Raw genomic sequence first — 502,609 nt, 5'->3', positions numbered from 1 at the left:
CCTCCCCCTCCCCCTTGTAAATAAAAACATACATTTTTCAGTTGAAAACAAAACTATGTTGGTTAATTGTATTACTCGAGGTAACTGTAATAAATGATTTGAGATGCCAATTAGCCAACTAAATTTAAGAGGATTACAAAATGCGGACACCAAATTCTGTATCTATCACCTGTCATTCCTTTAAGTGGTCATTGGTTTGTGGCGCATAAATAAATACTGACACTTTTAAGTAAAATTTAAACCACAACTATATTAACATATATAACAAACAAGCACGAAAGGTTAAAAGATGCACACAAAATAATATGTAACATAGTCTAGACGCAGGGGATGATTGTAGTGTTGCTGGTAACCTCAATCCTTTGGTTCTTCCGGCCTCGGGAGAGGAACAGCCAGGAGATCCCTCAAAGATGACAGGAATCGGGTACGCTGACTCGAGCCTTCCACACGAACCACGAATCCTCTTCCTGTTCTTCGGGACAGCACGGACAGGCTAAACTAAAAAGAAAAACCCTAGCTACGTCCGACGCACCCGACGAACATTCACGATGACGGCCGATGTGCTTGGAACCGATGCTTTACAATTGGGGGGAGGTAAGGGGAGGGGAGGGAGTTGTATGGGGAGACCGAGGCGACCCTACTATGGGGCTTGTGCGAACATGTCCGTCAGGGCCTCTCGGATGCGCACCCCATCCTGGTGTGCCTGGCGGATGGCAGCTGTGTGGGGTGGGGCTGTTCAAACATCTGTGCCTTGGCTGCCATCCATGCAGGGAGGAAGGCCTCCCCACTCTGCTCCACAATGTTGTGGAGCACGCAGAACGCAGCCAGTACCTCCGTTGCATTCCGCTCACCCATCTTGAGACAGGTGAGCAAACAACGGAAGTGGGCTTTTAAGCGGCTGAAGGCGAGCTCCACCGGATTTCGGGCCCGGTAGAGGTGGTCATTGAACCGGGCCCGGTTCTGGTCCAGCTGCCCCGTGTCGGGCTGCATTAGCCAGGGCAGCAGGGGGTAGGCCGCATCCCCCATGACGCAGATAGGCACAGGCACATCCCCGACAGTCAACTCCCGCCAGGGGAAGTAGGTGCCCACCTCCAGCCTGCGAAACAGTCCGCAGTTGCAGAGGATGTGGGCGTTATGTGCCGTGCCGGACCAGCCCGCAGAGACATCCAGGAAGCGGCCCCGGTGATCCACGAGGGCCTGGAGAACAAAAGAGCAGTACCCCTTCCTGTTCGTGAAATGGGCCGCTCGATGCTCCGGGGCCTGGACGAGGATGTGGGTTGCGTCCAGGGCTCCCCCGCAGTTGGGGAACCTGAGGGCAGCGAAGCTAGCCAGCGTAGCGTCCACATTGCGCAGGCGGATCACTCTCGGGAGCAGGACATCATTGGTGGCATGGACGAACTGCAGAAGTGTGCAGAGAAACACAAGGGAACACATCAGATAAGGCAGGGGTGAATGTGCGCTCCCTTGGGGGCCCCCCCCGTGATTCCCTCTGTCCTTGCACACGCACACGCACACCAGGGCCCCCTCGCCTCACCAGCAGGCCTGTGCAAGGGAGGGACGGCCCAAACCCCTGGGTGACCCAGCCTGGAGTCTTGGCTGCCCCTGGGCATGGAGTGCAGCACTCTCCCTCCCACCCCACTCCCCCTGGGACTTACCTCCATGACGATCACACCGACGGTGGATCTTCCCACCCCGAATTGCTGTGCCACCGAGCGGTAGCTGTCCGGGGTGACCAGCTTCCATAGTGCGATGGCGACCCTCTTGTTCATGGGAATGGGTGCCCGCAGCCGGGTGGTGACTCTCTGCAGCGTGGAGGTGAGCCAGGCGCACAGCTCCAGGAACGTCCGCTTTCGCATGCGGAAATTCCGGAGCCATTGCTGGTCGGCCCATTGCCCAAGGTGTCCAGTCTCCAGACTGGCCTCTCCTTTTGCTCTCTTCAAAATGGTTCCGGACTTCTGCTTTTGCGCAAAAGCACGCTCCCAATCTAGACGCGCTTTTGCGCAAAAGCGCATCGTTCTAACGATAACTCCAGGACCAATCTAGACGCTCTTTTGCGGAAATACTTTTAACGGAAAATCATGCCAGTCTAGATGTAGCCACTGTGTAGATGTGTTATTTCAAGAGAAAACCCTTCTCTCGAAATAACCCTTATTCCTCATAAAATGAGGTTTAACAGTTATTTCAAGAGAAGGATTTTCTCTCAAAATAATTTGTCTACACAGTGCATGTTATTTAGAAATAGCGCCATAACGCAATTATGCAAATGAAGCACAGGATATTTAAATCCCGGCTTCATTTGCAATTTCGAATGTCTTCATTTCGAAATAGGGTGCAAGTGTAGACATACCCTAAGATTTCTAGGACTACTTATTATCTCATTACATTTTTAGTTTATACTCTCACTTCCCATAATTTCCCCCTCTTTTATGATTATATATTTCTCATACATGTTGTTCAGTTTGTTCTGCTTTAAATCATTCTTCATAAGGCAAGCAGCCTGCATCAGTTGACAGTAGGATAAAAGATACCCGATGCAGGATATGTTAACATTCTGTAAGAATGGTTGGTTGGGTTAGCAATCGGAAGGACTACTGTTTTATTTCTTTTTTTTTTTAAAAAAAAAAGTTGGTTTTTTTGCTTTGTTGTCTTGGATATTATCTGAAAGAAACTAAAATAATCACTTTTTCTTCCAAACTTTTTGATCACATATACATTCATGCCACATACACAGATTTAAAAAGCTATATTATACCAAAGTTTAATGCAGAATGATTATTCAGGGCTAATATTTGTCTAAGTCTTGAAGTCCTTAGATTCTATTCAGTCCTTACTGATCCTACTGACTTCAAGAAACATTTTGTCTGAGTTGTGGCTGTAAGTCTGTGTCTAGACTACATGCCTCTGTCGTCAGAGGCATGTAGATTAGACACATAGGCAAAGTCAAATGAAGCCGCGATTTAAATGATCACGGCTTCATTTAAATTTACATGGCTGCCGCGCTGAGCCGACAAACAGCTGATCGTCTGTTTGTCTGCTCAGCGCACTAGTCTGGACGCTCCTCTGCCGACATCAAAGCCCTTTGTCGGCAGCCCCGTTATTCCTCATGGGATGAGGTTTACCGGGGCTGCCGACAAAGGGCTTTGATGTTGGCAGGGGAGCGTCCAGACTAGCGCGCTGAGCGGACAAACAGCCGATCAGCTGTCGTCAGCTCAGCGCGGCAGCCATGTAAATTTAAATGAAGCCGTGATCATTTAAATCGCGGCTTCATTTGACTTTGCCAAAACAACAAATCTACATGGCTCCGTCGACGGAGCCATGTAGTTTAGACGTACCCTAAGAGTAGAGTATACATACATTATACGAATGTAATATCTATGCTGTATGGTCAAAAGGAGGGAAACACCTTTGGAATTAATATACTGTTCTACAATGTATTTTTCTTATTAAATCTCTTCAGCTGAACTGTATCAGTGATTATTTTAATAACTAGCTAAAATGTGTACAGAACATTATATGGAACAAGGTTCTGTTGCTAAATTAGGGTACGTCTAGACAATAGCTGCCCTCGCGTCTTTTAAACGCCCCTGTTATTTTGAAATATTTTTTTAAAATAGCAGGCTCCCTATTTCGGCATTTTTGTAACCCTTGTTCCATGTGGGCTCAGGGATGTGTCGTAATAGTGCATTTATTTCAAAATTTGGTGTTGTGTAGATGCACCAAATTTTGAAATAAGCTATTTTGAAATACAATCAAAATAAGATACGCAATTTGTGTAGCGCAAATTGCGTATCTTCTTTCAAGTTTAGGGTGCTGTGTAGATGCACCCTTAGACTCTTAAGGGTATTATTTAATGCTCATTGTTGGCCTAACTCTGCTCCTGTTGAAATCAAATTCTCAGTATTGTCAATGGGAGTAGAGTTATGACAGCACTGAGTAGAGTACTTGGAAAATCCTACTATTTAGCTATTTCAGTGGTTTTTAACTTTTTTTTGTTTGCGAACCCCTAAAAGTGTCAAATGGTGATGCAGACTCTTTTGGAAATCTTACACATAGTCTGCAGACCTCAGGGGTCCATGGACCACAGGCTGAGAACCACTGAGCTATATCAGTGACATTACTGCAGTTAGCAAATTAAAGATATGAAATGTATTTCTTCACCATATTTTCATTAAATAGTTTCCTGTAGATACTGTATTGGGCAAGATGTCTTGGCATCAATAATGGTCTCTCTCTTTTTCCTTCCCAAAGAGTTGAATATTTCTTTATAGTTTTTGTTCCTGTGTTTTTGTTCTGACCAGAAGAGACCTTTTGAAGTCTAGTGTACCTGATCTAATAACTATTCCATCATGGTTTCATGCAATTTCTTAAATTTTTATTAGAGCACAAACAGTACTAGAACAGCCTTAGGTTCTCAAATTACATTGTTGCACATCAGTCATACCAGGTAGCATAACCACAGCTGTTAGAGTAGATTTGGTAATAAGAAAATATTCTTTATTTTTCTTCCCTCTCAGAGTGGAAGCATTATTTTCTCATTTACCACTACTTTTTTTTCTTCCATGCTATATAATTAGTAGAAATAACAAGCAGCAGAAATTTAAGAGTGGCAAACTAAAAAACAAATGTGTTCTTGCAGAGTATCTAGTGTGAAGGAAATTAATGGAAAATGACTGCACCATCTGAAGTTCATTGATGCTTTCTACTAACAGCAATGAGAACTGGACCCAGCCTTTAGCGATGGGAAACAGAAAAGTACACTGTGCAAGAACTTAATTTTACATGAACTGGATTCACCAGGGGAGGACAACAGTAAGATAAAATCAAAATGAGAGAAAAGGTGAGGAAATACGAGAGAGGTAGAATAGCTAAAATAAGCAGGAAAAGAAGAGGGAATGGAGAAAGAAGAAAGGAATTGTGAGTAGTTTAGAAGAGAGAAATTTCTAACTAACCTGATGAAGAAAAAAAGGGTTAAATAGTAAAATGGGACATTAATAAATCTAGGCTGCTTTCAGTGCCGCACTGTATTTCTCCTAACCATGAGATTAATCTTAGTTTCCATATTGAAAAGTGAATGCGCTTTGCAACCTTTGGAGAACATATGAAGTAGTTCGGTGAGACAGGATAAGGTGGGAATAAACATTGCTGCAGATCAGAATGAACAGGGACACAAGGATCTGATATCCATGACGATCTTCATTTGCAAAACAGTGCATCGCTGGCTTTTTGCTGGCTCCTAAAATGAATGGGAAGCCAATGGAGTTGTTTAAGGATGATGGTATAATGCTATTTCAATATGTGTGGGCAGCATCGTGCAGAGGATCGTGGAGTTGAGTTCAGGGACCTGGGTTTTGTAGGGTTGATACTGAGTGTCATTTTGCAGTGCTATTGGCTTAGTAATGTACATTTCAGTGTGCTGTAGAGTTTTATGACTAGACAAACATCCAATGAAATGCTATCACATGATTTTCAATGTTTGCTATTTTTATTTCTTATGAATGAAATAATTCTAAGGCTGCAGCATCACTCGCTGAGTTGACCCCAAGATATTTTAATAATTGTCTAAATGTTTTTGAAGTCCATCTAGAAACCCAGTCAACTAGCATATTCAGTTCCTGTTAGAATCAAAACCCAAGGCCCTGATCTAAAGGCTATTGGAATCAATAGTTGTTTTTTCTCCTTGATCTCAGTTTGGAGGCTGAAGGTGCAGAATAATCTGATTGACTTCCAGCAGGCTAATGTACATAACAATAAACCACAGTGGTGTTGAGAGTCCCCTGCTTTATTTTGTGTTTTGAATCTATTTAAACATTTTCCCTTCAAAGCCATTTCAAAGGAAACCCTAGCGAGCAAATGTATCTCCATACTCTTCTGTCTTGCAGTGATAGCATGTATGTTGCGTTCTAGCTTATGCAGCCTTTTAATTGTGTACTCAAGTTGATTCAATATTATTTTTGTTGCTATGCAGAGCATTTTTGGTGACCACCTATTTAAAGAAGAAGTTGTAACTTTAAGGGACCATCTGTTAACCCTCCTTAGAGAGCAAATGCTTTCGTCAATTACTCTAATGAAATCACAAAAATCATTTCCTGGTATCCAGTACTACCACAGTTCTCCTATCTTCTGTCAATAGAGGATATTGAAACACACAGGAAAGTGCACATACACTTTTATCCAGCTCTACAATATAGCCACAATGTTATATTTTAGTATTAAAGATCTTAAATAAACTGTGACGTCAAACTTTTGGCAATTATAAAAGGTGGTTGATTAAAAATCTTCTGTATTGCACAAACTCTGCTTTATTTAACATCATGGAATTGGTTAGTAAATTAATCATTTGGCTAAATGTTTCCTAATGAGTAGTCTTGTTTGAATGGGCACAGGATGAGGAAGGAGGGTTAGGAAAAAGAACCCTGGAAATGGCTGTATCTGAAGTCCCTCTTCTGCCTTGAGCAGGTCTTTCCTGATTGGTTAGGATCCTGATTTCATAGCCTGAGGATGTAGAAAGGAAACAGTAAATTAGACTGGGACAGATCAATCCTATATGAAAAAGATAATCTGCCAAATGATTAGATAAAATGTTTGAGGAAGGTAATAAAATTAGGTGACTGTTGTGTATGTTGTGTGTGAGTGTGTAAGTATGCACGCACATACACGGTCTCGATAGTGAGAGAGATTAAAAAATGTGACTAGTGGGAATAAAGGAAAAACTAGCAAAAAGGAGACATGGAGACAAAATTGCATATAAGCTATTAATAATGAGGATACAATTGAAGCCTGCCTGGAGCTGTGATGCCTTGGATGTTGAATGTGTCAGGTACTTTCCATGGGATAGTTCAAAGCATGGGTGAAGGGAAGATTTATCCTTTTGTTGTTACCCCTCAAAAGGAAGAAAGATGGATTTGGAAGATAATGGCACCATGTCACTCAACATGTAGACTAAAGATGCATGAGTCAGCTACTTAGAGGATTAATATACAATATATTAAAGGCCACCTGATCATGAGAATGAAAGATTACTAGCAGGGATAGTTGGGTACAGTCTGGATAGGCAAGCTTTTCCACACAGCTCAGACAGCATATTTTAGCCCTGACCTGCATCATCCCTGCCATTCCTGCCTAGATCCTCTCTTGATCACACTGACAAACATGCCAGTTGGTGAAATGGTTTTACAATGTAGACAAATGACTAGGATAACCCAATATAATTCACTTCAATAGACATCTGCATGGTATTTGAACTTCTTGTAGTTTTCCAAAGATGGAAGTATAGCAAAAAAGGGATTAGAATGGTGACTTTTAATAGGTTTTCCTTCATGATTTGGGTGCATATTTTGGGTAAAATTCTGCTAGTGTACATCCCCGTAATGAATGCAGTGCATACATCAGGAGAGAATTTGGCCCTTTTAGTGTCTCATAATGCAAACCTTTGCAAAACTGTATTCCAGGACTGTCAATGGCAGTCTGTTCCAGAGGTGCTCTTCATTTTACACCATAGTGGTGATGTCATGGTGTCCTGACTACTACTTTAGCTCTGGAAGCAATTTTGCAGTATTTGCACATGATCACTTGTGGGTAATTGGCCGGCAGAGGGAAGAGGGATTCTTTGCTTTCTTTTGGCCAAATTCATCTCTGCCTAGACATACACCCATGAACATCAGTGGGTTCTCAGTCTGGGAAAGTGTGGCGTGGTTTTGTGGCTGCCCCAGTTGTGTGTTATAGTAGCTGTGACAGACTGGGCCAGGTCTGGGCACTGCTGAGGGCATCAGCTCAGGGCAAATTGCTCAAAACCAGGACTCAACTGAAGACCTTTCCTAAAATCGGCCACAAACCAGTCACACAGAGTGCTTCAGCTGCCAAGTTGGCCAGCAGGATGCCTCACAAGCAAAACCCCTCAAACATCCCAGCTCTCCCTGTGCCACAATCAGCCCCGGGCCTTACACACAGGTGAGAGGTTATAAAACCTGATCTCACCAACTCCAAACAGATCTTCCTGGTCCCAAAGAACTACCCACAGTCCCCAGTCAATTTACCCTTTAGATTTTACCCACAAGAACATGCTGGGCCAATCTTTTAGAATCTAAAATCTAAAGGTTTATTAATAAAAGAAAAAGAAAGATTGAGAGTAAGCTTGTGATTGTTAGGGAGAATACATTACATACATCAATCACCACGTTCTTGAGGTAGGCTCTTAGCAGAGATGTTACAAACTGCTAGCTTAGAAGTCTCTGGTGTACCTCTTGGGATGGGTCAGTAATCCTTCCCAGATCTCTGTCCCTAGCAAGACTGCATCTGGAATCAGTAGCAAGATTGAAGACCAGATGGAGACGGCCTCATGGGTTTTTTATATTCCTTGTGTCTCCCAAACTGGAGCTGGTCACATGATCAAGTGCTTTATCTTTGTTTCCCAGGCCAGTAGCCATGAGGCACTGGCCAGTCTGCAGGCTTCCAGACGTGTTCCTCAGGTGTATATTGGCCAGTCCTGAGACCCATTGTCCATGGAGCATTGCTAGTTAGCACAACTATTCACTGAACCATTCTTCCTCACAACAGGCAGTCCAGGCCCATTGCTCCCTCCCAGACAGAGAACATTTACAGTACAAGAACAGAGCCCATGTCCATACTTTCACATACAAAAATCATACAAGTACATAAGTAGCATACAGAGAATCAGTAGAGCATAAGCTTTCATTTGACACCGCACATGGCCTACTTTGTACAGAATTTGGGGCAAATGCCAGCAGTGGGCACAACAGTGATCTGTCTGCTCACTTTACAATCCAATAACGTGACAGTAGCCCCTTTGGATCAGTGTATGCATTGTGTACTATGCAGCAGATGGTCCCAGCTCCATGGGAAGCACCTGATAGGGTTGCCAGGTGTCCAGTTTCAAACTGGACAGTCCAGTATTTGAGCTTTCTGTCTGTGAAAGAAATTGAGAAAATATAAGTGTCCGGTATTTTCTAAATAAGATGTAATGTAGATTGTGATGTAATGTCAAGTGTATCTGGTATTTTTGTTGAAACCATCTGGCAACCCTAGCACCTGATCCCAGATAAGGCATGACCCCTTGAAGTGCAAGGAATGGAATTGTCTTGTGGGAAACCATTACAGGGCTACCCTGTGGATATCGATTTCTGAATCAGAAAATATCTTTGTAATATTGATAGATCATTCTTTAAACGATAGAATATTGGCTAAACCCACAGCACAAAGTGCCACAGAACTACTTTGAAGGAACGTCTCAGACACTTCATAGCACAATGCTGACTGCCCTTGAGGGAAATTAATAGTGTTCATAATCTAATTAGCCAGGTTGCTCTGGATCCAGCGTTTACTCAGACTTGAAAGAAGTGAAGTTAATTAAAATTAAACAAAGCTCTTCCCTCCCCTCGTGGTCCAATCTCTTTGCTGCTTCTCCAAGATGACAAAAAGGCTATTAATAAGGGAGCAGTGCTTTTTGTTGCCCTGTCACAGAAGAATAATGAGAAGTACATTGTGTCCAGGTGCAGTGTAGTCATAGAACCAGAGAAAAAGGTCATGGGGGTATTTAAAACGAACTTATTACATTTCAATCTCCATGCGCAAACATTGTAAAATGACCAAACTGTCATAAGCTCAGTATGACACATTTATTGGGTAACCAAGATCACTGTAAGGGAAGGGTGGGAGCTAGAGAGGAAGAGGCTCTGTTACAGAAGGGGAAGGCAATAGACCTATGGTCTGTTCCTGGCACTCCCAATGACTGTGTGCAACTGTCAGCAAATCAGTGAATGTATCTGGACCTCAGTTTCCCCATTTGTAAAATGAGGTAAACAATATTTAAAGGAGAGTTTCCAGACTTATTTCATGAATACAGAGCCCTTTGAGATACTCCAGTGACAGGCACTAGAAAAGTATTTATTTGTTTATCAATTGTATTTACTGATCTCTCCTTCCAGAAGTCTTCTAGAAGATTTGGCATCAGGCCCTTATCCCTGGGATTAGTACCTGGTAGGAACTGGTTGAAACCTGAGCCTGACCACATTCAGAAACTGTGGTAAAAAGTATTCCTTTGGCCTGCTATTTTGATAACTGTTGGCTGTGTTTCTCCTGTTACGTCAAGGGGAAGGGCGATTGGAAGTGGGTCCCAATGGCAAGGTTTTCCAGCTCTCTCTCTCCCAGTAACTGAAAGGATTTCTTTAAAATATATGTGTGTGTGTGTGTGTGTGTGTGTGTGTGTGTGTGTGTGTGTGTGTGTGTTTTAAAAAATGAAGGAATCTTAAGGCTGGAGGTGGGGGAGGGAGGAGGGAGGCTTACCAGGGCTGCTCATGGTGGCGAGGGTGGTGCTGCTCCAGTGGCAACTCCTCTCAAGGAGCCAGGGCAGCGTTCCCCGGCCAGCAGGCCCCCTCCAGCTACCCACCCCCATGGCCTGTAGGCTGTCTGGGGATGAGCAATGCTCCAGGGATTGCCCCCTCCTGCAGTGATCTCCGTCCCCCCCGTGGTCTGTGGGCTGTCTGGAGGTCAAGGCTCTGGGGATACCCCCCTTCCATCTCCCCCTCCCACACCACACACAGCTAGTAGGCTGTCTGGGAGGTGTGAGGCTCCAAGGGCTACTCCCGGCCTCCAGAGGCTCCCCCAGCCTGCAGGCTGCTAGGGGGAGGAGTGAGGTTCCAGGGGCTTCCTCTCCCTCTAGCTGCCCTTCCTCTCCAGCAGCCCTCCTTCAACCTGCAGCGTATCTGGGGGAGGGGCCAGGCTCTGGCGACTCTTTCTCCTTCCAGCACCTCCCCCCGCCCACAGCCTGCAGGCTCTCCACTGGTGGGGCAGGCTTCAAGTTTGGGGTAGGCAGGGGGGCTCCTTCTTACCAGTGTGCTGGAAGCCCCAGCCCTTCTGGATACTCCCTTTGTGCTGCAGCTGCCCCCAGGGGCCACTCTCAGTATCACGTCCCTCTGCTCTGCGCCTCTCCCTTTCACATTCCTCCTCTCTTTGCCCCCTCCCTTTCCATGTTATGGGAAATAGTCCCATTCCCAGCACTTCCCGTTTTCCAGGCACAACCAAATCCTGACTTTGGTTTGAGCTGGGGTAAGAGGGAAGCTGCATTACCAGTTTGGTGGTCCTAGCTCTTACGGTTTAGGAGGAGTTCTTGAACAAATGGACAGACACACGCACAGACAGACACACACTAAAACATATTTTATATATATCAAATATGCATCTTATGCCTGGGAAAATGTTTTCTTTAAACTGCGCCCAGGTCAGCACAGTGGCTGTCAGAAAATCATCTGCCCACTCAGTGTGAGAGTGTCTACATTGATGACCTGCAATAGTTTCTTAACACTGTTTGTTTTCCACGTGCAAAATGAACATGGGTGCCAATGACTCTAAATATATGCACACAAATGCCATTTATGCTACAAAATGATAGGTACAAATTCTGTGGCAGCACTGGGGGTGTTGTTACTAGTCTTTTCCATAATGCTATTTCCCATCGTAACTCCTGCCACTGAATCGGATGGATGGAATTCACTATTTGCTCAACCCCCCTACCTTGTTTGAAAGCATCTTCATAAAACTATATGTGGGTTTGAACCCTAGAATTCAGTCCCTGGCTTTCCCAGATACTGAGTCTATTTCTATAAAACGTGGCAGTAAAACTCAAGTAAAACAGGATGAAAACTGGATCTCAAACTCCTCAGAAATTCAGTTGTATGTACAGGAAACCCCATAAAATTTGGTACCTGTGCATCACAAGACTCCTTAGTGCATCATTCACCAGTTGATACTAGTTGGGGGTTTGACTCATTTTGTTTTGAAGTCATGGCTGGCTTTGTGCTAATTGGCTTTTTTGATAATGTTATAAAGTATTTCTCTGAAATGAAATTTTGCAGAAGCTTTAAGTGAAAGCAGAGGCCCTTAATCGGACAGCTGGAGCTCATCAGCAGTTCCTTTAAGTAAGACTTTCTTTGATGCAGCCTAATGACGTTTACCTAATTACAAAGTTGGTCTAATGCTAATGGTAAGGTAAAATGTAATGAGCGAAAAAGAAAGGAGGTTCAAATACAGCATGGTCTGTCATGAGAATGGTGCCAGATGGCAGGTTTTGCTAATCTTGGTCATGAAGGTTTGTGTTAAAACTCCCAGGTTGGCCATTTTAGGGTCTGTTTTCCCGCCAGCATGCTGTGACTATGTGGAAAGTCCCTTGCTGCATATCAGTGGGTGGATGATTTTCTTACAGCAGAAAATGGTATTGATTCAGTTTACCTAATTCATACTGAGCCAATGCTCCAACCCAGTGTGAGGGAGCAGTGTGCTGTGGGAGGGACTGAGGCCAGTAGCACAAAACAGACTTAAACTAGTCTATGTAGACAGCTGAGGATTCCCCTTGCATGGTGGTGCCACAGAGATGAGGGGATTTTTGAGGGGAAATTCTGAGTTTTTGAGTATAGTTGTCCAAGCTCATTTTACTTTGGATCTCCCATGGCACCTACACAGTGGACAATTTCACAACATTCTCTGCTATAGAACAGTGTATGATTTACAAAGATGAATGGTGAACAGAAAAGACTTTTTTAATAGGCAACCTATTGTAAAGTAGCTGTATTTTAAGCAACCTATTGTAAAGTAGCTCCAACTCTGATCTTTAAAGACCCAGCACTCGATTTTCTTACTAGTTCCGTAGTCTGACAGGTTTCACTCTATTTACATCACACAGACATATCATACTCAGGCTTTCTGTTTTCTAAATGTGGCCATCTGGAAAACTGACATGGCACCTGACTGATTATGAATCAGGACGATTCATGTGTGTGTGTGGGGGGGAGGTGTGTTTGTGTGTAAAAGACAAGAAGGATAATGCTTTGTCAGAAACAACAGAAGAGTTCTCAGCTGCGTTTGAGTGGATCAAAGCCTGTGGAATCGCTTTCAGAGCTGTGCTTACTCATATCATTTAAAACTACAAAGCCTGCTCCATTGTTAGGTTGTGTTTTTTTCCTCCCCTCCCATGTAAAATGTGTTGCTTGTCACCTTTGTGCCTGCTGGCCTAATAAGTATAACAAAACATTCAATAGCTTCTATCATTAACAAGATTATTTATACATTTGATTATTTTGCCGTGTTTGTCTACACCAGGAAAAAAACTGAATAACTCATGAATGTATTTGTTTAGTGGAATTGCTAGCAGAGTAGCATCACAGAACCGTGATCCTGAGGTGAATGGTTTGCTAGTTTGTACATTTGTTTCCAGGGGTATAAAAATAATAAGTGAGTTTTATGAAATAAATAAGTGAAGTTTGTTAAGCTGATAGCACCTCCAGCAGATATTCACAGAAGTACGTTATAGCAGGGGTATGCTATATTTATTACTATTTATTAGGGTTGGACACTGGAGGCTTGATTCCACGGCCTTGCATGTCAAATACATACTTGTGAGGACAAAATGGGTGTAAAATACCAGATCAGAATGTAGTTTCTAAGATTCACTTTGCACTAGTATCAATGACTGCAACCAGGTAAGAAGTAGTGGAGAATCAGGCCCTGGCTATTATATACAGGCACCTCAAATGCATAGTAGAAGATGTGCTAAAACTGTTTAGAGCTGCTTTTCTGCTGTCTCTTAAAGAGTCCTGCATGTGCAACTATGTTTCTGAGGGTATGTCTACACTACCCTCCTAATTCGAAGTAGGAGGGTAATGTAGGCATACCGCACTTGCAAATGAAGCCCAGGATTTGAATTTCCCGGGCTTCATTTGCATGAAGCCGGCCGGCGCCATTTTTAAATGCCGGCAGTTCGAACCCCGTGCCGCGCGGCTACACGCGGCACGGAGTAGCTAGTTCGGATTAGGCTTCCTAATCTGCGGTATGCCTACATTACCCTCCTACTTCGAATTAGGAGGGTAGTGTAGACATACCCTGAGGAGTTTGGAGATCCAGTTTTCATACTGTTCTACTTGCATTTTACCTTCCTCTGTTTCATGTTTTGCTGTGGGACCAAACTGTGTTCCCACTAATATTGACAAACCCTTCACTGACTTCAGTATGACTTGGATGCATTCCAATAATGCGGATACTCTTTCGCCTTCCCATTTGGCACATTCAGTTTGAAGCTGAAGTGTTGGCTAATGATAGTCCACTCAGGATCCTGTCCTCTCTCTTGTGAAATTTTCCAAATTATCTTACTACCTAAAGAGGTGACTTTATCATCTAAGTTATGGAATTTGCCATTCCTGGAGGCACCAGCAGAAGAAGACTACACTAACTTGAGCCTAGGGGACCAACACAGGCATGAGCAGAACCAAGAAGTGGGGATTGTCCGTGACACCTTTATTCCTCCACCCCTTCTTCATTTGCAGATGAGGAATCTGGTCTAAAGAGTTTAAGGATTTTACATAGTTGTGATCTTTTGAAAGCAGTTTTAACTGGAATGTAGTTGATGGTACGGGCATGGTTGCATCTTCAGTATGCAACCTCTGGTATCCCGGAAAACCCCCACAGTGTAGACATACCCTCCCAATCAATTCTGGCAATTTTGCTTTACTGGAAAAAGATATTTGTGAATATTTAAAAAATGACTAGTTCAAAAGCTTGTAGAATAATTTCCAATGAATATTCTTTTCCTGTCAGTTATTATATATAATTTGCAAATAAATGTTTTGATTATTCAATCATTATGTAGAATTACTTTTTTGCTAAAACCTTATGTCGAAGCAAACGCCTCACTCAGTTTACGCGGCTAAACAGACAGTTTTATTGGCCAATAAAAGCAAAGTGAGCCAAACGTGGTCCCAGCAAAGCTGGGTCCAGTAAGGCTGCTTAATACAATCAATCCTAGTATTTTATACCCTTAACCAAACAAGTCTGACGTCAGGGCAAGAAATCAAAGAGAACTTCAAAGAGGAATTATTATCAGCATAGAAAGAAACAGGTTAAAAGGGAGTTCGAGCTTCAGCTCAAAATAGTTCATTAACACATTCCAACAGCGCATCCCTCTGGTCTCTCCCCACCTCGGTGAAGGCCAGTTCACTCCCTTGTGCAGACACAAGAAACTGAAATGGCTTTTTGTTATACAGAATGGCTTCTAGCTAAATATGAAATAGCTTCTACACTTACATAATATCATCCTGTCCATTTACTGAGCTTCTGCATTAGTTGAAACTTCCAGAAGTTTCTAAAAGTCAGTACCACACAGCACATTTCAGTATTCTAGCTCTGACTTCACAAAGAGATGGCTGAATCTCTGTGGCAAGGTATGCACTAGAGAATAATGGTCCAGTTGCTATTAGTGGAGGCACTAGGCAAATATCAGTTTTCCCTAGTTAAATTTCTGGGACAAAATGAATACTTTCAATGAAGTATTGAAAGTACTCTTTCAGAAGTTTTGACCAGTTCTTCAGTGCCTGGGGTATTTAACTTCCAAGCACATTAACTCTCTAGTGACATATTAGCTTCCTTTTTCTTTAAATTAGAGCTGGTAAGGGAAAATAGAAGTGAGAAGATGGATGGAAGATAAAATTGTCAGCTAGACCTGCTAGTGAGTGGTGCTCTACAAATATTTAAGATAAACTAGTGAGGGCAGGGGATGGAAATCAAAAGACCTGTTAAACCTGTATGTTCAAAGCAACAATTTCTGAGGATGAAACAAACATAAGAGCCACATGGACACATTGTAATTCAAGCACCCATCCGCTGCAATTTCTATCACTGAAGATATATGGTAGTCAGGTGAGCAAAATAAATGGAATAGTGAAGAGTGAGACAGGTTTTGAATATCCCTTCAAAAGAGCTTGTGACAGGTGCTGTAATAGCACAAGGTATAGTAAGTGGAAGTTCCCAATGTGCTAAATGGGGTTGCTGAGTTTGGTTGCTGTCAGGTCAAAAGAAAAGATGGCAGTTAGCACTTCATGTCTCTTGTCAGCCATTAATACATGTTCATAGATTCACAGGGATGAGATTCTCACCCCCACACCAGCCCCTTTACACTGGGAAACCATCTGCAGCAGTCCCAAGAGAAAAACGAGAAAAGCTCTTTCCCTACAGTTTCCAAGAGCTGCACGATACTGATCCTCACGTTTCCCATTGACTTCATTGTTGTTTGGCTAAATCCCATGTAGCCCTGGACCAATCAACCCCCTGCAGCACAGTTAATGGAGAATTATAGCTTGCCTCCGTCTGGTTTTGAGGAAGGTAATTAAGACAAAGCAGACTTGGTATTCCATTGTCTTAAACCTGTTTTGCAGAGGGACTTAGCACTTGCTACCTCTGACTGCAAAAGCTTCAGGTAGCTGAATTCCACCCTCAGTTTACACGCATGAAACCGCATCAGCTTGAAAGAGGGCACAGGATGGCCCTAGAAGCCTACTTCCCAGCAGGGATAATGTGAAGTTGCCCCCAAAGATTAGTGCACTTTCTCCTTTCACCACAGAAGCAGATTTAGTGGACAGCGATGACCTTGAGAGGATTGAAAAGACTTTATGGCTCACTGATTATCTCATCTGCATTCCTGCAGCCCTCGAGTCATTAATCTCAAGCTTTCTGGAGATGATTAATGTCTGTACAGATCCTTCTTGCCTCCCCTTCCGACTGTCTCCATCTCCTGTGTTAGGCATATTTGGGTAACACCAGTCCCACCTCATCCCTTCATGAGCAAAGAGACCTGTAATGCATCAGAAATGGTTTGGTTTCACTATAGTCTAAGGTAGGCATGTCAAACTCGAAGCCTACTGAGGGCCGCACAAACAAAAACGGATACCTTTCAGGGCCACCTAGGCTGTGTCCAGACTCAGGGGTTTTTTCGGGAAAAGTAGCCTTTTCCCGAAAAAACTTCCCCTGCGTCCAGACTCAAGCCGCGTTCTTTCGAAATTATTTCGAAAGAACGCGGCTTTTCTTTCGATGGCGGTAAACCTCGTTTCACGAGGAAGAACACCTTCTTTCGAAAGTTCCTCTTTCGAAAGAAGGCGTTCTTCAATGTAAATAGGGCTTCCTCGAAAGAGAGCATCCAGACTCGCTGGGTGCTCTCTTTCGAAAAAGCGGATTGCTCTTTCGAAAGATCCGCCTGCAGTCTAGACGCGATCTTTCGAAAGAGGCTCTTTCGAAAGATGCTTTCGAAAGAGCCTCTTTCGAAAGAAGCCTGCAGTCTAGACATAGCCCTAAGGTTTCCAGGTGGTTTGTCGAAAGGAAAAAACAAAAAAGCATTTTAGGTGCCAGGCAGAAGGCACCAATAGCAGACACCTGGCAACTCTAGGGCCACCAAAGAAAATGTACTTTGTCAGAAAGCTGTAGTTATTTATTATTATAGATTATGTTTTAGGTATATTTTATAATTTTACAATAATTGTATGCGTAAAATTATTTGCTCATATTTAATTATTTTAACATTAATTTTACATAATTTTGAATGTAAATATAAATTTAAGGTACTTTTAAATTTTGTATATGATACAAAACTTGTTTTGTTGAAATAAAAACAAGTATAGCCTGTGGTTAATCAAATAGAAGAGGTTTCTGTGAAAATTTCAGATACTTTGTAAGTTTGAGATTTTGCATAAAAATATAATTATTCATGCAATTACAAAAAATTGACATATTTATTGATATAAAATTAATATACATTTTGTGAATTTATTTGGGAATGAATAAATACAAAACAAAGTATTAACAAAATATCCTCCTTCTCTCCCCCAGAGCCAGGCACTCCCATACCCTCATTCTAACCCACTCTCCATCCAGAGCCAGTCCCCCCCAACCTAATGCCTCCTCCACTCCCCAAGAGCCAGGCACTCCCAGCCCCCCCTAACCTAATGCCTCTCCCATGCCCCAAGCCAGGCACTACCAGCCCCCCCCCCCCCCCCGCAACCTAATGCTTTCCTCCTCCCGCAAAACCAGTCCTTCCCAGAACCAGCCCCTCCCAACCTAATGCCTCCTCCCTCCCCCAGAGCCAGGCTCTCCCAGCCCCCCACAGCCTAATACCTAGGTCCCAGAGTTGACATTACCACCTGAGGAGCTGGGGCAGCATGAGCACAGCAGCCAGCTGTGAGCGCCTGATGGAGCACCCAGCGCAGAGCGCCCAGTTGGCCGTGAGTGCATGCGCAGAGCAGCCTGGATGGCTGTGAGCAGTTGCTGAGGTGCAGAGTGGCCTGTCCGTCCGTGAGCAGGCACTTGACCATTTGCTCTGAGCGGCCGGCGGGCCGCACTTCATTCTTTTATAAAAATGTTCTGACGGGCTGCAAAAAAATTTCCATTGGGCCGCATGTGGCCCTCCAAATGTCACTTTAACATGCCTGGTCTCTTGTGGTGTGATTAAGAATGGTTGGGAATGGGTACAATACTGATTCCCAGTCATTCTTACTTTCTGTGCTTGGGGGTGGATCATGTGCAAATATAGGGAGCTGTTGCAATCACTGTCCTGGATCCACTCTGCTACTCTTCTAAGGCTTGTGAGAAGGTTTCTTCCCCCAAACTAATGGAGAACATTAGTGTCAAGGCCATATAGCTAGGCTTGCTGCAGGGTACAGTATGTGCTCCCACACTGTACACAGAGTAGTGCAGGCAGGCACAGGAGTCCTATGAGGCTATTTAGACTCCTGGAGTGAAATCCTGACTCTACTGAAATGAATGGTCCTTAAATGGAGCCAAGAGTTCACTGGTTGCTTAAATCCATTGGCGCCTTTTCTCAGCTTTGCCACTGACTGAATGTATAATCTTGGGCAGATCACTTAACCCTGGCTTTTACTTATCTATACAATGGGGCTATGTCTACACTGTTGGCTTCTTGTGCAAGAATATCTTGCACCAGGGTTCTTGTACAAGAATTCTTGCGCAAGAACACGTCCACACTGCCATGTGCGAGATGTGCTTTTGCACAAGGGCATCCATGGCAGTGTGGATGCTTTCTTGTGCAAGAAAGTGCTGATGGCTGTTTTAGCCATAGGGCTTTCTTGCACAAGAAACCCCTGCGGATCGTCCACACTGCCCTCGTGCGCAAGAGCTCCTGCGCAAGAGAGTTTACACCTGTTAGCAAAGAGTGTAGCTCCTGTGCAAGAATCCTTCTCTTACCACGCCATACTGTAAATCTTCTTGCGCAAGAGCAGTCGGGCAGTGTGGATGCTCTGCAGATTCTTGTGCAAGAACCTGCCAGTGTAGACATAGCCCAGATGTGCTAATCTTACCTTCCTCGTACATTGAGTACCAAGTCCAGGTCTAAATAGATAGTTGCAAGTATCTAGTAAGGAAGAGCCTTAGCTTTTAAGCCACTACACTGCAATGTGGAATAAATGAATGGCAGCTAACACATCTTTGTCCACTAGAGGCAACACCCATTGACTCAGTTGCATCAGGTGATTAGACCCAGATGGCTTATTGGACATCACAGTACATAAAGCTTCTATTTCGTATGCCACCCCTTTTCTGAGCAGCTAGTTAGTGTGCTGGAGAGTAAGTACTTACCTCCTTGCTCTTGGTTTCTGCTTTCTCATCCTAAAGCTCCCTGGACACGCGGTTTCAGACTTGCAAGTTGCCATTTCCAGGCCAAAAAAACCTAGTCAAAAATAGACTGCAATGAGAAACTGCTGAGCTGGAATTCATATGCAAATTTGGCATCCTGAAACAAGGATTAAAAAGACACATGGAGTGGTTCTTGCATTACAATAGGTAATTTCCCATTCAGGTACTTTCACCTTCTCATCACTGTTGGAGATGGGCCACAACCACTCTGATTTAATTACTGCTGCTGTTGCACTCCCACTTCTGTGTCTATCTTAAAATGTCTTTTCTCCTCAGCATCTGAGGAAGTGAGTTATAGCTCACAAAAGCTATGCCCTAATACCCCAATAAATATGTTGGTCTTTAAACTGTCACCAATCTCCTTGTTGTTTTTGCTGAAACAGACTAATATGGGTACTGCTCAAAACTCATAAATCCAGTGACTGATCCTAGCTTTCACATTTGGTACAACTGCTAATGGGGATCCTGGTGTCACCCCCCCCCCCCCCCGCTCTAACCACTAGATCAGACTGCCCGAGGATGGGCTATCACAAGTTAATTGTGGGTTAATTGATTTAATATTTGTAAATCATGAGTCTATAGTCAGGAGGAATGTGCTAGTTAAGTGCAAATTAGATTCATAGTATTTTTGCTATTAACCAAGATTGGTGGCTTTTAGGTCCTTTTGTAACCTGCCTTCCCGCATAACTAGTTTTTTTAAACTAATTTGATCAATCTTACAGCAATGTTAATGCTAGGGGCATAATGTATGGGAGGTCTAAATTCAGTTACTTTTCCCCCTCCCCCCTTTTTTGAGACTGAATTAAGTTAAAAAGTTATACAGTTACCATCAGAGAGTGCAGTAGAAGCATCAGTCGTGTGGTTATTGATGGTCACTGTGAATGGGACAATTAAAGTAAATATTCAAGAGTTTGGCTACTCAGAGCTTCATAAGAAACCAGTGTAGGACAAGAACTAAATAAGACCCTTTCATAGGGCCTGCTCATTCCACTGTGCGCTAAAAGCTGCCCATAAGGATCCTGCCATCAGGATTGGGGGGGGGGAAGGGTTTTCCCCCTGAAAAAGAAAGGAAGTGAGCCCCTAGAATTCACATTTCTCTCAGGATTCCCTGCAGATCTTGAGAGCTCCTCCAGAGGTGAGAGCTATCTATGCAGTCCCTAGTGTGAAAGTCCGGCCCTTTAGAAACCAATGGTCACATTCCCAACTTCAGAGGAGCCAGGATGTAATCCTCTGTGTCTCTGCAGCAGCTTCTCTGACTCCTGCTTCAGCTCCCAAGCTGTGGATTTCCAATGAAACCATACTGGCTGGTCTACCACTGTCTCTGGAGCCTTGGTATGTCCTTGGGCTGCATTAATCTTAAAGACCGTTCCCTACAAGGGTGGGGTATAGTCACTGTCACTCCTATTGGTCAGCCATGCCTCCCTCCCCTCCCTCCTTTCAGGAGAGCCCTTTCAGGGTCTGTGGATGGAATAGGTTGTGGGGATAATGCTGAAAAGATGCCAGGCCTCCCTCCCTGCACTTTTCACATGGAACTTCCACATATGCATTGTAGCATGGAGTGTGATGATAGAGGGCAGTGATCCCAACTTTTATACTTTCAGTGCTGTTTAGTCTAACAATTGCCAGATGTGTTTCTTAGCACATGTATACCCAGAGAATGAACTGTGCTGCTCTTAGACTCTGACTGCAGTGCCATAGAAGGCTAAGAGGATTTTTATCCTGAAAGAGCTGGCAGACCCACATTGACTAGTACAATAGCATGAGCAGAGCCATGGTAATAACTGTGTCAGTTATTTCTTTTGGAGACTCTCCACTTTACTGGAGCGAGACAGATTTATACCACCTGAGGCTTCGCTGGTCCTAGGAATCTTGTGGCTTCTCTCCTTCTTTTAACACTGCCCTTTTGCTCCAAGCATTAGGGTGCTACAAAGACGGATTTAGGCAATGAGAGTAATTAGTTACAAGGGGATAATGTAATTGAAAGAGCAGCTCTCCCAGCTTTTCAGATGGGGGTTATGTTATTACAGTTCCTGATATGTCAGTGGAATATGTCACGCAGGCACGCGAGACAGACCTCTCCTTTTCAAAATGCAGAATCATTTCCTTGACCCACTTTCTAGCAGGGTCAAACTTATAACAGATTCTCAGGTGCTGATAATCTGATAGTTTAGGGTATAGTAACTAGAAACCAACTGTCAAAAATCTCTCTCATAACTACTAAATGATGAAACATATATCCCCCCTCAAAACAAAACCAAACCCTCCCTCACCTCTTGCACTGCATTAATGCCATATGGATTTTTTGGATCAATAACGGTTTCAGTGTGATTATAAAAGGCCGTTAGAATAAGTCAAAGATTTATACACGTGCTTAACTTTACAGTGAGTAAGAACATAAGAATGGAAATACTGGGTCAGACCAAAAGTTCAGCTGGCCCAGGATTCTGTTTTCTAACAGTGGCCAGTGCTAGGCACTTTAGAAAGAATGAACAGTACAGGTCATCATCAAATTTTAAATTTTTATATATATTTGTATTGTGTTTTTTTGTAAGCCGCCTTAAATATTTTAAATAGAAAGGTGGGGTAAAATATTTAAATAAATAAAAATAATAAATAAATGATCCATCTGACCACTATGTGGTTATGGTTTTTTTCTCTGTGCTTTCAATGTCTTTATTCCCTGCTTCCTCTCCTTCCATCTGTGACTTCCATTTTTCCTTTTCCAGTTTCCCTTATCTCTCTCTCCCTCTTTCCCTGGCCTGCCTCTGGTCTTTTTCCTCTCTCTCTCCTGGTACCTTTCTTTTCCTATGCATATTCCCTTTCTCACCTCGTACTCTGTCATTCCTCATTCTTTTACCTTATTGTTTGTGTTACTGTTGCCTCAACCACAATCAGCCTCCACCCATCCAGCTACTTACTAATCACATAGCTATTGACAGTCCTTGCTCTGGAATCATACGCTACAACTACATGAGACAGTGGAAGTGGTGTTATCATCTCCTATCCCTCTGTCCCCATATCAATCTTCTCTTGCCCTCATGCTCTTGCAATATTTTTGTCCTTCTACATGGTATAGTCTATGCCTTTCATCTTCTCACAAATCAGTTATTCCTCAGTATCTCCTGAGTTATTCCTAACTCTCTTCCCCCCATTCTCACCCTTTTCTTCTCTCCCCATGTACACCTTCGCAATATTCCTGATGGATGCCTGTGTTTTCTGGATCAGTCACTGGCCACCTTCTCTCATTCCAGACCATGGGGGTACGTCTAGACTACATGCCTCTGTTGCCAGAGGCATGTAGATTAGGCTACCAGACATAGTAAAATGAAGCGGCAATTTAAATAATCACCGCTTCATTTAAATTTACATGGCTGCCACGCTGAGCCGACAAACAGCTGATAAGCTGTTTGTCGGCTCAGCACGATAGTCTGGACGTGCGGGTGTCGACATCAAAGGTATTTGTCGACCACCCAGGTATACCTCCTGGGATGAGGTATACCTGGGTGGTCGACAAATACCTTTGATGTCGACACCCGCGCGTCCAGACTATCGCGCTGAGCCGACAAACAGCTGATCAGCTGTTTGTCGGCTCAGCGCGGCAGCCATGTAAATTTAAATGAAGTTGCGATTATTTAAATCGCCGCTTCATTTTACTATGTCTGGTAGCCTAATCTACATGCCTCTGTCGCCAGAGGCATGTAGTCTAGACGTACCCCATATCTGTGGTGACCCTCATAGCTCAGTTGTTTAGACTGGCAATGTGGTTGCTGCACTGTGTGGCCCACCTCATCCCTGCCTCCATGCCAGAGTTAACATCAACACCTCAGTTACGTGGTCAGCACCCAACTTTCTGCAGGAGGATTAAATGCTCCGTGGCTTCACGGGCCACAAAAGGCAGCGCTGACTAGAACTGAGGTGTACAAGGAGTACGGTTATTACTGAATCACGCACAGATCCAAAATTACAACTTGGGATTGAGAACATCTAATGGGGCTTTCTGCCTTGTAAAAAGTGATACCCTGTCGCTACATTTCTTGGTCAGAGGGTTCTCTTTTTCCTCAGAACAAAGCTGGAAATACTCCTTAGCATTAGATATCTGCCCCTTTTACCCGTGGAGTCAGCAGGAATATGATTTTCTAAACATTTCAGTTGTTTAATTTTCATATTTTCTCAGACATTACAAAGACTCTGCTTTCATATTAAGCTTTTAAATTGTTCCCCTTCACCCACGTTCACATGCACAGCAACTACAGACCTGCACTGTGGTGAGTAGAGAAAAAAGAGGCAGAATGTTAGGAGCCATCCAGTGAAAAATGAAGTGGACCACAATGTAGTCAATTCATGCTCCATGGTTCCTCTCATCCAGACTAATAGGTCACTGACTGTGGTAAACTGTATTTGTTATGATCCAGTAAACTGAGTTTAACCAGTGACCATGGGATCAGGGTCTTGTGCTAGGCATTGTACACATAATGGCTGTGTCTACACTAGGCCACTTATTCCGGAAAATCAGCCGCTTTTCCGGAATAAGCTGCGAGCTGTCTACACTGGCCCTTGAATTACCGGAAAAGCAACGACGCTCTACTGTACAAAATCAGCCGCTATTCCGGAAATCTATTCTGCTCCCGCTCGGGCATAAGTCCTTATTCCGGAACACTGTTCCGGAAAAGGGCCAGTGTAGACAGCCCAGTAGTCTTTTCCGGAAAAAAGCCCTGATCGCGAAAATGGCAATCGGGGCTCTTTTCCGGAAAAGTGCGTCTACATTGGCCACAGACGCTTTTCCGGACAAAGGGCTTTTCCAGAAAAGCAGCCTGCCAATGTAGACGCTCCTTTTCCGGAAAAACTGAAAACGGAATAGTATTCCGTTTTAAGCAGTTCCGGAAATTCATGCCTGTGTAGACACAGCCATAGGGTAACAGCCATTATTCCAAAATAACTAATGTGAGCGTCTACACAGCCATTCCGTTATTTTGGAATCATTTTGAAATAACGGGCGGCTTATTCTGAAATCTGTAAACCTCATTCTATGAGGAATAATGCCTATTCCAAAATAGCTATTTCGAAATAAGGCATGTGTAGACACTCCACTACTGCTATTTTGAAATAGCCCCTCACCAGGGCCATTCTAAGTTATTCCTCCTCAGTGCCTTCTGGGGCTCTAAATCGAGATCACATGTCTACATTAGGGAAGCCTGCCTTGGACTAATTTTGAGGCTTCCCTGCAGTGTAGATGTGCTATTTCAAAATAAGCTATTTCAGAATAACTATTCCGGAATAGCTTATTTTGAAATTGATGTGCAGTGTAGACGTAGCCATACAGAGTAAGACAAAGTCTGTGTCCCAAAGAGCTTCCCTTCAAAATAGACAAGATGGATAAATGGGAGAGGCTGTCTTTTCAGTGTTTGTGCAGTTTTCCTAGCACAATGGAACTTCTAGGGGATATGGCAATGTAAACAACCACAAAGGAACATGTAAGCTAACACTACAGGGAAAAGGTAAAGGTAATCATGATACCCAGAATAGACTGTTAAACTCAGCTCACTGGTTCATAACAAATACAGTTCATCACAGTCAGTGAACTGTAGCCTGTATGAAAAGACCCATGAAGCATGAATTGACTGAATGATTCATTTCTTCTTAACAAAATAAGAAAATGGTTAATCCAGTGTACATTCCTTATTAACAAACTGATTTTCTGTTGTAGATGAAAGATAACGGCCCTGGGTACCTTTGGCTTTTCATTCCTTCTATGGCTGCATCCAGGAACTACGCTGGTAATTTCCAAGCTTGACTAAACCCTCATTCCTAGACTTCAAACCCGGTGCTGATGTGCATGCGTCGCTTGAGAAGAGCTGGCCCTCCACAGAGAAGGGCCCTCCCACACTAGCCATTGATTGCAGGACACTTGCCACCAGGCCATCTACTGAAATGATTTTCCACAGAGCGCAGCATTGAATATGTGAGCATGTTACCGTCACCACATTAGTTATGTATGCAGTTTATTTCTCTAGAAAATTATTCTGTTGTAACCTAACACATACTGTTACTCAAGGGACATGGTGACAAGAAAAGTATATTAGTTTAGAAGCAGTAGAGTTAGATTACTGTATTTGTGCCCTAGTTGCGAATGGCATACCATCTTTATTTGTGCTGTTACTTTACAATGTTTAAAGGCCAATTTTCAGCCATCGCCATGAATATTGCACCCACGAGATTGTGCGTCTGCAGGTACAAAATTGCACACATGCGTTTGCAGGTACAAAATTGCATACATGCCCATTGCCATTTAGGGCAGGCAAATGGACTTAGCGTGAGAAAAATCAGTTTGTTGGGTAGCTGTTCCCCTGCTTTTATATGTACTTTGGCTACGTCTAGACTGCAGGCTTCTTTCGGAAGAAGCTTTCCCGAAGAGATGATCTGAAAAAACTTCTTCCGAAAGGAAGCGTCCACACTGACAAAGAGCATTGAAAAAGCGATCTGCTTTTTCAAAAGATAGCATCCACGCTGACTGGACGCTATCTCGCATGTAAGCTGTGATTACTATGGACGGAATGGCCATCAAAGCACCTGTGCTTTTTTCTCTTTCTTCCTCTTTCGAAATAACTCTCTCTTCCCTGTCCACATATGCCTTTTTCCGAGAGAACTCTTTCACGAAAAGGCTTCTTCCTCATATAAAGAGGTTTACCAATGTCGGAAAACCCCTCTGTTCTTTCGATTTCTTTTTGAAAGAACACGATTGTAATGTGAATGTAATTGAAGGGTTTTTTTTAAAAACAGCCATTTTTCTGAAAAAAAATCTGTAGCGTAGACATAGCCATACAGATGTCCATGTAACTGCATGCACTTTCCAACCTTCAGCATTTGTGTGAGTGTCAAATATCTGTGGCCAGAAACAATAGACAAAATGATTACCCATTAAACAATAAGATATGGTATTCCTTTTAGAAAATAATGATTTAATTCCTTGTAGCTGGAGTTCTTGTAGAGCAGAATGTCCTATAGATTTACACTGACAGGTGCCAGTGCTTTGAAAACTGGGACATACTCTGCCCTGGTGCCCTCTGTCACCTGATAGACACATCCATTGTATCTTTTAGGGTATGTCTACACTACAGCACTAATTCGAACTAACTTAATTCAAATTAGTTAATTCGAACTAAGATAATTCGAACTAGTACATCTAGACCTAAAAACTAGTTCGAATTAGCATTTTGCTAATTCAAACTAGCATGTCCACATTGAGTGGACCCTGAACCGAGGTTAAGGCTGGCCGGAAGCAGTGCCGGCAGGGCATCAGATTAGGACTGAGAGCGTGGAGCTGCTGTCTCAGGCTAGCCGAGAGCTGTGCTTAAAGGGACCCGAGCCCCACCCCGGACAGACAGTTCTCAGGGGTTCCCCGCTTGCAAAGCAGTCCTGGCTTGGAGTGCCCTGAGTGCCCACACTCGGCACATCACAGCACTCGGCTATCAGCCCAGTTGCACTTGCTGCAGGCTGCCATCCGAGGGGTCAATAGGGGGGCTGCAGGAGAGTTTCCACCCCAAGGAGCCCGCAGAGCTACCCCAGTTCTCCTCATCAGGGGCTTGTACCCCATTCCTCCCTCACCTCCTTCCACTTATCCCTCCCTAGCCCCCCTTCCTGATGTACAAAATAAAGGACACGTGTGGTCAAAAATAGAAACTCTCTTTATTTAACAAAACTGGGGGAGACTGGGAAAAGGAGGTGGGAGAGGGGAAGAGAGAAGGTGGGAGAGGGGAGGGCAACTAAAATGATCAGGGGTTTGGAACAGGTCCCATATGAAGAGAGGCTAAAGAGACTGAGGGGGGATATGATAAGAGATCTATAAAAAGATGAGTGGTGTGGAGAGGATGCGTAAAGAAAAGTTCTTCATTGGTTCCCATAATAGAAGGACTAGAGGACACCAGATGAAATGAATGGCTAGCAGGTTTCAAACTAATAACAGAAAGTTCTTCATCACAAAGCAAATAGACAACCTGTGGAACTCCTTGCCACAGGAGGCTGTGAAGGCTAGAATTATAACAGAGTTTAAAGAGAAGTTAGATAAAGTCATGGAGATTGGGTCCATGGAGAGCTATTAGCCAGGGGGTAGGAATGGTGTCCCTGGCCTCTGTTTGTAGAAGGCTGGAGATGGATGGCATGAGACAAATGGCTTGGTCATTGTCTTCTGTCCATCCCCTCCAGGGTCCCTAGGGTTGGCTGCTGTCGGTAGACAGGCTACTGGGCTAGATGGACCTTTGGTCTGACCCAGTACAGCCATTCTTATGTTTTTATGTTCTAAGCTCAGGGCTCAGGGTTGGGAGTCTCACTGGAAAACCTTGATTTTCATGCAAACCTGCTCCTGGGTGGCCAGGCTGGCAGCTATCCTGCCCTGGACGGCCACTTTCCTGTGCCTAGTGCTAAAGTTGTGGATGTTGGAGGCTTCCCCCCAAACCTCGATGAGGTCCATGATGTCTGCACTAGACCAGGCAGGCACCCGCCTCTTGCAGCCCCGGGCAGGCTCCTGGGAGCCGCCAGCCTGGTCCCGGGAAGAGGTGGAGGGCTGGGTGTCAGCGGGTGTCTGGCTCGTGCCGTGCCAGGTGCAGGGTCTGCTGCTGGGTGCTGGCAGGCTTGCATCTGGCACGGGCACCATAGCCAGACCGTGCCCCTTTAAGGGCTCCGGGGCCGGGAGGGGGGCAGACGAGTTTCCCTGGTGGTGCCCAGAGTGGCCACCATGGCAAGCCTCCCACTAGTTCGAATTAAGTGGCTACACAGCCCTTAATTCGAACTACTTAATTTGAACTAGGCGTTAGTCCTTGTAGAATGAGGTTTACCTAGTTCGAATTAAGTGCTCCGCTAGTTCGAATTAAGTTCGAACTAGCGGTTTGTAAGTGTAGCGCCTATGAAAGTTAATTCGAACTAACGGCTGTTAGTTCGAATTAACTTTGTAGTGTAGACATACCCTTATTTAGCTAAGTTAGGCCTTCTCCTTCATAGGATCCACATCCAGAGTTTTATCAAAGAAGCTGACAGCCTTAAGGATGGAGCTCAGTTTTGGCTAATGGAACCATCATATTTTTTCAGCCACTAGTAAAGCAAACTGAACTCAAGTTTTCTGCTGTCTGAAAAATTCTGGTTGATACTTTAAGTATTTTCTTTAAAAAATTTTGGTCTGCATTTTCTTGTTTTTTTCCAGGATGGATGAGAGCAAAGTTACTGTAATGCCACAAGAAAGGCATGCAGTGGTGCTGTAGCTATGTTGGCCCCAGGATCTTAGAAAGACAAAATGGGTGAAGTAATATCTTTCACTTGACTAACTTCTGTTAGTGAGAAACAAGCTTTCAAGCTACAGAGAGTTCTTCTTCGGGCCTGGCCTGGCCTTTTCATACAGGCTGAAACCATGATCCTGGGAGTTTCCAAATAAGAGACAGGTGAGGTAGGTTTGAAGAAGCTTGGCTTTAGCAACTGAACCTTTTAGATACTTCTCTAAACTGTTAGAGGCCTACCCATGATTACTCAACTTTCAAACCATACCTAAGAGAACATACTAGCTTTGATTGTTGTTGTGTGGTAGGCACTGTCCCTGGTAAAACTCTTTAGCTCTGGTCTACAGTAGGGTCTACCCTTATTTTAAAATAACAAGCGGCGCATCCACACTACCAAACCCATTATTTTGAAATAAGGGGCTGGTTATTTCAAAATAATAACTCCTGCTTTCCACAAAGAATAATGCTTATTTCAAAATAGCGTTAGTGTGGACACTCTATTGCTGCTATTTCGAAATAACTACTCTCCAGAGACATTCAAAGTAATTACATCCCCTCCCCCCGTGTTTCCTGGGGCTCTAAGGGTGCATCTACACTCCAAAGCTTAACTCAAAATAAGTGACAAAAATTGAGCTATGTCAATTACATAGCTTATTTCGAAATAGGGAGCGTCTACACAGCACTTATTTCGAAATACAGCTCTCTTCCTCTGACTTCCCTTACTCCTCGTATAAGGAGGGTTACAGGAGTCGGAGTAAGAAGTCCTCCAGCCTGACAGTATTGTTTTGACATTATTTTGACATTATTTTGAAATAACTGCCTGCTGTGTAGATACGGACTAAGTTATTTCGAAATAACACTAGTTATTTTGAAATAATGCTGCTGTGTAGATGTACCCTAAGTTGAGGTAATGCATCCACATTAAGGGAGCCTACACTGGACTAATTTCGAGGCTTCCCAGTCGTGTAGACATGCTATTTCAAAGTAGTTATTCTGGAAATTAATATTTTGAAATAAGTGATTATGAAATAATTTCTTAATATAGACATGCCCATACAGATTAGCCCCATTAAATCATATTACACCGATTTTACCATTAACATATTTGCAGCTTCTTTATTAATAACAGGATCTAGTATGCTTAAATTTTGTTGTAAAGATAATATTGTAATGAGCAGGAATATGAATTGTTTGTCTTTTGAGTCAGCTTGTTTGCTAGAGAAATGTTTTCAGGAACCAGGAAGTGAAATATCCATTGTGGGATTAAGAATATGCAACAGCAGGATAAAGCGCCGTTACTTTATGAATGGAAGACTGAGTCATTCAGTCGCATGGGATTCCTAACAAAAGATCTGGGCAGACAAGGATTTTCCATTCATATATCATGTTCTTTTACACTGTTATGTTGTTAAAGGGGTAAGTCTCCATTTTTGCCATTCTGCCCATTTTGGTGGCAGAATTGTTTGAAGTTTCCATGTCTCAAGCAGGAAGGGTTAGATTTGGGGGGCATACGCCCTGCATAGGCAGAGACTAGCTTCACACAGGGTGGGTTGTGCTGGAGTCTCTCATCCTGCTCTGGCCTTTATCCATCCCTCTGCAATGCCAACAGAAGAGTGGAGTTGTGTTTCTGTGACATTCAGCTGGAGGCTGAATCAGAGCTGGCATTGTTTGCTGAGTGGTCCCCCAGTGCTCTGCAGATTTTCTGGTTCCCTGTTTGCTTACCATCAGCCAGGAAAGTTGCATTTTGTATTTCTATTTGCCCCACAAATTCTGTCACTGCAGACTCCAATTCCCTAACTCAATTTGTTAGCCTAATGAGGCAAGACCTTGACCCTGTAAGAAACTAATGACCCTTACTCCCATGGGACTTCACTGGGGGTATGTCTACACTACAGAGTTTTGTTGGAAAAACGGCTGTTTTTCGGACAAAACTTGAGGAACGTCCACATTGCAATCACGTTCTTCTGCAAGAAAATCGAAAGAACAGAGGGTTTTTTCTGGCATTGGTAATCCTCATTCTATGAGGAAGAAGCCTTTTTGTGAAAGAGCTCCTTTGGAAAAAGGCATGTGTGGATGGGGAAGAAGGAGTTCTTTCACAAGAAGAGGAAAGAGGAAAAAGCACAGATGAAAAAGACTGTTTTCAGAACATTGTGGCTAACTTTGCCCCTTATTCAGTAAAGCACGTGCTTATTTTCATTCAGAATCAGGGCCATGGAATTTATTTTAGGTACATGCACAGTCTGTACAGTTTGTGATTTCTTCTCCTCCCTCCCCCACACCAAGCTATTTAAGAAATAAAAATAAATTAAAAAGGCTGAAGAGAGATTTACAAAATAACCTTTCTTAAACAAGGGAATTTCCCCATTGAAGACATTGACTAACAATGATGATTTGTTTGCCAAACCGTTTATATTGTTGGTACTTTATTATCATATCAATGAGTAAATATTAAATCCTACTGGGAACAATGCAGCATAATTACATGCTTTTAACAGGAGTATATTTTAAGGGGATAACACAAGTAAAGTTAATAATATACTAGGAAGCAGGTTTATGTAGGGGAAAGTAGATCTAGATTTCAGAGTATTCTTCCTCCTCCAGATAATCAGAGAAGCCTAGTGATGACAAGATTATTATTTTCATCAGATTTATTGGCTCATATTAATCTTCTGACATCAGAACAGGATGTTTTCACTGCAATTTTTATTAAGACTCGCTGCCACTGTTTCAAATGAACATTTTAGGACTTTTAGGGTATGTCTAGACTACAAGCTTTTGTCGACAGAGGCTTTGTCAACAGATACCGTCAACAAAGCTTCTGTCGACAAAGAGCGTCTAGACTACATCCAGTTCTGTTGACAAAGCAAACTGCTTTGTCGACATGAGAGTGTAGACGCAAAGGTCGGTGTAGATGCAATCTTCTATCGACAGAACTCTGTCGACAAAAGGTGTTATTCCTTGTAGAATGAGGTTTACTGCCAAGTTCTGTCGACATTATGTCGACAGAACTCAGTGGTAGTGTAGACGCAGGTATTGTTTTGTCGACAAAAGTCCACTTTTGTCAACAAAACCCTGGTGTCTTGACACACCCTTATAGAGGAGGAATACTAGGATACAGCTCATATTCAGAAAAAAGTCCTCGTTGAAATCAATTGGATTTTTGACAATGTAAGGCCGGCAGAATTCTATTGTTATAATTTACAATTTATGTTACACAAATGCTGTATAGACCCAGCCAAGATCAAGATCCCATATATACAGAGTACATGGGATTTGCATAGGCACCTAAGTGAATTAGGTGTAGTGACTTTGTCACAAGATTGTTCTTCAAATTGCAGTTTTTTTTGGGCAGGTTTGCACTCTGTGTCTGACAAGAGCTGGAGTAAGGTGTCATTCAGGACATCACAAACATTTATTCATGAGAGCTTGGTTTTTTGATGATGTATATATATTTAAGAACATCCTGTCTGGGTCTGATCCTGCAAAATACTGAGGGTACGTCTAGACTACAGGCTTTTGTTGACAGAAGTTTTGTCAACAGATACTGTCGACAAAGCTTCTGTCGACAAAGAGCATCTAGACTACATTCAGTTCTGTCGACAAAGCAAGCTGCTTTGTCGACATGGCAGTGTAGACGCAAAGGACAGTTTAGATGCAATAACGCCTTCTGTCGACAGAACTCTGTTGACAAAAGGCGTTATTCCTCATAAAATGAGGTTTACCTGCGTCGACAAAACTGCTGAGTTCTGTCGACGTTATGTCGACAGAACTTAGCGGTAGTGTAGACGCAGGTTTAGTTTTGTCGACAAAAGTCCACTTTTGTTGACAAAACCCTGTAGTCTAGACACACCCTGAGTGCTCTCCGCTTGCACAGGTTGCAGTGAGAGTTGTTATAAATATGTACCTTAGGAATCCTGAACCCAAATTAAATAAATTCAGCTGAAGTTCAAATCAGAAGGAGGTGAAAGCACTAAGGGCCTTGCAAGATCAAGCCCCATATTATTTAAAATATTTTTAAATAAAATCCAGTTGTGATGATTGTATGCACTGTAGATCTGACATCAATGGGAATCTTTTGGTTGTCTTCAGTGGGTTTTGGCTTAGACCGCAAGGAATTTCCTAATGGCCTCATTCCAGAGGGGATAACCAGAGTGAGTATAAAAAATAAAAACAACTTTCATGAAAAGCGTGCATAAAAAATCTTCCTCTTTTTTTGCCAAAATATTGAAAATGTATTTTTTGTTACCAACTCTAATGTTGAACAATCCCAGCTCCGGTTAGTAAGTGGAAACTAGAGCAGCTTAGTGCTTCAGGATATCAGGGTTAAGTAATTAACATTATACTCACAAGCATACAATCTATGTAAGAACTATTGTTGCTTATTATAGCATTGGAATATTAAGCCAGATCATCTACATTACTGAATGACAACTTGGGGGAGGGTACATGTGAAGTTTTTGATCCAAACATTTTTGAAGTATATTTAGCTGTGACAATGTATTTGTTTGTTTGTGTTGTAATAGTGCCTATAAACCCCAGTCAAGGATCAGAACCCCACTGTTAGGTCCTGAACAAACACAGAACAAAAAGACAGACTCTGCCCCAAAGAACTTACACAATTTCAGAATCTCAGAAGTTACCTGAGGGTTTTTCCTTAGTATGGACTATTAGGATCAGGCTCATTGTACTTCTCATTTGATCAGCACATTACAAACAGGTATATAATTGACAAAATTGCTTATTTTGTGTTAATTGGAAAGGACAATGATTCTGAATCCTTGTCATATGTGCAAGTACTTAACAGTTCCAAAAGGATGATAGTTGTGTCCATTTTATTTTAGTTAGTTGAACAATATGAACATAAGAATGGCCATACGGGGTCAGACCAATGGTCCATCCAGCCCAGCATCCTGACTGCCGACAGTGGCCAATACCTGATGCCCCAGAAGGAGGGAACACAATAGGTAATCCTCACTTGATCCCTCCCCTCACACCCACCTCTGGCGAAACAGAGGCTAGGGACACCATTCCTACCTATCCTGGCTAATAGCTATTGATGGACCTAACCTCCTAATTTATCTAGCTCTTTTTTGAACCCTGTTAAAAGTCCTAGCCTTCACCACATCCTCTGGCAAGGAGTTCCACAGATTGACTATGCGCTGAGTGATGTGTTTCACAAATTCTTGAATGAAGTAGTTAGATTTCATCCAGTGCAGAAACTGATGATGGAATAGATCCAGTTTATATCCACCAAAATTGTAAATTGCAGGAAGTAATTTACAATCTGTACTTTGCAGGATATTTGCAAAATACTGAGGGGTCAGATCCTCAGCTAGTATAATGGCTTTAATACAGCAAAACCATTGACTTTTGTGCAGTTTTGATAATTTATAGCAGCTGATGATTTGGCCATGGAAGTTCTTAGAAAAATCTTTGAGGGAGTCAACAAGCAGGTAGACAATGGTGAGCCCATCAGTATATTGTGCTTGGACTTTCAGACAGCCTTTGAGAAGGTCCCTCATCAAAAGTTCTTAAGTAATTGAAATAGTCATAAGCGGGGAGATCCACTCATGGATCAGTAACTGGTTAAAAGATAGGAAACAATGGGTAGGAATAAATGGCCAGTGTTCACAATGTGGAGAAGTAAGTAATGGGATCCTCTAAGGACCTGCTTTGTTCTTTTCAACATATTCCTAAATGTTCTAGAAAAGGGAGTGAACAATGGAGGTGGTAACATTTCACAAAATGACTCAAGATAGTTCAGTCCCAAGCTTACTGCAGTGAGTTAAAAATGGATCTCACTGAACTTAGGGGACAAAAAAGCAGATAAAATTGAATATTAATAAATGCAAAGAAATACACATTAGAAAATGTAATCCCAAATATATATGCAAAATGATGGGGTTAAAATGAGCTATTGCCACTCAGGAAAGAGATTTTTGGGGTTACAGTGGATAGTTCCTTGAAAATATTGGCTCAATTGCTAGCAGCAGGCAAAAGTGTTAACAAGATGTCAGGAACCATTAGGAAGGGATAGAAAATAGAACAAAAAATATCATAACACCACTGTATTAATACATTGTATATGCACAGCTTGAATGCGCTATGTACTTCTCACTTAATCTCAAAAAAGATATATTTGAATTGGAAAAAGGGCAAAAAATGGCCACAAATACAATGAGGGATATGGAACAGCTTCCAAAGGAGGAAAGAGTAAAAAGACTGGGACTGTTCCACTTAGAAAAAGAGATGCCTGGGATGAGTATGTGAGAGGGCTATAAAATTGTTAAAGTGAATAAGGAAGTGCTCTCTATCCCTTCACATAACACATGAAGCAAGGGTCACCCAATGAAATGAATAGGCAGGTTTAAATCTAACAAAAGGATGGACCATCTCCCACAATGCACAGTCAGCATGCAGAACTCATTGCCATGGGGTTTTGTGACAACCAAAACTATAAATGGGTTCATAAACGAATGAGTAAGGTTCCTGGAGGGCAGGTCCATCAATGGCTATTAGCCAAGGGTATGTCGACACTGTCACCCTAGTTTGAACTAGGGTGGCTAATGTAGGGATTCGAACTTGCAAATGAAGCCTGGGATTTAAACCTCTTTGCAGGAAGAATAACGGTAGTTCGAATTAGGAGCTTTAATTCGAACTACCTAGTCTATGCCGTGTGTAGCCACGGGCAGGTAGTTCAAACTACGGGCATTTAAAAATGGCACCCTCCCGGTAACATGCAAGTGAAGCCCGGGATATTTAAATCACGGGCTTCATTTGCAAGTTCGAATGCCTACCTTAGCCACCCTAGTTTGAACTAGGGTGGCAGTGTAGACATACCCCAAGATGGCCAGGAATACAACCCCACACTCTGGGTGTCCCTAAACTCCAACTGCCAGAAGCAACAGGATTTGGATCACTCAATTAATTGCTCTGTTCTGTTCATTCTGTCTGGCGCGTCTGCCATTGGCCACTGTCAGAAACTGGACTCAGAGTTAAAGGCCTAGTTGGTCTAACCCAGTGTGGCCATTCTTATGTTCATACATACAGGCTGTGTCTACACAGGTGTTTTTCTGAAAGGTGAATGCATTGGTTTCTGGTAATCCCTTCTGTTGGTAAAATGGCTGTATGAAGAACTTAGAAATACAGATAGGTGCGATCTGTCATGGAGGATCCATTTCAGCACCTAACAAAAAGCAGCTCCTCCCCGTTTGTGTTCAACAGCTGTAGTTTTTCAGCACCCCACACAATGTGCTTGCCACCAGCCCTGAACAGAAAGAAAATTTAACAAAAACACTTCATCACTCTAAACCGTAAGCTTCTTTATTTGAACAAGAACAAGATTTGGAGAACACAAGGAAAACCCTTTGTATCTAGATTTTTCAACACATATGGGATAGACATGGTTATTCACTGTTTGGAGAGCTCCGTGCCCTAAGCACACATTTACTGGATGGGTGGATAGATGGATAGATAGACTAGATATTTTGCAAAGTGAAATCAATCAGTTGTGATTTTTTTTTACTGTCTATGTTTTATTTTTCTGGGATCAAACAGCTTTCAGATCTGAACAGCAGTTCTTCTTTTGGTGCTCACTGTTATTAATCCCAGCTGCTTATTCTTCCCCCCTCCCCCCCCAGTTACAAAGCTTGGGAAGCTGTGCATGCAAAGACAGTTAGTGGGGTAGGAATAGGGTTCCTTCTCTAGCACACAGATTGTGCCACTGGTGATGGGAATGATCCCATGGAAATAGCCAGATGACTAGGTATAATACCAGGATCCTTTTGAACAACGGTGGTGAACCAGGATCCGGCCCCAGAGGCTTAGGGCCCCCCTTGCATTGGGGAGCCCATGCATTCCAGTCCTCCTGCTACCGCACCACAGAGCTGGAGCACACAAAAACTAGGAGACTGGGCCCCCCCCAGGTTCTGATGTGTAAGGGGAATGTGGGGAGTGTCTTTCTCCTTCTTAGTTGGGGCCCCATGCCAGTGAGGGTTTTTTTCTTTGCTTCTCACTTGTGTGAGCCCCTGACTGATTTTTGTTAGCGCCCTCAACCCAAGAAAGATGCTCCACCTCTGCTTTTGAAGTCAACTACTGGCAAGAGTAAGGGATATCGATTTGAAGGAAAGATAAGCTTAGGCTCTTACACGTAGTAGTGACGGGTTCCAGCAACTCCCCATTATTCTCCATTCTCCTTCACTACAATGACAGTACAGCTGCCATCATGCCACTTTTGTGGAGGTTTGGAACCCAACAGGTTCCTGTACCGACAATAGCCCAACAGGCCTTGGGTAAACTCCAGATTCCAGTAGACTTCAAGCCTTTGTCATGGAAATCAAGCTTCAAACATATTTAGACAGGCTGATATTGGTCTTCTGTGCCCTGATCAGGAGAACTGTTGAAAACCCATAGCCTTACTCCCTTCTCCACACATACAATTTAAAACTTTTCACAAATTTTAGGGATTTTTTTGGGGAAAAACCCAACCATTCTAGGAGTGCTTAGGCGAGGTGCATTCTGCATTCAGTTAGCAAGGTGGTAAGAGAAGGATTTATAGGAACCCCTGGGGGAGAGGGAGAGAACCCAAAATAATAATGTATTCTCTCTAGATCTAATTATTATGCTGTGTTCAAAGTTAGTGTGAGGAAAATCAAAGCTTATGTTTAAAAGAGGGCAGCTTAAAAGAGACGTGAAGGGTAGCAAAACAGTGAGCAAATCTTCAGTGGCAAGATGAGAGCATGAGGAATGGATTGTGCAGCATTTCCTGGCAGGGGAACGCCTGAAGGAGTCAATTTGGTTCCATGGCTAGATCTCAGATGCTGCAGGGAGAATTAAAAACCCCTGGAAGCATGAAAACCTACAGTGTCCTGTTCTAACCCCCCCCCCCATTCATTTCTATTCCTTTCTGGCTCCTCATTCATGTTGACTCCTAGGATGCTGCAGCCTTCCAAGTTTCTAATCCAGTGTCCACACAGGAACCACCACCACATTTGGTCCCAGAAAAGTGGCTTGAGTTACTGAGGTGAGACAAATGAATTCTCAAGTGTGTTTTTTTAAACCAGAACTTCCCATCCCCAACCTGCCTAGAGAATCTCATTACAAAATCTTCCCCCATTTCCCTTCCTCCCTCCCCAAACTCACTCTTATTCTCACCAGAATGCAACTGGCACATCTGGAGCCCAGAAAAGAAAGGGCTCCCCTGGTACTGTGTGCTTGGCAGATGGTGCCCTCTGATTTGGGGCTTGGTTGGTTTTGCTGTTTCTTTGCATTCATTTCCTCTGCTCATGCAATTCTCTTTACAGTTCATAGCACTTCTTTTCATTATTTTTCATTTCCTCTGTTGCTTTTGTTTTAGACGTGGGATGACATTTTTCAACAGCCCCCAAAAGGGCCAGATTGTCCCTGTCTAGCTAGGATGACTAGTAAATCAGATATATTGTCACCTTCAGAATCTGAGTTAACAGTAAACTCTCTTTCTCACGTTTCATATAAGTGGACAGGAATGGAAGGGGGTCACAAGCAGTGTATAATTGCATCTTGCAATTCGTCTAGGAAATATTTAGGCTGGGCAGCAATCACAATGAAGAAGAAGAAAAGCTTCTTCGAAAACAAAGGGTTCGGTAGATTTCTGTGAAGTGTCACAGCGCAGTGGGACTTCATGGAGCTAGCGCTGGGAGGGCTGGCTTAGGCGATAATGAGAGATACCTCTGCTGAGAAGCTGGCCCTATGTTATCCGAAGGCAAGGAGACGCTCTGGTACTACTGTTAATTTCAGGTTGCTGGGATTGTGATTGGCTTTGCCTGCTCGGGATGCGCTTGGCGCAGCGGGGACCCGCTTCTGTGTTTGTATCGAAACCCCAGTGAGAGTCTCTGTGTTAATGGCTTTTATTTCTTCTTGGCTGAGCGTCTCAGGCGCTGTCGAGTCGGGGCGGGCGGGGGGGGGGGGGGGAGAGGAGAGGAGCAGATCTTGATGCTAACCCACCTTGATGTGTTTCTGGCCCTGGTGCAGAGAAACGAACAGGCCTTGCTTCCCGGACAGCTCTGGGGTTTGCCTGGAGCTGGGACCGCGCGTTTGGCTGACAGCCGTGCGTATGTGTTTCTGGTGTCTCTCTCTCTGTGTGTGTGTGTGTGTTTCTGGGGGGGGGGGGGGGAGTGTGTGTTTCTGTGTGTGTCTGTGTGTCTGAGTGTCTGAGTATGTGTGTGTCTGGGTGTGTGTCTTGGTGTTTGTGTCTCTGGTGTATCTATTTAAACATGAGAAATCGCTCAATGGATTTAAAGCGAAGTCCTCCTCACCCCCACCCGGCTGCCCCCTCCTCAGCTGGCTGGGCGCTCAGAGCGAAACGCGAGGGGCTCACCAGCTCTGGCCTGTCGATGGGGTGCCTGGCGGGTACAATGCGGACCCCACAGCAGCAGCCCCAGCCCCCGCTTTGCCAGTGACTGTCCCCCCGCTCACAGCTGGCCTTGGAAAGGGCAGGATCAAACAGGGGGTCTCTCTCCCCAACGCGGGAGCCCGACCCCTGCTGGCACCAAGCCGCTCCTTTGCCCGGACGGGCGCTGGTAGCCGCCCGGTGGGGACTGGCACCTCCCAGGGGCGGATCCGCTCCCGGGGGAGGGGGGAAGCGCCTCTCTCGGGGGGCCCGTGACGCGCCCGTTTTCCCATTTGCTTTGGCAGGAGATCAGGAAAAGGCTCTTCCTGCCCCCCCGCCCCTCTGCCCCCCATAAATAGCCCGGGAGCCGCCGAGCGCCGCACACCGAGCCGGGATCCTGTGCTGCACGCCCCGGGGCGCTCCGCCAGCACCATGTTCTCCAGCCGCGTGGAGGGAGCCCGCAGGGGACGGTCCTTCGACTCCATGAACGCCAGCTTCGAGGAGAACCAGCTGAACGAGGTAGGGGCGCCCTGAGAGGCGAGGGCTCCTCCCAGCTCTGCCGCGGGTCCGGTGAGCAGCTGGATTCTCTCGCAGCGCCGGGATGGCAGATTCAGACTGATCCCAGCTTCTGGGGGAGGGGGTGTCTAGCTGACTCTTGTGGCGTATTAAGTATCCCCCGATCATCCTAAATGCAGGTCAGGTTTGTGTTATTCAGTAACCTCAAGTGCCATCTGCACAATTCAATTTCCCAGCTGTCACAGTGAGAGAGGAGTCCCCTGCATGTCAGCTAGCCCAGTGGGTCTCAACCAGGGTACAGGCTGGGTACTCAGGGGTGGCTCCGGAGTATCCAACTCATTTTGGATACTTGCCAAGTTTGACCTTAGGCTACCCAAAAGGAGCAAGCGAAGTGAGTAGGAACGAAAAGGTGATACGATTATTTGCTTATATTGCTCTATAGACCGTGCGCTGAAATGTAAGTCCAAGACGTAGATTCCACTCATTGATAATTATATGGTAGAAATGAGACTAAATAAGTAATTTCCAGCAACTTCGCCCTGCTACACCTTTGTAGTAGGATGGCTGGTTTTGGAAGCAAGTAGGTTTTTTTAAAGTGAGGTGCAACTTGCGGGGTAAGCCAGAGAAATCAGACTCCTGAAAGGGCAGTGTCTCTGGAAAGGCACTAGGCTAGAGGATCAAGCTATCTTTTTGCAGCATATCTCCATTCATCTGAAGAAGTGGGTTGTACCCACCAAAGCTCTTGGTGCCATCTGCATGTTTTGTTAGTCTCTGAAGTGCTGCAAGACTATTTGTTGTTTTTTAAAGTTTGTCCAGTTATAGACTAACTCTGAAATTTTTGCAGCATAGTTGGGAGTGCGGGAGTCGGGGAGATTCTGTCCTATTAGGAGAACTCTTAAGACTTCTCTCCAGGGGGACAGGAATGGTGGAGGCTGAGCTCTGCAGAGAGACCCCTAAGGAACAGCTCCATCACAGGAATGTAATAGCCCCCGCCCGCACCCCAGGCTCAGATGACTCTGTCTTAGCCCTGTGCTCCCGGAGACAGGGCCGGATAGGAAGGAGCTGGAAATACTCGCATGCTATTAAAATACAACACAAATCTTCTAAGGTTTGATGCTACCATGAGCAAAAGGTGAGCTGAGTTGTCAGATTTAAGCGCGTACAGGGGACTGATTGGAGCCAGCGCTGGGATGGCTGGCTTAGGAGGTAATAAGAGATTTACCTTTGCTGAACCTGCCCTGGCTGTAAGTAGTTCGAATATTCCCTTCCTTGAGATCTGGAGCAGCTTAGGCAAGGCTCCATGTGTAACAACCCCTGCCCCTTTCCCTAGCCCACAGGTTCAGCCGGCATCCCAGCCCCAGGCATGGAGGTGGGCCAGGCTTTCTGTTCTAAAGCCAGGCCAGACGCACTAGTTTACAGCAGCGGGTTGCAACCTTTCACCTTGCTCCAGAGGGGAATTTTAGGGCCCCACTTCTGTCTAGCCAGGAAGTGTGAAGTGGGAGCGTTTCCCTGCCGCCTGCAAGACTCAGACTCCGAGCTCATGAAGGCGGGAAGGAAAGCAAGGGGAACCCAGAGGGGAAACCAGCTCGGAGGCTGGGGGAGAGGAAGTGGCTTCCCTGCAACTGGCGCAGTAACTGGGACGCGGGGAGAGGAAAGGCTTGTGTGCACCCTAGTCAGTTTCATTGCGGAGGAGGGCTGCTCTCCCCACGGGCTAGCAGGGAGCCAATGCCTTACTGAGCTTGATTGTCAGTTGTTTGGAACAAGCGACCCGCTGACGTTTTACTTCCTATCGGGATTAGGACAAATATCCTGGGGCCATTTAATAGCGCCCCGTTTAATCTTAGCAGCGCCGGTGCCCCGCGCGATCTGCACAGTCACCTACAAGATTAAGGCGGATTTCGCTGAGCTCTTTGCAGCGCCACCGAGGAACTCGGCGAGGCTGTGACCCGCACGTAGTGACTCGGGCCCCCTGCATTGTATCGCGAGCTCCGAATTACTTTTCGGATGTCAAGATTGCTGAAGATATCGGACCCCCCCCCCCCCATCTTCTTATTTGCCAGCAGCTCTGCCATTGTTCATCATTCGCATTGTTAGAATGGGGCGCCCGTGTGGAATTTTTGATCCAGATTCTGCTCTCAGATAAACCAGTGTAAATCCTCCGTCACTGATGTCAGCGGAGTTACTCCAGATTTACGCTAGTGGCTCTGAGCTCGGAACAGGACCGAACTGAATTGTGCTTGTGTCTGAATGAGAAGGAAATCATTAGCTAAGTAAGTAAGATTCAGAAACATGAACATACAGATGGTACATAAGTTATTACTGCTTCGTTGTTGTGGTGGTGTGTGTGCGTGTGTGAGAGAAATAATTCTCTATTCAGAAGGGAAGAAGAAGAAAGGGGAAAACACTAAACAAGAGTAACCTGTTTTAAAATGTGCATCCATTCTAATATGTCGGAGCATAGGGGATGAAACAGATAGTTGTCTGGGCAGGGTTTGATTGCCATTAGGAGTATTATTGTCCAGTAATCAGAATGCTGTTCAGTATTCAGATGGAGCTGACACTTTATTACTACCCGAATCAATAGCTTTTCCATGTCCTTCAGATATTTAGGAAGCTCAAGGGAACAGAATATGAATAGTATTGTAAGAGCTGTCCAGTCGAGATAGTTTGCTCTCCAGAATTCGATCACAGGAAGACTTTAAGCAAGGGTCCAGTACCTGGGCTATCAGGTTGCATCCAATAATGGTCAGCCAAAAAGAACATTCCTTCATGCCTATTTAGTAACAAACACGTTTAAAGAAAATTGAGAAAATAACCTGAAAATCAATACTAATTGAGGGGAGGATTAAAATATTAATTGCCCATCAAATTTTAATCTAAAGTCAATGTGCCAACATCACTGTATTCCTCTCCATGGGACATTATAATGGAGGACCCTTACTTTTACTTGTGAGAGTGATACTATCGTGATAGGGAAAGTACAAGTGGGTTGCGTCATGTACTTCCATTGTACTCAATACCAAAAGGCTCATCTACTTAAATGGGAGTAGAATGCCCCCCCTAACGTTCTCAGAATGTAGCCAAGTATTAATCTTATTTTTCCATAAGGTGCTTGTTTAAAGAGTGCTTAAACCTGATCAAAGCTGCACAGATTCTAAGGCAGAACAGGTAACTCTAAATCAGGGGTAATTTATATTCACTGTTCTATTTGAACAGTCCCACCATCATTTCAGCTGTAAAACTAAAGGCATTAAAAAGTGGATATATTTGAGAAAAATATTTAGACATTTACACCCAATTTCACACCCCAAAAGGAAATTAATAAGACAAAAACTGCACTGTGAGAAGGGGGGTTACTATGAAAAAGAAGAAATGCCTCAGATCCAATGAAGTCCAGTGGGGACTTTGTTATTGCTTTTTATTTTACACAGAAGGCACTCAGATATTACAGTCACCGACAGGACTATAAAATTCTTAACTAGATGGATGGATGTTGAGCATACATTTTCCATGAGATTTAAGTCCTATCAAAGGCTAATCTTTATTAGACCACTACTACTATATTATTAGATAAAGAAACTAACAAATTGGGGTGGGAGGGAAAGAGCAATTTACGTTTTCCAAATGTCTTTTTCTTACCTTTCAGTTCGTACTGTAGAGAAGTAGTTTTCTGTTTAAAGATTGGCAGGTAAAGAAAACAATAACATTTTAAAAATATGGATTTATTTAAATGACAAATTATTAAAATCAGTTGTTGCCACTTTGTGATCATATTTTGTCAATAATTCTTGAGGAGATTGGTTATGGTTTATACAGAAATATTTTTACCTCGGGTGGCCTAATCCTGCTTTGCTGACCCCAAAGGCAACAGAACAGGATCAGCCCCATATTTTCTGCTAGTTTTCTCTAGAATTTTGATTTAATTTTGCAAGGTGCTAAGTGTCCTCACCAAATCTCCCATGGAGTTGACTTTAGTGGGAGCTGAGGCCACTCATCGTATTACAGGAAGTGCTCAGCACCTTGCATGGTTGGGCCCATAATTCACAAAAACAACCACCTGGGTAGGAATAGTTATTTTACACCACACACATTCTAGTTCTTCCTTGCACCTCCTGTTCACCAGACAGGTGTGTGATGTAAAACAGCTTTTCTCTTCTAAGGTACCATTTTGTTTCTGTGGTGGGGTTGCACCAAAATGGTGGCTGCGTTTCTCAGACCTACTTCTCCATCCTGCTTTTTGTTAATTCTGTACAATTTTATTGTTGAATGCTAATGGACACTACTGTTAGTAGAGAAACCTCGACAGTATTCATCACCATACAATTTTGACAGATTTCCATGCCCTTTGTAGAGCTTATGTCCCACGTCTTGTCTCTGTTTCAAAGTTTGGCACCATTGGCCATTTTGAAAGAAAATAAAATGATTAATTTTTATATTTGGCTGGAGGAATGCAGTGTATTTGTGCTTAGAGAGACGTTTAGACTAAAAGTAGGAAAGAGCAGAGGTGGGTTATGGAAGATATTTGGTTAGGTTTAGCCACTAGCCATTTTTAATAGAAAACATTTATTATTTTTATATTGGAGAGGGGGAATGTGGTGAGTTTGTGCTTTGATACAAGTTTAGAGAAAAAAGTATAAAAGAGAATCCTTAAAGAAAAGAAGGTTTTTTTAAAAACGAAAGTTTTGGTTAGGTTTAGAGGAAAAAATGGTTATTTTAAATAGAAGACAGCAGTGTTTGTTTTATATATTAATAATCCCATGGGGATTAAAAAGAATAAAAATATAGAATAGTTTTACAAATAGTAGAAAATTCTGTGTTTAGTTTAGTTTGTTGTAAAAATTAGCAAATCTGTGGTAATGTGGGGATTAAAAAGAATAAAAATATAGAAACAATTTGTATATAACCACAGTGGAATTTGTGAACAGAGACATATTTAGAAACACTTTAAAATATGAAATATAAGGGTAAATGAAGAAAAATAGCAATTTAAAAAAAGTAGAGTTATTTTGAAATTAAAAGAGAAAACATGGCAGAAAAAAGGGAATTTAAAAATATTTTATAAGTGGAGATTGTTTAGTAAGCACATGGTGAAACTTAGGAGAAAAGGATTATTATTTATAATTATATAAAGGTAGGCTAAGAGAAATCTTTAGAAAAGCTTTAAATATTAAACACAAGGATATGTAAAGAAAATAGTTATTTTAAAATATTAAAAGAAAGTATATGAAAGAAAAAAAAGACATTGAATGAGGGGAAAAGACAGTCCTTTGTAAATGACAAAGATAGCACATGACTGAGGGGAAAAAGAGCTAAGTAGGTAAAGGGGAGGGAGGACAGGAGAGAACTAGCTTACCCTCAGGACTGTCCCTGGGGAATGACAGAACTCACAAGGCTCATAGCCCTCTGCCTCTGCTTCTGGGCTGGACCAATCTACAGCTGCATCATAGCATACTTTTTTTCTGAGCCAATCAGAAAGATTTTTGAACAAGAGCTATCTCCCTCTACTCCCCTCACTTTCCTCCCTTTAACTGTCTTATCTAAAAAAACACACACCCCTAATCATTTTCCCCACCATTTAGCACTTTTTTACATATGTGTTTCAATTAAAAATATAGCCTACGCAAACATTCCAAAGTTAAAATCTTTGTAACTAACAGTTTATAAAAGCTTTCCCTCTGTTTCTTAGTAAGGACAATTTGAAGCAACATGCTTTTACAAAGATGTGGTGTTAGCAGTAACAGAGTTTGAGAGCCATTGGATCACAGAGAAGAAGGCTGCTTCTTTTCCCACCTTTTAACAAATTTAAGTGAAAGCTATATTAAATTTTGCAAAGAAATAAACAATTTAAAAGCAACCTATCTGAAGATGCATGCCTCTCTCTAACACTGTTACATCCGGGAAAGGGAAATGGGGCAAAATGGGAGTTAAAAATGTAGTGGAATAAGAAGGCAGAGATGGAATAAAGACACTTGAAGACCAACATTTTATATTAATTGAGATCCAAAAGCTTCATGCATAAAACTTGTCAGAGACTAAACTGATCAGAGGTTGTTCTGAGACTTTTCTAGCATGATTAAGACAGTTATTTTAGAGCATATAGCAAGGTAGTCTGGTAAGAAATGATCTGACTTAACTGATTAGGTAATACCTACATTCATAGTTAAAGGATTATATTCAACATGGTATTCTGGTTCCATTAGGTTTTTGTCTGATTGCTTTGTAAAAATAGTGTCTTATGTCCAAACAGCAATTCTGACTCATAGATACAGAATAGACAGGAACTCCCTGTGCTAGGATATTAGGACTTAAGGTAAATCCTGTTAGTCATAGAATCATAGAATATTAGGACTGGAAGGGACCCCGAGAGGTCATCGAGTCCAGTCCCCTGCCCTCATGGCAGGACCCAGTACTGTCTAGACCATCCCTGATAGACATTTATCTAACCTACTCTTAAATATCTCCAGAGATGGAGATTCCACAACCACCGTAGGCAATTTATTTCAGTGTTTAACCACCTTGACAGTTAGGAACTTTTTCCTAATGTCTAACCTAAACCTCCCTTGCTGCAGTTTAAGCCCATTGCTTCTTGTTCTATCCTCAGAGGCCAGGAAGAACAAGTTTTCTCCCTTCTCCTTGTGACACCCTTTTAGATACCTGAAAATCGCTATCGTGTCCCCCCTCAATCTTCTCTTTTCCAAACTAAACAAGCCCAATTCTTTCAGTCTTCCTTCATAGGTCATGTTCTCTAGACCTTTAATCATTCTTGTAGCTCTTTTCTGAACCTTCTCCAATGTCTCCACATCTTTCTTGAAATGTGGTTCCCAGAACTGGACACAATACTCCAACTGAGGCCTATCCAGCGCAAAGTAGAGAGGAAGAATGACTTCTCATGTCTTGCTCACAACACACCTGTTAATACATCTTACAATCATGTTTGCTTTTTTTTGCAACAGCGTCACACAGTTGACTCATATTTAGCTTATGGTCCACTATAACCCCTAGATCCCTTTCTGCCGTACTCCTTTCTAGACAGTCGCTTCCCATTCTGTATGTGTGAAACTGATTGTTCCTTCCTAAGTGAACAGAATCATAGTGCTGGAAGAGACCTCAGGAGGTCATCAAGTCCAGCCTCCTGCCCAAGGTGGGACCAATCCCAACTAGTCAATGGGAGTCCTTCCATTTGTTGACTACAATGGGTTTTGGACAAGGCATCTTAATTTTTCAAATTCATACTTAATCTCTAGAAAGTATTCTATTGAAAACTAATGCTAACTCTTATTACATCTGTGAACCATTTGTTTTTAATTATAAGCTATACTTGGATGTATTATATGCATTATATCCTACTGAAGAACTACCAATAACCTCCCAAAGGAACCACAATGATAGTTTATTAAAAAACCCTATACTAAGCTCCAATTTTGTAATGAATTGTTTCTATCAGTATACATGTGACTGTATATAATCATTTGACTGGCGCTTTATTTTTCCAGTTGATGAAATCTATATTTTCCCATATATTCCCAGTTAAATAAGTCGAACTACACAATGATTGAAGATAATAAAGAGAACAAAGACAATTCAACTGGAAGAGGTAGAGCAGCTGTCATTTTTTCCTTAAAGAATGAAGTTGGAGGACTTGTAAAAGCACTAAAACTCTTTCAGGTACGTAGTCCTGGCATTTCTATAGATGGTTTTCTGACTGTAAGAGTCATGTTGGCACTCATCACAATTTATTTTCCTTAGTAACAAAGGACCCATAATTCACGGTGAAAACAAAATTGTGCCTACAAAATTAGAGGCTGCTTTGACAGCCCCTCAAAATCATGACCCCTTCTCCTACTCCCACTGAAGTCCAGGGGTATTTTGCCTTTAATAGGAGAAGGATTGGTACACTTGGCCTTTGTATGGAATGGACCTGAAATAATTGCCCTGATCAGAATACTCCAGATCTGAACTCTAATGAATGAATCAAAACTCCACAACTGCTTTGTTTTAAAGGTTGGGAAATTCAGCTCTGAACTTTGTGGCTTCAGCCTATTTGTAGTGTTTGCTGTGTTTTCCCTGAGTATGCTCCTCTTTGTGACAACTATCCTACATAGGAAGAAAGACTGAATTAATCTTTTCTGAATCACCGGTGTCATTCCTTTATTGATGGAAGAAGTTTATTGCCATTGAGCAAGATGAAATACACACCATCCCAGGCTCTCAGCATACTATTTATACCTGTGGTGCCCAACATGCTAGCCACTATCCACATGTAGCAATTTGGCCAATTGAGTGTGGCCATTTGGCTTGAACAATGTGGCTATTTGGCTGGTTGGGTGTGGCTAGTTCACCATAGCAGTAACTACTATAATAGCTACTGCTTCAGAACTGGTTGGACACCACAGGTCTATACAGTGCGCTAAGCCTTTGAGGAGTAAGTGGGTTAATACTGCTTTAGCAGGTGTCCTTGCATAATATTACTACAACGAGAGCTCTATTTATTCATTTTACAAAACATTTTGTTAAGTAACATTCTTTCAGATAAAACAAAAGTTAAAGATACTATTAGGAAATTATAATTTTAACATCTCTTTTTATTTGTAAGAGTAATAAAGATTTGTTGACTTGATTGGCAAACAGTGATTTATACGACTCATCTGTCAATCAAACTCTACTAACTAATTAACTTGAAGATTTTACTCTTTTATTACCTAATAGAGAGTTTGCTAGATAAGGACTATGAGCTTTAGTTCACTTTATTACCAAAAGTCAATTTCTAGTAGTGAAACAAACAAATTATGAGTTAAGGTGGGACTGTATCGGGGATCAACATTGAGCCCTTTTTTATTAATCCTGAAGACAAATAAGACATTAAGATCAGAATTTAGCAAGCTGACCAATAAACATAAATGAACTATTCTAGTTTCTGGTTCTAAACAGAGCAGTTTCTGTTTCGTTAACTGCAGTGGTTAGAAGTGCACAGTGAAATGAAACTCAGAGTGGAATCTCCTTGAGTCAGATAAAAAATAACCTTACCTCAGCTCTATAATTTGGCTCTGAACATACTTTTCATGTTGTTGTGGCCTACATGAGTTTAGATGCCAACATACTCCACTGGGAATGACAGAAACGGTATAAACCTTTAATTCCCGTGGCATACACCAATGGAACCAGCAAGCCCAACATCAAACCAATAGTTTGCAGCATTATTAAGTTGACACAGTTATCTTTGGGAGGTTAATTTCTTATGTTTTGTATGCAGGTCCTGAAATTACTACTGTTAGAACCATGACATAGCATTCCTATTGCCTTCAATGGGTTTGATGTTAGTCCTCTCAATAGTCCAGTTTAATCAAAATCCAAAAGGGTAATGTGAGGTGATAGGCTAAGGTTAATACATTTTGACAGATATTCATGTTTTTTTCTAGAGAATTATGATTTTCACATGGTAAATGCACATTTACATGCCTGGATTTAACATGATGTTAATTGAATTAATTCTTTTTCCACTCCTTTAAAGAAATTGGAAAGGTAATGAAGTGCTGGCACTTGATACCCTATTGGCCAAGTCAGGATCACCAGTCAGAGGCTCCAAGATTTATCAGTAGATCCTGATCTACTGGTTGCTGTCCATTGTACTAGAGAGACATGGGCTCAAAATAACCAAAGGAAAAATAAGAGTATGCAGTATGAAATTTCAGTAATATGAACACCAAAGAGAAGACAGTACTGAAAATTCAAAGTTTCAAGTTGCTGTGTTCCAGAATCCAGGGAAACGGGGAAATTGTTAACAAAATTGAAGCTAGGATAATAAATGCTTATCTCAAATGGAGAGAGAGATAAGTGGTGTAGTACGTGACAGGAAGAAACTAGTATGACCGAAAGGTAAAGTATATATAAATATAGTGGTCCAGCCAGATTTAATGTATGGCACTGATCACCAAAGGAGAAACATGAGCAAATGGTGTGTTCTACAGAAATGTGAATGTGGAGATGGTTGAGAGAGACCACATGAGGAATGTGTATGTTAGAGACATGCTCAGAGTAACACTCCATAAATGAAAAAGTGAGAGAGTGCAGGCTCAGACAGTTTGATCATATAAAGAAAAAATCCTGACAACTACATGGGGAAGAGAGTTCAACATATGAAAGATAAAGGAAAAAAAGACAGAGAAGCTGACTGAAGAAATGGTTGGAAGGAAGCAAAAGAAAGGAGGGCATTTTAACATGGAAGGTGATTGAGAGAGCATACTGATAGAGAGGACCCTGTGGGTGTGTCTAGACTACATGCCTCCTTCGACGGAGGCATGTAGATTAGCCAGATCGGAAGAGGGAAATGAAGCCGCGATTAAAATAATCGCGGCTTCATTTAAATTTAAATGGCTGCCCCGATCTGCCGATCAGCTGTTTGTCGGCAGATCGGGGCAGTCTGGACGCGACGCGCCGACAAAGAAGCCTTTCTTCATCGGCACAGGTAAGCCTCGTGAAACCAGGTTTACCTGTGCCGATGAAGAAAGGCTTCTTTGTCGGCGCATCGCGTCCAGACTGCCCCGATCTGCCGACAAACAGCTGATCGGCAGATCGGGGCAGCCATTTAAATTTAAATGAAGCCGCGATTATTTTAATCGCGGCTTCATTTCCCTCTTCCGATCTGGCTAATCTACATGCCTCCGTCGAAGGAGGCATGTAGTCTAGACACACCCCATGTGATGGGATTAATGCAAGAAGAGGAAGACATTTCTACAGTATTTACTAGATTAAAGTTGAGGATATAAAAGCACCCCTCTTTCATTTTCTGTGACACTGGAAAGAGATTTTTAACCATTCCTTATCTTTTTTTAATACAAGCTGCTATTCATAGATATGTTTTCATAAAGAGACTTCTCAGAGCTACTGTTATACAGTAGACTACTGGCTTGGCAAGAGGTAAAGATTATCTAACCAACCTATCTTAAAACACTTTTTCTCATAAACAGGAGAAACATGTGAATCTGATGCACATTGAGTCCCGAAAGTCAAGGCGAAGAAATTCAGAGTTTGAGATCTTTGTGGACTGCGATAGCAATGTGGAACAACTGAATGAGATCTTCCATCTGCTGAAATCCCACGTCAATATTGTATCTGAGAACCCCACAGATAATATCACTATGCAGGAGGATGGTACGTATGGAGGGATATTCTAGCAAAACCGCATCAAGGGAAGAGGATATTGTTCTACTTTCTAATGAGTTCGTTTTCAGTCCCTTTATGGCAGATATTTGGAAACAGAGATAAATGAAATGGGTAAAATGGGGTAAAATGAAAGGAATGTTTCATGGAAGCCTGTCAGACGAGATGCTTAGATGATATGAGTTGGCATACCTTCACTGAAATCAATGACCAGCTCAGGATATGGTCAATGATTTCTGTCAGTGCATGTTATCCCTTCCTATATTTCACACCCTTTGTCCTCCCCTATTTTTTCTCATGTTGCATTGGTTAAAATGATGGTGTGAAGTTCAGGGCAAATGGAGTATAAGACCCAGAGTTTTATACCCACGTTGCTCAGCTGTAAAGGTGCAGGGGAATGAAGAATAATGCTTGTAGCTTCCTTGGATAATGCCCATTTACTCTGGCTTTTTACAGAGGCGTGGTGGGGGGGAAGGAGAGAGATGCTAGCAAAGCTGTTTGTAATAAAAAAAATTCTCTTTAAGGCTGCAGAGCTACTGTAGCTGAGAACCCCAGTCTCAGTCAGTAAACCCTGAGCACCCACAGAGTGTTTATTCACGTTGATATGAGCACTTCTTTCTCCCTATTCGTCAGGTTGTGTGGTCCATTGGTTGGGACTATTCTGGTACTTGGCAGGCCAGAGTTTAATTCCCATCCTGCTATGGGATCTTGGACAAATCACTTCACTGCCTTTATTTCTGTCACCATCTCTTGTAAAGCTCAGTAGGGCAGAGACTGTCCCTTACTATGAGCCTATAACACAAGGAAACTGATCTCAGCTGGGGCCTGGAGATGCTATTGTAGAACAAATAATAATAACAGTTACAGAAAAACCATTTCAGCTCCAGGCCCTTAGTTAACCATTGCCTCCCCATTTTTTATGCCATTATGGTCTTCAAGCAGAGTGTTTTGGTGACACAGGAGGAAGTGTTAGATTTTGTGCTGGTGCCAGATAGTCAGAAGACTTCCTCATCCCCTTAGTTGCCTTCTTGATTTTGCTGCCATAGCTGCCACACCTAAACTTGAAACAGACGTTTCCTCTTTTAACCCACTGAATTTTATTAATAACTTTCTGGATTTCATTAATTCCTTAGACATGGAGAATATTCCCTGGTTTCCTAAGAAGATCTCAGATTTGGATAAATGTGCGAACCGTGTTTTGATGTATGGATCTGAATTGGATGCCGACCATCCAGTAAGTAGTTTCCCTGCTATTTGCAACAATGATTGAAGACAGATCAGTTTTTGCCCTATAAGAGTGGCTCTGTGGTTTTAGTGTATCTCTGGGACTTATTCCTGGTGTCCTGGCTCAGGCATTGCTCTCATTGACCTCAGTTCTGTAAGCTTTGAAAGGGGTTTTGCCTTGGTAGCAACTGCAAGGTTGAGCCATGGATACTCACAGACAAAAGGAATGCAATTTGAACTAGAGTTATTTCCCTCCTAAAGTAACGGTGTAAATGAGGCAAACAAATTAAACTGGGTACAATTTCTCAGATTCAGCCCAATCCATTAAATAATCAATTGACTGTAAGCAAAACTTTGAAAAAGGAATCCCTATCTATAGAATAGAGACATCAAGAATTATGTGCATGAAGTTTCTGATTTCTGTTTTAAATTGGGGGATTTATTTATTTCAAAGACGACATCAGCCAACAGGTTCCTATTTTGACTATTTATTTTCACAGAACATGCTTTTACAATACTTAATTAACAGGCTTATTAATTACAGAGATGGAAATATGTATTTTTGTCCACACACAGGGTTTCAAAGACAATGTCTACCGTAAGAGGCGCAAGTATTTTGCCGACCTAGCTATGAACTACAAACAGTAAGTATGACTCCTTGCAAAACAAGTTTCCTGCTTTGGAATAATGAGGTGGACAAAATTAGTGTAGTGCACATTTACTAGGCCAGCTGTCCAGGTCTAGCTGAGCTGTGTTTGGTATAGGAACCCAAGTAAGAGGAATACAAAGGTTGATCCAAGCCACCTTACAACTCCTAGGATCTCTAATTGATCTGAGGATCAAATTCTAATTCAAAGGTTTCCAGCTAGAATGGTCCCATAGAGATGGCTCCACCAGCTGAGAATAACTAGACTACAGTGCATTCTGATTGAACTTTCTCTCACTCATCATCACTTCCCACCTTGTTTAGGAATATACCTGTAACGGAGAGTGAGGAACACAGAGTACACAGATGGCTATACCAGCTTCATGATTTCCCTGTTAGGACATATCTAGATCACCTTGAATGGTGCAAAAGACATTGAGGTCAGAATGTAGCCTGCTGGGCAATAAATATAAATGAAACAAGAAAACAGTCATTATTCCAGTTTCTGGTCCTAAACAGTGCAGTTTCTATTTCATTGGCTACAGTTTAGAAGTGCACAGAGAAACAAAACTGTAATGGCAGCGGCATACACCCATGGAACCAGCAAGACCAACATCAAACCAATAGTTTGCAGCATTGTTATGTTGACACAGTTATCTTTGGGAGGTTAATTTCTTATGTTTTGTACGCAGGCCCTGAAATTACAACTGGTAGAATGATTCCTATTGCCTTCAATGGGTTTGATGTTAGTCCTCACAATAGTCCAGTTTAATCAAAATCCAAAAGGGTAATGTGAGGTGATAGGCTAGGGTTAGTACATTTTGACAGATGGTCATGGTTTTTTTCTAGAGAATCATGATTTTCACATGGTAAATGCACATTTAATTACTCAGATTTATCATAATGTTGATTGAGCTCATTCTTTTTTCTTTTCCCTTGAAGAAACTGAAAAGGTAATGAAGATTCGTTATACACAGGTTTAGGGAAAAATTACATTCTTAGTCCCTGATCCTGCAAAGATTTATTTAAGGGTTTAACAATTATTCCCAATGTCAAACACACATAGAGCTCTTTGCAAGGTGGGGCATGAGCATCTGAACCAATTCCATTTATCTCAGTGAAAAGATTCTCATTGATTGACTTCAGTGGGAATTGAATCAAACCCTCTTAGACTGTGCCTAACTGGATGGCACAGCAATATAAATGTTATATAATAACAATACTAGATAAATGAGTCATTCAGAGCTGTCTGAGCCATGAATTAATCTTTTTCTTTCTTTCTTTCTTTCTTTCTTTCTTTCTTTCTTTCTTTCTTTCTTTCTTTCTTTCTTTCTTTCTTTCTTTCTTTCTTTCTTTCTTTCTTTCTTTCTTTCTTGTCTGTCTGTCTGTCTGTCTGTCTGTCTGTCTAGTGGTGACCCAATCCCCAAGATTGAATTCACCGAGGAGGAGATCAAGACTTGGCGCACTGTATTCCGAGAGCTCAACAAGCTCTATCCAACTCATGCCTGCAGAGAGTACCTTAAAAACTTACCCTTACTCACCAAATACTGTGGATACAGAGAAGACAACATCCCCCAGCTGGAAGATATATCACGCTTCCTGAAAGGTAATCTTCTAAATTTTCTGCTGTAGCAATGGGAGCTAAATACCTAGGTGCCTTCGAAAATCCCCTTTGATGCCTATCTGGATCTTCAGGCATCTATAAAACTTCAAAAATCTGCCCTATGCCCTCTGTAAAGCAGAGTCACTAGACAGTAGCATGCTCGCTGCCTCTCTCACTCCATATTGGTGCTATGGATTATAAACAGTATTTAGTTACGACATGGTGATTTGAGCAATTCCCATAATCCAGTCAATATGGGGCAGAGGTACACATGCACATCGGGGGAAGGCAGACAAACATTATGTAACTTTATAGATAATATTAAATTTTTCTATTGCATTCATTTTAAGGGCACTCTTATGCCCTTTTGTGCCTAAAACAATACCATGGGTATTTATTATCTTATTCTGTGCCACACAACACTATAAAAGGACTTCTACAGCCACTGATGTCAGTGGGAGCTTTGGGGGGGTGGGGGGGGAATCACATGGTGTATAAATGACCTGCATGTTGCACTTATAACAAGCACAGAGTTCAGTTTTAAAATAAATATCTGCTCCAAGAAAAGATTCTCTCTCCAAAAGGGAGAGAGATGGTGGGTTTTCTATTGTATAAGAACATAAGAACGGCCGTACTGGGTCAGACCAAAGGTCCATCTAGCCCAGTATCCTGTCTACCCACAGTGGCCAGCACCAGGTGCCCCAGAGAGGGTGGACCGAAGACAATGATCAAGCGATTTGTCTCCTGCCATCCCTCTCCAGCCCCTGACAAACAGAGGCCAAGGACACCATTTTATCCCCTGGCTAATAGCCTTTTATGGACCTAACCTCCATGAATTTATCCAGCTTCTCTTTAAACTCTATTATAGTCCTAGCCTTCACAGCCTCCTCTGGCAAGGAGTTCCACAGGTTGACAACACGCTGTGTGAAGAAGAACTTCCTTTTATTAGTTTTAAACCTGCTACCCATTAATTTCATTTGGTGTCCTCTAGTTCTTCTATTATGGGAACTAATAAATAACTTTTCTTTATCAGCCCTCTCCACACCACTCATGATTTTATAGACCTCTATCATATCCCCCCTCAGTCTCCTCTTTTCTAAACTGAAAAGTCCCAGTCTCTTTAGCCTCTCCTCATATGGGACCCGTTCCAAACCCCTAATCATTTTAGTTGCCCTTTTCTGAACCCTTTCCAAGGCCAAAATATCTTTTTTGATGTGAGGAGACCACATCTGTACACAGTATTCAGGATGTGGGCGTACCATAGTTTTATACAGAAGCAGTAAGATATTCTGGGTCTTATTTTCTATCCCTTTCCTAATAATTCCTAGCATCCTATTTGCCTTTTTGACCGCCGCTGCACACTGTGTGAAAGTTTTCAGAGAACTGTCTACGATAACTCCAAGATCTCTTTCCTGATTTGTCGTAGCCAAATTAGCCCCCATCATACTGTACGTATAGTTGGGGTTATTTTTCCCGATGTGCATTACTTTACACTTATCCACATTAAATTTCATTTGCCATTTTGTTGCCCAATCACTCAGTTTGGTGAGATCTTCTTGGAGTCCCTCACAGTCTGCTTCTGTCTTGTATGAAATCCTTAAATTGAAACTAGTTGTTTCTAGCTTGGTCAGATGTTACAGACTCCATGCAGGAATCATCTGGAGAAATTCTGTGATCTGCATTGTACAGGAGCTCAGATTAGAGGATCATAATGGTCCTTCCTGGCTTTAAAAGGTTTGAGTCTATGAAAGTGAGTGCTCTGTAGTTCTGAACACAATACAATGAATTAAAAGAGAAAGAGAAAGGAATCATTACACAGTGAGACCACATGCTATATGGACACGGACTGGCTAGGGTAAAAGAGTAGGAAACACACAAAGTCAGAGTATGTTGTCAATGGCTACATCTAGACCACAGGCTTCTTTCAAAAGAAGCTTTTTTTTGGAAGACATCTTTCGGAAAAACCTCTTCCGAAAGAGAGCGTCCACACTGCTAAAGTGCATTGAAAAAGCGTTCTGCTTTTTCGAAAGAGCATGTCCAGACTGAATGGATACTCTCTCATATGTAAGATGCGATTGCTGTTGATGGAGTGGCCACCAGAGTACCTGTGCTTTTTCCTCTTTCCTCTTCTTCAAAAATAACTCCTTCTTCCCTGTCCATACAAAAAAGATTGCAAAAAAGATTCTTCCTCATAGAATGAAGATTACCAATGTCGGAAAAACCCCTCTGTTCTTTCTGCTTTCTTGTGGAAGAATGCAACTGTGGGCGTTTTTCTGACAAAACTCTGTAGTGTAAACATATCCAATATCTGGGTAATTTTCAAAATGTGGGAATTTTAATCCTGGTTCACCTCTACTTTTCATCCTTGGCCTTGAGCAAAGCCATGCTGTGGTACTTACCCAAGCAATTAGAGCAGAATCACAGTTTTGAACATTATAAAATTGTACAACACATTGATCTATGATTTATCTATTGCTTTTCAGAGCGCACGGGTTTCACCGTCCGCCCAGTTGCTGGATATTTGTCACCCAGAGATTTCTTGGCAGGCTTAGCATTCAGAGTTTTTCACTGCACTCAGTATATTAGGCACAGCTCGGAACCTCTCTACACCCCAGAGCCGTAAGTTATTTTATTTCTGGGGAGAAGTCAAATATATGCACAAAACTATAGTTTACAGACAAGGTTTTTAAACCTGAGTTCCTAAAGTGAAGCTCCTAAATAAGAATGGCTCAGAAATATTGAGTGTGTGCAGCTCTCACTGATGTTAATGAGGTTTTTGGATGCACAGAGCACCTGAAAACCAGGCAACGCTTTCTTAGAGAAGAGGTTTTCAAAAGTGCCCAGTATTGGCCTAATACTGTCCTGCCAGGAGCCGCACGCTTCTGGCAGGGTGGGAAGAGACTTTGCGTGCCTCCTCGCCCCCTGATATGCCAGGGGGTGTAGGAGTGTGCAAGGTTTCCTCTGCCCTGCCCCCACCCTGCAAGAAGTGTGCAGCACTTCCAAGTGTTCCTGGCAGGATGGAAGGAGACTTCACATGCTCCTCACCCCCAAGTCCTAATTGGCCTGGGGGCAGAAGGGGGAGTGAGCAAAGTCTCGTCCCACTGACGGGCCTGGGTGCCTAAGGGGAACTTCTGGCGGGGGGAGGGAGTAAAGGCACTGAGAGTGGTCTGTGAGTGGGGAGGCAGGGAAGTATCCTGGCCCTGCCCCTTCTGGTGTGGCCTGGGGCCACTTCAAAAATTTCTGAAGTGGCCCCTGCAAAAAATTATTGCCCACCCCTGCTCTATATCCTCCTCCTATATGGGTATGGGAGCTTAACTTTAGGCATCCAGGTTGGAAAATTTGGGGCTTTTATTTGTATAGTGTTAATATGATGCAATCTAATAAGAGAAATGTTTTTCTGCCATTTTGATATTACATAATTTTTCAGTGTTCCAAAGAATGTTCTTCTGAGACAGTTGTATTCATTGGATGGTGCTGGTTTTTCACTCCCTCAGCAAGAAAGAATATCACCTTACAGCTTCTTCTTTGTTTCTTTTTCAGTGACACCTGTCACGAGCTCCTGGGTCATGTTCCGCTGTTGGCTGAACCCAGTTTTGCTCAGTTCTCCCAGGAGATTGGTCTGGCATCACTTGGGGCATCAGATGAGGCTGTTCAAAAACTGGCAACAGTAAGTGTCCCAGTCTCTGCTGGTGATAATCCTACTTGAATGTCACAGAATTTTACAGGGTTGATCTCACTCCCCTTGAAGTAACTGGAAGATTTATCATTCATTATCAGCAGAAGCAAATCATTCACTCTTGTCCATGTCAGTAGCTCTAAACCTTTTATTTGCTGTAACTCCATGATAGAACAGATGTGATATGCAGTGAATGCTATTCTCCATCTAGCCATAAAGTAAGGGTCTCTGAGGATCATAACCTCCAGATTGAGAACCCAAGGTCTGTGTCTTCTAACTCCAAGTCTTTCTAATTCTGGGGTGATAAGTCAGTAATTTCTACAATAATTTCCACAGCTCTGACTGATCTCATTTATCAGTTTAAAAAAAAATACAGTCACTTCCTGTGCTTCTGTTAAGCTGCCTCGTGACCAATTCAATGGATGGCTCAGTGCATTTGTATGGCAGGATTAGAGCTCAGTGCTTCTGTTGAGATCAACCATCTCTGTGATAAAGTGAGCCTAGGGTGTGGAATAGTAGCACCATCACTTCTCAGAGCTATCCAGCTCAATGATCCTTTATCTTTCTCATTCTGGTCCAACTTTCATTTAGCAAAATGGGAAAAACTGGTAGTTGGGACCCTCTGACATTTGTTCAAGACACCTTTGGGGGTTGTTACCTTGCTTGATAACCTTTCATTTAGTTTGCTTGACTCTCAAAATCTGCAGCACCATTTGTTGCATCTGTGTTGAAGACCGATTCGTCCCCACCTTCCACCATTTTAATTCTTTTTTTGTTTCCCTTCTGTATCAGTGCTACTTCTTCACTGTGGAGTTTGGTTTGTGTAAGCAAGAGGGACAGCTAAGAGTCTATGGGGCTGGTTTACTTTCTTCCATCAGTGAGCTCAAGGTAAGAAGAGGAAAACATTCCCCTGTTTTCTGCCGCCTTTCTTCATTCTCGCCTGATTTTTTTGGTAGTTTTGCCAAAATATTGGGTGGACTGAGTAGCTATCACCATTAGAAAATGTGAATTATAAATTTTAATTTAGAAAGTGTGAATTGAAGCAGCATATATTTAGGTAGCATTTATTCTGAAAACTCCTACAGCCAGATTTTTAAAGGCATTTAACGGTATTAATTCAGTGGGAATTTGGCACCTAAATACCTTTAAAAATCTTGCTCCTCTAGGGTTGATTCTGAATAAGTGAAAAAGCATGGAACTAATAATTGGAAATTGTGTTTTTTTGGTGTGTGCTGAGCCCTATTGCTCCCAGTGGTTTTTGATGGAGTTGAAGGCTCCCTGCATTTCTTAGAATCTAAATCCTAAATAGATGTGTGTTAAGCATAAGGCTGTGCTTGCCAGACTAGATTCTGTTGCTATTGTTTTCAGTAATGCTGGCTTCAGAGTTCAAGTATGTTGACATACTCACATAACAAGATACTACTTGTAAGGGGGACAGTACTTTTTGAGGGTGTCCAGTTTCCTATGGGTTAGCTGATACTAATCTGCAGATAGAATTCTTAAATAAAAGATTATGTTGTACAGAGATTTAATTTATGGTATCATTTCATCCTCTTTAACACACTGTTTATATCCTCTGTTTTTTCCTTTGGACTCTTTTGGTGCTGATACTATTATGACGTGATAATATTAATATCTTTATTTCATTTTTTGTCTACTACCAGCATGCTCTTTCTGGCAATGCCAAAGTCAAGCCCTTCGATCCAAAGGTGACCTGCAAGCAAGAATGCATCATCACAACTTTCCAGGATGTCTACTTTGTTTCTGAAAGTTTTGAAGAAGCAAAGGAAAAGATGAGGTATAACTTGTTTAATCTTGGTTCTTACTAAGCCAGGTTTATTCTAATGTATGTGCCAGAAAAAAAAAAATCCTTTACTTTTTAATCATCATGCTGGGTTTTTAGCTTCCATTTGGCTGGAAAGCAGCTATTCAAGATTTCCTTTCTCCCCTGTATTATTATTATTAATTAACTGATGTGGTATCTGAACACATCACACATAACAGAAAACATGTCTATAAATGCCCCCACAGGGCAACAATGTTATTTCTGTCCCTGTTATCTATCCCTCTAATGGGAAAAATCTGAGGAAGAGAAAAAATAAAAGACAAAGCTTTAGTTTAGAGCCATCTAGTAAAAGTAGGGCCATAAAGATTAGTTTGGAACCAAGCTCTGAAAGCGAACAGGCCTGAGGTCTGATAGACTAAGTATCACTGTCAGGGAGCCTCCATTGAGAATGAGTGTACCATTTGGGTCCTGCCAGCAAAAGCATCTTGCTGATCTCAGCTGTCATAATGGGGTGGAATTCTCCCCTGTGTAGAGGAACAGCACAAGGCCCAAACACCCTCTGAGTTCCATTTTGTGGGCTTAAGGAGGACATAATTTTGCATAAGGCTTTTCTTGGCTCTCCATACAGAGGAAAATGTCACAAGATGGGACATGATAAAATAAATAGTTTCTAAAGTAGCTAAGTTCCAAACAATATTGGTGTTGACAGTTCAAACTGTTGTTTTTAACCTAACACAGAAAATCATGTGGTAGTTAATATAGTGAGGAGCACAGGTGTAACGTGCTCAGACTGTGCACCTCTGCTATGAGCTGGGAAGTGTGAGTCCCAGTTTGAGTATATTTACCCACACTATTCTGCCTGGGATAGCACCTAAAAATAGCAGTGCATCTGTCATAGCATGGACGGAGTTGTGACTCGGACCAGCCACCTGAGTACACATGGGCACCAGATGGGATTGTACCCAGATTGGCTAACCTGAAAAAAAAGCTGCAGAATGGCTCTTGTGCAAGAGTGGGGTTTTTTTGTGTTAAAAGGAGCTGTGTAGATGGCTCCTTTTTGCACAAAAGCCCCTTGTGCAAAAATGGAAACTCATTAAGTATGCAAACGAGGCACAGCGATATTCACCACTTTACCTCATTTGCATATTTTCTTGCACAAGAAAGGGCAGTGTAGCCATAGTTGATGAAAGTGATATCTGCTCTAAACAGCAGGTGAAATACTGCTTTCAGTTACACCAATGTAAATCTAAAGTAAGTCAGCTGATTTCAAAAGGCCTGATTCTCATCTCCCTTACACTGGTTTTATATGTGTTATACCATTAACTTCAGTGGAATTATTCTGAACCCACACAGAAAACAGTAATATAAGTGCAGAATGTAGCCAATAATTTCTCCAGTGATATAATGTAGTGACAAAGTAGATGAGTTATTGAAGATCTATTTTTAGCAAGTGCTTATGCAATTTGGTCCAGTTTAACCAAAGCATGTGAAAAGTTGTTGCCCACTAGACAGGGTGCTCGACTAGGACTCTGGAGACTGGAGTTCAATTCTGGCTCTGTCACTGACATTCTGGGTGACCACGGACAAGTCACTTTTCTGCAATGTGCCCCAGTTTTTCCTTCTGTAAAATGGGAATAAGAATGCTGACCTCTTTTATAAAGTGCTTTGAAATCTACTGACAAAAACATTCTATATGAGGTAGGAATTTTGGAGCAGAAACATAGTTTAACTAATGGGGTACTGATGCTGTCTGCTCCCAGGGCATGTCTACACTAGGAAATTATTTTAAAATAACTAAATTTGAAATAATAACTCCCAAAATAACTATTTTGAAATAGCTTGTTCACACTATAGGGAAGCTTCAAAATTAGTCTGAGGCAGGCTCTCTTAATGTGGATGTGCTACCTTGACTTAGAGCCCCAGGAAGCACTGGGAAGTAATTACTTTGAATGATGCCAGAGAGTAGTTATTTTGAAATAGTTGCAGTGGAGCGTCCACACAACCGCTATTTTGAAACAACTATTTTGAAATAAGCATTATTCCTCATGGAAAACAAGAGTTGTTATTTTGAAATAACCAGCCCTTTATTTCAAAATAACAGGCTTGGAAGTGTGGATGTTCCACTTGTTATTTTGAAATAAGGGGAGTTGTTACTTCGAAATAACTCCCTAGTGTAGACCAGGGCTTGGACAAAGCATGGTGATTAGCTCAGGGACACATTTGGCTTTGAACTGATTTAATCTGAAACGCTCTCTTTTTTGTTTCAACAGAGAGTTTGCAAAAACAATCAAGCGCCCATTTGGAGTAAAGTACAACCCTTACACACAAAGCATGCAGATCCTAAAAGACACCAAGAGCATCGCCAGCATGGTGAATGAGCTGCGTCATGACCTGGATATCATCAATGATGCCCTCAACAAAATGGGCAAGGAACTGGGCATCTAACATGGCCAATAATCATCAGCACTTTGCACTCATCATCTCTGTTGATTTTTCCTGTTCTAGGCCTGAAGATACCTGTTAGGTGCTATACATAGAAACCTCCTTTCTAATAAGAGAAGAATGAATGACTAGTGGAGATAGTTACTTTAAAGTTAATGTTTCTCTACTTAACACACTTTGACCTTGCAAAATGTTTGTGACCCCTCTAAATTCTCCCCTGCCCCAAACCAATCAGGAAATAAATGGGGTGCATTCATCCTTGAGAAATCATCACACTGGATCAGAACAGTGGTCTAGTCTAGTATCCTGACAGTAGCCAGGGCCAGCTGCATCAGAGGAAGGTGCAGGAAACCCTGTGGTAGACAGCAATTAGATAATTTACCCCAGGGAAAATTTTCCTCATAATTCCCGACACTATGAAGTTGGTTTATGACAAATCCTGGCTTAGGGCCTCCAGTACCTCAAAGTTCACTAGGAGAAAGTTGCCTTCCCCCCAGTTGGAGGAGCATACTGATCTGGGAAATGATGTGACTGGGAGATGTACTGATTCTGAATATTCCTATCCAGTGGTTGCCTCTCTTTGCAACATAAAGCTGCTGAATGCAATCCTGACTCCACTGAAGTCAAGGGGAACTTTGTTATTGACTTTAATGGGGACAAGATTTCACCTACTTGTCCCTGGAGTAGCATTTGAGGGTGGGCAATATGGGTAACATCACGTGCCCTCTGCCGTATGGAACGAATCCTTCCAAGATCACAGCAAGCCTTGCTAGTACAGGGAGCTGCAGTTTATACCTCTCTACGCCAGCTGTGGAGAACATAGACCAATGTCTAAAAACATTTTGAAATGGCATTTCAGTATCCACCATAGTATCATTACAAAGGTGAGGAAGCCCAGTTCTTTCAAATAGCCATTGTCTAATATGAGTTTACATGGAAAATAAAAGTCCCCCTGATTATTCATTCTCATCATTGATCTTTCAAAACGTGAAGTGATACATCCCAGTTCTCTTCTGTAGGGCCTGCTCCTGAGGGACACTGAACAGCTTCCCATTGAGGCCAATGGGACTTAAGGGATCTGTTTGTGGCAAGATGAATCCCTAAGTCTTTGTAGCTCATAGTTATGTTCAAATATACTGTAATGAAAAAGAAATCTGTTATCTTCTGAATAGCATTCTGCTGATGTGGAAAGCAAAGTCATGTTGAATTGGTAACATTAAACAGTAGTGAGCTCTCCAGTTTTGTGAGCATTCAAGCACTGATGTCAAAGGCAAAACTCCCATTGATTTAAATGCAACTAGAATTTCATCCTTGGATTCCTAAGAACAGAGAGTAAGTAAGGTTTAAATATCATAAATGGTCCTACTGGCCCTCTGCACAGTGGTGAATTTTATCCCAATAGACTATAAGGGCCATATACATAATGAACAGCCTAAAATATTCTGTATTAAGAGAGACCCAATTTTTGGATTTTTTCCTTTTTAAAATGAAATTTGGAGGGTTAATACTCTTTTTACTAGCATGAGATTACTCCTATAATTTTTTTCTTTTACATTTAGGACAGTCAGACTATATATTTTTATAAAAATTAGCTTTGCATCTTAAAATAGTCTTTGGGAACTTCATGTTTTTAACGAAGAATCTATTCAGTTTAAATAAGTGATTAATGTGGATTGATTTTGTTTGCTTGTGTAGTAATGGTTAGAGCTAAGGTTTTTTTTAAGTATAGGATTTTTAAATTTTCAGATTATAAGCAGAAGATGTGATAAGCGGTACTTCAAATCTTAAATCTGTATTGTGTAAAATTTCAATAGAAAACATTGGACCTATTAATGTCTGCTTAGTACCTAGATTTAATAATTCTGGTGTTATTCTGTGAAGAGGAAATTCTGTCTATATTATATGGTACAAATATAGGAAACAAAATGTTAAGAGTAAAATATTAAAGTGATGTTTTTTCAGAGAATAACATAATTTATATTTGGTTTTTATCATGCCAAACCTGCTGACTATGTAAAACATTAATATAGACAGTTTAATGATGATAAAATGAAAACTACTGAATTGTTAAGATGAAAATCAATGTATAACCAAAAACTACTAACTCTACAGCCTAGCAATAAACATGTTTACTTGTGATTTATGGAGTTTCATCTTTAATGGAACAATTCAGTTACTCTGGATGCTGTATGGCCTGCAGATATACATGTATGACTCCCACTGACACCACAGGAAGCTATACATATTTATTTGAGCAGGGAATTGTCTCTCCTTTTGTTTTGTAGGCTCAGTCTTGATCCCATAGACAGACCTAGGTTATAGAATTGGTTTCTTAGGACCTGATTCTGCATGAAGGTCCCTGCAGATATACCCACTGCCTTTAGTGTGTTTCTGCATTGACTTAGGGGTCCATCCATGGGGTATTGATTCCAGGATTGGGTCCCGCGGCTGTAAACTTTCTGACAAATGGACTGTGATGATCTGTGCAGGTGGACAGCACCTAATGTGTACTATTGAAGTACAAATAATAATACTATACAAGGTTTGCCACTGCCTTTTAATAGAGACAAAAAAACAGACCTCTTATACATCAGGGGCCTCTCCAAAGCATTATTCTTTGTTTAGCTATTTACACTTGGGCAAAATGAATGTAAAAAAATCCCTACCACAAAGTTTGGTGGCATTTTACACAGGTATAAATTATACACTAAATGCTCTGCATTTTTAACACGATAGACTGGTACAAACATGTTGTTCTGAGATACTTCCTATTGTCTTTTAGTCTTGGTGTCCATGAATCCAAGAAATGTCAGTGCCTGATGCTGTCACAAATTGGTAAATAAGGCTATGTCTAGATAAGGGCACTATTTCGGGACACCGGAAGTATCCTGAAATAGCTATCCCACATCTTTAAACACGCCCTTATTTTGAAATATATTTAGAAATAACAGGTGTGATATTCTGGCATCCCTGTGACCTTCATTCCATGAGGGTTAAGGGACTTGTTGGAACAGCACTTTATTTCGAAATTACCTCGAAATAATCTACACAATTTGCATAGTGCGAATTGCGTAGTTTATATTAAGGTAAGAGTGCAGTGTAGACGCACCCTAAAATAGCACATAAACAAGAAACATATTTTAGATATGGGCCATATATGTGGGACCCTACTGAAATTAGAAGTTTTGCCAAAGGCTTCAGTGGGAGCAGTACTGCAAACTAATCTGCATCAATTGGTAACTCTTGAATGAATATGCTGTAAATACTTGTTTTAATAGCATCTGATTTCTATCCATATTTTCAAAGTGGAAATGCATATAATAAACACTCAAACTGGATAATATTCACCTATAGACAGTGGGATTGTACAAAGCATATGCATTGCATAAATTTCATTTAAACTCTGTACGGATGCCATATTGGTATTTAAATGGTGATTAGGCCTAGTTCTGCTCCACTGGAGTGAATTTCTCCCCGCTGTGAATGTACATGCTTCATAGTGAATGGGAATCGTCCTGTTTAGTCCCCATTTCAAATTCTGCAGCCAGTGATTTTATTCTTATTTTGTTATTGTTATCATGAACACATTATCATCATCATTATTATTATGGTCCCATAAACACAAGTGATAGCCAAGAAGGGCACATTAGGATGGATCCTTTTCCTGGATTCCCTAAATCATCAGGTTGACCCTCTCCATGCTATGCCATGGAGGGATGTAATAGGGAACATATTTTGTGTTTTTGTGCCCAAGAGATGCAAAGACCCTTGGTTTGCCTCTAGGAGGTGAATGGATTTCAGTGCAGGGCAGCTAAAATATGGAGCAAAACAGTTACAGTAGCATAATAAACTTGTAAAACAACCAGTAGCCCTATGATATCTTTAGAGACTAACACAAATATATAGCATCATGAGCTTTTGTGGGTAAAACCCCCTTCATTAGATGTCTCCAGCTCATCATCTGATGAAGTAGGTTTTACCTATGAAAGCCCATGATTATATATATATATATATATATACATATACATATATATATGTATATATATAAAGGTGCTACAGGACTACTTGTTTTTAAAGTTACAGACTAAGATGACTACCCTTCTGAGGCAAAATACATTTGTGTTTATGTGGAGGCATAAATCCAGAAGTGAGCAGGAATTTGGTCCTCTGTAGGTAAACTATAGTCTGAGAAAAACAACCAACAGATTGGCACTATGCTGGAATGTCATGCTCAAAGCATTTAAATAATAGGAAAGGTTTAGCAGAATCTGAATTGTTTTTTATTTGGGCTATACCACAAAAACAGTTCACCTAAGAAATTGCAGAAAACAAAGCATATAATACTATCTCAACATGCAATTAATTCGTAGGTGACGATTTACTTATTTGGTAGGATGGGGCCCTGGTTGTGCCAGGCACTGTACACACATAAAACAAAGGGACAGGCCCTGCCCTAAAGAGCTTACAGTCTATTACTCATTTGACAGACATTTTGATAGTATCCTTGCAAATACAAAACTGTGGGCAAGTGTTAAGTTTCAGTTACTTGCAAAAGCCACATGACACCCAATGCAGTGGCTATTTCTGTATCTAGATAAATAAACCACCATAACGATCTTAATTTTTTTTTTTACAATCCCATGTATATGATTGCAACCGCCTCTTGTTTAAAGAGCATTATCAGGGCCGCAGCCAGGCACGTGAAAGGCAGGGAGCGCCCCAGACCGAAGGTGGCTGTGGTTTAATTAGGAAGGCGCAGGGGGTGGGTGGGGGGGGGGGAGAGAGAGACACGCATCTGGAGTCCCAGGCATGAATGGCACCACCCTACACCACCATTCGGCCCGCGCGAGACCTCCCGCCGCCAGGCCCCGCCCCTCCTGCTCGCTCTGGCCCAGCGCGGGGCGGGGCTCCAGGGGGTAAGGGGGCGGGGCTGCGCGGAGCTGCCGGGCTGGGCCTATGGAGTCGGCGGGGGAGGCGGCGCGGGCGCTCTTCGCTTGGGTAGGTCGGTGCCTGCCGGGCAGGAGCCCTGAGCGCGGGAGGGGAGGCTGCGCTCGGCTGCGAGGGGAGGAAAGGGCCCAAGCAGGAAACCGAGGAGGTGTCCCCCTCTCTCGCCGGCTCTTGTACCTGCCCAGCAATTCCCTCTTCCCTGTAGCCAAATGATGCCCCCTCTGCAAGAGCAACCCCCCGCCGCCTGTAGCCAAATGATGCCCCCTCTGCAAGAGCAACCCCCCCGCCGCCTGTAGCCAAATGATGCCCCCTCTGCAAGAGCAACCCCCCCGCCGCCTGTAGCCAAATGATGCCCCCTCTGCAAGAGCAACCCCCCCGCCGCCTGTAGCCAAATGATGCCCCCTCTGCAAGAGCAACCCCCCCGCCGCCTGTAGCCAAATGATGCCCCCTCTGCAAGAGCAACCCCCCCGCCGCCTGTAGCCAAATGATGCCCCCTCTGCAAGAGCAACCCCCCCGCCGCCTGTAGCCAAATGATGCCCCCTCTGCAAGAGCAACCCCCCCGCCGCCAGTAGCCAAATGATGCCCCCTCTGCAAGAGCAACCCCCCCGCCGCCAGTAGCCAAATGATGCCCCCTCTGCAAGAGCAACCCCCCCCCCGCCGCCAGTAGCCAAATGATGCCCCCTCTGCAAGAGCAACCCCCCCGCGCCGCCTGTAGCCATCAGTGCCTGTTGGGGCTTGTGTGCCGGTGCCTGCTGCTTGGGGTGGCCACTGGGCTCATGGGTGCCCCTCACAAAGCCCCAGGCGTGGTGGCCCTGTCCAGGGTGGGAGCTTGTAAGCCCCCTCGTGCTGGGGGGAAGGCAGTGTGTCCCCATGTGCAGCGCTGGGCCATAGCGCCTGACTGGGCGTTACAGGAGGCTGTCAATATGTCTCACCCCCTTCTGGTCTCCCCCCCCCCTTTTGTTTGCCGTGCTGCTCACGGAAGACACCAGGCGAACCCCAGCCATGGGGGCGTGAGGGCTGAGCGGTGGCAGGGCTGAGCGGTGGCAGGTCAGAGGAATGAGGGGTTGCTGTTGTGCGGTAAATTAACAGCCAAAAGCGAGGGGTGAGGCAAACAGCTGACTTTCCAGGGGCCCTTTCAGCTGCCACTTTCTTGCATAAAGTAGACTGAGCAGACTGCAGCCACTGCTGTGTTTACTGTAGCGGGACTGGCTAAGACTACAGGGCATAGTGTGGCGGGAGCCTGCCGCTCCTTGTGCAAGGGCAGGTTGCTGCCTCAGTGAAATTAGTGGGGCTCATTGGGGCTGGAACTAGGGTTGCCAGATAGTTTCAAAACAAAAATATCGGACACACTTGACATTACATCTCAATCTACATTACATCTTATTTAGAAAATACCAGACATTTCTATTTTCTCATTTATATTTTCTCAATTTGTTTCCCGAACAGAAAGCTAAAATACTGGACTGTCCAGTTCAAACCTGGACACCTGGCAACCCTAGCTGGAACAGTTTTTATAATTGGGGGTGCTGAAGGCAGAAACCATGTATTTGGGTGGTTGTCACCAGTTCAGGCCAGCGGGTGCGGCAATACCCCTCGGTCCAGCCCTTATGGTGCGACTCCTTGCAGGGATAGCAACTCATCCAATGTGCACAATTGTAGGGTGGACCCTATGGTTATAACAAGTAGGAACATAGCACACTGGGTCGGGTGATCATCTCAGGCTGCCTTTATTAAAGAGGTGTGACTATATGCTGCATCATTGAACTCCATGGGTTTGCCTCTGGTACTCTTGATACAGTTCTAGTGCACTCATTTTGGTTCTTACTATTTGTACATTTAAGTGCTAGAAAAGCCTCCCTTCATACAAGCAGGCTGCACTGAATAAAAATGCTAAAAATAATAATAAAAGGTCACTCAGGGGCTGTTTATAATGTAGTGATTAACACTAATTTCCATTTTCCTACTGAGCTGAAGTCATCAAATGTAATGCAAACATAGCCATAGGCTGCGCAGTATATGGAAAAAAAATCCTTAGAATGAACTTTGACCTTTCCACTTAAGTGCCTTTCATGATATTGTCTTAAAATTTGCTACATTCATTTCCTATTAACTGATGCTATCTTCCTTTAAACACGTCATGTGTGTATGTGTCCGGGGAGGAGGGGGGAAAGAGAACATAGGCAGGGCACGGGAAAATGAGGTGGAAAACGGGGAAGCTAGTGAAAATCCTAATGATTAATTTCTGCTGGGGGGAGGGAGCAGTAATTTTGGGTCTGAAGTCACCAAAACCAGTGACAGGTTTTTGCTAACAATGTTGTTGAAGGCAAATAAATATGCTGCTGGCATTGAAATTGATAATCACATCTGTTGGTCTCATGGACTGCTATCAACTAATGCTGTTAAAAAGCCTCAAAGATATTTTAAGACTTCCCAGTGCCTACTTTGTGCTATTCATTTATCTGGTTTGGTTTTAGCTTATAAATATATCAGTAGCTTCTCTTTTATGCCCTTTCTGAGTTAAGAGCTGACTAAAGAGAAAAGTGTTTCCATTTCACTAGTTGTAACTTCCAAATGAGACAGCATGTGCTACTTATTTCATTTTGGGGATAGTGTGCTGACAGAACATCTACATTACTGAAAACTTAGTGGAGAGAGGTTTATTAGCATAATTACTGCATGCATAATTTTAATTCTAACAAGCCTGACCCATTTTTTAGTTGTAGGCATGCTGGACTAAACTAACCATGGATATATTCAGGCACAATTCCATCAATAGCACCACAGTAGTGCTAATATACCTCAATAATGAATTTAGCTCAAAGTACATAAAATTATCTTGCTAAATTTTCTTTGTTAGCCAGGGACATGTTTTGTATAATAAAAGGGAATTTGGAAATATTCAGCTTTTCTGTGGAGTATTTGACAAGCCCAGGACTGCATAAAAAGAATATAGCTCATGTCATTTATATCACTCTGTGGTTTGAGGGTTTGTGTGATAAGGAAACAGATGCATACAAAAAATAAGCCAGTATTGGCATAGAGAAATAAGATAGCTGATTTTTAAAATAACTAACCAGATGTTCACAATAGGTCTCTGATTAGGGACTTATTTGGTAAATTAGTGACAGCGGTGGCCATTTATGCTATCTATGGTATTACAGTGCAGACCATTCATAGTTTTCCTTATGACCATCCCAGTTGTTTGAATGGGAAGCTATTCTGGAGATAACTTGCTACTTCATGGTTTAGTAATGCATAGAGCTCTGGCCTGGGACTCAAGAGACCTACATTCAATTCCTGGTTTAACCAGGAATTTTTAGCTTCAGCTTCCACCTGTTGCATCCTGTTATGTCTGTGTCTGCTAGATTTAAAGAACTTCTACCTCAGAAATCGTGTACCAATGCAGATACTTACAGGCTACGTCTGCACTGCAGGCTTCTTGCGCAAGAGTTCTTGTGCAAAAGGTCTTGCGCAAGAGCGCGTCCACACTGCCATGTGCTTTTGCACAGGAGATGTGCTTTTGTGCAAGAGCATCCATGGCAGTGTGGATGCTCTCTTGCTCAAGAAATCTCTGATGGCCATTTTAGCCATAGGGGTTTCTTGCACAAGAAACCCCTGTTGCCCATCCATACTGCCTTCTTGCGCAAGAGCTCTTGCACAAGAGGACTTATTCCTCGTGGGGAGAGAAATAACTCTTCTGGAAGAAGCCCTGTTTTCCAACGTTTTACTGTAAATTTTCTTGCAAAAGAATGTGCATGCAGTGTAGACGTTCTGCAAGTTTTTGCGCAAGAACAGTTGTTCTTGCGTAAGAAACCTGCAGTGTAGATATAGCCACAGACTGATTGAGTCACCTCTTAACACTCTCTTGAATAAATAAAATATATTGATCTTTAAAGCCCTGTATGGGTACAAAATTTGTCTCTCCATCTGCATGATGTGAAGCAGATAGCTGCAGATTTGAAGGGCTCTAGATTAGGGGTGTAAACCACTAGTTGCTCCCCCCCTTGCTGCCTCTATCAGAAAAGAGGCAGCAAGGGTGGGGGAAGTGGAGTGAGTGCTGGGGGGAGCTGGCCTAAAAACCAGTTCCTCCCAGCTCCAGCTCTGTGGGAGGGGGCAGGGGTGCAGTGGCGGAGTTCCACCTTTGAAATATACAAGAGTCTCCACTAGGGCTCTTATATATTTCAAAGTGGAAATGCTGCATGGAGCCTGTGGCCAGCAGGGGAGTCCCACTGGCCCCAGGCTCTATGTAGCGTTTCAGCTGCACTACAATCTTGTGAATTCTTAAGTAATAGTTGCTAAAATTGGCCAATATTTTAATGGCAGAAGCATGTTGAACTTGCACTATAATTTTTAAAGGTTTGCATATAATGCATAAAATCCAAGTTGTTTGTGTTCTATGTTCTGCATAGCAAAATACAGACAAGTCAAGTATTTCTACCTAAAGGCTAATAAATTGCTCTGCGCATAAAGCTCTTCCATATTTTAATTTTTCTTTATCTGTTTAAAGGGTGCAAACAGCTATGGACAACTCGGCCTTGGTCATAAAGAGGACGTGCTTTTGCCCCAGACTCTGAAAGATTTTTCCTGCAAACATCAAAACATTAAGAGCATTACTGGAGGAGGAGGACACTCTGCAATTATTACTGGTAACAGACATTCACATGACATGTGCAGGGCAAGAGCTAACAGGTTTCTGAATGAGAATCATCTTGCAGGGTACCTTCCTTGTTGCTGTGCTTGTACTGCCACCTATGGGTGGATTATAATTTCTAGCAAGTACAAATCTTGACTGCAGAGCAGAAAAGCTATTTGCTGCCAATGAACTGAATTGTTTTAAATGGGAGTTTTGTTATTTCGTTTGTCTCTAGAGGTCATTTTAGGATTATATGATGATTATTTCCTAGCCTGTTCTAGATCCTTATTATGCAACAGAGTTCACAGCTTTGGCAGGAAGAGAGAATATTTTACTTTGAAAAGCTAGTTTACTCCTTACCTTAAGTGGCATCCAAATCCCTGGTGGGAAACTTTTACCATACATTATGGCTACTTGAGACTAGGAAGGATATGAAGCAGAAAGTGAATTGGATGAAAGGTTTCACTCTGAAACACCGAGAGGGAGCAACATTAACTATAGAATAATCTCCTTTGGCAGTCATATTCTTCATGGCTGTGTCTACACGAGAAAGAAAAGCGTATTTTTACTTTGTTAAAGAGATTATAATTATGTCTTCAGAAGACAAAGCCTATGCACGCAATGCTATAGGGTTCCAATATGTGTGTGATTCCATTTTGCCTCTATTATAAATCTACCTGTGACAGTGGTTTAATTTTGCAGGTGCAGGAGAACTCTTTGTATGTGGCCAAAACAAAGAAGGACAGTTGGGCCTCAATCACACTGAGGATGTTCTGTGTTTGACTTTGTGTCCTGTTCTGTCTAGTCTTTGTGTGATACAAGTTGCCTGTGGCTGGGATTTTACAATCATACTTACAAGTAAGCCCATTTCACTAATAATACCTAGCTTTTATATAATGCTTTTATCAATATATCTGAAAGTGCTTTACAAATGAGGTCAGTATCATTATCTCCATTTTACAAAAGGGGAAACTGAGGCTCGCAACAGTTAAATGAATTGCTCACGGTCACCCAGCAGACTAGTGGCAGAGCCAGGAATAGAATTTAAATCTCTGGAATTCCAGTTCAGAGCTCTGTCCACTAGGACTCACCGTCTTCCACTAGGGCCTGAAGAAATATTTGAACATACAATAAAAGCACAGAGTTCTCTCATACAAAGGTCTGCACAAGGCCAGAGTGCTCTGAGGTTTTATGCTATTTGCTATGCAAGTGGAGTAGCCAAATATTCCCTACACTCCTTCAGTTATCGTTAACCTTTTACTGAACATGGTGTATATTAGAACACAAGCTCTTGAACTTTTCAAAAAGGAATATTTCAATTCTTTATATGCTGTGCTGTAGTATCTTTCATATAATTGTTTTAATGATGTGTTATGGTATGTTGCTTTTAACCATATGTGTACCCTAAGGTATAATGTTAAGAGTTACACTACTCTAACAAGTCTGTATTATGTTACAGGAAATGGCCAAGTTTTATCCTGTGGGTCTAACTCTTTTGGACAACTAGGAGTCCCTCAAACTTCAGGAGGAAGCTTGATCCCACTAAAGATTGAGGTAAAGACTCAACAGAGTTGTCTGCTACAGATCTGGACCTGTGTACTGTTTTCAGCACCCCATATAAATCTCACTAAAATCAGTGGAAAGACTACTGATTTCAGGGAATCTTGGATTAAGCCCTTGGTTAAGCCAGGGTGGTCTTATGCCATACATCCTATCCTTCCTATGCAGTGGAATAGTTTGCTCTTGTGCCCTTAAGTAATATCTCTTTGAAAAACTGCCAAATGTTTTCAGTTTTTTTGCTTCTTAGTCTTGCTTCCCCTGGGACCTTACCCACAAATTCCTTGAGTTTCTAAAGTCTGCCTTCTTGAAATCCATTGTTTTTGTTTTACTGTTCTCTCTCCTACCATTCCTTAGAATCACAAACTCTTTCATTTCATGAGCATTAGGGGGTAGCTGAGTTAGTCTGTTAGAAAAAACAACAACAAATGGTCTGGTAGCACTTTATAGACTAACAAAACATATGCTGCCTTCCATTTTCAAATTCTCAATCAGTTCCTCCTTATTTGTCAAAATCAAATCTAGAACCTAGTAGCTATTTCCATTTTCTGAAATAAGAAATGGTCTCCAAGAACTTATTGGATAATCTGTGCCCTGCTGTGTTACTTTCTCAACAGGTGTCTGGATAGATGCGGACCTCCTTCCCACTAAGTCTTGTACTTTGAATGATTTTGTTAATTGTTCAAAAAAAGCTTCACCTACCTTTCCTTCCTTGTTAGGTGGTCTGCAGTAGACCTCTACCATGACATCAACCTGGCTTTTGACAGTCTGTCTCCTATTTCAATCTCAACATCAGCCCAAGCGTATACATTTTTAATACATACAACTGTTTTTTACCCATGAAAGTTTATGCCCAAATAAATCTATTAGTCTGTATCTGCAAAAACAATGAGGAGTCCTGTGACACCTTCTAGATTAATACAACTACCCCTCTGAGACTACACCCACAAAACTATGTTAAAAGAATGTTAAATTTGCAAAATCAAGCTCCCAGATTACGAAATGAGAGAATTAAGGTGCCCCATGCAACTTTAATTTGGTCCCTTTGTACATAAGTGTTATAATACAGTTTAATTCAGTGATCATACGTAAAGATGGGGTCTTATAATGGAAATGTGCTGCCAGCTTTGCCCAAATTATTAAATTGCCTATCCTCATAGTATGTTAGAAACAGTGAATTATTTACATTGTGGCTGCTTTTTATTGGTTTTTGTTACTGAACATCCCGTCTGATAAAAGGGGGAACAGAAACTTGTGTATGTTTGCATCTTAATTACACATTTCTGAGATTTCTTCCTTCATGTGAGTGCTTTGATTTCAGGTGTTGATCTGCTGTGCTGCTGTACTATTGCACTTCTGGAAGCTTTGCTTGGTTTTCTTAAGAAATTCCCAAGATATTATTGAAATGAGGCTGAAATATATTTTTAAATGAATATCTTTTTTGATGAACTTTGTGACATGCAGTCTGTAAATATGATACCATTTTCTTTCATTTGTTCAAATATGTTTCCTTCTGAGAGGTATAAAATGCAAATTGCAAATATGTTTTTTCTCTTATGTTTGAATAGTCCCTCACAGAGAAGGTGGTAAATGTTGCTGCAGGACTCAGACATGCTCTTGCTGCTACAGGTGAATATGCCAATCTAAATTTAACATTTCAAGCTAAAAACAAATAGTGCTTTTAGTATATGGGATGTCTATTAGCTTACATAAAAAGGGGGAGGAGGATTTATGGTTTATTCCTATTCATTACAGAAGCCATAAGAAAATGACATCTGAAAAGTCTTATCCTGGGTAAGGACAGGCATGTTAGGTCAGAACATGATGAAAATGCTAGAAACACCTCTCCAAAAATGGAGGTGAAAGAAGACTGTCCAAGAGCACAGGGCCAGACTTTGTCCCTGAGGGTATGTCTGCACTACCCCGCTAGTTCGAACTAGCGGGGTAATGTAGGCATACCGCAATTGCAAATGAAGCCCGGGATTTGAATTTCCTGGGCTTCATTTGCATAAGCGGGGCGCCGCCATTTTTAAATACCCGCTCATTCGAACCCCGTGCCGCGCGGCTACACGCGGCACGAACTAGATAGTTCGAACTAGGCTTCCTAGTTCGAACTACCGTTACTCCTCATTCCACGAGGAGTAACGGTAGTTCGAACTAGGAAGCCTAGTTCGAACTACCTAGTTCGTGCCGCGTGTAGCCGCGCGGCACGGGGTTCGAACGAGCGGGGATTTAAAAATGGCGGCGCCCCGCTTATGCAAATGAAGCCCGGGAAATTCAAATCCCGGGCTTCATTTGCAATTGCGGTATGCCTACATTACCCCGCTAGTTCGAACTAGTGGGGTAGTGTAGACATACCCTTAGTGATTTTTTGGGTCTCCTACTATCACTGTGCTGTATCTTGGAAGGTCATAGTTCATATGAATTTTAAGGCCTTTTCTTGAAGTCTATTTTGAAAATTCTTCAAGGCTTGATGGGGAGTCTTCCGCACTCATTCAATGGATTTGGCAGGGTTTTGCTGCAGTCAACAGTCTGCACATTGCTTTCTTGTTACCTACATATGAGTTTGAAACATTTGGGTATTGGGTGGAGGGGTAAAAGGATTAGGATAGAGATTGGAAGTAGTGTGCAGCCTAGTGGTTCGAACAAAAACTAGGAATCAAGCACCCACAAACTTGGCTCTGACCATGATTTTCAATTATAGTCCTAATACTTGCACCCTCTGAGGTACATTATAACCAGCTGTAGGAGTCTGAGCAGAGGATTACTGAGCATAAGAGGCTGGGTCACAGGGTAGCAGGGCTTGTTACTTCCCTTTCTGTGAAAGAGGGTGTATAGAGGTGGGGAGTCTGTGGAGCCTGGACTGTTTTCTAAAATGCTGGCCAGTATAGCAGAGTTGGTATGGAGAAGGTAGTAAGCTGTGCCAGGTAAAGGGCCGGCAGAATTTTTTTCTTCACTGGGGGTTGAATTGTGAGACTTAATTGTGATTCTTTGAATCACAATGTGGTCCCATAGCCTCTCTTGAGTCAGTGCAAATACACATTCTCTTTACCGAGAGTCTTGAACAACACCACAGCGTAACTCTCAGGGATCTGGAGCAAAACACACACCTTTGGTTCAGGTTTCCCATTTATAAAAGGAGATTAATAACCTCTTTCCTCTTGAAAGCCTTGTCATGACTGATTCAATGTGAGTAAAGTGTGTTTGGGGTGAAAAGTGTTATATAAGAAGTGGAAAGTAGTATTCTTCATAGGTATTCTTTTAATTAACACCAATATAAATTAAGCTAAGCAAACACTCTTTTCAAATTTAGTTAACAAGCAAAAATACAATAATTTGTCAGTGATTGCTGTGTTTTCATTTCCCTTTGTATGCTCACCCTGAGAAGAAGGTGGCATGGTGTTTCAGTGGGGAACTGGCATGGCTTCTCGGGCAAACCGGGCAAGCCATGGGAAAATGATCCCAGCCTTCTTGACAGCAAAAGAACCCTGTAAAGTAACAGGTAACTAAAGAATCACACTTTTTCTTTGTAAAGACAATAGCACTGGACATAGTAATATATAGATCATGTACATACAAACAACACACCTTTTCTTTGTGTGTTATCTCAACACTTTCCATGATTTTGCAATGATTCAGTTGCATTATAGAAGTAATGATGCTGGGTAAAGAGCAAATCCAGACCACCTCCTCTGTGTTCACAGTGGGGAGTAGTGCAGCAGGAATATTTATGTAAGGGAATTGTGTACTGTGGCAGGCTGGAAAGGCTGGAATAGGGGAGGTGATATGCTGGGAATGGGGCTTTGATACTTCCTGGACCCACCTGTCTCACATTACAGGGGTGTGAATGGCTATGATAACTTCCATAGAGTGACTCTGCAGATATGCTGTGGCTTGGAGACAGATTGTCCAACGTATCTCTGTAACACCTGGTCTTGGTGTTCTAGAGTGAATTGGCATAGCCAGGGCTCGGGGTCTAGGTTTCCCCTTAATCACAGAAACGCAACATCAGTGCCATGTTTTAAGTATGTCCTCAGGAACTGGCACACACATTTACAACACATATGTGGTATGGAATGGGAATACCAGTTCGCAATCCCCTGGACAAATAGTGCTGACTTCCTTGGGGTCTGTGATCCATAAGCTGCGACCTTCTGATGTAAAATACAGAACACTTGCGGTGCAATTTCTGAAGTCATGTAGTTCTAAGCTGTACTACAAGGGATCTGGGCATGGAGATGTGTCTTGCCTGTACTTATTCCATGGAACTAATGTTTCCTAGGTCTAGAAGATGTAAAGGTGAAAAGTGTCACTGCCAGCTCCTACCATTCAGTGTCCCTTACAGGTAGGCTCCAGCTTTATACGTACATATTAGTAGACTTGGGCAATATATTTAGAAGGTAGATTTTTATGACTTTGTGAATCTTAATTTTTGTTCTAGATTGGCTCTGCTAGTTTGTAATATCTGATGGGATCGCAGGATGGTATAACTTCAGTGGTATTCATTTGTTTGAAAGAATAAATGATCTAAAAATGAAGCCAAGTGGATTTATTTGCTTTGAAAACACTCTCCTCCCCAAAGAGACCCTACTCAACACATTCAGTTAATTGGGGGCAGGATATGATATACTTATCCCACTGATATTTTCCCTGATTTCAACCAGGCTATTTTGCGAAGTAAGCTATTACCATCTGTAAGGGCATGTTAAACTAAATCCCTCTTTTGAAAGCGGGATGTATATTAGACAGATTGAAATTGCAAATGAAGCCGGGATTTGAATTTCCCACGCTTCTTTTGCATAATGGCAGCCATGTGTTCGTTCAAAAACGGGTATTTTGAAAATGAAACCGCTGTCTAAGAGAAGTTCTTTTGAAACCCCCCCTTTTTCGAAAGAACCGTACTGCCTGAAAAAATGAGGTTTACCTGTTCTTTCGAAAAAGTTTTTTTTTTCCAAAAGAACTGCATCTAGATGGTTTTTTGAAAGAATGTGCGACTGCCATTATGCAAATGAAGCACAGGAAATTCAAATCCCGGCTTCATTTGCAATTTTGATCTGTTTAATTTATATCCCTCTTTCAAAGAGTGACAGAATCTGGCCTTTTATAATTGGTAGTTCAGAGGCTTTGGTTGGGATTTACAGGCAGTCCCCGGGTTACGTACAAGATAGGGACTGTAGGTTTGTTCTTAAGTTGAATCTGTATGTAAGTCGGAACTGGCATCCAGATTCAGCCGCTGCTGAAACTGATCAGTTTCAACAGCGGCTGAATCTGGACACCAATTCTGACTTACATACAGATTCAGCTTAAGAACCCCAGGAGTCCCCAAGTCAGCTGCTGCTGAAACTGATCAGCAGCTGATTCCAGGAAGCCCGGGGCAGAGCAACTCTGCCTCGGGCTTCCTGTAGTCAGCCGCTGGTCAGTTTCAGCAGTGGCTAACTTGGGGATGCCTGGGGCAGAGCAGCTCGGGTGCTGCTGGGTTGGTCCAGTAGCGCGGCCGCTCCTCGGCGCTACTGGACCAACCCAGCAGCACCCCAGCTGCTCTGCCCCAGGTGTCCTGATTCAGCCACTGCTGAAACTGATCAGCAGCGGCTGAATCAGGACTCCTGGGGCAGAGCAGCTGGGGTGCTGCTGGGTTGGTCCAGTAGCGCTAAGGAGCAGTGCTGCGGGACCAACCGGCAGTGCCCCACCTGCTCTACCACAGGCCCCGGGCTTTGCTCCACGTCTTCCTGGTCTGCTGGGGGGAGGGGGAGGACACTAGCTGCGTCCCTCCCCAGCAGACCAGGGAGATGCTGAGCAAAGCCACAGAGGACCCGGGCCGGACCCGCGGCGCTTCCAGATCAGTTGGTCCCGCCGCCCGCCTCCTCCGGGGCGAGAAAAGCTGCTCCCCGTCTCCCTGGTCTGCTAGGCGAGCCAGCAGACCATGGAGACGGGGAGCAAAGCAGCGGAGGACCCGGGGCCGGACCCGCGGCGCTTCCAGCTGATCTGGAAGCGCCGCGGGTCCGGCCCCGGGTCCTCAGGCGCTTTGCTCAGCGTCTCCCTCGTCTGCAGACCAGGGAGACGCTGAGCAAAGCCGCGGAGGACCCGGCCGGACCCGCGGCGCTTCCAGCTGGTCTGAGCAAAGCCGCGGAGGACCCGCGGAGCTTGCTTACGCTGAGCAAAGCCGCGGAGGATCCGGGGCCGGACCCGCGGCCGCTTCCAGACCAGCTGAAAGCGCGGCGGGTCCGGCCGGGTCCTCCGTGGCTTTGCTCAGCGTCTCCCTGGTCTGCTGGTCTGGAAGCGGCCGCGGGTCCGGCCCCGGGTCCTCCACCGCTTTGCTCCCCGTCTCCCTGGTCTGCTGGCTCCTGTCCTCCGGGGAGAGAAAGTCCTGCCGCTCCTGTCCTCCGGGGCGAGAAAATCCCCGTTCGTAAGTGCGGATCCGACATAAGTCGGATCCGCGTAACTCGGATACCTAGGTGGGATGTGTTCTAAATCTCACAGACTCTGTTGTAAACATCACCTTTTGCACTCAGTGGTCAGTTCTTCTGTTCTGGCTCAACAGGGACCAACATCACATGGAAAGGCAGCCAGAATATTGTTGTGTGTGAAAGCAAAGAGGATTATAGAGTCATCAATTTTAAGGGTGTAACTAATCATCAGATCATATTATCTGACCTTCTGTATATCAAAGGCCTCTGAACCCAATAACTGAAATTAGGCCAAAGTATATACAACCTACAGGAGACTGAACTGTTGTGTGCCACAGGCAGAGAACAAGAGGAACTAATGTGCACCAATGATTGAGGTCTGCACAATGACAAGACATTCATTGAGTGAGATGTAACCAGTGATCTTAGCATGCACCCTGCAGTGTACAGGAGAACAGGCCACCCACCCTCCCCCTAGGGTCCTGGCAAATCCGACTGGGGAATATTCTTTCCTAACCCCAGATATTATGGTGGCTTCTTACGCTATAGACTTATTATATTGAGGCTTGGAAAATGTATTAATCTTTCTGAAGACATGACATCTTGAGTAAAACTCCACTTTTGGTATATCTAAGATCCTGTAGACTGTGCACCAGTGTATTCACATGGGCCAATTTACAGAGCAGTAATTATGTGGGGAAACTGCAAAATGTGAGTTTTGTTGAACTCTGAGTCATGCCGACTGAGGTACCCTTAAGTTTAAGCAACTTTGGGTAATATCAGTATATACTGCACTAATTTGTAACTGACATGTGAATTTATTTAAGTAGCAAATGGTTATTCTTCCATGCTTTTATTCCCTTAGTTTTGATTAAACAAGTAACCGTTTTTGGCTACATAAAGATTAAAGCTCCTGATATGTAAAGCTATTTAATAATAACACTTCTGTCTTTCTCACTCCTGCATTAACTTTTAAAGATGAGTGTCTGATTCAGGGTGCCACAGTATTTAAGTTATGAGTGACCAACACTCTGCTCTGGTTTTGTACATGGATGTGAGGCACTATTGTATATTTAATTTCTGCTTAGTCTTGCCTGCCACCTGCTGGTGACACTTAGAACATCTCAATTTTCAAAGAGTTTTACAGAACCATAGAAAGGGGTTGCTGTAAAAACGCAAGGAACATTTTAAAAAAAGATGATGAAGATGTGAATTGACTCCCTCAGTGCCCAGCTTACTACTTATGTCCAACATAGTAGAAATTTTATGGCCTACAGGCATGTGCAGTGCATTCTTGGATTGTATGCAAATTACAGGTATCACATTAAAATGTACGAAAGGGGCTAATGGTAGGGAGGTTGTTGTAGCACCTTTAGTAAATTGTAAGAAACACAAATGTTATCTTGAAACTTTAATTAGAAAAATTTGAATTTTAAGCAAAGAAAAAGAGTATTTTCTGTCATACACTTTCTCAGGGAGAAAGACAATCTCCTTTTTTTTAAAGAAGAATTCCAGACAAATATACAAGCCAGTTACTTGATTTATTTCCCTCCTTTTTAATTGAAAAATTACAGAATCCTTTCGAAAACCTAAAAATGTCTGTTTTAGCATTTATTGTTTTTCTTAAAAGATCATTAATGTGCTATGATTAGTGCTGTTTTAAAGAAGAAGACGACTTGATCAAAGCACATTAACTAATTGTTAATGCATGTCAGGACAGTTATTCCATGGCAGGGTAATGTGGGGTAGACTCACGTCCCAGCTTACATTGTGATTTTTGGGATGTGTGTGTGTGCATTTCTTAATTAAACAAATATAAATTCTCCACCAATATGTTTCTATGATTGTATATTTGAAATGAAGAGAGAGAATTAATGAAGTTATTAATTCTGCCTTAGGAAAGGAAAATATGTTGAGGGCCTTTCTGGTCATTTATTCTTTACTTTTGGGTGTGTGTGTGTTTGTAGGGGAGTATAAATAGTGGGAAAATATACAAGGAAAATTAAAACTGAATTAATATATTACCCTCCCTTTATATTTTTCTCCATCTGTTGGTATTTCATAGAAGTAGCTTTCCTCTAAATTTTTACTTTTGTACTTATTTCAGATGACGGAGAATTGTATGTTTGGGGTAGCAACAAACATGGGCAGCTTGTGAGTAAAGAGGCTTTTCTGCTTGAGCCCCAGAAAATAGATGCCCATTTTTTCTCAGATGAAAAGATTGGAGCAGTCTGGAGTGGATGGACTCATATAGTGGCACAAACAGGTAAGAAAACTAAAAAGCAGCCAGAAATTTCAAGCAGGTTCTTAAATATCCAATGTATTCTTGGTTAAAAAATAATCTAATTTGGTCTTCTTCTCAGTTGATAGTGATGCACAGAGATGTTTTCAGATCAAGCTCTGTACAGTGATAATCTTCAGAAAGTGTGGGAATGGCCTTCTTTCCATCCAGAGTACTTCTGCTTCTCTGAACAATTAGTATATGTTAAGAGTGTCTGGCTTATTTTAGATGCTTGTTGCTGCAAAAACACTGACATACACAAACAGTTCAGATCACCAGATGATATAAAGGGGGTACACAGAGCCTTTGGCGAGGGACTTTGTCAAAGGCTTTCTGGAAATCCTAAGTATACTATATCTACTGGATCGCCCTTGTCCACATGTTTGTTAACCCCTTCAAAGAGGTCTAATAGATTAGTAAGACATGATTGCCCTTTACATAAACCATGTTGACTTTGCCCAACAAATTATGTTCTTCTACATGTCTGACAATTTTATACTTTACTATTGTTTCAACTATTTTGCCTGGTACTGGCGTTAGACTTACTGGCCTGTAATTGCCAGGGTCACCTCTAGAACCCTTTTTAAATATTGGCGTTATGTTAGCTGTACAGAAGCTGATTTAAAGGACAGGTTACAAACCACAGTTAATAGTTCTGCAATTTCACTTTGGGTTCTTTCAGAACCCTTGAGTGAATGCCATCTGGTCCCAGTGATTTGTTACTGTTAAGTTTTTCTATTGTTCCAAAACCTCCTCTAATGACACTTCAATCCGGGACAGTTCCTCAGATTCATCATCCACAAAGGATGGCGCAGGTTTGGGAATCTCCTTAACATCCTCAGCCATGAAGACTGAAGCAAAGAAACCATTTAGTCTCTCCACAATGGCTTTATCATCCTTGATTGCTCCTTTTGTATCTCAATCGTCCAGGGGCCCCACTGGATTTTTAGCAGGCTTCCTGCTTCTAATGTACTTAAAAAAACATTTTGCTATTACTTTTTGAGTTTTTGACTAGCTGTTCCTCAAAATCATTTTTGGCTTTTCTTATTATGTTTTTACACTTAATTTGGCAGTGTTTATGTTCCTTTCTATTTATTTCACTAGTATTGGACTTCCACTTTTTAAAAGACTCCTTTTTATCTCTGACTCCTTCTTTTACACGGTGGTTAAGCCATGGTGGCTCTTTTTTAGATCTCTGACTATGTTTTTTAATTTGGGGTATACATTTAAGTTGGGCCTCTATTATGGTGTCTTTAAAAAGTTTCCATGCAGCTTGCAGGGATTTTACTCTAGTCACTTTACCTTTTAATTTCTGTTTAACTAATCTCCTCATTTTTGCGTAATTCCCCTTTTGAAATTAAATGCCAGAGTGCTAGACTACTACGGTGTTCTTCCCACCACAGGAATGTTAAATGTTATTATATTATGGTCACTATTCCCAAGCGATCCTGTAATAGTTATCTCCTGGACCAGATCCAGCGCTCCGCTCAGGACTAAATTGAGAATTGCCTCTTCCCCTTGTGGGTGCCTGTACCAGCTGCTCCAAGAAGCAGTCATTTAAGGCATCAAGAAATTTTATCGCTGCATCTCGTCCTGAGGTGACATGTACCTAGTCAATATGGGGATAATTGAAATCCCTCATTATTATTGAGTTTTTTATTTTGATAGCCCTTCTAATCTCCCTTAGCATTTCAATGTCATTATCACATCCTGGTCAGTTGGTCGATAGTACATCCCTACTGCTATATTCTTATTAGAGCATGGAATTACTATCCATAATCAACTCTGGATTAAACAAAAACTGTGAATGGCTTGCTAACTATAAAAACAGCTTCTCCTCTCTTGGAATTCACACCTCCAGATCAGCTACTAGAAGTGGGCCTCATCCTCCTTGATTGGATCCACCTCGTCATCTCCAGCCTGATTCTGGCCTGCATATTTATACCTGCCTCTGGAAATTTCCACTACATGCATCTGACGAAGTGGGTCTTTGCCCACAAAAGCTTATGCTCCTACACTTCAGTTAGTCTATAAGGTGCCACAGGACTCCTCGCCGCTTCTGTGGAATATGTTGATTCATTTAAGATTTTTATTTCTTTTGATTCTACATTATCTTTCACATATAGTGCCACTCTGCCATCCACACGACCTATTCTGTCCTTCCGATATATTTGATATCCCGGAATGATTGTGTCCCACTGATTGTCCTCATTCCACCAGGTTTCTGTGATGCCTATTATGGCAATCTCCTCCTTTAATACGAGGTACTCTAGTTCACCCATCTTATTATTTAGACTTATAGCATTTGTGTAGAAGCACTTTAAAAAATTGCCACTGTTTATTTGTCTGCCCTTCCCTGATGTGATTATTTCTTGTCTGATCTGGCCCATACTTTATCATCTCCCCTCCTCTCTTTCTGACTAAAACCTAGAGAATCTTTATCAATGGACTCTCCTCTAAGAGAAGTCTCCGTCTGATCCATGTGCTTCCCTGCACCAATCAGCTTTCTCCCATCTCTTAGTTTAAAAACTGCTCTACGACCTTTTTAATGTTTAGTGCTAACACCCTGGATCCACCTTGGTTTAGGAGGAGTCCATCCTTCCTATATAGGCTCCCTGTAGTGGGCCGGAGTGGCCGCCCACTGACCTGGAGGAGGAGGAACCCTTCCAGCTGTCATGTTGGGCTGAGACTAACCCCACCTGTCACCTGACTGGAAGCCAAGGAGTGGGCCCAGAACTATAAAAGCCCAGGCAGCAGCTTCAGTCAGGGCTGAGCCTGCCAAGAGACTAGAGGCATCCCCTGGACTCCCAGCCTGGGGAGTGGGGACTGAGGCCTGGCCAGGGCCTCCTACCTGCCAGGGCCAAGAGGCAGACTACCAGCTCCCTGCCTGAGAGGTAGAGGCCCGGTTCAGCCGGCCTACCTTCCCAGAAGTGGCTGAGGACCCAAAAGGCCAGCCTGATCCTGTGCTCCAGCTCCTGCCCCGGAACCAGGAGAAGTGGCCCCAGCTACCTCAACTGGAGGCATCGCTTGGGACTCCCCCGGACCCTGACCCTGAGGCCTGGCCCAGCCGCCCGACACCACCGGCACCAGGAGCCCAGCTGAGCCCCACTGACCTGCAAGTGGCGAAGGACTGGACCGGACCACCCCGGTGGGACGAGACCCTCCTGGACTCCCTGCCTCCGCCACCCGACACCCAGGTACTGGCCGAGGGGGAGAACGGAAGTGGCCCAGGAGTTAGTGGGGGCTGTTAAAGGCCCCAAGGCTGGCGCGTTTTGGGCTGGAGCTCCCGCTGAGCTGTAGCAGCCTGCATTGCTGCTCCTAGGGCACTGGGCCGGGGTGCAGTGGAGTGGGCAGGCCTGCGCCCCTCTCCCCCCCGCCACCCACCTGCTGGGTCGCAGTCTCCCCCCTCACCACTGCCACAGGCAATGCAATCCTCCTGAACAAGGAGCCTGTAATCCTCCTGAACAAGGAGCTCCCAACCTGCTTTTGTTTGGTGGCCTGCCCTGACTGAGGGCCAGGTCCTTTCACAGCTGACTGCGATTGTTTGTTTGTTGCCCGCCCGGACTGAGGGCCAGGGCCTTCCCAAACTGACTCTGTGTTTGTTTTCTGCCATGCCCTGAACCAGGGCCCGGCTCACCCTTAACTGAAAAGGTTTGTTTGCTGCCACGCCCCGAACCAGAGACCTGGCCTAACTAACTGCGACTGTGGGCTGCCCCACCCTGAACTAGGGCTGGACCTATCTGTAACGGTGTTTGGTTGTGGGCCCGCCCTGAACTCGGGCCTGGCCCGCCTGTAAACTTCACTCTGGTGTGCCTGTTGCCACACCCTGAACCAGGGCTTGGCCAAACCCCAAATGGGCTTTCTGAACTGGAGCTTGCTTTAAAGGGGCAGTGTAGTGGGCCGGAGTGGCCGCCCACTGACCCGGAGGAGGAGAAACCCCTCCGGGCAGGCAAACTGACTACACTCCCCCTCTCCCAAAAGTGTCCCCAGTTCCTAATAAATCTAACCCCTTATCCCTACACCATCGTCTCATCCACGCATTGAGACTCTGAAGTTCTGCCTGCCTACCTGACCCTGCGCATGGAACTGGAATCATTTCTGAGAAATTTAGAGGTCCTGGATTTCAGTCTCCTTCCTAGCAGCCTAAATTTGGCCTCCAGGACATCTCTCCGACCCTTCCCTACTTCATTGGTACTCCCTACATGTACCACGACCACCAGTTCCCAAGAATCTAAAACATTAAGTGTTAAGCATGATAAAAAGTAACTATTTCTTTTATGTTGTTTCATAGATAGGAGTTGGGTAGATATCTCTGGTGTCTCATTGAAAATGTCCTTTATTAGTTGCTATTTACACTCTTCAAGTCTTAAAACACAAGTGCACTTTCACAATTGCACAGTACAGCAAGGTTCATATCGTAGTTGGGCTCTCACTTCACTTCATTCTTATCTCATTGGCTGGCGATGTCCTGGCCCTTGTATATCACAAGGGCATGGTTAACCGCGTTCTAGTAGGTTGGAGGAAAATGTAGTTCTCAAAGTCTGGAATGTTCCAAGAGATTGTATAAAAGTCTAGAACATTCTAGGAAGTTAGTGAAAAATAAATCCACATACCTGAATATCTGAAACATTTTTCTTCAAGCATTCTGTTTTCCATTTTGTCACTAACAACAAAAACACCACCTCAAGCCTGGTACCCTCCCGAGCCCGGCACCCCACACAGTTAACCTGGGTTGCTTGCCACTAACATTGGTCCTACAGTACTTCCAATGTGACCTGGGGCAAGTCTCTGTGCCTTGGCTCCCCATCTGTAAAATGTAGAAAATTATTATATCAATTATAGTATAAAATTATGGTATTTATTTGTTCTCCTTAGGATAAGAGGTTCAGATACTGTGGTAATGCAGGCCATATAAGTACTTAAGATTGAAATCAACCTAGACAGAGTTTCTGAATGGTACTCTTAGTTATCCTTGCACATATACAATTGCATACTAGCAGGACCGTACTGTCTAATATTTGTTGGTCTCATATGAACCTCAAAATGGTTTTCTTGAACTACTATAAAAAGACAGCTAAAATTTGTAACCTGGTGGAATGGGATTTAGTTCTTCTTAAGGTTGGGAACCTACAAAGGTCAAATATTTCCTCTTTAATCTACTAAATATTGATGGATTTTGAATTCTGTTCCTCAGTAAATCTAGTTATTTATATGACCCTTCATTATTATAACTTCCAAGTGCTTCTCAAGCATATTCCTTTGTTTTTAGAACACTGCAGAGGGAGTTAGGGGGAAGTAGTATCCTCATTTTATGCTTTATGAAGACTTCAGTGCAGTGAGATACAATAGGTGAAGTAACGAAAATACAGCTTTGGGTCCCTATCTACAAATAGGCTGTTTTTTTTGCATTTTCTCTTAATACTCGCTCTGCATATGCTGCGCTTTTTTTGGACTCCTTTTTTACACCGTTTAAAAACTAATAAAAATTTGTAATACAAAAAATTCCAGAGAATGACATGCTAAGCTGCATTGTTCAGTGTTGGTGATACATCTCACATACAGTAAAACAGAAAATATCCAGACAAGATTGGCAAAAATTATTACAATGGGAGGGACTATCTCTGAGACAAGGTGAAAGAAAATGAGTCCTGCAGACCCTATGTCAACATATGAAATTAAAGAAAATGAGATTATTCACATTTTCAGGGATTTGCAAGATTGGGCCCCTGTGATAGTGGTATTTGTTTGTAAAATAGTGATTGATCTGCTGATGGCCAGCCAGCGGCACTTTCATTGTTGCTCTGTCCAATAATGCAAAGACAGCAGGAAACTAGTCAAATTAAAAAGCAACTCGTTAAAAATGGATAGCAGGAAATAGTCTTTTTAGTAGTAGATAAGCCATCTGTGAAATTTGCTGCTGTAGTATATGTCACCAGACTGAGCTCTGCCTTGCCATTTACATGGAGGTTCATTAGCAAACAAACAGAAGACAGACTTAACTTCTTCCTTAGCTCCAGGGCCAGCCCTCCCAGCAGTCTCTGGCATTCCAGCTCCTGTCAGCTTCCAAGTTTGTCTGTGCTCCCTTGCTGGAGCAATTGCCCAACAGCTGTTTCTCTGTAGGGTTGCCAGATAGTTTAACCTAAAATAATGAACCCTCCCCCCCCAAAAAAAAACACTGGGGAAAAAATTCTGTCAAGGGGGGAAAAAAAGAGGGGGGAGACCAATGTTGTTAAGCAAAAGTTGTACCACTCCCTCCAGTTTGGGGCCACAAACTAACGCCCAATGCACCCACCCCTCCCCCTGAGCCAGGTCCCCCTAGGCCCCTATCCTAATGCACTCACCCCTCCCCCTGAGCCAGGAGCACCCCGCCCCAATCAAATCCCCCCCCCCCACCGCAGAGCCAGGCACCGGAGGAATAGGATGGCTGGGTAAGTTAATCTTACTTTTAAAGTTGCTGCTCCTGCCACACATTGAGTAGAGCAGTGGTCCCCAAAGCGGTGCCCGCGGGCGATTTATGTGTGCCCGCCGAACAATCTGGGCCAGCCCCGCTCCTTCCCTGGGCGCATGGCACATGCGTGGTGCCGGCCCTGGGCGCGTGGGGCATGGGTGGCCCCTGCCCCGGGGTCGCAGCACATGCCCGTGCCAGGCCCAGGCACCTGGTGCATGGGCGGCCCCTGCCCCGGGGTCAAGGCACATGCCAATGCTGGCCCCGGCGCATAGGTGGCCCCTGCCCCGGGGTTGCGGCACGTGCTGGTGCCAGCCCCAGGTGCGAGACATATGGGCGTGTGGTGCATATGTGACCCCGCCCGCAGGCGCGCAGCCTGTGAGCTGCCCCATCCCCAGACATGCGGTGCGTGAGTGGCCCCGCCTCCGGGCGCCCTGCAGCCCCGCAAGGTTGGGGACCACTGGAGTAGAGGGAGGCATCACGTGGCCAACTCCTGGGTCTCTGCTGGTCACATGGGCCAGAGCAGCGTGCACGCCACTTCCAGCCCAGCCTGATGTCCCCCTAGTGTGATGCCCAGCAAGTGTCTTCTCCTGCCCCCCTTTGCTATAACTCTGCCGGACTCCTCACTCCCCCGCCCCTGGCAGGGGAAAATTGTCCCTGCTGGGCTTCCGTCCGAGGGAAACAGGAAATACCGGACATTTCACATGTTTGGTATTTCCTGTTTTTTTTTTACCGGGTGGAGCCCGCAAATACCAGACTGTCCTCGTGAAAAACGGACACCTGTCAACCCTATTTCTCCGAGTCCCTGGTCCCTTACTGTAGGGACCCTCCAAAAGAGCTTGCTCCTCTCCAGTGTGGAACGAGGAGTAACGGTAGTTTGGAATAGGAAGCCTTCTCCGAACTACCTAGTCCGCGCCGCGTGTAGCTGCGCGGCACGGAGTCTGCACTAGCGGACATTTAAAAATGGCGGCGCCCAGCAATATGCAAATGAAGCCTGGGAAATTCAAATCCCGGGCTTCATTTGCAACTCCGGTTGCCTACATTACCACCCTAGTTCGAACTAGGGTGGTAGTGTAGACATACCCTTAGTGAGCCTAACAAAAGGATTACATGCTTATATAGAATAAAAAAGCAGCTGCAGTTACATTAGCTAGGGTAAAATTACACTTTGGTGTGTCTATTGATTATCAGTTTGGGGAAGGGGGTGGGATAGGCATGGTCAGGAATAAACATTTCCTGGGTAGTTTGGCAGAACTGTCTAGATAGGTTTTCACAATCCTCAGTCAGGTTGGTGGGGTAGGTGGCCTCTTTTGTTCTGATATGACCATGCATATATTCATATTAATTATCTAAAGACAGTATTTAGGAAGAGGTTACAAATCTGTCAGCATTATTATCCACAGAGAGTTAAAATTATTTGACAGGTCCTAGGTTCAGGATTTGCTGTGGTAGGCTTTGATACAGCAAAGGACTAAAGTAGGTGCTTGATTTTAAGCATGTGAGTAGTCTCACTGATTTCAGTGGAACTATTTGTTGCTTAAATTAAATGTGTGCTTAAGTGCTTTCTGGATTGGTGCCATAAAGCTCAAACCAAATAACACTATTGTTGTGACAGAAGAGTGTCTATGTTAATGTCTGATACGTTGCAAACTGTTGGTGCTAGCAGTGAGTGGATTTCAGTGGCCCACTGGAAACGAAAGTATTTTTGCATTCTTGTGGCAGGTGGTGTTCAGCACTAGCACTCATGGTTCAGAAGGTGTGCATCACATTAAAATTGCACAGATCTGACGACTACCTTAATTTTTTTAACCTCACTGATTTTGGAGGCATCTGTCTTGAGAATTCTTAGTGCATCGCTTTGGTTGCAGCTCTACGTGAAAGCTTATCTTTGTTTTCAGGTGGCAAGAAAGCACTGATCTCTAAACGTAGGGTTCACAAGAAAAGTGGTTCCTCTATTAATGCTGCCACTGAAGTGAGGAAAACAGGATGTTAGGTAGGATTAACCTAATTTTAAAGAATGATTGTCAAAGCAATCAGTTTGATTTGTTGTTTGTGAAACCCAGAGAAGGATTATACCATGTCCTGCAGACAGTGGGTGAGGACACAGGAACACCAGGAACCTCATGACAGATAAGCAGATCTTCCTCTGTCTGATTTTTCAAGTATCTAAAAGGGTGTTACTTGGAGGAGGAAGAAAAATTGTTCTCCTTGGCGTTTGAGGATAGGAGAAGGAGCAATGGTCTTAAATTGCAGCAAGGGAGGTTTAGGTTAGCAGCCCTTTAGGAAAAACTTCCTAACCTAGGGGTGTTGTGGAATCTCCATCACTGGAGATATTTAAGAGCAGGTTAGACAGACACCTGTCAGAGATGATCTAGACAGTGCTTGGTTCTGCCATGAGAGCAGGGGCCTCGACTCCTTGACCTCTTGAGGTCCCTTCCAGTTTTGTAGTTCTATGTTTTCTGCCTTCTAATCCTGATCTCGCTGTCCTGCATGCTGAGTGCAGACATGACCCTATCCAGTGGTGTAATGGGTGAGTGAGCATTAGGTAAATGGACCTTAATAGATGTTATTGGTTCCTTTTAGATCTTATTCACTTGGGCTCTAACTATAAGCTGGGCAGTACACTCTGGGAAGGTCTCTGTGTCTCACTGGGATGACCTGCTTGTGCAGCGTCCAGAGACATAGAGCACAGGCAGAGGGAAAGACATTTCATTATGTATATTCTAGTTGCTAGGCATATTTACTGTCACAAGACACCACAGTTCCTGCCTTTTCCTTCATTTTGGTGCCAAACTTGAAAAAGGGCAGCAAAAGCCTGAAGGAGAAGAGGTGCTAAGATGGAGGATAGGTTGTCCTTTTGCCAATCCAAGATAACGATCATAATCAAAATGGCACCTATATACATTTAACCTGTTCCCCTCCAACATTTGGCCTGTATGTGTATCTTTAGGCATCTAAATACCTTTAGAAATCTGGTCCTGAGACTCTTTTGAAAAATTTACCCCTTCTCTATTATGTATTCCTCCATTTTGTGACCTTCTCTCTGCAATGAAAGAGAGGTTGCTTGAATCTCATGCTGCTAAGTTCATGAACAGTTCCTGATTTCCCTATTCAGAAAGAGCAGCATAATAAATGTTTCTAAGCATCATCCTGATCAGAAGTTTAAATTCCTGCCAACGTGGCTGTAAAATAATATCTATTAGTGAAGACACGAAATGAAAAGGGCTGGGTAAAATTTGAACATTTTGCTCATACATAGAATTGCAAATGCTACTAGTTCAACATGTTCCCTTTCAAAACATAGTTTGATTTTTATCAGCTCAGACGAACAGCAGTTGACTGCAGAGCAAACAGAATATTTTAGAAGTCAATGGGATAGCGATGTTGCTAAAAGCAATCATCTGGAGGAAGAGTTGGCTGATTTTTTTTCAGATGCCCTGATTGACATTGTATAAAAGTGTCCCAGGAAGTTGTTATAAGATGTAAAGAAGCAACATGGTGTATTTTCCCTCTTAGTTACAGTCAGTTTTGTCTTTCATACCTAGTGGCTACGTCTACACTGGCCCCTCTTCCGTAAGGGGCATGTAAATTTCAAGAGTCGTCGTAGGGAAATCCGCGGGGGGATTTAAATATCCCCCGCGGCATTTAAATAAAAATGGCCGCCGCTTTTTTCCGGCTTTTAAAAAAGCCGGAAAAGAGCGTCTAGACTGGCCCCGATCCTCCGGAAAAAGCGCCCTTTTCCGGAGGGTCTTATTCTTACTTCAAAGCAAGAATAAGACCCTCCGGAAAAGGGCGCTTTTTCCGGAGGATCGGGGCCAGTCTAGACGCTCTTTTCCGGCTTTTTTAAAAGCCGGAAAAAAGCGGCGGCCATTTTTATTTAAATGCCGCGGGGGATATTTAAATCCCCCGCGGATTTCCCTACGACGACTCTTGAAATTTACATGCCCCTTACGGAAGAGGGGCCAGTGTAGACGTAGCCACTGTGTTTCTTGTATGCTGTTGGTAGAGTTTTTCAGGGTGATGTTTAACAATATTTGTGCTGTTCATTTTTTCCTACTTTTTCCTTCGTCAAAGTTTGGAACTCACGTCTGAGGTCAGGGGGATGCCTGCCTTTTTTTTTCCATGCAAGATATTCCATCACATCCAACGATAAATAAATTTCTTCCCTTTGTCATTCTCTGAAAAACATGGTTACTTTTGATTTTTTTATGTGTGCAGTATGTCCTTTCACAAAATTAATTCGTTCAGGACTAAACTACCTTTTTCCGAGAAACATGAATTGCTTGGTTTTTGTTTTGTTTTGTTAGGGTGTTAATTCTCTTTAACAGAATGTTCTATATTCCCATTCACCACAACTGAGTCTCATTTTATCCTTTTAAAATTGGGTTGTTTCTGTCAGAGTTATTCCACTCTCTTTAATTTTGAAAACAATGAGCAGTCCTGTGGCAACTTAGAGACTAACAAATATATTATATAATGAACTTTGTGGGTAAGACCCTCTTCATCAGATGAGTTTGAGTGGAAATTACAGAATCCAGAGTATATATAACAGCAAAAGCAGTTCACTGTCAATTGTAGGAGCAGTGTAAATGACGCTAACTGAATTAGGCTGAATGTGTGCCATTCATAGATTTTGATCTCTAAATGCGAATTTTCAAAGACAGGAGAAATTCATTCCCCTTATGCTATCTTATTTTCAGTAGCAAATGAAGGCCTTCAGTGCAGGCGCTCTGCTTCTGCCTTGATTCCCAGTTCCCCTCAAAAAAGGAGACATTTTAGTTAGGCTTGTACAGCCCTCCTTGTCCTCTTTCAAGAATAATTATTGTTCTGCTGTCAGCAGTGCCCCCTATACAGTTATGTTGGGTCCAAAACACATTAAAATCAGTAGAGTCTCCCATTGCATCGACGGGCTTTGCCTCAGATCCCCGAGTGATTGGGTAAAAACTGATTTTTGCTTCTAATATTGATGTTTATGCTGAATGACTTTTCAGGCACAAATTTCAATTGTAGAAATGCCTCAGTTGCTGACGGCAACATCAGTATTGCTTTCCACATCAAGGACTCATCTGATCTAAGCCTAATGCCTCCATTCTTAGTGCCAGCTGTGCTCTGTGCAGCTAATGAGCCTACCAAGGCTCTACACAATTATTTTTGTCACCACAGCCTTCATACTAGCAAAATGTGCAATGTTGCAATAATCATTGTCATAACAGGCATCTTCAAAATAGACAATGCCTTATAAACACAAGCAACTGCACCCTCTTGCCTTGTGTTACAGTGCTAGCTGTCATTTCTGGTCTCTCTCAAAGTGTAAACATCAGTCAGAGGGGAATTGCACATAGATCAATCTGAATTTAGAAGTTACTGCTCATCTGTTTCCAAAGAGAACTGAGTCCTGTTGTAGAAAGCTAAAGATGTAAATTAGGGTACTCTGAAAGAATAGAACTAACCTGACTTGAAGGCAATTGTAAATATAGCAAAAGAGAGAGAAAAGCCTTTATCAGACTTGCAGAAGGTGAATCATCATCTTCCGTTCAAAACAAGTGATTTCCTGATTAATTGAGATGGTAGATAAATAAGATGCTTTAATCCGAGCTGTTTTTTTAGCTGAGTATTTTCCTGATCTAATCTATTTTTCATGTACTAGCAAATGAAATTACACTTCAGTTGAGTCTGGATGCAGAAATTCTTGGTACAGCTAAAGAATTCCCAGCTCCTTCACCTGGAGGCAGTGCCTCAGCAGGGCAGTTACAATGCTATTTCTGCTTCCTATGCAAATCTCACTGCAGCTCTGAGAAGTCTCAGAGGAACAATATACAATCAACCCTTATGAAAACAGCTTGAGTAGCATTAAGTCTTGAAACCAAATGCATTACTAAATCTGAACTTCCTTGAATGTCCCTTAGCATCATCCCAGCTAGCGCATATACAAGAATTTTATGAGGCCTTTTCTGGCATGTTATTGATTCACATATCAAAACTGAATAATAATCTCTTAGTCCAATAAATGCCTTTAAAGCAAGGTGGGATGCATCCCTGCTAGGATTTGGATCAAGGCAACAACTTGTGTCACTGGAAGAAAATGGAAATTCCTAGAGAGTTGTCTGCAGTGCTCGCACACGTATCTTTCAAATCCCCCTCCCTGGGCACTTCTGGCTATCACGATTCGCTGCTAAGTAATGTTAAGAGCTCTAATGTGCACGCAGCTAAGTAAGACCTAACCTACTTTAGGGAGTTAATTCACTATAATTCCATTGCTCAGCACATGTCTACGTTACAGACTGAAGTCAACCTATGTTAGATTGACTTATAGTCACCCCAGTAATAACTGCACAGGGAGTAGGGAGTCGGGTGGGTGAGAGCAGGCAGCCGGGCTCTAGCTGCCCAGCTTTCTTGACAAGACAGCCAGCAGCAGATGTAAATAACCCAGTGCTCTCCTGAACTGCCCTAACGTACCCTTGTGTCTCTTGTGGAGTTGGACTTACTCTGTTGGCGTAGTAGGGTACTTACATTGGCAGTACAAGGCTGTAGTCAGTGTGCACACTGACATAACTAGGCCAATTTAAGTTGCCTTATGTTGACCTGGCTATGTAGTATAGATCAGGCTTCAGGGGTGTGAAAAATCCCCACACTGGAGCAACGCAGTTACACCGACCTATCATCTGATGTAGCTAGTGCTAGGTGGAGGAGAGGATTCTTCCGTCGATCTAGCTGTGCCTCTCAGGGAGGGGAACTATGTATGGTGATAGGAAAACTCCTCCCATCAGCATAATATAGTCTTCACTGAAGCGCTACAGCAGTGCATCTGTAGTGGTGCAGCAGCAGTGTTTTAAGTGTGGACAAGCCCTAAATGGGGTTACGCTAGGGATGGAATTGGTCCCAGAGCAGTACAGTTTCAGCCCACTAGAGGTCCTTTTGATATTGCTTTGAATTAAGTGTTAGCCTCAGCAGTCCCAACCGTGAAGCAGTCCAAAAGGGGTGCCTTGCCAACTTTGTAATGCTGAGAAGCTCCAAGCTCTGCTTTTGCGGCTCTTACTTAGTGCCAGTAAAGTCTCCACTGTTAATAGAAACCTATGTCCCAACATACACTCCTTTATTCCCACATTCTAGAAAGGATGGCGGGCTTCAACTGATATCAAACTACATGCTAACATTAATCATAGGCAGACATCTCTGTGCATGATGTCATTGGCTATAACTCATTGAGATATTATGAGATTGGTCTGTTGACAAGTGTAAAAGTGATTGGTAATAAAAATAAAAAACAATTGCACATTACTTTGCATTGATCTGCTTGATAAGGTCTGTCATATTCTAGAGACTTATGAATGTAGCTAATGCTGGTTCTTATCTGCTCCTGGGTTCCATAAAATACCTTTTGATGTTATTGAATCTCTATGACAAGTGAACAATGTATCTATGCAATATTTTGGAAGTGAAAATGCTAGTTAAAGCCTTAACAATTGACAGAAAATTGCCAGATCGTGGAATAGACATTCAGCATTGACGTGGCCTGTATTTTCAGTTGAATCATCATGTTATAAATTAATATTTGTCTGTGATGTTTACCCTGGTGAGATGTTTGGCTTGCTGTGACATAATGGCCTAATTTTCCGAAGTGACTAGTGATTTTTGGATATCTCACTTTTGGGGTGACCAATTTGAGATACATTAAGGGGATCCACCCTGATGGTCTTGCATTTGAACTAGATAAGGCAGTCAAAGGGAGAGAAAAAAGGGATACAACATGAAAGCAGATGATTGGGAAATTAAAATTAAACGATTCACCCAAGGTCACACAACAAGTTTGTAGGGAGAGCTGATTGGACTGAGATCTCACAAGTCCCAGTCCAGTGCCTCATCTAGAAGACTGTCCTTCCATAAAATAACATAATGTCACTTGTTTTGCTTTGAGTAAATGGTTTTTGTATTGACTTGGTGGGGTCAGTCTGGGAAACAGAACTATCCAGCTAAATCAGTGTTTGTACTGGTGCCTCTTTGACTATGGGGTGACCTAATGAAGCTGTTTGTGGGCAACAGTTGTACATTAGTTTGTTCTAAAAGTTGAAAATGTATTTTGTATATAAACTGGCGGGCCTTCATTCACTTTTTGACTGCTTATAGTTGTTTTGCTTTGTCAAACTTGTAGCCTCCTTAGTCAGTCATTTTGTGGTTCATTCAGATTGTGTTTTAATTCTGGAAACTTTAGCATTGGTAATATTTTTAAAATGTATGGACTTAAATTTTGTAGAAATCTGCTTTAAGGCATCTACAGATAATTCAGAACATATAGGAACCGTAATAAAGATTTTTGGTGCACATGGGAATTGGCTCATATTCGTCCCTTGATTAAAACTCTAAACTAGGCATGTAATAATGTAATTGATTAATTGATTACCTGATAAGCAAAAGCTTATAGGTTAATGCTATAAACTACACACATTTCCCTCCCCACCACCTTGCCAGTACATTTTTTAGCAGGCTGGCCAGCATTCCAACTTAGTCCTGGCTTGCGACAGGTCTGGGACCTACCCCTGCTGTGGCTCCGCATTTAAAGTGTATTAGGAGCCAAGTGGGCAGGCAGCCCGGCTCAGTTCCGGCTCGTTCTGGGTCCAGGAGTTCAAATTCTCCCTGTCCTGGAAAGACAGCAGCACATGGCAACAGGCAGATGGACCACGAGGCGAGCTGGTTTTTAAACTGGCTCCCCTTGCGGACCATCTCCCGCCTGGCACTCCACGCTGCTGCCTCTGATACAGAGGCAGCAGTGCGGAGTGGCAGGGGTCTCCTCGGGAGTGAGGCCAGAGCACACTGGCTGCTGGCTCCACCCCTGGGGACTATAGAATAGTCCACTAACAAATAAGAATTCATGAAGTTATCCGACTAGTCAATTAACCAATATTTAACACTCCTATCTTAAACTGTGTTTTCAGTTTCATCACATGTTATGAAAGCTGGAGCAGCAGGGACTGATGGGACTTGTGTGACACACTTGTTGGCAATTCAGTTCTTGGCAGATGGCTGGTTGAAAACTGATGTGGAATGCTAGACTTCCTCTCCGGGGAACTTGAGCCAAATCAGAGTCAAGCGCGTGTAGGGGATGTCAAAATGCCATCTTGAGGGATGACTATAATGGCTTTAGAATATTTTTCATCTGTAGATCACAAATTGCTTCATGAAGGAAGCTGTTCCATTACAGTCATTATGCAGAGCGTGATTACGGGAAGCATAGAGATTAAGGGTTTGTCTACAAAGCAGAAAAAAAACCTGTGGCTGCCTCTGCCAGCTGACTCAGACTTGCGGGGCTCAGACAGATTCTGGCAGATGTCCAGGCTCAGTCTGGAGTCGGAGCTCTGGGACCCTCCCACCCTGCAGGAGCCCATGCTCAGGCCTGAGCCCAGAAATCTACAAAGCAGTGAAACAGCTCCATGAACCTGAGTTGACAGATATGGGTCAGGTTTTCCTTTGCTCTGTAGGCATGTCCTAAGTGGCAAGTCAGTGGCAAAGCTAGGAATAGAACCCAGGCCTCCCAACTTCCTGTCCTTTCCCTGGATTATAGATGTGGCATGTCAGAAGAATGTCTTTTAAATTAATTTTAACAGAGAAACAGAAATGAACAACATATGGCTTTGTTTGGTAAACATAGCACAGCGTTCAGGAGTACTGTACAAAGTTATATAACTTCGGTCTGCATGGGCTACTGAGTTAAACTGATTTTCAAACAAGCCTCTAAAAAGGCATCTTTAATGTTTGCATCTGAGAACTGAAAATTTCACAATGAAGTCCAGTAGTTGAGCATTCGGTTATCTGTTTTGCACACCAACCTACTTACTACAGTGAAAGCTTTGTTATCCTGTGCTCCTGGGGGATGGGAGTTACTGGTTATTTGAATGTGCTGGATAACAAAGCTTACTGCTCTGCCCCCGCCGCCTACTGGCAGCTGAGAGTAAAGGAGGTGCCTGCTGATGATGTCAGCTGGCAGTGCTGCTTGTTAGAAGCTGGACAAGCTTGAGCCAGGAGCACGTGAGCTTGAAGATGCGGCAGTATTGTGACTGGGGGCAATGCCGGTTAACAAAATTCTCTGGTTAACAGAATGCCTGATAACAAAGCTTTTACTGTACATCTTGCCTTTGGTCTTTAAAGCTCTGCATGGTTGTGTCCAAACTCCTTGAAAGATCATCTCCCACCTTGTCCTGTTGCAACCATTGAGATTATGGCTCTGTTGTGGTTGTGCAGGTCTGGGTTTTGAATGTCTGGGGGCCCAGGGCATTTTCAGTGCAATGCCCACCACTCTGGAATTGTTTTTTTTCCTGGTGAGATACAGTCTATGAATCTAGACTCTGGTTCTAAGGCTAAACCACTCTTTAACCCCACTGCTTTAGAATGACCCAGCCTGCATCTCCTCGTCACCAGCTCAGCCAGTTTTTCTAAAGGCAGTCGGGTGGCCAGACCAGCAGGCCCTGACCAGTAGAAAGTCGTTCCAGGGGAGTGTTTGGTCCTGCAGTTAGGCCACAAGCAGCACCCATAGTGAGTTATTTCTTTGCCCACGTGCCAGCTCTTTCCCTTCAGCCAGAGAGCTAAATGGTTGTTGATGGTCCACCACTGTAAGCTGGCTCCCTCAAAAAGCTCTTAACCACAGCCTTCCAGAATCTTCCACAAACTGAGGCCTTATTCCCCTTCAGAGTCTGAGCCTCAAGACTAAGGGTAGTGCTTATACTCTAAGACAGGTATGGTTGCCAGGTGTCCGGTTTTGAACTGGACAGTCCAGTATTTGAGCTTTCTGTTCGGGAAACAAATTGAGAAAATATAAATGTCTGGTATTTTCTAAATAAGATGTAATGTAGATTGTGATATAATGTCAAGTGTGTCCGGTATTTTTGTTCAAGCCATCTGGCAACCCTAAAGACAAGTGTCAAAGCTTTCCCTGGACCAAGGAGGATTCAGTTTTTATATGGTACCTTTTTTCCATATTACGTTGGTGGCTTCCTTCTAGTTCAGGGCCTGCCCTTTCTTGATCTGTATATTGAACGGAAAAAAGAGATACTGCATGGAAAGGCAAGCATCACCAATTCAAAAAAAGGCATGTGCTTAGGCCTGGGGAAAACCTATATGTACTTTTCTGTCCCCAAAACATCCTGTGATTCACAGCAGCCAATCAGCAATCTCAGTTCATAGCAGTACCTCTCAGGTTGTCATCTACTGACTGAGCTTTGATGGTGAGTCTCTCTCTTCTCTAATCTTGAACAGCAAGGATTTCGAATTCATCATAGCATTGACAGAATCTTAATACAAGCCCATCTGCAGAAGAAACTGCCTGATGCAGCACTCAAATCCTGCAAGAATTTGGCTTGATTGTTCATATGGAAAAAGATTTTTCCAGTTCCACTGTAGAATAGCCTGTCTCTGGGGGCTCACTTCCCAGTGAATTTAGCAGTCGTAATGTTATCGGAACATTTCAGAAAATCTGGGATCAGCTGTGCTCACTCTCCAGGTCTTGCCAGGTTTCATCTCTGCAGTGGCTTCTACTCAGCACAACAGTAACCTCCCATGATGTCTTGCTTCATCTTGGTGCCAATCCTTCTTCCTCACTTTAAGCCTACACTATGGACAAGCTGCTTTCACTTTATCAAGAGCTACAGCACCAAAAGCTGCTGGAGTAGACCCACGGTGTCCAACCAGTTCTGAAGCAGTCGCCACCATAGCGAACTAGCCACAGTCAACCTGCCAAATAGCCACATGTGGCTAGTGTGCTGGACACCACAGGAGTAGACTCTGACTTTGAGTGGGTGTATCCTTCTTGCTGATTGCCCTCCCTTGTACGTATGCTTGTATATAATTTCTCTTTACTGACTAGCAGCAGAGCTGGCTGTTGGCATGTTAAAAGGTCTTGAGTTATATTTTTGAAATTGTGTGTATGTGGTTTGCAGGTAACCATAGTGTCTGTAACTATATGGTCAACACTTTCTATTTTGAAGTTCAGGGGTCAGCAGCCCGTCTTAATGTTATTTTTAATTTTATGGGCTTAGGATGGTTATGCATCAGGAAGGACACTGGTAAATGCCCCAGCTCCCTGATAGTGCCCAGGATCCTTATGGAATCAGCATTTCTATTGCTGGTTTTCTAAATATAATCATCCCACAGCTGTAGTTGGTTCTTTCGTTTACTATTTTGTGATGGTATGTTTCTGGTATTTTTGTTTCTTCCTACTGGGAATTGTCTCTACCTGGTTGCAATTTTGAAGAAAATGTTTCTACTGATTATATTATAATGGACAGATTTAAGTTTAATGTGTACAGTTACCTTTGAGGTTTACCCTAAAAGTTTTCCATTAAGTGCTTTAGAGTTGATCATGTATACTGTTTCTCAACAAAAGTATTTGTAGAGTAGTTTAGGTCAAGTTTATGGAATAGCTCTGGTTTTTTTCCCCTTGTTTTTTTCCTCTGGACATGAGTGAACCAAAGTGAATAATTTCTAATAAACACACGATGCCATATTTCTCTTGCATATAAAAAGAGGAGGCCAGGAAGGTGTTAAAGCAAAAATAATTTTTGTGAATGTTCTCCTAAAATAGAAATGTGACTGGCCATAAGCAAGATAAGACTTCCCTCATTTATTTGAACTTGAATAGACTTTTCCAAACAAAATGTATCGTGAGAAGATTGGCAAGATGAGATTTGGATGCCCTTTCTCAGTTAAATTTAGATCATGCTAGATGCTTGAGTGCTTTTGTGTCAAGGAATATAAAATGGAAAAAATAACCATGTTGAATTTCCCACTTATCTTTGGATGTGACAGTCTAGAAAGTGTCCGTACATAGCAGAGAGTAAAGAGCACTCTACAGGTTGAACCTCTCTAGTCCGGCACCCTAGAGACCTGACCGGTGCTGAACCAGAGAATTTGCTGGACCATGGGAGGTCAGTATTGTCTAGGAGCATTACCAACATTTCCACTGCTTAATGGGCTCTTAGAAGGCATTTGGCATTTTAATTAGGCATTTAAATTAGAGCTAAATAACAGCACAAAACACTGAGAGCCAGGACTGGTGCAAGTAGGCAAACTTTATGCACTGTGGGAAATTTGGCCATACCCATGATAAGTGGACATCTGGCTAACTAAAATCATGTTGGACCACAGAAGTTGCCAGACTAGAGTGTGCTGGATTGGAGAGGTTCAACCTATACTTGTGATAGAGGATGGTATTAGGAGGGTACCTGTGGTAATATGTTATATTTATTTATTTGTTATAACAATATTTTCAGTATACTATACGTGTGTATTTCTGAGGAGTCAGCTGCCTCTGCAGAAAGGCAGACCTTTTGAGAGACAAAGGGATGCAGTGTGTTGCATGGGAAATGCCCTGTACTCTCACCTGGAGGCTTTGCTTTTGTTCTAAATTAATGTAAACAAAGTCCCTGCATCTGAAAGTATATGGTTCCCCTTGGCATATGAGAAAGCATACCACCTGTCATTCAATAGCATTAACAGGTGGCAAAACCAATCTAAATGTAATTTCCTTTCAACAGGAAGAATTCAGTGCTGTGTGTGACTGTCTGTTGCTTCTTCCTCATAATCACTAGAGTACTAAGTTATTGCTAACATCGTCTAATTGTTTTAATCCTTACCCTTGTTTTGATTTGCTTCTTAGTTATATCATGTTGTGGGCTGATATTTTCGCAGCCTGGCGAGGTTAAGCCTTATTTTAATATGAAGAGAATACGTTCTCCCACCCCCTGCTCTCCATGCTTTACTCATTCTTAAGAAAAATAGGGCCAAAAGAGATTGAGGTACAAAGCTAAAATTTTTGCAGGGAAATATTCCTGGCTAAGGAGCAATTTTCAGTGAGAACTGCTTTTGTTTTAGCAGAGTTAAAGACTGAAAATCAGTCATGACAGTCATGGTGAAATTCAGAAAATGGGTTAACTTATTTCTGCACTGAAAGAAGTCAGTGTGAGTACTTTAAGGGTAAATAAGGTACCATTAAAGCTAAAAGGCTATTGTTTTCAGTGGCAGCTCTCTGATTTTTAGGATTTTCCCCAAACACGCAAGAGATTTGTAACAATATTTACAAGTCTCATTTGCAAATACTGTGATTTTACTTTTATTTATTTATAGAAGTGCTAGAAAGGAAGCCTATTCATATACTCTAGGTGCCCTTAACCGAAATTAAAAGTATGTCCTAAGAAGTGCAACAGGGTAAGCTAACCCACTGCAAATTTGTCTCTACCTAAAAATGCCTTGGCAAGTATTTGTCTCTCCCCACTTTCAAATGCCTGGGCAAAAATTATAGACGTTGCAATGTGCCTTGAAGAAAAATGATGTTGGCCCTTTAAGATTCATTGAAATTCCATGGGATTTATGTTTCTAAATGCCTCGGTTACTTCAGTTCAAGTTCTTCTGCTGATCTCGATTATGATATAACACTGAGGAAGAGACAATCTCTTGAGTATATAGGTCCTAAGACATTTAGGACTTTAAAGGTCAAAAACACCTTATACTTCACCTGAGAATTTTCAGGCGTCCAGGGCAGATTGTGGCATTGGCTGACTGTGCTTATTACAAAATAGATCACTTACCAAGCAGTCTACCACTTTCTCTAAAGTTTTTAGTTTTAATGTTTCTTTTAAAAACTGAATTGAAATAAGACAAAATTTAGCTCATCTTAAAATTAGTCTTGTATTATGTAACCTAATGATGAAGCTGAAAAAGAGAAGCAAATGAATACTGAGAACTGTCTATCTTCTTGGTCTCTCTCTCTCTCTCAGCCAGCATTTTAAGCTTATGTAAGGTTTTGGTGTCACTTAAAAGACCTAGTGCACTAACCCAGGCTACGTCTAGACTGCAGGCTTCTTTCGGAAGAAATCTTCCAAAAAAACTTCTTCTGAAAGAGAGCGTCTACACATCAAAAGCGATCTGTTTTTTCGAAAGATAGTGTCCACACTGAATGGACGCTGTCTCTCATTTAAGCTGTGATTACTATGGATGGAGTGGCCACCAGGGCACCTGTGCTTTTTCCTCTTTCCTCTTCTTTTGAAAAAACTCCTCTTCCCCATCCACACACGCCTTTTTCTGAAAAAAACTCTTTCAGAAAAAGGCTTCTTCCTTGTAGAAAGAGGTTTACCAATGTCAGAAAAACCCCTCTGTTCTTTCTGTTTTTTTCTGAAAGAACACAATTGCAGTGTGGAAGTAAGTGGTTTTTTTTGAAAAACGTGTTTTTCTGAAAAAACTCTGCAGTGTATGCATATCCTCACTGGTCAGGGTATGTTATATATTGCTCTGTGTATCCTACCCATAGATGGCATGAATGTGTAGCCTCCACGAGATGGCATTCACCCAAGAGTTTTGAAGGGACTCAGATATGAAATTGCAGAAATACCATCTTTTAGCGAATATACCCCGCATCTGAGTATACCCCGCACCCGAATATACTCCACGGTTTTTGCAGATTGAGTAAAAATATTCTTGTATACCCTGTGCACGAGTATAACCTGCAGGGTATACAAGACTTTTTTTCAAACTGTGCGGGGTGTGGGGAATTAGCCACCCTGAGTCCCGTGTGGCCACACAACCTCCAGGCGGGGGAATAAGAGTGCTCTCCCTCCTCTTCCTGCGGCTGCACAGCCTCTAGCCTCCGGGCGGGGGAGCACTCATCTCCCAGTTCCTGCGCAGCTGCAGGAAGGGACAGGGGGAGCGATGCGCAGGAACCGGGAAATGAGCGTTCCCCCGCCTGGAGGCTGGTGGTTGTGCAGCGGGGGAGCGCTCACCACCAGGTGAGTAAAAAAATTTTTGTATACCCCGCACCCGAGTATACCCCGCTGGGGGGGTGTGGGGTTTGTAAAAACGAATATAACCCACGGGTTATATTAGCTCAAATACAGTACTAACTGGTTCGTAACCTATCCTTTAAATCAGTTTCTGTTCCAAATGCCTGGAAGATAGCTAATGTGATGCCAATGTTCAAAAAAGGGCTCCACCAGTAATCCTGGCAGTTATAGGCTGGTAAGTCGAACTTCAATACTGAACAAACCGGTTGAAACTATAGTAAAGAACAGAATTGTTAGAGAGATTAATATAAGTTGTTGGTGAAGAATGAGCAAATGAACATCATTAGCAGGGCTCGACAAATAATGTAATCTACTCGCCTGTGGCGAGTAGATTACAACCCGGAAGAGCCAGTGCAGCGCGATCTGCACATGCGCAGAACAATCTGTGCATATGCAAAACGCAGAAAGGCACGAAACTGTGCGGCTGGCGAGCAGAGCTCGCCGCTGCTTGATGAGCCCTGATCATTAGTATCTGCAGCATTTTAATATACAAGTAGTTCAGAGCAAACATTTGACTCTTGTTAGTTCTTGTTAAGTTTAACAAGAGCTATGCAGTGATTGATTTGTCTTGACTGGCACTATGGTCCTTTTAGGCAAAAAATGAAGATTTAATTATAAGTGTTATGTATTATATCAGCTATCCCCAGCCAGTTGATTGTGATCGGCAGTGCTGGCAGTCGATCTCTGTTGCAGTCCCACATTTTCCCCCTTTCCCCTTTGTTTTGCACTGACAGATGGCCCTTTAACAAAGCTTCCAGCAACCTATGGCTTGCAAGCCATATATGGCTCACTTAGGAGCCAAATATCGCTCGCAACTCAAGCTCAGTCTACCCCCCCCATCTTCCCCCAACCGCATTGAGGAGCCCGCATTGGTGCTACTGCTTCCAATTTTTGTGAGGGGCAGGAGACTGCGCCGACTTCCTTTGGGAGGGGGGCAGCCACAAGGCTTCGTGCCAGATGCAGTTTATAGGGAAGTGCGCACACATGCACTGCTTCTCCCCTCCCCAGAGCAACGTGCACGTTTTCTTATCCTCCCTATCATCCCCCGTGCTCTGGGGAGGCAGGACATGGGAGCTGCACATCCTCCCCCTGCCTGGTGATTACCAGAGAGAGCGCAAGCAGCTGTGCCCAGTGTGGTGGTGATAGATTGAGCGTGCAGGACCTGGGGGGTGGAGAGGGAGGCTGGGCTAAGATGGCAGTGGAAGAGCCAGACTTTGGGGATGAAGAGCAGCTGGATTTCTTAAAGGAGCAGCATATGCGCTTTTTCCAGCACTGGCTGCAGATCTTGCCTGAGAGATACTTGTCCCTGGAGACCCCCAGGTACTGGCTGAGCTGCTTTTGCCCCTCCCCCCAGCTAGAGACCCACCAGCACCTTGCTCCTGTCTGTTGACCAGACTCCCACTAGCATCCTGCTCCTGTCCTCTGGCCAGACACCCGCCAGCACCCTGCTCCTGCCCCCCCTTCCCGCCAGACACCTACCCCAGCTGGCTCCTACACCTTACCTCCTACCCAGATTCTGCATCTCCATCCCACTCACTGGCAGCCTTGTCCCATACACTGGACCCCTCATTTTTGGACCCACCCCAGAACCTAAGGAAGCACACAAGATGCACTAACCCCGGAACCCTAGAAGAGTTAATCTGGACTGAGGCCTTGAACCTCAGTCCTTCCTGCCCTTACTACCCCCCATGGGGATGGAGTGCCAGGTAAGTGAGGTATCACAGTTGGGGGCTAAATAAGTGAGGGTTGCGGAGTTTTGGGATTTTTTTTTGCTTCTCACGGGTCATTGGCCCCGACCCAAAAAGGGTTCTCCACCCCGCCGTAAGTAAAGACAGTGTTGAAACCTTTTGTGTTGGACATAATATTTTGCTTTATTTAAAAATGAAACTTGGCCATTAAGCCCATTTGGGGCCCAGCTGGCTGCAGCATCATAACACTCCTGCACCTACACACAAACCAACCCTGAGCCCATCGTACATCTGAATCCCCTGTCCTGAGCCTCTGTAGGGGTCTCCCCCTGTGCGGAGGGGCTTACGTCCGCCCCCCTCGGTTTTCTGAATGTTGGCGCCTTAACGCGCCCGACTCTGCTGGGTTTGGTTAGGCGGTTGGGGGAAGGGGGTCCGGGCCCGCCCTCTCTCCGGACCCCAGCCCAGGGCCCTAAGGTCGGGGAAAAGACTCCCCCACCTAGCAGGGGGGGTCGAGACCCCTAAACTCCCCTGCCCTCAGGGTCCGCGTCCCCGCCCTGGGCTGCTTCTTCCCCCGGGTCTCATAGGCTCACCTCGGCCCTTACTCTGACCCTGCCCAGGGCCTCCAATACTGCCGCCCGCTCGCGGGCTTACGGGGGGGGTACGTCTCCTCGGCGTCCCCCCTTATGGCTGCTATATTGCCGCTTTTTAAACTGCCCGCCGGGCGCAGGCAGATGACGTCACCCCCCTCATCAGACTCCGGCCCCTCCCAGGGCCGTCCTCCTACTGACAGCTCCCCCGCGCCTGCTCGGCTCCGCCCCCTTTCGGCGCTGCCGGCCGGCCCCGGCTCGTCACCCGGCCGGTATGCCGGCACCCCCGCCCCTGCCTTGCCTGCCGGCCCCGGCTCGTTACCCGGCCGGTGTGCCGGCGCCCCTGCTTGAGGACGGCGGGCGGTGCTCTGCTCCCCTCCGGGGGGTGAGTCCTTCCCCCGCGATTGCGGCGTCCCGGCGGTTTCCGGGAGGGGCGGGGCCACCCCGCCACACACCTTCCCCCTTAAGTCTAGTGCCATACTCGCAGTTCTGGTTTCTGTGTTTCCCGCCGACCGAGACAGCCAGTCTGCGTTCCCGTTGGCGGACCCCGGGCGGTGCACGACTCGGAATTTGTATGGCTGTAAGCTGAGGTACCATCTCAAAATCCGTGGGTTCGTGTCCTTCATCTGCTGCATCCATTGCAGCGGGGCGTGGTCCGTCACCACGGTAAATTCATCGCCTAGAAGAAAGTATCTTAGTGAATCGACAGCCCACTTGAGGGCCAATGCCTCCTTTTCAATCGTCGCATACCCCTTCTCCCGAGGGAACAGTTTACGACTCAGATAGAGGATGGGGTGCTCCTGTCCCTCCTCCTCTTGCGTCAGTACCGCCCCTAACCCCACTTCTGACGCGTCAGTCTGCAAGGTAAAAGGTTTGTTAAAGTCGGGCTGGGCCAGCACCGGGGCCCGGATCAACCGGTCTTTCAGCTCCTGAAACGCGTCGTCGCACGCCGTGGTCCACTTCACCCTCTCGGGTTGTCCTTTCCTTGTAAGGTCTGTCAGTGGGGCGGCCACGGAGGAAAAATTCGGGATAAACCGTCTATAATACCCCGCCAATCCCAGGAACTGTCGTACCTTCCTTTTTGTCGTTGGGGTGGGGTGTTCCCGTACCGCCTGGACCTTATCTACTAGAGGCTTCAGCTTCCCTCTCCCTACCGTATACCCCAGATACGAAACTTCGGCCCTCCCAAATTGACATTTCTTTGGGTTGGCCGTGAGTCCCGCTTCCCTCAGTGCCCTTAATACGCTCGTAATGTGCTCTAAGTGTTTCTCCCAGGAGTCACTGAATATCACGATATCGTCAATGTAAGCCGCGGCGTAGTCCTGATGGTCCCTTAAGACCTGGTTCATGAGTCTCTGAAAAGTCGCCGCGGCCCCATGCAGTCCGAACGGCATGTTTTTGAATTGGTACAACCCAAAGGGGGTGGCGAACGCCGTTTTCGCCTGGGCTTCGGGGGAGAGGGGGATCTGCCAATATCCCTTCGTTAAGTCGAGGGTCGACAAATAGGCGGCCCTCCCCAGGCGTCCCAGTAACTCATCTATCCGCGGCATGGGGTATGCATCAAATCGCGAGATCGCGTTGACTTTGCGGAAGTCAATGCAGAACCTCGTCGATCCATCTGTTTTGGGTACCAAAACAATGGGGCTTCGCCATTCACTACGCGATTCCTGTATGACCCCCCACTCCAACATGGCTTGGAGTTCTTCTTTCACCGTGCCCCATAACTTCCGGGGAAGGGGGCGCATATTATCTCTTACCACTCTGCCGGGTTCAGTCTCGATCTTGTGTTGTACCAACGAGGTCTGTCCGGGTCGGCTGGTTAGTACCGTTCTGAACTGGTCGAGCAGGTGGTGCAACTGTTCTCGCCTTGGGCCCGGGAGCTCTTCTCCGACCTGTATGCCCTCGATCCTCACCTCCGGCTCCCCCCACGGCCCCAATTCAATGTCAGTGTCCCGAGGGTCGATCAGGAGGGCCTCCCGTGGATGCCACTTCTTTAAGAGGTTGACATGATAAATTTGGGTTGCCCGGCGGTTCCCGTCTACCCGAACCTCATAGTCGACCGGGCCAAGTTTCCTGATTACCCGGAAAGGTCCCTGCCAGTGGGCCAGGAGCTTAGACTCCCCGCTGGGCAGCAATAGTAGAACCTGTTCGCCTGGTTCGAACTCCCTCACCTGCGCCTTTCTATCATAGTAGGCCTTCTGCCCCTCTTGAGCCTTCTCTAGGTTCGCTCGGGCCCGGCCCGCTAGGTCGTGGAGGGTTCCCCTCAGTTTCTGTACGTACTGGGCGGCCCCCAAGGCAGGTGACACTGACGTCTCCCATCCCTCCTTTACGAGGTCCAGGATCCCCCGTGGTCGCCGCCCGTATAACAGCTCGAAGGGGGAGTACCCGAGCGATGCCTGCGGTACCTCTCTGGCGGCGAACATCAGTGCCGGCAGCAGCTTATCCCATTCCCGGGGCTCATCCTGTGCGAACTTCCGCAGCATCCCCTTCAATGTGCGGTTAAATCGTTCCACCAGCCCATCGGTTTGGGGGTGATATACCGACGTCCGGAGCTTCCTGATCTGCAAGACCTTACACAGTTCCGTCATAACCTTTGACGTTAAATTCGTCCCCTGGTCTGTCAGTAACTCCCTGGGTAGCCCGACCCATGAGAATAGCTTAACTAATGCCTCCGCTATGGCGGGGGCGGTGGCTCTTTTCAGGGGCACTGCCTCGGGGCACCGGGTGGCGTAATCTACGATGACCAAGATGTAATTATGTCCACGCCCAGATTTCTCGAGCGGACCTACCAGGTCTAATGCTACCCTCTCAAAGGGGGTCCCTACCACCGGCAGGGGCACCAGGGGAGCTGGCGGGACCCGGCCCCCGGCTGTCCGCTGACACTGGGGGCAGGAGTTACAGAAATTCTTAACCTCCTGGTACACCCCCGGCCAATAGAATCTCTGGAGTATTTTCTGTTGTGTTTTTTCCCTACCCAGGTGCCCGGCCCACGGGTGTTCGTGGGCCAATTCCAGGACCTTCCACCGGTACGGTCTTGGGACCAACAGCTGCCACCTTTCTTCCCCAGGGAGTTCCCCCGACGCCACCCGGTACAGGCGGTCGTCTTTTACCTCGAATCGCGGCCCGTCCGGCTGGATGGGTGGGTCCCCCTCCTGTGGCTCGCTTGTAGTGCACACCTGCTCCCAGGCCGCCCGTAGTGTGGGGTCCTCGCGTTGTTGAGTGAGGAAGTCCCCTTCTTCTACGTCAAGCCGGCTGGCGGGCGGTGTCCCGGCGTCCGGAGTCCTTGCTGGCTCGGCCCCCCCCTCATCTTGCTCTCCTTGGGCTACCAAGGTCCCCTGCCCTGTTTCTGGCTCCCTTTTAGGCTGGGTTCCGCTGTCCCACTGTCCTAGGAGTCGCTTCAGGCCGGGCCAGTCCCGCCCCAGCAGGAGGGGGTACGCTAACTTAGGGCCGACGGCGACTACACAATCTCCTTCCAACTCCCCGTCCCCTATCCGTACCCGGGTCGTAGGGTAGTAATGAATATCTCCGTGGACGCACCGGAGGGCTATGGGGGCACCCCGGGCCCGCCCTGGGAGTATTACGTCCCTTCGAACGATGGTTTGCCCGCATCCCGAGTCGAGGATGGCCTCCACCGGGTTCCCATTAACCCACAGGCGTTTAATTACCTGAGCTGCGCCGGCCGCCTTCCTGTCCGTGCTCCCAGCACGCCTCTGCCCGAAGGTGCAGTCCATCAGGGTGCAGTCCCGCTTATAATGGCCCTCTTGGCCGCACTGGTAGCAGACCACCTTCGGAGCTCCCTCGGGTGGCGGGGTGCCCGGTCCCGTTTCGGTCGCCCGGTCCCCCCTGGCCTCACCGGTCGGCCGGTTCCACCGGGGTGCCAACCTCCTCGTCGGGAGGGGGCCTAGGGAACTCCCGGCGCTTTCCGCCGCCCGTGGGGCTCCCGTGGGCTTACCCATCCCCGCCTCGTTCCTTCGGGGTTCTCTCGGTGCCCCAGCGGTTCCTTTCCCCTCTGGCCCCTCTGCGGCTAAGTAGTGTTCCATGAGGGTCACCGCTTCATCCAAAGTCTCCGGAAGGTGCCGCCGTACCCACCGCTGCCCCTCCGCGGGGAGGATGCTGACGTATTGTTCGAGTATCACGAGGTCCGCCACCTGAGCCCCCGTCTTCGTCTCTGGTTCCAGCCATCTCATCCCTGCTTCCTTAACCCGTTGTGCCACCGCCCGTGGTCGCTCGCGGGAGTCGTACCTGGCCTCCCTAAACCGCCGGCGGTGGGTCTCGGGAGTCACCCCCAATTGGTCCAGAATAGCCTCTTTAACCTTATAGTAACATAAGGCATCGCTGGCGGACATCCCTCGGTATGCTAGCTGGGCCGGCCCTGACAGGTACGGTGCGAGGAGGGTGGCCCAATGCTCGGGTGGCCACTTTGCGGCAGCGGCCACCCTCTCGAACGTAACCAGGAATGCCTCGGGGTCATCTTCCGGCCCTAGTTTCGTTAGCCGTATGGGCAATTGGGTGCCGACCCCCTCTCCTCCTCCAGACCCTGCTACTGTCCCCGGTACCGTCACTGGTGCGCCTCGCGCCATCTGCTCCTGACGCTCCTGGAGCTGGTTGAGGAGCTGTTGCAGCGCCTGCATCTGCTGCTGCTGTTGTACCTTCTGGGTCTCGGTCCACCATTCCAGAATTTTGTTGGCTTCCATTGTCTCCTGGCAATCAAGACTTCATTAATCCTTCCTCTTATCCGAACCCCCGTTTCGGGGTCCACTATGCCCACATTCTCCACCACGTGTAGGGGTCTCCCCCTGTGCGGAGGGGCTTACGTCCGCCCCCCTCGGTTTTCTGAATGTTGGCGCCTTAACGCGCCCGACTCTGCTGGGTTTGGTTAGGCGGTTGGGGGAAGGGGGTCCGGGCCCGCCCTCTCTCCGGACCCCAGCCCAGGGCCCTAAGGTCGGGGAAAAGACTCCCCCACCTAGCAGGGGGGGTCGAGACCCCTAAACTCCCCTGCCCTCAGGGTCCGCGTCCCCGCCCTGGGCTGCTTCTTCCCCCGGGTCTCATAGGCTCACCTCGGCCCTTACTCTGACCCTGCCCAGGGCCTCCAATACTGCCGCCCGCTCGCGGGCTTACGGGGGGGGTACGTCTCCTCGGCGTCCCCCCTTATGGCTGCTATATTGCCGCTTTTTAAACTGCCCGCCGGGCGCAGGCAGATGACGTCACCCCCCTCATCAGACTCCGGCCCCTCCCAGGGCCGTCCTCCTACTGACAGCTCCCCCGCGCCTGCTCGGCTCCGCCCCCTTTCGGCGCTGCCGGCCGGCCCCGGCTCGTCACCCGGCCGGTATGCCGGCACCCCCGCCCCTGCCTTGCCTGCCGGCCCCGGCTCGTTACCCGGCCGGTGTGCCGGCGCCCCTGCTTGAGGACGGCGGGCGGTGCTCTGCTCCCCTCCGGGGGGTGAGTCCTTCCCCCGCGATTGCGGCGTCCCGGCGGTTTCCGGGAGGGGCGGGGCCACCCCGCCACAGCCTCTCACACCCCCAAACTCCTATACCCCCACTTTCCCAGCCCCTGCCATAAGATTGACAGAAGCATGCATGAAGCTGGATTTGATCAGTTATGATGTAAGCATAAAAAAATTTGCAAAAAGATACAGCAGTAGAAGTCCCATTAAATAAAGTCTGTGAGTACAATGTTGCATTTATGTTGTTATTAATCATCATGTCAATTATTAATAATATTAAGTTGTTTATTTTCAGTCATACAAATGGGCATTCTTATACAGCTCTTTGTTGACCACTTGTTCTGAATTTTGCTGTAGTTTGGCTCTTTGATTTGAAAAGGTTGCCAATCCCTGTGCCCTGCTGGCTTCCCACAAGCATTCAAGGGTTTTCTCTGTGGCCTGAGGCTTGTTCAGCACCCTAACCCTCCACTTGACCCCAACACTCTCCATCCTGGAGCTCCCTCCCTGAGCCAGCATCCCCTTCTTCCCCCTGCCACTCCTGCACCCAGATTGTCTCCCACAGCTTGCACCTCTCAGCCTTTTCCACTCCCAAATCCCTCGTTCTTGCCCCAGAGCCCGCACCTCCTGTCTCAACCTAGTGAAAGTGAGTAAGGATTGGGGACAACAAGTGATGGAGGGACTGGGGAATGGAGTGGGCGGAGCTTCGGGGAAGGAATGGGGTTAAGCTCTGACCTTTAAAAAGTGATCTTGGGTGTGAAAAAGTTGGAGACCACTGTATTATAGCATATCATAACCAGCGCTTTTTTTGTGATGGTACTGCCTGGTATTCAGTACTGGTACCTCCAGACACAATACGAGCACCTCCAGTCAGAGCTCAACAACTTTTCCCTTGGAGTACCAGCACCTTTTATTTTTTTTAAACAAAAACAAAAAAAAAGCACTGATCAAAACTATACATTTACTTGAAGAAACATGAGAGTGACCGAAATGATGGGAACTAAAAGCATTAATGTGATTTCCTCCCCCTAGTTAACAATGTTCTTTGAACTTAAAACATGAATACCTTTTACAACAAATCAGTTAAGTAGCATTAAAGAAATTTGGACTTTTTATGTGTGTGGTAGCTGTGGTTTTGTTTTTTATGGAGATCCTCAACTTTAATATTTCCTGGCTTTTCACTAATTGACTGCTAAGTCTTAGCTGTTAGTGTTTCTGTATGTATTATTTAAACACTGGCACTGTTCTTTTGAAGAACAGAGATAGTCTAAGCAGCCTTGTTAATGTCATGTGAATGCAACTTGAATGGGCATTAGGTGCCTAAGTACTTTTGAAATTTCCACGAGGTACCTGTCAGCACCTGGAGGTGCCCAGTAGCTATAAAAATCTGTGTCTCTATTCTTTTCATTGTTGCAGTAAAACTTCTTCGGGTAGTATGTATGCGCATTGTGTGAATAGTTACTTTATGTAAGATAATGTGAGATGTAGAAGAAATACCAGCAGTTATAAATATTAAGTACTAGATACATCGGCGTGAGATCTCATTCATGCTCAGGCCCCTTAATAATGCTTTGGCAGCACATATAAGTAGGGCCCTAGCAAAGTCATGGTCCATTTTAGTCAACTTCATGGTGATAGGATTTTAAAAATAATAAATATCATGATTTCAGCTATTTATATCTGAAATTTCATGGTTCTGTAGTTGTAGGAGTTCTGACCCAAAAAGAGGGTCCAGGTTGTTGTAAGGAGAGTTGCGGTATGGCTACCATTACATCTGTGCAGCTGCTGGTGGCAGTACTGTCTTCAGAACTGGGCAGCTGGAGAGCGGCAGCTGCTGGCCAGGATCCCAGCTTTGAAGGCAAAACTCCACCAACAGCAGTGCGGGATAAGGTTGCCCTCAGAGCTGCGCACTTGGCCAACAGCCGCCATTCTCCAGCTACCTGGCTCTGAAGGCAGCACAGAAGTAAGGGTGGCAAGTTGGTTCAGTCACACTAAAATTATGCAAGACTGGGCAGCTTCTCTTTGGCTGCTTCCTAGAAGCTCATTCTAAAAACTGTACAACTGAAGTGGTTTAGTAAATATTGATTTAGATACCTCACCCTTTTAATCATAGGTCTTTAGCCTATCCTGTCAAATTAAAATAAAATTGTTAATCTATGTAGGATTCTTTAGCATTTTTCTCTTATCCTGGATCAGATTTTGAACCTGGGTTTAGTTTGTTGTGCATGTTTTGATAAATACCATATTACATTGCATTGTTTCTAGTACCTTTACAAGTGAAATTCCAGAGTTGTATTAAATATCTGGGGTTTTTATGGGTTCCATAACTGAATTGAAGCAGATTGTGTAAGGTGGAACTAGTTGTGTGTAGAAAAGAAAAACTGCTGTTTCAGGAAAATGTGATGACTAGCAGTCCTCTAGAGGATAGCATTGCTTTCTGTTTTTGACTTGTATTTGGGATTAGTGTCCTGAGATACTAAAGCCTAGAAGAAGTATGCTGGACTCTAAGCCCATTTATGATGAAGGTGAAAAAATGAAAAGCAAGCTTCCCTATCCTTTTTATATTGCCAAAATTTTTAAATATTCAAATAATTATTGTCTCTTTGAAAAGTCTACATAGACCATTCAGAGAACCCACAGAATAAACCATGACTACTGCTGCTAAGGTCCAGATTGATGATATATTCTTATAATTTCTTAGCTCAGAGTGTTGTTGCTTCATGCTGCTGTTCTCTGGCAGGCCAAATTGCCTCAGCGCTTGACCTGCCATGTACACTGGCCCTCCTGCCATTTGCTGTTGCTGGTGTTGGTATTCAGCTTGCTACTATGCTGTTAATTAGGGAGTGTCATAATACAGACTGTGATAGTGTAATCATAGAATAGAACTGGAAGAGACCTCCAGAGGTCATCAAGTCCTGTTCCCTGCAATTGCATCAGTACCAAGCACCGTCTAGAATCTAGATCATCCCTGATAGAGGTCTGTCTAACCTGCTCTTAAATATCTCCTGTGATGGAGATGCCACAACTTCTCTAGGCAATTTATTCCAGTGTTTAACCACCCTGACAGTTAGAAAGTTTTTCCTAATGTCCAACCTAAACCTCCCTTGCTGCAATTTAAGTCCATTTAAATGATAAATTCAAACTAGAGATGTAAAAGAGTAGTCGATTAGTTGACTATCTGATAAGCTTAAGCAGTGGGGAGCTGGGACCCCAAGTAGACAGGGGCTGCTACCAGATGGACAGGCAGCTCCGCTCAGTCCCAGCTCGCACAGGGTCGGGGACCAAACCCTACTCGATTACTAAAATAACCTCAATTTAAACATGAGGTAACAGGGCAGGTGAGGCCAGTCTCTCCCATCCTGAATCCAACTTTCAAGCCTCCTGGCCCCAATAGTGGGGTGTCTTTAACATCACCTGCAGATCTAAGTTCCATTAGGCACTAGGATCCCTGATAGCCAAGAATCAGATCCACAGATCAGAGATCTGCTTAATTTGCCATTGATTGGTGGGGACTCCAAATCCTGGGGCATCTCTGTTGAACAATATTTCCCCGTAGCGCTGTTAGACAGGCCTGCTTCTTTTCCTTCCCAGCCGCAGAGGTCTTCTCATTTTCCACCCCCAGAGATTGTGCCACCTCTGCAGATCTTGGCTCATTTCTTTCCACTCTTCCCCGCCACATGCCATTGTACTAATCACTTTGTTCCCTAGTTCTTATTTTCTTAAAACATTATGGCCAAGACATGAAACAGGCTCAGAGGTGCCCTCGCAAAGGAAGCTGGTAAGAGAAGACCAGGGTGTGTGCTGGCCCTGTGTAAACATTGCTGTAATTCTTGCAGTCTGAAGATAGATGCTTATCAGGAAGGAATAAAAAACAAAACCACAAAAAACCCTAGGGGTCATTGTGGACAGTACAGTGGTCAACACATAATGTTAGGATGTATAAAAAAGGGACAGAAAGCAACACTGAGAATATTGTTATGGCCTTACACAAATTAGTGGTGCATGCAACATGAACAATAAAAAAAAGTCATTTTTTTCAGGAATAGTGTGTTCTCATGGCATGTTATACTGATGCTACTCAAACATTGTGGGTGTACGGCTATTGTTCTGCTGATCAGACAATTCTTCAGTTACATCACTGATCTATTGTGGATTCTGGTTCCATTGATCTATTTCCTTTTGTAAGAGAAATGCAATTATATTTTTCTAATATAATTGCACAGAAGCCAAGAACAGTGTCTTCATCCCAGTCAACCCTCCCCAGATCAGTCTTATGTCTTATGTCACCTATTTAATCTTGTCACTAATTATTATAGGCAAAATCCTATTCCAAAGAGACAGTTTGAAGTACTGACAAGGTGTAGGAGGTCTTTGTATAAGGTTATTAAAACTGGATGCATAAATCAAGTATGTAAGCCATGATTTAAGAACCCATGTTTGAAAATTGTAGGGAAAAAAGGTCGATAACAATAATTTCTCCATTTTATAAAGGAAAAGGTAGTCCCAGGAGGAAAGAAATAGTTTGCCAGTTTCCCTCTGCAGGTCTCACCTTTCTATCCAATACCACAACTAAGGCTATGTCTAGACTGCAAGCCTCTTTCGAAAGAGAGCGTCTAGACTGCGTGCGGAACTTTCGAAAAAGCAAGCCGCTTTTTCGAAAGAAAGCACCCAGTGAGTCTGGATGCTCTCTTTCGAAGAAGCCCTATTTACATTCAAGAATGCCTTCTTTCGAAAGAAGAACTTTCGAAAGAAGGCGTTCTTCCTCGTGCAATGAGGTTTACCACCGTCGAAAGAAAAGCCGCATTCTTTCGATTTAATTTCGAAAGAACGCAGCTGCAGTCTAGACGCAGGTGAAGTTTTTTCGGAAAAAGGCTACTTTTCCCGAAAAAAACCCTGAGTCTGGACACAGCCTAAGAGAGTAAGAACGAAACATTATTGGACAAATTCCTTTTTGCATGGGAGGAGCTTAGCATATGATTTATATAGCTCAGATGATGATGTAAGGTTTTTCTCTTGACGCTGTCATTCCTACTGCAGTGTGGTGGTATTTTATAAAGCAAGTAAATAAAAAGAAATGGCATGGAAAGTTTGGAGAAGGCACATCTCTTATTCAGGTGCAGTTCTGTCTGCCAGCTTAAGGTTTTTCTGTCATGAGCATAAGATACAACACACACACTATATGTGAAATATAGTTCTTTAGGGATATGAATTGTTATTTGTTTCTCTGCCAGTCTCTACCCCCCTAAAGTGATAGTCAATTGGGCAGTTCTCATTTAAATGTTCTGCCTTGATTCTTGGTTCTGATAATAACCCTTCTGTACTCCAAAAGAATTCCCTTGGATGCAAATATTTTATCTCAGGCTCTTGTCTTTGTGGGCAAAGATGATTGCAAGATAAGCAACTTGTTTAAAAGAAAACGGACAGCTCTGTCAGGAGAGAGAGGCAAATTATGGGGACAACGAGGATTTGTAGAACCTATCTATTTTGAAGAATTAGGCTGACAAGCCATATAGGACTAAATCAGTTTTGCTTGTCTCCTCTTGCTTGCCCTTTTAACAGAAGATTAAAAATCAGCCTGGCTTAGCACATACCCGTGAGATAATAACTGAAATGTGTGCAGAGGTCTGCTGACATGCTGCATCTCAAAATCCAGAATAGCTGTTAAAAATTCCTCTGTCTGTGCAATACATTGTAACAACATTTATCAAAATCTTTGGATGTCCAGATTTGAATGTCTGCAGTGAACTGAACCTGGTGTGTAAAATAGTTTCATGAGTCTATTAATTTTTTTCAGTTCTGCACTTTATCACAAGTCAATGACTCTTCCTCATCTGGCCACCTCCCACCAGAGAGGAGAATATTCATGATTTCTTTCCAAGCTGTCCCAAATCGTTGCAGTCTATGAACAATGAACGTGACAGCCCAGCTTCTTTAGTTAGTGTCCTTTTGATGTGTTAGAGGAGAGAAAGTAGTGAAGAACGGAGGTGCTTTTTATTTTCATTTTTCTCTTCCAACTTTATTCTTCTGAAGGATAAATACCCCTAGCTACCCCTCTGATACTCTTCCCTTAGACTCCCTCAAGTCCAGCTGGAGTGCCAGGCACCCACACCCAGTTCCCCCATATCCAGCTGTGGGATGCCCCTTAGCTCAGACTAGGGATATAAGAGTTTAACTGGTTACCCAGTTAACTGATAAGCATTAGCTTATTGGTTAAACTCCTGGTCTCTCACGGCCCACCCAGCATTTAACCATGTAGCCAATTGAATTTCAGTTGGTTACATGGTTAATGTTTCTTTTCAGTGTTTACATCCTTAGGTTAGACACCTTCACCCTCTACTCCTCAGAGCCCAGCTGTAGCTAACCACTTCCCCCACAACCCAGACACCAAAAGAGGCTGGAGATGAGGTGGACTGAGTCAGAGAGGTAGTTCCAGGTAAAACAGGGTTGTATGATGGAAGAGAGCACAGAAGTGAGAAGAAGAAGAAAGGCACGAAGGTATAAATATAGAACGTCAGTAAAAGTGTATGACTCATCCTGCCATAGTAACATAGTACTGAATTTATTTGCAGAAGTACACAGAACAGTAAACCTCTGGTAATACTATAATGCATTTGCAAATAGTTTTTCCATGGCTGGTTAATGTTTTATGCATCCTTGCATTTTAGAGACATCACTAAATAGCACTTGGATTTTTTTTCTCCCTACTTTTCATTAGGACACAGTTGTTTTTAGATGGAAAAAGTCAAGCCCTCCATTGAACCTTGAGTGCTGCAATTTTGTTTGCTGGGGTAGAGATGTTAGATTTGTTTTTAATTATGTAACTAAATTTAGGCAGCAATCTGCATTTTAAGGCATTGCTAATAAAAGTCTACAAGTGAGAGATGCATCATAGTTAGAATTTAAAATGAGCTGGAGCGCAGCTGGTGAGGCAGAGTCGTGTCTCTCTAATCAGGATGGAAGAGATATGAAAGGGCACTTTTTCAGTTTGCAAAATGAATGCAGAGAATGATAGGTGGCTTAACTTAACCCCCGGATAGTGATTTTTATAATGGGATGGCAGAATGCAGAAACAGCTATATACCAGGGAGAAGTCCACACTTCAGTCTGTCACTGACAATGGTTTGCCTCTAACTGGATTTTATGACAAATATTTATCTGGTTTTATTTTATTTTTAATAATGGGACAATCTGTGGAGGCTGTTCAAAGCTGCTTACAGGTTTGGAATGTTAGTTGCAGTCCTGAACAAGATGGCTCAGTGCATAGATTGCAGGTTAGATTATCAGAGCTGCACAATAACTAGCATGATACATTGAATGTATCATATGATGCTGCCAGTTACCACCATACTGTTATCTGGCATGGTAACTTGACATGTTAATTCAGGGCCTCTTCAACACTACTTAGCCATCACAAAACTCCCATTGAAGAATAATGCTTTAATAGAATAAAAGAGAGTTTGCCATAGCAAGACATTTCATGCTTTTAGCCTTTCTGTTGTAATCTGTGCTAAAGGCTTTTTAACTTGGGGAACATTTGTTTTCCTTTTTATAGTGATATGCAGCCCCGGACTCTAACAATGCATCTGTGTTAGAATATTTTTTGCTTCATATAATGAATTCCACTGAGTAATATTTATTTCTTCTAAATGAGGCAACAATCTTTCATCAGGAAAAGTTGGAATTTCAAGGTTCTAGAGCTATGAAGACAAGGGTACTGGAATAATTTGTGCAATCAGTGTACTTAGAGCTATTGAATCAAACTGTAAATCCAGTATATGATGGAAACTACTTCAAGCCAGGGGGTTCAGCAGACTCATTAGTTTCAGCATCTATGTATGAAGAGAGGGATATAATGAAAAGCAGTCTATTGCGCTGAATTGATTTTACTGAGCAGGCTTTAGTAGATTCATGTGTCTGGGACTGTGTTTTGTGTGCAATTTTTAAGTGGATAAATTTAATAGATAAGTAAAATATGAGAAAGGTACTAGAAACATACCCAACTATAGAAAATATGCAGAAGAGCACCATGTGGAATATGGATAACTGAAAGAATGAAAATGAAACTTAGACATTAACAACAGATTAAAAATTGACCTCTTTAGCATGTGAATTTTTTTTGATAAAGACATGTAAATAAAATTTTATGTTAAGATCCCTATCATAACATTGACCAAATAAAATTCTACCATTCACTATAAATATTCAGTAATTATGGGTGTGTCTAGACTACAGAGTTTGTTAGACAAAAGTTGGCTTTTGTCGACAAAACTATACCTGCATCTACACTGCTGCCACGTTCTGTCGACAGTAAGTCGACAGAATGCGGCAGTTTTGTCGATGGCGGTAAACCTCGTTTTACGAGGAATAACGCCTTTTTCGACAGAGATCTGTTGACAAAAGGGTGTGTGTGGACGCAGGGGGCCAGTTCTGTCGGGAAAAAAAAAAAAGGCCTCCAGGAAGAAGCCCTGGTGGACACTCCTGCCAGAGCTTTCAACTCTATTGTTCCTGCCTGTAGCCATCTTTAAAAGGCACAGGCACCCAGGAGTAGCCTTGTGGCAGCAAGCCAGCTCCAACCAGGATCCTGACTGCTCAGCTCTTCCTGGTAGGGCCACTAAGAGCCATGTCCTACGGACAAGCCCCCCGACACCTACCTGGCCCTTCCAGGGACACATCCCTGCAGCAAGCCAGGGGCACCAAATGCCTGGCACCCTCCTGATCTTGGCCCAAGCTCAAAGCCCTCTTGGAGCTCTGGTCTGAGGAGGAGTCTCTTCAGGCCCCACAGTCCAGGAGGAGGAATGCGAACATTTATGCCAGAATGGCTGATGGCCTTGCTAAGCAAGGTCACAACCCCCGCACAGTAGACCAGTTCATAGCCAAGGTGAAGGAGCTGCGGCAGGGGTATGTTAGGGCCTTGAGTGCAGCTCCAGGGAGTGGGCCCCAGGGAGGCCCTGGCCGCTGGCCAGGCCACACCATGCCTTAGTGAGACCCACATGAGCATCCCCTAACCCTAGGATGGTCACTGACTGCTGAGAAGGAGGGCATGTCTTCTTAAAGAAAATGTGAGCATGCATGACTGATGACTTTTCCCTCTTGTCCTCCACAGCCAGACCAGCAGGGGAGTGCCACACATATCCCACCACCCAGATGGCTGTAGGGAACCCATCGGAACTGGCGCACATATTTGGACCTGGTGCCCCAGCTTATCTCGGTCCTGAAAGGGATGCAGGACGCATTTAACCAAAGGATGCAGGCAGAGGCAGAGTGGCGCAGGTGCTTGCTGGATGAGTTAGTCCAGCAGCGCACTGATATTCGCCCTGCTATCCGGGAGGCCATGGCCTTCCCTGGTCCTGTGCCTGGTCCTGCTCCTTCTGCTCTGCCTGCCCCCGGCTACCCCCTCGCCCCCTGCCTCCCAGACCCAGGTACAGCGCCACCTCCTGCCCAGCCCCCTACTGTCCCAGCCTGCATGTGCAGCAGTCTCCGAGAAGTCCTCCGCAGCCAAAGTGCCAGGGGTTTTTCATCCAGGCGGCACCCTCAGCCCTGAGCCTCCCTCCCCCCTTCCAGGTTGACATCCCCCTTCCTACCTGTGAGAGTCAGTAAGGGAAGCACTTTACTTTGTTAACAAACAATCCTACATTCGGAAGGCCCTGGGGAAACTCATTGGGTCTCTGTGCTTGTCGGGTGACAGTTGGAGCTCAGCAGGCTGGCCCTGGCCTGCCGGGATGGGGGCAGCCCCCGGTCTGCAGCTGCTCCCTCCGGCCTGCAGCTGCTCCAGAGGGGGCCTTGCTTGGGGCAGTAGCCTCCCTGTTCTGCAGCCTTTTGGTGGGGCGGGGGAGGCAGAAGTGCTCTGTGGGCTGGCCCTGGTCTCCATCTGCCCCTGTGCCCTGCAGCTGGCCTGGGGAGGGGGAGGGCTCTGGCTGCCCTCCCTCCAAATGCCTCCCTTCGGTGTCCTTCTGCAGGCTGTTGGGGTGGGGATGAGGCTCTGGGTGCTTCCCCCCTTCTCCAGTGGGCCCCCCCTTAATATCCTGCAGGCTGCTTAGGGAGTGCCAAATTCTGGGGGCTCCAGGCTCTCCCTGTCCCCGTGGCCTGCAAGCTGTCTGAGAAGGGGCCCAGGCTCTAGGGGCTTCCCGCCTCCAGCTGCCCTCTCTTCCCATGGCCTGGAGGCTGTTGGGAGGGGAGTGAGGCTCTGGGGACTGCCCCCACTTTATAGCCCCCCCCATGGGCTGCAGCTGGTAAGTCTCCTGTTTGGGGAGAGGACAGGTTCTGCGGGCTCTCCTCCCCCCCCCCCCCCCCCCGTGGCCTGCAAGCTCTCCATGGTGTGAGCAGGCTTCGGTTGGGGCAGGGGACCTCCTTATTTGGTCTGAAGGCAGGCAAAATGGTGGAGCCCCAGCCCTGCTGTCCACTCCGCTTGTGCTGCAGCTGCCTCCAGTGGCCACTCTCAGTATCGCGTCCCTCTGCTCTCTGCCTCCTCCCTTTCCATGTTATTGAAAACAATCCCAAGCTAAATAGATTGAAAGAGATCAATCCCTTCAATGCTTGTTTTCTAAATCTCTTGTCGTTCTTGTGGTTCCTCTTTGAATACCCTCCAAATTGTCAACTTCCTTTTTGAGTGCTGGATGCCAGAACTGGACAGCATATTCCAGCTGTGATTGTACCAATGAAAAATAGAGAGAGAAGTAAAATAACTCAAGATTCCTGTCTCAGGATCTCATTACAGGCGACCCCTGCACTTACCTAATTGGGTCCTGGAGAACCGTCCTAAGTCAAACCCTTATTTCCCATAGGTGCAATGTTATAAATGCGGATTCTGTTCTTGGCCCACTTTGCCTCTTGGGAGTTGTAGTCCCCAGTGTGCCGGGGCTGTGCCACGTGGTTGGCGGCTCCGTGTCTCCCGGAGCCAGTGACAAGGTGGGATCTGCACCCAGAGCCGGCTGGGGGCTGTGCTGGGTGGCAGGAGGCTGTGTGTGTCCCGGAGCCAGTGATGTGGTGCAAGCTATGCCCAGAGCCGGCTGGGGTTGTGGGCGACTGGCTGACCCTGTGGCTCACTGTGCAGGTGGGCTTCAGAGGCCATGCTGGGCCGGAGCAGGGTGGTTGTAAATGTGGGGGATCGTAAGTCGGGGGTTGCCTGTATTTATTTTGGCCACAGCATCACACTGGGAGCTCATGTGCAGCTGATTATCCACCAGCACCTGCAGATCTTTTGCAGTCACTGCATCTTGGTATTGAGTCCCCATCACATTAGTATTGCCTATATTCTTTGTTTCCAGATGTCCATCTTTACATTTAGTTATATTAAAGCACGTACTGTTTGCTTGTGCCCAGTTCACCAAGCGATCCAGATTGCCTTGATTCCTTTTAATTATTTACCACTCCCCAAGTGTTGTGTCATCTGTAAACTTCTTTTCTTTTCCCCATTGATACAAACATTAAATAGTGTAGGGCCAAGAACTGATGCCTGCCAGATCCAGGTGGAAACACACCCAATCAATGTTCTTGATTCTCCATTTACAAAACATATTGAGACCATTCAGTTAGCTAGTTTTAAATCCATTAATGTGTGTCTTTTTGGTTTTTTTTTCTGTCATTCTAACTTTTAATCAAAATGTTGTTTGGTACTAAGTCAAATGCCTTATAGAAATCTAAGTATATCATATTAACTCTTGATTTTATCAACCCAACTTGTAATCTCATAAAAATATCAAATTAATTTGACAGGATCTATTTTCCATGAAGCCATATTGATTTGCATTAATTCCATTATTTTCCTTTAATTCTTTATTATAAGTCCCATATCAGCTGCTCCATTATCTTACCCAAGATCGATATCAGGCTGACAGGCCTATAATTTCCTGGGTCAGCTAGTTTATCTTTTTTAAATAATATAAGCTTTCTTCCAGTCTTCTGGATCTTTCCCAGTGCTTCTAGACCATGGTGGTGGTTTTGTCATGGCAGGCTGTGGCTGCTACGTTTACCTGTGCCTCAACAGGTACAAGTGATTGAAGCTCCTGTTGGCCATGGAGCTCCATTCATGGCCAGTGGGAGCTGCGGGAAGAAGCACGGACCGGGACACCATTTCCTGAAGATCCCATTGGCCAGGAATGGTAGTCTGTGGCCATTGTAGAGATGTACCTGTGGAGGCACAGCGGATGCTCGTCAGTGCCTAACTCTGGAAAACTGGATCCAGACTGGGGGCTGCTATTTGCCAACCCCTGTTCTAGATTTATTGACAATCAACATTAATGGTCCAGTGAGCTTGTCAACTTGCATCCAAAAGTTTTAAAAGAGCTAATATCTGAACTTGCTGATTTAAAATACGTCTAACTTTGGTAGCTTCTTTTTAACACCCCCTCAGAGAAACAAGTGGAATGGAAAGAGTTTTCTCATTACCATATAATAGGACTAACATTTGTTTTTCTTCAGATACAGAACAGAAATACTTATTTCTGCATTATTATTGATAATTCTGCCATTTCTACCTAGTAATGGACCATTACCATTGTCAGGATTATGTTTTTATTTCTAATTTATTTAAAAAACGTTCTTATTATCCTTATCTCTGCTGGCCAGAAGTTTTTCTTTGGGTCCGATTTGTTTCCCTTACTGATTTTATACAGTTCCAAACTTCTGAGTTTTATGCATTCCTTCCTCTTTTCCATTTGTAATATATTACTTTTATTTTTTATAGCTGCCTTCATTTCCCCTCTAAACCAGCATAGCCTTCTACCTGTATTGTAGCTTTTTGAATGTTTAGTATTAAGATGTTCTTAAATATGGTTAAGAGGAGGGATGTTAAGATAGGTAATCATAAAGTATTCACAGTGTAATTTGAAAATAGTGAAAACTAGAATTTCAGACAAAAATGAATCTGAAGTGATGTGGAAGATAAAAATCAACTTATTTACTGAAATTTTATCTGTTTTTTTAAAATGGATCAGTTTCAATGTCAAATGTACAGGACCAAAATGACTATATGACTATAGTACACGCTGTGTTATCTGGCACTTTGATATCTGTGCGTGGCATTCGGCGGGGGGGGGGAGCGCCGGCCCCGGGCGCGCGGCACGCGGCGGGGGAGCGCCGGCCCCGGGCGCGCGGCCCTTGGAGGGGGCCCTGCCCCCAGGCGCGCGGCTAGGGGGGGGCCCGCCCCCGGGCATGCGGCAAGGGGGGGGCCCGCCCCGGGTGCGCAAGTGTCCTTGGCGCCTGGCGGGCCAACGGCCACGCCCCCTGGTGCCCGACAACCTCAAAAGGTTGGGGACCACTGATCTAGCCCATCCTGCAGCTATGATGATCGTGAAAAATTCATGACCCATTGATGTAAATCTCGATTAACCGGTACATTTGATTAACCCCCACACCCAAACAATGCCAGATAACAAAACTTGTAATGTATTTATAGTTGTACCAGAAAACTTCATATGGCTGAATGGATTGATAATGAAAGGGCAAAGAAAGAAAAAATAATATGTTTACTATGCTGTCAGAAATGTAAAGTAAGTATGGTGAAGTGTACAATGTTAGATAGAAATGTAGAAGTGTTATAAACAATATCATTAGTTATGCTCAACTCCACAAACTTTGGGAGTTGGATTTGAAGGTGGCAGTATATTTAAAGGATGATATTAAGTAAGTTTAGAGGAGCTTTCATGAGGTTGAACTGCAGGTGAAAGTGCAGTCCTAATTAAACATTTGTTTAAGTCCATCTCTTTTCAGCAACACACTTGAATATGTGCCTAAGGAGTTTTCTGATTACAAACTGCTATGTGTGGGGCTTTAAGAATAGGAAAAACCGAGTAATTCCATGTGATGGAGAAAAAGGAAGGCAGACTTCTATTGATACATGAATAACACAGTATTAATTTCAGTTTGGATTAGCTAAAAACATGCATGAAAATGGTAAACAAGTTATTTAGACTTGTGGTTTGGCTATTAGTTTCTCTTAAAATATGATACCCTAGAGCAAGGGTGGGCAATCTTTTTTGATGGGGAGCCACTCCAAGATTTTGGAAAGTGATTGAGGGCCACACTCTTCCATGATATTAATGGAGGAGATGCGGGGTCTGGGATGGAGGTTGGGTGCAGAGGGGATCTTGGGGTAAGGGATTGGGTTGCAGGAGAGAGATTGGAGTCTGGGAGGGAGTTTGTGTGAAGGAGGCGGTTGTGATGTAGGGCAGAAGACTGGAGTGCAGGGGTTTGGGATGTTACCTAGGGTAGAAGAGGATTGTGATCTGGGGCAGGAGATTGGGATGCCAGATCTGGGAGTGGGTATGGGTGCAAGAGGGGGAGGAGAGTAGGAGAGGAGAGGGTTAAGTAGGAGAGGCAGAGGGTTGGGGCAGGGAGGGTCTGGGATGCTAGAAACAGGCTGTGACTAGGAGACTTACCAGCCAGCAGCCAAGCCAGCCTGCCTGCCTGCTTGCCTGGTCATGTGCTTATGTTAATAACTGAGCCAAGGAGAGGGGGCATTGTTTTTCTTGGCTGCCTGTTATTCAAGTGGGCAGCACCCATTGGCTGGTTTCTGGCTAGAAACCAGCCAATGGGATTGTGCTGGGGGAGGGGGAGCTCCTGAATCTTTCCCCCCTTCCCCTTCAGTTTTGAAACAGAAACGGGGCTCAGCAGCCATGTTTGTGAGCAGCGTGTGGGGCTGTGGGGCAAGCAGGGGAGCCTGCCTGGGGCTCCGCACTGCTTCCATGGGCCGGATTTGGTGGCGTGGTGGGCCGGATGTGGCCTGCGGGCCGTATTTTGCCCAGGCCTTCCCTAGAGTTACACAAGGCATGAATGAAGCTCATTGTTTCTGACTTGAAAGTAAGTCCTGCAAGATGATACATGATCTGTTCTGATCTAACCCATCATGTGATTAACTTTGAGCCCATTTATATAATTCTGCTGATGACAGTGGAACTACACACATGTTTCTGGTTAAGTATGAGCTGAAGTGCATTTATGGATTGGGGTCAGAGTGCTGAGCACCTTGCAGGATCGCACTCTTACTAAACATTGTCAGTGTTTTGCTAGAAGTGGAAAGTACTTCCAACGTGGTGTTCTGTGTCCTGCTCCACAAATTTCAGGATCATCATCTATATGCTAAGTCATTTAATCTCATCTGTTCTTGAACACGTCAAGTTCTGATGCCTTAGCAGTCCCCCTTATTAAATATACTCCATTGTCTAATTGACTCACTGCTAGAAGTGTTTTCTTAACTTACAATTAAAAATTGTCCTTTTCTAATTTTAGATCACTATTTCTTGTTATGTCACCTTGAATTTGTAAGTAATTCAGCCCTCAGCCTTTTATTCTATGTGACTAATATAATATCTATTTTAGGCCATTATTAAATACCCTCTATATTATATGTAGTATAACAGTAATGTCTCTTGTTAAAAGTTCTTGACACTTTGTCATAGCCCAATGCTTATAACTTTGACAAACTTTAACCTTTTCAGGCTGGCATTTTCCATGCTTTGTGTCTCCCTCAGGTTGAATGTTTTTTTGGTGTTGCTATGAAATTGTGATCAATAGCTGCACCCCCCCCACCCCCAGCAGACCAGGGAGACGCGGGTGGCGGGACCGCCCGCGTCCTCCATGGCTTTGCTCCGTCTCCCTGGTCTGCTGACCAGGGAGACCAGGAGCAAAGCCTTGGAGCACGCCCACAGCGGGGACTGCCTGTAACTCATTACTTTTGGTACGTCACCTTTTTTCCAGCACAGGCAGAGCAAATCATGAAGATATTGCTGAAGAATAGGTTTTCTGCATTTTATGATATCGGAAGGCAGAGAGAGTACGATTATTAAGTTTGCAGATGATACCAAACTGAGAGAGGTTGCAAGTGCTTTGGAGGATAGGGTCAAAATTCAAAATGATCTGGACAAACTGGAGAAATGGTCTGAGGTAAATAGGATGAAGTTTAGGGAGCACTCCACTTAGGAAGAAACAATCAGTTTCACACATACAGAATGGAAAGTGACTGTCTAGGAAGGAGTATTGCAGAAAGAGATTTAGGGGTCATAGTGGATGACAAGTTAAATGTGAGTCAACAGTGTGACGCTGTTGCAAAAAAATCAAACATGATTCTGGGATGCATTAACAGGAATGTTGTGAGCAAGACACAAGAAGTCATTCTTCCGCTCTATTCTGCACCGATTAGGCCTCAATCGGAGTATGGTGTCCTGTTTTGGGCACCACATTTCAAGAAAGATGTAGAGAAATTAGAAAAGGTCCAGAGAAGAGCAATAAGAATGATTAAAAGTCTAGAGAACATGACCTATGAAGGAAGACTGAAATAATTGGACTTGTTTAGTTTGGAAAGGAGAAGAGTGGGAGGGGGCATGACAGCAGTTTTCAAGTATCTAAAAGGATGTTACAAGGAGGAGGGAGAAAAATTTCTCCTTAGCCTCTGAGGATAGGACAAGAAGCAATGTGCTTAAAGTACGGCAAGGGATGTTTAGGCTGAACATTAGGAACAACTTCTTAACTGTCAGGGTGGTTAAACGCTGGAATAAATTGCTTAGGGAGGTTGTGAAATCTCTATCTATGGAGATATTTAAGATCAGGTTAGATAGACATCTGTCGGGGATGATCTATATAGTACTTGGTCCTGCCATGAGGGCCGGGGACTGGAGCCAGTAACCTCTCAAGGTCCCTTCCAGTTCTAGTATTCTATGATTCTAAGGTATGCAGTCTTTTCTGGGAAGCTTTCCATGGGAGAGGTAATCTCCTTTCCATGGCAAGGATAAGCTCCTTGACAGTTGGTTTGTTACAGGCAGGTTTCAGTGATGTTGATGGTTATATCTGTAGCAATATTTTCATGAGTAAAGCTCAAAATGGTGTTCCAGCCTGTAATCCATGTGCTTGGAATGATAATTGATGGTTTCCTCTGTTATCGATTTCAGTAGAGCTATCTTCTTTGAAGTTGGATCCTGAGCTTTTGTGATCTCATCATACACGCCAGGGATGTAATAGTGTATTCAATTAACCGCTTAACCGATAAGCAAAAAGCTTATCGGTTAATGCTATTGACTACATGCATTTCTCTCCCTCCCCCCCAGTAATGTTTTTAGCAGGCTGAACAGTAGCCCAGCTCAGTATAACCACTGATAGAGAGGGAGCAGTGCAGGATGGTAGGGGGCTCCCCAGGAGTGGGGCTGGGAGAACATTGGTTGCTGGCCCCAGGGACTATAGACTAGTCGAGTAACCAATAAGAATTAATGTGGTTACTCAACTATCCCAGGGAGTGGTGTATTTTGCATTCAGCACTTTGATTACTGTGGGCAATGTGGATGGTATTAAGGTTGGTATGCCTTGTGATACGGTCCAGTTGGTGCTAGTGGCCAGATCTGGGATGTTTCTAAACTACTCCAAAGTGGGGCCATTGAATTTATTCCCATGAAAGATAAGATGACTGAACATAGAATTAACCACATTCAGAACTTAGATAGAGAGAATTGGATGCCCAACTGATTGTTGTGCCTTTGAAAATCTTTCTGTAAATACAGAATTAATTCCTTTGACTTTGTTTTCCTACAAGGTCTGCCCACATGCGCGCACGCACGCACTCATGCATGCACACACACACGCGCGCATACACACACGTAAACTAATCAAGCTGTGTAAATGAAAGAGAAGGAATTGTTGTTTTTCCAGTTTGCATTTTTAAATACTCTTTCATGCTTAGATATTATGGTGATGTGGGTCATAAAAATAAACCTATGATTTTGTCATGGTTATTTTAGTAACAGTCAGGAGCAGGTTGGTCACTGGCAGTAAATAAAAATTCTCGGAAGCCTTTGACTTGTCCCTGACACGTAATAAAAATAACTATGACAAAATCTATATAGCTTCCCTTTGTAATATGCTCGGTTCCCAGTCCTGTTTGTGGAAAAATACAAGTACCAAAATGGAGCTCAGTGTCATATGGTCTGGTTACATGCCCTTGCATGCTCGACTAAGTCATAACAGCCATTGTTTACAGTTGGGTTGAAACATTCACAGGAAAGCTAAGCTCTTTCATGGTCTATTGTCTTTTTTAATGAGCTATTAACACTGTCTACCTTCATCATTGTTACACCTGATTGGATAGGTAAGGGTGTTACCCAAGTAAGCACATTTGTAATACAGATGCATAGTCAATACTGATCATTTCAGATACAAAAATGATACGTTTCATAAATAGGATAATCATATTCAGCATTTCATAACTTTTCCATAGATACCTGACAAGACACATCTTGTACAAAGTGCATCATAATTGTCATAATCATATAATCACACAGCTGTAAAAAATATGGGTGCAAATGTCAGACCCATCATCTATTTGAAAAAAAATAGGAAAAAATAAAGATTAATATAGGGATTTTAGCTGACTGGCAGCTAGAGTATGTCTAGACTAAGTAAATGGGTCATATTTGAAAAAATATTAGCTAATCTGTTTAGGAATATGACTGTGTAGCTATTGTAGAATCAATTTAATGCCTTAAAAACCTCTTCCTTAGGGTATGTCTACAGTGGAGAGTTTGCTTCCCAGTACAGGTAGAGATACAGTGCTCTAATACAAACCTGCCTGATGCCTTGCTAGTTGGGTGGCTAGTCCAAAGGGCCTTCCACACTGCTACAGTTACACTTCTCTTTTTAGGTTGGTTGCTTGAGCACAGCCAGTGTACCCATGTCTAACCAAGGTAGGGCAAAGGCTCCCAGTTTCAGTGTACACATACTCGTGGGGTCTGAGTTATGGATATTAAATTTAGATTAATTAACCAATCAAATAATCAATAGAATTTCCATCCACTATTTGATTAGTCCATAAGGGCACCTCTGTCTTTAAACTGTAGTTAGAGCCCTGCCAGGCTCTTGCTACAGTTCAAAAGGGGAAGCCCCACAGGGAGTGCGGGGCCAGTGGAGGACTCCTTCACTGGCCCTGTGCTCCCTGCAGCGCCTCAGCCTAGTGGGGCTCTTGTACATTTCAAAAGGAAGCCCCACAGTGAGTGCAGGGCTCTTGTACCTTTCAAAAGCAGAATCACATCAGAATTGGCGTGAGTGGAGACTGCTTTAGTCTCTGCATGCGCTGTTTCCCGCTGTGCCTCTACATCCCCTGCCCCCCATGGAGACGATGCTGGGGGGAACTAGCTTTTAAGTGGCTCCCCCACCAGCTCCTGCTCCCCCTCCTTGCTGCCTCTTTTTGATAGAGGCAGCAAGGGGCGGGGATGCAACTTGTTGCATGACTAGTCGATTATCCGATAAGCTTATGCTTATCATTGTGTCATTGAGTGATCCATCCCCTGTTGTCTACTCTCAGCTTCTTAGGTTGCATCTTTGTCCAACTTGTGGCACCACTCCTTCCTCCTCAGTTACCATGCAGAGGAAACCATGATTCTGTAGCTAGCAGAAATTTGTGGCAGAAGGTATCGTCTCTGAGGAAGACACAAACCTTATGTTAAATATAGGGAGACAAGATGTATCTGTGCCAAATACTGTGAAGTAAGGAAAATCTCTTGAAATTTAATGTAAGCTAATTTACATATGTATCACTTAAAGCAAAACAAAAAAGGGTTATTTTTGTAAAATAAATGCATGTAAAAATTCTATTCAGCATTTCTAGAGGATGCGGATTTATTGAAACAATTCCATGTACAATCCATGCTGTGGATGGCATTTCTGTTTGAAAGCTAAATGCCGAAATATGGGTAATTACAATGAGTTTCTCAGATATATTTTAATGCCTTCTCTCTCCCCAGGCTCCAAAGAGTAAGTCGATTGCTCACTTTTTTCACTGTTGTGTTCTCTGAACTTTTAGGTAGGGTGCAATAAATAGTACATAGAATGGGTGTTCTAGTTTTGAAATGAACTTTCTAAACACTGTCTAGCTGTGAGAGAGAAATAACCCATAACTGTGTGTTTGTATTTAGAAACTGGCAAGGTCTTCACGTGGGGTAGAGCAGACTATGGGCAACTGGGAAGAAGTGCAGTGGTTCACGATGGACAAAGGCAGGAGGTTCAGAGATCATCTGAACAACTTTTGAAGCATTTGTCAAATATGCCAGTTTCAGTGCCTTGCCTAGCTGGAGCATCTCAGGTAAGGGAAAAATGTGGCCTTTTCTCAGCTTTCGAATTTCTCCTCTTTGTACAAGTCAAGGTGTTCAGAAAGATCTCCTGAAAAAGTTTCTTCAAAATGAAGCAACAAATAGTCCTTCCCTCCCACTCAAGCACAGTGAAACCTTTGTTATCCAGCACTCTGTTAATCAGAAAACTTTGTTAACTGGCATTGCCCCCAGCTACAATACTGTCACATTATCAGGTGCACAGGCCTGGCTTGGTTTACCATGATTGGCTTAACAATTTTTTATTTAAGAAGTACTAATCATCTTTAACTCAAAATAGAAATGTGAGACCAACTGCCTCATACTACAAAACTACCAGTATTAAAAACTTGGCTGTGTCTAGACTGGCCAGTTTTTCCAGAAAATCAGCCGCTTTTCTGGAAAAACTTGCCAGCTGTCTACACTGGCCGCTTGAATTTCCACAAAAGCACTGACTTCCTACTGTAAGAAATCAGTGTTTTTTGCGGAAATACTATGCTGCTCCCGTTCGGGCAAAAGTCCCTTTTGCGCAAAACTTTTGTGCAAAAGGGCCAGTGTAGAGAGCTGAGATTTGTTTTGTGCAAAAAAGCCCTGATCACGAAAATGGTGATCAGGGCTTTATTGCGCAAAAGCGCGTCTAGATTGGCCATGGATGCTTTTCCGCAAAAAGTGCTTTTACGGAAAAGTGTCCGTGCCAATCTAGATGCTCTTTTCCGAAAATGCTTTTAACGGAAAACTTTTCCGTTAAAAGCATTTGCGGAAAATCATGCCAGTCTAGACGTAGCCTTTGAGTTTTATTATTATTGTCCATTTGATTTTACCTAGGTTGATATGACCCTCAGCTAACCGGAATTTTTAGATAACCAGAACGCCCTAATCCCCGAGCGTGCTGCATAACACAGGTTTTACTGTAGTCTGAATTTAATTTGATTTAGTTATTTGTAATTCTTAAATAATCATTGTGTTCTGAAGCCTGTTTGTTCTTGTTAGAAGCAACGAGTGAGGGACTGGAGTTTTCATTAGCAAAAAGATGGCTTCAGATTTGGTTTCTTCTTTAGATGTTAAATTTGAAGGAGTAGTTGCTACTGTGTAACAGATTAGGTTTGATCCTAATCATTTTCAATTTTGCTTTCTTCCAAAGAAGTTTGAATATGTTACAGTTTAACCAGGGGTGTTTCTGCACTTCACCTTGCTCATGTTGAATATCACTCTTATGGCTGCAGTGTAGGCTGTTGTGTTTTTAGTTTTGAAATGAGAAAAAGCCTTTCTTCATCTGGAAGCTGAATCCAGAAGGGACAAACAAATTAGTGTAACTGGAAAAAATGAAGTTTCACAGCATGACAAGTAGACTGTCATTTGAAAAGAATGGATGATCTCTAAGCTCATGAAATCATTGGAACAATTCCCATTGGCTTCAGTGGGCTTTTGATCACACTGTAAATGATAGATAACTTCTCAGAGGTTGGAAGTCAGTGCAATCGATGAGGATTTTTGAAAAGAGTAGTAGACTTATTTTTGTTTAAACTGAACAGTCACACTTACAGGAGTCAGAGTTAAACTCAACAAAGAAAGAGGCTGGAAAATTTGACACTGCTTAAGCAGTATGTTGGTGCAGCAGCCACTGAAATAGATTAAGCGGAAAATTAGCCTTTGGTACTAAATCAACAGTGAAAATCTAGAAATTCCTGGAAATGAATAGGCCCTGTAAAACAAAAGCTGGAGCTATTGTTAAACATGTAAATCTTAGCACTAGCCAAAATTTTCTGTAGCATTACTATTTAAGAATATTGAGAGTTTTTTCCTGTAATGACTATCACAGTGCCTAAAGCAACTGCACACTCCTGCATGATATTTTTGGGTTACACACGAAGCGCTTTATCCTCCAGCTGTCACTTTTCTTCCTGGTATCCTGCATGGGTGGTTGGTGAAGCTTCCACTTGGGGAGGCAGTAGCTTCCCTGCCCAGGTTCTGCCCCCTTTCCACTTTCTCCCTCCATTCTTCCCTGTGCACCCTGTGTCCCTGCTCATTGCATGCTTGTCCCCTTCCAGTCAAATCCCTGAACCCAAGGAAACTATTTTTGGAAAAAAAATCCACTTTTCTGCAATTTTTCTCAATAAAATGGAGCATGTTTTGCACCATGTGCCAGATATGTACAAGGTACCTAATTAACAGCACTACATTTGGGAAATAAGAAACATCAGTCACCAGTTTATTATATACCCTCATAGCTGATGTGTAGGCAGCTTGTAAATGCCCCAAACACCTCTCATTGATCCTGAGGAACACAGAATGGCAAGCACCAGTTAAAGATAATTGAGAAATCTTTGTCCTTCTTCACACAATCAAACAAGGTTTCAGGCCTTGCCTTCAGCTACCATTTGCCACCTGACAGGAAGAAAATGACTAGAATCAGATTGCAAAAGTTGCTACCTCATTTTCACTTCTTCACACAGGCAAGTTGAGGGCTTCCTATGTTGATTGTCCCAACAGTAGTAAGCACCTCAGACAATGAATAAGAATTGCGAAGGGATATGCCAGTAAAATACAGGCTGGCTGCTGTTTTAACAATAAGTGTACCTATTCAGCTCACAGAACCAAGAAGGTAAAATGTCCCACTGGGCAGCATGATGGTGCCAGTTTTATGTATCAGACTGGCAGACCCAATATCCCTGGGACAAAGGAGCCAAATCCCCAGCCCTGGACTCACCAGGCACATGTAATTTCCCATCCACTGAAAAGAGTTGAGATCAGTCCCACCAATAGCTTCTCTCTTCCTTGCCACTGCATCCATCCTCCCTCTGTCTCCCTGTCCTTTCTTCCCTTCAAAGTCTTTCTACTCAGGCTCAAGGTCACTGGCCTTCCTCACCAAGCTCTCCCCCTGCCCTGACCATCACAGAATTTGAACGAGTAAGAAAACCAACCAAACAAAAAAAAAATGCCCTGGCCCAGGCCATTGCTTACCTGTGGGAAAGCTCTGAAGGGCTCCTCTGGCCCAGGTGGAGGGAGATCCATTCCTTCTGGCCATTTATTGTTCTGCCCAGTTCCCTCTTAGCAGGCCAGAACAGGGTACTTGCTGCCACAAATGATGCAGCCCTCCCTGAAGCACACACTGCATAAGGCTGGCCGGCCTACCTGCATCTTTGACAAACCCTTCGAAAAGTGATGATGAGGGAGGCTGGGTGGAGTCCTGCTCTCACTCCCCCTGCCTCTTCTGGCAAACTGCTTCAGCATCACACTGTGGGAGGAGGAGTCATCCCATAAAGTCTCAAAATGAAATTCTCCTGTAATCCAGGAGCAGTGGCTACTGCATGAATAACTCAGAAATATTTTGAAATTGTAAAAACACTTTGCAAAATTGCACTTCTCAGCACTTTCCATCTGATGGCATCAAAACACCTCACGAAAGCCAATGAATTTACACAAACTCCTGTGAGGCAGGCAAGTATTATTATTATCCCCCTTTTTTGGGTTGGAGAAACTGAGGCACGGGATGATTAAGTTCCTTATCTGCAGTTTTTTTTAAATCAGTGGAAAAACTTCTCTTTAGAGCAAGCCTTAAGTGATGGGTCCAGTGTAACACTGGAAGTCTGTGACAGGAAGGCCGTTAAGAGAACCCCTGATCTTCACATTTCTAGCAGAGGGGAGTATAGGCCACTGGCTGCATTGAGGTGGGGAGATCACCCTGAAACCCCAGCTACCCTCAGTACAGGAACTCTGCAGTGAGGCTGCACCTGACCCTGACAGAGTTTAAAGGCTGGCCCTGCCCCTTTGTGCCAGGCGTACTAGATGTGGCTGGGCAGGGTCAGACCAGCATGATCCAAGAGTACAGGGGGTTATTGTGGGGGAGTCTGTGTGTGGGCAGCTCAGTGGGAGATCGGGATGCACAGGGGCTCATTGGGGTTCTGGTGTTGGGGCAATAGGGCTCTGGTTGAGCTCAGTGGAGGTATTGAGAAGAGGTGGGCCCTGCTCCCCCCCATTCCTCATCCCCTTTCCTTCTCTATCCCCCTCATTCCCCATTTCTTCCCCATGGTCTCTTCTCCCCACCTCCTTCCCCCCACTTTTCTCATTCCCACCCCACTCTACTGCAGGGCACAGAAAACAGGAAGCCTGTGAGGAGAGGGCAAGAAGGGGAGGGGACCGGAAAGCTATCTTTGCAAGGCTCCTTGGGCTAGGTAACCCCCCACACTCCACACACTAGCAAGGGGGAGGGGGACTGTGGGGAGCACGTGTGGGGAAAGGGCAAGGGGAAAAGAGCCCCCAGCAACAGGCTCAGTAGCAACTGACTTGGGAAAGTGAAGCCAACCCCCCCACCTCTGCATACACTAGTAAGGGGGGCAGCAAGGAGGAAGCCCACTTTTCCCACCCTGGGCCAAAGTGCAGGGAGGGGGGGCTGGATAGGGTGAGGGGCTCAGCAGGAGAAGAAACTGGCAAGCAAGCAGCAGCAGGAACACAAGGAGCTGGGTGCAGGGTCTCTGCACAGCAGGGCTAGCAATGCCCCTGGAGCGGTGAGATGAATGGAATTGAGGCTGCTGCTGCAGCAGGGAGAGCCCACGTGACTGTAATTGGAGTCTTGTGTCTGTTCCATGCTGGTTCAGGGGTGGGCTGCTGAGGAGGCTCCCTGCTACTCTGCCTTCTCAGCCACCCTGGAACCTGCCGGAACCCCAGTAAACATCCCAAAGCAACCCCACGTGGCAGTTGGAGGCCGGGAGGAGTGAGGCAGGGCCAGCACGGCTCCAGCTTTGGGTAGGCAGAGCCTCTCTTTGCCTTACAGACCAGATGCCCATGGTCTCCTGCTCTCCGCTCCCTCCAAACCGGGGAGCTTGACTGCAGATTCCTGCGATTCATTGCGATTACCTCAGCAGGTCTTACTTTAGTTCAATACCTGCAGCTCTGTTCCATCAGGGGCAATGACAAGGTTAAGCAGTGACCACCTGCTTTTACAAAACAAAGTACTGAACAAAAGCATTACAAATGAGTCGGGTCTTAAAAACAATAAACAGCTCCTATGTAGGTCTTAACTTACCAGACAGTAATCCATCTTCTGCATGGAGAACCTGATAGGTCAGAGTACCTCGTGCCCATTTCACGGGGGTCTGTCTGTCTGTCTGACTTGGGCACAGTTCTGTGTCAGTTCTTGAATTGTGTATGAGTGACCCAGCTCTCCAGATTGAACTAGATCAGATCATTATTGCCTCCAGAGTGTGTGTGTGAAGCTTTGCAGACTTGTTACTGGCACTAGGAATTTGCATTCTCTCCCCGCACCCAGCAAAGTGACTTTGAGCCCTGTAAAGAATGCATTCCTGGCTAGGGATGTAAGCAACTAATCAACTATCCGATAAGCATAACCTGGGTCCCACTGCAGGCAGGGGCTGCCACGAACAGGGGCTGGTGCTGGAGCAGCCTCTTTTCGCAGTGGTCAGCCCTGTCTACTGCAAACAGAGACTGCTCTGGTACCAGCCCCTGTTTGCTGCAGACAGGACTGCTGGATTTAGTGTGAGCTGGGACCAAGCAGCCCCGGCTCGCACTCATTGCTGCGCCTCTGCATTTGAAATGTAATAAGTCCCAGCTTTAAATGCTTCGTCCAGCTCGAGCCAGCTCCTGGAACTACCCACACTGTGGCTCTGCAGAGCGGTCCTATTGACGTTTCGGTACAAATTGTATTGACTATACGATTAGCCTGATAACCGCATTTCAACATCCTTATTCCTGGCTAAATGAGGGAGATAAAGACAATCACTAGCCGGTGCACAAAAATACATACATTTATAAAGTTGATACAATAGTCTTTGAATATCCCATGCATCCATAGCACCTGTGGCATCTCACTACAGTCGTTTTTGAATATTCCATGCTCCCAAAGCATTGCATTTGTCACAATGTCCGTGGGAAAATATTGCACAGGTTATTTAAGCACCAAATTATACCTTTGTGTAATTGCAGGTAGTGTAAAAGGCTTTGGAAAATATGAAACTAGCAATCTGCCAGTGGTCCAATAGCTCCTTGGTGCTACATTAACAACACGACATACTACAGAACGCTTTTCATCTCAGGATTTCAAAGCATGTAAGATATCTGCATTAAACCTTGTAACACCCCAATGAAGTGATATCTACCATTACTCTCATTTCATGGGTAGGCTGAAGTAAGAAAGTAAAGTGGCTTGTTTAAGACCATATAGCAAGTCAGTGGCAGAACCAGGAAAAGAGACTAAGTACTAACTCAAGGTACCTTGCTCTAGCCATAGACCATGAACAACATTATTACTATTAACTTTCATATATATTTTGAGAAATACATAGAGACCTCAATCAGGATTGGGGTCCCATTGTGCTAGGTGCTGTGTAAACTCATGCCCTGCCTTACCTCTTAGGAATGATATGTTGTTGATACATTAAATGCCTCAGTGAGCATGTTGCTTGCTTGTTGTTCTTGGGGGGAAGGGGGGTAGATTCTAAATTCCCAAATCAATGAAAGCAAAAATATCCAGATGCACGGTAATACACAAACAGCGAAAAACTTCATCTCTGACCTGGGAAATTGAATGGTTGTAAACATCTCCTTTTCTTTTTGACATCTACTATCCTCCTGCATGTACTTCTGTTCAGTTTGTCCTTTAGTAATGTTAGGCTCTCAGGCTGGGAGTCTTTCAAGTTAATCAGTGCCCATTTTCATCCCTTCAGAACTGTCAGATTAATCAGCAATGGCAACTTGTCCGCCTTTCCTGCTGTTGGCACCAGAAGGAGAGGCCTGAATTAAACACCTGCACTTTGAGGTAGCTCTTCTTCAGGGCACTGGGGAGGTTTAGTAGAAAACTTTAAAACGAGAACAGAGTTTTAAAAGGAATACAGTTGGACTGATTCAAATTCAGTATTGGCAAAGAAAGATCAGGTTGCAGGTAAGGTCAGCTCCAATGTTCAGTTTGGGAGACTGTTCTTGAAAATAATATCTTTATCCTGAGTAGAACCAGGAAAGACCTGTTTAATTAGGCCTGAAAAAAGATTTGGGGTTTTCATTTGTTGCAATTAACCAAAAAATTCCATTTTTGTTCAAAACAGTCCTTTTTGGATTTTTTAGTTCAACCATTGAATGGAAAAATCAGTTACTCAGCTGTGATCCTGAGCCTATTTGTAAGTTTATATGAAATTGACTGAAATGAGTTCTTGGCAAGGCTAAAATGTGCTGGTTGCTTATTGATTTGAGTTAACCTTGTTTCAAAATACGAGGGGAAATGTGTGTTCAAATAATACTCGGAGTCAAATGTAAATAAGTTTGCTTTTATTGTTAGTTGAAGGCTACTGTCCTGACCTTAATGCAGACTGTGAGACCTACTATGTAAAGGTTAAGCTCTCTAGTCCGGCACCCTCAGTACCTGACCGGTGCTGAACCAATGAATTTGCCAAACCATGGGAGGTCAGTGTTGTCTAACAGCATTACCAACACTTCCACTGCTTACTGGGCTAATAAAAGACATTTAGGTGTAAATTAGAGCTAAGTAACAGCACAGAACACTGAGAGCCAGGACTGGTGGCTGTAAACAAACTTTATGGGACTGCAGGAAACTGGGCTACACCTATTACAAGTGGACTTCCAGCTAACTAAAAACATGCTGGATCACAGATGTTGCCGGACCAGAGAGTACTGGATTAGAGAGGTTCATCCTGTAGCTTGTTGCCTCAACTCGTATGGTTGACCTACTGCTTTCACTAGCAAAGGATGGTGATTATTTCGTACACGTTGCAAATAGTCAGGATGGCGTATCAGTCTGGACTGAACATTTCTTTATTTCTGAATGAACCATATGTTGCTTCAATTCCATTGCCATGCATTCACTTGTATATTGTTGTGGTTTTTTTCTGTAAATGTAAACAATGGGAAGGAAAAAAAATCAATAGAAAGGAGAATCTTACAGCAATGCAATGAAATGCCTCATAGTTTTAAAGGGTCATCTTTTTTTGGTGGCAACTTAAACTCAGAAAGAGTTAGTAGCTATCTTAGAACTGTAAAACATCCTGGCTACATCTTTCCGGAAAAGGGATGCTAATGTAGACTGGAATAGGCAAATCCGCGGGGGATTTAAATATCCCCCGCGGCATTTGCATTAACATGGCTGCCGCTTTTTTCCGGCTTGGGGAAAAGCCGGAGAAAAGTGCCAGTCTAGACGTTATTCTCCGGAAAATAAAGCCTTTTCATGAGGATTTCTTATTCCTACTTTCAAGGACTAAGGAATCCTCCAGAAAAGGCTTTATTTTCCGGAGAATAACGTCTAGACTGGCGCTTTTCTCCGGCTTTTCCCCAAGCCGGAAAAAAGCGGCAGCCATGTTAATGCAAATGCCGCGGTGGATATTTAAATCCCCCGTGGATTTGCCTATTCCAAAGTCTACATTAGCATCCCTTTTCCGAAAGGGGTGCCAATGTAGACACAGCCAGTACCGTGTTTAAATCTACTGAATAATTACATTGAAGGTAAATATATTTATTTTCCTTTATGTGCAGAATAAGCCACTGAGAAGAAATGTCAAGATTTGCAGAAATAAGTTATGTATTGGCATTATGCATGAGGTGCTTTCTATGGGTCCTTGATTGGGCCTCTTAGGAACATCTGATTTGTCTATTGCCTGATGCACATTCATATCTGCTGCTCTTGAGATGAAGGACAAATGGAGATTAAACAGAAATGGATTGAAATTTGATTAGCCTCTCTGTTTAGTGAATGTTACAAAGATCTAGTTTATCATTTCCTTCTTCTCAAAATGCTTCCCTAGCATGTCTGGTATTTTTGGTCTTAATAGCTACCCTTTTATTGTTTGTGACATGTTCAGCATGTCATTCATTGCCATGAACATTCCCAATAAACAATAAACTGACTGAGAAGAAGTCATTATATATGACTAAATGGCTTTCACTAAATTGAAGGGAAGAAGGGATATTTTCTCTTTGGGAATAAAGAATTGCCTTCACATTTACCATGTTCCCATTGTAGCCCTAATCTCACTAAAGAAAATTCTGCTAGTTTGCAGCTGTTGTGGGCAGTGAGTGCTGGAGTTTCTTAATGAAAAGAGAAATTAGAGCAGTGAAGTGAAAAATGACTTGCTACTTAACACTGTCACTATCAAATGAACAGCTGTGTGTGTTTAGTCCACTCCATCCGTATCAAGCCAGTGTAGTATGCAGGGGGATCTACAATGCATTTTAGGGCTGAAGACTGAGAATACCCTAGAGCTGGAGTAACTGCTCCTATGTCTGTTGTGTGGCTACTGTGACCCTTCCCTGTTTCCCACACATCCCTATGGAACTAGTTTAGAGTCCTTTCCCATGGTATGCATGAGTTATGCAAGCATTTCCATGTGGCTTCTTCCCCTGTTCATTAGTGGTGGTGTGTGTGACTAAAGCACAGGACTGGAAATTATGTTGTTGGCTCTGCTACAGATTATGTGAGTGACAGCTGTTTCCCTATCTTTAAAAGAATGGGGAAAGAAATGTTCACCAAGTGCTTTCAGGATCTTTCTGGGCACTTGATGCACAGCCCATTTAAATCACTGGAAAACTTTCCATTGCTTTCAGTGGGTACTGCATCAGGCCCTACACAGGTGCAAAATATTATTGCTTGCAGTAATTAAAAAGTTCAGTGTTCTTCATACGGGCTAGGTCTACACTACACCACTCTTTCGGCAGAGGGATGTAAATAAAGCACATTAAAAGTGCAAATGAAGCGGGGATTTAAATATCTCATGCTTCATTTGCATAATCACGTTCTGGTTCTCTTTTGAACAAGCACCATTTCAAAACTGAAACTGCGGTTTAGACATGGTTCTGCTGACAGCGGGGTGATTTTTCGACAGATCCTGTACTCCTCATTTTTTGAGGAGTACAGGATCTGTTTGAAATGGTGCTTGTTCAAAACAGCATCAGAATGTGATTATACAAATGAGGCTCGGGATATTTAAATCCCCGCTTCATTTGCACTTTTAATATGCTTTCTTTACATCCCTCTGTCGACAGGGGGGTGTAGTGTAGACCTAGCCATGGTGTCTGTATAAAATCCTTAAGAGCTGTCTTTTATGGAAAGCCACTGTACTTCATGAGCTTTCCTTTATGAATTAATAATAAATAAATGATAAATAACAGTTGATCTCAGATTGCTTTACAAAGGTTAATATATGCTTTTAACCCCATATGCAGGAAAGGGAGAGTTTGACCTTCCCAAAGTCATATGTTGAGTTGGGGCAAAGTTGAGTAGAGAAAACAGGGGTCCTGACTCAGAGTGATGGTCAAATCTCTCAGACCTCTTTATACTCTCTACTGGTCAGGTCACTGCCATTCACTCATCTTCACTGCACTCTTCTCATCTGTATAGTTGGTGTAGTTAGCTGGTGGAAATTGGTATAGCTTTACTGAAATCACCAGCCGAGAAGCTGGCCCCACATTTCTTTTGTAGCTGAAGGACTCACTTTCCTTCGCTCAGCTAACTCGGATGTCTTCTGAAATACAGCATCATTTAAATGGAGTTCTGCAATAGTGGGACTGATATAGATGTACTCCACTGTGAATACATTGGGACAATGATTGCTGCCAAAGCTTCACTTTGGTTGACATAGTAAATTAAAGATGAGACTCTCCTGAAATTACCTTATTGGGCAATTTGGGGTGCTTTCACTCCTTACTATTTATACATGATTATCTGTTAATTACTGACAGTGTGTTCTGTACAAAATTCACAGGATGAGACCATGTTTGCTCCAAGGAGCTCAACATAGACACATCGACGCAGACATATAAATGCTTTGGATGACCACAGGATGAACTCAGTGGATCTACACAAATTTAAGTATTAGGTGTCAGGCTGCATTTCTTCTTTAGCAGTTACTGGGCTGGAAGAAGTGACCATTTGGAAAGGGAACTGAATGAAGTATGCTCTCTAAACCAGCTTGCTTGGAAAGCAGTAGTTCTTGAAGTAATATCGTCCTATCCAGAAAAGGAGCTTGACTGATTGCTGTATCTTGGACTGTTGTGCCTCATTCTGGTTGATGACTCTGTGGGAGCAAGTCTGTGCTCTGTGGGAGCAAGTCTTTATTGCTAGGGATTTATAGAGTTTCAGGGTGAGGAGGAATGGCACATCACAGCCAATCCATCTCTCTTTACATTTGGAACACTTGGGTTGCCAGTTAAATTCACAGGCGATTATGAGAGAGATCTGTGGATCCAGAGCTCTGTTTTAATGCACTCAGTTTTGTATGGGAAGGATTGCTGGTCAGAGAACTGGGAACAACTCTGAACTCTGCCACCAATTCACTCTGTCGCTAACTTTTACCATGTCGGTCAAACTCCCTGTGCTTCTGTACATCCATAAAGCAGGGGTATGTAAAATGTATCGATCTTAAAATGGTGATATGTCTGTAACATGCATTGAAATTATGTCTGTAACATGCATTGAAATCCTGACATGAATTGTCATCTTTTTGTCTTGATATTGTATATTACTTGTTTTGGCATTTAAAAACAATAGAAGAAAACAGATTCTTTTTGGTTCTTTTTGAGTTTAGGTTTTATTTTTGCAATTAACCCCCTTCTTTACTGAAGACATTTTAAAGATATTTTAAATTAAAAACACAGTTAAATTTAACTTCCTGAGCTCTTTTAGCCTACTTATCCCCACATATATTTTTGAAGAATTTCTCATTTCTGTATTTTGTAGGATAATCTGATGGTGTCTGTCTCAGAGAGAGGTTCAGATTAACAGTGTGGTATTGCAAACTCACTTACCAAAGATAAGACCCCTAACTTTGTAGTTTCTTGTCTGAAATAGAACTGAGAGCAGCAGCCTGAGGAGTGCATCACAGGAAAGAGCTAGAGTACTACCGAGCTGCTAATTTGGTCTAAAGTTGTGGCACAGATGAAAAGGTTTTATTTATATTATCTCACAGTCTACCAGATAATGTATTAGGTAGCTGCATTCTGATACTTCATTATACATGAGAAAAATGTGCACCATGTCATCTGTGTGTTTTTTATAAATAGATCAGGAAGAAGCAATTGTTATGCTCTTTTTAAGGGTATAGTTGTCTTATATCTGGCTATTGTAATTTGGTATTAGTTTATTATTTTACCCTATTCTTAGCTGAAAAGAAAACATACAATCTGTCAGTATGATTGATAGCTAATGTAATGTTTCTTCTATCTGTAGAGTTGACTTCTGAGACTGATTGCCTCTGAGAGACAGAGTTGTCTGATTTCTCCTTGATTGGTGTTTAAGATACATTGATAAAATGGCTGCATAAGGAAGTTTACTTGTAAATAGAGAACATCAGTTTCCTGGAAGGGACTTTGAGAGGTCATCGAGTCCAGTCCCCTGCCCTCACGGCAGGACCAACCACTGTCTAGATCATCCCTGATAGATGTCTATCCAACCAGCTCTTAAATATCTCCAGTGATGGAGATTCCACAACCTCCCTAGAGAATTTATTACAGTGTTTAACAACCCTGACAGTTAGGAAGTTGTTCCTGATGTTCAGCCTAAACATCCCTTACCGTACTTTAAGCACATTGCTTCTTGTCCTATCCTTCAGAGGCCAAGGAGAACAATTTTTCTCCCTCCTCCTTGTAACACCCTTTTAGATACTTGAAAACTGCTATCATGTCCCTTCTCAGTCTTCTATTTTCTAAACCAAACAAGCCCAGTTCCTTCAGTCTTCCCTCACAGGTCATGTTCTCTAGACGTTTAATCATTTTTGTTGCTTTTCTCTGGACCTTCTTCAATTTCTCCTCATCTTCCTTGAAATGTGGTGCCCAGAACTGGACACAATACTCCAATTGAGGTCTAATCAGCACAGAGTAGAGCGGAAGAATGACTTCTTGTGTCTTACTCACAACACTCCTGTTAATGCATCCCAGAATCACGTTTGCTGTTTTTGCAATAGTGTCACACTGTTGGCTCATGTTTAACTTGTGGTCCGCTATGACCCCTAAATCTCTTTCAGCATTACTCCTTCCTAAACAATCACTACCCGTTCTGTATGTGTAAAACTGATTGTTTTTTCCTCAGTGGAGTACTTTGCATTTGTCCTTATTAAACTTCATCCTATATACCTCAGACCATTTCTCTAGTTTGTCCAGATAATTTTGACCCCTATCGTCCAAAGGACTTGCAACCCCACCCAGCTTGGTGTCATCTGCAGACTTAATAATCGTACTCTGTATGCCATCATCTAAATTGTGTATTTGTTAGTCTAAATTGTGTATTTGTTAGTCCGTCTGCTATGTACATTGGACAAACGTCTCAGACACTTCACCAAATGATCAATGCCCACAAAACAGATATTAGACAGGATCACAAAGAAAAAACAGTTTCTTGCCATTTCAGCCAGAAAGGACATTGTCTCAACGACTTAATTACCTGCATCCTGCTTCAAAAGCCTTTTAAGACTGCATTTGAAAGAGAATCCTCTGAACTGTTGTTCATGCTAAAATTCGACACTTTACACCTGAGTCTGAATAAAGGATCTAGTTATCTTACAAATTACAAAGATAGCTTCCCCAATTATCACCTCTAATATCATTAGCTCACAGACATTTACCTCCCCCCCATCCCCCTTCTGTTCTGAAATTTGATTTGTCCTTTTCATATGTGTTCATTTTTTAAATTGTATCCTTTGGTATATATGGTTGTGCCAATTTTCTTCCACTATTTGACCTGAGGAAGTGGGTCTGGCCCACGAAAGCTTATCATCTAATAAACCATCTTGTTAGTCTTTAAAGTGCTACATAGTCCTGTATTTTGTTAGGAGCCATTCAGACACTATATAAAGAGAAAGAGCACATGTGACACTCTCTTTTTCCTTCCCCTGCTCCTGAAAAACTCTTCTTCAGTGTCTCCCCTCCTGACCAGCTTCCCCAGCCATGATGAGCAGACAGACCCTCCAGGATCCACATGCCTTGGCTCCTTCTGCAACCCATATGTCTGTGTAAGTGTGTGAGTGCCTGAGGGCAGGAATGAATAGGTGTGAATGAATGGAGGGGTGTGTGCTTGCTTGCTTGCTTGTCTGTGTGTATGTGTGAGAGAGAGTTCTATCTTCTTTAGTTTAAACCGTTGGTGGCTGCTTACTCCTCTTTAGTTTTACCTAGTGGAAATAAGCCCATACTAGTGTAACCCTGGATGGTCTCCAGTGAGAATATTTTTGGGGTAACTACTTACTACAGGACTACTTGGTTTTTTTTAAGTTACAGACTAACACAGGTACCCTTCTGAGACGTGTAATCCCCTAATGTTTGTGTCAATTAAAAATAGAGATAAAAGTTTGAGTTGAAACTATTAAAACTACCTCAGGAAAAATGGGATTGAATTTGTCAAAAGAACATAAAAACAGATACTCTTTTTTCCCTTAAGGAGTTAAGTTAGTTGTAGTAATTAGTTTTGTTAGGGAAAAAGCACAAGTTACTAATCATGAGACTTCCAGTGAAAATTCCATCAGCAAATGTGGCTGCTGCTCGAGATTTGCTAATATAGGTTGTGATACCGGAAAGCAACTCTGGGTAGGATAAAATCTGAGCATATCCTGAAATAGATGCACTTGTTTATGTCCTCTGAAATAAAGCTTTAAAACTAAGCATGTGCTTCAGTGTTGTCTCGAACTGGGGTCATCTGCTGTGCATAGGCGTGCACAGTACATTTCATTAGGGTGTGCACCCAAAGAATTTTTAAAAAATGTACTTTGACCCGCATTAGTATTTTTTTTAAAAATGTACTTTGACCCACACCACTGACCCCTGTAAACCATGCCCCTGACCCCCATTGGCCATACCTCCTGACTCCCATTGGCCACACCTCTGGAGGTAACACTCGGGGCAAGATGGTCACATAACCAGAAGTAAAAGGTGTCATGTGACCTCCCTCTGAGGACTTTTCCCACCATTCTCCTACCAAACAGGGATTAATTTGGCCCCCACCAAACCTCCTTCATGCAACTATCCTGCAATTGCATTAACCCAATGTGTGTGACAGAGAAGCTGGGGGAAGTGTTCTCTCAGTTTCCTCCCATGAACAGAATGAATTTTGTGTTGTGCACCAGTACTGAGTTTGAGGCTTGTTTAGATGTGCCACTGTGGCACCCAAGTTATTAATAAATATCTCATAAACCTTTACCTTTTCCCTCTGCTGCCATGTCTCTTCCCCTTGCCCCATCAGCTCCCCTGATGCCTGCTGCCCCCCAACTCCTCATCCTCCTCTGCTGTCCTGACTCCTGCCCTCAGCCCTCCTGAGACCTACCCCCCTCCACCAGCCCTTCTCTCCTCCCTGTGCCCACTCCTCCAGTAGCCCCATTCTGATCATGTGAACTACCCCTCCTCATCCCCTCTCTTAACACCTCCCTCTACACACCTGCCCTGCCTCTCTCCTCTGGTGCTGGTTCCTCCCCTGCAGGTGTTTGCCCTTCTGCTTCACCTTAGGAATCCCTTGGCACCTGCACCTTCCCTTAGCCCTGCACCCTCCTGGTGCTTCCCCCTTCCCTCACTGCCCCGCCCCCTTTTTCCCTGGTGCCCACCCCCTCAGCACTCTCTGCCCCCATTGCCCTCATGCCCGTGCCCTCACACATGCCTTGCTCCATCCCTGCCTTCCTCATTCCCACCCCTTCTTTCAAGCCTTCTCCCAGCACCTCTCCCTTCCTCCTCTAACCCTCAATGCCTTTATCCTCTCCTCTTCCAGCATCACCCTGTCCCCCCTCCCACTGACACCTCCTCTCCTGCCCTTTTCCTCATTGTCTGCACTTGCCCTCCCTGGCATTTGTCTCTCCCGCACCCTGTCCCTTGGTGTCTTCCTCTTTCTTCTCCTGACCTGCCCCCTCCCCTCAGCACAAGCCCCTTCCTCTCCCACCCCTTCCATCCCCTCCCTTACCTTACCTTCGGCTTCTGCCTTCCTATTTGCGGGACTGGAGTCAAAGCCTGCCCAAGCTACAGGCGGGCTGGGTCCTACCCCGGGGTGCCTCAGGGGCACCGTGCCGTGCTGCCGGGCGGGGGCGCCCCCAGATGCCTCAGGGATGCTGTTCAGTGCTGCCGTGCTGGGCGGGGGCATTCCCGGACGCCTCAGGGGTGCCACACCGTGCTGCTGGGCCACGCGGTGCTGCCGGGTTGGGTGGGGCCCAGGGTGCAAAAATGGCTCGGGCTAGCTGGCCCGAGACATTAGGGTGTGCCTGGGCACACCTGGCACACCCCGTGCGCACGCCTATGCTGCTGTGGGCTACAGAAAGAGTAAGCCAGAGGCTCTCTTAGGTATATTGGTACCTTAGTAGAAGAATGTATTAAGGGCTTTCTGTGCCATTCACAACCCACAGGACAAAAGGTATTAATGATACTGACAATACTGTTAAGAAGGAGAATAAAGACAAGACAAAATAGTCTCTATTCACATCCTTGAGGGATTCTCCTAGCACACAGCCTGAGAGGCATTTAATAAAATAAAATTAGCTTGTTTTTTGGTCAGATGCCCTACTTTCTCTTTGTCTTCTTTCATATAAGAAACTTAGGTTGGTGAATTAGGGAGATAGGATGGGAAAGGACTTCCTGGGTCATCAAGACAATTTCTCCGATACCACAAGGAACTCTGTCATATTTATCAAGCTCCATTTTAAAGCTGCTTGTTTGTCTCCAGTACTCTTCTTGGGAGGTTGTTCCAAAACCTCACTCTTTTGATAGACATCTTTTAACATGAGCTCAGACTTCTAACAACTCTCTGAAACCCCTTTGTATCCCTCAGGTTGAGAGCCCATAAATGAAATGCTTGTCCTATCTCGTAGAAGGATGACCCCAGTTCATAAGGATCTTATTGTGATCTTGTTAGAGTGGTGGTACACTATGAATGTTCTTACTCTGCTACCCACTGTGCAGGTAGCCAATGAGGACGGGGAAGAAGGCTCCATAGAACCATTTGCATAGATGGGTAAAGGTGAGTGGAATTCCTCCAAAGTGCTGGCCATGCCAGAGAGAAAGTCAACGTGATTTACTCCCACCTCAAAATGTCTGGGAAAACAGAGGGATACTGTGACGTGGTGAGTCATAGCTTTGCTTACAGACTGTCTCTGGGGCAGCGTACATCATGCTGTTCTTGGCACTGCGCTCATGGCTAAGTCACAAATGAGCCCCTAGGTTTTAAATATTCTTACTACATTAGCAAAAGCTAGTAATGCTTTCAGTGCCAGGCATGCACATGGTGCAATATAATTAGTATCTATAAATAATGTATCATGCACAGACCTGTAAAAAAATAAACTAATAATAAATCGATTTAGATAGAATAAAGTCTGCATGAAAAATGATTATCATAATACATAGCTCTTAAATAGCACTTTTCACCAGTAGATCCCAAAGCAGTTTATAAGGTAAGTCAACATCACTATCCCCATTTTACAGAAGTACATTTTACCTAGGTAAAGAGAAACAAGTAATTTGCCTGTGATCTGCCTACTGGCCAGTGGCAAAACTAGGCATAGAATTCAAGTCTCCTGAATTTGAGTCCTATGCACTGTTTACTGAGCCACACTACTCTGAAGAGAAACTGAACAATTAGGTTGTCTGGAGTGGGTCATGAGCATGAGTGCTACTCTCAGGACGGACTGTCCAGGAACAGGGCACAACCCCCAAACTAGTTGTTGTTCTATAAGTAGATTTCACTAACCAAGTATTAAGTATGAAGTCCTAAAACACTATAACAGCCCTAACATGGAGTTATAGACAGTACCATTAGCCACTCTCCTCTGTCTTCCTATCTCAGGCAAACACTCCTTTGTGGTAGATGGTCACTTTACACCAAGATCACAAAATATTCAGATAACTACCAATCTCAAATGACCAGCCACTTACCCCAGGTTAATTTGCACCCTAGATGTCTCACCAAGGCTGAGGCTTGTAGCCAGTCCTGTAACAAAGTAATGGTTTATTAATTAGGAAAAATAAATGAGCGGTATTTATAGGATTAAAGCAGGTAACAAATACATGAAAGTGTTAGTTTTCAAAAGCCAATAGCAATGTCTCTAGCAAGCAGACTCTTTATATCTGTAAGGTCCCATGGGAAGCAAGACTGAAGGGAAAAACAACTGAGGAGAGTTGGAAGTATTTCAAAGGGACGTTGTTAAGGGCCCAAAAGCAAACAATTCCGCTGTGTAGGAAAGATAGAAAATATGGCAAAAGACCAGCTTGGCTTAACAAGGAGATCTTGCACGATCTCAAAATAAAAAAGGAGTCATATAAAAAATGGAAACTAGGACAACTAACAAAGGATGAATATAGGCAAGCAACACGGGAATGCAGGGGCAAGATTAGAAAGGCAAAGGCACAAAATGAGATCAAACTAGCTACAGGCATAAAGGGAAACAAGAAGACCTTTTATAAATACATTAAAAGCAAGAGGAAGACCAAGGACAGGGTAGGCCCACTGCTTAGTGAGGAGGGAAAAGCAGTAACAGGAAACTTGGAAATGGCGGAGATGCTCAATGACTTCTTTGTTTCGGTCTTCACCGAGAAGTCTGGAGGTGTGCCTAACGTAGTGAATACAAGCAGAGAGAGGTTAAGTTTAGAAGATAGGATACACAAAGAACAAGTTAAAAATCACTTAGGAAAGTTAGATGTCAGCAAGTCACCAGGTCCTGATGAAATGCATCCCAGGATACTCAAGGAGCTGATAGAGGAGGTATCTGAGCCTTTAGCTATGATTTTTGAAAAATCATGGCAGACAGGGGAGATTCCAGAAGACTGGAAAAGGGCAAATATTGTGCCCATCTATAAAAAGGGGAATAAGAACAACCCAGGAAACTATAGACCGGTCAGTTTAACGTCTGTCCCAGGGAAGATAATGGAGCAGGTAATTAAGGAAATCATATGCAAACACTTGGAAGGTAATAAAGTGATAGGGAATAGCCAGCATGGGTTTGTGAAGAACAAGTCATGCCAAACTAATCTGATAGCTTTCTTTGATAAGATAACGAGCCTTGTGGATAAGGGAGAAGCGGTGGATGTCATATACCTAGACTTTAGTAAGGCATTTGATATGGTCTCGCATGATATTCTTATTGATAAACTAGGCAAATATAACTTAGATAGGGCCACGATAAGGTGGGTGCATAATTGGCTGGATAACCGTAGTCAGAGAGTTGTTGTTAACGGTTCTAAATCCTGCTGGAAAGGGATAACAAGTGGAGTTCCTCAAGGGTCTGTTTTGGGACCCGTACTGTTCAATATCTTCATCAATGATGTAGATATTGGGATAGAGAGTACGCTTATTAAGTTTGCAGATGATACCAAACTGGGTGGGGTTGCGACTTCTTTGGAGGATAGGGACATAATTCAAAATGACCTTATCAAGTTAGAGAAATTGTCAGAGGTAAACAGGATGAGGTTTAATAAAGAGAAATGCAAAGTGCTCCACTTAGGAAGGAACAATCAGTTCCATACATACAAGATGGGAAGCGACTGTCTAGGAAGGAGCATGGCAGAAAGGGATCTAGGGGTCATAGTGGACCACAAGTTGAATATGAGTCAACAGTGTGACGCTGTTGCAAAAAAAGCAAATATGATTCTAGGTTGTATCAACAGGTGTGTTGTAAGCAAAACTCATGAAGTCATTCTGCCGCTCTACTCTGCACTAGTTAGGCCTCAGCTGGAGTACTGTGTCCAGTTCTGGGCGCCACATTTCAAGAAAGATGTGGAGAAATTGGAAAGGGTACAGAGAAGAGCGACAAGAATGATTAAAGGTCTAGAGAACATGACCTATGGAGCCAGGCTTCATGAACTGGGCTTGTTTAGTTTGGAAAAAAGAAGATTAAGGGGGGACATGATAGCGGTTTTCAAATATCTAAAAGGGTGTCACAAGGAGGAAGGAGAAAATTTGTTCCTCTTGGTTTCTGAGGACAGGACAAGGAGTAATGGGCTTAAAGTGCAGCAGGGGAGGTTTAGATTGGACATTAGGAAAAAATTCCTAACTGTCAGGGTGGTCAAATATTGGAATAAATTGCCAAGGGAGGTGGTGGAATCTCCCTCTCTGGAGATATTTAAGAACAGGTTAGATAGACATCTGTCAGGGATGGTGTAGATGGAGCTTGGTTCTGCCTTGAGGGCGGGGGGCTGGACTCGATGACCTCTCGAGGTCCCTTCCAGTCCTATTATTCTATGATTCTATGATTCTAACTTATGTGCATATGTTACTTATGTGAATAAAGCACCTCCTTAAGGGACATAAGATATACCAACTTAAGTGCTGATGTGGAGAGCTTCTCTGTCTAACACAGATGCTGATGCTTGTTGGGAGTTGATTAATTACATTGACAGGAGAGTTCTCTCCCATCGACTTAGAGCGGCAATATGAAAGCGCGTTCGGTGGTGTAGCTGCAACGCTATAAGCTCTCCAGTGTGTCTGTAGCCTTGGAAAGCTTCACCCCTCAGAGTCCAAGCAGCATAGGAATGAGAAGTTCTCCTAAGATACATTTTTATTTCCTTCCCTGAGTGTTCAAGTTGTGATTAGGCCTCAGTTGGAGTATTGTGTCTAGTTTTGGGCACCACATTTCAAGAAAGATGTGGAGAAATTGAAGAAGGTCCAGAGAAGAGCAACAAGAATGATTAAAGGTCTAGACAACATGACCTATGAAGGAAGACTGAAAGAATTGGGCTTGTTTAGTTTGGAAAAGAGAAGATTGAGAGGGGACATGATAGCAGTTTTCAGGTATCTCAAAGGGTGTTACAAGGAGGATGGAGAAAAATTGTTCTTCCTGGCCTCTGAGGATAGAACAAGAAGTAATGGGCTTAAACTGCAGCAAGGGAGGTTTAGGCTGGACATTAGGAACAACTTCCTAACTGTCATGGTGGTTAAACACTGGAATAAATTGCCTAGGGAGGTTGTGGAATCTCCATCTCTGGAGATATTTAAGAGTAAGTTAGATAAATGTCTATCAGGGATGGTCGAGACAGTACTGGGTCCTGCCAAGAGGGCAGGGGACTGAACTTGATGACCTCTCGAGGTCCCTTCCCGTCCTAGTATTCTATGATTCTGTGATGTTACAAGGGCTTGGGCCTGTACCCTTCAGGGCTATGAGAGAAGCAATCAGCAAAGTCTTTGTGCCATTATAGCATTTGGGCTCAGTAGTTCTTCTTGGTGGGCAGGAGTACACATTCTGTAGGACTCCACCATTTTGAGTTAGCTGATTTTTTTCCTGTTTGGTGAGTTATATAGTTCAGAACAAACTTATTACAGTTATAGAATGAACATGTAAGTAGTTCCTTTTAGCCTGGTGTATAGAGGTTATGAGTGAGATTAGGAAATGCTTGTAAGTTGCTGTATGCTTTAAAGTCTACACACTGTATATGTTGATATCAGTGCAATACTTATTTCCAAGATATAGCTCACAGGTGAAACTGTTTTTCAACTATGCATTTGTCAGTGTTTATTGAGGCCTTGGCATGAGCTGGCTTTTGGTCTGCAATCCTCACATAGGCAATCTCCTACGGTGACCCTGAGTGTAGAATTTCTGCTTCACCTTATTAGAAGACTGCCTTCAAGGAGCAAATTTATCAGTAGGTCTGAGGGCTTGCTTAAAGAGGTGCCACTATATGAAATGGCAAATGATGTCATAATACTACCCTGGCTTCAGGGATATGCACATGGATCCATGCCAAATCCAAATGAAATCACAGTTTAAGGCAAGAGATTGGTAGAAAATGCCCTAGAGCATGCAGTTTTTCCTTCTCAATTTATCATCGGAACTGTTACAGAGAAGAGATTAACCCATCAATATAGTCTAAAATGAGAGAAAATCGATAGAAAACTATAGTGGACTGGAACAAAGCTATCAATTGACAGTATTCTGTGCAGAGAACTCTCATCCAAGCCTTCTTTTATTGATGAAAAATAATACAAAAATGGCTATTTTGGGACAGATTAATTGTGTGTTTTGCTTGGTTGACCTGCATGATCTCAAACCTTGACACATTAAATTTGCTCATCCGGCACTGATAACTTTTCCTCTTATAAGTATTGCATTATAGTTAAAGTTTTGACAAAGAGGTTTATAACTGAGCCTTAAAATCTTATGCAAGCTAAAATCTTGTAGTGTCACTCCGGGGAAAATTCTTCAACCAACCAAAAATCAAGAAAAAACATTATTTGCATAGGAATTAATTATAACATGGTCACATGAATTATTTATTACTTTGCTTATCAAACTTCATAAAATATCATTTCTGTTTTCAAATGAAAACAACAAAGTTTGAAAATAAACTCTTTTATTAATGATATTACACAGGATATTAGAAAAATCAGAGTAACTTTGGGACATTGCATAGTGTACTAAAAATGGATGACATGAGGTAGAACTTAATGGTTCCAAACTAGCTTCTGTTGTCTATTGAACTGATACATTACATTTTCAGAAATGGTTATAAGTTATGTGGCTTTAGACATGAAATAAAGCCTCTCTGAAAATAGAGTTCATGGCTTATACTTTGACTATTTCTCTCTGCTGTAAAATTTTCATCTCCTCCTTTTGTTACAAATCTGAGTGTGTTCGTATTGATATGGTGTTGAGACTAACACCTCTGTTTCTCTAATGTTTCCAGTCTTTGCCTCTCTTTAATGTACTTCCTTCATGAACACCTCTATGCTCTCTTGCATGTGACTCGTTCTATGTGTCACAAACTTTGCAAAACCACTCTTTAATTATCCTTTATATGTTCCCTTAAGACTAACTTATGCTGTGATGTTTACACAAGGCTGCAAGGTGACACGGGGCCTAGGGTGTGTTTTATTGAGTGTGTCTAGTCTTGATGAAAACGTGTTTGTATTACTATCTCTTTCCATTGGTTTCTCATCCACCTGTTGTGGTCTTGTCATTAACCTGGCCTGTAAGCTGTTTTGAATACAAGCTGCCTTTGAACTATGTGTCTGGATTGTACAGCACTGTACAATCCAGACACATAGTTCAAAGGCAGCTTGTATTCAAAACAGCTTACAGGCCAGGTTAATGACAAGACCACAACAGGTGGATGAGAAACCAATGAGTTGTCATCACAATACAAATAATAATCCAAAAAGGGAGACCAGAAAGTAGAGTACATAATAATTAATTGTCTATTTACATAAATCTATGAAAATAGAGATGTTCAATAGTATCTGGTCTAAACTTATCCCTATTTTAGAATGTTCCCTAAAAACGCAAACCTGCTTCCACCAAAGTCAATTGCAAAACTCCCATTAAGTTCTGTAGATAATTGGCTAAAGTCACTTATTCCTATGTTCCAGTCACTGACATGTTTCAGGGTGACTTGCATTTCATAAGAATTAATTTCTTTGCCAAAGCAAAGGAAGCATGCAAGGATCGTTTTTTAATCTTTAGTTCCAGGATTAGGAAGAAGAGATAACGAATCCACTAAAACATTGGTTCACAAAGTGCAGACTTTTGAGGAGTTTTGCAGTACAGTACTCCCTGCCGTCCAAATAAACAGCAATGTATGTTGTTCTTCCTGGTAATGCATGATTAGCAAGGCAGTGAGGAAATTCTCACTGCTCTCATGCATGTATTTTTTAAAGCACCCATTACCATGACATGTGGGTTCCTCACATTCAGTTCAAAACCAACAAATTTAACAAGACACAAGAAGCACAGAGAGAATAATTCACTACACTTATGCACCTTCATATAATTGGAAATTGTATCTAGTTAAATTGCATCGATGGAGGTTTTTTTTTAAAGGGCAGATGGACTGCGGGCAACAGCTGTTAGATGAGTTTCAACCTTTATGAATTAGCCATTAAATTAACACCTTGAATAAACATATAACATTTTATGTATTGCTTGAAAATTATTAGACTGTTTATCATTAGAAATATGTTTTCCATCGTAAAGACCCTAAGAAGAAAAAAGTTCACTTCAGAAATGTTCAGCTGCCCAAAAAATATTTAATCACCATGACAGAGAAGAAGAGAGTAAAGTACAATGCAACTTCATTCTTCAAGTTGCTTTTGTGTATTGCGTAATGCAGTATTTTGGCTTCCTGTTTACAAATTCTGTCATTTAAACCTGTATACACTAGTGCAGAAGAATTTGTGTGAAAGTTAGATGGTATATTTTTAACATGATTGTAACTGTGCCTACACTTTTTCTCTTTCCCTATTTTGATATTTTTGATTGGGTTTTATTTGTCTAGGGGAATACCTACCTCTTTGCTTTTGTAATTTTGAGAGCAGCTTTTATAATATTGTAGAAAAGCACGCAGAAGGAGAGAGTTCTTTTTTTGTCTGTGGCTACCTTGAGCGTAGAGTCCAGATATAGGAAAATCAGTTTTCTATTGCTTGCTTCCCCCCCCCCCCCATGAGGACTATGGAAAAGCAAAGATGCAATTTTCACTAGTGTAAAAATATTTAACCATGAAAGGGAGTAACCAGCTGCAGGTTTCCCTTTGCGGTGTAGATATACTCTGTGTTTCTCAAAGAGCGTCATATTTGGTTTTTCATCTTGAAGAATAAGGGAAGGAGAAGCAAGTGAAGATCAAGACATTTTCCAGCAAGACATATTTGCTTTCTGAAGTATTCTGCTGTTATTGCCACAAAATCAGTGTTTTTTTTCAAGGTGGAGAGCCTCTGTCAGAAACTCTCCAGGTTGGAGTCTTTTGGGGTTTTGACAATCTTACTCGTCCAGGCTTTTTCTGTAGACATTGAAGATGATTTTAGGAATGCAACATCTACTAAAATAAATAGAAAGATTTCTTCTGGCACTGGGCCTTAATTCCTTAAGTTTCTTGGTTTGCTCAGGGGAAGAAGTGCTTTTCATACTCATCTGTCCATATACCCAAGTAGTATTAAAGCTGTATTTCCCATTGACTGCCAGCAATATGATCTATGCTACATTAAAATCATTTATCACATCAGCAGTAGCTAATGGGAAAGGTTGTTCCATTATTGCTTTGCTTAGTACATTGAATATGGGGATTTGTCCTACAGATTCTGTCTTTCTACAGAACTGAGATAAAAAAGGTATCTGCCAGCCATATTTTCAAACTAAATGGTCTGGCTTAAGTGTTAGCTCCTACAATTGATCTAGGTCAAGAAATTTTTCATTTAACCTGCTCTTGCTTTCATGATGATCTTTAAATCATTAGATGCAGGGTGTAATTGTTTAAAAGTGCCCAAATGACTTAGGAACCTAACTCTCATTTTCAAAAGTGACCGAAGCCCTAGAAGCCTAAGTCTCATTGAAAATCATGTTCATTATGTGTATTATTGTGACTGAAAAGCTGTTCAGAAATACACAGTAAGGGCACATCTCCACAGCCAGGCTAAAGCCAAAATATGCTACGCAGCTTGAGCTATGTCAGTTGCGTTGCTTAAGTCGAAATAGCTTATTTTGGCTTTTGGCGTGGTCTATACAGCAGGAAATCCGAGTTAGAGCACTCTTCCTCCGACTTCTCTTACGCCTCGTAAAATAATGGTTACAGGAGTCAGAAGTCCTCCAGCTCGACATTATTTCAACATTGTCAAAATAACTGCTTGCTGTTCAGATGCGGAGTATTCTATTTCAGAGTTATTCTGAAATAATGCTGCTGTGTAGACATAGCTCATGGTATATCAAAGCTACAGTTCAAATATATTGTTGCAAGAGAGTACTTTTTTCTGATGAATGAAAACAGTTTAATTTGTTTTTATGCATAAAGAGATTTTTTTAAACATAAAAGCCCTGCATGTATGCAATAGGAATATGCTAGGATTGAGTGAATGCAGTAGATTCAGAGGTGACCTTTTGTTTGTTCTAGGACTCTCATTTTGCAACCAGGCTGGCAGTGAGCCAGTGGGAGAATAGCTTTTTATTCATTTATGTTGAGTTCATTCTCAGAGTGCCATGCCATAGGTAATTATAATAAAGTCATTTTATTTAAGGACTTCAAATTTAGAAACCCTAAGTACTTGAGGGACCTTTTGCGAATTGCAGCTGAATTTAAACAGACACTGCAAGTTTTTTTTGCAGCCTTTTCCCTTTTTACTTACTGATAGCGTCTTCTAGATAGTTTTATTACTACGGGATCATATGTTACATTGCCACCCATTCTCTCCCCAGCAACAGTTGTCATACTTCAGTTGGGTCTCTTCCCTTTCATTGAGACTGCATGCATATGTTTCCTCTTGAGGTTCTGTAACCAAAAAGTGGATCTGGGGAGCTTCATAGAGCTGACCTCTTAATCTGGCACTACTGGGCAAAGCCAACACTAATTAACATTACTTGGAAAGTCTGTACTTATTTCAATCATAAAAATCTAGTATGCTTTGCTACCTACATAGACTGAAGACCTGTACGCAAGGTGTGTGCGAAAGGTGTGAAAACACCCACCATGGTCCCCCAAGTAAGCGTGCTCCGGCTGGCAGGGGAAGGCAAGATCAGCGCACTGTCTGAGCCTCCCTCCCCCATGGTCTGGCCAGCCAGGGGAAGCCTGGGGCTGATTTCCCAGCTTACTTGGGAGATCATGGGGGGTGAATTCACACTCTTGCAGTCCACATTTACAAAAAAAAGAACCCCCCCCAACACAGGAGTTCCTACATATGGGCCTGTGCTGCAACTTACAAGCTCTTTTGAATGAAATGCTTCTACTTGCTTTAAATCAATCCTTCTTTCTTGGCTTCGTTTCTTTTTTATGTTCAGTATGGTATATTGGCTGATGTTCAGGGACAAAAACAAATGGGAAACATAAAGGAAGACAATTTGGACCTGTACTAGCAAATTAGTTGTGTGTTAAAACTAGCAAAATAATTCCAGATTTGATCTCCAGCTAAGCTATTTTATTGTCATTCATTCAGATCACTGTTCGGGTACGTAGTAACGGAAATATACATTTCATTTTAAATTGGGCAATTACATTATTGCATGGGAAAGGAGTGAAGTCAAAGTTATGATATACTAAGCAACAATGCAGATACGATTAGAAAGTTTGCATTATTACCGACCAATTTTTTTCTAATAGTTATAACTCAGAGGGGCATTTTGGCCTTAACATTACTGTTTTTCTTTGATGGAGTGTCTATGCTAGAAAACCTTACATTTTTAAAATTGGTAGGAGTCTCAGTCCATTCTATACACAGCACAAGCTTCCTAGTTGAACTTCTGTTTGTTTGCCCTTGTTCTTAATCTATGTAACGGACACCTGATGCCAGACTGTAATCACAATATAAACCTAACATGAGCCTCCCTCCTGGGATTTCTGTTTCTAGGATTTAGCCCTAGCTCTGTCTCTCCCTTAAGTTCTTCTTTGTTTGAAAGAATCTAATGCCTGAATTGGATTGAATGCAAATCTTCAAGTTTGGTTGCTAGGATGAGGGATGAGTCTGCACACCTAAACAAGATCTTAATGCCTGTAATGCTGTTTAGCATTATGAATGTATTGGATTAAGTATGAGAGGAGAGAGGAAGTAGAGACAATGTTTGGTCATCTTTGTTTACATGCATGTTCATCTGACCATTAGTATAGAACAGTATTTCATTGTAATACTCCTAAAAAATAGAGATTTGGACAAACTTTGGGGAGAAAAAAAGAGAACTTACAAAAAAAGGTATATACCATAAAGAGTTATTGTTCTGTATTGTAAATGCCATAGATTCTACAATAAAAACAATGAGTCTGGTGGCACTTTAAAGACCAACAAATTTATTAGGATATTAAGGCATAAGCTATTGTGAGCTACAGTTTACTTCCTGAGCTTGTTTTTAGCTTTTGGTGGCAGAATTTAGACCTGTCAATCGCTACCTCAGGGGCCTGTCACAGATTCTGTATAGCCTGCTAGTTTTGTTCTGATGCTACAGTTACATACAGTGTGATGAATAGAGCTGGGAGGGAAATCAGTTTCCTATCCCAAAAAGCTTTTTGAAATTTTACTCTCCCCCCCCCCCAATCCCAATTCTGCATTTAGGACAAGCCTGAGACCTTTCAAAAAATTTTGTGAAAAATCAAAAGTCACATTCTGAGTAGCCAATAGCCTGGTTGTTAGCGTGCTTACTTAGGAAGTGGCCCAGCTTCAAGTCAGGCAGAGCAGCACATAAAACTGGATCTTCCACATGTCAGGGGAATGCGCTGACCACCTGGATAATGGCTGTGCTGGATTTGGCCTCACTGTTTCACCTGTTGGAACCTTCCCACTTTTGTAAAGAAGTAATTGGATTGGAGAGAGAGTGACTGTATAGACAAATGGCTAGGGCATTCACCTGGGAATTGGGAGATCAGGTTCAAGTCCATGCTGTGTCTGACTTGACCCCGGTTCTCCTGCATCCCGAGGACTGCCCTAGCTACCAGGTTATTGAGTATGTTGTGTTGGGTTTCTCTCTTTCTTTCTACTGTAGTTGCAACCTGACACCTCCCCCAACAAACATTTCATCAATTTTTTGAGAGAGAGAAGTTTTGGTTTCAGTATATTGGTGTTTTCTGACCAAAAAAGTATTGTCAAAGAAATCCCCACCTGTTCTAGTGAGGAGAGACTTCCTTGCTGCAAAGTTTTAGGGTCTTTGGATCTAGACATTTTCTAAACTAAAACAAACTGGAAAGATAAATGTGTGGTGCAGTAGAGTTTTATTTTGGCTGGATCTTTGCCAAACTTTTCAGCTGACTTTTGTGGTGGTGTTGCTTGATACTTAGCTTCCATTTCTTCTGGTGGCATTGCCACAGTGTTTGCCCTTTGCTGTGTCCTAGCATTACAGACCGTTAAGTTGGAAAGAAGTCTGAAATGAACACTATTTCCTTATGTACCTCTTTGTGGATAAAGTTATTATTTTCTTCAGTACAGGTTGAACCTTTCCAGTCCAGCTCCCTCAGGACCTGACTGGTGCTGAACCAGAGAATTTGCTGAACCATGGGAGGTCAATATTGTCTAGTGGCATTACCAACACTTCCACTGCTTACCGGGTGCTTAAGAGACATTTAGAGGAAATTAGAGCTAAATAACAGCACAGAACACTGAGAGCTAAGGCTGGTAACTGTAAACAAACTGTATGGGACCATGGGAAACTTGGCTACATCTATGATAAGTGGACATCCAACTAACTGAAATCATGCCGGACCATGGATGTTGCCGGACCAGAGTGCCGTACTAGAGAAGTTCAACCTCTAGTATTTAGCGGCCCCAATTGAAATTGGGGCACCATTGTGCTATGTGCCATGCTTACCCTTTCTGGGAGGGAGGAGATTCAGGGTGTTTCTCCCCTGGGGAATATTTTGGAAAATACATGCTGTGCGCATTCCAAAAGTAAAAATTTACTGTTGTTGAAGTATCTGAGTGGAGACTCAGAGTCTTTAGAGTTCATAACATTATCCAGAATATGGAGATGAAAACCACTGGGGCCAAGAGACTCTCCAACAGTCTCTCTTCCCTTTCTCCCCAATCTTCTCTTTAAAAATGAAACATTGTTTTGCTGAATGGAGAAATGCAATCTGAGACCAGCACACCAAATATGTGAATTTCAATTTCCTGGTGAAACTAGTTCTCCTCCCAGCAGAACAAACTGCATGAACCTAGAGCAGCTGAAGTGATACACCAGTGCTCCTGATCAATAATACAAAGATGGTTCATTAGCCCTGTCGGCAGATAAGTGCGGCTACAGTTCTGTGTCCAAAAGCTGCCAAGAGCCCCCCTTTGTGCTCAGATCTTTTAATTGTTACTCTAAAATTTGAGCATGCACCTACATTCTGCCCAGGTCTCATCCCAAGGGGGGGTAAGATGAAGTGATCTTTGTGGATGAGTTGTTCTAGAAGAGCTGTTAGATCCAACGTGTACCATAAGACAACCACTTAGAAAAGGGCAGGTGGGTGGGGGGGAGCTCCAAAGATAAAAGCACATCATGTACGATAAAAGCAGGCTAGTATTACATAACAGTCCCTGGAGGGCAAGTGAGTATAAAAGAGGAAACACATTAGACAGCCTCCTCATCCGTGGTATGACCATTATGGGTAAGGTTCATGTGTCTGTAATGCTCTGATATCTGTCTTAAGGCAACACACTGTGATACAAAAATCCTGACTGAAATCCCAGAGCGTGATTTGATTTGGTGCTACTGCACCAAGTTCTCTGCTGGAAGAAACTGGAACACTGAAGTTTGTGTAGCTGTGCCTGTTTACACCAGCAGCAAATTTGTTCCTTATGGCATAGGATCATTCAACTCCTGGCCTGTGTCATTAGATTAATGATATACAAGAGAACTATTAGATAGTTATCGGCATGCATATTTTATTTGAACTAACACTGAGGGTGCGTAGTATTTGGGAGGATTAGACCCATGATGCATTGTAGTCAGGGTTTAACGCTGCCAGGTACAGCGGATTTCTGAATGCTGTTCTCGTTAATATCTTTTGTTTTTAATGTATATAAAATAATTAAAATTGTTCCCTTACTGGTAGGATTGCAGGTTTGTGTAAACTTCCTGTTACCTTCTTCCTACCCTTGCTTTTCTGTTCTTCTTCCATTTGTTATATTCTGTTGCGCCATCTTATCTAAACTTGTACCATAAGATTTTGGAGCAGGGAATGTGTCTTCAGATGTATTTATACAGTAGGACTCGGATTTGACTAGTGACTCTGGGCTCTTCAGTGCTGGCAGCTTCCACGATTTTATTGAGTTTTTCAATATATGGTCTTTTTCTTAAAGACACATATCCTGGGCCAGAGGAATATTGACGCTCCACTTACTTTTTTTGAAATGAAAGTTTCTAGTCCTCATAGTTGCCAAGTTCAATTTGAAAACATGAAACCTTATAGGCTCAAAACTAGGAGGCAAAGTGAAAGTGCCGAGTGTTTTCCTTAAAAATCATGGGACTTTCATTAAACAAATTTGTGGTTTTTTTGTGACCTGGCTCAGGAGTTTTGAATGCTTGTAATTTACGGTATTTGTATTTTTGTGGTTTAAATGAGCTAGACCCTGCCATTCTTATACGGATGGAATAGTACCTTGCTTCTTGAATATATTTAATATATAACAGAAGGATAACAGAATCTAGCCCATAATTGAGTTTCTTTTAAATCAAATTAAACTATTATTTATAGTCAAGAATAACATATTGTTACTCTCTGACTGAAAAAGCAAAGCTTTAGGCACCAAAACAAAAGCAAATTTAAAATTAATACTCATTCGCAATGCCTTCTGATTGGAATTGTACTTTTAGTTTTGCATTTTTTGTTCACTTGTCACACTACATACTTTAGAGACATGCTACATAATAATATTAATCACTGTGCAGACTGATGTGAAATTTTCTGACACACTATATTAAAAAACATAGCTGAGAATTAGGCCTGAGAAATCCTCTAGAATAGAGCCTGAGGGTCATTGGTTGCAGTAAATGACTAAAAGTGAAATTGTGTCCAAATGACTTTTTTCAGTGTGGGTTGAGCTGCTGGAACATATATTATAGTGATTGAAAAAGTATTTAATCTCTTCTGAGTGCTTTTAATTAGTTTAACATGATTTCACATTTCTAATGCTGATTAGGTCTCTGATCTATTGATTTCAGAAAATATTTGAAGTAGGAATTTTCCATGGCCTTTGTCATGTCCTGATTAATGTTTCCTAATGTCTGTGAAATATAATGGGAGATTAAGAGTGTAATGAGACAGTTTTGGGGTGGAATTGAAGAGTGGCAAGAAAGGGAATCAATTCCCACTGGATCATCATGAACCCTAACTCAAAGAAATCTTATTATTGCTGTTTCTGTGGGTGAATGTGACATGACAGTTTCCATTCTAACCTCCTATTTTCAGTGGCTCATAATTAATAGAGAGTTATCATTTGGGCTGAAATTTTCTGTGCATTGTGTCTCCCCCAACTAGGGATATTAAATTTAGATAATTGGCTAATCGAATAGTCGATGCAATTTCTTCATGGATGATCCCCTCCTGCAGCATGGCCAAACCCGGGGCCAAACCCTGCTCCCGCGGCGCAGGGAAACCCCTGTGCTCGACTCACCCCTCCAGCACCAGCAAGCCACCGCAGGAGCTGACCTAGTGTAACCAAGACCATTAGCTGACAAGCATTAGCTTATTGGTTAAAACCGTTATACTCTAATAGCCCTACCATTTGTGGCTGAAACAAAAACCAGGACTATGTAGCACTTTAAAGACTAACAAGATCGTTTGTTAGGTGATGAGCTTTCGTGGGCCAGACCCACTTCCTCAGATCAAATGGTGGAAGAAAATTGGCACAACCATATATACCAAAGGATACAATCAAAATCCATAAACCTGGACACCCCGGACGTCCCATCATCTCAGGTATCAGCATGCTTACTACTGGTTTATCCAGCTATGTAGACTTTCTTCTCAAACCCTACACAACCAATACTCCCAGCTATCTCCGAGATACTACTGACTTCCTAAGGAAACTACAAAACATCGATAACCTCCCCGATAACACCGTCCTTGCCACCATGGACGTAGAAGCTCCATACACCAACATCCCACATGAAGATGGATTACAAGCAATTAGGAACACTATCCCAGAGGACACCACTGCCAGTCTGACAGCAGACCTATGTAACTTTGTTCTCACCCACAATTATTTCCAGTTTGAGAACAACTTATACCTCCAGATCAGTGGCACAGCCATGGGTACACGCATGGCCCCACAGTACGCTAACATCTTTATGGCTGACTTAGAACAACGTTTCCTCAGCTCCCGTCCCCTTTTACCCCTTCTCTACTTACACTACATCGATGACATCTTTATGATCTGGATGCATGGCCAAGAAACACTGGAGACATTCCACAGAGATTTTAACAACCTACACCCCACCATCAATCTCAGCCTGGACCATTCTACGCGTGAGATCCATTTCCTGGGTACCACAGTACAAATCACCAATGGAAAATTAGACACCACTCTCTACAGAAAACCCGCCAACTCATACAGTTACCTACATGCCTCCAGCTCCCATCCAGAACACACCATACGATCCATCGTCTATAGCCAAGCCCTTCGATACAACTGCATCTGCTGTAATCCCACTGACAGAGACCAGAAACTTCAGGATCTCTACCGAGCATTTATAAACCTCAACTACCCACCCAGAGAAATAAAAAAACAAATTGAAAGAGCCAGATGAATACCTAGAAACCATCAACTTCAAGACAGACCCAAGAAAACCAACAATAGAAAACCACTTGTCATCACCTACAGCCCCCAACTTAAATCTGTCCAACACACTATCAATAAACTACAGCCTATACTTGAACAGGATTCTAAACTCCGAGAAGCTCTGGGACACAGACCCATAGTCTCCTATAGACAACCGCCTAATCTCAAGATGATTCTTACCAACAACCACAGGACATACCACACTAATACCAACCCTGGAACCTTCCCTTGCAACAAACCCCATTGCCAGCTTTGTCCATATATTCACTCTGCTGATACCATTATTGGACCTAACCAATTGAGTTATAAGATCAAGAACACATATTCCTGCTCATCCAGAAATATAATTTATGCTATCATGTGCCGAAAGTGTCCGTCTGCTATGTACATTGGAAAGACGTCTCAGATACTTTGCCAAAGAATCAATACCCACAAAACAGATATTAGACAGGATCACAAAGAAAAAACAGTTTCTTGCCATTTCAACCAGAAAGGGCATTGTCTCAACAACTTGATTACCTGCATCCTGCTTCAAAGACCTTTTCACACCAGACTTGAAAGAGAATCCTCTGAACTGTCACTCATGCTTAAATTTGACACTTTACGCCTTGGTCTAAACAAAGACATTAATTATCTTACTGTGATGGGGCAAACACTAAAGGGCTGAGAGTAGCCCAGGCCCAGCTGGCTGAAAGGGCCCCGCCCTTAAAGCCCTGCTGGGCATGCTCCCAGCCGGGCCAGTATATAAAGCAGGCAGTGGCCCAGCAGAGGGAAGGGCAGCTAGAGGTCAGGAGGAGCCAGGCTGCAAAACCAGTGTTCCTGCGGCATCTCTGACTCAACTGAAAGCTGGCGTGGGACCCCGGGAGTGAAGCCGACCCCAACCCTGTGGAGTAACGGGCACACCTACCCTGCCAACTCCAGCCCTGGTAAGGACTGCAGCACAGACAGACAGGCTAGGAAAGGGGGGTGCTAGGGTGGTAGGAAGCGGCCCAGGGCAGAGGTTTCCTAATCCAGCTTGGTGCGTAATGGCTGGATTCCCCACCAAGCCGGCAGGACCTAGAGTCCCTGCCCACAGGGCCCTGGGCCGGGACCTGTGGAGAGGGAGGGCCCGGGTCCCCCTACTACCTCTTGCTGCACCTGGGGAGTCACTCGGGCCTGGAGAGGCTTTTCCCCAGAACTAGGCCTGGCTACCGTATATGCCCTGAGAGCAGGGCCGAGACTTTTGGGATTTTGGGCTACCGTATATGCCCTGAGAGCAGGGCCGAGACTTTTGGGATTTTGGGCTACCGTATATGCCCTGAGAGCAAGGCCGAGACTTTTGGGGATTTTGGGTACCGTATATGCCCTGAGGGAAGGGCCTGGACCAAGACATGGGCCAGTAGAAGGGGGCCACAACCCCCGTCAGGGACGTCCTCCCTGACATTTACCCATTACAAAGATAGCTTCCCCAATTATCACCTATAATATCATTAGCTCACAGACATTTACCTCCCTCTCATCCCCCTTCTGTTCTGAAATTTGATTTGTCCTTTTCATATGTGTTCATTTTTTTTGATTGTATCCTTTGGTATATATGGTGGTGCCAATTTTCTTCCACAATTTGATTTGAGGAAGTGGGTCTGGCCCACGAAAGCTCATCACCTAACAAACCATCTTGTTAGTCTTTAAAGTGCTACATAGTCCTGTATTTTGTTTCAGCTACACCAGACTAACACGGCTACATTTCTATCATTTGTGGCTTGTGAACCTCAGTATTAGTATCGCTGGTGTAGAATGATGTTTGTGGAGCGTGTGCAGAAGTTAAGATTTGTCATTGTGATTGCTTGATTGTCAGATTGTTGAACATGGCTTTTGTGTGAATACCTAAAGTGGAGAGTTGTTAGCATATGTACCTGGTATGTCATGTGAGGAAGGGATCATGCTGTGATCAAGGCAGGTTCAAAGAGCATGCAGAAGCACCTCTGAATGTGAAACCAATAAAAAACTATGGATAGCTGTAACTGTCTATACGGATGGCGTGAGGATATAAGCTTGTTTTATTACTTTATCTGGAGGATATGCAAAGGGAGAAGGACAGAATAAGGTTGTTTTGGGTACTTGAAAAGTCCTTACAAATGAAACCACAACTTAGAATATCATGATCACAGATTGCATAGTCCTTGCTGTGGGAACAGTGATTTGTGTGAATCTCTGGTGTGTTGTAACTAGGGTTTTAGTGTAAGCAGTATATAAAGCTGCACAGAGAAAGATGTGTAACTTCACAAGTTTCTCACTCTTAAAAAAGAGTAGGACCTCAGACAAGGATATTTTTCACAATTGGAGTAACCCTGAAAACTTTCAAAGTCTGCTGACATTGGTGACCTTTCTAATTTCAACAGACTGTGGGCACGATTTGTAATATAATTCAGAACTATCCATGTAGTTTTTAGGCATGTGCCTAAATGTGTGGTTTGGCAAAATAAAGTTTGTCAGTCAAAAGGAGGCTTAAGCTTCACAAGTATGCACATACATTTTGTCATCTTGGCAGCTATGTCTCTGTCACTTAATATCACCTTAGGAGTCCTTATGAGTGCTACAAATGGTGCTCGCTCTCCATGCAGTATGTATTCTGCCACTTTGATTACCTGAGGAATGTCTGTGAGACTTCTGGCCAAATATATAAACTTCCTAGTGCTGACAGAATGTTCATACATTTATTTTTGGAATTTACCTTGGAAAAAATAAAAAACATCTCCATGTGATAAATAGCCCTGTGCACTAGATCTTGTCAAAGACACTTGAAATTTCTAGGCCGAGCTATTTTTGAGATAAGACTTGACAAAATAGTGTTGGAAAATTTAAAAAATGAATTGCACTTATTTTTTTCCGTTAAAGTCACTACTGAACAGGTTTTAAGTGGCCCATTGGGTCCCCCTCTTTCCACCCCACTTATTTGTAATTCCCACACATGTTAAAGGAAAAATAAAGTCAGTTTCTGCTTTTCTTTTCCCAAATACCATTCCTTCTGAGTTACCTTTCCCTACATTATAACCCTAATATTACACTCTACAGGAGTTCTGTAAGATTGGCATCTTCCTAATCCACTTGCTAAACACCTTTACACAACATGCACCCTCTTTCTAGAGGGAGAAGAAACAGCTTAACAACTGAAGTATGTGAGCACTCTCCATGGAAAGGAATTAAAAAGGAAAAGTTAGACCATTGGACCTGTTCTATAAATTCTGTGAATCCAAATTCATAAATTATGAAATGTCATGGAACCACTGTGATCATCTAGTCTGACCTCTGGAAAAACATTTAATCTTGGTTTTTAACATGCTGGCTTGTTTATTTAACCTCAGACTTGCCCCCCAGATTCTCTCCTGGTCACAGAGCCCCTCAATAAAATTTGACATGGCTTATAGGAATTTTAAGAATGTGGATTAGGCTTGACAAGTGGCAAATTAAGTCGTCATAATGGAAGTTTTGTTACAACATATAGTTTAGAACACGGTTTCCCAAAGTATGCAGTGCGGAGCCTGGGGGCTTGGTGAGTTGGGTCCAGAGGCTTGGCAAGAAAATATTAATGACAGGTATATGGAGCAACATTTTTGATAGAAATTGAGAAGAATGTTTTTGTAAATAACATATTATATTGAGAATTATTGTGGCAATATTCAGTAAATAAGCTTGACACTGCAACAAGAAATGGTGGCAGAGGATATATAAAATCATGAGAGTTTGGCAAAACACTAAGACTACAGCTGATGTTGGATAAAGGCGCGCTGCAGTAGCGTATTGCAAGTTGCATGCGAGCTGCAGGCCTGATGAAGCATCTAAAATACATCAAACACCCAATTCAACAATCTGCCTTAACTTTTCACAAGTCAAAGATTTAAGGAGATATTTCTTTTCCCCCTTTCTTCAGTCCGAAGCTTTCTGCAATACATTGGGAAGTGACTGTCTAGGCAGAAATACTGTGGAAAGGGATCTGGGGTCGTCAGTGGACCACGAACTAAATATGAGTCTACAGTGTAATACCGTGGCAAAAATGGCATCCCAGAATCATGTTTGCTTTAACAGGAGTGTTGTGAGCAAGACACGAGAAGTCATTGTTCCGCTTTACTTTGCACTGATTAGGCCCCTGTTGAGGTATAGTATCCAGTTCTGGGCACCACATTTTGAGAAATCGGAGAAGGTCTAGAGAAGAGCAACAAGAATGATTAAAGGTCTAGAGAACATGACCTGTGAAGGGAAGACTTAAAGAATAGGGCTTGTTTAGTTTGGAAAGGACAAGACTGAGAGGGGACATGACAGCAGTTTTTCAAGTATCTAAAAGGATGTCACAAGGAGGAGGGAGAAAAATTGTTCTCCTTGGCCTCTGAGGATAGGACAAGAAACAATGGGCTTAAACTGCAGCAAGGGAGGTTTAGGTTGGACATGAGGAACAACTTCCTAACTGTCAGGGTGGTTAAACACTGTAATAAATTGACTAGGGAGGTTGTGGAATCTCCATCTCTGGAGATATTTAAAAGCAGGTTGGTTAGACATCTATCAGGGATGGTCTAGACGGTGCTTGGTCCTGCCATGAGGGTTGGGGACTGGACTCGACCTCTCAAGGTCCCTTCCAGTTCTAGTATTCTATGATTCTATGTCACATTCAAGATATTGCTGCTGACATTGGGAAAGAGCTAGTAAGGGCTCCACCAAATTTTCAGGACCGGATAGGGGCTTTTCAGCCAAAAATGTTTGGGAAACCCTGGTTTAGAGAGTTTATCATAAAATGCTATGAACTCTGCAGAAGGAAGTGTATTGTTTGTACCTCACCATGACAGCTATTCTAGCTGGTCTCCAACATCTGTCTTTTTAACCTTCTTTTCTTTGTTGACTCATTTGCATTCTAAGCAACTTAATATGTGTAATATGGCAAACTTCCCCTCTCTACTGACAGTTTTTCTACTGCAGGAGAGCTTCAATGAATTCTGTACATGATTGCTTTACTTTCATTTCCACATCATCCCTTCCAATGATAGCCACTTTAAGTTAATACCCATTTATCTCCATGAATCCTGACACCACACATCAAAGCTGAACCCTTGCTTTATTGTCCTGGCAAAAGTCCCTCTCCCTAGGTGACAATGATATCAGTCCCCTAAAGGGAAGGTTAACTTGTATAGATCTTTCCTGGAAATAAAAAGGCTGAGTCAAATGTTAGTAGCTGCATCTAGGTGAACTTACACCTTTCCAGTAGGATATTTAGAAATGTAGGAAGATCACTAGTTATAATAAAAAAACATGTTTGGAAGTTGTTTTTGTTTTTGAGCACTAATTCAGATCTTGAGTAATTTTTGTGGTTTCCCCTGCATTATATTTAGAGTTAATTCAGAGTTGGTTAATAATTAACAGGTAATAATTTAGCACTTCCACTGTTTTGCCTTTTCCACATAAATGAGACCCTGCCTTTTTAAATGTAAGATATAGCTTTTTCTCTCTCCATAAGAAGCTGGAAGGATTGATTTAAATCAAGGTGATTTAAATAATTGATTTTAAAGCATGATTGAAATCACCAAGAGAAAATCATTGATTTAAATCAAGTTTGCCACAGATACGCCTTCACGCATTTCTTAAACAATTATGCAAATCTTATCACTAAAACATGTTAATTTATAACTCAGTATAGTATTTTACATCTAGGAAGGCTTACTTTGTGTAATTTTTTTAGATAACTTTATCTATTATTTATTTAGGGATTAGTACGTAATACTCATTACCCGTGTCAAGTTGCAGATATAGAAGCAGTACATTAGGAACGGTAGGAATTTAATCACACACACAAACACAATGACATTTATATTTTATTAAACTAAATCTTAAATGTTACATAAATGTTTCACATTTACAATTGCAGCATTCTCCTGAGTTGCCAACTGATGGCTTTCTTTAAACTCCTTTCTTTTAAATTTCAAATTTTATCAACGCTAACAGACAAGTCATCACAACACTAATGTACAGTATCCTCAAAACTTCTATAATTAGCGCTCATCTTCTCCACTACCACTGTCATTTTTTTCATAGACTGAAACAGAAATACAAATTTTCCTTCTTTTTCTTAGCTTTGAGCGAATACCAAACAATGAAAATATTCTGTCTGCCTGCAGAGAAAGCTGCTGCTGTGAAAAGTGGGCTTAGCAACTGAATGAAATCTGTTTCAAGGTGCCTGGATAATGATTTGTTTAATTCTATGGATATTGACTTCAATATACAGAGCAGGGATGTCAATGTTAATCAATTACACAATTAACCAATAAGCATGGGCTTATCTGTTAATCCTAATGGTTTCATACACCCTCCCCTTGCTGCCTCTGTATCTGAGGCAGCAAGGGGTAGAGCAGGAGCTGATAGGTGCGGGGAGCCAGCTTTTAAGCCAGCTCCTCACACATGTCATCTCCCATGGAGCTGCCTGATCCCTCATCCCACTGCCTTCCAAAGAGGCAGCAGCACAAGGGGGCAGGTGCATGCTGGCTCTGTGCAGTCACCTCTGCCCCTGTGCTGTCTTCCACAGAGGCAGCGTAGGGGGAGGGGACAGGGGCAAGCAGGAGCCAATATGTAGGGGGAGCCGGCTTTTAAGCCAGCTCTCCACATGTGCTGCCTCTGTGGAACTGCTTGCCCCCTCCTTGCTGCCTCCCACAGAGGCAGTGGCGGAGCGGGGGCAGGCGTGAACCCGTGTTTGCAGCTCCCACCTGCCCCCCTTGAGTGCTAAAATTTCTACTGGTTACATATTTACACAAATACCTGATAGTTAACATCCCTAATACAGAGAATATCCTCTACATTCTGCTTTCTTTCAATGTTAGATACTTTGAATGAGATATTTTTATCTATTTAATCATGGATTTCTTCAGTTTTATGAGAACAAACCAGTTCTTAACAATCAACCACAGAATTTCATTGCACATTTTGAGGGAGATTTAGTTTGGAAACTCCCTCTTCAATGAACTGAAAGCAAAATGCTTGCTATAGACATATTTTCCATCTTGCACAACATTTTGCATTATTTCTGGGGAAGATGTACTTAAGTCTTTGGTTAAAAGATGCATTAAATGGGCACTATAGCCATATGTTATTAAGGAGGAGCCTTCTGTTTCTTCTTCTAAGTATCTTCTTATCTTTGCCATGTTTGCAGCATTGTCTGTGTCAAAACGACACATGACAGTTGAATTTTTATTCAGTTTATTACAGCTTTCACTGCTACTTCTTTTAAATATTCTGTTGCGTGGGTATTTTCTGGACATTTCCTGTTTCTGAGAGGTATGCAACCTCATCTTCTGTTGTCACATGGGCACATATTGCAGTGTCATTGGGTACACCATGGATTCCCAAACTAGGAGGCATGCCTCCTGGGGGACGTGAAGGAATTCCAGGGGGGGCACAAGGTGACCCAGGCCTCCCCCCTCATTTTGTCTGGGGGAGGGGCATGAGGGTTTCTCAAAAATCAAAAAGGGGGCGTGGTGCTGAAAAGCTTGGGAACCACTGGTGTACACTGTTCCACCCATAGAACAGGAGTGGGCAAGAGGTGGCTAGTAGGCTGGATATGGCCTGCCAAGCTGCCGGATCCGGGCCATGGCCACCTTGCCAGCACCCTTACTACACAGCAGCTGCAGCTGTGCTAATTGCTGTGCTGTCTTGGCAGGGAGGAGATAGCTTTGTGCGCAGTCCCCTAGCAAAATCCTCCAGCTCCCGTTGGCCAGTTTCCAGCCAATAGGAGCTGTGAAATTTTGCTGAAGGCAGGGGCAGCAAATGAAGCCTCCTCCTGCCTCCCCCTGCCCCTGTGCTGGAGCAGAGCCACATGGAGCAGCTGCCTAGCACTCAGGCAGGGAGTCTGCCAAGCTGCTAGCTGGGAGCTGCCTAGGTAAGTGCCTCCCAGACAGAGCCTGCCTCTGGCACCCCACCCCGTCACTCCCTCCAACTGCCTGCCCCAGGCCACCACCCAAACATCTGTATCACCTCTCCCTACCTCCTCCAGGTCACAAGTCCCTCCCAGACCCTGCACCCCTCCCATAAGCCAGAATCCTCTCCTGTACACATACCCTTCCCTGACCCTGCACCCCAAGCTCCTGCCCCTCATCACATCCAAACCCTCTGCACCCTACTCCCAGGTCACAAGTCCCTCCCAGACTCTGCGCCCCCTCCTACACGCCTTCCCCAGGCCAGAATCCTCTCCTGCATCCATAACCCCTCCTGGATCCGTCACCCCAAGCCTCTGCCCTAGATAATAACCCCTTCCTTCACTCAGACTCCCTCTCAGACCTCACACTCCCTCTTGCACCCCAGTCCTCTATCCCAAGCTCCCTTCTACATGCTACCCACCGTTCCAGACCCGCACTCCCTCCACAGAAGTGTGACCCTTGACCAACTACCAAAATCTTGGAGTGGCCCTCCCCCCCATTAAAAATTATTGCCCACCCCTTTCATAGAGGCTTAAACTCACAAATTTCCCCTCAGTATTTCTTGCACACTTTTCAAGCTCCTTCTCAAACACTGTATCTAGCCATTTTCCATCATGGTATGCTCTACCTGGGCCAGGTGGAGTGTAGCCTGGTGCTAAGGACTCATCTATGTCAATGAAAATGTTTATTGTTAACAATGTGGAAAGGAAAATTTGTAATATAAATGAACTGAGCAGTTTTTTTCATCTGTGGTGTCTTGTTGGTATTTGTTGGCCATTCATGGTGGTGTATTTACTGGATGATTGCTACTGATACTTTGTTGTCTGAAATATGTTTAGTTGCAGCACTGCTGCTAAAAGTACCAACCTATGTTTGCTGACATGAATCCACCTGAAAATGTGAAACTAGCTAGACCTACGCAGCAGCTATTCCTGCTCAGCTGCATTGTCCATTATGGATTCTTCTCTCCTGGAACTGGTCACTGTTGTAAGAGGGTAGTGGATTAGATGGATCACTGGACTCATCCAGTATGGAAGTTCCTATATTCCTCTCCTTGCTGCAATATTAGAACGGCAATCCATGACTGCTAAAAATAACTAGAGCAGCTTTGTAGACTTCTACTCTTTGTTTTGCGAGCCAAAGCGCGCGCGTGTGTGTATAATCTAATACATGCACAATTACATACTATATATCAGCATAAGGCAGATTTTCTTTGCCAGCATGATGGACAGTAGCAGATTCATGAAAGAAAACAACCATCCTGCCAAGAGCTGGAAACCTGCCATGTTGCTAAATGAGCTGAGATCCCACTCCCATGGGCAGATTGGGATTTTAGAATGAGCCATTAAAGAGTCTTCTTACTGAATTCAGCAAGATTGAACGTAACAGAGGAAAACTGCTGCTTTTTTCTTACTCTAATTTAGATCTCTGCAACTAAGAAACAATTTAAAGTACATTAGCACCTAAGAAATTCCTTTTGCTAGCAATTTTTTGATTATGATGGTTCTCTGTATAGACAGAATATGTAACTTTTATTACCAAATTCTTTATATGAGGGAAGTGGGAACAATTCAGAGTAGATCCATGGATTTCAGGAGAGGAATTCAATAAAGTGTAAGGTCACTGATGATAGGCACTTAGAAGGATTCAATAAAGGGTTCATTTTATGAATGACAAGAAGGTCCAGAGTTACAGGAGGAAGCCTGGGGGAGGGAACTCCAGTCATGAATCATAAGACAGGTATTAGTAATGGGGGATTCGATCACTGGAAACATAGATAGCTGGGTTTGCAATGACTGGGAGAACAATATGGTGACTTGCCTCCCTGGTGCAAAGACTGCAGATCTCTTGAGACATCTAGATAGACTTATGTGTAAGCTGGGGAGGAGTCAGTGCATTGGACTGCATTGGAGACAACTTTTTATTTCAGAAGGTTGAAAAAGCTACAAGGGAGAAAGCTGTTCTAGATTTGATCCTAACAAATAGGGAGGAACTGGTTGAGAATTTGAAAGTGGAAGGCAGGTGGGGTGAAAGTGATCATGAAATCATAGAGTTCACAATTCTAAGGAAGGGTAGAAGGGGGAACAGCAAAATAGAGACAATGGATTTTGGGAAGGCGGATTTTGGTAAGCTCAGAGAGCTGATAGGTAAGGTCCCATGGGAATCGAGACTCAGAGGAAAAACAACTGAGGAGAGTTGGCAGTTTTTGAAAGGGACATTGTTAAGGGCACAAAAGCAAGCTATTCCGATGTGTCGGAAAGATAGAAAATATGGCAAAGACCGCGTTGGCTTAACCACGAGATCTTGAATGATCTAAAAATAAAAAGGCGTCATATAAAAAATGGAAAGTAGGACAAATTACAAAGGCTGAATATAGGCAAACAGCATAGGAATGCAGGGGCAAGATTAGAAAGGCAAAGGCACAGAATGAGCTCAAACTAGCTATAGGAATAAAGGGAAACAAGAAGACATTTTATGAATACATTAGAAGCAAGAGGATGATCAAGGAGAGGGTAGGCCCACAGGTCAGTGAAGAGGGAGAAACAGTAACAGGAAACTTGGAAATGGCAGAGATGCTCAATGACTTCTTTGTTTCGGTCTTTACTGAGAAATCCGTAGGTATGCCTAACATAGTGAATGCTAGTGGAAAGGGGGTAATTTTAGAAGGTAAAATAAAAAAGAACAAGTTAAAAATCACTTAGAAAAGTTAGATGCCTGCAAGTCACCAGGGCCTGATGAAATGCATCCTAGAATACTCAAGGAGCTGATAGAGGAGGTATCTGAGCCTCTAGCTACCATCTTTGGAAAATCATGGGAGACAGGAGAGATTCCAGAGGACTGGAAAAGGGCAAATATAGTGCCCATCTATAAAAAGGGAAATAAGAACAACCCAGGAAACTACAGACCAGTTAGTTTAACTTCTGTGCCAGGGAAGATAATGGAGCAAGTAATTAAGGAAATCATCTGTAAACACTTGGAAAGTGGCAAAGTGATAGGGAACAGCCAGCATGGATTTGTAAAGAACAAATCATGTCAAACCAATCTGATAGCTTTCTTTAATAGGATAACGAGTCTTGTGGATAAGGGAGAAGTGGTGGATGTGGTATACCTAGACTTTAGTAAGGTGTTTGATACGGTCTCGCATGATATTCTTATCAATAAACTAGGTAAATACAACTTAGATGGGGCTACTATAAGGTGGGTGCATAACTGGCTGGATAACCGTACTCAGAGAGTACAGGCAGTCCCCGGGTTACGTACAAGATAGGGACTGTAGGTTTGTTCTTAAGTTGAATCTGTATGTAGGTCGGAACTGGCGTCCAGATTCAGCCGCTGCTGAAACTGACCGCCAGTTCTGACTTACATACAGATTCAACTTAAGAACCCCAAGCGTCCCCAAGTCAGCTGCTGCTGAAACTGATCAGCGCTGATTCCGGGAAGCCTGGGGCAGAGCAACTCTGCCTCGGGCTTCCTGTAGTCAGCGCTGGTCAGTTTCAGCAGCGGCTGACTTGGGGACGCCTGGGGCAGAGCAGCTGGAGTGCTGCTGGGTTGCTCGAGTAGCACCGCTCCTCGTCGCTACTGGACCAACCCAGCAGCACCCCAGCTGCTCTGCCCCGGCGTCCTGATTCAACCGCTGCTGAAACTGACCAGCAGCGGCTGAATCAGGACGCCTGGGGCAGAGCAGCTGGGGTGCTGCCGGGTTGGTCCAGTAGTGCCCAGAGCGGCGCTGCGGGACCAACCGGCAGCGCCCCAGCTGCTCTGCCCCAGGGTCCAGCAACAAAAGCCTGGTCTGCTGGGGGGGGGGCACACTAGCTGCGCCCCCCCCCCCCTCCGCAGCAGACCAGGGACACGGGGAGCAAAGCCGCAGTGGCAGCGGGGTGCCGCGCCTCTGAGTCTTTACTCTGGCAAAGCCTCAGAGGTGCGGGACCGCGCTGCGGCTGGGGCTTCGCTCCCGGTACCCCTGGTCTGCTGGAGACCGTCTCCAGCAGACCAGGGGCACCGTGAGCGAAGCCGCAGCAGCGGCGGGTTCCCGCGCTTCTGAGGCTTTTGCGGCTGGTTAGGCCTCAATTGGAGTATTGTGTCCAGTTCTGGACACCGAATTTCAAGAAAGATGTGGAAAAATTGGAGAGGATCCGGAGAAGAACAACGAGAATGAGTAAAGGTCTAGAGAACATGACCTATGAGGGAAGGCTGAAGGAATTGGGTTTGTTTAGTTTAGAAAAGAGAAGATTGAGGGGGGACATGATAGCAGTTTTCATATATCTAAATGGGTGTCATGAGGAGGGAGAAAACTTGTTCATCTTGGCCTCTGAGGATAGAACAAGAAGCAATGGGCTTAAACTGCAGCAAGGGAGGTTTAGGTTGGACATTAGGAAAAAGTTCCTAACTGTCAGGGTGGTCAAACACTGGAATAAATGCCCAGGGAGGTTGTGGAATCCCCATCTCTGGAGATCTTTAAGAATAGGTTATATAAATGTCTATCAGGGATGGTCTAGACAGTATCTGGTCCTGCCTTGAGGGCAGGGGACTGGACTCGATGACTTCTTGAGGTCCCATCCAGAGCTAGTATTCTATGGTTCTATGATATATGTAGGTACCAATGACATGCGGAAGGCTGAGAGAGAGGTCCTGGAGGCCAAATTTAGGCTTTTAGGAAAGAGATTGAAATCCAGGACCTCAATGATAGCGTTCTCTGAAATGCTTCCAGTTCCATGCGCAGGGCCAGGTAGGCAGGCAGAACTTGAGGAAGTCAATGCATGGATGAGACGGTATAGAGAGAAGGGGTTTATATTTATTAGGAACTGGGGAAACTTTTTGACTTGGGGGAGCTTATATAAGAAGGATGGGTTCTACCTAAACCAAAATTGAATCATATTGCTGGCACTTAGCATTAAACAGATTGTAGAATAGGTTTTAAACTAAGGGCTGGGGGAAGGCCAATAGGTGCGGAGGAGCTCATGGATCGGATAGAGACATCTCTTAGGGGAGAGTCATTAATAGAGATTCTTATGTTCTAGTGAGGAAGAGAAGATAGAAGATGATAAAATACGGGTAAGATCAGGGTCGCCAGGTATCCAGTTTTTACCCAGACAGTCTGTTTTTCCTGACCCCTGTCCAGTAAAAAACAAAACAGAGAATACCGGACATGTCTTCCCCTGCTGCGTCTGGCGTGGGTGGAGAGAAGCAAGGTGTGTGGGGATTCTTAAAGGCGCAGGACTTTTTTTTTTTTTTTTTTCCATGTTAGGGATTTTTGGTGAAAGCATCTGGCAAGCCTAAGATCAGATGAGAAACAGTCAAATGAAAAAGAGTAACATTTAAAAATATCAGGAAATGGCAGACAGCTAAATAGTGACAAACTTTAGGAGTCTAAATAATAAGATGGGTGAACTAGAGTGCCTGGTATTTGAGGATATTGATATAACGGGCATCGCAGAAACTTGGTGGAATAGTACAATCAATGGGACACAGTCATACCAGAGTACAAATATATCAGAAGGACAGAACAGGTCATGTTGGTGAGGGAGTGGCACTACATATGTAAGAAAATGTAGAATCAAATGAAGTAAAGATCTTAAATCAACCAAAATGTTCCATAGAATCTCTATGGATAGTAATTCCATGCTCTAATAATAAAAATATAGCAGTAGGGATATATTACCAATCCCCTGACCAGGATAGTGACAGTGACTATGAAATGCTAAGGAAGATTAGAGAGGCTGTAAAAATTAAAAAAATCCTCAATAATATTTGGGGATTTTAACTATCCCCATATTGACAGGGTACAATTACACTGTACATTATAATAATGACTTGTATTGTAGGTGTCTGTGGTATGCAGTTTGGATGTACTACGTAGTCTGGTGGATGTTTAATTTTTTCTGTTGCCATTGGCTGGTCTTTTAAAGGATAATCAGACTAGTTGATACAGGAATTTTGCATAAGAACTTCAGTGTCCACTGGGATTCTTATACATTTCAAAGGCAGAAGCCTGGCAGGGAATACAGGGCCAGTGGGGAAGCAGGAGGAGGGCGCTGGTCCTGTGCTCCCTGCCATGCTTCAGCCCTTGAAATGTATAAGAGATCTGCCTGGGCTGGAGCTCTTGTACATTTCAAAAGCAGAATCACAGCAGAAGTGGTGTGAGCAGAGACTGCTTCAGTCTCCGCTCGCGCTGTTTCCCGCTGTCTCTCTACCTTCCCTGCCCCCTGCAGAGATGTGGCTGGAGGGAACAAGCCTTTAAGCTGGCTCCCCTCAGCACTGGCTCCTGCTTTACCACCCCCTCCCCCCGCTGCCTCTCTCTGATAGAGGCAGTAAGGGGTGGTGAGGAAGCGATTAGTCGTATCACTAGTTGCCTATGCAATAAGCTTATGCTTATTGGATAGTTGACTAGTTGTTACATCCCTAGGTCAGTTGTCGTGTTGTGGCTCATACAGTGGGGAGCAGTTATTTCCATGTGTACTGCTACTGAAGTCATGGGACTGCTTATGTGAATAACTGCTCATAAAAGTCAGAGGCTCATAGTTTCTCCCCCAAATGATTTTAAACATAATGGACCGGGTGGTTAGCTGGTGCTAAAGGGGGGAAATCCATTGGCTCAAAGAGTGTCCCATTATGCAACAGTTCCATTCCACTTGCTGTTTCTTTTTATTATTGTCAGTGCTACACATTATGGAATATATTCTTCTTTTGGACTTTCTGCATTTCCATTTATATGAATGGGAATTAAAACACAATAGTAAATAACTGTCATTTTGTTTGTAACGGTATGGAAGTAGCAAAGGAAAAATATGTCCATAGAGTATCTTACTTCATATTATCCCTCATAATAGATAGCCAACATTTTTGAATCTTCAAAAACTTCAAATCCTAGAGACATGATTTTGTAGTTAACTCACAGGACTGTAAAACAGGCAATCTGATTTTTATACCTATCTCTGTGAAGAGTAATTTAAGACATTTATCATCTCCATACCTCAGTTTCCCTAATGGTCAAAGATGAAAGATAATGTTCTTTACTAGAGTGTTGTGAAACTGAATTTATTGACATCTGAAAAAGGTCTTTGGGGTCCCCAGATGGAAGTACAAGGTGTTATCATTGCTATAACTTGATTCTATGACGGTAATTTGGCTAAGATTTAGTATAGTGTCAATTTTCTATCTGACAACTCCTATGTCTAGGGACTGTGCCCTGTCTTTACGGAGAAGTGGACTGTTTGATTCCATCTCTGAGTACTATGACCCCACTGTGTTGTAGTACAGCACAATATAACCTTAGAACAAGAATAGTTTTCATTGTTAGCTGTGTGCTGACACAGTGAGATAAATGTACCAAATAGATTCTGTCCTCAGATGTGTAAGAGTGCCTGTATCACTGAATTTAACAATAAGTAAGGTTGGTGTGTTCAAGGTCAGAATTTGGCTGCTGAATACTTAAGTACCTAATCTTAAATACTGCAGTAAAATTAGGGTTGCAATTTTTCTTGGTGTAGAACTTGGTGGAGCCCTTCTGTAGTGGCAAGTGAATGAAAGGAGGTGAAATTGTGCTTGGACTTTAGTGTTTTAAGTTCCAGAACTAATTAGCTGTTCCAGAAAAGAGAAGCCAATGCTTATGGCTTTATCAGCCTTCCTTTCACACACCTTAAACAGAAAGGATCATTTGGATTTACTGTGTATATATACACAGGAGATTTTCAAGATTAAAAACAGGAATGTTGTTCTTAATCTTGCTGGGAACATTTTATTTTTTATATTTGATATAAAATTTAGTTGAAGGAAATGACTTCAGTTTAAATAGACCCCGTTGATACAGTACTTTTCCACTGAATTTACTAGGAGCTGTGAATGTGTTATAACAAACTGCACTGCAGGCTGCAGTATCTGATTGTCATGCCAGGAGCATCACTAGCGTAGAGCTAAATAGAGATTGGTGATGAAACTGGGTCAGGAAACAGGCCTACTGTACCTGCAGAGACTGCAGAATGCAATAGCAAAGAAACAGAGTGTCCACAGCATGGCACTGTCTTACAAAACATAGATGAGTAGGCTGGTGAGAACGTGTTTTGAGATTTTACATGGCTCATGTTAGAGATACTTCTGCTTTCTCCCTCCCCTTCCCGTTTCAGGGCTGCTGAAACAATTTTTATAGTGTGGGTGCTGACAGGCATTGAACCAAACTGTAAATCCTGTATGGGAACCACTTCAAAGCCATGGGGTGCTGCAGCACCCCCACACACCTAGTTCCAGCACCTGTGCCCTGTTTTTGTCCCCCTACCCTTCATGGCCATTTTGCCTCTCTGCTATAGTCCATAACATGTTGTCCTTTCTCCCAGAGTTGAGAAATATCTGGGCTGATTTCCTATAAAATAAGAACACCGTAGGTTGATTTTTGTATTGGGTATGGTGCTAAATGTTTTAAGATCAATTAACATCCTTCTCCCTCATCACAGCACATGAAAACTGTATGAAAGGTATGAGGCAACCTGGCCAGGAGTCTTGAGCAACCTGTTTAGAAAAATAAAAAGGTCCTTTTCATTCAGTTTGATTCACTTAACATTAGCTTTTTTAGATCTGTCATGAAGAATAAGACCATTAAACAAAAAAACAAAGGCGCTGCAAGGTCAGTAAAAAGCAAAGCCATTCAGGAGTGAAACACCACATCATCACAGAATGTGGTTGTTGCATGAATGGAGTGTTAAACATCAAACCTGAAGGGAGAGTGAAGACTGAGTCCAAAAAGAGCACTTTGAAGCTCTTTCCCTTGGGCATTTTGAAATGAGCCGTAAAAGAACTTTTAAAATACTCGTTTAGGAGTTGGAGTGAATTGAAGATGGGAAGCAGAAGAAACATTTATTATAGCCCCAAATAGCCCTCTTTTCTTGACGATTCGTTATTATTTTTGTATCTGCAACAAGATAAGAAAGCGAAGACCTAAAAAAAAGAACGTAAGTAAAACAACAATTAAGTGCAGGATTTTTTAATCCTTAAACTTTTTTTAAATTAAAGCTGACACTGGGTAGAGTGAAGGAACTTTTTATCATTAATTTTGTTTTGTTCTTGAGATTTGCTTTACGTGTGAAGCAACTAGGATAGCAGTGGGCAACCTAGGTTAGTGAGTAGGCTGCATGAGTGGACCTCCATCTCAGTGGGACATAAGATTGTTGTAGCCAACACAATCTCCCAAATTGGGTAGATTTGCAAACTGTGCTTGTATAACTAGAATTTGCAGGGTGTGCCCATTGACTCTTACAGCTAATGGTGTGTGCACTCACCATGCATCTAACTTCATGTGCTCTTGCTTTATATGTGTGCCAGTTTAGTAATACCACTAGGAAAAAAAACTATGAAGACAGAAACCGATTCAGTGGAATCTGGCAACTCTACCAGGGGCAACAGTAAACAAAATGTCTCACAGGCCTCATATAGAACCTGAAGGGCTGCATGTAGTCCATAGGCCGCACGTTGCCCACCACTGAACTAGGGAGATGGGAAACAACAAAAATAAGCATGTGCCTATTGCAATTTGTAGAGGACTGTACCACAATAACTAAAAGGGAAATTATTTTTAGTAATATTACTAAAATGTCAGAGACTGCCACGGATAAATGGAAAATGGGCTAGTTTCAGAGACAACCAAATTTTAGGCGGGTAGTCTTGCAAGGTGTTAAGTGCTTTTATCCCTGCAGTTGCTGACTTCGGTGGAAGTTAAGGACTTAATGCAAAGTCCACTGAAGAAAATGAAAGGCCTCCTTTTGGCTTCAGGAGGATTTGGATCAGGTATAAGATGAGGGAAGTGAGAGTTTTGGTGATAGAATCCAGGGTTTTTCTATATCGCAATCTTTGAATCTGAAATTGGAAGTGGGAGTTGAGAAGCATGAAGTTGTTGTGTGTAAAAGACAAACAGAGCAAGAAGGGAATTTAGCAATACAGTCCAAGAGCAAAACAAGGTGGAATCTCTCCTCTTCCTTCCCTCTGCCCATTCTCATGCTGCACAGAAGACAGTGATGGTAAATTAGTTGTTTTATTGAAATAACTGACGGGATGATGATGTCATTGGTCCATTGATTAAGTCCAGTTCACTGTATCTGGTGGCAAAAGCAGAATGTCATGAACATGAATGAAAAGTTATAATTTAAGTCGCCAAATAGAGCCACATTCGCAGCAATCTGCATTTATTTGCAAAAATAACGAGTATCGTGGCACATCTTGAATCCATGTGGCCAAATCTTAACATGAGTTGTTATGCATCCACTTCAGTATAGCCTGGCTAAGCAAATAGAAAGGAGGTTAGAGATGGTGCAGTGGCCGAAGTGCCATTTTCAGAGTGATGAAAGGGTGTGGAAGCCACTGAAAGTCACTTTAGAAAATAGGCTGTAGGAGCTTTGAAACATTTTCCATGTGTTTCTCAGTTCCTAGTCTACAAAATGGAAATATCACTTCCCTGCCTCTCAGGGATAATGTAAGGATCTATACATTAAAGATTGTGAAGTGCTAAATGCTCTGGGGGGCCACACAAATCCCATAGACAGATTTGGGAAACTGATGTATCAGAATGGGAGTGCACCTGCCAGCATGCACTTAATGTTTAAACTATATGAACAATTAAAATATGAGGGATACAGTGGAACAAATAAGATTAAAAAGCTCCTCTCTACCCTGACCCAATCACAAGCAATGCAGACAAGATCAACCTGGCAGGCTCCCAAAGGAAGATTATTGAAGCAGGTACAGTATAGCCTGTTATTACCCATCAAATTTGGCTGCACAGTAAGGGGCCACAAACATCACATGGAAAATGTGCGTTTCCATGGTTTTACGTATCATGTTGAACATATTTTCCTAACTGGTATAATACTGCATTTGTACAAGGATGTAACCCTCTTAAGATAACACACTTGAAACAGAATGAGTTATATACATACTCACAGGGCCGTGTATAAAATGGACAACATTTAATTGTACAAGAGTGTCACAGCTCACTGGGTGTTATTCCAAAATGCATCTGTCTCAGCCCCCGACAGCTTTTCCTTCAGAAAACAACTTTTGGTGTGTGCATTTCTGGGCTTCCACAAACCACTCCCAAGAAAACTTGCTCTACAAGAAAACAGGTCTCATATGTGGTTTCTCAACAGATGTGGATTTAAGTCTGAGGGAGCCAGTATGTTCTCTGGAATTAGCCTTGCCTCAGGATTTTAACTACTGTATTGGATGAAATTCTTCCAGTTGTGCTTACCACAGCTGTATTTAGTACCTCTTGTATTGATGTATGTTAAATGTCCTCAGCAAACTGATTCTGACCCTCCTGTCTGGAATGAACACTGGATTCTTCCTTCACTTCCTTTTATGGCACTAACATAATGGTGAAAGGAGGTGGGAGATTAGAGATCAATTACAACCTTTAATAGGTGTAGGGAGATATTTTGTGAAGCTGCAAAATCTATTGATATGAACAGAAAATTGTGAATCAGTCTATTTGACTTCTTTGCTTTTCCGTTTGATTTCTGTATTCTGGAATAACTCAATTAACTTCTCTGTACCGCTGTTTCCTTCTCTACAAAATGGGCATAGTATTAATTGTCCTACTTTCTGATGCACTTTCAGATCCACAGATCAAAAGGAACCGAATGTACCATTATCTTTTCATTCTATCATTTTGGTCATGGACCTTTGCAGTAGGCCCCCTGACATTTACTCTCATGAAGTATGCAATTGGCTTTCATTTTCTGAAAAGAGGGGAGAACAAAGCATTAAAATACGTATCTAACTTGTAGCATCAAGTATTGGGTTTTACAACTTTTGTGACACAATTTCACAGATATGCTATAAGTGGTTTCGATCACTGATGTGAAAATCGGCAGATTTTGTAGTCAATGGAGGAGAGCATCCCAAAGTTAAAGGCGAACAGCTCCATATAAGTAAAATCCTCCTAGTCAAATACAGTGGTAGTCTTTGACAAGAGCTTGGAAGGAACAGTTATTCTTTTACTATGAAAGTGGCATAGCCCAGTAATTGAACCAGATCTCCTAGATACCTGTTTAGTGCTGTAATCACAAGACAGTCATCTTTAATGCGCTCTCTTTGATAGGAATGATATTTGTATTGTAGGAACAGGAAGAAATAAATACACAAATTACAATTGCTCTTGAGGTTGGTGGGAAAGAATTGTTTTGGCATTCTTGCCAGTAATAGAGAGTGGGATGTACCTAAACATAGACTCTCTTCTACTCTGAGTGGATTGTATTTCCTGGAATTTGTGGTATTTCCTATCTCTTGAATTAGTAAGGTAAACAGTAGGTTCTTGCCTTTAGTTTTAGGAAGTCTGGTTTCAGGATTCATTTTATATAAAGAATAGACTGCCATTTCCCTATTTTTTCTCCTTATTTAATTTTTTTTCTGCCAACCTCATGAGCTTGTTAGAATTTTTGTTTATGTATTTATTAAAAGTGAGCTTGCTTGCTTGCTTATGCAAATTCTTCCTTATCTTTAATTAGTGAACTTTGACTTTGAGTATGTACAGATGTAGCTCTCCTTTACCTCTGAGCTGAAGTATCTCTGTGCATTCCCAAACCTTGGTCAGGGAGCAAAAGGATAGGACCAAGAACTGAATTTTCAGTTCCTTTATACTAGCCCTTCTTCTACAATTCTAAACTTCCAAAAATGCCATAATAGATTTGAAACAAAATAAAAACTATCCCCATATTTCTCTTAGGAAGCCATCATATTTTTTTCTCTAAATGGAGTCTCTCCTACAGTTCGTCAGTTTATATTGTATGCTCTCCCATTTCCACACTTGTTTTTAAGGTTTGTGAGTTTGTCTATATTATAGACTACCAGAGAGAGGCACATGGATGGTGGGACCAGTACAAGTACTCTGAGAAAGATTAGTCATGTCTCTAATGTTGAGATCATTGTAAATTTATTGAATGAACAGTATGATGAAAACAAAACATGAGACTTTTTTTCTAGAGAGTTAGGTTCTTGCTATATTTAGTTTTATCTGTGCCTCCCAGAGGTTACATCTATTAAAGATGGCTTCCGTTAGAAGCAGTAATTCTATTCATAAAATCTACTCAAAGCCTTAATGCAAAATCTATGTCCATGCCAATGATACAAAAACAAGCATGGTACTTGTGGCTGCGTTTTGCTTCTTTATCGTCCATTTCCCCTGGGGATGTTTGCTATCCTTAGAATTCTTAGTATTTCTGTACCACCTTTCATTCCCAGCCCATTTTTAAGGATGTACAAAAAGTTACAGTTCAGCAGATATTTGGAAGTCTAACAAAATTATCTGTCATTGTGCAGCATTCTGTTTTTACTGAATCCAAGGATTAAGATCATTTTTTGGCAAGTAAGCTTTCTAAAAGAAAAATATATATACCTGAATTCTGAAAAAGTATTTTATTTTAATCATGGCCCATTGTGACAGGAGCTGTACATACATAATATATATAAAGAAAGAGTGTCTCTGCCTTGGAGAACTTGTCAGGAAAGCTCTGGCAGTCATTGTGGATCATTCTCTGACAACATCCAGTCAGCGTGCAGTGGCAGTGGTCAAAAAAATGAAAAATGTTAGGAACCATTAGGAAAGGGCTAGGCAATAAGAAAACATCATAATGCCACTATATATCCATTGTACACCCATATTGTGAATACTGCATGCAGATGTGGTTGCCCCATTTCAAAAAAGATGTCTCTGAATTGGACATAAGAGGGCAACAAAAGTGATTGGGGGTATGGAATGGTTTCTGTACGAAGGGATATTTAGAAGATTGGGCTTTTCAGCTTGGAAAAGAGAGGACTAAGGGGACATATTATAGAGGTCTATAAAACCTTGACTACTGTGGAGAAAGTGAAAAAGGATATGTGGTTATTTACTCAGTCCCAAAACACAAGAACTAGGGATAACCCGATAAAGTTAATAGGGAGCAGATTTGAAACGAAGTAAAGGGAGGATTTCTTCACACGACACACAGTCTATATATAAAAGTCTTTGCCGTAGGAGGTCATGAAGACAAACATTATAATAGGGTTAAAGAAAGGAACTAGAAAAGTTCATGGAGGATAGGTCCATCGATGGCCGCTAGCCAGAATAGTTCAGACTAGAACACCATGCTCTGACTGTCCTGAGCCTCTGTTGGCTAGAAGCAAGGAGTGAATGTCAGGAGAGTGCCTCTTCTTTTCATTCTCTCTGACACACCTGGTATTGGCCACTATCAGAAGACAGGATACTGTTCTTATGTTCACAGAGGAAGTCTGTGGTGGAGCAAGTATTGGAACTCAGACTGAGGGTTTATCTATGCAGAGAATTAGCAGGTGGCAAGCTAGGACGTGAATTTACAGTGCACTAGCTTGCCACTCACTAACTGGCCATATAGACCCTGCTACTGTGCACTATAATGCATTCTGACGTATTCTCACCCAGTGGGAGCTGAAAAACACAGGATAGTCACAACTGGACAGATTGATGGCAGCTACCTTAGGGGAATTCTTGCTTGGTTTATTTTCTACTTTGTGTCAGTCTAATGAAAGAGTCTTAAAAAGCCCCAATCACTTTTAGCATTGTGTCAATGAAGGGTACAGGGATTTAAACATGTTTTAAACATTAAACTTATTGTACATTATTGATTAGATTATTCATTAGCACATTTTGAGTGGATACTTCCAGGAGTGAATCGTATACTTACATATCTCAGTACTTCTATGGTGGCCCTCATCAGTGTAGATCTTAATGCCTCACAGTCATTATCCTTACTCCTCCCCAGTGATTTGTCCAAGAACAGAGTGTCTGTGGCTGAACTGGGACTAGCACTTGATGTGTTGAGTTTCTACTGCCCTGTCTACTGTAGCATCTTTCCTTCCTGCATGGATCTTAGGTCTGTTGACATTTGAAAAAAAAATAGACGAGTGTAATCAGAGTAAGGGCATCTTGAGGGTGCTTGCCACAAGTTACCCTTGTGTCAGGCTGGCATATCATATAAAACCTTTGGATTCTGTATAGATAACTTTAGGTGTTGGAAATCCCTCACTTACTTGCTTTGAAAAGTTGGAGGAGGGATATAAAATGGCATCTCTTTAAAGAAAACAGACCAACCCCCCATACAAAAACCAAATAGAAACCTCCCAAACAAACTCAACAAGAGATGTTTCCAGCTGCTCAGGGGCATTGTTGATATTTTTGTGTCAAACTTATGCAGCATGATTGGCTTCATCAGGGAAGGTGCGCTCCTCCTGTACTGTGTACATAGTATTAGAGCTGTTAAAGCCACAAAGGGACATTATGATCATCTGCTCAGATCCCCTGCCTATCCCTGGCCATGGAACCTCACCCAGCAAGTCGTGCATTAATAGCAAGTTTTGCATCATGCCCATAAATTCTGTTTGAGCTATAGCTTATCTTTTAGAAAAGCAGCTAGTCTTGATTTAAAGACTTCCAGTGATGGAGAATCCACTACATCACAAAATAAGTTTTTCAAAAGGTTAATTATACTTTGACCATTGTTAGATATTGGAAATAATGTAGGATTTCCTGTGAATTTATGAATGAAGGCCTAGAAATCTGAGTGTTCCTGCAGCTCTTATTTTTTCTTTTCTGGGAGGAGTTAACAGAACTGACAAGGTGATTTGGATGCCTAATTTCTATTTTAATGGGAATTCAGAATTGAAATTGTTTAGTGGCTGAAATTTTCCAAGCTGACTGTCTTTCTGATGAAGCTTGAAACTTCATCATCTTCTAATAAATCCATACAGTGTATTTATAACCATGCAGTTGGGAGTTGGGTGTTTCTATAAGTTCAGTTGCTGATTGAAATATCGTTTTAAAAAATGGACTCAAATTGATACATTCATGATTTTTTCCCCTCATTTCATGTTTAACGTATATTTTAAATTTAGGTGCTACAGCACCATTGTTATTATTTAATTTTTTTAAAAATTTAGGAAAAGCCCTATTTGGTGTAATGATGAATGTTGAATTACTACTTCTCTTGTCTTTTTCAAATACTATGTTATGTAGTGACACTTGCCTTTCAACAATGGAGAGAGAAATCATAGCTGTTGAAAGTTTTGTGTTGTATTTTTCTGTCTGGTTAGTAATCTGCCTACGTACTCTCTATATTGTCATTTGGGTGATCATGGAGTTACATTTGCAGCTTCTTACATGAAGAGAAGAGATCACTCATCTTGTGGTGGTCACAAAACTTTTGCCTTATTTCAGTAGCAATAACTGATGACAATCAGTGATTTCTTAGTGTTGATATTTATTTTACCTTTTTATATATATTTTTTGCTTTTTCCTGTGTAGGGAGCAACAGCATTTTCATCATGGCATTTTGTCATAACTTTATGAATAGACATTTCTGTAACAGGGTGAATTTTGTTAGCACTTTAAACAAACAGAAAGATGCATGTTCCTTTGTTGGCAGAACCTAATCTAAATAAAACAAGACAAAGCAACACGGTTTACCAATCAGTCACCCAAATTGATCTTCATTACCAGTCTTTTTTTAATTATAGATGATGCTCAGAAAATGTTCATAATCTTTTAGGCAAATATGCTAGGTTCCATGTGTCCATGGAAGAATAAAAGAAGATACAAACGTGATGGGTGCATCTAGACTGGCAAGATTTTGCGCTAAAGCAGTCGCTTTGGCGCAAAAACTTGCCAGGTGTCTACACTGGCCGCTTGAATTTGCGCAAGAGCACTGACGTTCTAATGTAAGAATTCAGTGCTTCTTGCGCAAATACTTTGACGTTCCCGCTCAGGCATAAGCCCTCTTGCGCAAGAATACTTGCACAAGAGGGCGAGTTTAGTCAGGCACCTTAATTTTTTGCTCAAGAAAGCCCGATGGCTAAAATGGCCATCGGAGCTTTCTTGCTAAAAAGCGCATCTATACTGGGCACAGATGCTTTTGCACAAAAGCACTTTTTGTGCAAAAGCATTCGTGCCAATCTAGATGCTCTTTTGCAGAAATACTTTTAATGGAAAAACCTTTCAGTTAAAAGTATTTCTGCGAAATCATGCCAGTCTAGACGCAGCTGCTGTGTCTCAGAGATGCAAATCCCATTCTGGAGAGTGGTTTTGAGCTGGTAACTGTTAGAAACATAGACACTCCTGCTGTCCTTATTTAAAGCTGGCAATTGCATAAAAGTGAGAGAACAAATTGAAAATTGCAAAATATTATATTAAGTGCCATGTCATCATGTATATTGGCCATGTCTGCCATGAATGTTTTAAAAGTAATTTCAGCAGTAAATGGGGGTCCTTTTACTCTCCCCTTACCAGACATTCAGACCTGAAACTAAGTGTCAGCTAGTCCAGGTAGTGCTGTGTGCTAACCAATAGTCGGAAAGAAACCTTAGAGGGTGAGAAGCAGTTCAGTAAATTTTTTACGGTGATGCTGTTGCTAGGGAAACTGCTTCTATTGTGTGTGTGCTCAGAACAATTTTCATGAAGAGTCTGCCACTTAGATACTGCAGCATGGAAACACATCACCTTAAAAAAGCCCTCTGATTTGCCCCACCCCCGTTTTTGGTAGGATTGAGAACAGTGACATTTGGAAAAGCCTATGTTATCAGTAGGACCTCCCTTTTTTGTTTTAATTTGCTTCATAGTTCATGTGTGTCTTTCGCTTAACATGCCAAAAATGCAAGGAAAGCCAGTTTTATTCATTTTGTGTTTCTCTGTTTATCATTCCTACTGACAAGCCAGGGTGACTGGCAGGAGCAGGTAGAAAATTGTGTAATATATCCTGCCCCTTGCTCTGCAGATAGGGAGGAGCTTCTTGCAGTGGCAGTGCTGTAGTACTGCTGTGCAGAGAGCGGGGGTGGAGGAGGATGGGTGGATGGATGGGGGGAGGGTTTGAAAACTAACCACGCATCATATACTTTCACAGACCTGAGCTCCACAGGGACTCTTGCTGGATATGAGTGCACTGTTGGGGGGTTGAGGGGTGGGCCAAAGATCAGTCCGAGAGGGGAGGGGCTGGCACTGCTTATTGCTTGCTTCATTCTCTCCAATTTGCCTCCACTCATATCTCCAGGCACTGCAGAGATTGCTCCCGTGTTGCAGCTAAGGTACTATGACTAGTAATCCTAAAATTTATTTTGGGACTTTTTGTCCAATTTAAGGGTGTTATCTCTGATGTCCTGGACAAATGACGAATTGGGGTATTTTAAATTCTGCTTACCCAGTTCCCCCTTCTGTTCAGTTTCAATTGGAAGAGGCCTTCATTTCTTTCCCTAAGCTGCTGCTGTACTGGGTTGCTGTGTGTGCACTGAGAGAGAGGTGTCATGTACCAGGACACAAGGCCACTCACTGAATTTTGAGGCTGGGGCTCCTTGTTCATAACAAAAAAATATTGGGGCCAATTTAGTGGGCAGTAGAACGGACACCATGGAGCTGCCTCCCCTCTGCCATGGGGCCAGCTCCTGCATTAGGAAACCAGAACCTGCCTGCCCAGCTTCCGGCAGCTCAGATTTACTCTGAGGGATAGGGCATAACACTGTACCTTGGCAAGTTGGGCTGGATGGTGTGGCCTGCATGTGGCGTAAATTCAGCAGGTTAGGTACTAGGGCCAGCAGCTGTAGCGGGAATAGCTTCACAGAGTCTGACGGAGTATACCTGGGGAAAAAAATCTGGGGTGCCACTTTGTGTACATACAAGCAAGTTTGTGTGTGACCATGACACTGGTTAACGGCTACATGACCATGAAACATGGCAGATGCCCAAGCCCCTCTCACCACACACAAGGTGATTGTGTTCAACAGCTGTGATTGTGGGGGCAGTATCTATCAGTTCGATAAAGTGAGTGTTCAGCTTTTGTGCTGCTTGCCATTCACAATCATTTCTAATTGTTTTTTTATGAATCAGAAAGTTCCCAATTTTTACTGTCAGATGGTAGGCTTGTATGGCTAGAGCCTAGCCTGTGGTGCAGTGCATTCACATCCATAGTTTATTGGAGCAAGAGAAATGAAAAAGGGCTCGGGGAGACAGGAGCTGACCGCCTAACAATGAAGTTGTGCTTGGACAGCCGTTGGGTAGAAGCCAGATTTAACTTTAATGCACTACATAGCCCTCAGTCTTTCCCTTCCAAAAGAGTCTTTGTTGCCATGCTATGTTTTTAGACAGCATTTTCATTTTTTTGGTCAACAAAATTTCATTCATTTTTTTTTCTGTGTTGAATGCATTGTGCTGTTGGCTTGCAGGAAAGTGACAGCAAGGGAAATGAGAGAAACCTCTCTTAATCAGTAAGCACAAGATGGATGCTACTATTATCCACATTAACCTGAAAGAACCTTTGTCTTTGGGTAAGATGCAAAACAATTTAGCCTTTGTTGTTTTAGTCCATTAGGGATGTTAACGGGTAACTTGTTAACTGATTACCTGCTAAGCATCACCCTTATAGGGTGATGCTTACCAAGTAACAGTTACCCTAGGGTTTGGCAACCTTTTCAAACCAAAGAGCAAAACTACACCAAAATTAAGAACAAGTAGTCAAGAAAGAGCTTTATAAGAATGCCCAGTAGCATGACTGAAAATATACAATATAATATTATTGATAATTTATATAATGATTAATAATAGCATCAATGAAACATTGTACAGTAAAACTCCAATAGTCCAGCATCCAATAGTCCGGCACTCCTGATAGTCCGGCATCAAAATGGCAGGAGCCTAGTGAGTGAGCTTCAGCAAAAAACGAGTCACAAGGTAACAGCGGCAGCAGCTGAACTGAGCAAAAAGGGTAAAAAAGGCTTAAAAAAACTAAAACATTACAGTATACTGTATACAGTATGTACAATAAAAAGGGTTAAGAACACTTTATATACAATATACAGGCAGTCCCCGAGTTACGTGGATCCGACTTATGTTGGATCCCTACATACGAACAGGGCTTTTCTCGCTGTGGAGGATGGGGCCGGTGAGAAAAGCTGCTTTGCGTCTCCCTGGTCTGCTGGGGGAGGAGGGGTAGCACAGCTAGTGCGCCCCTCCCCCAGCAGACCAGGCTTTTCTCGCAGCGGAGGACATGGGCGGTCCTGCCGCCCGCGTCCTCCATGGCGAGAAAAGCCGCTCCTCATCTCCCTGGTCTGCTGGGGGGGGCCCAGCAGACCAGTGAGACGCGGAGCAAAGACGCGGAGGACGCGGGCGGCGGGACCGCGGCACGTCTCGGCGGTCCCACCGCCCGCGTCCTCCGCGGCGCGAAAAGCCGCTTTGAGTCTCCTTGGTCTGCTGGCGTCCAGATTCAGCCGCTGTTGAAACTGACCAGAGGCTGACTACAGGAAGCCCGAGGCAGAGCTGCTCCGCCCCGGGCTTCCTGTAGTCAGCCGCTGGTCAGTTTCAGCAGGGCTGACTTGAACAACTGGGGTAGAGCAGCTGGGGTGCTGCCGGGTTGGTCTCCACAGCGCCAAGGTGCGGCGCTGCGGGGACCTACCCGGCAGCGCCCCAGCTGCTCTGTCCCAGGCGTCCAGATTCAGCCACTGTTGAAACTGATCAGCGGCTGATTTCAGGAAGCCCGGGGCAGAACAGCTCTGCCTCGGGCTTCCTGTAGTCAGCCGCTGGTCAGTTTCAACAGCGGCTGAATCTGGACACCAGTTCCGACTTACATACAAATTCAACTTAAAAACAAACCTACAGTCCTTATCTTGTACGTAACCCGGGGACTGCCTGTATAATGTATACAGTATATATATGTAACCAGTTTATAGTACCGCCTGATAGTCCGGCATATCATATAATCCGGCACCACCTAGATCCCATAGGTTCCGGATTATCGGAAGTCTACTGTACTCACAGACTTTTAATGGGACTTCTGCTGTTGCATCTTTTCACACATTTCTTTGAAGTTTACTTCATAACTGGTCAAATTCAGGTTCAGACACACATTCAGTCATTAAATGAGTAATTACATGGGTTTAAACTTTTGAATTAATTTTTCATTTTAATTTAAAAAGTTGCATGTAGTTTGCGAATGACAAAAGAGCCACTTTTGGTTCTATGCTGAGCCTTACTTGGCTCAAGAGTCATAGGTTGCAGACCCCTCTGTTAACCAGTGCCAGAGCGGGGAGGGCTGCTCCAACCCCACGCAGGGCTGGAAACAACCAGGCTGGAGCAGCCCCTGCCCAGTTAACTAATTCAATGGTATTTTATATCGCTAGTCCTGTAACAGAATCCACTCACTGCTTGGCACCCTCTCTTGGCTAGACATGGCACAGCAGTTTTCTCTCTGAGCTAATGCCCATTGCTGATGGTCACTATGGGTATGTCTGCACTGCATTCCTCTTTTGAGAGAGGAATGCAAATGCAAACAAACGAAATTGCAAATGAAGCACGGATTTGAATTTTCCGCGTTTCATTTGCATAATCGCATCTGGCTGCTATTTCGAAATACCCAATTTTGAGATAAAAAAACGCTGTGTAGACGCGGTTATTTTGAAAGAAACCACTTCTTTTGAAATAACCGTTAAACCTCATTTTTTAAGGAGTAAGGGTTATTTTGAAAGAAGGAGCTTCTTTCAAAATAACCACGTCTACACGGCTTTTTTTATCTCGAAATAGGGTATTTCGAAATAGTGGCTGGATGTGATTACGCAAATGAAGCACGGGAAATTCAAATCCACGCTTAATTTGCAATTTTGTTTGTCTGCATTTGCATTCCTCTCTCAAAAGAGGAATGCAGTGTAGACATACCCTATGGCAATGCCTCATCTAGTGACTTGGTCCTTCAGTCATGTCATCGTGTAAAGGACGCCCCTTCCAACGTCACAACTGTCCAAACTGAATATTCCAAAAGGTCTTTAACACAAACAAAAAATCTTCCCTCTCTCAGCAGTATTTCCTCTGTCTTTGGCTCCCTTACTGGGCTCAACAACCCTTGTGATTGTCTTTCTTGGGGCCCCGCCCGGGGCCTTACACTGAACAGCTAGGGCTGTACTAACCTATTATTGCTGACACCATTATTGGACCTAACCATGCCAGTTACAAGATCAAGAACACATGTTCCTGTTTATCCAGAAATATAATTTATGCCATTATGTGCCTAAAGTGTCCGTCTGCTATGTATATTGGACAAATTTCTCAGACACTTCGCCGAAGAATCAATGCACATAAAACAGACATCAGGCTCTCTCACAGAGAGAAAACTGTTGCTTGACATTTTAACCAGACTGACCATTCTCTCAATGACCTTAAAATATGCATATTGCTTCAAAGGGATTTTAACTCCAGACTTCAAAGAGAAACCTCAGAACTGTCATTCATGCTTAAATTTGACACTTTATGTATGGGTCTTAACAAAGATGCTAATTATCTCACCCATTACAAAGATAGCTTCCCCAATTGTTACCTGAATGTCATTACCTCACATACACTAACCTTCCCCCCTCATCCCTCCTCTGTTCTTAAATCTGATTAGTCAATTTTATATGTGTTCACTTTTTTATTGTATCACTTTGGTATATATGGTCGTGCCAATTTTCTTCCACATATTGATCTGAGGAAGTGGGTCTGGCCCACGAAAGCTCATCACCTAATAAACCATCTTGTTAGGACTATGCAGCACTTTAAAGACTGTCTTTCGTTGTACCTCTACCTGTGCTGCAATTTTCCCTGGCCTTCTTCCTATCAGGTCTCTGAAGTTGTTCTCTGGGGGTCTCTATCTTTTCCTTGCTTAAGCAGGATCTCTCTGGGGAGCTTTTTCATGCTGTGTACTTTTTGCCTGGCTCTATCCTGTCCTTTCTCTAGTCGGGCTTTTTCCCCACTTAAACCTTGTTCTTATTATTGTGGCCGACTTCTGCTCTTTATGGGGAATTTTCCCAATTTCCCCTTAATCGTTTCTTGAAGTTGATTGTATATATTCTACTTGCAATTAGTTGCCGAGTTTATTTGATAGAGCTAACACAACTCAGTTCTAGGGGTTTTCCTACTTCATTTTAAATCAAATAGTTTTTCTTATTCAGAAAAGCTCATAAATATATTTTAAACAGATGCATAAGTCCCAGTTAGAGACAAGCTTATGTATTTTTCTGAGTAAAGATGAACTTAAGACTAATTGCCTTACCCTACATGGGAGGCTTATGAATCCTCAGTGTAGAATTGAAAAGACTGCCAATAGAGTTTTGCACCTTCTCTATCAGCTTCTTATAACTTGAACACTCTGCTTCACTATTTTTCCCTTCTTCCCCCCCATCCTGTATTTATGTTTGGATCTGGATTTTTAATACTCTATTCATCTGAAGAAGTGGGTTGTACCAATGAAAGCTCATGATACCTTCTACATGTTTTGTTAGTCTTTAAGGTGCTGCTAGACGATTTGTTGTTTTTCATGTTTTTCCAGTTACAAACTAACTCAGATACCCCTCTGAAGTAGAGTTTTAGAACATATTGGGAGTTTTAAAGGCAGAAAGAGGAGTTAAATCCCAGTGATCTCTCTTCCCTCAAAGTTATAAATAACATGATCAGTAGGAAAAATGGTAGAAATGAGTTAAGGCATTGCAGAAAAAAAAACACCCTACCAAACTTAAAAAACTTACAAAAGTAGAAGAGCCAGAGATGAAAGGAAAGAAAGAGTAGCATTAGAAGAGATTAAGGAAGACAAGCACAGGGAATTTTTGCTCAATAAATTGGAAATTAATTGTTCTGATTCAGATATGCTTTAGCTACAAATAACACACAATTCAGGAAGGTGAATGAACATCCGGAGCCTGAGTGCGTGTATTTGAATGGCAAGTCTCAAGTCTCTGTAAAACAGGGAACAATTTTTTTTTTATCTCAAACAGTAGCCTCCACAATATACTCCTCTGAGAATTGGAAAGAGAGGCCAACTCTTTCCAGAATGAGGGCTTCACGTTTTTCCGTAATAGAATTAGCTATATGCTGTATGCAGAGATGGCAAATTTCAAAGGAAGAAGAGATAATGGAAATGATGAAAATTTATACAAATATTAGGTTATTCATCATTTTTCCTGGTTAGTGGGCAAATGAAAGCAGGCTTCTAACATCACAAAAAAGGAAAGGCATTTCACATGAATTACTTTGAAGGATGTTGATGTGTGGTTCTAAGATACTGTGACAAATCAAGTTTTTCATTCTCCTGTGAAGAGTTCCTATTTCACCAGTAGGTGTGTTTGGAAAAGAGAAATAACTAACTCTAATCATGTATGTAGCATGCGTACAATTGTAAGCTTTTTAAAAAAATATCCCCTTCCTTTTTCTAAAAAGAGATCAATATATTTCCACAGTGGATTAATGGATGTTATTTATGTTTTGTAGAAGTGGTGTGTTCCTTTCTAAATTACTCATTTTAAAAGGTTCATTTAAAATGCAGTATAACTTAGATGTGTTGTCATTTTAATAGGCTGTTCTTCTTAATCTTTAATACACAAACTTGGCGCTGTTCAGAAAAATGTTTGAAAAATCATCTAAGCACACATTCTTTTCAACATGAACGAATTGTAGATAAGAAAACTCAATGTCAAGACTAGGAAGGGGCCTACAGGAACTTGGTGTCTATACAGTGGATATGATTGACATAGGCTGAGATACTGCATCAGTTCATGTAGCTATGCAGTGGAAAAGTTTTTCTATTGTTTAGTTTGAGTCTTCTGCTTGTAGACTATATTGCATATCAGACATAATGCCCTCCATTAAGCCCTGATTCAACAAAGCACTTCGGTATGAAACCTGATGGGAAGATTTGCATGGTTGGAATATTAGATCAGTTGTTATAACCTGTTAGTATTTAGGAAGGATCCAGTGGGTAAAAGAAGAGGGGGAGTCACATTCTGTTAAAAACGGCATTGCCCAGTTTCCAAGTCACAACTCAGAAACAATATTGATTTTATATGCTTCTAGATCAGTGTCCGAATAGACAAAATACAATATAGGGTGTTAGTTGGTGTCTGCTACATGTACAGATCACACTAGAGAACAGGATGAATGGCTTCTGAAACACCTACCTATCACATGTAAAGGGAAAAAAAAGCTGTATTATCACTGGGAACTTCAGTCATAAATCGTGTGAGTAACACATGGTGGAAGTCTCATGCTGTCACTACAAAAACAAACTTGGGAATTTTTAAATATTATAGATGACTATTTACTAACTCAAAAAGTATTACCTCTAACACATAGAATGTGTTAAAGAGGAACTGATCACAGAACTAAAAGTTAGTGGCTATTCAAATGCTGCTTCCAGTGTGTATTCACGGGTCGATGCTCTATGCTCTAAGCTCTATGCTCCTGAGACTGGAGTTTTGGCATAAGTAGTGTTTTCTGTAGTCCATGCTCTGAACCAAGGGCAGCTGCTTTCCTTGTGCTCTGAACCAAGGCCATACTGGTATTGCATGGACTGTCGCCACTCCAGTTCCTTCTTACCACCACATGGCTGGAGTTTGAATTCTTTGGGCCTGTTGTGACCTTCCTCTATTTCCAATACCCATAAATGTATATTGTAAATAGTTTAAAATAAGTTATGTTTTAGTATTTTTACAGCTAGTATTAGCTAGTTAGTGCTCCCATTTCAGGGAGCTTCTCCTTGCAGAGACGGACTATTCCCAGAGTCCTGGGGTTTAAGAGCTGTATCTCCTGCTCCTATTCCTTCTCCAGGAGCACTCTTGCCTTTATTGCCTTGGAGTTTCAGATGGCTGCCAAGTGCAGCATCTGTTGCTCTTTTCTCCCTCAAACCCATGAGGGACATGCCCCCTGTTTGTGTGAGCACCATGGTGGAGAACACCATGAGTTCCTGGGCAGATCCAGAGAAGGGACACCCCTTGCACAGTGACCTTAGACTGTGAGCAGTGCACCTCTGATTATGAGCTCTGGAGTACAGGCTGAAACAGTAAAGTCTAAGAGACCCTTTCATGAGAGGTCATGGTCATGTCTAGTCTCATGACCACAGGCATGAGGGCAGATCACTGTACAGGCGGGAAAAGGAGCCCTCCTCATCTCGGCCTTCAGGAATTAAATCTGTACAAACTTTCTGTTGAAAAAGGAAAGGTGCAAAGGAAGAAGAATCTGGTGGTATCACCTCTAGTTCTGCCTGGTAGGCCGAAAGATCAATACTTTTCATTCCTGTCTGGAAGCTCCACATTGGACTTCTATTTGATGGTTCTGGTGCACTCCAACTGGAAATCATCTGAATACCAGACCATTGGATATCCTGGATCTGTCAGTTCCCATCTCAGAGACTGCATGAGCTCCATGAAGGACTGAAGACTTTACGTCACTAGATGATATTTTTGCTCTGCCCTTTCCTCATTCCCCTCTTCTGTTGGGTCCAGTCCTCTTTACAGATGTTTCTACCCCAAAGACCTCTTTGAGGAGAAGAGAATCCTCCCCTTCCACATCTACAAGTCAGAGAATTCTTCCACCAGTATCAGTAGTATAACTGGAGCCTGCCTTTTCATCAAATGAATCCAGTGCACCCGAGAAGCCTTCTCCCTGAGGGAATCAAGCCTAGAAACTAGAGGAAGTCTTGGAGCCATCTTGCTTCTCCTGGTTATGAGTACCCAAGGGGCCATTGGTACCCTATGCTTTGCGGATCCCTCCCTGTCACTTAATCCTTCCTACTCATTGATAATGGACTACTTTGATCCATGCATCTATCTTCCTTTTCCAGCCAGCACCAACTGGCTCCATTGGAATTCGAGAGGAAGAAATCAAACCTGGTCCACCATTCATGAGAGTTACCATCCTTCTCACCCACTGAGGCAGTTTCTACATCATCCTGTTTCCTGTCTGATGACCACAGGCAGTACCAGGTACTGTTACAGAGCATGACAGCTGAGCTCCAGATACCTCTTGAGGAAGTCCAGGATGCACAACATGGTCTATTGGATGCTCTACAGCCCTCTGGCCTGAGGAGGTTGACCCTCCCAGTCAACAAGGCCATTTTAGAACCTGCCAGGTCTGTGTGGTATACCCCAACTTCTCTACCCCTACCCGGAAAAGGGCTGAAAAAAATCCATTTGCCAGCTAAAGGAACAGAGTTATTTACCCACCCAGTGTCCAGTTCTTTAATGGCACAGGCAGCTGGAGAGAGGTCTAGGAGACAGCACTGCAAGATTACACCAACTGACCAGGGTGCTAAACACCTTGATATCTTGGGGAGAAAGGTATTTTCATCAGTGGGCAGAGTTGCTAACGACCAGGTGTTGTTAGCAAAGTATGGCTTCCTAAAATATTCCAAACTTCTGAAAGTCTGAGACGGACTTTGCTGGGAAGAGACGGCTGAATTCGGGCCTCAGACAGTGAACTGGATATAACACCAGTGATAGTGGTAGTATCATCTATGACTCTATTGTGAAAGAAAATACTTTGAAATTGACTTATGGACTCAAATATGCATAACTCAAAGATGCTTTGGACAAAATTCCTCACGTAACTCATCCATATTAATGTCTCAGTCTGCTGGACCTATATATCTCATTTTGGTGCATGTGTCACTCTTGTATGTAGAGTTAGGAATATGGAGTATGCAATGATTAATGGTTTTACATGTGCAAATGAAAGCTATCCAGGGTGTTTCCCTCAATGTCTGGGTGATCACCTGTAAACAGTTTCTTTTGTCCTTTAAGTCTTAGCAGTGGATGGTCTTAGGAAGCCATGTGACCTTCCTAACTGGTAGGGGCTGACCAGGTATTTTTCCATGGACAGGAGAATGTAAAACAGAGAATTCCAGCCTGAAATGGAGGCAAAGTTTTTCAGGTCTTTGTCTTTGGTTGGCATGGGCACTCCCAGGAGAATGAACCAAAGATCCCAGGAGAAAAAGGAACTTCCCTGGTTTAGAGGCTTAGCTGGAATAAAAACACTTGTGAGGTGAGTTTATAATAAGTGTGAGTGTGTATTAGAATTAGCTATGCGTTTTTTGTGATTTTAAATTTGTAATTCACTTTGCTCTGCCTGTTTTCACTTGCAACCACTTACATTCTACTGCTTGTACTTAATAAAATTACTTTTATTTACTATCAAGCCCAGTGTAAATAACTGTTATCTGGGGGAGCAATCAGTGTGTACATCCTCCTTTCACTGATAAAGGGGGCTTACCTAAATAATTCTTATGGGGTTCTGATCCCACGTGGGGAGTTGTTTCCCTGAAGCTGGGCCCAAAACTTCACTTTTCTCTGTTTCATTGTCTTTATTGCTCCTCAGGTGAGGGTGGGGGAGTGAGGGTGGCGATCTCAGTTCTGTGCCTTGCGTGGGGGAGACCAGGTGAGCTGGCCCAGCAGGACAGGGAGGTGAGAAGCCCCAGAGAGCAAGGAGGCAAGTGCCAGTGGCATTGTCAGCACTCCGGGAAGCACCCCTGTGACGGGCTGACCCCGTCACTCGTGCCGGGTCCGCGCGTGTGTGCGGCTCGCAAAGAGCCGGAGGAATGCTGGCTGTGCTGCCGCGCATGCTCGGCAAGCCCGCGGCCGCTTTTAAGTGCGGCGCCAGCACACCTGGGGGAGGGCGCACCCGCTGAGCGGAGAGGGACGCGGAAGACGCGGGAGACGCGGGAGGGGGAGCATCGCTGGACAGGGCTGGGCTGCGGCCGGCAGGCGTGCCAGCAGCGACCACACCTCGGCCCCCCCGCAGAGAGGGACTGGGGGAGGTCTGGAAGAGTGTACCCCCGCCTAGCACGACAGGACCTCCGACGGATGAGGGACATCTGGGAAGAGGGACATCTGGGAAGAGGCCCGCCAAAGCCACCTGGAGCCCTGCAGAAGCCCGCCGACTGACGAGGTGCCCAATGCCCCGTTCCCGGTAGGGCGCAGAGTCGGGACGGTGCCCCGCCTCGTAGGACCAAAGGGGACCCCCCCGACGCCGGAGCAATCTATAGGCAGAGGGCCCCAGGGTATAAGTAGGAGGGTGCGAGCCCACCGGGACTTCCCGGTACGTGGGAACCCTACTACGCCCTATAGGCCTAGAGTAAACAGACCGAGAGTAGGGGAGGACCCCTCCGTGAACAGAACGCGGGCCCACCCTACCCCACACTCTTGTGGGGTTAAGAGGGAGGGGAGTGGTTACCCCCGTGACAAACCCCAAGGGATCTTCTGTGACCGCCCCCTGTCACATTACTGTTAAGTGAAAAGGGGAAAAGGAATATTTACGTTCCATGTTAACATTCAGGGCGGAGGCAAGAATAGTGCAACTGGATTTATAATTCATAATGAAATTCAATCCATTAGCTTTGTGAACAGAATCTATCTCTTAGTCCCAACAGTATTACATAAAGTGAAATAAAATACACGAGAGGAAATAGCAGAGCAAACCTCTCTCCCCCTGTCCAACTCCCCCCCCCCCCCTTTCCACTAATCCTACTCTGTGCAGTGTTAGGACTCTGTTCTCATACTGTACAGGTGAAGGAAAGTTGTTTCAATTTAAGTTTATCTTCAAGAGTGTATAGGCTTTTGCATTTCACATCAGTGTTAAGAGACTGCACTGTTGAAAGGACCAAATGTCAGGAAATGGTAAATGTAAGGTTCCAGAAGCTCCATTAACTCATCCATCCATATTGTATATAATGTGTATGTTACAGTAGGAGTTTTACAATATGTTAATGAGGTACATCGTTAATCTGAAATTGGAAAATGCTTGTAGATGCTTCATGGTTTAACTGAGGTTCTCATGTCAGTGTTAACATTTTCAATTGCTTTTTAACTGCACAAATTTTATTCAATTAATATCTTATTTGTGTTTTTGAAAGAAGAATCCAGTTCCAAAATTCATTAGTTCTGTGGTTTGACTCGTGAACAGTTTCTTGCAAAGCAGGGTTGAGCAGGGTAGCAGCACAAGTGTTTATATTCTGATGGGGCATCTTTGCAGTGGAAAAAGCCATCTTAATGAAATGAAAGCTTAGAATCTTAGATTATTATAGAATGTAGCAAAGAAACTAGAGAGGTCTTAAAATCTCAAGAAATATTTTTAAGCCTCTAGTATTCTCCCATCCCTGGCGTTCTGCCAGTTGATTTTATTTAGGAAGAGTTTGCTGTGTGTTTTTCAAAGTGACATTTGACAGTCTGTATTGTGCATATTTTCCCAGCCAGAGAACTCTATCCTCTGTTCCTGCTTATGATCTGCAAAAAGAATTTGCGGTGTTTCCATGAAGAGGGGGTAGGATTTTAGAGATCTGCAATTTTAGTTCTGTAACAGACCCACTGGGCATGCTCAATAATGATGCATTTTCCAATCACTTTTTTAAATTTTAAAAATGTTTCCCTTAAAAAGAGCAAATTGTAAATTCCTCAGTAAGGATCTATATATTTCCCAGTTGCCATTCAATTCCAGGTTTTGATGCTGTTGTTTCTTAAAAATGAACAAAACTCAGTGTTAGAAAAGTTTGTGTGTGTGTTTCCACTCACCCATTACTGAAAAGCTTGCTTGGATTTCCACTCCATTGAAAATATTGCATTGAGGCAGAAACTGATGATGAGCATTATCTCAGGTTAACTTTTAGGAAAATTATTTGTGCATTTCAGAGCATGGGACCTATTTTTACAAATTTAGTTTTAAGTGGGTGCAACCAATCTGATTATAATAAACAGAGAGTTGAGGAGAATGATACTCCCTGAAATAGCATTCCTGGACAGGCTTTGTTCTTGGTTGTTATCAGCAGGGCTCGCCAGCCGCGCCGTCTGCGATCTGCGCGTTCGCAGATCACCCAAACCCGGATCTTCCAGGTTACAATCTGCTAGCCTGTGGCGAGTAGATTGTATTATTTGTCGAGCCCTGTATTTATTGTCAGAATAAAGTGAAACCTTTGTTATCCGGCACTCTGTTAACCAGAAAACTTTAACTGGCATTTCTCCCAGCCACAATACTGTCACATCTTCAGGTGCACGGGCCTGGCTTGGTTTACCATGATTTGCTTAACAATTTTTTATTTATTTGATTTGATTTAAATCCAAATAGAAATGTGAGACCAACTGCCTCATGCTACAAAACTACCAATATTAAAAACTTGAGTTTTACTATTTTTGACCATTGGTTTTTCCACCCTCAGATAACCAGAATTTTTAGATAACCGGAACGCCCTAATCCCTGAGGCCGTGTCCACACTCAGGGGTTCTTTCGAAAAAAGTAGCCTTTTTTCGAAAGAACTTCCCCTGCGTCCAGACTCAAGCCGCGTTCTTTCGAAATTAAATCGAAAGAACGTGGCTTTTCTTTCGACGGCGGTAAACCTCGTTTCACGAGGAAGAACGCCTTTTTCGAGGGAGATCCGTCGAAAGAACGTGAGTCTGGACGGGGGGAGCCCTTTCTTTCGAAATTATTGGCCTCCAGGAACAAGCCCTGGTGGACAATCTGGGCCATGGGTTGCACGTCTGTGGTTCCTGGCTGCAGCCATTCCTTAAAGGGACAGGCGCACCCTCACAGCCACTTGTTGCAGACAAGGAGCCAGAGCACACGGTGACCTTGCTGCAGCATGTCACAGCCCCAAGAGCGTCCTGGCCCTTCCACCGAGCCTTCTGGGGACCCAGCCAAGGGCTCCAAGCGCCGGGCACCATCCTGGTCCGGCGCAGAGATCAAGAGCCTGCTGGAGCTGTGGGGAGAGGAGGAGGCCTTACAGGCCCTCAAAAGCCGGCGGCAAAACGCCGACATTTATGGCCGCATGGCTGAAGCCCTGGCCCAGAAGGGCCACTACCCCCGCACACAGGACCAGGTGCGCTTCAAAGTGAAGGAGCTGCGGCAGGGCTACGCCAAAGCCAGGGAGGAGAGCTCCCGGTCTGGGGCAGCCCCCCACTACTGCCCCTACTACTCAGAGCTGGACCAGATCCTGGGTGGCAGTGCAGAAGCACGCACACCACGGCGGTTCGTCCAGTCTGGATTGGCAGACCCGGTGGTGGACGCTCCAGAGCGGGAGCTACAGCAGCCTGGAGACGGGGACATGGGCCCAGAGGAGGAGGACACCGAGGAGACGGCGACCCTCACCCTGGAGCCAGTCACCCAGACCTCTGAGGCCTCCCAGGTGTCATCTGGCATGGGAGAGGAAGCAGCAGGTGAGTACAGTGAGTTTGTGTCACACCCGGGGGGGGGGGGAGGTAGGTGGGTGGGTGCACAGTGGGTGATGCACAAGGGAAACCTGTCATGCTCAGGCTGATGCCCAGGTCTCTCTCTCTCTCTCTCTCTCTCTCTCTCTCTCTCACACACACACACACACACACACACACACACACACACACACACACACACACACACAGAGTGTGACCTTCAGAATGTCTGCTTCCCCTGTCTCAAGGGAGAGGGCATGCCCTTTTGGACAGCTGTTGCACACATGACTGATTGTGATAGAAATGTAGCCGTGTTACTCTGATCTGAGGAAGTGGGTCTGGCCCTGGAAAGCTCATCCCCTAATAAACCATCCTGTTAGTATTTTCAGTGCTACAGAGTCCAGTTTATAGGACTGATTGTGTCTTCTTCTTTTCCTCCACAGCCGGACCAGCCGTGGAAGAGGGCCGCAGCACCCCAGCCCCACCTCCATCTCCATCTCCACCTCGGAGACATGGGAGCCGCAGACACAGGCGTGTGTACGCCGACATCCTCCGGCAGCACGTCGAGGCTGTGCAGGAGCAGAACGCCATCCTGCTACAGAGGGCGGAGGCAGAGGAGCGGTGGCGTGATCGGCTCATGAATGAGCTGGTCCTGCAGCGCACGGTGCTGTACGCCACCCTGAGGGAGGTCAGCGGCTTGCCTGCTGCTGTGCCTGGTCCTGCTCCTCCAGCACCCCATGACCCCACCCCACCAAACCCCCCTTCCACAACAGCAGCCCTTTCCCCCCTTGGACCTCCCTCTCCCCCAGCCCCCCCCAGCTCCCCAGCCCCTCTCTCCCCCTGGCCCTCCTCTCCCCCAGGCTTCCACGTCCCAAGAGCCCCCCAGCAGCCAGCCAACCGACAGGTGCATCACCCGATTCCGTAGCCGGGGAGCACTCCAAACACGAGGCCCAGCCAGGAAAGGGAAATCTGCCAAGCCCCGTTCAACCTGATCCCCTTCCCCCCTCCAGGTTTCCAGGCCCCTTCCCCCCTCCAGGTTTCCAGGCCCCTTCCCCCCTCCAGGTTTCAATCACCCCCATCACCCCAGTTAAAGCACAAACAAAGGGTTAAAGGAACTGTTTGTTTATTGTATATAGTTTGGCCACAACAAAAATGAAGAAAATTTTTGTTATTTTGCCACATTGTTTGATAATATGTACAAAATTATAAATAAGTAAAGAGAACATTTTATTTTGAAACACACCCTGGTGTAAGTGATGTGTCCAAACTGGGTCAGGAGATGGGTTGTGGAGGGAAGCTTCTATTGGGGGCCAGGGCCCAGTCCCCAGGCAGAAGCCCCTCAGTGCACTCAGTGGCCTCCACTGGAGAATTGCTCCTGGAGGGCCTCCCGGATGCCAACTGCAGACCGGTGAGCCTGGCGGATGGCAGCTGTCCGGGGCTGGGCAAAGAGCCTCTCCTGGGCATCAGCAGCTCTCCCCCACCCTGGTAGGAAGGCCTCCCCTTTCCTCTCCACGAGGTTATGGAGGACGCAACACGCGGCCACCACCTCGGGGATGTTGGTCTCCCCCATGTCGAGGCATGTGAGCAAGCACCGGAATCTGCCCTTTAAACGGCCAAACGCACATTCGACCTGGTTGCGAGCCTGGTTAAGGCGAGCATTAAACTGCTCCTTGCTCGCATCCACCTGGCCGGTGTAGGGCTTCATCAGCCACGGCATCAGGGGATAGGCGGCATCAGCCACTATGCACACCGGCATGTGCACATCCCCAACCGCAAACTGGCGATGGGGGAAAAAAGTTCCTGCCTGAAGCCTCCGGTACAGGTACGAATTCCTGAAGATGCGGGCATCGTGTGCCCGCCCTGACCACCCAACACAAATGTCCGAAAACTGTCCACGATGGTCGACCAGGGCCTGGAGGACCATAGAAAAGTAGCCCTTTCTGTTTATGAATTGGGCTGCTCGATGGGGCGTTGCACGGATGGCAATGTGTGTCCCATTGAGCGCTCCTCCGCAATTGGGGAAGCCGAGGGCAGCAAAGCCGGCCATGACGCTGTCCAGATCCGGTAGACAGATGAGCCTGTTGAGCAGCTCCGAATTGATGGCCCTCACCACCTGCAGAACGAGACAGACAACAAAGTGTTAGAAGGGGTGCCTTATGTCTTAGGAGGAGAACCCACCGCCCACCTTCCCTCTCAAACAAACAGCCCGGGAATCCCCTCCTCAGAACCCCCCCCCCACAATTCAGGGTGAATGGAGGAGCTCCCTCCCACTCCCACTCCCACTCCCACTCCACTTGGCCCTTCCTGACAGTCTCCCTTCCCCCCACCCCAAACTGTGACTGTCCCCAGACAATGACTTACCTCCATCAAGACGGCCCCGACAGTAGATCTCCCCACTCCAAATTGGTGTCCCACGGAGCGGTAGCTGTCGGGGGTTGCCAGCTTCCAGAGGGCAATGGCGACCCTCTTTTCCAGGGGGATGGCGGGCCGCAGGTGGATGTCTTGCCGTTGCAGAGCAGGGGCGAGCCAGGTACACAGCTCCTGGAAAGTGGTCTTTCTCATGCGGAAGTTCCGTAGCCAGTCTTGGTCATCCCAGATCTCCATCACGAGCCGGTCCCACCAGTCAGAGCTGGTGTCAAACCTCCAAACACGCCTGTCCACGAAAAAGTTCGAGGCAAGGGCAGTGTGGCTGCCGGACGGGGGAACCCCTCGTCCCTCTGGTCTGGGTCCAGCTCGGGAAGGAGCCTCATGATTGTCTCACGAAGATGCAGCAACAGCTGCAGTATGGTGGTGTGGGGCCCTCGCCTGCCCAGGGGCAGCTCTGGCTCCATGCCACAAATAAGGGTCTGCAAGCAGAAAAACCTCAAAAGAAAAAAGCTGCTGGGGTGTCCCAGGAAGCTGAGCACTCCAAAGCAGCACTGCAATGCCTTGCAAAATTCCTCGAGGGACAGCAAAGGCAGCTGCAGGAGCAGAGCAACGGGTGTTCAGGAGTGTCCCTCTCACCACGCGTCTCTGCAAAGGGCAGGCAGGCAGCACCCGGAAGGAAATGCTGCCCCCATGCCCTGGCAGAAGCAGTTCCGGGTGGCTTTCAATTTCAAAAGAGCGTCCGGCAGTCTGGACGCTCTTTTTCGAAATAGCGGATCGATCTTTCGATCCGCGCATTGTAGTCTAGACGCGCTCTTTCGAAAGAGCCTCTTTTGAAAGAAGCCTGCAGTCTAGACACAGCCTGAGTGTGGTAGATTACACAGGTTTTACTGTACAATGAGCCATAGTCATCCTAGGTCCTATGTGGGTTTGGATTCAGCTGAAGCCCTTAGGAGCCCTGTTGTCCGCAAAAGTGGACAACACTGGCAGGGAAGGGGCATGGCTGTGCAGTGCTGGGGAGGGAGGGAGGATGTATTGATACACCATCCCCCAACTACCTACGACCTCAAACAAAGAATCATTCAATATATTTTTTCCTAGTAACTGTACAATAGATGGGGCTGATCATAGACTTGTTACCAAATTTAACAGATTCAGAGAAGCTATGGAAACTAGCTCTCCAGACAGTTACATAGTAACTGGGCTCATCCGCTACGGGATGGTATCTCAGGTGCGGACCCTCTTTCCACTATCTAATCACCTGTAGTGTCAAATCTCAGGGGAAAAGGACACGTATAAATAAAAACTTAAAACTTTAAATATAGTGAAAACCACAGGACTATATTTTTGGACATTAAATTTAACAGATATACATTGAGGGGCAGTCCCCCAATGTTCCGGTAACTACACTTACAGAGTCCAATGGCGCAGGGGCAACTGTGGTGGTGCTGGTGACCTACAACCATTAGGCTAATTGAAAGCCCTCAGGGAGGATCTACCAGGAGTCCCTCGGCGGATGATCCTGACGCTTGGCGACCTTCTAGTCTCTGGCTGATTTAGAGCCTCAGGCGAGGAACTACCAAGGAGATCCCTCGAAGTGCAGATTGAGTGCGGCGGTGGTTGGTTCGTCTTCCACGAAGCCTCTGGCCTTCGACTCCTCTTCTCCGCACTTCGGAGCGGCAGGATCAGTCGATGGTAGACTCTGTTCCTATTCTATACTAAACCTATCCTAAAATAAAACCCTATCTAGATCACGATGCGCCCGCCGGACAAGCTCGATGACGGCCGATATGCTTTGCACCGACGCAGCCTGCCGGACACACTCAACGACGATATCTAACCTGTCTTAATTACTAAACTAACTAAAACTAACTAATCCTAATCTAAATGAGGAAGTCTGATCTTCCGTCAGCTTCATTCATTAAGAATTCTTTACAGGACCACTTTCATACCACCTAGGACCAAGATAGATCTCTCACTGTCTCCTAACCTAGAACCTATCCCGACGCAAGCAGAACCCGACGCAACGGTGTCTGCTGCGTGGTAAAGACCTTTATACCCATGCCTCATGAACATACATGAGACCGCAAGGTTTAAACTGATTGGTTGCCACATGATGCCTTTTACAGTAATTGGTTAACAGCTCATAACAAACTAATACAGCTGATTGGTCACTTAACGATGCTATATTAGCATATTTTAAATTGATTGGCTGACACATCATATCACACATCCCCTTATATTCAAATCTTAACAGGTAACTGGCATACCTGTGGGACATGTGGTACGTGACATAAACCAAACCAGTGATGGATACCAGATAATAGAATTCACTCAAAATGGAGTTTTGGCAGCCATTTTGAAAGACCACCTTTCCAAATATAAGACAGTTAATTGACATATATCAAATATACTGGGCATACAGACTTTTCTTGATCTTTACACAGTTCCCTTTTTCCCAAGGGTACACAAGTTACATTACACTCTTCCTTACACAGTGGTTACAATTGTATCCAATCATATGGTTACATAACTAATTGCTACATAATCATTTGCAACATTGATAACACATGGGCATTGAGGTTAGTTACAGACTTTACTGTGAAATTTCACTGTCTTTTCTTGTTAATATCTTCTTGGTTCCCAGGATGAGTGTGACTGTCTCTGGCAGACTCTGGGGCTCTTTTCTAGTTACACATTTCCATTATTTCTCTTACACCAAGACCATTCAGTCTCTGTCTTGTTATGTAAGCTCCCCTAGCTCTGGCAGCATTCAAGGTGAAGCTGTAAAATATTATCCGTTTGTAGAATGACATTACAGTCTCTATCCTATTTATAACAGCCTAATATCTTGTTTTTTGGCTGCCATTGCCCATTGAACAGACATCTCAAGTGAGCTGTCCACAGTGACATCCAGCTCTTTTTCCTGGGAGGTTCCAACTAATTTAGAATCCATCAATATGTATAGTTTAAATTATTCCTTCTAGTATACATTCTCTTACATCCCTGTACACTGAATTTTATCTCTCACTATGTAGCCTATTAATCTGGTTTTCTTAGGTCATTCTGGAGTGCCTCACAATCCTTAATCTTGACCTGTCTAAGTAAGTTTGTGTTACAGAACTTTGCTATCTATTTTTCTTTTTAACAGTATTCTAACTAGCTTCTTAATTACTCCCAGAACTACAGAGGATGATCCTGCTTCATTGGAAAGATTAAAAACAAAAGAATTACCACAATATAAATTGTGTGCTTGTGTACAGAATATACCAAGTGTGTATGTATTCTGAAAATATCTTTAAGTGTTTACAAATGGGATTTTTATTTTCCTAATCAAAACCTGGTACATGTAGAAAATTCCATGTGGCAGGTGTGGAAAATAAGTGAGAGAATTCTTATGTATAATTGTATTGCAGTCAAATACAGCCCATCATTACTTTCTAAATCTGTTCTGGAGATTCTAGAAAATGGGAATTATATCAAGTGTTATGAGAGAAGTCAGAAATTATGGGGAGCATGGTTTCTAATAGCAGGGGTATAGGAAATATAAAACAGAGTTGGATGAGAATTAAATCAAATCCGTTTCTTAGTTATCTGTATATTAATGGAAGAAGTATGGGGAATAAGCAGCAAGAACTCATAATATTAGTAAATAAACACAACTATGACATAGTAGGCATTATAGAGACTTGGTGGGACAAAATACATGACTAGACTAGTGATCTCGATGGGTCAGGAAGGAGAGCTGGGGGAAAAGAGGAGGAGATATTGCCTGATATATTAAAAATGTATAAACTTGGACTGAAATTGAGATGAAAATAAGAGACACACTTGTTGAGAGTCTCTGGGTAAGGTTAAAAGGGGTAAAAAACCAAAGGTGATGGTAGGGATCTATTACAGACCACCTAATCAAGAAGAAGAGGTGGATGAGGCTTTTTTTGAACAACTAACAAAATCATCCCAAACACGGGAGTTAGCTATGATGTTGATGGGGGACTTCAACTATTCAGACATCTGTTAGGAAAATAACACAGCAGGGTACAGATTATCCAGCAAGTTCTTTAAATGGCTTTAGGGTTTTTTTTTTTTAAATTTCAGAATGCGGAGATAGCTACCAGAGGCAAAGCTGTTCTAGATTTGATTTTGACAAATAGGGAGGTATTACTGAGAATTTGAAAGTGGGTAAAAGTGATCATGGAATGATAGAATTCATGATTTTAAGGAATGCTGGGAGGAGAAACAGTAAAATGAAGAGAATGGATTTCAAGAAGGCAGACTTTAGCACTCAGAGAGCTGGTAGGTAAGCTCCCATGGGAAACAAGTCTAAGAGGAAAAACAATTGAAGGCAGTTGGCAGTTTTTCAAAGACACATTATTAAGGGTTCAAGAACACACTATTCCATGTGTATGAAAGATAGAAAGTGTGGGGAGACCATCCTGGCTTATTCACGAGATCTTGAATGTTATAAAAATCAAAAAGGAGTCCCACAAAAAGTGGAAACTAGGTCAAATTACAAAGGATGAATATAAATGAGAAGATTTATCCAGCATTGCTTGGGTCCTTCAGGGCAGGGGGCAAAGAGTGTTGGGGGGGGGGGAGAGAGGAGATAGGGCAGTGTGTGTATGTGTGGGGGGGCTCCTGGCAGGGGATGAGGGTGCAGGAGTCAGGACAGGGGCTTTGGAGGTGGGGGAGCTCAGGAGAGGTCATGGGGTTGCAGGAGACAAGGCAGGCTCAGGAGACAGGGCAGGAGTCAAGGCAGGAGATTGGTGGTGCAGGACTCAGGGTATGGGGTGTGTGGCTGGCAGCTGCTCCCTGCGGCCAGCCTTGGACAGAAGGAGGGTCAAGCTTAGGCTGGCAGGGGCTGTGCTGCCTAGCCAGCAGCTGCCCTGGAGCCAGCTGGAGGAAGCAGGGGTCACGTTGCCTGGCCAGCTACAGTCCGGGGCTGTGCTAGCTTGATACTTCCTGGTGGTTATTGTGGAGTATAATTGTTCCCCATGCTTGCTGCCCCTGTGTTTGCTGCCTCACTCGTCATTATGCAATATAACTGTGTGTCGTCGCAGCCCTCCCTTTCTGTTTGATGAGAAACAATCACATTCTGTTCACATCCCATTGTCCTGGCACAACCAAACCTGTACCTTGCTTTATGATAAGAAGAAGCTACATACCAAATTTGATGGTCCTAGCTCTTACCATTTAGGAGTTCTTAAACAAACAGACTCACATCCGTCCAGACTGATACACACACACAAAATCTCTCTCAAATGGGTAATAGATAACAAAAAAGTGTGTAGGGGCAAAGTTAGAAAGGCCAAGGCATAAAATAAGCTCAAACTAGTTAGAGACACAGAGGGTAACAAGAAAACGTTCTGCAAATACATCAAAAGCAATAGGAAGACCAAGAACAGAGTTGGCCCATTACTCAGTGAAGACGACAAAACAATAACAGAAATTGTGGAAACAGCAGAGGTGCTTAATGACATTTTAGTTTCAGTTTTCAGCAAGAAGGTTCGTTGGTGATTGGATGGCTAACATAGTGAATGCCAGTGAAAATGGAATAGGTTCAGAAGCTAAAATAGGAAAAGAACAAGTTAAAATTACTTAGGTTATATGTCTTCAAGTCACCAGGAGTGTTCCCAGTAAGCTGATCTCTTGGGTGGCTACCCAGGTGAGATTCAAATGCCACCCAGCTGATTGGCAGAACACTCAAAGCATCCACAGCCAGCACCATGTGTTTCTACTAATGGTGCACATCCACATATGCCTTGGTTCACATAACAAAATTAATTCCACAGATGCATGGAAACATCAGAGGGAACACTGGTCACCAGGGCTTGATGAAATGCATCTTAGAATAATCAAAGAGCTGTCTGAGGAGATATCTGAGCCATTAGCTATTATCTTGGAAAAGTCATAGAATATGACATAGATTCCAGAAGACTGGAAAAAGGTAAATATATTGGCCATCTATAAATAGGGAAATAAGGACAACCGAGGAAATTAGACCAGTCAGATTGACTTCTATACCAAGAAAGGGTTGGAGCAAATAATTAAGGAATCCATTTGGAAACATCTAGAAGATAATAAGGTGATTATTAACACTCAGCATGGATTTGTAAAGAACAAATCATGTCGAACCAACCTGATAGGATTGATAGAGTAACAAGCCTTGTGGATAAGGAAGGGGGAAGCGGTAGATGTGGTTTATCTAGACTTTAGTAAGGAATTTGATACTCTCTCACGTGACCTTCTCATTAACAAATTAGGGAAATACAGCCTAGCTACTATAACATGGGTGCCTAACTGTTTGCGTAGCCATTCTTAGAGAGGTAGCCATATTAGTCTGTAACCTAAAAAACAACGAGTAGTCCTGTGGCACCTTGGAGACCAACAAATATATATATATATATATATACACACACAATCATGAGCTTTCCTCGGCAAAACCCACTTCTTCAGATAAGATGGGTCAAGATCACCTCATCTGAAAACGTGCTTTTTGCCTGTGAAAGCTCATGATACTATATATCTCTAACTCTGTCTCTATTTGTTGGTTTCTAAGGTGTCACAGGTCTGCTACCCAGAGAGTAGTTATCAATGGTTCAGAATCATGCTGGAAGGGCATAATGAGCAAGGTGCCATCAGTTTTGGGACTGTTTCTGTACAATAACTTCACCAATGATTTAAATATTGGCTTAGAGAGAACGTTTATAAAGTTTGCAGATGATACCAAGCTGGGAGGGGTTGCAAGTTCTTTGGAGAATGGGATTATACTTCAAAATGATCTGAATAGACTTGAGAAGTGGTCTGAGGTAAATAAGATGAAATTCAATAAGGACAAATGCAAAGTACTACACTTAGGAAGGAACAATGAATTGCAGACACACAAAATGGGAAGCGACTGCCTAGGAAGGAGTACTGCAGAAAGTGATCTAGGGATCATAGTGGACTACAAGCTAAATATGAATCAACAGTGTGAAACTGTTGCAAAAAAAGGAAACATAATTCTGGGATGTATTAACAGAAGTGTTGTGAGCAGGACTCAAAAAGTAATTCTTCTGCTCTTCTCTGAGCTGATTAGGCCTCAACTGGCATACAGTGTCCAGCTCTGGGCACATTTCAGGAAATATATGGAAAAATTGGAGAAAATTCAGAGAAGAGCAACAAAATTATTAAAGATGTAGAGAACATGACTTACGAGGGAAGACTGTTTGGAAAAGAGAAGAGTGAGAAGGGACATAATGGCTTTCAACTACCTTAAAGGGTGTTACAAGAATAGGGAAAAAAATTATTCCCCTTATCCTCTGATGATAGGACAAAAAGCAGTCGTCTTAAAATTACAGCATTGGAGGTTTGGGTTGGACATCAGGAAAAACTTCCTGTCAGGATAGTTAAACCCTGTAATAAATTGCCTAGGAAGGTTGTTGGAATCTTCATCATTGGAGATTTTTAAGAGCAGGTTAGACAAACACCTGTCAGGGATGGTTTAGATCAGGGTGGTCAATAATTTTTCATGGGGGACCACTCCAAGATTTTGGGAAAGTGGTTAAGTGCCACACTTCTCTAGGGAAGGGGTGTGGGGTTTGGGATGGAAGTTGGGTGCAAAGAGAGCATGGGGTAGGAGATTGGGGTGCAGGAGAAGGGTGTGAGGTCTGAGAAGCAGTTTGGGTGAAGTAGGGACTTATGATCTGGGGCTGAAGATTGGGGTACAAAGTCTGGGAGGGAGAAGTGGTGCAGAAGTGAATTTTAATCTGAGGGAGGAGTGCAGAAGGGGGTGCAGGGTCTGGGAGAGAACTGTGACCTGAGGTGGGATGTGTGTGCAGGGGATTTGGGTGGTAATCTAGAGCAGGAAGGGATGGTGACTTGGGGCAGGGAGTTGAGAAGTGGGAGGGGCTGGGGTGCAAGAGGCAGGGGCTTGGATGTCAGAGGCAGGCTCTGGCCAGGGGAGTCACTCATCAGAGGCAGCTCCCGGCCAGCAATCCAACAGGGTCCCCGAGACAGGCTCCCTCCTGCAGCAGCCCCAGACTGCTCAAGGAGGTTCCTTCCATGTGTGGCTCAGTGGTGCACATCCCTTAGGGGGTGAGAGAATTTGTGCACTCCCCCATTCCCAGGCCAATCATCTTAGCTGGGGGCGGGAGAGAGTGCAAAATCTGTTCCCCTCCTCCTGCTCCCTATGTCAGGGGGCACCTCGCTGTTCAGAATGCCTAGTGGCTCCCTCTAGGCCAGTGGTTTTCAAACTTTTTTTTTCTCATGACCCAGTTGAAGAAAATTGTTGGTGCCCCCAACCCAACATAATTATATATTTTGAGATCAGGGTCCAAGGTGGAGCCGGTGATGAGAGGTTTGGAGTGAAAGAGGGAGCTCCTGGTGGGGGAGGGCTCAGGGCAGGGGACTGGGGTTTGGGCTTACCTCTGGCTACTCTTGGTCAGCATCACAGCGGGGGTGCTAAGGCAGGCTCCATGCCTGACCTGGTAGTATGGACCATGCTGCATCCCAGAAGCAGCTAGCAACAGGTATGGCTCCTAGGCCGAGGTGTGCAAGTGGCTCTGCGTGCTGCTCTCACCTGTAGGCACAGCCCCCAGCTCCCATTGGCCAGACAGGTGAGGGGCCTTCCATAGCACCCCTGCTGGTCACCTAGTTACCCTACAGCAAGGCAGCTTAGTACCTGGCATTCCACAACCCAGTACTGGGTCACGACCCATACTTTGAAAACCCCTGCTTTAAGTGCCATGGAGCCACCACCGTTTTGAGCAGCCTGGGGTTTTGGCAAGGTGGGCTGGATCAAACAGCTTGGCAAGGCAGATCCAGCTTGGGGGTCATGTTTTGCCCAACCCTTGTCTAGATGGTGCTTGGTCCTGCCATGAGTGCAGGGGGCTGGACTTGATGACCTCTTGAGATTCCTTCTAGTTCTATGATTCTATTTCACAAATGCGGATATTTACTAGGACTCATACTGATCTGTGATCAGCCTACGGTGATATTATAATAGGATCATCTATTTAACAGTTAGAATTTTTAAAATGTTCTTTTATGGATTTCATATCTTGCAGAACTGACTTTATTTTGTAAGGACAAGTTGCCTTGTGAATTGTGTTTAACAGTCCCACAGAGAATAAATGCCTTCTAGTTCTAAGATTTATTTATGGAAATTCCATAATTAGATCTTGAATTTCAACACTACTATCCTACTTTGGATATCTGGTGTTAACATTTGTCAGAGTTGTATTGATCTATTTGCTTTGTCTTAAACCCATTCTTTCCTCCCCTGTAATTTGTATATTATAACATAGTATAAAACTATTTACTTCAAGGGGAACAGAGTTAGGTCAGTGTTGGGCACGCCTGAAAGCCTCACTCCAAATGTTTTAAATTGTATAAGCTGTATTTCTTCTAATGCTTCCAAGGTTGGTATCACAAATATGAAATGAGTCTATGCCTTAGGGTATGTCTACACTACCACCCCAGTTCGAACTAGGGTGGTTAATGTAGGCAACCGAAGTTGCAAATGAAGCCCGGGATTTAAATATCCTGGGCTTCATTTGCATCTTGCCGGGCGCTGCCATTTTTAAAGCCCCGGCTAGTTCGGACCCCGTGCTGCGCGGCTACACGCGGCACAGACTAGCTAGTTCAGATTAGGAAGCCTAGTCCGTGCCGCGTGTAGCCGCGCAGCACGGTGTCCGAACTAGCCGGCATTTAAAAATGGCACCGGCCGGCTTTATGCAAATGAAGCCCGGGAAATTCAAATCCCGGGCTTCATTTGCAACTCCGTATGACTACATTACCCCCCCTAGTTCGAACTAGAGTGGTAGTGTAGACATACCCTTAGTTAGCCCTGTAGACCAGTGTATCTAGCACTCTTGATTACGATGTCTTATGTTCCAGCTTTTTAATTAAGAAAGTGTTCACTCTTGAGTAAGAAAGAGGCATGATTCTCAGACTACATAAATGTAAAAAAAAGTTTGAGTCAGAAGGGCCTTTTTGTTTCAACTGCAGACACATTTGTGACAGGATCATCTCTAAGTAAAAGAGATTATTGCACAGTATATTTTCTGAATATAAGCTCTACACATGTGCATACTGAAGGCATAAACAAATCTTAGGCAGAGGCTGTAATCTTGGGTATGTCTACACTACCCCCCTAGTTCGAACTAGGGGGGGTAATGTAGTCATACGGAGTTGCAAATGAAGCCCGGGATTTGAATTTCCCGGGCTTCATTTGCATAAAGCCGGCCGGTGCCATTTTTAAATGCCGGCTAGTTCGGACACCGTGCTGCGCGGCTACACGCGGCACGGACTAGGCTTCCTAATCCGAACTAGCTAGTCTGTGCCGCGTGTAGCCGCGCAGCACGGGGTCCGAACTAGCCGGCATTTAAAAATGGCGCCGGCCGGCTTCATGCAAATGAAGCCTGAGAAATTCAAATCCCGGGCTTCATTTGCAACTCCGTATGACTACATTACCGCCCCTAGTTCGAACTAGGAGGGTAGTGTAGACATACCCCTTCTTACACCAAACCTCTTCATCATTGACACCTAATCAGAACATGGTAATACTTAAACTAGCATTCCATTGTTTCAACCCTTCAAAGATAACTTTATTACATTTAGGGTAATGTAATAAAGAATAACTTATATAGATCATCAGCTAAAGTAACACATATTACAATGTAGAAGACAGGGAACTCTGTTGATCTTCTGTCTGTGTACTGGGCCCGTCACCGCATATAACTTAGTAAAGACCAAGTTGTGCTGCCTAATTAATTACCTGTTGCTAGTGCATGAATTCCTTGCACTGAAAAATGGAGTTGTGAACAAACAAGCCAGGAAAAAGGAAATTTGAAGCTGATACACAAGTACAGAGAGGAAAAAAATGATCCTACTTATGCAGGAAAACAAAGCAAAGAATAAATTGTCACACCTGCGCAGAGAAAGAAATTGCAAGTGGATATGTCTTACCATTGCCCCGGTACTAGACTTTGATAGCCTGAAAACTAACAATCATGGATTTAAAATGCAGCATTACAGTGTGAAACAAATGTACCTTGTTCTACAGCTGGGTAGGAATTTATTTGTGGGCTGCCTAGATCAGGATGGCATTGGCAAGCTGCTACCACTTTGGGGAGTGATCCGACTTCATCCTTGCCCAACAGCTGTGTTTCCATGCAGATAGATGACTGTTCTAATTCAGGTGCTAAGCAATACAGCCAATATGCCTCAGCAAAAGACTTCACAATACTAAACATGCTTTATGCTAATTCAGTTTTCAAATGAGTATGTGCTTAGCAGTAGTCAGTGTGACGTAGTGGGGGTACCTGGCTGGTTTCTATGCTGCTGGCTCTGGGGGAACCCCCACTGGCTGTCGTGGGGACCACGACCCAGCAAAACAGGATGAGTCACTATGCAAACCAGTGGCCAGACACCCCCCATGGAGAGGAACAAAGGAAGGTGGAATGCTGCCTTGGCTGGGGGGCAGGGCTGGAAGTTAGTGAGTTGGTTGCTGGCTGTCGGAGGGCATGGAGGAGAGCCTAGGGGAAGGGGCTGGAGTTTAGGGGCCCAGTCTCCCCCATCTCAAGGGGGCCTGAGGCATCCTAGCCCAGTTCCTGTGACCAGACTACATCTGTGCTGCGCTGTGCTGGAGGAGCAATAAACCACCCTCAATTCCACTGGCTGGTGCAGTCTGTTTGTGCCATTTCGGGGTGCAGGAGACGGGGAACCCCCAACGCGCCGTCACACTCAGCATGTTACTTTCCCCAAAATCTCCTTTTGAGACTTGCATTAAAATGCAGGCTCAGCTGTCTGTGTCTGTTGCATGTGAATCCTTTCTTACCTAGAACTTTTCCATTCATCTTTGTATTGGGAGCTTGTGCATTTATGGAGACACTTTATTTATTTATTTCCAATAAGTTTGCTGCGGGATGATGGATTGTTACTAAGTGCTACCCAAATATAGAGTCTAGGATTCAAGAGGAGAGAGTTATGTGACACCCTCAAGGTAAAAGCACCATTTGTTGGAATGGGTAAAGGAGCAGGCAGGCAATGGAATTCATGGCAGCCACATGCCTGCAGCTGTACTGGAGAATAAATGAACCAAAAAGCCTCTTTGCAAGATGAGTTATGTGGTATATAAAACTTATACTTTCCCCAAATGTTTATTTTGACACATTTTAAGAAAGGAGGAAGTAAAATGTGCTGTTTTTTTCTGTGACTTGCATATTAAAGCTGGTGCTAACATATTCCATTTGGTTTGATGTGTGTACATTTGTAAGACTTGTGCTGGCAACAGGGTGCAATCTTTGTTTCCCTGAACAATCAATGGGTTACATAATTGGTTTCTCAAGGCCCAGTTCCCTGAGTTACATTTCAAATCAGTATAGGTGGCAGCAGTGTTGTGCTTCCAGTGTCCTTCACGCTCCCTTCTCTAGAACGGTGGACTTCTTTTCTGCAGGGACAGTGTGCCCATAGAAAGCCTCAGTCTGCAAACCAGCAACTTCTGTGGGACTATTAATGCAAAAGAGGATGTGCAAAATTGGCCCAAATGTGTTTAAATGAGACTCCCTTACTAGTTATTTTTCTCAGCACCATTCATTGGCCGTCATCTTCCAATGGCATTAGTGAGTCTCGATGACTGTTTGTGGGTGCCCAATCTGATACACCTCTAAAGGACCTGATTTCACAGGGTGAGTGCTCCCTGTTTTCTCTGACAAACAGACCCTTTTCAAGTAACTTGGACACCCTGCGAGTGAGGCATTCTAAATCAATAGGCCCTTTTGAAAATCCTGACCTTTGGATTTGGTCACCAGAGGACATTACAGAGCCAGTTTCTACTGATTTTTTTTAAAGTTGAGGAGACAAGCCCCTTTAAGGTGTCTCACTTCCAAAATTTCCACTTGGTAATGGTGTCTTATAGTTTGGGTGCTGATTTTTAATACATGATATAAGGACTGTCAGCTCCTCCAAACAAATGAAAAACATGCAAGAAAAGAGAGAGACATTCCAACTTGTCGATATTTGAGAATGCGGCTGGTTCCTTTACTAAACTGATGAATGCTACAAAATCCAAGTAACTCTGTGGTATTAAGTATCGTTGCAGGCCATGTGTGCCAAATTCTGTACTTAGTTACATCTCTGTTAGTCCAGCAAAACTCAAGTAACTCACTGAAAGCATTTCAGTACATGAAAGATTAGACTGGCAGAAAACAGCAAACACTGGAGAAAGACTGTAAAATTTCATGATTATTTGGCCCTCACAATTTTCCACTGACATACTCAACAGCAGGGAATGGCATTAAACTGCTGCTCAGGGTGGGGTTATATACTCTGATGCTGCTAGTCCTTGTTGCAATAAATTGCATTTAGCCTGATAGTAACCAAAGAATGTGACTAGGTTAGCAAGCTACCTTTTCCTTATTAATCAGGAGTCAAGTGATCTGGAAGAGGAACACAGAGTTCCTAGTGAATGATCATTTGAAACAAGACTGTCTCACTAGTTAGATTCAGGATCCCCCCCCCCCCATCAGTAGAATTCTGCATTCAAAATATAGTTAGTCAGTATGTGTCAAACAGTACAAATGAGTTACCGTACAATTAATCAAGGGCACGAGGGAACTGCACGAGGAAAGAATGATTATACTGTATTACATAAACCTTGATCTTTAGTCATCTGCAATCTCTCTGTCAACTCTTATCATTCGTTTTTGGCTTCTAATCCATGGAGGAATAAAGCTTTTCTCTGCTTCTGGCCTTGCTGGTTTCCTTAATGAGGCAAGATCTGTCAAGGAGATCAAGACACTCTGTGGTCAAACATCCATACCAAATCTTAGATGAAAGAATGTTTTTGTGTTCACCTTTTTGATCTTTTCTCCTCCCCTTACTTCATGCTACAGGGTACTGTCTGCAGAATAACCATCCTACAATGTACTAAAAATCAGAGTGGCAGTGACTGCAATCCAAATGAAAGTCTTTAAACTTTATGTCTTCATTCAGGTTTAGAAATTGTACAGTGAGTTTTCAGGCTTTTGAGACTGTGTACCCCTTTCCTGTGTAATCTACTGTTTCCCTCCAGCTGAGATAGGATCATAATATACTGATGATTAAATTTCCAATCCTTGCTAAATAAAATGCACTCACTGCCATTACAGGAGTTTTCACGTTTATTCCCTGATAAGAGCTCATGTACGTCAGAGGTATGTGTACCCCAGTTTCAAAACCGCTGCTTTAGTATAATAGGAACTTTTCTACAAAGGGACGTGCTGACATTCAAGAACTTTTAAAAGCTGATGTACTGTAGTGAGCATGCCTGCACTGGGTGGGCCATGGATTAGATCGTCTTATATTTCCTTTCTATTTAGACATCCATCATTTTAAAATTAATGCACAGGCTAGCTAATGGTATTTAGCCTTATTATCGTGATGCCGAACATGGGATGTTATGCTGTTCTTAGATGCTGAATCTAACTAAAACATAGGTCCTAAGCTACCTCTTCTTTGATTTGTCATGGTCAATGCTCAGAAGCCTTGGAGGCTCATTCTGGATAAGTGCTAAAATGTTTAGAAGCTTGCCAGCCTGCTTGAGATCTTCTCTCTCTTTCACCATTCACATCACCATGTCCAGCTTTCTCCCTCCCTTCTTCTAACTCACTATTCTATCCCTCCTCCCTCTCTGCAGCTCCAGTCTTTCCTCCCCAAGAGGGCTCTGACTAAATGCCCTCACACATGGAGGGGAAGAAGTGGGAAAAGAGAGAGAGAGAGAGAGAGAGGCTGGTCAAGTAGTTTGTGCCTCTGGAGATGGAGGGTTCTATTCCTCTGTCTGTCATCTTGGGAAAGTCACTTAGTCCAGTTTGTAAAATGGAAAATAGCTCTTCCTTACCTTACAAGGTGGCTGTGAAGATAAATACAGTAAAGACTGTGAGGCACACAGATGCTGTGGTGATGGAGATGATATAAATATCCAAGGGTATGTCTGCACTACAGAGTTTGTCAGAAAAATGGCTGTTTTTCCGAAAAAACCTGAGTTACGTCCACACTGCAATCGCATTCTTCTGAAAGTAAATCAAAAGAACAGAGGTGTTTTTCCGACATTGGTAAACCTCTTTCTATGAGGAAGAAGCCTTTTCCCAAAAGAGCTCTTTCAGGAAAAGGTACATGTGTGGTTGGGGAAGAGGAAAAAGCACAGGTGCCCTGGTGGCCACTCCATCCGTAGTAATCACAGCTTGCATGCAAGATATCATTCATTCAGTGTGGACACTATCTTTTGAAAAAGCAGATCTCTTTTTCGATGCGCTTTTGTGTGTGGACACTCTCTTTTGAAAGAAGTTTTTTCAGAAGATCTCTTCTGAAAAAAGGTTTTTCCAAAAAAAGCCTGCAGTCTAAACATAGCCTAAGAGAGATCCTTCCATCCTGGATCCAGGAAAGGAAAAAAAAAAAGAACTCCCCATAACTTTTCTTTTTCTTCCTCACATTTTGTCTGACTCTCAAAAGCCTCTGACTTGAGTTACCATCTCCCTCTCACACTTTCTTATCAATTTGATAATTAAATATTTAACTTACTTATTTTTGTATATTTATATCCAGTGGTACTACTTTGTTCTACCAGATCTCAGCAGCGAACCTGGGTCACTTAGAAGATCAGAGCGTGATGAGGAGAGTGCCAAGGAACACAGAATGCTATAGGATGTGATGGTGTTAGCTTTCCCTCAGGGTTAAGGAGGCCACTGTGCTGCTGATGTCTTTTCAGCTGAGATGCAGAGCAGGAGAGGCCCGATTGCTAGTGATCATTAAAGATGCAGGGAGTTGATTAGTAAGAGTTATTGGTATTAACCCTGAGGAGTCAACAGCATTTCAGCTTGAACAGTTAGGTTCCATCTGCTTTTACAGTTTCAATTGGAAAATATGTCCTTTCTTTCTGCTTTCAATTGTGTGTTGCTGTGCATTGTTAAACAACAGCTGCTTTCTACCCAGAAGTGGCTGCATTTCAGAATTGAATCAGATGTTCCTTAATTGCACTTTCCTTTTCTCACAGGTGTATTGTGAACCTTGATAAGTTGTGTATTGATTTGAGACCTTTATGGTATATAGTGGTTAAAATAAGTCTATATGCATGTATACAATCACTGAAACACTCTTGGTTAGTTTTGTTAGTATAAGGGAAATTTTAATTGGAAGTGGAAAATAGGCTTGTATTGTCTAATATTCCAAAAAGGCTTCAATAACTTCTAGAGATTTATTCTTACTCTTAATATTTGTGGTTCTTTGTCAATTTAACTATACAATGTAACATCATTGCACAACTGGAAAATAATATTGAGAAAAGAAGCTCCAAATATTCTTGATTTCAACATATTTATCTATCCTCTAGGGATATACAGATGTCTGCTAGAGTTTAATTCCTTCTGTAGTACAGAAAAAAATAGCTAGAAAACAGTGTCTGTTGGGGTAAATACAAGCATGGCATTACAAAACTATAGCCATTGTTGAATTAGTTACACCTTATGTAAGTGTTCATCATCTCTGGTGGTTCTGTTTCCCCCTTGCTGCCACCTCACCCTATCAACGAACCATACATTCTGGATCCTATTAATGCTTTTTTAGTTTGGATGATTGTCTAATTTAGGATGGGAGGGCTGGCACAGTCTTCAGTGAGAGACAGGGTATGGCCACAGGGCCTGAGGGATGCTCTGAGTCAGTGAATCCTTTAGAAAGATTTTTACTGTGGGGCTCCTAATGCAGGCCAGGCTACATTTTAAAGTGATGTAACCCTGGGGTAGGGTAGCAGTGCAAACATTGTTTGCTCTTCTGCTGGGTGAACTCCCTACTAGAGCACAGAGGTTGCTGGGGCTGATTGACAGTGTTGTTGTGTCCCTGCCTCATGCCAGTGATGGAAAATCAAAGTGACAGCCAGTAGCCCTGTCTGTGCATGGGACTTTCCTTGATTACAGCAATTGGTGGCACAGCAGATATTTCCACCACTGCAGTTTCCTCCTACTTAAAAAAAGCTGCACTAGTGTAAATTATGGCTTTTAGTGGATTACCTCATGCATCAGGAAATTGCACTGATGCAATACTCATGTGGCTGGTCACCAAGGGCTATAATGGAGGCACGTTGTTAGGGCAGACAAGGCCTATAATGCAGTGAACTCTGTTTCTGCTAGGGCCTTCCATGTGACAGATTCCCTCCCGTACAACCTGGTGTACTAGGCGGTGGATGCTTCTGTAATGCAAACAGAGTTTCTCAGAGTTCTGCTGTGGGTGACAGTCCTGCAGGTGGATTACAAAACAGTTAGTGATCACCTGCTTGTATCTGTCAGAGATGCAGAATGCATAATTGTTGTTATTAGGTATTGCAACAAAATGGCTCTTTATTGAAGATGTCACACATTCTAAACAGCATGCTCTGTTTGAACACACGGCATTTCCAGTGGGGCCATTAGCTCTAAATTTACGAGACCTACAGAAGCAGGGTGAACAGCCAGTTTCACAGAATCATCTTAAATAGTGTTTGTGTTCAGGATATTTGTATAGAAATATGAGACTAGATAGTTCATGTTTTGTATAGATTTCATTAGCTGCCAGTGTAGTATCCCATTTTTCATCATGCAGTTGAAGAGAGAATTTGTTGATTTGATTTTTTTCCCCTATCAAGTCTTCACATGCATTTCCATGTGCATATCTTGTTTCCATGGCAACAACCTTCAAACCCAACATCATTGGTGGGCTGTATTAGCCAATGAAAATATATTAAAAATTAGTACTGCTATAATATATGGCCCTGTTGCATGAAGAGCATAATAATACAGCAATGTTATGTATTTTAATATGCCAGTGCATAGTTGTAATATTGCAAGATAGAGGATTTAACAGCTACTTCACTGGTACCCTTCCAAGGCCATTGTTTTCTCTTGGTCCCTATATTTGAGTTGTTCCAAAAAATGAGATTAATCACAGAATGAATGATGGCTTTTAAAACAATTGTTTTTCTTACACAGTTTTCCCAACCTAGAGGATTGCATTTCTTGGCTTAGTACATTCAAACCAGAGGAGATTTCTTAAATCTCATCTGTGAACTTTATTAGTACAGCATCTATAAAATATGATTCCAAGATTGTGTCTTTTCTTGTCACTCAGAAGCCTAGAATGTCTGAGTCAGTGTGAAGTAATGGGAATAGCTACAAGTATGGCTGAGACTGCTTATTGGTTAGAATATCACCTGGCTCAGTCACCACTGGGATTTGTGGTCTTATCCCGTTTTTAAGTTCAGTTATTTTGACTTGGTGAATTACACCTGTGTGAAAGGTAATAGCTATGTCATGTCAAGGGTCCAAAACCAGTGTTATAGTAGAGGTAAAACTTAAGAAACAATGAATGGTCCTGTAGCACCATAGAGGCTAGCAAAAAATGTAGATGGTATTGTGGGTTTAGCAAGTGGGTTGTGCCCACAAAAGCTCATGATACCAGCTACACTTTTTGTTGGTCTCTAAGGTGCTGCAGGACCATTTGTTGTTTTTGAAGTTTTTTCAGTTACAGACTAATATGGCTGCCCCTTTGACATGAGAAGTAATTCAACCAAACCACCACCATTACTCTACTGCTAATTTTCATGCAACCATTCCTTTGATTGAATGAAGGAGAGTCCATATATAGTGGATTACTTGGACCACCTGCCACAACATGGGCTTTCAGGTACACGTTAGCTAATAATAAGGTGTTTTCATGTCACAGTTATGCTGTTTTACGTACCCTTGATCATAACATTTACTTTTAGCACAATGACTCAAGACTGGGTATCATAGGCATATGCTAGCTTCTCTAGAAATTATGGATTTCACGAAAGAAATAGTTGGAAAAATCTTACGGCCATTGACATGCAAAGCCTTAGACTACATGACCACCATGTTTTCTTCTTGTCTTAAGAATCTATAAGTATAGTATGCTTATTTAAATATTATATATTTAATAGTAGAAGAGTAAAGTTTGATTGCAGTTTATTCTTGTTAGCTCAGAGATTGGTAATAAATTTCCAGATTACTTATGAACTGGGTGTTTGGTTTCCTTTCCCGGTGATTTACTTATTCAAAAGATTAAAACTAGAAGGAAATAATTAAAAGAGCTTTTTATATAGTGAAGTCCACATGGTGTCTGATAGCTGGTTGCTGCCATCAGTCAATATTTTATGCAGAGATAGTACTGCCTGCCTACAGTGAATATGGGCCACTGAAGGAACAAGTATTAAATTATTACAGAGTAAATTAGGATAGGGAACTTGGGTCACTGAGAGTCACTGACGTGATAGGAGCTCATGCATTTTTTCCACTTTCATAGCAGCAGCAAAAGAGTAAAAAAAAAAACCTTGGAGGCACATGTCTTTGCTGACTTTAAAATCCTGGGAAGAGAGGTGGGAGGGACAGAGAAAGAGACAGCATGTGTGTGTATGGTGGAGGGGAATCTTTTAAAATACAGATCACAGTTTTATGACAGGTCATCAGAACAGGATTCATTTTAAATTAACATAGGGAGAAATTTCAGCCAAATTAGAGGGTTCTGGTGAGTTTGTGGTGCTGCTTTTAACAAGTAAATTAAAAATAGAATTTCATAATCTCCCTCTTTTAAGATATGCAGATACAAAAATATTCAGTGTAGAAGCAGCCTCTGCATTATGAAATCCTTTGCAGTACAAGTCCTCCCTTCCAGACAAGGGCAGGGGGGAAAGAATAATTGGAAGCTTCCTCACACTTCCATGCCAAAATGCCTCATGCTGTTCAGGAAATATCGGTAGGTGTGAATGGGTGGGAAGGAAATTAGATCTTCATTGTCCATTTGATTCTTTATCTTTCTCCCATTGACCTTGATCCCCAAAAGACTTACACTCGTGTTTAGTTTATGTGTACACACTGTCCTATTGATATAAGTGCATAAAGCAGTGTTTCTCAAAGTGAGCCATGGGAGTGCCGGAAGCAGCAGCCCGGGCTACGCTGCCTCCCTCTGCTCCCCTTAGCTGCAAACGGAGAACTGCAGCCAGTAGGAGCTGTGAGGCTCAGTGGCTACGGAGCTGGCCTGTGGCCCGGTTTGAGAAACACTGGCATAAAGTTAAGATCTTTGCAGGTCTGTGGTCTACCTTACAAAGAAAGCTAGAAGTACCAGTTGTGGTGTTGGTTGCTTTTTTAATGTAAAAAGCTGTTTATTAACAAATGAAGTGAGCCCACTGATGACATTTTATCAGAAATGTACTATAGTGTACTTCAAATTTAATTCTACATTGTACAAACCACAGTTGTTTGTTTCAGCCTAATTTTTAATTTCCTGGTATGATTGTGATTGTTTCTGTCCTAGTACTGTGTCTACTTACTAGTGACCTACCACATTCACAGTCCATTTTGGTCAATTTCACGGTCATAGGAATTTTAAAATTATAAATTTCATTATTTTAGCTATTTAAATCTGAAATTTCACAGCGTTGTAATTATAGGTGTTCTGCCCCAAAAAGGAGTTGTGGAGGGATTTCAGCGTTGTAGGGGGTTGTAATACTGCTACACTTACTTCTGTGTTGCTTCTGGCAGTACCTCTGCCTGGAGAGCAGTAGCTGCTGGCGAGGAGCCCAGGTCTGGAGATAGAGCTGCTACCAGTAAGGATGGCGTAGCATGGTGTTGCCACCCTTACTTTTGCGCTGCTTCTTGCAGAACTGGGACCTCAGTGAGCAGCTATTATTCTCTGGCTGCCAGAGCTAAAGGCAGCAGTGCAGAAGTAAGTGTGGCAATACTGGGACACCACTAAAATAACTTTGCAATGCACCTGCAACTTTCTTTTGGGTCAGGTCTTCCAATTTGAGAAATGCTGGTATCCTCTGTGAAATCTGTGTACCAGGAGTGGGGAACCTTTTTAGGGTCAGGGCTGCTAACCCACAGAAAAATCAGTTGGGGGAGCCCTGAGCCTCAGGGGTCAGATCCAGGCAGGTTGGGGGTTGCATCCAGTCCTCCGGGCCTTAGGTTCCCACCCCTCCTGTATAGGGTAAAAGCACTCAAAAGACAATATTTTATGGGCTCTGATGTATTTTAATGGCCGTGAATTTAGTAGGACTGTACCAATTACACTTCTCCAATGATTCTCTTTCATTCATTCAATCAATCAGTCACATTTCTTTTGCAGATTGCATGTGGCTCAGAGCATAATCTGGCAGTAGTTGGTAAGTAACTTAATTTTATATAAAATGCTATGATTGCTTTTCCCCCCTAATTTATAAGTAACACAAGATTAAAAGAAAAAGTACCCAACAAATTATTACAGAATATTTGATAGAGCTGAGTTTGGTAGCTGAAAGCAGGAAACAAACTATTGGCATTGGTGAGAAAAGAAATATGAATTATAAAAAGCACCGATGATAATGATACCTAGATAGCCCTATTCAATGTGTTTGCTGAAAAAGAGGAGAGGGGAGATCATGCGTGTAGCAGCAAAATTAATTTAAGAAGTCCTAAAATACATTTTACAAACAAATGTTAAAGCATGAAGTCACATTATTTTAATCCGTAGATGATGAAACAATTTTACAAAGAAAGTCCGTATCATTATCTCCATTTTACAGATGGAGAAGTAACTTACTCAAGACCATCCTACAGGCCAGAAGCTGAGCTGCAAATTAAACCCAGGGCACCTGAGGCCCAATTTAGTGCTCTAGCCAATAGGTTGCACTCTCCCACTGGTTCAGGTTTTCCCGTGTTAAACAAGTAATTTGCCTAAATGTGACACTAAATGAGGGATATGCGGGAGTCATGCCTTCTAGTATCAAAACATATATCCTTACTTAACCTGTAAAATCAGAGCAATCAGGTAGATACCCAAATAGACTGTGAATATAATAGTTTTTATCAGGAAATATTTGTGTGTGTGTGTGTTACAAAATAAGGTAACTACGTATACATTTTAGACATCAAAAGCCTATTTTATTTAGTACAACTGTATTTTTTAAGATAAGGACTTTTTGGATAAACTGGTTTCCAGAATCCTGCCTCTGATGGGGTGGATTATGTGCACAGGCCCAGTATCTTGCCATACCCATCCCAGACAAGGAGCAATAGAGAAGTCCTCCAAACTTCCAGTCAGAGAGGCTGCAGGGAAAGCAACTTATCAGGGCCCACAAGGGCCATATAAAAGGTGCTACAGAGACAGTCAGCTCCTTGCTGGTGCTGGAACTGCAGCACCATGGAAAGCACAGTGCTGGCAGGACTGGGGAAGTGAGGAAGAGCTGCTGGCTTGCTGATGGGCCTGAACTTAGTTGAGCTCTGAGTTAAGGGTGAAGCGTGGGCAAGAGCTAGGGATGCAGGGAAGTGGCCCAGGGAACTGAAAGCAGTGTACTTAAAGTGACATGGCTGCTCTTTTTAGGGTTGCTGGGCTGGGACCTGAAGTAGTTGATGGCCTGGTTTCACCCCCATAGGCCACAGGGGAACTGGTCTTCAATGGACAGTGAGAAACCCCAGGAAGGGGAATTGAGCTACTTAGTGGCCCTAAGTAGAGTAGAGCAAGAGGGAGAGACTACTGCTTCCAGGGAGGAAGATTTAGGAATACGACCACATAGTAGGGCCAGAACTTCAGACAGACCTGACAGAAAGGGGTGCCATGTGGTCACACTGCCCATTTGCACCTAATGAATGGAAAGTCTGGTATCACTCCTTTGAGCTCTGTCTCACCTCCCCAGGGGTCATTACTGCATTATGTGATTCACATTCATGTACTGTTTTCAAGGTACCTTGAGGTAGATTCCAAAACCATCTATGCAGCACATTGTGTATACAGCATATAATGGTCTGATTACCTTTATATGAGAAATCCTATTGTGAATTATTCAGTGTGATTAATTCTACTGCCTATGGGAAGATATCCCTATCATACCTCAATCCCAGTTGTTCACTGCCACCTGCCCTTGCTAATTAGGGACATGGGTGCTATTGAAATTAAACTAGCAATTTGAAACCTCACATTAGACTTCTCATTCAATTTATGGACTAAAAATTTAGCTAATAGCAGATTTCTCCAAAGCAAGTGAAGGCAAAGTATTAGTTTTAAACCTTATTTCACTGAACCTTCCAGTATTCTCTTCGTAAATAATCTTCTGCCACATAGAGAGAACCTCAGAAATAAATATACAGGCAAAAGAAAGACCCTTGAAACAACTAGCAATACATTTAATGTCAATTGTGTAAAGATTTATACATAACTAATTGTATGCCCTGTGAGTACACTCAATAACTTCTGTAGGAATATTCTCAGGTATAAAGTTAAGGACATTTTCACTGTGATGTATCACAACAGAAAAACTTTATTGCTGCTATTTTTTAACTTAAAGCATTATGGTAAGACCTACTTTTGAGGTGAATTTTAAAAAAACGCTTTTTAAAAGATTGAATTTTTGGAAGATTTTGTGGAAAACACTATTTTTTCCCAAATTTCATAGCTTGTTTGTTCAGAATGGCTAACCTGGAGCTCTAGATTATTAAAGCAATTGCTATTCTGAAAGCATACTTATGTCAGAGAGGCTTTATGTGCAAGTACTCATGGTGTGTGCATTTCTGTTTGTATCTTCCTTTTAAGTAAAAACATTTCCTTTGCGATTTGGAAATACATTATAAATTAATTTTATAAACATAATGAAGAAATTGTTCCTCCTAGCTTTGCTGATAGTGAAACAATTAGCAGGCATATCATTATTGCAAAGTGTCTTGTACAGGTCTATTTGGCCACTAATTTTCCTTTCATGTTACTTATGGTCAGTCTATAGTTTTGAGTATGTTTCTGGGTAACTTAGTTGATATACTTCTTCCTTGTTTTCCTCCCTTAAAGTTTCCCCCCTCTTTTCTATAGGTAGGGTATCAATCTTGTACAAAAAATCTATGTGGATGTTCTCTTTGCCCTTAGTGGATCTACTGTAGAATTGAAGCCTTTAGACCCTTCTCCTGTTAAACTCAATGGATGTTTGGCTATGGAGTTCAATTGTGTGAAATTGGTTCCTTATTATTGGGTAATGAGGGATACCTTTTGTTTTTATCTGATCATTTGGTGACTGTTAACATTAATAGAAATGAAGAGAATGTGATTAAATCATTTGAATCTTGTGGATTTGAAATAATTGTGAAGATGTGAAAAATTGAGTTTTTTCATGATAATTTTTTAATGGAAATATTCACTTTTTTGTTTTCAGTAATTTTTTGTGTATGGGGGATATCATTGTGTAGAGTTTGTCATTAAAATCACGCAGCTGTGAATTTTGCATGATCATGTGATCTTTTGCTTGAGCAAGGATAAATTTTTACAATACATTTGAATAATGAATCAGAAGAATTACATTTTGTAAATATTGAGCAACTTTCTTGTCTTGGATTTCCAAAATGCTCTCACTTCAAACATTTTCAGTTTTGTTAGAAAATCATCACAGTAAGTTTTCCAACACAATGAAATTTGACATTTTAACCCTATATGGGAAGATGTAAACCATATGATACGGAGGAAGATATGATCAGAAACATCCAAGGTCATGATTGATCATGACATAATCTTTGCATTATACGGCCATGTTCACAGTAATGAGGCTAAACATGATCTTAAAATATGCAGGATTGAGGACTATATCCTTCAGACACACACATAAATTGTATAATGAGACTTCTTCTGTACATGGAAGGATGATTTTAAGTTGTGTTTTTGTGAAGAAGAGCTCTATTACAGATTTATCTCTCTTTAGGGCTATGTTTTAATATGTTTTCTTAATGAATAATAACCTGGAAATAGAATACTTAACACATCACATGTGGGATGTAGAATAATCAAGCAAAATAAGTATGTAAATATGGAGTTGCTGTGAACATATGTACAGTATGTCTTTACTGCATTATAAAGCACAAATTTGAAGATGGAGTGCCTCCAACATTGAAGAAGCATAGATGTCTTGTTAAATTAACAGATCCTGACATGTTTGCTGCTTTTGTTACACAGTTGTACAGCTTTCTTAATGTTAAGCATAAACAGTAATGTGTTTTCACTCCAGTTTTCCTTCCTCTCCTCTATAATTTTGCTCTATCCTCCCTTTTGTAGTGAATTAGAAACAGTTGAGTCCATTAAAAGATAATATCACAGTATTTTTGGTTTCCTGACTCTATTGAAGGATAATATCATTTGTTTTGGCTTCTTGAAGAAATCGGCCTTCCTCATTTGTATAACTTAGAAAGAAGGGAAGTCAGACAACAAGATTATAGGATGTATAAAGGAAAACATTATTTTTAAAAAAAGCATATTTAAAAGCAAACTGCTAACTCCCAGGATAAAGGAGCTCCTTAAATCTAGGCACCAAGACTTGACAGTGAATTATATAAAATGTGAAGTGTATTGGCATGTCTGGGCAGGATAAATAGTCAAATAATACTGACTAAACAACCAGGTCACACCGTCAGGTGTTGTATCACAAATGTCAACATTGGAGCTAAAGAAATTTGTCAACTGGATCTGGTTCCCATAAACCTAGTTCCAGCATGACGTTATCTTGTACAAACTGGGGTAGATCATCTAAGAAGAGCTGTTCTTTAATGGCTTTAAAGTTTTGCATATGAAGACATCACACACCATCAGAGTAGCAGTTAAACAAGTTGAAACTGAAGTTGGTTCCCTTGAACTATTTTTTCTCCTGCAAATATTCATTGGTTATCTGTTGTAGGGTTACACACAGTGGTTGAATAACTGTGATTGAGGGTGATGGCATTGACTGTCACGCATACTGGATTGCTGGCATTTTTATATTAAAATGTATTTTTAAACCCTTTTGTCTCTTGAGATTATGTAGACATTTCAAATATATCAATCAAAATAATTCACTGTTTTTAAATAAAAAGCAGTCAGAAAATGTGATAATTGACAATGAAGTGGTTGCAAATGACACACCTAGCGTTTCCTTTGCTACAGAATCTGCAAATTTCCTCTCTTCTCTGCACAGGGTTATATTATTTTGTTTCCTTGTTATTGTTACCCAAGGAACATTTAAAACTTTTGTAGCAGTTACCTTATTCACAAGGAAACAAGCAGGTACGTGGACTATCCTGGGTCAAGCAACTGTTGATAAAGTACAACTTTTACCTCCTACATAACTAAAACAAGACTGTGTGGGCGGAAACCATTTTCTCCCCATCCCTCTTTATACTGACTGTGACGGGACGGCCCCGCCCTGCACTCAAGCCCAGGGAAACCACCTGGCACAGAGGACAGAGAGGTTCCCACCCACGCTGCCCTACTGGGCATGCTCCCAGGGGAGCAGAGTTACAAAAAGCTTCAGGCCTGCTCAGAAAGGGCAGACCATGGTCAGAGCTGGAGCTAGCGCCCCGCCACCCGGGGTGTAGACCGGACCACCAGAGAGGGAGCCATCAGGCCCACTGAACACGCCGCTGCATGACCCAAGTTGGGCTTGACCCCAACGGCAGAACCGCTGGCCAACCCCTCCGTAACCCAGATGTCAGATCGACCACCGCCGACCCTGCTGACTTGGGAAGTGCCGTGACAGCCACCCGACTCGCGCCGACAGATGGGGCCGCTACGGGCCGGGGGAAAGGGGTAGGAAGCGACCCAGGGCAGGGAGCTAGAACAACCCCTGAGGGCTTGGTGCATTGCGGGGAGGAACCCCCACCGAGCCAGTGGTGGGAACCACCTGCCACTGATAGGGCCCTGGGTCGGGGCCCGGTAGAGAGGGAGGGCCTGGGCCCCCCCTACCCCTCCTGCCTTGTACCCCAGCGAGTGGGGACTTGACTAAAGGACTAGGCTTCTGAGCCTGAGGACTAAGGACTAGGCCGGAAGGCCATATTTCCCCAAATACAGGGGCAGTATACTGGAGATTAGGCCAGTGGGCTATATTTCCCCTACTAAAGGGGCGTTACACTAGGGGACTAGGCCCGCTAGGTCTGAATGATGTCCCAGACAGAGGCAGCTACCCCAAGCAGGAGGGGAGCCCCCAACATGGACAAAGTAAAATGCTGTAGTCCCTGCTAGAGTAAATTGCATTTCCAGCAGAAAACCAGACTTGAAAGGTTTATGTTAGTTAAACAGTTTAGATGAAGTGGCCCTCTGGAAAGGTGAAGGTCAAGAAAGAGATGAAAGCTGGATGTGGAGGGCAGAAGGCACAGGTCTACCATTGTGAAAGATTTGTGGCACGTTCATAGTCCTTTGGCTTCTCCCAAGCAAAGAGTGACAATCTTATTGAGTTCTGCAGCAGACTTTGTGATTGTCCATGGGGCATTCAACTGTTGGTTTACAATAGACATTTTTCTCCTAAAACTCTCCTCCCATGATGCTCTACCAGTGCTGATAGAAATGGAAGGTCTAAGGTAGACAAGATGTCCAGAACCACTGACATTTTAACCACCATGTCATCTAGACCCACTTAGAGCTACTTGAGATGACATCAGGATTAAAAAAAAAACCAAACCCTGACAGCTTCTCTGCAACAGCTATTGATGTTGTTGATACCAGTTGAGGTGCTTAGGTGGAAAATTCTTTGGAGAAGAAGCCAGTGGCAATATTATGTAATATGCAATCTTCAAGCTTTCTTCCATAAAGTAAAATTTGATTCCATGTCTCTTGAAAGATAGCTATTTAATCAGACAAAATATTCAGTGATATAGGAAGGGAGGGTGGCTGATTTTCACAATTGGTCATGTGTAATTGTGCATCTTGTTTGTACATCTGTGGCTGCATATACAAATGGCCATATGCAAACATAAACACATGCCTAATGAGTCAATAGGTTAATTGTGCACATACAGCTGTATTTGCATTTTGGTGCAGCTCATTTTTAAAATCTGTCCCTAACTTTCCAGAGTAAAGGATCTTTCAGAAAAAAGATCAGATTTATCTCTAGTGCCAGAATTGGGCATCTTATTTTCTTGTCCATGTTCCCTGGATTGTAAGATAAGTGTACAATTTGTGTCAAGAATGTATGGTTATCTGCAAATTTAATTCAAGCCCATAAATGTTAAGAAACAGGTTTTCTGGTTTCACTGAGATAGAAAATCATTTAGTTGAATAGGGAAAAAATCTTGAACATATCTTCTTGATTCTAATGAGAGAATCTGCTTTGTCAAGCTAATGAAGAAAAACTTCTTTCTGCCAAAATTATTAGTGGCCTCTTAAATTTATTGCATTGAATATTGCACAGTAATTTCAGATGTGTAGTATAAAATCTACTGGGCAGGATCTCAATCTGCTATCCTATGAGAACCTTGGCTCCTGGCTTCTGGTAGAAAATGGGACAGGATGAAATCAGTGGATTCTGAAATCTCCATACAGTTCTCGTCCCCTTTTGGAGTTATACCTTTCTCACCACTAGTAGACTGCCCCTTTAGACTGGACCCAGTTCTGCCACAGAGCCGCTTGAACTGATGGCAAAGAGACCAAACAAGTCCAGAAGGCGAGGGTCCTCAGCTGTTGTGCTGGGCTCAGTGCTGTGTGCTGCAGGACTGAGAGCTGGGGCACAGGCTGGCTTTAGGGCAGCTCTTTGTGGGGTGGCAGCTCGGGGAGGAAAAGTCCTGCCAGATGGGCCTGGGTTGGGTTTGGCCCAGGGTGTCCGTGGGAAGCCTGAATCCCCTCAGTGTCTTTCACCTTCACCCTCAGTGACAAGGGTAATCCTCTGGGAAGGGCAGACCTGTGGGAGCTGCACTCTGCATGATGCAGGGATCCTTCCTGAGCTCTCTGCCTTATTGAAGCCCCGATGGCCCTCTCCCAAGCACTCCAGCCAACCCCTCCTTGGGGCAAGCCTGGGCATTAGCCCTATGCTCTTGCCCCAGTGTTGGGCCAGGGCTGGCCATGGTCTTACGGAATATCTCAACAGCAGTCTCAGCCTCCCTTGGCCCCAAGTCCTTCACACTGGAAGGGAGTGGAGACAGAGCCTCCATCTGCCCCAGCCTTGAAGCCCTTCCCAGTTACCATGGCTCTAGGGAGCTGTCCGAGCAGGGCAAGTGCACTGGTGTGACAGACCGGGCTGTGTCTGGGCACAGCTGAGGGCGTCCACTCAGGGCGAATTGCTCAAATCCGGGGCTCCTTACAGCCCCCAGACTGGTGACCTCTCCAAACAGGCCACAAACCAGTCTCACAGAGCACTTCAGCTGCCTGCCTGAAGCCTCACAAGCAAAACCCCTCTGACACCCCAGCAATATCCGTGCCCCAGATGGCCCCGGGCCTCATACACAGGTGGGGGGTCCTAGCACCCAATCCCACCTACCCCGAACAAGTCCTGTCCGGTTCCAAGAAACCAGCCACAGATCCCTGGTCAATTTACCCTCTGGACCTTACCCACAGATCATGCTGGGCCAATCCTTTAGAATCTATATCTAAAGGTTTATTATCACAAGAAAGAAAAGCATGAGAGTAAGGTTGCTAAAGAATCATACATCACATGCACCGAAACTTCCAGTCCTCGATGCAGGCTCTAGCTGCTGGTTTAAAAGTTCTTGTTGCACATCCTAGCATCAGGATGGGTTCACAGGTCTTCCAGGCTCTTCGATCCCTGCAATGCTACCTCTTTGATGAAGTGCTGAGCTGAGAACAAGATGGCGTCGACCACATGGCCTATTTATCCCTCCTTCCTGGTCCCTTCTTGGCTGTAGCAGGTCACCTGGTCAGAGGCCAATCTCTGTGTTCCTTGCTAGTAGCTCTCAGGTGACAGCCCCCATTCTTTAGGTGTCTCCTTGGCTCATTGAGAGCCATTGTCCCACAGGGCCTCGCTAATTAGCATGTCCACAGGCCCGGCCCTGCCCAATGCTCAACCACATGCAGGGAAATCTTCAGTATCCATACAATTACATGCTAATAATTGCATACACAGACATTATACAAACACATGAACAGCGTACATAGGATTATCAGACAGTATGCTTCTATTCAATACCTCACATGGCCCCCTTCTATACCATTTTTGGGGCCAACGCCCCCACCTATGGGTGCATCAGTGATCTGGCTGCTCCCCTCAAGATCCAGTAACGTGACAACTGGTACTGTCTGACCCAGCAGAGTAAGACCCCCCTCTTCCAGAGCACTCACCTGGGGCAATGCAGAGAATGGGGGAGCTCTGTACCCCAGGCACCAGATCCTCCCAGCCCCTGATGGAGTCAGGGTTTCATCTGGAGAGGGGTGCACATTTGGCTTAGTTTTGGAGGAGGGGGGGAGACTGGTCCTCCTCTCCCAAGAGGACACAGGGGAAGGGGGGGATGCTTACAAGAAGGAGGCAGGCAGGCAGCAATGGCAAATGTCCCATAGGGTTGGGCATGACGGGTTCTCCTTAACTTTTGTGGGAGCCTGCCGTAGTGTCTCATAACATGTGCACTCGCAATGGCCTGCCCCATCCTGGCCTTGGCACTGCAAACTAGGGGCTGTGCTTCCTGATCTGAAAGACTTGGGGTGCCTGGACTAACTCTAGCCCTAGCCACCTGCTGCCTATGCATGTTGGGGATGAGGGAGAGCAAATATACAAATCCAAACCGAGACACAGTCTCTGGCGAACATCTGAAAATTGTAGCACTGACAACTGGCACTCACAGCACTGCAGTCTCCTTCATTGTAATAAAGAAAGTGAAGGGGTTTTACACTGAAATCTTTTGCCCTTTAATTCTGAAGGTCAATTTCTTATAGATAAGCTCTGTGATTCCAGCTAATTCATTGCAAAGAGCTTCAGACCAGGAGTAGCTGTAGCAGATTATGAAAGACACATTTCTATGGCAGAATGAGCACCAGAGGGAAGAGGAGGCTGAAGCAGCCTGGCAGACTGATCTCTGTGTTTATGCTGACAGTGTTATTTGGATGTTCACGGCAGCATTACAAAGCGGCAGATGTAGCCCCGTGCCTGACATTTAGTCCCCGGGGACTCAGCAGGCGAAAATCATAAATTCTCTGTTTCTGTTTTAGACTACCATAGTTGGTGGAATCTTTAACATACACAGTGCTGGGCATTAGTGTTCAGCAAGAAGCAGCGCCTGCTCTTCTATTCCTTTATTCATTATACATGGGAAATCCCACTGCTTCTAGTGTCTCTATTGTGAGGGTGTCCTGGCAGACCAGCATGAAGTCATGTTGTAGCCTGCTGTCTCTTCTCATTGCAATACTAATCATATTCACTGGTTGTGAAAGGGCACCTGGCAGGGCTTCTAGTTGTCATTTTTAAGGGGTTTATGTATTGGCCATCCACATTTGCTCTCTGGCTGAGTCACGTATATATCCTTTAACTGTCTATGTGGCTTGAAAGTGGTCTTTGAAATGTAAATGGCTGAGAGCTTTTCAAATGAAAAGAGGCTCCTGCACATGTGGAAGAACTCCCACTTAGATATACCATGGGGACCAGGTGTTTCATAGATCGCTAAATATTTTTTGCCTGAACACAGAGATTCAAATGCCCGTTGATATTGGTGGGATTTTGGCTACTATTCCATGGAGTATTTTCAATGCTACAGGTTAGAATGAAATTGAAATTGTGTGTGTGTGTGTTGCAGGTTACACTCACAAAGATGGATGCTCTTGCCTCTTTGAGCCTTTTTCAGAGGGTTACAGAGAGAAAAACTGCCAGTATAACTATTTTACTGAGTTAATATCGTGTCTGGTCAGATCAGAGATAAATAAAGTTGACTTTTGCATTTGAAAAGGGAAATTATTGACAGCATCAGGGGAATTCTTGCCTCAACCAGTTGTCTAGTATCACAGTTTATGGGAAAAGAAGGTTCTGCAGAATGAGAGGCCAACTAGACCCTTACGAATAAAAGGGCACCACATTGATCAGCAAGGTCTAGGAGATCGGACACTAGACAAGAACTCGGAAGACAAAGGGTGAAATCCTGACTATACTGAAGTCAATGGGGAAACTACCAGAGCGCATCTACATAGCACTGTTTTTTTGGAATAGATGATTTTATTCGAAATAATAAAGAGCGTGTCTACACTACAAGCCTTTATTTTGAAATAATGTTGAGCTGCAGGACTTCTTACTCCGTCTCATGGTCACCCTCCTTTCACAAGGAGTAATTTAAGTCGAAGGAAGAGAGTTCTTCCTTTGACTTCCTGCTGTGTAGCTAGCCCATAAAGCCGAGTTAAACTATTGACATAGCTGAAGTTGCATAGCTTAATTCAACTGTAGTCCTGCGGTGTAGATGTATGCTCATTGACAGGGCTTGCCGAACCACGGTGAGCCCCGCTCGCCAGCTGCGCTGTCCAACGATCTGCGCATGCACAGATAGTTCTGCGCATGTGCAGATCGCCCAAACCCGGCTCTTCTGGGTTACAGTCTACTCACCACGGGCAAATAGATTGTATTATTTGTCGAGCCCGGCTCATTGACTTGAAGGGGACCAGTAATTCACCCTTTGCATTCTACTTCAGCCTCTGTCGTTGAATTGCTGTGTGATCTTGGCAAGTCATTTTCCTCTCTGTGTTTTCCCTTCTGTCCTTTGTATGACTCATCAACTTAGATTGAGATGTTTGGATCAAGGGCTCTCTCTTGTTATGTGTTTTTTACAGTGCATAGCACAATACTGTAATACAAATAGTAAAATCCTCCCACTCCATCTAAGGTCATCTTAAAAATTAATTTGTTCTTAATGTATGTCTATTTTTTCCCAAATTTCGATGTTTTAGCATATAAACAGTCACTGATTGAGTTGCTTAGCAGATGGCTTTAACTCTTTTGGATCTTCATGTAGTTAGCTTGGAGTCAAAGAGCTTGCTCCCATTGGGTTCTAAAGGTTCACCATATAGAGTTTGTTTGAAAGAAGAAAAGTTCACAATAGTTGTCAAACAGTGTTTTATTGAACATTCTCTATCACCATAATGCTAGCTTCTTCGTGTGTCCAATGTTGTGTTTCCATTATGCATTAACCTAATTGATGATTCTTTTGGGACACAGTATCATGTCAGTGGATAGTGAGAATCCTGCTGTGTCTACAATTTTGCAAAAGCTTGGTGTGGAGGGTAATGCAAATGATAAACCTCTGGTAAATAGTTGAAACCCACAAATTGGAACTAAGAATTGAAATTAGTTAGGTAAGCTAACTATCATGGGAGAGCTCGAAGCAACTGGCAAACAGGCACATGCTGAAAATGCTTCTAGGCAAAAGCTTAATTGAAATAGGCTGAGAACAGAGTTCTTTCTCACACTGAGTACAGAGAATCTAGTTCAGCTGTCTCTTGCTGGTGCTGAGAAAATTATGGGAGATTTGGAGGCTCACGACCATTTGAAAGCAGCAGCAATTATATGGTTCTATTGGCTCCTTTGATTATCAAACATCTGCACTCAGTGGAAAAAATCATTCAGTTTTAGAAAATTAAGTTATATTTCTGTTTTTAGTTCAGACCGAGGGATTAAGTGGAACTTCTTTCTTTAAAGGCAGTTGGAAATATATATTCAGGGTGGTTCATATGGCACACTGAGCATATTTACCTTAGTTTTCAAGGAAGAAAGGGGGATAAACAATCATCCTGGCTTCCCAGAGAGCGAGCGAGCACTAGAGAAAGATATTAAAAGTATGTTAGCAGAGAAGAAAAATCTTTATAAAAAACTGAATAGCAGGAAGTCTGGGTTCAGTGAGTTATCTAGAGCATGTAAGAGAAATAATCACCGAACCAAAAATGCAAGGACAGCAGCATGGCTGGAAGCACTAGGAAGTACAGCAAATTAGGTTTTTGATATTATTATGCTGAGCAACAAATAATCAGAAAACTCAATCAGCAACAGTTTACAGCCTAGTTTTTTGCACCCTTGCTAAAGGCTTTTGGGTTCTGTGAATATAGTAACTACTGGAGGCCAAAGCTTGTCAATGTATCACAGAGAAGATATATCATACCTGAACAGGGCAGGTTGAGGGTAGATGCTATGCACATATTTAGGAAGTAGGCCAAGGATGATCTGTGAACAGCTCACTGGGGCCATATTATGACTCAGTTTTCATGGCTGCACAGGATAGTAAGTAGAATCTCTTGCTATGCCCCTGTGCTATCTGCATGTATCTTGGATGTTCCCTGTATTTTTTTGCGCCCAAGTACAGAATAAATTTTATGTGCACCGAGGCATGCGTGGTTGTGCACCACCAATAGAAACACATGTTGCCAGCTGTGGGCAGCATTTGAATCTTTCCTGGGTAGGTGACCAAGTACTCAGTTTATAGGGAACACTGGTTAGGAAGCACTGTATACCTGCTGCTCCCCTTCTGAACAAGAGGATGGGGAGGGATGGGAAAGTGGCCATAATCTTGGCGCTGGCCCCTCCAGGCACAAGCAAGCACATCTGAGCTGGCTCAGTGTTGATTATTTGCTTCTAGTAAGACATCTCTGAGGCAAACTTCCTTTGCTGAATTGCTTCTAAGGCAGTATTACCAACCCCAGCATTCAAAACTTGTTAGGTCCCAAAAACCATAAAACAAAAATATTTTTGTGCCTTTTTTTATTTGCCTCTGTAGTTTTGAAACCTTTAGGATGAACTTTGATGACATTCCTAAGGTTTTCTCCTTAGCCGTGCTTTTCTTGCTAAATGAAAGCTGATATTCTTATATAATCACATGCCTTAAGGAGCTGGAGTTTTAAGAAAAACACCAATTATTGTCATGGTCTTATGATAAAATCACAGGAGTTGGCCATATTGCTGAGACAATCAGAAGGGCAATGAAAATGGCTAGGAACAGCTTCCTCATGACTGACTTTTCAGCATGGAGAGGTGACAACTAAGAAAGGTCTACTAGGGGGCTGCGCCCTCTGCTGTCTGTTCTCGCCTACCCACTTCTCTCTGGCTGCTTTTGCTTTGCTGAGAGAGCCTGCTGTCACTGATGTCGTGATGTCATTCTGTCGCCCAGCAGGAACATTCTGTCATCCAGCAAGAAAAACTTTTATAGAGAGAAAGATAAAACTATGACATCTGTGGAGAAAGTAAATAAGGAATTGTTATTTATTCCTTCACATATCACAAGAACTACGGGTAACCCAATGAAATCAATTGGGGCAGCAAGTTTCTAACAAACAAAAGGCAGTACTTCTTCACATGACACAAGTTCAGACTATGGAACTGGTTGCCAGAGGACATTGTGGAGGCCAACATTATAACAGGGTTAAAAAAAGAACTAGATACTTTAATGGAGGATAGTTTCACCGATGGCTATTTGCCAGGATGGTCAGAGGCTGAACACTGTGGTTTGAGTGTCCCTAGTTAGAAGCTGGGAATGGATGATAGGGGAATGGATCATTTGATGATTGCTTGTTCTGCTCCTTCCCTTTGAGGCACCTAGTATTCGCCACTGACTGAAGACAAGATTCTGAGCAAGATGGACCATTATGCTGATCTACTATGGCCATTTTTATGTTCTTAATGAGTTTGCACATCACCCCAGACACAAGGCAGGCTGTAAATGCACATATCAATAGATAGATAGTTAGATTGAGAAGGAGGATGGGTTAATTGTAATTTTTCTCTTCATTAAAGTTCTGGGAACAATGAAGCATATACCCTTTCCCACTTCAGGAGTTAGTACTTGAACTGTGAGTAATGGAGGGAGGTACTGGAAACCATTACCTCTCTGAGAAACCGGAGAGGACTCAGCTGGCAAGCATGATCACTTTGCTTAATAATAAATAAAAGTTTTCCAGGCTTGCAAGCCTTAAGCAAGTTTACAGGATAAAATAAAGCAGTAAAACCAACTGGCTTAGGAAGTAAGGGTCTTGCAAAAACAGAATAAAGGAAACAGGCCAAACCTATATTCATGGAACTGTACAAGAATGAAGTTGGCCCGCTTTTAAAAATTAACCTATAGTTGATACAAGGCTTTGGTTTATGACCTTTATATTGCACTTCAGTCCTTTTTGGGATGCAAAGAGAAAGGTAATTGTGTTCTTATGGGGACTTATTTCACTAACCTGGTCTTTCCATTATGCCATTTTTCATAGTTCTTGAGGGATGAAATTTACTATTAAAGTGTTGTTTAGTGGATCACTCCATCAGTCTCATCTTCTTTCTCTCATCTACAGTTTGGGAAGCTGATGGGGTAAATAAAACTGGAAGAGTATTGTACCCCTAACTTTTTTGCCTCCTAAACCTGTGTCCACACTGCAGCTACAAATTATGTTTAGTTTCGCTGCTGCTCTCTGTTTCTCTAACCAATATAGAGAGGGTTTTTATTGTCTGAGTACTGTATTAACCTAATTGAATTTATAAATCGTTAAGCTTTGAAGATTAACATAGAATCATAGGGCTGGAAGAGACCTCAGGAGGTCATCGAGTCCAGCCCCCTGCCCAAAGCAGGAATAATCCCAAATAAATCATCCCATCCAGGGCTTTTTCAAACCAAGACTTAAAAACCTCTAGGAGTGGAGATTCCACCACCACCCTAGGTAACCCATCCCAGTGCTTCACCACCTTTCTAGGGAAATAGTTTTTCCTAGTATCCAACCTAGACTTCCCCCACTGCAACTTGAGACCATTGCTCCTTGTCCTGCCATCTGTCACTACTGAGAACAACCTCTCTCCATCCGCTTTGGAACCCACCCCTTCAGGAAGTTGAAGGCTGCTATCAAATCCCCCCGCACTCTTCTCTTCAGCAGATAAATAAGCACAAATTCCTCAACTTCTCCTCATAGGTCATGTGCTCCAGCCCCCTAATCAATTTGGTTGCCCTCCGCTGGATCCTACAGTGGGAAGGGAAAAGAAAGCAAGTGTAGACAAGGCTTTGGAATGAACTCTGGTTAGCCTATAACTTGGAATAACAAACTTCTTAGGAGTGTGGAAGAATCTACCATCTACCAAGGGAACCAAAATGGAATCAGGTGAAACATATTAAACAAAGATGCTGACAGTTCCTTCTCAGTCTTTACCATTGTAGAAAGCACACTAACTAAACAGGAGTCCGATTCCATGAATAAAGATTTTACCATGTTGTTTATAAGAAGCAAAATGTACATGTAAGAATAAGGAGAGAAATTCTCAGAAGTGGTATGTAGTCCCTCCTTTCTGCTTACAAAGGGGAGTACATTGATTATTATCTATCTGCAAATGGCCTAAAAAGATTTAGCATTTAGAAAGGGTTTATATGGAGTTGCCTCTGTTGTATTTCCGTAAAAAGTAGCTTCTCTTTCCCTGACTTAATCACCATTCTGATTTAGATTCCTCTCCCCTCCATATATGTAATAAAGTAATTACATTCAGCAGGCTGACCATGAGGTATTGATTCTGTCTTAAATGATGTTACATATGTTTCAGTGGTGATCTGTAAATGATATGTATTCAAAGTCAGGAATCCTTGCTAGAGTAATAACTCACCACCTTGGTCTTCCATCTCCCATAAATTTAATATTTCACTCCACATCTCTGCCCCTCTCTGTAACTGTTAGACGATTATAAAGTGAACATGATGGAAGACACTCGCTAACGGCAAGGTGCTGGAGAGATGAAACTGCCAAATCAAGTGAGAAACATGACATAAAATGCAACATAAAGTTCCGTTTGCTGCAGGTGGGTAGCACTCGCTTGCTGTTCCTTTTGTATTCTTTCACAGTGCCACAGGTGTGATATTGAATCTAAAGTGCCTCAGAACTATCGTCAATGTTCAGTGCAGGATCTTGGGAGAGAGCCTCATCTCGTGTAAATGAACCCAGCTCCACAGTGAAACTTCATCCCTTTTTTCCAGCTGAGGAAGTTGTCCTTCAAGTTTTTGACAGCCTCTAATTGTTTGTGGGAGAAGGGGGGGGATAAAAAATCAGCAGTGTGCCAGGGTTAGTCCCTGGCAGGCCATTGCTGGTATTTTTGCATGCCACTCCACAGGTATCAGGCAATCACAGCTCTTGTTAACTGAGGATCACCATTCATGGCCAATGGGAGCAGTGGGAAGTGGTGCGACCTGGGACATCGCTTCCTGACACTCCCGTTGGCCATGAACGGCCATCTGCAGCCAAAGAGAGTTGCAGTCGCCCGATAACTGTGGAGGTGCAGGTCAATATAGCAAAGGGGGCCCACCAGGGACTAACTCTGCAAACCGGATCCAGCCTGTGGACTGGAATTTGTCCATCCCTATTCTAATGGGACCTCTTGTACCACTGGGAACAAAGCATAACAGATTCTCTAATGTCAAGTATCATATAACCTGCAGTGCTAGTGACTCGACAGTTGAAACACAAAGGACTGCTAGACACATAATGTCTATTACTGGCCAGAGAACTAGGAATTCTTATTATTTGTAGTGTTGGTAGCATCTGAGAGTTCTAGTTCATGGACCAGTACTTACTATGCTGTACAGGCATAGAACAGATAAGGTGTGCATGGGCTGAGAGCATAAAAACTGAGGATAATCCAGTGTCTGATTGCTTACCCCCGCCTGCAGTATGGCTGGGGCTGAAGTCAGGGAGCAGAGAAGAGTAAGGCCACTAGATGGCTCTCTGTAAGCTTCTGGCCAGGTGGCCACTTTCGTTCAGCTTTTCCATATGGTGGTCCCAGCTTCAGCATCTCTTGAGTTTCATGAAACAGGGTTTAATTGGGCTGCAAATATTTGTCATTGAGCTGATGATGGAATTTCAGTGGTTCATAATGTAATTGAAGTTTTTAGACTGTTTGTGAACTTCAGGCTTGTTGCAGAGTGACCAGTAACCTACACTCTGAGCAGGAGAACCCTGATGAGGGACAGTGTCAGAATCCAGAGGAGTTTGGTAGGTGGGGCAGCAATTATTTGGTGCGCAAGGGACCCACTCTGGGGAATGTAAGCAATGAGGAGAGGTGAAGGAAGAGAGGTGCTCGGTGCTTTTGGAGCACACCTGCAAAATCCCTCCACTTTGCCCCCTCCCCCGGTGCTTTAATAATGTTAAGGATCTGATACATTTTGTGTTACTCACTCACTCACTCACTCACTCACTCACTCACTCACTCCCTTCCATTTTACAAGTGAATTATTTGACTTTGTCCAGAAATGTGGCAGCAAAAAACTGTAGACAAAATGAAGGATATTATAGAAAAAAATGAAGTGATAAACCTCTAAAAGAGTTTTTATAGCCCATTGGGTTAAGGACTTCTAGCATATTTATAGTAATTGTTACCATTTGTGATGTTTTATGAGAAATCTTATTGACTAGGACAGGTTCACAATGTAGTTTCTATTCTTGCCTTCTCAGGTGTACAGTAGGGTAGGGAGGGCAATTGTGGTCCTTGGAAGACATCTGAGGTGGCTGATTTTTCTGTCTGGCAAAGAGTCATAGATGTGGGGGTGACAAAAAAAGACCATGTGGGCTGTTATGTTCCTGCCACCTGGGAGACAAACTGGTCAGTACTAGCAACTCCGGCTATGAAAGGAACTGTCTAAGAAGAAATTGCATTTTGGGTGGTGGTAGGATTGCAGACTCAGTAGCAGAAAAGGCCAGTGGGTCTGTCGCTTAAAACTGGCTATTTCATTGCTCCTGCTAAGGGGGAAGCCACTAAATCTGCATATTTTGAATGAAGCTTCAGAGCTGTATCTCCAGCCTACCCTTCCTCCCACAAGTCTTCTTCCATTCACATTGGAAAGCGAAAGCTTACTCTCCTGAAGACTGCTTGTACCAATGGGAGCTCCCACATTGTAAGGATTAATCCTGTCCTGAAAGGTGAAGTGGACATATGTCAATAGGTAATTTCCATCTCTGATTTCTATGATACTTTGTCAATGAAAGGACCACAGTGAAATAGCTTTGACTTAGAAGTACTGTTGAATCAAATGACATTTATACTTCAGATTTATTTGGGTCATTTCTAATGCTATAAAACATAACTCAGTGAAACATGGAGAAATTCCTCTAACAGAGCAACCCATTAATTTTGTTTCCTAAGCCTTTTGCTATTTCTGTTTGAAGTGCTTAACCTGCTAGGACCTTGGTGACAATTCTGGGTTGCATGAGGTTGCATGAGGAAGCAGATGCTCTGCTGTAAATGTCAAAGGGATTAAGCTTGAGTTTATTTGCCATCTATAGTTTTTTCATTTTCAGGGAGAGCAGCTGCCATCTCCTGGAGCGGAGACATCTCAGATAATGGGCAAAATGGCAGGCAACATAAATCTATGCAATAGTTTAATTCCAAATAGGAAACCCACATTGCTTTAGAACTAGGTTAAGTTATGGTTTTTTGTAGCACCCATTCCTGTTTTTTTCCTAGTTGCTCCTCATTGCCTGAACACATCTAGGTCAGTTTTAAGTGAAATGAAGCTGAAGGTGAATTATAAAACAGCTTTATGCTTTTTAAATTGACATTACCATATCAATAGGTGACTCTTTGTGCGTGAGCTAGTAGTGTGTTTATTGTCATAAGCCATCTACAGAAAAGTCAAAACAAATGTTTAGTGGAACTGTGTGGGTATGCATGCACATGCATGCACACACACATACATGTTAAAAAAAATCTTAATTCTGTCATATTGGCTGAATCCTCAATGTGTATTTTTTTTCTTATATTGTCTTAACTAACCCTTGTAGCTTCTGTAGAGTAAATGTTTCTCTATGGTTCTGATAAGAGTGATTCATAATCTTCTTTTACTAGTCTATTCAATTTCCTGATAACGACAGAGTAGATCAAATCTGTGACCTTTACTTCAAAGTAAGTTCTGTAATTCTTTTATATGTGACTATTCCAGAAGTATTACTTGTACACAAATCCATCATGTTAACAGGCACATTATGTCAGGCAAGCAAGTTAATGTATTGTGGATGATAAATTTATGTCACAGTACAGTGGTTCTGTACCATACAAAGCACAGGTATTCAATATCTCTGCGTTTCCAAAACATAAAGTTACTTAAAGGTGCAATACAAGTAAATAGTATAATTTATTCATGCTATTTTTATACAGAGGATGAAAAAGGATCTATATTAATCTTGTTGAACCAATTTTACCCTGGATTTACTCTAACCCCTTAAACCAACGTATAAGGTCTGGTGACAGAGAACCCTCTAGTCATGTGGTTATGATGGCAGTAAATAGCAGTAGCTTCATCCATGCTCCAGGACCTATAAGGGGATAGCACTACGAATAAAAAGGGAGGCTCTTGCAGCTGGTAGGGCTCTTAGTACCAGCCGTGACCAAAAGCTGTCTCATTCTCTTCCAACTGGCAAAGACCCCCTTCTTCCCTCAGTTGGAACATAGTGTGTAATTTGCACTGCCTTTGCCAGTTCTGGTGAGTCTGGTTAGACACAAAAGACTAAATAGTCGCACAGATTTTTTCTGTAGGCCCAAGTAGGCTCATTTATAATACAAATAGTATGATGGTCTTGATGTCACTCAAATGTTGCTCAATTTTCCTTCAGCCCAGATTCAACTGATATGCTGAATTAACAGGGAAACATTTTTTTTCCACTATAGTAAAGAAATCTTGTTTCATTGACAAGTTCTGCGTGAGTTTTCAGTGCAATACTTCTTTGTCTGTATCAGTTCTTCCTCCCTCTCCCATCTGCCACCCGCTCAGTCTAGGGTAAGGAAATCATATTCTGTCAAAACAAAACACCAGACAGAAAGTCAGACAGACTTCTGAGATGAAATTTTTTAAAGGGACCATTTAGTGCTGTTGAAAGAGCATATAATCAGCAGCTTATTATGGTAGCATTCAGAGGCCCCAACAGAAACTGAGTTTCAATTGTTCAAACACTTAATGAGACATCCTCTAACCCGGAAAGCTTACAGTCTAAGTAGACAAAACAGACAAAGCGTGGGAAGCAAAACAGTGTCTCAGAGGCAAAGTGACTTGTCCCATGTCATGCAGAACATCAGTGGCAGTGGTGAAAATATAATCTGGGAGTCAGGAGAACTAGGTTATTACCAATATGCTAGGTGTCATTCTTTACAGTGTAAATAGCATTGCTATTGTTCATTGCTTTGAGTTGTTAAAACGTGTTAAATTACATGTCAGCTTTTTGGAAAAAAGGCTTTCTTTGTAGCATTCAAGAATAGGAAAATACAGAATGAAGATTACATAATCTAGACTTAACTTCATTCACAAGTTTAATTCTTATGCAAATGGTATGAATCGGGATGTCCCATGGTTCGCACATTATCTTCCACATCTTAATAACTTAACCAGCCAACCAATGAAGGTGCTAATGGTTCTTGAAGTCTGTGTAGAATCTGGTGTTGGTCATCTTCTTTTCCAAGTGCAAATTAATGGTTCTTATCAGCCTCTTGTAACTATTTAGTCTTTAAGGTGCTACTAGACTATTTGTTGTTTTTCAAGTTTTTCCTGTTGCAGACTAACTCCGCTACCCCTCTGAAGCTTTTCCACTCACTATCTCTTTTTTTTCTTCCTCCCCTCCATTTTTTCCCTTCTCTCCCCTCCCCTCCCCCTTCCCTTATTTATTCTTGGATCTGGACTTCCAGCACTCCTATCATCTGAAGAAGTGGGTTGTACCCACGAAAGCTCATACCATCTATATGTTTTGTTAGTCTTTAAGGTGCTACTAGACTATTTGTTATAAACTAGACAGACAAACTTTAAAATAAACTGTGGCCTCTGAGTATATATTATGTAAATTTAAATGTTCTTAAAATTGATTATGTTGTGAAATATTTTGTTTAAGGGAAAATATATTAATAGACCTAAATTCTTACAACTTTTACTAGTTTGTAAGTATATTGACATCTAACATTATGAGCATTTCCTTGTGTGTTGGTGTTTGGCTCCTTATTTTGAGCTGTGCTGTTACACATTTGCACATTTTGCATGATCAGTCAAAAGTTTAAGAAAGTTGTTGGGTTAATTATTAAAGATGTTAATGCAGATAGCTGCAGCAGCAAAGGAGCCAAGCAAACAGAGCTGTAAACAGGGGAGTTTGAGTGGGAGTTTGTAAGGGGAGTTTGGATTGTGGGACTTGTTTGGAGTTTGTTTTTCCTGTGGAGGGGCTGTTTTGGTTTGTTTTTGTGTTCACCGGATTAATAGGATTTTGGTGAGAAAGTAGATAAAACATAGAGGCATTAGTGGCCATGGCCCAAGTAGTAGAGAACACAAGGAGGATGATTGGATGTGGTAGCTGCGGTATGTACATGATTCTGGAGGGGGTACCTGAAAGGAGTTTTGTTTGCATGAAGTGCCGCCTGATAGAGCTGATGGAAGAAAAGATCCGAGGACTGAAGATGCAGGTGGAAACTCTGGTCGAGTTTAGAAGGGGGTTTGAGCAGATGATGGGGCAAAGGCATGACGTGGCTAAAGGGGAAAGCTTAGATATGCAGATGGAAGCAGGATCAAGGGCCTCAGAGGGGGGACTGCTGGGCGAAGAAAATGGACAGTGGAAGCATGTGACTCAGAGGACCAGGCAGAGGAAAAGATGGGTCAGTGAAGGAAAAATAGAGCTCAAGAACAGGTATGTGGAGTTGGAAAATGAAGAAGGGGTACAGGTAGATAATGAAGATGGAAGGGTAAGGAAGAAGAGAAGAATGGCTAGTCCCATAGATAAAGGGGAAGACTTAATGGAGACAACACCAATAATGAGCATTAGGATTACAAGGGAAAATAGGAATGATAAGGATTTGCAGCCAGAGGAAGCTAGAGATAGACCAGAGAATTTCACTGTCACTAGGAAAAGGCAGGTCTATGTGATTGGGGACTCCTTATTGAGAAGAATAGATAAGCCTGTAACCAGAGCTGATCCAGAGAATAGAAGGGTGTGCTGTCTGCCAGGTGCTAAGATACAAGATGTGGAACTGAGGTTGAAGAGAATTATTAAGGGAGCAGGAAGGAATCCATTGATCATCCTTCATGTAGGAACAAATGATACGGCTAGATTCTCGCTGGAACGAATTAAGGGAGACTATACTAGGCTGGGGAGGATGCTCAAGGAAATTGAGGCTCAGGTGATCTTTAGTGGGATTCTGCCTGTTCCTAGAGAAGGGCAACAAAGATGTGACAGGATTATGATGATCAATAGATGGCTTAGGCAGTGGTGCTATAAGGAGGGCTTTGGGATGTATGGTCACTGGGAGGCATTTATGGACAGAGGACTGTTCTCTAGAGATGGACTTCACCTAAGTAGGGAGGGAAATAGACTTCTAGGATGGAGGCTGGCTCAACTTATTAAGAGAGCTTTAAACTAGGAATTTGGGGTAGATGGTTGGGAGATGCCAAGGTAATCTCTACGCCAGATTTTAACACTGAGAGGGAGGAAAACGAAGTAAGAAAGGATATAGCTGGGGGTAGGAGAATGAACATGAGGAAGGGTGGGGTGGATACTAGTCTAATAGGTCATATTGGAGGTATAACATCTGTGCCAAATTGGGTAAAGAATGTGAATGAGGCCAAACAGCAAAAATTAAGATGTTTGTACACCAATGCGAGGAGCCTAGGTAACAAAAAGGAGGAACTAGAGCTATTGGTCCAGGAAGTGAAACCAGATATTATAGGAATAACAGAAACATGGTGGAATACTAGGCATGACTGGAGTACAGGTATTGAAGGGTATGTGCTGTTTAGGAAAGACAGAAATAAGGGTAAAGGTGGTGGAGTCGCATTGTATATCAAAGATGAGGTAGATTGTAAAGAAATAAAAAGTGATGGAATGGAGAAGACAGAGTCCGTTTGGGCAAAAGTCACATTGGGGAAGAAAACTATCAGATCCTCCCCTGGGATAGTGCTTGGGGTGTGTTATAGACCACCAGGATCCAATTTGGATATGGATAGAGACCTCTTTAATGTTTTTAATGAAGTAAATACTCATGGAAACTGTGTAATCATGGGAGATTTCAACTTTCCAGATATAGACTGGAGAACAAGTGCTAGTAATAGTAATAGGGCTCAGATTTTCCTAGATGTGATAGCTGATGAATTCCTTCATCAAGTAGTTGCTGAACCAACAAGGGGGGATGCTATTTTAGATTTGGTTTTGGTGAGTAGCGAGGACCTCATAGATGAAATGGTTGTAGGAGACAATCTTGGCTCGAGTGATCATGAGCTAATTCAGTTTAAATTAAATGGAAGGATAAACAAAAATAAATCTGAGACTAGGGTTTTTGATTTCAAAAGGGCTAACTTTAGTAAATTAAGGAAATTCGTTAGGGAAGTTGATTGGACTAAAGAAATTATGGATCTTAAAGTTGAGGAGGCCTGGAATTATTTTAAGTTAAAGTTGCAGAAGCTGTCAGAAGCCTGTATCCCTAGAAAAGGGAAAAAATTTATAGGCAGGTGTGTTAGACCAAGCTGGATGAGCAAGCATCTCAGAGAGGTGATTAAGAAAAAGCAGAAAGCATATAAGGAGTGGAAAATGGGAGGGATCAGTAAAGAAAGCTACCTTATTGAGGTTAGAGCATGTAGGGATAAAGTGAGAAAGGCTAAAAGTCAGGTAGAGTTGGACCTTGCAAAGGGAATTAAAACCAATAGTAAAAGGTTTTATAGCCATATAAATAGGAAAAAAACAAAAAAAAGAAGAAGTAGGACCACTAATTACTAAGGATGGAGTGGAGGTTAAGGATAATCTAGGAATGGCCCAATATTTGAACAAATACTTTGCTTCAGTCTTTAATGAGGCTAATGAAGATCTTAGGGATAATGGTAAGTTAACAAATGGGACTGAGGATAAGGAGGTAGATATTACCATATCCGAGGTGAAAGCCAAACTTGAACAGCTTAATGGGAGTAAATCGGGGGGCCCAGATGGTCTTCATCCAAGAATATTAAAGGAACTGGCACATGAACTTGCAAGTCCATTAGCAAAATTTTTTAATAAATCTCTAAACTCAGGGGTTGTACCATTTGACTGGAGAATTGCTAATATAGTTCCGATTTTTAAGAAAGGGAAAAAAAGCGACCCGGGTAACTATAGGCCTGTTAGTTTGACATCTGTAGTATGTAAGATCCTGGAAAAAATTTTGAAAGAGAAAGTACTTAGAGACATTGAGGCTAATGGCAATTGGGACAAATTACAACATGGTTTTACAAAAGGTAGATCGTGTCAAACCAACCTGATCTCCTTTTTTGAGAAAGTAACAGATTTTTTAGATAAAGGAAATGCAGTGGATCTAATCTACCTCGACTTTAGTAAGGCATTTGATACAGTACCACATGGGGAATTATTGGTTATATTGGAAAAGATAGGGATTAATATGAAAGTTGAGAGGTGAATAAGCAACTGGTTAAAGGGGAGACTACAGCGGGTCATACTGAAAGGAGAACTGTCAGGTTGGAGGAAGGTTACTAGCGGAGTTCCTCAGGGATCAGTTTTGGGGCCAATTTTATTTAATCTTTTTATTGCTGATCTTGGCACCAAAAGTGGAAGTGTCCTAATAAAATTTGCAGATGACACAAAGTTGGGAGCTATTGCCAATTCAGAAAAGGATCGGGATATCATACAGGAAGATCTGGATGATCTTGTAAATTGGAGTGATAGCAATAGGATGAAATTTAATAGTGAGAAGTGTAAGGTTATGCATTTAGGGATTAATAACAAGAATTTTAGTTATAAGCTGGGGACACATCAGTTGGAAGTAACGGAGGAGGAGAAGGACCTCGGAGTCCTGGTTGATTATAGAATGACTATGAGCCGCTATTGTGACATGGCCGTGAAAAAGGCTAATGCGATCTTGGGATGTATTAGGCGAGGTATTTCCAGTAGGGATAAGGAGGTGTTAGCGCCATTATACAAGGCATTGGTGAGACCCCATTTGGAATACTGTGTGCAGTTCTGGTCTCCCGTGTTTAAGAAGGATGAATGCAAACTGGAACAGGTACAAAGAAGGGCCACTAGGATGAGCCGAGGAATGGAAAACCTGTCTTATGAAAGGAGACTCAAGGATCTTGGCTTGTTTACTTTAACCAAAAGAAGGCTGAGGGGGGACATGATTGCACTATTTAAATATATTAGAGGGATAAATACCAGGGAGGGAGAGGAATTATTTAAGTTTAATACCAATGTGGACACAAGAACAAATGGATATAAGCTGGCTAGTAGGAAGTTTAGACTTGAGATTAGACGAAGGTTTCTAACCATTAGAGGAGTGAAGTTCTGGAACGGCCTTCCAAGGGAAGTAGTGGGAGCAAAAGATCTATCTGGTTTCAAGATTAAACTAGATGGGTTTATGAAGGGGATGGTTTGATGAGATAACATGATCTTGGTAACTAATTGACCATTCATTATCAGTGGGAGATAGGTCAATGGTGGAATGATAGGAGTTACTACAGAGAACTTTCTGGGTGTCTGGCTGATGAGTCTTGCCCAAATGCTCAGGGTTTAGCTGATCGCCATATTTGGGGTCGGGAAGGAATTTTCCTCCAGGGTAGATTGGCAGAGGCCCTGGAGGTTTTTCGCCTTTCTCTGTAGCATGGAGTACAGATCACAGCTAGAGGATTCTCTTCATCTTGGGGTCTTCAAAGTATTTGAAGGCTTCAATATCTGAGATATAGGTGAGAGGATTATTCTAGGAGGGGTGGGTGAGATTTTGTGGCCTGCACTGTGCAGGGGGTCAGACTAGATGATCATAATGGTCCCTTCTGACCTTAAAGTCTATGAGTCTTTTACCTGCAAAGTCGGGAGCTCAAATCCTGCAGTGGTCATAAGTAGAAATGAATTTGTTGGTTTCATCCTAATTTCTAGTAGACATTTATTTATCTGCCTACTAAAACATGATGCAATTGATAGTACAGACCACTACAAAATTTAGGATTTGAGAATTTTAGAACTATGTTTGCAGGTTCTGTTTGAGATATCAAAGCAAATTTGTGTGGTAGCAGGTTGTGTGTTCAGCAGTACTAGCATCTCATGTTTTAGTCCAGGGACTGGATTTTTTTTTTGAGGGTAGTGGTGGTTTGGGCTGTCAGAACTCTTGATAGGTACCATGGATGCAAGTTTTGCAGCTGAAAATATTGAATTGGATTGTCAGATGAGTCCTCCTTGTAGGCTTAAACAAATTGTTCAAATTACTGTCTTCAGAAAAAATATTGCATTGCCCCCCATTTCAGCGTGGCTGAAGAAACCAGATGTAGGACAGGTGAACTGGTCAAGATTTTTCTGTTTTCAGTTTGCCTGCTGTCTAGTCACTTCATGCCTTGTTTTATTCCCTGGAATTATTACATCGTATTCTTGCATATCAGCTTCAAAGAAGAAAAACCTTCAAGAAGTCATTTTCTCTCATAAGCAATGGGCCTGATTCCAGCAATGGGCCTGATTCTCCCTAACTTTTTTGTAAATTGAGAGTAACTCCGCTCACTTACACTGATATAAATAAGAAGCTGTCTAAAGTCTCAAGTTGTATTAATTTTTTTTTTAAGTCTGTTCTTCTGATAGTGAGTTAGGAGCCAATAGTGTTTCAGCTGCGACTACTGTGCTGTATCTTGCAATACTGCAGAATGTTAACTAGATAGAACCTATATATATTGTACACTGTGATGTTTCCTCATTTCCTGTTAGGATACGTCTAAACTACATGCCTCCGTCGATGGAGGCATGTAGATTAGTTTATTCAAAAAAGGGAAATGAAGCCGTGATTTAAATAATCGCGGCTTCATTTAAATGTACATGGCTGACACGCTGAGCCGACAAACAGCTGATCAGCTGTTTGTCAGCTCAGCATGCTAGTCTGGACGCTCCCCTGACGACATAAAAGCCCTTTTTCGACCTTCCCGGTAAACCTCATCCTACGAGGCATAACGGGGAGGTCGATAAAGGGCTTTCAGGTAGGCACGGTGTCAGCCAACGGTCAGGGCAGTGTGTATGTGCTATACACCCGAGACTTTAACTGCTAAGACCGGGGTCCTTTGCAGCAGGCAACCTGGAGGAGGTTGACGGGTGCCCAATAAGTGTACAGGGAGAGCTTATAAGACCTTAGACTTCAGCTGCTAGAATTCGTAATTCCTTCGCAGCGGGCAGCCTTGGGGAAAGGCTGAAAGATGCCCCAGTGGATTCTGCCACCTGGGTGTGACACAAATCCAAATGCCCAAGCTCTTCCTATACTGTGTGTGTACTATACACCCGAGACTTTAACTGCTGAGACCGGGGTCCCTTGCAGCAGGCAACCTGGAGGAGGTTGACGGGTGCCCAATAAGTGTACAGGGAGAGCTTATTACACTTCAGATTTTAGCTGCTAGAATCTGTGATTCCTTCGCAGCGGGCAGCCTGGGGGAGGCTGAGAAGTGCCCCAGTGGATTCTGCCACCTGGGTGTGACACAAATCCAAACGCCCAAGCTCTCCCTATATCTGTCCCTTAAGACCGGCTGGAGTTCTTTTAAATTGTGCCTGGTTCTGTTACAGCAACTGAAGGAGTCAGGTTAAAGCTTAAACAGTTACAGGTTTATTGAGGAAGCTTATAAATCATATGGTTGCAATGGCTATTGTTCTGTTTCTTAACTGCTGGCAAGTATATAAGTGTGTGTGTGTGTGTGTGTGTGTGTGTGTGTGTGTGTGTGTGTGTATATATATATATATATATATAAATCTTTAAAAAAATGGTTACAAAGGAAAATAAAGATAGGAAATAGAAAATAATGGTACCAAATGACAGCTTAATCTTTAAAGAGCTCTATTCTATGCATGCACTAAAACAAAAGGACACATACGGGTACAATTTTTGCCCCCTTCTGCATCGCTCGGTCCCAGCGTGTCAGGCCAGGATCGGTCCCTCAATTCCTCGGAAAGACGAAAATATGAGGTGGGCGTCCCCGTGGAACCTCGGGAAGTCAAAACACCTAACCCGACCAGCAGGTAGAGGGTAGTTTGACACTCAAAAGAGAGTGCGCTGCTGTACCCACTTATATACCCATTGGGTCACGTATTTCTCTTTCTTATCTGTAATGCCAAATGGTGCTGGTCTGTCTTTTGTGAGACCAATTCTTACAAGGGAGTTGTGAACTTAATTTACACTTGTAAGAGAGAGTTGAGAGGATTAAATTGGAAGTAGTGGGCATTCTTTTTTTTCTCAGTGGGAAATTCCTCTCCCAGGGACTGTGCGTGTTTGAATCAACATGGGTGCCAGCCGGGCACTTCTTGCAGCCTCGAGCTCAGTTTTATTGCCTTAATCGTTACTCAGAGTCAGGGAACACTCGCATATCCTGATCTCGCATCAAAGCAGAGCAAAGCTTAATGGCTATGCTGATTATCTTATTGTTCCTTCTCTGCCCTGTATACAGAGGGCAAGCAAGATTGTTTGAGATGGGGGAGGGCTGTCTGGCTACACATGGGAGTGTCCAGACTAGCGCGCTGAGCCGACAAACAGCTGATTAGCTGTTTGTCGGCTCAGCGTGGCAGCCATGTAAATTTAAATGAAGCCGCGATTATTTAAATCGCGTCTTCATTTCCCTTTGCCGATCTGTCTAATCTACATGCCTCCGTCGACGGAGGCATGTAGTTTAGACACACCCTTACATACTTAATATCCAGTTTGGGCATTTGTAAGCTTTTGTACATACAATGTGGCATCGAGCCTGCTTAGTAGAACTTTTTATTTGTAATTGCCTATGCATGCCGTGCTAGCCTTTGAAGTATTCTAGAAACTAGCTTGTTAATTCAGTAATACTGCTGCACATGGTCAGTATTAGTGTTAGGTATGACAATGCACAGCTCCATATTATGAATATGCAAATGTTATGAGAGAAAGAAGTGACCTTACAACAAGCAGTGAAGAAAAAATTCCCAAATAATTGCCTCTGCAGTGGAAAAGGATAAAGAGCATGTTGCACATCTTACCAACTATGTAATCAACAGTATGACAAACGGATGTGACCCAGGAGCAAATCCAGAATTGCTTATCAATATAAATGCTGGACTGCCTGTAATATCAGATGCACAAGAATCTCTATTGAAAATAGCAGATGTTGATGAAGCACAAATGGAGAGATTTGAGAGCGATTCTGATGAGGCACGTGGTTTCTTTAGGCCAGTCTGGCATCAAAATATTTGCTGACATAGAAAAGATGACCAAATTTAAGTCTGCCAAGGGAGGGACAATCACAGCAGCTATCAGTCCAGAAATTGTAAAATGCAGAGCTGATGTTTCAATAACAGCTGTTCTTAGTCATGCAATAGGACCTGGTCATATGTCCCTTTTCTGCGCTGACAGAACAAAGAGAAGAACGAAGAGGTGAATTAGGGCATCCACTGGAATCTCAAGCTGAAAGAATCCATAAACTAAGAGCATGCAACAAAGAAATTACAGTATATGTCAGAGGTGCCCTGACTATCATAGACATGGTGTCTGGAGAGAGATTCCATGATCTGGCTTCTGAGTATTGGAAAAAGGTCCTAAAATGATTTGACAAAACAAGTTCTATAATCAAATTCTTTGACAAATATGACAGCAGTATCCCTGTGAAAACTGTAGAATGACCGCTCCAGGCAGGGTTTAAGGCTAGATGTAAGAAATGCCAGGTAAATGCGGGGAACCGATAGAAAAAGTCTCTACACTTAGTATCTGGCTAGTAGGCACTTGTAAATATATGGTTCAAAATGCACCTGGCAGTGTAGGACCACACCCAACCAAATGCTCCTCCTTGAGGGAGGCTTTTTCAGTGGTGAAGTACGAAAGTTCATTATCACCAGCAGAGATGTTGAAAAAGCCTGAGACTTCTACAGTACTCAAGAGGAAGAGGACACCATGATGCTTCTGCATGCTGTGTGTGTGTGCCTGTTTAGCTTTTGGGTCTCTTGGTATTAAAAGAGCCACAGAGATTGTCATCTGATGCAGATATTTAGATCCTTGCTGTTAATTAGGTAACATTTATTGAAACAGGCACCATTACCAGCACAACTGACAAGTGTGGCAGTATACCTACACATGCAATTTGCAATGCGCTCACTCCTCACTTCTGCAACATATTTCCTGCTAGACACACATTAACAGGGTGTGACTCTGTCTCATCCTTATTTAGTGTTGAGAAAAAAAAATCTGTTTTTAATGTTGTCAAAACAAAGGGAACTTACCGCTTCAGATATCTTGCCAAATTGGGGGAGAGTGACAGACAAGCCACAATTTCTGCTGCAAGGAAGTTGGTAGTGGTGCTGTCTGACTAGACCAAGAAAGAAAAGGACCTGAATTACTTGCGCCTCAATCTGACTGTCAAGAAGGACAAGTCATTGGTCAAACTTCCACATGTGAGGACAATTTTGAAGAACATTGCAAAAAAACATGTTGGCAAACAAAGATTGGTTATTTTTGCACAGCAGTAACCCAGACATTGGTTCGACAATCAACATGGATGGAAAAAAGAGGACGATTAATTACTTCCTGTGTTCTTCAAGGGCTCAGTGGCATCTAAGGTTCTGTGAAACCTTCTTTATACCTGTATCAGTAGGAGGCATTTCAGTCAACTATGTCTGTCATCAGAACAAGCTTCCCTGCACAGAACTGCATTCCCGCCAAGGCAGTGAAGACTGTGGTAAAACACACAATCCAGACAGATATCATAATGATGAGCAAGATGATGATAATGATGTTGACTAGAACGACACCTATGTTACTGAGTTTCAATAATACCTGTATGAATTTATTATTAGATTTTGTCTTATCCTTTAGATTTTTTTGTGATGCTTTGAGATCACAAAGACATTACATTTTGTGTTTTGAAATACTATACAGAATCACTAACAGAAGTGAATGCAAATATTTCAAACTAGTTGTTGTATCATTGTGATGGGGCGCTGCGGCCCCGCACCGTAGCCCCCGCCGCGAACACCCTGTTTATGGCGTGGGAGGCAAGGTACCGGCATTGTGCCGGGTGCTCATGAGCTGCGGAGCGCCTGGCAGCCCCAGGCGCAGCGGCCAAGATGCGGCTCGGATGCAACGGGGGAGGGGGGGCGGGAGCCACACACATGACATTGAGGTGGCGTCACGTCAGGTGCCAAGGGCGGTGGGAGATTTAAATGCCGCCCGGCGCCGAGAGAAGGGAAGGAGGTGTGGACATGTGCCAGCGAGGCCCTCGTGGAGCAACGGGGACCCAAGCCCGGAGGCAAAGCCAGGTAGCTGAGCCGCTGGAGGTCCGGGTAGGACCCATGGGGGAGAGGAAGCAGCCCAGGGCAGCACTGAGCCCGTGGGCTGACGGGTTTCGGCAGGGATCCCTGTCAGCCGGACTGGACCCCAGAAGGTCCACGTCCTTAGGGCCTTGGGCTGGGGCCCGTGAGTGAGAGCGGGCCCGGGCCTCCCTCTGCTCCCTCACCCTAGAAGAAGGGAGTGCCTGGTGATTCAAGAGGGAGGTAGCGCACCACCACCCCCAGCTACGGGTGAAAGCAGACTCTCTTGCATAGCGACTCCAAGGCAAGACTAAGGGGAAGGTCGAGACATTCTGAAATGGGTCAGAGTAAAGACATTACGGCGGACAGACCGGACTGGTCACATTCATATTGAGAGGATTCATTGTTTATCCCCATTTCTGTGATAATGGCACCACTTGACAGCTCCACGTCATCCCTTGTAGATGTAATAAGCTTTCAAATCATTTAAGGTGTGCAGGTGTGTAGAGAGGGTATACATTAAGTTGACCAAATCAAGGGCAGTGGGACTGCTCTCCACTGGAAAGAAATGGATTTTTATATCTCTGGGAGTGGAAGTCTCTAGCTCTGCAATGGTGAAATTCATCCTTGTGCAAAAGGCCAGTACAAAAACCATGCAACATTTACTTATTATTAAAGTTCTAAATTTTTAATGGAATTTAAGTTGAAGTCACTGTAAATTGGTACCCCTAGACTATGATAACATAAGTTTGTTGCCCTTCTACATATTAAAGTGGAATTTATTTGCATTCTTATTCAGAGGAGGATGAGAGCTGTAAATATAAAGAATTGAGGAAAAATAGTGAGTATTTCCACTGTCGTGAATGATCTGCATTAAAATTATTCCACCATGCCCCTGCCTTGTAATTTCTGCCATAATGAATGCTATACATGCATTTTTCATGATGCTTCAAGTTATGTTTAACTGTGGCTCATTATGGAAAAAAAAGGATTCGTTCTTTTTGTCTTGGGAAAACCAAAGAGCAGTGGTGAAGTGATTGCAAAGCCTATTCTAAGCAGCTATTGGTTGCAGTGTGGAAGTAGCAACCTCATTGGTATATAATGTGGGGTAGCCTTTAAAACAAGAGATTGGCTAATAATGGAGGTTATGTGTTTGGTTTTCTCCATTCAGTTAAATGCTTGCAGAGTCAATGGGCAAAGTTTAACATTTCTGTGAAGTATAGTGGTAAGCAATAAAACTCATATTTTCAAACTCTTCTGAACACATCCTCCTGTTGTGTCCTTATTTATGTTTTCCAGGCAGTGTGTTTCATTTTAATTATTATTGCTTTGATTCTCCCATCAGAGATTTGGTATCTTCCTTGTCAATATCCTTTGTGGTTTCTCTTCCCAGGTTTAAGTTTGCATTTTACACAGAATATTCTACTAGATCGTTGTTTTGATAAAGCCCAGTTTGGAAAGTGGATCAGCATTGCTCTTACATGTTTTTGTTGGTTTGTTCACATTACTCAGACCGAGTGATGGGTTGTCTTATGCTAGTTGGCTCACATAGGAGACGCATAGACCCTGTAATCATCCAGATTAGTGGAAATTTATTCACAGTACTGCAGGTTTACATTGCCTAAAAGAAGCAGCAGCCTATGGCTAAGCTAAAGGATTCAGCCTCCAGCATGCTCCCATCCTCCAACATCATCCCTTAGTTTGTTCAGAACAACTAAAAAGAATAAAAGGGGAATTGGTTACAAAAGCTTCGATTGCACTTCATTATTCTGACAGATCAGCAAGGGAGTTCAGATGTGACATAATCCTTCCTACCAATTTTTTTGTCTCATCTTTATCATGTGAGTTTCAAATAGAAACTGCACGATTAAACAAAAAGCGGGAGACATGCACATGTTTTTAGAAATCCATTGTTTGTCTATGCTTTGTGCAAGTGCTGTAGCTGTTTTGGGTAGAGACCCGGTACGTATAATTTCCAAGAGGCAGACACTTCATGCATCTTCACCAGAGATATAACAAATAACTGAAGTGACATATTGAGGCTTCCAGCATGCAGTTTATAACCCTGAGAGTAAGGCACATTTATACGAGGACTTAAACAGCCTACATAAGTCTTAGTCATTCTCTGTAATGCTTTTAAAAATATTAACTATAATTTACTGGCTACATGGTAGTAATACCTGTGTGTAACTAACAAAGAATCATATAATCTAGGCCAAAATAGGTGTTTACCTCAAGGGAGAGCAGGTCTTAAATTGGTATGATTTTTTCTCTTTCAAGCTTTTACCAATGGATCTCAGTTGTTAAAACAATTTCTTCCCTCTCGTCACTCTCTCTGCTGCTTGTAAAGTTTTTTGTTTTGTTTTTTGTTTTTGTTTTAAAGACACAGCTGTATAGTTAAAGGTGAAACTAGGGGAATAAAAAGATGCAGTAGGTTATGTTGGAAGCATTCTCCAGTCACAAGTGGCTGCAGAAAACAACATTTGTAACAATATCTTTATTTTTCTCTGTGGTGTGAGGCCCACATCCCAGCTGGTGCACCATACTTGAACCATAGTGTTTGAATGGCAATGGATTCTCATGCAGGTCACAAATAGAGAGCAATCTGAATCACTTGGTAAAGCAAACAGTATGCACTTTAATATGGCCAAATGTAAAGTTATACTTCTATAAGCAAAGATTATAGGCCACATTTGCAGAATGGTGGATTCTGTCCTGGGAATCAGTGATTCTAAAGAAGACTTTGGGGTCAAGATGGATAATTAACTGAACATGAGCCCTCCAGTGTGATGTTGTGGGAGAAAGGGCAATCCCTTAGATGTATAACCAGGAGAATATCAAGTAGGAATTGGCAAGCTATTTTACTTCTGTATTTAAGACTGGTGTAACTGCTACTGGAATAGTGCATCCAGTTTAGATGACCACAAGAAGAAAGTTGAAAAATTGAAAGCTCAGAGAAGATTTAAGCATTGAACAATAGGTCTTGTAGTGTTACACTGAAGAAACTCGATCTATTTAGTATAACACAGAGAAGGTTAAGAGATGACTACATCAAGGCAAAAATTGATAATGCACTTGTTAGTATAGCAGACAAGATCTAGTGACTGGAAGTTGAAGTTGGTCAAATTTAGGCTGTAAATAAGGCATACATTTTTAACAGTGAGCGTAAGTAGCCATTAGAACAATTTACCAAAGATTATGATGGATTTTCCCTCACTGGCAGAAGGATATGTTTCTGGTGCTTCCAAGAAACCGGAAAAATATATGCATTTTGCCAGTTTGGGCACATAGGTAATTCAGCTGCCACACAAAATATAATTCAACTTCACTTATTCTTGCGGAAGGTTTCTTTTCAGTGAACTGAAAGTATCTTTGTAAATTTCTGAATTTGATGTGCTGTTACTAAAAGCAGCAAGGTAAATTATACAATAGTATTCCATTCATTATTAATTATGTCTTTTTAAAGCCTGTCAGTGTTTTATTCATTAAGTGAGATATTTGGGTTTATGATGCTGATAAGTTATAGAATGGCATATTTTAATCAAGGAATTTAATCCTTATTTAAACAAGTATGAAGAGGTTGAAAATGCTCCTTTAAATCATCTCTGCTTGTACTTAGCAAATAATTCAGCCTAAAGGGTTCAACAATCACATTATTTCTCTCTTGGCTATTCAGACTTGCCATATAAAGGAGGAGCAGGGTACTCATTTGTTTTTTAGAACATTCCTCTTCTTCATTTAAAGTGCTGTCTGTTTCCTCATTAGTGTTCCTTCGAAAACCCAAGCTTGTCAACAATGAAACTATTATCAGCACAAAATGAAATCCAAAGGTAATGCAAAGGCAATGAAGATGGTTTTTAGTCTAGTCTTCAGCAATGTTTTGTCTGTGGGAGGTATTTTTAGTTCTGCAGCTGCTGAGAAGTAATGGCAATTAGTGTATGTACAGCCAGATAGATAATAAATTAGCAACTGATGACTTAACATCTACATCCTACAGGAAATATGGGGAAGTAGATCACAAAAATATCTTTCCTTAACTGGTATGTATGGATTGCTTTGATAGGTGAGAGAATATAGAAGGGCCGGGTGCAGGCATTGTTAATTTAATGTTTGTCTGCAGGTACCAGTAAATTGGAAGCCTTATTTTTAAATCAAGTGTGAATGCAAAGTTAGTGCTCTGTACATTATTCTGTATATTTGGTTTTGAGACACTCAGGTTTCATGATATTCAGATAAGTATTTAAAAAAAAGTGAAGGAAAAAGCAAGGACAGGAGTGTGCTTTCCTCAACAGCTATTCTCCATAAAATGACCCTTCCCTGACCTTTGCTAACCTGATTTCACAAATTAATCAGTAAAAGAGGATATCCACAGATCCCATCTTGCACAGCTTTTAGTTTGCCATCATAACCCAAAAGACAGATATATAAACATATCCACACTCAACTCTCTGAGGTGCCTAGTTGGATTTACCAAATTACCTGTTTGCATCGTTAGGTGCCTAAATACTTTATCAATCCGACCTTTAATCTGCTATGTTGTTAGAAGTGAAGATGTGCCAGTTTATTTAGTATGTTGCTTGGTGTTCCAGATTGAGATGAGCTTAATGAATGGCCTGCAAATAGTAATGGCTTTGGAGATTCTGGAACACAAAAGGCCAGATCCTGCAGCTCTGGCATGGTTGAGCATCTATGTGAAGTAACTTATAGTATAAGGACCTAAACACATAGAGGAGCTGTAAAAGTTTTTAAGAGTGATTGAACCAAACTTAAAAAAAATCTCTTTTCTTTCTTTGCTCTATTTCTTCTAATTTTTGACCTGCCTTGTACTATATTACCACATTGGACTGCCTGTTTCCCACGTGTCCACCCCCACGCATTCCTGAAATATCTGGGCAGCAGCAGGCATTTCTGTCTCCGTAGCCCTCGTATTTACTTGCAACAGTGGGAAAATAAATCACAGTTGCTTGGAAGGGCAACAGAGCTTTTAGCTTAATTATTTCTAAAGAACAATTTAATTAGCGCTTAAGAGGTTGAAGTGCTTCACAAGCCAGGTGTTTCTTGCATTTTTTTTTCAGAATAAGACAAGTACTTATTGTCATGGGCGTGTGTCAAGATGGAGTGAAAGGGTATGCAAAGATATGAAGTAGATATCGTGACTATAGGCCAGGAAAATTTGGGTACATCCAAGCCACTTACAGTAGGATTAATCCTGCTGTGCCCTTTCTTAGGGGAATTGCCAGTTATTTTCACACTTGACTTTAAAAAGTTATAGCAAGAAGACAGAAGACGCTCTTTCCTATGTGCTTTGAGTATGGATTTGTTGTAGAATTGCTGCCAAGTGTGTCTCTCTAATCCTTTGGACTAGCACTGTGTGATGGGGTTTGGGTGCAATTCAGACTAGTGAGGGACTGTGTCACCTCTGACTCCGTCACCCTAAGTGCTTCCCAGTACTTTGTGACCAGGCCCACCAATGGGATGGCAAAGGAGGCAGTTTCTGGGGTTTGGCAGTTCAAAGGGGCCTGGACTGTTGCTGCTAATACTGCAGCAGTGGCTGCAGCCAGAGCCCGGAGTCCTTTAAATTGCTACAGGAGCATTGCTCTGTGCAGCTCTGTGGACTGAGGGAGACCCGATTCCCAGCCCTCCCTTTCTGCATTGGGCCCCATCCCTTATGGGGGTTGCAAAACTGTCCCCCCCTTGCCTGAGGGGTGATGGAAACTTAGGGCCCCTATTTGTTACTGTAGCTCCCCACCCGGGACACTCATAACGCTCCTACAAGCATGCAGGGCATATCCGGAAGTATCTGTGTATGACATAGCTCTGGTTTAGCAGCTCTGAATCTAGAAGCCTATCTGCTGCTCCATTGTGGCTGCCACCAGCCTTGGTTGTAACCTGGGTAATTTTGCATGTTTGTGTTGCAAGAGATACCTGGGTCTCGGAAATCACCAAAAATATGGGTTATGAAATTTATGGACAGTCTGTTAAAAATCAGAGGAGAGAGTTGATTTTCATCCATCATTAGAAGGCAGTTCATCTAATGTGGTTTTTGTTCTATATCTAGGTCTGCATCTTGATGGACTAGGGTGAAGGATGTCTGAGTATTCAAAACACCATCAGAGCTGCTTTGTCACAACCTTCTCCTTGATATTTCCAAAACATTGAAAATTACATACAAGTCAGTGGTACTAACTCTCTTGCTTTCTTGAGCAGAGACCCTGCATGCCTTCCTTCAAGGCAATGTTTCCCCTCTAAGTGATTCTTCCTTCTACCAAAAATGGGCCAATCACTTCTCAGTTCACCGTTGCCATGTGGGGAACGCTTGGATTCAGCTCACAGGTTCTAACACAAGGTATACCTCCAACATCTCAGTGAGATTCCAGCTAAATACATCAGTTCCCTAAGTACATCTGTCTTTCTAGCTACAGTAAAGTAGTTCAGCCCAGATCCACGTGACATTATCCTCAAAGTAATAAGAAAATGTTTTCACAGCAAGAAACTTGATGCTGCACTCAAGTATTAGCAACTTGGATTACCCAGGCTATTAACCTCCTGTGTAGCCAGGAGATCAGTGCTTCATGTCATGATTGGTCAGCTTAAGGAAGAGCCTTGAACAACTGGTATTTTACCCTCCTAGGATTGGTAATGGAACTCTATATTCTCAATGATTATTTATTCAGTGATTTTCATCACTGAATAACCAGTTCATTTCCAGTCCAGTGAACAAAGCAAATGTGCCAGTCATTTTAGCAGCGGGGGAGGAAGGGCAAAAGATGTTGATAGTAACTGACAATGATTATCATGTGACTGGTGTTCTAAGGTCTTTGTCAAATGAATCCACAGTCTCAGTCCAGTTCCTTGTGGACTTGTGTCTCCATAATAAAAACAAACTAACTAGCACTAACTGTGTCCGCAGAAAGCAAATGGATTAAATAGGCCTACTGAATTAACCTCATCCCTTGTGATGTCTTTGGAAGATGAGGTAACGTGAGCTCTGCATAGCAGGGAGGGGTCAGACTGTCTGACCTATGTTCTATTTCTGTCTCTGTCAGCCCTGGTCTATACTAGGGAGTTATTTTGAAATAATCCCCCTTTATTTCTAAATAATAAGCAGAGCATCTACACAACCAAACCTGTTATTTTGAAATAGCAGGTTGGTTACTTTGAAATCTGTATTCCTGCTTTCCTTGGGATTATTTCAAAATAGTTATTTCAGGAGTTTTTATTTTGAAATAATTTCCTAGTGTACACATGCCCTCAGTGACATGCCTGTATAACCCTGGGCAGTTGTGGTACCTCTCTGTTTCACTTTTGTCTGTCTGGTCTGTTTAAAATACAAGCTCTTCAAGATTGTGTGTTTTTAACTGTGTATTTTATAAAGTGCCTACCACAGAGTGGCCCTGATCTTGACTTGGCCATTAGATGCTAATGTAATACAAATTCATAATATCCTTTCCAGATTCCTACCTAACTTTGTGGCAACTGAAGAAGATCCTGATCCTGGAAAACACATGCCCATCTCAGGGTGAAAACAGTGCTTTGGTGTTGGTTGTCTCTTGGAAATTCATTCTATGATGTGTGGCATTTGTGCAGTCCATATAGTTGTGTATCGCAATACAGATTCCCAGTGCTCTGATTTGAAGAGACTCCTTTAATTTGGGCCACAGCAATCCCATTAAGTTGAAGGAGGAGGGGTTGAGGTATATTGGTAGAGGACGATGAGCAAGTTTTCACTGTTACCTGTGGTAGCTGTTCTGTAAATAAAAGTCTTCAGTAGGGCTGTCAATTAGCGCACATTAATCTAGGCTTACCATACATCCATTTTTTCCCAGGCATGTCCTCATTTCTGTTAGTTAAATCTCCGTCCGTCCGGCTTTTTTAAATGGCAAAAAATGTCTGGGGTTTTGCCCTGCAAAGGGAATTGGGGAGGAGGCGGCGTCACATGCCTGTCAAATGGAACATTCGGAGCTGCGTGCCCGGATCGTTCATGGCCGCTATGCGCATGCGCTCCAGCTTCTGGAGGGAAAAGTGCATGGCCACAGCGGCGGCAGCTCTGGTGAGACCCAGGGCAGGTCCAATGTGTGTGTGTGTGGGGTAAGGCTCCTCCCATGGAGTCACTGCATTACCTTCCACCCCACTAGGTTATTTCACCGTTTCTGCATTGGAGCAAGAGGGACTGAGGGTGCCTGGCTCTGTGGGAGGGGTGAGGGCATTGGGTTGGAGTGAGGTGGGGGGAGGCGGGCTGGGGATGCCTGGCTCTGGGGGTGGGCAGGGGCACTGGGTTAGAGCAGGGAGGTTGGGGGTGCCTGGCTCTGTAGGAGGGGTTGGAGCGTGATTAATCTCTTGACAGCCCTTGTCTTCAATGTTCAGGACTATCAATCTAGCACTTCTCTAAGCACTACATTAACTTACAAACATGGTTTATAAGCAAATTATTAAGAAACATACACTGTACATTTGCAAACAGAAATCCCTGCTTTCAGGTGCTGGTAGTGCTTCAGTCCTCTACATGATATTAAATAAAATAGTTAGATTTAGGTGCAAACACATAGTTTACTGAAAACACTGATCTTAAGCCAAATGCCTGTTATGTTTTCTGTGTCCTAGTAAGAACAGCAGCTTGTACATGTCTGGCAGTGAATTAGTTAGTTTACTTTGTGCTTTATGTGTAGGCAGCATGCAGCTCTGTGAGACTGCAGTGGGCAATGAAGCAGCAGAATTCAATTTGCGGCAGTGACCTAAGAAGGACTATTTTTAGTAATAAAATAGGTCAGGGGATGCGGTAGTACAGACTAATAAATGAACACTCTTCTCCTTAACTCATGGGGCTTGTTTCTTATTATTATATAGCAACTCTGAGGTGGGGAAACAAGATTAAACATTGTCACATGATCAACATTTGAATTTCTCATTGTGAAAAATCACAAGAACAACACTGTGGTTTCACAGGCTGTAATGAACAATGAAACCAGGTGAATACTTCCTTAGGGATTCATGGAAGGGAAAACCACTAGAGAGCTAGGTGAGTCATTTTATGCACTCTGTACAGTACATATAACAAGTGATTCTCATTTTTACTACAGGTTGTACCTCCGCAAACTGGAATTTTCTGATCTAGCAACATCCGGGGTTCAGCAGGATCACAGATGTTCCTGGGTCAGAGAACCCTGGTAGCCTAACGGTAGTTGGGCAATCCAGGAGGGTCTGGGATGAAGCAACAGGATGGGCCAGAGCTGGCATCAGCCCCCGGCAGCCTGTGGCACTGGAACCGGGTTGGGGAAGTCCCCAGCAGGGCAGGGCTGGGCCGACGACAGGCAGTGCAGGGCCAGAGTTCCAGGCAGCTCGCAGAAGTGGGGCCAGAGCCTGCAGGCTGCCGGGGAGCAGGAGCCCGAGCCCGAGGCTGTCGGCAGGCCCGGTAGCCCACAGCAGTGTGGGGTTGGAGGAACCAAGTCTTTGGCATGGAATCCAAGTCTTTGGCAGCCCACTCAGGGCCAGAGCCAGTCTATTGCAGCACTGGGCCAGAGCCTGTGGCAGCGTGGGCTGCTGAAGCCCGGCAAGCAGTCCAGCCAGGATAGCAGCAGCAGGGATAGCAACTCAGCAGGCAGCCCTGATGGGGATGGAGGTAGTACCCTTTTCCCCCCCACACACACACCTGGCAGAATTGGTGGCTGGGGGCTGTGTCAGGAAACCTCTGGTCTGGCAAATTCCCTGGTTTGGGACCAGTCAGGTCCCCAGAGGGTCGGATCAGAGAGGTCCAGCCTGTACACCGGCAGGTTTTCACATGCTCTCTGTACTGTTTTCTGGTATTTATTTTTGGTGGACTATGCAGGTGAGGGTTAGCATCCTCTTTTCAATGTGCGATAGATGGGGGTACTGGCTAATGCTGTCAGCTTGATTCTATGGCATTTTAGGTTTTCAATTTGAGAGGAAGAACAACATAGCTGAGTTTCTTGTGGTGTTTCAGCAGACTGCTTAGGAGTTTCTCTTTCCAGTATTAAGTTATTTCACCTGTGTTCACCAGGGGGTTAATTCCTGGATGCAGAGGGGTCGGTATATGTCATACACAAGTCACACACATTTACATTTTTGTTTAAAGTCACACATTTTTACTGTGCCTTCATTTTCCTCGTTTGCAAAATAGGTCTAATATTGTACCTACCACGTAGGGATATTATGGAATTTAATCCATTCATGCTTGCGAAGGACTTTGAGATCCTTAGATAATATATAGCAAAATATTTTATTATTACATAGCAGTGATGTTAAATATCGTTTAATTGAATAGTTGAGTAACATCATGAATCCTTATCGGTTAGTTAACTATTCTATTTCCCTGGGGGCGGGGACCAGCTGCTTGTTGCCTCATGATGCTGTGTCTGATAAAGAGGCAGCAGTATTGGGTGGCAGCAGCCTCTGTCAGGGGGGAGAGGAGGTGTGCTTTGAGCTCCTGGTGCAAACCGGAACTGAGCCGGGCTGCCTGCCCACCTGGCTTCTAATACACTTTAAATGCAGAGTACAGTGGGGGTAGGTCCTGGACCTAGCAGGAGTCAGAACTGAGCGGGGCTGCTGACCAACCTGCTAAAAATTTTACTGGTTGGAGGGGAGGGGGGAGATGATGCGTGTAGTCTATAGCATTAACCTATATGCTTTTACTTATCGGTTAATGGGCTACACTATTACATCCCTATTACATAATTGTATAATCAAAGTAAGATGGAGCATGCTCCACTGGCATGAAAGGTGATATCTGGCTGTTATCTTAAGGTTGCAAGTTGGACATACAATATACTTGCAGTGTTGAAAACCCTCTTGTTGGATAATTTGACAGCAATGCTTCATGTACAGTAATAGTAATTTTCCACATATATGACCTGCTAATTCTTAACCCTTATATTCTTCAAATGAAAAGTGAGCCTTTTTCAGTGGTTTGGCATTTGAAATTCATTTTAAAAATCTTATTCCTAATGGGATTGATCCAAAACCTGTTGGAGTCATTGCAATAGAAATATTCTCAATGACTGCAGTGGCCTTTGGATGTAGCCCCATAATTACGTTCACACTATGGCTTTGTCTAGACTGCAAGCCTCTTTCAAAAAAGACCGTCTAGACTACAACCAGTACTTTCAAAAAAGCAAGCCGCTTTTTCGAAAGAGAGCACCCATGCAGTCTGGATGCTCTCTTTCAAAAAAGCACAGTTTGCATTATGTAGTGCCCTTTTTCGAAACAGCGCTTTTGAAAAAAGGCATTATTCCTCGTAAAACGAGGTTTTCTGTGGTCGAAAAAACTGCCGCGTTCTTTCGTTTTACTTTCGAAAGAATGCAGCTGCAGTCTAGATGCAGGTAAAGATTTTTCAAAAAAAGGCCACTTTTTTCAAAAAATCCCTGTCGTCTAGATACACCCCTATGTGTCCTGTCACTTGCTCCAGTCTAATTCAGTATTCTTAAAGCAGCATTTTTAATGAGAAAATCAGTGTTGCTGTTTTTCCTTTGGCGTTAAAATAAAGCATAAATTTTCATTGTGGAACTGTTAATATGGAAAAAGCAGACTGACAGCATCACTTCTTGTACTGTAGTCATTTCAGTCTCTTTGGCTTCCCTGCCCCCCGCCATGCAACCCACCCCTTCTAACTCATAAGGGCCATGAGTAAATGACGAATCATGATCTGCTCAGTGCATACGTATATGAGACTAGTCTCTTGCTAGTGAAAAACACTCGTTGACACGAAACCATTCATTATGCATGTAGTAGAGAGCTCCAGCAGGAACGCTCTCTTTGTCTCCATTTTTGAGAGCTAGAGTGAAACATTCTGGCTTGTCCAAAAAAACCTACTGATGTACGTGACACAGCTGGTGTACTGTACTAACATCTTTAAAGTAAAGGCCATACAGTATAAAGCCTTGCTTTAGTGTCATTAGTGTTTTATAATGGTTACATTTAGAAGTGGTTTGGATGTCTCACACTGCATTAGGGGCTAATTTATTTAACATACATTTTTGAAAACCCCTTTTTTCATTATTTTCAGCAAGAAGGGTGAATCATAAAATACTAGAACTGGAAGGGAGCACGAGAGGTCAAGAAGTCCAGTCTCCTGCCCTTATGGCAGGACCAAGCACCATCTACATCATCCATGATAAATGTCTATCTGACCTGATCTTAAATATCTCCAGCGATGGAGATTCCACAACCTCCCTAGGCAATTTATTCCAGTGTTTAACCACCATGACAGTTGGGAAGTTTTTCTTAATGTCCAGCCTAAACCTCCCTTGCTGCAATTTAAGCCCATTGCTTCTTGTCCTATCCTCAGAAGCCAAGGAGAATAATTTTTCTCCCTCCTCCTTGTAATATACTTTTACGTACTTGAAACACAGGCCTCGCTGTGAGCAGATGAACCTGCACAGGGAAACCCTATTGGATTTCCAGTCTAACACTTCAACCACTCAGACATCACAGCTGTAAATTGTTCTACAACAGAAAGTTAGCAAGATGATTTCAAGAGTGTACCGTCCCATTTCATTCATGTAAACATGTTTCTATTTCCGTCCAGTGGGTTACTGTGGTTGGCAATTTATTTTCTATCAGCGTGTGGATGAACTGTAGTGTCTGAATTCTGAGGGACGTTATCTCAGGAAAGTAAATGGCCTTGCACCATTGATCAATGTCACATGTTCACATTTTGAGCCCAGCTCCTCTGTCAGCTGTAATACACACATCAGTGTAAATAGGTGTTGCTTTGTATTTACTCTAGTTTAATTGAATATTGTCATGTTAGGGTTATATGACACCCCAGAGGACAAATCAGGAAGTGGAATTGCTCTTTTGTCTTCACCCATGTTCAAATATGAGAGTAGCTTCCTCTGAACAAAGTCCTTCATGTAAATGCAGCTAATCTACACATCTACCAACCAAACTAACTTGGGTATCTCTTTAAACAGTAGGTCTTCAGAAATCAAAGGCTTTCCAAAGAAGCAGATACAGATGATATCTGAGATGGCAATGGAATTTATTAGGCTTATTGTCATGGGAGTCTTCAACATCCATATGTCAGTACCTCCAATCCAATGACACCAAGCTTCCTATATGATCTTGTTCTGTTGGGTTACTAACTGGCAATCTCTAGACTGGTTCCTTGGGCTGGATGTGCACATAAGGAACCACCTATCTTGGTCTGTCCATAGCCGGCTCAATGAGGAAGGCTCCTGGACCCCACGAAATTCTAAAACTCTATCTAGCCAAGATACTAAAGAGTAAAGAACCAGTGAAATATTGTAACTGCTCCTTGACAAACATTCATGGTTCTCATGGGACATAACAGACTCACTTTGTCACAAAGATTTCTTTCAAACCTATACTGTGGCTGCAGAAAGAACCTACTTTTCCATTGCTTGGAGACAACAAAGTTGCCACAATATAAATTTCTAAACCTTACATAGTTAAGAAACAGAGATTGTCTACATGCAAGCTCAGAGCCTAGTATATCTTGCTGCAAGAAATTATTTTAGGAACTTGTGCATCAAGGATGGCTTTGTGGGATGCAAGCAGAGCACAGACCCAGAAAAACAACATGCATTTGCCCCACTGACACCAGAAGTTGTCATGGAAATATTCATAGCCATCAGAGCTACAGCCAGTGACTTTGGTCATTTTGTTTCTGGATGGTAAAAGAGAGTAGAGAATATCTGGGACCTTTGCTAGCAGATGGTCACCTCTTTTCAAGGAAGAAGTCCTCTCTCTCGTACAGAATTTAATAGTCCGGCTAGTACTTAAGAAAGAAACCATAGACTCTATCTCTTCTTAGCATCAAGCATAAATGGTACCATCTCCAGCTTTCTCAGTCCCTAGTCAAAATCAGCTTGTGGCTCAAGTCTAGTTGGGTGAAGCTCAACTCTCAAAATAAAAAATCGTGCTGATCAGAAATAGGAAGCATTTAGAAGAATTTGCTTCCTCCAGCTCAGCCTCTTACTCACACTGCTGTGACTGCAAACACCCATAGACTTTTACACAATCTACCAGGAAGTTGTGATGTCTAGCTTCATGTGTTGACCTCATTAGTTGTAGTAAAGAAGCCTGATGCCTTGAGAGCTCTAACTGGTACAAAACTGATTAGTTCATGCATTTAGCAACACTGGACCCAGGTGTACACTAGGGCTTTATTTTGATATAACCCCTGTTAGGTTGAATTTATACGTGCAGTGTCCACACTACCACACCTGTTAATTCAAAATAAAGGGCCACTTATTTTGAATTCTGTATACCTGCTTTCCTTGGGGAATAACACTAATTTCAAAATGTTTTTTCCGAAATAGCATTAGTGTGGACACTCTGGTTCTGCTATTTCAAAATAACTACTTCCCAGAATAATTTGAACTAATTATTCCCCAGTGCTTCCTGGGGCTCTAAGTCTGAGGTAGCACGTCCACCTTAATGGAGGCTGCCTCGGACTGATTTCCAGGCTTCCCTATAGTGGGCACATGCTATTTCAATTTTGTAAAATTGGGAATTAAATCTAATTTAGTTACTTTGAAATAGTTTCCTAGTGTAGACATGGGCAAGGTGCTCTGAGCCCAGTAACTTAGTGATCTGCTCTTTGTACTTGTTTCCTAAAATATAAAGCGTCTAAAATAGATACTTTTTTTTCTGATGGCACTGTAGGGTTTGGCTCTGACTATCAGAAAAATTGCCTCTTCCTCCATGACTGTGACCTCTCGTGGTAGCTGTGTTTCATTAGAAATTCAGTGATTAAGAGGGATGGAGCTAGAGATGGAATCTTCGTAGAAGATGAGCTTAGCCTCTGGAATTGACTGCAAGATTAAATAAGAATGATCATTGAGCATTCAGTATTACACACCATTCAATACTAAATTGATCAATCCCTTTCTCCAGCTTGAATTTCTCTCAATTTATGCAACATGTTGGTTCTCTCTCTCTTCCCCCCCTCCCCGCCCCACACAAGCCTTTACCGTCACAAATTGGGAATGAAGAAAGAATGTGTTGCTTTTAACTTTCAAGCCATGTGATGCTACCTTGCTGAGAATCTTATGAGAGGACAGGTTAGCATTTGTCCCTGTATCTCTCTCATTTTATTGCTGGTGCTTCAGCTTTTTCTACGTATTTATTGTTATTGAGGGCTTGCAAGTGTTTCCATACGTGTGACTACTTGTCATCTCTGAAATGCCCATATTCCATCTTACCCCACCGTAATACGTTTCTATAATCTCTGTGATTTGCATCCTCAGCAGCTGATGGGAGCATGTTCTCATGTAGCACCATAGGTTTTCACAAACAAGCTTTTTATTACCACTTGCTGGTTTGACAGGGCTTGCAAAATTAACATGTAAGCTGAAAAAATTAAAATGGGTACTTATGGTTCTTTCTGTAGGGTCTGGTGTTTGTCTGAGTGATATAAAGTGCCAATAAATTAGTGTTTCTGTAGCTACATTTCACTCCTAGATTAATTACCTGAAGAGTGGAGCACATCTAAGAATGAGGGCAAGCAGCATCGTGTGGCTCTAATGGGGTAGGATCTCCATAGGTTAGCAGAGTATATCCTCATACCAAAAAATGTCCTGAAGGGATACTTATGAAAGTAATATTTATTTACTGTACCATATACCATGTATGCTTGTGTCTAAGATGAGAAATTAAGAGGGTTTAGATGGATTCCTTTACATATAGATCAATTTAGGAACAGTTTTGCCAATAGATCTGCAGTTTCTTCCTTATTTCTCTCCTTTTGTTTCCCGAATGGTTGTTTTGGAGCTATACAACCTTTGCAAGTGTGCAGAGACATGCAACATTCCCATATCAACATAATAATTCTCAAAGTTCATTGGTTTGTTTCGTGCATTGAAGCATTTCACGAAGCATATCCATTATTTTCTTCTTCCTTGTGCTCCGTAATTTTTAATGTGTAACTTTCCATCAGGTGCCAAACAGGAAGATAGCAGAGGTCCTGGAATAGAGCAATGTTCTACCATAATATGCATTAATTGAAGCTTCTTGTCATATTACCTGCAGCCCTGCTGTGGACTGGGTACCTCCAGCAGAGGGAACAGAGTGTACTACATTGTCATTGAACACTCCTCTTCCTAATAGGGTGCAAAGGTAAAAAAAAAGATTTCTGAGCTCGTCCTAAGTGTTGTAAAACCAAGATGTTGTCAAGTGACATATGAAAAGAAGTGATCATGATACCAGTTAATGCCAGTAGTTAACCTGCAGCTTTGGGCATTATAGATGAATAATTGATCAGTTTTTACATCTGCAACTCCCCTCAAGTTAGCAAGGCATCGCTTGAATAATTTGTGTCACCAGTGTTACGGGCATTGGTCATGATCTCTGAAGGAGCATCAACCTGTTCTCCACTGGAATGTGTTGCACAGTTTTTTTGCACAGATACATGCACACCTGTATGTATATGTGGCAGGGCATTCCATTATCTTTCTGGGAAAATGCTTATGAAAATAACATAACTAGAATATGCTTTATACAAGATACTTCATGTGAAATGACACTGGAAAGGCTGCACTCTACTAAATATGATTATCTTATTTGTATGCATCTATCACTTTTGTAGACCAAGTTAGGAATATTAAAATGTTTATCTATTTATTGCACATTTGCTGCTTTGGATCACTCCCACAGATTACACTTCAGGGTTGCGATGACCCATTAGCAAGAAACAAAAAAGCTTAATCTTCCTGCAGATGTGTGGGTCAGCCCATGAAGTATGGAGACAGGAACCCTGCAAAAGCCTGTGACCAGATGGTGGGATCCATCTTGGATTTTTTATTTTTCCACAAGATCACAGGGAAAGTTTGGACTGAACACAAAGGATTCCTGCCTTTGGCAAAACCTATTTAAAGGTGGGGAATGAGGTAATCCTGGTCATCAATTTTCTTTGGCTATGCCATCCAAGACGGCTGTTGGAAACAGCTAAGATTAAACTGGGGGAAGGAACTAGGTCCAGACTAGAAGGCTGTCTAGTCTGTGAAGATTATTATAACATCTTTTAGTGTGAGATAATACATTAACAAAACTAATTACATATTAAGTTTAAGTTGTGTGTTCTGTTTTATTTTGCTTAGTAACCTACTTTGATCTTTATGCTCTCTTATGAGTACTTAAATCCTACCCAGTCTACCATTAAGTGTGTGAATAAGAGCATTTTGGGTGCATTTTGTTACACACAGTGACGTTTTTGTTAGTTCTCTGGTTGGTGCTGAGGGGGAAGAAGTGATCTGATTCCCAGATTTAGAGGTGACTTATGTCAAAATTATATATTGTGCTATGCAAATATGGTGCTTTGATTAATAGGTTTATTCAGGAATCGCAGCTGCAAAAAATTGTAATTGGAGGCAGATTTCTCGATCCTGCCCTGCCCTGCAGGGGCTTTCCTCTCTGGCCCTCTTGAGAGAGTGAAAATCTGGCGAGAAGGAATTAGAGCAGCCTTTCATTACTGAGCTGGCAGTGGTAGTTGGCATTGACTAAGCCCTGCTGTTAGAAAAGCCTGGAGAATTGGTGCCATCCTTTGCTCGCAGTTGGTGATGCTGAGACCACAGGTGCATAGAAGTCAAGTGCAAAAAGGAAAAGTCTGATAAAACAATAAATGTCACTTGAGCAAACATGAGCATTGAATGGCTGCAGAGTGGCTGAGGTGTGCCAGTCAGCTGTGCCCTTCATTCACCTTCAAATTGGTTTCTTTTTAAACTTTGGTTGTAAGTGTTGGTTGGAATGTGCAAAGGGTTACAGTAGATCCACCCTTAACATACAAAACTGAGTGTTTGGTGTCACCTGCTAGGGCGTTGCTAGAAGTTTTAGCAGGAGATCATCATTTTCAGGGTCTCCTCTGGCGGCCAGACTAAGGTCTGTTCTCAGACTGTCTACGCTCCTGCAGAGGTCTTGTCACTCTTGTTTTCTATATTCTGCCTCACCCTTTGGTGGCAGTTAAAAACACCTGTGGGAAAGCTGCAGTTAATTATTTTTGCATTATAACCGGTGCATCTGTGAGGGAGAAGGTAGGTCATACAGAAGCTATTTCTAGACTTCCCAGAAGGTTGCAGTGGCGGGAAGAGCAGGTGCTTGATGTGGCTTTGCAACATGGGGGATTGTGTCATATCTCTTTTCCCTCTGTGCATGATCTCCCCACCCAGTTTCGGACCATATTAGTCTTTTTTCTACTACCAAGCAGTGGATGGGAATGCGTACCCCCACCTCAAGTCAGCTTTGTTCCAGAAGGAGTGACCACTTGCTTTATAGATCCAATACTGACTTTGGAGTGCTGATGCAGGACTATAAAGCTGCTAGTGCTGCTTACTGTGTGTTATATGACCATGAACTTTGCTGGTTAAAAACGTATAACTGAGAAGGAATGTGAGATTGCGGCTTCTCGTAGATAAGTGTAAGGCTATGAGGGACAGTAATGTGGCTGAGGAGTATTGATCTCTGTGGCTGTCATGAGAGAAGTGCTGTGGTTCTAATCCTTGCCAGCTAGTCACAGTTTGTAATCTGTCGCATATACTTACGTTCGTGCTGATGCTCTGTGTGTTTATCTGCTGTTGTCCTTACTACAATTTCCTCATCCTTTGTGCTGTAACTTCAGTGTTATCGTTTATACCTACTGCCTAAAACTGGCTAATGGGACATTTTGTGCATTGTAAAGTGCTTTTCAGACTCAGAGGGCTTTCCATCTAAATAAGAGAGAAGCATAATCATTAATAGAGGTGTGGCCCCCTTGGTAGCTTATTAAACAGACTGAGAAGAGTGAATTCTTTAGCACAAAGAGTAAGAGTCAGATACTATGTATGTTTATAATGCCTAAGTTACAATAACTTAACTTTACTTAGAAATTGCATTTCACGTTACGTGCAAAAAGCTCTCTCTTCATAACCATCAATATTGGCAGTGAAATGTATCAAAAACATAAACAAATCAGATTCTACCTACAAAAACACAGTTGTAACACCATCCCTCTCTACCCAATGTCCCTTTCTCTCGCTTTGGGAACCCAGTGAAATAGGAGGGCTTGTGTAGCATGCATTGAAGGTCAACACATTCTCGACGATTTGGGCAAAGGAGGAGAGTACATTGCAGGGCAGAGGGAATAACCAAAATAAAATCCTAGCCATTCCCTCCTCCCAGCAAACTGGCTCATCATGCCCTTCTCACTCTGGAATGTGACTGAACAGATGGGCCTTGCAGTTTTTGCTGGAAGGTACAGGAAATTCTGTGAATTCTGGACCAGAGTACTCAGGACTGTATGTCACTTTGTTTTCCTCCCCCCATCCTGCCTGTAGTGAGAGGTAGCCTTGCCTATGGTGACTGGGTGTTAAGCACCCTAGCACCATTAGTCTGTTAAGTTCTCTCTTCTAGGTTCTGGGAGGCCTGCCTAACCTTGCAGGATAACAGCAGGTGTACCACAGTTCCCAAGGTCCTTTGAATAATTCCTCTGTGATATCCAGCCACTAACACTGGCTACGCTAAAAAAGGGATAGAGAATAAACAGAAAATATCTTCTTGGATCTATATAAAACCATGATGTGCTCACATCTTGAATACTGTTTATAGATGTGGTCGCCTCATCTCAAAAAAGATATATTGGCATTGGAAAAGGTTCAGAAAAGGGCAACAAAATGTTTAGGGTTTGGAACAGATTCCATATGAAGAGAGATTAAAAAGAAAAGAGAAGGCTAAGGGGCAGATATGATAGAAGTCTATAAAATCATGACTGGCATGGAAAAAGTGAATACGGAAAAGTTATTTACTTATTCCCACAATATAAGAACTAGGGGTCACCAAATGGCAGCAGGTTTAAAACAAACAAAAGGAAGTTTTTCTTTACTTGGTGCACACTAAACCTGTGGAACTCCCTGCCAGAGGATGTGGTGAAGGCTAGGTCTTTAACAGGGTTCAAAAAAGAGCTAGATAGATTCATGGAAGTTAGGTCCATCAATGGCTATTAGCCAGGATGGGTAGGAATGATGTCCCTAGCCTCTGTTTGTCTGGATATGTTTGACAGGAGAGTGGTCACATGAGAATTTCCTGTTGTGTTCTCTACCTCAGGATACTGGGCTAGATGGACCATTGGTCTGACCCAGTAAGACCGTCCTTATGTTCTTACTCAGAGAAATGCCAGATCCTGAAAGGAGCAGTGTACCGGGGTTTGTCAGTCTGACCTTAAAACCACTGCTCCTGTAAAATGACACAGTACCGTGTGAGCACTTGTAATAAAACAAAAGTAGGTTTATTTAAGCAAGATTGGAGCATTAACTAGAAACAAAACAGTGTGATGAGAACAAATGGTTACAGTACAAAACACACATGGATCTAAATAGTTACCTTTCCTGGTGAATAAAGTAGGTTTTCCTTCTAAAGTTTCATCTGTCACGGAGCTGGCTGGTTTCGCATTTTTTCATGAGAATATCCTATTCCCTGCTCACCAAGATGTATCCTTAGTGAAAGAGTATGGCATGCTCTTTCCCACCTTGTTGTTATAGTGAAAGAAGTCCTTTGTCTGCCTTCATAGGCAAAGTGATTCTTTCTCATAATGTGCCTTTTTGACCTTTGAGTGATTTCAGTTGTCTCTAGTTTTTTCTGATGTTTTTCCATGGAAAATCTTGGGATGGAGCCATGCTAGGGATTAGGGATGCTAAAAGCAAATACATGCGGGGAACCTCTGTAAAAGCCAGATGCCCCACCCGTACTGCTGCCTCTGATACAGAGGCAGTGGGAGGGGGGAGAGGCTGTGTGTCACCGTGAAGGTTAACTGATGAGCCCAGGCATATGGGTTAATCATGTACTGTACACATTTACACTTTCATATCCCTACACTAGTCAAATGAGCATTGCAGCAGATCACTGACCAACCCTCTCAGTGCGTCGTACTCCTCAGCCCATATCTTAGTAGCTACCCAAAACCATAGAAGTGTCATGCACCGATATCAAACACTTTTTAAAGGATCAGTGCACACAGGGATTTATTCTCAATTTATTAAAGAATTACACATGCACATTGAGGCACTTAAATGCATTAGGGACCTCTCTGGAGCCTTAAGCATTTTATACGACATCAGATACCTCAGGCGGAATGTGGTGATTCAGCACTAAGGATGGTAGAAGTAGTTAAGATCCCGCTCTCTACACGGAGCTGCAGTCTGTCGCTGCATACATTTTGCTGCCTGAGAGGTGTCTGAAATTAAAAATCTACTCAAATATTTTAATTAATTAATTTCAAGTAGTTTTAATTAATATTTTCATTTGGAGCTGCTTTATAGTTTGTGGGGTTCTATGTAGCACTTAGAGAGAGAATGAAAATGGCCATTTTGTGAGCATTATTAGGATGACTGGGTTTATAGGTAGGTTCACAACTTCCAAAACAAATGGACTAGGGACTGTGTGGTGATGAGGGGAGGATTCCACCCACTCAGAAATCAGCATGCTGCTAAGGAATATGGACGATAAAGAAAATGGGATCATTTCTTCCCACCAACGGCAAAAATCATTGACAGAATGGAGCATCCAAACAATACCAACTCTATAAAGGACGGTTTGGGAACTTGTTTGGATTGTTTCTGCCCAGCTTGTCTCATCATCATCTTCAGAGAGAGGAAGATGTATACACACAGATACTGAGCTCAGATTCAGTTCAATTGCATAATAGTGAAGTGAGTTAAGGACAGTTTTTCTTGTCTCTGTGGATGTGAGCCTCAACTGTCATGTTATTTTCATTGACATTTCCACAACAGTAACTTTTTTCTTCCCAAAAAAGAAATTGTTGTCCTTTGAAAAGAAATGTTATGAGTTCTGGAGGTGTATTAAAGATTAGACGTTTAGAAAAGACAACTATTGTGTCAAGTTTTTATTCCTTTCCTAATGTCTTATTCCTCTAGTAATATTTTTTCACTAAGCCTTGATAATTCCTGCATAATGTTATCAGATCTGTGTTAGCAAGAACTTTGCTAACACTAGGAATCAGACCCCTATATCGCCAGTTAAGAACACATGTAGACAGTGTGCCTGTTGTCCAGATGAGGCAGATTTGAATGGGAAAGCTCTAAAAGGCTCAGTGCTAGGTCCGGGACAGTGAAACAAGCTTATAAGAAGAGATCAAAATGAGTCTGATGTTTTCAGAGTTCTAGTCAAAGCCTACCTTATCACTGAAGCCTTCACAGAATAATTGAAGATGAAGAATGAAGGGGTATGTCTACACTACCCCGCTAGTTCGAACTAGCGGGGTAATGTAGGCATACCGCACTTGCAAATGAAGCCCGGGATTTGAATTTCCCGGGCTTCATTTGCATAAGCGGGGAGCCGCCATTTTTAAAACCCCGCTGGTTCGAACCCCGTGCAGCTACACGGGGCTCGAACTAGGTAGTTCGGACTAGGATTCCTATTCCGAACTACTGGTACACCTCGTTCCTAGTCCGAACTACCTAGTTCGAGCCCCGTGTAGCCGCGCTTCACGGGGTTCGAACCAGCGGGGTTTTAAAAATGGCGGCTCCCCGCTTATGCAAATGAAGCCCGGGAAATTCAAATCCCGGGCTTCATTTGCAAGTGCGGTATACCTATATTACCCTCCTAGTTCGAACTAGGAGGGTAGTGTAGACATACCCAAGATGGGGAAGGAAGAGTAAGACCGGAGATAGAGACAAACAAGGGTAAGTGGCAGAAAGTCTCTCCAACTTTAAGCTGTTGAATTCTAGGTTGTGAAAGCAAAATTCCATTTCAGGTAGCATATGCAAAACCCAAAGATATATTATATAAGAGTCTGTGCATCTACTGCAGAGGCAGCTTTAAATCTGTCTGCAAGCTTTAAACAAAGCAAAATACACACATCCAAAATGCAGGAAACATGGTGTTTTTGCTTTTATTTCAGAGGTGAAAATATTGTCTAGTTTCTTCTTCAATTAGATCTCCTGAGACATCCTCTCAATCACTTCTTCTCTTCCCCCACTCCAGACTCCAGTGAGATCTAGATGAAATAAAGGCTGCCGTGTGCTGTATAATACTTAGGTCAGAAATTCTCATCTATTTCACACAGGCTGCCAGTAAGTCCTGAAGGGCTCCCCTGGCTTCTGAGGACATGGGTCAGCAGCTGCTTTTTCATACTACCAGATTTTCTTTTGGAAGCCCGATGCTGCTGCACTTGCAAAGATTAACAAAATAGCCAATAACACTTAAAAGTCAAAATTGTAAAGAAACGGTTAGATAAGATGGGAAAGTTGCTCCAAAAAGCAATTAAAATGCATAGTCAAGATTGAACATAATATGGAATTCTCCTTTGATCTACAGGAAAACACACAAGAGAAAATCGTCCCCTAAAAAAGCTGAAATTAGAAGGGTATCTTTAAATGGGTGAAATGCTAATAATTTTCTGTGTGATGAACAGGGTTGCCAGGTAGACCCTGCCAAAAAACCAGACACACTTGATCATAGGCGGGGCGTGGGGCTGGCTGGGAGGTGGGCGGGGCATGAAGCAGAGCTGGTGGGGGGGGGGGGAAGTCCAGGGGCCTTGGGGCTAGACGGGAGGAAGGGGGGCGATGGAAGAAGGTGGGGCGGGAAGCAGAGCTGGCTGGGGGGGGATGTCCGGGGGCCGTGGGGCTGGCCGGGGAAGAGAGGCCCGGAGGATGGGGGGCGGGAAGTAGACCTGGCGGGGGGTGGGGTGCAGCCACTGACCGCAGCCAGAGTCCTTTGGGCCGCCCCCCAGCAGGCATTCCCTTTACTTGCAAGCAGAAGCCGGGCGGGGGCGGGGCTGGGAGCCACTCCCCCCGCCCGGCTTCTGCATGCGACCAGAGGCACCCACCTGGGAGGTGATGCCGCGATTGGCGCTGGGCACCTCTGGTCGCGTGCAGAAGCTGGGCGGGGGGAGTGGCTGGGAGTCCCAGCCCCCTCCCTGCCCTACCTAGCATCTGCATGCGACCACAGGGCTCCCAGCGCCAATCGCGGCCCCTCCTCCCAGTCGCTCCTCCACCCCCTTCCGTCCAGCGCCCAGCCGGGAATTAAGAAAATACCGGACATTGCACATGTCCTGTATTTTCTGAATTTTTCTACTGGACAGAGGGTGCAAATACTGGACTGTCCGGTAGAAAACCGGACACCTGGCAACCCTACGTGAAGTATTACAGAGTAATAGCATTAACACAGTGCATTGATGACAGTGGTTCTGTGAATGTACACTAGATTCTCTATATATAACCTTTTTATCTGCTGTTTATTTTTCTTGCAAACCTATTTGAAACTTGAATATGTGTCCTTCTCCATTTTATGAATATCCTAATAGGAGTCTAGTATCTGGCAATGGGTTGACAATGATTAAAACTTTGTGCATTGTCCCTTACTCTTCTATCATGCTGCTCACTCTCAAATGGTTCATGTCTTGCCTAGCCATCTACTTCATGAACTAAGGACACAGCCCTGTAGTGTGTTTCCCTGAGTTCCATATTATTTCCTCTATTTTAGACCAAGGTCATCATAATCTGAGTTCTCCTTGAGCAATATTGTGCCTTTTCATAGATCTCAAATCCTTACTTAGAAAGACTGAATGTTAATGTTTCCAGATCCAGATATGTCAGTCATTCCTTAATTGACTATATAATGATTTTAATTGGACAAAAATAACAAGGCACTAAAATGAATAAATGTAGCTTTATTCATCTCCTTCTTTGCATGCTTCGTGCAGCTCACTTCATTCTTATATCAGGTCATGATTCTCAGAAGTGGGTAGTAATTTTTGGGTGCCCGATTTGAGACATCTTAAAGGAGCTTGATTTTCAGTGCTTTCAGAAAAGAGGGGCCTCTTTAAGGTATCAGTACCCAAAATAATTAGCTGCTTTTGAAAATGTTGGCTGTCTTCAACTTTGACAGAGAGTCAAACTTTTTACTTCATGTGGTACTTATGTCAGAAATAAACTCTTGTTCTTGTTAATTTAATACCTCTAACATAGGAGTCTTAGGCATTCCTTTGCATCCTATTTTTCTTTTATTTACAGTTTTGTAGTTCAGTATTTCTCATGACTGTGGTATTTTTAAAGACATCACTGAATGTGGACACATATTTCTTTGGATAGTTTCCACTAGTAATAGCTCCTGTTTGCCCAATCAGTATCTGGGTTTATTCCATTAAGGTGTTTATGGATAAAACTGTCATTGACGTATTCTAAAAAAGTGCCCTTTGAATTTGTGTACACACATTCTGTAACTTGAAAATCTAATTTTCATGCTTAAGTGGCATTTGTATTTGAAAATGTTATAGCAGAACTACCTACTTTGACAGCAGGACAGCTGTAGGGTACTCAGCACTTTTGAAATTGTCTCTTTGTTTAGATGCTTAATTATGGATTCATGAATTTGACACTAGTCACCTAGGTTTGAAAATTTTTGGTCCCAACAATTACTGATTTTCTTACTAACTTTTCTTCTGTCCCTGGGACTGAGCTTGTGCACACAGCAGCTATGAGGAGAGGTGAGATGGCTCAATAAATGCTTTGCAGTATGCAAAAGAACAATAAACAGATCTCTCACCAGATCTAAGGAGTGTATTCCCCGCTGAAAGAAAATTAATATATGCAGAGAGAGAGAATCTTTTTAAAGACTTAAGGCAGAATCAGACTGAGTGAATTGAAGACAGCGAAACAACTCGTAAGCAGTAGATTAGCAAAAGGCGTGGAGAGAAGTTGGAGGTCATGGAAGCTTGATCTCATTGCTTTAGTGAAAAAATAATTGTATTCCCAGCTGTGAGAAGGAAATAGAAATGTGCTTGTTTTTATTAATTTTCTCCTTAAGGAAATCTTTTCAGTTGAAGATTCTGTCTCTAGCTTTGATATACAAAGAGCACATGAGATGTGATAGCCCAAACTTGCTTCATCTCAAAGGCCATGAGCAGTAATTATTAAAATCTTGAAGTTCCAAGAGTAAGAGGAATTGCTTCAGATAGGAGGGGAAAGGATTCAATTACGTACATAAAAAGGCCATAAGATAATATTCTTCTTAATGGGAGAACTGAAATTCAATTTAGAGGGCTGCAGCATGGTACCCTGCAAAACTCCAGGCCTGGATTATTTAACATGTCTGAGGAAATGGGAGGCTTCCTGGATGTCCTTACAGACATTGATACCGAGAAGGAAAAGAGACCAGGAATAGACATCTACTCATGAGAGAACTGGAGAGAAAGTGAGCTAGAATCTGCATGTCTGTGAGAATGGAAGCAAGTTTCAAGATGATAATGCTGTTTATTGCAGTGAAGAGGGAAAAGAGGTATCACTTTAGCAGGCTGATCTTTTAACTGTATTGTGTTTGCTCTCAGGTTATGTTAATAGTTGGTGATAATTGTTTTAGCTGCAGCAACCAGTGCTTGTAGACACAGGAAGCTACATGTATTGGGGTGGGAAAGAGGGACTCAGAGGCTGCTTTTAGGTACAAAAGTGCCTATAGGGAAAATGTATCAAAGTGGGGAATATGGTGGGGCTGCCCATTCCTCCAAGTTGCATTCACCAGAGCTCTGAAATATCTGAGGATATAGGTCTTTATCTAGGTTTTGTTTAGAGCATATAAATGCTCACAGGTTTCTATTTACTCTTTCCTAATGCCTCTCACTTGGAGCCCCACTGACAAAGAAAAGCATGAGATTGGTCCATAAAAGGGTCCCCCATTTTTTCTCTCTCTCTCTCTCCTTGATTTGTAAACACTTTCCTTGTTTATTTCTTTTTCTTTCCCCCTCCCACATTGTGCAGAGCCTTCCATGTTACAATGTTCCTGAGGGAAGGTTTGGCCAAAAATTGGGACTTTTATTGAGCCTTGAAATCAGGCAAGTTGTACTTAGCAAGAGCTCCACTCTTAGGGTATGTCTACACTACAGCACTAATTCGAACTAACTTAATTTGATTTAGTTAATTCGAACTAAGCTAATTCGAACTAGTGCATCTAGACCTAAAAACTAGTTCGAATTAGCATTTTGCTAATTCGAACTAGCATGTCCATATTGAGTGGACCCTGAACCGAGGTTAAGGATGGCCGGAAGCAGTGCCGGCAGGGCATCAGATTAGGACTTAGAGCGTGGAGCTGCTGTCTCAGGCTAGCCAAGGGCTGTGCTTAAAGGGACCCGACCCCCACCCCGGACCGACAGTTCTTAGGGGTTCCCCGCTCGCTTGTCTACCTCGATGAGGGACAGCAAAGCAGTTCTGGCTTGGAGTGCCCTGAATGCCCACACTCGGCACATCACAGGACTCGGCCATCAGCCTGGTCGCACTTGCCGCAGGCTGCCATCCGGGGGAGGGTCAGTCGGGGGGCTGCAGGAGAGCTTCCACCCCGAGGAGCCCGCAGAGCCACCCCAGTCCTCCCCATTGGGGGCTCGTACCCCATTCCTCCCTCATCTCCTTCCACTTACCTCTCCCTACCCCCCCTTCCTGATATACAAAATAAAGGACACGTGTGTTCAAAAATAGAAACTCTCTTTATTTAACAATACTCGGGGTCGGGGTGGAGATGGGGTTAACCTCTGGGGAGACTGGGAAAAGGAGGTGGAAGAGGGGAAGAGAGAGGGTGGGAGAGGGGAGGGCAACTAAAATGATCAGGGGTTTGGAACAGGTCCCATATGAAGAAAGGCTAAAGAGACTGGGACTTTTCAGCTTAGAAAAGAGGAGACTGAGGGGGGATATGATAGAGGTCTATAAAAGCATGAGTGGTGTGGAGAGGGTGCATAAAGAAAAGTTCTTCATTAGTTCCCATAATAGAAGGACTAGAGGACACCAAAGGAAATGAATGGGTAGCAGGCTTCAAACTAATAACAGAAAGTTGTTCTTCACAAAGCAAAGAGTCAACCTGTGGAACTCCTTGCTGCAGGAGGCTGTGAAGGCTAGAACTAGAACAGAGTTTAAAGAGAAGTTAGATCAAGTCATGGAGGTTGGGTCCGTGGAGTGCTATTAGCCAGGGGGTAGAAATGGTGTCCCTGGCCTCTGTTTGTGGAAGGCTGGAGATGGATGGCATGAGACAAATGGCTTGGTCATTGTCTTCGGTCCATCCCCTCCAGGGTACCTAGTGTGGGCCACTGTCGGCAGACAGGCTACTGGACTAGATGGACCTTTGGTTTGACCCAGTACGGCCATTCTAAGCTCAGGGCTCAGGGTCAGGGGTCTCACTGGACCACCTTGATTTTCATGCACACCTGCTCCTGGGCGGCCAGGCTGGCAGCTCTCCTGCCCTAGCCGGCCACTTTCCTGTGCCTAGTGCGGAGGTCGTGGATGAGGTCCATGATGTCTGCACTAGACCAGGCGGGCGCCCGCCTCTTGCAGACCTGGGCAGGCTCCCCGGAGCCGCCAGCCTGGTCCCGGGAATGGGCGGAGGGCTGGGTGGCAACGGGTGGTTGGCTCGAGCTGTGCCAGGTGCAGGGTCTGGTGGCTGGGTGCTGGCAGGCTTGCACCTGGCACGGGCACCATAGCCAGACTGTGCCCCTTTAAGGGCTCCGGGGCCAGGAGGGGGGCAGAAGAGTTTCCCTGGTGGTGCCCAGAGTGGCCACCAGGGAAAGCTGGGGAGGGCTAGCCTCCCACTAGTTCGAATTAAGTGGCTACACAGCCTTTAATTCGAACTACTTAATTCGAACTAGGTGTTAGTCCTCGTGGAGTGAGGTTTACCTAGTTCGAATTAAGCGCTCCACTAGTTCAAATTAAGTTCGAACTAGCGGTTTGCTAGTGTAGCGCCTATCAAAGTTAATTCGAACTAACGTCTGTTAGTTCGAATTAACTTTGTAGTGTAGACATACCCTTAGGGAGTTCCATAGTCAAGAGTCCTTCCTGAAACACCTTTCCACTGTGCGTAGTTTGGAATTCAGTGTTTTCAAAACGTATTCCATGTCTCTTTAATTTAATTTTCTCAGCCGTGATTTCCACAGCAAAGTGGCAGAGCTGGAACTGAGCTAACCATATCACTATTCCTCTTAAACAATTAGCAGTACTTTCCTGTCGGCCCCAACTTCTTCAGCCTTTGAAGTAAAAATATGGGGCTCTGCAGAGTGGCCTGAATGTCAGAAGTCCCAGGCTATTTCAGATCAAGGGCAGAAGCTTGTTCCACCGCAGAAGGCCCTTAGTGGAGAATGCTCTACTGCCAGCTCCCTTTTGTCAAATTAAGGGAAATTCAGCTTGAAGCATCTCTACTGACCTTCACCAAGACAGCATAAGAAAGGGAAGGGACTGGTCTTTGACATAGGCCTGTCCCAAGCCATTTGAGCCTTTATAGGTCAAAACCAATTCCTTAATCTTCACCTGGCAACCCATAAGTAGTGACTATAGACTTTAGAGTTCTGATGTCTCGTGACACCAATAATATATACATAAACAAGTCAGGCTATTGTGGCCTGCACGAAGGGTTGCCAGGTGTCCAGTATTGTACCGGACAGTCCAGTATTTGCACGATCTGTCCGGTAAAAAAAAAAAATCAGAAAATACCGGACATATGCAATGACTGGTATTTTCTGATTTTTCCGGCTGTGCACTGGACAGAAGCCTGGCGTGGGGAGAGCAGCTGGGAGGTGGGGCTGCGATTGCTGCCGGGAGCCCTCAGTCAGTTGAGCGTGAGGAGGAGGGGAAGCCTCCTCGCTCGTGCGTCGCCGGGAGCCTGCGTGGGACAAGCAGCAAGTGCCCAGGTCAGTCCCACTCCCTGCTGGCCAATTTGCTCACCCTCCCCCTTCCCGGCCAGCCGGTTCTCCCTCACTTCCCCTCCTGATCTTCCCCGGGCAGCCCCCCTGCACACTCCCTGCTCTGCTTCCCTCTCCCCCTTCCTCCCGGCCACCCTCGCGGCCCCTGAATCCCCCCAGCTGTGCTTCCCGCCCCTCCTTACTCCCCGCCAGCCCTGCCCCGTTCCGGCTGGTCACCCCTCCCCCAATATCCTGCGGCCAGCCCTGTTCCACCTGACCTCCCCCCTCCCCCCATGACCAGACCTGCTTCCCATTGGTGCCCCCCCCCAGCTAGCCCCATAGCCGCCCCCCCGTTAGCTGTTTCCAGGCCCCCCCTTCCCGGCCAGCACCGCTCCCTTCGTGGCCGGCTCCCCCCCCCCCCCCAAATGAAGCACGTTCAGGGTTTTTGTTTTTGTTTTAATGATTACCTGGTAACCGCTAGCAGTGATCCAGGTTCTCGGAGTTTGTTTTTTTGTCTCAACAACTTTGGTCCTCCCCCTCCCCCCTTTTTTTTTCTTTCAACAAAATTTTTTCCCAGTGGTTTTCTTTTTGGGGAGGGGTGTTCAGTATTTTTCTTTCAGCCATCTGGCAACCCTATGTACAACCTTTTGTTTCCAGATAGTTTTGAGGCATGCCCCTATGTAGAGCCCATTGGAGCAGCCCAGCCTTGGGCGGCAAAAGGCATGAGTCTCTGTAGGAAGGCCTATATCCAAAATGCAATCTCCTGATCAGGCAGAGATGGAAGGAAGCATTCCTGACCATGACTAGTTCATGATCCTCTACTGTAGCTGAGCATCTTAACAGTACCCCTATGTTACAAGCTTGGGTATTAAATGAGAGAAACACCCTCTCTTCTTAAACACCCTCTTCTTCTCCTTTTTTTCCCCAAAATGTTAATGTCCTACACTGGCTACCTGAGGTTGGTTGCTTCCTGTTGATCTCTTCAGATCCCTGTGAGTTTTTGACAAGACCAGCTCTGCTTCCCTTGAGCCAGAAAAATGTAAATAATGATGTGCACAGCAGAAATCCTCAGGGCTTGTCTGCTAACCTCTACCTTGACAGATTATTCTTTCACTTAGTCATTTTTACCTTTCATGTTTCACTTAAACTGTATTCAAGAGAAGAAGTTTTCTCTTTAGGAAGAAGTCTGACTCACCTTGACAAGTCTAAATATAGATATGACTGAGACGGGGGCATGTATTTAATAATACAGTTTTATTTAACTACTTTTTCTTACCTTCTGGTGTATTTATGAACATGCCATCTCTCCTCCTTTCTCCTTAATGGGTCCAGTATGATCAGAGTTTAAATATATAATCAAATATTAAATTTTTAGTTAAATTTCACTAATTGAGACTAACTACCACTTAATTAGGATAATATTCCCAGGATAATTAAACTTCCTTACATGGTATGATAAAGCCCCAGTGATGTACAGCTTATTTTGCTCCATTCTGAGAAAAGTACTTTAGAAAGACTGTGTGGTTGACCTGAGTAACAGTTATTTGGCAAAGATGAAGAACTCTGTATAAGTAGCACTTGCACCAGTGAGGATTAGAGAATTATCTTGGAAAAATATAATGCCACTTCCTAATGTCTTACCAAACATTCCCTACAGTATGTGAGAAACTGATTGCAATTAGCAAGATTTTTGTAATGAGTTAAGGTGATAAATTCTTTCTTTTCACTCTATAATCTATCTTTTTTTTAACAAATAAAATTTATATTTGCTCTTTCAGAGGCAGGCTAATAAGAAGTCATGTCTGGCTACAAAAATCTGCACTGCATTTTCCACAACAATACATTCAATCTGTGTGTGTGAGGAGGAAGAGGGTTAAAATATTTTATTTATGAATAAGCTTTATGATAAACAAAGAATAGTATCTATAAACAATTTTATGTTCGTAAATACCATAGTCTAGGTTTATGTGAGTTCAGATTTCTGCATTTAAAATCCAAAATGTTAATTCAAAGTGTATTTTCCATAAAAAATTGGTTGTATGAATCAACATTTAAAGCATGTGGCCTTGTTCTCCTCCCACTTACATTGGTTTTATACCGTTATAATTGTGTGAGAGGAGAATCAAGTCCCATTTGTATATATGCTCTTATATAAGAAGAAAAGGTTTTATTTACCCATTTTGCTCACCAAAATGTAAATATTCAAGTAATGAGAAGATCTAGGTACCATATAGCATTAGATCAGGTGAGCAGTCTGACTTCAGCTTTTCATCAATAAAAGTTGGGATAGTCAATGAGGCAATTTAAGAACAGACATTTAGTTAAGTATCTGGCTGAATCAGGACCTGGTTCAGCAAACAATGCACAGATTAGATGTTTGGAGTCCACATCAGACCAAATGATTAATAAAGACTCACTCAAATGGGAACATACTTTTTAAAAATTTAAAGAATAATATAATGTAAAGATCATATTTCAAATTATTCTTTCAAAACTTTTATCCTCATTCAGAACGCTCAAAATATTTCCTTTACTAGCTGCAGTTAGGAAAATTCTCTTTAGTCTGTTTTTGCCTGATCCTTTCTCTACCTGGAACTTAAGGACTCAAAAGCACTCTTAGGACTCCTACAAAATTTTCCATAAAAACATTTTTTGATGGAATGTAGAGATTTGAATGAAAGGTTTTCCGTTGAAGTACGTTTTTCAAACATATACTCATTTCAATGGCAAATCGATTTGTGTCAGTATTTGTTTGCCAAGAACATTTGTTTTCAGCAGTTACAGAAAAGTCATAAAATTTTTACTGAAAATGAAAGTAGAAGTGACATTTTTTTGCTCTATTAAAATTCTCCATATACAAGAAAAAAAAATCTGACCAGCTCTGGGCACTATTTTGTCTACTTAACTTTAGTCCGGTTGTTGTAGCTTTTAAGGCTCTCAAGTTGCTTGCCTAGGAAAGTCCTTCTCCTTATGGAGAGTGATGAAGCGCATTCAGCTGAAATCTGAGTCAATGTATTGATCTTGTACCCTATTGTTCCTGCTGTATATGGACTCTCATCCTATGTATTTATGAAATGATGTATTAGAAAGAATTTATTGATGTGTTTTCAGCCAAACACTGAGCTTTAGGAATCAATAAAATATCACTTTAGGGATCATATCAGTTTGTGTCAAGTTCTGTCACTAAAAAAATCACAGTAATGGAAGCAATGACAGCCATGTATATTCTTTGGTAGAGAGCAAATGCTGCTCAACAAAAGGAACCCAGGATTCCATGTTTCTTTTCATTAATCCGGGAAGGCTGTATGCTATGGCTTTCTCTGTATTTGCCTCCATGTGAATGTCAGAATGGGACTGGCCCTTATATAGTTGCCCTTTTTTTCCAGAGACTTTTATTTCTTTTGGTTTCTAATGCATCAATTCTTAGTTTAAAAAGAAAAGTGCTTTGTGATCAAAATGGTCACTGTGCTCTTCTTGGAATAATCAGCATCCTGACCACATTGTCTTCTTCTTAGACATTCCCACTTCCCACCTACCACCCCGCACTCACTTTAGTGCCAATATAGAGTGTTACTCATAGTGCTCAGCACTCATCACATTTTTCTGTGCTAAACAAAAGTCTTCCTCTTCAGTTGCTGAGTCAATACTGAGTGCTTTTGCCTCTCTGCACCTTTCTCTCATCGGCTGCCCGCAGTATTGAGTCCTGAGAGATGTATAGAGTGCATAATGCTTACTTTGTTTGGCTTACCTATGCAGTCACTTGGATCTGTCTCGTTGTTTGTAAAGCTCTCTAGGCTACCTTGAACATGAAAGGCACTATTGTATGCTATATTCAATCACATTAGATCTTTTCTAGATGACTGTACTACAACTGTGCCTCATTATATAATATTTACAAAAAGAGAGCAGAAAATTCCATTCATAGATTTGTTTAGTTCAATGGTAGCCGGAATGGCTAGTAATTATTACGTGGATGCTCTATGCTTCAGCACTTTTCATTATTGTAGAAATAAAACAGGGGAGGTTTGTTGTTTTAATAGCCTGATTCCTACAGGGAGCTATCTTGGAAGCCTGCAAATTTACTTTTTTTTAAAAATGTACTGTTAAGAAGCAGTGACTCTGAATGGCACTTTGAAGTGGGGCTGCTAATCTAGAAAACTAAGCCAAATCCAGGCCAGGATCAGTGTTAAAGTATGTTGAATTTGTGACTTTTTTTCAACACAATGCAGCCAAATAAAGTTTGATGATTTTTCAGTTGCACCACGGAATTCCTTCTCCAAGTTACTAGGGTGATTCAGAGATGAGTGGTCTCAGAGTTTCAAAAGCTGTGCTGGGGGAATTGGCTCAATGGTTTTACTGAGGCTCTTCAGGCATCTGAGAAACTGGTTAAAGGTGAGCATGAGCAGAAAAGCAGGGACAAGGAATGAGGTCAAGATTGTGACCCCTTCTGAGCTCATAACTGAAGAGTTCAGAATCACTGTACCTTGAATTAAAAACTTTCTGGTACTTGAGTCTTGATGGGGTGGAGGAGTGAGGGTTAAGAGACATACAAACAGAATGTGCATATGATTCCCTCAGGGTATGTCTACACTACAAAGTTAATTCGAACTAACGGACGTTAGTTCAAATTAACTTTCATAGGCGCTACACTAGCTCTCTGCTAGTTCGAACTTAATTCGAACTAGCGGAGCGCTTAGTTCGAACTAGGTAAACCTCATTGCACGAGGACTAAGCCTACTTCGAACTTACTAGTTCGAATTGAGGGCTGTGTAGCCCCTTAATTCGAACTAGTGGGAGGCTAGCCCTCCCCAGCTTTCCCTGGTGGCCACTCTGGGCACCACCAGGGAAACTCTTCTGCCCCCCTCCCGGCCCCGGAGCCCTTAAAGGGACACGGTCTGGCTACGGTGCCCGTGCCAGGTACAAGCCTGCCAGCACCCAGCCACCAGACCCTGCACCTGGCACGCCATGAGCCAGCCACCCGATGCCCCCCAGCCCTCCGCCTCTTCCCCGGGACCAGGCTGCGGCTCTCGGGAGCCTGCCCAGGACCGCAAGAGGCGGGCAACCGCCTGTTCTAGTGCAGACATCGTGGACCTCGTCCACGAACTCCGCACTAGTTACAGGAAAGTGGCCGTCTAGGGCAGGAGAGCTGCCAGCCTGGCTGCCCAGGAGCAGGTTTGCATGAAAATCAGGGTGGTCCACTGAGACCCTCGACCCTGAGCCCTGAGCTTAGAATGGCCATACTGGATCAGACCAAAGGTCCATCTAGTCCAGTAGCCTGTCTGCCGACAGCAGCCAACCCTAGGTACCCTGGAGGGGATGGACCAAAGACAGTGACCAAGCCATTTGTCTCATGCCATCCATCTCCAGCCTTCCACAAACTTTGGGCAGGGACACCATTTCTACCACCTGGCTAATAGCACTCCATGGACCCAACCTCCATGACTTGATCTAACTTCTCTTTAACCTCTGTTCTAGTTCTAGCCTTCACAGCCTCCTGCAGCAAGGAGTTCCACAGGTTGACTCTTTGCTTTGTGAAGAACAACTTTCTGTTACTAGTTTGAAGCCTGCTACCCATTCATTTCCTTTGGTGTCCTCTAGTCCTTCTATTATGGGAACTAATGGAGAACTTTTCTTTATGCACCCTCTCCACACCACTCTTGCTTTTATAGACCTCTATCATATCCCTCCTCCGTCTCCTCTTCTCTAAAAAGTCTGAGTCTCTTTAGCCTCTCTTCATATGGGACCTGTTCCAAACCACTGATCATTTTAGTTGCCCTCCCCTCTCCCACCTCTTTTTCCCAGTATCCCCCAGTTTTGTTAAAGAAAGAAAGATTCTATTTTTGAACGCATGTTTTCTTTATTTTGTACATCAGGAAGGGGGGCTAGGGAAAGGTAAGTGGAAGGAGGTGAGGGAGGAATGGGGTACGCACCCCCGATGGGGAGGATTGGGCTGGCTCTGCGGGCTTCTTGGGGTGGAAGCTCTCCTGCAGCCCCCCGATTGCCCCCTGCTCCCGGATGGCAGCCTGTGGCAAGTGCAGCCGGGGTGATGGCCGAGTGCTGTGATGTTCCGCGTGTGGGCACTCGGGGTTCTCCAAGCCAGGACTGCTTTGCAAGCGGGGAACCCTGAGAACTGTCTGTCCGGGGTGGGGGTCGGGTCCCTGTAAGCACAGCCCTCGGCTAGCCTGAGACAGCAGCTCCATGCTCTAAGTCCTCATCTGATGCCCTGCCGGCACTGCTTCCGGACATCCTTAACCTCTGTTCAGGGTCCACTCTGTGTGGACATGCTAGTTCGAATTAGCAAAACGCTAATTCGAACTAGTTTTTAAGTCTAGCTGCGCTAATTCGAATTAGCTTAGTTCAAATTAACTAATTCGAACTAAGTTAGTTCGAATTAGCGCTGTAGTGTAGACATACCCTCAGTTCCTTGAGATACTGTAAGAGGATTTAAGAGCTATTTATACATTAATGTCATTTGGGAATTTCTTTATAAAAGTTGACAACTATAAGAAACAAGAAATAGCTCGTAGAAAAAGACGAAACCTATGAATGCCTCATGCTGGGGCAAGGTGTGTTTGTGGCTAGTGTATTTGACACACAGAATATGGTTTAATGCTACAGTTTGATTCACACGAATAGTTCAAAGGTATAAGAGGTATAAATGAGTGAATAAGAGAGGTTTCTGTTCAATTCTGTATAAACATAAACAAATGCTTTTCTGTGCACTGGAGCTGTGTCTTACAATAGAGACAATAAATGTTTTGTTATTGTTCGGAATAGGTTTTTTTTAATGGCACTTCAGTCTCCAGTTCTGCTTGTTGATATGCAGAGTCACCTGTATCCTATACAGTGGGGCTACGTCTACACTGGCCCCTTTTCCGAAAGGGGCATGCTAATTTCACAGGTCGTAATAGGGAAATCCGCGGGGGATTTAAATATCCCCCGCGGCATTTAAATAAAAATGTCCGCCGCTTTTTTCCGGCTTTTAGAAAAGCCGGAAAAGAGCGTCTACACTGGCCCCGATTCTCCGGAAAAAAGCCCTTTTACAACCTGTGAAATTAGCATGCCCCTTTCGGAAAAGGGGCCAGTGTAGACATAGCCCTTGTGAATATCTTTTCTATCTCTTTCCCCATCTTTAATCTGATCTGTATTTCCTCTTCTACCTTTACTTCACAGCAAGGCCTCCCTGACCTGCAAAATTAAATTGAACTATTGACTTGCCCTTACCTTCTCTCTCTGCCATTCTGTTTTCTCTACATCTCTGCTCTGTCAGGCATACCAGCCTGCAGTAGACATGGTAGTATATAACTCTGCCACTCCATTTTTTAAAACCGAAGCATTCTAGTATTCTGGTACCTAATATACAGTAGTAATAAATAGTACTTTTACTGAACAATAATCTGACACCATTAAAGCAACCTCTAGTGAGTTCTTACTGCTCCAGGGTCTGTACAATTTCTTGCATTTCCAAAAACATGCAAGTTCAAGCAGCAGTATCAAGCACATTTGATATTTCACATTTAAAGCTGAGTTTGTTGCCAGTGCAGGAGTATTAAATGGTTATAGCTTTGCCATCTGAGAGCAGTGGTTTATAACGATCCATGCCCACATGGTCACCCATCCAGAGTTTCCATTACTTGCCAACTGGGTGCATGTGATCTCTCTTTTAGAAGAAAATACCAGGAGCGTGGATGCGAGGATATTGGGGCAGAGCAGGAAAAGGGGTGGGGTGCGTGAGGGTGGAATGGAGCCAACACATACATATGTTCTGAAAGTTAAGAAAAACTTCAGACCTTTTTAATGCTTTTCTGAACAGCGTTTCCCTTATCAGTAGCTCTTAGCCTTGTAGGAAGCCTCTATACGTATTTTTCCAAAGTCGAGGCTAGGATACTGAGTGCTGTTACATATGTGTTCTTGCCACTCTACTGTGGAGTTTGGCAAGAATTAGATGAAGGGGAAAAGGGGAGTCTTATTTTCTTCCGCTGCATCTTGAATGAACAGAGGGAGCTCGGAAAGAGCAGAGTACCTGTTATGAGCGCAAAACCTCCTTTCCTTGACCTTCACATAGTTTTTATGTAGGTGATCGTTAGACCAAGTTTTTCAAAAGGGCTCAGTTTTGATTTAGGTCCGTAAGTGAATTGGCCAGGTTTTCCAAGTTCCCAGCACCCAACAGGACCTGCTGAATTGCTGAGTACTTTTGACATCCTTGCACTGACTGTATTGGACTGATTATTGTAGCTGGTACCCTGCTGTGGAGAAAGCCAGCTCATCGGCTGCTCTTAGCTGGGATTTTTATTAAACGTCCATCTGCTAATTGTCTAGAGTCTTTTCCCAGCCTGGAGAATCTAACCTGCCACTGTTGTGGCCACCCCGTAAACACATGCATCTGTTTATCTATACTCAAGTACTCTTAGTCTCTTGAGGGAGCATAGGCTTAGCCATGCAGGCACAGGACTGGGTTATATATCTTTGTGGAGCCTCTTAAATGCATCCATACTTCTTTAATCTCCTATGAATTCGAGTCTCCATCCCTAGAGGTGTTTAAGTCTATGATTCTATGAATAATCCAGTATTTCAGCTCACCTGTACCACTCGCTTGTAAATTTAATGCAGGAGTGTCAAACTTGTTCTGGTCTGAGGGCAGAGCTCCTTTCTTAGTGATGGCCCAGCACCTTGTCTCTCTAATACCCTGAGACCAACAGGACTACAACAACACTGCATATCTGGGCCAGGTTGTAAGTTTAGGAGTTTAAGCTGCTTTCAATCCATGGTGGCCTGTTTGCTGATGTCCTTCATACAGCTCTGCAAGTAATCATTTTTTTTAATTCTTTGGTTGAATGATGGACTAGAGATGTTAGATAGTCGTGTAGCTGCATGAAATCTTTGCGGTTGCACGGCTATTCAGTAGTCCCTGGGGTGCTCCCAGCCCCACTCCCAGGGAGCCCCCTGCCACCCTCTGCTGCTCCCTCTGTATCAGAGGCAGCAGTATGGGTTGGCAGGCGAAACCAGCCAGCTCCCCTCATGCACCGGCTGCCTGCCGCCCTGTGCTGTTGCCTCTGCTACAGAAGCAGCAGCATGGGGTGGCAGCAATCCCTGTCCATGGGAAGTCCAAGCTCCCTGCAGACAGAGGCTGCTCCGTGGGATGTGGAGCACACTCTATCTGCAGGGAGCTCACATCCCCCAGGACAGGGACTGCTTACCACTAAGCAGCCTCCACCTGTGACAGGCCCAAGCTCACCGCGGACAAACGATGCTCATGGAGATGTGGAGCAGCCGCTGTCCGTGGGGAGCTTGGACCCCCCTGCAGACAGGGGCTGCTACCGCAAAGTAGCCCCCATCCATGGGGGATCAGAGCTCCCCGTGAACAAAGGCTGCTCTGCATCTCCCAGAACAGCCTCAGTCCATGGTGAGCTTGGGCCTGCTGCAGACACAGGCTGTTTTACAGCAGCATCTCCTGCCCTCCTCTCTCCCCCCTCCCTCCCCGCTGCCTCTGATAGAGACAGCAGCATAGCAGGGGGAGACAGGTGACATGACAGAGCTGGTGCTGAGGGGAATCGGCTTTTAAGCCAGCTCCCCCCAGTGCCGACTCCTGCTTCCCCATCTCTTGTTGCCTCTGATACAAAAGCAGCAATGTGAATAGTGGACAAAATTAACCGATAAGCCTAGGGTTATCAGTTAATTGTCTACTTGACTACTCATTGACATCCCTATTATAGACCAAAATATTCCTTGGGCTAGAGAGAGAGTGCAAGGTGGTCTGTCGTGTGGGAGAAACAGACTCGGGTTTCAGTCCCTGCTTCTGTGCATACTTAATAATTTATACAAAGCAAAACTACTTCAGCAAGAGAGTTTGGGAGACTGCTCCCCCCACCACAGAAGAATGCCCTCTGGCCAAGTGGTTAGGGCACTCAGATGCAACGTGGGTGACCCATTTTGAAATTTCTGCTCTGACTGAGATAGAGATCTTGAGCCCAAGTCTCCTACACCCTAGATGAACCACGAGAAGCCCTGTGGCACCTTATAGACTAACAGATTTATTGGAGCCTAAGGTTTCTTGGGCAAAGACCCACTTTGTCAGATGCATCTGAAGAATAGGTCCATCGGAGACTATTAGCCAGAATGGGTCGGAATGGTGTCCCTGGCCCCTATTTGTCAGAAGCTGGGAATGGGTGGCAGAGGATAGATCATTTGATTATCTGTTCTGTTCATTCCCTTTGGGGACACCTGGCATTGGCCACTGTCAGAGGACAGGATAATGAGCTAGATGGACCTTTGGTCTGACCTAATATGGCCATTGTTATGTTGTATATTTATGTTAAGTTCCCCTAAGCTGCATGGCTACACAGCTTCCCATTAAGCCCCGTGCAGGGGCTCAGGGCTGCAGTGAGAAAAGATTCCCCCCCAAGTTCTGAAGTTGCTGGGGCAGGTGGGGAGGAGCCTCTGCCCACTGACCCCAGCATGGAGCTCCGGCAGCCAGGAGAAAGAGGCACTTCCTTGCCATCCCCAGCAAGGAGCAGCCCAAGTAAGTCCAAGTTCCAACCCTCTTCCCCTCCTTTCATGTAAGCTTTTTGGATAGTTAACTACTCAAGTAGTCCCTTATATCCCTAACTTGATCCTGCCTCAGCACAGAAGGCTGGCCTGGATGACACATCATGATAATTTTCACCAAAGAGCCATCAGATAGGCACCAGGCCGCCCTTAAAGTATTAACACTATAGATCTCCCTTCCACCAGATGTAGCACTATCTAGGTCACATCCTTTTGCTACTGACATGGGCTGGATTTGAACTAACAACCCCAAGGCTGTCCATCCTAATTTCTTGAGCAGCACAATCCCCTGCAATGGACCTAAGCTCACTTTGAATTCAGGCACATGATTTTGTGTGTGCTTATGATTTCATGTCTTTCAGAATGATTAAAATACATATAGTTTCCCCCTCCTGGTTTTCCATTTCCTCCCCTCCCGTCCCCTCCGTGAGGCCCAAGCTGTCAAAGATCTGTACTGATGTTGGCAAAATAACACTTCAATGTAAATTTCCTTGATAGAGCTAAGTAGCTCACCACAGTTGTGTGATTTCAGGGAAAAACAACAACAACAAAAACCACCACATCAAGTTATAACCCAGGCAAGAATAGTGCTGTGAAAGTCAATCTCAGTATTTGGGTAAAGGATGCCTATTGCATATAAATAAAGAATGCGCTGGTGCTTATTTTAAAACCAAGGGAAATGATTGTACGCTATCTGTGCATGATCATTTGAGAGTGCCACTCTCTTAGGGTTTCTCTCTGGCAATCTAATCTGCCTCAAGTGGTTAAAGTCTGTCATCTTCCAATAGATGGAAACAGATCTTGACTTTGCAATGCACAATCCATATCCTTACAGGATGGTGCTCAGAAAAGATTAGCTTTCTTACCGAGTTCATTCTGACACCAAAATCCATCTAGCTTATAACAATTTAAACATTAACACAGAAGGTCTTAGCCATTTTAACCCATCTAGATTCAGTGACAAAGTTCATCTGCTCAGTTCATGGGGGCATGTCTACACTGCCCCCATTTTGTGCAAGAAATATGCAAATGAGGCAAAGTGTGGAATATCGCTGCCCCTCATTTGCATAGTGCATGAGGCTCCGTTTTTGCGCAAAACTCCCCTTTGCGCAAGAGCCGTTCTTCTCAAAAAAATGTGGAAGAACGGCTCTTGCGCAAGAGGGGGGTTTTGCGCAAAAACAGAGCCTCAATTAATTATGCAAATGTGGTGCGGTGATATTCCACGCTTTGCCTCATTTGCATATTTTTTGCGCAAAATGGAGGCAGTGTAGCTATAGCCATAGTGTGTTATTCACTTCATCTGCAGATGTAGAGGCTGTCACAGTTCAGGGCAACTGGATCCATAATCTCCCTCCATGATCCAATGAGGACACTTGCTCAGTGTTCCTCAGATGTCATTTTCTTAGGTAGAGATCCCCACATCTCTCTGCTTCCTGGTTGGGGATTTTCCCAGGATGAACAGTTCTCTGCCTGCACTGTGACTTCTTCAGCAAGTCAGACTTCCTAAGCAGCCCAGCTTTGCTTTATCCTTAAAGGCTCTAAACAATATAATGGTCTTTGGGTATAATATGGCACATTTATTCTGAAGGTGAAAGCACATCAGAAAAAAAATAATAAAAGAACCTACATAAGCTAACAAGCACACCGGAGATCACTCCAATAAGGGCTCTGGCCAGTGAGCAATCCTTCAAACCCAACCAGAGGTTTATTTTCTGTGGTCACAAGCTCATAACAGCTTTTCGCTCAGAACAAACACCCCCATGCATTTGTGAGTTGTTGCTTGATATAGTTTGGGTTTTTGATCTGCAGAGATTGTGAGTAGGTAATCGGCCATACCGAGGACCCTTCTTTAGGGCAAAGCTTCTAAAAGTTGGGTCTTTGCATAATTGGAGGTGGTAATATGCATTCATCTCTCCTATGTTCCAGGCATTTCCTAAGAATCTCACTTAACTTAGTTTGCCTGGCACATGGTTTAAAAAGTGACTTGAAGCTCATAGCACTTCCCAAAGTTTACAATTACCGTGTCTTCTCCCAGAGAAGTTGCACACAACCATACAATAATACACAAATGTTGTGCTTTGAATACAAAGGTACTTTAATTCAATAAGGTTTGTCCAGGATATTGCAGAAAATTACCATAACTTTCACATAGGCTTTTTTGCGTATTTTATAAAAGTAACTCTTTGGAAACAATCTAGTTCTTATGTAGACATCACCCAAGGAACAGCTGTCTTCCTTTCGGGTAGCCAGACTGAGGTACTATGCTATGGAGGGAGGGAGGCTACAGGGAGGCATTGGAAGAGAACTGGACAGAAAGACTCAAGGGTGCCTACTAAAAGAAAGTGTGGCAGAGACCTGCAGCAGAACACAGTAGGAAGAGCTAGACTGGTTCAGATAAATGGTTCATTTACTCAGTACTCTTTCTTTGACAAGGTGCATCTACACTGCACTGTTATTTTGAGATAACTAGCGTTATTTCAAAATAACAATGCAAGCGTCTACACAGCCATTCCATTATTTTGAAACAAATTCAAAATAACGAGCGGCTTATTCCAATATCTGTAAGCCTCATTCTATGAGGAATAACACCTATTCCGAAATAGCTATTTCAAAATAAGGTGTGTGTAGACACTCCACTGCTGCTCTTTCGAAATAGAATCGCCCTGGTGAGGGGCTAAGTTATTCCTCTTCAGGGCCTCTTGGGGCTCTAAATCGAGATAGCGCATCTACAGTAGGGAAGCCTGCCTGGGACTAATTTTGAGGCTTCCCTGCAGTGTAGACGTGCTATTTCGAAATAAGCTATTTTGGAATAACTATTCCAGAATATCTTATTTTGAAATAAGTGTGCAGTGTAGATGCACCCACAATGGCTAGTGCCAGATACTTCAGAGAGAGTGCAAGGAGTCCCATCGTGGACAATAATGTAATTACCTAGCCATAAGGCAATTTTCTTCCTAACAGGATGTGGTGGGCATGTCCGGAATCAAATATCTGCTCTAAAAGAAAGAAATAATATGCATTTCCAGCTGGACACACACTGTTATTCTCCAAACATCAAGTCATTTAATTCCAGGGGTAAAAATGTTTCACTTTACAATGGTTCCTTTTATGGACTTAATGGTTAACCTAACATACAGTGACTGAACAGCTCAGGTCTACAGGCACGGTATGTATGCAAGACAGATTTGCTTATGTGACCTTATAGATGTGCACTAGGAATATCAGAAGACCCTATTAATGTACATTCTACGAACAGGTTAGCCAAAATGAAAGGCAAGGGGGCAGTTTTGGTCGTGGTGGTGGTGGTGATAAAGATTGCTTCTTTCTTTAATTCACTAATTCCTAACTCCTCTGTGGAGCTAGGTGGAGTGTCAGAATTTTTTTGTTTTACTCCTACATCCCAAAGAGGAGCTCAACTTGAAATGACTGAGAAGTATGTTAGCCACAAAGAAACAGCAAGATTAACAGCAGCGGAGGAATATGAGTTACATTCTATTCCCTGACAATATTCAGGGAAACATTTTACAAAGGTTTATCCATTTAAAGAAGGAAAGTCAGGGGAAATACAGTAGTACAGGCAGTCCCTGGGTTACTTACAAGATAGGGACTGTAGGTTTGTTCTTAAGTTGAATTTGTATGTAAGTCGGAACTGGTACATATTTTGAGAGGGGACGGGGAGCTGGAGTTAGGTGGAAAAGACCCTGATTCTCATACAACTTCCTTATCCTAAGAAAAACACATACTGTTTTGATATGAAGTTTTTTTTGGTTGATATTTTAATTAAAAATTGAAAATAAGTTTCAGTGTTTCATGCTATATCCAAATCTTCCTTTTGGGGTACCTGAAAGATCCCAGTTATTCATTTAATAGTCAAAATCTTTGTTTTTTATAACTAAAAAAAGTTTATTCAATGCATATTACTGTTCCAAATAGAATTTGCTACAGATGGTTCAGTGAAATGGGTATTAAGTGTAATCAATAGTCATTGGAGAGCACAGTGAAATATTGATACAATCAAAGCTGTTGTTGTATTCTGCTGAGCAGAAAATGGAAATCCCTTCCTGTGAAGTGTGTGTGTGAATTTATCCACAGGATTAATTTTAAAGAAAAATTATGTGTTGAGAACAGGAGTTTAGCCACAGGTGGGTCCTCATTGTCCACTCACCCACTTTGCAACTAGACCCATCCCCTCGGGGCTTACCCTGCTCCACTCCAGCCAGGGTGTGGGGTTGGGGCTTATCCCCTCTTCCCTTCTGTCCTGCTCCTCCCCATTCTTGCCCATCCACACCACTGGGTAATTTTTCAGCTTCACCTCTGCCAGGCTGGAAGGGACTTGTTAATTTCACGTGACGCTAACAAGATACTTGCAGGTCTAGTGCTGAAGAGGGAAAGAGCTGTTGCTCCCAAGGTGGGGACTGTAACACAATGGGTCTCACGGCCTCCTGCTCCTGCTGTTCCCTAGGAAATTAATTTTTCCGCTCTGGGGTGCCCCCTTTTGGCTGGTGTCTTGTTCCCCCCAGCAGACCCGCGTCCTCCACGGCGAGAAAAGCCACTCCGCGTCTCCCTGATCTGCTGCGCTTCCTCTCTGTGCTCCCCCCCCCGTTTGTAACTAGGGATCCGACATAAGTCAGATTGATGTAACCTGGGGACTGCCTGTAATGTGAAATAGATTCCTCTCCCCCACTTCCTAATCTCTTTCCCTAAATCAGCAGAATTTATCATGTCAGGCATTACAAATGCTCCAGATTGGTTGTATGCAGATGGAAAATACACACTTGGTATGAAATATAATCCAGTGGGAAAGAAGCAATTATGTCAGTAAGAGGAGTCAGTGAGAGACTTTGAGGTACTGAAATCCACAGGAGTAAGGGGAGTAGGAATATTAGTTCCCAAGGAGGAAGTGAGGTTGTGGCTGAGACATAAAGTGAGAGGTGTAAACCCTCCAAATATTACCGTGGAGCTTCCAAACCACACTTTGTATAGGAAAGCCTAGAAAATGTTCTGATGAAAGCAGCTGTTGTTGCTGCTCCTTGAAGCATTGATTTGATGAGAGGCATATGACTGATTTGCAGCTGGCAGGAGTGATAGGACAGGATGGGGGACCATCTGAAAATGAATTTGACAGCCAGCACTGAAGGTTTTCATAATGTATCCCAGGGGTTCATGTGGTCATGTACCGTGAATCCACTGAACCAAGCAGGGCTGTAATTCTGTAATTTTGTTTTCATGCCCAAAGAGATAAACCAATTTGTTTGGTTAGCAAAACACAGGGTTTTGTGTTATGCCTTAATCTGAGGGCGAGTATGGTTAATTGTAGTTAAGAACATAAGAACCACCATACTGTGTCAGACCAAAGGTCCATCTTGTCTAGTTTCTTGACTTCTGACAATGGCCAATGCTAGATGCCCCAGAGGGAGTGAACAGAACAGGTAACCATAAGCAATCCCCCTCCTGACACCCATTCCCAGCTTCTGACAGACAGAGAGTAGGGAAACCATTCCTACCCATCCTGGCTAATAGCCATTGATGGACATTTCTTCCATGAATTTACCTACTTCTTTTTTGAACCCTGTTAAAGTCCTGGCCTTCACAACATCCTCTGGCAAGGAGTTCCATAGATAGACGGTATGTTGCATGGAGAAATACTTCCTTTTAAACCTGCTACCTATTAATTTCATTTGGTGACCTCTAGTTCTTCTATTATAGGTACAAGTAAATAACTTTTCTTTATTTATTTTCTCCACATTGGTCATGATTTTATAGATATCTATCATATACTCCTTTAGTCTTCTCTTTTTCTAAGCTGAAAAGTCCCAGTCTTTCTAATCTCTCCTCATGTGGCAGCTGTTTCAAACCCCTAACCATTTTAGTTACCCTCTTCTGAACTTTTTCGTATGCCAAGATATATTTTTGAGATGAGGTGATCATATCTGCACATAATATTCAAGATATGAGCATACCATGGATTTGTAAATTGTTTTTTAAAAACGATGGCCTTTTAACATGTCTGGTAGGAATAATGTAGATCAGTAGCTGATGCTTCTCAATCCTGATCTATTATCCCAGTACATGATCTGTCCTATAAGCAGATGGCTAATAACTCAAATGTCATGTGATGGGAGCTTTTTGTGGGGATGTGGATATATATCCATTACAAATGCCAAAGGAAGTATTAAGTTCAAGTTCAGTTTTAGGTGCATAGTCTCTTTAGATGCCATGATGACAGGTGCATAACGGGGAGGGAGAAGCTAAAAATAAAGCTGGTTAAAAAACATGTTTCTTGCCCCCCTCCCAAATATCAACAAACTATATTTTGCCTTTTTTCAGATTTTTTTGTGCAAAATATCAATGTTTTGGTGAAATATACAAAATTGAATGATTTTGTCTGAAAAAACAAAAACCTTTACTTTTTGGGGGTTTAAAAAATGAAATAGCTACATCTTCTGTGGAGAGCAGACCTATCATAGGACAACCACACTGGGGGTATTTTTCTGTGGCAAACTGCAGCATAACTGATGTGCCTGCTTCAGTTTCCTTTCTTAGGTACCCCAAGAACTCTATATCGGGCTCCTTTGCCTCAGTGCAAGTCCTCTTTGGGGCTGGTTTATTTGCAAAAATATTGTGCAAATGGCCAATACATGTAAGTTCCAACACACAGTCCATTTATTGTCTCTGTGCAAGCAATCATTAAAACCCCAAGACAACTTGTTCCTTGATGTCCAACATAACACTTGCCAACACCTGCCACACCCTAATTCTTTGTACACCCTCTTCTGTCCCTCTTGTATCTGTTCTCTCCTCATCCTTGGATGACCCCATTCTCCAGTGTGGAACTCCACAGCCTCTCTCCTAGGAGATCATTATCACCAGGGAAGTATCCCTCACTCCCCTTGACCCTCTCGCTGTTCTTCTGGGTCTAGCTCTCTAGCTTGGAGATGTCGGCGTGAAAGCCCTTCTGCAGCTCCCCTGTATTCGGCTCTTTCCAGCTCTTGGCATCAACTCTTCGACTGGGGGCATTGAAGTGAAGGGGTGTATACATTTATGGAAGTGAGTGAAATCAAGAAAGAATGGTTTATATGATGTGAGTACATACCATAGGCAATCATTTACATTATGGATGCCAGATCTCTTCAGCTTTGGTTTGTGGTTCTCTGATCTACAACACAAGACCAACAATTGCACTTATTAACACACAATGTAGTCTGTTCCTCTCCAGATGGTGTGTCTTTAGGAATAGAAAGAAGAGTGTTCTTTGAACAAGTATTTAGTAAATTGGCTTAGCAAAATCTTACCAGTTGATTTCCCAGTAGAATAACAAATAGGGTGCAGTTAGACAGTTAACTTTTCAAATCGCTAAACACCACATTTTGGGCCAAATTCTCCTCTGCTGCTACTCTGTTGAACTCAATGGCGTTCTACCAACAGAGAATTTTGCCCGTTGTCTTTTGTTTGGTATTCAAAAATGCCTGATTTCAAAGTGAGTCTTACAAGATTGGGAAAACCATGTAGGGTTAAAATCAAGTTCAGACTGAAACCATCGCTTCTAGGAAATAATGTGCAATTAGCATAATCATTGTCTAATTTAATTTCTGAACAAGCTGTGGCACTGGGTTAACTGCTGCAGTCTAAACTGGTGAATCCCAAGTTAATGGCCTTAAACCAGTAGCAATTTTTGAGGGTTTTTTTGAGGGGTGTCTACTCATCAGCTAATTCAATTAAAAGGCACATTACTGCATGCATATGATTTTAAATCAGGAGGCTGGTGTCTGTTGCTGAGTGGAATAATCATTTTAAGTTGCTGAAATAGATTACAGCATGTTGGCAGTTTTCATTTGTGTATACATTTATTTTTAATGTTGCAGAGCATGGTTGGATATTGCAAACATTAAAAGAGCTTGACAATATATGAACTAGGATTCTGGTGTCAAACAGTAGGTGGAAATTCATTTTATTGATTAAAAATTTATTAGCAGCCTTTAAAGATAGTGGCAGGGCAGCTCTTTAGGGATGAGCCACCTAAAGACTTGCCTTCCTGTTTCCATAGCAACAGAGCATTTTCATCCTTTCAAGGCAACCTAGCTTGTATCATGTACAGCAAGGGTATTCGTTTCAGAAGAGAACTATGTTAGCAGTTCAGTATTTCACTCTGTGTCCTAAATTATGTGACATGAAATGAAAACAAACTAAATTTAAACAGCAAGAAAAACTTTTCCTGTGAAAGATCAAGCTTTATACTACATTTTCTTTTTAACTATCAATTTCACCAAAAGAAGAAAAATTGTGTGTCCTTGCTGTGCTGTTTTACAGGCATAGATACATGGCAACACTGCTGAAAAAGGGGAGTATTTGAAAGGCGAGGAACTTTTTTTTTTTGAATTGACTGCTCAGTTACAAAACTCCTGTTGGAAATGACTTCATTAGTGAAGTCACCTTCTTAATCACAGTAGTTCCCTGTACAGCAGTCATTATTGATATCTTTCTAATTTCCATTAGTCCAACATTAAGGGAAGATGGGAAATACCGCAGGGAAGATGGGAAATACCGTAGTAATGAGCTAAAAGGCAAACTTTGATTAATGCTAGTTTTCTGATACTATGGGCCTTAGCATTGGAATTGCTGCTTGTTAGTGGTGGCACTTTCAGGCATAACAGGAAGAACCTGATAGTTTTCTGGCACCCAGGATATCTATAACCGAGAGAAATTTCAGGTCACCCACAGGTGGTTGCATATGTGTATTGCTGCCAATTTAACATTATCCCACTATTGGATAGGATGTTAGTGCTGATCAAATGTTTGTGATCATGAGGGATATAAATTAATAGACATTGTCATTTTAAGATGAGAATGGACCACACTGCTCATCTAGTTTCACCTTCTGTATAACACAGGTCATAAAATATGACAAAGTAATTTATGCATTAAGCCCTTAGTTTCTGTTTTGAGCTATCGTTCCTCTTTTGGAAAGATATCCAGTCTTGACTAAAAGACCTCAAGTGTTGGAGAATCCTCCTCATACCTAGGTGAATTGTTTCAATACTTGTACTTTCTTTCTTTCTTTCTCTCTCTCTCTCTGAAAAACATGCACCTTATTTCTGAATTTGTCTAGCTTCAGCTTTCAACAATTAGATCTCTACATGAATCTATATACACAGATGTGCTTTAGTGTCATGCAAGCAGATTGCAGATTTCTGTTTCAGTGCAGTGGTGATTTACATTATGAATTAAAAATGCTATTTTAATGTAAAACTTTACAGTAAACAAGCCAGAAAACAATGAGAGAAGTATTTAAATTATAGAATCATAGAATACTAGGACTGGAAGGGACCTCGAGAGGTCATCGAGTCCAGTCCCCTTCAAATGATGTGTAAAGATGTAGTTCTCTACAATGTTTTCTGTTCTGGCATTCAGAATGTTTCATTTTTTATTCCTATATTTGTGTAAATTATTCTACAAAGGGTATTTGAAATGTATCAAGGTCTATCAATCAAAAGCGAGAGCTTTCCCAGTAGCTGTTGCTATAGTTACACAGTACAGCGTTTAGCATCATGCACAGTAAGTAAACCACCTGCAATTCCTTAAAAACCCTATTTGCAGGAAAAGAGAGAGATTCTGCTAGCACATGGATGCAGCATTAACACCACAATTCTTGTTTTTGGTTAGTCACTAAGGGTATGTCTACACTACATGGCTCCGTCGCCGGAGCCGTGTAGATGAGCTTTGTAGACGTAGCAAAATGAAGCGGCGATTTAAATAATCGCCGTTTCATTTATACCAAAATGGCTGCCGCGCTGTGCCAATCAGCTGTTTGTCGGCACAGTGCCGTAGTCTGGACGCTCCGCAGTTGACATCAAAAGCCTTTGTCGACTGCCCTTTATGCTTCATGGGATGAGGTTTATCAGGGCGGTCAACATAGCCTTTTGATGTCGACCACGGAGCGTCCAGACTACTAGTCCGATTGTTTAAATCGCCACTTCATTTTGCTATGTCTACAAAGCTCATCTACATGGCTCCGTTGACCGAGCCATGTAGTGTAGACATACCCTAAGGTGCTTCAGGACCATTGGGTTTTTTTAACCAAAATTCTTGGTTGCTTTGATTTTCTTGCTGCTTTATCCATCCAGTGGTCTGTGAAAAATCCCTGGGGAGAGGAAACAAAGGGGAAAATATCTGTCTCAGAAGGTGCCTGATGCCTTCTGCTTTTGAGAGGAAATAGTCTCTGTAGTTACCAAGGAATCGGAACATGAAGATGAGCACAAAGATGAGCTAAGAAAAGCGTTGGTTTAGAACAAGACTGGGCAATAATTTTTGGTGAGGGGCCATTCCAAGACTTTTGTTAAGTGATCCAGGGATGCAGTTTTCTATGGAGGAAGTGCAGGGTCTGGCAGGGAGGTTGGGGTAGGAGATTGGGATGCAGGAGAGGGTGTGGGATCTGAGAGGGAGTTTGGGTGAAGGAGGAGGTTGTGACCTGGGACAGGGGATTGGAGTGCAGGGTCTGGGAAGAGGTATGGGTACAGAACAGGATTCTGGGAGAAGCATAGGAGGGGGATGTAGGGTCCTGGAAGGAGTTGGAGTGTCTGGGGAGTGGGATTCCAGAGGCAGGCTCTGGCTGGGAAGTGCTTACCTAAGCAGTTCCCAGAAAGCAGCACTCTCAAGCAGGCTTCCCTCCCTGACAGCAGCCCTCAGCTGGCTGTTCCATATATCTCTCTGCGCTGCGGAGAAAGGGGGTAGGAGTGTGTGTGTGTGGGCGGATGCTTCACTTCTGCTGCACTTCCCCCATCCCCAGCAAAATCCCTCCACTTCTATTGGCTGGTTAGCGATCTGACCTGATCTTGGAGGGTTTATAGTTTTGGGTAAAATAATGAGAATATATAATTTAGCAACATGTCTCTTGTGATAGTTTAGTAACATATTCGAAAGTAAATAGGCTAACAACAAACAAACAGATGGTAGCACCCTAAGGGCTTTTTGTAATGAGAGGACCTACAATGACGTACCAAAACTGTTGAGAGAGTCACTTGCGCAAATATTTGTGTTTAGTGTTGGAAATGTAATTACGGGCAAACCTAGCCCTAAATTTGATTTCCCAGCAAATATAAATATAAATTAGGGGCTGAGATTTGATTGGATCAGATATAGTCCTCATTGTGTTTGGATGGAATGGGATCATCAGCCCCACCCCTCACTGGAACACTGGGACAATGACCAAGGGACAACTGGATAGGAAGCTTGGCCCAGTGTGTTCCTATTGGGGTAACCTCCACTTAAGTTTTTTTCCATTATTGTTTTCAAAGTCTCCAACATGGCATAAGTATGAATAGCACATGAAACCATTTTCTTGTACTACTTATACTTATGTGTATAGCTTTGTCTATGATTTCAGTTATATTTGTCCATATTTAACTAAAGCTCAAAGTTCCTATATGCTTCACCAATTTCATCTTCTAATTAACTCTAAGTCGCCATCTGAATAAAGAACCTGTTAATTGCAACCTGCACAGATTACCTCCCAATCAATAATTTTATAATTTCAATGAAAAATCAAGTTTTATACCTTGTAAAATATTTTTGAGATAAAGAAATATTGTCCCTATTTTATATATGGGAAACTGAGGCACAAGTAGGTGCTATATTGTGGAGCTCACAGTATCAAGTAGCCTTACATTTTTCTACTAAACCCTCCCTCCTGCATTTCCCCTCCCCAAATAGTTTTATTTTAATGGCTGAATAAAGTATGATCACTTTACTTCATTATCATTCATGTTAACGGCCAGGTAAGAAATGATATGCCAGTGCATGGTAAAAGTTCATGACTGTTTTGCAAGACTGGTCTAAAGATACAATTGACGTAATACTCAAGGAGTATAATAATAGTCTCATGTCTTTTTAAAATATACAGACTTGTAGAATAAAGATTCAGTTATCCTTGTGAGTGGTGCATAAAATAGAAATGTGATGGCTGGGTAATTATTATTTATTTGAATTATGATAATACCTGGAGACCCTGGCTGAGATAGGGTTGTCAGTAGGGATGTAAGAGACTAGTCAACTATCTAAGAAGCAGCTTATCATATAGTTGACTAGTGATGCAACCCCCAACTTGCTGCCTCTATCAGGCCAGGGGAGCAAGGTAGACAGAGCAGGAGCTGGTGCTGTGGGGAGCCGGCTTAAAAGCCAGTTCCCCCTAGCATTGTCTCCGCTGGGGACAGGGGAGGAAGAGGCACAGTGGGAAATGGCATGAACGGGGACTGAAGCAGTCTCCTCTCATGCTGCTTCTGCTGCGATTCTGCTTTTGAAATATACAGGTGTCCCCGCTGGCCCTGCGCTCCCTGCGGGGCTTCTGCTTTTGAAATGTACAAGAGCCCCTCACTCGGTTTGGCTCTCAGAAGTGGCCTGCTTGTGCTGGGCATAGGTGCAGGGAGAGCCAGGGAAGCTCCGCATACTGGCCCTCCCCCAAGTGACAGCTCCACAGCGCCCGTTAAATAGGAATGACAGACAGAGAGAGCTCTGGAGGTGATGGCTGTGGCATTGAGCAGCACACAGAGCACCCTGACCCTGTGCTTCGGAACCGAACATGGCACCACTTCTGAGAGCCATGCAGAGCCAGGGCAGGCAGCCTGCCATAATATCTCACTGCGCTGCCGATTGGAAGCCACCTGAGGTAAGTGCCACCTGATTGGAGTCTACAATCCAAACCCCATGCCCAAGTGGGAACCCTCATTCTCCAAACTCCTGCCTCTGCCCTGAGCCCCTTCCTGAAGCCTTCATCCCCTCCTACACTCCAGACTCCTGCCTGAGCCCTAAACCCCTTCCTGCACCGAAACTCCTTGAACCCCATCCTAGAGCCACTTCCTGTACCCCAAACTCCTCATCCCTGGCCCCACCCCAGAGCCTGAACCTCCATCTGGCACCCTCACCCCCTACTGCATGCCAGTCCCTTGCCCCAGCCCTGTGGAAGTAAAGGAGGGTGGGGAAGAGCAACAGATAGAGAGAGAGGGGCTGGAGTGAGAGGGGGTGGGCCCTTGGGAAAGGGGAAGTGAAGGGATGGAATAAAGGTGCTTAGTTTTGTGCAATCTGAAAGTTGAGAACTCTAAGCTGAGATCAGGGCTCCATTGTGTTCAGTGCTCTAACAGACACAGTGACTGCCCCAAAGAGCTTACAGACTAAGTAAACAAAACAGAAAAGAAAGCTGTGGGGAGGAAAGACAGGCACAGAGACAGGATGTAACTTGCCCAAGGCCACAGAGTAGTTCAGTGGCAAGTCCAGGAATAGAATTTGGATTCTCTGAGTCCCAGTCCAAGGTCATAGCTACGGAAGCCTGTTGCCTCTCATAGCAATTCTTCCTCTTTACCAGGGCTGAAAGGGGTACCAGTGCTTGCTTCAGAAATTCTCAAAGCAGGATTAGCTTCCTGCATTCTGAGAGATTAGTCTCCTCCCTCTGTGGCAGATGGGATTAGGAACACAGCACTGAGAGGAGTTTTAAAGAAGGAAGCTGTCTGCTCAGCATGATAGTCCTAGTCATTTCCTGATAGGCCTTTTCACTCAGAATCCACAAGAAAAAACTCAATCCTGTTTCAGGGAAAAAACTATTTTTCCTTCAGTCTATCCATCAGGGTTGTCTTTACTACAAAATGTACTCACATTCACCGGTAACATGGTGTTAAGAAAAATATTTGCAGTCAGTGTGGACAAGAGTGTACTTTAGATTGAATTTCTGTGGTGTCTCTACTGTGGGAGTTCAATGGAAGAAACTCTCCTGTTGACTTCCTTTACTCCCTGTGACCCAATCACTGGTCAATTTAGCAGGTCTTTACTAGACCTACTAAATCGAACCCCAAGAAATCAATCTCTGGAGCACTGATCTCAGGGTGAGTGGAGACAAGCACTGATTCTTGTTACGCTGGCTGCATAGTAATTTTAAGAGAATTGCATATTTTAGTGCATACAATGCCAGCAGGGCCAAGAAAAGTCTCTATAGCAAAGGTGACCAATTACAAAGAGAAAATAAGTTAATTCACAATTTTGTCTTAAAAGAGATACTAAAATCTTTAAAGGCTAAGAAACAGCATGGATTTACGTGTATAAGAGCTGTGGATTAATTAATTAGTTTTAGTATTTCCTCGTAACAAAGTTCTGAACAAGGTCATCTTTCATGTTGGAAAATAATAAACACTTAGTTCAATCAGTAACCTTTCAGCAAAACAGATTGGCAAGGAGAGAAAGCATTGAAAATCAGAGCAGATGAAATTACCTGACCTGTTGTCCAATATACTTATGTAGATTTGGACAACAAAACGTTTATTTCCCAAAGACATAATTCTTGCACGTAAAGATCTACTCAAAGGTGGTGCTTCTTTTTAATATTAATAACCACGCTCATGCTCAAAATTGTCAAAGAACAAACACGTGTCAATTAGTTCATCGGTCAATTAAACAATATGATGAAGGGGGCATTTTAAATTAAAATGTACACAGCTTGCCATGCTCTGAACTGAGCCATTGCTGGGCTTTCTTGCCTTTCCAGTATTGACCATTTGAACCAAACTAGATAGTACAGGTGTGGAGAGAAAATAAACTTAGATCCTGGAGATGAGCCATGTGGTACCTGGTGCAGTACTTCTCATTTGGCTACTGTGCACTGGTCTGGTCCTGAGGAATGATTTGATGCTCTATGCTTAAAGTCCACTTTCCTAGTTACTTTATATTAGATTTAGTGGTATGGTATTTGTTTGCTTAGATAAATTAAATTTCCAAAAGGGTAATCACTCTGCGTGACACCATTATTGGGCCTAACCAAGTGAGTTATAAGATCAAGAATACATACTCCTGCGCCTCCAGAAATATAATCTATGCTATCATGTGCCGAAAGTGTCCGTCTGCTATGTACATTGGACAAACGTCTCCGACACTTCGCCAAAGAATCAATGCCCACAAAACAGACACTAGACAGGATCACAAAGAAAAAACAGTTGCTTGTCATTTCAACCAGAAAGGACACTGTCTCAATGACCTGCTAACCTGCATCCTACTTCAGAAGACATTCAAATCTGCACTTGAAAGGGAATCCTCTGAACTGGCATTCATGCTAAAATTCGACACTCTCTGCAGGGGAATTAACAAAGACTCCAACTATCTTAGCCATTACAAAGATAGCTTCCCCAATTATCACCTCTAATACTATTAACTCACAGACATCTACCCTTCCCCACCTCTAATATCATTAACTCACTGGCATTCACTTTCTCCCCCCCCCCCCCCGCCCGCATCCCCCTTCTGTTCTGAAATGTGATTTGTCCTTTTCATATGTGTTCATTTTTTTAAATTGTATCCTTTGGTATATATGGTTGTGACTATTTTCTTCCACTATTTGATCTGAGGAAGTGGGTCTGGCCCACGAAAGCTCATCATCTAATAAACCATCTTGTTAGTCTTTAAAGTGCTACATAGTCCTGTATTTTGTTTCAGCTACACCAGACTAACACGGCTACGTTTTTATCATTGATACTCAAAAAGAATTTTTAGTTGTAACAGATGGTAATGAGAAGTCAAGAGAAAAATATTTGGGAGTTTTTGTTTAATGAAACAACCCGACATTCCTCTAGTTAAGAACTTCAGATTCTGTCATTTTGATCTCCAAATATAGGCAGGACCGAAAAAGAATGTCTCAAACTCATGCTGCAGATTACTCTGGAAATATACCCATAGAGGCAATAAAAGTATGTAATATTTCAGCATATGATGATCAAAGAGGTGGCCGCATTGTACCCAAAGGCTTCCATTTCCCCACCAGTGCTGGCTGGTGCGGTGTTTGCTTTCTCAGACTACATTCTCCATAATAGTCACAGGAACTTTCCCGTTGCTGAGCGACAAAAAAGTAGCATCATAAATCAAATGTCAACACTCAGTTGTGACAATATCTGTTAAATAATGCCAAGAGTGACCCTATGCTGAAATAGCTGGGCTTAGGAGTTACAGCTACACTAAATCAAGATTCAAAAAATGATGAGAAATGTTTTATTCATTTGCTTCTCTTTCCCCCATTAACTGCATGTTTGTATTCAGCTATACCCTCATTTATTTTAATTTCTGTTGCAATTTTATGGAGATATTGTCAACACAAAATTGGAATGAAAGAAAGAGGAAAATATTTATCCTTTAGAGGATCATGAATAATGTATCAAGAAATCCTTGGGCGGAGACTTCATACTCCCTACCTACTCCTTGTGTCCAAGGGGAGAGAGCAAACAGCCTTTATGGAATCATAGAACTGGAAGGTTCCTCAGTCATCATGTTCAGTCCCCTGCACTCATGGCAGGACCAAGCACTATCTAGGCAGGTGTCTGTCTAACTTGCTCTTAAAAATCCCCAATGACAGAGATTCCACAATCTCCTGAGGCAATTTATTCCAGTGTTTAACCACCCTGACAGGAAGTTTTTCCTAAGGTCCAACCTAAACTTCGCTCGCTGCAACTTAAGCCCATTGCTTCTTATCCTATCATCAGAGGTTAAGAATACTTTTTCTCCATCTTCCTTGTAACAGCCTTTTAGATTCTTGAAAGCTGTTATTTCCCCTCTTCTCGTTTGCAGATTAAACAATATCAGTTCTTTCAATTTTTCATCTAGGTCATGTTTTCTAGTCCTTGAATATTATTTGTTGCTCTTCTATGGACCTTTTCCAATTTCTCCACATCTTTCCTGAAATGTGGCACCCAGAACTGGACACAGTACTCCAGCTGAGGTCTAATCAACACAGAGTATAACAGAATAATTTCTTCTCGTGTGGTGCTTACAACACTCCTGTTAATGAATCCCTGAATTATGTTTGCTTTTTATGCAGCAGAGTGACACTGTTGACTCATAGTTAGCTTATGGTCCTCTATCACCCCCAGATCCCTTTCTGTAATACTCTTTCCTAGGCAATGATTTCCCATTCTGTAAGTGTGCAAACTGATTGTTCCTTCCTAAGTGGAAAACTTTGCACTTAGAATCATAGAATAATAGGACTGGAAGGGACCTCAAGAGGTCATCGAGTCCAGCCCCCCGCCCTCAAGGCAGGACCAAGCTCCGTCTACACCATCCCTGACAGATGTCTATCTAACCTGTTCTTAAATATCTCCAGAGAGGGAGATTCCACCACCTCCCTTGGCAATTTATTCCAATATTTGACCACCCTGACAGTTAGGAATTTTTTCCTAATGTCCAATCTAAACCTCCCCTGCTGCACTTTAAGCCCATTACTCCTTGTCCTGTCCTCAGAAACCAAGAGGAACAAATTTTCTCCTTCCTCCTTGTGACACCCTTTTAGATATTTGAAAACTGCTATCATGTCCCCCCTTAATCTTCTTTTTTCCAAACTAAACAAGCCCAGTTCATGAAGCCTAGCTTCATAGGTCATGTTCTCTAAACCTTTAATCATTCTTGTCGCTCTTCTCTGTACCCTTTCCAATTTCTCCACATCTTTCTTGAAATGTGGCGCCCAGAACTGGACACAGTACTCCAGCTGAGGCCTAACTAGTGCAGAGTAGAGCGGCAGAATGACTTCACGAGTTTTGCTTACAACACACCTGTTGATACAACCTAGAATCATATTTGCTTTTTTTGCAACAGCATCACACTGTTGACTCATATTCAACTTATGGTCCACTATGACCCCTAGATCCCTTTCCGCCATGCTCCTTCCTAGACAGTCACTTCCCATCTTGTATGTATGGAACTGATTATTCCTTCCTAAGTGGAGCACTTTGCATTTCTCTTTATTAAACCTCATCCTGTTTACCTCTGACCATTTCTCTAACTTGCTAAGGTCATTTTGAATTATGTCCCTATCCTCCAAAGAAGTTGCAACCCCACCCAGTTTGGTATCATCTGCAAACTTAATAAGCGTACTCTCTATCCCAATATCTACATCATTGATGAAGATATTGAACAGTACGGGTCCCAAAACAGACCCTTGCGGAACTCCACTTGTTATCCCTTTCCAGCAGGATTTAGAACCGTTAACAACAACTCTCTGACTACGGATATCCAGCCAATTATGCACCCACCTTATCGTGGCCCTATCTAAGTTATATTTGCCTAGTTTATCAATAAGAATATCATGCGAGACCGTATCAAATGCCTTACTAAAGTCTAGGTATATGACATCCACCGCTTCTCCCTTATCCACAAGGCTCGTTATCCTATCAAAGAAAGCTATCAGATTAGTTTGGCATGACTTGTTCTTCACAAACCCATGCTGGCTATTCCCTATCACTTTATTACCTTCCAAGTGTTTGCATACGATTTCCTTAATTACCTGCTCCATTATCTTCCTTGGGACAGACGTTAAACTGACCGGTCTGTAGTTTCCTGGGTTGTTCTTATTCCCCTTTTTATAGATGGGCACAATATTTGCCCTTTTCCAGTCTTCTGGAATCTCCCCTGTCTGCCATGATTTTTCAAAAATCATAGCTAAAGGCTCAGATACCTCCTCTATCAGCTCCTTGAGTATCCTGGGATACATTTCATCAGGACCTGGTGACTTGCTGGACCTGGTGACACTTGTCCTTATTGAATTTCATCCTATTTACCTCACTTATTCTGACACTAATTGATTTGATAAACAAAGCTGCAAATTGTTTTTAATTATGAAAAATATTTGATGGGAAGAGTCTAGGATCTCAGGCAGATATGTTTATCTTTGGGTGGTGGTGAGGGGGTTTGCCAGGTATTTCTATATGTATTCTAGCCAATTGCTTTCCTCCCTGAGATTCTATGGAAGATTAAGTAGAACAATGAGAAGTTTCTATTTGTGGACTCAATCTGGGTTCTTACGTCTGCCATGCTGACATTCTGAACCTGACTCTGAGTCCTGTAGTCCTTCTGCCCAATCTACATTCTCTCCTGTCTCAGAGCAAAGGCCAGATAGACTCCCCAGTCTGAGGTCCCTGTGTCTGATGTATGGATGCTGGCCAAATGAACATTTTGGATTGTGATTACTCGGTGAAAGTCCAGGAGAATCAGCAGCTGAAGAAAATCTTTCACCAAAAGTCACAGCTACATTCAATGAAGGTGGTGTCTCTATTTTTGCTTTCAGTCTGCAGTGATGGCACTCTTAGGGTATGTCTACACTACCCTCCTAATTCGAAATAGGAGGGTAATGTAGTCATACCGCAATTGCAAATGAAGCCCGGGATTTGAATTTCCCGGGCTTCATTTGCATAAAGCCGGCCGACGCCATTTTTAAATGCCGGCAGTTCGAACCCCGTGCCGCGTGGCTACACGCGGCATGGAGTAGCTAGTTCGGATTAGGCTTCCTAATCCGAACTAGCTGTACTCCTCATTCCACGAGGAGTACAGCTAGTTCAGATTAGGAAGCCTAATCCGAACTAGCTACTCCGTGCCGCGTGTAGCCGCGCGGCACGGGGTTCGAACTGCCGGCATTTAAAAATGGCGCTGGACGGCTTTATGCAAATGAAGCCCGGGAAATTCAAATCCCGGGCTTCATTTGCAATTGCGGTATGCCTACATTACCCTCCTATTTCGAATTAGGAGGATAGTGTAGACATACCCTTACAGAGGCTAACGTCATGTGTTCCCACTGATTAGGGAGCTGCTTCTGTCCTATGATTTAAGTTTGTGGTGCTCACTAAATTGGCATAAACTGAGGGACATCATCACAATAGAATATCACCATCTCTTATAAAGAGATTTGTTTTCCCATTGGTGATTGCATCAATTGGAATAGCACCTGAGATCCAGAAATACATGGATCACCAACTGTGCATGGTTTCCCAAATCCTTATTGATGGCTCACTCTGCATTTCACCTCAATTAGTCAGTAAATCTGTCAGCATTTCTGCAAGTGGCACTCGTTACTAGGGGAGTTGAGGCAGGTAGAGTGGGATAAGTGATGGTACATTCCTTTGATGAACATAGAAAACAGAATGTAGTAATAATCTCATGTAAATCTCCTACGGAAGGACCCCAAACCATTTAATAGGGACTTTGGGACCAGATTCTGCCTTTAAACTATATTGGTGGAAGCTGAATAGGAACTGTGCAAGAGGTGGAGTATCTGGAAAAATTCTGGCCAGGTCTCTTCTTGAGAGAGTAAACTGGTTCAGCACCTCCCTTGCACGTCTATTGCCAAGTTTAACTACTCCTTCTAGTGAGAGAGCTTTTCCTAGCATCTAATTTAAAATGCCCTTTTATTGTCTGTTATATAAATGTTTCTGACTACGTATTAATTACTTTAATTTCCCTAACACTATTAAAATATTTGTTATCACTTTAGAACTACATCTAAAAATATTGGTAGGGACTTTTTTTATGCACATGAGTAATTCAGATCTGCCTGTCTGTAAATTTTTTAGGAAAGAAGAAAGACACTGGGCTTCTCCTTTGCAAGCCATGCGTGGTGCACTGCTTAGCATCATCTGCTTGTCTGGACAATATGGCTAAAGTCACTAATCATTTTAAAGCCTACAGAAAACAGGAAGAAAAAGGACATTTTGGATTCTCCATCACAATAGTTCCTGATTGAAAACTCTCTTCCAGTCAGAGAAGCCAGGTAGTCACTGAAGCTACATAGTAAAGACTAAGGCTTGTGCAGACAGTGGTGGGTTTTTGCTTTACAAGGATTTGTTGTGGTCTCAGATGTATTTTTCTGTGTATAAATCCATCCTTATGGTTTTGCACTACCACAGTTTCACTTTGGATTCTCAGAGTCATTCTCTGTTAAGAGCACCACGTTTCACCTAGCTTCATAGTGAAGCCGAAAACTTGACATGACTTGGCTGCTATCCCCTACACCAGCTTAGGTTCACTAGAGGTGGTCCTGTTAAACAATCTTCTTAATGGAGTTGGCCTAACTTTTGGCTCCTAAATCTGGGAAGTTTTAAATGCTTCCATTTTTTGTTGTTGCTAATATTCCATGCAGTTCTATCCAAAGCATTCTTTCTCTTGCTCTTGTTTTCCTTTTTGTACTTGATGCTTATCGATTGATGAAAACATGATCTACGATAGGCACTGGAGTGCTGGTCTTAGGCAGCAGCATTGTTACTGTGGACCAGTGGTGATATTTCATATGTTGTTTGCTTTTTACTAACTGTACGGGTGCTTATATTGCCCTATCACTATAATATCTGAGTATTAATACATTTATCCTACTCTCATTCCTGGGGGCACTCACAGCCTTGCCAGGAAGGGGCGGGGCGATCGGTGGAAGGGGGCAGAGCTTGGACTAGCCTTCTCCTTGCCAGCCCTTCAGCGCTACCAGGGCTCTAGCAACGATTTAAAGGGCCTGAAACTCCTGCCACCACTGATTCTCCTGTAGTGGTGACCGGGAGCCCCAGGCCTTTCTGAATTCCAGTTCCCAGGGCAGTTTTCCCCTTTGCACCCTCTGTTGGCTGGCTTGCTCCCTCCTGTGAGATAGGAAAGTGTTATTATCCCTATTTTTAAGACTGAGAATTTTAAGTGGCTTGCCCAGTGTCACATAAGGTCACTTGGCCAAGGCAGCCTTTTTCTGCAGTTGCGAAGCTGAGTCTATATCTAGCATAGACAGGTCTTATGCTAAATCTTAGATGGCTACAGTATTTGGTGAAACTTTGGATGGAGTCAATACTGCAGCTCCTATCACTTTTAGAACAAAAGGCTGCTTAAAAATCAGTTCTCTTCAACCTAGAGTGTCAGACCTGGTGTCTGGAAAGAAGAAGATGACATTTACAAATAGATGACAATAAACATTTTTGAATGAGACATTACAAGTCTGAGGCCTGGCTTATTATGCAGAGTAGACATACCCTGGGATTTAGAGTCCCTAACTAGCTTGGCGTTGAACTGCAGCTATTTTTTAACTGTTGTGAGGCAGCCTTCATCTGAAATGCTGGCTGTGTGAAAATCATATCAGTATCAATGGGAAATGTGGAAGCTCACCCAGCATTTCCCTACTTAGTTCTTGACTTTGGATTTCCATCGCTTCATCAAGTGACCGCTGGAGTTCACCTCAGGTTACTTGTGAGGCATTGCAACAATCCCTCATTTATTTAATATCAGTGAGCAATTGTTTCAGACATCACTCAACAGTCACATGCAATCATATCTCCCGTTCTTACAGGCATCCCAAAACTCAGCTACAGATTCACCATAATGCAACCTTGCATCTGATAATGTAAAAGAAGAAAAGAACAAATGGAATCCATGTAAAATCCAAAGCTATCCTATAAATATTTTTCATGTAGATTTAAGATGCAAAATTTCATCATCTCAGAAAAAGAAACAAGAGTTACCTAGGATTTTATATGCTCTTCATTAGAAAAGAATATTTTTCTTTTTTTAAAAAAACACAATGACTCATTGTTATTCAAATCATCCTTCAGGGGAAGCAACACAGTACTGGCCAGGAGAATTTTTATCTGGTTGTGACTGTATAAATAACTTTATTTACTGTTTTACTGAAAGTAGTTTTATTGTTAACTGTCAGAGGTTGATACGGTCTTGTACAGAACTGGGCACATTGTCAGTACCTAAAAATAATAACTGCACATTCATAAATAGACCAATGTACAATACCAAAAAAATACTGTTAAAACAGTTGTTCCTTGCCAAACCATCCCTTCTCTGGACTTTCATTCAGGAGAAGAGAAATCATGAAAGTTCATATGAAACTTTGTTTATGGATCTTGACCAATGAAGCAGAAAAGAAACACAGTTGCAGTAGCAATGACTACACTTGTAATATATGCTGTGTGTAATGCCAAGTATACACTGTCTGTACTCAACAGGTAATGATAATGCGGTTTGAAAGATTGTCTGGCTATTTATGGTGCACGTATCACCTTGGTATCTGATGCCTTACCTCAGGGCTACTCAACATGTGGCCTGCGAGCCCATTTGTTTGCGGCCCATGATGCAGTTTGGGGGGTTTACGCAGGGCTCAATACACAGCCTGCGGGTGGGATCCGTTGAACATGGCCTCCACTGGGAACATGCTCCACAATGGCTAGGCGACTCCCAGGTGGGGTGAGCATTTAAGAGATGCAAGCGGACGGGCTGGCTGGAACAGATTGGTACATACAGGGTGTCAGCTTTTTCTAGCCCCCAGGGAGGAGGTACTGGGAGTGCCGGAGCATTGTGAGAATTGTATTCATGCCCCTCAGTGTGAAAGAAGCTATTTGCATATATTTGCCTATATATTCAACCTCACTTAAGTTGCGGCCATCTGCATATGCTGTGAGTATCATTGCAGCCCCCGGGGCTTCCAGAGTTGAGTAGCCCTGCCTTACCTGATTGTCCACAGTAGATGGCATCAAATTCAAGGTGCCCCTTCAGAATCTGGATACAGTGTCCTGAATTCTAATTATGTAAAAATTCTCCATTGCCTGCACCCAGTTCATTTTGATTTGACAGTACTTTATTGCTGTGGTGCAAATGATTGCACACAAAGTGTGGGGCAATGAAGAATTAATATCCTCTGACCTGTGTTCTATGTGGATGCCCTTCTACAGCTTGCTTGCCCATGTCACTCTTGTGGGAGCACAGTGAGAGGACTCCCTCATAGGATCTTACTGAAAGGTGTTTTATGTCTTTTGTGAAAGAGCTAGCTTCCAGTAACGTTACTCACATGGAACAGCATCTTACTTTGCAAGCAGTCCTGTTGATTGCAGTGGGATTATATAAGTACCGTCCCACTAAGTGTAAGTAAGAATGACTGAGCCAAGACAATGTTTCTTAGTGAAAAGATTCTATTATTTCCATATATTGCACCAATCAAACAAAATGGAAAGCTGGCATGTTTAACATTTTTAAGAGGACTTGTTGGGTTTGGGGCTGGAATGTAACTTTTAATTCATGTTAAGAGTGTCACTTTTTGCTAGGTCAGATATCTCAATGGATCTTCATTTCTGAGTCATGTTGAGAATCTTGAGATGACTCTGTCCAGTAGATAATTTCTCGGTTACATTTTGCCTTCTATTTCACAGAGCATAATTTAAAGATTCCTCCTCCTCTTGCAGATGTGGGAAAGAAGCACTTTTTAATGAGTAATCCTCTCTACACTGCAGCTGTTGTTTCATGTGTAATATAACCCCCATATTATGTCAGTTCAGCAAATCGGTGCTTTCTCTGCACAAAGTCTTGGGCTTATGTCAGTCTCTGCATTGACTCATCTTTTCTAGCTAGGGGTGAATTAAAATGTACTTTCAGAGATACCAGGAGGGAAGCTTACACAGCACCTTTTCAGTTCCGTCTAGCCTTAGCAAGGTCTGTTTACGTTTGCTTTAAAAAAAAAAAAGCAAATCTAAACCATGAACCATCAGCATCACCTATAAGATCGTATAAAGCTCCCATTCTAACTATGACATTAAGGTAATATGCAGCTTCCATTAGGAAAATGTTATTTTAGGGGATCTTAATGTATATCTGGTTTTGAAAGTGCCTGGGAATATACAGAGCTATGGATTGAAAAACAGTTCAGTTCTGTGGGCTTTCTTTCAATCTTCGTGATCGTTTCTACAATGTAAATACATTAATAAGAAATAAAAATAACCCTATATAAACCATACCAAACCATCAACCTAAATTAAGGATGTTTCATGCATTAAGCATTCTCTAAGTATGCAGTGGCCATGCTCCTGTTGGTTTGGGAGTGTCCTGTGAGAATGGTAAAAAGTCTCTGTTGCCAGTTATTAGCAAGTGATAATGCTTGTGGAGAGTACAATATGTGGTTATACGCAACAGAGAACTTATTTTTAGACACTGTTGTCTTCATCTGTTGGCTCTCTGGTATCCACCACTGTGTCCCTGTTCTCCCAGATACTATTCCTCTCTCTATCCATAGCTGCATTTAGGACTCCTTTTTATGAACGGTATACAGAGCCATGCCTTTTATTCCACCCTATTCTCAGATTTTTGTTACTTCCCATGCAATACTATATGTGTAGTTCTGTGATTCTACATTGGATGACCCTTTCTTCCCACTTGCTGCCTTTTTTCACCTTTCAAAGTGGACACACAGATTTCAGGTGCAGTGCTCAGGTCCTACAATGATGATGAGGGTGATCTCAGGGCTTAGAGATACACCATGTCCTCCTTGCTTCCATTTCTCACCCTGGCTGCACTGGATGAACATTTGCTATAATGAACAAGTTTTCTGAATTAAATTTATTTCTAATTATTTTTCTATGCTTACCCTTTTTGCACAACCCCCAAACACTGTTGTGCACACACACACACATAATTGTAGGCATAATACTGTGTTTTCTCTCTCCATTTGTGACATATATAGTGAAAGTTACAGATTATTTATTTAATGGAAGTGTCCAGAGTCCCTGACCAAGATTTAAGGCCTTATTGTGCATTGCACTATACACATATGGAGGGACAGCCCTAATCCACAACAGAGAGAGCTAAGATTGTGAAACTGTTGCTCACACTCTCCATTTTAAAATGAAATGTGTAGAGTATTTGATCAACAGAAGAACATAATTCCTCAACACTTAAGTATTTTTATTATCATTAGCTTGCCCCATCCTGCTTCCCTATATGAAGAGCCTTGAAATAAAAAGCAGTTTTCTTTAGCACTTGTGAGCATTATGAAAGAAAGGCAAAATGAATATCCCACAAACAAAAATGGTGATTTAGACTTCATGAGAGAATATATGACTCTGCTTGACACACTGGTGAAAACCACTGGTGGTGGAAATAACCTCCAGGTGTGACCGATGGGAGCTCACAGCTTTATAGTCCATCTCTCTGTGGAATCATCAAATGAGGTAGAACATTGTTCAGTTTAGCCTTGTAAGATTAGACAATGAATCAAAGTTAAAGTAAAGGGCGTTCTACCACCTTGAAAGATCCCAACAACCTAGTGTAGTATGGGGTAGCAGAGGCATCAGGTGAACTACAGAACAATCTGAGGGAAAAGATTCTCATGTTGGATAAAATATCAGCAGTTTCTCAATAAGCAAGCACCATCACTACTTCATTGTTATCAAGTGCAGAATCCTAAAGTTTTAGTTAAATCTCCCTGTGTTTTAAAGATGCCACGATGTAGAGCATTCAGAAGTAATAACAAGTCTGATAAAACTTTTCAGTGAGTAGATGAAAGTTTAGAAGTAGAAGGTGGTTGAGGTAACAGCTTTCAGTGGATCAGCTTCTGTTGGTGAAAGAGTTAAGCTTTCAAGCTACATAAAGTTCTTCTTCAAGGCTGGGAAAGGTACTTCACCCAAGTTGTGTCTCTAATATCCTGGGACCAACATGGCACTATAACACTATTACAAATAACTGAAAGATTGCCAGGAAGATGTAGTTGTCATAATTTCTGATAACTGTAGTTGGTGAAAGCTTTAGACATAGTGCCATATAAAAAGTCAGGTCAACAACTGTTATTTTTCTCTCACACTAATATAAATCATGAGTGAGTCAGTCCACTGAAGTCAGCTGAGTCCCACTGATGAAAAATCATTGCACTAAAAGAATGCCCAATATGTATCCGGGAGGAACTACTGGTCCACATCAACTAACGTGATGATGGATTATGAACAGAAATTGGGTTTCAAGTCAGCTTGTCTTCAACATCTTAGCTGTGTACTCTAGGCAATAAAAGGAATATTTTTTCCTTCCTCAAATATTGTGGTTTAGATTAGGAAATGCACCAACTTTAGCCCTCTTCAAAGATCATTATACTCTTTGTGCAGTCTGATAAAAGTCCTCAAGAGAATAATGGTCCTGAACTCTTTGAGTAGCAATTAACAAGGAGGTTTGCAGGAAAGCAAGGTAACTCTTTACTAGAAAGTGTGGGTGTAAATTCAGTTTTATAATTCTTAACAAAAGTGGCATTATGTAATTAGTTTAATCATCATCTACTTCCATTGGTAGCCTGCAATATCTTTAAATTCAGCTTTTTCTTGTTCCCTTTTCCTCTGTTAATGCTATTTATGGCATTGTCTTGAGTGAGAGCTATACGCTGTGCAGGGTCCATTTATTGAATGTTAACTTGTTAAAATTTGCATCAATTTCCTTGTGTTTTCTCTTCAATAACAGATCATTCATTTTAATTTTGTTCCTCAGGTTCAAAACATGACACTCATTTCCTCTAATAACTGAACAGTCACTCCCATCATTAAAAGTAGTTAGTGAACACATCTCAAATGCAGTAAAATGGGGTTATCTTGTTGGACTCTATATTGGAAAATCTGGTTTATTAGACTTCATCTTTAAAAATCTAACTGGCACCTTGGCAAATTTATAAATTGACCAGCTTGCATACTTACACAGTGCTGCAAGTAACTATGTTAACCCTCCAAGTTTAATACATACGTTGGTTGTAGGCATTATTTTCTGATTACCTAGAATAGTCTGTTGAATTACCTGTGGTATGCATGTGATTAAAGCAGACCGATTCAATGGCACTTAGATTGGGCTTTAGACCTAAGTGATGTATACTTGCATTGGGGAAACTTGGTTGCCATTTGGCATTTCACAGTATTTTGGATTTTACAGACAAAGTCTGGTTTGTCACACTGGTGGATCTCTGAAGTATGAACTAGAGTTTCTCTGGGTTTACACCGAATTTGTTTTGTTAAATCTCCTGGTTTTATTTTGGATTTCAGTATTTACACTTTACAGGGGGAAAAGGGCAGCAGCCGTAATAAAATGCCTTTGTGACAAGGTTACATCATTTAACCCATGGACCTAACAAACAAATTTCACCTTTCCATTTTATAAGAGAATATGTTGCAATGCTTGTTTTAAATTCAGTTAGAAACAATTTGTAGCTGTATTAATACACATCACTTGTAATGGTGTTTCATCCCAGAGAGATCTGGCACACAGCCTTGTTGTTGGTTGTCATGTTCATAAAAATTGGATTTCTGCCTGAAAGCACATTGAACTGTGGTGGTTGCTTCAGAATTTTATCAGTGATCACCTTGGAATAGGCGTGATCAAAAGGGAAGGGGAAAAAATACCACAAAAGGGAATCAAAGCAAGACTCGATCCTTCATCCACTCTTCTCCTTCAAATGCCCTTTCTCTAGGGGTACGTCTAAACTACATGCCTCCGTCGACGGAGGCATGTAGATTAGACAGATCGGCAGAGGGAAATGAAGCCGCGATTAAAATAATCGCGGCTTCATTTAAATTTAAATGGCTGCCCCGCTCTGCCGATCAGCTGTTTGTCGGCAGATCGGGGCAGTCTGGACGCGCCGCGTCGACAAAGAAGCCTTTCTTGATCGGCACAGGTAAACCTGGTTTCACGAGGCATACCTGTGCCAATCAAGAAAGGCTTCTTTGTTGACACGGTGCATCCAGACTGCCCTGATCTGCCGACAAACAGCTGATCGGCAGAGCAGGGCAGCCATTTAAATTTAAATGAAGCTGCGATTATTTTAATCGCGGCTTCATTTCCCTCTGCCGATCTGTCTAATCTACATGCCTCCGTCAATGGAGACATGTAGTTTAGACGTACCCTAGGTGACTTCATCAGCTCATATCCCTTGTTTGCATTACAGACATTATAGTGGCATAACTGTGAGCACTGTAACTATGTTGCCCTAAATTTTAAGTGAAGACCCCATTGTTTCAACTTGTATTTCTACGAGTCCCAAACCTATTGTCTCCGTTGCATCCACGCCTGGAGTTTGGCCTGCTACTCTGTTGATTTCGCCTACAAGTCTTTCCATTAGCAACTTAATATTTTGAAAGCTCTTTTTCTTGCCTCCACACTGCCCTCTTCATCACTTTAGAAAACACCACCATATTCCTTGTCATACCAACACAAATCCTGGGCATTGTATGTGTCTCCACAATCTCTCTCTAGATTGTGACCAAAACCTGCCATGTTTTTGTTCTGAATGTTTCTGAGATACAGTCCTTTCATTACATCCACACCAGCCAAGACTTTGAACAGGCTCTCATCACCCCCTCTCTTGATTCCTGCAGTCCCCTCTTCCTTGGCTTTCTTGACATTGTTTCCTTCCCTCAAATCCATTCTGAAAACTTCTGCTGAGATCAGCTTCCTGGTCCGTCACTTTGGCCAGGTCACCATTCCCTCTCTTCGTAACACTGGCAGACAAGGTGCAAGCAGACGCCAAACCCCCAGGCCTCAAAAATGCTAACATATGCATAGCTGGAAACCAGTCTTGCTTACCTATATGCTAGCATTATCAAAATAAATATTAGATGTTTAATTGATAAGAATGTGTTTAATGTGTAAACTTTATAAAATGCTTGTAAGGATGCTGCATGCAATGATCTCATTTATAACCTTTATAGCTTGTGGTATAAAGTTATATACTGTTTTCATTGGCGAGTTACACGATTACAGAGGTTTACAAACAGGAAAAGGAAGTATTAATGAATGCAAAAGGCTTCTCTTGCACACAAGGTGGCTCACAGAAGGCCAGTAAAGGATCTGCCGACAAAGGGTTCTGGGGTCGGCAGATCCCCGTCTAGACTGCTGCGCTGTGCCGACAAACAGCTGATCGGCACAGCGCAGTGGCCATTTTGATTTAAATGACGTGACGATTATTTCATTTCCCTTTGTCGTCCTGCCTCATCTACATGGCTCCGTCAACAGAGCCATGTAGTCTAGACACATCCTTAGTTAATTTATTACAGGTTTGGCTACAAGGACGTCTTTGGTGTGAAATGTAAAGTACAAATTGACCTAGGCTAAGAGACTGGACTTTTGGGACTGGGACCAACCTTGAATATTTTGTGATCTTTGGTGTAAGTGACCATTTATCACTAAGTTCAGCCTGCCTGTGATGCCAGGAGTTCATATTTGTTACTGGATTGGTGAAATCTAATTATAGAATGTTCCACCAGTTTGGGGGGGTCTGCCCTGCTTTTCGGGCAGTCTGGCTTGAAATTGGCACTTGAGGTTTTGAACTAGACAGTGTGACACTGTTCTTTGAATTCCACTAGTAGCTCTCCCTTCTCCATCAAATCAAACACAGGTTTCTGTTTTTTGCCTTTACAGTCATTCACAGATTAGCGCCTCCCTGCTTATCTGCTCAAGTACTTTATTTTTACCAGATTATATTGTCTTTTTTGAATCCACTTCTGTAAACTTGGGGCATACTGTAGTAATGTACAGAAATCTGTTGTGTGAAAAATCCTTTTAGTCACTCTTTCTTTGCTCATATAAACAAAGACTGTAACTGGTATGTCATCAGGCATTCTTTAGTTTTAGGGAGATGCTTTTATCTGCAGTTTTCCAGGCTCTGTGGCATTTTTTAAAGATATGTAGTTAGACATTGTTACTAGTCCAAGTAAATCATGTACTGCTCTGATTCTTGTTTCAATTTTTTTCAATATTTGCTGTAGTAGCAATTCCATCCAGCACTTTAATTATTCCAGATGACTCAGAATGTGCTGGTCTCAGCTCATTTGGTTTTGACAGAGCTGAATCAAAATGCTCCAACCAAATAAAATAGTAATCACCATGGAAACATATCAGCCGATTGCATTTGTGTGTTGGACTAATCCCTTATGTTTTGATGCCACAAAGCTCGTAGCTACAAAGAAAAGGATGTGGTAAGAGTAGATGTTACAGAAAAATATAAAATTACCAAAATTCTATTCCCTATTAACGTGACTAAATGTTTTTTCTACTGTAGCTCTAAAAGGAAGGTCCTATATCTCAGATACTGTGATTTGTTCATTATTAGTAAATGCTGACTTTTTAATAGTGACCATTCTGCTTTCAAGACATTCACAGAAATGGTCCTGATAAGCAATGCTATAAATATATTTTACATTTCTTCTGTACAATCATACATAGGGTATATACCCCTCATGAACAATAAACCAACTGCTTTTAAATCTTACTATAAAATGACAAGATACCATAACTAAGGGGTTCTCAACCTGGGCATCACCACTTGTTGTGGGATCGTGACCTCCCAGCACCTTGTATTTTACTTCCGTGGCTATAGATTCTTGCTAGATAGAAAAGTGATCTGAGAATGGTAAAGGGGGTTAAAATATGGGAAGGGGTGAGAAGTACTGCCATACTTGTATGCTGAGAATTAGTTACCCATGCTGGTATTTAACATGCCCAGAAAATGCTCCAATATTCAGTGAGATCAGAAAGATCTTTTATTGGGGGAAGTTAGGGATGAGGTGTGGGTGAAGGGTAGGATAAAACTGGTAATTCAAAAAGCATTTTTCTTACATCTTTCCATAATACCTTCAAAGAACCTGCCAAGAAAGGAACGAGTGTGTTGATTTAAATTCAAAGTGAAATGAATCTACTTGTTACTGTCTCTGTAGAGTCTTAAAATTAATAGATTTTCATTGGTTAAATTTTTAAAAAACACGATTCATAAATGTGTTATCCTCTGGTCGACATGTCTGGAATGAAGATTATTATTTTTCAGGTGGCAAATACTTGTTTTAATTAAAGTTGTTACATATTTCCTTTGAATTGGAGGTAATCATGAAAGATGATTGCAACCTTTTCCATACTATAATCCTTATGTTACAACAAAAGACTCCTTCCTCCCCCACAACATAGCTAGGAAGAAAACCCTAAAACTTGGTTGTGAGACTTCCCAGGATTCCAAACTCATTACTTAAGGTAGGTAGCAGGGTCCAGCCAGGATTTGAGTGTTTTTCGAAGGCAGACAGGTGGTATTATCTCCATTTCACAGCTGGGATAGCTGAGGAACAGACATGTTTAAGTAACCTTTGGTGGTTCAGAGGTTGAGTTAGATATAGAGAATCATCTACCAATTCAGAGGTTCATTCAAACTATCCATTTTGCTTGAGTCTGAAAAACTAGACTGGGAAATGAGACCAGCCTTTTTCTTAGGATTTCCAGTCCTGACTGGAACAGCCATTGTCTCTGTTGTTGATTACTTTCTGTTTCGGTACTGAATGGGATCAACAAATGAAAAAATGTCTCTGAATTTTCCTCACTTTAAAAAAGTGCTGTTCTAAACATAGGTGGCATTTTACTGGGGAACAGTTTTTATGTGTAACCCATCTTGCCCATCACTGCTCTGGGTTTAGAATTATGATTTAATACTGCATGGCTAGTTAAGTAGGTGTCAGTTATTACATAATAATTAACTACCAGTTGAAGCTGATGTTTAGTATCCTTGCTATTTTATTAGTCATCTTTTTTAATATGCTAAACAGGATTAATCTACCCTATGAGCCAATGGTGTCTGGTTTTCAGTGTTGCTAAGGGTAACCCTTGCCTAGAAGCAGCTCTCGGCATGTCCGAATTGATGTTTGAATTACTCGCTGTTTTATAGAAGTATGTAACTGTGTTGAAGAGAGGCTGAATTAGACAAGACAAAAAAAAAAAAAACCACAGATTTAATCCTGGCCCAGTGTTGTACATCTGTTAATATTTTTAGTATTCCCATGCAGCACAGCAGGTACTGCATGTAAATGTATGGGCTCTGACCATGCACGTGTGGTGGAGCTCAAGATATACATGCAGCATTGGGGAGCTACTGTGCTGTGTCAGAAGATGAGTGATTCTTCTTAGTTATCTCATGTACAGGTTACCAGGAAACCAATCTGTAGAATACAGTGTAATTTTGTGATTAATAAGATCTGGCTTTGCTCACATTTTAATTAAAAAAAATTATGGAAGAGGAGGAAAATTGTAACACTCAGAGTAACAGCTTTCCATAGTTTGAGTAGATTAGGAGCTCAAAGGAAAAGGGTTATCTGGCCAACATCAAGAATAGTCTCTTCCTGAATTTGGAAGATATTACATTATCTCAGGACTGTGACCTTTACTGCATTTTTTGGTTTTGTGTTTTCCTTTTGACTAGAATTATACCTGATACCATTAGCAGACTATTACATCCAAAAGAGCCAGTTGCAACAGGCACCTAATTACATTGCAACTGTGGGTTTCTGTTTGATCACACGAACTCAAAAAAGCATTCTGGCACACAAAAGCACATCATGGATGGAACATGCACCACTGCTCAGAGTAAAAGAGTTTTTCCTTTTGCACTAACCATTTACTGACCAAGATTTCTGTGAAGTGATTTGAGGCACTGTATTAACACTTTAATCTTGATTTGGGATAGAAAAAATGAGTTAAAAAGTATATAACAATAGAAAATAATGAAAACAGTTTTGGTTTTTTACCTTGGTTTGTGACAAATATTCTCACTGAAACTTTTATTCCTTCTCTTCTAGGTGGTTCCTGTTTCTCCTGGGGATGGAATGAACATGGGATGTGTGGTGATGGCACAGAAGAAAATGTTTATGCCCCAAAGCCAATCACAGCTCTTGGTTCTGCAAAACCATTCTTAATTGGGTGTGGGGCAGGTCACTCTATGGTTCTATATCAGACTCCAGGTTAGACCTTACACACTGGAAAGCATAGCCATGTGGATTTGGACATCTGTGTATAGGGCTTTTCAGAAGTGTTGTGAGAGAATTAAAACTGGCATACCAGCCTAATGGTACAGAAGAAAATAAGGGTAAAAATTTCTTTTGTTCTAACCCAGACTTTAAAAAAAAAAAAGAGCTAATGTGCTGAGAAATCTGTTTAATAAAGATAAATATATTATTGGAAATTATTTCATGGGTTACTTTCATAGGCGATGACGTTGTCCGTGAGTAAAACGAATAAACGTTTTTCTGTGACATAAATGAAACAAAATTTTTTTCTCCAACATTTATGGTTACAAATACAAAGTTCTTTTGGACAGTTTTAGCCGTTGACAACAGATTTATGGCTTTTGCAGAAAAAGTATTGTGCTCTGATGTCAGGGTGAGTTTCGGTGGTGTCCGAAGAAGTAATGTGAGACTATGAGCACACATGGGGATTGTTTTGTTGTTTTTTAGGTGGCAAGGAGCACTTTCAACTTCCATTGACTGTTATTGGAATTGTGGATGCCTGCCTATGACTTTGGAAATCAAGCTGTACTGCTTGAATTTTTGAAGCAGAATTTTTGAAGCTGAATTTTTGAATATGTTATTAAAGAAAGCCTTGGTTCCAAGCGTGAGGTAGGTCTAAGTTAGAAAGCTGTTGGAAAAAAGAAGGGAGAGTGCTCTGATCCGAACACTTGACTACATCTATAACTTTATTATAATAGTGTGGTTATAATTGAATTGCCTTCTTCAGTAGAAACCCCAGTTATTTTGAATTTATAATACAGTAGTGCTTAGCCACCCAGTTCCTACAGATGAACCGTCCCCTGAAGCTCAAACTAAGGCTGAACTATTTGAGGTTGGCAAAATCTGGCAATGTTCTTTGGTTTTTTAATGTCAAAGCCCCTCCATCTTTCCTGTGGGTCAGTAAGCATGAGATCCAGGCCACAGCCTTGGAAACTAGGGATCTTAGATACTGTGTAATTGAATAGTCATGTGATCGCATGAACTCTTAGTGGTTACACAACTATTCAATAGTTAACATGGCCAGGGTTGGCAGCCAGTGCACTCCTGTCCCAGCTGCCGTCTCCACTCCCAAGATGTCCCCTGCTATCCCGTCCTCCTGCCGCTCAATCAGAGGCAGCAGCATGAGTGGCAGGCAGGCAGGACCCATTTGTCAGGGGAGCCAGTTTTAAAACCAGTTCCCCATGCAGACCGGCTGCCTGCATCCCCACCCTGCTACCTCTAATACAGAGGCAGCAGTGTTGGGGGGCAGCAGTTCCTGTCCATGGGGGGCTCCGAGCTCCCCATGGCCAGAGGCTGATCCACAGCAGCAGCCCCTGTCTGTGGAGAGCTCAGACTCCCTGTGAACAGGGACTGCTGCCACGGACCAGCATCTGTCCTCAGCAGGCCAAGGCTTGCCATGGACAGAGGCTGCTCTGTGGTAGGTGGAGCAGCCTCTGTCTGCAGGGCGCTTGGTCCCCCCATGAACAGGGGCTGCTGCCGCTGTCCATAGTGAGCCTGAGCTGCTATGGACAGAGGTAGTTTCATGGCAGCTTCCCTTATCTCCCCTTCCCCCCATCCCCCCGATAGAGGCAGCAGCGATAGGGAGGGGCACAGGCAGCACCGTGGAGCTGGTGCTGGGGGGAACTGGCTTTTAAGGTGGTTCCCCCCAGCATCAGCTCCTGCCTGCCCCACCTTGCTGCTTCTGTAGGAGTCAGTGGGCGGGGGGCAGGCAGGTCCACACAGCCAGCATGTGTGGGGAGCCTGCTTGAGAGCTAGCTCCCCATGTGTGTGGGTTCTAGCCTGCCCCCCTTACCCTCTGTGCTGTTGCCTCTCTATTACAGGCAGCAGCGCCGGGGTGGAGGAGGCAGGTGGATCTGGTGCTCCTGGGGAGCCTGCTTAAAGCCAGCTCCTCTTGGGCACCAGCTCCCACTCTCCTCCCCTCCTCCCCCCACCCCCCTGCTGCCTCTGATACAGAGGCAGGAGGTGGGGGGATGTAGTTGACAGGATTAACAGATAAGCCTAGGTTTATCGGTTAATCGTGTAATCAACTACACGTTGACATCCCTTTCGGAAGCTATACTCTCAGTAGTTTCCATTAGGTTTTGGAAGGGATCCTGTTTCAGGGTACAAACCAACCTCTTCTTAATAGGGCTAAGAAGAAACTCTCAAGGGGAAAAGTTATCCACGTATAACTGCTTGCTGGAGGTTTTGCAGCATCTTCCTTTTAAGCAGCTGGGTGCTGGCCACTGTCAGACAGAGTCCTGGATTTGTTGGACCACTGGTCCAATGCAGCTTAGCAACTTCTATGTTTGCAATGCTCCTGAAAACAGGGAGTTCTCTTGTGAAATTTTGAGAGAGCTGATGAAATTTTCAGTCTAAGACGCACAACAAAATAGATCCTGGTTAAATATAGCTTAGCTGTGAATATGCTTCCTAGTTCAACTAAATCTCTGATCCCTTGAAAGTTTAGAACTTGACCAAAGCAACTTGTTCTAGGCTAGTGCTTGATATGCAAAGTTTATGCCTAGTAATGATTTTCATGGGGTGAAGTGGAGGAGAAAGAATTTCGTTTTAAAAACCTCCAGCTGTTTGTGTTGAGCAGAATTGAAAAAGCTAATTTATTGAACTCTTTTGCACTTAAATACAGCTAGGAATATTAAATTGGATGTTTACCTCCCACAGTAGTTAAATTTACTGTGGTATTTGAGGTATTTCACATTCTAAGTATAGGGAATACCACTGTGTGGTAAGTATTCATTGTAAACGATGCCCACTGTTTCATTTTTAAAAGCAAGTTTACCAGGGAATGAGGTTATCGGTCTAATTGCCTTATTGAACCAGAAAACATATTTTAAATAGATTATTAGGAAATTGCACAGGAAAACATTCTACTGATAGATCAGTTCAGTCCAGTCATGAAAGAACTGATAATATGTATGGACTGTCCTTGTAATGGGAAACTTTTCAACCAAGTGGTTCTAATTGAATTGCCTTCTTCAGTAGAAACAAGAGAAGCTCCAAAAAGAGGACACATATTTACAAATTTTGGTCACCATGTTTAATGTACTACTGGAGGAGGGCTCCGCAGCCAGCAAGTTCCAGTCTTGACCCAGATGTTTTGAATATTAACATAATCCGGAATCTTTAAATTATGTTGTAGTATGCTAATATTTTATTGTAGCTTTGTCTTAATGAAAAGTTTCTTTAAAAAATAGTAGCCAGAGTTCAGGTATTAGTTTTCAGATATTTTTGGGGAATGGGTTTTTTTTTGTTTTGTTTTTGTCTTTTTGCATTTTCATAATCTAGCTGTTTATTTTAGAAATGTGCATCTGTCTGTTTGTCTGTGAATCAGTTTTTTCAAGAACACCTCCTAAATAATAAGAGCTAGGACAAGCACATTTGGTGGGCCGCAGCTTCTTTTCCTAACTTAAAGCAAGGTCAGGGTTTGGTGGTGCCAAGAAAATGGGATCTGTTTTGGGATTGTTTTCCATAACATAGAAAGGGAGGGGGCTGATCAGAGGGATATTGATACTGCAGAGTGACCACGGAGAGCAGCCGCACCACCAAGAGATTGGCCAGCTGGGGCTAGGGCTTGCCATGTTTTTCACCACTGGATCGGATAAGTGACCCTCCTGCCTCACGCTCCTTCCCCCCTCCCATGGCCATAGCACCAGAGTCTGAGGGGGCAGAGCCTTCTGAACTGGGAGATGGCAAGGAGGGAGAAAAGCCCCACCAGGCTTGGAGAGGGAAGGGAGAAATATGCATGACTGGAATATTGGTATAGAAGGGTACAACTTGCTCATGAAGGACAGGCAGGGGAGAAATAGGAGGAGGTGTATTAAAAATGTGTACACTGGGCCTGACGTTGAGATAAGAGACACTAGTTGAAAGTCTCTGAGTTCAGATAAAAGAGGTGAAAAAACCAACAGTGATGTCATGGTAGGGGGTCTACTGAAGACCACCTAAATAGGAAGAATAGATGGATGAGGTGGTTGTGGTCTTTTAAAACAACTAACCAAAGCACAGGACTTGATGGCGATGGGGGACTTAAATCTGTTGGGAAAATACTATAGCAGGACACAGATTTTCCATCAAGTTCTTGAAATACATAGGAAACTTTTTTTTTTATAAAGAAAACTTACAGGGGAGAGGCTGGAAAACAGCATAATAAAGGTAAGGAATTTCAAGAAGGCAGACTTGAGCAAACGCAGGGAGTTGGCAGGTAAGATCTCACAGGAAGGCAGTCTAAAGGAAAAAAAGTTCAAGAGAGTTAGCAATTTTCCAAAGGGACATTATTAAGGGCAAAAGAACAAGCCATCTCACTGAACAGGAAAAATAGGAAGTATGACAAGAGACCACTCTAGCTTCAGTAGGAGATATTCAATGATCTGTAGAGCTCTGCAAATCCACGGGTATCCACAGTTCATTTGTGCAGATATGGATACAGATGCAGAAATAAATTTTCTATGTAGAACCCTTCTATTTTGAAGATATCTGCTTTGTATCCAAGGGTATCTGCATCTGCAGATGTTATTGCAGATATTTGCAGCTCTTTTTTGCAGATACAGATGTGAATGTGGATACCACTTTTTTATCCGCGCAGGATTCTAATGATCTGAAACTCAGAGTTCTACAAAAAGTGGAAACTAGATCAAATTACAAAAGATGAATATAAAAACAAATGCCACAAGTATGTAGGAACAAAATTAGCAAGAAGACATTCTACAAATGCATTAGAAGCAAGAGGAAGATCAAGAACAGGGGGTGCCCATTACTCAGTGTTGGGGAGGGGAGATAACACAAAAATGCATAAATGGAAGAAGTGCTAAATGAATTTTTTGTTTTTGTTTTCACCACAAAGGTGATTGCACATCTAACATAGTGAATGCCAGTGAAAATGAGATATAATCAGAGTCTACAAATGGGAAATAAGTTAATAAATCACTTAGGCAAGTTAGTTATCTTCAAGTCACCTGACCTCATGAAATAAATCATAAAAAAAATGGTTATATTTGTAACTATTGTTCTTTGAGATGTGTTGCTCATATCTATTCTAACTGAGGTGTGTGCGCGCAGCATGCATGGCTGCCAGAAAGTTTTTACCCCAGCTGTTCCCAATTGGGTCAGCTGTGAAGCCCTCTGGTGGTGTGACCCTGCCAACGCAACAGCCCCTCAGTTTCTTCTTGCCGGCTACTCCAACAATGGGGAAGGAGGGTGCTTATGAAATAGACGTGAGTAACACGGTTGCAAAGGTGAATAACCATTTTTTCTTCTTTGAGTGCTTGCTCATATGTATTCCAATCGAGGTGATTCACAAGCTTTACGGGGGAGGGGGGGATGTCAAAGTCAGTGCTGACTCGTGTACTGTGGCCTCAAAGGCCACATCACATCTGGATTGCTGCATAATAGTGTAGTGTGATGTGACGGTATGGACCGAGGACCACATCACAGCTCTGCAGGTTTCCTTGAGGGGAACATTGGCCAAAAAAGCAGCTGAGGAGACCTGCGCCTGTGTGGACGTAACTTACAGACCTTTGTTCAGTCAGCCAGTGCCACCAATAGCACTGAGGAATTTTGAAAGGGCTTAGTCGTATCAATGTAAAATGTAAGAGCTCGTCTGACATCCAGGGACTGCAGCTGCCGCTCCCACAGGTTTTGGTGAGGTTTGGGATGGAAAACCACTGGAAAATGTCCTGGCTTTCAGAAGTAAAGCTAGCTGAGGATGAAGCTGAACCTTGTCCTTATGGAACACAGTATACACAGAGTCCAACATGGAGGGGTGGAATTCTAACACCCATCTGGAGGAGGTAATGGCGATAGGAAAAGCCATCTTCCATGAAAGATAGAGTAATGAACAAGTTGCTACAGGCTCATAGGGAGAGCCTGTGAGTGCCAAGTGGACTAGGTTTAGATCCCAAGCAGTGACCGGGTGCCGGACCGGTGGATGGAGCCAATCCATACCCTTGAGGAAGTGCCCGACCAGCGGGCTTGAGAAGATGGGAGTGACCGACCTCTCCTGGGTGAAGAGCCAAAATAGCTATCAGGTGAGCCTTCTATGAGGAGGTAGCCAGGCCTTGGTGTTTCAAGGAGACCAGGATCCCTGAGGATTGTAGGCTGATAAGGACACTAGCTTATGATTATCTTTAAAAGGTTATGGAAGATGGCAGAAATTACAGATGAATAGAAAAGGACATATATAATGCCAATTTATAAAAAAGGATATAAGGACAACCCAGGGAATTAAAGTCCAGTCAGTTTAACTTCAGTGCCTAGAAAGATAATGGAGCAAATAATAAAGCAATCAGTTTGCAAACAAATAGAAGATAATAAGGTGATAAATAACAGCATGGATGGGTCGAGAACTAATCATGCCAAACCATCCAAATAGTTTTTTTAACAGGGTAACAAGCCTTATGGATAAGGGGGAAGTGATAGATGTGGTTTATCTTGAGTTTAGTGAGGCTTTTGATAATGTCTTACCAGACCCTCTTATTAAAAAATACTGATACACAACATAGATGGAGTTGCTATGAGATGGGTGCAAAACTGGTTGGGAAAACCATTCCCAGACAGTAGTTATTTATAATTCAGTCAAGCTGTAAAGCCATATTGAGAGGTCCCACAGGGATCAGCTCTGAGTCTGGTTCTGTTCAATATATTCATCAATGATTAAAATAATGGTACAAAGAATACACTTATAAAGTTTGCAGATCATGTCAAGATGGGAGAGGTTGCACGTATAAAATTCAAAATGATCTGGGCAAACTGGAGAAATGGTCTGAAGTAAATAGGATGAAATTCAATAAGGACAAATGCAAAGTAGTCCACTTAGGTAGGAACAATCAGTTGTACACATACAAAATGGGAAATGACCACCTAAAAAGGAGAACTGCTGAAAGAGATCTAGGGGTCATAGTGCAAAAAAATCCAACCCTCATTCTTCTGCTCTACCTTGCTTTGTTTAAGACTCATCTGCACTATTGTGTCCAGTTCCAGGCTCCACATTTCAGGAAAGAGGTAGACAAATTGGAAAAGGTCCAGAGAAGATTGCCCCCAAATTCCTTCCCTGAGCTCCCACCCCACATCACCCCCAAACTCCCAGAACCCACATTCCCTCTTACACCCCAACCCCCTGTCTCCTAGCCTGATGAAAATGAGTAAATATTGGTGAGGGCCGGGAATGAAGTTGGGGGGGGGGGGTCAGGCCTCAGAGAAAGACATGAGAAGGGCATGGCCTCAGGGAATGGACGGACCCAGAGTCTTTTGGTTTGTCCACTTAGAAAATTGGCAACCCTACTTATCGGGCAGGTGGAAAGCCCAGGTCATGCCAAAAAAGCATGCCCAGTAGCTCAGCTGGCAGCTCAATGGGCACCAGAAGTGCAACCAGCAGCTTGCTGGGCACCAGCCAGCACAGGTGCAGCACCGCCCAAATGTCAGGCAGACTGCATACATGCAGGCGTGGCTTGTACATGCCTGGGGGCCCACTGACTTTTCTGCTTTGGGCTCAGAATCTGTCAGTGGCCCTGCCTTCTGGGCATGGAGGCTTTCAGCTGAAGGTGTGCTCTGTAAGACAGGGAGAACACAATGAAGGTTCCAGGGTCCTGACTGAGAAGGCCAGTTTCTCACATCCATCCTCTGGAGTGGTAGAACCCAAAGCCAACATGCTACATAAATGCCTCTGGGGCAATGCTAGGTGAAAAGAATAAGTCATCTGAAGAAGTGGGTTATGCCCACGAAAGCTCATGATACCATTTACATGTTTTGTTAGTCTATAAAGTGCGACCAGACTATTTGTTGTTTTTTAAGATTATCCTGTACAGATTAACTTGGCTAGCCCTCTGAAGCATTATGATGCAGGTCTTCATAACTAAACAAAGATGGCCTTTTACCTATCAAATCCCACATCCGTAGTCAGATGTGTACAATCAGATACAAATAGCACAAACTGATAAGGCTGTGATATAGATCATTAGGACAGTGTATGCAAACATCAGTGAAATTAGATATGATAATAGGTTCCTCCCCCACCCCCATTATCTGCAGGAAAACAAACCAGATAACAGTCCCAACATTAAGACTGAAATATGCACTGAAGCCAATGGGAGTCATTCCATACAGTTCCATGGGTCCTTAGCAACTTACTGATTGAAAAATCTGGCATATGTAATTAGGGAAAATTCATCATGGACAGATGCAGTAGATGTGAAAGTAGGTAATGTTGCAATCATCTACAAATTTCATTTTTTTCTGATTGCCCATCCAGAATCAGAAACAAGATGCTGACAGATCTTTCAGTTATTCCAAAAATGTAAACTTTAGTTTGTGTTTCTGATTAGTTCCTTTTTCATCTCTTTTCTTGAAACTAATCTAGTGCCTTTAGAGGAGATTGTAAACCTGTTCTTTATTATTAATAATACTAAAATTAATAATATTGTATTATTTTATTGTTTCAATATTAATTAAATATTGCTTTATTAATTAAAGTAATATTTACTTTAGCTGCATGGGAAGATCACCTTTAACTTGAGAAGATCCAAGATCTTTATACTAAAAGATTTAGTTAATGTCTGTTTCTTTGCAGTCACCCGAGGTACTTTGGGTAGCCAAAGACTCTGAAAAGACAGGAAATTACTTTTAAAAACTCAAACACCCCTCCCCGCAAACTTTCTCAGAAGTTTTATAAGAATGCAATATATGGAAGATAATTTTCATCTCCTGCAGTTTCAGATATTCTCAAATTGTGAAAAGCTTGCATATCAGGAAGATGGGGTATATAGTCCCAGCCCCAATCTCATTTATATTTTGTTTGCAACCAAAATAAAGGGACTTTTAGAGGGAATGATGTATGGGGGCCTTGTTTGGCTCATGTCCTAACTTCATAAAAATTAGGATCTTGTCCATATCAAAAGGTTTCTCTCAGATAAACTCTGGTCTCAAAGCCATGACTCCATGTAAAGAAGGATTGCTTAAAAGCCCTAAAAATGTGAATGGGGCGAAAATAGGCATTTGTTAAATAAATGTCTCAAAGAAGAAGACTGTAGTGAGACTCCTGTGTGCTCCATGGAGGTTGATTTTGAGAAACTATATCAGTAGATTGACTGCTATTATCATGCAACAGTCTAATATTTGCAACTCCCCCATTTTGCAATGAAGAGAATAATCTTTACCTCTTTGAATGGATGGACTGACAGGCAGGAGCAAGTAGCAAGGAAATAGATGACCTTTTCCCCTTCCCCCACCCTTTTCCTCCTTCATACAGTCAGTCTCCATGGTGATACTCTACATGGGGCCTTGACCTTTCAATCAGCTGTCTCCATTTTCCAACATTTATTAATGCAAAGATCGTTTGTATTTATTATTGCCTTTGCGGAATGTGCAAAAGGAAAATTAGATTGAAGATGCCCAGTGATGGGGGAGGTGTCCGCACAGTTGTTTTCTGGTCTTACATTTTTATCTGAAATGTACTGGATACTTTAGGAAAGGGAAGAATTGTCAATGTACAGCGCACTAACAGAACACACGTGAGCCTGGCTGAAAAGAGAATGAGGTACTTAAAGGTAAATTATTCCTGAATTAATGTTTGATGGAGAGAAGGCAAAATCAGAGGTGTCTTTAATATTGCAAAACTTCCACATTGAGGCTACATTTACACTGCCAGCTTTTGCAGCAGAAAATATGCTAATGAGGGACTCATTTGCATGAGTTGCAATCTCATTTGCATATTTTCTGCCGATCTGTTTTTGTGCTAGGGGTTTTTATGCAAAAAGAAGTAGTGTGGACGTTTCCTTTTTGCGCAAAACCCCCTTTTTGTGCAAGATCCTTATGCCTCAAAAAAAGAGGTGTACCGATCTTGCACAAAAGGGTTTTTGCGCAAAAAGGAAACATCCACACTGCTTGTTTTTGCGCACAAACCCCTAGCGCAAAAACGGATCAGCAGAAAATATGCAAATGAGATCACGACTCATGCAAATGAGTCCCTCATTAGCCTATTTTCTGCCGCAAAAAAATGACAGTGTAGATGTAGCCTTAGAGGAGCCAAAACCGGGAATGGTTCCAGTCTAGATCCTTCTTTCTCAGAACCTTCAGAGTGGTTTTAACCAATCTTTTGATTTGTTTTCGATGTCTTGCCTCTGCTATAATATTGCTTCACCTCTGGTTCCTTCTCTTTTTACAAATGTAATCATTTCTCTTGAGAGCAGTGGCTATTTTCCCAAGTTCCAAAGCAGTTCAGGAGAACAAATCCTCCCACAGACTTTCAGTGGGAATGGTGATCCTGGCCCTCAAGTGCTTTTGAGAATCTCCTCCTCCTCTGTGCACTGGAGACCTTTCATGTAAGACCCGGTACATTTCCGCAGGTTTCCTTTTCAGAGGCGGAGAATTTTTCTAGGCCTCTTATTCTGTTTGTGCCATCAATTTCATGCACACTGCTTCTAGTGACAAAGGTCTTTGTGCTTTAAATTGAGTAAAAATACTGAATCCAAATCAAGCGGTACCTAAGCTAGCAGCACTGAAGGTTCACTGATCAAGATTCAGCACCCCCTGCTTGCCATAATAGCTATGTGGGTGCTTCTTAATTCTTCATAATAGCAACCCCCCTGCTTCTAAAAATGAAAAAGAAAGAAATTCCTAAAAAGCCACTATATTCTGCAGCAGTGGTTCTCCACTCATTTTAGTCCACGGACCACCAAGCCAATCAAAAAATGTTGTGGATCACCTCCAGAACATGTTGCACAGGACAAACGACACAGTAACCACTCAGCACAACGGTGGCAGCTACACTGATGCTCAGAGCCTCAGATGGAAGTTATTGGCAGCACAACGCGGTTGCATCCTAGGTGACGCTACGGATGACACGATGAGTGCTTGTGAACACTGCGTAAAACAGCCTAACGGTGGTGCCTGCTCACACTGTGTGAATTTTGGACAATGTTCCCGTGGACCACCAAAAAAGTCACTATGGACCACCATTTCCTGTGTTGATAACCACAGTTCTACAGCGTACAAAAGACATGGGAACAGCTATTGTGCTCAATAAAGGCAGGTTCCTTTTCCTCAGATCTTAGCCACCAGTGGTAAGATAATAACTGTAATTAATAATCATACCCATTTTTTATATAGTAGTTTTTAACAGTAGAGCTCAAAGCACTTTACAAAAGAAGTCAGTGTTATTATCATGCCCATTTTACAGATGAGGCAACTGAGGCATGGCGTGGTGTCCAGGGTCACCCACTAGGCCTACAGCAGCACTGGGAATAGACCCCAGGTGTCCTGCATCCTAGTCTGTCTGCTAGGTCATGCTGCATTCCCTAGTCACACAGATAGACTCATATTCGTAATAGTGGCGAGAATAAAGGAAATGGATGAACTCTGGCTGTTTGTATCTGGATTTATCAGTTTCCATGGATGGGATTATTCAGGGTTTATGCCTGTGTAATTAAGATCAAAGTCTGCTCCCCTCCCTCTTTCTCCTCTCTCATGCTTGGAAACCATTGGGGTGAGTACTCTACAGGGGCCTACATACATGAATACACATTCATTCATGCCATTTTGACTGGAAGCTTTTTGAAGAAGGGACAGTGGGCTGCATTCTCTGGTCTACTATGGGCACTTTGCAGTGCTTAAGGAAACTCTTTGCCAGTGTAGAGGTCCCCCTTTTCTCCCCCCCTTCTGTAGTAGGGAGGCTGGTAGAGTGCAGCTGTCCTTCAGATGGTTTGCCACTAGGGTTGCCAGGTATCTGGTTTTGAACTGGACAGTCCAGTATTTGAGCTTTCTGTTTGGAAAACAAATTGAGAAAATATAAATGAGAAATTATAAATGTCCGGTATTTTCTAAATACGATGTAATATAGATTGTAATGTAATGTAAAGTGTGTCCGGTATTTTTGTTGAAACCATCTGGCAACCCTATTTTCCACAGGCCCAAAGTCACTTGGAAGATCTCATGCTGCTGACTCCCGGATATACCCCCTCTGCCAAACACACTGGCTTCACACCCAGCTTTGACAAAATGCTTAAGCAAGTCCTTAATTCCACTTGAAGTTATCCAAACTTACGTACGTACCTATACGTTTTGTTGAATCAGGATCATGATGGGTTGCATAGATGAAGGTGCATGTGCATGCAATAGAATTGGGTTGTTCAAGGTATGTTTGTTGGTGCTTGATTTTCCAAAGTTTAGCTGCATATTTATGTACCTGCAGTTTTATCAATGCACAAATGAATGCTGAGGGCTGAAAATCTTAACTGATACACGCTAGGTTCAACAATAGAGCCCAGCTATTTATTTTTTAAAAATAGAGTATTCAAAAATATTTGAAAGTATTTGACTCATTAGAGTCCTTATGATTTCAGCGTCTTTGTATATAGTCATTAGGGAGCGGGAGCGAAGGAGTTACAAAAGATGCACCTTTTAATATATATTTTGTAATTTGATTTTTTAAGATTAAAGTAGTTAATTGAACTAATTTTTAACATAGGGTCATTAGTAAGATTCCTGTTCAGGCAACTGACAAATATTTCATCTGTTTTGGATAAAGAAGGATTTGTATAAATGGATGGAGGACTGCTACATGGAGACGTGCTTAGTGGGAGGAAGTCTAAAGAAGAGGGGCTAAAAGACAAGCTGCATTAATTCAGAATAAATTAAAAGTTCAGTTAGCATGTCAGGTTGAAGACAAGGTTATCTCCAGGGTATTTCTGGGGAAAGGAGGTGGTAGTCTGCTTTTGTGACATTGAGGCGTGCCTTTGTTATGTGGGGGAGCAGGACAAATAAATGCATTTTTCCCCCACCAGGTATCTTTCTTAGAAGTGCTTCATCTCTGCTCTGATGCCCTTGCATTCTAGACTACTCATTTATTCCAGCCTCCATTCATTTCTGTGATGTATTTTCTTTTAGGCACTGAAATTTTAGAGAGATAGAAAGTGAGCAATTTATGTGAAAAATCATTTTATCCAGATTAATGACCATTACCCTCAATTGTTATCACAGCATGATTAGCTAGATTTCTTTCTGGTGTGAGAGAAGAGAAACGACTTTCCATTTCCTTACTGTTTGAAATAGCCATGGTAGAGCCAGCGTGTCATATATCATGTGTCAAGCCGATCCATGAAAAATAATGCCTACGTGCTTTTAGAAGACATGAAGAGTATAAATGCAAGATATTTTCAATGGTACTTATTAATCTGCTTTTAAAGCCACAATCCTGCCTTATAAACTCCACTAGTCATGCAGGGGTTTTCTGTAGATTTCCAATACTACAAATATAGGGGGCTCTATAGATATAACTCCATTGAATGAAGCAGAGATCCTTTTAAAAATGCAGTTTCTCATTTCCTGCAGTACAAAGGGAAGCTGAAAGAACCAGTGTGCCTGATTCTGATCTTATTTAAATGGGTGTAAAATTCAGAGTAACTTTCAATGGAGTTACAGCGGTATAAAACTAGTGTGAGACCAGAATAAGGCCCAGTGGGTGTAGTATTTTTAGTACTAAGTGCCTGCTGTGAAAGAGACAGATTTTAATTCATGAATTTTGTACTCATGTTAATCCCACACAACCTACTCAAATAACAAACAGCCTGCATGCGCAAATGGGATATCACTTTGCTGGCCTTACTGCTGACTAGTGCCTTCTAATATGAGTGCTTCTGGAGCTTTTGTGCCTATCAGCTGTTGCCTGCTGTAGTGTCAGAACTGCTGAGGGAGAGATCAGGATATGGGGGAAGCTGTCATTACTGTGGGGCAAAAGGGGAACTGTGGAGTCGCTACGGACTTTTTTTTTTTTTTTTTTTGTAAGTGCCTTCTGAAGGACAGTGAATGGGAAATCGCAGTCCTGTTTCTGAAGGTTTAGTGGAAAGCATCAAGAAAACTCTATTACTGCAGAGCAGAGAAAAGAATAAGCAAGGAGGTACATTTTAAGGGAAAGACCACATCAGGCTGGTAACACGGTGCAGGGAGAAAATAGGACAGAATGACTATCTCAGGTTTGGGTATTCAAGCTGTTGGTTAAAAGAAAGACTCTTATCTGAACCAAGCACTGGGTAAAGGGAACTACCTGTGTGGGATTTATTGGATTGAAGTTTTAATCAGTATTAATTATTTTATGGTAATAAGGGAATGTGAGCAGATTTCACACCCCCTCTCTGAATAATGTTATTAAATTAATACAGAAGTATAACAAATAAATCTATTTTTAGATCCTTAATACACTGTATAAAAAAAGCCCACATTAGCTTCTGCCGCGTTGGATCCTGGATTAGCTTGCATTCTGAAGATAAGAAATTGCCTGTTACCAAGGAAGACCATGCCAGGATAGAAACAGAGATGGAAAATTACTCCTAGAAAATTTAAAAGGCAAGCAGAAGTAGAAACTGATGCATAATGCTAAGACAGAAAAGATAAAAGATCCTCATTACTAGAGTCAAGTTCAGACCCTCAGTGTTAATTTCTTCCTAAATTGTGTGTGTGTGTGTGTGTGTGTGTGTGTGTGTGTGTGTGTGTGTGTGTGTGTGTGTGAAAAACACTTACCATAGCCATTGGTGCATCTTTATTTATTTTTTTTATTTATAATTCCTTAGGACTCTCAGATTCTATTTTTTTTTCTTTTTCATTTCCATTATCAGTCCCAGATGCTTTGCCTCCTGGCTCGAATGCTGCCAAGTGTATTAAATTATCTGGTATGTTGGCAAAAAGGGAACTCTTAAAGAAATACCTTACCAGAAATGTTGAGGCTATTAGAATGGTCCTGGCAAATAATCCATACATTTTATTTGTGGAATCTGAAAGGAAGTACAGTGTCGTTACTCTTCTGAATTTCTGCTGGCACCCTTCGTATCTGGCAGCTAAGATATAATTCAGGCACCTGCAGTAGCTTAGCTCTGGACATCATGAAAAGTTTCGGAGCTGATAGATTATTATGGTTCAATGAAGAATAAGTTAAGACAGACTCACAGAAGTAAGAAAAACTGAATTCATTTCATCTACTAAAAAGACAAACTTTTATTATTGTGGGGAAGATGAAGAGATACCTAAGTAATTCTAGATTTTATCTTTCCTGGCAATATTTACTGTTGCTGTGAAAACTTCAGACATTGGTTGTATCAAGTGTTTGCAGGCTTCATTTGTTATCCACTAACCAAAATTACCATTTTAGAATCAAACCAATACCAAGGTTCTCTCCAGCATTACTGTTGGGAGCACTGTATATTTATTCAAGATTTCAGAAACAAGTCTCTGGAAACCCCTGATCACTTCAGAAAATAATTCTGCTTTACACTGTACAGCAGGCACTGAAACCATGATACAAAATTTATTTCATGCTAGAGTTGTTTTGCATAACATTGTGCATGCATTTTACTCAGAAGTTCTAAATTGCATACAATGCTGTTGTCTTGTTTCTTAAACTTTGAGACAAGTTTAAACTTGAGTATTCTCCTGATTTTTGTACTATAAGTCTCAGTTTTAAAATAACACTTTTTTTGTTTCAAATCCATACTGATTACTTAATATGAACAATTTGTTATGAAGGGTCTTCACGCTGGATCTATACATCAATAAAATACAACATAACCAGAGCTGGAAATTAAATCTAGACCAGCTGTTACCATCAGGTCCAAAGAAAGGTCCCGTGTGTCACAAGCATGCCAACGAAAACAGGAAAAAAAAGGACTTTCCTAAATTTACACAGTTCTAGTTGAATTAAAAGTTCTTGATTTCCATGTCAGTGTAATGAGTTATGAAGGCATGGTCAATATGACCGATGACTGCCTGATTGCATTTTTTAAAACCATTACTCTCTATCTTGTATACAAAAAGAAGCAATCCATAGCAAAGAAATGTACAGTTTTATAATGTTTTACATTTTGGCTACAACAATGTATGTAAAAGTAAAGAGCTTTCAAAGAAAATATATAACTTTGCTTTTTTCCCCCCTTAAAGTTAATCATACATTTGCAATTTTTGTTTACTTCATGCAATTCATGCTATGAACAAAACAAAAAAAATCAGAAAAAGGAAGAAGAGATCTTCTACACTTTGTTACATTTTGGCCGTAGAAAAAGCCTGCATCTCTAGTACAACTCTGAAACCACATGGAATCATCCTTAAAACCTGCATGGAGCGAGTTTACTTTGTCCAAATGAGGAGGTCTTCTATGCCTGCACAGTTCCACACAGATGTTTATTAGCCATCAATGTTCATCTCCATCTCGCCTTGTCAAGTCACTCTGACTGCCTCTGTTGGCATATATTTAGCAATGACAGGACTTTCTTTGCAAAGATCTGCATGTAAAGAATACAATCAATACTTGAGCTTCTTTCCTGCGCTTTTCAAATCAAGTTTGGCATTTTAGTTTTAAAGGAAGGAGGAAAAGGTAGAGTAGCTACATGCAGAGGCAGCCATATTCTTCTTCAACAGGATTTTTTTTCCCATGCAGTCAGCCAGACTGAGACCTCTCTATAGTATATCTGAGTATTGCTTTCAACTTATAATAGGCACCCATGCAAAGTTTCATCCTACTGTGCTTGTTTTGCTCAAACTCCTGCAGGGTTCCTATGGCTCAAAAATATCCTGAGAAAATCAAAATCTTCAATCGTTGGCACGTTTCAGCATTGACTAAATGCCTAACCCATTCCATAAAAGCCAGTGAATCCACTTAGTCAAGATAAGCAAATACTAGCATGGTGCACCATTAAAGAAATTATCTGGTGCATCCGCCCTTCATTCTGTATACCAGTATCATGCAGCATATGGCCCACCAGTGCTGTTTAATATCCGCCTAGTGTTCTCTTTATACTATTTAAGGGTGTTGTCACCAAATGTCATTAGTAACACCATGCCCACAAGGTGCCACTGTGAGACATAACATCTTCAGACTTAGTCCCCTGGATTATATGCAACATAGCATAGGCTAATTGTAAATAAAGCTTTTTAGACCATTCTCTGCTACTGATCCATGCTACAAAATAGATGGGATGGGAGACCAAGAATGTCTCACTGGGCTAGGAGAGCTGTAGGGCGCAGACACTGAGGATAATCCTATCGCTTTTCCACTTATGCCAGCTATGCTGTTAAGGCTCCGTGATATTTCGTTACCTTCATTTAAAAGAAAAATGCAAAGTACAGCATTGGATCAACAACAGAATGGGCTAAGAATGAGGTCAACATTGTGGCCAGTTCAGTAGCATCCTCATGCATTGACATGCTGAGAGTAGTATCGCTTGCAACGTGATTGAGAAGGGGAAGGCCATGTAAGTGAGAGCAGGTGTAAAAGCGTGGGGAAGCAACATGGTTTCTCTGTGATGGGGAGACTGCATAATAATGTAAGCCGTGTCATCGTTCTGTCTTAAAACAACTGGGAATAAAAGTTAAGTGGAGGGATTTTTCTGTTTCTTTTCAGTATAAACTCATTTGCACTTCCTCCTACTGACTCGTGCATTTGGACTTCAGGCAAAAATTAAGGTGAACTGTAGCTTTAAAAAATCCAACAAACCAGCATTTGTTCTGTTGCTATAGAGATACTACTCATTTGCTCACAGCATTTAAAAAAATAGTTTGCATGCATTCATTTCCCTTCCTACTCCCCACTCCCATCCTTTCCCAAACATGCACAAAAACACCTCAGCAAGTATACACACATAGTTGCACAAACTATGGATGAAATTCAGTTGGAACAACAATTAAGATGCTCTCAACGTGTTTTGAACAGGCCAACAATATGCTGACATTTGTTACTCTTTAGCCAACTGGTCTCTCGTTTCATTCAGTGGAGCGAACCTGCTTCATGACGCAGTGCATCATGAGAATGGTACATTCCTGATACCAAAAGATGTGCCATTTGGAGCATTCTCCTGATCCACTGAAGCAACCAAAACAGGTTCAAGCTGAATGAAAATGGCCAGTGCTTATCCAATACAGAATCAGGTAAAACACTTTGCTACAAAGGTAAATTTTAGCAGAGATACTTTCATATGAAAGTGGAGTGGTCAACCTATATCTTTGTTAATGATAAATCTATAAATTATAATTACATATACTGGCATTTAGTATAGACTGTGGTCCATCATACAATGGCACGTGGGAATTCTAAAGCCCATACCCAGGGTATGGTTTACATCATAGAATCTTTGCAATTTTTAAATACTGAATATATTATATACTCTATACAGTACACCAGTGCTGGACACTGATTCAATGGCAGATAACTCATAGTGAAATTAACCACTCCCAATTAACTTGTATGCACATACGTACTTTGTTCTAACTTTGTATACTTAAAGATATCTGCATTTTTGGTTTGCTTGCTTTTCTTTGATTAAATCATTTGGGCAAGTTTTAGTCTATCATAAAAAAATCAGGAATTCTTTATTTTTCTAGGACCTAATGTTAATGAATATATGGATGATTCTGAGAATTATTTAGGTAAAACTAAACTGCTTTGGGGAGCTCTGTAGCAGTTAGGATTTTAAAAATTAATTGTGGAAAATATTTGTTAATATCCAGGAAAATGACGTATGTTAGGTTACTTTCCAATCATAAAAGAGGTCTATGCTAACAAATGCTCCCTTTGCGTTCAATTATCTAGCAAGGCATGGCAAAGAAGTTAACTTAAGGGCTGTGTAAACACAGCTGAATAATCACTTTGTGGTTCTTGGTGTTTGTTGTGGGCATTTATTTATTTATTGTCCACCAAAGTATTTGCCAGTCACAGCACACTGCAATCTTCCAAATGGGCAGCCTTCACTGCTATCATAAATACTAATAGCTGTATCTTTGGAGGAGGAAATTGTTTTAGGACATTGCAGAATATTCTGTGTTCAAGCTCACTGAGCTAGCTAACATGGAAGACTAACCTGGAGTTGCACATGGTCTCTTTAGCAATTTGCCTTTCCCAAAGAAACTGATTAAAAAACTCAAAATGCAGACATCAGGTTGTTATGTTTCATCCCAGAAGTGCATATCTCAACTAAGCCCACTATTCCATGATAACTAGTAGATGACTTTCTTTCTCTTTTTTTAAACTAGGTCACTAACTATGTGGTTACAGGACCTCAGCTACATACCCTTTCTTATTCCTCCATCAGGCGGGCAGGGATATTCCCCGGTTGATAAGAGGAAGCAGGGTCCATATCTCTCCCGAGTGCCAGAGCGGGTAAAGGGCAGGCCCTCATCAGGCGTTATAGCCTGGTCTATGTGGGGACAGTCTTCATTTGCCAGCGCCGCCTTGGCCACCTCACCATTCAGTTTCGAATCTTCAAACATAAGCAGAAGGCTATTGAAACACTAGGTACTGTTTATCAGAGATAAATCTGTAGGTTCGGGATCACAGCTAAGGAGTAGCATGGTGATGCTTGAAAGGTAGCACGTTTGTCCTAGACACAGTGACATTGTGCACTGCACCAAAATAAAATAAAATCAGTTAAGTGGAAGAAGAAACGAAATGTTATCTTATATAGAACAGTAACCTATGGTACTTCCACATATATAGGGCAGTTTCAGAGACTGGTTTGCACCGGTTCCTGGTCCTGTGAGCAGAAGACTGCAGTTAGAACCTGGATCATGTTTAGCATGACATAAGATGGCATATGAATGAACTGTGTCTTGAGAAAACTACTGAAATGTGTAGAACTTTGGAGAAGCAATTAATGGTGAGTTGCACCGTAGTAGCCATGTAAATTCTATTCATGCTGATTTATATCTTAGTACAGTATTATGTGGGCAAAAGATCCCCAAAGTTTGAACAGTTTTGCTTAGTTTTGTTTAGAATTTCAAACACACAGAATAGTAGTACACCTTTTAGATAGACACACAGCATAAATTATGTATGGAAATGTGACAGCAGAACATGGATTTTACAAAAACAATCCAGTTTCTGGTGTTTTATTCTGTGGCATATGCTGTTTTTGCAATGCCAGCCCAGGATGCCACAGATGGAAAACAATACGGCAGCCCATGGATTTTGAAAATAAATTAAGTAACATTTACCCCTCCCCCCCAACAGCAAATAATGCAAATAATGATAATTACATTTGTCCACTTTACTCCACTTGTCCTCATGAGGATAGCCTGAGAATGGAATGTTTTCTATATGTGATTTGCTCCACAGCCATAAAACAATTTAAAGTGCTCTTATAAGATTTGTAAAATGTTTTCAAAGTGCAAATTTGTATATTGAGAATATATACAAAATATGGCACAGTTCAATAGAGTCTTTTCAGCTAAAAGAAAGGGAAAACAGTCAAAGTATAACCCATCCACATGAGCTAAGCTATGTGCTTAATTGAATGGGTACAGTAAGGAAATTTGCAGCATTTGAAACCTCGGTTGCACAATGCTTATTATTTAGATACTATAGGGCACACACTGCAGGTGATTCTACAGTTCTTAATGAAAAGGACAATGCACCAAAAAGCTTTATGTCAACCCCGTTTCCAAGAACACATGCTGACTTGCTCCAAACCCTGTGCAATTTTGACATCTATTTTTCAGTGGAGCTGAGGCCAACTAAAAGAATAAATCTAAGTCTACATAGAGACCCTAAAAAGAGAGAGTACAATAATGGGATGAGCAAACCTTCCAGAGCAATAGTTTCAGAAGGACATGATGGATAATAATATGTATTTCATGTCTTGATTATTTTTCCCAAGCAGATAAAATGCCCCCCATAATCAACTCCATTTGAAATCCTCTTACTGACACTGCCTTGTTCCCTGCTGCAGAAGTGATCACCAGTTGTGGGCCTGGAAGGGACCTGGAGAAGGCAGCTAGTCCAGTTCCCTGCATTCATGACAGGACTATTGTTTAATCTAGACTGTCCCTGACAGGTGTTTGTCTAACCTGTTCTTAAAAACCTCCAGTGAAAAAATTCCACAACCTCCCTAGGCAATTTATTCCAATGTTTAACCACTCTGACAGGAAGCTTTTCCTATTGTCCAGCCTAAACCTCCCTTGCTGCAACTTAAGCCTGTCCCATCCTCAATGATTAAGAACAACATTTTTTTCTCCCTGCTCCTAATAATAACCTTTTATGTATTTGAGGAAGATAGTGGTGGTAAGGTTTTTTTGTTTGTTTGATTTTTGACAAGCGAGGTTTATTAATCCATCAGGCACACTTAGAGAAGCAACAGATACTTTCTGACGTTCGTGATGACTAATTTGAACAGGTTGCAGACATTTCAGGGCATAGGTTGATTGCAATTCTTGTGTATGAATAATATATATCTATTTCACCTCTGCATAGCAAAAACTACACAATTGCTTTAATAACCATGGCATCATATGATCCTGAGCTGATTCTTTATAACTCACACTGATGTATATTGTGAACTTTGCTATTCCCTAAGGGGGCCAGTAATGCAGTGGGTTGCTGTACTACACAGTGGGTTCACATCCATAAAGGATAAAGCCCTGATGCTGCAATGCGTCAGGTGCCAGGGGAATACCTACACAGAGCCCCACTGTTCTCATGGCTGCATTTGGGTCATAGATTATATTCATTATTAGAGATGGTCCTGAACCAAAACTGTGGATCTGAACATTAGGAAAGTTTGGATCCTTCTCCACATCAGTACCCTTACATACTCTAAAGCAGTCTGCAGGTACGGACTGAAATACAAACTAAACCGCAGGAGCACTACAGCCATTGCTAAAATACAGCTATGTTTTGGGGTGTAACATTCACAGTTTAACAGCATGCAGCAATTGTATTTCAGACCAGGAGGTGAAGCATACCTCATCCAATTGTAATTGCAGAGAGAATTTAGGCAGAATGACCCAAGTTCGCAGATGGCTGGAACATTGAAATCAACATCCTACTGTTTACAAAAACAGTACGAGAATGTCAATGAGCACAAATGGTCACAACCTCAGCATTACATCTCACGTGACAGACTGCACTTCCATCGCCTCCAGAAACTTGATATTAGGCAGTGGCAGTGGTTCAAGCTCAGGTCTCAAGTGAAAATGAATTTGTGAGCATCACCCTCCTTCCTGGTTGTTCATGTCATAAAACCATCCAGATTTCCCAGCTCAAGAACTTAGTGGACAAATTATTGAAAACTGAGATTGAGATGAATGGCAAAGCTTTGCCAGGAAAGGTGTACAAAAACTGCCCACCATTTATGTGATGCAGTTAAGTGTGGTTAGTTTCTTGCTTTCCTTAGCATAAAATTTACTCAAAGGTCTCAAGAGTTTTCAGAGGTCCTAGACCGTCACATTGGAGACTGTCTTCAGTGATACCCATATTACCAACCTGGTCTCAAGTTGCCTCTGAGCTTGTATCTCCCATTGCTATTCAGCACATTTAATGATCTTTCAATGCACGTTATCTTCCCCTTTCTATTTCAGGAGTTCCTAAAGGTAAAGGAGCTGTGGCTAAATCATTCTGCAATCTGAGCTACAGATCTGTGTATTCTGAAACCTCTTCCCCGTACAATGTTTGTGTTGATGTCAATGGCAGGGCTACCCACGAGACATGTAGGCTATGCCATTGAGATTGGCATTGGGGTAATTAAAATTGCAGTGCTGATCAGAGATGACAATTTGGCTTCTGTTTGGGAGAAAGGGATGTGATGGCTATAAATGACTGGAGAGAAGTAGATTTCTACTTCTGTAAATATGGTATTTTGTTTTAGACCATCTACAGTGTCAGTAATGAACTGATGTGCAGCAATTTGAATTCCAGCCCAATCCACACATAAGTTAATACTCAAATCTTCTTGTCTTCACTGGAGACATATTAAATAATTTCAGTAGTGAGGAGTAAGGGACTTAAAAATGTCCAGTGAAAACAACTAGGCTGTGTCTACACTGCACCCCTTTTCCGGAAAAGAGATGCAGATTAGACCAGTCGGAATTGCAATTCCGCGGGGGATTTAAATATCCCCCGCAGCATTTGCATTTACATTGCTGCCGCTTTTTTCTGGCTTGGGGATAAGCTGGAGAAAAGCGCCAGTCTAGACGCGATTCTCCGGAAAATAAGCCCTTTTCCGGAGGATTCCTCCTTTCAAGTAGGAATAAGAAATCCTCCGGAAAAGGGCTTATTTTCTGGAGAATCGCATCTAGACTGGCGCTTTTCTCCGGCTTTAAATATCCCCTGCGGATTTGCAATTCCGACTGGTCTAATCTGCATCCCTTTTCCGGAAAAGGGGTGCAGTGTAGACACAGCCCTAGAGTCTTGGCATTAACTTTGGTGAGCATTGGATCAGAGCATAAGTGTGCAGCTTAACTTGGCCAAAAAGTCACTTCCACTTTAATTATATATTTTAAAGTATAACGTGAATTGAGATTTTACTGTAAGGCAACTAAACAAATCAGGGCTTGATCCTGCACCATTAAAGTCAATAGGAGCCTGATGTCTATAGTATCATTTGTGCTTTGTATTTTTGGATACATATTTTTACACCTGCACTAACAAAATTTAATGATTTTGTCTGAACGAAAGTAATGAGGCTTAGTGTAACAATATTAAGTATTAATTAAACATTAAAGTAATAAATAGTGTTGATATTTTCATAATAATCTCATTTCATGTTCCAAAAATGTGCATTAAACTAAACTTGGCATAAAATAAAATCAACCTGGGTAAAAAAATATTTTTTCCATCAGTTAAAGATTTTTTAAAAATCTTTTTGTATGTGACGGATGTAAAATGGCTTTACAGTTAACTGAAATTTGCACGCTAGACTTTGTGGGCAAAATTAAGTCCTGATAGAGGAAAGTCATCTCCACTGGTGAAACTGGAGATGTGCTTGTTTTATACCCTCTGTAAGATATATTGATGACATGGGTGACATAGGGGCAATATTCTCAAATTGCCATAATTCTCTCAAAATGGGACCAGTGTTTGTCAGGGCTCCTAAATATTAATAAACCTTTGGGAAAAGCTGGACCAGTTTTTATGGTCCTGCTCTTGTTCCAATTAAAACCAATTGCAAAACTCCGCTGTGGATTTCCATGCAAGCAGAATCAGGCTTAATGCTTATAATAAAACTTGAAGTCTGGGAAAGTATTGTGACCTTTATGGACAGATGCTTGGTCTCAGGAAGGAATGTAATACCAGGAAACCATATTCTGCCTATTGTCTTCTGTTAGATTGTAAGCTTTTTAGAGCAGTGACCAAAAAGGTGTTCTGCGTTTGTACAGAACCTAGCAACGTGGGCCCTTGGTCTATGTCTGGGGCTCCCAGAACATGACTAAATTATTATTTTTTACATAGAATGCCACTTAGATTTTGTTGTCGCATGAGAGATCCCCAGGTTGAAATATCTAACCAAATGTTGTGTTACTGTGGGCAAAAGTGCAAAGGAAGCCCTTTCCATCAGGTAATTAACTATTAACTTAGCTCGTCTTGGGCTAGAGCTGAAGCTCACTAGATTCACTAGGAGTCTTTCTATTGGGCTTTGGATTAGGCCTAGAGGTTTCTTCTCTAGATCTCCATTTACTTTACAAAGGAAAGCGGGTGCGATGATCCCCATTTTCCCCATTAAGAAATGGCACAGAGAGGTGTAGTGACGTGCTCAGTGTCACTCCACAGGGGAATCTCAGGAATAATCACCTGGCTCCTCATCCAGAGCCCCTCATTCCTAGAACTCATCTGCCTTCCCAAGCTTGTTTAATGACACTAGCTTTTCAAAACCCTCCACACACGTAGCTGTCTGAGACGTGGTGAGAAACACCAGCACATCTCTTGGATAAGCAGTTTCTTTCATAATTACCTGACTGGGATCCTTGTTTTAAATGTCATCGCTCCTCTGGGACATTGCCATTAAAATGCCAAGCACTTTTCCAAACAAAAACTACATTTCAAAATACAAAGATAATAAGAGTCCCTAGTAAAAGCTGCCAGGAAGCCAAAGGTGAGGCTGACAGGCCAGCCGGGACTCAAATCTCTCCTCTGTGTGTTGTGTCTCCACTGTCATGCTTTGAGCGCTGCACCAGCAGGAAGGGAGTTATAATGGAGACTGGCCATGCATGGCATGTTCTCTGTAGACCAAGGTTCAAGGGATGCCTCTTGGACTTGAATGCCATTGTTGGCTTGTGCTTCAGTAAGAGCTGTGAGAATCATTTGCATTGAGCCTCAGCTCTACTTGATCTGAACCTTGCATCCGATTGTTCACCGACCTCAGTGTACTGTATCAGGGTATGTCTACACTACCCCGCTAGTTCGAACTAGCGGGGGTAATGTAGTCATCTGCAGTTGCAAATGAAGCCCGGGATTTGAATTTCTCGGGCTTCATTTGCATGAAGCCGGCCGGCGCCATTTTTAAATGCCGGCTACTTCGAACCCTGTGCCGCGTGGCTACATGCGGCACGGAGTAGCTAGTTCGTGGAACGAGGCGTACAGCTAGTTCGGATTAGGAAGCCTAATCTGAACTAGCTTCTCTGTGCCGCGTGTAGCCGCGCGGCACGGGGTTCGAACTAGCCGGCATTTGAAAATGGCGCCGGCCGGCTTCATGCAAATGAAGCCCGGGAAATTCAAATCCCAGGCTTCATTTTCAACTGCGGATGACTATATTACCCCCGCTAGTTCGAACTGGCGGGGTAGTGTAGACATACCCTCAGTGCTTCCATGAGCCTCACTCACTGCTTTGAATCTTAGCCCGAGGCGGTTCCTGTGTCTGGGAAGCCTAAACAAACCTTCATCCCCTAGGCAGATTTTTCCATGCCCCCAACAACTACCCAATAACAATCAAAAGAGCCCTTCTTATCTTAATGTCTTCAGGCGGGGTGGAGGGGTTTGTGGTGACTGGGTGGCTCTCTCCTTCACCTCACCCTGTCTTCAAAGCTGTGAAATGGCCACTTTCCCTAAAAGCAGGGTCTGTGCGGTTCGGTGGATTGAATCACTGTGGGTTGTTGCCTTCTCCAACCCTCATGGGATTTCCCACCAGGCAAGGGGTACCAATTTCATGGCCTGGAGTGCAGGGAGAATGGGCCACTTCAACTGAAATGGGGCTGAGATATGCTCCCATAATTCTTAACATGATCATCACCAGGGCTTCCTGGTAATTATGCTAAAGATTCTGGGGCCACATTAGCCCTAGATTAGAGAAAGAGGTACTAAGTGATGAAAGACTGTTCCTTCAGCTGCTACAAAACTACTGGAGGAGGGAGCCGGGTATCCTGCCCTTGTTCAGGGACTGAAGGAGACAGTAACCCACGGTACTCACGTCCACTTGCCAAAGAACAACCCCCACCAAAGGCGCAGCTGCTTGGCACCCCACAAAGACCCAGTGATGTATCAGAGGGGGGTTTCTTGGCCCCAGAAAGACATTGTTCTGTACACGTGCCAGATAAGAAAAGTGGTCTTGGCTCTGGATGCGGGCAGAGGAGAAATGGCTGATTGTCAGAAGGGCTTGTGCTGGGAAGATACTAGTTACTTGGAAGATGAAGATCTACTTGCTTTCAAAAGAGGGTTTTTTTCTTGATATTTGGCCCCATGTAGATGGGCCAAATATCAGAAAAGCCTCTTCCAGGAAAAAAAACTGAAGAAGATCTGAATTTTCATATCTTCTTTCGGAAGCCGTGCGTAGTCTAGACATGCTCTTAACTGAAACCTCCAAGCAAACCTTCCCAGCCCTTGAAAACCAAACCTGCAGGGTTCCACTGGGGAATCCCAATTCGACCAGAACACCGCAGGTTTCTCTTAGCCTTGACTTCCAGGCAGTCACTACACAACCATGGGGACAGGCTGTGAATAATCCCACAAGAGATGGACTCAAATACTTCCCAAAGCTCTTTGGATCTCACTTATAGCTAATGTGCATGCCTTCAGCCTCTGGCACTTTCCACCACTCAAACATATCCTGTTGCCCTGGTGAACAGGGCCCCCTTACGGAAGCAGCTGCTCAACATTTAGCCCTTTCGCACTGTTGCATCAGATATGGTAAATCTAACTGAAATGATATGACTGAAAGAAGGACTATTACACTGATCATCTGTGGGTCTGACTGTCCCTTTGTGGCCCCCCTACACCATTCTGACAAAGTAAAAAGGTCATAATGAACCTATAGATGCTACGGTCAGAAGGAACCATCATGCTCATCTAATCTGATCTCCTGCCCACCCTTGTAACAGATCTTTAACCTCTGGCTGTGTTACCGACATCCCCAAATCATGATTTAAAGATTTCACATTACAGAGAAGCCACTAATGACACTAGTTTAGACCTACATGTGGCTTGTAACCCATGCTGCAGAGGAAGACGAAAAATCATGAGGGTCTGTGCCAATTGGGTATTGGGGAAAATTCCTTCCTGATCCCAAATGAGGTGATCAGTTCCAGTGATTCTTAACCTGCGGCCCGCAGGCCCCTGGCAGCCCAACCAGCACAGGGCTGTAGCCCATGTGACCGCCTCAGGTCCATACAGGTATTATTGGATGCAGCCCCATGATGGTAAATAGGATTAGAACCATCCTGTGCATGTGGACAAGCCCCACCAGCCAGACATCTGGGAAAGGATTCTTTGTAGTACCTCAGAGTCCTTCCCATCTAAAGTCCATCACCACCTATTGGAGATACTTGCTAGTGGCTGCTGGATGACAACCTGGCATTAGAGACAGTCTTACCATATCACCCCCTCCATGAACATGTCAAGTTCAGTCTTACAGACAGTTTGGTATTTTTCTCCCTCTGCTCCCTGTAGAAGGCTGTTCTAGAATTACACCTCTCGGATGGGTAGAAATCACTGTCTAATCTCAAGCCTAATCTCGTGAATGGCCAGTTTATCTCCATTTGTTCTCGTGGTCACATTGGTACTTAAATTAAATCACTCATCCCCCTCCCTGGTATTTATCTCTCTGATGTATTTACAGAGAGGATGGACCTGACCAGTATGGAATAGGCCTGTGTCAGATTCCCTGGCTATTATGTCTCCGTCACACCCCCGGCAGCTACCAGTTCTGGGGGTGTGGTTGAAGAATTGCCATGCTCAGCCATGCGGTCGGTTAGGCAATTGCTTGCAAATTCAATCTGCTCTGAGGCTGCTGTAACTTAGGGGGCAGGGCTAGGGCAGCAAACTCTTAGGCCCCACACAAGAGACTGTGTAAAGGTGGCTTGACGCCATCCTTACATCCCGTCCTCCTCCCATTTCCTGTGCACAACCAATAAAGAAATGCCCATTGTGTGTGTATAAAATGGATCCACCCAGGTTCCAAAGGAGATTGTAATGGGCCTGCAAAAGTGGAGGGCCAAATCCTGGGAGGGGGTGAGCAGCTGAAAAACCCCACTATTGCTAATCTTTGATAGATGAAATTCTCTGTTCGCCATGTCCTTCCCTTCCTGCCTATTGATGAATTCTTCTGTGTTTCCCCACAGTTTGAGAGAGTCAGAGCATGCCATAGTCTTGGGGTAAGAAGACTAAATTATGAATTGATAAAAATACAACCTTGCTGCTTTGGTGTCTGAGTACTTGTGACTTTGAAATAAAATAGCTCCCACTTGCAGCCAAGAGTGAGATTAGAAGCAATAAACCGAATACTGTCCCTCTAGAAAAAAACCACACACATACCTCTTGGCCCCTTTTTAACATTCCCTTCCAATCCCTCACAAACAGCATGCAGATCATCCGGAGAAGCCACAACCCAAAGCCTCAGCCAGGACCTGATTCTACAAAATATCCATTTGGCTTCCACTCCAGACCATGCTAAGCTACCAAAATAATTCTTTCTGGGCTCCAGACCTTTGGGTGAGATTCAGAAACATGGATTGCAGGCACAGATGTTTGGTTTTATCATTGCTAAATCAGGCCCTTGATATGCAAGGATATCACTATACTAGATTATAAAAAAGTATGATGGGGAAGATATAATAAGCCACGCACAACTGATGATGAAATGATGAACTTATGGCTTGGAGGGTATAGATGTAAGTACAACACAGAGAGTGTGGATTGAAGTCTTTGAAAATGAACTATGACATGCTAATATGGGAATCACTGATTTTTAAAAGCCATTAAGTTTGGGAAATTTTCTGCAGGAGAGCAATGAAAATTAATTGTTTTCCATGCAGATTATCTGAAAAAAATAGCAAATTAGCTAAATAGTGCTTTCTTGCATAATGTACTTACTCTTTGCATTAATACCTGTGTCACACCCTCAATGGAGTTACCTATTGTCTGTGACATTCCTTGTTGTTTTGCATTTAAAGAACAGTATTGTAATCTCCTCTGCTGCCCAATATGGAGCTCAGGTTGATGGGGATTGGAGAAAAACTTCACAGAATAAAATGTGACAGTCTGTAACATACACAAGTTGCAAGCAACATACAATAATAACAAGTAAATGTTAACAAACAGAACGAGAGAGAGAGAGAGAGAAAAGAGAAAATGTGAAGAACATGTAAAAGAATTCAATTGTTCCTACCCAGCAACTCAATTTAATTTTAAGTACCCCCAGATGTTAATGCTTTGTTAAGTCAGCTGTAGTTATCTTCAACAAATAACTGAATATTATTTTACTGTATATTTTAAAACTTATTTTGAAGCATTCTTGAGTAGATGTCACATCAGTGGACTTTACGTCGGTACAACTGAGAGCAGAATTTGTCTCCTCTACAGCAGAAATTTAGAATATTAGACAAATTCCCAGAGGCATCTCAAACCCAACCTACCTCTGAATATTTACTCACCACCATGTTGAACGGGGTCCCTCCAGGCAATGTTGTCCCCAAATAAAGGTACTGCAGTGAATAAAGTGACCACTTCCGACAACCCTGATTGGCCAACATCGTGACATCACTGTCAGAGAATATCACCTTCAAGAGGCGTTACTTCCTGAAGTGAGGTGACAGCATGTTAGGCTTCCTGTCTGTTGATATGTTTAGAGACCGGGAGTAGGTGCAGGAGCATGAATAGATCAAGGGCTTCTTGGTCTGAAGATACCTTTTGGAAAGGTGTGTAATGCAGTGATGACAGGTGTTACTCCTGGAAGTGCTGCCTTCCAAAGAGGTGTTTTGCGTCCCTGTTAGATATGGTCTGCCAATTTCATGACCTTACTCACACTGATCCAATGCTTTTGTGAGTCAAGTTAAAATCCTAGTGATTTCATAAAATGTAGTGGATCCTTGGGCAGGTCATGTATTTGGGAATGGTGCAGCATATTAGGTCAGTCCAGTGAACCAGTTTAAGTAGCGTCCTTAATAAAGTTAATCTCCCTTAAGAGCACCAAATTGTGGCTTTAGTTCATATTTGAAAATTAAAGAATACAGTATGATGATCTGCAGGGTATGGAGCATGGATGAATGGAAAGAACAATGAGAGCAGAAATGGATTAACTACTAGTTACTTCTAGTCAGTGCTTGTTTGGTAAAAGCACATCGTCCTAGAAGTAACAAATAGGTGGAGTCTAAATCAGGTATAAAGTCAGAGGATCATGATGTAGTGGGCTGAGAACAGCACTAGGTGCCTGAGTTCTAGTCCCACCTCTGTTACCAATTCTTTCCGCAATAATGGCCAAACCATTTAACTCCTCTGATCCAGCCAAGCAGTGCTCAGTACACAGAAGCCTAAAAGCAGCTCTGTTGTACATCTGGCTTCTCATGACCCGAATGGCCATTCTAGCTCCTGGGGATCAGTCAGATGTAGGGATGTTCAACCCTTTTTCTCCCACTAGCACCACCTGCACTGGAGAGTAGAAGGTGAATGCTAGGGCAGGCCCGTATCATAGGTGGATTCCCCTAAAGTGAAGGAATTGGATCCTAACGGAGTTGGATCTGCCAAGTTTAAGGCTGCTTTGTCCTGGAGGACTGGCACAACGTGGGCTTGGTGGATCTGGTGAGTCTGTGTCTCAGTCTTCCCATCTTTTAAAGTGATATATTATTCATTTGCCAACCTCAGTGTGATGTCCTTCCTCCTGCCCCCAGTGGGTGTAGACCGGTGGAGCTCCAAAAGGAGCTATATCAAGTCACACCAGCTGAAAACCTGACCCAGTTTATATGCAGAGAGCAAGGGCTGAAGCACCTAAGGGATAACGGGGACCTAGTTTTTGGTTTCACATGTGAAAAATGTCCAACTGACTTCCCTGAAAAGAGAAGCCTTCTCTTTGATCATGGGAAAGATACAGCACTAGTAAGGTAGAGGAGACCTCCCCACCTCCCCATTTAGTAGTTCCATTTCCATTCCTATTCAATACTTGACCATTCCACTAGGAGTGCCAGGAAAGGTCCCAGTGGTTTGAGGCCTTGGCCCCACCTTCTCCATTACAGCCTGCACTGAGACAACCATCTTGTTTCACATAAGCCTCCAAAGAGCCATTGGATGGAATAAACTATCAGCCCCTGTCACCCTGACCTGAACCATCACTTAGGAAACCAATATTCCAGTTACAATTCCCTAAATTTCTTTCCAGTTGGAATGGATTGATGACATTTATATCACTTAAAATTCTGAAATGGGAAAATACCGTAGTTCTGTTGCTGCTACCGGAAGCCAACCAGAGGTGGATCATTGCCCAGTGAAGTATTTAGGAGATGCTAGTGCAGTCCATTGTTCAAGGAATATTACAGACCCCTCTCTATGCATCACCTAAGGGGACAAGAGACCATGAGAGGTGCCGGACATGAGGACCTAGTCTTATCATCTTAAGCTGTAGGTGGTTATGCTGTAGCTAGTCCTGGGTTTAAACTTGAGTGACACTAAGGCGATCCTTATTGCACTGGTTTTCTATAAAGACTCAAATTTTGATACTTGGATTTAGGAATTATTAAATGGATTTTTAATTGTAAAAATGAGATAGGCCAGTTACAATTCACAAGTGCCTTCTCCTGCTTATACCTTTGTGACTCAGGCCTGATGTAAAACTTGAGTAATTTTCAACCTTTTTTTTGCACTGGTGGATCCCTACAATTTTTTGAGCGGAGGTGTGGACCCCTTTGGAAATCTTAGACATAGTCTGTGGCTCCCTAAAGGTCTGTGGACCACCAGCTGAAAAGTACTAATCTAGGGTGTATAAGCACCACTGCCATCTGCTGGAGTGTGAATCAGAACTGCTCAGTTCTTTGTGTTTATGCACCTAGCCTATAGCAAGGATAGAAACAAACACTACTACGGGTAACTGAGATTCTTCTGTATCGTAAGTGGTATTTTGAGTGGAATGTTCCCTTCCCCTTGTTGCAAACCTGTGGATCATCATGATCATTATGGGCATGTACGTGGCTACAAATTCACTGCACTGGTTTGTTGTTAAAATTTGTAGTGTAGGTTGCATAAAGCCTGCTTAAGAGCACAAATTGCAATTAGACACCTGATTTTCAGAACCACTGAGTACCTGCAACTCCCATTACATCCAGCTGGAATTGTGGGACTTCTTCACTCCTGAAAATCAGAAGCAGTATTTTTTTTTTTTAAGTGCGGGTTATTTGGAGAATTGGGGTGAGAAGAAAATAAGATTGGATCAACTTTTCTACACAATGTTTCCTCTGATACAGATGAAACTGAGTCCAAAGTGAGCCCCAAATCATATTTTAAAAAGGAGATCAGCTTTCTTTTGATAGTTACAATTAAATAAAATATTCTTAGGGTCAAATCTTGCCCCATCCCATGCAGAGAGTGGGAGAGTTTGGGGATGGATTCTGGGCATTCTCCCTCTTAGCAATAGAGTAAACAACTGCAAGGGCTACTGCAGAGGTAAGAGATGCATTTATCATGGAGCCTTGGTTTATTTTGCTCCTCTCCAGCCCTTAAATCCCCAGTGATCCTTTCCCCCACACTGCTCCCAGCCTTGGTTCCAATGTTTCTTCTAATCTTTTCCATCTGTGTGTGGAATAAATTTATATGTGCACTGAGGCATGTGTGAGTATGTACCACCAATAGAAACAAACAAACAAAAAATGTAGCTGTAGGTGCTCTGTTAACTAACTGGGCTGCATTTGAGTCTCTCCTGAGTGGCCATATAAGGACACAGCTTATTGAGAACCCTGTAGGGATTCGGCATTGAGTGGAGTACTCTGCCTTCATTGTTTACAATGCTGCAAGGGCGTTACCCAGATTGCACAATGCATACCACCAGGGAAATTCTATCTAGAACACAGCTCAAATAAAGGCAGTGTGCTGAGCACGCAGGGACAGAGAAAATCCTTATCTCTCAGGGTTCTGGAGCAGTGACAAAGCCACAGTCACGGCAGCAGCACCTGCAATGCCTCCCTTCAAATGACGTGTATGTAGAGAAACCCCTAAAGTAGAGAAAAGGATGGTGTAGAGACTTTCACGTGTCATGGGACAAAAATTTCCCATCTAGTTTTCTTTAGGTGCTAAGCTCTGGGCATTTGGTTCTGTCTGCTTTGTGGCATCAAGGTGGGCGATTACAGCTATTGAGTGAAGACAGACATCAACCAGAGTTGTGGATTCCATTAATACTCCAGACTCACTCTTACAGCTTGGCAAACAGCTTCATCTACCTCTGCCTGTGGAAACTGTAGGACATAATCATAAAGCCAGCACATTCTTCAGGGGAGCACATAGGAGTGAGGATAAGGAGAGTCATGAAATTTTCATAACAAAACCCCAAACCAAGTAGTTTGGAGATTTCCTTTGACTATTTTGGGACTTTGTCAACCAACTTGAAACTTGAGCCTGTTTTACAGATGTTTGTGCTCTTGTGCCGAATTTCATGTTGTTGTGGGGCAGTGTGTGGCTTGGACACAGTCCCAGTAAAGCTGAATTCTGTTTTCAGATTTGGGTTCACCAAGGGCGGCCTGTGGCTATAGGCCGACTCGGCCATTGCCTAGGGTGCCGCCTTCAACGGTGCCTGATGATGACATCATGGGGTGCCTGGGTGCGCCAATTGAGCATTCCACCTGCCTCGGGCCGCTCCTGGGGTTCACTTGATTTTTCATGCAGCTCTAGTTAAAAGACCTAATGTTTGCAAAGCACTTGGAGATCCTTGGGTGATATACAAGTCCAGGAGACTAAAGAGACTAGTGTTACTCTGTATTGTCTTTTGTTGTTGTTGTTTGTTAGGGCATGCTTTTGGGACTCAGGCCATCTCACCTCAGTTTCCAGCTCCACTACAGACTTCCTGTGTTACCTTGAATAAGACACTCTTGATCTCACAAGCCCCACTGTGTAAAATGAAGATAATACTTCTTTCTATCCGCCTTTTGCCTTTCTTGTTCATATGGTGTGCATCTACACTGCACCCTTAGATCGAAATAAACTATGCAATTTGAGCTATGCAAATTGTGTAGCTTATTTCAAGTTAATTCTGAAATAGCTTATTTTGTAATTTGGCACTGTCTACACAGTCCCTTAATCCCTGTGGAATGAGGTTTACAGGGATGTCAGTATAGCGAGCCTGTTATATTTCAAAATAACGGACTCGTTTAAAAGACACGGAATAGCTATTTCGGCATACCGGAAGTATCCCGAAATAGTGCCTCCAGGAAGACATACCCTTAGACTGCAAGTCTTTCAGGGTGTGTCTAGACTAAAGGGTTTTTTCGAAAAAACTTCACCTGTGTCTAGACTGCCGCTGCGTTCTTTTGAAATTAAATTGAAAGAATGCAGCAGTTTTTTTTGACTGCAGAAAACCTCGTTTTACAAGGAAGAATGCCTTTTTTCAAAAGTGCTCTTTCGAAAAAAGGCGCTATGTAATGCAAACTGTGCTTTTTCAAAACACAGCATCCAGATTGGCTGGGTGCTCTCTTTCGAAAAAGCGACATGCTTTTTTGAAAGTTCTGCTTGTAGTCTAGATGCTCTTTTTTGAAAGAGGCTTTTTCAAAATTATTTTTCGAAAAAGCCTCTTTCGAAAGAAGCTTGCAGTCTACAGGGGTTATCTCTTTCTTTCTCAATGAGTCCCTGATCTTAACAGTGGCCACTAGATCATACTGCAATAAAAAAAGTAAATGGCAACATAATCTTATTTGGTGGGTCCAGGGCCTGGAAAGGTATATGCTTGTTTTGAAGACAAGGGCAGCTAAGCCCATATAGTGGATCGCATATCTCAGGTCTGGGTTTCAAGTAGTTTTACAGTCAAGTTAGTCATGGGTGAAATGTATTCCTGCATATCATTTTGGCTCCAATTCTCCAGTCTGCTCAGATCACTTTGCTATGTAAGTTGCAGAAAATAAATTTATAATGGCCAGAGATTGTCCGTAGAAAATTCCCCCTGCGCAGGGGGAAATCACTGCTGGCTTCAAGCTGCTGCCATGACTTCACATCTCCTGCCCCAGAAGCTGCCTCCTGCCTGCCTGACATAAGGGAAAGGAAAGACATTGAGACGGCGAGTTGTTGCCGGGAGGGGAAGTGTGGCAGAGCAAGGCTCTGCTACGCGCAGTCCATCACTGGTGTAGAGCCACCTTGCGTTGGTGGCATCAGTTAAAGCTCCTTCCACCAATGCTTTAATTTATGCCAGGGCTAGACAGCTCAGAATCCAGGAGCCAAGACTTATTTTCTGGCAGCACCCTCCCTTTACGTTCTTGTGCTCCAGCACAGAGGAGAATCAATGTCTTTCTATGTAAATGGTTAACCCAACACCTGAACGCTCTCACACAGGCCTTTCCTAAGAGATGGGCTATGCAACAGAGTCTTGCCTATCTACATCAGTGGTGCTTCCAGTAGAACAGGTAAGAAAACAAGAAAGCAGGAGAAGAAATAATGGCATGCTCACAATCCCCCTCCCTCCCACACCATTTTCCTTAACATTTTTTAAATGTTCTGACCCGTTCTAATTTCCATTTGTGTGACCCTTTGTGTGAACAATGGAGTGCCAGGCTATAAATGCCCAGAAAGCCATGTCATCACACAAAGGAGCTCTTCAGTGCCCTAGACCGGGGGCTAACTTCTGCTCTCAGGATCAGTCAGAAGAAATGTATCAGAATCTGGCCCTCAGAAGTCTATTGGCTTCACTGTACTGCATGCACAAGTCTGAAGACGGCATTTGGTCCATTGCATGCTTGTGAATCTGCCAATAAGAGGTCACTCTGCTGAGCAGTAGTGCTGCTGTAATAGGTGGAACCATTTCCCCTTCTCACTGTCTTGTGAATTTTGATCACATTGCTATAAGAATAGCACACATACCAGTGCTTGATGTCTCAACTGTAACCCGCTAAAGAAGCTATATTTTAAAGAATGTTCTGGAGGTACATGCTATTTGTCTTGTATCTCCTACAAAGTGCTATGAAACTGTACTGGAGTTTAGCAGTTACAAACTGAAAGGACAATATTTGGATCGCTTGCTAGAGGCATTGGGATGAAACAATCCATTTTGGGCTCCTAGTACCCAGTTGTCTGTAACTAGGCAATGTGACTAACCCAAATGTCCTACAGTCTGTGGAACATTCATGACTAGCACAGCATGGATTTCCATAGAATGTGGAGCCTCTTGCTAAGTTTCCCCGACAGTATAGTCCTATGAGTACATGATTACTCAAGAAAGTGAATATCCGGATGGATGGATGGATGCACTGATCCTTCCGATTTGGAGACAAAGCTGTGCAGAGCTTGCATTTAACAGTGCGACTCTGATCTTATTCATGACTTTCTTTGTTTCTCTCACACATACACCTTTTCCTCTGTAGGAAGCTAAAATAGAAGCTTGAAATAGAACTCTGAACTCTGAACTCCAGTAAGAGTGGTTACTGAGTCCATCTCCATCAGGTGAAGTACTAGTGTGTTAGGGCTGTTAAAATAGATTTAGACAAATAAAAAATAAACAATAGACTCTTTAAATCTATTATTGCAGAAAGGGATAATTTGCTGTCATTACCAGTACTTCAGATGTACTATAGCAACAGCTGAGTTCCACCCTCATGGTGACAAAACAGTTCCATATTGAACCAAAGTTACACGTATTCTCAGGATACTGGCGTGGAGTTGAATTGAACTCGCAGAGTTCTTGGGCCTCAAGTCCTCAAAAGTTCAAGGACCAGGATATGTGGAACTTAAAGCAAGGGACTTCTGTCTTAAAGTGGCAAGTCATTCTCCAACTCTCTGCCAAAGCAAAGTCTGGTGTCCCTTGCTCACACAACAACTGAGTAGTCGGAGTGACTTTCAGATGTGACCCACCATTTTGTGAGTGCCCTCTTTTCCTCCTGATTTATAAAGCCACAAAGCATCCACTTATGAGGAAGCTGCTTCCATGCCTGGAGATGACTTTGTGAGAAGCATTTGCAACCCAAGAGGAATAGACAGATAAAATATGTGCGCATGAAGGGTAAAATTGTAAAGAGACAGAATTGCATGGATTGTGGTCGACCTGATGCAATGGGAGAGTTTTAAAACAGAGAAGAAAAAATGAAAGCTCTTTACCAGCTCAATGGATTGTACATAGTTGCACAAAAGTTTTTTTAAAAACAACAAATTCAACTTGCACTACCGCCCGCCTTTCAGAAATTAGCACTGGCATTATAGAATTCACACACAAAGGAAGATCTCACTTCCTTTGTGCTTCTTTCAATGACATCAACATGCATGACTATGAGATGAAGAGACAATACCTCACCCATGAGGAGTGACAAATCAGAATATTCTTCAAAGTAAAAAATGATAAGAACACAAGACCATCATAGGTGAAAGCTAGTTCTTTCAAAATGCCTCTTTGTGACTAAAACTCTGTGAGATTCACTCGGTTGGTGACCTGTTTTATCTAACACAGTACATGCTGTGTGAAGTAATTTGTAACGGGCTGACGAATGCACACTGTACAACTTGGCTGGAACCTCGACCAGAATGGTTCTGGTGTTGTTTTAAATGTGATTGACTTTGAATTTACTGTTTCCACACAGTAAATAGATGATATTCCATGGGTAGAGTAGATTATGGGATTAAAATAATCAGATTGGAGCCCTGTAACTTCATGTGCTATTTAAGGATTCTCATAAAACTGAGAGAGTCCCATAATTAACCACTAGCCATGGGATATTATAATATATTCCATGGTGACTAGTATTTCTCCCCTGATCCTACCCAAATGGAATAATTATGAAATTATAATGTTACTCTCATTGGGGTTTCTCCTATTGCTGACATGAATCCATATAATTAAAAAACAAGATTACCCTGTTGTGAGATTATCACTCATTGCTCTTTAGTACAAATCTGCCAATAGAGACCAGTATTATCCCTTTTCCAGTCAACCTTTACTACTAAAAGGTTGAAAGATCTATCACCAATCCACACTTTCATGAGGAGCAAATATGTTTACGTTACTGTAGTTTAAAATGCTTCATAACGTTATATGCTAAACTCTAGTGTAATATAAAATGGGTTGGTTTGCATGCTATGGAGTTAACATCCTTATCTATTAATGTCTCCTAGTGAGTCATTTTGTGTTAGTGTCAAGAATTTAAGCTATCGTTCTACTTAGCAGTTAATCATCTGAAAGAGATGGGATTGCCTTGTGAATAAGCATGTTGGTGTAGTCATTCCTTCAATTTAGTAGGCACCTAGTTTCTTTAATCAGATGCACAATACCTGCCATTTAAAAATCAGCTGAAAAATCACAGCTGAGATTAAAAATTAAAAAAACAACAACAACCCTCTGGCTTTTTGAAATTCTGGCCCTGCTGTGTCAGAAATCTCTGTGAGAGCAGCGTACTCAGCTCCTGTTCTGCTAGGAAGCATTCAGCTCTCAGGTGCCTCCATGGTGCACTATAGAGTCCAGCAACATCGCTGTTGAACGCTCACATTTTCTTTCACTAGATGTAATTGCTCTTCAAAAAATATCTTGAACCATGTATTCCCTTAACCAGGACCAAAGTTAAGGCTCCTGGAGCATGATCTGATCCTCCCCTGCGTCATTTGTCCCTGCAACCTAGACTTCACACATGATATTCAGTGTGTGGTGGTGGGACTATAATGGATAAATGTGCTACCCATTGCTCTACGAAAGCAGTCTGACTGAATCTTAAATCTCTACAAGGTATGGAAGTTAAAGGTCAGATGGACATTCCTCTAAGAGGTTTCCTACCTGCTCTGTTAATTTCTAAAATTTCTTCTTGGGCCAGTGGGCATGTGTCGCTCTGAGTACTGTGGTGTGGAGAGTTTACGACAGATTTACAATAATTGGGGGATCCCAGCTGGGGTGGCCTCGGGATATGCTTCTTTTTTTTCTTTGGTAGCTTCTGCTTAGCCATAGCTAAGGAGTAATACATTCCGAAATTGTTCACAATGACAGGGACTGGCATGGCAATGGTCAGCACACCGGCCAGAGCACAGAGTGCCCCCACCAGCATGCCTGACCAAGTCTGAGGATACATGTCTCCATAGCCCAGGGTCGTCATGGTGACAACAGCCCACCAAAAGCCGATGGGGATATTTTTAAAGTGTGTATGTTCACTGGCACTAGGATCATTGGGTTTAGCACCTATTCTCTCAGCATAGTAGATCATCGTGGCAAAGATTAAGACGCCCAATGCCAAGAAGATGATGAGCAGCAAGAATTCATTTGTGCTGGCACGGAGAGTATGTCCCAGGACCCGCAGCCCCACAAAGTGGCGGGTCAGCTTGAAAATTCGCAGAATTCGCACAAAGCGGACTACTCGTAGGAAGCCCAAGACATCCTTAGCAGCTTTGGAAGACAGGCCACTGAGTCCAACCTCCAAATAGAAAGGCAGAATGGCCACAAAGTCAATGATGTTCAAAGAGTTTTTGATAAATTCCACCTTGTTTGGGCAGAAAGTAATTCTCATCAGGAACTCAAATGTAAACCAGACCACACAGACGCCTTCGATGTAGGTGAGAAAGGCCTCAGTCTCTGCTTCCCGGTAGTATCGCACCTGGGTATCGTTGCCAATGATTTCGGTCTCTGTCTTGTTCACGATGGGGTTAAATCTCTCATGGGTCTCGAGGCAGAAGGTGGTGATGGAGACCAGAATGAAGAAGAGGGAGGCAAATGCCACATACTGTGGAAGGAAAATTACAAGAGAAATATTAAATGGTAGATAAAGTACATGAGATTTGTTTCTGAAAAACACACAGAAAGCTGTTGGATTATTACTGCTGAAGGTGTTACCAGCGGTAGTGATTTCTGCCTATAGATTTAAGTCATTACACTTCAGCTGCAAAGACAATCAGTCCCCCAGGTTCTGTTTCCTTAAATTATTTAAGATGTGCTTACATTTAAGCATGCTCTAAAGTCTCATGGACTTCAATGGCACTTAAAGTTAAGCCCTAAATAGGGATTCCTTTGTGAACTGGGTCTCAGTGCTTGCTGAAGCGACTGATGGAAAAGACACACTAGCTCTCAGAATCCACGCCCTGTGAAATGCAAGATGTACAGTGGCTGCCCTAAAGAAGTCAACGCTTATTAACAATCAATGCAATTAACATCTTTGCTCTGAGGTGTAATGATTATTTCCTGTTCTAAGTTTAAGGAACATTGTGATGTTCCCGATTTCACTGTGTCATAGCTGATGGTAAATGTTGGCATTAATGGTGGCCTCTGCAGCTAGAGGGCACCATTTGGTATCACAGAATGATGGGCAGCAAAGGTCCATTTGTGTAAAGGAGTCACCGCCTCACCAGACCCAGCAAAACATGCAGAGAACAAGCCACAGGTGTCACTAACATCTACTATTGTAAGATTCTTCACAGTGAAGCTCCTCAGCCCCCTTTCCCAAACTTGCCTCAGAAAGAGAGAGAAATATAGGACCAGATCCTCAGCTGGTATGAATTGGCGCAGTTCCATTGGTTCCGGTGGAGTGGCATCCATTTACATTGGCTAAGAATCTGGTCCATTCTGTTGTTTCCCATCAGAATCTGAGCATGCATTCAAAAATCAGGGTTTTTTTCCCCCACGCTGTCACATTCTTTCTTGTTTAATCATGTCACAGTGAAGGTAGGAGCATCCTCCCAAGGCCACAGGAAATTCTGAATACTTATTTGATCTACATTTGTTTTCACTTCCCCCAACTTTATCACTGGATTTACTCCTGATTTATGCCAATGTAAGTGAGTAGAGGATGAGAACCAAAATGTACAGCTCTCAATAACTCCACTTTCTCTGCCTAATCCCCAGAAGACATTTTAATGTACCAATTAAATGAATAAAAAAGAAAACAACTTTTCCCTCCCCCACCAACAATCTGCATGCATCTAATAATGTTCTTTGAATGTCAGTAATGGAAGCATTTCTTTGATCTTCACCCTTAAGATCTGTCTTCCTCAGTTTAAGGTATCAATATGTAGTGATCCCTTGACCGAGGAAGACACACAGGACACTTTCAGCTGAGCCTAAAGGAAATATGCAACAGTATCAATTAAAGATCTACCCAGAGAAACTCTAATGTCCTCGTATTACTTTTATCAAGCAGTGTAATCAAACTAGGAGTTCAAAAGGGTTGGCTTGTTTTGATTATCTAATAACTGGTCAATACCATGGGGTCAACTAAAAGAAATTTAGTTAGGTTGGTCCTGCTTTGAGCAGGGATTTGGACTGAGGTCTATTTCAATGTTCTCTCTAATTTTTCCATTGTGTGTGGAATAAATTTTATGTTCACAGAAGCATGTGTGGATGTGTACCACCAGTGGAAACACATGCTGCTGTCTGCAGCTAGCTGTGGGCATTCTGCTAATCAGTTGTGTGACATTTGAATCTCTACAGGGTGGCCACTCAAGCGCACAGCTTATTGGGAACACTGGTCTCTTCCAATCCTAATCTTCTATGATTCTATGAAATAGCTACTAAAGGCATATATACCTGTTAAAAATAGTATCTGTCTCATGCTACAAGGTTCTCTTACAGTCAGGAAGTTTCTATTGTGTTTTTTTAGTGTGTAGCTAGTACAAAATTATATTTTGACCTTCACGGTTTGTAAACAAAGTGAAAAGCAAATATTTGACTTGTCTCTCAGTGTACTTCTTGGTACAGAGAGCAAATTGAATTATTTGGGGTGTGGGCCAAGTTGGCTTGTATGCGGCTTTTCTGCACTCCAAAAACAGGAGACCTAATTCTGCTGTAGACGAGATCAGGGTCGGCCCATAGTCATTGACATTAGTCCTGGTGCCAAAACAATTTGGTCCAGCCCCTTCTTTATCAAATTATCATTAGTGTATTATGGTGGCACTGAGACGCTCCCTTTGTTCTTGGTGCCCAAACTGACACATGGCCAGGACTTTATAATCCAAACAGATTAGCCCCGAAATTTTCAGTCAGAGAACCAAGGCACAGAGAGGCTAAACAATTTGCCATGGATCACACAGGAACGCTGTGGTAGAACTAGGACTGGAACTTAGAACTGCATCTACGCTGCACCTGTAGCTCAAAATAAGCCACACAATTTGAGCAACGCAAATTGCATAGCTTATTTTGAGACCGATTCAAAATAGCTTATTTCAAAATTAGGCCCTGTCTACACAGCACTTATTTTAAAAAAATCACTATTCCGCAATGTTCCTTACTCCTTGTGGAATGTGGTTTACAGGGAATAGTGAGTCCATTATATTTCAAAATAATGGGTGTGCTCAAAAGATGAAAAATAGCTATTTCGGGATACCTCTTGTATTCCAAAATAACGCTGCAGTGTAGATGTAGCTTCGATCGGTGTCCTGTAATTCCTCTCCTGGTACCCGAATATCTTACCCCTGTTTTCTTGCCATAGTCCCATTAAGTCTATAAGAACTGAAAGTAGTCATCTGTGGTTCCGTGTTTCTTACTGATTGCTTCCACTCACTGAAAAGGTATTATATAAGATGTTATTTAAGAAACTATCTTAACAGCTGAAAATAAGTTCCAGGACTGTTGTTTGCTATCGGGAGGAAGAGTGATCTAAAGAACAACAAATGGTCTGGTAGCACTTTATAGACTAACAAAACATGTAGATGTGGGCTGTGCCCACGAAAGCTCATGATACCATCTACATGTTTTGCTAGTCTATAAAGTGCACCAGACCATTTGTTGTTTTTCTCTGTAACAGACTAACTCGGTTCCCCCTGAAGCTAGTGATCTAAAGGTTAGAGGAAAGAACTGGGATTCAGGACTTGTTGGTGTCTATTTCTGCCTTTGCTATAAATGGGTATGACTTTGGCTAAGATAAGTTCTCTTTGCCTCCCTTTGTCCATCTTCAAAAGGGTTAAGATAATGAGTTAATTGCCTCCAAGGAAAGTTTTGAGTTTTACAAAGTGTTTTGAGATCCTAGATCACTGTTTCTTAAACCGTGTGCCGTGAGGCAGTCAGAGGTGTGCTGTGGAGAACAACAGAATTCAAAATGGCTGCCCTTAAAGAGGCAGGTTACCCTTTTTTTTTTTCTGAATAACTTTCCCCCACCCGTTTTTCCCCAATAACTTCCCCCCTCCCACCTCCGACTCTTTCCCTCCAACCTTTTTTTTTCTCAACAAAAAATCCTTGGTGTTCTTCATAAAAATTATTGTTTATGTTCCTCGGTCTTAAAAAGTTTAAGAAACACTGTTCTAAATAAGAAGGCAAAAGCACTGCAAATACTTTGGTGTTTACTTTTCTGGCTTTGCCATCAGAATACTCCCAGGAAAAATAAGTCTCAGACTCTTGTAAGTGCACACAAGCTGAGATTTGCAGTACAGTATTTTTAACACTCACATATATAAATATAGCAGAGCATCTTATAGGCCTAAGTAGGATTGAAACAACCCACTCCATTCTTCAGAAAGAAATCAGGAAAATATTTACCCTGGACTCAGATCCCAGCTGCTACATTTCAGTCTTGAGCAAATTTTTAACTCTGAGTTACAGACCAAGAAGAAAAAGAGCTCCTGACAGGAATGCCGACACAGCTGTAATACTGGAAGCAGATGCACATGTTTCTAAAGCAGAGACAGGTACTGCGCACTATCCATTTTTATTAAAATAAAGCCATTGTGCTTTGTAAAAGGCTCACGAAGGAGACCCTTCAAACTGACTTAAAATTCAGCGCACCTCTGGATGTGCTCGAGTAGCTCCCATGAGCAAGTGTTTGCTGCACAGAGTAACCTTCAGCTTGACCTCCTTGCATAGCAAGAGTCATTAGAAGTGAGGCTTTGTTGTAGTAAAGAGAAAAAACCCCACCAAATCTGACAGGGCATGTGAAGCTGCTGCAGTGACACCCACTAGCAATGTTGTTGGGAGATAATGTGACACCGGTAATGTCTCCCGCTATTAGTTCCTGCAAATGCATGTCATTGCTTCCTGATAGAACCAACACTCCTCAGCCCATTATTCAGCGGGGCCCTGGAGCATGTGCTGTAAATTAAGCATCTGTTTTCGACCAGCCTTGTTTGGCAAAACGCAACACACTTCAGTATGAGTGGATTTACGCTCCTGCTTAAATTATGCCCAAGCCTGAGTTCTTTGCTGGATTGGAATTAGGGTCTCAATGTTTTCGGTCTTCACAAAAGGCCCATAAAATCCTGCAGGGAAAACATGATGATCAGCCCCCATTCCCTCCAATTGATTATCACTGAATATTGTAATAGTTATTGTCTCATAGCATCGCCAACAAGACTATCCTAGGACCAGTGTCTTGGAAAATACTCATGAATGATCTCATTCTTGTGGGTAGTTAGTTGCTTTGAAATCAGATTGTTTTTTAAAGAGCATCCTTCTCTTCTGTGGTTCACGTTTTGGACTACAATAGCACACGTGTATAGGCGATAGGGATTGTATGCAGAACAGCCGTTTGGACAGACAGATCCTGAACAGGATGGGCTTGGTTCTCAGTGACAATCAGACTCCTTTATACAATGTAGGCCCCTTGACGCTTCCAGGGACAATGGTGAGGGGGTCTAATGGGACTCTGGTGTAAATGACAATCAGGCCTGAAAACTCCTATTGCCAGCACCTGTGACTGATGACATTTATCACCTGTATATGCGGAGAGATAGATTTTTAGAAGCCCTGGTGCAGTAGCTGGCAAGTCTGTGACAGATGCAAAAATGGCAGAAATCAGAAGGAAAAAAAACCTATTGTCTTCTTTTAATTTGTTCACATTCATTAAGTACTATCTATAAACTATACTTAGCACAGTATAAACACAACCCAATCTCCCCAAATGCAATGCAGCATTGTCTTACATGAAGCAGTATTCAATGCTGTCAGAGGAACCACAAGGAAACCCCACATTTCCCTCCCACCACAAAGGCTATCAGCAGTTCTCATCTGGTCTCTGATACTACCGTGACCTTATTTTCAGAAATGCTGAGCCCCAGTAAGTCACACTGAAGCCAGTGGAAGCTACATATACTCAACACCTTTGAAAATCATGCTATAATCTGTTATACACAGATAAATCCTCACCTATGGCCCATCCTGTGAGTTTATCTTTTGATATTTACTGGCCCTAATTTTTTTTCTTTCCATATTATGGTAGAATAACTCTTCCTCACTGTCTCTAAACAAGCTAGGGCAGAAAAATGGGACTTCTGTCTAATTATGTCATATGCCCTTGAGTTATGCCACGACAGCTAATTTTTTCAGTAATTAAAGCAAGTACCTACAGTGTCAGAAAGTGATCAAAGCTCTTGTATCTGCTTTGACACTTGCCACATATGAAGGATTCCTGCTGACACTGACAATGCTGCCGCTGCTCTGATACCCAAGAGAGTAAAATCTGATTATCCTAAACTGTAGTTGGGCAGAAGGGGTGGGCGGATTCAGAGGAGACCTTCAAAGAGAAATTTGCATTAATATGTAAATAATGCAAAATGTTGACTTTTTGAGGGGGGGGAAATGATAGTTTTGCAAAATCACAGATTATAGCGGGCCCAGAATTGTGATGCAAATAGTCTGAGGGAGCTATTTTAGGAGAAGTTCAAAAAGAGCTTTCTGCTGGCCCTTTAAAGAGTTCATCACAGTATTATTTATATGGCCTCTTGATTTAAAAAAAAAAAAAGCACTCTCTCCCAAAGAGCCTGACTCTTCATTGCCGTGCATCTTGCCCCGTCATTTATGCCAGTGCAAATAGTGTGTAAAATGCTACCCAAATCAGAATAGTATGCTTTGTTTTGCATAGCTGGCAAGGACAACAAAAGGTGGGAGGCAACAGAGAACCATAGTTACGTTCTCGTGACCAATGGGCACCGCATCTCTCTACTCAGCATGGTGAGAGAATGAAAATCCAGTGAAATGAATACTAGTAATCCTCTTCATACAGGCTCATTAAGAAAAGAAAATCAGAGTGTTTGACTAGGCAATACCATATGGTGGGTGTGACTTGCTAGTGCTGGAAATGGCTTCTGGCAACATTAATAATCTGCAGTAGTTCCAGTCTGGCAGGCAAGAAATCTTTACTTTTATTATTTTAAAATAGCAACTTTATTATTCAGTAGAATTCACTCAGCAGGATAGGTCATATTAGGTCAGAAACACAGTGCAGGGTAGTGAATAAGTGCACTGGACTGTGACTCAAGAGACCAGGACTCTATTTCTAGCTCTGCCACTGACTTGCTGTATGACCATCAGCTAGTCACAGCACCTCAGCTTTCACATACTGGCAAACATTTTGGCCCACTAGGGCCAAATTTGGGGTTGTAAGAAAAACAGGAAAAAAACCACCTTAGTTGCTTTGAGGTGTGTAAAAATGGTTTCCATGACTCTGTTTATGATTTGGACCTCACTTCAGAAAGGCACTGAAGCTTGTGCTTAATTTTAAGTGGGAAAACGTAAAAAATGAGTTTTTCCAGTTACAGACTAACTCAGCTACCCCTGTGAAGCTTTTAAGTGGGAAAATAGTCCCACTGAAATCTCAAGTTACACTGAAGTCAACGTGCCCATTCACATACTTACAGCTAGATATGTGCTTAATTACCTGGTTGAATAGGGGCTGTGACTGTAAAAAGTGAGTGAAAGCAAGGATCCTGTTGAAAAGCAATCTGTGCTGTGGGGATATAGTTGCATTAAGAAATAGCAGAATAAAAATAGCTTGGAGTTTCTTTGCACGCAGTGCTTATTAAGAAGCTGGTAATACTTAAAGGGAAAAAAGTCCAGTCTTGCTCTTGGAGGTGTGAATTATATAAAAGCATGACCTAGTATTCTAGCCAAGTCCTGTTCTGTGAGGAGTGCACAGGCCAGTAGCAATTAGCTTCTTTCTTTCTTTCTTTCTTTCTTTCTTTCTTTCTTTCTTTCTTTCTTTCTTTCTTTCTTTCTTTCTTTCTTTCTTTCTTTCTTTCTTTCTTTCTTTCTTTCTTTCTTTCTTTCTTTCTTTCTTTCTTTCTTTCCATTGAGGCGATCAATACAGCCACTCACTTCAGTGAGCACAGTATTTCAGTCACAGGGCGGTTCAAATTTATGTTATTCAGCTGAGATCTAACAAAGAACCATGCTTTCAAATAGACAAAGCTCTAGCTGGAGGATACGAGAACCACTACTCCTGTAGGAACTAATGGATGCAATGTTTATGTAACACTGAAAAAATATAATATGGATTTCAGGAGTTTTCTCTAACTGCTTTAGGGAAAGTAGCAATCAGACGTAAAGCAGCATGTGAAAAAATGTACATTCAACTGCGGGAAATGTTTGTTATTTCTAAATTCTATGTTGACATACCCCCCAAAATCCGCAGTGAATGTGTCCCTTGAGTGCAAACCCTAATGTGCAGCTAGAGGATATGTGTGTTGGTATGGTGACTCTTGGGACATGAAAAAACTTCATTAAAATTGGAAGACTGGTGTGTATGATACTAGCCCAGGATTACACAAGGAAAATGATCAAGAAGTCCAGCACTGGAGCTGACTTTTCTGATTCCCAAGCAAGGGAGGATCAATTGATCAGTCTTCCATCATCTGTTTTGATTAGGACAAGCTCAGTCTTATGGTTGAATGGCAACATGGTGCCTTGCCACATTGGGAATGTGAGTTCAGGTCTCAAACGTTGTTGCTAGCTCCCTAGGCTGGTTGATGTTGTGAACACTTCAGAGATAGAAGGGTGTGGGAGGAAAGGCACATTTCCCATTGCCAGCTAGCAAACCTGCTAGCATAATTCCTATCATAGCATGGATCGGTTTCAGAGAGAGGCGGCCATCCTGACTTCTTTAGCCAGATGTGTTGGTTAGCTTGATTTTGGGGTCTTTGGGGAAGAATACACAAAAGGTAGAGGCATGAAGGGGAAATGGCAAGATTCCCATCTCTGTCTATGAATTGTGTCTGTCAGTAGGGCTGTAAATATTCAGATGACACTGTCTATAAAAACATTATTTAGACAGCAACATCCAATGTAATATAAATATATTAGCTGGGAAAAGTGTATACACCTACATGCTTCAGGGCATAAGCCAGCCAGCAATTGGTGGGGCTAAGAAGAAATTTCCTTGAGGGCAGTTTATTCCCTAGCCATCCCCTAGAGGTTTCTTGCATCTGCCTCTGAAGTATCTGACAAGATACTGCATGTCCAGTGTGGCAATGTTGTATTTTTCAAAATGCCAGATCCAATAGGTGCTGTATCTTTTTTTAAAATTATGATTATTAAGTTATCCACTCTGAGTTCTGTTGCACTGATTAGTGGTAGTACCATTATTAGTGAAGCTTGTCAAGAACTTGACTCATCCCCTTTATTTTGGCTCCTATTTTATCCTCTGAGAAAGTCCTGCTTTTTCTCCCTTTCTCATCACCACTTCTTTACTCTATGGGTGTGTCTAGACTACAGAGTTTTGTCGACAAAAGTGGACTTTTGTCGACAAAACTATACCTGCGTCTACACTACTGCTGAGTTCTGTCGACATAACGTCGACAGAACTCAGCAGTTTTGTCGACGCTGGTAAACCTCATTTTACGAGGCATAACGCCTTCTGTTGACAGAGTTCTGTCAACAGAAGGTGTTATTGCATGTAAACTGTCCTTTGCGTTTACACTACCATGTTGACAAAGCGGCTTGCTTTGTCGACAGACCTGAATGTAGTCTAGACGCTCTTTGTCGACAGAAGCTTTGTCGACAGTATCTATTGACAAAACTTCTGTCGACAAAAGCCTGTAGTCTAGACGTACCCTATGAGAAGAGCAAAGCAGGTTTTGCACAATCATTGGGCTAAAGAAGGGGGTGCCTCACTAGGCTATTCATGGCTAAACACACCGGCCTGGCCCTGGGTTTTATCACAATCATGAAACCCAGACCCATTCGCTGAGAGCTTTGCTCCAGTTTAGAAGCGAGTTTTATTTCTTTTGGTTTTGCATCAAAATCAGCTAAATTCATGGTGTCTCCTGGTTATTTATAACATGCAGCCAGGGGAAACTGTGTGTCTTTGAGTGAGTCACACTAGATGAGTTTCTGGGTGCATTAGAACTTGAGAAAGAGAAGGGTCACTGGCCTACAGAGAGGAGAGTATTTCCATGTGCCTCTGAAGCCACTGAGTTTGCAGAGCTGTGCTCCATTCTGACAGCAGTGCCATAGGAAATGCAGAGAATCTGTGCACTATGCCTTTTTTGCTCCTTCCGGGTGAGAGTATGACTTGGACCGTGTGCCTGGACAGGTGGTAAGAGCCCCAGTCTAGTACCAAGTGGAGGGTACTGTGCATCGTGTGTCTGGCTGAGCAGGAGTAAGCACCCACTTCTGATGAGGAGGAAGGGTGTGCAGGGAGAGGTGAGGAATAGGCAGGGCTGGGCAAGATGCAACCCAGAGGCTGGATCCAGCCCACCTAACACTTTGATCCAGGCCACAGACTGCATCTGGCCATTTTCTATTCATATGCTGCTGCCCATGCCACTAAATTTCCAGGCAGTGGCTCAGGCAGAAGGATCCTATTTAAATGGCTCATGGTTGCAGTGCTATCATAGCAGGGACCAGAGCTGTGAGGCTTTTAAATAGCTGCAGCAACCCTGAATAGCTGCCAGGCAACATGGTAGTGGCAGGGCTAGGAGTGGTGAACTCTTTACTGTGTTTTTAATTGAAAACCTCTGGCCCCAGATAACTCGGGGCGGGGGGAGGAGGCTAGTCCTCTGCCCTTCCACTTCCTCCCCAGGGGGTAAAACCGGCCTGCGACCACGTAGCAAAATTCATTAAGTGGCTCCCCTGTGAAAATGATTGCCCACCTCTGGAATAGCAGAGACTTTGTTCCTCACTGCTCAGACTAGGGGTGGAGAAGAAAGGAGGCAGGAGAGGATTGGGGAAGAGAGTGGTTGGGGTGCCAGAGGCAGGCTCTGGCCAGGAAACTTACCTGTGTGACTCCCAGCCAGCAGCCCAGCAGTTTCTCAGACTGGCAGGCAGCCTGCCCCGCCCCCACGCAGGCTTCAGGGCTATGTGCATGTGTGACTAACTAGGAGCCGGAGGGGAGGGAAGTTGGTGCTTCATATGCTGCCTGTTAGTCAAACAGGAAGCTCCCACTGGCCGGTTTCTGGCCAGAAACAGGCCAATGGGATTTTGCTGGGGACAGGGGGCAACGCCTGAAGCCTTCCCCCTACCCCTCAGGCTCATAGTTTTGAAAGAGAAACAGGGCCCAGCAGATGCTTTTCTGAGCGGTCTGTGGGTGGAGTGAGGCTAGCAGAGGAGCTTGCCAGGAGCTCCCTGCAACATCCATGGGCCAGATCTGGTGGCTTGTCAGGCTCGGTCCGGCCCACGGACTATATTTTGCCAGGCCTGAGCTAAACACTGTAAAGGAGGTGTGGTAATATACTGTTTCTTTTAGCTGTCCAAGGGAGAAGAGGAATTGTGATTCTACAGTATAGGATGGTTTGGCTGACATGGCTTATGTACCACCACTTGCTGATGGGTGGCTACAAGCACAATCTAACAGGCTTGTCTCCATGACCAAGTAGATTGATTCTATGGCAACCATTCCATCGGGGGCAATCAAGCTGATCTAGTAAGACCTGATAAATCAACTCCTGGACCCACTAATTTGACGGCCAATTGCTCTCCCATTGACCCCGTTCTTCCACTGGAACAAAAAGAGTAAGGGGAGTCGATGGGAGAGTTTCTCCCATCGACCCAGCATGATATGGATGCTGTGGTAAATCGATCTAAGCTGCATCGACTTGAGTCATGCTACTAATGTACCTGGAATTGTGTAACATAGATCATCTTTGCCCTGTAGTATATAACAGCCCTTAGCAAGAGACACAAGGGACTTGACAGAGTTCCTTCTCAATCCCAGCTCCAGTCATGGCAAAGCATGATGGTGCCATGAGTCTTTTGGAGAGCTGGAATCAATGCTGTTGGAGGCTTTCATGGCCCACTCAGGGTGCTGTTTGGGATGCTCTGCACAGGGAGAAAAGGAATTAAATCATGACAAATATAGAAAAAGGAAGAAAATGAGATCTGATCTTCAGCGACACTAAAAAGAAATCCCCCTGAGGGGTTTTTGGTAGGAGGAAACACTGCAGTATGTGAAACAGTTGTGAATGAACCTTAATAAGAAGACACTGGAAATATGCAGCGAGGGCTAATCCTAAATTTAGAGCTCTCTAAACTAATGAGCAAGGTTGACGTTGCTGCCTGGTTTTTGAGTCTTGAGGTTTGCTCTATGTGACGAGTCCTTGTTGGTATCCAGACAATAATGCTGATGCTCTGTGACAAATTAAAATAAACAGCTGTCATAGCTGTAATAGCTTTTAATGTATTTAGACTGAATGTTTTATAAACCAATGACAATGTGGGCAATTTACCTGCATATTGTTCATACATCAGCTATCCCCAAAAGGCTTATGAGGGGAATTGGTATATAAAACATTGGCTTCTCATGCACAAGACTAAGTGCAGAGCCCTCAGTTGGAGCCTCAAAACATGGTTCTAATACAAATCATATATTACAGTAAGATTCTAATACAAATGATATATTACAATAAGAGAGGCCAAGACTGTCATACATGACTAGTATTTTTGGAAATAATGAGTAATCCTGTGGCACCTCAGAGACTAATAAAAATACATAGTATCATGAGCTTTCATGGATAAAACTCACTTCATCAGATGATGAGCTGGAGTGGAAATAACAGAAAATAAGTTATTTATAACAGAAAAGGAAACAAAAAGGTATCTGTCAAGTGTAGGATCAGTATTAATGAGGCCAATTAAGTGTGTTGGCCATCTCCCATACTTAGCTTTTGATGTTTAAAAATGCAGTGTTAAAGGCAGAGGAGACTGGCTTTCTAAAACGACATCCAGTTAATGTCTTTGTTCAAGCCCAGGAAAATAGTGCCACATGTGTAGATGAATACCAATTCTGTCCTCTCTCAGTATTTGGCAGGTAAAACTCTTCTGTTGAAGAATGGCTTCCTTTAAATCCATGATTGAGTGACTAGGCAGGTTAAAGTGTTCCCTTAAGTATTTTTGGATTCCTCAAATTCTGGACAACATGCTTGAGACACCTTAAAGGGGCTTGTTTTTCCAGAAGGTGCTGAAAAACTAGCTCCTTCATGGTGTCAGGAGGAGCACTCAACAACCAAGGCCACCCACATCACTAATCACCTTTGAAAATCTATGACTGCAATGTGCTTCTGAAAGCTATAAGCAGGAGGTCTAATGGCAGACCCATGAAAACATCTTGCCCTCGTGATATCCTTTAGCATAGCTGAGTGCACCCTGCGTCATTCACATCTTTCTCTAGAGCATCCAGCCTTGGATGACAGGACACTAGCTGATCTGTTCTGGCATTTCCCACGTATGTTCATTTCTATGTCTATGTGTATAGTTTCGTTGCAATAAAGCATTGAAAATGAAAACAATCAGTCAGTGCCGTTCAGATTTGTACATTAATATGATTTGTATTACAGTAAAAGCTAGAGGCTCTTGCTGAGATCAGGCATCCTGGTGTTAGCTACTCCACATACACACAGGCTGTGACAGTTCCTGTCCCTAAGAAGTGCCACACAGACATCTCTGAATGCATATTTTGTGTAGAGCTCATGTTCTGAAGCTGGGTTTAGTTAACGGGAGGGCAGTATTTTTAAATCTAAAACCATTTTGTTAATGAGAGATTAGGGCGGAAATCTCTCAGTCAGTAAAGACAATGTGGAAAAGAAAGACAATGATTTAAAGCGGCCGCTCAATAAATATTCTTTCCATTCTTGTGAATGATTGTTTTCCAAGACCTAGCTCTGAACTATTGGTCTTCAGTTCTGTTTCCTTTATGCTCTCAGATGTTGTAGAGTAGTGTGTGCTGGTGTGTCACGAGGCAGTTGGAGGTGTGCCGCAGAGAACAACAGAGTTCAAAATGGCCACCCTTAAAGGGACAGGTGACTTTTTATTTTTTTTTTGCTCAATAACTTTTCCCTGGCCTCTCTTTTTTTTTCTCAACAAAAATTTTTTTTCCCTTGGTGTTCCTCATAAAAAAATGATTGTTTGGTGTTCCTTCATCTTAAAAAGTTTAAGAAACATGTTGTAGAGACTTGTAATGGTATCTTGCTAATAACTTTTATTTTATTTAAATAGATGCTGGGCTGCTTGATTATTTAATTTAAAATAAAATAAATGTTTCCAATCTGCAATAATTTCCTCTTTTACAATCACAGACCAATGGTCACATTTTCTCCTTAATCCCAAATGTGTTCCTCATGCAGTGAGATTCTTGTTACAGAGTCTTATTGTCCACTGTACAACCTGCAAGCAAGATCAGTGCAGACCTGCTGCAGATGGCTTTGTAGTATGCATAATCTTGAGTGAATCAAACCACTTTCAGCATTTGTTTGGAGCAGTGGCCCTTTTTATTTTATTCATTTGCCTTTGAGGCAGGCTGGCAACATACTTCGTGGTCCCTGGGCAAGGCAAGAGGGTAGGGAAGGGCTGGCTCCAGGCCCCTGAAAGGGGCGGGGCCTCAGGGCAAGGGGTAGGGCTTAGGGACTAGCTTCCCCCCATCCAGCCCTGAGCACTGCCTAGACTATGCCATGCGAGGCTCTGGTAGTGATTAAAGGACCCACGGCTCCAGCTGTTGCTGTAGTAGTGGTGGTGGCTTGGAAACCCGAGCCCTTTTATATCACTGGGCCTTAGGGCAGATGGCTCTTTTGCCCCACCCAATTGGTAATCCTGCTCTGAGGTGTGACTAGATAGATGCACTCATGGCCATGATCAGTCAGGGAAAGAGTATAGGAGCCTTCATGACCCTTTTATATATATAAAAAAACAAGCTAAAGGACAAACAGGAAGTCATGGGATTCCTTGTATAGTACATTCCTAGCCTTAATTATACCCTACATTATTCAACTGATTAAGCAACACTGACAAACACAAGATTGTTTGGGGGTGCAGGGTGCGGACTGGTTCTAGCTATTATGACTGCCTTTGCTGGTGCTACCAAGGGGCCAGCATGTCAGACTGATGCAACTCAGCTGGTGACAGGGCTTCTTATCAATTCCTGAAGCACAGTGGTGCACTGAATCCAGGCACAGCTCTGTCTACTCCGTCACAGTGGCGGCTGCTTGTATCTGAATTTTGTCAGCAGGGCACCACGCTGGCATTTCACTGCAAGAAAACAGGTTGCAGCTGGATGCCAGCAGAACTTGACATAGGTGGATTAACACCAAGGTTACAGGGTGGAGAGGATGTGTCCCAGGGATGTTTTCACCATGCTTTCAGAAAGGGGGGGGGGGGTATGTAAAGAAATAGATTGTAGGCTAATACATACAGACTGGCAATGGGGAAAGTAAGAGAGAGACACAGGGAGGAAAAGAAAGTGGGTGCTGGAGGACAATGCAATGAGGAGAGAAAAGACGGAAATAGAAGCAAGAGGTACAATTCACCATTGTCCTGAGGCCTCTTTGAATCAGGAAGGCCAATGCAAAGTGGCTATAAAGCAGCTGCAAGACTCCTCTGGAAAATACCATGGATCAGAGAATCCTATACCCCTCTGTACCACAGCTGACACCAGGAGTGTTCTGGGCTGTGACAGATGCCGTCGGGGCAGACTAAAAGGGGATCATGGCCAGGGCATTGCTGTACTGTGGTGATTCTGGCTCTTGTAAAGCCCACTGGGTCAATGCAACTGGGGTACAAGTTAGGGAAGGCCCAAGGGCTCCCTGTTTTGTGGGGGGGTCTGCCCTGGTTCCTACAGCTCTTGAATTCAAGAAGCACAAACTGCCAGTGTGTCCCTGTATTGAGCCATGCATGAGTCCAGGGATGAATCTAGCTCTGGAAAGGTGTGGAAAAAACAAGACCAGAGGAAACAGTCTATTGTCTCTGAAATGACAGGCCTTGTCTTGTCAGTTATAACCGCGGGGTTGTGTTGCCTCTAGGAAACAGAAGCCAGTTCAGTTGTCTGGAAGAGCAGGGATGACAGGAAAATAACATTTCATGATAAGTGAAGTTCTTCCAACCCTTGCATTTTGAAAGTGAGTCTGGTGATATTTGGTTTTTCTTAAAGCGCCAGCTCTGGGGCCCCCTCTGTACAAAGGGATCTGGGGCCCTGGCTGCTGCTGCTGTTACTATGGCAGTGGTGGCAGCTGGAGCCCTGATTCCTTTAAATCAACGCCTGATCATTGTGCCACATGCTCCAGGCAGTGATAAGGACTGGGGAGGTGGGGGAGGAGGGGAAGAGGAGGAGTGCTGCATTCTGGGTAATGCTGAAGACTGGCTGCCCCAGCCCCACCCCTTCCAACTGAGGTTACGCTCCTTTTGGGAGCATAGAGCCAGCCTCCCCCCCACAAACACACACCTTGCCCAGAGGCCTGTGGAGGCTGTGGGTGCCCATGCTACTATTACAGTTAATGAACTTATTGTAAATGGGAACATCCCCTCGTGCATCAAAAATTATCTTCTGAGCTGAGTTAGCTTCAGAAACACTGCACAATTGTTGTTGCCACCATTCTTGACCTACCAAGCACTAAAATGTCTATGATCTAGCAATGAGTGTTTCACAGGCAAAAAATATTTTTTATTTTACCACTGTGCCTTTCACCATTTTTATAGTTATGGTTTTGGTAGGTCCTACAGTGTTTTGCATTGTGATCTCTTTATTGGATCTAGAGCGACTATATAGCAAACGCTGTTTTTAAAGGTAATGGCAGGAAGATAACATCCCAGATGCCAGTAGTTACCCAAGATAGACAGAGACTCTAAAAGGGAGAAGGAAACAAAATTGATCAAAGAGCATGGGAAATAGTTCTGAAGTGAGTTTTCTGAAGGGGTGCTAGCCATGATAAGGGTTCTTAAAAGCATGAGCATTAAAAATTGGTAAGCAGAGACAAACATTAAAATCCATCAAGGATATGAAGGGCTTTCTTGGAAGGACAGGAATGTAATAGTCTTCACAACATCTGCGATACTCACTAGACATTAGCTAATTTATATTATCATTTGCCTTACCTAACGAAACCATCCCTGGTCCTAATGTAGCAATACATTTATTACTACAGCTTTGTCATCTACCTCTTCTCATATTTTATGAGCAGCCAATAATGTAGTCCTATAATAAATATTGCAGTGGGCGGGCTGACATGTATATATCACAGGTGGGCATTTATATATAACTGGGTGGGCTCAGAACTGCTCAACTCTGTGTCAGGGCCCTCTTTTCCCAAAATAGTTGATCAAGTCTTCTTTTGATCAAGAAGAAGAGAGTAGTCCTTTTTGAAGTTTGACAGCCACTGTGACGTGCAGCAAAAGTGACTGATAACCCTCAAGTTCCTAGTGATGGGCAAGTATGCTATAATAGTTCTGAATGACCTGAGCCTACCTTTAATCAGCTACCCATTTTATTGTTACAACAAGTAGGCAAAGAGCTGATAGTGCAAAGATTATATAGCTATGCAAATAAGGCTTATTCTGTAGCACTCGGACTGCTCATGAGATGGGTACATGCAAGTTGACACAGAATCCGACCTGAGAAAGGCCTTTAATTATGCTGGTTTTGAGTGACTTTAATGAACTTTATTTTTCTAATATTAATAATGAAATAACTTCATAAAATTATGTCCCTGCAGTCTTCACACGGCAGCTCTCAAAGCACCATTCTTCACATTCTCCACCTGCCTCAGCGAGGAAATGTGCGTATTTCCCAGTCTTTGCTTGGAAGCACCTGAGGATCATGGTCTATCAGCCACACACTCTCACTGAACGTGTGCAAAGACTCTGCACTGTGAACTCACAGAGCGAGTTCTGTACAGCCCCTCCATTATAGGGTTCTTTCCCACCCCCCTCCTGGGGGCAACTGATGAGAAAAACGACAGCTCAGTTTTTGTGGCTAAGTGCCTCCAATCTCCAACCTAGTTGTGAAACCAATAAAGGAACATGCATTACTGGTGAGATGTATGGAGTTCCTAATAGGTATAACAATGGAAATATTTTCTCTTTCTTCTCTCTCGGATTTTATCTGCCTGCCATATTGATTGAGATGACTGATGTTTTTCTGCAGAGGGACAAGTAAAATCAATGCCTTTTGGTGCCTCTTTGTGCAACCAGCTTCTTCCTCTAGCTTTTGAAAAGATTGCTGCCACGAGCAACCCTGCGATCCATTCAGTAACTCTAATACATGACATGGTGCAGTTTGCTCAAGAGGAACGAAACTTTGCCCTCATATTCATCTGGCTAACCACATGAGGGAAGTGGCAAATTCATCCCTGGTGGAACTCCACTGAATGTGGACCCAGGGGATTATTCAGAAGAGAATGCTTATAAAATTTGGCCCAAGGGTTACACAGTACATTTACTGGTTTTCTGTGCTTCTGATTGCAAAATAGGGGGATACAATTGATGGGCCCAAAATATCCGAAAGCACACAGACTATAAGGATAAAGGACATGGATAACGAGTCTTGTGGATAAGGGAGAAGTGGTGGATGTGGTATACCTAGACTTTAGTAAGGCGTTTGATATGATCTCGCATGATATTCTTATCAATAAACTAGGCAAATACAACTGAGATGGGGCTAATATAAGGTGGGTGAATAACTGGCTGGATAACCGTACTCAGAGAGTAGTTATTAATGGTTCACAATCCTGCTGAAAAGGTATAACAAGTGGGGTTCTGCAGGGGTCTTTTTTGAGACCGCCTCTCTTCAATATCTTCATCAACGATTTAGATATTGGCATAGAAAGTACGCTTATTAAGTTTGCAGATGATACCAAGCTGGGAGGGGTTGCGACTAATCTGGAGGATAGGGTCATAATTCAAAATGATCTGAACAAATTGGAGAAATGGTCTGAGATAAACAGGATGAAGTTTAATAAAGACAAATGCAAAGTGCTCCACTTAGGAAGGAACAACCAGTTTCACACATACAGAATGGGAAGCAACTATCTAGAAAGGAGTATGACAGAAAAGGATCTAGGGGTTATAATGGACCACAAGCTGAATATGAGTCAGCAGCGTGATGTTGTGGCAAAAAAACCAAACATGATTCTGGGATGCATTAACAGGTGTGTTGTGAGCAAGACACGAGAAGTCATTCTTCCACTCTCCTCTGCACTGGTTAGGCCTCAGTTGGAGTATTGTGTCCAATTCTGGGCACCGCATTTCAAGAAAGATGTGGAGAAATTGGAGAGGGTCCAGAAAAGAGCAACAAGAATGATTAAAGGTCTAGAGAACATGACCTATGAAGGAAGGCTGAAAGAATTGAGTTTGTTTAGTTTGGAAAAGAGAAGATTGAGGGGGGACATGATAGCAGTTTTCAGGTATCTAAAAGAGTGTCATAAGAAGGAGGGAGAAAACTTGTTCATCTTGGCCTCTGAGGATAGAACAAGAAGCAATGGGCTTAAACTGCAGCAAGGGAGGTTTAGGTTGGACATTAGGAAAAAGTTCCTAACTGTCAGGGTAGTCAAACAATGGAATAAATTGCCCAGGGTGGTTGTGGAATCTCCATCTCTGGAGTTATTTAAGAGTAGGTTAGATAAATGTCTAGCAGGGATAGTCTAGACAGTATTTGGTTCTGCCATGAGGGCAGGGGACTGGACTTGATGACCTCTCGAGATCTCTTCCAATCCTAGTAGTCTGTGATTCTATGAAGACTACTATTACATAAGGAAAGATAATTTATCAATGTAAATCTGAAACCTTTCTGTGAAATGTAATAGGGAAGGAAGATTAACCCTTGCTGATCTATTTATTTATTGATCTGCATTTAGGGATTTGCACAAGAGCTGTTGGAATATGTAGTTCTAGCATATAGTGCTAGCAGGAGGATGAGGGGTACATTTTGCCCGGTGAGAACTTATTGATGGCTTGCTACCACTCCCCATAAGACCTCTTAGAGTCAGAGAAGTAGCTAGATTTGCTAGTGGGAGTTCAAGCTCAAGATGGAGACAGAGACCTTTTGGCGGGAAATGGGGTGGTATAAAGCTATTGCCATTTCCTTTGCACTTGGGAGAGAGAGGCAAAGGGTCCCAGCACAGCTCATAAGTGGTTGGGTTGGCCAGACATGCACTGTTTCAGCTTAGCTTCATGTTTGCACAGAGTTCTTGGATTTTTGTGGAACTCAGACGGCATTTAAACCTGCCTGACTGCAAACCCTGCTCTCCGGGATTCCTTAGTTGGGACCTTTTCTATTGTGATTTAACTTTGTTTCTGGCTGTCTCTCCCTTCAGAGTCTTCTCTTTCTGAATCTGCCCTCCAGCACTCCTTGTCTTATTTACAGCTCACACTTTTATTACTTCTAAGAACACATCTCTTGCCCTCTCTGTTGCCATGGTGATATCACTGTCTTCTTTGCCTGCAACCCTAATTTGTCCTTTGTTTTCACTACAGTCTGTTTCCAGGGCTCTTTCCTTCCTCCTTATAGCCCTCTTACCCCCTCTCCTTCCATCCATCTTCTCCCATTCAAAGATTGTCAAGGTTTCCCCTTCCACCATGGCAAATACAAGGTATCTCTTTCTCTCTATTCTAGGCTCCCAAGAATTGATCTTTTATTATGGAAGCTTCAATTTGCAACTCCACAAAGCCTGTGGGAGGCCCGTCTAGGTAGATGCAGAAACTGGGGAGCTCAGACCTCCAACAGAATGGAGTCCCCTCCTCCTTACTGGTCACAAGAACCTGGGTGGATGGTCGGGATTTCCACATATGTAGGCAGGTGGAATACTACAGACTTCACAAAATGGAGCTCGAGCATGTGTGATTTAATTACAATATAATAACTGAGGTCATGTCTCCACTTGTGTGCCAGAAATTGATCTTTCGGTGTTTGATTTAGTGGGTCTAGTAAAGACCCACTAAATAAAATACTGAGGGTGCCTCCCAGTCAGTGCTGGTATTCCTCACAGTTGCGAGAAGTAAGGGAAACCAATGGGAGTGTTTGCTCCGATAGATCTCCCACTGTGAAGACAGTGCTAAGCTTGGCTTAAGGTATGTCTTACACCAGCTATATTATTTATGTAGCTGGAGTTGTGTACCTTAAGCTGACCTTCCGGGGCTTGTATAGACCTGGCCTAAGAGAGAGAGAAAATATGTAGGAAATCAGGGTTTAAGCCTCTGTATCTCCTGTGAACCATAACTGACCAAGAATCTAGCTGATGCTCCTGCTCAAACTTTGAGCAAGATTTCTTTAACCAATGAGACTTTTCCTTATGATATTTTCCCCATGCCCCTAATTCCCAGGTGCTGTAACCTACAGCTTCTCATCTCCCCTATATTATGTAAATCTGATGCCTTCTCTGCCACTCATTATGTAAGAAAATAACACACACAATTCTGTCCAGTTCAAAATTATTCTTCTTTTAATAAAGTGTCAACATTTCCCAAATCACAGCACTGACCATATCATAGTCACTTCCTAGACTGCCCATGTTAGAGTAGTGGTACACAAGCTGTAACAGTAACCCTTTCCATGATTATCTTCCTTTGTGACTATCCAGCCTCTACCATCTCCCTCCACATCAGCCTGACATGCTTGTAGAAACTTTTATGGAAATCAGAAGATTACGAAGATCAGGACCTTCTTTCCCAGCATGCCTTTCTGGGTTTGTCCCTTTATATTTTGGTATCAGCAAGCAACTGCAGGTCAGATGTGGCCATTTAATAACTGACTGCAGTTTTCTTTCTTCCAGCAGGTAAGTTCTTTTAATTCCTGATATGTTTTCTTTTTTCTGTGAGATGATGGTATGTTCTCATTCTCGGACTAGTGAGATACAGGCAGTCCCCGGGTTACGTACAAGATAGGGACTGTAGGTTTGTTCTTAAGTTGAATTTGTATGTAAGTCGGAACTGGCGTCCAGATTCAGCCGCTGCTGAAACGGACCAGCGGCTGACTACAGGAAGCCCGAAGCAGAGTTGCTCTGCCCTGGGCTTCCTGGAATCAGCCGCTGATCAGTTTCAACAGTGGCTGAATTTGGATGCCTGGGACAGAGCAGCTGGGGCGCTGCCGGGTAGGTCCCCGCAGCGCCGCACCTCAGCGCTGCGGGGACCAACCCGGCAGCACCCCAGCTGCTCTACCCCAGGTGTCCCCAAGTCAGCCGCTGCTGAAACTGATCAGCGGCTGATTCCAGGAAGCCCGGAGCAGAGCAACTCTGCCTCGGGCTTCCTGTAGTCAGCTGCTGGTCAGTTTCAGCAGCAGCTGACTTGGGGACACCTGGGGCAGAGCAGCTTGGGTGCTGCCGGGTTGGTCCAGTAGCGCCGAGGAGCGGCGCTGCGGGACCAACCCAGCAGCACCCCAGCTGCTCTACCCCAGGCGTAGTCGGCGAGAAAAGCCTGGTCTGCTGTCCCGCTGTCCGCGTGCTCCGCGACTTTGCTCCGCATCTTCCTGGTCTGCTGGGGGGGGGGCTCCCAGCAGACCAGGGAGATGTGGAGCAGCTTTTCTCGCCCCAGAGGACACGGACGGCGGGACCGTGGCGCATCTGGGCGTCCCGCTGCTCCCGTCCTCCAGGGCGAGAAAAGCCCCGTTCGTAACTGCAGATCCAACATAAGTCGGATACGCGTAACTCGGGGACTGCCTGTACTGCAGTTTCTCAGGTACCACTGTCTGATAATTGCAAACTCCTGAGTGGCAACTGCTATGTACTGCTACACATTATACAAAGTCTTCTCAGATTCCTGATACCACAGAGGACCTTAGCTTTAAGGAAATAATTGCTTTTATCCAGGAAGAATAAGACAAACATCGTTTTGCCATTGAGCTTGATGAAGTTAGTCAGGATTCTGATGTATGATGGATCAATCTCAAATGGTATGGGGTTTGTTTGGGGTATTTCTGGGTTGAGTTTAAAAACAAAGCTGGGAATCTTAGTAGACTAACTTTTCTTCCAAGATTTTTGATAGTTTCCTAGTTTCAAATAACTTGGAAACTCCCCTGACTCCCAAGAAATTCTTCTCCTTGGTGGTTCAGAAATTCCTCTTTTTTTAATCTCTAACCAAACCCATGAAGTGCAGTGATGTCCTCAACTTTAAATATGTCCGCAAATATTATTCTGTTTGAGTTTGATGTCAAAGTTCAGTTAGTTCCTGTTTTATCCATGTTGATTTTCCTACCTCTACTTCTGATATTTTAAGTACTATCAGAAATCCTATGGCTGCCTAGGAGTTTGAATGGCAGTAATTACATCCCACACTGTGGCCTTTGTAAATTTCAGGGAAGCAGCAAATGTACAGGTGCCTAATACTTTAATTAAAAGAGAATAGCTGCTAGTATTATAGGGTTTAGGAAACAAAAGTGGAGCCGTTATTATGCTGTCCAGTATAGATACATCCATGCTAATTCATTCATTGTAGTATATTAGCTGATATTAGTCTCTTAAAATTCTTTCAGTTGTGTGTGTATATGCACTGCATCTCATTCTGTACTTGACCTGCAGGTGTACAATAAGCCACTATAAAATATTACTACTGCTTAGTCTGTCATCAGTAAATGCACATGACAGATGCCATTTTTACTGTCGAAAATAGACTCTTTATCAAGTGTGTGTAGCATAACCCAAAATAATTTGAGTTGGGATTTCCCCAGGAGCTGAGAAAGACTCTCCCTCTTCTCATCCAGCTTTTGTTGACAAAAACTCCTCCAACCCCCAGGAGCTGGGAAGCCAATGGGATTGCCAGGACCTGGAGAATGTGTGGCGGGGGGAAGCCTTGGGCAGAAGGGGCGGGCTGGGGCTGGTGGCCAACACATTTAACATAGAGAGCAAAAACAGCAGCGGAAAAAATGCGAAAAGCTGCACCATAATTGTTAGGCAAAAAAAAAAAAAAAAAAGCGGGCGGGGGGGGGGGGGGGGGAGCCCTGCTGGAGGCTGTCTCTTTAAGGAGTAAGAAGCTTAGGCTTTTTGGCCATATCAGGCTCCTGGCGACAGCCGCCATCCTGGGCTCCATTTTGAATCGCTGACCTGGGGAGCACAGGGGAGCCAGAGGGCGGGGGAGAAGAGGGGACCATTTGGGGGGGCACAGGAGTGGCTTCGTGAGCCACACTTTTGTGTGTGGGGGGGAACGGAGAGCCATATGTGGTTTGCGAGCTGTGGGTTGGCCACGGCTGCCCCAGTGCTACCCGGAGGCTGTGGCGCCTACCCCTGGCCGAACCTCAGAGCTGGCTGGTGCATGCAGCACAGTGCTATGGAGTGTTCCATGTGGTGCTCCACTGGCAATTCTAAAGGGCCACGGGGTCCAACTGGCACCGCTGCTACTCCTCTCTCCCCCATCGACAGGCCTGATGAGGAGACAAAGCACTCTTTACCTAGTACTTATGGAGTCAAAACGCTTGTTGTTTGGGGAGACGGAGGGGGGCATTAAGCACCTGTGACCGACAAAAGCTTTGCCCCTCAAGCTTTGTCCCTGAATTGCAAGTGTAGACAAAGCCTGAGTCTCCTTTGAAAATCTCTCCCCTTACGTACCAGCTCGCTATGGCTCCCTAATGATCTAGATTTAGCACAAGCATTTTCATCACCTTCATCCCTCTAGCTCCTTTGTTACATCTTTCCCCCCAATAGTTTTTAAAAGGGCCTTAAATTGAAACATTTTGTGAAAAATGTGCACCGTTAATGCTGGTGCAGCTCTACCTTGGCAGCAAGGGTCCAGAGGGCAACCCCACGTTACCTCAGAGCAGCTCTTACCAGAAAAGTCTACTTGAAAAATCTAGATGTTCACCTGGACATTAAGCTGGGGGGAAAGTCTGCAAGGAAAGGGAAACCTAATCAACAGGGCAATTCTGCTATTTTTTCCACAGCAGGATTTTAGGGTATCCTGCAGAACTAGCTGTTGGCCAGAGCAAACACGCATAGAGGCTAAACTGAAGAAATATTTTAGTACCTGGAGGTGTAGGTAGCAAACAAGCTTGAATTAATTATATGTTGCACCAAACAAAAAGGAGGGGGCAGGAAATTAGGGGCAAAGCCAAGTAAAAATAAGAAAGCAGTGACTTTTATTCAAGCCAGTCGTTTGTTTCCAGGAGCCAGCAAGGGTAGAAAATAGCATGCTGCACACATGGCTCACTTTCACTTTTTCACTGCTGGGCTTCTTGAGTAAGGTGAAACCGGAACACCAGGTAAGCGGTGAGGCCTGGTGGTTTGGGCCAGACACCTGTGCCCAGACCTTTTGAAAATCAGCCCCAAAGTGACTTGCTTCAGTGTGTGTAGTAATTTAGTGTCAGCATCAGAACCACAGTTTTCTGATGCCTAGTCCCATGTTCTAACAATCAGACAATACTGCCTCCCCAAAGAAACGAAACTTGAGAAAACTACCACATGATTTGGATCCATGGACAGCGGGTAATGTAGGCAAGGGAGGGCATTGCCTTCCCAAAACTTCCTACCCTCTCCACCTGCATGAGATGGGCTGGGTCAATGCTGCATGGCAGACTGGTTCCCTGGTGGCTAGGGCGGGCTGGGGCTTTGCCATGCAGCAGCTTCAGCCCTCAGCTGGGGTTGGTCAGGACTTGGCTAGGGATGGTGGAAGGTTGCTGAAGGGGCATGGTCTCGGGGGAAGGGGCGGGGCTTTGGGCAGAAGGGGTGGGCTTCATCTTATCTTCCTCAGCTGGGCCTTTACCCACTGCTCATGTTTGGACCCCATTCTGCCTCCCTTACTGTGAGTAGTACAGTAAGATACTTCTCAATGAGAGAGAGGCCTTGGAAGAATTTAGACTCCTAATAATACAGGCCCTAAGCAAGTTAAAGATTTTGGGCTGAAAAAATAAGCCCATATTTAAAATGTTCCCCTCTGATATTAGCATTTGCATTTTACAGACATTTTTATCTAAAGACAAATGCTACAGAATACTAAGGTTCCTCTTCCCTTCAGTTTTTTGGGAGGGGGGCTGGGAATCACTAAATGTGTTTTAAAAAGCAGTAGCCATGGTAACTGAGTTGCATTCAGTTACTAGGGTAACTGGTGCAGTAATAAGGTTTGCTCTAAAGTCAGACAAACCTACTGATAATCTGTTCATTTAAAATGCATAGATTATTGAGCTATTTTAAGGCACCCAAAATGTGTAAATAAGAAAAGCAATTTACTGTCTATTAAGATAACCTATATACTCTTATATCCATCTTCAGCAAATGTTTTCTTTCAAGATTTCTTAGCTACTTTCTATTAGTATCTTTAAAACTGGTTCTTCAAAGTGAAATGGATAATGTATAACAATACTGGGCTGGAATCTTAATTCTGGGAGAAATCTTAAAAAAGAATCCAACCATGAATTCTCCTGAAATCTTTCAAACTTAAAACAGAGCTTCACATACTTTTAGCCAGAGACCACAAAGCTGGCTTTGCTAAAAATTTGCTAATGAATTAAATCAATACGATTGAGAATGACTTCTATCTCAAACAATCAATACAGCCTCAGTGATGTACAACAGGCTAGCTGCTAAATTGGTCTAAATAAATTTACAATTGATTTTGTGTTTTAAAACTGAATTAGAGCATTTATAGTTTCAATGAATAAGACCAACAACAACTTATGCAAACGATCATGTTTGTTTGGTTTGCCTTATCTAACCCTAGTAGTGATCTTTTTACCATTTATAGTTATGTAACTTTAAAAAAATAAAAATAAAATAACCTTTAGACTTGCTTGCCCGAAAGGCCATTCTATACTGCAAATAAAACCGTACCAGGAAAGTTGCTTGCAACATAGTTGTTCCTTAGCTGTAGGGAGGCTATTTTTCTAGCTGTCTACGTGGCTCTTTATTACTGAAGTATCGAAATGCCTCCCAAACGTTAATGAAGTGATTGTGTGTGTACATGCGGAGGATGTTGTTATCCCCATTTCACAAAGGGGGATCTGAAGGTCAAGAGAAGGATAGATAGTCACAACAATTACTCAGCTGTATTGGGGAGTAAGAATAAGACATTCCTTGCCTCCCTGCTCAGAGTGCAACTCCAGTTACCTGCCTGATCTTTCAAATGAGAAAGAGTAGGCAGGGGTCCAGCTGTGGGAGGATAGTTGGCTCCTCTTTTCTCCCCAATTTACCAGCAAGAGTAGCTGGCTGAGTGCAAAGGCAGGAGAAAACCACTTCCTGGAAAGGGGTGAAGTAATAGTCTCCGATTCCTGAGCAAGGATGAGTCAGGGAAGGAACTGTGTCTTGGAGCTAAGTCTCTAAGCCCACAGAGGACTGTGGGGCGGCTTATGCACCAGCCTTTTCTCAAAGCTGGACCCAAATGTCACAATCTAGTCCCATGTGACTCGTCCAAAGGTACACAGGACATTGGCAGGAACTGAACCCAGACCTCCGTTTAGCTCGATATTTATACTGTCCACTTTGCCAGCGTTCCCTCTAGGCTGCGGGGCCGCACAGTTTCACCGGTGATTCATCAGCCTCGCCCAATCAGTCAGCCCCGTGCACGGAGCCCTGAGCCTCTGATTGGGCTGGGCTGATTAATCACCTGTGCTGCTGCGCAGCTTAGAGGGAACACTGCACATTACCAAAATATTTGCATGCCTCACCGGTAGCGAATTGATCCTCTAAGCGCTCCTGGAAGGCAGGGAAGTATTCTAATACCCAGTTTACCACTGGAGAACTTTGTGACAAAGACGGAGTGGTTCGTTTAGGTTTATAGGGAAAGTTTGTGGCAGAGCTGGGGCCTGGGACTGTGCCAGAACCATGCTTCCCAGGCATAGTTCCAATAGAGAGAATAAATTGGTCCTTAATCATGATTTGTAACAAGGTTATTCCAGCTAATACTCCAGCCGAGCTATGAAACACCAATAAGCGCCAAAGCTCATGATACCATCTAAATTTTTTGTTAGTCTCTAAGGTGCTGCAGAACTCTTCATTGTTGTTTTTTAAGTTTTTTCAGTAAGCTCCAGTTATTGTTACTAACCAAAACCCCATATGGAACCAGTTTGGCATAAAATTGTGTTGTAACTAGGGTCATAAAATCCCGGTTAATCAGTTAATTGGTTGAACCTTGCATTTAACCCATTAAGTAGGATCCCACGTGAGCAGCCCCAAGCATGGAGGGGGTGCTTCTGAGCCCTGTTGGGCTGGACCAGCTCTCTGCCCACAGTGGGCAATGGGCAGGGAGCTGCTCCTGGATACTGGTTAACTGGTACCTGGTAAGCATCACCCTTTAAGTGTAACCAGATTCCTTTAGAGTGTTGTGTGAGCAGTGCTGCTCAAGGCCAGAGGTGAGCAAAGATAAACGAGCCACTGGGGTAGTGTAGTATCAAAGGAGCTGAAGAGAGAAGCATAGGTAATATGGCTTGCTCTTTGCCTTCCCTCAAGACTGCAGGAACCTTTCCTCCACAACTCTATATTGTGGGTGGGTAGAAGGGTTGGCAAGATTGGGGTGCAGCCTGGTTCCCTCAGAACCCCACAGATGTATTCAAGTAGCTACCATGGGAGATAATGGTGATTCTTGATTTTAAAGGAACCTGGCTTGTTTTCTCCTAGCAATGCACACACATAATACTCATCAGCATTGAGTGACTCTCCTTGTAATGCACATTGGTAATGGCCATTAGCAAGAATCACTCTCCTGTCCTTGCTGCCTTCCCAGTAGCTCCCAGTAATGCTCTTCTTTGCATGAACAAGTCCCATTAATATTAGCGATGAGTGTACTACTTCATAATATAATAGAGGGAGAGACTTTGCTCCAAGATGAGTTTTCTGGCATAATCAGTTCTATATAAATGAGCCATCATGTTTAGGAATCTCAGACGTTAGAGATGGGAAAAGGTTTCTTTTGTTCCTCTTGCTGCATAGGGCGAGTCTGCCTTTGGAGTATGCTCTCCTGTAATATTAAAAGCCTAACATATAAAACTTCTATCCTTCCCTCAGGATAGCAGAATGCACCTAACTGTCCTGGAATTTAGTCTAATTTCCCCCTTGCTTACTTAAAATCCCATTGTTCTTAGTTATACTCCTATGTTGCATACTAAATAGTTTCTTTTCCTTCTTGGTGTTGGTGCCCTTCAGATATCTCCAAAATGCTTTTTGCTTCCTTAGTCATTGGTTAGATAAGCTGTGTATGGTGAGCTGTTTTATTCTTTCTTCCTAAATCAGCCCTCTGGCTTGCAGATGGGTTTCCCCGGTCTTCCTCCCCCTCCCTTTTTTTTTTTTTTTGTCTGTCATTCTGCCATGTATTCCCTCTGGTTCTTCAATAAACAAAGGAAGGGAAGGTCAAAATCTTTCCAACGCCAAACCTGCATTTGAATATTGTTCTTTTAAAAAAAATAACGAATAGATCGTTTATCAGACTGGACATTTCCTGAATGAACTGGCTATTAAAAGGACTAGCCCTGAAATCTGTCGGGCTGAAGCTAAAATGTTACTGTGGATGTTTTCTCTTTGACCGAGGTAATTTGTTATTGCACACACAGACATATGTTTAAGCTGACAGGATATTATAAGGATTGTGCTTCTGAATACCAAATTTTTATAAAATCTAATTAGTCTGCCAGTTCGTCTGCATTCCAAACCTTCTTGATGAACAGCCCAAGTACAAGATGTTCTTGTCTGCTGCACCTTTCCCCCCCTCCCCCTCCCACCAGACAAGTATCTATGTAGTAAGATAGCTGTTTGCCAGAACATAAAGAACATCTACCGTAAGTGCCATGCAAAGTGTTCTCCCCATACCCCCGACAATACTTTGCTCTACTAAATGGGACAACTGTGGCTTGAATCCCTGACTTGGTTTCTAGCGGTGAGATCTTCAAAGCTGCCTAGAGGATTTCTCTCTGCAACTCTATTAGAATTTAATGGGAGATGCGGTTTAATCCCCCTCATGGGCTTTAAAAATCTCAATTTACATCCCTGTTTGGTGGAAATTTGGGAACTGGATCACGCTCTAGATTTCATTTTTCCCACATGAAAGGGACTCTGCCAGTGAGGTGGCACCCCAGAGGGCAGGGATAGATGGTGTTTAGGTGAGGAGGGGGGCAAAGAATGCTAGTGGGGACTGGCACACTTTCCAGACAGACTGATCTGATGCAAGCCTATGCACCATCAGCCATGAAAAAAGAGATTCTCCCCTCACCTCCAATTTTAGGTTTCCTCTCCACCCTCAACTTCTGCATTATGCAGATCAAACTGGAAATTCATATACACCCCAATCAACTGGCACTGACAGGCACTCAAATTATCACTCTGCAGCGGTCCCAAAGATTGAAAGGGCCATGGGGAAAGAGAAGGGTAACCTACAGAACGGGCCCCTGCAAGACAGAAAAGAGGCATGTTTTGTTGGATGTGAAAGCTCACACTGCTGCTTCCTGCGTTGTACCTATTTTATCAGTAACTGGAAGACTTTGGCCTCAAGGGCTGTCAGTCTCTGCTCAGTGTCCCCTTCTGGTGGCCTCATTTTAATCCTTTATTTGTACCCTTTTAAAACAAATTCCTAATCTATATTTAAAACATCACATAGAATATATCAGATTACAGTATCTTAAGTACAAATATCATTGGCTGAATGCTCTGAGCGCCTAGCACCATAGAGGTGAATATATTTGACTTCAGTGGAACTACATTGCTTTACACCAGCTGAGGATATTTTTTTTTCCCCATTTGTGGTTTTGTTTACCCGTTGCACTCCATGTGGCTGGCATCATGAAATTAGATCTCTCTGTTTTACTCCTTGATCTAGTCTTTTGGAGATATTTGTGACTAGCATCTTCATTCTTAATTTTTTTGCACAGAATCTACTACACAATCTGTGGTGGCTACAGTTTCAGTACTGACACTCATGGGAATCTCAAACACATCAATCAGGCTGCTTATCAGAAGACAACAAATATTGACAAATATTGACATCAACTATGAGGGGTTTTGTTGATCTTTAAAAAACAAACAACCCCCCCCCCCCCTAAAGTTACAGGAAAGTTCTCAGTGGCTGACAAGCAGGTTAGCATGAAGTATTTCTCTGCTTTTCTTTATTTCCACAATCTTTTGACTGACTTATTTTTTTAAAGCTATCATCTCTGAAAATCCACTCACAATTGTGTAGCAGCAGTCGGGCCAAACTTAGAGTCTATGTATGTAGAAACAGTTCAATTAGCTTTAATGGGACTGACCCCTACAGAGTTAGACCCTTTTCTTTCCTTTCCCATTGCTTGTTGATCCTTAAAACATAATATGGAGCAAAGAAATGAAGTGGTGAGCTTCTTAATAACATTGTAAGTGTGCCCCCCTCTCCATAGCCCCACAAATTGATGTTTGTGATCTTAGCATAATTAATATAAATATATACTACTAAGTGATGCTAATAAATTTGTCTTCTTCTCATGCACTCCCTTCATTCCATGGGCCCTGTTTTCACATTTGAATCCACGCATACAGACCCTTATGTTTGTGCGTATCTCTGTCAGAATCTCTAGGACAGTGGTGCATTAATCCATGACAGTGGAGCAAACCATTCCACTTTTGTCTTTCAGACTCGATTAACTGTTCTTTGCGTTTGGGCTAAAGTACGGGCAACTGGTCATTATGAAAACAGACAAACAAAATCCCCAAATTATTAACTGAAATAACAATAACATCTAGCTTTTATATCACGTATTTCATCAGTAGATTTCAAAGCACTTTACAAAGGAGGTCAATATCTTGTCCCCCTATTACAGATGGAGAGTCTGAGGCACAAAGAGATGAAATTAAATGCTGTTTCCCTCTTGTGAAACATCCATAAATTTCCATACTGAGAAAAAAATTAACCCCAGAAATTTTCAGAACAACTGAGAAAAATGTCTCCAATAGAGAGCATAAAAAACATGTTTTTACCCAGTCCTAAATCTAATGAAGACTATGAATGAATATTCAGGCAACGGTACATTTAAATCTCTCTCTCTCTCTCTGGGTACTATGGGTAAGGAAAGAATTCTTCCACAGTGAAGTAAGCAAATAAGTTCTAAACAGCAGGATAGTGTGGTTAAGATACCACTATTCAGGAGATATGTGCTGCATTAAGGATGCAGGCAACTACTCAACAAAGAAACACAAATATCAGTCTAGTAAGTTTTACTTTATTACAGAGCATTTGGCTAAAGGCCATCCAAAAACCAGACTAGTCCTGGAAAAAAACAGAAGACTCTCAGAAGCACCTCTAAAGTATTCATCCTCCATAGGTCACTATGTGAGCTGTTTTATTCTGTCTATTGAACTGAAAAAAAAATGATTTAAATACTTAGGCTGTCCAGTGCAGCCAAAAGGTCTTACTTGGCAGCGTGTCTGGATTAGTACAGCATTGTCATGATGATGCTTTCACAGTGCAATACTAAGAGGCCTGGTGATGTCTGAGGGAATAGCAAAAAAAAGTGATGTCCATTTCACGTTACATTTGTGAGTTATGTTTAACCAGTTTAGCGGTCTAGAAGAACAAAACAGCTTATTAAAACATGGGCTTCACTTATGGCCTCTTCATGGCCCTGATTCATCACATCACATTACCATGTGCTTATATCCATCAGAATTCAGCAATGAATTTTAGTATGTGCTTAAGACCCATTTGAGTGAATGGTCTCAAGTGCATGCTTAAAAGTAAGTATGTGCTGTACTGACTCGAAGCCTATGAACCTAATCTTACTAGGCTTTCCTCATGAAAAATTCTTGTGACATGCCTCAGGAAGTTGTGGACATGGAATACAGGATTAGTCCATATATAAAACAAGGTAAAGAAATACCAGGTCTACGCTAGGGGTCAAAGTCGAACAAAGGTATGCAACTCCATCTGTGTGACTAGCATTGCTAGAGGCGATGTGCCTTAGTTTGACTTACTGCAACATCCCTACTGCAGGGGGTTGATAGGAGAAACTATCCTGTTGACTCCCTTTACCTCTTGTGACCTGGTGAAGTACCAGGGTTGATGAGCGCATGAGCAGTGGTTGATTAAGCGCTTCTTTACTAGACATGCTCAATCGACCCCCAGAAGATCAATCTCCACAGCGTTGTGCTCCTAGTAAGTGAAGACAAGGCCTTAGGCTCTCGAAACCGGATGATCCAAGTTAACCTTGACAGTTGTTTTGTTAACTTGGACAGCTAGATAGACAAATAAATGGGAACTTTCTTTTCAAAATTATTTCTTTCCTCTCATTAATTATTGTAGCAAACAGGGCCCCAACTGAGATTGAAACCATAGTGCACTAGGCACTGTTCAAACATAATTAGAGTGCCTTCCCTGAAGAGTTTACAGTTTAAAATGGCAAGACAGACAAAAGAAGTTTTCTCTCTCTCTTACACTAAACCACCATAAGTAAAGAAGTACAACCCCTCTAATAGCCTATGCAGTTACTATGTCATCCCCCCCCCTCCTCCCCTGATATAGCAATTCCTTTATGGGAAGGGGAATCACTGTCCTGACATATGTCACCCTTCAGGTGGTATAAATGTGCCCATATTAGGGTTTTTACTAGCATAATTATTACAGTTAAAATCACACTCCTAACTGAAATAGTTATATGGGTAAAGCTTTTAAGTGTAGACCTGGCTTAAGTGACTTGCCGGAGACATTCTGGAGTTTTGGTCCTTTTTTAAAACCCAATCTCTCTTTTGTCCTCCATGATGTAATCATTGTGGCCAGTGAGTGGAATGGCTGTGAACTTTTCTATCGAGTTTTCATCACTGAATGTAGAGGAATCAATAGCTTTCTCCTTTTTCAGATTCTTATCAACACATCTGACTGAGGTACAGCACATGAAAGGTTTATCCTTGCGCTCCTAATCAATAAGCTGCATTCTGGAGCAGCTGTTGCTGTGTACTCAAAACAGGTATTATCAAGGTGTCAGGGGAAGTTGAAAGAGCCACCCATACATAATGCACTGGGTGTGTATTGCTGATGGGTAAACCTGCATAGTTCTGGCATTTCACAGATAGGCACATACTTCCAAAATAGTCAAAGCCCTGGTAATATCTGCTGACATGGAAATCTTCTAGTTTTTGTGAGAAGAAAAGTGAAGGAAGGAGCATTCAGCATCAGTTGCAAGGATAGCAGATTCCAAGAGATTGTAACACAATCCTTTCTATGCATGACTAGAATGATCTCATTGTCCTAGCTCAACGTTTTGATGAACAAGCTTATTTCTGCAGGCTGCCTGGAAGCTCATTGGTTTGATCAGCTTTTGAGAGTGGACTTGAGAAATAACAAAGTGAGGTTGGCCAAGATACTGATTGGTTTTTGACAGAGGGTGAAAAGCCATCCTTCCAGACGCCACTCCTGACTCACAGACCAGACCCAGAAAGTGCTTAGTCTTGTGAGCCATCTCTATGAGCAATTTCAATGGTCCCGTATTTGCTTGGAAAAAATAATTAGCTGTGTGAACACTGAAAGTGCCAAATAGTGTCAGCTCTGGTGACTCTGGTGCCACTGAAGTGACCGAGGAACCCATTCAGTCAAATGGCCCTTTGGAATTTGAGCAGGGTGAGGTCTGAGGCCTCATTTCATGTCAAGTTACAATTGGCGTTAGCTGTTCTTAGCTACCAACATTGTGTTCGGCAGCATGAAGTGAAAAGGCAGAAATGTATTCACTAATTAGTTACCTTCTTAAGAATTATTGCAAGGTGAGGACACAGAAACAGGATTCAGCCTCTTTGTTTCAGTTTATGTATGTTGCGCCAATTAGTGCACTAAACCATCTTGCCTTGTCTCCCACTACCATAGGGTCAGAGCAAACTCAAGGTCTCATGACCATTGTCCCCTGGGTGCTCCACATTTATCAGAATCAGAGTGTCATTGGAGGAGACATGGCTGCTCTAACAGAATGCCAAAAAAAAAAAAAAAAAAAAAAAGGAATTCCCCTGGTAGTTTACAAATTCCATCTTAAGCAGCCTGGCACCCACCAATTCTCACTCTGTCCATTCACGCAACATAAAGATTTACCCACAGTTCATCATTTCTGATGCTTCCTGTGTAAAATCTCCAATTTCCCCATCAGCCTCAACAGTCCGGTTTTATACATGCCCATAAAAACCTGTAGCAAAATGAAAAGTGTAAGGGCAGCCTGAAAGAAATTCAGTCTCCAAAATAATTCTGTATAGGCTATACTAGTCCATGGTGTACTTATCTCCATTTTTGAGCAAAACTCTCACTTCTAATTTTCCTTGAAGCAACTGCAGAATATCCAGGGCTGTGGAGTTCCATGTAGCAATGCCAAAGAACTAGGGAGAGCAACCGGAGAGAGTCTTGCTGCATAAGTTCGGCACAGATTGCTGCTGAATACAGGGGGGTTGGGAGGAGGATTGATTTTTGCTGTAGTGCAGCAGGTAAATCCGATTGAAATAGACTGTAAATTAAAGTAGTTATGAACCATTCTCCTGTTTTGTTTTGTTTTAAATAAATGAAGGATAATGTAGCTTTTCTAGCCACAGCTGCATACAGTTTTCATCTTCAGTTTTAGTCCAGCTTCTTGACAACAAAACAAATAGCAGATAATTGTACATATGTCATTTCTGCATCGTAGCCAATCATGGGACAGAAAACACATGTGTACCGTAAATTACCGTATATAAGCTGCAGGTTATACATGTTTTTACAAACCCCACCCCCTCCCCCCGTGGGGTATACATGTCTGTGGGTATACATGTTTATTTTTACTCACAGGGCCTGGGGGCTCTCCATTCCCCCGCCCAGAGGAGGGTGGGTTGTGCCTGGCTGCGGTTGTGCGGGGCCTGGGCGTGAGTGCGGTGAATGTAGTGAGTGGATGAATGCAGGACCTGCGGGTTATACACGTCCGCAGCTAATCTAAGGGTTCTTTAACACAAAAAAAGAAAAACTGCGTGTTATACATGAGTGTGGGTTATACACTGGTGCAGGTTATATTCACTAAACTACAGTTAATAGTATCTCCCTTCTCTCCATTCCCCAGTACAACACAATAGTGTACCAGCTATCATTGTGCTGGGTAAGTGCTCTCTCACGAGTGTTCCCTATCATGATTGGGGTAAAAAGATATCAGGAGGGAGAGGAAAGTCTTCTGTGTGTGTAAAAATTGTTTTCAGAGTTAGCTTGAGTTCTTACTGTAGACCTCTTTAGCAGTTTGGGTTATTTTTACTTCTGTATATTAGTGTGTTACTTCCAGGGCTTATTTGGCTTGCTCACTAGTTTATTATGCATAAAAGACTTTTCAGCATTGCTTTTTGCCTTATGGCATGGCAGCAGGCAGCAGCTTTTTAGAGAACAATGGTGAGCACGTTATGTGGGTTGCCAGGTGCATGCATGAAGGTATCTTTGTGCATATGTCATAGCTTAGAGTTGTACAGCTGCTAAACAAAACACAGTAAGTACTGTGTTTGTGTTGTTGTTAGGAAGCTGAACTGAAACTGAGCATGGGAATCATATGCAGTTTTGGCCAGAAAAGCTGCACCATCCTCTAATAAATAAACAGGATAGAGCCCAGTATTACTTGGATTTCCTTACTATTACTGCGTAATCAAGCCCTTCTCCCCTACTCTGAAGCAATCTGTGCCTTAATTTTGCAGCAAAATTCTCCCTTGTTCTCTGGCACTCCCAAACTATTCCCACAACACTGGAAATTATGAAGTACCCTCAAGGAAAATTTAAAAAAATTAGAGCTTTGTTTAAAAATGGAGTTAAGAACAACAATGAATAATACACATTTGTTGTGTTTAATATTGAACTTATTTCAGGCTGCTTCTACTTTAAAGAGATTCATCTGGATGCCTTAAAATTTGAACTAAAGGAGTAGTAATGATATTGCTTAATATTGTAGTGGTTCTTTGCATGTTCAAGGAATTCTAAGGACTGGTTGATCCTTGCCACGTTCCTGTGAGGTTGCTGGGTAGGTATTGTTATCCTCATCACACACGAGAGGAAATGTAGGCTGAAAGGTACGGTGTCTTATCCAAGGCTTCACAGCAAGTCAGTGGCGGAGTCAAGACAGCATAAATTCTCAACCCTCTATTTTTTTCCTCCAGATCATATTGTGTTTCAAATCACTAGCTAGTTTAACACCATGGAGCTAGATCTGTGGAATTTAAGTATAGACTGTATCTTACCTTGGATATTTCAGAACCCACAGCAATGATAACTTCATTGCTTCTCTCCAAGTGGTGTCAGGAATAAATCAGTGGGAACACAGCGCTTCCATCTGATAAATGATCAATGCAATCAAGCATTCTCTTATCTAAAACTACTGTTAGTTCCTTGCCGTAAAAAAAGCTTCCTTGGACTATTCCAAAGTACTTATTTTTACCTATCTTTTATAGTTAATTCTAAAAAAGCACAAATTGCAAATGATACTAAACTGCTCAAGATAAGACTAAAGCTGACTGTGAAGAACTTCAAAAAGATCTCACTAAACTAAGTAATTGGGCAACAAAATGGCAAATGAATTTTAATGTTGATAAATGTAAAGTAATGCACATCAGAAAAAATGATCCATATGATACGATGGGGACTAATTTAGCTATAACTACTCAAGAAAGAGATCTTGGAGTCATTGTGGATAGTTCTCTGAAAACATCCACTCAATGTGCAGGGGCAGTCAAAAAAGCAAACAGAATGTAGAAATAATTTTAAAAAGGATAAAGAATAAGATAGAGAACATCTTATTGCCTCTATAGAAAACCAAGGTACATCCACATCTTGAATAATGCATACTGATGTGGTCGCCTCATCTCAAACAAAAAGATAAATTGCCATTGGAAAAGGTTCAGAAAAGGGCAACAAAATTATTAGGGGTTTGGAGTGGGTCCCATATGAAGAGAGATTAAAAAGACTGGGACTTTTCAGCTTAGAAAAGAAGAGACTAAGGGGGAATATGACAGAGGTCTATAAAATCATGATTGGTGTTGAAAGGGTGAATAAGGAAAAGTTATTTACTTGTTCCCAGAACATAAGAACTAGGGGTCACTAAATGAAATTAATAGGCAGCAGGATTAAAACAAACAAAAGTCTTTCTTCGCACATCGCACAGTCAGCCTGTGGAACTCCTTGCCAGAGGAGGTTGTGAAGACCAACATTTTAACAGGGTTCAAGAAAAAGCTAGATAAATTTGTGGAGGTTAGGTCCAGCAATGGTTATTAGCCAGGATGGGGAGGAATGGTGTCCCTAGCCTCTGATTGTCAGAGGCTGAAAATGGATGACAGGAGAGGGATCACTTATGATTACCTGTTCTGTTCACTCCCTCTGGGGCATCTAGCATTGGCCACTGTTGGAAGACAGGATAGTGGGCTAGATGGTCTGACCCAGTATGGCTGTTCTTGTGTTCTTATTTGCCCCTTTGTGCCTCTTGCTCCATTCATCTGAAAAAGTGGGCTGTGCCTACGAAAGCTCATATATATTTGTTGGTCTCTAAGGTGCTACAGGACCACTCATTCAAATTTTTTTATAAAGACTCCTAGTGAGTTGACATCATAACCTCTACTGGGTCACCAATTCTCCTAATTTCAACAAACTATTCAATATTACAAAAGATTTCTAGTATTTTTAGCCAAAACAATAATGTCAGGGCACCTAAATCCAAGGTCACTATTCACTCGCTCTCTTCCATGACTTTCAGTCCCATCCTCCCATTCTAATGATCAAACTGCAAGTATGCAGCTGTCCGTCTGACCTTCCTTGCAAAGACATAACATTATTCCTCACTCGGTGGTATTTGTTTTTTCAGCTGCCAGTGGTTAAACATAAAAAATGGCTGATTGCGGTATTGTCAAATTCTGAGGTATACACAGGAATGTTAAATTAAGGGTGCAGGAGGGCAGAGGTAACAAGTCAGCTAACCTAACACAGGTAAATATTATCGGACTGCTCACCAGCCATACCTGGAGTCATAGAACTCACACACACAGAGACAGTCAAAAAGAGTAACCAAGTCACAAAAGGAAAAATAAACACTTATGTGCTCTACAAGGTCAATAGATTCCTCTGCAACAGCAACTGATGTAGTCACGCCTTAAGCGACCTGGCCTTTTTCTAACCAACTTGGCATTGTGTAAATATAGAACAAGCACTGTAAGTTCGGAAGCTAGTATTTCATAGAAATTGTCCTGCTATGGAGAGCACCTTCTAGCACAATATCTAATTTCCCCATGATTATTATATTTCTCCTGCGCAGGACACCCTCAAGCAGTTGCTATGTGAGTTGCAGAAGCACAACTGAGCTGTGGATGATGAACACTTGATAGATATATTTTTTAATTTAGATTTTGGCTACTAAGGGAAGTCCCTTTAGTAAGAGCCTCAATTTTTTTGCTTTTCCTGTTGAGATTTCATTTACAGGACCTTTGTAATTTGAATTGCTTTTATAAACCAGCTCTTTTCTTCATCTAGCACTGCTTCATTAGACTCAGTTTGGCCTGCTTCAGTAACATCTTTCACCTATTTAAGAGTAAGTTGAGGTAACAGGCTTTCATGTGTTTTTTTGCATCATACTCTGCTTCTTCTATCTGGCTGCTTAGTATCTTATTTTTCATCATTACATTTACATAGTCTTCTGTAACATACAGTCATAGGTTATTCTCTGCCTGTCATAGGACTGCTAGTAGTGTGGTAGTACACTCACCAGCCCGCATTAACATAATGATTTGTCTGTCTGCACTGCTGGATGGTGTGTCTCACACACTGACGTGTTTCTGATTAACTTGCTGTCCAATAGCTGATAGATTAAAAAGAACCATTTCTGGCTTTTCTTTATTAGTAGTATTTGTATTACAGTAGTGCTTATAGTCCTGGGGTGAGCCCCTCACCCTTGGAGCAATCTCTGTTGGCCTGGTGCAGTGTCACCATTGTGAATCTGTCTCACCTTTCCTAAAGTTTTAATAAGTCCAATGAGGCTTGTGTGGTGAACAACACCCCTTCGGATATCTTGTTTATTTAACCATAATGGCAGAACCTCACATGAATAGCCTTCAAAATCTCTAGGTGGAGAGAGAATTATGTCCAGAGTCTAGTCTACCAACCCAAGTTAGGTCCCAGATCTTGTATCAGTGAGGTCTTCATGGCCCAGAACCTTGTTCTGAAGTCAGGGGCCTCTTCTTACTAGTTGTGGCAGGGTCTCTTTAGTCAAGGTCCTCACAGAGGCGAGGCTGCAAAGGCCCTTCTTCAGAATAGCATAGAATTCCTCTTTTTTCCAGCACTTCTGCTGTTGCTTGGCAAAGTTTTTTATGGCAGAGAAATTTTTCTTAAACTTAGTATTCAGCAGCTCTTTTGTTCTGAAACTTCCCGCAGCATTCTTCCTTGGTTTTCCTTTTGTTGATGATCCCCCCTCAAGCTTCTCCCTAAGAAGCCTTTTTCTATCAGAGCTTTTGCTGCATCCTGGGAGCTGTTCCTTTCCTCAGGAGTCTTGATTTGCCTAGTGAAGCCCCAAAGGGACCAGCTTTCTTTTATCTTGCCTAGGTGATTCAACTACTTACCTGCCTTCCAGGAACTCAATGCATTAACTAGTCCCAGGTGAACTGAGTTGCCTTGTGAGGCCTCTCACAAGTGGGCTAAGCCCCACACTTTTTCAGAGGGCTAGCTACCCTGTGACAGGCTCCATTGTACTAGGAAGTATACATATACACAAACAGTGACAGTCCCCCAAACACTGAAGACTCACCATCTAAGGAGACAAGAGGTGGGTGGGAACACAAAGAAGCAGTGATGTGCCTGAGTTCACTTAGCATCAGGTCCATAGTGGACCCAGGATTAGAATTCTGGTCACCTGACACCAGACCAGCGTCCTATCCACCAGACGAGGCTGCTTTCTGGAGTTTGAAGCCAATGGGAGTTTTGCTGTTGACCTCAAGGGGAGCAGGAGCATGTTCTTAGTTCTCTAAGCAGTTGCCTCTGTTTTCGGGAGATGAAGATCCTGGTTTGAGCTATTTGAGCGAAAACATGAAAATTGCTGAATACAGAGCTAAAGCTCTATTCACTCAGGCTATTACTACACAGCATTTTTTTTTTGCAGAAGATGATATGCAAATAGCATGTTCATTTGCATATCTTCTTCCGATTCTTTTTGCGGAAGAGGTTTTGCTGCTAAAAAGCCCCATATAGATGGGGCCATTTGTTGGAAAAAACCTCTTTTCGCAAGATCCCTTATTCCTCAAAAATCAAGGTTTACAGGATCCATTTGCATATCCTCTTCCATTAAAAAAAAAATCCACAGTGTAGACATAGCCTCAGTTGTTTAGAAGAGAGATTGAACTGTGCTCCATCTCTGAGTCTTCCTTTTAAAAATCTGCCATGAATTCTGTTTGTCTGACTTTGGAAGGCTTTGGACCTATCTGCCTCACCTGGAATTGACCTCAATTAACCACATCAAGGTAAAAATGACTTGTGTCTTATCTTGATGTAAAATTCTAGTGCAGGCAACTATCTCAAATTAGCTGTGTCAATGTCAAAATACCCCTTTGTGCAACAAAGACAAAGCCAGAGTCTTTCTGCAGTGTGGTTTTGCTGATGGAAATCAGCATGGATGATTATGCTGCCAAATTACACATGTAGGACACTTCTGACTCCAAAGAAAGGACTTACAGAGGTGACACTGCACATGAAGTGTGTATTTATAAATCTATAAATAAATATATAAACTATTAATAAATGTTTTGTTAAATAGGGAATTGTCATAGATTATTATGGAATCAAGTAAATTGCTTATTGATCAAAGCCATGCGTATAATGTCTTCTACTACTCATGTCTGAAACATGCTTATGACATTTACTGATTCTTTATTAACCCTGTATAATCCATTTCTAAATGTATTCTTGACCAAAAAATAGCGGGGCAGGAAGCTTTAAACAATCTAGGATTAATTTCTTTACCAGAAATTACATTTTTAGTAGCCTTGGGGTCAGGAATAAACATTTACAGTGAAAGGACTTGAAAGTAGCAATTAGTGCAGACAAATACCAAACGTAGGCAGTAAAGAGGTAAATTGGAGTCTAAAATAACAATAATACTTTGAACGTATTTATTGCACTTTTTGATCGGGGATCTCAAAGTACCGTAATCAGTAATGGAGCCTGCCTGCAAGTCCTGTACATCTTCTTTTGAAGATGGGGGCATTTGAGGCACAGAAAAGGGGTAAAGTGCCAGATTTTCAAAAGAGTTTATTCTCCATAACTGGGACCAAATTTTCAGAAGTCCTCAGCACTCATATTGTGACACTTATGGCTAAATTGTCAAGAATTCAGCACCCAATACATTGAGCTCTAGTGAAAATCTGTCTACTTGTTTGGATCTCTAAATGGGAGCTGAGTTGCTTTGAAAATCTGACCCTGATTATGGGTAACTGTATCCTTTTGAAAAGTCTGGCCTTATCGAAAGTCATACAAGTGGGGCAGAACTTTGATTAGAATCCATATTGGCTCCCAGTTGGGGGGTTACAGCCATTATGGCTGGATTTTCAAAGGCTCCTAATGGAGCTAGGCGCTTGATGCTGTTTGAAACATAAGGTTTCTCTGAAAAGTCAATCCTTTACCATTAGGGCACCCTTGGCTTTGAGAGTTGTAGTCTACATTGAGTATCTTTGCAATAATGTTTGGAGAACTTGGAGTCATCTCATGTATCCTTCTGTGCTCATGCTTGGTTTACAATATAAGTTATCAATAGGCAGTTCTTAAACAACTTCCTCTAAGGCAGTGGTTATCAACCAGTAGCTCAGGATCTACTGGTAGATCTTGGAGCCCCTGACAGGTGATCCTGACTGGTTTGGCCTAAAGGCTATCAAATGCTGGCACTTCAACTGCCCCTCCCCCCACTGTTGCACATCTTCTGCTAACCCCCTCTTAAACCACAAGCCCCTGCCCTAACCCTGAGCCCCCTGGACCCAAAACTCCCTTACAGAGCCTGTACTCTGAACCCGCTCCTGCACCCCAATCCGCTGCCCTAGGCTCAGCTCAGAGCCCCTCTCACTCCAAATCCCTTTGCCCAAGACCATAGCCTGTGCCCCAACCCTCTGCCCCTGCCTGGTGAAAGGGAGAGAGGATGGGGGAAGGGAGGACGGCATGAGCAGGGGCTGGGCCTCAGAGAAGGGGTGAGAAGGAGGCAAGGCAAGGGTATTTGGGTTGAGGTGGATCCTGGATTGCACTTAAATTCAAAAAGTAATTTTGTGCTTAAAAAGGTTGGCGACCATTGCTCTAGGGGTTCACTGGATAGCAGGGATAGAATTAGCAGAGTAGCCCCCCATAGGTGGGGAATGACTGAGTGGTTTATCAACAAGGGATTTCAATTTCCTAGATGGAAACTGTTCTCTCCCTCGATCTGTATGGGTAATTTCAATTAGCACGACTGGGAGTTTTGTGTATGCACTAGAGGGAGAGTATGTCCTAAGGTTGTCAGAACGGTCAGGAAGGAAGTATCAGGGTGCCCAAAGAGGCAGAATGCACAGAAGGGAATCTGGAATAATGGTAGAGCTGCAGTTCTGTGCAGAAAGAGGCATGAGAGTAAAATATAGATTAAAAAGTCAAGATTGTTATAGCGTAAGCCCTGTGCAAAATACATGATGGAATTATTTTACCTTGCTAATTCAACCTCATTCTGTTCCTGCCTCCATCCTGTTATAAAGGTAAACATGTCCTTTGAGGGCAGCACTCCTAGCTGGTATGCCTCTGTCAGCTTTCCCCTTCCTACTTTCCCCACTTTTCCTTTCTGCTAGTTGAGTCCTCATCCAGGGCGGCTGGAGCGCTCACCCGCTCATGTTGTTTCAAATTACTAGGGTCCCCGGTTATGCTGCAGTCTCCAGGTGTGATGCACAGCCATTATGTTGAAGCCAAATGATTTGTGGGGTCTTTGGATCAGATCTTATGGTTTCATAAACTGCTAGCTAGGTCGAGGAACTCTCCTCTGCACTGTACTGAGCAAGCATAACTGCTGGTCTGAGATGTATTTGGTTTTTATAAGGTAATAGTCGATGTAGGTATAGCAACATCAATCTATCATGCTTGCTGGCTTGTACAGAGAAAATGTGGAGGGAAGTCATTAAAAAATCCCCCCCTTACCTCTGCTCTCCCTTGTTAATAAAACATAAATTTCGGGGGGGAAATAATGGCTGGTCCAGCAGGTCTGTGCTAGAAGGGCAAAGAGAGTCAGCAGTAGGCAGTGAAGCCCACACAGGGTACACTGAGAGCTCTGGATGAATACTGTATTGCCCTTGGAGCCCCTCCCCATTAGACTCTCCTCATGATGTTCTCCTCAGCCACCAGCTCCCTCATGCCTCAGAAATAGTCCCTGATTTTGATGGATTCAGAAAGTCTCTGTTGACCTTCTCTAGTCTTCAAAGGCTGCTTCCTGAAGAGATCTTGTAGCTATGGCAACTGGAGCCAAAATCCACAGCTCTGGGGGCAGTTTACATGCCTAATCACTGTTGCACATGACATTGAATATACTCAATCTTTCTCCCCACTACTTCAAGTATAGACTGGTTGGGCTCTCATCCAAACTGACGGGGTAGAAATTACACTAAAATGGCTGCTACTGGTTTAAAACATCACCTAGAAATTCAACAGAGAATGTACCAAAGTATTTTTGTCCGGGCACTGGGGTTGTCCATGGTTTCAGAACAGTTCAGGAAACTGAATGTTCTTGGTGGCTTCAGAAAAACTTGCAGGAGTCCAAATTGCTTTTCTTGCACAGGTCCAACACAAGCAGTAGCTATTACAGGCAGTCCCCGGGTTACGTACAAGATAGGGACTGTAGGTTTGTTCTTAAGTTGAATTTGTATGTAAGTCGGAAATGGTACATATTGTAGGGGAAACTCTAGCCAAACATTTCTCCAGAGCTCAGTTTTATTCTCCCACACCTCACTTCCCTCAGTCCTCTATTCTCAAGCTGAGGTGTCTGCTGAGAAAATCCGCTCCGCGTCTCCCTGGTCTGCTGGGGGGAAGCAGCTAGTGCGGGGTTGCCTCACCCCGTTTGTAAGTAGGGATCCGATGTAAGTCGGATCCATGTAACCCGGGGACTGCCTGTATTTTTATTTCTTGGCAACAGACAGAGGGACCTTTTGACATGCTATTATAAAATGTGTTATTTATTTTAATACATGAGGCCACCAGTCTCACTGGTTTGACCCTATGCACTCTGCAAGCAGGTATTCTGTAAGGGTCTACCATACTTGTGACCTGCAATAGTTTTGGCATTCCTGTTCTTGGCTATGATGCCAGATTCTGTGGTATGTTGAAAAGAGGCTTTGCCATCCGCACATGTATATTCAGAATCCAGACAATGTCCTCACTTAATAATGATCTTGAAGCCTGATGCTCCAAATAGATACTAACATTGTCTAGCCAAATCTTATCCTCCATTGCAGCATTAGATTTCCTTCCTCTTTTCCCCATTAATGAGGAAACATATGCTATATTTTACTTGGTTTAAACTTCTGAAACAAGCCCCGCCACAAAATATCACCAATAGGTATTTTGCTTTGGCCTTTCAAGTAAAAATAAAGATAACAAATCAAAATAATGAGGAGAAAGTAATTGCTTTCTTTTGTCTGTGCTATTCATATAAATGTTGCAGTTTAATTCATTTTAGAGGAGGCTTTGAAAAGCTTTCAAAAGCCAGTATTGAAGTTAGATCATCCCAATAGATATGTCTCAAAGCAGCTGTTACTAGAGTGCACATGAATAACACGAAAAATGTCTTCTAATTAGGTTCAAGTTTATCACTGTTCAATCTTACTATGATATTTCACCTCTATATTAAAAGCTTCATCAGAGTAATAAGGGAAAAGGGAGCAAGCATTTATCTATTGAGCACATTTTTTTTGCCTAATTATGTGGCACAAGTGACTATCAATGTAAGAAAAATTCACTCTGGCAACATCTTTCTCAAATCTAAATCTGTCCCCTAAAGAAACCAATTTACTTCTTGTAGTTTGTATCTGTTTCAATAAAATATTTAGATCCTAATCCTCCTTGCACTGAAGTCAATGTAATTGACTCCAGTGAAATAGGTTTTGACACTTAATTTGTGTAATCATACCTAGAAAAAAATCAAATGTAGTTAATGATAGGGTCAGATTTCATATGTGGTTGTCTAAAACTGTACAGGTTGTACCTCTCTAGTCCGGCACCCTTGGAACCTGACCGGTACAGAACCAGAGAATTTGCTGAACCATGGGAAGTCAACATTGTCTAGCAGCATTGCCAATACTTCCACTGCTTACTGAGAAGTGGAATGGGCTCTTACAAGACATTTAGGCTATGTCTATATTGCGCTCTCTTGTGCAAGAAAATATGCAAATTAGGCAAAGTGGTGAATATTGTCATGCTTCATTTGCATATTTAATGAGCTGCCATTTTTGCGCATGGGGTTTTTGCACAAAAAGAAGCTGTCTACATGGCTCCTTTTTGCGCAAAATCCCCCTCTTGTGCAAGAGCCATTCTGTCACTTTTTTTTCAGGCAGAATGGCTCTTGCGCAAGAGAGGGGTTTTGTGCAAAAAAGGAGCCATGTAGATGGCTCCTTTTTGCACAAAAGCCCCTTGCGCAAAATGGCGGCTCATTAAATAAGCAAATGAGGCACAGCCATATTCACTGCTTCGCTGCCTCTGCATATTTTCTTGCACAAGAGAGCGCAGTATAGATGTAGCCTCAGGGGTAAATTTGAACTAAATTACAGCACAGAACCCTGAGAGCCAGGGCTGGTGGCTGTGAACAAACTTTATAGGACCATGTGAAACTCGGCCACACCCGTGGTCTCCCACACTCAGGACATCCGGCTAACTAAAATCATGCCAGACCACGTATGTTGCTGGACCAGAGTGCAGTACTAGAGAGGTTCAACCCGTACTACGTAAGAAGTGCATGGTGCAGCACAAACCCACATTTGCACAGGCAAAGTAGGGGTTTACACATTCAAGTACCTGCCTGCAGCCTTACTTACCAGGTGACGTAAAAGCCTGAACCGCCCTTTGCACATGATTTTGGTGTATGCAAGCAGTGAATGAACATTTGGGTAAGCAGTAGAAATTAGGCATCAGTGTTTGAAAATTCTCTTAAAAATTCTCTTTGTTGTTCTTAAAAGTGATTAAAAATTGACTAGTTAAGTGCAACAATACCACAGCCCCTCCCCACCACCTAATTTTTAAACATATTAAACAGGGATGGAATAGAAAAAGCCTATCAGAGTCCTTATGATACATAGAAGATTTGCAAACTTATAATTGGTTGTGTCTAGTGTAAGGGCAGAATTTTCGAAGGGCGAGCACTCAGTGTTTTCTGAAAATTGGGCTTTTTAAAAAAAATGTCTGAAGCTGGGCACCCAAAAACACAAGTAACTTTTGCAATTTCTGCCCAGAGCATTTCTACAGTTATGCAAGCAAAGGGAGAAAATGTATCTCAGCTCCCACTATAAATTATAGGCCATTACAAACCATTGTATTTATTCTTTTTCTTTGAGCATTTAAAATGCACTATCCAAACTGAAAATGTTATCCTTATTCACATATTTCATATTTGCATGAAGGAAATTTAATAACTGAACAGAAGCACTCCAGAAATGTAAATTTAGCATAGATCTGTTTGTTCTGCAGAATTCCAAATGGACCTTTTCATTTTTGTGCTAAACGCCTAACCATGTTTATTGGAGCCTTTTATTGTAATCGTCATCAAAGTGTGTTGTTCACTGACTACTGGGTTGACAGAAAGGCTGGTCAATAATTTTAAAATGGGGGCCACTTTATAAATTTCTTAAGTGGCCCCAGGCAATTCCAAGGGGGCAGGGCCTTACTTCTCGTGCTCCCCTCCCACAGACCCTGATGGGGGTGAGCATGAAGTTTCCTCCCCCCCATCCCATCCTCAGCACCTAGAGATGGGTTCAACCTAACCTGCTAGATTCTGAGGAAGTTTGAATTCAGATCCATGATCTTGCAGCATCTGTCTATGATGTACTGAAATGTAGATCTCAAAACACTTAAACCTGGGGAAAAATTTGCTTTACATCCAAATTTGGTGACTTGGCTTTATCTGCCTGCAGTCTGAATGTCTTCTGCTACATAGCTAAAGGTAATGGAGTTTGGGAAATGGATTTCTTCTTATAGAGTCTGATTGTGGCCCCATATACACCATTGTTCCACCCAACCATTTTCTGACATGGATCCCCAAAGTTATACATCTAATGGTAATTTTAAATTGCCGGTCTGAAATGAATGGCAGCTGCAACGGGGCTCTGCACTTCTGATCAATCACACCATTTACTTACAGCTTCCTAAATATAGATGTAAGTGTTTAACTCAGGGCACCCAAGTTCTGAAAGTTCTGGTCTGAGCGATTTATCACAAACACAAGCTGTGGCAGAGGCAAAAACAGAAGATTGATTCCCAGAGTTCTGGTCTTGAGAGTTACCATAAGATCGAACTTCTTCAAGGGATGGATGTGCACACACACAGAGTTGAAGAAAATAGAAAACTAACTTGCAAAAACAATTCCCCTTTTTTTGCCTTTTAGTTTCAACACTTCTGAGTTGAGGTCATCTTGAGTTTAAAGACTTATTTCTGAGATGCACCCCACCATTGTATATTCTTTCTTTCCCTTTTAAAAAGCACTACACCCTACATAAAACAAATGTGTTTTACAAAGAAACTAGCCAAGACATTCCTGTCTCCTTTTTTATTTCTTTAAATGCATCATCCTGTTTGCAAGAATTCTTAAGGCCATGATTGACTGCTAACAACAAAACAATACTCTAGTACAAGCATGCTTACAGCAGATTTGCTATCAGTGCAAACTGTTGATGGAATCAGTTCAATGAAGCAAGACTATTTTAGTTCACTTTTCCCTATGGAGAGCCATATTCCCATCAGTCCCATCCTGCCTGACAAAATTATGTAACCAGCTGTACTACAGTATCTTTTGCCTTATTCTGTCCTCTTGTGAATAAATACATTTCCTGCCCAAATATTACAGTCTGGTGGGGGCACTCCTGAGACAGAACACAAGAAAGCTAGAGTGATTTTTAACCAGCAAAAGACCTACGAGTTTGAGGGTCTTCAAATCACAAGCCAGAATTCTAGTAAGCTGATGAACTAAGTCTTGAATCCAATTCTACTGCTCAAGCAAGCCATGTTGCTTTGGAATCTTTTCACAGCTGGGAAATAGCATTCACCATGTGATCAGGAGGAGGTAGTAATATGTACAATATCCGAGGGAGGTGCGACCTATTCTATAATGATCGCACAAAATTCAACATTGCAAAGCCATTATTATTCATTCATTAATCAATATCTCATATATTGCATTATATATTGATACATCATTTTAATATGATATATGATAACATTCCTCCCCCCTGGGAATTTATATGCAAAAAGTGCTATGAGAGGCTAAGCATCCCTTGGGAGAAGTTTTCACCCTAAGCATCCATGCAGGACTTCCCAAGAGAGGCAGTAGGCACTTACTTCTAGGATCAAGATTAGAAACAAGAAAGAGGAGTCTTTGTTTATTGCTCTATCCACTAGGCGAGGTTGAGAATAAAGAGGCAAGCTAGGAAAGATAAAGATTTTTGAATGTGCCTAATGGATTTACCCCATTTGCCCTTCATTTTTTATAAGATTTGTGCTCCTAAATCCCCTAAGACTTTTGGTAAATGTGCATTGGTAATAGCTGATAGCTGGAACCATGGGAAGAAATGCGAGCATAGAAAGAGAGCAGAGAGAGAACCAAGAATAGAGCCCTAAAAGAATTCCAACAGAGAGGAGTATGAGGATGCAGAAGGAGCATTCAGCAAAGTAGACAGAGAACTAGCAGAACACAAAATAGCATTGAGCTAGACACCCTATTACAGGAGTCTCTTTTAAGTGTAATCATCTTCGTATAGATACGAGCAGGATATATACAAAATTGCTGTAAAAACATCTAAATTATACATGATGTGATGGATTGATTATATTTGATTATGTTGATTATGGCTATTAAAATAATTTTGCCCTGATGAAAAAAAAATTATATCCTCAGTTTAATTACAAATTTCCAAAATGCAGGTTCAATAAATTGTGGCACTTCTCTGCTGAAAAGTTCTAATCAAAGAGACACATAAATATATATACATATTATTGACTAGAACATTCAGATCAATTTTTCACTGGGTACCGGGACAGAACTCACTCCAGGTTATATATGATCATATATACAAAGACAGACATGATAATGTAAAGAAGAGTCCAAAATCTTTCAGAAGTTCGTTTCAGCACCATGTGCAGTTTGGAAGGCTGATTCAGTAGTTAGGGCAATTGCATAGAAACTGCAAGACATAGGTTCAGTTCCCTCTGTCACAAACATTGTTGTGCAAATTTGGGGAGGTTGCTCTTTCTGTGCCTGTGTTACCTATGTGTAAGATAGAATAATGCTACTTCCTGAAACAGGATAGCTAGCTCATTAAATTAAATTGGGCTTCTCTCTCCTAGTCCAGTCTAGGTGTATCCTACTTTGGGGCAATGCAGAGGGTGGGTTTGTCCCTGGGAGAAGCTTGAAGGGAAGGCCACAGTCCAGATTCCTGAGTGAGGGCCAAGAACCCAGAGTTTCAAACAGGAGAGAGTACAGAGTTTGTGGAGTAAAGAGAGTTGAGAGGAAGAGCAGAGCTGGGCTGAGAGTTTCAGGGAAGCGATGCCCTGAAGGAGGGAGTGGTAAAAGTTCCTTGGTTGAGTAGTGGAATGAGATCCAGGTGGTGAAAGCAGGAGGGCAGTTAGGGGTTATCTACAAACTTCCCTAGGCCAGAAAGCCACAACTGGAGAGGGCCGAAGGCTGAGAGAACTAGAGGAAGATGGCTGCTGGGGGGCCAGAGAAGGCTGAAGGTTGCAATGTGGGGAGCCTGCTTAATGAACCCTATCTGAGAATGAAATGGTCAGAGAAACATCCCCATTAGAGAGGCTGGGGCCAGGTGAGGTAAGAGAGGCTGGGGCCATGCTTGCTGTTGGATAAAGTTATGGTGTAGACGGTGCTTGGGGGGAATCTGATTTAGGGACGTGGTGACTTTTGATTATAAATTACCGGTAACCCTGCAAAAAAAGGTTATTTAGGGCTGGAGTGAGTTTATTTGAGGAATCAAGAGAGAAAATGAGGTCAGGACCCCTTGCAGGGCTGCCACAAGGCCATGAAGGGGTGCTTGGGAGGAGCCCAGGGGCAGATTTAGAATGAAACATACTGTGCCCTGGCACGGGCCTCCCATCAATATGGATCCCGCAGGGCGGGGCAGTCCAGCACCGGGTTTGTCAGTCCCCTGCACAGGGGGATGGTCCCTCTGCAGAGAGGTTTGTGGAGAGTGGGGCAGGAGACCAGGGAGACTCACCTGCAGGCTGCAGCCTCAGGAAAGCCAACAGGAGGCAACAAGCAATGCAAACAGGGTCTGGAAGCCTTCAGAGGCCGCACCGCCGGCTGGAGAAAAGCAGCGCTTTGAAGCAGGAAAATGCTGTTTCTGTCCAACTGCCAGCTGTGTAGCTACCCACTGCTCCTCTGGAGCCTTCCAGCCTGTGTTCATGCTGCTGGCTGCCACTTGATGAGTGGCCGGGGGGGGGGGGGGGGAGAGGAGGAGAGCGGCCAGCTGCAGCAGCCCCTTGGGAGGTGGGGGTGTGACTGCACAACTGGCAGGAAAAAGCCGCACTTTGAACAGGAAAGCGGCACTTCTCTCCAGCTGTGTGGCTGCGCTGCCCCCTCCTCCTGAGTCCTCCAGCCCCTGTAATGTTGTGCTGCTTTTGGCTGCCATCCAGTGAGTGGCTCCTGCCCACGGGTGAAGGGGAGAGTGGCTAGCGGATGGGGAGCCCGGGGCAGGGAAGGGGGCACTCAGGTGGCCATTGGAACTGTGTGCCCCCTCACCTTCAAGTGGAGCACATGTGGGTCTCTGCCCCACTTCTCCGGGCCTGCCAACACAGGGCCACTGAGGCTCCTGAAGCTGGCATCTGTGGCCATGGAGATCTTTGTATCTCCTCTCTCAGTCTTCTCCAGCCTCACCATGGTGGCTCTGCTCCTGCGCTGGGCCCCCGGCTCTATCCCTTCCCCCAAGGCCCTGCCCTTCTAGGGGCCCAGACCTGCTGCCCCCACCTCTTGCTCAGGGGCCTGACTATTCTGTCAGCAGCCCTGTCTGAAACCTTAGTTCCTGTGCCTGTGGCCCACACCCGGTCTGGACCAGCACCTAGGAGAGACGGGGGGCTGGCTTTCAGTACCACACTATTAAAAATGTTCCAGTGCCACTGGTGTTAAACCTAACTGGGAAATGTGTGGTCCAGACCACAGGCCAACCAGGCCCAGCACAGCTACAGCCCTGCTCTTTCAGACATTTTTAATCTGCTTAAAGTCAAGGTCAGCTTTTTAGCAATAATGAAGCAATACTATGAAACGATACAAACACACAAAAAATATTGAAGGTGTGGCAAGAAGATGAAGCTGAGCAAAAAGACAGTTTGTCATCTTATTTTAAAAATCTTGATGTATTGAATAGGGGTCATTCATCAAAAAGTATCGGTGAGGAAACATCTCAATTATCTGATCAACTTGGGATATTGTGACGACTGCAAAAGTTGAACAAGAGGACTCTGAAGTGGCGATGGAACTACCAAATCTTGGTACTTTTGTTGAAGTAAGGAAAGAAACTTATCTAGAAGACATTGAATTATGACCAAAATTTAATTGGATATGATAGAACATATCTTAGTAAATAAACACAAAAACATAGGTAATATGGAAAATTTGAGAAAAGAGTATGAAGTTGGAAGACGAAAGCAATTTAGAGGTCTTTATGAGTCCCATTTTCTGAGAATGTAAAAAAATGGGATCAAAGAAATGAGAAATTGGTTGATTTTTTTCAGAAGTCACCAATGCAGTCTACTGTTATGTTTGCAAATTATTCCTTGACCAAAGTAAAGGAAAACAAACATTTGTCGATGGGCACTCTAGTTGGAGAAATGTTGCAAGAGATATTGCTATCATAAAAATTCCAAAGTTCACATTTATGCTGTAAGATTTATGTGTAAGTTTGTTCAAAGATGTAAATTATCCAGAAGAATTGATTCTGTGTTATTGGCTCAGTTTGAGAAGGAGTGTTCTTATTGGAGGAAAGTGCTTAGACGTGTTGTTGCCACAGTGAAACTGCTGTCGTTTTTGGGACTATCTCTAAGAGGACATGATGAGACATCAGTGTCAAATCAAAAAGGTAATTTTTTAATTTGTCTTGAATATCTTAGTGAATTTGACAATTTTCTTAACGAACATTTGAAAAATTATCAGTATTGTGGCTCAGAGAAGGCCAGCTTTTTAATACACCAGACCTACAATGAATTCATTACTATAATGGCAAAACAGCTCAGAAACCAATTCACTGATGACGTAAAGGAAGCCAAGTACTATTCCGTAATAGTTAATTCAACACCAGATGTGAGTCACGTAGATCAATTAACATTAATTTTAAGATATCTGACCGGTAATGGTGACATCATAGAGCAATTTCTTTGTTTTGTCCCACTTAAAATCCCACACTTCTGAATGTCTAGAGACAGCAGTTGTGAAAATCATTGCAAATTTAGGTTTGGACATCAAATATTGTCATGGACAGAGCTTTGATAATGCCACAAATATGACAGGAAAATTAGGCAAGACCGAACAATGCAAATCCCTCTGCCTTTTTCATACCATGTTCCAGCCATTCCTTAAATTTAATCTGCAATACTGCAGCTGCATCTTGTGAGGGAGTTACACATTTTTTTGACTTTGTTCAAAACATGTATGCTTTTTTTTTTCAATTTTCACACATCGGTGGAGCATGCTACAGTCAGGCTTGGAGCAGGTAAATGGAAAACATTTGACTGTCAAAAGGATTTGTGATACCAGGTGGTCTTTTCGTGCAGATGCTGTTTTGGCTTTGAAAATGAGCTGTGATGTTATAAAGAGAACCTTGTAACACATAGCCACATCAAATTCTGAAAAACCACGTGAAAATGAAAGCAAAATCCTTAGCAGAAAAGTTTGAAAAGTATGATATTGCTGTTTTTACTATTTTGTGGAACTATTTATTTCAAAGAATTATTGCAGTCAGAAAATCACGGCAAAAAGTTTATCTAAATGTATTGAATGCTGCACAATTGTTAGCCTCAGTTACAAGTTTTGTCATGGAAGTTTGAAATGACTATAGGTCCACGGAAGCAGAGGCACTGACATTAACAGAAAATGTAGGTTCCTCTGATATATTTGATAAGAAGCATAAAAACAAACCAGGAAGTTTTCTTTTTGATGAAACTAGACACAATGAAATTAATTTAAAAGGGAAAGAGAAGGTCATTGTTGAGACCGTCAGTGTTATTTGTGATACAATAATAATGCAATTGCAGAACAGAGGTAAATCTCTAAAGAAAACTGTTGATTTATTTTGCATGTTTTTGACAGAAGTATGGATGAAGATGCTAAAAGCCACTACAGTAAGAAATTATGTGAATTCTACCGAGAGGACATAGACACAAATCTTTTTGAAGGTGAAAGTAAAACATTTCATTCATTGTATTGAAAATGATGAGGTCTGTGCTTCGAGGTCACCAGTTGATTTGTATACACTTGTACATGACAGTTTGCAGACAACCTTTCCAAATGTAGAAACCATTCTGAAAATATTTTTAACAATGCTTGTGACAAATGCTTCTGGTGAATGTTGTTCTTCTGTATTGAAATGAGTTAAAATTATTTGCAAAATATGATGTCAGGAAGATTTGACAAGTTCAGCAATATTAACAAGTGAAAGTGCTTCTTTACAAAATATTACTTATGATGATTTAATTGACGATTTTGTAAAGAAAAAGTGTAGAAAGAAAGCCATCTGAATAATTTTTTTTTCAAATTGAAAAAAGTTTCTTTAGAGAGGAAGCTAACTTTTATTTTTCCATTCGTAGATCATCTATACATTTTATTTTTATACATTTTTTATGTTAGCTTAATGCAAATACAAGCTTTCATCAAGACCAGAAGTTCTCAAACTGTGCTCTGAGAACTCCATGCAGGTGGACTGAGGAAAGGTTTTATGTTTTTTTTATAAAGTGCTCTTATCCAAAGCACTTTACAATAGTTAGCTAATGGTACAAACAATATTTGGAAAGATCAATAAGAGCCCCTCAGCAATTTTCAAGTGGTCTGTGGGGAAAAAGAGAATATAAAAACAATCAAGGTACCTCGCTTTATTTTCATTTACTTTTTATTACTTATAATATAGGCAGAGGAGGAAGAAAAAAAGAAGGAAAAATGGGAGAGGCAGGAGGAGTGAATGTTCTCTTTCTTGGCTAGGTCCCCAAGAGGACCCCAAAACTGAAGTTGAGCACAGGGCCCCACTAATTCTCATTCTGTCAGTGGAGGAGCCATACATTTATGCTTCTCTGCTTTACAGAAGAGTTTTGAGAATAAAGACATTAAAGACAGTGAAGTGCTTTGAGATCTAATGAAAAATGTTATACATGAAATAGGCATTGTTGTTTTAAAAGTGATAAAATTGCTAGATTATGAGGGGATATGTGAAAAGGGAACCAACAGAGAAACTTGAATAATTAGTATCAGTGACTATTACATTTGCCAGTCATTTAATGACAAACACTCTTTCCATATAAAGTAATGTATATTTGTATAATGTAGACCAGTGTTTCTTAAACTTTTTAAGACCAAGAAACACAAACCAATAATTTTTTTTTATGAGGAACACCAAGGATTTTTTGTTGGGGGAAAAAAAATGTCGGGGGAAAACGGGCCGGGGGGAAAGTTATTGAGGGAAAAAAAGGGTCAGAGGATTTTTTTTTCCTCAATAAAAATTAGCCTGCCCCTGTAAGGGTGGCCATTTTGAATTCTGTTGTTCTCCGTGGCACACCTCCAACTGCCTGTGCCATGGAATACAGTTTAAGAAACACTGATGTAGACAGTGTATACACTTAAGTGCAGTAGAATGTGGGAGTTATGAACACCTTGGGAATGGAAGTTTTTCATAACTAAACAAAATATTATGGTTGTTGTTGCAAAAGTTGACAGCTGACCATGACTTGACACAACTTTGAAACTTTACTAGGCGGAAGAAAAATGCTGCTTTCCTTTTATTTTTTAAGTAGTGTATGTTTAACACAGTACTGTCCTGCATTTGCATTTTGTTTTGTTGTCTCTGCTGATGCCTGATTGCATGCTTCTGGTTCCAAAAGAGCTTTATGGTTGACCAGTCAATGTTATCTCTGGTGTTCATAACTCTGAGGTTCTACTGTACAGCTTTTCTAGGTATTAGACCTGTCCTGGCCGCTAACAAAGCTGGCCTTTGGTGCCATACTTCTGTGAGCACTCTGATATAAGCATGAATGGAGCAGTGTCAATACATTTCTTAGGATTAACATGACAAGGAAGACAAACTGCCACTGATATTTCATATTATCACAAAAGCCATTGACTTCAGTCAGATGGAAAATGCAAACTCTCTTACCGTAAATTAGCGTATATAACCCATGGGTTACACATGTTTTTACAGACCCTGCCTCCCCGTCCCCCCCGCAGGGTATACATGGCCGCGGGGTGTACACATTTATTTTTACTCATGGGGCTTGTGGGCTCTCCATTCCCCCGCCTGGAGGAGAATGGGTTGTGCCTTGCTGCGGCTGCACAAGGCCTGGGGGTGAGTGCGGCTCCCCTCCCGCAGGCCGTCCAGCATGCCTGTGCTGCGCTCTCTGCTCTCCTGCCCAGAAGAGGGTGGGTTGTGCCTGTCTGCAGTTGCACGGGGCCTGGGTGTGAGTGTGGTGAAAGTGGTGAGTGAATGAATGCAGAACCCGCGGGCTTACATGTCCGCAGGTAATCTAAAGGTTCTTTTACACAAAAAAGAAAAACTGCAGGTTATACACGGGTGTGGGTTATACATGGGTGCGGGTTATATTCGCTAAACTATGGTATATTGACTAGGAAAAACATTTTGGACTTACTTTATTGGCAAGCGCTTTGTTGCCAAATAGCATCTTTCCAATTTTCTTTCTAGTGCCTCTTACTGTGAAATCCGAATATGATGGATCGTCTTCTCTGCCTCCCTACCTCCCCCAAGCTGGTCCCAATCAATTAGAGAGAAGGCAATTGACTTTAGTTATTATACAGAGCTGGGAAGGAGATGGGGCTTCCCATAAAGAGTGGCATGAACCCAGTTGGAGGAGGGAGACCGATAAGAGAAGAGTTGGGGGGAGCCTTCTCTCTGGGCAGCAGCCAGATAATAAAAGGCCAAGACGCATGCTGGGGAGAAAAGTGGAGAAGTTACTCCCAGGGTGAGAGAAAAGGCTGATTGGAGCCATGAACCATGATGAGCCACAGCCTGTCGGAGCCACTGAACAAAGGGAAGCAAGCCCCTGGCCTGCGGGATTGTTTGAGGCACAGGAGCCCAGGGATGAAGCGTGGAGGCTGACTGTAATAGATGAAGCATGAATCTATGGGCTGAAGGTTTGGTTGTCTGCCAATTTTTGTTGGGTTTTGGTAAAAGATTGTGGGTACATCTACACCGGGCCTCGTGCTTGCTGCCCCGGCTCACCCCCACAAAGCCTACAGCTCTGCAGCCAAGAGTCTCGGAATGTGGATCTCCAGGTTTGGGCTTGTGATACAGCACTAAGAATAGTTGTGTGGATGGTGAGGTGAGTGACTCTCCCACTACATTAGCACAAGTGAGTTTTTTAGACAGGAAAGAGTGGCTATCCTTGCCCTGTGGGGTAGTGCCAGTGCAGAAACAGAATGCCACCTAAAGCTCTCATGTCAGCACACAAACCTTCCTTCCTTCCCTAATGCCGTTCCAGTTCGCAGGGGCAGGAATTACCGTCGGAAGGCTGACCGAAGAAATGGGTTTTGCATGTTGCCCTGCAGATGCTGAGATTTGTTGTCCCTCTGATCTCTCCTGGAAGCGAGACCTCCCTTTGAGTGCCAACCACAAACATCTCTAGCTCCTCTGTATGAATATTGCCTGAAACACTTTCAGTTCTCTCAGCTCAGCTGATGACCATACCAGCCAGACCCACATTAATGCCACCCTGGGTGATAGGACCTGGAGCTCCCTGTCCCTGCCCCTGGAATGGCAGTGGCTTATGTTCTACGTTACTTTCCAAAAAGGCAGGCACAGTGGTCTGGGTGCCCTCTTATTCTCTACAGGAGCAGCAAAAGGAGCTTCCTTTCCCTGGAGCAGCAAGGGCATTTCAGAGTCAACTCTAGTACTTAATCAACAGCCCTAGTATAGCCACATGGGTAGGCTGGGGTTTATGCAGTCTTCTCCTCATGCCACAGAGTCCTTTATTGAGTTGCTGTTGGTAGGCATCCCAGTAACATCCCACTGAATTGCATGATACAGCTCATGCCTGTCATAGCTACTGTTTCAGGCTGCCTGCAGACTCAGGGAGATATTGCTGCAGTGGTTACACCGGAATCATATTTAGAAGTTAAGCACCAGAGCAAGAATGCTTTTTTGGAGAAAAGAGAGCTTCCTCTGCTTTAAGGAGAAAGGTGAGGGTGAGGGGGACCTAAGTTTGTCAGGTTTCATTTACATAAGCAGTTCTGTATCGTGCATTATGCGGTGGCGTTTGCCTGTGTTCTGTTTTTAGCAATGATACTTCTTCAGCTGGCTTCTGGGGAGTGATGCAAAGTAGTTAGAGTTTGCTTCAAGGATGTCTGATCTTAGGGAGAAAACAAGAATGTCTCTGCGTTGTGTGGTTTAAAAAAAGCGTTCCTGGGGAAAACTGTGAGGAATACAAATATTTTTAAGCCAAATCATAAGGCATTGTGATTTAGTGAGTGAGGCACTCTCCAGCTCCAGCCCTGGGTCTGCTATTGACTCACTGTATGGCTAGGATAAGCCTATTAACCTTTGCATAGCTTGGCTTCTCTCTCTGTGAATTATTATTTACTGTTAAACTAGAGCATAGAGGTCCTAACTGAGACTGGAGCCCCCTTGTGCTAGGCACTGTCCATATGCAAAGAGTGAAATAATCCCTGGTCTAAAAGACTGCCTATTTTCTCTGTGTAGTCTAAGGGCAAGAGAGAAAACAGAGGCACATAATGACTGGCACATCATCACAATATAGGTTAGTGGCAAAGCCAGGATTAGAATTGAGATCTCATGACATCCAATTCAGAGCTCTCTCCAATCGAGCGTACTGCGTAAGACTACTTACTCTCTCACAGGGATGTCATGAGGATTAATTAGTTAATCTTCACGGGGCTCTTTGAAGACGTAAAACCATGCAAGAATTCCAAGTATTAATAAGCAATGTAATAGGAAAGCACAGTAATGGATGGATGCTAATGAGCAGGAAAGAAGCTGACAGGAGCTTAAAAGGTAAATAGATGTGTTGATGATTTGTATCCACAGTTGTCCCCGAAGTTATAAGCAAAAATATTCAGATTCTTGGAATTTAATCCATTTTGGATGGGATTGCTGACGAGCTCGGTTCTGACCTGACTCTGCTTTCAGTGAAGTCAATGGGATTGGGGGGAGGGATAGCTCAGTGGTTTGAGCATTGGCCTGCTAAACCCAGGGTTTAAACCCAGGGTTGTGAGTTCAATTCTTGTGGAGGCCATTTAGGGCAAATATTTGTCAGGGATGGTACTTGGTCCTGCTCTAAAGGCAGGGGACTGGACTCAATGACCTTTCAAGGTCCCTTCCAATTCTAGGAGATAGGCAATCTCCATTTTATATATATATTTAAGAACTAGGCCAACACTGAATTATAATGAAAATGCTACTCTTTATTGACAAAGTTATGAGTTAAGTTATTGGGTAGTTGGCCTTAAAATACAAAGGAGTAAGAGAACAAAAAGGGTGAGCTACATAGCTGGTGGGTGCCTCAGTTTTTGAGCTACACAGCTGGTGCCTCAGTCGAACGTTGTTGCACCTCATACTTAGATGTGAAAGAAATCTACATCTTTGCAGACCCTTTCCTAGTCCATTGGATGCTTTGTGCATGTCCTAACTCCTTAAGAAAACATTTGTAAAATTCCTGTGCTCCTTATTTATTGGCAAATGAAATCTTTAGCTGCTGTGCCTTCCATATAATTAAATGTAATTTTTTTCACTGCAATAAAATATTAATTGTAAAACCTCAACACGACTGAGTAATTATCAACTAAGTAGCAGCTAATTAGCATCCTGGACCAAGTATGGAACTCTGCCAGGCCTGGAACTGTATCCAATAAATCACTACCCTTTCACTTCTCTGGCCTTCCATCTTAATGGTTCCATCTTAAACAATCTAGGCTAAAGGTATCCTTCATTTTTTTTAAAGAACTCTAGTCACAGATTCTTAGGGTTGAATTCTTAAAATCTCCCAAGCTCAGTAGTACAGCAGTTGTTGTTGTTCCTAGAAAAATACACAGTGGGGTTCACTTAACATTCACAGATGAAAACTTCACACAAATCACTGTGGTTTTTCCTTTAGGACTGTGCATAAATTTATGTATTAGACATAAATGAGCATGTCCGTCACTTCTGTCCTTAGATGGGGCTGCTGCTTCGGTATCTCTTGAGGCATATACCCAGCTGCTGCACAAAGTGATGCTGGTTACTCTATTGTTGGGAAGTCTTCCATCTGATGCAATTCCCCAATATGGTGCCATTTTTCAAATGCAATGAATGACCCTGATCACATCTGAAGTCCCTAATCACATCCAGATAATAAAGAGCTTATGTAACTTGTTTTTTCCAAGAGAGGAGGTGTTAGAATCAATGGAAGGAAGAGTAAAAGACATAGACCCAAAACTTTCAACATAGAGCTGTCTGACACTAATCATCTCAGGAGAAGGTGCTTTCACTTTCAAAGATGTTGACTCTGAACAACCCCTGAGGTCAGTGGGAGCAGTGTCTATTTTCTTAAGTGACAAAGTGACTTAGGAGCCTAAGTTTTACAGAAAGTCAGTGGCTAAGTCATCTTGACACTTCAGAAAATGTTTATCGTAAACCTTTCACAGAGCTATCAGCTTATCCATTCTCCACAGAATCAACATTTTCCCACAAATTTCTTCAAAAAAAACAGGATTAACACTTATTCTCCCCCTCTCTAGTTTCCTAACATCCCGGTCAATATTCCTCTAAGCTTTTCCATCCATATGCAGAATAATTTTATATACACTGAGGCATGTGTGAATGTGCACCACTAATAGAAACAGAACAGCACACAGCTTTCAGGGAACACTGACCCCAGCTAAGGATTGGAAAATATTTCCTTGTTTGCTGTATAGGATGCGTTTTGTGCCCTGAAGACTCTTGGGTTTTGTATTGAGATATAATCCTGGGAAGCAGTTAGAAACCCTCCCCCCTCTGGATAACTGCCTTTGTAATTCTCTCAAGTGAGATGTCTGGAGTTTGAGGGAGTAATTAACAGTTTGCCATCAGTGATTTTCCTCAACCCTACTGTTAGCTTTTCTTGGTTCAAGATTTTTGGACATCTTATTTTAAATGACAAATTTAACTTGGTGAACTCATCTGAAGTCACAGAACACATTTGCTACATGGGGAGAAGGATCGAAGCCCTACATTGCTTGGGACACATTTACAAAAGATTTCAATTGACAGTTGTTAATGGTAGCTATAATCCAGTGGGGTGCTCCTATGACAGGACTGTTCCAGGCCTAGAGTAGACTTTCTTCTTATCGTCTCACTCTCAACCTGTCTCTTGTGATGATCTGTAGGTTTCCATGGCCCAAAAGCCAAATTTGCTGGTGTCTCTGACTGCAGCAGCATATGGGCTCTCTTTTAACTCTGGACACCAACATTTTAAAATGTTAGATGCCTAATTTAGACATCTATATATAAATGTCCTGTTGCCCCAGAACGCGAGCTGAAATGAATAAGCTACTTTTTGTTGAGGGCCTTACTTTACATTTGAAAATTTTGGCTTGAGAACTGAGCCAGTATTTAGTATCGTATGGTGTGTGAGCTAGTTCTGTTGCCAAGGCGATGGAGCCCATTGGATAAATATCTGAAATAAATACATGTTATATGGATTTTGGTAGTTTGTTCAATGTCAATTGCTGTAACGCTATGCTAAATATCTTCAGGGAAATTATGTTGGTGTTCATAGCAGGGTTTGGACAGCTTATGGGAAACTGGGACATCCCTTTTCCAGCTAGTCCATTCATAGATCAGAGGGGAAAAAGGCACAGTCCTCTGACATAAAGATGGACTAGATCCTCAGCTGCTGTATATTGGGATGATTCCATTGACTTCAATGATGCAAAGCTGATTTATATCCACAAAGGATCTGGTCCTATATCTCCTAGAAGAAAAGGCCACACATACAGTATATTAGCAGAGAGATGAGTGTTTGCTTAATAGAATGTTAATTTTGGAATTAAGTATAGTTATTCATAACATCTGTGCAGACTCCTGAGTAATGTCTTATCATCAGCTGATTCTCCATAGGCTTCCTGAGAGCTACATCTGAACCCATTGGTCAAGTAGACACATTACTCTAAAGAAAAAATTAATGCACCTGCATATTTAATCCTCCTTTTTGTGTATTTATATGCAGTGAGGAAGAAAGCCAGTATTTTTTTCTTTCTTTATGCTGCAAATAACATATCCGCATAAGGAGCACAGGTGACCTTCCTCTATTTAGGTAGGACCCACCTTATTATGACTACAGAGAGGCAATATCATGGTCACTTAATGCAGTTATGTGATGACAAGACAACTGGTTTATCCATGTAGTGAGTGAATGTTTAACTCGGGACAGAGCCTCATTCGTTACAGAGTACCGTGTTTGTGTACTAACTCCATGCTCACATGTTCTAAAGTATTGATTTAGCACACTGTAATTGGGCTTTGATCCTGAGTAGTGCTTGATTTATATTTCATTTAATTTTAGCTCTTAACGGTTATGTTGTCTTAAACAATTCTTGAATAATATTTAACAATAACGTTGTTTAATATATTTGAAAGTCATCTGTGATTTGCATAGATTCAGAAACAATTAATTTAATCTGGACATAAATGGGATGAGTTTGCTATTTCAATAAGGTCCATAGTGTTAATTCCACAATTAAAAAGTGGTCAGGGGTTCTGAATAAAACCTATGGCAGAAATGTTCACAGCTAGGTACAAGACTTACCCACGCATCTTCCATTTAAAATAATAGAAGATATGTCACTAAATCCCTGGCACTGCTTAGAAAATTTCAACTTGGAAATTCTTCCCTGGAGTTATGAAAAAGCTTTCAAATAGCTGGGAACTTGTATTCCATCATCCTTATTGCAGTGTATGATTGCAGAGCTGAGGCAGGAGGGTAGGGTGGAATGTTTACTCAGCTATATTTTCAGTCTATAATCAACAGGGAATTAAGATACTATTAATCAGGTTACAAAACAAGGCTTTGATAGGGCAAATATGTTTGCTTTCAGATAACTTACTTTCAATGCAGTGTGTGTCCCCAGTATCAGAGGTACGAAAATGGGCACCATTAAAACTTGGGCTGCTGAGTTTATAGTTCATAGAATCATAGAGCTGGAAGAGACCTCAGGAGGTCATCAAGTCCAGCCCCTGCCCAAAGCAGGATCAATTCCAACTAACTCAACCCACCCACGGCTTTGTCAAGCCGAGACTTAAAAACCTCTAGGGACAAAGATTCCACCACCTCCCTAGGTACCCATTCCAGTACTTTACCACCCTCCTAGTGAAATAGTTTTTCCTAATATCCAACCTAGGCCTCCCCCACTGTAACTTGAGACCATTGGTTCTTGTCTGCTATCTGTCACTACTGAAAACAGCCTTTCTCCATCCTCTTTGGAACTTCCCTTCGGGTACATCTAGACTACATCCCTCTTTTGGCAGAAGGATGTAAATTAGGCACTTTGAAATTGCAAATGAAGCCAGGATTTGAATTCCCATGCTTCATTTGCATAATCACATCATGGCACTCTTTCAAAAAAGCGCTATTTCGAAAGTAAAACTTCAGTCTAGACATGGTTCTTTCGAAAATAGAAGCCTTTTTCAAAAGATCCTGTAAACCTAAAAAAATGAGGTTTACAGGATCTTTCGAAAAAGCCTTCTCTTTTCGAAAGAACTGCATCTAGACTACAGTTTTACTTTCGAAATAGTGCTTTTTCGAACGAGCACCATGACAAGATTATGCAAACGAAGCATGGGAAATTCAAATCCTGGTTTCATTTGCAATTTCAAAGAGCTTAATTTACATCCTTCTGCCGAAAGAGGGATGTAGTTGAACAAAACCAGCCCTACAACCAATTCTTGGGGCACTCCACTAGAAAACAACCACCAGCCTGACATCAAGCCATTAATCACTATGGGTATGTCTACACTACCACCCTAGTTCGAACTAGGGTGGTTAATGAAGTCAATCAAAGTTGCAAATGAAGCCCAGGATTTAAATATCCCAGGCTTCATTTGCATCTTGCCGGGCGCTGCCATTTTTAAATCCCCGGTAGTTCAGATTCTGTGCCCGCAGCTACACGCGGCACGGAGTGGGTAGTTCGAATTAGGCTTTCTAATTCGAACTACCATTACACCTCGATATTTAAATCCCAGGCTTCATTTGCAACTTCGATTGACTACATTAACCACCCTAGTTCGACCTAGACATACCCTATCTGTTGGGCCTGACAGTCTAGCCAGCTTTCTATCCATCTTACAGTCCATTTATCCAATCCATACTTCCTTAATTTGCTGGCAAGAATATTGTGGGAGACCATATCAAAAGCTTTGCTAATGTCAAGGTATATCACATCCACTGACTTTTCCATGTCCACAGAGCCAGTTACCTCATCATAGAAACTAATCAGATTGGTCAGGCACGACTTGCCCTTTGTGAATCCATGTTGACCATTCCTGATCACTTTCCTTTCTTCGAAGTGCTTCAAAATGGATTCTTTGAGGATCCCCTCGATGATTTTTTCTGGAGACTGAAGTAAGGCTTACTGGTCTGTAGTTCCCTGGATTGTCCTTCTTCCCTTTTTTAAAGATGGGCACCACATTTACCTTTTTCCAGTCATCGAGGATCTCTCCCAATCTCCACAAGTTTTCAAAGATAATGGCCAAAGGCTCCACAATGACATTTGCCAACTCCCTCAGTACTCTCAGATGCATTAAATCCGGACCCATGGATTTGTGTATGTCTAACTTTTCTAAATAGTCCCTAACCTGTTCTTTCTCCACCGAGGGCTGCCCATCTCCTTCCCATACTGCATTGCCTAGTGCAGAAGTCTGGGTGCCGACCTTGTCTGTGAAGACAGATGCAAGGAAAGCTTTGAGTACTTCAGCTTTTCCCATATCATCTGTCACTAGGTTACCTCTCTAGATCCTTTGTGGAATGCCTAGATCCTTTTTTCAGGTTTATCACTGTCCTGTGGGTAACCCTGAGCAAGTCACTCCCCCTCTGTGCTTCTCATTCTTTGATTAGCCTGCTTTTGTTTGTATGACTTAGCATAGCAGGTGATATGCTTTTAATGACCATAGATACCCATAGTGAGTTACAGTACAGGGTGTACCCACTATAAGTCACCCCGGTATACATCTGTTCCATACTAAGGGTATGTCTACACTACAAAGTTAATTCAAACTAACAGACGTTAGTTCGAATTAACTTTGATAGGCGCTACACATAAAAACCGCTAGTTTGAACTTAATTTGAACTAGCGGAGCGCTTAATTCGAACTAGGTAAACCTCATTCCACGAGGACTAACACCTAGTTCGAATTAAGTAGTTCGAATTAAGGACTGTGTAGCCACTTAATTCGAACTAGTGGGAGGCTAGCCCTCCCCAGCTTGCCCTGGTGGCCACTCTGGACACCACCAGGGAAACTTGTCTGCCCCCCTCCCAGCCCCGGAGCCCTTAAAGGGTCACGGTCTGGTTACGGTGCCCGTGCCAAGTGCAAGCCTGCCAGCACCCAGCCAGCAGACTCTGCACCTGAACGGCACGAGCCAGCCACCCGCTGACACCCAGCCCTCCGCCTCTTCCCCGGACCAAGCTGGTGGCTCCCAGGAGCCTGCCCGGGACCGCAAGAGGTGGGCACCCGCCTGGTCTAGTGCAGAGATCGTGGAGCTCATCCATGACCTCCGCACTAGGCACAGGAAAGTGGCCGTCTAGGGCAGGATAGCTGCCAGCCTGGCCACCCAGGAGCAGGTGTGCATGAAAATCAAGGTGGTCCAGTGAGACCCCCGACCCTGAGCCCTGAGCTTAGAATGGCCATCCTGGGTCAGACCAAAGGTCCATCTAGCCCAGTAGCCAGTCTGCCAACAGTGGCCAACACTAGGTACCCTGGAGGGGATGGACCGAAGACAATGACCAAGCCATTTGTCATGTGCCATCTATCTCCAGCCTTCCACAAACAGAGGCCAGGGACACAATTTCTACCCCCTGGCTAATAGCACTCCATGGACCCAACCTCCATGAATTTATCTAGCTTCTCTTTAAACTCTGTTCTAGTTCTAGCCTTCACAGCCTCCTGCAGCAAGGAGTTCCACAGGTTGACTATTTGCTTTGTAAAGAAGAACTTTCTGTTATTAGTTTGAAGCCTGCTACCCATTCATTTCATTTGGTGTCCTCCAGTCCTTCTATTATGGGAACTAATGAAGAACTTTTCTTTATGCACCCTCTCCACACCACTCATGCTTTTATAGACCTCTATCATATCCCCCCTCAGTCTCCTCTTTTCTAAGCTGAAAAGTCCCAGTCTCTTTAGCCTTTCTTCATATGGGACCTGTTCCAAACCCCTGATCATTTTAGTTGCCCTCCCCTCTCCCACCCTCTGTCTTCCCCTCTCCCACCTCCTTTTCCCAGTCTCCCCCAGTTTTGTTAAATAAAGAGAGATTCTATTTTTGACCACACGTCCTTTATTTTGTACATCAGGAAGGGGGGTTAGGGACGGGTAAGTGGAAGGAGGTGAGGGAGGAATGGGGTACGAGCCCCCGATGAGGAGGACTGGGGTGGCTCTGTGGGCTCCTCGGGGTGGAAACTCTTCTGCAGCCTCCCGATTGACCCCCCCCCCCCCGGATGGCAGCCTGCAGCAAGTGCAGCTGGTCTGATGGCCGAGTGCTGTGATGTGCCGAGTGTGAGCACTCAGGGCACTCCAAGCCAGGACTGCTTTGCAAGCGGGGAACCCCTGAGAACTGTCTGTCCGGGGTGGGGGTCAGGTCCCTTTAAGCACAGCCCTCGGCTAGCCTGAGACAGCAGCTCCACGCTCTAAGTCCTAATCTGATGCCCTGCCGGCACTGCTTCCGGCCATCCTTAACCTTGGTTCAGGGTCCACTCAATGTGGACATGCTAGTTCGAATTAGCAAAATGCTAATTCGAACTAGTTTTTAGGTCTAGATGCACTAGTTTGAATTAGCTTCGTTCGAATTAACTAATTCGAATTAAGTTAGTTCGAATTAGTGCTGTAGTGTAGACATACCCTAAAGTAATTGACGCTTGTAGGAACTGATACCTTATAAATCCTCTCATTCCTCACTCTTTAGTCGTGCAACCTCTTCACCCCACACAATTCGCACAGGTAAGTCAGCTGCAGGAAAAAAATGCCCCACTTTAAGTTGTTTCAGTATAAGTCCAAGTTTTTTGGAACGTATCTTGGACTTCTAAGGAGGACGTCCTGTACCTAGCACAATGGGGCTGTGTCTAGACTACATGCCTCTGTCGTCAGAGGCATGTAGATTAGACACATAAGCAAAGTCAAATGAAGCCGCGATTTAAATGATCGCGGCTTCATTTAAATTTACATAGCTGCCGCGCTGAGCCGACAAACAGCTGATCAGCTGTTTGTCCGCTCAGCGCGCTAGTCTGGATGCTCCCCTGCCGACATCAAAGCCCTTTGTTGGCAGCCCCGTTATTCCTCGTGGGATGAGGTTTACCGGGGCTGCCGACAAAGGGCTTTTAAGATCATTTAAATCGCGGCTTCATTTGACTTTGCCAAAACAACAAATCAACATGGCTCCGTCGACGGAGCCATGTAGTTTAGATGTACCCTGGGTTACCATCTCTGTTAGAGCCTGAAGGAACAACTCTGCCATAAATAATCTTGACATTTCCCTTGCCAGGGGTATTTTCACTCCTATATATTTAGAATAGAAAAATTCCCGTTGGTTTAAATGAGCTTCGGATCAGACTATTCATCTTAATTTAATATTCATCTTAATATTTCAGTGGGGTGCAGAGAATATTAACCTTTGAAGTTATTGAAAAGGATCACCTTTCCTCTCTGTTAGAATGGCTTGAAGTACCTATAAAATCACAAAACCTATTCCTGCATAGAGGTGTCTAAATTTGAGTGTGCTCTCTGTATACAGGGGTTTTGCTAAGCAAAATTTGTTCTCAGTTCTCTGAGAAGCTTCCCAAACTCTGATTCTGTTAAGTTTATATCCAGAGCGCTATATTTAGTGTTCTCTAGTGGCAATATGTAACAGCTTAATTAAGATCTGCACATGATTAACACTAGCTTTATGTGAAATATTCACTGAGAAATTAAAAAACCCACAACATTAAAATGTGCTTCTTCTCTTCCCACCTTTGCAGAGCTTGTGCAAAAGTGCAGTGCTTTCTGCAAAATTGTTTGTATCTGTGAATATTCTGTGGAGCAAGCACTCCATTTCTTTTTAGCATTGTCTGGATGTCAATACAAATTCCCAGGCTAACTTTCCTGTGGGGTGCTTTCAGTTTTGAGCTGGGTGGGTTAGGTGTCATATTGTGGTTGAGGTTTCATGATATTTCTTGAGTATTCTTGATGTCATAGGTCTGCTCTGGGACTCCACAAGGATAAAAAGAGGTCAACAGAAGCTACTTTGATTTGTTGCATGAAGCCTGTGCAAGTGGATGTGGGATAACTGATATCACTGACCTTCAAAAATTGTGAAGGGAGGGAACAGAGCAAGTATTGTCCATGCAGTCCTATTTAAATAGAAAAGTGAAATTACTGCTTCAGTTTTGAATTACATATATGCAGGGAAAATTTTGAAAGTGCAAAATAGGTGCCAAAAGTTAGATTCAGGATCCTTATTTTAGGCACATATTTTCGAAAATCTTGACCTTGACCATGCTCCAATTAGTAAGTCTGATTTTACATGTTATCTGCATGCAACAACTCCAACAGAGATCTTTAAAATTGTTTTAATTCATTAAATGAGCACTACACTTTTTTGAAAATTTGAAAATTAGGTAGGTGATTAATGTAGATACCTAACTATAGATACAGGGCCCTAAATTTAGGCATCCATTACAAAAAATCTTGGTCCCTATTCTTGTGTGTTGGGAATCCATAACCTAACCCACCTTTGTTAATCCCGTCACTAGCTCTCTGGTTGATTCTTTCTGAAATAAAAAATGTCTTAGTGCCCTTGTACTTACTTGGCAACCTTCTACTTACCACTTTTTACTTAGTAGTACAGGCAGTCCCCGAGTTACGCGGATCCGACTTATGTCGGATCCGCAGTTACGAACGGGGCCGTTCCTCTCCCTAGTCTCCAGCAGACCAGGGAGAGGAAGCAAAGCGGCGGAACACGTGGGCAGCGGACAGGGCTGTCCGCTGCCCACGCGCTCCGCGGCTTGGCTCTGCTTTGCTCTGCTTTGCCCCCCCATCCCCCTGGTCTGCAGACCAGGGGGAGGGGGGGGGCAAAGCAGAGCCAAGCTGCGGAGCGCCCGGCCAGCTGACAGCCCAGACGCATCTTCCCGGAATCAGCCGCTGATCAGTTTCAGCAGCAGCTGACTTGGGGATGCCTGGGGTTCTTAAGTTGAATCTGTATGTAAGTCAGAACTGGCGTCCAGATTCAGCCGCTGTTGAAACTGATCAGTTTCAGCAGCGGCTGAATCTGGACGCCAGTTCCGACTTACATACAGATTCAACTTAAGAACAAACCTACAGTCCCTATCTTGTACGTAACCCGGGGACTGCCTGTAAGTAGTAGTAAGCACTTCTACTTACTTACTGCCCTTGTATTTACTTGGCGCTCCCTATTTCTCCCACTGGGCTATGCTGACTCTGTTGCGCCCTTTCAGTAGGATACATCTTATTCGTCAACTCCAAATGAATAAAGAAGGCCGTTAATTTATTCTAGACTAAGCTGCCTTTAAGGTCATTTTCCAGATTCTTTCTTCTTTAGGTACCTCAATAGGATGGACCTCTGGCTTTCCCCCTCCATTTTGGGTTAAATTCTCTAAAAGCAAAGAGGACAATTGCCATACACGTGAAGCACCAAGGATTGAATTCACTCCTGGAGTAACTCCACTAACTCCACTTTGAGCTGCACCAAGTCTAACTAGACAAGTATTTGTGCAAAGCATAGGTAGGTGGGCAATGAGCTTACATCCAGAGACTACTGACTCATGCTAAAATAAATTCCAATCTCTCTCCTGTCAAGTGGTGCTTTCCTCCATGCATGTTTACATTGTATTGGATCCTTGCTTCTAGGTGTAAGGACAGAAGCAAATTTTAAAACTAATAATAATGCCTAGCCAAAAGGATCCCAAACAACTTTGCCTGCAGAAACTCAGCAGAAGTTTAGTCTACACTTCTGTGAAGGTACAACAGCTTATATCAGGTGGAGGTTCTGCACACACATTCACCCACCACTAAAATGTGAACGCGGGAACTGTTTAGTGATACACCACCATTACACAAGAACTAGGGAGTGAAACTGGGATAGGCAGGACATGTCCAAATGAGACTGGAGTGGTGGGGGAGAATTTAGGTGGATGGGAGGTAGTTACCCACATTGGCATGTCATCTGTGCACAGAGAATCTGTATCTGTATCTGTATCATTCTGAATGGTGGAGGACCAAACAGGATACTTTTGTTGGAAGATATTGGACCACCATACCTAGAAATGGAGTGATAGCAGGACACTGGAGCTCATGGTGCCTCCATGAAATCTAACCAAACTCTGGGTAAAGGAGAGGGAGGAGAGGGCTCATAAAACTGACTAACTCAGAGCTTGAGCCAATACCATCTGACTCAAATGAAAGAATCACATTCACTTCCTAGGCCTTTGGATCTCATTTTAGGTTTCCTGACCGAATTCCCCAAATTCATAGTTCCAATGCAGTACACCACATGGTATGGTGTGAAGGAGTTGGGGAAGCTTTCCATATAAGACATAGCTCCCAAATTTGCAGTGGCTACTCAAATGATGCTTTTGCAGGTCTGAATGAGTGAGTTGAATCTTTTTCTGATTGGGCCTGTTTACCTTTTCTTGTAACAGTATTTCAATGATGGTACGTTCATCCCAGAATCACAAAAGGCTTTAATCTGCCAGGTACATCAATATTAATGTTTTATTCTTTTTTACAGATTGGTAAAGCTGAGGCAGAGGGAGCTGATATAATCCCCGCCCCCACCCCTGGGGTCCCACCACAAGTTAGTGGCAGCACTGGGAATGAACCCCAGAAGACTTGGCTTCCCTCTTGAAGTCTTGTACATTAGCCACAACACCATTCTTTCTCTATTTGTCTCTGAAGTGTTTCCTTTCCCTACATTGTGCCTTATCACTCATTTTTTTCTTACTGGTCATTTCCCCTTTGCTATCACCTGGGTCTTTTCATCCCTTTCTTCTCCCTCATCCTGTTGCAATGACCTTTTACCAACCATGGTCCAGCCTCACTTGTAGTCCCATCTCTTCCTAAATTTCTTTGTAATCTCTCTGGTCCTGTCTCTTGTCTATAGGGTAGAATCTGTTGCTATACAGGGATGAGAAGCAGTGGTGCTGGCCTTTCTTCCCCACTTCCTGCCCCACTGTGCTGCATGGAGTAAGACCCAGTGTAGGTGAGAGAGCCATCAGAGGGAAGGGAGAAGAAAGCTTGGCTTTTTGCTTATTATCTTTGTGAGTAGCCATTAGTAACTGGGAGGAAGAGCTGAAAGGGAAACCTTTCTTACTGCCTGTTCTCTGATCAGGAGCAACACTTCAGCTGCATGAGCTAGATAGTAGCAGCAGGGGTGAGTATGTGACTTTCACTCCAGATGAGAGCTGGTCATGAATGTCCCATTGAAATGATTTTTTTGACAACCTACTCTGGAAAATGGAATTTTTCCATGGGGAAAAACTACTATTTTTCAAAAATCGTTTGATTTTTCTGTCAGGAAAACAAAACATTTCATTTTAGGTCCATTTAGCCTCATTCAAAATGGTTCAGTTTACTGAACAAAACATTTTAGTTTGTCAGTCTAACATTAAATTGCCATGACCAAAGGTGCCACAGTGGTTTGTGCCCCCATTCTCTTCTATGGCTCCTTGGCCAGACTACATCTTCCATGATGCATCTTGATTTCTGCTCTAACCAAGCTGCATCATGGGAGTTCCATGGTCACAGTGCATCTCAGCAGATACAGCTCACAGTGCCGTGGTGTCCAGCACACTAGTTACTAGCCACTTGTGGCTATTTGGCTGGTTGAGTGTGGCTAGTTTGCTATATCAGTAGCCATTATAGTGCCTACTGCTTCAGGAATGATTGGACACCATGACCATAATGGCTCTTTTTCAATGTGTGTGTGAAGAATCTTTCCCTACAAACTGCCCTGCTACCACTACATCACAACCTTACCTGCCATCTCTTGTTGTTGTTGCCCAACTCAGTAAGAGGAGAAGGGGGAAGAATGTGCTCCAAATTCTCTTTTCGTCCCACAGAGTGACCTGTCTTTTAGAGCTTTAAAACGGACGTGTAAAATGAGATAGAGGTAAAAAAAATCCAGTTTTACCAAGAGGATGCTTGAGATGACTTAAGAACTCCTTTTGCTGGCTCTAATTTCTGATGCTTTTTCTTGCCAGCATTTAATACAATATCCTTACATGACAGATAAGTGAAAAGAGGGAAAATGTGTAGAATATTAAAGGGAGAAAATTGTCTTTGCTGTGGTGTGCATTTTCCTCCTTTTGTCTTTCATCCAGCCCTATGGGTACGCACTATGCTGGGCAGAGGGATTGGTGTTGGCAGGTGGAGCACAGCTATTTGTACATGGCAATCTGTTTTCACAGTGTCTACTAGCTCATCAGCAACCATACTGGAAATAGAATAAATTGTTGGAGGTTAAGGGTCAGGATCACGTGGAGCTATTTCACAGAGAGAGTATATCTATAATCTCTAGCACTGGCGATATTTCATAACAAGCTCTAGAGGAGCATTTTAATGAGCAAAAATTACAGCAATGAGCAAATTTAATGATCCCTTCTCATTAAAGGCTTAATGATTTATTCTTACCCTCTCTCTAAACATTCCTTTGCCTATTAATTTCAATAGGACATTCTCCATCATTTACTCTATGCTTTTCTCTTCCTGCTTGCCATGTGCCATGGTTAGCTCTGCTCATGCTCCTTATTGAAAGCCTGCTGCATGTAGTACGTCCTGTGCTGAGGCTGTATTTAACCTGTTTTACTGATACCCAAGAATGCGGTCCTGCTCAGGGAGTGCCAGTGCTTCAATGTTCCTCAGGGGCAAATGATTCTATTACCTCCTAGCACATGGTTTCTTGTAACTTCCTCAGAAGTAGCTGGTACAGGCCTCTGTCAAAGGCTAGGTCTTCCCTAGACCCAGCAACTTGGTTTAAGGTACACAACTCCAGCTACACAGAATATGTACCTTAAGCCGATCTTGGCGGTATCCTTACAGCACTCCCATTGGCTCCCCTTACTCCTGCAGGAGTACCAGATGCCTGCAGGGGTGCCCTCTGAGTTAACTAGACATGGCCAAAGACAGGATATTGGACTTGATGGACCCTTAGTCTCATCCAATATCACAATCCCCCTGTTTCCTAGGAAACTGGAGTTCAGGAGCCTTTCAATAAAATGGAGCTATTCCAACTATTTCATATCGGTACAGAAGGTCTGAATTTTACCCCAAAATGTTTGCATTTTTCTACTTTGTTGTGGGGTCTATTTCTAAAGACACACGCGGTATCTTTGTCCTTAACTTCCCTCTCCCAATAAACTTTGTATCCCCTCTACATGTTGCCACAAGGCAGTTAGCATTTTTTTCAAACTCCCATACATCAAGGTGAAACTGTACCCTGCAACTGATAAAAGCTCTTCTCCTCTGCAACCACATTTTGGTCAAAAATGAATCTGAACAGCTTCCAGACTGTGTCATTTTAAAAAATGGGGATGTTGTTAATGTGGTTAAAGCCACTCCAAGGAAGGGCTAGCTTCGCCAGCAGCAGGGGTCCAGACCCCTCCCCCACTGGCAACAACAGGGGAAGCAAAGCAATGTGGCCCCAACTCGCCTTGCTCTCATAGCTGCTTTGCTCCACTTGGTTGGTCTGCCCCTCCCCCAATGGACGTGGCTGGAGGAGCACAGCAAGCTGGAGCTGTTGCTCTGCTTGCCCTGCCGTTGCCAATGAGTGCAGGAGGAGAAAGGGGGAAGGGAGAGGAGGTTGGATCCCTGCTGCAAGCACCACCTCCCGCCCCTCCAGTGGCTGCTGGCTAGCCCTTTGCCCCTACACTTATGGTGGTTGGGGCACATGCCCCCTCATGCCTTCTACATCGCTTGTGCCCATCAGGCCTCTTTCCTTCCCCCAGAAGCTGGATAAAGATGAGGCAGGGACCCTATTAGGAGGACAGGGTTAGTCAAATACAATAGCTTTGTTTTGGAAACCTCCGAGTCTTGCTACCTTTGCATCTATCTAATCTAAATGCTCTGCCTACCACCCTACTCTCTGAGCACCTGGAATGTTTCAAATTTGCTGTGGAATATGAATTTGGACTTTCAGAAAGCATTTAACAAGGTCCTTCATCAAATGCTCTTAAGCAAAGTAAGGAGTCCTAGGATAAGAGGGAAGGTCCTCTCATGGGTTAGTAATTGGTTAAAAACTAGGAAACAAAGTATATGAATAAATGATCAGTTCTCCTAGTAGAGAGAGGAAAATAGCAGTGTCCCTCGAGGATCTGTCCTGGGATCAGTACTATTCAAAGTATTAATAAATGATCTGGTAAAAGGGGTAAACACTGAGGCTATGTCTAGACTGCAAGCCTCTTTCGAAAGAGAGCGTCTAGACTGCACGTTGAACTTTCGAAAAAGCGGCTTGCTTTTTCGAAAGAAAGCATCCAGTGAGTCTGGATGCTCTCTTTCGAAGAAGCCCTATTTACATTGAAGAACGCCTTCTTTCGAAAGAGGAACTTTCGAAAGAAGGCGTTCTTCCTCGTAAATTGAGGTTTACCGCCATCGAAAGAAAAGCCGCGTTCTTTCGATTTAATTTCGAAAGAACGCGGCTTGAGTCTGGACGCAGGGGAAGTTTTTTCGGAAAAAGGCTACTTTTCCCGAAAAAACCCCTGAGTCTGGACACAGCCTGAGTTGCCAAAGTTTGCAGACAATACAAAATTACTTGAGATTGTTAAACCCAAAGCTGACTGGGAAGAATTACAAAGGGATCTCACAGAACTGGGCAAATGGGCAAGAAAATGGCAGATAAAATTCAATGTTGACTAGAAAACATAATCCCAACTATTCATGTAAAATGATGGGTTCTAAATTAGTTGGTATCATTAAAGAAAGAGAACTTGAAGTTGTCATGGATAATTCTCTGCAAATAAACCTGCTCAGTCTGTATCAGCAGTCACTAATGTTAAGAATAATTAGGGAAAAGGCTAAATAAGACAAAATATCATAATACCACTATATAAACCCATCATATACCCCCACTTTGAATACTGCTTTGAATTCTGGTGGCCCAACCTCAAAATATTAGAATTAGAAAATGCACAGAAACAGGCAACAAAAATGAGTCGGGGTACAAAATAGCTTCCCTATGAGATAAGATTAAAAAAACCCCCAAAAACCTGGGATGATTCAGCTTGCAAAAGAGATGACTACGTAGGGGTGGCTCTGATAGAGGTCTATAAAATCATTAATGGTATGGAAAAAGTGAATAAGGAAGTGTTATTCACCCCTTCATGCAGCATATAAAATGAAGGATCACCCAATGAAATTAATAGGTCATCATGTTTTTAAAAAAACATACATAGTTCTTCATACAATGCACTGATAACCAGTGGAATTCATGGCCGGGGATATAGTGAAGGCCAAAAGTATAACTGGGTTCAAAAAGGACCTAGATAAGTCCAAGTAGGTGAGCATCTTGGCTAATAACCATTGATGGTATTACTGATGCAACCTCATGCTCTGGGGGTATGTCTACAGAGTTTTGTCGGAAAAACAGCCATTTTTCTGATAAAACTTGAGGAATGTCCACACTGCAATTGCGTTTTTCCACAAGAAAATTGAAAGAACAGAGGGGGTATGTCTACACTACAAAGTTAGTTCGAACTAATGGACGTTAGTTCGAACTAACTTTCATAGGCGCTACACTAGCGCTTCGTTAGTTCGAATTTAATTCGAACTAACGGAGCACTTAGTTCGAACTAGGTAAACCTCATTTTACGAGGATTAAGCCTAGTTCGAACTTACTAGTTTGAATTAAGGGCTGTGTAGCCCCTTAATTCGAACTAGTGGGAGGCTAGCCCTCCCCAGCTTTCCCTGGTGGCCACTCTGGCCAACACCAGGGAAACTCGTCTGACCCCCTCCTGGCCCCGGATCCCTTAAAGGGGCACGGGCTGGCTACGGTGCCCGTGCCAGGTGCAAGCCTGCCAGCACCCAGCCAGCAGACCCTGCACCTGGCACGGATCGAGCCACCAGCCCGATGCCCCCCAGGCCTCCCTCTCTTCCCAGGACCAGGCTGGCGGCTCCCGGGACCTTGCCCTGGACCGCAAGAGGCGGGCACCCACCTGGGCTAGTGTGGACATCGTGGACCTCGTCCACGATCTCCGCACTAGGCACAGGAACGTGGCCGGCTAGGGCAGGAGAGCTGCCAGCCTGGCCACCCAGGAGCAGGAGTGCATGAAAATCAAGGTGGTCCACTGAGACCCCCGACCCTGAGCCCTGAGCTTACAATGGCCGTCCTGGGTCAGACCAAAGGTCCATCTAGCCCAGTAGCCTGTCTGCCGACAGCGGCCAACCCTAGGGACCCTGGAGGGGATGGACCAAAGACAGTGACCAAGCCATTTGTCTCGTGCCATCCCTCTCCAGCCTTCCACAAACCTTGGGCAGGGACACCGCTCCTACCCCCTGGCTAATACCACTCCATGGACCCAACCTCCATGACTTGATCTCACTTCCCTTTCAACTCTGTTCCAGTTCTAGCCTTCACAGCCTCCTGCAACAAGGAGTTCCACAGGTTGACTCTGTGCTTTGTGAAGAACAACTTTCTGTTACTAGTTTGAAGCCTGTTACCCATTCCTTTCCTTTGGTGTCCTCTAGTCCTTCTTTATGGGAACTAATGAAGAACTTTTCTGTATGCAACCTCTCCACCCCACTCATGCTTTTAGAGACCTCTATCCTGTCCCCCCTCCGTCTCCTCTTTTCTAAGCTGAAAAGTCCCAGTCTCTTTAGCCTCTCTTCATATGGGACCTGTTCCCAACCCCTGATCATTTTAGTTGCCCTCCCCTCTCCCAGCCTCACTCTTCCCCTCTCCCACCTCCTTTTCCCAGTCTCCCCCAGTTTTGTTCAATAAAGACAGATTCCATTTTTGAACACAATTGTCCTTTATTTTGTACATCAAGAAAAGGAGCTAGGGAAGGGTAAGTGGAAGGAGGTGAGGGAGGAATGGGGTACGAGCCCCTGATGGGGAGGACTGGGCTGGCTCTGCGGGCTTTTGGGGTGGAACCTCTCCTGCAGCCCCCCAATTGTCCCCTCTCCCCAGATGGCAGCCTGCAGCAAGTGCAGCCGGTCTGATGGCCGAGTGCTGTGATGTGCCCAGTGTGGGTACTCTGGGCACTCCAAGCCAGGACTGCTTTGCAAGCGGGGCACCCCTGAGAACTGTCTGTCCGGGGTGGGGGTCGGGACCCTTTAAGCACAGCCCTCGGCTAGCCTGAGACAGCATCTCCACGCTCTAAGTCCTCCTCTGATGCCCTGCCAGCACTGCTTCCAGCCATCCTTAAGCCCGGTTCAGGGTCCACTTAATGTGGACATGCTAGTTCGAATTAGCAAAACGCTAATTCGAATTAGTTTTTTAGTCTAGATCCGATAATTCGAACTAACTAAGATAATTCGAACTAATGTTGTAGTGTAGACGTACCCAGGGTTTTTTCTGGCATTGGTAATCCTCATTCTATGAGGAAGAAGTCTTTTTCCAAAAGAGCTCTTTCGTAAAAAGGTGTGTGTGTGGACGGGGAAGAGGGAGTTCTTCTGGAAGAAAAGGAAAGAGGAAAAAGCACAGGTGCCCTGGTGGCCATTCTGTCCATAGTAATCACAGCTTACATGAGAGTGTCCAGTCAGTCTGGATGATCACTTTCAAAAAAGCAGATCGCTTTTTCGATGCACTTTTGCAGTGTGGACGCTCTCTTTCGGAAGAAGTTTTTTCGGAAGTTCTCTTCCAAAGAAAGCTTCTTCTGAAAGAAGCCTGTAATCTAGATGTACCCTCGGTATCCCTAACCCTCTAACTGCCAGAAGCTCGGACTGGAGACCTATATACATTGCCCTGTTCTGTTTGTTCTCTCTGAAGTATTTGGCATGGTTGGAAGGATACTGGGCTAGTGGGACTAATGGTCTGGTCCAGTATGGCCGGTCTTATGATTTTAGATGATTTCAGAACTTTAAGTGACTCTTACAGTGGGCAAATTTATAGGAACTCAATTCTCTGTCAAAGTTTGCTGAAACAAACCCTAGCTCATGATTTTTATGAAGCAATATTTTGCAGCTTTAGGTTACAAGAGTCATAAATTCTACATACATACAATACTCCTGTGTATAAACAGCTTCAAAGCTAAACTACAGAGATTCCTCTGAAATTAAATAGTGTTTAACAGTGAAATAAATTCTCTACTTCTTGGCAAACCTCTTGATGCTGGTCACGGCTGTTCTGCTGATTCTGTCTTTTGGGGAAGGTCAAGCAGTCTGAGGGAGTAGGGCAATACTAGATTCTAAGAGCAGTTTATTTCAGAGCATTTTTGTGTGCACATACATCAGAACTCAGAATCCAATGAGCATTGAAAAATTACTGATAATGCAGTACAGCCCCGCTTGCCCATAAATCTGTAGACTCTCGCCATTTTGATGGGCCTAATGGACGTGGTTATGTGCAGACTCAAAGGCTTTGAATTTTCAAGGTAGTAAAGAGAGATTTAGCAACAATTCCCATTTGTGTCATCAGGAATCAGTCAAACTAGTGTACTCTGTTTTGAAAACAGAGCTGCAGAGAGCTAGAGGAAGTGTTTTGTGTTTACGACACTGGCTTGGGAATCAAGATCTGGGTTTAGTTTTCAGTTTTGTCACAGACTCCCTGTGTGACTTTGGGTGAATCACTTAACCGCTCTATGTCTCAGTTACCAGTGATTAAATGGAGATGATAAACTTCTTTTATCCCACCCTTTTTTTGTCTTGTCTTACTTAAAGTGCAAGCTCTCTTCCTGTGAGTGTTCCCAGTATCTAGCACAACGAGGTCCCAGTTTTGGTTAGGACCCCTAGGCACCAATTATCAACCCAAGGCCTCTAGGCATAAATGATATACAAATAACAAATAATAGTAACTCATGTGTTGGCTAGAGTGCTGGTTGGGAAATGGAATTTCCATCCTTTATGAAGTTCTGACATTTGGGGGAAACACCATGATGAATCTGTTTGAAAAGTTGAAAACGCAAAATATTTAGTGGAATTAAAATTCCAAAGTATTTTGAATAGCAAGTAGCAAAACATACTGAGATGTTTAATTTTGATAATGTCTAAGTGTTTTATTTGATGGCAAAAGAGTATAAACTATAAAACATAAATAAAAAATATTCAATATATGTAAATAAATAATAAACTGGAAAGTTAAAAAAATTAAGTCAAAACAATATAATCATGGTAATGAAATCAAAGAAGTAAAAATGAAACAATAAAACCAAGATGAAATTCTCCATTTAAATTTCGACATTTTTCAATTTACAGTTGTATTGAAATTGATGCTTTCCTGCAAAACATTTAGTTCAATGAAACATTTTCTGATAGAAAAAATATTTAAACATTTTTGACCAGTTCTCTTTGGTTGTAAATAGAAAGTATCCAAAATACCTCCATGCTATTTACTTTTTAGAAACAGAGAATATGCCTTCAGAACAACTTGATATGTCAAAAACCACAAACTCACTACAATCTAATAGAGAAGGCACCATATCTGGTGTTCACAGTTCACTCCTTTTTCCACAATGGTCCGACACAAATCCTATATCTAAGCCCCCAAACATTTTGGCCATATCAATCTCTGCTATTGAATGTATCCTTGGCCCACCTGTCCCTGTCTGTATACATTCATTGCATTAACTTTTCATTCTTATCAGTGAAATTTGACAGAGACAAAATTCACTGTGCAAACCTCCATGCACAACTTCCATCCAAGGATCTTCAGCATTGCTGTTTATGGGCATTGATGGATGGGACCAAATTTTCCATTCTATTGTAGCCCCTTTATGCTGTTAATTTAAAGTCTCTACAATCCTGATCCTAAAAGCAACTCCATGCACTCAAAGTTGCTTGCAGGACTGAGACCATAATTTGCATTGTTTTTAGCATCCTAGGAGCTTAAATCTGGGGTGTTCTACACTATACTACATATGGTCAATATTATATTAATGGTGTATGAACTTCATGTTGTCTTTCATTTGTCCAGCATCCCTCTGCATTCAGCCTGATAAGAGACACCTGCCACTTTTCTGTTGACAGCTTTGGGGGCAGCATATTTCCCTGATCATCTTTGCCAAAGTAGGAAGCAAAAATAACAGCACAGAATTCTCTGGGGGGATAAGAATTTTAAAGAGAGAGGAAAAGGAAATAAGGGGTTTTGTTCTTATATTTAATTCCTCTAACATGATTTCTGTGCAAGTCATTTAGCAAAGTGATGTAAAAATTGTTGCTTAGTGTTTGAAACTGCAGCTTCCAGTGCATCTATTTTGACTCTTGACCCAGTCCTGGAAGTCTGGAAGTTCCAGTTTCAAAAATGGTAGATGTTCATTTCAAACAAAATATAACAGAATCAACAAAGTAAGCCATATGATCAGCTAGTGTAAATACCATTATCTTCAGTGCAACTATGCTAATACACATCCCCTAAAGATCTGGTTCAATATGTTATGCCTTTCTACATATAAGCAATTTATGGAAAAGAAAATCAGATTTGATCTTGGAGTATGAAATATTAAGACAGTTGATGGAATGTAGTCCATAGTAGATACAATCATTTTGCTCTGTAATTAAGATGTGATGACACATCAAAACATAAATAACATGTTTTAAAAGACCTTCATTAAATGGATAATGATAATCTCAGTTTCTGTGTATCAATTATGCACATCCCTCACTGGGATATACTACTCAGTCTTTGAACACTTGGTTCTATTTTCCTCTTGTTAATTAAATAATTACCTGTCCATATAAGCACTGATTTATGAGGTGATTTCAAATCCTGTATATCCATGAGTTTGATGTCTTGTCCTTTTTCCCTCCTATATTACTGAGGTGGCAATATTGTCTAATGGTTAAAGAACTAACGTGCAAAGCAGAAGAATGAAATCAAGACTTTTGAGATGTGTTCTCAACTTTGTTGCTGACTGGGACCCTTCTCATGTATCTTCTTTGTGCTTTAGTTTATCTTTCTATGAGATGGATGTAATGTCATTTATCCTATAGGATCCAATTAATTGATGTTTGAACACAGTGGAAGGATTCTACATATGGTATCATTTTCCAAGATTGTGTTTGTTCAGCCAGTATTCTTTTAATAGCTTCCCTCTCATCTTTTTGTATTGTTCTATAGTTCTAATGTGTTCAAAGGATTAAAAAAAAACTACAGCAACACTGTCCATATGTGGGAATTACTTGGACAAAGCACTTTTTGTCTAATAAGTTATTATAAAGTTGAATTATATGCTCTGATCTTTATTCTGCCCTACCTGAGTTTATAACCCAAGTTTACCTCTCTCTATTGCCAATTCTATTTACTTCTCCATTAGAATTCTGCGTTGGATTCTCATCTTTTGTACTGTTTGATCTATGGATTCTTTTTGTGTTTTAAAGCTATTTCTAATTTCAATCTTGAGTTTCCTATGTTAATTACAAATACACTGTGCATAGGAAGTGCAGAGTGATTGTTTTTCAAAGATACTTTCACCTTATCTTGGAAATGTTTCCTTTGATATATTAATGTTTTTAGGAATAGTCTTCAACTACTGTAGATAGGAAATTGCACTGCTTGTGTGAGAGGAAGAGATGCCTGAAGGACAAATGAAAATCCCTTATCATTCAGACTAGTTGAGGCTCACTTATCAAAATCTCTGCTCCCTCGGGAATCTGCTTCAGAACAAAAGGAGATATTCTACCATTAGTTCAATCATAGTACTGGTCTGCCTGAAAAAGAATGACTAGCTCTAATTCAGTAGGCATCTTGCAATGAGACAGTAGTTGATTACATTTGAAGAGTATAAGACATGACCAAGTTTTTTCCACTGATATCCTCTGAGTGGAGGACAATGGGAAACAGTTTCTCCATGATCAGTGACATTTCTGGGAGAAAAAAGTAGCTATCATGCAATCATTATCTTCAACATGTAAAATTAAACTTGCTCATCTCCCTACATAATGCAAGACCATTCCCTATAACAGTGGTTTTCAAACATTTTTTTATGGCCATTTGAACATTGCTGAGGGTTTCAGTGGACCACTTAATGATCTTTTCAGATGTTGTGTGTACCATCAGGTAACTATTATAAAGTGCTTTGCATAAAAACAAACCTTAATAAGAATTAACCCTTTTTGGTTCTACAAATAAAAGCACACAACTTCAGTTTTTCCATATTTGTGAAGTATTTTTTAATTAGGTAATTAACAACTTTTCCACTTGGGGTAAAAAGGGACTGTGAGCTAGATATTTTCCACCCACAGACAAGCACAACTAGAGAACTGGCTTCATACTCTCCAACCTGCCAGACAGCACAACTGAGCCAAAACAGGGATAGTAATGTCTAGTGGTCAGGACCCAGTAGCAGATTACTTCTTCTAAGAACTATGGGAGCGCAGGAAAAAAAATTCAGAGTCTGAGGTATGATTCCCTTTTGGAGCTCCTCCCTGAGTTGTGTGACTATACACAGCTCTCTATGGAGGCATTGGCTGTCAGTGATCATTAGGTACTGCCCTTCACTGACTTCCTATTTCCTCCACCTCACCCCACTGCCCTCTCCCATACATATGGGTATAGAGCAACGGTTCTCAAACTGTGGTCTGTGGACCACAAGTGGTCCATGAGCTCCATTCAGGAGGTCTGCAAATAGTTCCCTCTAAGGTGTGCATGTGGGCAGCTGCACATGAAAGAATGGAGAGCTGACCACTTAGTTAGCTTATGCTCCTACACTTCAGTTAGTCTATAAGGTGCCACAGGACTCCTCACCGCTTTTGCAGTTTCAGACTAACACGGCTACCCCTCTGATACTTGACCACTTAGTTAATGTCTCACAGGTGTGCCTCCACTAATTAGGTGCCTGGACTTGGAGAAGGTGTACTTGTAAGGTGAGGTGGTATTAATAAATTACAAAGTGTTTATTGAATAGTCATGTGAATTGATTATATTGGCAGCAATTTTTTGAAAACAAATCCCTTCTGTTACTCTCTCCTTTTTTATCGAGATATACTTAGCTGCAACAGAGCCTATAATAAGCAGTTAGCAGATAATCCTGCATTCACACTGGGATCTTGTTTTCAAGAGATAACCAATGATTTATCACTGTGAATAGCAAAAAATAAAATAAAATAAAGCCTGAGGATTCTAGTCAGTTTCTGGTTGCATTTCCATGCACACAAAGGGCATGTCTAAGCTAGGAAACGATTTTGAAATAACTAAATTTGACTTAACTCCCAATTTTACAAAATCGAAATAGCGTGCCCACACTACTGGGAAGCCTTGAAATTAGTCCAAGGCAAGCTCCATTAATGTGGATGTGTTAATTTGACTTAGAGCCCCAGGAAGCACTTAGTTAATAATTAGTTTGAATTACTCTAGAGTGTAGTTATTTCAAAATATTGGCACTGGAGTGTCTACACTAATGCTGTTTTGAATTAACTATTTTGAAATTAGCATTATTCCCTGAGAAAAGCAGGTGTACAGATTTCAAAGTAAGCGGCCCCTTATTTTGAAATAACGGGTTTGGTAGTGTGGACACTCCTTTTATAAATTTGACCTAAGGGGGGCAATTTTGAAATAAAGCCCTAGTAGAACAGGGCAAAGTGTCCATTTTCTAGCTTCAGATCTTGTGCAACTGTGTTCACCTGACAGAAAAGCTGCATCGTACTCATCAAAAATAATCTCTGTAATACATGCCCATACAGTCCAATATAAAGCCACTGAGGTCAATGGAGAGATGCCTACTGGATCAGGCAGAAAAGCAAGACCAACCATTTAGTGCAGCAGGGATTTAAATAACAGGTACAGAGATCTCTCCTTTTTTAGCCATGAAGGGGCTTGCGCAAGTATTATGTACATGAGGTAGTGTGCCTAATGATCACTGACAGCCAATGCCTCCACTATTGGATAGCACACAAGAAAGGATATCACAAATGTGGAAAGAATGATCAATGCATACTTTTCTCTTGGTAGTAATCCTAGTACTGACATTTCTGCTGCCCAGAATAGCTGCTACCTACACATCTTCAACTGTTGATGGCACAGCACTGTCCTGGCCACATGCCAAAAGAGAGAAACTAGTTCCAGTGCCCCAAATATAAACATTGTTATTAATAGCTCTTCCATGGTACTTTTTAATCTTTAAAGCACTTTACAGACAGTCGTTAATCCTCACACCTTCCCTGTGAGATAGGTACTTTATCCCCATTTTACAGGTGGGGAAACCAGAGGGAAAATGAATGGTTTCAAAGTTTCATTTGGGTACCTATGAAAATTAACCCATGAGTAACTTGACTAAGAACCCTCAAGCATGTCGCTGTCTGAATCAGGATTAGCACTCCGGAGTTCCTGAGTCCTAGGACTGTTCAGGCACTGACCTATGTCTCTTGTGGAGCTAGGCTTATCAAAAGTAACTGTTGTACTCTGGTGTGAAAGACTGACAGAGAAGGTCCGGATTTGGAATAAAATTGCTAAGCAACTCTGATGGTAGAGAACTGAGACAGCTAGAAGAAAACATTCAGACACTGTTTAAACTCAACAAAAAACCACATGTGCACTTTCTTAAGGCCAATGTGTAGCCATATGTGAATAGCAACTGGTCAAGAGCAATTGAAACCAATTCTTTTGTAGCTCCACTCTTTAGTGATATCCCAGACTCCCGATTGCAGACCTTGAAATTGAGTGCATCATAGCATCTGTCAAGTTTAAATAGCATTTCTATGTCTCCAGAAGGGAGGAATGGAGCTGGACGGTCATGCAGAGCCTGAAAGTCTAAGGTAGATGGTATCCTGTGAACCATTTAAAAGGTTTGTTTAATGGTTTGGCAAGTTGTGAACATCTTAAAAATAATGTTATGTAGAGTGAGAGTTGGCATAAAATCAAAACCAGTGCGGGAAAATGAAGCTTAAGTTTTCCCTTTTACAATCTCTTGCAAGCAATAAATGTGCAACAATATAATTGAGTCTCGGTGTTAATTTTCATTATGTCATGAGATAATAAATCATGTCAAAATGTAACACTGGCATTCCTGTCCATATTTGCCCAGATGCTGCTGGAAATGAGACAGAATCCCAAATCCAACTGACACCTCAATATGAAATTGGGTGAAATATCAGATCACAATCCAACTTTAATCGCATAGGCCCATCTCTGGACCAGGATTTTCAATGGTGATTAAGGAAGTCAGGTACCCAACTTTCCTTTTGCACCTTTAGTCCCCTTCTCTTGAGACTAGGAGTGAAATCAGGGCCTCATTTAAGGTCACTGGGCCCTGGTCTACACTAGGGAGATATTTCGAAATAACTTCCCTTATTTCAAAATAATAAGCACACTGGTTATTTTGAAATCTCTACTCCTGCTTTTCTTGGCAAATAAGGTTATTTAGAAATAGTTATTTTGGGAGTTATTATTTTGAAATAATTTATTTAGAAATAGTTTCCTAGTGTAGACATGCCCTGAGAGTTTTGTCATCAATGCCGATGGTGCCAGGATTTCATCCTAATCCTGAGATTCTGAAAGACAAGAATGCAGAGTTTATAAAAATGAACCCATGATGAAAAATCTCTTCTTAAACATATAAATGGCAAAAGGAATATATCAAAGGAGTTGAGTACCCACAAATCTCACTGATGTCAATAGGAGCTCCAGATTCTCAGTAGCTTAGAAAATAGAGCTACTTTTATTTAAGTGCCAAGACACTTATATTGCATCAACAAAGGAATATCATTAAGAGTAGAGAGATTATTTTACCTCTCTGTTTGGCACTGGGATACTGTGTCAAGTTTTGATACCCGCAATTCAAGAAGGATGTTGCTAAATTGGAGAGGGTTATGAGAAGAGCCATGAGAATGATTAAAAGCTGAGACAACATGAATTATAGTTATAGAGTCAAGGAGCTTAATCTATTTATTTTAACAATGGGAAGGTTAATTGGTGGCTTGATTATAGACTATAGGTACCTATATGGAAACAAATATTTTATAGTACACTCTTCAGTCTAGAAGAAAAATGAAGAAATAATCCACTGATTGGAAGCCAAAGGTCAGTGAACACAGACTGAAAATAAGGCATACATTTTTGACAGTGGGGCTACATCTAGACTACACTTCTCTGTCAACAGAGAGATGTAGATTAGGCATGTCAAAATTGCTAATGAAGCAGGGATTTAAATATCCCACGCTTCATTAGCAAAAACATGTCCACCGCTTTTTTTCGAAATGGAGCTTTTTAAAAAACACGGAAGTCTAGACCCTGTATCTGTTGAAAAAGGGTTTATTTTCAACATATCTGCGTCTAGATTGCCGTTTTTTCCCAAAAAAGCTCCGTTTAAAAAAAAAAGCGGCGGCCATGTTTATGCTAACGAAGCACGTGATATTTAAATCCCTGCTTCATTAGCAATTTCAACGTGCCTAATCTACATCTCTCTGTTGACAGAGAGGTGTAGTCTAGACACAGCCTGTGAGTAGTTAACCATCAGAACAATTTACTAAAGGTTGGGATGGATTCTCCATCACTGACCACTGTAAATCAAGGTGGGATGCTTTCCTAAAGGAGATATGCTAGAAATTATTTTGGGAAAGTTCTGTAGCTCACGTTATATAGATCACACTAGGCGATCTCAATGATCCTCTCTGGTCTTGGAATCTCTGTAATGGATTATCTGTCTTGCAGCTGAGACTGCAGGGCCCAGTGGGGCGCACCCGGCCCATTAAAAAGATATGGTAAAATCAGTTTACAGGACAGGGACTATAGGAAGTGGATTGGGTTTCTGTGCTGGCTCTTGGAGCACAGTGACTCCTAGGCTAACGGAGAACTGTGGAGAGTTGAAAGGAGCAGAGAGACTCCCACAAAAGCCCTAAATTAGTGGAAGATTTTGTAATGCTTACAGCAAGAGTCTGCAGAGGGCTGAGCTCAAAAAGGGTGGTAAAGGGTGTAAAGGAAGGAAGGACAGGCCTTCAGAGAGGAGGAGCTGTGCCTGGCCTGAGGCTGGGGACAAGATTCTTTGGTCTTTGGGGATTTGTTTGGACCTTAATTCCCCACAACAGGTGGACTCCTACGTGACTCAGTGTGAGGTCTATGCCTGAACACACTGAAAGGGGTGCATGGTGTTGAGGTTTCAGGAGAGAGACTGAGCCAGAGTGTAGCATGACTTGCAACAAGGGGGTGCGCTGAGAGTCTGTACCACAATGCATGCCTAAATTTACATACCCAGGCTTAGAATTTTGTGGCCAGGGAGTCAAAAGCAAAGTACCTACAAGCTGAGACTTGCAAAATTAAAGAATGATTTTGAAATGGTGGGACTCAAACAAGAAAGCTGAGCAGAGATTAACAATAAGACTGTGATTTTTGGGGGGTGGGAACCCCCTACAGTGAAAACAGACCCTGGTATACAGGGAAGGATGTAAAACATTTCCCACTTTCTGGCCTTGATATCCATCAAAGCACAAATACGGGTATGGCCGTAAGCATTTGATGACCACTCACAAGCAAAAATTTGTGAGATTGCTCTCCTGGATTAACAAAAAACAGGACTATGTAGCACTTTAAAGACTAAAAGGATGGTTTATTAGGTGATGAGCTTTCGTGGGCCAGACCTACTTCCTCAGGTCAAATAGTGGAAGAAAATTGTCACAACCATATATACCAAAGGATACAATTAAAAAAATTAACATATGAAAAGGACAAATCAAATTTCAGAAATGTGATTTGTCCTTTTCATATGTGTTCATTTTTTAATTGTATCCTTTGGTATATATGGTTGTGACAATTTTCTTCCACTATTTGATCTGAGGAAGTAGGTCTGGCCCACGAAAGCTCATCACCTAATAAACCATCTTGTTAGTCTTTAAAGTGCTACATAGTCCTGTTTTTTGTTTCAGCTACACCAGACTAACACAGCTACATTTCTATCACTATTCTCCTGGACTAAGGCTCTTATTCCTGCTCTAGAGCAGCAGCTCAAGGCAGGCATTTAGAATGACTTCATATACACTGCCATTTTCTAGTTGCCTTTTTAACATGCACAAACTGATTTCTTTTCAAAGATGACTAACAATTGTCCTTAATTTTCATGTGGACATTAGGGGATTTTTTTAATAGTTTGTCATTCTAAAGAAATACTTGAAGTCTTGGTTTTAGAACCTCAGAATGACTGGCTCAATGATTTTCCTTGTTGGTCATGGTATCTTCTCTAATCAATATTTAGTGTTTAAAATGGCTCATAAGGCCAGAGAGCTCTTGTTATTTCATTAGAATAAAAATAAGACTACAGATAAGTCATTAAGGAGGCTACAAATCCCTATGCTTGTGTGTGTGTTTTAACAATGATTTATAGTAAGATCAGTGTAATCTGTTTAGAATTTTAAGTAGAGTAATTACGAGCTGCCCTGGATACTTCACATTGCAGTAGAGTTACCAGATTGAAGTCAGTGGTGTTTGTTACACTAGGCATGAGTTTGGCCCACTTTGTTGTGGAGTTTATAATGATAAAATGTAAGAGGAAAAATAGATTTTGGGCTTGATTCTGATTTCACTGTAAATCAGGAAAGCAGTCATCTGAAATTAATGGAGTTACACTGCTTCTGGAAACCACATCCTCTCTGCTCACAATCTACGCCTCCTGTAGTATCACTGGGATACTGTGAAGACCAACATATTAGAGATGCCATGGAGAGGTGAAATTAGAGATAACAGGGGGAAAAGGATTTGGCTACTAATAAAATTGGTATTCTTACAACCTCAGAAATCTTGTTAGCTTTCCAACTGAGTAAGTGGGCTACCCCCAGCTAGTTTCCCAAAGGGCATTTGCTAGATACAAAGACTCCTGAGTAGCTTTGGGAGAGGGGCTCTCATTGACCATTTAGTCTTTTACTTCTGAAACTTTTACAAGATGATCATCTGCTTTCCCCTCCTCATCGACTTCTCAGGACATTAAGGAGGATCAGCCAATCCGCTCTCCATACTGCGCCTTTGGAGGGCCAGCAAGTAGGTCAAATTCTTGCCAAAACCATTTGATAAGGTTTTTCTGGGACTAGTTGGCTGGGTTTCCCCCAAAAAATATTCATGGTTTAGTCTAAGTGCTGCCATTGTCCCTATACATTTAAAACTGAGGTTATAACTCACATTGGGCCAATGTCCCATTGCACTTTGGAATCATCACAAAGGAGCTACCTAAAATTAAAGCCAACAAAAAGTTTTCCTGAATGAGTCCCTGCCCCTACATTCAGTAATGATGCTGAGCACCGACAGTACGATAGTATGAATGGAGGGAGAAGGAATTTGCTTCTCACTCAGATGCTGCCATCAGTGACCTCTTCTGAAACTATTTAATCTAAATGTGGAGAGAGGGAGAGCTACAAGACTATTTGTCTGCTAATTCACAGAGAGGAAGAATTCTACAGATGAATTGGTTCTGGAAAGCAGTATGGCTATACCGTGAGCTTTTTGCTGAGGAAATTAGTTAATTACTAAACAGGACAACAAACCTCATTAAATTAGAATGAAATTAAACTTCCCTGGTTCACTCTGACTAGAAATATTTTAGATGATGTTATTTATTGAGGTGAGGGGTGGGTAAGAGAGCAGGGAACATCTTTCTAAGTCTATTCTTTCCCCTGGATATTTATTTAGACGCCCCATGAGAGGAAAAACGCTTTGAGCCTTGTGCTGTTCGGTGTCACCTTTCTGTTAAATCTGGCTGCATTTACAACACACTAGCAGACCTATGCTATCATTTCCCTCACAAACTAAATACAAGGTTTCTTGCTACCCAGTGGGTCATCTAATTTTCTCCCAGCAGTTCATAAAACTGCTGCATGTAGAAAAAAAAGTGCTGTATTGACTTATTTGTCATAAAAAATTAATCACTTCCCCCCTTTGATGAAGGGTCATAAATAATGACCCTCAAAGTGTGCTGTGGTCTCAAGTGTACTTAATGTTCTCTGCTTTGACTGGAGGAATTGAATGGGATGTCTGTAGGTCATGATTGCATACTGGTATCATAGGAACAAAGCTCTGTTGAACAATTCCACCTAGAATAAAAACAATAACCCCACAGTATGTTTGAGGAACCTTGGCAGAAGGATTGAGTGTGACATAATTGTCCTTAACAGCCATTGCTTTCTCTCTCTAGCTAATTCTACATAGGAGGCCTGGTGTAATTTTTTTTGTCCTACCCAGGCAAATTAGGTACAGAATTCAATGTGCAAAATACGTAAAAACATATTCATGAACCTATCTTTCTCATGAGTCCATGAGCAAAGTGGAACAAGGCCCATGCAAAAGCAGCCAGTGATTTGTACTCACATTTACTCAGTTTGTACATGCAGTTGAAATAATTGCACATCTCCACACCGTTGGGAAATCAGGCTCATAACTTCATATCACTATCAACAATAGCCAGGCACATTTTTAGAAGGAATGTGTCATTTTAAAATACCTCTGCTAAAATCGTATTGATAGTGTCTGTACGATGGATTGGAATATCAACTCCCTCCGCTGTTGTCATAGCACTGGCCTGTTTTCAGTTGTTCCTTGCAATCTAGTGGTCTGAGACCCATTTCCTCTATACCTCCTGCCATTTGTATACACTATCCTGCTTTTTCATTTAAAAGCTCATCTGCAAAATCTTTTTGTACCTTGTCTGTATTACTTTTTTTTTATTTTTCTCCGTCTGCCTGCTTTTTTTATGTTGCTTTAATTCCACAGAGCACTTTGGAAGACAATTTATTAAAAATATCATGCAAAACAACTGAGATTATGCTGTCTGTTGTCAAGGGGCAGAATTCTCCTTTCAGGTCTGCTCACCAGGGGTGTGTCTATGCTACACAAATTGCATATCTTATTTCGATTCTATTTTTGAATAGGCTATTTTGAAATTTGGCGCATCTACACAACACCAAATTTCGAAATAACACTATTTCGAGATATCCCTTATCTCTCATGGAACGAGGTTTACAGGGATGCCATAATAGTGGGTCCGCTATATTTCGCAATAGCAGATGCATTCAAAAGATGCGGGGTAGCTATTTCGGGATACCTCTAGTATCCCAAAATAACCTTCCAGTATAGACATACCCTAGGACAGCAGCTTGTTATTCTGCTCTTTCTATGTATGTGAAGCTTCCACTGACAGTATTGGGAGTTCTGCCTATGTGAAGAGCAATATGCCAAAGTCAAAGTCACAGGAAACTTTAGTCTTAAAGTGGCAGTATGTATTATCTTGTCCAGTGTCTCTCTGAATGACTGGGGGGTTTTTTTGTTTTTTTTTAAACACAATAAATCTTTTGCCTATTGGTGTAGTGAGCTGCATTTTTTATGTAGAGCACCCATGTAATGGATTAGGTGCAAGAATGTTGTAGTTGTCATATGAAGGTGATCATTACAAAGGGGTTTTATAGAGAGGAAAATTTAGAAGTAAAATATCCAATTATTATTTAAATAGCCGTGTGCAGAATGTGTCGAAGAAAGCAGGTAAATAAAGGAGAACTTATATGCAAAATAATTCATATAACGTGGTTGCTGCTATAAATATTAAGGTAAAAAGGTAGCTTTTGGAGCCTTTCCAGTTTTTTTCTTTACTTGGGTTTTCCCTAAATAACTGAGCACTTTTGTTCTCACTCACTGCTTTTTTTCTCTGCTCTGAGAATCAGCCACCTACTGTTGGATTCTTGGTTTGGGGCATAATTATCTGGGTTTTTGATCTTGGTTAGGGTTTTTAGATTTTGGTTAGGGTGATATAACCTGGAATCTTTCTGCTGTTGCTGGTTCATACTATAGGCCTCATTGGATCCAGGGTCTGGCTCTTAGTAATGCAACTTCTGGGAAATGGAGGTATTGGTCTTGAGTCATGGAATCCTGGTTATTGTTTCTCTCTCGCTCTCGAACTTCAAACTTCCTTCACTCAAAAGTTTGCATTTCCACTATGCTCTGGTTTCCAGTCAGTTGACACGTTCACCTCTTAAGAAATTATTTTAAACCTCAGTATTTTAGCTTGTCTTGATTCAGGCAGTCTTGCTAAAAGTTTGACTTTGTCAAGAATCCTCAGCCTTCAAAGAAGGGGAAAAGAAGATACTAAGAGAAATGGCAATGAAAAGATTGCCTGATCTGCAGCTAGTCAGTCCTGAATGTCTGTTTTCATGGAAATGTATTACTTTGTGTATGCAAGAAGATAAGTCTGAGATTTTCAAAGCTGACTAATTGTTTTGGAAGCTCAGGGCTCATTCTTTTTACTCAGAATCGGGTATCTAAATCTGTAAGGCTGTTTTGAAAATCTGACATTTACAGAAATAAATCTATTATCTGCAATTACAGAAATATTACAATCAATCCCTTGTTTCCCTGTTCTTGGTTTCTAGTAAAACTTAAAAAACACAATGGTTCTGTAGCACCTTAGAGACTAACAAAAACATATAAATAGTATGGGGCCTAGAGTTTGAAATCTAAAGCAGAAAAAGAGGAGTGAGGGGGAAGAGAAAGGGGGGAAAAAAACCTGTCAATTAAAGTGTCTGTGCTAAAGGAGGCTAATAAAATAAACCGTAAGTGCCTTAGTTTTTGATGTCATTTGGGTGTTGACTATAATGGCCCATCCAGTTCATGTCTTTGTTCATGCCGCACGAGATAGTATCAAATTGGCATATGAAGGCTAGTTCTGCAGATTCTCTAAGATTCTTTGTTTTCAGTGGATATGAATCCACATGGCCAAACTGAATTCGGCCCATTATCTTATGTAGTATTAATGGAGCACGGAAGAGCATGTCACCATTGTATGCAGGCCCGGCCAAGGGTTCGTGGGGCCCAAGGCAGCGCGCTGTGGTTGGCTGAGCTGCACGCCTGGGTGGCTCCCAGTCAGGGCAGCGAGTGAGCAGCCAGGTGGGCGGGAGCTGGGCAGCGTGGGGCCCAGAATGCACGGGGTCCAAGGCAACCGCCTCGCTCGCCTTGCCCAAAGGCCAGGCCTGATGGTCTGTGACAAACAAGTTGTTCTTGTGTTTTTTTTTACCTGAGTAAAACGTTTGTTGACCTCAGTAAAAATCATCAACAGCTACCCATACACAGGTTTCTTCTTTTTTATTTGAGTGTTGAAATAGTTAGTGGCAGAGCTGATCTTAGGGGCGGGTGTTCGCCTGGGGCCGCCATTTTCAAGGGGCCACCGACAGAGCCCCGGCTTTTTTTTTTTTTCTTGACAAATTTTTGTCCAGTATTTTTTTTAAGTCATCTGGCAACCCTACGGGCGAGCCAGATGGTCTCCTGGGGCCGCCAATTGGTTGGGACCAGCCCTGGCTAGTGGCAAAGCACTGAAGTTGCTCGTGTGCTGTTGACAAAGCCTGCCACACACAGGTCAGATCTTCAAAGGTACCTAAAGATACAGTTAGTCACCTAGTGGGATTTTCAAAAGCACCTCAGCAGGGAAGGCCCCTGACTCCCAATGAAACCACTGTAGTTCACTATTGGCAGCAATGGGAGTTGTGTACTTGTCCTCTTACGACCTTTTGAAAATTCTTCTAGTTGCCTAATATTGTATCTCTGTAAGTCTAGCCCCACAAAGCCTGTAATAGCATTTATCGACAGCTCCGTGACTGAGATATTCAGGCCAAGCTGCGGCTTTTCTCAGTGTCTTGTCTATTCCTTTGTCTAAGAAATAGAATATCTTGAGACTTCAGGGCATTGAAAAGAGGTGGCCCGAGCCCTGAAGACACACAGGCTGCCCCCTGTCCTTGTGTAAATTCTAAACAGTGATGTTGGAGGCTCAGAGCTGGATTCACCTACTAGCACTGCCATTTTGCTGCTGTGTCTCCTGCCTTGTCGGTTCTGAAGTTGACAGACAATTGTAAGGGAGCTTGTCCACAAAAGAGCTGAACCAATAGGTAAACCAGGCCCTGCCACTATGGCTATGTCTAGACTATGGCTATGTCTAGACTGCAGGCTTCTTTCGAAAGAAGGCGTTCTTCCTCGTAAATTGAGGTTTACCGCCATCGAAAGAAAAGCCGCGTTCTTTCGAAATAATTTCGAAAGAACGCGGCTTGAGTCTGGACGCAGGGGAAGTTTTTTCGGGAAAAGGCTACTTTTCCCGAAAAAAACCCTGAGTCTGGACACGGCCTATGTGTTCAGGCAGGGAGACACAGCAGGTCTGCCTGCAGCTGAAAGGGAACACCAGAGCAGGGCCGGCCCTACCATGAGGCGAACTGAGGCACCTCAGGTGCCAGACTGGAGGCGGGGGAGGGGCACCACTAGCACCCAGAGTGTAGAAAATTGTGTCTGCTGCTGGTGCATATGTATTCTCTCTGCTCTAGATGCACAGAGATGGTGGAGTGCTGTGCTGGAGGAAGGAGGGCACAAGAGACATAACAGGCAGGCAGGAGAAAAGGGGGCATGGGAGCGTTATTTGAGCACCCTGCCTCAGGTGCCAAAATGTTGTGGGCCAGTCCTGCACCTGAGAGAGACTGAGACTGGAGCAAGGAGAAAGAGAGGGGAGGAAGGTGGGAAATTGAAGAAAGAGAGACAGGAGGATAGAGCTCATGGGGTGCTACTGAGGGAGGAAAATTGAAGAAGTGCTGCTGTGCCAGCTGACACATGGCAGATGTGCAGCTGTAATTGTTTAAAAGGAAGCGACTCCGTAGGGGACATCTTCAGTGTGGCCTTTGGGACTTTGCTTCTTTTTAGGGTTTGTTTGTTTTTTTTTTTTGCCAATTCTCCGCTGCGCTGGGCAGCCTCGTTGCTTCCGCTCTGTTGGCTGTCGCAGCCGCTCTGGGTGATGTCAGCCTGTCGCCACTGGAACAGCTGTTGAGCTGGAAGTGTCCTGCTGTCTGCCTTGCAGGGGTCCTATCCCTTGTTACAAGCCAAGGCGGACTGCGCTATGCTCGCAGCTCTGCAGTAGTCCTGGTAGTGACATGCTGACATCACCCAGAGCAATGACAAGCAGCCAACAGGGTGGTACAAATAACACTTGCCTGATGTGAAAGAAAATGTTAAAACCATACAGCAATGCTGCCTCATAAGACAGCCCCACAGACAGCATCTGGTGTGGATCAGAGTCTCTTTAATTTAAATTAATGGCATAAAATACAAAGCATTGTGTAGATTATCAACGCAGCTGCCGTACATAGAGTCCCTCTTGGATTATTTCAGTGCTGCAGCAGAATATAGGAATCTCCATTATAATTCACTGACTCGACTCAGCACTGCAGCAGGGGCAGCTCATCTAAGCAGACTGTAGTTGGTAGCAACGGGAGAACCCTGCTAGAATCTTCAGCCAGAATCCACATGGTAAATCTTTCTAGGCTGTGTAGCCAGCACAGTAAATGATGCCAAAATCGATGATGCAATCTTGCTCCCATTGGATTTGAGAGTAAATCTATTAGAGTATGTCTACACAGCAGTGTTATTTTGGAATAACGTCCATTATTCCAAAATAACTATGCGAGCGACTACACAGCTAGCCCGTTATTTCAAAATAATATCGAAATAACGGGCAGCTTATTTGGCATTTGTAAACCTCATTCCATGAGGAATAGCCTCTTCCAAAATAGCTATTTCAGAATAGCAGTAGTGTGGACACTCCACTGCTGCTATTTTGAAATAGCTCCTCTCTCAGGCCATTCAAAGTAATTACTTCCCGGGGCTGTAAATCGAGGTAGCACATTAGGGCGCTCAGACTCATTTCCAACCTTCCCTGTAGTTTAGACATGCTATTTCGAAATAAGCTATTTTGGATTATTTCCTCCAGAATATTTTATTCCGAAACAATTGTGCAGTGTAGATGTAGCTTTATTGACATAGGGAGGTGCAGGTGTGTGATTGGAAAAGGTAGCCTGGGTAGAACCGTTTTGGGTCACTAGAAGGCTAGCATCACTATTTCACTCAGTCATTCTCTGAGGCAGGAAAACTGTTTGGTTAACAACTCTGTAATTCTGACAGCCCAAAGTCCCATTTTAAAAAGATCCTTAGGAAATGGGCTGCTGAGGCTGTCTCTGAGCAGGTGCTGGCACTTTTAAATAGGATACTGATGAACTCCCTGTAGACTCAAATGGAGTATGTCTACACTACAAAGTTAATTCGAGTTAGTTCGAAGTAACTTTAATAGGGGCTACACATACAAACCACTAGTTCAAATTTAAATCGATCTAGCGGAGCACTTAATTTGAACTAGGTAAACCTCATTCTATGAGGACTAACGCCTAGTTCGAATTAAGTAGTTCGAATTAAGGGCTGTGTAGCCACTTAATTCGAACTAGTTGGAGGCTAGCCCTTCCCAGGTTGCCCTGGTGGCCACTTTGGGCCAAACCAGGGAAACTCTTCTGCCCCCCTGTTGACCCCAGAGCCCTTAAAGGGCCACGGTCTGGCTACGGTCCTTGTGCCAGTTGCAAGCCTGCCAGCACCCAGCCAGCAGGCCCTGCACCTGGCACAGCATGAGCCAGCCACCCGCTGCCACCCAGCCCTCCGCCTCTTCCCAGGATCAGGCTGGTGGCTCCCAGGAGCCTGCCCGGGGCTGCAAGAGGCGGGCGCCCGCCTGGTCTAGTGCGGAGATCGTGGACCTCATTGAGGTTTGGGCCTCCAACGTCCATGATCTCCGCACTAGGCACAGGAATGCAGCTGTCTAGGGCAGGATAGCTGCCAGCCTGGCCACCAAAGGCCACATGCGAACCCAGGAGCAGGTTTGCATGAAAATCAAGTTGGTCCAGTGAGACCCCTGACCCTGAGCCCTGAGCTTAGAACATATGAACATAAGAATGGCGGTACTGGGTCAGACCAAAGGTCCATCTAGCCCAGTAGCCTGTCTGCCAACAGCGGCCAACACCAGGTACCCCAGAGGGGATGGACCGAAGACAATAACCAAGCGATTTGTCTCGTGCCATCCATCTCCAAACTTCCACAGACAGAGGCAAGGGACACCGTTCTTAACCCCTGGATAATAGCACTCCATGGACCCAGCCTCCATGAATTTATCTAGCTTCTCTTTAAACTCTGTTATAGTTCTAGCCTTCACAGCCTCCTGTGGCAAGGAGTTCCACAGGTTGACTATGTGCTGTGTGAAGAAGAACTTTCACTTATTAGTTTTAAACCTGCTGCCCAACAATTTCATTTGGTATCCTCTAGTCCTTATATTACGGGAACTAATGAAGAACTTTTCTTTATTCACCCTCTCCACACCACTCGTGATTTGATAGACCTCTATCATATCCCCCCTCAGTGTCCTCTTTTCTAAGCTGAAAAGTCCCAGTCTCATTAGCCTCTCTTCATATGGGACCTATTCCAAACCCCTAATCATTGTAGTTGCCCTTTTCTGCACCCTTTCCAAGGCCAAAATATCTTTTTTGAGGTGAGGAGACCACATCTGTACACAGTACTGAAGATATGGCGTACCATAGTTTTATACTTCCCCTCCTCCTTCTTCTCCTGGCTTCCCCCTTCCAGCTCCCTCCTCCCAGGTTTCCCCCTCCCCTCTTCCACCCTCTCCTCCTTTCCCACCTCCTTTTCCCAGTCTCCCCAGAGGTTAATCCCCCTCTCCCCCCGCAGTTTTGTTAAATAGAGATAGTTTCTATTTTTGAACACATGTCCTTTATTTTTTACATCAGGAAGGGGGGCTAGGGAGGGGTAAGTGGAAGGAGATGAGGGAGAAATGGGGCACAAGCCCCCGATGGGGAGTACTGGGGTGGTTCTGTGGGCTCCTCGGGGTGGAAGCCCTCCTGGATCCTGACAGCCCCCCGATTGATCCCCTCGGATGGCACCCTGCGGCAAGTGCAGCCGGGCTGATGACCGAGTGCTGTGATGTGCCGAGTGTGGGTATTCAGGGTACTCCAAGACAGGACTGCTTTGCTGTCCCTCATTGAGTTAGACAAGCAAGCGGGGAACCCTGAGAACTGTCTGTCCGAGGTGGGGGTCGGGTCCCTTTAAGCACAGCCCTCGGCTAGCCTGAGGCAGCAGCTCCACGCTCTAAGTCCTAACCTGATGCCCTGCCGGCACTGGTTCTGGCCAGCCTTAGCTTCGGTTCAGGGTCCACTCAATGTGGACATGCTATTTTGAATTAGCAAAATGCTAATTCAAATTAGTTTTTAGGTCTAGATGCGCTAATTCAAATTAGCTTATTTCGAATTAACTAAATCGAATTAAGTTAGTTTGAATTAGTGCTGTAGCATACACATACCCATGTATATTGTAAAACAAGCATAAGCTGTGATGAGCATTATTAGAAAACGAGTTCAAGAGTTTAAGTTTACCTTTGAAAATCCTTTCAGACTCATTTGTCTTCCATCTACTGTAACTTGCCTGGATCGGCAAATTATGCTGTAGCAACAGGTCAATAGTACTGGAGTATTCTGAAGAAATGTAACAAACCATAGACTGGATTTGAAGCTATTACACAAACTTGGCTTGATGAAGATGTAGCATCTGCCAACTCGTCTGAGGATATTCTTCTAACTAGAGTGTTAATAATTTGATCCATTGCAAATCTATATTCTAAAGATAATCTGAGTTGTCTAAGATTTTAAATTCTGTGTGCTCAAAGTCTAAACTCTGAATTTTAATCTGCCCTTTTAAATGAAAGATATGGAGCCTGACCCTCATCATTTTTCCTTTTCAGTCACTTTGAAGTGCTTGCATATGTTTGGCATCCTGCCCTCAATTTACTTCCAGAGATCCATACAAACATCAGATCTCTTTCAATAAAAAGGGAAATGAAGAAGTGTTTCTCCTGGTCTTATCCTTTGTTTCAATGCATTTTCTTTTATTTACTGTAGGTAGCTAATATATATATTACAAAAAAATTGCTAGATGAGCTATGATTTAACTACTGCTCTCCACAAAGAACAGCTGCAGCAATGAAAGACTCTAGCTCTATTGTTTTGCAGATTTCACTAGTTATCAAAATTATTTGTTTTTCCAAAGGATTTCTATTTAGAAGCACATTGGTCAAATTCTTAGCTGGTATAAACTGGCATTACCCCATTACCCTCAATGGAGCTATACTGATGCAGACCATCTGTGGATCTGCGGGTCCATGTGTTTCTAAGTGAATGTAGTGTATTGAAAGGTGCTAGGAGGGGAACATGGAAAACCTGTTGTACCAGTGCAAGGAATGCTTCTATCTGGGCCTGGAGCAACCACTTTTGCAGAGGGTGGGGGGCTAGTGTTTGGTAGTTCAGTCTCTAATGCCCATTTTTTCTTGTAACTTTTCTTTTGAAGCTAACTGCATGGATGTTTATCACAGGTGAACCCCTCTCTCTCTTCAGGGTCTGAGCATCCTCTATGTCTCTCACAATCCATAATAAATGTCACGGCCCTTCTCCCTTTCTGGGGTACTGACACTCTGAGCAAGGGATGTGTTTCCGTTCCAGGGAAGCCAAGAGGGAAGAGTGAAACTGGGCAGGTAGAATGAGGTGTTAGTGTTGTGAATGCCATTCTAGTTATCGCAAAAGATTTTGTCAAAGGTGGGCAGGGAAGGGGGGGATTGTGGTAGGATGGATAGGATTCAAATTCATCTAATCACTTCTAGAATTCCTTTCATAGCTGGAATCTCTTCAAGCTAGAGTTGAAGGGATCTGCGTTATGTTACTAAACCCAAGTCACCCAATACCTTCTTTAAAGGATTTATAACATTAATAATATGTTATATCCAAGTCCTACTGTCAATGGGAGTTTTGTCCAAGAAAGAAAAACACTGTCAGACCTATGGTTAATACTAGAAGAATAGCAATAAATAAACTGCTCCCTGTTGTAACTTTGGAAAATTATTCATAGGTTCATTTTCACTAACTAAAATGTCTGCAGTACTAGCTATTCCTATTAGCTGTGTTTGCTTCGGCTGTTGTTCTAGCCACCTGCTTTTTTTACTACTGATTTATTCCCCCTGCTCCCGTGGCAGGTGCTTGTCTAACAACTTGAAGCAAAATAGCTGCTTAATGCAGTACAAGTATCCACTGCTAGCCAAGTCTACCATTGAAAACAAGCTAGGTATTATAGCCATTTTTCTGTCTCACTTTCAATAAGAAATATAAGGTTGAATGAGCATTAAACATTTTCCTGCTGTGACTGTTTCACTGAATGCATGCGACGAAACAGACAAAGTGAGCCATTAAGAAAATTTCAGAACATAGAGATTCAGCTGCTTACTGCAACTTCCTATTTACTGATCCCACATACTGCATTGGTGATGTTTCATGTTGGTATTAAAGGCAAAGTCAAGCAGATTTCTTAGGCTGTGTCCAGACTCAGGGGTTTTTTCGGGAAAAGTAGCCTTTTCCCGAAAAAACTTCCCCTGCGTCCAGACTCAAGCTGCGTTCTTTCAAAATTATTTCTAAAGAATGTGGCTTTTCTTTCGATGGCGGTAAACCTCGTTTCACGAGGAAGAACGCCTTCTTTCGAAAGTTCCTCTTTCGAAAGAAGGCGTTCTTCAATGTAAATAGGGCTTCCTCGAAAGAGAGCATCCAGACTTGCTGGGTGCTCTCTTTCGAAAAAGCGGATTGCTCTTTCGAAAGATCCGCCTGCAGTCTAGACGCGATCTTTCGAAAGAGGCTCTTTCGAAAGATGCTTTCGAAAGAGCCTCTTTCGAAAGAAGCCTGCAGTCTAGACATAGCCTTAATCACTTTAGAATATTATGGTACAGGAGAGACAAGACTTATGAGAAGTAGTGCAATGTTATTTTTCCCCACCCCAGTTCATTTCTTTTAGTGTATGTTGGTGCAGGGACAAAAATGATAGTTTGGTAGGCTATAAAGACTGTATCTACATAAGTAGAATATCCACTTATTTTAATAAAAAAGTGCCAAAGTTATGTCAGTCATCCCAAGTAAGTGTCAATAAACTTTTACATCAGATGGATTCTATATATGTGACTCATCTTACACAAGTCTATTTTAAGAATGTTTTAGAGTTCTACACATTTTTAGGAACAATTATGTCACTCCACCGGCAAAGGTAAAGCCCTTACTTACCATGAATCCATCATTTCAGAGCTCAGAAGGAGCTTCCCCAAAATCTAAATAATCTAAAATAGTATTTCTGCATCTGAAAATAACATGATTCTAATATTCAATAAATATCTGAAGACCATCTGAGGCCACCAGTGAATTCTGGGACCCATCAGAAAGCAGGGACTCCCTTCTCTCCATTGGTCTCCTATTTTTTCATCTCTTATTTTTAGCTCTAGAGAGCTGCGAGGAACCAAATTTATCCTGTCATTGCCGCAGGATTTAATCCTGCCTTTTCCGGGTCTCCATCAGTAGTGCTGAAGGCAGGAGAAATCCACATTTGAAGGGAAAGAAGGACATATTTCTCAGGATATTTATCATAAAAGTCATTGTCTGAATTTGCTCATCTGAGTTCTTTAGAAACCCTTCAAATTCCCTGTGTCTCAGTTCCCCATCTATAAAATGAGGACATGAATACTACTTTTCTTCCACTTTCCACCCATCTTGGCTATTTAGGCTGAAAGTTACTCATGGTAGGCACTGTCACTTATATGTACCTATCAGAGTGGGTACAGATTTGGGGGCTCTTAATATTACTCTAATGTAGATAATAAATATATAATAACAGTCAGGAAGAGTGTACTATGGATCTATTTTTTAAATGTCAATTTGATGGTCAGAAAATCATTTTAAAAATCCAACCCCCTTTATGTACCCTTGCATGAAAAAAAATTAAATATAATGAAGAAATTTAAATATATTTTAAATATAATTTACCCACTTGTTTGCCAGTTGAAAAAGGACATAGAATGCAGTCAGATATAGGGTGGCTTTGCTGCATATTGGTGCAAAATTAGCCAGCTGACTTTAACAATTAAGTGCAAATTAACCCTTTAGATAATAAGTATTACAAACAGACATTTGATTAAAAAGCATGTTTTAAAACACTTGCAGGGCTATGTACCATTAGCCAAGGCCTTTCTCCACAGCTCAGCACCATCACACAAGATCAGGTCCTGAACGTTAAGTGACTTGCAAAGAGTTTTTTTAATTAACATCTATTTAATTTCAATGATTTATGAGCATTACTTCTCCCCCTGCCACCTTTTAACTTCTTCAATTAAGATGGAAGTGTAACTAATCATTCTGGGGCCCACAGGAGATCCTCTAGAAAAAGACAAAGCAGATCATACTTCACTTTCCTGGTCATTTTAAAGTTTAAAAAAAATCGTTTAGGCCATAATTATGCATCAGACAGAAGTAAACCAATAGGAAATAAAGGGAGCTACCTTCCCAGAATCAATATGGTCCTTTGAGGAGTTCTACACCCAAAATGTAGAAATGTACTTTCAAAAAAGTTCTGCTTGGTTAAAAATATTCAAGAAAGTTGCAGTCACATGAGGCATCAGCTAGGGGACCTCAGATTGTTCCGGTGTATCCTGTGCCCTCAGACTCCTTCTCAAAGGATATTTTCAGAAGCTAACAGGAAATACCAAAGTAATTATCACACATCCACTGCATGGGACTTGTTTCCGTGCTTGGATCTTAGTTAAACTGAGCATCATTTATGTCCCATCACAATGCAAGTGATGGAGGAGGTCAAAGTGGCCCCTTTTAAGTATATCTACGCTACGCAAGATTGGTGGCAGTGTGTAGGGTGTGTGTCACTGCAGTGAAAAGCAAACTGTGCCCACCCACTAGTAGTGCAGGGAAAGGCTCTGGTCTGGGCAATGCAGTAGGGAAAGGCTCTGGGAGCAGGGAGAAAGCAAGATGTTACACTGCTAAAAAATAAGCAGTAGATCTCCTGGCTACACTGTTAGGTGTGGAGAAAGCTGTGCAGGTTATCTACCCTGAGGTTCCAGGTGTGCAAGTATTCAACTCAGCTAAATATGCAGTACATGTACTCTGCACATGGCTGTAAGGAGTGTGCACTGTGGGGATATTCAGTATGAGAAATTTTTTCTGACCCCTTTGCTCATATTTTTATACTGACTCTTAGTAGCACATCAGATGCTTCTGCCCATACAGTTCCACACGCAACTGCAAAACTAATTTCAGTGCCTGCCTTTGATGCCTTATGTCATGAGATCGCTGAGGTATTGATGTTGCTGGGCGTAAACCCTCCATTCTAGGAAATGCAAGATGATTGATCCCTATGTCCTCTTGGGATGACAGCTACTGTGCCTCATATTTTCTGCCCTGTTGGATTGTTCAAGGATCCTGAAATGTATGCCCTGTTATCTCTTTTGGCACACTAGCTCTCACATTACTAGCCACTTAGGCTACGTCTACACTGCGGAGCTATTTCAGGATACGGGAAGTATCCTGAAATAGCTATTCCGCATCTTTTGAGTGTGCCCGTTATTTTAAAATATAACAGGCTTGCTCTTCTGACATCCCTATAAACCTCGTTCCACAAGGATTAAGGGGCATTTTCGAATAGCAGTTTATTTCAAAATTACTTTGAAATAAGCTGCACAATTTGCATAGTGCAAACTGTGTAGCTTATTTTGAGGTAAGGGTGCAGTGTAGATGCACCCTTACTTATTCTGAGTGGATAGTGAATTTTTCTAAGAGTGACCAGAATCATAGTGAAGTCCACACTCTGAGTCTGGAGACTGAGGACTCATGTTACCTTGTACAACTCAAGGAGTTTGATGACTTAGCCACAAGCTGATTCTATCTGTTGTATTCTCTGAACCTGAAATTTCTGTTCCATTTCTATAGGCCACAGCACAAGCGTGTGATAAATACTTCCGGAGATAAGGAAAAACCACTAGAGCAGGGGTTCTCAAATTGTGGCTCGTGACCCCATATTAATGGACTCCCCAAGGTGGCTGTTAGACTTTCTGAGGTCCCGGACCCAAGCCCTACCATCTGAGTCTGTGACTGAAGCCAAAGCCCAAGCCCCACCACCAAGGGCTAAGGTTACAAGCCCCCTGCCTAGGGCAAAAGCCCTTGGGCGTCCGTTTTTCTCACCCACCCCATAGGTAATTTTTGCTATCCGAAGGGAGTACAGTCCCATGAAGTTTGAGAACCACTGCCCTAGAGTAATACTTACTAGAGGCTTGCCTTGCTGTTTTCTTGCCATCTCTCTGCTTTCAGAGGCAATAACTGCCTTGTCTCTTAGCTATGGCAAACACATGCCCTAGTCTCTTGAAGCTACAACATCTTTGCTGAGAAAGACCTTTGCTTTAAACCCCTCTTAAGATATTTCCAAATATGATTCAGGGCCTTGTATGTGTAGTGAAGGCCATAGCTTCTACTTGGGATTTCTGAGCACAAAGGGCACAATAGAGCAGGGGTTCTATAGTCGCTCTGTATGTGTCTGTGCTTTTGAGGAGATAACGTTGCTAATTTTTCTTATCGGGTTGGCATATGTCGCTCACAGGCCACAGAAAAAAATGAACGCAGCAGAACATGTTTGCTGGAACTCCACCATGTCCCTGGACCCTGCCCTTCCAATGCAATCAAAATGTCAGAAATGGTATGAATATTTTTCATTTGAACAGCTTGATCCTCCATTCAGTCACAACCTTGCTACAACAAAACATGCTATTGTGACCATATTGTGAAGGTTGATATTACAGACCCCCTCTTCAAAGGGCTCTTAGTCACGCTGTTCTTTGCTTGCAGCAGGTGCAGAATGCACTGGCATGATTTCTCCCGGTTTAGAATCACCAGGATGACATCATCCTCACCTTGCGTTCTTTATCCTGGCTGTTTGCAAAGTGATAGATTTGCTTTAAAATGGCCGAATGTGGAGTTTCAAATCTATGCTGCCCTCTGCTCTGCACTGCTGGGTATCTGACATAATGCACCAACCCCTGTTCAGGATCCCAACGGCTGGAGTCAGGAGGCATGTTTGCTTTTGCTGCGATAACCCCTGTAGTGTGGAATCCATTCCCCTTGACGTACATCTGATTTTGTGCCTCGTTCTGAAAAAGATTTCCCCCCTTTCCTCCACTGTGTCTTTAGCATGGCTAAGCCTCCTTCCCATTGCTTCAGGTGGGCCCTCTGATTTGTTTTTTGTCTGTTTTAAGAGGCTGTACTTGTGATGTTTGTTGATATTGTATTTTCAACTACTCTGCTGCAGAGCAACCTATATGCTTGGTGTGTAAGGGTAGCTATATCAATAAAACTACTGTTACTGTTTCCTATTAACCACATTTTCACCACAGCCTCTGAATAAGAGGCAATGTGTACTAAGCGTACTATTATCTGGCACTCAGTTAACCAGAAAGCTCAATTAACTGCCAATGCAAATCTTCAATTTAGTAAGAAGCAGGACTGGTATACTGCCTAGCACGTTATACAATTGCATATTCTGCACTCTCTTTTTTATGCCAAAGAGGCAGAAGACAAGTTAGCAAGCTAAAAGTGGGGATTTATTCAAAAAAGCAGCTTTAAGGGTGTGTCATAGGATCATTACAGATTCAGCCCAATCTCCTACATCTTCTATGTCTACTATATTAATTAATACTGATAATGATGAACCTGCGGCACTATAAGATCCAGAAGTGCCTTCTGAATAATCAAGGAATGATTAAATTATGTTCAGTATAATTTTACTGTTAAGTGTATTTTTAATGATCTGGGTGTAAGTCATCCCCTGCCCATGGTTATATGTAGTGTCATAAGACAACCTACTATATAGAAAACTTTACCTCTATATACCTAAGTGCTTCAAGAAACCAACCACTCTGCAATGCAGTACTACTACCGGATTGGTGAGTGGATTGGATTCTAATTCTTTGAAAACTGAAATTCCATTGGTAAAGTATAACTCTCAGTTGACCAGACTATTCAATTAACCAGCACCTCCTATTTCCCCAACATTCTGGATAACAGCTTTTATTATACCAAAAGAAGAGGTGTACATCATTCAAAGAGGAAAAGTTGCCTGGCATCCGGAAGATTTAATAACACCCTTGTGATTAATATTATGTGCAGTGTAATGGATTATATGTAAGTTTCCTCATCTGTGTGCAAATCCATATTTATACACACATCAGTTTTTCCTCTTTGTGAAAACATGATATAGGGCCTGGCACTATGGTTTCCCTCCCTGTACCTCCGTTGGCCAGAAACAGTTAATATTCTATTTTATAAGACGTTGGGCACTTTACCATCCATGCAGATGAGTTTCTTTATGAACTTTTCAGTTCAGACATTAGTTTTATCTCTGGGCAATCTTCCTTCCAAACATATGGAGTAAGGTCTGTTTTCATGTCCCAGAAAAGTCTAGAATTGTCAAAATGAGAACTAAGAGACTGATTTCCAAGAATTAGATTTGTGTTGTAACTTCTTCAGATACCATACTCATAGTAAGTTTGCAACTACAGCCAGTGAAGATTGAGTGTGCTGGATTGAGCCTGGTTGAATAAAAAAACCCACAGATTTCTGGCTCAGGTAAAGTGATTAATCATTACGTGGCACAAAGGAATGTTTCTAGTGTGCCTATCCAGGGTTTATGTTTAAATGTACGATAATGGGCACCTACTTGTATGTATGCATTTTATTTGTAAAAGTAGGCCTTAAAACAGGAATATTAATTAGAGAGAAACATTGGGCAAAGCTGGTGTAAATTAGTGCATCTTTGTTGAAGTCAATGGAGCTGCACCAATCTACACGGACAGAAATTTGGCCCAAAATCATAGATATTTTTGTATGTCATTAGAGCCAGACAACAAACTTTTACGCAGTTCTCCAGGAACCAAAAATTGAGGGAAAATGCCTCATGTTGGTGGAAATGGAATCATAGAATTATGGGATTGGAAGAGACTTTGAGAGACCATCTAATTCAGTCACCTGCAGTCATAGTAGGACTAAATATTATCTAGGCCACTTTTGACAGGTATTTGTCTAACCTGCTCTTAAAAATCTCCAAGGATGGAGATTCCACAAGCTCCCTAGGCAATTTATTCCAGTGGTTAACCACCCTGACAGGAAGTTTTTTCAACCTAAACTGCTCTTGCTACTGTATAAACCCATTGCGTCTTATTCAATCCTCAGAGATTAAAGAGAACAATTTTCTTCCTCCTTCATGTGACAACCTTTTATGTACTTGAAAACTGTTATCATGTCCCCTCTCTGTTTTCTCTTCTCCAGACTTACCTTAAACTCATTTTTTCCCAATTTTCTCTCATTAGCTATGTTTTCTAGATCTTTAATCATTTATGTTGCTTGCCCACAACTGACCACAATATTCCAGATGTGGTCTAATCAGCTCAGACTAGAGTGACAGAATTACTATTTGTGTCTTGCTTACAATGCTCCTGGTAATACATCCCAAAACGTTGGCTTGTTTTGCAACAGAGTTACACTGTTAATGCTAAGGATGTGAGCTATCAGTTAATTGAATAGCTGAGTAACCATATTCATTCCTATAACTTACTCAACTATTCTATAGTCCCCAGGGGTGGGGCTGGCAGCCAGTGCACTTCAGCCCCTCTCCCGGAGAGCCCCCTGCCATCCTGTGCTGCTGCCTATGTATCAGAGGAAGCAGCACAGGGTGGTAGGCAAGAGCTGGTCCTTGAGGAAAGCCAGTTTAAAAACCAGCTCCCCGCACAGACCAACTGCCTGACATCCCACGCTGCTGCCTCTGACACAGAGGCAGCAGCGTGGGGTGACAGACGCCCTTGTCTGGGGTGTGTGTGTCCCAGCTCCCCATAGACAGAGGCTGCTCCCACGAAGCAGCCTCTGCTCATGGCAGGCGGGATGTGGAGCAGACTCTGTCCACAGTGAGCCTGGGCCCACCGTGGATGGAGGCTGCTTCATGATAGCCTCCTCTGCCCGCCCTGCTGCCTCTCAAAGAGGCAGCAGGACAGGGAGTGCGGGGACAGGTGGCACTGTGGAGCTGGTGATGGGGAGAACCAGATTTTAAGCCTAGGCTTATCAGTTAATCGTATTTTCAACCACTTGTTTACATCCCTAGTTGACTCATGTTTAGCTTGTGATCCACTGTGGCCCCCAGATTCCTTCCTGCTGTACTCCTTCCTAGACCATCATTTCCCACAAATAAAAGCAAGAGAAAATCTCATCTGAGTTAAAGAAGCCTGATACTATCTGAATTCTGTTCATGGTGAAATATATAGGAAATATTGACCTAACCATCCAAAGTCCTTACAATTAAAGGTGAACTTCACCCCTACAAAAGGGCCAAGCACAAGCTCTGTACTCCTGTTTTAAGTCCTGTTTAAGCTCGTGAGAGTTTAAGGAAGAACTGGAGATCTTCAGCTGGGCTTTTTTTCTTCACACGAGTGAATTTTACTCTGAATGCCTTGACTATTGTGGTTGTCCACTTGCCTGCAATTTCTGTGCTGTGGAGATGTAAGGATACATCTATTCTAGTCAGAGGTGCAATTGCAGCTGGCGTAGGCATACCCACATGAGCAATAATCTAGCTATCAGGGCTAAAAATAACAGTGAACATGTAGTAGCATGGATCCTGGCGTGGGCTCGGAATACAGAACCTACCCAGCTTTCCAGATGGGCTTCTCCAGCCAGCACTAAAACCCACACTGCTGCACTTTCACTGCTATTCTTAGCATGCTAGCAATATGTAAATCTGTCATGGGTATGCCTCTGCTAGCTCCATTCTAGCCTCTGACTTTAGTGTAGACAGGCCTTGAAGGCCAACCCTGCAGACTTTTGAAAATCCCACCCTCGTGGTCTGAAAGGTAGGAATTCAAAAAATTTGAGCACCCAAAAGTTGTGGCTACATCTGATATTTAATGATTTACTCTTGGACACAGAGTAAAAGAACTAGGAATACAACTCAGGAGCTCTATATCCCAGCCCTCTGCTTTAACCATTACACACACATTCCTCCCATAATTGCAAATGAGATGCTGAAGTTTTCAGCAAGACTTCTCTTGCATTTTCTTCTGCTTTAGAGTCCTTCTTTCCATCTTCCTAATAATTCTAAGAGACAAGATGACAGCTCTAGTTGGGGGGGAAAGAAAAATCTATAAATAATACAATAATTAAAGAGGCATTTACCCAGAATCTGAAAACTCTCATATTCTGATTTGATTCTGTTATTTTTATAAACTTAATCTTTTTTGACATTGACAATGATTCATATAAATATTAACGATTCCATTTAAATCAGCTGCATATAAGAATGCGATTGAGTTGTAGGGTTCTTTGGGGCCATACTCTGAAGCCCTTGTTTGGGCTAACCGCCCAATGAAATCAGTTGGAATTGAAGGACTGAGACCATTACTCCTTTCCAAAATCTTATATATTCTAATCATTGGATGGCAGATTCTGTATTTCTGATTTTCATCAACACTGATATTTAAAACAGAAATAATATTAGTTCATCCTCTCCTTTCAATCGTTTGCAATTCAGATTAGTTAACCTGAATTTAAATTCTTCATCTACCCAAAACTGAAGGGTATCTTTGGGTTTCAGGGTGATTTCTTATCTGTGACTGCATATTGTTTTGCATGATGTTTCTATTTGCATATTGTGAGCACTTCTGCCTTATACTTGGCCATATGCTATGTGTTGATTATTAAAAATTGAATAAGTAATACATTTTAAAATTTAAATTTGCCCAATGTTTTCTCTCTAGTCTGCACAGAGAAGCTCTTTTGACAGTAAAAGAGAAAGATTCTCTCTGTACTTGTTACTTCTCAATTATAATAAGATTGTATCTCTATTTTAGCTGGAGTGGACATGACATCAGATAGGAACACTAAGAAACTGCAGATTCATTGAAATCCAACGGCAAAAATCCAGTAACAGGTAAATTGCAGCAAAGGGGGATCTTCTGCAATTAATCCATCTGAATGATTCATAAGAACAGAAGAATGGCCGTACTGGGTCAGACCAAAGGTCCATCTAGCCCAGTAGCCTGTCTGCCAACAGTGGCCAGCACCAGGTGCCCCAGAGGGGGTGGACCGAAGACAATGATCAAGTGATTTATCTGCTGTCATCCTTCTCCAGCCTCTGACAAACAGAGGCCAGGGACACCATTTCTACCCCCTGGCTAATAGCCTTTTATGGACCTAATCTCCATGAAATTATCTAGCTTCTCTTTAAACTCTCTTATAGTCCTAGCCTTCACAGCCTCCTCTGGCAAGGAGTTCCACAGGTTGACTACACGCTCTGTGAAGAAGAACTTTCTTTTATTAGTTTTAAACCTGCTACCCATTAACTTCAGTTGGTGTCCTCTAGTTCTTCTATTATGGGAACTAATAAATAACTTTTCTTTATTCACCCTCTCCACACCACTCATGATTTTATATACCTCTATCATATTCCCCCTCAGTCTCCTCTTTTCTAAACTGAAAAGTCCCAATCACCTTAACCTCTCCTCATATGGGACCCGCTCCAAAACCCCTAATCATTTTAATTGCCCTTTTCTGAACCCTTTCTAAGGCCAAAATATCTTTTTTGACTCCTCTACATAACATTTGTACAAGAATATATACCACAAAGGCTGCATATCTAACATGTGCAACATTCAGTGATCGCTCACATGGTGTTTGCTTATACCATAACTATAGAGCACATATCGCAAAAGGTCCAATTCCGCTCTCGCTTATGTTGTTCCTTATGGCCATGATCCTGCAAAGACTTGTTCATGTGCTTAACATTATGCACTGGGAGAGTCCCATGGAAGTCACTTTTGTCAAGTGATGACATGGCACTTTGCAGTCCAGAAAATTCAATCGATCAGTTTCCACTAAAAGAAAATTCCTGTTTTAAGAAAATATTGATGACTACGACAAAAGTAGTTTTCAGAGGTTTCCAGGACTCTTGCCTTTACACGTAGTGACTGAAAGGTGGCAGAATGATGGCATGGGGAAATGAGTCTCTTCAGGACAGATTAACAGATGTGTCCCTTCCCTGACTTTGGAGCCTACTTCTCAGGCTGAGAATGTTGTGCAGTTTCTAGGGATGAAAAACCCATCTCCTCTTCCATTAGCGTGCTGTCTGTGGTGTAAATATCTACCCGTCAGAAATTGCACTAAGCTCACAACTTATATCAGGTATCACCCCCTAACATCATCATATGGTAAGGAATTTCTTTACCCAGTGATTTATAACACAGTTACATTCTGATAACAAATGTGTGAGCTACCCAGTCCATGAACTATATATACATGGTATTACAGATAACTGTCGCCAGCTATCAAACCAGGGCCTGGTCCAGCTCAAGTCAATAATGAAATTATCATTGAATATAATGAAAACATAATCTGGCCCCAAGTTGTTGGGAAATGTTATCTTACTTTATGTATATCATATTGTTATGTTGATTTGTCTGTGGAACTCACTGCCGTAATATATCATTAAGAGCAAAAGTTTAGCAGGACTCAAAAAAAGAATCTTTATTTGGAGAACTTAAATATTTGGTTATAACAAGACTTTTTTAAAGGGGGTTGGGAAGTATATACATATTCATGCTTTAATCATTTAAATAATGACTATTGAGAAGAAATTTGCTTGGCAACAGACTATTCCTTAACTGCCTAGTACAGCGGGAACAAAATACAGGACTATGTAGCACTTTAAAGACTAACAAGATGGTTTATTAGGTGATGATGGATTATTCACTTTCAGTCCTTTGTTATCTTGTTAGTCTTTAAAGTGCTACATAGTCCTGTATTTTGTTTCAGCTACACCAGACTAACACGGCTACATTTCTATCACTATAGTACAGAGGGGTTTTTTACATCTTCCTATGAAGTAGCTAGCACTGGTTTTCAGCGATGACAGTGTGCTGGATGAGATGGACAACTAGTTTCACTGAAACTGAAAATTCCTGTGTTCCCATGTGAACAAATCTGAGATGATTTTGGGTCTGGTTGAGATGTAGAACTGTGGGTGAGTGTCACGTAAATAGAGGCCAAGGTTAGGGGAGTCATTTCCTCTTTGACATTTGGTATATGGGTCACTTATTTTGTGTCTTTAGTGTAGAAGGCTGGGAATGGGCAAATGGTACATATCAGCTCATTAAAAAATCAGAAAGAAATAGGAGCTTTGTTGTTTCACACAGTCACTGGGCAGTTCTGTACTTCATCAGACGATTTGGGGAACTGGAAACACTTATAAATAATTCACATAATCTTCTTTATTATTATGATTTATTATTTATGTATTTATTATTAAGAATGATTAGAAAGGTACCTGCTCTCTTCAAGGAATGACATTTAAAAGAATGAACAGTTCACATGAGGCACAAATTGTTACCACCTATTGAACAGGGGCACTGGTGTGTGTGTGCTAAGTAGCGTTCTCTGGTCACACCCCCCAGACTGGTTACAAAAGCATAATTTGTCCATGCAAAGGAGTTGTGGTGATAATATCTCCTATTTTGACAGATAAGGAACTGAGGCACAGAGAGACAGGCTTGCTCAAGGTCACAGAGGGATTCTGACAGAGACAGGAGTTGAACCCTATTTCCTGAGATTCAAGACACTGCCTTAAATACAAAATCAGCCTTGTTCAAAATAGGGCATAATTTGGTCATAAATGGTATATAAGCCTTGCATGGATTTTACCCATGTAGCTAGGCTATCCAGAGCCATGGGATGAATTTTTTCCATGGTCAGCTCAGCTCTTCTTACTTCCTGGGATGTTTATTCTGCGTATCTGTATTTTAGGAGAGACCTAAAAAAAGTCAAGGTCTGGTCAACTCTGCATGAACATTACCAATCCTATGGCAATTTTTAGACTAGCAGAGCTTAGTCCTATTATCCTGGGTAAAAAGTCTCTTCCCCAGAAAGTTAGACAATGTGCTGTGTTAGTAATGGAGTCTCCAGATAAAAAGCTGCTACAGTTAATCTGATTCATGTATAAATGTGGTATGTTGTGGGAAGAAAAACAATATAGAAATGCTGCACCAGATTTTAAAATACTATTTGAATGCAATCTTACTAACATCTGTAGACTTTCTTAATACCCTTTTCTCAAGGAAGAATGAGTGCACTTTTGTAGTATTGATTTATGGCTGTTTAGGCATAGCTAACACTTTAACTAATCCATACTGGTTTAAATTAACATAAGATCTTTTAATAAAACAACTTATACACTTGGGATTTTTAGAAAGTATAAACATCAAGAACTAATCAACCAACCAGCTGATGTCACTTGCTTAAGCAAAACTCATGTAAAAGTGCATTCGTTTGGACTGAAAAAACACCAACACTACAAGATATTGATTAGGGTAGCAAAAAGCTGGTTAAATCATGGTTGGTGTGACTGGGAAACACAAGCTGAAAGCAACTGTGCAGCATGTGGGCCAAATTCTTAAAAAATGCTGAAAGTTATTAAGGGCTTGTGATAGATTGTAATCAAGACTCCACAGAGTAAACCATGCTTTAAAAAATGATAGCACATTATGGCCAAGGTTATGATGATGTGATTATTGTAGTTATTGTACTAGAAGGCACAGTCAAGGTGTAGTCCCCATAGTGGTAGGCACGGAATATACACAAAGCCAGAGAGAGTCCCCATCCCTGGTCTAAATAGAACAGACAAAGGGTGGAAGGCAAAATAGGAGAGCGGAGAGATGAAATGGCATTCCCAAGGTCACACAGAAGACAAGTGGCAGAGCAGGGATTAGATCCCCCCCGGGATGAAATCATGGCCCCCTGGAAGTAAATGGGAGTTTACTTCAGGTCTCCTGAATCCATCACCACTGCCCCCTCCACTAGACCACACTGTCTCCACTCCTGTGACAGTTGCTTGGTATTCAGCATCTTTCAGGATTTTTCCCTGCATGTGCTAGACATTCCCCTGAATATCCAATCCCAAATGTTATACCTGGAGCCTGTACTTATCATATATAACTGGATAAAGTGGAACACTGGATCCAAATGCCTGAGTGTCTCAAATGCCGTGGTCATGAGGACTGTGTAAGAACCTGGATAAAATAGAATAGACTTGTGGAAACTCAATTTCAAATTGAAATCCACAATTGAACTTTATGACTTGTGATAATCTCTATGATATGTCAAACAATGCATGATCTAGACTGATCAGTGCTCTGTGTATTTGCCTGCGGAATGCAGCTGTATGTTGATGAAACATGATGTTCAGTTTGATGCTAAGGAAACTAAGAGCTATTGCATCTGAGAGAGTTCTGAACCCACTTGGGAAGGCATTGTGAATGTTGAGTGGATAGCCCAGGAAATGAAGGAATGTAGACATATCTGCCAAGCCATGCAGGCTGAAATACCTATGTAAGTCGTATATGTCCTTGGGGTACTGAAGAATTCAGTTGGAGCAGATCTTACTTTTGTTGCTTAAAGAACTACCTTCTCCTGAATGGCTGTGGCTGTTGTATTTTTTAAAGGTTCTCTTTCCCCCACCCAAATGAAAGTCCCGAAAGATGTTTTAAATTATTTTATGCTATCACAAAATCATGACTGTCTTGACTTTGCCCTTTCACAGTGTAAATCAAACAGGCCTATGGTCAGATTCATCACTGCCAGTGAAGTTTGAGTATAATTACATAAGTGTATGCCAGCAGCTTGTACCTGCGTTCTAAGAATGTGTGCAGCACATATGTAGCTGGCTCTCTGCAGTACGCTGAAATCAGAGATTTATTGCATTTAACAGAGAGTCATTACAATGCAATTTTAACTTTCTGTTATTAAAGGTTCTTACATCATGAGCAATCACTGTAAAAAGCTTTGGACTTAGATTTATTCATAATTTTTATAGCATGATTTATTACAACCCCATTACATCCCATAAATCTTATCTAAGAAAAATGGAAATCAGTTAGGGCCTGATCCTTTTTGCCTGTGTTCATATTGGGTTGTACTTTGTTCTGTATCTAGTCCCACTGAAATCAAGGGGACTACTCATGGAGTGAGGTACTATTCAATGTGAGTAACGGTGGCTGATTGGGCTCTCAATGAGCAGAGAAGAGTAATGTCAAAATTGCACTGAAACTGTCAGCATTCACATGTCATAATGGGTTTATTTTATTTCATGCCATTCACTGATTCCCTGTAATGTTTCATTCAAATGCTGTATGTAGGAAATGTATATGTATCATATATATAATACAGTGTTCAGAAGAAAAAGTCTTTGAATACTGTTGTTTTCCCCCTCAGTCTAGATGCAGGATGCAGAAACTGAAAAGCTAATTGCAGTACAGTTGCAGAGACCTCAAAATGGCTGCTCTCTTGTTGTTTTATTCAAGAATGCACTGGAAATGCATAAAAATCAAATCTGTACAAAATATGGGCCCAATCCTGCATCCCTTGTCTGTTTGAATAAGGAATACACACTTGACGCAAGAATTGCTGGATTGGCCCCTGGTTAACAATCTATCAGTCATCCATTTGCCCTTTCTGTTTACAGCACTCAGATGGCATTTGATCAAAAATGATATAAACAGACATACAATTAAGTCTTGTAGCCTGAATAAAGATCAGCTCCTGTGTAGTCCTTATGCAGGGAAATCTCTCACTGACTTAATGAGGTTTGTCTGCATAAATAATATTTGTCTGAGTACAGTGTATTTAAGGTTTTGTTGAGAGCCATTTTTTTATAATTTGTATAATTTTGTTCAACTTCATTGCCAATAAATTACCAAGAGAGAGATTTATTTGTTTATTATGCTATAGTGCTTCAGAATCAATATATATAATGTATCTATTCAAGAAACATACTGTAAACGATCTGTTGTTCTGTTCAACACTCTTGACAAATTAGCTTTTCTTTTTGAAGGTAATGGGAGTTCTGGCATTGATTACAGTAAGAGTAGGATTGGGCCCTTTGTAGCTGATTTCATATAATTCTCAGCTTACATTAAAAATGAGGCAATACATATATACCATTTATTACTTAAATAGCACCATTATGTACACCGCTCAGTATCTAATGTGTGTTTTGTGATGAAGGCAAAAAATACTCTAGAATATTAGACTGTAGATGGAAAAATAATTTTACGATGTATCGGCTAATTTGTAACGATCAGTTTTATGTATCCTACTTTAAAGTAGGGATTTAAGCGAGTAGTCGACTAACTGATAAGTCTAGGCTTATTGGTTAATCTAGTTGACTACTCTTCCCCTCCCCCCTGTATCAGAGGCAGCAAGTAGGGGGAGAGCAGGAGCTGGTGCTGGGATGGGAGCCAGCTTAAAAGCCAGTTCCCCCCATCACCATTTCCATGGTGCTGTCTGTTCCCCGCCTTATGCTGCTGCCTCTATTAGAGGCAGTAGCACAGGGAGGGAGACAGGGGAGGCTATCTCAGGCTTTCTGCAGGCAGAGGCTACTCCAGCAGCAGTGGCCTGGGCTGTCCGTGGACAGAGGCTGCTCTTGTCAGACAGGATGCCCAGCTCAGTCCTGGCTCACATCGAGGACCTACCCACGCTGTGGCTCTGCAGTTTAAATGTAGTAAGAGCAGAAGTAAGGGCAAAGAATATTTTTTGGGACATAGAGCAAAAGAAAATACTGAAAAAACTAGACACTGAATCTGACCTAGTTGAAGTCAGTGGTAGCACTCCCATTGACTGCAGTGGGACCAGGATTAGGTTTTAGGAATACTGCAGGTTGGTCTGATTTTAGGGCTCATCTATACTTATCGGAAGATGGATGCTCCAGCGATCAATCTTCTGGGGTTTGATTTAGCAGATCTATTAAAGACCCGCTAAATCAAATGCTGAGGGTGTCCCTGTTGATTGCGGAAATCCTCACAGTCATGAGGAGAAAGAGAAATCAACATGAGAGTTTCTCCTGTCAACCTCCCGCTGTGGGGTTGCCCTTGAAAATCAATGTAAGGTACATCAACTCCAACTATGAATTGTCATAGCCGGAATTGTGTATCTTACATTGATTTTCTCCTCCAGTGTAGACCTGGCCTTCTATACACTGAAACACCATCTACTTTAATAGGAGTTGTGTGTGTGAAAGGTCTACATGGTCACAACCTCTATCCTAAATCCAAGAAACCCTTAATAACATGAATAGTCCTAATCACATAAATAGGCCCACAGGATGAAAGAGAAGCATAACAATACATAATAAACTGTTGATACTCAGAGTGTAGCAGGAACAAGGGTGTTTAAAAATGGAGCTGGGGTGGTTTTAAAATAACAATAAGACGACAGGAAATACGCAAAGGGAAGAAAATGTCCTTGAATCAGAATGGCCAGGTTGTGCACCACCTTCCCTAGGTAGACAGGCAATCGTACCATTGTTATGCGCAGCTGTCTTCCCACTTGAGACATCCTGACTGAAATTAGATTGCAAGTTTTTTAGATTGGGAGCCATAAGAACATATGTACAGTGTCCAGGAGAATGTGGTCCTGATTCTGTTTGAGTGCTGCCATAATAGAAATGATTAAAAAAATAATAATTGAAGTCAGTGGGACAGCTCACATGAGTATATCTGTAGCTCTGATGGCTGCCATCTTGACCAGTGTAATAGGGAGTGAAGTAGGGTCTCCCAGAACAAAAGGGATGAGTTGCTACAGCTTATGCCAAAATTGGGACCATAAAAGACTCAGGCTCTGTAGCTTGGGCATAGAAGTGTAACACATAGCACACAGTCATCGGTGGGTTACAAAAGTATTTTCAGGAATGGGTCCCTTCAGGGGAGGGTGACTGGGGATATTCATGAGAGGTTTGAAATAATGAATGGTAAAAGGGTGATTAGCCTGTTAGGCACCATTATTTACTCTATGCTATAAGGCAAGAGCAAGGAAACCTCTTGTAAAATAAAAAGGCAATGCTTTTTTTACAAACCTACATTGTACAATATAATGAACTTCCATCCTCTGCTAAATTATGTGGCAACGAATGGTTCAGGAAGTTTAATCAGGGGATACGACGTGCTCTTTGCCATGGAAAACCCACAGGAAGGGCCAGGCAAGGAAAATAATTTTTGAGAGTTCCCTTAATGCTGTTTCCTTTAAATTCCTGCAGGGAGGTGGGGAAGTTGCCATGCTCTGAAGGAGTCTCCATAGACAGCAGCCCTTGATAACCTATTTTAAAGTGGGCACTAGCATGAAAAGTGATCTACAGGAAAATTAATATAACTAGAAGCAGGTGCTGGAACTCTGCGGATCCCTGTAGATTGGTTTGAACTGAAGGATACTGCATGTCTCCTCTCTCTTCATCACATTCTGCCCCTGCTTTCATGGTTTGCCCCTTTGCCTGCCCAGATGGATTTCTTCCAGGGTAAGGACAGTTCACTGGAGGCGGCTGTTCCTTTTCTGCTTGTAGTTAGGAGCAAATCCACACAGAGAAGGTCCCTTACAAGTCTGGATCCAATTTTTAAAAAAAATATAGCAACTATGCTATAAATCTACAGGGACTCTCTGTCTTTTCTGATAGCCAATGGAGACTGAAATGAAATCTCCTTCTTCCCTTCACTAGAGCACTGCAGCACTTGGAAAAAGTGGTTTATTATGAAGACTGTTATCTAACTGTCTTGTGTATGGTTAGAAGCAGGATGTTGAGCTAGATGTATCCTAATTACAAGATGAGAATATAAAATATTTGCAACACACACACACACACACACACACACACACACACACACACACTCACACTCAGTAACCACATTATAATAATTCACTGGGCAACTTCATTAAACAAAAAGAAAACATCCAGGAGAATACCTTGCGTCTCTCTATGAGGCCTCTAACCCTTGGGGGAAGAGGGGTCAGAATAGATCCCTCTGAGCCCTCTGATACGTGTAGAAAGGGCTAACAAGGGCTGCTAGTTCGCCCAGACCGCATGGAGGAAGTATGGAGAAGGACCGCTCCTTCTGAATCCATGATGTCATGTAGGGGGACCAGATGTCCCAATTTTATAGGGACCATCCTGATATTCGAGGCTTTTTCCTCTAGAGGTTCCTATCACCCCCCTTCCTACCGTCTCAATTTTTCACACTTGCTCTCTAGTCCCCCTAGTGTCATGTGCTCCCATCATCTGCACTGTCCACATTCCCACAGGAGAGGATTCTTCTGATGCAGGAGGCACTAATGTGAGTTTAACAAGGCTGACACTCCTCTGGGGTTTGCAAAGGGAAAGTGAGGGCAACTCCATGAATGGTCTTAGTCCCTCTTCCCACTTTGCTGTAGCCTGTCCTCACACAAGCCACCCAGGCCTCAAGGACCACCCACCGAAGTAAGCAGGGGCTTCCATGAGGTCAAAAAGAAATGCGGGGAGCATGCTGCAGAACCATCACTCACTCTCACCATAAGTTCCCAAAAGCCTCCCCTCTTCCAGCTCTCAACTGCTGATTTCCTTGCTCACCTCCACTCACAGGGAGTATTCAAAGCCAAGCGGCTGATTGCGGCTTTCCACAGAACTCTACTGTAGCTGCACTAGCTTTTCATTTAAACCGTTTATTTCAAAGCAACAATAATATTCATCTAGAAGTACTATAAGGGCATGTCTACACTAAGATATTATTTTGAAATAACTAAACTTGAAATAATAACTCCTGAAATAACAAAATCAAACAAGCGTGTCACCACTATGGGGAAGCCTCGAAATTAGTGGAAGTAGGCTCCATTATTGGGGACGCACTACCTCGACTCAGAGACCCAGGAAGCACTGGGGAGTAATTACTTTGAATGACTCTGGGCGTATATATTTTGAAACTAGCCAATTAGCCCGTCATAAGATGGGATTTTCAGGTCTCTCCTCCACGTCGGTCTTCTCTCCTGAGCCTCTGGTCTCTCTCTCTTTCTCTCTCTCTTTCTCTCTCTCTCTCTCTCCTCCTACTTCCTCCTCCCCCCCCCCTCAGCTCTCCTCTGCCTCCTGCCTTTCTCTCTGTCTCTCTCTTTCACCTCTCCTCCCGCTCCTGCCTCTCACTTGGGGGGCCGCGGAGCCCAAATGGTTGTTTGGGCTACACACTCCCCGTGCTGCATGGGGGGTGCGGAGCCCAAACGGTCGCTTGCTCCGCTTGCTCCCACACGGCGGCCTGGCTGAGCAGCGCAGAAGTCAGCCGAGCGCCAAGGCAGGAGGCGAAGGGGGGGCGGGATGGTGACATTCATGGCCAGGGGGCAGGGCCTGGAGCTGTTGTCATGCCGCACATCACTGCCCCGCCCTCCTTTGCCTCCCACCGTGTCACTCGGCTGACTTCTGCGCCACTCAGCTGGGCCGCCACGGGGGAGCAAGCGGCACAAGTGGCCGTTTGGGCCCTGCACTCCCCATGTAGCACGGGCCGCCCAGAGGGAACAGCCAGCATTTTGGCATTACAGACTTACAGACACTGGGCTACTATATTTATGAAAGCAGCTGCGGAGCGTCCACACTGATGCTATTTTGAAATAACTATTTTGAAATAAGCGTTATTCCCTGAGGAAAGCAGGAGTACAGATTTCAAAATAACCAGCCCGCTATTTCGAAATAACGGGCTTGGTAGTGTGGACGCTCCACTTATTATGTCAAAATAAGGGGGGGTTATTTCTAAATAGCTCCTTAGTGTAGACCAGAGCTCAGGGCCCTCTTTAAGCACTGTTAACAAAGAGTAACAGTTTGAAGTTACAAAAGCGGCGAGAAGTCCTGTGGCACCTTATAGACTAACCGAAGTGTTGGAGCATAAGCTTTCGTGGGCAAAGACCCACTTCATCAGATGCACGTAGTGGAAATTTCCAGAGGCAGGTATAAATATGCAGGCCAGAATCAGGCTAGAGATGACGAGGTGGATCCAATCAGGGAGGATGAGGCCCATTTCTAGTATCTGATCTGGAGGTGTGAGTATTCTCTTGGTACTCACACCTCCAGATCAGCTACTAGAAATGGGCCTCGTCCTCCCAGATTGGATCCACTTCGTCATCTCTAGCCTGATTCTGGCCTGCATATTTATACCTGCCTCTGGAAATTTCCACTACGTGCATCTTACGAAGTGGGTCTTTGCCCACGAAAGCTTATGCTCCAACACTTGGTTAGTCTATAAGGTGCCACAGGACTCCCCGCCGCTTTTGCAGATTCAGACTAACACGGCTACTCCTCTGATAGTTTGAAGCTAGTGTGAGCGCATGCACACAAACTCACCTGACAGTTCCAGATGCCATGATACTGGCTAAGTTAACAACTGTCAGATTTAAAAAAACACACTCGGCTTAGTAGGGAAGGAAGAGGAAAAGGATGAGGAAAAGGAATCCTGCAGTGCTTATGTAGGCAAAACTACCAGTCAAGTCAGTGGGAAATTTCCCTGAATAAGGTCTGCAGGTTCAGACACTATGCAAGAAAACAATCACTAAAAGGAAAGAGGAAGGGTGCTAGGAACAGATTTTAACAATTCGTGGATGAAGTTGTCTTACAGATACTTGTGAGGGGCCCATGCTAGTTGTTACAATAGTGCCATCAGAATGCTCAGTAGATCTGAATGGCTTCTGTTTCACATAGTGCTAAGTCATTAGCTGATGTAAACTGGTGTAGTTCCATTGACTTCAGTGGTGCTGGACTGATTTACATCAGTGAGGAACTGGCCTCTCTCAAGTTGCGATATAGATTTTTTTTTGCGTATACTTTCTAGTTTTAGGGCTGCATTTACAAAGGCATTTAGGGGCATAAATATGCATATACACCCCCCCTGCTGGAATTCACAAAAGTGCCTATGTGAGTTAGGTGCCTAACTCCTATTGGATTTCATCTAACTTGGTTAGGAGCTTTTGTAAATCCCATTAGGTGTCTCTGCCTCCTTAAGCACCTAAATACCTTGTAAATCTGGCCTGTAGATTCTGTTTTCCTGTGATGATCATTACCAGGGTTCGCCGAACCGCGGCGAGTCCCGCTCGCCAGCTGCGCTCCGCTCGCCAGCCGCGCTGTCCGGTGATCTGCGCATGCGCAAATCGTTCTGCGCATGCGCAGATCACCCAAACCCAGCTCTTCCGGGTTACAATCTACTCACCACAGGTGAGTAGATTGTATTATTTGTCAAGCCCTGATCATTATTCTATTTTCCTTCAATCCTATAGTGAGACAGGCTTAAAAGAAATGCTGCTTTTCAATCCACTATTAGACTATGTCAACACTGCAACACTATTTCGGGATACTGGAGTTTTCCAAAATAGCTAACCTGTATCTTAACAGCAAGCCCATTGTACTGGATTTGCTATTCCAATGTCCCTGTAAACCTCATTCTACGAGGAGTAAGGGATGTTTTGGAATAGCGGGTTATTTCGAATTCTGGCACTGTGTAGACAGTGCCAAATGACGAAATAAGCTATTTCAAAATAAGATTGAAATAAGATATGCAATTTGGATAGCTAAAGTTGCATATCTTATTTCAACCTACGGTGCAGTATAGTCGCACCCTTACTGACCAGGCATTTATATTTTAGCAACACAGATACTTGTGGGATGCGGAGGAAGGGAATGGGGACTTGCATAGTAGCCAGCCTTGCCAGATATACATAATTTCCTTCCTTTCTGCAAATGTGTATCCAATCTGAGAACAGAAACAGTAACATGTGACTTGGTGATCACTCATGCATTTCAAATTTTGAATCTAAATACTGAAAATTCAAATGAATGCTTATGCTAACACATAAACTATGCACATTCTAAAATATGGCCCTGATTACACAAGGGGGAAACTACCAATCAAAACATTTGCAAAATGTTTGCTCTGTGTGTTTTGATCTTTTTTCCTGGATAATTCCTGGAAGAAATAGCCAAAGCTGATAGATAAAATGTTCACAATTAATAATTGCATCATATCTTGTCTAGAGAAATATTATTCCACTTCTCTATGAGATCTAGAAGGGGTTTTAACATATACTTAGCCTTTCAGTTTGTAAACTGTATTCTTTTTACATGAGTGTATTATGAGGTACAGCTATAACAAGAATTTTAATTAAAAAATTTTAACTTTGTGATACCATCTTAAACACATAATTTTGGTAAAATATTAAAACATAAAAAATGAAAGCATGTATACATCTAATCAGGGGCAGATGACCGTTTTGCGGGGCCCTGGGCAGCATAATTCCGCGGGGCCCCCCTTTGCCACAGCGCATGCGCAGTGACGCCATGCGCATGCGCAGCGGCATCACGGTGCATGCGCGGGGCTTTCTGAAGCGCGGGGCCCAGGGCGGCCGCCCCGTTCGCCCTGCCCTATATCCGCCCCTGCATCTAATAGCCATCTTCACCAACACTAACAAATACTGTAAGTGCTAGTTGGTTTATTTAAATTAATTACTTTTAAAAATAACAATTAATTTAAGCCTTGCTGTATGCTAAAATATAGGAAATAACTTTAAAAATAGCTCAGATGGTTAAGCTTCTGATGTAATTGTATTCATGTGAGTTTGTTAGTTACCTGATAGTATTACTGTTCTGTGCTATTGACTTTAGCATACTGTCCATATATTAAAGAGGCTATTGATTATTTCTCTGCTAATTAGTGACAGTGAGTTTGAGGTATTTTGTCATGTCTGTCATTAAATAATCACAATATAGACCAATCTCTCTCTATCTCCTTTATACACACAACCATTATGTTTTGCTTTTATAGAAAATGTTAAATGTCCTTTACTGTATTCTTAATGGACAGGGTACATGTGCTGGTGGTGACAGTTTACGTCACATGTGATTATAGATAACAATGCTTAAAATGCTTATGTCATAGATGATTGTAGATAACAATTAAATGGATCTTCTATTTAAAACACAAAGTGATCATTGCACACCTTAACTTTGTGTAGTGACTAGAATTCATAATTCTTCAGTCTCATCCATAAGAATACCTTAAGGTAAGAACAGCTTTAAAGCCAAGTAGAAGTTGAATTGAATGAGGTATGCACACAGAGGAATGGATACATAATTATGAATAAATTGTATATCATCTGCAGAATAATCTGAATTGCCTTATAAAAAAACTATCCTCATGAGCAAATACAAAGTGAACGTCCTACCCAATTGGAATTCAAGATTGTACAAAGTCTTTGAATATTGGTGATAAACTTCAGCCTGCAATCTGAGATGATTTTACAAACTCTTCTTCATTTGCACCATTTTCCATGGGAAACATTGGCAGTTTGGCCTTACGGTCATGCCACAAAATACATGGCAGATGCTCCATTTCTTATTGGGATGCACTTTAACAACAGATGCCTGACCACCAAAGAAGGCTACTTCCAAAATCAATGCATGTTAACACTTTGGTTCATTACAGGAAGCTAACTGAGCCTTTTGAAAGACACCCTCTAGCCTTCCCCCTCCATTTCCATGTTCCCTTCGCAGATATCAGGAATGGGAAAGCTGCAGCTCAACAGCACTGTCCTTTTATGTTGTGGTAAATATTTCATTAATTCCTTATATTTTGTACTATTTAAAGATGCTCCTTTTAAATTTTAACTTCTTTATTTAGCAGGAAATCTCAGAAGAGCATGTGAACAAAAATCTTAATGAATATGCATAAAAAGTACCTCCAGCTCTGCTCTTGTCTCCCTCATTCATTTAGTTTGCAGACGTGGCATTTCGGCATTAGAAATCTTTGCTCAGCCTGATGCCTCCACTAGCCACCATTTCACCATCTGTTCCTATAGTGATCTACTCTACATTTCCATCCCTTTCCATCCACTTCTTCCATCTACGTCCATGTATTTTTCCTGCTTGCCCTCTAATTTCATCTCATTCCTTAGATCCACACATGACACCTTGATTACCCTCCCACACCAGTAAACCAGCCATACTCACTTAGGGCTGACAGGAGTTGTCTTTACTGTGTATCTGTAAGATAGGGATCACATGAAGTTAAGCCCTCTCTCTCCCTGTTCACCTACCCATCATTCATTTCCCTCACTTTTCCAGATAGATACCTGTGGGACTGATCCTGATGCTACTGAAGATGAAGAGTGCTTTACCACTGACTTCTATAAGGGCAGAATCAGTCCCGAGATTAGCATGTGAATGACTATTTGGAGGAGTCAGTTGGCTGTTTCAGAGCACATACGACTATGGTGTGGATCACACCAGCATTCATTTGCATTAATTTTACATTCAGGACGAACTGTCCTTCAGTACCCAAGAAAGAAACCCATCAAATACATCCCTTCTCCATGCAGATGCAGTTTGCTCTAATAAGAACCTCTCTGTCTATTTGGAAAGGAAACCTTGGCTAGGTGTGTAATGGAGACCGAAGGGTGTTCATCAAAGAGTCACAACAGGAACTATTTAACACTGCATGTCTCAAGAAATGGTGCACGAAAGGCTACCTTATCACCAAGAAACTCCCCAAACCTTTCTTCTGCATTCACCACCTGCTTTAATGAATGCTTCTCAAGGAGGAGAAATAGGGAGGAACGGTGAAGGGGGAGCCTCTTTTGATTGGTAGGGAATGAATAATTGTGACCATTTGGATGCATGGTGGTAGGGAGGGAACTCATCCTCAATCCTCTGTGCACTGCCTACTCTAATGAATCTCTTGTCTCCATGAAAGTGAACAAGGGCATGGATCTTTCCACATGCCCTGGCTATAGAGTGTAGGGCTCCATATGCCTGCACATGTATGAATGTTCAACACTGCATGTGCCCATGCCCATGTGCCGGAATGCAAGTCTCCATGCCCCCACGCATGTGTCTGCTCTAAGCCGCATATGGCCATGCATGTGTGCCAACTCTAGACTGCATGTGGCCATGCATGAGTTCCTGCTCTGGAATCTGGGTTTCCATATGGCCATGCATGTGTGCCTGCTGTAGACTGCATGTGACCATGCACGTGGTGTGCCTGCTCTAGACCACATGTGGCCATGCATGTGTGCCTGCTCCAGAGTGAGTATACTCAGCAGTGCTGAGGGGAATGAAGTTAGCCAGGAAGACTGAGGTTAGGGGACTGCCCTGGGAAAGAAGTCAGCATGATGCTGATTGTATAGCTTACCCTTGCATATCTGGAAGAATAGGGATCCTCAAAAAGTGCCCAGATGCGCGGCTGCCACCTTCTCCAGAAGCCCCCGGACCTGCCATCGGGCGAGTCACTGAGTGCCAAGCGTTTAGTCATTTCCAGCTCTTCCTCACCATCCCCGGAGTCTCCGGTGCCATCTGCATCTCCGTCCTCAGCACTGCTATCCAGTGGTGCCCCTCCAAAACTGTCAAGTGCCTCCTCAGCGTCGCGGTGCTGGCGGTAGGTCATCCAACAACAGGGCTCCACATCCGTCTCGTCAATGCCCCAGAAGGCCAGCTCCTCTTCGTACAGAGGCCCACACACATCCGCTGGGCAGTGCAGCTTGCCTGTGCGGTAGTAGTTCAGGATGTGGGCAAAGACACCTGGGTGCCGGTCAAAGAAGAATTCGTCTGTGCGCGGGTCATAGTCAAAGTGGCTGTGGGCATCGGGCTCGGCGATCCAGGCCAGCCGAGTGCCGGGCAGGGTGCGCAGGGTGCTGCGGTAAGTCTGGTGCCTAGTCCCTCCCACGTTGATCACAATGCGGTCGCTCTCGTCGCCCTGGCCCATCTCGTCTCTTATTAGGCATGTCGCAGACTCATTCGAGGAAGCACGGCATGCAGCAAGCACATAAGGGGGTGGCTTCTGGGCTGCAATCGCGATCTAAGCTGGTACTTTATTCGGGTGGTCAGCAATCCCCTAGGCAAAGGGCACCCAACCGGCATCAGCCTGTTGTGCCTCGTCTTCCAAATGCTACCAACCCAAGGGCACCGATGAAAGTTACTGTTGGCAGTCCGAAGAGTCCTCTTCTTTGTGGTCACAAACTCTTGTGTTGTTTAAGCAGGGGCTGGGAGAGGAGAGAGCATGCACTCCCCAAGCACAGCTGTAGCTGCAAAGGGCTGCCAGGTAGCTAGGGATGGTGGGGGGCGGGGGGGAGGAGAGATTCTTCTTTAGTTAGATGTGGCCAAAAAGGAATTCAGGGCTGCACATCTGTTCAGGAAGGGGGGGGGGCTGATGATACAGCTGGGTGCAAAAACGCGGGGGGGGGGGCGAGAGAGGGTACAAGGGGATCGCAGACAGACACACAGACACACAATGAAGGATGGAGGGGGCGGATATTTGTTCCCAGCCGCAGCAACAGACCAGATCTATTGATGGTTTTTTTTTAAAATTAAGCAATCTCTCTCCAGACGGTGCTGGGCTGAAGTCCTCCGGAGGCAGACAGGAGCGAGGGAGCTGCCGCGGGGGGGGGCCCAACACGCAGCGATCCTCATTTACAAAAATCCCCCAGCCCTCCCGCCCCCAAAGCCCCCACTTCTGGGCTGCGGGGGGCGAAGGTGCAGCAGGAGACAGGGAGCAGCGGCAGGAGGGCAGCAGAAATCTGGACTCCAGACGCCCGCGACGGGTCCGGCGGGGACTCCCCTCTCCGCTCTCCCCCGGGCGATGCACCTCACATGCTGCAGCAGCGACCCCGCCGAGGCGCCCCGCTCCCTGCGGGCTGTGCCCGTCCTCGCTCGGCTGCTGCAGGAGGCGGCAGGGGGGTTGCGGAGCGGCGCCCGCCCGGGCTCGGTGCTGAATGGACAGCGCTGTGCACCCAGCTCCCGCTCCCCGCGCGCAGGGTGGGGGGGCTGCAAAGGAAAAACAGCGATGCCGGGGTGAGGGGGTCGATGCCTCCAGCCCCCGCGGCTCTGGCAGCAGACGGAGATCCCGCCGAGCGCTCTGCCCCTCAGGGCGCACGTGGCTTGGGCTGCTGAAGCGGAGCTCGGTCCCCAGCCGCGTGCCCGCCGCCCCTCAGCTCGCAGGTGGTGCTAGAAGCTGGGCGCCAGCAGGGAACTAGCGGCTTCGTCCAGCCAGCCCGGTCTCCGGACACTTCAAGACGGCGCAGGCGCATTGGTCTCTGAATAGAGCAATTCTCCCTGGGTCCTAATGCAGAAGAACACACACACACACACACACACAGAGCTACACAAACAGGAACACACACACACACACACAGAGCTACACAAACAGGAACACACACACACACACACACACACACACAGAGCTACACAAACAGGAACACACACACACACACACACACACACACACACACACACAGAGCTACACAAACAGGAACACACACACACACACACACACACAGAGCTACACAAACAGGTACACACACACACACACACACACTGAGCTGCGCACACGCTGAGCTACACACACACTGAGCTGCAAACCCATTGAAATAGCAACTGTGTGCGTGTGTGTGTGTGTGTGTGTGTGTGTGAGAGAGAGAGAGAGACAAAACCAGCAGCCTCCAGAAACCAGCGGTGCAAGATCCCGCTGCACAATCCCTGTGTCCATGTCCCCCTGCTCTGGTCCGGGCGCTCAGTAAAGGTCTACTAGGATCACGTTAATTCAGCGGCTTCTAGTTCTCTCCCTCTCTCTGGGAACCGGAGCTGAACAACTTCAGGACGGCTGCTGCAGTGGCGGACTGTCTGACATTTTTAGTCTCCAAGAAGCTGGTCCCAGGCAAATCCTGGGGGAGGGTTTATTGCTTATTTGTTTGCTTCTGGTTTTGACTGGGGACACTGAAGTGGAAACCTTTCCATCTGCCAGGTGAAATGCAGAGGGAAAAGGTCATATCGAGCCTCCTTCAATATAATGAACGGACTGAATCACCCAGGGAGTGGGGGGAGTGATGTAAAAATCAGAAAATTGCCTCCCTGTAGAGTTTGCTGTCGGCAGCAAAATCTGACATTGGCTGCGTATCATTTTATGCTCTCTCTCAAAGGGGGCTCCTTTTAATTCTGTGGCACAGGTATAGCAGTTTGTGCTGGAAAAGTGGGATTCCTGTCATAAATTGCTTCCCCTCACCTTGACTCATGTCTTGATGCTGAAGTAACAATTTCTGACATATGAAGGTGACTGTGGCAGAAAAATACTTCCTCTTGCTTTCCTCCTTTCCTGACAGCATCTTCTGAGGGCAGAAAGATGCCCTCTGCAGAAATGGCTCCCTGTCCTGCCCTGTGCTTATTGGCTAGTGCAGGGGTTCCCAAACTTTTTGACACGGGGACCAATAAATCCATTCACAAGCTTTTGGAGGTCTGGTAACATTCATTTGCATATTTGCATATTCATTAAGCAAATGATGAATATTCAAATAAGTTGTTTCTGGTCCTCCCAAAGCCCCCATTGCCAGCGTTAGCAAAGCTTTTGATACAGTTATCCACAATATTCTTGCCAGCAAGTTAAGGGAATATGGATTGGATAAATGGACTGTAAGATGGATAGAAAGCTGGCTAGATCAGGGTTTCCCAAACTTTTTACTTTAGTTGGAACCCGTTTTTTTTCTAGTACTGTTTTTTGCAGCCCAAAAATATAAACGCATATACAAAAAGAATGAAAAAATGAATACATTTTCAGTGTTTCACCCGGCTGCATTCTCCACCCAGCCTGGGCCAGAGCTTGGAGGATCTGGCGCCTCATGGGCACTCCAGGAGGCGGGAGCAGGAGCAGATTGGGGTAGGGTATCTGGCTAGGAGGAAGGGTGCAAGGAAGGGTAGGGTTGCCAGGTGTCCAGTTTTGTACAGGACAGTCTGGTATTTGAG

General features: G+C 42.9%; 3 protein-coding genes across 10 annotated transcripts; 2 read left to right on the top strand and 1 right to left on the bottom strand.

Annotated features, from left to right (window-relative positions):
• The first annotated feature begins 39,343 nt into the window (after positions 1 to 39,343).
• TPH1 (tryptophan hydroxylase 1) lies at positions 39,344 to 64,289 on the top strand. 2 transcript variants are annotated; one of them, XM_075928102.2, is made up of 11 exons: positions 39,344 to 39,618; positions 47,143 to 47,280; positions 50,580 to 50,763; positions 51,906 to 52,006; positions 52,573 to 52,640; positions 54,052 to 54,248; positions 56,729 to 56,864; positions 57,786 to 57,912; positions 58,714 to 58,809; positions 59,586 to 59,719; positions 61,978 to 64,289. In XM_075928102.2, the coding sequence occupies exons 1-11, from the start codon at positions 39,532 to 39,534 to the stop codon at positions 62,150 to 62,152; spliced, it is 1,443 nt and encodes a 480-aa protein (XP_075784217.1). In that variant the 5' UTR covers positions 39,344 to 39,531; the 3' UTR covers positions 62,153 to 64,289. The 2 variants fall into 2 exon arrangements, with proteins under 2 accessions (XP_075784217.1, XP_075784218.1); XM_075928103.2 differs by lacking the exon at positions 39,344 to 39,618 and adding an exon at positions 41,704 to 41,885.
• Positions 64,290 to 66,992: 2,703 nt separating this feature from the next.
• SERGEF (secretion regulating guanine nucleotide exchange factor) lies at positions 66,993 to 333,934 on the top strand. Of its 6 annotated transcripts, none has more exons than XM_075928091.2 (11): positions 66,993 to 67,147; positions 71,604 to 71,742; positions 72,432 to 72,587; positions 73,189 to 73,283; positions 74,855 to 74,915; positions 76,675 to 76,788; positions 77,569 to 77,631; positions 81,798 to 81,956; positions 131,839 to 132,005; positions 228,499 to 228,535; positions 333,550 to 333,934. In XM_075928091.2, the coding sequence occupies exons 1-11, from the start codon at positions 67,106 to 67,108 to the stop codon at positions 333,714 to 333,716; spliced, it is 1,200 nt and encodes a 399-aa protein (XP_075784206.2). In that variant the 5' UTR covers positions 66,993 to 67,105; the 3' UTR covers positions 333,717 to 333,934. The 6 variants fall into 6 exon arrangements, with proteins under 6 accessions (XP_075784206.2, XP_075784209.2, XP_075784208.2 ...); XM_075928094.2 differs by lacking the exon at positions 333,550 to 333,934 and adding an exon at positions 231,208 to 231,608; XM_075928093.2 differs by lacking the exon at positions 228,499 to 228,535.
• A 14,809-nt stretch (positions 333,935 to 348,743) lies between these two features.
• On the bottom strand, positions 348,744 to 500,951 carry KCNC1 (potassium voltage-gated channel subfamily C member 1). 2 transcript variants are annotated; one of them, XM_075928090.2, is made up of 4 exons: positions 499,014 to 500,951; positions 372,627 to 373,560; positions 352,791 to 352,979; positions 348,744 to 350,823 (listed from the first exon to the last, which is right to left on the bottom strand). In XM_075928090.2, the coding sequence occupies exons 1-4, from the start codon at positions 499,581 to 499,583 to the stop codon at positions 350,687 to 350,689; spliced, it is 1,830 nt and encodes a 609-aa protein (XP_075784205.1). In that variant the 5' UTR covers positions 499,584 to 500,951; the 3' UTR covers positions 348,744 to 350,686. The 2 variants fall into 2 exon arrangements, with proteins under 2 accessions (XP_075784205.1, XP_006133489.1); XM_006133427.5 differs by having other exon boundaries at positions 348,744 to 350,009.
• Positions 500,952 to 502,609: the final 1,658 nt, after the last annotated feature.

The sequence above is a fragment of the Pelodiscus sinensis genome, chromosome 5 (assembly GCF_052426305.1).
Source record: "Pelodiscus sinensis isolate ZL-2025 chromosome 5, ASM5242630v1, whole genome shotgun sequence".
NCBI lineage: Eukaryota > Metazoa > Chordata > Testudines > Trionychidae > Pelodiscus > Pelodiscus sinensis.
This window is presented reverse-complemented; position numbering and strand designations above follow the sequence as displayed.

Bases quoted from the DNA above. Each gene is read 5' to 3' on its own strand.
- TPH1 (XM_075928102.2), top strand. From the start codon at position 39,532: ATGTTCTCCAGCCGCGTGGAGGGAGCCCGCAGGGGACGGTCCTTCGAC. The intron at 47,281-50,579 runs GTACGTAGTCCT...TCTCATAAACAG, and splicing joins AAGCACTAAAACTCTTTCAG to GAGAAACATGTGAATCTGAT. The intron at 56,865-57,785 runs GTAAGTTATTTT...TTTCTTTTTCAG, and splicing joins CCTCTCTACACCCCAGAGCC to TGACACCTGTCACGAGCTCC.
- SERGEF (XM_075928091.2), top strand. From the start codon at position 67,106: ATGGAGTCGGCGGGGGAGGCGGCGCGGGCGCTCTTCGCTTGG. The intron at 74,916-76,674 runs GTGAATATGCCA...CACCCTGAGAAG, and splicing joins ACATGCTCTTGCTGCTACAG to AAGGTGGCATGGTGTTTCAG. The intron at 77,632-81,797 runs GTAGGCTCCAGC...TACTTATTTCAG, and splicing joins CCATTCAGTGTCCCTTACAG to ATGACGGAGAATTGTATGTT.
- KCNC1 (XM_075928090.2), bottom strand. From the start codon at position 499,583: ATGGGCCAGGGCGACGAGAGCGACCGCATTGTGATCAACGTGGGAGGG. The intron at 373,561-499,013 runs GTAAGCTATACA...TTCCTTCCACAG, and splicing joins ATTCTTCCAGATATGCAAGG to TATGTGGCATTTGCCTCCCT. The intron at 350,824-352,790 runs GTATGTAGCTGA...TTTTAAATGAAG, and splicing joins TGATGGAGGAATAAGAAAGG to GTAACGAAATATCACGGAGC.